General features: G+C 43.0%; 1 protein-coding gene and 3 long non-coding RNA genes across 13 annotated transcripts; 2 read left to right on the plus strand and 2 right to left on the minus strand.

Annotated features, from left to right (window-relative positions):
• Positions 1 to 3,792: 3,792 nt before the first annotated feature.
• On the plus strand, positions 3,793 to 58,603 carry LOC144698961 (uncharacterized). The gene is made up of 2 exons (XR_013580553.1): positions 3,793 to 3,942; positions 58,164 to 58,603. It is a non-coding gene; the product is annotated as an uncharacterized LOC144698961 (long non-coding RNA).
• LOC144698950 (uncharacterized) lies at positions 12,033 to 60,471 on the minus strand. The gene is made up of 4 exons (XR_013580552.1): positions 60,423 to 60,471; positions 38,306 to 38,462; positions 27,608 to 27,764; positions 12,033 to 12,600 (listed from the first exon to the last, which is right to left on the minus strand). It is a non-coding gene; the product is annotated as an uncharacterized LOC144698950 (long non-coding RNA).
• A 41,587-nt stretch (positions 60,472 to 102,058) lies between these two features.
• Positions 102,059 to 477,758, plus strand: LOC144698817 (nuclear factor 1 B-type-like). Of its 10 annotated transcripts, none has more exons than XM_078570524.1 (12): positions 102,059 to 103,329; positions 112,740 to 113,271; positions 320,506 to 320,559; positions 358,684 to 358,752; positions 372,207 to 372,321; positions 373,718 to 373,833; positions 394,197 to 394,325; positions 396,179 to 396,366; positions 407,465 to 407,633; positions 410,402 to 410,487; positions 423,132 to 423,220; positions 470,698 to 477,758. In XM_078570524.1, exons 1-12 carry the CDS (start codon positions 103,327 to 103,329, stop codon positions 470,825 to 470,827), a joined length of 1,680 nt encoding a protein of 559 aa, XP_078426650.1. In that variant the 5' UTR covers positions 102,059 to 103,326; the 3' UTR covers positions 470,828 to 477,758. The 10 variants fall into 10 exon arrangements, with proteins under 10 accessions (XP_078426650.1, XP_078426651.1, XP_078426645.1 ...); XM_078570525.1 differs by having other exon boundaries at positions 407,465 to 407,606; XM_078570519.1 differs by lacking the exon at positions 102,059 to 103,329 and adding an exon at positions 103,478 to 105,012.
• Positions 244,862 to 246,648, minus strand: LOC144698972 (uncharacterized). Its single transcript, XR_013580554.1, has 2 exons — positions 245,512 to 246,648; positions 244,862 to 245,395 (listed from the first exon to the last, which is right to left on the minus strand). It is a non-coding gene; the product is annotated as an uncharacterized LOC144698972 (long non-coding RNA).
• Positions 477,759 to 576,716: the final 98,958 nt, after the last annotated feature.

The following is a 576,716-nucleotide window of genomic DNA, read 5'->3' on the forward strand; positions in this document are numbered from 1 at the left end:
TGGCTGTACATCTGTTTGGGGTTTCCCAACTCCTGTTTTGATTTGCCAGCTGTGGAATTGAGGGTCATTATTTCTTCCTGGTACCTTTGTGTCATCTCTGAAATTTGTTTGTTCAGATCTCAAACAGCTTGACTCATTGAAGACTTCAGTTTATCATGCATTTTCAAAGGTACATACTCAGCTTGAATATTGTGCTTCAAATCTTCCAATTCAGCTCTGATGAGAACATTTTCCTGTAGGACAGCTTCATTTACTTTTTATATGTTTGCTTCTTTTGAGTTACCTTACACGCTGAGGTCTTCTGTTGCCCTCCCTCAGGGGTCTTTAGTTGTCCTCTATCTGTTGTTATTTGGTGCCCTCCCTCTGGGGCCTTTTTTTGTCTTCTCTCTCGGGTCCTTTGTTGCCTTCTCTCTGAGGTCTTTTGTTGCCCTTGGCACTTTATTGAGAGTTGCCCTTTCACTGAGGTCTCTTGTAATTTGCTGCTCATGACCATTTTTTTCTTGTAGTTACAGCTTTAAATTGTATTGTCTCTTTAAAACTGTGAGTGCAGTAACCCTTTTTTACACCCAGGCTGTAGTTGCTAGGATACAGATGACTGCCCTCTGTCCTTTTTTAAAGACTTGTTGCTGGGGAGATTTTTGACTCTACTTTGAAAGAAAAGTTTTGCAGGTGTTGTATTTTGCAGCAATGTATCAATGCAGGTACAGAGTGTTCCAATTTTTGAGCTGAAAGCCTGAATCTGCTCTCCTTATTTTAAAATGAGGGCGTTTTAAGCTTTCCTCTCAGTTTAGAGTGCTTTAAAACTAAGAGTTCAGCATTTTGCTCTGTGCAAGAACACAGTGACCTGACTGAAAAGGGTTTCCTCTCTCTTGAACTTGGCAGGCTTTTTATTTTGTTCTTACTAAGCTTTGCAGGCTTCTCTATTTAACTCTGCCAGCCTTCTTAACATTTTTTTACTGCAGCCATCTTCCAGCTGCCCTCTGGATGCTGAGCCCTTAGGACTGTCATCTATTCTAAAATGTAAGTACAACTACTTTTTTTTGTATTTTTGCTCACCATCTCGTGAATCGTGTCACTCAGGTTCTTGCTATTTTCTGTAATAGACTTCCGCTCACTCTGGTGGATTCGTCACTTCCAAATCTGTAGTGAAGCTTCTTCAACATTTTCTTCAAGTTTTCTTCTTAGGTGTGCATCTCTCTAATTAGGCTTCAGTTGCTTTTAGTTTGTCATACCTTGGGGTGCTGTCCTGGGTTCATGCATTTAGCTGCCACCTTTCATATCACTGTGGATCAGCATGTCGGATTATGCTACTATCTCTGATGTGATATTTTTTTAGAAATGACCACATCTGCCAACCATGTTGTACAATGGTGCGCAGTGGTGTCTCAACGCTGAGATCTTGATAGTTGTATATTTAAACATGAACTTTTTATTGTTAATATTTACCTATTTATAGATCCCATGTTACTGTCATGCATGGTGTTGTTACCTCCATGCAGGCTGGTTCCAGAGTGTTCAATTAGTCTATTACTTTATTACTCTACACATCATACTGTGGGTGGTGCTATTCTCCAGTCCCACATTAACCCTTGTTCTAACCAGCACCGTTACATTACAGTGGCATGAAGGCACGTCATACAACAGACGCTGTAACCACTTGAATTGGAGACACTGTAATCGCTCAATCACTGGTGACAGTGCAATCGCTCAGTCACTGGTGTCACAGCAATCACTGGGGGCACTGCAATCACTCAATCACTGGGGGCATTGCAATCACTCAATCACTGGGCCTCTGCAATCGCTCAGTCACTGGTGTCACAGCAATCACTGGGGGCACTGCAATCACTCAATCACTGGGGGCACTGCAATCACTCATCACTGGGGGCATTGCAATCACTGGGCCTCTGCAATCGTTCAGTCACTGGAGCCTCTGCAATCAGTCATTGACCACACAGTAACCAGTCAGTCACTGGGGACACGGCAATCTGTCAGCCATTGGCGAGACTGCAATCAGTTAGTTGCTAACGGACATAATTGCGGACACAATGCTGCTATTGAGGATTCTTCAAACTAAGTCACTGGTGGAGATGCAACCTTTGGTAACACTCCAGTCACTCCGTCATCGGGGGCACTACAATTATTCAATCCTTGGTGGGGATGCAAATCCTCAGCTACTGGGGGAAGCGGGGGACTGCAAACTGAGTCTGCCAATCACCAGGGGTAATGCGCTCTAATTGTTCTCCACATCCCGGGGATGGTGCAGTTGGATTATTTTGCATTTGGGGGCGCTGCTGTCCCTATTTTGAGTAGAAGCACCTCTTGTACATGGCCCGTCTGTTGAAATCACCATTAAAGAGGATCATTTAATGATGTGTTTCCTCTCTGTACTTTACGACCCATATTATTGAATAGGTGGGATGGTTTCTCCTTCCTTCCTGCATCTCTATCTTCTCACTATTACGTGAGTATTGCTAAACGAGTGTAATTACAATGGGACATTTGCATAATACCGTAGGATGTGATCAATATACGAATATAATAATGACAGATAAGTATAAATACTTGAACTGAGTTTGGAATTAACATTAATTCCAAAAACTGCGTTTTCAACATTGCAGATCAGATTTTCCAGCTCCATATGACTTCTCCCAAACCTTTGGCTGTTTATCGTAGTTTTTAAATCTTCCAGTAGATGTAAAGATTCGCCCTGAAGTCGTATTTAAATGTTGTACACATTCATTGCGTTTCAGGCAGCGGCAAATAGCTCTGAGATGTCAAATCTCTTTCATTTCAAAAAAGACATTAACTGCTATATTGATTGCAGCAACAAAAGTATTTTTAAAAACGTCATTCCTTTCAGTGTATTTGAAGGCAGTGCTGTTTTAAAACAGAATACTTACTACACGCTCACGGGTCTGACCTTGCCATTACCCAATATTGAATTATAAACTGGAGAACAAATAGGGTATAATTAACACATGTCAGGAGTGATTGACACACTGCTGTCTGTTTTTGTTCATAAATCTAGGAAATAAAAACAGCTTGTTTGAAATGCTCCTCTCACTTTTATTAAACAAATAGAAAGGAATCCAGTTTTTAATCTCTTGAAAGAGAAATGCTGGGTTATTAGCAGCTACCTGGACCATTGCCCCAGGGAACAAGCTTTACCTTGGGAATGAGAGATGAGCATTGTGAACCATCAAGGGCACGTTTGCTGAATTAATGCTATGTCCACCTGATGGTTATTCACTTGCACCTCAAGCAATGGGCACTGGATAAGAAGTCATAAAGGTTGTCCTGGTGTGAGCAGTAACAGGTTAATATGTACCTTAAAGTTTACCTTCAAATACCAGGTAATTCCCAAAATAGTGGCCCTTAAATAATGAATAGAAACCATTTGGTTGAAATACCATTCTGGCTGCTAATGCCACTGGAATCTTTCCTCAATCAATGCCTTCTGGACAGGAGGGAGAAGATGGGAGAACTTTTAAGTAAACATTCACAGCAGTACTTTGATCAGAGTGCCAATTCACAATTGGTGAGCGTTGCACACTCAAAGGGAGCTCAGCATGATGACCCAGAAAATCCAACTACAAAATCCTGAAAAATATGACTTTGATGTATTTGCTAGCATGTATATATTTCCATATAAATCAGCTGTAGCTGCATAAATATGAAATTGGCTAAGGGCCAGGAAGGAGAGAGTAGTGCTGAATGGTTGGGCTAAAACTTCCGAGGAGTGACAATCACAGTCGGATTGCCACTCCATTCCTTTTTACTTACCCAGGTCGGGAGCTTCACATTTCTTGCCTGCTCTCCCAACCCAGGCCTGGTGAGAAATGTGCAGTGTACCTGGTTCCTGAGGCCTTCAGTGCAGGGAGGCAGCATTTGGGAAAAAGAAGCCACTCCCCCCTTTTTTATGCACAAGCTGCCATAAATCAGGTAAGTCTAAAGATCCCTGCATTTAAATGTCACTTTGAGAAGCCAGGGAGAAGGTAGGTGTACAAGGTAAGTGGGTAGGACAAAGGGGTAGTTGGGTGGTCGGGGGCAGTGTGGAAGGTAGTTGGGGGTGGATGGGTAGTTGGGTGGTCAAGAGGGTAGACAGGAGTATGGGGGGGGGGGCACAGGGCCAGGAGAGCAGTCAGGAGGGTGGGAGTGTCTGCGGAGACCGGAAAGGTGGGTAGTTAGTTGGGAGTAGTTGGAAGTCGTGGGTTTAGTCAGGGGGATGAGGAGGTGGCTGGAGGTATAGTCGGATTTGCAGTGGGGAGTTGGGGGGTTAGTACCATTGTTCCGGCATTAGAGGTGGTTTTAATCCTTCTAATGTTTCCTGGTAACTATTCTGCTAAGAGAGCTAGAACCATCTGAAGTTCAGATTTAAATCGGAATATCAGATGATTGCAGGCACAGGGTAATTACCTATCAGGAGTTTGAACTTCATTTGCAAATTCCGTGCTGTCCTTGCATGGGGACTTCCGGGGGGGGGGGGGGGGGTGGGGGGGCTCCCAGTGCATCTTCTGGGGTACCTCCGAGGTACAACACCCTGGGAGAGCAGAAGTTCTGGATTGAAGCTTTTCAGACTGGAGGAAGGAATAGAGTGGGATTCCATAGGGATTAAGGTTCACACTACTGCACTTTTTGATATGTATTAATGACCTGAACCTGGTGTACAGGAGGCATAGTTTCAAAGTTTGCAGATTACACAAAATGTAGTAAACAGCGAGTAGTTAAGTTTCTGACTCTAGCAGTACATAGACAGACTGGTGAAATGGGCAGGTGCATGGCAAATGAAATTTAACACAGAGAAATGTGAAGTGTTTAATTTTAGTAAGGAGAACAAGGACAGACAATAGACACTAAATGGTTCAATCTTAAAAGGGGTGGAGGAACAGAGAGGCCTGGGGGCATACACACACAAGTCATTAAAATTGACAGATTAAGTTGAGAAGGCTGTTAAAAAGGCATATAGGAAATAAATAGAGGCATCGAGTGCAAAAGAGAGGGACACCTGCTAAATCTTTATAAAACACTGGTTAGACCCCAGCTGGAGCCTTGGAAAGAGAGAACATAGGAAATTTCCAAGAAAAATACCAGTGATGAAAGACTTTTGTTACATGGAGCGACTCCAGAAGCTGGGGTTTTTCTGCTTAGAGCATGGAAGGTTAAGGGAAGATTTGATAGAGATGTTTAAAATGATATGGAGTTTTGATAGAGTAAATGGGGATAAACTGCTTCCTGTGGCAGAAGAGTCAGTAACCAGAAGACATGGATTTAATATAATTGACAAGAGGAAACATCCTCTCAGCATCTACCCTGTCAAGCCCTTTCAGAATCTTGTTTCAATAAGATTGTTTTTCTAAACTCCAGTAAGTTTAGGCCCAACCTGCTCAATATTTCCTCATTAGACAAACCCCTCATCCCAGGAACCAGCCTTGTGAACTTACTCTGAACTGCTTCCAATGAAAATATGTACGTCCTTAATTAAGGTGACCAAAACTATACGCAATGCTCTAGATGCACTCTCACCAATGCCCTGTACAGCTGTAGCAAGACTTCCCTACTTGTATACTCCAACACCCTTGCAATAAATGCCAACATTCCATTTTTCTTCTTAATTACTTGCTTAACCTGCACTCTGATGTTTGTGGTTCAAGCACAAGGACACCTTCCAAATTGGACAACTTCACATTTTCCCACACTATACACTATCTGCCAATCCATTTAACCTATCTATATCGCTTTTCAGACTCTTTGTATCCTCCTCACAACTTGCTTTCCTATCTATCTTTGTATCATCAGCAAATTTAGCTACAATACAGTCAGACCATACATCCAAGTCATTAATGTAGATCATAAATAGCTGAGGCCTCAGCACTGATCCCAGTAACACTTCACATGTTACAGTTTGCCATTCCAACAACCCATTTAACACAACTCTCTGTTTCCTGTTAGTTAGCCAGTGCTCTATCCATGCTAATATCTCACCCCAGCGCCATAGGCCAGGATTTTACAATCATTGGACAGGCCTGGGAGAGGTCGGAAAGCCTACCGCCACCCCCAATCAAGCCCTGACCGTGATTTCATGCTGGCTGGCCAATTAACGGCCTGCCAGCGTGAATCGCACTCTGCAGCGCTGAGCGCTGCCGGGATGGGGATGGGGGGGCGGAGGAGGCCAAGCGCAGAAGTTTGCACAGAGCTGCCACAGGAAGCTGAAGATTTTTAAAATAATAATAAAGATATCAAAAATAATGAAAATATGTCCCCTCATGTGCCTCTGTCACATGAACAGAGACATGTTAAGTATGAGTGTTAAAACGTTTTTTTAAATCACTGGTTGAAATGCGGCACACCCGCGGATGAGGTTTTGCCAAAAATGCAAAGGCTGCTTGGCCTTTTTGCCTGCCCGTCAACCAAATGGTTGGACGGGCAGTGAAAAATTCTAGTCAATTAATTGATTAAGAGCCTTAATAGGTCGCTTAATTGTTGGCAGGTGTGCTGCCGACTCCTGTGCACACCCGCCGACCGAAATATCACACGAGTGTGTGATGACTTCAGGACACTCGCCCGACGTCATCGCGTGTCATTTTACGCTCGTTTGGGTCGGGCGCGTGCCCAACCGATGAGAGAGAGAAATTCTGCCCATAAGATTTTATCTTGTGTAGTAGTTTTTTATGTAGAACCTTATCAAATTTCTTTTGGAAATCCAAATACATTACATCTACTGTTTCGCTTTATCCACCCTGCTTGTTACATCCACAAAGAACTCTAATAAATTTGTCAAACACAATTTCTCTTTCACAAAATCATGTTGAATTTTCCTGATTGTATTATGATTTTCTAATTGTCCTTCTACTACCTCCTTAATAATGGATTCTAGCATTTTCCCACGACAGATATTAAGCTAACTGGTCTATAACTTCCTGCTTTCTGTCTCCATCCTTTCTTGAACAGAAGTGTTAGATTTGTGGTCTTCTATTCCGTTAAAACCTTTCCAGAATCTATGATGACAACCAATGCAATCACTATCTCTGCAGCCACTTCTTTTAATGCCCTAGGATGCAAGCCATCAGGTCCTGGGGACTTGTCAGCCTTAAATTACATTAGCTTTTCATTATGTTTTCTCCAGTGGGAGCTTTTACTGTCTGTTTTTATATTTCTTGCTAGTTTTCTCTTATTCTTCAATTTCTCCCTTTTAAGTCACCCTTTGCTGGTTCCTAAAACTTTCCCAATATTCTGGCCTACCATTAATCTTCGCAGCATTATTTGCCTTTTCTTTCAGTTTGATACCACGTTTAACTTCATTAGATAGCCACGGATGGAAAGAGTCTGGTAGAGCCTTTCTTCCTCAGTTGAATATATCTTTGTTGAGAGTTCCCTAAGGTGTGGTGCCCAAAATTGCTCACAGATTCAATAATAACTTCTTTGATAATAATTGGATAAGTAGTTGCAGGGTAAAATTTCCTTAGCTATGGGGAAAGAGCAGGGAAGTGGAACGAATTGGATAGCTCTTTCAAAGAACCGGTACAGGCAGACGAGGCTGAATTATTTCCTTCTGTGTTGAAACAGCATTCTATGTTTCTACAATATATACTGTAAATCTATCATACTACCATTTCATTACAATTTAATTCCTCTTACTCCAAGGTGACAGCCTTGGCTCAGGTATAACACTCTCATCTCTGAGTCTGAAGGTTGCAGGTATAAATCCTGCTCTAGAGTCTTGAGCCTATAATCCAGGCTGGTGGATCTACCCTTTCAGGTAGACATAAAAGATGGCACTATTCAACAAAGAGCGGGGGAATTCTTCCGATGTCCTGGCTAATACTTAGCCCTCAACTAATGTCAATAAACTAGGTCTTTTACTCATTGCTTTTTGTGGGAACTTGCTGTACACAAATTGTCTACTGCATTTCCTACAACAATGATTGCACTTCAAAAGTACTTCTCTGGCTAAGTGCTTTGCAGCATCTGGTGGTCATGACAGGTGCTGTATAAATGCAAGTTATTTTTTTAAACTAATCCTCAATACTAGCACATATGTCAGATTCCTTGATGTAACTGACAGATAATACTTTGAATATTAGAGCATAGATTCTTGTAAGTGATAAAAAGAGTGTAACCCACATGGGACAGTTGGTATGTTTTAAATTTAGAATAATGGATACCTGGGCATGTTTACAAGGTAATCTCAGCAAAGGCATTGGAATCACATCAAAAACAGTATGAGGCAAGTTCAGCAAATACAACTCATATAAACCATGAGAGTAAATTGTAGCCAGAGAATCACTTCCTTAAATTAGTTGAGACAATACAGAATTTTAGGGCATGGTTAAGTTGGGGTTTTGAAAACACCTGAGACAGAGCAGTGTGACCAATGCTCAAAATGCTAATCACAATGGTTAAAAAACAAACCTCAGTAAATCTTGGAATTCATTACAGCAGTTAGATTACACGGGTTATTCATATTTCTTTTTTTTGGTAAAGCAGCTAAATTCACAGGACATTAAATGAAAAATAGCAGGTAGTCTCTCCTGAGCTGAAACATGAGGCATGAGGGCAGAACATCTAAATTCAGATTTATATTAGGGGTACATATATAGCAGAATGGACAATTGTAGTAATCTTTCAATAATGATTCAATCCAACTTGTAATGTTTCCATTTTATGCAGGAGTTTTGCACTGAAGCTGCACTCAGTGTTGCACGCATGTAGGGGCTGTCAGTGGAGCCACTGCCAGGGTTTTCAACTGATGTCGATACAAGATGATTCATAACTAATAACTACTTACACTGCTATATGCTGAAAAACATAAACCATCTATAAACCAACTGCTTTTTGTTGAAATAACCAGAGGATGCCTTTGACCATTGACATTGACAGCATTCCCATTAAAAATGATGGAAACAGTTGCATTCTTCCTCTATTTATGTTTAATTTTGTCCTGTCCTCTGCATTGCTAGATCCCATTGAATAACTATTCTCCATCTAATCTCATGGCTGAAAACACAGGTGTAGTGTAAACCATTGGCTGTCACTAATATCTCTTTAACATTTAGAAAGCATATTATTCCAAAGGACTATTTAGAAATTTTCAAAAATAGTATACCGATCGCTTTCCCCATGGTTCAGTTGTCAAAAGCTAAGTGTAGCCATACAGACTGGAAGGTCCTAGGTGTGTTTCCCGTTGTCTTGGTGAATCTAAACTGGGTCAACTGTAGGGTTACTAGAATTGACCTCAGTGCCCCTGAGCTAGAGAAGGGGAAAAAAAATCAGTTCAAGTTCCTGCTCCCAATTGAGCTTGGCTGTGATGCCACTTCAGGAGAGATGAAAATTGGCAGAATTATTATTCATTTGAGTTAAATTCACACATAATTTGCAAAATGACATTTTTAAAATGACAGATGTAACTCTACCTATCACATTAAGTGCACTTGATTTTTAATATATTCAAGAATAAATGTCAAAATCAAGACCCTTGCCTTCACAACAAACGTGTGGCTGAAATAAAAACATAAAATAGGCCAGGCAGCATCTGCAGAGAGAGAAACTGAGTTAATTTTTCAGGTCTATGACCTTTCATCGGAACTGGGAAAAGTTAGAGATGTAATAGGTTTTGAGCAAGGGGTGGATTGGTCAGGGACAAAGAAGAGCAGGATAGGGTGGAAGACAGGAGAGATTGAATGACAGAAAAGCTAGTCTTCCAGGGCCAGAGGGAAAGGTGATGGGCCAAGAAAAGAAATAAAGAAAGAAAATCTACTTAGAGCAGGTGTGCTGCTGTCTGAAAGAAAAATAAGAGAAAAACTAAAACATGCAAAGAAAAGGAAACAAAATGAGGGAGGGGGCAGGGCAAGGGGGTGGGATGGGAAGAGTTTGTGGTGTGAAATTGGTGAACTCAATGTCGAGCCCAGAAGTGCCTAATTAAAAGATGAGGCACTGTTCCTCAAGTTTACATTGAACTTCACTGGAACAATGAACCAGGCCAAGGAAAGAGATGTCAGAGAATAAAGTGAAGAATTAAAATGACAGGCCACCGAAAGCCTGGGGTAATGCTTGAAGTGTTCTGCAAAGCAGTCACCCAATCTGCATTTGGTCTCCCCAGTGTAGAGAAGACCACATTGTGAGCAGTGAATATATGTAATAAAGTTCATGTAAATTGCTGCTTCACTTGGAAGGAATGCTTTGAGCTTTGGCTGGTGAGGAGACAGGAAGAATGAAGTGAGGAAGATGAAAGTGTTACATCTCCTATGCTTGCATGGAAATGTGCCATGGTATGAGATGTTGGGTTGATTGAGGAGTGGACCAGGGTATCACAGAGGTAACTTTCCTTTGGAATGCTGAAAGAGGAGAAGATGTGTTTGGAGGTGGCGGAAATGATGGAAAATGATCGGTTGATTATGGAGCCGTTGGGGTGAAAGCTGAAGACAAGGGAACTCCATCATGATTCTGGGAGGGAGGGAAAGGGTGAGAGCAGAAGTGCGGGAAATGTTGAGCGCCCTGTCAACATGGTTGGGGGGTGGGAATAGGATTCCTCAGTTGAGAGAAAAAGAATGTATCTCAGAAACACTGATGTGAAAGTTTGCATCATGAGGACAGATATAAGGGAAACAAAGGAACAGGAAAAATGGAGTGGAATCTTTATGGAGTGTAGGGTGTGAGGAAATGTAGCTGAGGTAGCTGTGGGAGTCAGTAGGCTTATAGTGAATATTTATTGATAACCTATTATCAGACATGAAGACAGAGAAGTCAATGAAGGCAAAGAAGGAATCAAAGGTGGACGATGTGAAACTGAGAGAAAGATGGAAATTGGTGAAATGTGGCTGAAACATGTGGGACATCTGCAAATCAGAATGAATAATATTCAACTTTCATCTAAAACTGAGAATACCAAGCAGTCTGATGCCTGTTCTTAGAAACTCCCTCAGTACCAACTGCTTACCTATGCACAACATCCTACCCACTGTTCATATTGAACATAACCAACATAATCATCATTATACAGGGCTCCTTCCCATTCATCTTAGGACATCTAACATTCTCGGAATGAGGAAATCAGCTTGCATCAAACTTTCATCCCATCCCAACTTGCATTGCTCCCAGTGCAAGAATGGCCATGTCAAGACATCATGCCTTCTTTCCACAAATACCACAACTTCATGAAATGTATACAGGAAATACATTCTCCTGAAATATATGTTCATCTAATTATATAATGGCAACATAAAATATAAACTCATAAAGTGTATGTGAATATATACTTAAACATATTATAACTAATAAAACATATGTATTCTTGAAAGCCTAAGGGCCTAAAGCCCGTCGGTTGGGGGGGGAAGTACAGGAGCGGGCGCGGGCAGGCACACCTCCGATCGGCGCCCCCAATTGAGGGCGTGCTGCCATTTTACGTGGGCGGGCCAATTAAGGCCCACCCAGCGTGACGTCCGCCAGGATGCGCTATGCGCTCCCTGTGCGCTCTTTCGTGCATGTAAGCGAAAGAGCACACTGATCTCCCTCAGGCTAAGTGCTGCCTCAGGGAGATCACCTCGGAATTAAAACTTTTAAGACAAATGTTTAAAAAATTTCCCTGACGTCCCCTTATGTGACACTGTCACATGAGTTGGGACATGTTCAGCACTTTAGCTCAAACCTTTATTAAATATTCAAAAACCCTCATAAAACCTCATCCCACCCGTGGATGAGGTTTCATGCTTTTTCTTAAGCCCGCCAGGGCTCCCAACCTGCCTGTCAACCCTAAGGTTGGACGGGCAGCCCTGTCAGTTACCTAAATTGGTTTATTAATGGCCTCAATAGGCCATTGACAGATCGGCGGGTGCATAGCTGACTCGGCTGCGTCCCTGCCAACCTGAAAATGGAATTGACGTGGGGTGACGTCGGGAGTTCCGCCCGACGTCACCCCGCATCATTTTACGTGTCGGCGAGTGGGCCCCGCCCCCACTCGCCAACCGGAAGATCCTCCCCTAAGAGTAGAAGATTCTTAAAATGAAGTAATTACAAAGCATTTGAGTTATCTTGTTTATGTTTATTTCTGTGTTTATTTGCTGAACATTACTAGTTAAAACCTGAATGACAATGATGAAATACAATTAAATACCACATGCAATATCCTTTGTGGTACCAGTTTTGGGCACATTCTCCCGAGTCGGATTTGCGGAGTCAGGAAATTTCCCAACTCTGAATACCCAACGCAAGAGCGAAAATTCAACCCTCAATATTTAAACAAAATATCTAAAAGCTTCAAAAGACTGAAACTAAGAAAATGTTCTTAACATTGGTACTCGTTATGGTGAGGATACTGATCATGAAACTGAATTTTAAAATACTTTATCCATATAAAATAATAGCATCTTAAAAGTTTGCATTATCTTCTGACCTACTCCACCTCAAATAGAATAATCACTATAAAAACTTATCAGCAACTCATTATAAATTAATGTTCTTTTCTGACACATTTACAGAACAACAATTACAGTAGTTCTTTTTTACATGTTCGGGCCAATCGTATTTATAACAAAAATACTTTGGTAACTATCACTTACCTTTTTTTTAACAGAAAATGCTGGAAACACTCCGCAGGTCTAGCAGCATCTGTGGAGAGAGAAACAGAGTTAATATTTCAGGGCAATGGCCTTTCATCAGTTCCAGCATTTTCTGTTTTTACTTCTGATTTCCAGCATCAGCAGTATTTTGCTTTTGCCTTTTTCAACTCCCTGTTTGCACTCACAGCAATGCTACGTAATGGAATATAATAAATGTATTGTAAAAGAAGTTTTATTAATCAGATCTATGTACAAATAAATGAAAATACTACTGAATAAAGTATACAGCATTCATTGTGAAGTTTTATTTTCTGACTGTGCAGACTCTGTGGTGGGACAGAGCATGAGAGCTCATTAAAGGTAATAGCTGAATGTAAGGATATAGAATCTACCCATGTATATCATTCTTGGGAATGAACAGCAGACCTTCAAAACACAAGGTAATGACTAAGCTAATGCCTATACTGTGTTGCCTATGCAGCGCCCGTGTTGGAATAAGGACATATGTTCACTATACCACAGTGCAAGTGTTATGACTGAATCTATGATGTCTAGCCATGTTGTTTGAAGTGTGAGTTGATTGCTGAATCCCTCAAAATAAAAAAAATCAGAGTTTGCTATTTCAGCAGGGAATTTGCTGGTTTTAACAATGTAGAACTGTGATCAATAGTTGATAGTTTCTCCATTTTAGTTCACATTATGCCATGATATCCCTTTAAGAACTCATTCAGTTCTATTTTGAATTTAAATTAGGTTTTAAGAATGTGCAAAGCTAATGTGGGATTAGCCCCTCCTTGCCAACCAATCAGATCTTGTTAGTTTTGATAACTATCTATTGCGTTCCCATCAGTTAGCCAAATATCAATCACCCAAAATGTTCAATTATTCAAATTGTGTTTCAGAATTGGCTTCTGTGTTTGTCTGCATGCTGCCAACATTGCAGTCAATAGTAGTCATTGACACTGACTGAATGAGTCATGTTGGCTATTGTCTGTGACTGATGTGTCTCTAAGTGTGATCTTGATGCAAGTACAGAATGCCCCAGACAAAGCAAATCCCAATGAGTCTCTGCAAAATACCAGCAAACTGAAATTCAGTAAATCTTTGTAAATAACCATTCTTTTTACACCTACCTGAATGTGGTATGGTTTAGTGAATTTAGATAACTGATGGGGCACTGTACCAATTATCCAATGGCTTGTGTTTTGCTTGCAATGTCCAAGATGATGAAGTGCTCCTATGCTGATTCAGTCTCATCGTTTAATCAAAGTGCAGAAGCTGCTTATTGAACAATGTTATCTGGACAAAAGTTATCATCACTGTTGGCTACATTTAGGAAATTACATTCTAACTTTTATTGCCTAAAAGCTTCAGCAGATTTGCAGATGAAGTCTATTTTTCTTGGTGATGATGTCATAGGATTGTGAACAAAGTGTATATGCTAGGATTATATCAAAAGGGACACAAAAAGAAGAGAGACATGCAGAGAGACATAGGCAAAGAAACAATAAAAGAAATGAAGGCGCAAAGATGGATTGAGAGGTACAGGAACAAACACTGGAAGACAGAGAGATCAGAAGAGATAGTAAAAGAGGCTACAACAGAAAACAGAAAGGAAAAATTGACAACTGTTAACTGACATTAAATTCTAAGGCTGTAAGTTCAGTAGTTTACAATTATTGCAAAATGCTGAACATATTTTACGGATTTTTATAATGTGAACTTAGAATTTAGTTACATTGCCAATTAATGCCAAATTAGGGACAGGCTTTGTTATGGACCCATTAAACTATCCAGACTCATTTAACTTAGTAACCTTACAGCCAACAGAGGAGACAGCAACATGGTGAAATTGCACTCAGGTTTTTGAGGGGATGAGCCAATGTGCAAACCAATTCCATTGATGTTATCACCTTCCAGCTCACTGGCAGCTATCAATTGCTTAACATAATATTTTTCCAGTAATGTTTATTTCAACATTTCTTATTGTCATATGATTGGTACATTGGGCAGAAAAAACGTCTTGTATTTATATAGTGCTTTTCATGACCGCTGGATGTCTCAAAGCGCTTCACAGCCAATTGAAGCATAGTAACTGTTATAAAGTAGGAAATACGGCAGCCAATTTGTGCTCAGCAATCTCCCACAAACAGCAATGTGATAATGAGCAGATAATCTGTTCTAGTGATGTGAATTGAGAGGTAAATATTGGTCAGGACAACAAGGATTACTCCCCTATTCTCCAAAATAGTGGCCAAGATCTTCCAGTCAGTGGCGGAACTGGTGCACCTGATGCTGACTGTGATTTAAATTGCCCACTTATCATTTTACACTGGAGCACCTTTTGCACCTTCCATTTCTGGCTCCAGTTTGAATCTAGGGACAAATACAGTCAGGCAGCCAAGTGGTGAGTGTAACTCCAGCAGAGTCAAGTCCCCTTTCTCATCATGAACTGAAGACACCCCCTTAAGATCTGTCTTCATTTCATTGACTTACACTATTTTTAAATGGATCTGTCAACCTTTGAAACTGCATAGCCTCAATCCCTAAAATGTTCACCCCCCCCACCTCCCTGTCAATGCTCACCCGCTCACACCTGCCACAACAATGGTCACCTCCTCACTCACCCCCAACAATATTCATTGCCCCACCCCTCAACAATGCTCAGCCTCTCCCTCACCTTCCAACATTGTTCGATGCTCCCAGCCCCGACAATGGTTACCCCACCCCCCCTCGCAACCCCAACAGTATTCATCCCCCCACACCCAACAGTGCTCACCTCCCGATATTGTTAACCTAATCTCTCACCCTCGACAATGCTTACCTCCTCCCTCACCCCCAACAATACTCACTGCCCTCCCGACTCACCCTTACCCTGTCACCCAAAACAGTGCTCATTCTCCTTCCCCACACACCTACGACAATGCTAACTCATCCGATATCAGGCAGACATAGGAACATAGGAGCAGGAGTAGACCATTCAGCTCCTTGACCCTGCTCCACCATTCAACTAGATCATGACTGATTGTCTATCTCAAAGCCATTTTTCTACGCTATCCCCATATCATTTGATTAGTCTCTGTTTGTGTTATATATTAACGATTTGGACGTGAACGTGGGGGGCATGATTGGGAAATTTGCAGATGACACAAAGATTGGCCGAGTAGTGGATAGTGTAGAGGATAGCCATAATCTCCAAAACGATATGGATTGGTTGGTGGAGTGGGCGGTAAAGTGGCAGATGGATTTTAACATAGAGAAGTGTGAGGTCATACATTTAGGGAGGTCAAACAGTTATAGGGATTACACAATAAATGGGAATATACTAAGAGGGGTAGATGAAGTGAGAGATCTTGACATACAAGTACACAGGTCCCTGAAGGCAGCAGTTCAAGTAGACAAGGTTGGAAAGAAGGCATATGGAATGCTCTCCTTCATTGACAGAGGTATAGAATGTAAAAGTAAGGCTATAATGTTGGAATAGTATAAAACACTGGTGAGGCCACAACTGGAGTATTGTGTGCAGTTCTGATCACCACATTACAGGAAGGACGTAACAGCTCTGGAGAGAGTGCAGAGGAAGTTTACAAAAATGTTGCCAGGGTTAGAAAAGTGTAGCTATGAGGAGAGATTGGATAGGTTGGAATTATTTTCCTTAGAACAAAGAAGGCTGAGAGGTGACTTGATTGAGGTGTGCAAAATTATGAGGGGAATAGATAAAGTGGACAGGATAAAACTGTTTCCCTTGGTGGATCATTCTAGAACCGAGGGAAATAGATTCAAGATAAGTGGCAGAAGGTGTAGGGGGGACATGAGGAAGAACTTTTTTACGCAGAGGGTAGTGGGTGTCTGGAATTCGCTGCCCAAGTTGGTGGTAGAGGCAGAAATTCTAAACTCTTTTGAAAAGTACCTGGATCTGCAGGGCTATGGGCTGGGTGCAGGAAGGTGGGATTAGAAAGGGCACCTGGGTGTCCTCAGGCTGGCATGGACAAGATGGGCTGAATGGCCGCCTTCTGTGCTGTAACTTTTCTATGGTTCTAAATCTATTTATCTCTGTCTTGAACATATTCAGTGACTGGGCCACTACAGCCCTCTGGGGCAGAGAATTCCAAAGATTCACCACCCTCTGAGTGAAGACATTCTTCCTCATCTCAGTCCTAAATGGCCTATCTCTTATTCTGAGGTTGTGTCCTCTAGCATCTACCCTGTTTAGCCTCTTAAGAATATTTTAAGTTTCAACAAAATCACCTCTCATTCTTCTAAACTCTAAACAGGAGACATGGATTCTGGAAGGTGAGTCGGGGAGGGCAGGGTGATCATTGTTGGAAGGGGAGAGACCATTGTCAGGAGGGCATAAGCATTGTAAGGAGGGCGGGAGGAGAGAGAGCATTGTTGGGAGGGGGCGAGCATTGTTGGGGTGGGGCATCAACAATGTTGGGGGACGGTAAGCATTGTTGGGAGGGCGGGGTAAATGTTGCTGGGAGGAAGGTGAACATGTTGGAAAAGGAGGGGTAGTGGTGAGCATTGCTAGGAGAGGGGGGTGAATATTGTCAGGAGGTGGGGGTGATTATTGTCAGGAGGGTGCTGAGCTGTGTCAGAGCTGCTGTGGGTGCTGCAAGGCTTTGACGCTCCAACTGACTTTCTTCAAGCTGCACCCCTTCAACCTGCTTGGAAAATCTCTTAAGTAAGTCTATGTAAAAAACAAGGTAAGTATTGGACAAATAGCTCAAGTCTTTGTGCTTCTGGCCATCTGATCCCACTGTCGGAGGGAATCATGCAACAATCCAGGCAGGGTAAAACAGCCAATGGAAACTTAAACTTCCCACATAAGTGTAGTGCATGTGCACGCATCGGGACCTGCTTCCAAGACACGTCAGTGACTTAGTTTGAGTCATGCCCCACTCCGCATATCAGAAGATTCAAGCCTGTGTCGTGGAATCTTTTATGTCCACCTTAGAGAATTGATTGGGAATCGGTTTAACACCTCATCCAAAAGCACCTCAGACAGTGCAGCACTCACTTGTAATAGATTTTTGTGCACAAGTCTCTAGAGTAGGGCATGCGCCCACAACCTTCTGATGGGAATGATATTTAAGAATAGGGTGGTGGCAAATAATCCATTCTGCTTACATTATATGGAGTATAACACATGCCATGATGTAGAATAAACCATTTGTTACCAGGAATATCAAGATATATACATTCCAAATGACAAAGTCCATAATGGGCAGAAATTTGCCGTCGGCAAGCAGGGGGTGGGGCCCGCTCACCAATGCATAAAATGACGCGGGATGACGTCGGGTGGAAACCCCGACGTCACCCCACCCCATTTAAATTTTCAGGAAGGCGGGGGCACAGCAATCTCAGCTGGGGGCCCGCCGACCTGTCAGTGACCAATTGAGGCCATTGACAGGATCAATTAGCCAATTAAAGGACCTGCCCATCCAACCTTAAGGTTAGCGGGCAGGCCAGGAGTCCTGACGGCAAATCGAGAAAATATGAAACCTCATCCAGCGGCGGGATGAGGTTTCATGCAGGGTTTTAAAAATTGTAATAAAGTTATTCTGTAAATTATGAACATGTCCCAACTCATGTGACATTGTCACATGAGGGGACATGTAAGGGATTTTTCTTTTCCCAATTTTTAATGGTTTTAAAAGTCGAAGCGATCTCCCTGAGGCTGCACTTAGCCTTAGGGAGATGCGCACTCTTCCGTGCGCATGTGTGAAAGAGCACACTCTCACTTTTAGGGATCCCCCCCGCTGCCCGCACAGGAATCGTATAGCGCTTCCCGGTGGACATCACGCTGGGTGGGCCTTAATTGACCCGCCCACATAAAATGGCGGTGCGGCCCACTTCGCTGGTGGTGATTGGCTCCCTGCCTGCCGGCGATTGGGTCGGGCCCACCCACCCGACAGGCAGAAAATTCTGCCCAATGAGTTTTCTGCCTCCCATTTGAGAATAAACATTCTAAACCACCGAATATATTGGGCTTTATTCCACAATAATTTTAAATATTGCCGTTGTTAAGTGCAGATAGGATTCCTGTCATAAGATAAAAGCAAAATCCTGTCGATGCTGGAAATCTGAAACAAAAACAGAAAATGCTGGAAAAAAACTCAGCAGGTGTAACAGCATCTGTGGAGAGAAAGACAGAGTCAACGTTTTGAGTCCGTATGACTCTTCAGTACTAAAGAGAAGTAAAAATGTGATGAAATTTATACTGTTGAGGGGGGTTGGAACAGGTGAGGGTGGATAGAAGGCCAGTGATAGGTGGAGGCGAAGGAGAAATGTCACGAACAAAAGGACAAAGGGATGTTAATGGTGGTAGTACTGGCTAAAGGAAGTGCTGATGGTAGCATTAAGGTCAGAAAGCAGAATGTGGTAATAGCAGGACAAGGGTATGCACTCTGGAAAGAACAACATGAACAAGGCCCTAGTGGGGGTGGCGTGGGGGCAGGGGATGGTGGTGGGAGAAAAGATCGAAAATAGGATAAAAGGTGAGGATAAAACAATGAATAAAAATGAAAATAAATAAAAATGATTTTTCAATATTCGTTTTCATTTTTAAATTTTTATTTTTTCCACTCATTTTTATTTTCATTTATTTTCATTTTTATTCATTGTTTTATCCCCGCCTTTTATCCTATTTTCGATCTTTTTTTCCACCACCGTCCCCTCCCCCACCCCACCCCACTAGGGCCATCTGTCACTTGTTCATGTTGTTCTTTCCAGAGTGCTTACCTTTGTCCTGCTATTACCACATTCTGCTTTCTGATCTTAATGCCACCATCAGCACCTCCTTTAGCCAGTACCACTACCATTAACACCCCTTTGTCCTTTTGTTCATGGCATTTCTCCTTCGCCTCAACCTATTGCTGGCCTTCTATCCAGCTTCACCTGCTCCAACCCCCTTAAACAGTATAAATTTCATCACATTTTTACTTCTCTTTAGCTCTGAAGAAGTCATACAGACTCGAAATGTTAACTCTGTCTTTCTCTCCACAGATGATGTTAGACTTGCTGAGTTTTTCCAGCATTTTCTGTTTTTGTTTATGATTCCTATCAGTTGTCAGACAGTTGAATAATTCCAGCAATATGCTAATACTTGGCCAAAGAAAACAAAATATGGCCAGATTGCATAGCTTGCTGCCAATGGACCTAAGATTATAACATATTGTGTTATTAATGATAGATAATCCATCTTTTTCTGATGGTGGCTCTTTTCCTCTCCTGAAACTTTGGTTGCTTGCTGGAGTATGGTTCCATGGGCCCTGGCAGTCTTCCAGTACCTCAACCAAGTGGCTATTAATCATGTGAGGGGGTGGACAATGGATGCTGGCAGGCATCACACTCGACTGAGCTTGATTCTGTCTTCACCTGACATCCAAACATGCATTTTCCAGTAAGGGCCATTGATAGCACTCAAAAATGAGAGCCCTGGCTTATTTTTTTTCTACTTCTCAGCCCAGGATTGATGAAGCCAATTCCAGCACACCCTTATTTCTACCACAACAGAAAGCAACCAAATTAGCACAGATCAGAGGACATAAAATAGTGGAGTAAAACCTAAAGTGGGAACAACATCCTGTGCTCAAAGGACACCTGAACAATGTCTGACCCAAAATTTATTAGGGCCATTTTTCGAGTGTCCCTGACCACCACCAAAAACAGGCATGATGTGCCCTTGCATATGTAAATGAGGAGCTTAAAGCCTGTTTTAAGCACACTCACAGAAATTGGACAGCAATGAGTGAGACAGACTCCAGGCCTTTCCCATTCAGGATTCTTCTGCAGCCTTTGCAACCATTGGGAACATTTTCCCCCCCGTTAGGGTGGAAGTGCGGGAGCAGACGCTCCGATTCAAAAGTTGACAGAAAGCTAATTAAAAAATTTCCCTGACATCCCCCCTCATGTGACACGGTCACATGAGTTGGGACATGTCCTTAACCTTTATTTAAACATTTGCTAAACATTTAAAAGCCCTCATGAAACCTCATCCTGCCCGTGGATGAAGTTTCATGCTTTTTCCGAGGCCTGCCTGGGCTCTCGGCCTGCCCGCCAAACCTAAGGTTGGACGGGCAGGTCCATCAATCAAGTTAATTCGTTTTTAAATGGCCTTAATAGGCAGTTGACAGTTCGGTGGGAGCGCAGCCAAATCGTCTGCGCGCCCACCGAACTGAAAGTCTAAATGACGTGGGGTGGCGTCGGGACTCACGCCCGATGTATCCCCGCATAATTTGACCCCACCCCCACTCGCCAACTGGAAAAACCTGTCCCATGAAATAAGATAAATTATTTAATACAATTTTTTATAAATACCTTGTTGTTGAACAAGATGGAGTACAAAAACTTCTCTTACTCTGCAATGATTGCCTCCATGCACCTACCCTAGCCCCCACCCTGATTCCAACCTACTTTCTGCAACTCCCCAGTGGCCCAACATTTGTGTTCTTCAAATTATAACTGGTTTTTATGTTCATTAAAATATATGATGGGAAAATCATGAACTGGCAAGTGCATGTGTGGGAAGCCCCAGCCTTACTTATCTTTTTCCATTCTGATTCTTCAGTGTTCTTTTCCCCATTATCAACTATGGTCAAGATAATAGATATGGCTTTTCTAATGTGTTGCTCTCGTGTCATCAACTGAAAACCCATTACTTTTGATATGTTCCTTTTTAGAAGAAGTTAACTGTGGAAAAGAACAAAGGAAACTGATAAAACTAGATAGTAATATAAACACTAATATCCAATATTGTCCAGTCCCTGCAGTGTTCTCCAGCCATGGAAGAATGAAAGAGAGCAGGTAAGTGACTTTGTGTCAGGGCCTCTAACAAGGTATTATAATGGCCATTATGGTAATTGACTGATTTTGATCGCTTACTCCAGGTATCATGAATATGGGGAAGGCTTGATGGACCAACTGGTCTTTGTCTGTTATTTTCGTATGTTACATTCTAAAACCACAAATTAGGAATTGCATGTCAGATTCGGGGTAACTCATTACATTTGGAAAAATGACATGCATCTATTTGGAAATTCCCCGTAGCAGCAAGCCTGAGATTGCAAAGTGAACTTGTGAAGAATTGCACTGGACACCTGGAACCCAGAATCTCATGACATGGTGTGTACATTGGTGTACAATGCCCTGTGCAACTGCTTGATCCAGATAATTAAGCTTTGTAACAATGAAGCCATCCATTCCAAAGGGAGCCTAAAGTTGTTGTGACAATAATGTTTTGATATTCTGTACAATTTGAATTAGATCCCTTCAGTTATTTGCTTAACTAATAAATATTTTTGACCTCTGCGTTTTTAAATTTAATTCTAAAAATCAAGCAGTGGATCTGCTCAGAATGCCTATGCACAAGAAAGAGGCCTTTGATTTAATTGAGTGGATGAATAGGATCTCTTGTATGTTGAGGAATGTTCCAGTGCCAGAGAGATCAGAATTTCTGTTCTGTCCTTAACAAAAAAACACATTATTACATCTTATGCCTAAAATTTATATGTATTTTGATTAACAATTGATCTACAGTCATGAAATTATTTCTGAAAATGAAGAGTGCTCTTTAAGTTAAACTGAATTTTTATTAGCAAAGTAATAAAGCTGACAGTAATTTTTGATTTATATAAATCTTCCACGATCAGCAATAGCTTGCATCATTTCCTTAAGTGAATCAATAAAGAAATGGAGAGGGCACTGATCGATCTCTGTACTTTGACTTAGCTTTCTTTGGAAATGCAAAGCAAATCCTTTATATGTGAAATACTTCATATTGTGACTTACTTCACGGAGAGATAATGCAGTGCAGATCACTTGTCAACTACACGTTTGTAATAAATTCTAAACTAATGAGGCATTCCAGCCATAAGAATGTTATTTTCTCAAGCATATTCTATTGTAATTAAAATCACCAGACATTTACATTAATCTAATAGAGATGCTTGTTCGCAATTCTTCAAAACCTTTTTCTATATATAACTTTGGTGACAGTTTAATGTATTTTCTATAATATACTTTTTTCAATCCATTCTTGGAGTTTAGGCATCTCTGGCGAGGTCAGCAATTATTGTCCACCCCTAATTATCATTGAGAAGATGGTGGTGAGCCATATTCGTCAGCTGCTACAGTCATGCAGTACTCCCATCATGCAGTTAGGTCAGGAGCCCTAGAGTTTTGATCCAGTGGCAATAAAGGAATGGCAATATATTTCCAATATGGGATGATGTGTGAATTTGAGAAGAACTTGGAGGTGATGGGCTTCCCATGCGCCAGCTGCCATTGTCCAGTCTAGACAGTAAAGGTTGCAGGTTCGAGTGGTACCATAGAACAAGCCTCAGTTAGTTATTGCAGTGCATCTTGCAGATAGAACACGTAGCCACCGTGCACCGGTGGTGGAGGGATTAAATGTTTAAGGTGATGGATAGGGTGCCAATCAAGTGGGCTGCTTTGTCCTGGGTGGTGTTGAGCTCCTTCAGTGTTATTGGAGCCGCACTCATCCAGGCAATTGGAAATTATGCCATCACTCATCTGGTAGGTACCTTGTAAACAGTGCAAAGGTTTTGGCGAGTGAGGAGGTGAGTTGCTCGCTGCAGAATATACACCCTCTCACCTGCTCTTGTAGCCATAGTGTACTCGTGGCTGGTTTATTTAAGTTTCTGATCAATATTGACCCCCCTAGTATGTTGATAGTGAGGCGTTCAACAATGGCCATACCACTGAATGTCAAAGGGAAGCACCTAGCTCTATTTTGTTGGAAATGATCATTGCATGGTACTTTGTGGTGTGAATGTTACATGCCACCTATCAGCCCAAGCCTGAATGTTGTTCAGGTCTCTTCATGCGGCACAGACTAGGAAGCTGTGTGCTGTATTTGTACTTTTTGTTTATTTTTCTCATTCTTTCTGCAATGGGAGATGAAAAAATGCTTGAATATTATTTTAAAAATACAACCCCATGCTTATTAAAGTATGATGTTCTTAACATAAGTTGAAAGATTTCAGTTAATTGCTTGATGGGAAATATCACTTTATCTACTTTATGCTGCTAAGAGGTGGCGATATGACAAGACTTGCCTTCAGCTCGTAGTGCCCCATTCCTTCCAATGCTTTCATATTTCCAGCTTTGAAAAACGTTGGGAAGGTGATGCACTCACTTGGAAGCCAGAGACCTTGTGCTGAATTATATTTTTATAAAAATATATATTTAAACAAATGATAAGATCATTCTGAAGTACAATATAAGAGAGACTTTATCCTGAAACATTTCTTATGGTCTAAAGGGAAATCTACCATACCTTTCTGTCTGTAATGACATTAATGTAATACCAAGTAGGAAATTCCTGACCCTGGTATATAAACAAATATTCTGATGATTTGTGGACCAGCATCAAAAATATGACCATGCAAACTGCCAGACTGCCATAAAAATTCAACGGGCTGAGTAATATCATACCTACAAGTTTATAGGTACAACATTATTTTTCAGTAGTAAATGAAAACATGCTAACTCCCCATAAGATTAAAAAATAAGAGAGGGTAAACACTGTGCAAAACCAATTTATGTGATAGTTATTGGAATCATTCTAATACAACAAAATGGCACTTCACAGGAGTATTATCGAATAGAATTTGACACTGAGCCACTAAATGAGATATTCGGTATGGTAATTATGGTTTGATCTAATGTGTAGTATACCTTTAAGAAGAATGTTATAAAGTAAGATCATATGATCTTGTGTAACCAATAGAAGAGTAGCGTGGGCTACCTCTATAGTCAGTAGTCTGTAGTCCGTAGTCAGCAGCATGGAGATAGGGTTTGATGTGGAAGCACACATGAGTAGCTGCTGAGGACCTTTGTAAATAAACAGAATGTGTTCCACCTAAGAAGTGTCTGCTAATCAACTCTATCTATAGTACCAACTCAGCCAACCCACTACAAGCGTGCAACTGGGATTCACAAGTCCCAACATCAGGGTAGATAGCTGAAAGCTTGGTCAGAGAAGTATGTTTTAAGGAGCAATTGAAAGGAAGGAAAATAAATTAACAGGTGGAGAGGTTTAGGGAGGGAATTCCGGACCTTTAAGGAGCTGAAGTCACCAATGGTGGGGCAATTAAGGGGGATGCTTAAGAGACCAGAATTGGAGGATTGCATATATCCCAGAGAGTTGTCGGGCTGGAGGAAATTATGGAGATGTAGATGGACAAGGCCATGGAGAGATTTGAAAACTAGGGTGTGAATATTAAAATTGATGCATTGCTTAAACAGGAGCTAATGTAAGTCAGTGAGCACAGGGGTAAGGGGTGAAGGGGACATTATGTGAGTTGGGACACAATGACCTTGACTTTACAATGGCCTGGATTTATGCTCCCCCACCAGCGGTTTTGTAGGCAGGAGGTGAGCGTGAAATAGCATGGATGGGTTTTCTGCTGGGTTCCCGCCTGCCCTGACCTCTCAGCAATTTTAGCTGGGGTGGGCAAGGCCTCGGACGGGAAGCCCACCCTTGCCCCAATTGAGGCCCTTAAGTGGCCAATTATTGACCACTTAAGGGCCATTTCCTACCCAGCATCAATTTTTAGGTTGGCAGGCGGAGTTTCCAGGTATGAGGGAAGCCCAAAAATAAACTTCGGGCGCACCTCACCTAAGGACCTCCTTCCTCCCATGGCCTCTCCCCCAACACCCCAATCCCCCAGTGTCCATCCCCCAGGCCTCCCCTTCCCCTCTTGCCCTGAGATCCCCAAAATTTACCTTTTCAGGAATCCCGGGACTTAGGCTCCAGGGACTGCATGCAGTCCCAGTCCTGTCCACTGCAGCTTCTGGTGCTGCAGGGACTAGAGAGTGGCAGGCCAATCACGTTGGCTGGCAGCTCTCCAAGGCGTGACTTCCTTCCAAGTGAGGGCAGAAGTCCTGCCTGCAGCCAATTAATGCTCATTAGAGTGTGAAATGGTTGCGGGGCAGACAGTGTCGGTGGGGATATGTTCCCTGCTGACTCTTTGGATGGCAGGACAGAAAACCCGCCATCCTAAAAATCCTGACCAATATTTATCCCTCAACCAACATCACCTAAAAATAGCAGAATATCTGATCTTTATCACATTGAGTATCATGAATTTGCTGTGCGGAAATTGGCTGCCATATTACCAACATAACCACAGTGACTATAGAACCATAGAACACTACAGCACAGAAAACAGGCCATTCGGCCCTTCTAGTCTGTTCCGAAATATTATTCCGCTAGTCCCATTGACCTGCACCTAGTCCATAACCCTCTCCCATCCATGTATGTATCTATCTAATTTATTCGTGAGCCCGCATTTACCACGTCAGATGGTAGCTCGTTCCACACTCTCACCACTCTCTGAGTGAAGAAGTTCCCCCTAATGTTCCCCCTAAACCTTTCCCCTTTCACCCTAAAGCCATGTACTCTCGTGTTTATTTCTCCTAATCTAAGTGGACAGAAACTTACCACTTTAATCGCTGGAGCAATGATGGGAGCATTTCCAGATCACAAACCCAACTCCCCGATTAGCAGGCATTCCGTTTGCTCTTTCCCAGAACCAACCAATTAACAGCCAGCCTCCAAATTCCCTGACCAGTCAGAGAGAGCAGGCAAGACATAGCAATGAAGGAAAATGGATAGAAAGTGTGGAAAGCCAGTTTACAAACGTGTCCATGAAGGTAATGCTGGAAGGCACTGGATACAGCAAAGGCTACAGTCCCTGACAACATCCCAGCTGTACTGCTGAACACTTGTGTTACAGAACTAGATGCATCACCGAGCTCCAGACCCATCTACAGCTTTGTTCAAAACGGACAAAAGAGCTAATTTGAGGTGAAGTGAGAGTCACTGCCATTGACATCAATGAAGCCCTGACAAAATTGAAGTCAATGGGAATCAGAGGAAAATCGCTTCACTGGTTGAACTATACCTAGCACAAAGGAAGATGGTCATCGTTGTTGGAGGCCAATCATTTCATCCCTAGGAGCAATGAGTAGCAAATATTGGTGGGAGTTGTTTATAGGTCACCAAAATGAAGTGGTAATGTTGTGAATGGTATAAATCAAGAAATTAGAGCTGCATGCAACATGGGTAATATAGTAATAATTGGCAACTTGAATTTACATATAAACTGGTTAAACCTAATTAGCACTAATGCTGTGGAGTATGAATTCCTGGAGTGTGTCTCTGGGAGATGGGTTTCTGGAGCAGTACATTGAAGAACTAACTAGGGATTGAGCTTTTTTAGATTTAATATTATGCACTGAGAAAGGGATAATTAATAACCTTGCTGTAAAGGGGCCTTTAGGAAATAGTGACCATAATATGATAAAATTTTACATTAAGTTTGAAAGAGATATAGTTAATTCTAAAACTAGGGTCTCAAATCTGAACAAATGGAACTATGAAGATATGAGGGGCAAGTTGGCTATGGTGGATTGGGAAAATACATGAAACAATTTGACTGTGGATAGGCAATGGCTAGCTTTTAAAAAAGCATTACATGGTCTACAACAAATATACATTCCTCTTAGACACAGAAACCCAACAGAAAAGGTGTATCTACCATGGCTAACAAAAGAAGTTAAATATTGCACTAGATGAAAGAAAGTGGCTTATAAGGTTACCAATAAAAGTGGTAAACCCAAGGATTGGGAACAATTTAGAATCCAGCAAAAGAGGACCAAGAAACTGATGAAGAAAGGGAAAGGAGAATATGAATGCAAGCTAACGAGAAACATAAAGATGGACTGTTAAAGCATCTTTAGGTATGTGAAAAGGAAAAGATTAGCGAGGACAAATGTGGGTCCTTACAGTTGGAGACAGGAGAATTTATAATGGAGAATAGGAGGAAGAGGAAGAGGAACTTCCTGAGGTCATGAAACTTTCACTGTGCATGCGTGGTACCCTGCTGAGACAGAGATTTGCACCTTGGTGCCCTTGTCTTTCGATTATCAATGGGGATTCCAGGTTCCAGGCTCACATCAATATAGAGACAACACTGGAATGGTAGCAATAACCCGACATTCTCATCTCAATGCACTCTTTTTACCTTCCTCTGTGACCCCAACCTCATCACGGCCACTTGACCGAGCTGCATGGCGCCTCTCCAGCTCCAGGGCCACCTGCTCATATTGCGAGAGGATGAGGAGGTGTGGGGGCCCCTTGCCAGTCCGTGACCTCTCAGCATTGTTATGTGATGTTTTCCCCTGTAAGGACAGAGGAGCATTGATTAGTCCACTCTCTACCTGCAGCACTATTGCAGCCTGGCCAATCCCACCTGAGGAACACCTCGCAGGGCTCAGCTGATTCATGACCCTCGAGCCGCAAGGCACTCAGTCCAAGCAGCCAGGGCTCAGGCCCTTGGCCAGCTCCTGCCTCATTGACATTTGGCGCTCACACTCTAACACCTCTGAAGTCCACGGAGGGGGATGGGCAGCTCTTAACTGTTCTGCAAAGTGACACACGTCAACACGGCACTCACCCTTCCCGAATGCAGCAGATTGTTGAAACACTTCCGGCACTGGACCCATGTGCGCATCACCATGTCGTGGCTGCTGAATTTGGCTGCCACCTCTCCCAGGCTTTTTTTGTGAGGTGGAGGGGGCCTCCTCCTCCCATCCCTGGGGACAAGGGTTTCTCTCCTCGCTGCCACCTCCTTCAGTAGGGCTGGGAGGCATTTGTCCGAAAAACATGGCGCTGACTGCCCCGCCGGCCTTCCCTCCCTCCTGTCGTGTCCACCCACTACTGTTTCCATTTGCAACACTTCCACATCCTTCAGTGGCAGCCGCCCAGGGGCTGCTGAGGCGGCATTTGAATCGGCTGCCAGGTTGCCATTGAACCCAGCGGACATCATGTGCCCACCCCCACCCGCCCCTTCATGCACACTCCAGGTTGTGTATGACGCCGGGTGGGCCTCAATTGGCCCGCCCACATAAAATTGCGAAGCGCTGCCAATCATGGGTGGCGGTCAGCTTCCCAACCGTTGATCCCACACTCCAACGGTAAAATACTGCCCCATGTACCACACTCTACTCCATGTACTTTGTATTTGCATATATGCACAGTGAACCTCATTTTGACCTTATTATATTTCTCTTAATCTGACCCCAGCCTAATCCCTTAAGATTTCCTACTCTAATCTTTCTCTCCCAATTCTGTGTTCCTGGTGTTCCTCTATTATTACTTCCTGGTTACCACACCCCTGCTAAATTAGTTTAAAACCTCCCAATAGCAAATTGCTCTGTAGGACATTGGTGCCTTCCCTGTTCAGGTGCAACTTGTCTGACATGTATAGGTCCCAATTGCCCCAGAACTAGTTCCAATGTCCCAGGAATCTAATGCCCTTCCTCCTATACTATCTATTCATGCATTTAACTGCCCTGCCCTATATTTTTTTCCTTACTTGTATTTGGTACTACAAGTAATCAAAGATTACTACCGTTGAGGTCCTGCTTGCTTGGGTCTTTGCTGGCTCCCTAAACACTGACTGCACGATCTCATCAATCAGACCTCTTTCTATCCATGTTGCTGGTACTTATATGGACCACAACTGCTGACTATTCACCCTCCCTCTTCAGAGTGCTCCACTAGCACAGGGAAGCAACATACAATCCTCGTAGATGTGTTACAGCGGCACTAGCTGCTGCTCAAGCTCTGGGTATCAGAGCTTGAGCTGCTGCGGTTGATGACACTTCCCACACATGCGGTTAGCCAGACATGAGAAGTGTCCTGGAGATATCACATGGAAAAGATTCATAGCCTACAGATACAAGCTTTTTTTTTATTCATTCATGGGATGTGGGCTTCGCTGGCAGGGCCAGCATTTATTGACCATCCCTAGTTGCCCTTGAGAAGGTGGTGGTGAGCTGCTTTCTTGAACCGCTACAGTCCATGTGGTGTAGGTACACCCACAGTGTCGTTTGGAAGGGAGTTCCAGGATTTCGACCCAGCAACTGTGAAGGAACGGCAATATATTTTCTAAGTCAGGATGGTGAGTGACTTGGAGAGGAAGTTCCAGGCAGTGGTGTTCCCATCTATCAGCTGTCCCTATCCTTCTAGATGGTAGTGGCCGTGGGTTTGGAAGATGATGTTTAACGAGCTTGGTGAATCCCTGCAGTGCATCTTGTAGATGGTACACACTGCTGCTACTATGCGATGGTGGTGGAGGGAGTGAATGTTAATGGAGGTGGTGCCAATCAAGCAGGCTGCTTTGTCTTAGACTGTGTCAAGCTTCTTGAGTTTTGTGGGAGCTGCCCTGCCATACCTTTATTTATTAGATCATTAAACTTGCTACTTACTTAATAAAAGACTGACCAGCTTCTCACCAATCAGTTGCTTCTCTTGTGTTGCCGTCATTTCATTTTATAGGGAAGTTAACTAAAATATTTTTACTTAACTTTTATTATCTGAAAAATCTTAGAATTTAATTTACTGAAAAATTCAGACTTCTTTAGTTTTACTATCCACTTTTATTTAACTTTTAACTTTATCTCCCAGATCTGATTGATTAATTGAGCACAAATTTTAAATATATGATAAATTATCAAATTGGTTTTAGATTTTAGCTTTTATACTAATTATTTGATTAAAGGTAAAATAAATAGCCTCTATGGTCTGTTTTACAATTTAGTTTGTACCTTGTTTAAACTATTAATTTTAATCCATGTTTCTAGACCTTCTCGGAACTAATGCTCATTAATTTACTTACTGATATACCTCGCCCAATTGAAATTTTTAATTTCTAAACTCCTTGTTTGAACAAATGAACAAATATGACAAAATATAGAGAAAGAGAAAAGAGAAATACTCACCAGCCTATCACTTAGCTGCTTTCCAGTGATGTCACACTTTGATTTTTTTTTTCCTTTTGTTTTCAAACGAGGTCACTCTGCTCTGAGTCACATAGCTCTTTATACCTACTGGCCTTGCTGTGTTCCTGCTGCTTCTCTTGTTCTGCTCTGCCACCGCTCTTTATATCGGCCAATCTCGCTGCTCATGGTGAATATTGCATCATATGTGAGCAGGAGCAGGTACTGGAGGCAGGGGCAATAGTGCAGATCCCCATTGGAGGGCACAAGACACTTCAAAATCTGCACAGCTGATCACAGATGCTCAGCTTTAGGGTCATGCATTAAATGGGTACTTATGAAACAACAACAGGAAATGTGTGGCATCTGTCAGAATTTCAAGAAGCAGTGCACACACTTCCACAGAAAATGGAGGAGTCTATCTCTAGCATGAGTGCCGTTATGTCTCAGGAATTTGTGCTCCTGATCATCTCATTGAAAGACTAGCCAGCCTCATGAATAATCTGAAATGGCAGACCAATGAGTGGATGCTGGTCTATAACAAAGGCCTGCACACTATGGCTACCAGTTTGCAAAGAATTGGTTAAAGCATTGCCTTTACGATTGAATGCCATACTCAGCTGCAGCCAAGTGCTCTTTTTTAGCAGAGAAGTTGAGGTGAAGAATGCTGAGAAGGTCGAAGGAGAAAGGGCTGATGGTAGCATGGATTCTTCTCAAGACACCCCCACTTCATGGACTTTAACCTCTGCCACTTTGACAGATCCACATCAGCTGTGTCCTGCTCCAAGATGCAGGTGAGACAGTCTTTGTCAGGGCTCCAAAACCCAAAGAACACATGTCACGGGCATCTCATGTATTCGAATAGGGGAATGGGTAGGCTGCCTCCAGATAGCATCATGTGGATATAAGTCAAAAACAGCCCTGGAAACGGCCTCTGTTGCACAATGGGAATAACTTGATTGCTTATTACACCATTGCTGTCATTCTGATGATGTTTGTTTTAATCACGGCATGAGTTTGTGAGACCTACTAATTGTCATCATGTCATTTTCTTCTGATACTGGGCAGGTAAATGCTGGTGAATGGTATGAGATGCAATGATGAAGACCTGAGGCTTTGAATGTAGTGTGTGAATACGTGTTTGTAGCGAGGAGGTTTGTTGTTGAGGCAGGGTTGTGTGGGAGTTGTTCTCACAGGATCATCATGGAATGAGTGCAATGCTGCAAGCACAGTTCTCAGCTGAAGCATGCCCGGATGAAGGCATTGTGTGCTTCTCAGAAATGCAGGTCTATGGCTGCAGGCACCAACAGAACCTCGGGAAGTTCCTCTTCCTCTTCCTCTTCCTCCTTCTCTGAGGATGCTGGATGCTATCCACCTTCCTCTGATATCAGCTTATCTTGTCTGTCTTCAGTGCCAAGTTGTGCAGGGAATAGCACACCAGGAGACGCTTACCAGGCCATATTAAAGGGTGTCCACAGATCGGACAGGGCAAGCTGGTGCCCTGCTCTATTGTGAACCTGCTGGAGAGATGGCTCCTGTTGTACCTCTCCTATGCCTCTATGGTAGGATTTCTCAGGGATGGGCGAGGGACCAGGTCTTGAGTGGGTATCCCTTGTCCCGCTAGAGCCAACCAATGACGCCATCTGGTGGAGGGAATGCTTGAACCTGAGACTTTTGAAGGATGAACGTTTTATGGCAGCTCCCTGGATACTTGATGCACATTTGCATTATTCTCTTGCAGTGGTCACACACCAGCTGCACTTTGGAGGAGTGGATTGACAAAATGTCTGACTGGTCTGAGGTCATCTTGATTGCCACATGAGTGCAGTATACAATCTCTTGGACCTGTAATGATCCTGCAAGGGAGGCAAAGCCAACAGTCCTCTGGGTTTGACTGGTCACTTCCATCTCAAAATTAATTAATTCAGAAGCCCTCGAAGTTGTGGGCTGCAGATTATGAGATCCTACATATGCCATCAGCTGAGGCCTAGAATGAACCAGATGCAAAGAAACTGAGGGCTGTGGTCACCCTGACAGCCATGAGCATTGGGTGACTACCTGCTCTTATTGGCCTTAGGTCTTCTTTCAAGAGGGTGCAGAGGTCTGTGACCATCTACCATAAGAGTCGGAGCCTTCAGAGGCACCCCTGTTCAGAAAGGTCGAGGAAGCTGATCTTTGGCCTGTAGACCCTGTGCTGAGGGTTTCTCCTCCTTCGAAGACATAGAGTCCATGTTCTCCATTCTGTCCAGCTGCATGTTGCTGTGGAGAATTCTGCAGCTGCTGCTGCTGGAGTTACTGCCCCTGCCACTGTTGTTGCTGCAGCTGCTGAGCTCAAGAATGCTGCACCTCCTCCTTAGAGGTCCAACCAACTTCAGAATATGTAGACCCCATGGCACAGAGAAATCTCACAGGCAATGAGGTGACTTCAGCCTCAGAAGTGTCCAAGGCACTTGAAATAATTGGCACTAAGTTTCTGCCTCCAATAATTTTAGGTTGAAGGCACTGCTCCCATCAGTATAAATCTTTCAGTTTGGTTGTCCTCAGGCTTGCCAGTGTCAACCTTTATACTGCCCCTATCAGGTCATTGTTAGTTTGCAATGGAGGGATTGCAATGAATTATGAGGGGCATGGACAGGGTGGATAGGGAGCAGCTGTTCCCCTTAGTTGAAGGGTCAGTCACGAGGGGACACAAGTTCAAGGTGAGGGGCAGGAGGTTTAGGGGGGATGTGAGGGAAATTTTTTTTACCCAGAGGGTGGTGACGGTCTGGAATGCGCTGCCTAGGAGGGTGGCGGAGGCGGGTTGCCTCACATCCTTTAAAAAGTACCTAGATGAGCACTTGGCACGTCATAACATTCAAGGCTATGGGCCAAGTGCTGGTAAATGGGATTAGATAGGTAGGTCAGGTGTTTCTCATGTGTCGGTGCAGACTTGATGGGTCTAAGAACCTCTTCTGCACTCTGTGATTCTGTGACTTCCAGCTGTGTAACCTCTGTAACAAGGGGGTGAAAGGTTATCGGGGGTAGATGGGAGGTTACAATCAGATCAGCCACAATCTTATTGAATGGTGGAGAAGGCTTGAGGGGCTGAGTGGCTCCATGTTCATATGTTCGCATGTTCATATGCTTACAGTAGTCAAACCAGTGTTTTATAAAGGTTTCTTTTAACTTCCTTGCTTTTGTACTCTATGCCTTTATTTGTAAAGCCAATGACTTCACGTACTTTTTTAACTGCTTTCTTAAGCTGCCCTGTCATCTTCAACGATATGTGTACATAGACCACCAGACCTCTCTGTTCCTACATACCCTTTAGGATTGTCCCCTTTATTTTATATTGCCTCTCCTCATGCCTCCGACCAAAATGTATCCTCTCTGCTTTTTCATCTGGCACATGATTGCCTATTACACCAGCTTGGCTATCTCCTCTTGAAGTTTATCACCATCTTCCATACTGTTCATGTCACTTCCAAATTTCTTGGTGGTACAGAATTTGAATATTTCTGCGAAGAGAGACATGTTGCCCAAGCTTTTCGTCTTGAACTCATCAGGATAAATGCAAGAATGTCAAAGTTCAAAGGACCACAACATTTTAAACTACAGGAAAAATTGCTGATTGGTTGTTAGGTTGATTCTAATTAGCCAAGGCATTGCCAAGAAGAAAGTAATGTTGCAGCAGAAAGCTTCGGAAACATGTCTCTCTTTTCAGCAATACATTCACATTTTGTGTCACATGCGTATTTTGAAATTTTGCCCCGTGCACCCTAGGCCAAGTCATTAATGTAGATCAAAAAGGCAGTGGCCCTAAAAATGATCCTGGGAAGCCCCACTGAATACTTTCCTCCAGTGCGAAAAGCATCTATTCATCAATACTCTCTGTTCCTGTTGTTTAGCCAATTTCACACATTGCTGCCACTGCCCCCCCTTTATTCTATGGGCTTCAACTTTGCTGACAAGCCTAACATATGGCACTTTATCAACACCTTTTGGAAATCTGTATATCCCACATCAAAAATGCATTGCTCTTATCAGCAATCTTTTACCTCATCAAAAAACGCAATCAAGTTAATTAAATATGATTTACCTTTAACAAATCTTGCTAGCTTTCATTAATTTATTTACGCTTGTCTATGTGACTGATAATTTTATTCCAAATTATTATTTCTAAAAGCTTCCCCACCACCATATTAAACTGATTGCCTTGTAATTGCTGGGCTTATCCTTACACCCTTTTTTGATCAATTACAATTCTCCAGTCTTCTGGCACCACCCCTTTACCTAAGGAGGATTGGAAGATTATGATCAGTACCTCTGCAATTTATCCCTTACTTCCCTCAGCAAGCCAGGATGCATCCCATCCAGATCTGGTGACTTAACTACTTCAAATACAGCCTGCCTTTCCAGTACCTTCCTTTTATCAATATTCGGCCCATCCAGTATCTCAACTAAAATAAATAAACAGAATGTGCTGGAAATACTCAGCAAGTCTGGCAGCATTTGTGGAGAGAGCAACAGAGTTAACATAATGAGTTGAACATGACCCTTCTTCAGAACTGTAGGAAGGTGGACATGTGATGGGTTATATGCCGTTGAAAGGGGGAGGGGGAGAAAGAACCAAAGGGAAAGTCTGGGATAGGGTAGAGGTGGAAGAGATGAAATGCCAAAGATGACATGGAACAAAAGGCAAAGGGAGTAAAATAAAACAAAGCATTTTCCAGAGTGAGTATGAATGGCAGAATAATGAACAGCTCTGTCCAAAAGCAAAAACATGGGGCAGAATTTTCCATTTGACATACGGGGATGGCCCCTCCACGTCCGCGCGTAAAATAACGCACGGTGACGTCAGGCGAGTGGCCCGACATCACCGCGTGCCATCACGATATTTCGCTGGGAGGTGCACATTGAAGTCTGACGTGCGCCCGCCATTAATTAACAGGCCACTTAAGGCCCTTTAGTCTTCAATCGATGCCGATTTTTTGGCGCCCATGCGATCTTCGGGTCGGCACATGGGCACAACAGGCAGGTGGGTAAGAGACATTTGTATTAACTTCATCCATGAGTGGGATAAGAGGGCTCAGTGGGGTCATGAATCTGCTCTGTGAAGTATTTATTGGTGAAAGTTTTTCAAACTTGCCTGTGTGACCTGCAGTACTTCAGAATGCATCCCTGCAACTTTTTATGGACTCTTAACCTTCAAGTCAACACTCTGCAGTGAGGAATCTTTTCTGGGCCTGCAGGTTTCAGGAAGCCTGGGTATGAGAGCTGATCTGTCCACTGGAGGCAGCTCCTCTGAGGAGGAAGGGAGGGCTAGAAGGGGGAGGATGCCAGGAGTGCACCTTCAGCCTCCAGTGGAGCCACCTTTGGGAGTACAGGCGCAGGCACAAGGGGCGCAGGGCCAAGAGGTAGTCCAAGGTGGAAGGGGCCACAGAAGACGTCACTATCCTGCTGCCAGGGTATACAGGTGGCAAAGCAGTTACCTCAATATGTCTGAGGTGCAGTGCCGAAGGAGGCTCTGACTCTCAAGGGAGACAGTCAACCCTATCTATCAGATGATTGGGCCTGAGATCTCTCCTAACTGTGTGGGTGGACACCCCATGCCAGTAGCTCTGAAGATCACAGCTGCCCTCAACTTCCATGCCTCTGGCTCCTTCCAGGGCTTGGTGGGTGATCTTTGCGGTGTCTCCCAATAAACTGTCCAGACTTGTGTCAAGCAGGTCAAAAACGCTCTGTTCAGGCATGCATTGACCTTCATCCGCTTCTGTTGGGACCAGGCAAGCCAGACACAGCAAGCCAGAGGCTTTGTGGCGATTGCTGGATTCCCTCTCGTCCAGGGTGCAATAGGCTGCACACATGTGGCCATCAAGGCACCAGCAGTCGAGCCCGGTGCCTTCGTCAACAGGAAGGGCTTCCACTCGATGAACGTGCAGATAGTGTGTGATCGCATGATGCTGATTCTACAAGGCTGTGCAAGATACCCAGGCAGCTCCCACAAAGTCTATATCCTCAGACACTCCCAGGCTTTTCAGTGTTCTGGCCCGGCTTGATGGATGGCTGCTGGGTGACAAGGGCTATCCCCTCAGAAGGTGGCTCATGACACCTCTCCGCCACCCAAGAACAGAAACTGAGCTGCGGTACAATCGGAGCCACGCCTCCACAAGGACTGTGGTGGAGAGAGCCATCAGTCTTCTCAAGATGCGCTTCCAATGCCTGGACCATTTAGGGGGCGCACTCCAGTACCCCCCAGATCATGTTTTGGTGATAGTGTTTGCATGCTGCACTCTCCACAATCTTGCGCTGGAAAGGGTTGATGTAGTGGACGATGAAGACGTTGACACAGTGTCTGTGGCTGCACACGATGACTCCAGCAGTGATTCCGAGGATGAGCATGCACAGGGAAATGCTGAGGGGGTAGACACGGACCCGGGACTACTCCAGGGAGGCAGGGACACCCAGGATGCTTTAATTCAACGCACCCTCAGTTAGCACAACACAGATGGATCACCAGGACAAGCCTGGGCTGCCGCCTCGATATTCGACACCTAAGTGCAAAATCTGCCAGGTCAGCAGCACCAACTAAGGACCTTGTACATAAAGCTGAATGTCCAACAAATCATTCATTACACTTTTCTTAAACATACACATGCAGAAGAAACGAGCCGTGGTCACACATCTGGCATTTAATGTGTGAAGCAGAAGTTATCACAAATAGAAAACAATAGTGTAAACAATCAAAAAGAAATCATAAGGACCTAATCTCGGGCCAACACAAAAGCACCAGTGAAAAACCCGTGGTGTATCAAAGCTGCTTATGCTTTCTTTTACAGGTGCTAAGTCTTGGTGCTGCCCCATCGCTCAGAGTGGCATCTGAGACAGCCTGCTGACTCTGCTGTCCTGCTGGCCTTGATGACCTTGGCGGTTGTCCTCTGGCCCATGGAGCCTGTGCTGGCCCCGCCTGGGAGGGAACTGCCAGATCCGCAGCTGGCATCCCCAGTTGTCGCAGCCTCACCAGATGATACGGTCACTGGGAGAGGGGCAGAGGAGCAGCCCCCCTCACCCGGAGTGCCCTGAGAGAAGCCTGCAGAGACGACAGGCAGCTGCTGCACCGACGTGAAGTCACTTCGGACCTCCCTGCACACCGCAGATGGATGTGCAACGAGCTGGGAAGCTTGATGTCCACACCATCTCCCACACAGGCAGTGACCAGTTGAGGTCATTGCCGATGTGAGGGCTTGCTGGTCAGAATGCATCCACAGGAAGCCCTGGAGGGTCTCCTGGAGTAGGCTCTCCACGAGAGTCGCCACTCTCTCCATGGAGGGTGCTTGGCACTTGGACATGTGGCTCATTGCTTCGGCAACTGTCCACGTGGACTCCACCACCATGGACACCATGCCAAGCATAGCCTCATGTATCACCCCCAGATGCGCCTGCACACCCGGCCGCATTTCCTGCACCTGCTGCATCGCAGACGACTCCAGAGGCACATCATCTGGCACCGACTGAGCATGTACTTGGTTCCCTGCAGTCCTCTGACTGCTGGCGCCATGGGCATTCTCTGTCTCTGCCAGCTTCCCCAGCGACTGTGAAGTGCCCTCATCACTGTGCCCCGGGACACTAGTTATTGTTTGAATTCCCACCGAGGTGCTAGTATTTGCGCTGGCGCCTGTCTCGCAGAAATGGTGTGACGCTGATGAGACTTCAGGCCCCTCAGGTGTGAGAGGCTGCCCCCCCTCTCAGCTATGATCTGATGATGGTGAAAGGAAGAACAAGGACAGTGCATCAGTTAGCGTGCAGACAATGACAAAGTTCATCCCTGTGCCCCCAGCTCATTATGCGCTCAACCTTCCATAACAATGGCCCAGTAATGTTGCAACAATAACTAACTTAACAATCACCAGTGCTATGGCTGTTGGGAGGACAATGTGGACCTCACTGTTGGGCTTAAATACCTGGCTGTGGCAGCCCGGCCTTACTGACACCAGTAGACCTGGGTGCATCGCGCCTCTCCAGTTCAAGGGCCTCCCACTCGAAGCAGCTTAATGTGGAGAGCTGTGCCTGGCCACCTCCAATCCTCATACGCTCGGCCACGTCATGAGCATTCTTCTCCTGGTAAAGAAAGAAGATCATTGATTAGGGCAAATTGCACAAGGACTGTTCGCACACAGCACACCCCAACCAGAGTGGGACAAAGCAGGTCTCCAGTGCCTCCTTACCCCGCTGCTGCTGATCACTCAGACAAGGATGCTAGGCCTGCTCCCCACCCCCTAGGACACATGCTGCTACATCACATTCGGAACCACATGTATTTCCCCCCATAGCAAGGAGGTATAAGCACATGCAGCATAGAGGGCAGCAGATGGTTCGTTGCCACGCCACCTTGAGGCTTCCCTTCCACCATCTCTTTACCCTGACCAGGACATGTCCTGGGGTTCTGAGTTTGCTCCTAGGTGCAGCTCCGCCAGGTGGCCCCCAAACCAGCCATGTGGGACTAAGATCAACACATGCTGCGGGGGAAAAGTCATCTCCTCATGACCCACTCAGGCTGACCTCAGCATGGGCACTATCTGCTTGCCCACCCAGCAAAGGAAAAATACCCTCAATGATTCAATGCAGTCACGACACTGAGACCTTGGGGGGTGGGGGGGTTGCTGCAGAGGGTAAGGCTACCTGCTGGGTTAAATGCCTAATGCCAACAAGGCACTCACCCTGCTAGAGCGCAACAAATCATTGAAGCGCTTGCAGCACTGGATCCAGGTGCACCGCACCACGTCGCAGGAGCTCACCACCTCGGCCACCTCCTCCCAGGTATGTTTCGTCATGTGGGGGGGCTTCTTCCTCCCATCCTGGGGGCCAAAACCTCCCGCAATGCCTCCACATCCTCGAGGAGGGCAGCAAGGCAGCCATCAGAAAAATGAGGGGCGCATTGGCCCCCCACTGGCCTACCCTGCAGCCTGGCCTGCTCACTCGGACCCCTCTGCTGCAGCCTGGAACTGGCCATTGTGAGCAGCCTACAAAAGACTGCCAGGTCTTCTTTTCAACAGACTGCAGGGTTGCCAATGGACCCAGTGGTCTGTGCACGCCCACTGACGCCCGCAAACTCCCACTATTCTCGGAAATCGGGAAATGCCTAATTGGCCCGCCCACGTAAAATGGCAGCACGGACCCGATCGCAGGCGGTGATCGGGTCTGTGCCCGCCCACATCCGCTCCCACCTCCGCGCCAAACAGAAAATTCTGGCCATGAGAAACAAGATTCAGACTGGGACGTGACAAAAAAAACAGAATCAAAAAGAGTTCATGGTCTGAAATTGTTGAATTTAATGTTTGGTCCAAATGGCTGCAAAGTGCCTAATCTGAAGACAAGCTGCTGTTCCTCGAGCTTGCATTGAGGAAAAGGAAGACTTACGAGAAGCACCGTTGTGGAAGGTTGAATCATCAGAACAGATGCAACAGAAACAGAGAAACTGGGAGATTAGAATGGAGTCCTTATATGAGGAAGAATAGTGGAGGGAACTGTAGTAGTAGATGGGCTTATAATGAATATCAGTAAACAGCCTATTCCCTGAATTTGAGACGGAGAAGTTGAGAAAATGAAGGGACGTGTCAGAGATGGACCATGTGAAGGTGAGAAAAGGGTGGAAAGTGGATGCAAAGTTGATGAATTTTTCCAGTTCCAGGTGACAGCAGGAAATGACAATGATACAGTCACTAATGTACTGGAAAAAGAGTTGGGGGAGATGGCCTGAGTAGGACTGGAACAAGGAATATTCCACATACCACACAAAAAGAAAGGCACAGCTAAGACCCGAATAAAAACAGAAAATGCTGGAGAAACTCTGGCAGCATCTGTGGAGAGAGAAACAGGGTTAACGTTCCAAGTCCATATTACTCTTCTTCAGAGCTAAAAAGAAGTAGAAACGTGATGGATTTTATACTGTTTAAGATGGTGTGGAGCAGGTGCAGCAAAATAGAAGGTCAGGGATAGGTGGGAGCTAAGGAGAAATTTGACAAAGATGTCATGGACACAGGACAAAGAGTTAGTTGCGGGCAGTGTTAAAGACTAAAAAAAGGTGTTGATAGTAGCACAAAGGTAAGAAAGCAGAAAGTGTTAATAGCAGAACAAGGATCAATGCTCTGTGAAAGCAGAACATAAAAACTAGTGACAGGTGGCCCTGTGGCAGTGGGGGTCGGGGCAGGGGTGCAGTGGGGAAAAAGTATTTTAAAAATAAAAAAAAATTAATTGGATTTAAAAAGGGGCAATGATGGAGGAGAGAATTCATGGTCTGAAGTTGTTGAATTCAATGTAAAGTCCGGAAGGCTGTAAAGTGCCTAATTGGAAGATGAGGTGCTGTTCCTGCAGTTTGCGTTGGGCTTCACCGGAACATTGCATCAGACCAGGGACAGACATGTGGGCATGAGAGCAAGATGATAAGTTGAAATTACAAGTGACAGGAAGGTCCGGGTCATGCTTGCGGACTGAGTGAAGGTGTTCCGCAAAGCAGTCACCCAGTCTGTGTTTAATCTCCCCAATGTAGAAGAGATCGCATTGGGAGCAGCAAATACAGTAGACTAAATTGAAGGAGATGCAAGTGAAGCGCTGCTTCACCTGAAAGGAGTGTTTGGGGCCTTGGGTGGTGAGAAGGGAAGAGCTAAAGGGGTAGGTGTTGTACCTTCTGCATTTGCATGGGAAGGTGCCTTGGGAAGGGGATGAGGAGTTGGGGGTGATGGAGGAGTGGACCAGGAAGGGAATGGTCCCTATGCAATGCTAACTAGGTGGGATGGTGGGGTGGGTGGGAGTGAGGGAAAGATGTGTTTGATGGTGGCATCATGCTGGAGTTGGTGGAAATGACGGAGGATGATCCTTTGAATGTGGAGGTTGGTGGAGTGAAAAGCGAGGATAAGGGGGATTCTGTCATGGTTCTGGGAGGGAGGGAAGGGGTGAGGGCAGAGGTGCAGGAGTTGGGTTAGACATGGTTGAGGGCCCTGTCAACCACAGTCGGGGGAACCCTCGGTTAAGAAAAAAGGAAGACATGTCAGAAGCACCATTTTGGAAAGTAGCATCATCGGTACAGATGCAATGGAGGCGGAGGAACTTGGTGAATGGGATGGAGTCCGTACAGGAAGCAGAGTGTGAGGAGCTGTATCGAAGTAGCTGTGGGAGTCAGTGGGCTTGTAATGAATATTGGTAGACAGTCCATCACCAGAAATGGAGACAAAGAGGTCATGGAAGGGAAGTGTCAGAGATGGATCATGTGAAGGTGAGAGAGAGGTGGAAATTGGAAGCCAAATTGATAAATTTTTCAAGCTCCAGACGAGAGCACGAAGTGGCACTGATACAGTCATCAATGTACCGGAAAAAGTGTTGTGGCAGGGGGCCTGAGTACATAAGAACATAAAAACAGAGGACAACTAAAAAAGAAATAAGGAGGGAGAAGATTAAATGTGAGGGTAAAATTGCCAGTAATATAAAAGAAGATTGCAAGAGTTTTTTTTAGATATATAAAGGGTAAGAGAGAGGCAAAAGTGGACATTGGGCCACTAGAAAATGACGCTGGAGAAGTAGTAGTGGGGAACAAAGAAATGGCGGAGGAACTGAATGGGTACTTTGCATCAGACTTCACGGCGGAAGACACGAGTAACATCCCCAAAGTTCAAGAGAGTCGGGGGGCAGAGGTGAGTATGGTGGCCATTACCAAGGAGAAGGTGCTAAGAAAACTGAAAGGTTTGAAGGTGGATAAATCAACTGGACCAGATGGATTACACCCCAGAGTTCTGAAGGAGATAGCTGAAGAGATAGTGGAGGCATTAGCGGTGATCTTTCAGGAATCACTGGAGTTAGGGAGGATCCCAGAGGACTGGAAAATCGCTAATGTAACCCCCCTGCTTAAGAAGGGAGTGAGGCAAAAGATGGGAAATTACAGGCCGATTAGCCTGACCTCGGTCGTTGGTAAGATTTTAGAGTTCACTATTAAGAATGAGATTTCAGAATACTTGGAAGTGCATGGTAAAATCGGGCAAAGTCAGCATGGTTTCATCAAGGGGAGGTCATGCCTGACAAATCTGTTAGAATTCTTTGAGGAGGTAACGAGTAGGTTAGACAAAGGAGAGCCAATGGATGTTATCTACTTGGACTTCCAGAAGGCCTTTGACAAGGTGCCACACAGGAGGCTGCTCAGTAAGATAAGAGCCCAGGGTTTTAGAGGGAAGGTACTTGCATGGATAGAAGATTGGCTGTCTGGCAGGAGGCAGAGAGTGGGGATAAGGGGGTCCTTCTCAGGATGGCGGCTGGTGACTAGTGGAGTTCCGCAGGGGTCAGTGTTGGGACCACAACTTTTCACTTTATACATTAATGATCTAGATGAAGGAACTGAGGGTATTCTGGCTAAGTTTGCAGATGATACAAAGATAGGTGGAGGGACAGTTAGTATTGAGGAGGCGGGGAGGCTGCAGAAGGATTTAGACAAGTTAGGAGAACGGTCAAAGAATTGGCAGACGGAATACAACGTGGGCAAGTGTGAGGTTATGCACTTTGGTAGGAAGAATAGAGGCATAGACTATTTTGTAAATGGGGAGAGAATTCAGAAATCTGGAGTGCAAAGGGACTTGGGAGTCCTAGTCAAGGATTCTCTTAAGGTTAACTTGCAGGTTGAGTCGGTAGTTAGGAAGGCAAATGCAATGTTGGCATTTATTTCGAGAGGACTAGAATATAAAAGCAGGGATGTGCTGCTGAGGCTTTATAAGGCTCTGGTCAGACCACATTTAGAATATCGTGAGCAATTTTGGGCCCCGTATCTCAGGAAGGATGTGCTGGCCCTGGAGAGGGTCCAGAGGAGGTTCACGAGAATGATCCCAGGAATGAAAGGCTTAACATATGAGGAACATTTAAGGACTCTGGGTCTATACTCAATGGAATTTAGAAGGATGAGGGGGGATCTGATTGAAACTTACAGAATACTGAAAGGCCTGGATAGAGTGGACGTGGGGAAGATGTTTCCATTAGTAGGAGAGACTAGGACCCGAGGGCACAGCCTCAGAGTAAAGGGAAGACCTTTTAGAACAGAGATGAGGAGAAACTTCTTTAGCCAGAGAGTGGTGAATCTATGGAATTCATTGTCACAGAAGGCTGTGGAGGCCAGGTCATCGAGTGTATTTAAGAACGAGATAGATAGGTTCTTGATTGGTAAGGGGATCAAAGGTTACGGGGAGAAGGCGGGAGAATGGGGTTGAAAAACGTATCAGCCATGATTGAATGGCAGAGCAGACTTGATGGGCCGAATGGCCTAATTTCTGCTCCTATGTCTTATGGTCTTATGGTCTTAAATAGGAGCAGGAGTAGGCCATTTGGCCCTTCAAACTTGCTCCGCCATTCAATAAGATAATGGTTGATCTTCCCCAGGCCTCAATTCCTCTGTCATGCCAGCTCCTCATGGCCCTCAACTCTGATATTTCAAAAATCTCTTAAAATACTTTCAGTGATCTAGCCTCCACAACTCTGGAGTAGAGAATTCCAGACATTCACTATCCTCTGAGAGAAGAAATTTCTTCGCATGTCAGTTTTAAATGAGTGTCCCCTTATTCTGTAACTATGTTCCCTAGTTTGAGATTCCCTCACTAGTAGAAACATCTTTTCAACATCCACCCTGTCAAGTCCCCTCAGAGTCTTGTACGTTTCAATAAGATCACCCCCCATTATTCCAAACTCTAATGAATAAAGGCCTAACCTGTTTAGCCACTCTTGATCAGTCAACCTTTTCAATCCAGCAATCAGCTTAGTGAATCTCTTTTGAACTGCCTCCAATGCCAGTATATCCTTTCTTAAATACGGGGACCAAAACTGTACACAGTACTCAAGGTACAGCCTCACCAGCATCCTGTGCAGTTGTAACAAGACTTCCCTATTTTTAAACTCCAACCCCCTAGAAATACAGGCCAAAATTCCATTTGCCTTCTTAATTACTTTCTGTACCTGTATGCTAGCTTTTTGTGTTTCATGCACAAGAACACCCAGATCCCTCAGTGCTGCACTTTTTTTGGAGTCTCTCTCCATTTAAATAATAGTCTGCCTTTTGATTCTTCCTACCAAAGTGCATGACCTCACACTTCCCTACATTAAACTCCATCTGCCAAGTTTTTGCCCACTCTCTCAATTTATCTATATCCCCTTGCATATTCCTTATGTCCTCATCACAACATGCCCTCCCACCTATTTTTGTATCATCAGCAAATTTGGATACATTATACACTGCCCCCCTCTTCCAAGTCATTAATATAGACAGTAAATAATTGAGGCCCTAGGACTGATCCTTGTGGCACTCCACTAGTTATGTCTTTCCAACCTGAAAAAGAGCCATTAATCCCGACTCTCTGCCTTCTGTGTGTTAACCAATCCTCGATCCATGCTAATACATTACCCTCAATGCCATGAGCTCCTATCTTGTGCAATAACCTTTTATGTAGCACATTATCGAATGCCTTCTGGAAATCCAAATACACTACATCTAGCCCTTTGTCAACTCTGCTTGTTATATCCTCAAAGAACTCTAGCAAATTTATCAAACATGATTTCCCCTCCACACAGCCATGTTGATTCTGTTTGATTGCGTTAAGCTTTTCTCAATGTCCTGCTATTTCTTCCTTAATAATGGACTCCAGCATTTTCCCAACGACAAATATGAGGCTGACTGGCCTATAGTCTCCTGCTTTTTGTCTCCCTCCCTTCTTGAACGGGGATGTCACAATAGTGGTGTTCCAATCCGCTGGGACCCTCCTGGAATCCAGTGAGTTCTGGAATATTTCAACCAATGCCCCCGCTATCTCTGCAGCCACTTCCTTCAAAACCTGTGGATGCAGGTCATCAGGTCCTGGCAACTTGTCTGCCTTTAGTCCCATTAGTTTGTCAAATACTTAATCCCTCGTGATAGAGTCTGTTACAAAATCTTTCCTCCCATTAGCTCCTTGCTTATCTGATATCTTTGGGATGTTTATAGTGTACTCCACCATGAAGACTGATGCTAAATATTGGTTTAAGTTATCTGCCATTTTCCTGTTCCCCGTTATCAATTCTCCAGTTGCATCCTCCAAGGGTCCCACGCTCTCTTTAGCCACTATCTTTCTTCTTATATACCCATAGAAGCTCTTGCTGTTTGTTTATATATTTCTTGCCAATTTACTTTCACAGTCAATTTTCTCCCTCTTTATTAGCTTTTTAGTTATCCGCTGCTGGTTCCTAGAAAATTCCCAATCCTCTGGCCTACCACTAGTTTTTGTCACTTTGTATGCCTTAGTTTTTGATTGGATACTCTCCTTGACTGCCTTTATTAACCATGACTGGTTCATCCTTCTCCTCGAGTCCTTCTTTTTGACCGGGTTAAATTTTTGCTGAGCTTTATGAAATATTTGCTTAAATGTCTGCTCATCCACTGACCTTCCCCTCAGTCTATTTTCCCAGCCTGCTTTAGACAACTCTTTATTCATACCTCTGTAATTGCCCTTATTTAAGTTGAGGACATTGGTTTGAGACCCGAGTTGCTCGTCCTCAAACTGAATTTGAAATTCTACCATGTTGCAATCACTACCCCCTAGAGGATCCTTAACTATGAGATCTGTTATTAATCCTGCCTCAATACGCATCACTAGATCTAACATAACCTGTTCCTGTGTAGGTTCTGCAAGTTATTGCTCTAAGAAACAATCCCTGATGCACTCTACAAGTTTGTCTTCCATGTTGCCCCTGCCAATCCGAATTGTCCAGTCAATATGCAGATTAAAATCACCCATAACAATTGTAGCGCCCTTCTTAGATGCCTCCATAATTTCCTGATTCATATTTTGTCCTATAGTGATGCACCTCCTCGGGGGTCTATGGACAACTCCCACCCGTGACTTCTTTCCCTGCTATTCCTTATTTCCACCCAAACTGATTCCACATCATGATCTATTGCACCTATATCACTACTCACCACTGCACTGATACCTTCCTTTATTAATAAAGCTACCCCACCTCCTTTTTCTTTTTGCCTATTTTTCCAGAACATCGAATACCCTTGAATGTTGAGTTCCCAGTCTTGGTCATGCTGCAACCACATCTCTGTATTAGCTCTCAAGTCATATTCATTTATTTCTATTTGTGCCATCAATTCATCTATCTTGTTACAAATGCTGCATGCATTCAGATAAAGAGCCTTAAGCTTTGACTTTTTACAATTATTACTGATTCAGGTTCTAATTTCTACTGCATTCTTCTGCTTATATTTTCTGCCCCTTCCTGTCACACTTTGATTATCGTTGCCTCTTCACTACCCTGCACTTCTGCTCTCTCGTTTCTTTTTGATTTTTAAACTTCCCCTCAATTGAACCCTCCACCCAACTAATTAGTTTAAAGTCCTATCCATAACCCTAGTTATAGGATTTGCCAGGACACTGGTCCCTGCATAGTTTAAATGAAGCCCATCCAAATGGAACAGCTCTCTCCTTCCCCAGTACTGGTGCCAGTGCCTCATGAATCGGAACCCATTTCTCCCACACCAATCCTTGAGCCACGCATTTACCTCTCTAACGTTATTTAACCTATGCCAATTTGCACGTGGCTCAGGTAGTAATCCGGAGATTATTACCTTTGTGGTTCTGCTTTGTAATTTAGCCCTGAGCTGCTCCTAGTCCCTCAGCAGAACCTCTTTCCTAGTCCTACCTGTGTCACTGGTACCTACATGGACCACAACAACTGGACTCTTCCCCTCCCATTCCAAGTTCCTCTCCAGCCCAGAAGAGATGTCCTTAACCTTGGCACCAGGTAGGCAACACAGCCTCGGGGACTCTCTTTGTTGCAGAGAACAGTATCTATTCCCCTGACTATGCTATCCCGCGTTACTGCTACATTTCTCTTTTCTCCCCCCACTTGAATGGCACTCTGTACCACGGTGCTGTGGTCAGTTCACTCATCATCCCTGCAGTCTGTGCCCTTGTCCACACTGGGAGCGAGAACCTCGTACCTATTGGACAAGGACACTGGCTGAGGCTCCTCCAAATCTGAGTTCTGGATCCCCATACCTGCCTCACTCACAGTCACACCATCCTGTCACTGACCACGGTCCAAAATTGATATAATTAATCTAAAGGGTGTGACTGTCTCCTGATACACAGTGTCCAGGTAACTCTCCCCATCCCTGATGTGTCGAAGTGTCCGCAGCTCGGACTCCAGCTCATCAACTCTGAGCTGAAGTTCCTCAAGCAGCCAACGCTTGCAGCAGATGTGGTCACCGTGGATCGCACCGGCATCCACGAGCTCCCACATACCACAGCTGCAGCACATAGCCTGCCAAACCATCTCTATTCTATTTAATTAATTAATTTTGGTGTTAAATATTTTATATGTGAATTTTTTAACTGTACTCTTCAGCTGTAATAATGTCTCCTGATTTAGACCACTTGGCCAATCAAAAGAGACACGGAGGAGATACCCACCAATTACCTACCTGTTTTCCTGTGACATCACACTTTGGCTCTGACAGATAGAAACAGGTTGAAGGGGCTCTCTGCCATCGGTTTTTATCTCCTGCCACCACTGCCCTTCGCACCAGTAGGACTGGAATGAGGAATGTTCCACATTACCCACAAAAAGACAGGCATAACTGGAGCCCAAGTGGGTACCCATAGCCACACCTTTTATTTAAGGAAGTGAGACAAGTTAACGGAAAAATTGTTCATTGACAGAACAAGTTCAGCAAGGCAGAGAAGAGTGATGGTGGATGGGGATTCTTCGGGCCTCTGTTCAAGGAAGAAATGGCGATTCCTCAGACCATCCTGGTTGAGGGTGGAGATGTAGAGGGACTGGACATACATGGTGAAGAGGATGCGGATAGGGCCAGAAAACTGGAAACTGTTGATATGACATAGGGCGTCAGAGGAATCGCGAACGTAGGTAGGATGTAATTGGAAAAGGGAAGAGTGAATGGAGTCAAGATAGGAAGAAATAATTTCCGTGGGGCAAGAGAGGCTGATACGATGGGTCTACCAGGACAGTCCTATTGTGGATTTTGGGAGGGAGGCAGAAGCAGTTTGTGTGATGCTGGGAGACTATGAGAAGGAACCAATGGAGGTAGATCTCCAGAAGAGATGAGGTCACTGATCGTCCTGGAAACAATGGCTTGATGTTTGATGGTGGTGTCATGATCGAGGGGCAGATCAGAAGCAATGTCAGAGAGATAGCACTCAGCCTCTGCAAGGTAGAGGACTGTACACCAAACAAATGCAGAACCACCCTTGTCAGCAGGTTTGATAACAAGTTCAGAGGAGACCTGGGGGAGCAGAGAAACGAAGATGGTTGATGACTTGCCAACAGTTCTCATTGAAAAGATCAAGACCAGATAAGAGGCCAGAGGGAGGGATCCTGGTACAGCAGGAATAATGGTTGCAGAGAGGACTCCTGGCCAAAGAAGTGAGCATAGAGGTAAAGGTGATAGGTGACGACAGTGCGTATTGGTAATGTCACTGGGCTAGTAATTCAGAGGCCTTGGCTAATGTTCTGGGGGCAAGTGTTCAAATCCGGCAGCTGGCGAAATTTAATTTCAATTAATAATCTGGAATTCAACAGCTAGCCTCAAAGAGTGACCATGAAACCATTGGAGATTGTTGTAAAAACTGGTTTACTCATTTCCTTTAGGGAAGGAAATCTGCCATCCTTACCTGGGCTGGCCTATTGTGACTCCAGACCCACAGCAATATGGTTGACTGTTAACTGCCCCCTGACATGGTGTGGTAAGCCACTCCACGGGCAATTAGGGATGGGCAACAAACGCTGGCTTTCTCAATAACACCCACATTTTTTCTATTCATTCATGGGATCTGGGAATTGCTGGCTCGGCCAGCATTTATTGCCCATTCCTTTTTGCCCTTGAGAAGATGGTGGTGAGCTGCCCATTGAACTGCTGCAGCCCACGTGGTGTGGTGTGTCTACAGTGCTATTAGAGAGGGAGTTTCAGAATTTTGACCCCATGCCAGTGAAGGAACGGCGATATATCTCCAAGTCAGGATGGTGAGTGGCTTGGAGAAAAATTTCCTGGTGTCCCCATGTGACTGCTGCCTTTGTCTTTCTAGATGGTAGTAATAGTGGGTTTGGAAGGTGCTGTCTAAGGAACCTTGGTGAGATCCTGCAGTGCATCTTGTAGATGGTACGCACTGCTGCTACTGTGTGTTGGGTGGTGGAAGGAGTGAATGTTTGTGGATGAGGTGCTAGTCAAGTGGGCTGCTTTGTCCTGGATGGTGTCAAGCTTCTTGAGTGTTGTTGGCGCTGCACTCATCCAGGCCAGTGGAGAGTATTCCATCGCACTACTGACTTATGTCTTGTCAATGATGGACAGGCTTTGGGGAGTCAGGAGGTGGGTTACTCACTGCAGGATTCCTAGCCTATGACCTGCTTTTATAGCCACAGTATTTATATGGCTTGTCCAGTTCAATTTCTGGTAACCCCCAGCATGTTGATAGTGGGGGATTCAGCAATGGTAATGCCATTGAATCTGTAGAGGCTATGGTTAGACTCTCACTTATTGGAGATGGTCATTGCCTGACACTTCTGTGCCATAATTGTTACCTGCCCCATGTCTGCCCAAGACTAAATGTTGTCCAGGTCTTGCTGCATTTGGACATGGACTACTTCAGTATCAGAGAAGTCGCAATTGGTACAGAACATTGTGCAATCATCAGTGAACATCCCCACTTCTGACCTTATGATGGAAGGAAGGTCATTGATGAAGCAGTTGAAGATGGTTGGGCCAAGGACACTATCCTAAGGAACCCCTGCATTGATGTTCTGGGACTGAGATGATTGACCTCCAACAACCACCACCATCTTCCTTTGTGCTAGGTATGACTCCAACCAGCGAAGAGTTTTCCCTTTGATTCTCATTTCCTCCAGTTTTATGAGAGTTCCTTGATGCCGCACTCAATCAAATGCTGCCTTGGTGTCAAGGGAAGTCACTCTCACCTTATCTCTGAAATTCAGCTCTTTTATCCATGTTTGAACCAAGGCTGAAATGAGGTCAGGAAATAAGTGACCCTGGCAGAACCCAAACTGAGCATCAGTGGACAGGTTATTGCTAAGTAAGGGCTGCTTGGTAGCACTGCGGACGACCGCTTCCATCACTTTACTGATGATCGATAGTAGACTGATAGGGCTGTAATTGGCTGGGTTGGATTTGATCTGCTTTTTGTGTGCAGAACATTCCTGGGCAATTTTCCACATTGCCAGAAGAATTCCAGAGTTGTAGCTGTACTGGAACAGCTTGGCTAAGGGTGCAGCAAATTCTGGAGCACAAGTCTTCAGCACTACTGCCGGAATATTGTCATGGCCCATAACCTTTACAGTATCCAGTGCCTTCAGTCATTTCTTAATATCACGTGGAGAGAGTGGAATTGGTTGAAGACTGGCATCAGTGATGCTGGGGACCTACGGAGGAGGCCGAGATGAAACATCCACTCGGCACTTCTAGCTGAAGATTGTTGCAAATGCTTCAGCCTTATCCTTTGCACTGATGTGCTGGGCTCCCCCATCATTGGGGATGGGTATATTTGTGGAGTCTCCTCCTCCAGTGAGTTGTTTAATTGTCCACCGCCATTCAAGACTGGATGTAGCAAGACTGCAGGGCTTAGATCTGATCCCTTGGTTTTGGGATCGCTTACTCTGTCTATCGCCTGCTGCTTATGCTGTTTGGCACGCAAGTAGCCCTGTGTTGTAGCTTCACCAGATTGACACCTCATTTTTAGGTATGCCTGGTGCTGCTCCTGGCATGCCCTCCTGCACACTTCATTGAACTAGGGTTGCTCTCTTGGCTTGGTGGTAATGGTAGAGTGGGGGACATGCTGGTCCATGAGGTTGCATATTGCGGTTGAGTACAATTCTGCTGCTGCTGATGGTCCACAGTGCCTTATGGTTGCCCAGTCTTGAGTTGCTAGATCTTTTCGAAATCTGTCCCATTTAGCACGGTGATAGTGCCACACAACACAATGGAGAAGATGGGGCTTCATGTTCACAAGGACTGTGCGGTGGTCACTCCTACTGATACTTCAGCAGGAGTTATCTGCAGCAGGCAGGTTGGTGAGGATGGGGTCAAGTATGTTTTTCCCTCTTGTTGGTTCCCTCACCACCTGCTGCAGATCCAGCAGCTCTGTCCTTTAGAACTCCGCCAGCTCAGGCAGTAGTGGTGCTACCGAGCCACTCTTGGTGATGGACATTGAAGTCCCCCACCCAGAGTACATTCTGCGCCTTGCCACCCTCAGTGCTTCCTCCAAGTGACGTTCAACATCAGCTGAGGGGTGGGGGAGAGGAGGGTCATTACTTGTCCATCAGCAGGATGTTTCCTTGCCCATGTTTGACCTGATGTCATGAGACTTCATGGGGTCTGGAGCCCATGTTAAGGACTCCCAAGGCAATTCCCTCCGGACTGTATACCACTGTGCCACCATCTCTACTGGAGCAGGACATACTCATGGTTGGTATTGGTGGTTTCTGAGACGTTATATGTCAGGTATGATTCCATGAGTGTAACTATGTCAGGCTGCTGCTTGACTAGTCCTTGAGACAGCTCTCCCAATTTTGACACAAGCCCCCAAATGTTAGTAAGGAGGACTTTGCAGGGTCAACAGGGCTGGGTTTTGCGTTTTCATTTCCAGTGCCTAGGTCAATGTCGGGTGTTCCATCCGGTTTCATTCCTTATTGGCTTTCTAGCAGTTTGACACAATTGAGTGGCTTGCTAGGCCATTTAAGAATCAACTACAGTGGATCTGGACTCACATGTAGACCAGACCAGGTAGGGACAGCAGATTTCCTTTCCTAAGCAACATTAGTGGACCAGATCGACAATGGATTCATGGGCATCATTAGATTTTTAATTCCATATTTGTTTTAACTGAATTCAAGTTCCTCCCTCTGCCACAGTGGGATTCAAACCTAGGTCCCCAGAGCATTACTCTGGGTCTTTGGGTTACTAGTCCAGTGACAATACCACTAAGCTACCACCACCCCATATCCCATGAAAGAATTTTAAAAATCTCACTTCACTATCAATCTGACATCCGCAACCTTTTTCTTGCTTCATTTTACTTACATACAAACAAAGAGCAGGAATAGGTCATTCAGCCCCTTGAGCCAGCCCCACCATTTAATAAGATCATGGCTGATCTGATAGTAACCTGAAATCTGCATCCCACCTACCCCTGATAACCTATCACCCCCTTGCTTACCAAGAATCTATCCACCTCTGCCTTAAAAATATTCAAAGACTTTTCTTCCACCACCTTTTCAGGATAAGAGTTCCAAAACGACCCTCTGAATGAAAAAAATCGCCTCATTCCTGTTTTAAATGGACGACCCCTTATTTTTAAACAGTGACCCCTGGTTCTAGATTTTTCCACAAGAGGAAACATCCTCTCTACATCCACACTGTCAAGACCCCTCAGGATCTTACATGTTTCAATCAAGTTGCCTCTTACTCTTCTAAACTCCAGTGGATACAAGCCTATCCTGTCCATCCTTTCCTCATAAGACAACCCACCCATTCCAGGTATTAGTCTGGTAAACCTTTTCAGAGCTGCTTCCAATACATTTACATCCTTCCTTAAATAAGGTGTCCAGTACTGTACACAGTACTCCAAATATGGTCTCAATAGTGTCCTGTACAACAGAAGTATAACCTCCCTACTTTTGTATTCAATTCCCCTCGCAATAAATTATAACACTCTATTAGCTTTCCTAATATCTTGCATACTAGCCTTTTGTGATTCATACACTAGAACACCCACATCCCTCTGCAATCTCTCACTATTTAGATAATATGCTTCTCTTTTATTCTTCCTGCCAAAATGGACAACTTCACATTTTTCCACATTATACTCCATTTGCCAGATCTTTGCCCACTCACTTAACCTACCTATGGGTAGAATTTTACCCTTGGTGTGCGGGATCGGCGGGGACGGGCAGGGGTGGTCAGGAAGCCAACTGCTGCCCACAATCAGCAGCACTCCGCGATTTTATGTGGGCGAGCCAATTAAGGCCCGTCCAGCATGATACACGAGCAGCAGCGCTGAGCCCTGCCTGTGCAGGCAGGGGTAAGAGGGTGAACAGGCCTAGTCCAAACTTTACGCATGCGCACGAGGGAGTGCTGAATAATCTCCCTGAGGCATGGAGCTGCCTCAAGGAGATGAAAAATATATTGAAAAAATTATTAAACAGCACAAAAAATTAATAAAACATGATCCCTCTTGTGACTCTGTCACATGAGCAGAGACATGTTTTTAATTAAAAATTAAAGTTTTTATTTCATTTGTATTTGATTTTGGAAACCTCATCCCACCCATGGATGAGGTTTCCAAAAAAATGTAAAGGCTGTTTGACCTTTTCGCCTGCCTGTCAACCGTTAGGTTGAACAGGCAGTGAAAAATTCGGCACAATTGATAACTTAGCGGCCTTAATAGACCTTTTCATTGTTGGCGGGCATGCTGCCGGCTCCAGCACTCAGCCACCAACCGAACTATCACACGACTGCGTGTTGACATCGGCATGCTCAGCCAACATCATCGCGTGTCTTTTCACGCTCAGTCAGGTTGGGTCAGACTTTTCCAGTCCATATGTAAATTAAAATCTCCTGTGATTATCGTCATGCCTTTCTGACGAACTGCAATTACTTCTTCCTTCATGCTCAGCCCTACATGTTAGGGGGCCTGTGCACAACTCCCACAAGTGACTTCTTGCCTTTATCATTTCTCATCTCTACACAAACCGTTTCCACATCCTGGTTTTCTGAATTTAGGTCTCTCTATTGTGCTAATGCCATCATTAACTAACAGAGCCACCTCTCCACCTTTTCCTCACTTCCTGTCCTTCCTAAATATTCTGTACCCTTCAATATTCAGGTCCCAATCAATATCCTCCTGCCGCCATGCCTCTGTAATTGCCATCAAATCATACTCATTTATTTCTATGTGCATTCTCAGCTCATCTATTTTCTTTTGAATGCTATGTGCATTCAGATAAAGAGCATTTAGTTTTATCCTTTTATTCTTTTTATAACCTCTAGCTTTGTCAATTGATTTACTGTTAGATTTACACTCTCTATCCCTCCCTGTCACGGTCTGTTTTTCATTTCCCGTAATAACACCTTTTACTTTGGTCTTGTCTCTGCTCTTTGATTTACCACATCTTCGCAAATTTGATTCCTTGCCCCCACTACTTAGTTTAAAACCCTCTCTACTTCAGTTGTAAACCGTCCCAACAGTACAGATCCCACTTTCTCCAGCACTGGTGCCAGTGCCCCAGGAACTGGAACCCACTTCTCCCATACCAGTCTTTGAGCCACACATTAATCTCCCTAATCTGATTTGTCCTATGCCAATTTGTACATATCTCAGGTGATAATCCAGAGATTATGACCTTTGAGGTTTTGTTTCCTAATTTGGTGCCTAAATCCTCAGATTGACTGTGCAAAACCTTCTTTTTTCTCCTGCCTATGTCATTTGTGTTTACATGGACCTGGACGACTGGGTCCTCCCCCTCCCACTGCAAGTTCCTCTCCAGCCCCGAGTAGATGTCCACAACCCTGGTAGGCAACACAGCCACCTGGACTCATGCTCTTTGCTGCAGAGAATGGTGTCAGTCCCTCTGACTATACTATCCCCTACTACTACTTTTTGTTCCCCCCCCCCAGCTTAATGGCTTCCTGTACCAAGGTGCCATGGCCAGGTAGCTCATCCACCCTGCAGCCCCCACTCTCATCCAAACAAACTGAATAAACCTCAAACTTGTTGGACAATTGCAAAGGTCGAGGCTCCTGCGGTCCTGCCCTTTGAGTCCACTTACCTGCCTCACTCGCAGTCACATTCTCCTGTCCCTGACCACTTACCAAATCAGAAGACCCTGTCCTAAGAGATGTGACTGCCTCTTGGTACAAAGAATCGAGGTAACTTTCCCCCTCCCTGATGCACTGCAGTGTCTGTAGTTCAGCTTCCAGCTCATAAACTCTAGCTGAAGTTGCTCAAACTTCAGACACTTACTGCAGATGTGTTTGCCCTGGATCAAACTGTCATCCGGGAGCTTCCACATGCTGCAGCTGTGACACATCACCTGTCCTGACATCCTTAATGTATTCTAATTAACTATTTAATCATTTTATTCAATTATATATTTTACTTTTGTTTATATATATTTTATTAACTTTACCACCAGTTACTAGACTATTTTGAATCTTAGGAATAGAATAAACCTTAGTCAATTACTCGATACTCACTAAATAACTAGCTTCTTCTCCTGTAACAGAGTACAACCACTTCCTGAAGGCTGAGAAAGTTAGAAAGCAAAAGAGCACCTCTTTCCCTTCCTTCCCTAACTCCCTAATTATCCAACTCCCAGCACTCTATTCTAAGTTGCAGTTCTTGCAATAAACCTTACCTAAAACACCTCTTTCCCCCTGTGCACCGAATTCCCACTTTGAACCAAATTCCCAAATATACTAACTTGGTCTCTGTCTCGCTCAGGTCGAAGTCTCCCCTCAATGATCATGTGCCTCTTACTGTATCTTTTTCATCATCCTGGCATTGTTTGATTACATTTTTGTCTGCCAATCTTTGCTTTCAATTTATCCAAGCCAGATCCTTTCTCATTTAGCAAATGTAGCTACAGAGGATTGCCTAAAATGTATGGTGCACAACCAGGCTATTCAACCCTATTTGTGCATGCCAGTGTTTCTGTTCCAAATGAATCTCTTCCCATCCCTCTGCATCCAACCCTATGAGAGTAACTTTCCATATCTACCTTCCTCATGTGTTGATCTAAATTCCCTTTAATGCATCTAGGCAATTCGTTCATTGTGATAATACATTTGACATTCCAATCACCTTCTGAGTGAAGATGTTTCCCCCTAATTCCCTAGCGGATTTATTAGTGATTATCTTTTATATTTATGGCGCTTTGTTTCGATCTCTACCTCTACATGTAAATTGGTTGTGTTCGATTTGTGTTTATTTTTTGTAATACAGCAGTTTTTTTTCATTAATCTCTCCCTCAGCATTTTAGGAAAGAAGGTAGTCATAACCAATACTTATATGTCTTTGAATTGAGAATTCAACATTTACTTTGACTACAGGATTTCACAACTCACTCATTTCAGGAGTGGCTTAATATTGCATCAGTTACTGAAGCAGTAAAACTCCGGAGTGTATCCATACAAACTGCTGCAACTTTCAATCTGCATACAAGTGTATTGACTCCAGTTCCTGTCTTGAGTAGAATGATAGGGTGTCACAGTGTTTGCTGAGGGAGTGATGGCTCCCACCAGCGGGCTGGGACACCCTCAATCGGATCCGTGCAAACCACTCGGCCAGAGGGCGCAGCAAGATTGTACACCGCTCGGCTTTGGTATTGCTACAGCAATATTCCCAAAACCCTTAGATCTTTAACATAGAATTGGGATCATTCCTTTTGTTGTTGAATCTGGAGTAAACGCATTTCCAATAGGCGATACAGCGATTTAGTTTGATTTTCTTGATGTAAATTCCACCAATAACACCGGCCTCACCGCAACAGTTCCTCCGTTAAAATGGTCCGTGATCGTTAGGTACTACAAGGCTGGAAGCAGTTAGCCGAGTTTGCAGAGAAATGCTGTTCAGTGTTGGTTTTATATAACATTTGTCGCAGATGCAACCAGCTAAAGAGCGTCCGGTTATTTTATCTCTGTGTGAGGGAGTTTTTTTTAAAAATTCACCTTCGGCAGCCAACCACAAGGACAATATTTGATGGACAGGCGCATGTTGTGAACGGGGAAAGCTGGCTCGTCAGCATTGCTGCCTTTCATCATTGCCGAGTGAAGGACCAAACAACGAATAAAACATCTTCAATAAAACATATACTATTGAAATACATCAAATATTGAATGATACCTGATCAGAAAAACACAATGTTATGAATTCTGGAACTCTACTTCTGTCTTTTCTATTAAGTTTAAGTATTAAATTGTCGAGAAGTTTTATCTACCCCATACTCACGATATAAAGAAAGCCGCAAAAGCTTCCTCTGGTAATTACTATTCTTGGCACTTTTACAAATTCAAATTCAAACACCAAAGGGTTTTTTTTAAATACACTGTGCTAATGTATCGCCACACAGTTGCCAGTTGGCGGACTGTATTTCCAATGTCAACGTATTTTCTTAAAATGAAATCAGCATTGTTCTTTCACACAAAAGTTGCAGGAGTTTATTGTTCAGAGGCTATTGATTTAAGTGACATTTTATACATTCCGTTAACAAGTTACTTATGCGAGTTTTTTTTTACCGGTCAAAACAAAATCCCTTTGCCTAAGTCTTTTTTCCGGTTTCAACTCGGGTTTTCATCTTTTTTGACATAACTCTTATTCTTTGATGAAACCCGTTTATCGTGAATGTTAACCTGTATGCCAGATGCAAAGGGCTGCTCCAGACAACTCTCAAACACATCTCCATGCACAGATGCACCGGCATACTTGTGACATGCTCACAACCTTTAAACGGATTGAGACATTTTCTCTGAATTTTAATTAACCTTATGACTTCTATTCATTTTGAAATTTTTCATTAGAAGCCCTGTCAAATTTCATAGCACATTAAAGACTGAAGTTCTGTGTATTTCCAATACTTTATCTTAGGCAAACAGTGTCTGTAATATTATACCTATGTACTGGAACCTAAATCTGGAGTTTTAACTCGTTGAAAACTGAAGTGAAATATTAGAAATGCTTTGCATTAGGTTATCAGCTCTGGTTCCTCAAGCAGTGCCTCTCTTATTTTCCACAGTCTAGTAGGCTCTCGGCATTTGCTGCATTGTAATTTCTTTCAACGGAGTAGGAAAGCAGGTTCTGGGGAATCTTGAGAAATATCTATCTGGAACGGGAGGGGGAGAAAGAGGCAAGTAAATCAGTGAAACAAAACTTTGAGAGGGACGTATCAGAAGAAAGCAGCAAGGAGCAATCGATGGGGGAGCGACAAGTCTGAGAAACTTCAACCACCTCCTCCTGGACTTGAGAAGTAATGTTATGTTGAAATTCCAGGGCGGTGAGATTTGAGCTGGACGGCTAAGAATCAGCTCAATACTAAATACTCATCGCGGGAAAAGGATTCCTGAATTTAAAATGAACCGTGTCGAAGAGGTGGAGATCTTCCCTAACAGAAAATGGGACCTGATAACGGGATAAACACTGCAGTTCCAATAATAAAACAGCCTTATTGAAAGGCAATTTGCTTTATGACTTTACTGAATGCTTTTGCACTGAATATGAGTCTATGCCTATGCTTCAATCCAATCAAAATGTGAGATGATAGAGTTGTACATTGCTTTGCCATTCCGTTAGAAATAATGACAGATTAGGTCGAGTCCCGGCCCGGTCTGGGCTTGTCTTAAAATGGCTAAAACAGAATCGTCATAGACGTGGGGCGCAAAAAATTGCTACTATCGCTGTTAAGGGATTTGGTAAATGGGTTCATGAAGATTGTCAATTTCGGTTGAAACCATATTTTTTAAATACTTTCAGTTCTCTCTTAATTAAAATATTTTTCATTCAAATTGATGTAATAATTCACGTCCTTTGCACTAGATTCAGACTTCGCTGTGTTATTTTTACATAGCTTAATTCAAATTGTTGGAAAATGCAATCTTTTTGATGCAAAGAGCACACAATGTACGTTATTTAAATTGAATTTGATGAAAATTGGGAAACAACCTTAAACAAAGGAGAAAGATACTGCATTGGTAAAAGTTGCCATAAAAAACTGTAAAGGCCCGCAATTCCTTGCTTTGTCAGAGAACTTCCGGTCGTCGGATTGTCCGAGATTGGACGTACCACACAAGATGCTTCGGGACCCCTCAGAAGTCCCAACGCACTGACCCCTTGAGAATTGCCCATCGGAAGTTTGAACTTCCGATGGGCAATTTCCCTGCTCCCTGGGACCCTCCAAAAAGTCTCCAAATCTGAGTTAGAGCTGAAGACTTCGGACAGTTGGGATTTACTTACCTGAATAGATAACCAGAAAAGTCCTAATCCTAACACCTGGGTAACTATACAACTGACAGCCCAATCACTCACCCCTACTCCCCCCCCAGACCCCTCCTCCCCCGACTATCACTGTGACCTCCCTGTCTACCTCCCCGACTACCCCTGACCCCCCGACTCTGCCCGACCCAACCTGACTACCCCATCACCCGATTCCCCCTGACTGCTCCATCTCCCCCAAACCTCCCACTCCCCTCATTCCAACCTGACCCGACCTCACCATCCTACCCAGCTCCATCCTACTCCCTTACCTCACCCACCCTGCCCCTTGCCCACTTAACACACCCACCCTACCTCCTACCCATTTAACTCACCTACCCTACCCCCTTACCCGCTGTTAATTTTGAAGAAGCTTTGGGATATTTAAACTCTATTTACCAGAATACAGCAGCTAGTGTTGTAAAAAGGGAATGTAACTTCTGCACGGATTCCTTTACGTGATGTCTCAGGTTTCCTGCGCTGATTGAGTTCTGCAGGTCCCTCCATTGGAAGATTGGCCAGAAAAATCAGAGGAAGGTAAGCATGCATTTCTTTGTCTGACCAGGGCTGAAAACAGGAGTTCCAGCCCTGACCAGAAGATTTGGGCCATTAGGTAACTCAGTCATACTTTTGGTGCGGTATTGTTCTTATTTATACATTGCATGCCATTAAATTTTAGGCTAAACTCTCTAATTTTCTCCTCAGCCTTCCATTGGCCAACCAGACAGATAGATAATTGATTTTTTGAAAAATGATCATGGCAGCAGGTGCCGAATTGTGATGACAATACAAATAAAACAAATGATCATAATTCATAACATAGTTATAGATAATCATTGAAATAAAAATAAAGTATAAATTAATAAAAGGATTGCACAATTATGATCATTTCAGTATACAAATAATTACAGCATATTGCATTTAAAGAATAGAAATAAAAGGTCTACTGCACTCTGCATTTTGTATTAAAGTCCATAGATCACATGTTGTCAGGTTGAGTTCATTAAATTCACAATCATTTACTTACTGGGGAGAATTTTCTCCCCGTCAGGCAGGCCAGTTGGGAGTGGGCGTGGAGCCGATCGCCACCCGCAATCAGCTGCGCACCTCCATTTTACATGGGCGGGCCAATTAAAGCCTGCTCAGCGTCACACGCACCTGGAAGTGCTCAGCGCTACCTGTGCAGGCAGGGGGAGGAGGGAGAGGAGGCAGCACAGGGCTGCCTCAGGGAGATTAATAATAAAACGTTGGAAAAAAGAAAAAATTTAATTACTCAGACATTGTCACATGAGCTGGGACATGTTTATGAATTTTCATAACACATTTTATTTAATTAATAAACACTTCATGAAACCTCATCCCGCCCGTGGATGAGGTTTCATAAAAAATGCGAAGGCCGCCTTGGCTCTTCACCTGCCCACCAACCTTAAGGTTGGACAGACAGCCCTGACAATCACTTTAATTATTTAATTACTAGCCTTAACATGCCTTTCACAGTTCGGCAGGTGCACAGCTGACTCCAATGCGTGCCCGCCAAACTGAAGATCGGAATGATGTGCGGTGACGTCGGGATGCACACCCGACATCACCGCGCGTCATTTTATGTGTCGGTGAGCGGGACCCGGAAGATTCTGGCCACTATTTCTGAGTTTTGTAAAGTAGGGAATTGGGCTCTCTTGTGTCCTATTCATTCTATATCTTATTTGCAGAATGGTCTTTTTCTTCTTAATTCCATCATACATTCACTTTTGTGTGGACGTGACAAGAGATAGTGGCAATAAGAGATGGGATTTAGACTTGGGTCAAATATAGGCCAGGCCCCTCCCTGTAGTTGCCTGGACAACCTAATTCCTGTTGTTCAGCAGTGTTAGAATAAATTCATTGATCCAGACAGCAAGCCATGAAGAGAGAATGAATCATAATATTGGCCCTAGAGTATTGTATCCCAGCTGCAACCTGTGCTACCTTGAAGCATGGCTCCCCACTGGGACTGAAGCTGGTTATTAGGCAGTGCAAGAGAGTAATCAGGAGACGTTCCCACTGATTTACCTACACTTCTTATATTGAGGCCCTTGAATTTCACTCAGTGTTTCCTTATATTGACATGGTACTAATCAAGAATGCAGTACTGTGGGAGAATCAAGCTTGTATTCTTCCATCCTGCATGCTATGATTTTATGTATTAAAGCTCAAACCGTCCCATCTGTTTGTGGATGCAGAGCTATGCCAGGTTTCTGTTTAACAAACTTTCTCATAGGATCACACTCCTTTCTGTTATCTTGTGGAGCAGGCTGTTTGTCAATAAACAACAGAGAATTCTTACATAGGAATTTGGCGAAAAATAGTTGGGTTTGTGTATACATTAGAATTGTCAGGAATATACATTACTTCAATTTGATAGGACTGAACTTCCACATCAAAAGTGAATGTTTGTATAAAAATCTGGTTTAATGAAAATACATTTTGTCCACACTATAATGAACTTGTAAAATCCATTAACTTGTGCTATACAATAAAAAGGGAAACAAAAGTTGGAAAATAAGTTTGTGTTTCTCCAAATAAAACATTGTAACTATATATAAGCAACCTATGACAAGGTTCTACTACTGGAAAAACATCCTAATTACAGTGGCAAATATTAGTGGTGACAACATATAGGTATGAGAAGAACTTTACTGTGATGCAGAGGTAAAGCATAAAGGGAGATAATGTAAGGTAAGCAGAAGTCAATGCTTTAACGTTTTTTAAATAATTGAATTCCCAAACACTAGTCAGGTTCATTTTAGTCACAGAAGTTAGTGGATTTTTTGTATATTCTGTATCTTTCTGGCAGACCGTGGATAATGATCCTTATCAGAAACTCTTCACAGCAGGTTCTGGAGTTGCTATATCAAGAGTCTAATTTTATTCATGCTTTATTTCTACACCTTCTTCAAACACAGACCTGCTACTAAAAGGCAAGATCTTTCCATGACTGTCATGCAGTGCGATTTACTTATGAACATTTTGACCACTCTCTCCAATAGCACCCTTTCCCAAACTGTCACAAAAATCCAGCCCTGTTGGCAAGATAAACAGTGATCTTGGAAGTGGTGCACCACTGACTTTAAGAAGCTCTTTTTCGTACTGATTTGGGGCTTGAGTTTGGTGAGTCCTCATCAATAGAAATAAAAATAGAAAAGATTAATAACAGTGACCATCCAGCATTAATTTTCATAATGAATTTGTTTGAAAGCAACAAGGAAATAAATCACACTCATTTGTTTCCCTCAAGACTGCAGTAGTTTGTCTAAAATTGCTACTTTTTTAACAGAAATTCAATCACCATTAAGGGTAACAATAACGGTGAGCATGTTTTGAAGCATTCAAAGGCACAGAGTAGGTGATAGGTCAATTTGCCAACCAGTCATTTTGATTGCACAGCAACAAAAAAAATGCAATGTGTTTATCTTTCAGTCTTTACGTCACCAATCCCCAAAATAAACCACTGGTGGTGCCCTGAAGGGTAGCACTTTGACTCTGTATTAAAAATGATAATCATTATTTCTTTTACTGATACTGTATAACAAGGCCTTCATATACATTCGTTATATACCTCTAAAGTAAAATTAATATACTCTATTAGGAAATATGAATGGAATATTTCATCTGTGCTTTTATATTAACGTAACACACATAATAACATATGGAAACAAGTACAGATGCAATGAGGTAGCAGCTTGGATTGAAGTATGAGAGCATCGTTCTAAGAAATTCTATTTTGTCATTATAGACAATGAATTGCGCACAAATATACCATCCCAAGATGGTTTCAGAATTTGTGCTGATGCAGTCCTAAGTCAATTAGTAGGCCTAAAACAAAAAAAAATGTCATAGACATAACTAGACCTTATTTCAAAATATGCACTTGAAAAAAGCTCCCTTTCCTTGAAACAAGTGTGCTGGTATATCTGAATGAATCAACCACAATTTGACAGATAGTGATATTAATGAACAATGATGTCAGAAGCTCAAAGAGATGAATGAAATATTCAAATTTTAAGGGTAGATTTTTGTTGTTATTGCCTGATTGTGTAGTGTCACCTACATATACTGGGAAGGAGAATTCCTCCCATATCACCTGAATGTGCTGAAACCAAGTTGAGCCCCTTCGCCAGAAAACGATCTCATGCTGGTTTGAGTTTTCTCCTGTTTCAGAACAACTCCATTTCAGCATAAAACCTCCTTTTAAAAGTGCCTGACAATCAGTTGGAAACCTTTAAAACTCTGAATAGAACCTTTTTTAACACTTTGAGAGATTAGGCACTGTCATCTGTACTCTCCACTGCTTTGATACTAAAAAATGTTTCTAAGCATTCATTTGCAAGGCTGCTTTGTGAATGTCCTTACTGAAATTTGCAGAGATCTGTCAGTTAGCAGTATAACTCCAATCTGTCAGCTACTGACCACCATCCTCAGAGACTGGTAGTTGAAGTATAAAGCAGCCTTAATCTGTCAGCAAAACATGGATGTGTAATACAAAGCTAGTGAGGCTCAAGACCAAAGACTTATGTGTCCATGTCCTTCAAAAAGTGTTTCCTTTGTGTCCTTCAGGTTGAAAGATCTTTGAGCTTGAAAATGGAACATATGTGATTTTCAATCCGTTAATGTCAACATCAGTTACTCCCTGGTCGGGATAAAAGCAAAACTAAGTTCCTTTTGATTCTTTCGTAACAATGTTTCTCAGCCCAAACATTATCATTTTCCAATGTTTTACATAAGCCATTCTATGGTTTCCCTAAGTGAGAACCAGAGGTGATTTTGTGCTGTCAGTTTCTGCCATTGAACAGTGAGATTGTGACTGCTGAAATATATTTTATATAGGGTACTTGTAAACATGACAGGCAGAGGACATTTTCATCCGATCAGGCTTTGCTGGATTGGAACCTACATTTTAGTGGCAAAAGGCAGAGTCAAACCTCACCACCCCAATCCCTTAAAATAATTATTTTTGGCTTTTTTTGTTCTTTCTTTCTATAGTGATTGCTTCAGTCAATGATACACACAGAAGAACATCTGAAAATATGTCCTCATTCATGCAAAGTGATGCACATGGGCTAATTATCTGAGGCAACTGTGGCACAACTGCCAAAAATTCATTTCAGGATTTTAATTGGAGTCTTGTTTCCTGAAGAGTGCTCTCAGGGTATGAGCCCCATTGAGACACAACTTATGTTTATCAGAGTAGCTGACGATGATGAGAAAATCTGATTATAAAGGGGAAATTGTGGGATTTGGATTGATGCCCACAATTCCCCACATGAGTTCCTGATCTCAGTCTTGTCTATTTGAATGTTACCACTGGGCAACCTCACGCATGATGTGCCTCTAAATCCCTCTCCTGGCTATCTGCCTGATCAATCCGTGATCTAACATGGGGGCAATTTTAACCTAGATCCACCCATCAGGATACTGATATAACTAGGTCAACTGCCTTCAAAGTAAAATCAGGCAGCATGTAAACAGTGGTCTGATCATGTTACTTTCCTGCCAGGTAGGTTGGATTAAAATTACCCTCCACTTCTTCCTACTCATGGATGGAATTTTAAACCCAGTGGGTAACTGATAGGGTTCAATGGTGCTCCTGTTTTACACTCCTCTCAATTTTAATTTTCATTGAAGTCAATGGAAAGCAAAATCTGGTGTGATGCAAATTGGATGCTCAATCCAGTTCTTTCAGTTTCCTGCTGGACAGGTGGGCTAAAATTGCACCTTGGTTTCTCAATTATAGATAAATCCAAGGAAGACTATTAGAAGACAGAGTTAAATTTCCCTAGAGGGAGAGAGGGAAGGAAACTAAAAAGGAGAGCCAGTCCAAGTTCCTTTCACATGCTTCTTAGTGGCTTGCTCATAGTGTGATTTGTGGTGGTCAGGACTGTGGTCTTTAACCCATCTCTCAATGGGTATGTGGAACACATGTCAATACCATGAAGACCATGAGAATTTTTTTATAACATTAGAATAACATCATACTGGCTTTTGGTGGTGAGACATATGATTCTATTTGCAAGTAAGTTTAGGCAGTCTTATTAAATATTAAAATCCAGTGATAAATGCTCCCTTCATTTTCACAGTGTGAACCTCATCCAAGAAAACTTGACGCAGGGAGTCCTGCAACCTGCGTGTTCAAGTAGGATGCCTGATGCAGTTCAAGATAAATTTTGGGGTTTGATTTCATATGTTCATGTATCCCCTGCTATATTTTGCTCCATGTAATAGTTGGTGTTTCTGGGTAGTCTTCAATTTTAATTTTTGTATTTTTTGTTGATTTTTTTTCTGTCATACTTTGCTTCATTATTCTTCGTTGCAGCTGCCTTGGAAATCACACCACATAAATGGATAGTGATATGTGTTTCTTTGGGGAGCCCAAACGTTTTTCATAATTGAAATAAAGAGGGGTTTGTGAGGAACCAACAGATGCAAGTGCAATGACACCTGAGGTGTTTTGGCCACGTTTATTGCTACTACAGGATCCATGTTTATAAGTCTCTCCATACATACTTGGACTTGTCAGAGGACATCTGTCTTTGCCGCCTCTACTTCACAAGGCAGGCTGTCGCAAAGTTTGCCATCTGCTTCACAACGTCCTGCAGACAATAACTTGATCATGTACAGCTCTTCTGGTAGAAGTAAAGGGTAACGCAGCATGAAGCTTTTGTGTCACTGGATCCTTCCAAGCCACACCAGGAGACACCTGCCACATCAAGCAAACTGCACACCAATATCAGTCAAGTACTAAACACTTCTCTTGAAAGAAGCAACATGCTCCTTTATTTTTACTATAAAAAGGAGAGTGCAGATGGACAGGGCACACTGGTTTCACTGGATGACAGGGTTACGTTCAGTACAAAGTCTTGCACATGGTAGCAGTGTTCCCACAGCTGTGCAAGTAGACGACTTTGCAGTAACCTGGAAGATACCCAGCAGCTCTTCATCAATACGTGGTCAGCATTAGAAAAACTAGCCAAGCACAACTAAATTTTAACGGGAACATTGTAGAGTACCAATTTCAAGGGTTATACCAGGGGTTCATATCACCCCCATGACCAAGAACAGAATCAATTTGCATTCACTTAATATTCAGGTCATATCTGATCACCGAAACATGATTATGAATGTCAGTGCCTATTATGCAGGAAGCAGCCATGATGCCTTCATTATGCAGCATTTGAAAAAGAAGCACGGAGTAGATGGCTTTCAGAAGAATGTGGCATCCTTGGCATAACATCGTGCTGACCCCCTTGAGTTCTCTCCTAGCACCTTGGCCTGGATACTTCAACAACAATAAGTGCTAGCATTTATAGAGCACCTTCAAAATCTGTTTGCTGTTTCTTTATGGCATGCTTCTTGTATAACACCTCCAGGCTACATCATCATAAGGGAGTCTTGCTGCTCACATGTCTTGGCTTTGTCAATTAGTTCACTTTTCTGGCACCACCACAACTTTTACTTTATGGGGCATGTTACAACTCTTTAAGAGCTGCTACCTCATTGTACTTTGTGTTCTCCAGTCAAGTATACTACAGACCAAGCTTCTCCTGTTCCATAAGTATATTCAAAATTCAAAAAATTTTGCACAATAGGCTCCTAGACTACCAGCTTTGGTAAATCTATGGCATGGGCAGTGTAACCTCCCAGGAGAGGCTGACCCTTTGGCTGTATGAAGAAAGTCAGTTGAAAGTAATGAATCAGAATTCTTTCTTTTGGAAGCCCTTTATATTAATACTGATCTTTTAGAAAAAAAATAATTTTCAGTTTGTGACATCACTGGGATTTATCACCCATCCCTCATTGCTTTTGAGAAGGTGGTGCTTCTTCAAACTGGTAGCAATTTGATACAACTGAGTAACTTGCTAAGCCATTTTAGAGGGAAGTTAAGAGTCAACCTGGTTGATGTAGCATAAATCAGTCAGGGCAGCAGGTTTGTCTTGCTACAACTGTACAGGGCATTAGTGATACCGCACCTAAGGTACTGTGTACAGTTTTGGTCTACTTAATTAAGGAGGGATATACTTGCATTGGAGGCAGCTCAGAGAACATTCACTTGGCTGATTCCTGGGATGAAGGGCTTTGTCTTATGAGGAAAGGTTGAGCAGGTTGGGCCTATACCCATTGGAGTTTAGAAGAATGAGAGATGACTTTATAGAACATATAAGATTCGGAGGGGACTTGACAGGGTAGGTGCTGAGAAGATGCTTCCACTTGTGGGGGGATCTTGACTTAGTGGACACAGTTTCAAAATAAGTGGTCTCACATTTAAGACAGAGATGAGAAGGAATTTCTTCTCTCAGAGGGTTGTTATTCTTTGGAATTCCCTATGCCAGAGATCAGTGGAGGTTGGGTCACTGAATATACTTAAGGCTGAGTTAGACAGATTTTCAATCTCCAAGGGTTATGGAGGACAGGCAGGAAAGTGGAATTAAGACAGCAATCGGATCAGCCATGAATAGTGGAGCAGGCCTGAGGGCCAAATGGCCTACACCTGCTTCTATTTCTTATGTCCTTATGTTGTTATGAAGGATATTAATGAAGAGTTTGGTTTTTTTTTTGGCAATCAGCAGCTTCATGGTAATTCTTGCTGGTATCAACCTTTGATTTGCAGATTTTTAAAAATTCAATTCAATTGCTGAACCTGCCATGGTAGAATTTGAACTCAATTACTTTCCAGGTTACTGAGTAAATAGTCCAGTAATTTAGTTGACAGAATGAGCAGAATATTCTGCTCTTCAAATTTGAGCGTGAGTCTGAACAATTTCCTGGTCCCTACTCAGCTTTGACTGTCAGGGTACCCGCCTGCAAGATCTTCCAGGAGGCAGCCAATTAAGAGAATACCTCTGGGTCCGCAGCCATTTAGGACAGCAGACAGGACCCTGGGGCTGCAGACCCAATCAGAGAGCTTGTAACCAGGGAAGGACAGCGGCCCCAATGCCCAAGGTGGGCGCTGCCACTGTCAGAGGGGGAATGCAAAGCCATCTCCATCTTGAGACATCCTCTGAAGAGATTAGAATTCAATTAAAAAAACAGTGCCATAGCTGCCAGGCCACCCCTGTGGCTTGACCCTCAGTGGGAAGGTCCTGGTGGCATCCCCAATCAGTCCACAATTAGGCACTGGCCCACTGCCAGACAGGTACCCTCTGCTGGTGTTAACCTGCTTACAGAAATATTGCCTGGAGGCAGGAATGTGTTGGACCACTGACTCGACCTGTATTTCTCTGAAATTCTTCCCTGTCCCATCATGAAGCCCGCCCTGAGACCGAAAAATTCCGTACAGTTGTGTTGAAGTAGGAAAGTAAAATAGGTAGCTGTGAAAAATTAAATTGAGACATGTTTTGCTTTATGTAACATATGAGTTAATTGAATAAATTTATTTGAGGGGTAGTTATTAATGAGACATATTATAAAGGCCAAGCTTTTGTTTATCATCGCAAAATGCACATTATGAGAAGAATTTTCCCCTTCTCAGGGGATGGGCTTCAATGCGAGGCAAGGACAAATTTCAGAGAAATACATGTTCAGCTGATGCCTTCCTGTCTTTGAGTGATCTTCCTGGAGGTGGGTCAGCACTGGCGGAAGCAGTGGTAAGTAGCCAATCTGCACGATTAAATAAAAACAGAAAGTGTTGGAAATATTCAGCAGGCCTGGCAGCATCTATAGGGAGAAAGTGTTAATATTTCTCTCTCTCCACGGATGCTGCCCAACCTGCTGAGTGTTTCCAGCATTTTCGGTTTTTATTTCTGATCTTCAGCATTTGCAGTATTTTGCATTTGCATTGCTGCAGAATAAAATGATTGGGGCTGGTGCCAGGATCTTCGCAACCGTGGAATGATCCCACACTAAAGGTCAAGCCCGGCAGGTGCCTGCAGGCAGCTTACCTGTGGCTGGTCTGGGGTGCCTGTGAGGCCTCCTGTTTTAATCCCCTCACACGAGAACCACATCTGCCAGCAGGCCACACAGAGGGGTGGCCTGGCAGATGTGGCCACTCTTGATTGAACTGAATTATATCCTTTTCAGAGGGCGCCTCAACATAGAGGTGCCCTTTCATTCCCCTCCCAAGGTGGCAGCACACAATCTGATTGGGCCTATAGCACCAGGGACCTGCTTGCCATCCTTAATTGGATGATGAACTCAAAGGCATCCTCTTAATTGGTCTCCTTAGGAAGATGTTGCAGGCTGATACCCTGACTGTTAGAGTGGGGTCAGGACCCAGAAATTGTCCCACCACATGCTCTTATTCTAAGAACAGAAGATTCTGCCCTATATGGCTGTTTGATTCTTTGTTCCTGGGCTTCCAGAAAATGTTAAAAATAAGAAAAATAGATTTTCAGAACAAGGTCGCACTAAAACAATTGTTAAGAAAGCGTCATTAGGATGCAAAAAAAAAATGATCACAGATGTGCTTCTGAATCTAGCCCCTGGACTTGATAGACTGCCAACTGAAATCTGGAGTCCCCTGCTTAATTACTTGTATACATTTTCAAGGACTGTGAGCAATTTTCACTACAAGGCACAGATCAGGATGTTACAGCGTTACCCTTTAGTAGCTACTTCCAGCACCTTAAAAAAAATTGCTGGTCCTGGTTGTATCAGACAATAGTATCTTCCCACACTTACACTGATATTTGGCTCTGTATTACTGAATATCTTTAGATTATTTGATAGTGGGGGACGGTTAGCTCAGTTACTAGATGGCTAGCATGAGTTTCAGAATATGGCCAACAGCGTGGACTCAATTCTTGTTCTGCCTGAGATAGACTTGGGACCTGCCTCTTCACCCTGCCCCTGAGAGTGGAAGGCAATGACAAACCACCACTGACAAAAACTGCCAAGAGAAACAGCTCAGGATGAAGCATCAGCAGACAATGAGCCAAGGACCTGCCTTTGGGCAGAGCACACATAACATGCCATATTTGATAGTGCTGCATTCTGTTGGGCAAGTTTATGGATAGTTTACATGGAAAATCTAAAACCTGTAAACTTATTAGCAACTTCTCATGAATTTCTCAGTGATTTTGGTAGGGAGGGGTTTATTAGAGGGTCTATGTATTTCATCATCTGGATTTCTTTCTCTGATCACTTGTAATTCCAATAGATTTGTCAGCTGCCGCATAGTAGGTATCTATGAGGTATTGAACAGTAACCAAGCATATCTGACTGTCCATTTATCAATACTGCAAACCGTTAGGTAACCAGTTTCATTGCAGCAGGTTGTTTTACTCACAGCTCAATTTGGCAGTGTTTTTTTAATATAGTGGGTGTAGAGAAATGCATCACTCCTTAAATTTTACACAATGCGGGAGAAGGACCAGAAAACAGATTTAACATAGCTGGTTGACAGGAATTTTCATTGTTTTCAGAGGGTTCCCTATGCAGGAAATTCTAAAAATCACTAGTTTAAAAAACTATTAGCGGTGGAGATAACATCTGTGGGCGGAATTTTACATCCCACGGGTGCGCGTCCAACCCGATCGGGTGTAAAATTGCGCGAGAAGACATCGGTTGAGCGTTCCGAGTTATCCCGCACCCGTGCGATATTTTGGTCGGCAGGCATATGCAAAAGTCGGAAGCACGCCTGCCGACAATTAAGAGGGCAATTAAGCCCATTAACGGCGCAATTGTCTTCAATTTTTCATGGTCAGTCCAACCTTATGGTTGGTGGACAGGAGAATTGGCCAGGCGGACTTTGCATTTTTCATCAAACCTCATCCAAGTTCAGGATGAGGTTTCCATTATTAAATAAAATAAAAATAAAAATCTGTGGACAGCATTTTTATCATCTGTATGTTCAGGTGCCTGATTGTGATGCTTGGACATTTTTTTCCTGATTTTCAAAACTTTATTTCATGGTTTTTGGGTCTGCAGCTCCCTGAGGCAGCCGTCTGCCTTCAGGGAGCTTTCACTCAGCACTCGCCCGCGCCCACGAAAGCATCATTAGCCACTCTCCTCCCGCCCCCAGCAGCACTGAGCATTTCAGCATGTGTTTCACGCTGTCTGGCTGTTAATTGGCCTGCCAGCATGAAATCGCGGTCAGGGGCTGATCGTGGTTGGCGGTCCATTTCCCAACCACTCGACAGGCCCATCAATCGCGCCACCCACTGAGCTAAAAATTCAGGACCATGTCTCCAAATGCTTTGAGCAACACAAAGGTGTTGTCGGGCAACTGAATAACTTAAAATACTTACTTGGCAAGTAAGGCCTTACATATTATATATTCTATAAGGCCTTACACCTAACCGTCTTGACTTCCCAACATTTCTCGCATCCCCCCACCTCAGCTGACAGAAATGACTAACTAGAAGAGACATGGATGGGCAAGGGAAGAGCAGACATGAGATCCTATTAATAAGTTAATTTATTTCAATACAATTGATTCTTCCCATAGTGAATATGTGGCAAAAAATCCTCTCTTCTTTTCAGTGTACTATATTTCTCTGGTTTGTAAATCAATTTTGCTCGTGCCTTGAGTTAGTAAGTGATAATTTGAAGATAACATGCTCTCTACTTTCTAAATATATAATTTTGATAGGTGAATAATTTTACTTTAACGTTACATATTGCAGTATATAAAATTGTAAATACATTTCAGTCAGATGGCAGGATATGTTATTTGTTTTGGGGGGGTGTTTGTTTTGGGTGATTCTTTGTGCTCATCAATGTGAGAATATTAGAACTGAGGAATAGAATAATTTTGTCACTCAGTGTCAATATCAAGATGTCTTATATTAATTTTAGCTCAATGTCTACTCTGGTTCAAATCCAAACTTCTGAATAAAACTGCTTTTTGCAGCCCAAGATTTTTCTGGCTTGACTGGATAGTTGATTCAAATTGCATCCTCTCCCAGCTCCAGCAGCTCTAGCTCAACAGCTTATACAGCTCCAGCTGCTCACTTCACAGCTCAAACAGCATCTCCAGCTATAGCTACTCTAAGCTCTCCACATTAACTCTAAATTTTTTTCCCCCTTTCATCTCAGGTTCCACTGTTCTCACACCTCTTTGAAACTCAAACCCTTCCAAATATAAGATCCTTCATGTCTCCGTCTTGTCTTAGCCTTTGGGTCAATAAAACATAATATCCCCACTTCTTGTTTACCTATGGAACTCCTGCAAGATGCAAACATGTTTCTTGTTGCCCCTGACTCCCCTTTTATATTCAAACAAACTCTTAACTTATCAAAAAATGCAAGTGTTAAATCTAGCCTATTTACTTGTACTTCAAACTTAACACCCCTATCTTTTTTGTGATTCACCCCCCTCCCCAGACAACTTGCCTCTTATTAATCTCTGCCCAGACTAATTAAATCACACACAAACACACACACGCACGCACACACACAGCTTTTCCCATAGAATAACACAATATTACCCCAAAATTAAAAAAAAATCTATTTCTCACAATAGGCGAAAAGGAAGGGAAGTTGGTTATTCAGACGTTTAGTGGGAATTCTGTTGAGGAAGCAGGAGGTTGGTCACATGGACAAGATGAGCTCAGAGAAGGTAGATAGGAAAGAAACTAGAGAAAAATACAAGTTCAGGCAGGGGAAAGGCTTAGGGGAAGTTTGGTCCGGTAATCTAGGGGATGAGAATGAAGTGGCAGAAACAACAAATGATTTCAATTTTGGTCACAAAGAAATCCCTGAGCTCCTTGCACTTGTTGTTGGAGGTGATGATGGAGGTGACAAGGGTGGGGTTTAAGAAGACAGCTTGTAGAAGAGAAAAAAAACTAAACGCTACCTTTGTATTCCAGGATAATACTGGAATAGTGAGCAGACTTTCCAGACGATGGTAGGATCCAATAATGCTTTCTGTGGTCCAAACAGATCTGGCAGTGGATGCATAAACTAGTTGTCTGCCACATCCATTCAAGTTCACACCCCTTGAATGTAAAGGAATGGAGATGAGTGCTGTACCAGGGAAAATGACCAGGGTAATGGATTTAATGGGAATGAAGTCATCAGAAGTGATTTGATATGTTTAAGCAGATCATTACTTACAGAAATGCCATTGTGAATGGAGGACTAAAGGCTAGACAGTTGGGATTTTGAATGTGCAATTGTAAGTGAATTGCGGGAGATATTTTGTGGGGTAGACACAGAAGGTTTTGGAGGAGGGATGTGGATAGACAGTGACACACGGAAGTGATCAGGGATTGCCTCACCTGTGATTGCTGCTATGGGAGTAGTAAAGCCATATAGGATGGCACGGTCAAGAGGATGGCCATAAGTAAGGGTTGGGGAGTTTACATGGAGAGAATGATGAAGTAAGGATAAGTGGGTAACGAACTCAGAGATGAATTGAGATGGAGGTTGAAATCACCAAGGATGAGAAGCTGTTCGGTGCAGAGGCTGAGGGAGGAAGAGTGAAGATATCTCAGTGAGAAAATTGGCATGGTACTTGGGTCAAAGTTAGAGAGTAAAAATGTTAAATGAGAGTGAGAGGGTTTGAACAAGGTGAGATACTCAAAGGAGGAAAACATGCAAGGTGTGATTTTATGATAAAACCCACACCCCCACTGTAACTGTCTGGACAAGTAGTGGAAGTTGTAGCCAGTGGGGAAGGTTCACTTAGGATGAAGCTGTCAACACTTCTCAACAAAGTTTCACAAAATATGAGTAGTAAGCTCTCTTGCAGAAAAATGTTAGATGCCTCTGTTGCACAAATAAATGCAAAATGGGAGATCCCCAAATAAAATTGTTCTGACTTCCATAATGAAAATTTAAGACCACACTTTCCTCATATTTTTATACTTGTTCATGGGATGTGAGCGGTGCTGGCAAGGCCAGCATTTATTGCCCATCCCTAATTCCTTGAGATAGTGGTGGTGAGCTGCCTTCTTGAAACACTGCAGTCCATGTGGTGTAGGTACATCCACAGTGCTTTAGGGAGGGAGTTCCAGGATTTTGACCCAGCAACAGTGAAGGAACAGTGATATATTTCCAAGTCAGGATGGTTTGTGGCTTGGAGGTGAACTTGCAAACGGTGATGTTCCTATACCTGCTGCCCTTGTCCTTATAGATAGTAGCAGTTTTGGGTTTGGAAGGTGCTCTCTGACAAGTCTTGGTGAGTCCCTGCAGTGCATCTTGTAGATGGTACATACTGCTGCCACTGTGTATCGGTGGTGGAGGGAGTGAATGTTTATGGATGTGGTGCCAATCAAGTACACTGCTTTGTCCTAGATGGTGTCAAGCTTCTTGAGTGTTGTTGGAGCTGCACTCATCCAGGCAAGTGAAGAATATTCCATCACACTCCTGACTTGTGCCTTGTAGCTGGTGGACAGGCTTTGGGGAGTCAGGAGGTGAGTTACTTACTGTCCATGATTCCTAGACTCTGACTTGCTTTGTAGCCACAGTATTTATATGGCTGGTCCAGTTCGGTTTCTAATTAATAGTAACCCCCAGGATGTTGATAGTGGGGGATTCAGCAATGATAATGCCATTGAATATCAAAGGGTGATGGTTAGATTCTCTCTTGTTGGAGATGGTCATTGCCTGGCACTTGTGTGGCATGAATGTTACTTGCCACTTGTCAGCCCAGGTCAGGTATTGCTACATTTGGACATGGACTGCGTTAGTATCTGTGGAGTCACGAATGGTGCTGAACATTGTGCAATCATCAGCGAACATCCTCACTTCTGACCTTATGATGGAAGGAAGGTCATTGATAAAGCAAGTAAAGATGATTGGGCCTAGGACACTACCCTGAGGAACTCCTGCAGTGATGTCTTGGAACTGAAATGATTGACCTCCAAAATCCACAACAATCTTCTGTTGTGTTAGGTATGACTCCAACCAGCAGAGATGGTTCCCATTGCCTCCAGTTTTGCAAGGACTCCTTGATGCCATACTCAGTCAAATACTGCCTTCATGTCAAGGGCAGTCACTCTCACCTCACCTCTGGAGTTCAACTCTTTGTCCATGTTTGAACCAAGACTGTAATGAAGTCAGGAACTGAGTGTACCTGGCAGAACCCAAACTGAGCGCCAGTGAACAGGTTATTGCTAAGCAAGTGCAGCTTGATGGCACTGTTGATGACCCCTTCCATCACTTTACTGATGATCAAGAGTAGAATAATGGGGCAGTAATTTGCCAGGTTGGATTTGTCCTGCTTTTTGTGTACAGGAGATACCTGTGCAATTTTCCACATTGCCGGGTAGATGCCAGTGTTGTAGCTGTACTAGAACAGCTTGGCTAGGGGCATAACAAGTTCTAAACCACATGTCTTCAGTACTATTGCCAGAACATTGTCAGAGCCTATAGCCTTTGCAGTATCCAGTGCCTTCAGCTGTATCTTGATATCACATGGAGTGAATCGAATTGGCTGAAGACTTGCAGCTGTGATGCTGGGGACCTCTGGAGGAAGCTGAGATTGACTGTCCACTCGGCACTTCTGTTGCAAATACTTCACTCCACAAGGACTGTGCAGTGGTCACTCCTACCAATACTGTCATGGACAGATGCATCTGTGACAGACAGATTGGTGAGGATGAGGTCAAGCATATTTTTCCCTCTCCTTGGTTCCCTCACCACCTGCCGCAGATCCAGTCTAGCAGCCACCTCGGTCAGTAGTGGTGCTACCGAGCCACTCTTCGTGATGGGCATTGAAGTCCCCCACCCAGAGTACATTCTGCACCCTTGCCACCCTCAGCACTTCCTCCAAGTGGTGTTCAACATGGAGCAGTACTAATTCGTCAGCTGAAGGGCAACGGTACATGGCAATCAGCAGGAGGTTACCTTGCCCATGTTTGATCTTATGCCATGAGACTTCATGGGGGTCTGGAATCAATGTTGAGGGTTCCAAGGGCAACTCCCTTCCGTCTGTATACCATTGTGCTGCCACTTCTGCTGGGTCTGTCCTGCCAGTGGGACAAGACTTACCCAAGGTTGGTGATGGTGGTGTCTAGGACATTATCTGTAAGGGCTGATTCCGTTCATATGACTTTGTCAGTCTGTTGCTTGACTAATCTATGGGACGGCTCTCCGAATTTTGGCACAAGCCCTCAGATGTTAGTAAGGTGGACTGTGCAGTGTTGAAAGGGCTGAGTTTGTCGTTGTCATTTCTGGTGCCTTAGTTGATGCCAAGTAGTCTGTCCAGTTTCATTTCTAATAGACTTTCTAGTGATTGTGATACAACTGAGTGGCTTGCTAGACCATTTCAGAGGGCATTTAAGAGTCAATGACATTGCTGTGGGTCTGGAGTCTGGTGTCCTCCCTTCTCCTCCTCCTCTCTTCCCACCTTGCTTTCCTATCACCCTCTCCCTTCCTCCCCATCATCTCCATTCTTTCTGCCCCATTCTCTCCCTTCTTTTTCTCCCCGTTTTCTTTCTCCTCAAAAGCTTGAAATCATGCCAGTGTCCAATATAAGTTCCTGGACCTGGATAACTGGTAATAGTTTATTTCTAACTGACATAAAAAGGCTGCTCCCTGATTGATTCAGGTTTTTGAATCAGGGATCAACATTTTCCACCAGTCAAACCTGGAAAGTTTAATGAGCAGAAGTTGAAATCAGTTTAATATATAAAGAAGAAAAGAGCCAACAAAGAGAGTGTGTGGGTGAAATCAGAGGACCCTATGAGTCAGGTTTTGGAAATCTACGTCCAATAGTACCAGAACAGTTGGCCACATCCATCTGTCCAGTTTTGTCTCCCTACCTGAGGAAGGATAACTCGCCTTAGAGGGAATGGAACAAAGGAGCGATTGAGTAGACTAAACCTAGCTCCATTAGAATTTATAAGAATAAAGGTTATCTCAATGAAACAAATAAAATTCTTAAGAGACTTGACAAGATAGCTGCTGGGAGGATATTTATCCCTGCTAGGGAATCTAGAACTAAGGAACACAGTCTCAGAATAAGAGGCCAGCAATTTAGGACTGAGATGAAGAGAATTTTCTTCACTCAAAGGGTTGTGGATCTTTGACATTCTTTACCCTCGAGGATTGTAAATGTTCGGTTGTTGAATATATACCAGTCAGCGATAATAAACTTTTGGATACTAAGGGAATTAAGGGACATGGGAATAGTGTCGGAAGGTGGAATTGGGGTAGAAGAACAATCATGATTATATTGAATGGTGGACCAGGCTCAAAGAGCCAAATGGCATATTCCTGCTCCTATTTCGTATGTTATTAGCCTTCGACTCTGGCTACTAATTTAGCACCAAGTTATGCTGAATAATGACAGTTTTATGCAGTGTACTCAGATTCATCAGAAACTGGATTAAGGCCACCTGAATACATTTCAGTTGTCATAGAATCAGAGACCTAAGTTATGGGCGCTCGAAATGACAAGCAGTGAAAACATTCAGTTACAGGTGGATTAAAGTTCAGATGGCACAGGTGAAAGGATGTTGTGCTGACATTCCTTTGATTAAATACATCTAAATTATTTAATTCAAAAACCATTTAACTCCTAAACAAAATGTCATGAGTTCAAGTCCCAGGATGGTCTGAATGTGTATAGCAATGACATGGTGATGGAGGGTATAGGGGAAATTATTGAAGTAAATGGTATCACCAAATATAGCCAGTACCTTGAATAAAATGGAGGGGAGGTGGCCCACTGCATTTGGTTTTTACCTCTATAGAAAATTTGGGTACACTTGTTTTTTTAAAAAAATACCCTTATGTGGTAGATGTAAGGTTTTAAAAGCAGCGTATATTTTATACTTGGAGCTCTGTGTTAACATTAAAATCATTAAGATTTTTGGGAAAGAAACAGTGACATTGTTTGACTCCAATTTCCCATCTATAGTTAGATCATCAAAACATTCTGTTGGCATACGCTTTATAGAAGAATGTGGCCCATAGATTCTTTGTACTTTGTCTCTAGGCTGGAAAAAAATGGCCTTTAAGCCATAATGGGTCATAGTGGGAAGGGCAAGAAGAGGAGAAAATGTAATTGTCAAAATTGTCAGCTGGACTAAAATGCGAAACGCTGATTGTGGACGATAAAATCCTGTTATGGCCAACTTTACTATAATGGCCAACTTTCCTTGCACCTGGGTACACCCTTTTGAAAGACTCAAAGCCCTTATTAATTTTTCATTTTACATTCCTGAATCTTACAACGCTGCTTACATTTTTGATGTGTGATGCTGAAATCATAAAAACACTTCTTGAACCTTGATTAACCAAACAATGTCATAGACAGGAAAGTTCAAAATCAGAATGATATCACAATATTATATGAGGTCAGCATGAATGGATGCTATTCTTTAACTATAGGGGAATGGTTCCAACTGATCAGAAATAATAAGTATTTTCAATTCAGGGTTAATTTTATTGAGAACTGAGTTCCATGTTATGTCTCCAGTTTTGTAAATGTTATGACTCAAACAGCAACCTTTTAAACTGTCTGATAGAAAGAGACGCTCCTCTCCCCACCACCCCCACCTCCCCACCCCAACAATACCCAGCAACTTGTAAAGAGACCTCAAATCTTTCAATCATCCCATGCACTAATCTGTTTAAGAATACAATTTATTTTTGCCCAGCTGAAGAAAAACTGTAGGATTTAAACTGATTTTCTTTTTTAATTAAAAAAAATGCGCAAACAGGAAAAAGGGATATAGCCTTTCTGCTGTTTTATTGCATTATACATTAAATTGTTTAAGATTTCAGTGCCTCCAAAACTACAGCTGTGATTTGAAACTTAATGATTAAAACACAATTACCAAAGCCTTCTTTTTGAAATGTAATGGATTTTTGAGATATCTAAAGATATCACAGTGGGATTCAGTGCCTACAGTTTGTATGGTGCTAACTCCAATATTGCTCTATACTTCAGGCTAACCATAGAGCTAGGATTAGGGACAAAGTGCAGATGCCAGCACCATTAGTAAACAAAATGCACGGCTGTGGATTTTGAACTCTTGCTGCAAATACTAAAGTTTCTTTGAATCTCAGTACATAAGTTTGGACCTAGTTAAAGTTATCGTGTTATTCAAACCTTGATATTTACATAACTAGTCACTACTTATAGCAAAGTAGCTTTAATATGTAAGCCCTTTGCAGCTTTTTTATGGATTGAAGGTTAAAGGAACAGAAAATAACAAAAGCTAGGAAGAACAAACCATGAGCACAGATTTCAGTTATAGAGTAAACATATACATTGGTAAAATGTACTTCAAGTCAGACATCTGTCCTAAAAAGACAGTTTTTTAAAATATCTGCAGAATCAGTCTTTGGAAGGGTCGAAAATAATCACTACATTTTGGATCAACAGTTTTGAAGTTTGAAGAGATCTTTACCAAAATGTAATTTTGGGGACCTGAAAAGAAAGACTTATACTTATATAATGGTCTTTCATGACCACAGGGTGGCCCAAAGCTCTTGATAGCCAATGAAGTACTTTTTGAAGTCTTACTATAAGTAATACTTGTAGTTACTGTTGCAACATGGTAAACACAACAGCAAGCTCCCACAAACTTCAGTGTGATAATGATCAGACAATCTGTTTTCATGATTTTAATTGAGGGATAACATTGGCCAGAACACCAGAGATAACTCCACTGCTCTTATTTGAAATAGTGTTATGGGATCTTTTACATCCATCTGAGAAGAGCGTCTCGCCCAAAAGGCTAGGCCTCTGACAGGTCAATACTCCCTCAGTACTGTGCTGGAGAGTCAACCTCAGTTTTTTTGTGCTCAAGTCCTGAAGTGGGACTTGAACCTACATCCTCTGGATTCCACGGTGAGAGAGCTACCAACTGAGCCACAGTTGACCTGCTGAAATGTCTCAAATTTAATACACAATATTTGCTAACTAATTTAGTTAGTATAAGAAAATCTGACCTAATTAGCATTAAGTGGTCATAGGTTCTGTAGTAATTATGGTTTTATTTTGTGTGTAATGTACCTTTAAGAATAATACTTGACAAGGAAGATCACATGATCTATTGTAACCAATAGGAGAGTAGCGTGGGCTACCTCAGTACTTATTAGTATAGAGTTGGAGTTGAAAGCACACATATAGTAGCTGCTGAGTACCTCCTAAATAAACTTAAAGTTTCCACCCAAAAAGCATCTGTGAATCAACTCTATCAATAGTACCAACTCGGCCACCAATCACAACAAACTGTCAATGAGAATAAAACAAGATTAAACAGAAGAAATCAAGTTGAAAAGAAATCGGCACTGTACCTCACCCAGTGATTGTAAGTAGAAAGCTCCGTTGAAATTGAAGAAGATATCCCCTCTCAAAATGCCGCAATTTAGGAGAATTGATCCTTTTGATCCAGCCACAGACGATTGGTCTCATTACATGGAACGCCACACACTTTTTTTTCAAACAAGCGAGATTACGGGGGAAGAGAAGAGGTGAGCAATCCTCTTAAGTACATTTGGGAATAAAACCTACGGTTTGATTAGAAGTTTGACGGTACCCAGTGCCCCAGATTCAAACTGTTTCGGCGAATTAGTGGACCTCGTGAAAGGTCATTATAAACCAACGCCCTCAGTAACGATGCAGAAGTTCAGGTTTAATTCGAGAAATAGAGCCCCAGGTGAGACAATTGCATGTTACTTGGCAAATTTGAAGCAGCTAATGGAACATTGTAAGTTCGGTACATCTCTAAATGACATTCTCAGAGATCATTTAGTGTGCGCTGTGAATGAGGATACTATTCAGAAAAGATTATTGTCTAAAGTGAATTTGGATTTCAAGAAGGCACTGGCCACGGAAAGTGCAGTGAGAGATGCAAAAGCAATACAGGGTGCGCAAAATGGTGCCATCCTCCACATCGGGCGGGAAACCCCAGCCAAAAACGGCACAAAAATGCAAGAGACCCTGCCAAGAAGCGGGAAATAGCCCCCAATAGCCGAAGAATAAGGAAAAATAACTTAGCAGCGAAATTGAAGAATAATTTCAATAGAGGTGGAAACATGCAGTCTTTTAATCATTGGCAGTTTAAAAAAAGCGAATGTTATTATTGTCACAGAAATGGACATATAATGAGACAGCGTAAGGAAAGATTCAGGCAGGCTTGTAAGCCAAAGAAGAAGCCCAATGAAATCTACAATGTAGAAGATCCTGAAACGACAAATTCAGACATTTACTCATTGTTTAATCTGAAAGTTGGAAAGACAGAAACAATATTTGTCACAGTGAAAGTAAATGGCAGACCTGTTAGAATGGAAGTGGACATGGGATCTTCCACTACAGTAATTGGGGAACATACCTTCAGATATCTGAATAATGTTGAACATCAATTAAGTTTAGAAGAAACAGCTGCCAAACTAAAAATATACATAGGTGAAGACATCCAAGTAAAAGGCATAAGCAGAGTAACTTGTCCATTATGGAAGCCTATTGACAAAGCTACCAGTGTTGGTATTGAGAGGCAGAGGACCAAGCCTTCTTGGGCGAAATTGGCTAAGGGAAATCATCCTTGAGTGGCTACTGAGATTCCGAAGGGAACCTGGAAGTGTTCCTGTTTTGAAAAAGGATTGTGTAAGTACTCAACAACCTGAAGAAATGCAAGCTGTATTAAGCCAAAACCTGGAAGAACAGCAGAAGGAACTCAAAGAAACCATGCTTTATGACAGAGTTCGAGACGTGGTGAACAACCTTTGAAGGGAAAAAGAAAACCTGTTGAAAGACCTTCACATAATACAGGATTCCCTCAGGTCAAAGTTTGTACCTCTGGAAAAGTATGAAGAGAAACAGAAAGAATTCAGCACTTCTCTGAATAAACTGAAAAACGAGTTAGCAGAGAAGACTCAACAATGCTTAATTTTTCAGGAGGCAGCAAAGAAATACAAAAAAGAGATGGAAGAGCTGAAGAACCAGCTAAATAAAGCCAAAGAGGCTTTGGAAGCACAAGTCGCAGAATTTTCTAAGAAGCAGACAGATGATGAAATTTTGGGAGACTCAACACTGAGCTCAGAAAAGGTGAGCTTGTATCTGAGAGAAGTCTGGCGAATAATGAAGTCAAAAAGAAGGCCGAGATTCAAGTCTGCGCTAAAAAGAAGAAGCTACATAGAGAGAAGATACAGAAATAATAATAGGACATTAATCCTAGCAGCATACGAGTACACTTTTGTACATAGGCCTGGTAATCAAATCGCAAACACCGATGCACTTAGTCATTTGCCTTTACAAGAAAATGATGAGGACGTCCCAGTTCCACAGGAACTTGTTTTACTGTTAAATTTCTTAGATTCCTTGCCGGTATGTGCTCGACAGATCAGAGACTGGACAAGTCGGGACCCAGTCCTATCTCAAGTATGAGAACAAGTGCTTCATGGTTGGTCACAGGAGCCCTTATCTGATGAAATGAAACCGTACTTCAACAGAAGACATGAATTAACCAGCCAGGATGGCATCTTATTGTGGGGAGCACAAGTGATAGTACCTCCAAAGGGAAGGGAGCCACTTTTAATTGAACTATACGGTGCACATCCAGGAATTTCCCGAATGAAGACCATAGCATGCAGCTATCTATGGTGGCCTGGGATGGATAGCGAAATAGAGAGTTTAGTGAAGAACTGTGTGCAATGTCAGCAACTAAAAAAAGTTGCCATCGACAGCTCCGTTACACCCTTGGGAGCGGCCAGGTAGACCTGGGTGCAGTTAAGCATTGAGTTTGTGGGACCTTTCTTGGGAACAAAGTTTCTGCTCATTGTCGATGTCCATTCAAAATGGTTGAACATATATGAGGTGAAGTCACCAACATTGACTGCTACAATTGACAAGCTACATCAAAGTTTTGCCATTCACTACCAGAAGTAATCATTTCTGATAACAGCATGGTATTTATGAGTGCTGAGTTTCAATGGTTTATCAGCCTCAATGGTACTACCCATGTAAAAACTTCACAGTACCACCCTTCCTCAAATGGACTGGCCAAAAGGGCAGTTCAAACGTTCAAGGCAGGCATGAAAAAGTTAACTGGCGATTCCTCAGCAACCAAGCTAGCATGCTTTCTTTTTCATTATAGGGCTGCCCCTCACACAACAACAGGTATCAGACCTGCAGAGTTATTGTTGAAACGCCATCTCAGGACGAAATTGAGCTTAATAATGCCGATTTTAGAGGGGAAGGTGGAAAGGAGTCAGGGAAGGCAGAAAACTAGACACGACTGGCATAGTCGCAAGAGGAAATTTACTGTGGGAGAAACAGTATACGCGAAGAACTTCGGAGAAGGACCAAAGTGGTTACCGGGTGAAATAAGTGCAGTGACTGGATCTCTATTTTACCACATGGAGATGGAAGGCCGGATCATACGGAAACATGTGGACCATTTAAGGAAGAGAGAGACAAATCACCAAGAATCGGTTCCACCAGTGATCACAACCGGGTCAGCGTTTCCTGTTGAGGATACTCAACCCAGGACTGACATGCCTGATGTTCCTGTAAGAGTTGAGGATACAAAACTGTAGGTGCCCACCGAAGCACTTGATGTTCAGGCAACTCCAGAAAAGGAGGTTCCTGACAAGGCATCTGAAGTTGTAGAGCTGAGACGTTCTGCACTCATCAGGAAACCACCTGAAAGACTGAACTTGTAAATTCCTCACCCAGTGTAAATAGTATGTTGTCTTGAAAAATTTGTACTTGCAAACGTATGTATATCTGAGTTAAAGGGGGAGGAATGTCGTAATTCTGGTTTTATTTAGTGTAATGTACCTTTAAGAATAATGCTTGTTAAGGAAGATCACATGATCTATAATAACCAATAGGAGAATAGTGTGGGCTACCTCAGTAGTTAGTAGTATAGTGAAAGCACACATGTAGTAGCTGCTGAGTACCTAGTGAATAAACTTAAAGTTTCTACCCAAGAAGTGTCTGCGGATCAACTCTATCAATAGTACCAACTCGGCCACCACTCACAACAGGCTCTTTTTAATATTATAAATAAAGCTTAATAAAGTTGTGACTCATTGCTTTAGAATTATAGGGGTATTCTGCTTTTTAACTATCCTAATTTCCTAAAGTATATTGTGTCCAGTTTCTTTCATATTGGCCCTGTTACAATAAGAAATGAAGAGTGCGGGAGAGCATGTCAGGATCAGACCCAGGCATACATAAAAATGAGCTGACAACCTGGTGAAGCTATGACACATGACTACTTGCATGCCAAACAGTGGAAGCAGCAGGCAATAGACAGAGCTAAGTGATCCTGCAGCCAATGGATCAGATTTAAGCTCTGCAGCCCTGCCACATCTAATTGGATACGGTGGTGGACAATTAAATAACTAACTGGAGGAGGAGTGGGACTGCAGGGTGGATTAGCAAACTGACCATGGCACCATATTACAGGAAGCCATTCAAGCTGGGGAGAAAAAAAGAATATAATGGTAGTATAGTGAGGGGGATTGACACTGTTCTCTGCACCAAAGAACGAGAAACCAGGGGGCTATGTTGCCTGCCCGGTGCCAGGGCTCGGGACATTTGCTCAGGGCTGGAGAGGAACTTGCAGTGGGAGGGGAAGGATCCTGTTGCCATGGTCCATGTAGGTGTCAACAACATAGGTAGAACTTGGAAAGAGGCTCTGCATAGAGAGTATGAGGAGCTAGGTACTAAATTGAAAAGCAGAACCTCAAAGGTTATAATCTCTAGATTGGGACAGGGTACATAAAATTAGAGAGATGAACACGTGGCTTAAATACTGGCGTGGGAGAAGTGGGTTCCGGTTTATGAGGTACTGGCACCAGTACTGGGGAAAGCGGGGGCTGTACCATTGGATACACCTGAACCATCCCAGGACCAGTGTTCTTGTGAACCACATAACTAGGGAAGTAGAGAAGGTTTTAAACTAAATAGTGGGGGAAAGGGATCAAATGTGGAAAACTGTGGTATATCAAAGAGTAGAGACAAGGTAAGAGAGAAAAATAGTAATACGGGAAATGAGTGTTGGAGAATGACAGGAAGGGACCAAGAAAAAACTTAAGAATGCATAAAGAATCTAGACTAGTTGTTACAAAGTTAACAGAAAGATTAAACTAAAGACTCTGTATCTGAATGCGCATAGCATTCATAACAAAGTAAATGAATTGATAGAGCATATTGACGTAAATAAATATGATCTGATAGCCATTACAGAGACCTGGCTGCAAGATGATAAGGATTGGGTCCTGAATATTGAGGGGTATATGAATAGGAATAGGAAGCTAGGTAAAGGTGGAAGGTAGCACTGTTAATCAAGGATGGCATTTCTGCGATAGTTAGACATGACCTTGGTTCAGGAGATCAAGATGTAGAATTGGTTTGGGTGGAGATGAGGAATAGTAGGAGAAAGAAGTCGCTAGTCGGAGTGGTCTACAGGCCCGCTAACAGAAACCACAAGGTAGGACAAAGTATACAAGAAAAAATATTGGGTGCTTTTGTTAAAGGGATGGCAATAATCATGGGTGATTATTTAATATGTAATCTACATATTAACTGGAAAAATCAGATTGGCAGTAGTAGCCTGGATAAGGATTTCATAGAATGCTTTCAAGATAGACTAGCACATTCTGGAACCAACCAGAGAGCAGGTTATATTAGACTTGGTATTAAGTAATGTGACATAATTAATTAAGGACCTCAAGGTAAAGGTACCCCTAGGTAGCAGTGACCACAGAATGATTGAATTTTACATCCAGTTTGAAGGGGAGAAGACTGGGTCTAAGACTCATATTTTAAACTAAATAAGGGCAACTATGTAGGCACAAAAGCTGAGTTAGCTGAAGTGAACTGGGATACTGGGCTTTGGGATAGATCAATAGAGAAGCTGTGGCAGACATTTAAGGGGATATTTCAGAATACTCAGAATAAGTATAATCCTACTGTAAAGAAATATTCTAAAGGGAGGACCCACCATCCTTGGTTAATTAAAGAAGTTAGGGAAAGCATCAAACTTAAGGAAAGAGCATTTAAATATGTAAAGATGAGTGGCAGGTCAGATGATTGGTCAGAATATAAAGAACAGCAGGGAATGACTAAAAGGTTAATCAGGAGAAAGAAATTAGAGAATGAGAGGAAGCTAGCTAGGAATGTAAAAATGGATAGCAAGAGTTTCTACATGTATTAAAACAGGAAAAGAGTAAGTAAAGTGAGTTTTGGCTCTTTAGTGAGTGAGAATGGGGAGTTAATAGTAGATAATAAGGAAATGGCAGACAAAATAAACAAATATTTTGCTTCTGTCTTTACTATAGAGGATACAAAAAATATTCCAGCAATAGCTATAAATCGGGAGGTGGAGTGGAGAGAGGAACTTGTTGAAATTACACTCACTAGGGAAGCGGTACTGAGCAGACTGATGGCACTGCGGGTTGAGAAGTCTCCGGATGGAAGTCATTCTAGAGTTTTAAAAGTGGTGGCCAATGAGGTAGTAGATGCATTGATGTTAATTTTCCAAAATTCCCTAGATTCTGTAAAGGTTTCATCAGACTGGAAAGTAGCAAATATAACCCCTGTATTCAAGAAGGGAGGGAGGCAGAAAACAGGAAACGATAGGCCAGTTAGCTTGACATCTGTCGTGGGGTAGGTGTTAGAATTGATCATTAAGGAGGTTGTAGCTGGGCACTTAGAAAAACACAAGGTAATTGAGAAGAGTCAGCATGGCTTTGAGAAAGGGAAATCATGTTTAACCAATTTATTAGAGCTTTTTGAAGGAGCAACATGTGCTGTTGTTAAAGGGGAGCCTGTAGATATATTGCACTTGAATTTCCAGAAAGCATTTGATAAGGTGCCACATCAAAAGTTATTGCGGAAAATCAAATCTCATGGTGTAGGGGTTAACATATTAGCCTGGATAGAAGATTGACTGGCTGGCTGAAAACAAAGAGTATGCATAAATGGGTCTTTGTCTGACTGGCAGGATGTGATTAGTAGAATCCCACAGGGGTCTATGCTGGGGCCTCAACTTTTTACAATTTACTTCAATGATTTAGATAAGGGCAGCGAAGGCATGGTAGCTAAGTTTGTAGATGACACAAAGATAGGTAGGAAAGTTTGCTGTGAAGAAAACATAGGCCTGATTCTTCCGGTTGGCGTGCGGGGACGGGCCCTGCCCACCGACACGTAAAATGACGCGCGATGACGTCGGGCATGCGTCCCGATGTCACCGCGCGTCATTCAGATCTTCAAGTCAGAGTGTGAACTGTGCGCCCGCCAAACTGTTGAAGGGCTATTAAGGCCATTAATAATCTTATTAAGCTGGTTGTCTGGGCACTGTCACATGAGGGGACATGTCTGAATATTTTTTGTTCTTTATTTTAATTCTTCATAATCAATCTAATCTCCCTGAGGCAGCATGTGCGAAAGAGCACAGACCCCGACTCAGCCTCCTCCCCCCGCCCGCACAGGGAGCGCTCAGCCGAAACACGCAAAATGGTGGCGCGCAGCCTATTGCAGGTGGCGATCCCTGTGGAACTCCACTGGACACAGGCATCTAGTCACAAAAACACCCCTCGATCCTCACCCTCTGCTTCCTGCCACTCAGCCAATTCTGGATCCAATTTGCCAAATTGCCTTGTATCCCCTGGATTTCTTAATGTGTATCTCTGTCTCTCTCTCCCTGTCTCTCTGCCTTGCTCTCTCTATCCCTCTCTTTTCCTCTCTCCATCTCTCACTGTCTGTCTGTCTCTCTTTCTCTCCCCCATCTCTGTCTCTTTCTCTCATTCTCTGTATTTCTCTCACTCCCTCTCTATCTGTCTCTTACCTTCATTATCAGTCTCCCATGTGGGACCTTATCAAAAGCCTTGATTAAGTCCAAGTAGACTACGTCAAATGTATTGCCCTCATCTACACACCTGGTCACCTCTTCGAAAAATTCAATCAAATTGGTCAGACATGACCTTCCCTTAACAAAACCATGCTGACTGTCCTTGATTAATCCCTGCCTCTGCAAGTCTAGGTTAATTCTGTCCCTCAGAATTGCTTCCAATAGTTTCCCCACCACTAAGGTTAGACTGACTGGCCTGTAGTTCCCTGGTTTATCCCTTCCTCCCTTCTTGAATAATGGTACCACATTGGCTATCCTCCAGTCCTCTGGCACCTCTCCTGTGGCCAGAGAGGTATTGAAAATTATTGTCAGCGCCCCTGCTATCTCCTCCCTTGCCTAACTCAACAGCCTGGGATACATTTCATCCGGGCCTGGAAATTTATCTACTTTTAAGCCTGCCAGACCACTTAGAACCTCCTCCCTTTCTATGCTAATTTCTTTAAATATAACACAGTCCTTCTGCCTGATTTCCATACCACGTCATCCCTCTCACTTGTGAACACTGACACAAAGTATTCATTTAGAACCCTACCTACATCTTCCAGCTCCACATACAAATTACCACTATGGTCCTTAATGGGCCCGACTCTTTCCCTAGTTATCCTCTTACTCTTAATATACTTGTAAAATAACTTTGGATTTTCCTTTATTTTACCTGCCAATATCTTTTCATGCCCCCTTTTTGCTCTCCTAATTTCCTTTTTAAGTTCCCCCCTACACATTCTATACTCCTCTAATGTTTCTGCTGTTTTGAGCCCTCGGTATCTGCCATAAGCCTCCCTTTTTCTTTTTATCCAATCCTGTATATCCCTCAACATCCAGGGTTCCCTGGATTTATTGGTCCCACCCTTTATCTTTACTGGAATATGTTGGCCATGTACTCTCCCTATTTCCTTCTTGAAAGAGTTGCACTGTTCTGATGCAGATTTACCTAAAAGTAGGTGCTCCCAGTCCACTCTGGCCAAATCATATCTGATGTTATTAAAATCGGCCTTCCCCCAACTTAGAACTCTGATTTCCGGCCCATCCTTGTCCTTTTCCATAACAATCTTGAAGCTAACAGAGTTATGATCACTGTCTGCAAAATGCACCCCCACTGATACTTCTACCACTTGCCTGGCTTCATTCCCGAAAATTAAATCCAGGACCTCTTGTAGGACCTTCCACGTACTGTAGCACTCCTGGATGCTTTTTAAGAATTCCGCTCCCTCTAAACCTATCACACCATGGCTAACCCAGTTAATGTTGGGGAATTTGAAATCCCCCACTGTTACTACCCTATTATTTTTACATTGCTTTGAAATTTGCCTGCATATCTGCTCTTCTATTTCTCTCTGTCTGTTTGGAGGCCTATAGTCCACTCCCAGCAATGTGATTGCTCCTTTTTTGTTTTTAAGTTCTACCCATATGGCTTCATTTGAGGATCCTTCTAAGATGTCATCCCTCCTTACTGCTGTATCTGATTCCTTGATCAATATTACAATACCCCTTCCTCTTTTACCTCCTTCCCTGTCTCGCCTGAAGATCTTATATCCTGGAATATTGAGCTGCCAATCTTGCCCCTCTCTCAACCATGTCTGTGTGACAGCAATGGCATCATTCTTCCAAGTGTTCATTTGTGCCCTCAACTCATCTGCCTTATTCGTCAGACTCCTTGCATTAAAATAACTACCATCCAACCTTGCCAAACTCCCTTGTGCCTTAACTGGCCTATAATTTCTCTGACTTCCAGACTCACTTGCTCTCTCTATTAATTTTGGCTGTGCATCTTCCCCTGCTGAACCTCCTCTCAGGATCCCATCCCCCTACGAAGTTAGTTTAAACCCTCCCCAACAGCATTAGCAAACCTCCCCGCAAGGATGTTGGTCTCATTCCAGTTCAGCTGCAGCCCATCCGCCTTGTACAGGTCCCACCGCCCCCAGAAACAGTCCCAATGTCCCAGAAATCTAAAGCCCTTCCTCCTGCACCATCTCTCCAGCCACGCATTCATCTGGACTAACCTGCTATTTCTATACTCATTAGCGCGTGGCACTAGAAGTAATCCAGAGATTACTATCTTTGAGGTCCGGTTTTTTAATCTGCTTCCTAGCTTACTAAATTCTGCTCGCAGGACCTCATCCCTCTTTCTACCTATGTCATTGGTACCAATATGTACCACGATCTCTGTCTGTTTTCCCTCCCCCTTTAGAATGTCCTGCAACCATTCAGTGACATCCTTGACCCTAGAGGCAACATACCATCCTGGAGTCATGTCTACAGCCGCAGAAACGTCTGTCTGTTCCCTTTACTCATGAGTCTCCTACCACTATTGCTCTTCCCCTCTTGTTCCTCCCCCCCCAACCCCCGTGCAGCTGAGCCACTCACAGTGCCATGAGCATGGCTGCACTCCCCAGAGGAACCGTCACTCTCACCGTTTTCCAACACAGAAAAATGGTTTTTAAGCGAAATGCACACTGGGGATTTCCTGACTACCTGCCTGACACCTTTCTTCTGACTGATGGTCACCCATTCCCTCTCTGTCTGCACTTCCATAAGCTGTGGGGTGACCACGTCTAAAAATGTGCTATCCGCAAAACTCTCAGCCTCGTGGATGCACCTCATTGCCTCCAGCTGCCGCTCAAGCTCCAAAACTCAGAGCTCAAGTAGCTGCAGCTGGTGGCACTTCCTGCACATGTGGCCAGTCAGAGCACAAGGAGCTTCTAGGACTTCCCACATCTTGCAGGTGGTACATAACACGGACTGAGCTGCCCTGCCATGCCTCTAGTTGAAAAAAAGCCCTTTACTTTAAGTTAAACACAGTAAAAAAAGTTAAATTATTTACGTACTTTAAATAAAAACTAAAAATCTTACCTTTCCTTAGCTTAATCTATTTTAAACTGGAGAAAAACTTGAGAAAAAAACTGGAGAAAAACACTTACCCACTATTCACCAATCAGCTCTCATCTTTGTGCTGACGTCACTTTTTGAAGCTTACCCACACTCGTTCTGGTTCTGATCTTTCCACCGCTCTCTCGTGCTGTCTTGTGATGTCACTCTTGTTATTTTCAACAAGAACTGACTGCATGACACTCTTCCCAGACTGCTTCACCATGATGCTGACTGCAGGACACTCTTCCCAGACTGCTTCACCGCGATGCTGACTGCAGGACACTCTTCCCAGACTGCTTCACTGTGTTGCTGATTGCAGGACACTCTTCCCAGACTGCTTCACCGCGATGCTGACTGCAGCACACTCTTCCCAGACTGCTTCACCGCGATGCTGACTGCAGGACACTCTTCCCAGACTCCTATTTTGTATGTTCTTAGGAGGCTCCACAAATATCTGCATCCTCAGTGATGGGGGGGCCCAGCACATCAGCGCAAAAGACAAGGTTGAAGCATATGCAACCATCATCAACCAGAAGCGCTGAGTGGATGATCCATCTGGGCCTCCCTGAGAGATCCCCAGCACCACATATGCCAGTCTTCAGTTAATTTGATTCACTCCACGTGATATCAAGAAATAGCTGAAAGCACTGAATACTGCAAAGGCTATGGGCCCTGACAACATTCCAGCAATAGTACTGAAGACGTGCTCCAGAACTAGCCGCATTCTTAGCCAAGCTTTTCTAGTACAGCTACAACACTGGCATCCACTCAGCAATGCTGAAAATTGCCCAGGTATGTGCTGTCCACAAAAAACAGGACAACCCGGCCAATTACCACCCCATCAGTCTACTCTCAATCATCAGCAAAGTAATGGAAGGGGTCTTCAACAGTGCTATGAGTGGCACTTACTCAGCAATAACCTGCTCACTGATACTCAGTTTGGGTTCCACAAGGGCCAATCAGCTCCTGATCTCATTACAGCCTTGGTTCAAACATGGACAAAAGAGCTGAATTCCAGACGAGAAGTGAGAATCATTGTCCTTGACATCAGCACAGCATTTGACTGAGTGTGGCATCAAGGAGCCCGAGCAAAACTGGGGTCAAAGGGAATTGGGGGAAATATCTCTGCAGGTTGGAGCCATACCGAATACAAAGGAAGATGGTTGTGATTGTTGGAGGTCAATCATCTCAGTCCTAGGACATCACTGCAGGAGTTCCTCAGGGTAGTGTCCTAGGCCCAAACATCTTTAGATGTTTCATCAATGACCATTCTTTCATCATAAGGTCAGAGGTGGTGATGTTCGCTGATAATAGCACAATGTTCAGCACCATTCACAATGCTTCAGTACTGAAGCAGTCCATGTCCATATGCAGCAAGACCTGGAAAAGATTCAGGCTTGGATTAATAAATGGCAAGTAACCTTTGCACCACACAAGTGCCAGGCAATGTCTATCTCCAGCAAGAAAGAATCTAACCATCTCCCCTTGTCATTCATGGTGTTAACAATGCTGAGTCCCCCTCTATCAACATCATGGGGCTTGACATTGACCAGAAACTGAACTGGACCAGCCATATAAATAATGCAGCTACAAGAGCTGGGAATTCTGCGACAAGCAACTCCTGACCCCCTAAATCCTGTCCACCATCTACAAGGCACAAATCAGGAGTGTGATGGAATACCCTCAACTTGTTTGGATGAGTGCAGCTCCAATAATACTTAAGAAGCTTGACACCATCCAGGACAAAGCAGCCCATTTCATTGGCACCCCTTTCACCACCTTAAACATTCACTCTTTCCACCATTGATGCAAAGTGGCAGCAGTGTGTACCACCTACAAAATGCACTGCAGCAACACACAAAGGGTCCTTCGACAGCACCTTCCAAACCCCCATTCTCTACCACCTAGAAGGATGAGGTCAGCAGATGCATGGGAACACTACCACCTGCAAGTTCCCCTCCAAGCCACACAGCATCCTGACTTGGAACTATACCATTGTTCTTTCACTGCTGTTCGGTCAAAATCCTGGAACTCCCTTCTTAACACCACTGCAGCTGTACCTACACCACATGGCCTGCAGCAGTTCAAGAAGGTGGCTCACCACCACCTTCTCTAGGGCAATTAGGGATGAGTAATAAATGCTGGCCTATCCAGTGTGCATTCCGTGAATTAATAAAAAAAAAATCTGTGAGTAGCATAAAGACACAGCCCACATTTTTATTTACAAATTAAGAAAATTGTGCAAATGTTTATAGAACTTCTATTTATTTATTGGGCAGAATTTTCTGGCTGACGTGCGGGTGGTGGAGCCCACACGTCAGCGCTTAAAATGTCGTGTGCTGACATCGTGCGAGCGTCCCGACGTCAGCACGCGGCATCGCGATATTTAGGTCGGCGGGTGCGCTATGCAGCGGGACGTATGCCCGCCATTAATTAAAGGCCTCGTTAAGGCCCTTAACTTGCCAATCGTCGACAATTTTGAGGGGCCCGTGCACAGGCCCAACAGGCAGGCGGGTAGGTGATTTTTTATTAAAACTCATTCACTGGCGCGATATGTGGACTCAGAGGGGCCGTTCATGTTTTTCATGAAGTATTTAATGCAGAAAGTGTTTTAAACTTGCTTGTGTGATTGTTAGCAGTTCACATCGATTTCTAAGAGCTTTTTGTGGACTTTGAAACCAGTCTGCAGACAGTTATCTTTATCAGGCCTGCCGCTTTCTGGAGGCCTCCATTTAGCCTGGGTTCTGACATCTCCACTGGAGGCAGCTCCTCTGAGGGGGAAAGGAGGGATAGAATAAGGAGGAGGCCAGGAGTGGACAATCAGCCTCCAGGGGAGCCACCTTTGGGAGGCCAGGTGCAGGCCCAAGGGGTGCAGGGCCAAGAGGTTGTCCAAGGTGGATGGGGCTGCAGAAGACACCACTATCCTGCTGCCAGGGTATACAGGCGGCGAAACAGCTACCTCAATATGACTGAGGTGCAGTGCCGAAGGAGGCTCCAACTCTCAAGGGAAACAGTCAACTATATCTGTCAGATGATTGGCCCTGAGATCTCCCCTAACTGGTGGGTGGACACCCCACTCCAGCGGCTCTGAAGCTTACAGTTGCCCTCCACTTCTATGCCTCTGGCTCCTTCCAGGGCTCAGTGAGTGATCTTTGCAGTGTCTCCCAATCAGCTGTCCACACTTGTGTCAAGCAGGTTACAGACACTCTGTTCAGATGGGCATTGACCTTTATCCACTTCCGCTGTGACCAGGCAAGTCAGGCACAGAGAGCCAGAGGCTTCGCAGCCATTGCTGGCTTCCCCCGCGTCCAGGGTGCAATAGACTGCACACGTGGCCATCAAGACGCCAGCAGGTGAGCCCGGTGCCTTCGTCAACAGGAAGGGCTTCCACTCCATGAATGTTCAGATAGTGTGTGATCACAGGATGCAGATTCTGCAAGTTTGTGCAAGGTTCCCAGGCAGCTCCCACGACGCCTACACCCTCAAACACTCCCAGGTTCCGGGGCTCTTCAGTGCTCTAGCTCGGCTGGATGGTTGGCTGCTGGGTTTCAAGGGCTACCCCCTCCGAAGGTGGCTCATGATGCCTCTCCACCGTCCAAGAACAGAAGCTGAGGAGCGCGACAATAGGAGCCACGGCACCACAAGGGCTGTGGTGGAGAGAGCCATCAGTCTTCTCAAGATGCGCTTCACAGAATCACAGTGCAGAAGAGGCCCTCGGCCCATCGAGTCTGTACTGACATGTGAGAAACATCTGACCTACCTACCTAATCCCATTTACCAGCACTTGGCCCATAGCCTTGAATGTTATGACGTGCCAAGTGCTCATCCAGGTATTTTTTAAAGGATGTGAGGCAACCCGCCTCCACCACCCTCCTAGGTAGTGCATTCCAGACCGTCACCACCCTCTGGGTAAAAAAGTATTTCCTCACATTCCCCCTAAACCTCCTGCCCCTCACCTTGAACTTATGCCCCCTCGTGAATGACCCTTCAACTAAGGGGAACAGCTGCTCCCTATCCACCCTGTCCATGCCCCTCATAATCTTGTACACCTCCATCAGGTCGCCCCTCAGTCTTCTCTGCTCCAATGAAAACAACCCAAGTCTATCTAACCTCCCTTCATAACTTAAATGTTTCATCCCAGGCAACATCCTGGTGAATCTCCTCTGCACCCCCTCCAGTACAATCACATTCTTCCTAGAATGTGGCGACCAGAACTGCACACAGTACTCCAGCTGTGGCCTCACTAAGGTTCTATACAACTCCAACATGACCTCCCTACTTTTGTAATCTATGCCGTGATTGATAAAGGCAAGAGTCCCATATGCCTTTTTCACCACCCCACTAACATGCCCCTCCGCCTTCAGAGATCTATGGACACACATGCCAAGGTCCCTTTGTTCCTCAGAACTTCCTAGTGTCATGCCGTTCATTGAATACTTCCTTGTCAAATTACTCCTTCCAAAGTGTATCACCTCACACTTTTCAGGGTTAAATTCCATTTGCCACTTATCTGCCCATTTGACCATCCCGTCTATATCTTCCTGTAACCCAAGACACTCAACTTCATTGTTAACCACCCGGCCAATCTTTGTGTCATCTGCAAACTTACTAATCCTACCCCCCACATAGTCATCTATGTCGTTTATATAAATGACAAATAATAGGGGACCCAGCACAGATCCCTGTGGTACGCCACTGGCTTCCAGTCACTAAAGCATCCTTCTGTCATCACCCTCTGCCTCCTACAACTAAGCCAATTTTGAATCCATCTTATCAAATTACCCCGTATCCCATGTGCATTTGCCTTCTTTATAAGTCTCCCATGTGGGACCTTGTCAAAGGCTTTGCTGAAATCCATATAAACTACATCAACTGCACTACCCTCATCTACACACCTGGTCACCTCCTCAATAAATTCAATCAAATTTGTCAGGCATTACCTCCCTCTGACAAAGCCATGCTGACTGTCCCTGGTCAAACCTTGCCTCTCCAAGTGGAGATACTCTCCTTCAGAACTTTCTCCAATAGTTTCCCTACCACTGACGTGAGACTCTTTGGCCTGTAGTTCCCTGGCTTATCTCTACAACCCTTCTTCAATAGCGGAACCACATGAGCTGTTCTCCAGTCCTCTGGCACCTCCCCCGTGGCCAGAGAAGAACTAAAAATTAGGGTCAGAGCCCCTGCGATCTCCTCCCTTGCCTCCCTCAGCAATCTGGGACAGAAATCATCTGGACTTGGAGATTTGTCCACTTTTAAGCCTGCCAACACTTCCAACACCTTATCACTCCCTATATCAATTTGCTCAAGAACCTCGCAGTCTCTCTTCCCGAGTTCAATACCTTCATCCTCATTCTCTTGGATGAAGACAGATGTGAAGTATTCATTCAACACTCTAGCGATGTCCTCTGGCTCCACCCATAGATTGCCCCCTTGGTCCCTTATGAGCCCTACTCTTTCCCTGGTTATCCTCTTCCCATTGATGTACTTATAGAATAACTTGGGATTTTCCCTACTTTTACCAGCCAGAGCTTTCTCATATACCCTCTTTGCTCTCCTAATTGCTTTCTTAAGCTCCACCCTGCACTTTCTGTACTCCACTAGTGCCTCTGCTGATTTGCTTCCCTTGTACCTGCTAAAAGCCTCTCTTTTCCTTCGCTTCCTTTGCCTGGACCGCTCAGGGGGCGCACTCCAGTAGCCCCTCAGATCATGTCTCTCTGATAGTGGTAGCATGCTGCGCTCTGCACAATCTTGCACTGGAAAGGGGGGATGCAGTTGACGATGAAGACCTTGATGCAGTAGATGAGGCTCCACATGAAGTATCCAGCAGTGGCTCAGAGGATGAGGAAGCACAGGGCAAGGATGAGGGGCACCACGCCGACCCGCTACTACACCAAGAAGGCAGGGACACCCGGGACAATTGATTCCAGCGAACCTTCAGCTAACGCCACACACATCAAACAGCATGACCAGCATTGCCTGGTGCTTCCACACGTGGCACTTAGGTGCTACATCTTCCATCTCATCAGCTGCAACTAAGGGCTTAGTGCAGAAACATCAATGTCCACTCAAACACTCATGATATGTCTGTGAAACATACAAATGCAGCACAAAGGAAACACCCTCAGCCATGGTCAGAAAACTGGACTCTATTCCGTCCAACATCAAACAGACACGTCTCTATGATAAACATAACTATTTGTTCCCTAATCTAAGGCCAACACAAAATCACCAGTGACATACCCGTGGAGTGCCTAACGTGCCTTATGCTTTCGTTTGCGGGTGCTATGTCTAGGTGCCGCCCCATTGCTTGGAGTGGTTTGTGAGACAGCCTGCTGACTCTGCTGTCCTGTTGGCGTCGATGACCTTGGCAGGCGTCCTCTGGCCCGTGGAGCCTGTGATGGCCCCGCCAGGGAGGCAGTGGCCAGTTACAGAACTGGCATCTCCCCCTTGTCGCAGCCTCAACGGTCACTGGCAGAGGGGCAGAGGAGCTGCTGCCCTCATCCGGAGTGCCCTGAGAGGAGCTCACAGCGACGACAGGCAGCTGCTGCGCCAACGTGAGGTCAGATTGGACCGTCCTGCTCACCACAGATGCATGGGCACCGAGCGCCGACACTCGGTGCCCAGAACATCTCCCACATTGGGAATGACCACCCGTGGCCATTACCGTTGTGAGGGCTTGCAGGTCAGAGTGTAACCCAATGAGAAGAGTCTCCATCCGATCGAAGCCCCTCTCCATGAGAGTCGCCAATCTCTCAGTGGAGGAAGCGTGAAGCTCTGTCCTGAGGTTCATGCCTTCACTTACACTCTGTCTGGACTCCTCCACCGCAGAGAGCAACTGAAGCATACCCTCATGCAACCCTGCCAGATGCAAATGCGATTCCTGCCGCTTGTCCTGCAGCTGCTGCATTGGTGACAACTCCAGAGGCACGTCATCAGTGCCGAACTCAGCATGTGCCTGGTCCCCTGCAGCCCTCCGGCTGCTGGCGCCATCAGCACTATGTCCCTGCCATCTTCTCCAGCGATTGTGAAGTGCCCTCTCCACTGTGACCCGGGATACTAGCCGACGTTAAATTCCCCACCGAAGTGTTGTGTCTGCGCTGGTGCCTGGCTGGCTGAAATGATGTGCCACAAGTTGCACGTCTTGACCCTCAGGTGTGGAGGGGGGGCTCCGGTGTCAATGGCCACGGCCATGCGGTGGTGATGCTGAAATTAACAACAAGGACAGTGCATCAGATAGCGTTCAATCAGTTAAACCTTTCATCCCTTTCCCCCCCCGGCCTCATAAGTTGCTCACCCTTCAAGACTCTAAGGAAACGAACATTGGTGGGGTGGAAAATAGTCAAGAGGAGGCCCAAACATTAGACACGCATACAGACAGGCTGGTCAGATGGCCTAAGGAGTGCCACATGGAATGTTATGTGCCATTAGAGTGGGGAGAGTGCAGAGGTTCCTGACCTGGATGCATGCTGGCCTGGATAGTTGCAGTGATGAGGAAACATTGCAAACACTTGCGACATTTGCCGTGGAGCACAGGAGATTGACAGGTCACATTATTGACCTTCATACCATTATGAGGGGCATAGAACGGGTGCACAGAAGGCAACATTTCCCCTTGGAGCAGCGATGAGTAACGTGGTGTTTATTTAAGTTGAGTGCCATGAGGTTGACAGGTGAGGTGCTGAGGACCTTTTGGACGGAGTAATGTGGGGCGCACTGCCTGAAAGGGTGGTGGAGGTCCCAAACACCCTAAGATGCAAAACGTCTTTGGCTGTGCAGCAGCAATGCCATGGCATGTTAGGCCATGGGGATAGTGGTCACAAATGGGATAAGGCGACTTTGGAAGGTTCTGGAGACGCGCATCCTCAAGGGACGAGGGACCTTTGTGTATGACCCACACGTCAGAGTGTCTCAGTCTGTGAATGAGCAGTGTTGCATCATTAACGATTGCAGCAACCATCAGTGGTTTGGATGGTGGGCAGACAGAGTGGATGGGACTGTGGACCTCAAACACCTGGCCTCTGCACCCCAGTCTCGCCGCCACCTGCCACCCTGGCCGCCTGCCTCCTCCCCAGCTCCATGGCCTGCTCCTCGAAGGTGGTGAGGCGCTGGAGCAGGGCGTACCCATCACCAGTCCTCTGGCGCTCCCTGAGATTGTGCTCAGTTTTTGCCTGCAGAACAGAGAGGAGGATTTATTGGGGCTGATTGCTCATGTACTCTGCACGCACACCCCAACCACAGTGGCCCATCTGAGGCCTCCAGCGGCTCCTGTCCACACGACTGGTGATCAGTCACTGGAAGATAGTACGGCTGGTCCCAACCCCGTCCCCCAACGGCCACCTTGGACACATTCGGCGTCCATCACTTTGAATAACACATGGGTCTTATTGCCCATGGCAAGGAGGCACAACTAGGTGTGGCACCGAGGCCAGCAGATGGCTCTTGGCCACGACACCTTGAGGCTCCCCTTCCATCATCTCATCACCATCAATATGACATGTGTTGGAGTTCTGAGTATGTGTCTAGATGCCTCCCCTGCAGGTTGCCCCCAGACTACTCAAAAGCGACAAACACCAACATATGCTGCGGGGAGAACCCATCTTCTCCTCAACCACTAAGGCTGATGTAAGCATGGTCGCTATCTGTTTGCCCACCCAGCTTGCGCCAAATGCCCAATGCAGTAACGACACTAAGACTTGGGGGGGGACTCAAAGGCTAAGGCTACCTGTTGGGTCAAATGGCCAAGGCTGACATGGTACTAACCTTTTCCAGAGCGCAGCAAATCATGGAATCGTTTGCGGCACTGTGTTCCTGTGCGCCGCACAGCGTCATAGGCGCTTACTGCGTCACCCACCTCCTCCCACGCCTGCCTGGTGACATGAGAGGCCATCCTCCGGATACAAAATATCCTGACGGCTGAACACCTCTTGGAGGAGGACAGCAAGGCATGCCTTTGAGAAGCGATTGGCACACTGGCCTATCCTGCAGCCTGTCCCCTCCTCCTCCTCCTGCTCCTGCTCCTCTGAGAGCAGCCTGTCTCTCTCTGCGAGTGGCCATGGTGCACTGCCTCAACGAGGCTGCCTGGCCACTCTTTATACAGACTGCCGGTTCCCCATTGGAACCGGCGGTCTGAACACGCCAGCCTCCGTAACAATTTTCCCGTTCTACACGGGAGTCTCTAACCCGCTGGGCAGGCGTTAATTGGCCCGCCCGCACAAAATGGCAGCGCGGCCCATTTCGGCGATGGCAATCAGCTGCCCGCCCGCCGCCGAGCCGGTTGGGCCCACCCACCCGTCAAGGGCAAAATTCTGCCCATTGTTTCCAATCCTACCCTTTATGCTGATTTGAAGGTAAAGCCAAATTAATACCCCAATTCTGGGGTACTGCTACTATCAACTTTGGTGCTAGAAATATTTTTCTACCCAGTCCAGTTGGAAAGTTCCAAAAAAAAATTAAAATCAAATTCCTTCTGAATCTTCAAAATTATCATCAGTTGATAATTTGATCTTTCTGAGACAAATTATGAGACAAATGTTTGTAGTTGTCCTTTATGAACACTTTATAGCCCATTTCTGAATTCTTGAATGACTAGTAGTAGTTTGCTAAGCCACACACAATGCTTTTGTGGAGGACACTTTCAAAGCAAGATAAAGAGAGTGGATGTAACTGTCTTCTTCAGTTCTCTGCCTGAAGGCAGGTCCAACCTCTAGCATCATGATCTCCACCAGAGATAGGGCAAAGGAGGTAGGTCCCAAATCCACCCCAGCTGAAACAAGGATTGAACTCCCACGCTGTTGTCACCAATCTGATCCAGCCAGCTGATCCAACCAACCCCCCCGCAAGGAGCCTGAGTTGCTGCTGCAACCCCCACTTTTATTTGCATGTTTTATTCTGGAGCTAGGTAAGTGATGGTAGAGGTCCCAATTTTCTTTCCATCATATGGCTGACCAGGAACCTCTCCTTTTCTTACCACGTGCCAATGATGTATGTGGAAGGTTTTGCAGGTTGATACTTAGCCTGTTTGACCACATTATTTACACAACTTCAGTGACCATCAAGTCCTGGAGTGGGACTTGAATGCACAGCTCCTGGCTCAGAGGCAGGGATGCTACCCATTACACCACAAGACCTCCCAGATGTGACCTATAATCAGATAAGTTTGTACATTTTGGCTTTGGGGCTTGTACAAATGGAGTTTTTAAAATTTATATATTTTGGGGGTATCATCTCAATTCAGGTGGGAAATTTGCTGAGAGTGTGGTAGAGGCAGATTCAGTCATGAGTTTCAGAAAGGGGATTGGAAAAAACACCTAAAGAGAAAATAATTGCAATATTTTGGGGAAAGTTTGGGGGAGAAACTTGCAAAGAACTAGCCTGGACACGGTGGACTGATTAACCTCTTTCTGTGTTGTAGCCATTCTATCATTCTACGCATGTGAAGAATTTTTCCCCATAATTTGATGCCTTTCTTTCTTTACAACCCCTTGACCTAGCTCCTTCACTTTTTTGTATAAATGTTATCCTCAAGAAATATTTAAATCATAATACCCATACTATTAAGGAGGCCCTATGAACTGTTGAATAACATCCATTGAACATAACAGTTCACAAGATTACTTGGGAACTAACAAGTAATCCATCACTACGCATGCATATGCACAATACTTCCATGCGCCATAAAACTTCTTGTGACCTTACAGAACAAATTTGTGGTCTATTTGAAACCTTTTCACAACAAAAAAGTACTTTTCATTAGGGAAACACCCTTGAAACATCAAGGTCCAAAACTGAACAGCTATATTGCAAACAAGTTAGCCACTATCATTACATGGTGTGGAACTGCTGGTCTCATAGTTTTAATGAAATATACTGGTGACCTCCAATTGCCTTTGTTTTTTGTGAAGTACCTTATCAGAACTCCCAATCGCCTTAAATGTATTTAAATGACCTTTACCAAACTCTTGTTTTATTCTTGATTGAAAATACTGTTTTAAATACTAAACACACCACGTGCAGACACTGGACAGGTTTGTGTCTCTTATTGGTAAATGACCTTGTAAGAAAATACGTTGAATGCATATTTGGATAAAACTTTTCTTATAACGTTGGCGGTCTTGAAAATAGGCTTTTGCAAGTTAGGCTTTCAGCATTCTGTCTCACTGTACTAGATACCGAGCAAATAATGTGTAGGTGGAACAAATTGGATTGCAAGCTAAACCACACACACCAGGCAGAGTAATCTTCGGGAGCGGGTTAAGAATGACTTAGCAGGAATCCTGCATACGGCAGAACAAATGTCCCCCTCATTCTGGTTTTACAACCTAACTTTAAATAGCTCTTCAGCACTCGCCCTACTGCATTCGAGCGCATCGACAGAGGCAGTACCCGTCCTCTTCATTGGTCGGTGGCTGTGTTAAGAGGGAGAGTGACTGCTGTGGGAATGAGCCGGAGAAACGCTGTTGGTTGTTTAGCCGCGAAACTCCACTCTAGCAGCCTGGCGACCAGAGAGGAGAGGAGGGGAGGGGAGGGGTGAGGAGAGTATGAGAAAGAGGGGTGAAGCGACTGTTGGAAACTCACAGGAAGCACAGCAGTGTAGGAAGAGGACAGTGGCATATTGGCAAGAGAAATCAAAGCACTGAAAAATTCACCTAGGAAGAAAACCCTGTAAATGGGGCAAAATAATAGTGACTATAGCGAACCTCAACATTTGAAGAATAGAGAACCAGAAAAAAAAACACATAGGCAGTAAAAGGAGTAAGTTCTACAAAGATAAAATATCGAAAGTGAGAGTGAGCTGTGCAGATAGTCAATTAAGACACAAACAATTGAGGAAGCTAGAAAATAAGGACAGACCCAAGTGGAGAACAAAAAAAAAGAGAAAAGAGGGACGAAACCATTCCCTGAAGGAGAGCAAAATACTGAGACTCCCCCCACCCCCCCGAAAGGCAAAGCATCTGAAAGCAAGGTTTGTAGACAGGGACAGAGAGGGAAGGGGGCAGGCTTCCCGATGTACCGCCCAGCCTCTTGGAAGCGAGTCAAAATCACAGCCAAGTACAGAATTCCAGCAGAAAGAGGAAGAGAAAAGGATCGCGAAGGGGGAAAAAAAGACTTGGCAAGGGCAAACTGCCTGACTTTGACTTTGCCGCTGCTTTTTTTTAAAGTCGAGGTATCGCTTCCGGTTTGCAAAGGCCACTTCAGGAGAAAAAAAAGGGGAAAAGCCTTTTAGCAGTTTTTTTGCAGAAGCTCAGTTTGAACTTGAGGAGAAATGTGAAGCTTTAAACCGTTGTAGGCAAACTCCAAATTCAATATATTTTATTACAACATTGTGCAATGGTATGTGTTACAAAAATAATATATTCGCGTTTTCCATGTTATTCTTTCCTCAGGTTGTGTCTTGGCTGCAGCGAGCCCCAGCCCTCTTTCTTAAATGCTGGTTTCACTTTGTATTTATTTTATTATTTTTTGGCGATACTATTGGATTGTTTATGTCTGCAATCGCCAGCTTTCTCGATGTAGGTCACGCCGCTATCAGATTTGTTTTTAATGCCAGCAATGAATCAGTAGTGGTTGGTGCTTGCGTCCAAAAAGCGCTGAGCTTGGCAGATTTCCCTACTTTCTAGATTTTTTTCTCTCTTCCTTTGGTTTGGCTCGACAGCTCCAGAAGAATTTGAGATTGATGGCAACGTTATGTTGGCTGAAACCAGACACTGCAGTCCGCCCTTCTCATTCTCTTCATTTCCCCTCTCACATTCTATTTTCATTTTGAATTTTCATTCTAGTCCTCCCCCCGCCCCCACCCCACACACACACACACATTCCCTGCTTTTCCCCCTGTTTTTATAAAAATAATCTTCCCACCGTGTCTCTTGTAGGCGGCGGCGGCGGTCTAAAGGATAGCTTGATTAATAGACTGGTTGGTTGGCGATGGGGGAGGGAGGAATTGGTGTTTGACACCACATGCCGATGTGGCGTGATCGGAATGCTCATGGCTACAAGCAAGGCCACCTTTCCCCCTGCTGCCGTTGAACTTGAGAAGAGACGAGAAACTCAGCAACTGACTCTGCACCGCACCAACCAGCAGAGGAAGGGCGCTAAAGAGAAGGGAAATGGGGAGGGTGAAGTCCGCTCCTAAATGTGTTCTGCACGCATCCAGAAACATGAATAGGAGTCACTCAAAGCGCACATTTACAACTTCGTGAACACTCCCGTAACTTTTCACTGAAGTAGAAGGAACCGTAAGGGGTTCGAGGTGGAGGGCGGAAGGAGGAGAAGAAAAAACGCTGACTGGAAGCGATTTAAAATTGCAATGCGTATTCAAGTGCTGTACTGTACAATGGTCGCATGATTTGCGCTGGGGACATATGTTAAAGATTTGCCTACGTTCATTCTCGATCCTATAAGATTGCGCAGTTATACAACATCCTATCCCTTAAAGCTAGAGGAAAGAACATTTGAGATCATATACAAGCTGTCTTGAGCTTTTGCTGCAGATTTCCTTCCTTCCCCCTTCCCACGTTAAATTAAAATGGTAAAGCCGTACACAACACACAACAAACACAACCTGCGGAGGGTTCAGTGAACTATAGCTTGGAAGAGAACACGTTAGGGATAAATATTAATACTGACGTTGGCACAGCTTTAAGCCTTTGTTAGCCTGCCCTGGATTTTGAACAATTTGAACAGGTGCACTTTTGTGGAAAAAATTAAATTACTAGATGTCTTTTCTTTGTTAATAATTAAACCTCTTTTAGGTAAAAGTGCAGCGATCTGCTGAAATGTTAACTTTTCAATGACATTCGCACTGTAGATGCAGTGACTAACTGGATTGAGAGAAAGTTGGAAACTGGTTGAAGTACAGTATAATAGAGTGAAAGTAGGGCCAGTAAAGAAGGAAGCAACTTTCAAAATTAATGGACTGGCTTAATTTGAATTTACCGTGAAGTACAGTCAAAACAGTACAGTAATTAAAAAGGGCACCAAATGCAACAAGATCGATTTCAAGTTATCTACGCCCCTGTAAGTAACACTCTGACTCTACTTTGCAAAATTAAGACAAATTTATTAATCGGTTTTCCTCCTTTATATAACTTGGAACCGCAAAGAAAGGCTTTTTAAAAAAAATAACATTAAGTTTTAAAAATAAATCCAGGTCATAACTTCATTCATTTCTTTGTTGGTTTGAAACTTTAACTCTGGGACTGTTGCTTCAGTCCACAGCAAAGCGAAGGGAGAAGGAATCGAACTAATAACCGATTTTATTAGCCCGGCTCTCAGATACTCTACATTCAAAACTGTCCCGATGAACAGACACGATGGACAAATGGCCACATCTTACTATAAAAATGCATTCCAAAAGAAAAACATAAGTTGTGCGATTCCCACTCTTGTAACATTACACTTTATGATAAATCAGTGGAGTGATTCTGATCTCACCACCTTGTTTACAGCGCGCCCGCAAATGTATACTTGTGTAATGCAGATTTCAAATTACATTCCGGCGGGGGCAAAATAAAAGGTTATTAGCACCTAACAGTAGACCCAAAGCATTAATCTGTGTGAACATACTGAAAACATTAGTTAAAGGCGGCACGAAAACCACACCACAAGACTGATGGTTTGTTCTTTGGCATTAATTCTAGCCAGTAAACTCTAATTATCCCTAAACATGTTGGGATCTTACAGTGCGGACTCCCAATGCAAATATATGATATATTTTTTAAAAAGCCAAATAGCCATCTTATGCGCGCAAGTTTTGGGCGGCGCAGAAAGTTTGCAGCCAAACATTGTGTGTGTTTAGTTGTTGGTTAACGAGGGACATTGAGTTGAAGCTGGACGCCGATTTTGGCCAGTTTTCGACGGGTTTTCAGTAAAAGCTAATGAACTGGTGCGCTGTGCTGGTGGAAATTGCACTTTGGCTGGTCCCCTGATCTGGGGATTTTCCATTTTGTTGTCTACGGCAGGGGTTGGAGCAAAGTCTTCCGCTTGTAAAACGACACAATGCCTCAACAAGCTTTTTACAAAATCGGAGATTTTTTGTATTTCGTAAGCATTCTTTCTTTTTACTAGCGGAGAGGATCAGGGGCTGGTTGGTGTATAGGATGTCTGTGTGTGCTGTCTGAGAGGAGGAGGAGGCGACGGAGGAAGTTGAGTTTGTCTAATAAATAAAGAAATCCGTAAAATCGGTGAGGTTGCTCGAGCGGTCCTGAGGGGGCAGCTGGTCACCTTTCCCAAAACTGGGGGGGGGGAGAGAGGCGCGATCAGCAACTGTACCTGGCTAACCCTCCCCTTCCTCCCCGCCTCCCCCCCGCCCATCAATCTCAGTGCCAGTCCTGGGACCCAGTCTGTGCTCTAGCAGCTCACGTTTGACTGCATTGAATAGAAAGTTTCGCCTTGTATTTGTCCCCTGCCTGATCTTGGATTGGACGTTCAGCACTGGCAGGTTTCTCTGTTGCACCATTCGACTGACTGCAAACAGATCCAGGATATCCCACTGGAAAATTCACAAATCTTGACTCCAGATTTTTTTTGGGAAACTTGCCATCGGATCTTTAGGCGCGAATACCGGCAGACTTTGCGACTCTCCACATCAGAGAGTTTTTTTTTAATCCGACAAGTATATGAATGGATAACACGTTACTCAGAGCCTCCTCTCCCTAAGATCTGCTGGAGTTACTCCTGGGTTTGACTTGTCTTTTTTTGGCACCGTGATGATGTATTCTCCGATTTGTCTCACGCAGGTAGTTGTATTTTTTAATAACACATATTGACTTTTTTGGGCGTTGGGGGTGGTGGTTCTGGAGGTTACTTTAAATTCTCTTGCAGTTTGCAGAACGTGTTAGCAGATCGCAGCGAGTTTCTCCCTGAAACAGCACAGTAACATCTTTCAGTGCAGAGAGCGGCCCATTCACAGCAAAAGAAAGTGTCAGCCAAGTGATTATTCCTGCAGTTTCGGGACCAAACTGGCAGCGAATGGATGGAGATGTGTCACTCCCCAAGACTGGCCCAGACTAAACAGAAAGCAATCGGTGCAGCGGGACGGTTAAAATACACCGCGTCTGCATGACTTCGGGCCACTTACCTGGGAAATAACCTGCATTTTAGTCATTTCCCTTTTAAACGCTTTTGGGGTTTTTTTTTAACTCTTTCCGCAATGAATTCCATTTGATTCTTGCCCGTCTCTGAAGTTTTGGCATTGGCGATGAAACATGCCCTAACACAATAGAGTTGTCGGTTACCAACTCCCGGCATTATCAAGAATGTAACTAAACATAACTAAAGGTTACCCTGAACTCATCAAGGGATTTTTTTTGTTACATTTGTGTATTTTTGAAGTTTCTAATTAGTATTTTGACGACAGTTTCCGCACGTCATTATATATTTAACGGTCCATAAAGATATGTATATATGACAATTGGACAAAGAGCTTAGCACAATTCATTTCTTTGTATTTTAATACTTTTGTAAGTAAAATAAGACACTTACTGACAGGCAGCTTGAAAGTACGTTAGTGAGTTAGAAATGTGATGTATCTTGTATTTTATAGGGACTTTGTATTGCGAGATTACTTTTGTGAAGTTCGACATTGTTTATTTTTCAACATTTTATTGATGTTCAACTGCTGAGATTGAAAAGTACTATTTATAAAATGACTCACCAATGGCAATTTTGTTTCTTTTAAATTAAACTTCTGAGAGGATTGAAATACAAAGCAATCTTTGCTAGAGTGTTGAAACATTTATTTTTAGTCCCATGTAAAATACCTTATCCTGACTATAAAGCAGTGGTTAGATTTGAGGAGTAAATACTGGATCACCCAACAGGGGAAGCATAGATTTTTGAGGGGAAGAAAACATTGCAATTGATTGTCTAAGTGATTATATATACAATAACCTGTTATAGAAAACATTTCCAAAAAGGTATGTGTGCGTGTATAAAATATATTCACAAGCTAAAAATTAAGAAAGTTGCACCTGAGATGCTGGACAGGATGCATATAGAATATTTTAGTCATTTAATTGTTTCCCTAATTAGCCACAATTAACCTTTTTTTATATTTGCCCCCTTAAAGTTTTTAAAGCTGTGCAGAAAAATGCTTTGCTAGGTGAGGTACAAAAAAGTTTCAAATTTAATGCCTGCTTCCTTTAATATTGGAACTGTAATTTGTAATTGTAATCGCAATTGTTCAGGTAGTTTCTATAAATATTAATATACTCACGACAAAATATCTTTTGACTGACAATTGCAAAGGCTGCTTTTTCTCAGCAAAATGAATTAGTTTTTGCTGTCAAGATAGTGTTAAGAACAATAAAGATCCTTTTTCTAAAAGGTATGTTAAATTAAGAGACAAAAAAATTTAGTTGTAATGATTCCAATCTCAAATTTGTACACTCGGCTGTTTTAAATGATATTGCTTTGTTGTATTTTGCCAATTACATTTACTGAGATTTTTTAATGGTTAAAACAATTGAAACAAAATAAATAGGTGAACCAAAACAATTTAGCTGAATTATTGCATTATAAATTTATTTATTAAGCTCAATTTTCATTCTGTGTTTACAGATTGAAGATATTTCTAATTAACTTTACAGTTTTGGTAAAGCTCTTAATTCCGGAACTGCTAAAAGAAAGTAAAGTATGGCCAGCTTGTTTACAAAAGCGCTAACACAAATGTGTACCTTTGATTTGTGAGTCATTGATCAGAAAACTAAAAGGAGCACTTCTTTAGCTGGAAACAAATGGAAGTGAAGGCACATTAAATGTATGAATTGAGCATGAAGATGGAAAATGATGTGGTTTTCATAATTAAGAACAGCTATACACTTGTTTTGCTAACACTTTTGTGTTTCCCGCTTTCTGTTTTGTTTGGCATCCTGAAAAGATTAACTGAGATAGGTTTGTTTTCTGTAAAATGCAACAGCACAAAAATGCAGTTTGAAATGTTTCAGGGGCAGAATCTGCCAGATAACTTTTGACATAACAGTCATATGAACTTGAAGGATTTAAAAATTCTAATGGTCACTTTTGCAATAATTCAAGACAACGGACGCTTTGTTCATATCCTACTCATGAGGCTAATTGTTTGCAGTAAAAAGCAAGTTACACTTTTAAATTTAGGAGTGTGTTCTTATAAATGATGCAGTATTCACTATACTGCTTTTTAACATTAATAATGAAAGGCTGCCTTCCTTTGTTATATTTCATTATTCCATAAATGTCAATTGATGGAGAAGCAATTACTTATATATAATTTTAAATTACTTATACATAATTTTAGCCTTATTGTAGTCTTTTAAAACACCACATGTAAAATAATATCACTTGCATTTTCACATAATAAGTGACAATTTGGATAAAAATGGAGGAAATAATGATCAATTTGTATTGTGTAAAGGTATTTAACATCAAAGTCTATATGGTTGTTCATTTACGTTAGATGTGGTGGACACACGGGGGCTTGAAGATCTTTATGACAGTGTTACAGTTAGTTAAAAATTTAAAATGTTAAATCTATTAAGCCTGGAAGCTTCACAGTTATAAATCAGTGCTCTCGCATATAACTGGAGTGTGCTTTTATTCAGTACCTGGTGAATTGTTCTAGCTATGTACACAGAAGAAGCTATAGTTCAGCTTCAGTCGGCTAGAAGACCTTGAAACATTCTATTTATTGACCAGAATGAACAAATGCATATTATTTTGTAATTAGCAGTAGCTGAAACAAAAACTACAAAATTTTAGTTTTAATTCATTAATTTATTTTTAGTAAGCACAACTATGTTTGAATGATTTTATGCAAGCCACTATTTTGGCAAGGGTAAAAATATTTGTGCTTGGACTCAGTTTGTTATTCAAAGTGTTTGGGTGTCTTAAAATATAAACACTATTTTAGAGGAAAATTGAAAGCAGTCTAGGTGGGAAACCAGAAATCCTTATCTTTTAAATAAATTAAATGATGAGAAAGACAAATCTGCATGTACAAATATTTTGTTTTTGGTGTTGGCAATGGTACCAGGTAGGAATTGCTCAAGTGATTTTAAAAACTTTTAAAAACCTGCAATGTGTGGGTTTAGTTTAAAATGATCAGTTTATAGTTTAAATATATTTCTGTACAGTGTTGGTGTCTATGGCAAACCACCAAATAAAATAACTTGAGTTCAGTTATGTTGACTTGACTTTGGCTGTCTCAAGGCAAATGCCACCGGCATGGCAAGAAAACTGTAAGATTGTCTTGGCTTTAAAAAGAATGCTGTTCCAATTTAAAGTTTGTCATCTTAAATGAAAAGCAGAAAAGATATTTGCTTACTTTTCTTTTTGAGCCAATATTTTTAGCTGAATGGCTCACGAGCTATTTCAAGTTAGTTTTAAATTTGTTTGAGACATTCAGCATGCAGAAAAAAATGTGTATCTTTTCAGAGAGAATGCAAAGGTATAATTTTGTTTTTCTTAATTTTTCTAATGGTTGGAGAGAGGGATCAAAAGAAGTTGTAATCTTGCAATAATTTAACGGGAGCTTAGTACATGTTTTTATGTGGGTTCATCTGAAACTTCTTATACATTGAAAATGTATAGTGTTATAATTAGTGAAAAATCCTGTAACATTTATTAAATTAAATTCCTGTTAATAAATTGATGGTAAATGCAAAGTCATGCTAAAAGTAAATCAAAATTATTTTTGTAAAATTTTTATAATTTAAAAAAACTTTAGCCATCTAAAAACCCCACTTAACCCATTAGAAACGGAAGGAAAAAAAATCATGAACTGGTTTGCATGGCACAGGAAGAATTTGGAGTGCAAGTGGCTTCTTAAGCACTTTACATGGAGAACGGTGTGCAAAGGTTAAGTGAAGTGGTTCTAATTTATTTCTGCAAGTACTAAACCAACATGATAAACTGCATCTAGAATTACTGAAGATGAAAAAAAAGCTGGGGTGGGGTTTGGGAGAGAGTGAGGAAGACAGTCAGTACAATATCTGCTTTTTTGTAGCACAAAAGATTTTTGAAACATTGTTTTAAAGTTTGTGACTCAGAGTAGCATGCGTAGATTGCTGTTGGCCTGCACAGCTTCTCTGTAGTTCGTAAGCTTTGTGTTAAGGAAGTTCCAAACCGGCTAAGGTAAATTTTTCACTGCCATTTTAAAAATATTAAATATTAGTAAAACATATCTTTACTCTTATTTTAAACACCTGGTTTGAAGCTTAAAATTTCTCTGTAAATGGATAGTTCGAAAAGCAAACAATGGGCGTAAAGCGAGGAGCTGAAGCGTTTTATCCAGAGCTGTGGTTACCCAGAACAGAGCTGCTATTCATGCAAAAAGAAGTTTGTGGCTTAACTCCTTATTGTCTTATTATTTTATATAAAACCACCAAGATCACGATAAATTTTGTTTAGATTTTAGTTTGCTGCAAAAAGATGGGCACACAACTATCAAATTCTCAATTTTTACATGTGCTTTGTGTTTATGTAACTAACTACTTTACAGCGTTGTACTTAAAAAACAAAAGAGGGTAAAACACGCCACATAAAATGTTGTTGGAATAGTCCCAGTAATTTTTTGTTGTTGTTGATATTTAGTTATTTGTCGAGTCAATGGAAGCAGTAACCTGTACCCAATTAACATGACGGTTTATTATTAAGAATGTTACAACATTAAATGTAGCCTTCATTTGTTAAAAGTGTAAGTAATCAAGTAAAATAAAGAATTTCAATTTGACAAGGAATGCACATACACCTTAAGAAGCAAATGGTTCATTAGGGCTGCCAACTAATAAAGCCAAGTGCTGTTTAAAATAAAACTTTAAGCAAATTTGTACTGGCACCCGAGTCACAGCATGCAAATACACAAAGAATGTACATTGTGTGCCAAGTTGCCATTTTTCATTGTCCAACACCAGTTATATTTTTAAAAGTTTTAGAATAATTACTGCATGCAACCAGTATAGCAAGTCAGCTGACATTGTGGGGCCTCACAGACCATCCTGAAATGGCACTTTGAGCATATTTGTTCTGGTCTAAAAAGTACATGTTGTAAACCTGGAAGCAGAAATTGGCTAAAGTATCAATGCTGCTGGTAGAGATTTTTACGTAATGTCTTTTTTCCCTGACCCAGCTGTCTGGCATTTCTAGCAAGAGAACTCCCCTTTTTTTCAACCCCTCTGACTCCCATCGCCACCCACCCACCCTCCCCCAAACCTCCCCCCTGCCTCCTATCGACAATGCCAATGTTGCTGCCTTTGTTGCCTAGAATGGAACTACAGTACAGAAATGCCAGAAGATTTGATGAAAATTAAGACTCAGTCTAATAGTGCATTCTCAGTTGTCTCCAGCACTGTCTTGTTGAGAGCATGCACAAAAGTGGGATCTATAGGTACAGTGAAGACTCTGCCTGGCTTAGAATTTAGCTCTCACATTTCCACAATGTGAGGAGAAAAACATTTGCTGTATTCGCTGTTGTGCTCACCATAGTCCAGCTGATCCTGTTAAACTTTTTTGGTTCTTTGCTTTATAATGGTATTTATTGTTTTGCTCACGTATCAATATACAGTTCCATATCCCCAGCTACATAAATGTTCCTGTTTTCTTTTTTAAATATAGAAAATATAATTCCTTCTTTGTAAAATCACCAGGAACCAAAGTAGAATGTGTCATCATATTTAGATGTTTGACTTCTAATTCTTTCTTATTGTAATTGTGACCAAAATAAAATTGACTTATTTCTATTATTCTTTCTTGTGCCTTTTGTATTAAAGGATGAATTCCATCCATTTATTGAAGCACTTCTTCCACATGTCCGTGCAATCGCATACACCTGGTTTAATTTACAAGCCAGAAAACGCAAATACTTCAAGAAGCATGAAAAACGAATGTCCAAGGATGAGGAAAGAGCAGTCAAAGATGAGCTGCTGAGTGAGAAGCCAGAAATCAAGCAGAAGTGGGCATCAAGGTTACTTGCAAAACTCCGCAAAGACATCCGGCAGGAGTACCGGGAGGATTTTGTGCTCACCGTTACAGGCAAGAAGCATTCTTGCTGTGTCCTGTCCAACCCTGATCAGAAAGGCAAGATGCGAAGAATCGATTGTCTGCGGCAAGCTGACAAGGTGTGGCGGTTGGATCTAGTAATGGTGATCCTGTTTAAAGGCATCCCATTGGAAAGTACTGACGGGGAACGGCTTGTCAAATCCTCACAGTGCGCCAATCCACTACTCTGTGTGCAGCCACATCACATAACTGTATCGGTGAAAGAGCTTGATCTGTTTTTGGCTTACTATGCTCAGGAACAAGGTAAGGGGACATATTTACTGGGTGGGCCATTATTGGAGGATCACAAACTGATCATAAATCATATTTTCAAGGTTTAATTCATGAAAAGTATTCATGATTCTGTCTACCATTTTGAAACTGCATCACGATCATGCACAAAACATTCACAGAATTAGTACTGATTACGTCATGTTGCAAGCCTTACTTTTAGACAAAATGCAATAAGATTGTTGATGGGATGCTTGTGATTACAGGATACTAAATATATATACTCCTAAATATTTTTTCATTTCAGAAATGTTCATTCTTTGAAAATAACTGTAAAATGAAATGTGATAACTGCATCAGTTTGCATTTGAGCAATTGATTGAAAGCTTATTTATCAGGGGACATCTTTTCCTTTGAGTTTGCAGTAATAGGTAGAATCTTAATTTCATCTTTAAAAGTAGATACTAAAACGCCCTATATAAACATGAAATACATAACTTATTAGTCAATAATTTCCCATGATGATTTTAAAGTTGACTAAAAGTTGTCAAAAGTTTTCTTTTTCAAGAGAACTTGGATTTGAAATATTTAAGTTTTTTTTGTAATCATTTTTGTTCCTTTTTCCCCTCTAGGTTTCTCTGTAAAAAAAATGTTGACTGAGAGGCCAAAGCCTTGCCAATAACCATCCTTAACTAACCACAGGGAGATATGTGAGACTGGCTGAGGTTGACAAGTCCACTTGTTTCACATTGCCTCCTCTTACAGTTTCCCCTGAGTTTCCTAAGGGGAAAACGCCATTTTGAAAGTCGCTTGGTAGTACAGGACTGAATATTGCTGAAAAGAGAGGCAAGTTGCCAAAGCTTTTCGTCTTGCACTCATCAGGACAAATGCATTCTTGTGTTTCGGCAACATGTTTCTCATTTCACCATTTGAAAAGCCATGGGTTTGAACATACATCCTGCCGCTTTGCAGGCATAGCCTGCTTTTGGCCCTGTTGTTGAGGCAATGCCTTGGTCACTGATATAGGAGATCTGTTGAAACAGTCACATGACTCTCACAGTATTCAGAAAATAAAGGAAAAGTCTGTCAGATGGTTTCATATAAAAGTGAGAAATTCCTCACTGTTCACAATCATCATCTGCTGGCTTTTCTCTTAAAGTGCAGAGAAACCAACTTTTCCCCCTATGCCCAGGTTCGTTCATTGTTTTCCCACATTGTTTCTACTTTTGATTCCTTGTAATTGAGAGGAGACAGGTACAGTAAAGACAAGACATTGATCAATTTTGGAAACCTTGAGTTCGAGCCTTTTACTGCCTCTTTCGGAGTGCAGGTTTATAATAATGCAATTCAAGAGATATGTATGGGAACAGAAGCTGTAACTTTACTAAGATAAACATTTTGTCATTTTTAATTTTCTGAACATAAATTGTTTCCTCACCATGAACCATATCTGTACAGCAAACCAGATCCCAAAGGTCAGATTTATGGAGGCTCACTGGATTTGATTAGATTGTGAAGGGAAGGAACTATTAGGCATAAGTGTGTAGGACAAAATAATAAACTCTTTTTCAATTCTCCCCATCTCCCTTCCAACTATGAAAATGCCCAAGTTTATTATACTGGTGAAATTGAAGTTGATGATGATGTACATGGTGTCAAATTTATAAAGTGTGTGTGTACAGATACATTCACCGACATTTTAAATTCCTTTTAGTAAATATGTCATCATTTGTAACATTTTGCATCAATGGGCATTTTTTTGGAATTTGAATCTGCAATATGTATAATGCCTGGATTATTGAAAGACAGTTGTGCTTTTTTCATAACATTTTTTTCCCCATACAAATTCTCAAACTCTGTCCTACTTGTACATGCATATTGCCCTGCTAATGCTTGATCTGAATAATCAAAAATAAATAGCTGAAGCATATTTTTCCTGGGACTTTAGACTCCTTCCTTGCAGTCAAACAGACTAGTAGTTAGTTTTATTTATTGTATTTAGTGAGGGTGAAATATGATGTAAATTTTTAATTTGGAGTTTATTTGTGAATTCATACTGCAATAAAAATGACCTTAAATTAGCAAAATACAAAAAATGATATCTTCAGAATAAATGAAGATGCCAATTAAAGCAATGATAGAATTGTACAGTGCTATAACACAGAAACTAACCATTTGGCCCATTGCATCTAAGCTGGATAATATGGCTTTAATTGCCCTAAAAAGATGGTACGTGTTTCACTTTTTTATCTGCCCCCTCCCACATCTTTGTCCTTTGAAAGATGTGCTTTTCATTCTCATGTCCACTGCTGCATTTGGCTGATATTGTATTTGTCGAAGGAAATTGTTGACTTGCTGCAGAGGGAAGGCTTGTTGCAGTTTCATTTTTGATAAAAGTATAAGTCATGTTCATAAATTCCCCTGAGTATGATCTGTTAGCACATGGTAAAAAATACTAAATATAGTGTCTAGGGGAATAAATGCTGCAAAGGACACTTGTGTTCAGTTTCAACAGTCTGTTTCTTGTCTGTGTCAAATGGGTTTTCAAAATATCATTTTTGGCATCTCGGGGCTCTATCTACTGCTACAACCATATCGAAGGAACTGGGAAGTTGGAGGGAAGAAGAAAATGCATTGTCCATTCCAGCCAGCTTAAATGGCACCTTCGGCTGACCCGATCATAGACCATCTCTGATAACGCTAGGGGACATTTCCCACAGAACAGAACTTGTCTTTCTCTCCCCTCTTCCAATTCAGCTCTCCTGCCACACATTCATGCTGTCATTTTTGAAATCTTGGGTCCACAGTTTGCTGTTGCAGCCTTTTGCTGCAGTCATTATTTACATATTAATGTGACATATGGTATTGAGAGTTATTTTGTTTAAAAATTCCATGGAAAACATTAACCATCACAACGTTTTGACTTAAAAAAACACAAGCATTTAAGATTTTTTTAAGAAAGGAAATGTAATTTTTTAAGACATCTGACAATGTGCAGCGGATGCTGTTGCCATCAGTAATTTTCAGTCGACGACTGGAATTCTGGTTACTGTCGCTTCACTCAAATTAAAAAAAATAAACAAAATGTACTTAATTTCCAACTTGCTTCACATGTCATGGCATGAATTAATTCTTTAGAAACTTGCCTCTTTTCCTTCTGCCCCATGTACATGTGCATGCAAAAAGGTTTGCATACTAAAGCATTCCTTGTTGCTTAATTTTTTTCAATTGAGATCTATTGAAGCAAAAGTTCACTAACTGGGCAGAAAATACCCAATTAATGAACACTGTTGTTTTAACAATTTCTTCTATATTGCCAATATTTTATTTCATAGACACTGCTTGGCATAGAAATGTTTTGAATTTTGCAAAAATCTTCTCATGTAAATGGCATGGACTCAGTCGTATGATGGAAGAGAAACTGTGTTGAGAAAATGGTTCAGCATTGGTATTGTAGCCTAAATCAAAGAAAGAAAAACAGAAAGCTGAAAGCCCTGGGTTGCAGACTGGTATTTTTGATGGATGGCACAGAACATCTTAATTTGTTTGCAATGATTTGAGATGCAGGACAACAAAAAAAAAGGCAACATTTTTGGGTTTTAAGTTGTTGTATTCTGCAGATCACGGAAATACTTTTGTGCTGTTTGTGTTTCTGTACCTTTGATTTGCGGGCCACCATTTTGCTATTCTCATGCCAAGAGATTAAGGCACTTGCACGGAGCCAATAATGGTTGCCAGTGGAACAGGGCTTGGCACCGAAAGCTGATTGTCTACATCTACGATGCCTGTGATTCGTTGGCTGGCATCTGCAATGCAGTGAAGAATACTGAAAAGTTTTTGACCATTCCTGTTTCTAAGCTGCTGTCTTTTATTTTTTGCCACAATTAGAGTGAACTCAGGGAGTGAAGCTTTTTCAACTTTTTTTTAAAAAGGCTTTAAAACTCAATGTAGGCTTTGCAGTGTCAGCATAATTGCCCAATGTATTGTATAAATGCAGATCTTGTGCACACATTAATATGTTTTAATTTTCCCTTGCCAGTTTCAATCACAAAATTTTAAATTTTCATCATTATTTTGTGGACTTAAGCAGTAATAATGAAGATTTATTGAAAGAAACGCCTAGTTTTATTGACCATATACAACTAGAGAAGGACTAAAGTGACAATGGTAACACTTGCTGGGTTTCTGTGCCACTTTTGTTTTTCTCTAGTCACAGTTCAACACATTTCTGGGGGATAACATGGGCAGGGAGAAGATGTGTAGGACATCAGAATAATGTGTCTTAATTGAATTAAACAAACTTAGTTCTTCCTCTTTGAACTTTCAAAAGTAAATTAAATCGGCCAAATACTTTATGAGGATAGAACATTGTAGAACTAATGAAAAGATTTTTTAAATCTTGCATTTCTGTAAGTATAATAGGTGACAGAAGTGAAGGCTCTACCAGAGATTTCTAGTTAGTGTATAAGGTTAGAAACTCGAGTTAGTGCCTTTGGCAAATATGTTTACTGTTAGGGTTAGGGCTGGAGGAGGAGAATTTGGCACTCATAATATTTAAAATATACTGATGGTCACGAGTTTGTGGCCAGTAATCCAAAAGAATCCAAGTGAAATTTTAATCTGTAGCAAGGTCTCTTCTTTTAGAACTGTTAACATCAGTCACTGACCATGTGTGTGACATTTCCCTTTAATTCAACATATCAGACAGACGTTCAGTTTTTCCCCAAATAAAAGCATTTTACAGATTATTTAATGATTTAAATGGAATACAAGTGTCAACCTTCAAAATAGTGAACTACTCTATGGACATTTGCTCTTCGAGTGAGTAGGCAGCTGTTTAAATTCCCAAATCAACCTTCCTCTCAAACAGTTTGCCTTACTGCCTCTTTCTCCATTCAGCCAGAAATTGCAGGTTGGTCCAGACAACAGACTACACTTCAACCACAGGTATGTTATTCATTACTTCATTGGGGAGACGCTGGTCAAGATTTTAACTCACTCAAAATCCAGTCACTTGCACTGAGTTAAAACTAGGCCCTCCGTTGCAGTTGGAGCTGTCAGTCTTCATACTCAGTGTGCATGAGGCTGCAGAGCCGGCACCCCCACCCACCCAGTTGTGTGGTACAACAGACAGTCTTGCAATGGAGACAGCAGCTACGTTTGACATCCTTGCTGTCTACCGAGATGCACAAAACTCTTTCCTTGTTGGTATGGTTTAATGGATACTCTTGCAATGGTTGAGCAATCAACATGTGCTAGGGTAACTTAAATCTGCCCAATGATGTGGTGTGGTAACAATACTAATAATCATAATATCCAAGAAACAAATAAAGAAATATGGAGACAAGAACTACACAGTACTCTCGGTACAGTCACACCCATGCCCTGTACAGCTGTAGCAAGACTTCCTGACTTCTATACTCCATCCCCTTTCCAATAAAGGCCAACATCCCATTTACCTTCCTAATTACTTACTGCACCTGCATGCTAACATTTGGGGCAGAATTTTCCCCCCGTTGGATGGGAAGTTCAGGAGCGGGCGCGTGGAGGAACGCCTCCAATCGGCATCCCCAATGGGGCGCACTGCCATTTTATGTGGGCGGGCCAATTAAGGCCCGCCCAGCGTGACGTTCGCAAGGAAGCGCTATGCGCTCCCTGTGCGGGCAGGTGGGGGGGATTCCCTGAGCCGAGAGTGTGCTCTTTCGTGCATGCGCACAAAAGAGTGCACTCATCTCCCTGAGGCTAAGTGCTGCCTCAGGGAGATCGGCTCCGCAATAAAAAATGTTTTAAAGCAAAAAATTCCCTGACATGTCCCCTCATGTGACACTGTCATATGAGTTGGGGCATGTCCATCACTTTTAGTTACACTTTTATTAAATTTTTAAAAACCTACAAGAAACCTCATCCTGCTCTTGGATGAGGTTTCTTGCTTTTTCAAATGCCCACCAGGGCTCCCGGCCTGCCCGCCAACCTTAAGGTTGGATGGGCAGGTCCACTAATTACCTGAATCACTTTGTCAATGGCCTCAATAGGCCATTGACAGGTCGGCAGGCACACTGCTGATTCGGCTGAGCCCTCGCAGACCTGAAAATTGAAATGAGGCGGGCTGACGTCGGGAGTTCCACCCGACGTCATCCCACATCATTTTGCACGTCGGTGAGCGGGCCCCGTCCCCCCACTTGCTGACCGGGACATCCTGGCCTTGGTGTTTCATGTACAAGGACGCCCAGATCCCTCTGAATCGCAACATTCTGCAGTCTAACTCTATTTAAATAATATTTTGCTTTTCTTTCGACCAAAGTGGACATCCTCACATTTTCCCTTCATCTGCTAATTTTTTGCCCACTCACTTAACCTTTCGATATCCCTTTGCAGATATTTTGGGCTGAATATTCTTTGGACTGAGGAGGCAGGACCAGAGGTGGCCATGTTTCTGCCTCTGGTGTAGATTTGTGGAAGTTGCTTCAGGGCTGATGGCTACCCCTCACCAGAGAAGTCTAGTCAATTAGACCAATTAAAGTGCCTACTGAGGGTATTCATCAGATGCCCCTCCCCCGCCCTACTGAAGCCAAAGCCGTGGTTCATGAATGGAAATGCAGGCCATCGGGCCTCATTTAATTTCCAATGCCCCTCCCCCATAAACAGCCCATAGCCACAGAACCACAGCTGTAGCCACAGACCATTCAGTGGTGGGGTTCCCCCATCACAATGACAGCCTGGCAATTGTGAGCACCTTTTATTTTTAAAACTTTTAAAAGTCTTCAGTGGGCACCTCCATCTCCAATTGGATCTCCTGTTTGAGGAGCCCACCCGCTATCTTTAATTGGATGCAACTCCCAGAGGTGGCCTCTTAATCTGCTGGCTCCTCTTAAATCTCTCTAAGATTCTATCGCCTGCATTTTCAGATTTTCGACGTGCATTTCATCCCAACGGCAGCACTGGGAACCAGGAACAGAACTCCAGCCCTTGTATCCTCCTCCCAACTTGCTTTCCTACCTATCTTTGTATCATCTCCAAATTTGGCTATAATACACTCGGTCCCTTCATCCAAGCATTGATCTCTGTGGCACCCCATTAGGAACAGGTTGCCAACCTGAAAATGATCCATGTTAGTTTGCCAATCCTCTATCTATGCCGATATACTACCTTTAAAACCATGAGCTCTTACCTTATGCAGTAATTTTTAACATGGCACCTTACTGAATGCCTTTTGGAAATCCAAATACACTACATCTCCTGGTTCCCCTTTATCCACCCTGCTTGTTATATCCTTAAAGAACTCTAATAAATTTGTCAAACACAATTCCTCTTTCATAAAACCGTGTTGACTTTGATTGTATTATGATTTTCTAAATGTCCTGTTATTACCCCCTTAATAATGGATTCTAGCAGTTTCCCCAATGACAGATGTTAGGCTAATTGGCCTAGTTTCCTGGCCTGAATTTTTCAGATGGCGGGCGGGCGGGCTCAGCGGGAGCAGGCAGGGGCGGCTGCGGACCGATCACCGCCTGCGATCGACTCCGCGCTGCCATTTTATGTGGGCGGGCCAATTAAAGCCCGCCAGCATAATACGTGAGCTGTAGCGCTCAGCGCTACCTGTGCAGGTGAGGGGGGGAGAGAGTTGGGGCCAGCGCTCTTTCGTACATGAGCGCAAAAGAGCACTTCAATCTCCCTGAGGCAGAGTAAATCAATGTTGGAATAATTAAATAAATGGTTTAAAAATGTAATTAAACATGTCCCCTCATGTGACTGTGTCACATGAGATGGGACATGCTTTTATATTTAGGAAAATATTTTTATTTATTTAATGAAAGCTTTAGGAAACCTCATCCTGCTTGTGGATGAAGTTTCCTAAAAAACACGAAGGCTGCTTGGCCTTTTCGCCTGCCCGCCAAACTTAAGGTTGGACAGGCAGCGTTAACAATTACATCAATTACTTTCTTAATGGCCTTAATTGGCCGTTTACGTATCGGCGGGCATGCAGCTGACTCCGGCACCCGCCCCCCCAAACGAAATATTGCAGGACTGCACGATGATGACGAGATGCACGCCTGATGTCATCGAGTGTCATTTTACGCGTTGGCGTGTCGGGCATGCCCCCGCACACCGACTGAAATGTCATGCCCAGCATATCCCTTCTTTCTTGAATAGGGATGTTATATTTGCAGTTTGCTAATCTGCAGATTCTAGGGAATTTTAGAAGATTATATCTAATGCATCCACTATCTCTGCAGCCACTTCTTTTTAAGACCCTAGGATGCAGGCCATAAAGTCCAGGGCCAGGATTTTTGCCTCGGCGCAGTGGGCAGGCCCAGGAGCGGGCGCAAAACCGACTGCCACCTGCGATCGTGCCCCGACTGCAATTTCACGCTGGCTGGCCAATTAGCAGCCAGCCAGCATGAATCGCACGCTGAAACACTCAGCACTGCCTGGGTGATGGCGGGGGGTGGGAGGAGGGCGAGCGCAGAAGTCAGTGCATGCTCGCAGGTGCACTCAGTGAAAGCTCCCTGAAGGCATAGAGCTGCCTCAGATCTGCCTGAAAATTTTTAACATTAGAAATAAACAATTGAAAATTAAGGGAAACATGACCCCTCATGTGACCCTGGCAAAAAATGCAAAGAGTGCTTGGCCTATTCGCTCGCCCGCCCGTCAACTGTAAGATTGGACGGGTAGGGAAAAATTCAATTCAATTAATTAATTAATGGTCTTAACAGCCCCCTTAATTGCTGGCAAGTGTGCTGCAAATTCCCACGTGTGCCTGCCGACTGAAATATCGCACGAGTGCACAATGACATCGGGATGCTCGGCCAACGCCATCGCGCACTACTTTTCTCCCATTCAGGTCGGACGTGCGCCCGCCCGATGAGGAAAAATTTCTGCCCCAGGAGATTTGCTATTCTTTAGTCCCATTAATTTTCTCAGTATTTTTTTCTGGTGATAATGATTGTTTTAAGCTCCTCCCTTCCTTTTGTCTGCTGATTTTCCACTATTATGGGGATGCTTTTAGTGTTTTCTACTTTGGAGAAAGACATTTGTTCAAAGTTTTTGCCATTTCTTTGTTTCCCATTATTAATTCCCAGTCTCATCCTCTACGAGATCAATATTTACTTTAGCTATTCTCTTTTTTATCTACAGGGTACTTGTATTTTTTTGTTCTTTACATATTTCTTGCTAGTTTACTCTCATAATCTATTTTCCACCTCTTTTTTTTTAGTAAACCTTTACTGGTTTCTAAAATATGCTGTTCCCAATATGCTGGTCTACCACTAATCTTAGCAACATTGTGTGCCTTTTCTTTCAATTTTATACATCCTTAACTTCCTTAGTTAGCCACAATAGTTCATCCTTCTCATAGAATCTTTCTTTCTCAATTGAATATATCTTTGTTAAGAATTATAACATATCTCCTTAAATGTCTTCCACTTCTTATCTACCATTTTATCTTTTAATCTATCTTCTGATCATTTAGGATTGAGATGAGGAGAAATTTCTTCATTCAAAAGATTTGGAATCTTTGGAATTCTCTACCCCAGAGGGTTGTGGATGCGCCATCATTGAATATATTTAAGGCTGAGATAGACAGATTTTTGGTCTCTCAGGGAATCAAGGAATATGAGGAGTGTGCAGGAAAGTGGAGTTGAAGCCTAAGATCAGCCATGAGCATACTGAGTGGCTTAACAGGCTGTATGGTCTTCTCTTATTCCTGTTTCTTATGTTCTTATGTAGGTAGGTGGGTAGGCAGCAGGAAGGACACACAGAGTTTTACAGGCTCCATTGCCTGCAAACATGCAGGTGGGGGACCATAACATTCTGCCCACTGTTTTTCTTACCCCATTTGAAATTTCTAATTTACTGGCTCTTAGTTTAAATCAATGCACTGGTTTAGAGATGGGCAAAAAAAGGCAAAATAGAAATACTCGCCAACCAATCACTTACCTGCTTTCATGTGGCATCACACTTTGACTTTTTTTTCAAGCTCTTGATTTGAGAGCGATCCCATCATGCTCTCTTCTGCTTGTAATTAGCTCATGTCTGGGCCTCGAGCCTCAGGCTTTACTGAAGGGTGCTGCTTCAGTCAGCCCCTCACAGGTCCATCCAGCCCCTTTGCTCCCAACTAGTCATTTTAGAATAGTTCTCCTGCCTCATTTAAGCTGGTTTGTTAATAATTTCAGACAATGAAAGTAAGGTAATTATTAGAGTGGTCTGACATTAATCCAGATATTGAAATTGACCATTGTTTTTTTTTCTTTAATGTGAGGCTTTTAGAAGGCTTTTTGAACTAGAGTTAACTTCTTCAAATGCTTCCCAGCTATTTTCACTCTAGAACTTGATGAAGGCTGAAATTGAACCACAGGTTTAACATTAACCATTGAATAGAGTTCTATGTAAAATATAGTCAACGGAACAGAAAAGCATCAGGGAGTGGTTCGAAAAAGCTATTTGTTTATCCTTTTTAGGTACTTGTATCGGTACAGTGATTTCTTAGCAGTATGTGGGCTTGTATTCTGGTTGAAATGCAGTCAGGCTATGTTGAAAGCGTCCTTGTCTCAATAGTTTTGCAATTTAATAAAAGCACCATGACGTAGATGACAGCAGTATTGAAGAGTATAAACGATTATTTTTTTTGTCCACGTGACCTTCTATCTAGTTAAATAAAGTTTTAATTATAGTGCGTTGTGTTTATCAATGTACAGTTGTTTCCAATGGGCATGGCAGGAAGAGTAAGATGAGCACATCCCTTAACTGTGGGTGCTGATGGTGAATTGGTGGATACATTACCTTTGCACTGTGAATATAAAAATTGTTATTTCCATTGAATAGTTTGAATCCCAGGGGGGGAGTGCTCCTGCTACTGTGCCAGCATCAGCACTTTAAATGTGATTCCGCTCAGCAGATTACACCTGTGCACTTCCACCCACCTGCACCTGGACTCTATTTCCCACACAGTGCATGGTTCAGTGAATTGCATGATTGGCTGGCTATCACATCTGTCACTCCTGCCGATCTCAAGGGGTAGTTGGATCTAGCATTGCATTTGTAGAACTATTTTTTCCCATATAATACCTTCCTCCCTTGAGGATTATGGCAAAATGTGTTATGATTGGGGAAAAATAATACTGATCAAATGTGATGTTTCACACTTCTTTCATGCTACAGGAAAGCTGCAACTAGTTAGCCACTGGAAATGACTGATGCCTGTTTATGTCACTATGTTGAACTAGTTAGGCTGTGACATCGCTGTGCCCCAGAAACATCAGCTTTAATTTACTGCAGCACATTTGGAGCTGTATTTACGAGGCCTGCTGTCTAACTCCTTGCCTTAAAGTCAGGACCCCTGCAGAGAAGCAGTGTGCTGTGTGGAGCTTAATTGACCAGAGCTGATTTGTTAAAACAGATCGATCATGCCCACATTCAGCCCTAAGCCTGAAGTTACCTGAAGCCCTTGACCTCTGCAGCCTGGGTCACTGAGTGGCCGCCAGCCACTTGACCTTTTCATTGTTAGCAGTGTCACTATTTCCTTCAATTCAGTGTGGGGATTGCTAACATAGGGGTCACTGATCATACTTCCCAACCCAGTGGAGTGTAGACATCCCCTGGGAGCATTTGTGGCTGTTTGATATAGTTTGACTGAAGCGTTTGCTTTCATTTGATGTTGACAGAGTTGTGGACAAATTAGAAAGCTTCCCGTGAGTTGAGAATGACACTGGCTTCTTTGATACTCAATGCTGCTGAGCTCTGCTCAGTAAAAATATTTCCAGCAAATTTACCATGTCTTGGGGTGAAGCAGCTGATTCCAAGAAGTGGAGGTAATGAAGTTAGTGAAAAAAAACATGTAAATTATCCCTTAGAATTCCAAAGGACATTCTTGGGAGGGGAGATAAAGCAGAGCTGTTACACCAATTATTCAATTGTGCATAGTATAGTATAATGCAATAGGCAGGCAACTGTCAATCAATTAAGCTGTTTTCCTAGATAACTTAGTGCCTCAACTTTTAGGAATGTCCTGTTGCTTTCAGCTCGCAGGCCATAGGTAGAAAATCCCTATAAACAGCATAATACTTGATACACATGTATGTTGAAAGATAACCACATGTCATAATTTAAGAGCTCATGGTACCTGGTCACGTAGCAAGGGTTCAACCTTGTTAGTTGTCTAGTGATCAGTGAGTATCTATCATGTGAGGTATGCATGTTGATGGAAGATTGGAATTAAGTCTAGCCTCTGTAACAGACAGGATAATCCAATGCCTAATCTAGGCAGCTCTGCAGTACTCCAGTGCACTGTTGCTGATTGACCAATGATACTGGTTAATTGATAAGACTGGAAAGGTTGACCTGACATTGTGGATTCTTCCCGCTTGTCCCACAGTATCCCTGAAAGCTGAGGTCCCAGCAGGGAGGGTGGTCTTAACTGGATAACCTGAAGGAAACTTTGTGTAGTTTTAACAAGTTAACCTGCAACAGCATAAACTTGGAGAACCCTATAAGTCCTTTGGATAGGTAGGATGAGTCTCAACATAGCCAATATGCAGAATCCAAGGGCTGGATTTTCAGCGTTAGTGACATGACGTGGTTTTCAAAGGCAAAGGTGTTAACTGGCCCAGAAGTGAATTTGGCACCCAATTAGTGGCGCTGGAAGAGGCCTGGAGGTGGGACCTTTTTACAGAGGCCAGTTCTAAAAAGCAAACTGCAGCTATTACTGGGCTTGCTATTGCCTGGAGGAATGGAGCAACCAGGAAAGCAAAGGGCCAGCAGACTCACAGTCCGCTTAAGTGCCCATACACTCACCCCTCAGGTACTCAAACCACTCTGCTCAAGCGATGGCAACTTTGTGGCACTGCATGAGCTCTTCAGTTTGACTATTCCTTGTTCTTTGTCAGCAACCACAGTGAATAATAGCTTCCTACTGCTCTCCTGAAAGCTGTGTACTGATGTGTCCCAGACCATTCGCTCTTCCCATCATTAACATTGAAAACTTGATTCTGTCACTCTCCGGCCTGTTAACAGGCTCTTTAAAGAGCTTAACCTCAACTGGAGGTGTGTGGGTTGCCGACTGTGCCCCCCTCTGCACCCCTGCCCTCCCTTTAACAATTCCAAAGTGTCCCGGAAGACTGACATGCTGTCCAAGCGTGCACTGCGATTTTCAGTGCACACCCCCACCAGACCTCATACCCAGCGGTAATTGGAAATTCAGCCCCATATTTAACAGACATAAACTATACCTGTGAGGATTTCCCATATAGTTTGGAGCATCATAAGCATGGTGATGGGTTTCTGTGCTTGAATGACTGATAGCTATAATCTATCAGTCTATAATCTGTAGTCGAAATGTTACTATGTTGTGATTGAATGCTTGGTCCTAATGTGAGAATTAGCTTACATAGACTAGCTGAAGGATGAATTCAGAGAAGTTATTGCATGGTTGAACTCCTCCCCCCAGTGGTTGAAGTACCATGAATCTCACAGTTTCCTTAGGTATTAGCATACCTGTTGTAGCATTAGGGTGTTCCGGGCTGAAAGAGTTAATGTGTTGAATTGGAGAAGCAGTACTGCCCACATGATGATGTAAGGGACAGACATATAATTAAGAGTCAAGAAGAAGAAAGCTTATGGCTTAGAATGAGTAACATCTGTAGTCTTGTATATCTGTATATAGCCATGTTCATCTAATAAACCAGTTATTGTTCAGACATATTTATGTCTTTGCAACCGTTCCTCAGCTAGTCACAACCAACATACAACATGGTGGCAGCTGTGAAGGACCCCGAAATTTCCAAAAATCAATTTTTTAAAAATTTGCAAATCTGTCCTGATAAAAGGAACCAAAACTGAAGTCTTCGGTTAGACAGTTGAAAATTTCCAAAAGAGCTCCATAGAGGATGTGAAGGCAGAGAAAGAGAGAGACAGACAAAAATCAACTGTTCAGCCTACTAAGGGCCACACCAGAGAACTTGGTGTTTGTATCCTGATCCAGCAGCAGAGTCAAAGAGCCTAGCGACCATCAAGGAAGGGTGAGCAAACCTTGAAAATCTTCAATTTAAAGGTGCAGTAAGCAGATAGCACTGAGAAAATTCCATTTTTAGCGAGCACAAGTTTTGATACGCCTCACAGTCCGGGTCCAAGGTCAGCACCATTACACATTGTGACCACGAGGCAGCAATTGAAAAAAAATCGGCTGCTTGAACACAATTCCCTAGCAGGAGGAAAGCAGTGAACAGAGCTTAATAGCGACTTCCAGTGACTAGTTGAAAAATTCTGCGAAGTTTAGGAGCAAAAAGGGTCAGCAACCGCACAGTGAAAGGCCGATTAGTGCATGACAACTCCATTACTGTAGCAGAAGTTTAAAAATTCCAGGCAGACCCCCTGAAAGCTTAAAACAGCTATAGAGTCCAAATTCACCTTACTAGACAGATTTGGGCATATGGAAGGGCCAAATCAGACACAGAATTGGACACTATGAAGGAAGGGATTTTTAAGATTCAGAATTGCATTCAGATTGGACAATAAATCTGAGGCTGAACAAGCCAATGCATTATTGTACTCTATTGGAGCAATTATTGATGATGTTATAGCAAGATTAGGCATTGATGAAACATCAGACAAATTCAAAGAAGTCTTAAAAGCCTTTGGTAATTATTTTAATTTATGGAGTAACAAGATATTAGAAAGAGCCTAGTTAACCAAAAGGGTCCAGAAGCCAGGTGAACCGGTAGATGCCTTTATTAATGATCTGTATCGATTAGCTGAAGGTTGCGAATATGGTGATCTTAAAACTGAGCTGATACTAGACTACACCATAGTCTGGGTTATCAATGACACTTTATCTGATCTACAGAAATTCAAAGATGACTTAACTTTGGAGAAGGCGACACAGGTGGTGAGACAAATAGAAGTCCAAAAACAAAATAGAGCCATACTCAGAGGAGAAGACAAACAGTGGTTCAGAAACCCCCCAATGATGGTACAACTTATTAAACAAAAGAATGCCGAAGACATTCCAAAGAAAAAGACACCTGGTGGAACAAAAGCTCAAGATGCCATTAAACCATGCCAGTACTGTGGCCCAAAAACCCCACAGGCGTGAACAGTGTCCTGCAATCTCTGCAGAATGCTTTCATTGTAAAAGGCTTGGACACTTTGTAAAGATGTACAGAACTAAAACCTGTAGATAAACAGAGGATAATGAGAGAATCTTCACACAAAAGGCCATTAATGAAATAGAGAAATCTCAGCAAGGGGAGGAACAACAGAGCTCCTAGCTGAGATCAAAAATCCAAGATACACGTTCTGGAATGTAGATATTTGTGACAATAGACAGATTATTAATTTCAAATTGGATACAGGAGCAAGTATAACAGTCTTGTCTGACAAAAAACCATGGCTAGTAAACCAGTTGCTGAGGACAACTGAAACCCAGTTTTATGGCCTAGGAGGGATTAAACTACAAGTCATAGGCATGTTGCAAGCTATGTTCCAATACAAGAACAACAGATACCGGAAAGATGACGGCAGATTTTTGCCTTGATGGGCGGGCTTGGTGGGGATGGGCAGGAAGCCGACCGCCGCCTGCGATTGGCACTTCATCGCGATTTCACGCTTGCGGGCTAATCAATGCTGCCCAACGTGAAACGCGAGCGGCAGCGCTGAGCGCTGCCTGTGTGGGTGGGAGGAGGAGGGTGAGTGGGCTGAGTGCAATCCTTGTGCATGCGCGCAAGTGAGTGCTACATAATCTCCCTGAGGCACAGCTGCCTCAGGGAGATGAAGAGATATAAAAAAAATAAAGAAAATAAAAATGTAATAAAACATGTCCCCTCATGTGACTTTGTCACATGAGCAGGGACATGCTATTAATTAAATTGTAAAACTTTTATTTATTTCTTATTTGCTTTTGGAAACCCTATCCCGCCCCTGGATGAGGTTTCCAAAAAACTGCAAAGGCCGCTATAATTGATTATTTAATGGCCTTAACAGGCCTTTTAATTGTCAGTGGGTTACACTGCTGACTCCAGCGTGTGCCCACCTATCGAACTACCGTGTGACTACGCGTTGACATCGACACGTTTGACCAACGTCAACGCACGTCATTTCAAGCTCAAGTGGGTCGGGCACAAACCCACCTGCAGAGTGAAAATTTCTGGCCAATAAGTTATTCACAATCAGGAATCTTGGCATGGATAGAAGATTGGCTAGCTAACAGGAAACATCTTCACCAACTCAAGGCTGGGCGGTTCTGCTCACAAAGTGTAGAACACGCTGGCGTGGTATGAACCATGAAGTGTAAGAAGACCTTTTATCTGACCTCTGAGGTTACCTAACGCTACCAGAGATTGTGAAGGTACTACAATGAGCCTAATGGACTAGGGAGGGGAAAAGTCATCTGGGTTCCTGCTTGCCATTTCTGTTTATTGACCCCTAGTCTGATGCTTGGATCTCAAATTTGGTAGTAAGAGAAGAAATATAAAAGTTTAGGGCATGACAAATTGACCAACATGAACCTTTTCTAGATCATAGTTCAAATGTACCTTGGACCACAATCTTATTCAATTCTCACAAACAATGGAAAAATACTCTAAATTTATCCAAGATTTACATTCTAAATATTTAAAAAAAACATAAATCCTGCTTCTCTCAAATCACCTACTCTAATCCTGATTGCATTGTAAACTCCTGGATTTAGCTAATTTGTTATTTTTGAATCTGTGTACTGCATGCTGGGTAAAGGTTCCTCAGCATTGTGACCCCGCAAATGTCCAGCTGGAAGTTGGAAACTTATCTGAAAATGTTAATGAGTGGTTTATAAACCTATTGTATTCAAGAACATTCAGTTTTAGACAATATCTAGAAGGGACAGGCTAACCTATTGGCAGCTTTACAATTAAAAACGCTTGGCTATGTGACGGAATATGAGTACAGCTAGACTGAAGTGTATTTGAACTGTAGCATTCAAAATGCTTTTTAACTCCAACCTCCACTCTTGCCCAAACATGAAGAAGCTTGAATAAAGGCTTAAATTCTTGACAAGCCAAATCAGCTGAAGTAGCTGGGGAATCCCATTCTCAGTGGTGATTGAAAATTCGACATGTAGCTGAAATATGTGCTAACCAATCACTGTGGGCAGAATTTTCAGTTTGGCATGCAGGCGTGATCGGCAAGTCTGGGATCGGCTGGAGAATGGACCGTCGACTGCGATTGGCCCCCGACCATGATTTCATGCTGGCTGGCCAATGGAAGGCTCAGCGCTGCCAGGGTGGTGGCGGGTGCTGACGTAAGCGTGGATGTGGGGCAGCGCGGAATGAAAGCTTCCTGAAGGCAGAGAGCTACCTCAGGGAGCTGAAGAATTTAAAAGCAATAAAGAAAGATTTTAAAATCTGGAAAAAAATGTCCACGCATCAAACTCAGTCACCTGGACATATAAATGATGCAAGTTCTGTCCATACATTTTTATCTTTTTTAATTTAATAATGGAAACCCCATCCTGCCCTTGGATGAGGTTTCATCGAAAATCCAAAGTCCGCCTGGCAGATTCGCCCGTCCGCCAATCGTAAGGTTGGATGGACTGCAAAAAATCGGGGACAATTGGAACTTTCATAGGCTTAATTGCCCTCTTAATTGTCGGTGGGCACGCTTCGGACTTTCGTGCGTGCGCCGACCAAAATATTGTTGAATGCAGGATGACATTGGGATGCTTGCCTGACATCATCACGCGCTATTTTGCGCTTGAGCGGGTTGGGCACGCGTCTGCATGCTGAGCCAAAAATTCTGCCCCATATGTTATTGGAGTATATGTACTGGATCCTGCCAGTTGATCCTATTTTGTACTAGTGTTGTAATTGATAATAACTTATCATCTCAAAATAATTTTATCATCTATAAAGAACAAGTCATAATCACAATCTGAGAATACTTTTGTTTACCATTTTTTACAATTTTCTCTTCCTCCTGGGTCTTCCTATCTCATACTGGACTTGAGCAAAAACAGCCCTTAAAGCCTCTTTGAAAGAAAATAGATGATTATATTCTAAAATCATGCAAAGAGAAAGTTCTCCTCTCCCTGTGAGGAAACATCTAGCAACTATTCCCTGACTTCATGGCCAAAGTGACAAACTTGTCTTTGAGTGAATGATTGTCCAAACTAGAATCTTAAGCATTCCATTTGGCACAGTGTTTTTTTGATTATGAATTGCAATGGTCTGCTTTGTTGGGGCTCTGTGTTTTTAAACTGAGGAACCAAGTTGTATGATCAAGGCTCTCGATGTGGAACATAACTAAGGTCGAAGAGATTAGAAAATAATTAAAATAAATCAGGATTTTGTGATTGGGTGACCCCAAGATTGTAGGAGGAAGGTTAGATAAAAATGGAGGGAAGGATTATACCAATGAGGTTTAAATGTAACTTTCCTAAGCAATAGTACTTTACAATTGTATACTGAATGAGTGTGGACATGTCTACGAGAGAAATTTTATATTGGGAATTTAGATAGTGCTAAGCCTTTACATTGTGGATAATCAGCAGTTTAGCTATTCATTGAATTTTCTCTCCCCAGAAGAGATTGTTTTGTGTAAACAAGCTACATGATCTTGCTTTCTAAAAATATAACAAATGCAAGCAGCTAAATGTTGTACTGCTGGTTTATGCTGTAAAAATTGCAGGCCGGTGTTTTAAGATTGGATTTATACTGTCCTTTTTCCAAAAATATTCACCTCTCCATGTAGTCAGTCCCAGAGTTAAGCTAACACGATAGCATTCACAGACTTCAGATTTAATGTTTAACCATTACTAAATTGTCCAATATTATTTTAAACAACTGGGTACATTGGCAATTAGCAAATAATAATACTGGTAACCAGTGAGCCGAACAAAGGCCAAATATATGTTATTTTTAAATATTATGGTTGTACATTAATTGCTAATTTGTAAGAGTTTCTCAAGGAAAAAAGCAAAAACTTTCTTTATGATAATTGAGAAAAAGCTGAGCAAATTGAATTAAACAACAGACTGAAAAATGTCACCGCAAAAAAAGATGCAAACTTGAAGTGGGGTAGAGTTGGGTTAGGGGGGTGGGGGTGTGCGGGGTTGCAAATGTTGAACTTGGTTATGTTTATGAGGAAGAAACAAAGTACCACTGTCCTCCTTTAGATAATTTGACAAAGTACCTGTCATAAAAGAATTGCAGACATGTGTGACATTTTCTAGGTGAAGGACTGAAATGTTTACCTAAGTGAGTGGTATGCCTGGGTCCTTGAATGATTAATATGAGCTCTGTAAATACTCTTTTAAGATGGTTTGTGAAATATAGGTACAGTATTTACAGTGACAACTGCTTCAAGCATTTCAAAGTTAGAATCAAATGGCCACGTCAAGAGAGAAGGAAAAGCATTCTATCAGCTCTGCCTTAAATTTGCTGCAACTCCTTTCTGTGATCATCCAATTATTACAGTAGGTAGGCATGAAATGTTTACCATGAAATGGTAGAATTGTGGCTGACCAATTTCAATTTTCTCCAGTCTAACTTTTAGTTCCTTTTATCAAAAAGTAGGTATGTAACTGTTATGTGAAGAAACTGACAACCAAAAGCCCCCGTAGAATCTGGAATTCAGAGCTCATATCATACAACAATACTTAGCATGAATTTTTGTTTTACATTTGACTATAATAGAAGGATTTTGAAGCAAGGTGCAAAGCACCTCCAATGTTAAAGTTATACTGTAGCGACGCTATTTGCTTCTTTGATTGTCCTTTTTCAACTGGCTTATAAGAAAATGTATGTGGAAGTATAGGAACTGGACTGTGCCTTTTCACCATAGTTAGATCATGGCTGATCTATGCATTTAACTGTCTTTGTTCCATATCTCTTGGTTAAGGACTCAACAAAATCTATTGATCTAAGTGCGGAAAATTTCCATTCACCCAGCATTCATAATATTTGGGGGAGAGAGTTCCATATTTCCACTTTCCTTAATGTGAAAAGGTGTTTTCTCATTTCACTTCTAAAAAGCCCATCTCTAATTTTACGATTATGTTGTCTTGTTTTGGATTCTTTCACCAGGGGAAATAATTTCTCTGCATTTACCCTCTCTGATCCCTCAATTGTTGTAGACACCTCAGTTAGATCACCCCTCCATACTCAAGGGAATGCAAGCCAAGATTATGCACCCTACCCTTTTCACTCTGGTATCATTTTGGTGAATCTGCACCTTACCAAAACCAGGTAAGATGGTTTGGTGTCCAAAAATGAACCCAGTACTCCAGAAGGGATCTAGCCAAACCTCTGTACAAGTGAAGTATAATTTCCTAACTCATAAATTCTTACCCACTTGAGAGAAAGGGCAAAATTCTATTGCTCTTTTCAATTACTACCTGTACTTGTGCATTAGCTGTTAGTGATTTGTGTACATGGACATCTAAATCTTTTATCTTCTCCACGATCCCTAGTCTCTCAATTCTGATTTTTTTCTGAGATTCATTGTGGATGTAGTCACACTTATTGAACTCCCCTGCCACAGTTTTGCTTACTCACTGTCCCTTTGTAACTTCCTCCTCCCATCCACTCACTGCCATGCCTCCTAACTGCATCTGCAAACTTTGAAATGCAACTTTCTATTTTTACATCCAAGTCTTTAATATGTACACGATTAAAAGCTGAGGCTCCAGGACAAAGCAAAGGTACTGTACAAAAGCAAAATATTGCTGATGCCTGAAATTGGAAATAAAAACAAAAAGGCTGGATATACTCAGCAGGTCAGGCGGCATCTATGGAGAGAACAGATTGATGAAAGGGCATCTCAACCTGAAATGTTGAATGGAACCTTGTTGCAGCGGTGAGTGTCCTGAAGTGGGAGCGAAAGTGAGGAGAACTTCTGCTCAGAGGCTGCGTGCTGTCATGCAGTGACCAGCCAATTGGCTATGCACAATTTTGAGCATGGCCAATTAAGTGGCAGAATTGTGTACAAGTTGCCAACCCTGTCGTGATCTCAAGGTGGTCAAAGATCTGTGCACCATATTTAAACAGCACCCGGATAGGCTTTCACTCCCATCATTCCAACTGTGTCAGAGGAGGATTTTGCTCTTGAACTGCTGCCACCCCAACCCTACTGCCATACCTGGGTCCCTGGAGTTGCAAGCCATCACCCTACCTGAATCATCTTTAACGTTTCCTTCAGTTCCCTGACTCTCCCTCCATCACCCTAGCCCTGACTTTGGTGACACTTGAGCCATCCACCTTCATTCTTGATCAACTGTCTGCCAACCTAGATCTGCCCCCTGTCACTATCGAGTTATCCGCCAGCACCCTTGACTTGCCAACTGCATGCCTCACCCTCCCTCAATCACCCTCGACTTTCTCACCATTGACCCGTCCTTAATCACCCTTGCTCTCCCCTCTATGATGTTTGTGCTGCCTTCAGCAGAGAGTGAGTTTCCTTGTATCATAGGGCAGAATTTTGCCGTTGGCGAGCAGGGGGTGGGGCTCACTCGCTGACACATAAAATGACGCGGGGTGAGGTCGGGCAGAACTCCCGACGTCATACCGCTCCATTTAGATTTTCAGGAAGGCGGGGGCACAGCAAAATCAGCTGTGCGTCCGCCGACCTGTCAATGGCCAATTGAGGCCATTGACAGGATCATTAAAAAAATTAAAGGACCTGCCCCTCCAATCTTAAGGTTGGCGGACAGGCCAGGAGCCCCGGTGGCAAATAGAGCAAACATGAAACCTCATTCAGCGGCAGGATGAGGTTTCATGCAGGGTTCTAAAAAGTTTAATAAAGTTTTACTGTAATTCATGAACATGTCCCATCTCATGTGACATTGTCACATGAGGGGGACATGTTAGGGATTTTTTTTCTATTTTTAATCTTTTTAATCTTTTTGAAAGTGTAAGCAATCTCCCTGAGGCAGCACTTAGCCTCAGGGAGATGTGCGCTCTTTCGTGCACATGCATGAAAGAGCGCACTCTCGCTTTTGGGAAACCGCTCCCCCCGCCTGCACAGGAAGCGCATAGCGCTGCCCGCCGGACGTCAAGTTGTGGCCCGCCCACTTAATATGTTGGCGGGGCCCACTTCTCCTCGCCGCCAGAGATTGGGTCGGGCCCGCCCGCCCAGCAAGCAGAAAATTCTGCCCATACAGTTCCTTCTCTCTGTCCCCAACTACCCTTCTTTGAGCAACCATGAAACAACCTCCCTTCCACAGACAGCCATACCCCAACTTCCCTGGTCAATTGCCACACAAGCACAATGCAACAGCTCAGCCTCCTCTCCCCAGGTCCAACAAAATTCCCCATAGAAGAAAAGCAACTCCTATATCACTCCAAATTCACCAAGAAGACTACTTTGTCTGCTGCACACCACCTTCAACCAATTGTGAATCCGGAGGCAAGTGTTTCTCATTTGCTGTTGACTTAATCATAAAGGTACAATTTAATCTTTTGCTGTGTTTTAACGAGTATGCATGACATGCTAATGCATTAAAAATAAATTCCCGCTGCTTGCCATTGGGAATCACAGTCCTCCTTTAATCCACTGCTAACTTACTTCACAATTTTCATCCCACAGTTGGAAAGCTGATATTTCACCTCCCATCCAATTAAGTGCTAGTGAAGCTCCCACTCCTGGGAGCTTCACTAGATTCCGCCTCTTAGCTCTGCTTTCCCTCATAGATACTGCCTGACCTGACGAGTATTCCCAGCATTTTTTGCTTCAATGGGTCTTAAATTCACTTGTCTCAAATTGCCTATAAGAGAACAAACTCTTTATCTACACTCTCTGCCTTCTGCCTTCAAATCAATTAACAACCCATGGCTCAAGGTTACACCCAATTCCACACACACTCACATTTGTTAATAATATCTTGTGCAGATCCTTATCAAGTGTCTTCTGGAAGTCCATATGAACAATAAATTAGACACTCCCCAGTCCATTCTGCTAGTGTCCTAAAAAAATTCAACTAGATTAGTCAGACATGACCTATTCTTTGCAAAATCATGTTGACTTCCTTTGATCAGCTGATATTTGCCAAGTGCTTTTTAAAGAATTTATTCTTTCACAGGATGTGGGTGTCACTGGCTAAGCCAGCATTTATTGCCCATTGCTAATTGCTGTTCAGAAGGTGCTGGTGAGCTGCCTTCTTGAAACGCTGCAGTCCTTGTGGTGTAGCTTCACCCACAGTGCTGTTAGGAATGGAGTTCCAGAATTTTGACCCAGCGACAGTTAAGGAACAGCGATATAGTTCCAAGTCAGGATGTTGTGTGACTTGGAGGGGAATTTGCAGGTGGTGGTGTTCCCATGCATCTGCTGCCTTTATCCTTTTAGGTGGAAGAAGTTGTAGATTTATGAGGTGCTGTTGAAGGTGCCTTGGTGAGTTGCTGCAGTGCATCTTGTAGATGGTACACACATTGCTGCCACTGTGGTGGAAGACGTGAATGTTTAAGGGTGGGCTGCCAATCAAGTGAGCTGCTTTGTCCTGGATGGTGTTGCACTTCATGAGTATTGTTGGAGCGGCACTCATCCAGGCAAGTGGAGAGTATTCCATCACACTCCTGAATTGTGCCTTGTAGATGGTGGACAGGCTTTGGGAAGTCATTAGGTGAGTTATTTGCCAAAGAATTTCCAGACTCTGACTTGCTCTTGCAGCCACTTTATTCATATGGTTGGACCTGTTAAATTTCTGGTCAATGGTGACCACCAGGATGTTAAGAGTGGGAGATTCAGCGGTGGTAATGCCATTGAATTCAAGGGTGATGGTTAGATTCTCTCTTGTTGGAGATGGTCATTGCCTAGCACTTATGTGGCGTGAATGCTAGTTGCCACTTATCAGCCCAAACTGGAATGTTGTCCAGGTCTTGCTGCATATGAACATGGGCTAGTTCAGTTTCTGAGGACTTATGAATTGTGCAATCATCAGCCAACATCCCCACTTCTGACCTTATGATGGAAGGAAGGTCATTGGTGAAGCAGTTAAAAATGGTTGGGCCGAGGACACTACCCTGAGGGACTCCTGCAGTGATGTTCTGGGACTGGGATGATTGACCTCCAACAATCTCAACCACCTTCCGTTGTGCTAGGTATGACTTCAACCAGCAGAGAATTTTACCCCTGATTCCCATTGACTCCAGTTTTGCTAGGGCTCCTTGTTGCCACACTCAGTCAAATGCTGCATTGATATCAAGAGCATCACCCTCACTTCACTCTTGATTTCAGCTGTTTTGTCCATGTTTGGACCAAGGCTATAGTGAGGTCAGGAGCTGAGTGGCCCTAGCAGAACCCAAACTGAACATCAGTGAGCAGGTTATATCTGAGTAAATGTCACTTGATAACACTGTCAATGACATCTTCCATGCCTTTGCTGATGATCGAGAGTAGGCTGATCAGGTGGTAATTGGCTGGGTTGGATTTGTCCTGCATTTTCGTGGACAAGACATACCTGGGCAATTTTCCAAATTTCTGGGTAGATGCCAGTGTTGTCCCTGTGCTGGAACAGTTTGGCTAGGAGCGTGGCTAGTTCTGGAGCACAGATCTTCACTACTATTGCTGGAATGTTGTCAGAGACTATAGCCTTTGCAGCATCCAGTGCCTTCAGCTGTTCCTTAACATCACATGGAGTGAATTGGATCAGCTGAAGATTGGCATCTGTGATGCTGGGACCTTAGGAAGAGACTTTAATCTGTCTCTTATGATAGGTTGCCCATAATTGATGTTACATCAGCAGGTCTGCATTCTCCCTCTCTTTCTGAAGTACGGATAATAATTTGAATTTTTCCAATCTGAAGGCACAATTCATGAATATAGAGAACTTTAGGCAGTGAGAACTAATACAACTAATATTTCATCACCTATTTCTTTCAATAACCTGGATTTGAAACTGGCAGATCCAGGAGATTTTTCTTTCTTAAGTATTGTTATTCTTTTCATTACTTAAAAAAACTTATATTAAATTAATTAAGGCCTGCCTTGACTTACTTTTAGTTTCTTTATTTTGTAAATGGATAGAAAGTACTCATTTACCAAGTCTGCTAGTATCTTCTACTGACCATCAAAGTCTCACAAGAGTCTTTACTGTTTGCTTTCTTTTTTGCACAGCCCTTTTGTTCTGTTCAAAGTGCAGAATACCCTATTATTTCCTATATTTAACCAACAACAAAAAAATCAGTGTGGCTATATTGTTATAAAACAGGACCAAAATCATCTATTATTCATGTCTCCTTGTGCTGTCACTGTTTTAGGAAATGTAGTGTAATTTTACCTACTTATGTGCTTTTGGAGGCTATGGTGCATTTTAATACAGTTGATAGTATTAATGGTTATTATGTATGCATGGAATACAGTTCCAGGGCAGTGTACATTAGGAAAGTAATTTGTTTGTTTTTATTTTACAAGTGAATTTCATCATTTTCTTTTTCAAATGGAATGATTATAATTAATTACATTTGCCCATCACCTATTGAACAAAGCTATTTTTAGCTGGAACACTTGAACCCAATTCTGAATCTCACCGAAATTTCAAGAGTCAACTCTGTTGAACATAACATTGAATTTTTAAAATTAACTATGCAATTCCATATCAAAATGTTCCATTGTTTAAATCTTCAACAGTAAGCTATTCTCAGTACCTGAGAATGAACATTTTAAAATCAAGACTAGGCCCCTATATCGTGCTGTGAGAAGATGGGATGAGCATTGATGGTTCCTGTACCTCCCACTTGGTTTACCATTACTCTTAAAATGTTGAATAAAATATGGATTCCATGGTAAAATATGGATTCCACGGGGAAAGGTGGGAGAAGAGCAACTTAAGAAGTTCTATGATTTAGATTGTCAATATATGCATGATATCATTAAATGGAGGAATCAGAACCTCAATCAATTCTTTTTAACAACGTAACTTCTTTTCCTCTTAAATTGTTAAATTGAGTAAATCAGCAGAAGCTGACATACAAAAATGGAAACAAACAATTTCCTGTAAAGAGAAAGGATATTTCTGTCACATTAAATGTAGGCAAAAGGTAAGTGTTAAAGGAAATGCATTTAGTGGTTTTGCAGTAATAAAGTTTTATATAACTTATTTATTTTTGGAAACCTTCCAGATGCTGTACAGCAAGTGGAATACAACTGTAAGGAAAGTGACTTGGATTCTATAAATCCTAATTCTTTCAATGATTTATTACAACTGCAGTGGCATTTTTGTGTGTTAATGCATAGCAAACAACTTGGAAAGGCTGTGTTTCACAACAGAATGCCAAAGGGTGAAATGCTACAGCATGCCAACTAGATATGTGTTTCATAATATTAACTTCATTTCAGGCCAGAACCTTTTTTCTTATTTTTTTTCCATGCTGCTAACTTCATAAATTGGTCAGAAATTCTGTCATGGCAGGTTCTCTCTGACATGCAGACATGGCCACAGTTTGACTATCATAATTACAACCATATGTAAAAAGTATGAGCATGACAAAAATATCTCTTATTTACAACCCTGTCTTATAAAATATGCCACAGCATGACCAATGGGAATTACAGGGTACATTCAAAACTGTACATTCTTTTGGGTTTGGAATAATTAAAGTTTCTCTATGGCTTTTTAGATATTTAACTCTGTATCTGCCTGAGGTTTGAGGAAACCACAGCCACAGTGGTTAAGCTTTATGGTCTCTATCCTAAGCTGTTTTAAAAAAGTACTTCCCAATTTCCCTCTGGTTTAGGAATCTGGCTTAGGACAACCACAATGAACCATTATGATAAAGCGCTACTACAAGCTTTGTCAATGTCATGTCACAACTTTGTCTTTCGTTGACTAAATACATTGCTTCTATATTCAAAGCACAACTTTTTTCTGACTGTGTTAATAAATAAAGCTTATTAGTAGTGGAAAATCACTGACCTGTTCGTGAGTTTTTGTTTGGATGAGATTATGAAGTTATATCAAAATAAATTTCCTCAACTATTAGTTAAATGAATATGCATCATTTTCCTTCAGCCATTTGAGCTCTTAAAATCCTGTGTTGCTAATGAAAATCTATTTAGTATGAATTTTAAATGTGCTTCTTGTGATTGATTTTGAGAAATTCATAGGGCCTTTTTTCCAGTTTGGTTTGTCATTTTGCCACAGACGTTGAAGATGAACAAGTGTTACATTCATACTGAAACAAAACTGTTTTCTGATTTCTTTTTCCCTCCAATGCTTATCGATTGATATGTTGGACTGAAATGTAAGCATTCTAGTGATTTCCAGCATGTAAGCCACCTGCTTACATAGGTTGGAGATGCCATGACGTTGACAACCTTCCTTCTGCTGTTGCATGGTTGGGTTTTGTCAAGGTGGAAAAGCGTAATTTGGTATGCTTACAGGGCAGTCTCCAAAGCTCACAGATAAATTCTACACTTTTAACTCTCCAAAACATATTTATATAATAATTATTTAAAAGCACTTCAGCCTCACATATTCCACCATTTATTGCTGACAAACTTAAGATGAGAATGCTCTTTGAATACTGTTTCTATGGCAACAATTTAGTTGTTCCAAGGTTTTACAATAATTTGCCCATTGGGATGACTTTGTCTTTTAATAGAGAGATAGGGAAATGTGGGCTAGAAAGGCACGTAAATTCAATGAACACTTTGATATGCTTATAATAGAGCATTCAAAAGGATGTCACAACATTAATTATCAAATATAAGCTACATCTTTTTATACTTATTGGTGTTCGTATTCTTATGCATATAACAGTCCCTATTATGATTTTATGTTCTTATCATCTCATTCTTTGTCAAGTATGATAATTATCATATGCTATTTAAAGAGGCAGCATGTTTTTTTCTCTATTGTTTAAATCTGCTCAAGTCAGACTAGATAACTGCTTAAAATCTGCAGGTGGTCTTAAAACATGAACTTCTGATATGAGACTTAAACTGTGGTTAAGACATAAATCAGCACAGTGGGCCCTAGCTCATTAGCTGAATAATGTAATTTTATTCTGATAATCTAGAATCTTTGAAAAACAGTAAGTGGGATTTGTTTTATTCTTTCATGGGAAGTGGGTGTTGCTGGCAAGGCCAGCAGTTATTGCCCATCCTTAACTGCTCTTAAGAAGATGATGGTTCATTTGTGGTTTGGTTTCCACTTTGAATAGTATTTGGATCTCTCTTCGGGTAACTTTTGGCCTGTTCTGGATTTGAAGGTTTCCCTCTACTTATGAGTGACCTATGTCTAACTCAGGTATGTTTCTTCAAAAGCTACTTTATTTACACAATTGCACATTCTAAGCTTCCAGGTAAGTACATCTCTGTCTTGTACAGACTATTCCATCTTACCTTCTCAGTCTCTTGTGCATGACTGCTGATGTCATTGTTACATCACTATCTCATTGCCATAACTATTAACACATTATTCCACAGTGGTGTGCTGCCTTCTTCAACCGCTGCAGTCCATCTAATGTAGGTACACCCATGGTGCTGTTAGGGAGGGAGTTCCAGGGTTTTGATGTAGTAACAGTGAAGGGATGGCATTTTGGTTCCAAGTCAGGATGGTGTGTGGCTTGGAGGGGAACTTGCAGGTGGTGGTATTGCCATGCATCCGCTGCCCTTGTCCTTCTAGGTAGTAGAGGTTGCGGGTTTGGAAGGTGCTGTTGAAGGAGCCTTGGTGAGTTGCTAAATTGTGTCTTACATATATTACACACTGCCGCCACTGTGCACCAGTGGTGGGGGGAGTGAACCTTTTGGTTGGTGGAAAGAGTGCCGATGAGCGGGCTGCTTTGCCCTGGATGGAGTTGACCTTTTTGAGTGTTGCTCGAGTCACACTCATCCAGGCAAGTGGAGAGTATTCCACTGCACTCCCGTTGTGTGCCTTGTAGATGGTGGTCAGGCTTTGGAGAGTCAGGAGTTGAGTTACTCACCTTTGAGTTCCCAGCTTCTGACCTGTTCTTGTAGCCATGGTACTTTTATGATAATGGGAGTTTCAACAATAGTAATGCCATTGAATGTCAACGGGAGTTGGCTAGATTCTCTCTCTTTGGAGATGGTCATTGCCTGGCACTTGTGTGACTTGAATGTCACTTGCTTAACAGGCATGCCTGAATATTGTCCACATCATGCTGCATATGAACACAGACTGCTTCAGTATCTGAGGAGTTGTGAATGGTGCTGAACTTTATGCAATCATCAGCGAAAATCCCCGCTTCAGGCCTTATGATGGAGGGAAGGTCATTGATGAAGCAGCTGAAGATAGTTGGGCCAAGGATACTATCCTGAGGAACTCCTGCAGCAATATCTTGGTGCAGGGTTAATTGGCCCCCAAGAACTGCAACCATCTTCCTTTGTACTAGGTATGACTCCAACCAGTGGAGCATCTTCCCTCTGATTCCCATTGACTCCAGTTTTGCTAGAGCTCCTTGATGCCACACTCGATCAAATTCATTATTCACATTTGACAAGTCTGCTGGGAAACTTTAATTTCCAATTATAAATTTATAGCAACCCGTTGTCATCTGATGGATTTCAAAAAAACAGAGCATAATCTGTTCACAGATTTGTAAAGGGAAGATCGTGCTTGACTAATCTAATTGAATTTTTTGATGAACTAACAAGGAAAGTTGATGAAGGAAATGCAGTGGATGTTGTCTATAGAGATTTTAAGAAAGTGTTTGACAAGGCACCACATAAAAGGCTGATTAACAAGGCTCATGGAATGGGAGGGTCCATGCCAACTTGGATAATATTTGGGTTGAGGACAAAAAACAGCAAATGTTTATTTGTCAGACTGGAGAACAGCAATGTTCCCCAAGCGTCAGTGCTAGGACCATGCCTTTTATTTTAACTATATATAAATTAATTGTATATTGGAAATCTGAGTAAAATTTTAAAACTTTCCAATGATACCAAACTTGGAGAAGTGGCAGACAGTGAGGATGATGATTATCAACTGCGACAGGACTTAGATAGGCTAGCAGAGATGTTTGAGGTAATGCATTTTGGCAGAAGGGATAGGAAGTGGTAATATAGACTCAATGGTACAGTTCTAACCAGTGTACAGGAATAGAGGGACCTGGGGGCGCATGTGCATAGACCTGTGAAGATGGCAGGACATATTGAGGGAGTGATTAGTAAAGCATATGGGATATTGAGCTTCATAAATAGAGGCATTGAATACAAAAGCAGGGAAGTTATGCTGAACCTTTATATAGCTCTAGTTAAGCAACAACTGAGTAGTGCATCCAGCTCTGTTCACCACACTTTAGGAAGAATGTGAGGGTCTTTGAGAGGATGCAGAGGAGATTTACCAGAATGGTTCGAGGGATGGGGAATTTTAGCTGCAAGGCTAAGATGGAGAAGCTGGGGTTGTTCTCCTTGGAGCAAAGGAGATTGAGGGAAGATTGAATAGAACTATACAATATTATGACAGCTTGAACAACGTAGACAGGGGGAAAATGTTCCCATTAGCTGATGGCACAAGGAGCAGGGGCCACAGATACAAGGTTTTGGGCAAGGAAAGCAGAGGGGAATATGAGGAAGAACTTTTTACAGAGCAAATGATAATGACCTAGCACTTGTACCCATGAGAGTGGTGGAAGTAAAGATGATGAGTGATTTCAAAAGGAAATTGGAGGGGCAATTGATAGAAATAAACTTGCAGAGTTATGGGGATAGTTCGGGGAATGGGACTGACTGGATTTCTCACAGAGAGACTGCATACACTTCATGTGCAGAATGGCCTTCTTCTGTACCATAAATGACTTTATGGTCCCGATTGAAGGGGAAACCAAGAAAATTGCCACGGCTGGCGCAGTCTCCGTTTCTGCCTCTATTCCCACCTTCATGAAGGTGGGGAAGGGAGTGGGTCCTGAAACCCTTGGGTTCCGATGAAGGAGGCATATAACAGCATTGTGGGCTCACTGAGAGCCTGCTCGAGGTTAGTTTTTTAATTTTCATTGAGGTAGCTCGACTTTAGCTGCTGCTGGGTTTTACACTAGCTGCATGGAGGCATGAACCATGGATTGGAGGTGGGAAGAGTTTAAAAGGTAAGTAAAATGGTTTTGCCTCCTTTACAGTTCATTATGTGGCACGAGTTGTATCTGTGTTGTAAGACAAATTATGACAGTGCTGCAATTGGAAGATGTAACCACCCCTTAAACAACGCATTTTCCTGATTGTTACTTCTGCCATCTGGCAATCTGTTAAGTAAAAGATCAACATTGTCAATATGGAAAAGGTGGCTGACCCACTTCCAAGCTACTTAGGGCCTGGACCCCCCTGCCAGCAATCTCGAGACAAAGGATGAATCTCAACACTGGGCTTATAGCTCCATTTCCTGATTCCTGCCTACGACTTGAAAATCTGGCCCTATGACTCTATAACTATCTAAAACGTGTTATAACCTGTCAATTTGATGAGATTGACATAACCATATTTTTCATGATCGTGCAGAACTCTACAGTCACAATAAATGAAAACTGAGGTAAACTAGCTGTTAAAACCTTGTATTTGATGGGAGCAGAGATGACCCTGTATCTTTTGCACTCTCTGTGGTGAGTTGACATTGCAATCCTTTTTTAACTTGATAATAATTCAGAATCAGCAAACTGGGTCAATACTTTAAAGCAGTGCAGATCACCCCAGAAACACAGATCAGCAGAGCCAATATTATTGGAATAAATGCAATCACCCTTTGACAGGACTCAGTGTGTATGAGAATACTTGTAGAAGATTAAACTAGCATTGTGGTATATCACATCACTAAATGTGGAGAGGGGGAAGAATTTCTCAGGTTGCGATATGCAGTGATATTGTAAATGTATACATAAACATATCAATTGTGTTATTTATTGCAAAATCATATGTATTTTAGGGCATGTGTGCAATTTTACTTGAAATACTGAATCAATACCTTCACAAATCCATTTAGACCCTACACCTAGCGAACAGCGCAATTGTAAAAGGGTACCTTGGTACCCCTTTGATACTGTTTCTTTGTGGGAATCTTATTGTTTCTTCGTGTAAATTTACCACAGGATCCATAACATTTCAACATTGTAGTTTTAAGAAGTTAATGTAGGATTCTTCATTGAGGAAGAAAGTATGAGGCCTGCTACTAAAATATTGTGGTGTTACTGTTCAGTACATATCATACTGCATAATGCAAGAACTCTAATGAGAGTAAGTGGTGTTTCATGAATTCAGTAACTTACCAAAACTATTTAGAATATATGGCACAGAAACAGGCCATTCTGCCCACTCAGTCCATTTATGTTCCACTCGTGCCTCTTTCCATCATTCGTGTGACTCAATCAGCAGAACTTTCTCCCTCATATACTTACCTAGCTTGCCCATTAATGCTATTTGTTTCAACTACTGCCTGGGTAGTGCATTCAAAATTCTCAGCACTCTCTGGGTAAAGAAGTTAATTCTGAATTCCCTCTTTGATTTCTTGGTGACAATCTTATAATAATAGCCTCTAGCTTTACTCTTCCCAACACATGGAAACATGGAACTTTATCAAAACCTTTCATGTTTTAAAGAACTCTATTACACAGCCCCTCAGCCATCTGTTCATCCTCTCCTGGCATATATAGCTTTGTGATTCTGGTGTGTGTCTCTTGACTCTTTCTCATTCTTTCTCTCATTCTTTATGGAGATCTGATCTTTTGTGATTGCTGTTTGTTCATTTGCTTTGTCATTAGTGAGTGGGTTTTTTCAATAAAAGATTTTTGTGAGCTATTTTCGCAGAGGCTGTATTTTTGATGACTCAAATACCATTTCATTGATAATAACCAGTTTGGATGCTTCTCTTAACAGATAGTGTTGCCTTGATTGGTTAATTTTTAGTGAATGGGTCATTTGTGCCATTTATCATGCTTCATGCCATATAAACATTTCCCACACCCTATGGGCATGCATCAAGTGTAAGACTATTAATTTTACAGATGTGCATGCAGTTTCCAGATAGTGATTAAGTGGATGGTTTCTAACAATAATGTTTGAAGAGTAGTTAACCAGCTTGAGAGTCTGTATAATAATGTTTTATTACAGGCAGAAGTGTCCAATCATTCTGTTCGTTGTCAATATATACAATCTGTACCACAGCACAATCCCTTGATCTTTATTTTTATGCTTTCTGTAATAGCTCAGAATGCTTATTCAGTGAGCAGCCGAGCCGTACAAACCAGGAGTGTTCTGGGTCAATTCCCAATCTGTTCCTAGTTAGTTAATCTCAGCCAGGGAATACGGACAGTTGACCTCAATGTCTTTAGTTAGCCAGGGGAACTTGGCCAAGGACCCTGTTCATGATAACTATCCTCTGTTGGGTGTGTGCATCTGGATACTTTGGCTGAGGAAGTGACTGAACTTGGCAGTGGTGTCCCTCATAGTGCATCAGAACTCCCTCATTCACTGGCAAGGCTCACACATGAGAAATGGAGGAAAATGGAGGAAACCTAACAACCTTGGGAAGAAAATATTTTTATTCCCAGTGGTGGTGCAGCTTGCAATTTATAACAGCTCATTTTAGTGATGGTCTAATTTTCCAGTGAAGTTTATTTCTGTAGTTAAAGGTTACAACTGTAAAATTAGTCCCAAGGAAAGTTGGTTGGAAGCCAACACATGCCAAGGAAGCCTGCCTCGCTACTGGCGGGCTAAATTGTTTAACAATGGGACTCCTGCCCCTCAGAGGAAGGAAACCCCACCCCCAAGAATCTGATAGACCAGCAGTTCCATCATTCCAGGCAGCAACAGAGCTCAGTAGTGGTTGCTGCCAGGACTGCAGGAAGAAGCCCGAAGAGGATCATGGCTGCCCGGGATATTTAAGTCCTGGGGCTTTGGGGTGGGGAGGGACCCTAGAGCTCAGAGAGCAGAGATTGGGGGCTTGGTGGGGGTGGTGGGTTTTATAGGAAGGAAGGAGGGGTGACATCTAGGACCTTGCACCTGATGCATGCAAGGCACCCCCCCGGAACGTGGTGTGCCCCCCTTCTCACCTTTTCTCATGTAGCCCTTAAAAAGCAACCTGCCCACTCTGCCCGACTGTCCATGCCAACCACAGTTTGGCATAAGCAGCACATTATTCAGGTCAATGGGCTTGATAACAAGCCTAATTGACCTTTAATTGGCCAATTAAAAATGGCAGACGAGCTGCTGATTTCGATGCCGGCCCACCTATCTTGGGGCGCGGGTGGGAGGTGGCAGGAAGGTGGTGGGTTGGCCACCTGACCTATCTTACATGCACCCCCTCACCATAAGTACGCCCAGCAGGGTCACGTAAAATCCAGCCTTGTGTGTTTGTACAGATAAGGGAACGCATGTTTGCATTATCGTACCAAATCCTTTCATGCTGCACGAAAAAGATTCTTCTTCTCTAAGTAGGGTTGGAATACTTGATGAAAGCTTTTGCATGAAATCAAGCTCCAAAATAGTGTAAGATTATGTAACCACAGTAGATCCCTTGGGATCCCTAGAAAGCTGATGTATGCAATACTGCACTGGGTACCTATGAGTGGCTTCATAAATAAATTAGCAGAAGTCATCATTTAAACCATGCATTATGGCAGGTTTTCTCAAATTACCTTGCTGACTCAGAGTGCCCTTCTATGTTAAACAACTTAAAGCCGGTGAACATACCTGTTCTTCACTATACAGTTAAATAATCAATGATTTCTGAAAAGGGGGATTCAAACAATATGCATCTTGCTCAGAGATCTAAATAGTTCTAGCTGCATAAACTAATCTCTCTGAAGGCTTTATACACAAATCTGGTTTACTCTGGAACACCAAAAGTTGAGTGATTCCTTTTTAAAATCCTCATTTCAGTATCAATCCTTTGACTCATATCCATCACTCATCAAAAAAGATTTTAGCTAACATGTGATTTTATTTATTCTCAGTGGCATCTAGCTGGGAAAATCATTTGAAAGAGACAATTAAAATACAATATATATATTAACCAGCTCCCTCATTGTGATTCTGATATGAAATCCAATGTAAAATAATACACACAATATGATATATATGACACTGATGAAATTATAGTTTTAATCAAACCACCACTAACAGAGTAAAGACAGAGATTAAGAGAAATACCTTTATGAACAGAGTTGGGGAACATGGTATATTTTGCCTCAGAATAATTGAGGCAGAGACCATTGCATCTTTTAATGGAAAGTGGATAAACATTGCAGCAGAGGAGGGTGTAAGCCTATGGAGAGAGATGAGGGCAGTGGCATTTAACCTGGGCTGCTCTAGCAAAGAGCTTGGCATGATGGGCTGAGTAGCTGCAATCTGTGCTGTAAACTTCTTTGTTTTTATAAAGAATACGCTTAAGCAAATAGAGACTATTTGACTTCAAAATTTGTGTATTCAGTCTGGATCTCTGGGCTGGATTTTACATCCAGTGAGCAGCTGTCCTGGGCAGATGTGGAGTGGGCTTATCTTCTGCTTCCATCCAGTCCCATGGCCCCGCAGAGATTTAAGTAGCTTGAGGTGAGACTTCTGCCCCATGATCAAATGGCCAACAGCTCTTTGGTCTCAACAGCACCACTGGGAGCAGTGGCCACTGCTGGGACTGTAGCTAGTCCTTGTCATTGGAGCAAGGTAGCAGGGAGGCATCACCGAGGCCAGGCTGGAGGGGGTCAGTGGGCGGATTGGACAGGGCAGGGGATGGGGAAATGTTGGGGGGTGGGGGAGGACCTCTGATCTAAACAAGGCACCATCCCCCCCAAACTTTCTGCCCAAAGCCTGAGCAGTGTTATTGCAGGTTTTGAACCCATCGCTGGCTTCAACCGGCTCGCATGAAATAGATGTCAAGGCTGGAGGTGGCCCTTAAGTGGCCATTAATTGATTACTTAAGGGCCTTAATTGGCACAAAGATGGGCAGCTGCCCAACACCTCCCCTACTACTTGTGAAATTGCGGTGGGGACAGGGGTGGGCAGTTACGTGCCGGGAAAAGCAGCCATGGCATTTTACAAACCTGCATCAGCAAACCTGACCACCTGGGATTGTAAAATTCTGCCCTCTGTTTCACTTCCATACCGGGGAGCTATACCTGCATCTCTTGCTAAACTTACTTCCAAAAGCAGCATATTTTGCACAGTTTTGGTTGAGAATTCGTTACAATATGTCTTATATTCCAAAGCTTTACTGAGTGTCCTCCATATAGGGGGGAATTTTACGGCCCCCCGCGGCATATTTGAGGGTGGAGGTACAGAGAAGTAAAGATGGCCAACCCACCACCTTCCCACCCAGCCTGACCTCTCCTCCATATTACGGGAGGGGGCTGTGGGGTGTGGGTAAGACGTCAGGCAGCACCCCCCCCATAGGCCTATTGAGGCCCTTAAGTGGACAATTAACTGTCACTTAAGGGCTTTATTCCACCACCGCCATAATTTTTCAGTCTGCAAGGAAAGGCGAGCTCAGCGGCTTCCACTGCATGGGCTGCTGGCCGGTAGGAAGTGGGGGGTGGGTCTTCTGTGCCCATCGGAGGTACCCCCAAGATGCTTACCCCCTTTGTGCCACCCCCTGGCCTTGCTAATCCACTCCCTGAGCTCCCTCCCCCCTAATTGCCCTTCCAAAATCCCTGGACGTATCTGAAGTCTGGGAAACATCTTCACTTCTTAGTGAGGACTGGTTGTAGTCTCAGCAGTGGCCATTACAGTGTTCTGGTGCTTCTGGTACAGCAGAGCTGCCAGCCAATCAGATTGGCTGACAGCTCACTATGGTGGGACTTTCTGCCCCTGAGGGTCAGCAGGCCCACTCTACACTAATTAAGGCTGCCCCCAGCATATTATCGATGTGGGGCAGCCAGATTTCCTGCAGACGAAGTGCCAACCGTCTTTTAGGTGAGGATGGTGGAGTGGGGTGGGCCGTGGAGAGTGGGTGGGGGTGGCGTTGCAGTAATCCATCCCCCTTAAAATTCACCCATAAAGATTTTGTTGTCATCACTTGCTAAATAAAACATGTTCTTGTGCATCTGACTGATAGATTACTGTTATTTAGCAAAAATTCAGAAACGTGCTTTAGCACAATTTTGCAAATGAATCCAAATAAAGCATACAGATATGAAAGTCATCGAAACATTTTAGTAGTTTCCTTCAAAACACTGAGCTGATAGTTACATATTAGCTAATTGTGAAATTTATCGACTATGCTCTGAAAGATGTTCACTTTTGCTCTAGTTTCTTGGGAGTTCAATTTTCGACCCCTCCCCCAGGTGATCCTTTGCTCCTTATATCCAAGGGAGTGCCTTCGCTAGGCCAGGTAGCCAGGTAAGCTTTTAGTGCACCTCTTGTTGATTTGAAACCTCTCTTCATGTTGTTTTGGCTTATTGGTTTTACCTTTGTGTTCATGTGATGGAAACACATTTATGTGATTGTCGACCCACAATACAGAAGGAGGTCATTTGGCCCATTGAGTTTGTGCTGGCTCTTTCGAAGAGGAATCCAGTTAGTTGCACTCTTTTGCTCTTCCCCTCTAAGAAGTCAACAAAATAATATCACATTAGGCCATGACATAGGCTTTAACTGCCGAACAAATTAATTAAATCATTAAAAAATAAATGATAAATTATAGCATAGCTCAGATTAATAACTACTAATAAACTTATCTGGTCAAGTAACTAGAAGATAACAAAGAATTGTAACTGTAGTTCAAAGTTATGTTTTGTATGGTGCCTCTTTTTCATCTCTCGCCATCAACAGAACAACCTGGCCTTCAATCTCCATGGGCTTTAAACAGTCTCCATAGTTTTCACCAGTCAGGCTAAGAAATACTTCCCAGGGAATAATGGGAACCAGCAAATTTAAATAGCTGACTATTAAATTCAAAAGATGTTTCCCCTTTTGTACCATCACCTAATTTAAGGAGCATGCTAAACCTCAAGAAAAAAACAATTAATTTTTATGACTACTTCAATTTGCAAGAATGTTAGCTTTTTTATATGATCTGAGGTGCCATTTCTCACACTGCCAAAAAGCAAGTCCAAGTTAGGATTTGGTTTGTTGGTGACCAGACTGTTTGAAGTGAAAATATCCATATTTGATCAATTATTTTAAGTCACTAAATTATTAAAGAAGTATGATTGACACAGATATAATAGAGTAGTATCTAACCATAAGACTGTCTTTTGCAATATTTCAGTGGCCTGTGCCTTCCCATGTACGTTATGATCAGTAGTTTATTGACTTTGTTTCATTGAGTCTTCCAAAGATGATGCTTTTATGAAACCTTTGAGATTTATCTTAATGAGTTGATTTGTATACTTGTATATTTCATAGAAGGTGCAAGTTCACTCATAAATGGGGATGTTCAAAGGTTCTGGATTTTTGTCGAGCAAATGGATACTATTTGATGTCACAAGATATAAAAGGATTGTAAATTAATTTCACACAAAGAAATGATGATACTCAGAGAGATTCAAGGTAAAAATGTAACCTACTTGAGCCCAGCCCTAATTATAAACTGGGTGAGGTGAATTAACTTGTACAATGGTTTGTTTTGATTATTCCTGTTGACCTAGTTCAGAACCTCATTGCAAAATAAACTTCAGTTTGTTCAAATCGTATCGTAGCCTTAGTAATATCTTCTTCAAATGTCATCTTTGGCTCTGCGACTCACCTGTGAGTCAGGAAGTTGGATGTTCAAGCACAGTGCAGAAACTTGAGCATGTATGTAAACTGATATTTCAGTGCAGTGCTGAAGGGATGCTGCACTTTCAGATGTGCCATCTTTGGGATTAAATTAAGTTTTCCCTTTTATATGCAAGTAAAAGATTCCATAGTACTATTTGAAGATGATCAAGGGAGCTCTTCAGGTCTCCTGGGTTACATTTATCCCTTAAATAACACCATTAAAAGCAGATTATCTGATCAGTTAACTCATTACTGTTTCTATGACCTTGCTGTGCTCAAGTTGACTGATTTATTTTCCTATATTACAACAAAGACTACATTTAAAAAGTGCTTCATTGGCTAAGAAATGCATTGGAACATTCAGAGGTCATAATAGGCACTATATAATTTTAAGTTATTTTCCTTTCAATGTAATGATGTAACACCATACCTGCATTCTCTAGTGTGACAACTGCATCAGCTAACATCAGCAAAAAAATCGCTGTGAACCTAATTTCTTTATTAGCCTGTTAGCCTTTAAAATGAACCATTCTGAGAAGGAATACCATGCTTTCCCAATAGTAGATTAAACATTAAACATTAAACACCAGCTAACATTTGAGCTAATCTGTATGGAGTTGCAGTGTTTACATTTATAGGATAGCAACTGAAACAATGAGGTATTTAGGAACTAACTACATGATCAAGCAAACAAGATTCAGATTTTCAACAATATATGCGCTGCACAGGTAGCAGGGATGCCACAGCATTGCTAAAAGTGGTTACACAGCAAAAGTGCACAATTAAACATTGTTCAGGTTCACCCATCCAAGTCAGAGACTAGGTCTAGATGAGGTTCACAGTTTAATGTTACAGTAAAAGTCACAGTGACATCTACTATTGGATTCCTTAATTGCACTGGAAAGCTCAGTCCAGCATTGGGATTTAAGAACAATAACCTTTCAATACCCCTAAGAGTGTATAAAAGAAAGGAGATTTGTGTATATCAGACCCTATTAAGTTATTTGGGAGTCTACAAAGAGTGGGGAATTGGGCTAGGTAGCACTTTTTTTGGGTGCACTGAGGCCCCTTAAGATTCCAAATTGGCATCTGTGGTGAGCAATCATACTTCTGTGAAATGTGTGGATGTCCTATTGATAAGGGGATTACTGTGTGTGCATGAAATGTCCACTGGAAATGTGCAGAACAAACAGATCATGATGTCAATCAGTAAGACTGATTGGACACCAGCACTGCCATTTTGGAGCTCCACTCTTCAGCCTATTGCCTCTCGTAACCTCGTATTGCTGAACACATATAGCAGCATGAAGGACCCACCACACCATGCCTCCCCTCTTCCCCACCCCAACCCTCCGCCAGCCCCCTGCTCACCCTATGTACAGGTTAAGTTGCTGTTTTATTTCTTATGGCAGTTGTTGCATTCTGTGAGTTTGGGTGCTTTCTGTTCTTTGTTAAAGTTCCAATAGGGTGTGGTCTGACCGGTGCTAAAGTACGTTTTGGTGATTCAAAGGAATGTGCACAAACTAGTTACTCCCAAACATGGGTGGACCAGTAGATCTTCCTCTTGGCATTGAGCATGACTGGGAGAACAAGCAGAGAATACGCAGAGCAAGACAAGCTGCTAGACCAGGGAGGAGGAGGAGGAATAGAGGGATTCTCAGCAAGAGGTTATATCTGTAGACAGTCTTTAGAGAGGAGATGTATTCCCAGAAAGAAAAAAAAAGTAAAAACTGGGAAAGAGGAATATTGGTCCGAACTGTTTTTCCTTCTGGGTTGGAGAACAGAGTACTGGGGTGTTGCGATGCTGTAGAAACTGCTTTGCATACTGGTAGTCAGATCCATCATGGCAGGAATCTGAGCGTCCGTGGGAGCAAAATTCAGCTTCTACTTAAGCACTTAAGTATTGGGTAGACATTGCTTGTGCTGCAATGGAAGCTGATACATCAGCCATCAGAAGCTGCATCATGGTAAGCCCAGCAAGTATTTCAAGGAGCTGGCCACCACTTCTATGCCGGAAAGGATGGGATTCCAAGTTCTGCGCAAAACCCTGTGCAAGTTGATGTTAGACACCTCCGTGCGCCTTGACATTGACCACAGGGCTTTCTGGCAACTTTCACAATGAACCAAGCATTTGGATGTGTACACTCATCAGACTTGTTCTGTAGCCTGGCCAATCAAAGTCATCATCTGGGTGATCTGCACAGAACTAGTGGACAATGTCACCCTTGAGCAGGCTGGTACCTGGGCTATCCTTTCCCCCTTCCCTGGCTGAAGTGCACTTGTGCCCAGTGGCTCACCATGTGCAGATCCCGCTTCGATGCTAATCTAAATTACATGCTGTGTCAATATCTGATCTGGTGACTGAGAGTTTGAAATCAGGCACCTTCATCTTCAGCATCTTCTTGCTCTTTCTCAATTGCCTGGCCAGGTTGCACCTCTTGGGTATGTGAAAGGAAAATGGGATCAAATTGGGTTGCGGTGAGGGGAGAGGAGAAAGTAAGAAATGCATGATTACGCGCTCAGCATTACCTTCTTTGTCAGAAGAGATTGCGAGATGAGGGAGAAGTGGGATGGGGAGGAATAGGTATGTGGATATCCTGACTTTCGATTGCTTCAGACCCACCAGTGGTCATTGTCATAGCAAAGGCCCATCCCATGATTACCAACATCATCTCCGCCATACGGGTTTGAATATTGCAGGCGCACCTCTCCTCGTCCAATTATTTCTCATGAAGGAGAGAATGGAGTTGTGAAGAATGCCATGCAATCTGTGCATCTCATGTGGCTGCCATGGTTGAAATAGCTGGCAGTGTGTACAAGCTGTGAGATGTGGGTTTGAGGCTTGCAAAAGCATTAAGTATGTGAGAGTGAAGGTGGGGACGAGGTGAAGCATATGAATGTGAGAATGTGTGTCCTGATTGATAGACATTGTTGGTAGGTGAATGGGAGTGTGGTGAGTGGTTGAGGCTTGTGGTGCAATTAGCAGGGTATGACATTTGAAAATGCATTCTAGGACCTTGGCCATTTGTGTGACAGTGTTTAACTTCCTCCTGTACTGTGTCCATGCTCTTGAAATTACACTCCTGGCAATGACCTCTGACGCTATCTCTTACCACTGCTTTCTGAGCACCTGCCTTGAAGGCCTCCAGCCCCACTGAAGGTCCAGGACATCTCTATTTCATTTCTTCTACCAAAATCTCCAGTGCAGCATCCAAAACCCTGGGTGCACATGCTCGCCAATGGCTAACTACTGTTGATTATTGCACAGCACACTATTCTCAATGATCTCAGTGCTTACATCTGCCACAATGTATGGCTAGCTTTAAGTTGTGTTCAGAAATAACCATACAAATCTCAGCTGAAGCGTACAGTCAGTGAACAGCATGGCTAGCATTTGCTGCACGCAGAAATGATTATAATAAGCAGGCAACATGGAGCTGGCATCCTGCCTGCATTTCATTGAACGGGCACAGAGTAATCATGCATTGCAATCCTGTGTCTGTCTTCGGAGGCTAACTAATTTAACCCCCTGGCAATCCAAATTTAAACTCCGGCCCACTTTATGTGAACTCCTGCTATACACAATCCATGATTACCCATTCCCCTTAATGAATATCCCTTCCTATTAATGATACATGCTGAAACAACAGAATAGTACTTAAATCAACCAAAATGAACTAATAACAGAAATTATAAGAGGATATTTCCTTTATTTAAGTTATGCTAACCATTGGTGCCTCCACTTCAAGCACTGTCCATTATTTTTTCATACTTTAAAAAAGGATTAAAGTATTGCTGTGCCTGAACCAGTTTTGTGAGATTTGAGTACTCAGTTAGGATCTGATCTCCCTGTGCTAAATCAAACACATTGTTCATTGTGAACAGAAGTTCTAACATTATTTAGTTATGCAGAATATAATGCCTGGACAAATAAAGGTGACTTTTTAGAGTGTGTTTTGTATGTAGCTTTAAGGTGTGTTCAGGTCTGTATCCTCAACTCGACAAACTGCAAAACCTCCAGTCTGTTCATCAACATGCTTAACATTTTGATTTGGCCTCTTAAATGCCTTTCAGTGCCCAATTTATATTATCTTTAGGTTCAGTTGGTTGATCTAATTCCATCTTAGATCGTCTTAGGCAATTTGCATCATTCAGTTTGTTATGATCTGGTTAGGGACCAGTAACTTTTATTGTAGACAAAATTTGAAATCCCAGGTACTTACTAAGAGAATAAAGCCACAATATTCCATGGTTTTAAACAAACAGACGAAATTTACTATACAAGAGTCACCACTGCAAACAATAAATATTACCTACTCTACACTCAAATATCCAGTATTAACATGAGATAAACATGAAGTAACTGGCAAAGCATGGTTATGGTCATGCCAGTACAATCAAAGCTGAACCCATGAATCCCCTCAGCAGCCCATCCAGATGTCAGTGATAAAAATCCTTCAAGCACTGTCTTCCTCATGAGGGACCTCACTTTCTCTCCTTTAGAAATGTGGCCACTGATTTTTCTTTGACAGCAGCTCCAACTCAGCCTGAGGGCCCTTTTACTTCTTCCACCTGCAATGAGTTGTCAGGCAACAGGATTCCAACTCAGACTGCCCCAATGACTGCTCACCTCCCAGCTGTTCAATCTCTTCTCTTGAGACTACATCCCACTGGGTTGGCCAGGCTGGCATCTAATCACCTGCACGATCCCAGCGTATCTAGCCATAATGAGAAGGCAACTACTTCAACGTCCCTGAACTGACACTGCTCCCCAGCTGCACAGAGTTAACTACTGCCCTTCAGTTTTCTCTGCCCAGACTGATCATTGTCCTGTGAAATCTCCCAAGAGGGTTCAGCCTCAGTTCTGAGGCAGGGTCTGCTGTACCAATGCTTGATATGCTCTGTACCTTAAATGTTATAACTTCCAGTTTTGGGCCTGTCTCCAAAAACACACAGATAAAGTCCAAGAATATTGATTTCCTCACAAGTTGCAAATTCAAAATAACATTATTCAGCTCCGCTTCTTGTAGGATTTAGCCTGATCCCCAGCCAAGAGCAGCACACAGCCAACCTGAATTCCAGAGGCATGGTCTTCACCAAAAATGGCACAAGTCTGCAGAACCTCCTCAACTCTGCTTATGATGATCTAGATGGGGTGGATCCACCAACATTATCTTCAAATAACAGAAACAGCTACAGTAATTCTATATTTGTCTATTCTCAGCCCGCCTGTACTGCACCACTGGGATCATCATCTGAACTCTGATGGCTCTGTGTCCTTTTAAATGGTTTCAGCCAGTTTCAGTCTCCACAGAAGTTTTGGTTTCCTGTCTCAGTTTCAGTCTTAGTCTCTTTGGAAACTGGAAAGGTCAGTTTCCCGTCTCAGTTTTTCCTTATTTCAGTTTCCCTCTTCAATTAGGGTCAGTCTCAAAAAATACAAGCTTTGAAACCACAGATTCCATCAACACATTAACATGTTGGAGCGTTCTAGAACTGTCAGCATATTATTTTGATGCACCTGATGACGTATGTGTACTTAAAGACTGTGGAATGTGAGGCAGTGCAGGGAAATCACACAGCAGCTTCATTACAGCCAGTCTGCACAATGAATAATATTGTAATATATTACATGCCAACAGTGGCCTGCATGAATCTGCTCCAGTTCATGATAAACTGGACGGTGTGGGTAGTGCTCCTATTTCAAATTGACTGTGCAGATTTGGTCTATAGTCACCACTGACTTTTTTATTCTCAGTAATTTGTGTCATTGTTCAGGCCCTTAATTGCTTAGCTTGACAGCAAGGACCTTATTGTCAGAACCTAAATGTGTTTAGGGAAATGTATTCAAGAGCTCTCGACTTTATGACCAGAATTTTCGGCATGGCGAACGCGGACGGAGCCCGCTCGCCAAGGCATAAAATGACATCGGGCGTGCGTCCTGACCCCACCGCGTGTCATTTAGACTTTCACTACGGCGGGTGCGCAGCTGAGTTGGCTGCACGCCCGCCGAACTGTCAAAGGCCTATTAAGGCCATTTAAAAACTAATTAAACTAATAAACTGAGCTGCCCGCCCAACCTCAAGGTTGACGGGCAGGTGAAGAGCCCAGTCGGCCTTCGCATTTTTCATGGAACCTCATCCACGAGTGGGATGAAGTTTCATGAAGTGTTTATAAATTGAGTAAAAATTTTAATAAAAATTCATGGACATGTCCCAGCTCATGTGACTATATGTCTTAAAATGTTTTATTTTCTTCATTTAGATTTTTAAAACTTAAACTAATCTCCCTGAAGCACCTCTCTGCCTCAGCGAGATTTCTGCGCTCTTTCCTGCACGTGCTTGAAAGAGCGCAGACCCCGACTCAGGGAAACCCCCCACCTGCACAGGGAGCGCTCAGTGCTTCTGGACGCACGTCATACTGGGCGGGCCTTAATTAGCCTGCCCACGTAAAATGGCGGCGCAGACCCAAAAAAGGAAACCCGCGCCTGCCCCCACCCACTCCCACACAACCTCCCCCCAATGGGGGGGAAAATTCTCCCCTATGAAACAGATGCGGAAAATCGCTCCTTGTTTGCAAATGTGATGTGATAATGTTACTTTAAAAAGATACAAAATGGTGCACGATTCTTTTGGCTCTTCTCCCTCTCCAAAAGTACATTAAAGTTTGCCAACTTTTTTTCCCTGAAGGCAGAACCCCAGTAATTTTAGAGGCAGAAATATCTAACATAACTACCTTGTACATCTTCAATTAATTAATTATTAAAGGTTTTAAACAGATGTGAACTTTTAACATGTTTACTGTAGTTCAACATAGTGAAACAAATGGAGTTGGTATAAAGTTCTATTCAATTAAGGCACTTGTTTTCTCTCCTACATTGTGAATGGATTGAGCCCAATGTGACAGATATTTTATAAAAGCCAAGGAATTATGAATTAGACATCCATTGAAACATGGTACGGGGATTGCAATGCACAATTAACCTGTACTCACTCAATGTAACATCAACTTTGTGTCAACTAATCTTCACGTGTTTCACCTCGTCCTTATCCACTGCCGAAGTCCATGTGGTGTAGGTACCTCCACAGTGCTGTTAGGGAGGGAATATCCTAACCTCCATGGAGGAGATGGTGCTTGCCATTATTGGAATGGTCATTGTGAGGTCACGGAATGCTCTCAGTGTGTGGTGTGTTACATGTCACATAGGTAATCTGAGTTGTTGTGGCAGTATGCACTTTTACATGCATGTTGTAATCTGGAACTTTAGAGACTGATGGTGGAGGCTCCAACTTTCTTTCCATCACATGCTGACCAGGAATCTCACCCGCTGTTACCCCTGCCATTGGTGTGTGTTGGAAGGATTTGCAGGTTGAAAATCAACCTGTTTGGCTGTGTCATGAATGCACCTTCCTTGGTCATCAAATCCTGGAGTGGGACTCGAACCCTGAGCTCCTGGGTCAGAGGCAGGGACACTACCCAATGCAACGTAAAACATCCTAATCCTTATTCTGATATCTCACTTCACTGTCATCCTATTCTCTTTGATTTATAAGCTGAAAGTGGTGAAAGCATGCAACTCTTAATTTCATTCCCATCCCCAATCCAGAGTCCTAACTGTTGCCTATCACCAGCCAGCTCGGACTGCTGCCACCCTTGCTGAGATGGTGCTGTTTGTAGCTGGGGGCATTCTAGGCCTGAAGTGGCTCAAGGATGTCCTCCAAGACTACCTGCAGTTTCCTGCATTGAAAGTCAGCAGCTTTTTACCAACCATTCTGCAGCCACTGGGGTAGGTCCATGTAGGAGCACTAGGACAGGCAAAGGCACACTGAAGATGGGCACCAAGGGAATACACGAGAGTGTGATTAGTTGAATATTGTGTACAATTTGCCATTGTTTTTTATAAATTTGTTTTAGAATTTTTATTGTGTGATGACTTTTAATTTGCACTGTGGCCGAGCAAACGCTGTGATTGTCAGTGACAGAGGACAGGTAAGGACTGTTGGCATCAACCATAACTAGCCTGTAAGCAATTGATAGTGCCTTTAACTAACGGAAGAGGGCTCTCCCTGCTGCTGGACACATGTTCAACTGTGCGAGGTTAAGGGAGGGTGCATAACCAGCGAGTTGAGATCTAAAACAGCAGTGCCAGAATCAAATCATCATTGCATGCAGATTGCTGCATGATTTTCCAGGTCCGCATAGTCCTGGCACACATTTCATGCACTTCTGTCATTGCCCTCACGAATATGGAATCGTGATTCGCCCAGCAAGTGTGCACAAGTACTACAGACAATATTTTGGTCTCAAAATGTACCCGTAGCACCCATTCAACGTGCACTATTAAGCCTATTCCATACCAAAGCTAGTTGTTATTCCACTGAAATGGAAGTGAATGTAAATTAAGTATATTATCATGAGAATTTTATTTTGAATTGTAAGTCCTATTGCTACTTGCTATTTAAACACTAAAATCATTTCATGTAATATATATTGGCTCAGATCATCTGATTTCCAGATTGTTGGAGACCTGATGTATCCCCTAAGATACATTGGGACCCCTCAAAAGTCTGAATACACTGACTTTGTGGGAATTGCCTTGGAAGTTCCAATGGGCAAGTTCCATGCTCCCCCAGGACCCCCAGCAATAGTCTCCAACTCTGAGTTAGAGTTACTGATTTACTTAGACACAAAATTCCTAGTCTAACCCGTAGGTAACTATACAACTAATCCCCCCCACCCAATCTCTCACACTGACCCCCCTCCCCCCTCCCTGACTCCCTCCTCAACCCCCCCAACTCATCCCTACCTGACCTGACAACCCCTCCCCACCCAAATTCCCACTTACTCACTTGCCACCCCTACCCACTCTACCCACCTGCTACCCTACCCACCCTACCCACCCTACCTACCTGCCACTCTTCCCACATACCACTGTACACACGTGTCACCCTACCCACCTACCTACTTGCCACCCTACCCACCTACCATCCTTCCCACATACCACTCTACTCACGGGTCACCTTCCCGCCTGCCATCCTGTCACCGTACCCATTTACTACCCTACCTAGCTACCACCCTGCTATCCTACCTATCTGCCACTCTGCCTGTCTGCCACCCTACCCACCTACCACCCTATCCAGCTGTCACCCTGCCACCCTACCCCATACACACTTACCTTCTCTCCATAGCTTTTCAAAGAAGCTTTGGGACATTTAAACTCTTTACTTACCAGAATATGACAGTTAGTGCCGTAAAAAGGGGCTGTGGCTTGTCTTCCCTGACAGTCCAGCGCTATGAAGAAGCAGTTCCATTTCAGGTATGCTCCATATTTCTGGAGAAGCCAGGATTGGAATTCCTGGCCAGAAAAGCAGAGCTCCAGCGTGGCGCAAAAAAGTAGGAGCGGAGTGGAAATCCAATGGTGATTGCCGCTCCTTGGAAGATTCGGGCCATTAGTGCACTAACTGGGAGGTGCAACATGTTCACATCGCATAAATGAATAAGTAAAAAAAAAACTGACCCCTCAATTTCTGAGAATATGCGTTATCTGTTTCCTAACTTTAAACCTTCTCATATGCAGTGATGATTCTAGCCATTTGAGTAATGTGACTTCATCAATTCCCACAAATTTGTGATTTCAATGTAGCATCACATAAGCAAGTTGAAGTTGGTCACTCCTGCAATCTGAATCTGTCTTTTTCATACGTGATCACTGCTTTTGGTGGGTTAGTTGGCCTTTTGTCACGTTTTGTTTTTGTAAGTGCACCAGTTTCAGATTGTGTGCCTGTACGTGCATTTAGCAAATAAACTATTCCAATAATTTACCTAGCAACAAACTGTTACAAGATGGTTGAGACTAAAGAAATGAGGCATTGAGCATTTTTTGACTGAAAATGATCCATATCTAATGAATTGATTTAGGTTCTCAGAACTTGGATGTTGGAAAGAAATACTTCTTGGCTCCAGTATATGGCCAATAAACTCTGCCCCGCCCCCCCCCCCCCCCCCCGAAAAATCATCAGACATCTGGTTGAAATTAGATTCATAAGATTTTGTGTACAGAAAAAAAAACATGAACTGGAATTCAGTTATCTTTTTAACATCAGCGAGGGAGGGATAAGTGTAGCCTGTGGGTTTCCGTCAAATGTATTTCAACCTTTTTTGATTGGATTGGAACAAAATGCTTATTTATCTGCTCATCTAACTTCTACTCAGTCACAGTTCTATTTCATTTGGGGTGTTTGATAGGTTTGAGAATACATTCTCCTTTCTCTCTTTCCCTGTTTCTCATTTCCACTTGCCACCAGGTTGTTGTCCTCCTGAGAGAGCTGCCAGGCAGGCCTGCTCCCAGGTACCAATGGATGCCACTCTTAAGTTAGAAGAAGAAACTTCAAAATGTCCCATGTTTCCTTTCTCTCCTTCCCCCTCATAGCAGCATCATTTTAGCATTTTTCAGTTACTGTATAGTTTTGCTTCACTTTAAATTTTGAGGGATGTGAAAGGAAATGGTGGGCAGAATTTTGCCCTTGGTGGGCGTGCGGGCCCAACCAGCTCGGCGGCGGGCGGACATCCGACCCCCGCCGCTGAAACGGGGCCCACCGCCATTTTGAGTGGGCAGGCCAATTAAGGCCTGCCCAGCGGGCTGCCCGACGGGAAGCGCTATGCGTCATCTGTCAAAGTGTGCTCTTTCACGCATGTGCATGAGACAAAGTGCTGTCTCAGGGAGATTAGTGACAGTCTAAAAAACTTTAAAAATAGAAAACTTAAAATATTATTAACATGTCCCCCTCATGTGACAATGTCACACGAGATGGGACATGTTAATAAAAATGACATAAACTTTATTAAACTTTTTAAAAATGGACATGAAACCTCATCCCGCCAGTGGATGAGGTTTCATGTATTATCAGAAGCCCGCTGGGGCTCCTGGCCTGCCCGCCAGCCTTAAGGTTAGACGGGCAGGTCTTTAATGATCTTAATTAGCCTGTCAATGGCCTTAATTGGCTATTGACAGGTCGGCGGGCGGACAGCTGATTTCGCTGTCCGCCCATCTTCCTAAAAGTTTAAAGGGACCGTGATGACATCGGGGGTTCCTCCTGACGTCATTCTGCATCATTTTCCTGTCGGCGAGCTAGCCCCGCCCCCAAATCGCCAATGGGAAAATTCTGGCCTGTATATCACTGGGATGCGTAACATTAATTCTGGACATCAAACAGTTAAGAGACTATGAATACAGGCAGCCAAATGGCCTGGTAGGAAAACAAGACTGTCCATTGTGTTGAAATGGGAGTTGGACCCTGTTCTGTAATTTTCTCTGCTTTAATGCATGTGTTTTTAAGCGCTGAATTGCAATGATCTTGGGATTGTGGAATATTCTGTTAATGTAGTTTGAATTTCTTGTGAAGTTAGGATGCCTGGGATAAGATAACACAGAACAGCATTGAAATCTATGCTGATGCTACACATTTAGACCGGATGAAACCTTATTTTAAAATAGATGGTGTCTCCTTCCTTCCCAGACTCTAATATTATCCATCACATGTAAAAATGGCATATTATCCTCATTCATCTTCTTGTAATAATCATTCTTAAGTAATAGCTTGAAAATAATTCAGGCACTTTATTACAAAATTGCTACATTGTCCACAAACAAGCCATGTATATACATATTTGTTAAATTATTCCGCTTACATTGCAAAGTGTTTGCTATTTCAATTGCAAATAGTTCTGTTAAATCAGGCAAGCATATTCAATAGAATTGCATTGGTTTAACACAATTGGATTCAGCATTAAGGCTGAAAGGAGCCACCTACTTTAATTTGACATTATTGGTGGCAGAATCACAGTATTATCATCACTAGCAATTAGCTAAATAAATATATTAATTTAAAAAAAAACATAGTTCAAGCACTCCTTATACAATGCCAGGGCATCGATTTGTGTGTGCTTGTATGTGCAAACTGTAGCTCTATCTCCATCAACTCCTCAGTTGCTTGGTACATTAACAGCCATGCCAGGTTGATTAACATATCTGTCCAGATGACCCGGAGATTGCGTGACAACACTGATTTGATTAGGAGATTCATTTTCTAACTATTTAGCCATTCTTTTCCCTTTTGGCCGATGAGATATACTGATCATTCTTTTCCACAATATGTACTTTCCCACAATAGTGCAAACTGAGAACTGATAAAACTCACAAGTGAGCTTGAGCGATATACAACCTGTGCGAAAAGCCCCACTTGTGGTGGATTATAAATCGAAGAATATAAACTAACTTGTATTTGTCCTGGGTAATTAGCTGGCTAACTAAAAGCAATTACAATGATGGGACATTCGGAGCTGAGCCTAATAGCTTTAAGGCACCATTGACCTCCAGCACTTGGCTCTGTGGCATTTTGTCAGTAATCCAGATCATGAAAACTCCAACATTTTGTCTTCAGACCACACAATTTTGGAAAGGAGGCTTGGATGGGGACATAGGCTGAGATTAATTAAGTGAACATTATACTTCATTCAACACACCAACATTCCCAAAATCTTGCTTCTCTGATTCTTGAAGCTGCTTTCTCAGCTCAGAAATGTAACAGATAATGACAGGAGGAAATTAATTTGTGAATGGTGAAAATTCAGCATTTGCTGATTAATTTCCATTTTCTTTCCAACTGCATCATGTTACAACCCACCCTCAGGTGAAGTTCCCCAAAGTTGTTGATCCGGACGAGACCCTTCAATTTGTCACCATCTGGCTGGGGCACCCCCAGATTGTTATGCCCCGGGTGAGGAAGAATGAACTGATTCCCTGTCTTTATTCAGCGCCCCCCCGCCCCCCTCTGTTGGTTGCAACAAGATTTAATCTAAAAAGGATCCCTTTTTCCCAGGCCCAATAATTCTGGTTTTGAAGGAGCCAATTTGATAAGACTTTCTTAAGTTAAAGGTAAGAATAAGTTTCTCAACTACTGAAAGCGAGAAAGGATAAAACACATGCATATTTGGTCATACAGATTGAAAGGAAGAACTTAGCTTGAAGTAAGTGTATATATATGTAAAAAAAGGTATACGGAACAGTCCTTGACTTGTGGGGAGTAAGCGATTGAGCGTTGCGGCCATTGTGATTCAAGATTCCAGTGGAATTGACTCCGGTAGGCGAATAGTCGGTTTTGAAGTTCTAGTAGTATTAACTCCGGTAGAGAGGGAGAGAGATCGGGATACCTACAAAATGGTGATTTGCAGGGGTACTGTGTGTGGCTGTTACTTCTGAGTCAAATTTCCAGCACTTGCTCTCTCAGAACACCCACCAACAGACAGACACCGAAGTGAATTCACAAACCTGCCTGGGCATTGCTCACAGGATTTTTTGATGAGTTGATTGATACTCATGTCCCATTATGTCCCATTGTCTCTCCCGGAGGGAACAATTAGTTCCTGGATATCTTTAGAAGTACCTTGTCTGGCAACAGGGTGCGGTTCCATTATGTCTTAGGGAGTCACCCTGCAGCATTCCAGTCAGTGGCTTGTGTGCGTTTTTACAAAACTCATGCCTTATTTTAAAGTCCAATATTTCCAGACGCAGTTCGGTGTTTTTTCCTTCATTGTCATGACAATCAACAAAGTATAAAAACTGACCATAGGTATCAGTCATTTCCAAAGTTTATCTGCTTTAATGTTGGTGTTTCCCATATCCACCTCTGTCTCTGTCCGTCTGCTGCTGAAACCTTATTCCATACTTCTGTTGCCTTTATATTTGACTATTCCAATATTCACCTGCTGGTCTTCCATCCTCCACCCTTCATAAACTTACGCTCTTTCAAAACCCTGTCTCTAGTGTCTTGTAAACTAATACATGCCAAGCCACCCTAGCACCTGCACTAGCTCGAGATCCACCATGACTCAAATTTATAATTCTCATCCTTGTATTCAAATCCCTCCATTGCCTGATTCCTTTCTTGCTTCCTCTAGGTGTATAACCCTGTCTGAGATTTGTGTTCCTCATTTCTGGTCACTCGTGTAGCCCGACTCCTTTTCCGCACCGTTGGCAGCTGTGCCTTCAGCTGCCTGTAAACTCTGGAATTCCCTTCCTACAACACCCCTACTCTGCTCCACCCCTTACCTCTCCTCCTTTAAAATACTTCTTTAAATCTAACTCATTATCCAAGCTTTTGATCACCTGTTCAAGTATCTCGTTTTTCTGTTCGCTGTCAATTTTTGTCTGGTCATGCACCTGTGAAGTACCTTGGGATGTTTTATGACATTAAAGGTACTATATAAATATAAGTTGTTGTTGCACTTTCACATTGTTGCTAAAGTTGCATTTATACTTCTTGAATTGCACTTGAGTGAGCTGCAGCTTTGGAGAGATTTACAGTGGGCCTTTCAAACCCGTTTGACCTTAGGTTTAATATTATTTTGAAGCCTTTGACACTCTAACACCGTTCTGTCACTCTGTTTTTGGGAAGTTCCGCCTTCTTTCTCCCACCCACGGTGCTGTGCATTTGTGAAGATAAGTCACAGAAGCCATGTTTACACTGTAGTATAGGTTTTCATAACCAATTTTCCATTGTTATACACAGTCAGATGGCTGCTGAGAATGTTGTTTGTACGCTAACCTCAGTCAGAATTATTTTAGTGTTACACTACTGTTGGTGTGTAAATGTGGTAATTTTATGGCAATTTAAAATAAGGTTTCTTGTATGTGCAGATGGCTCAATTGGATTTAAAAATAATAACAACTCAGCAATCAAAATGGTGCAGAATTTGGACTGGTGCCCATGGAGAACTTATTAGAGTCACTTCAAAAATAGTATGAGCATGGCAAAATATAGATTTCATGACCAGCCATACTCTAGTATCCTAACATTTCAGTCTTGCAAGGAAAAGAACAGCATTCTGTCCCTTTGTTTTAAGTTCTGAATGAGATTTGACTCTTGCATTATACAATATGACATCTACATTCAGGGGGATGCTGGAATTTCCCAGTTATTATATTTCAAAATTCATCTGTGCCGATCTAAACACGAGCAGTGTAACTATTTTTTAAAAAAGAAATAGGTTCTGATTTCCAAAGCGCTTTATTGAAAGAGAATGTAATTAACATTGTAGAGTTCCAGCTTTAATTTGTGGGCCCATGGTCAAATCTGGATTTGACCTTGGTTCTCTTCAATAGGTGAACTTTAGCAGAATCACATGGGCTGCTTGGCTGGGCCATTTTCTGGAAACAGAGGCGATAATTTTATCCAAGCCCAGGTTGTCCTGTTGCTGGGATTGAAAGCAAAACACTGGTCTATGTGGATGGATGTTGGGACTTTTGGCAGTGGCCAGTTAAGAGGCCTTGGCCAGGACAGTCATCCAGTTGAGTACAGAGGGTCGGCAATTTGGCAGCCTTGGCTACATCGCTAATAGAGGTGGCTACTGCTGAGCTTCAGAAAGAAGTAGAGGGCAGCTCCATGTTGAGGAGCTTGCAAAGACTAGGTCAATTTTTTAAACTTTAATGTGCCGGGGAAAGTCTGGCAGGCCCATTAACGGTGCAGCTATGGGGGTGGTCCTCTGTAAGCCAGGGAGCTGCCATGATGGAGTCCATTCTCCCCTGCCCAGAGCCTGCTGGGAGGCCACCATGGGGCCACGATGGTTTACCTGGTGGTCTTGGCCCCTCCTGATGCTGATAAAATTCTGGTGGGTGTGGGATATGGCTGACAGGCTCCGCTCTGAATGCCTCCCACCGCCATTTTGTGAGACCTACTTCCTCCCAACCCTTCTCCAGAGGGCTGGTAAAATCCAGCCCAGAGTGTGGTATTTTCTGACGGCAGGTGAAAGCTAGAATACACATATAGTTATCTCATGTCAGCTTGTCCTGAACTAATATTGAGGGTCAATGGTGAGATCCTCCTTCAAAAGAGTTCTAGTTCTAGCTGCAAGAAGTGCAACGGGGAGAAACACGTGGAAAACGTAATAGAAAGTCTTAAATGTTTGAAAAAATAGATATATATTCAGAAGAATTACAGTCACTTGGCATTATTGATGAGCTAATTTAGTGAAACAAAAGAAAAGTAACTTTAATTCCAGTGGGGAATTCATAAAGTCTACAAAGAGAAACAGAAAATATATCCTATTTTGTTAAAAAGGTAATTTGGCCAATGATTTTCCAGAAGCTTACTCCTTATGTAAAGTAACCAACATATTCCACCAAGCCTAGTGCTCATTCTGCAAAGAAATGCAAAACTTCAGTGCAGCCTGGCAGAATGATGGTGTTTTTCCTGTTCTTACCTTTCGTGTTAGTGCTTGTTGTTTCTGGGAGTTTGCAATGTATTTCTTTTAAATTCATTTTAGTGCTGCCCTGTTTCAAGCCATTTTGTATTTATAGATTCAGTGACTGGATAATTTTATTTGGCCCAGTAACTGAGTGTGCCATTTATTAAAATTCTTTCTAAGTCAGACATGTTTCAGTTGACTTAAGTTTGTATATATTTACACACAAAAGACCAATGTTTCAACATTATTTAAAGGGGCAATTACCTTTCAGAAAATGAAGTTTCACTGTTAATAGACCAGAAGATGAACAAATACAATTCTTGAGGTGTCTGCTTGGTTCAGTTGATTGCACACTTGCCTCTGAGTCAAAAGGTTCTGACACAGGCCTCACTTCAAGACTTAAATAAATGATTTAAGTTGACATTCTAGTACAATATTGAGGGAGTGCCACATTGTCTGAAATGTTGTCTTTCAGATGAGACTTGTCTGCTAGTTCAGGTGCAAATGATCCCATTATACAATCCAGCAACAAGCTATGGTTTGTTTCAGTTAATGTTACTTTTTCAACCAACGTCGCCAATAAACAGAAAAACTGTTATCTGTGAGAGTTTGTTTTGTGTAAATTGGCTGCTACATTTACCCACATAACAGTAGTGACTGCATAATTTAGAGAATTTTGGGATATCCTAACTGTTTAAAACAGTTCATTTCTCAGCAGCATTTGCTGTCTGTATCTGAACACCTGAAACATTACACAATTGACCTGCTGACGTAACAACATATTTATACTACAGATAGTTAGGTTGTAAATTATATGGTTATGACTGCACTAATTCTGGAACAAAACCCATGTACCTAACAAAAACAAACATTAAAAAAATCATCATAGTCTATATTTGCACGTTTCATTCGTTATACCCAGGTTAGGTTTGATTTTTTTCAAAAAAACTAAAGGCCTGCTTTGACTGTTATCATACTCGCATCCATGAAAAAATTGCTATTAAATTAAATGGAGCTAGACTGCTGTCATATTTGTCAGATGGCTGAGTTTATTTGGCAAGCAGGTGGGGTTATTAAGCTTATGTGCACTTGCAATATTTTTTAATATAATGTATTCTTTGGGCTCTAAAGGCTTTTCTTCTAGAATGAACAATGAAGCACAAAAGCCTCAGCTACAGTAGATAACTTTCCATGGGTTTGAATATCTGCCAAGCAGATGTTGTCTTTGGAAGTAGCCCAGACTAGATTGGGCAAGACAGACGGCTGATTTGGGTAGAGGTTACACACAATTACACAGCTTTCTCGGCATTGTGCAGGAGGATGCTGGGGTTTCCTCCTGTAAACTAACTTGTGGTTAAGTTGCTCAGCACTCATTCTTTAAGACCCAGCCCCCTTAGTGTCACTGAACAGAGAAACTCAAGCTGGCCACCTTGGATCTGGTTGCTTTGAGTCTACCCTAGATGGTCTCTCTGTCTGGATCATATTAAAGTTTCAGCTTCAACTTGGGTTACGTTTCATTACTGTCTAAACTTGAACAGCTTCTTTTAAAAGCTTTCATATTTTCACTAAATCTATTGCTAATGCTTTAAATTCATTTATGAGAAGTCAAAGGTAGAAAAAAATCCCACATGCAATATTAAACTGTCCAATCTTCTTAGTGAAATATAAAAAAGGAAAAGTTGAAACCACTCACGGAGAGGGCAAAAGAAGGAGAAATGATATGTTTTTAATTACTTTGTATTTTATATTATAGTCAAAACAAAAGTGCAAACTGAAAATTCAGTCAAAACAGTGAACATTTGTGCATATCTTCTGATATTCTGTGGCATGTGAAGGGAAATTGAGTTACTTTATTGTTTTATTACTTCACAATATTGAATTTGGTAGGCAACATTCATTGCAAGCAAGTTAACCAATATATATATCAATCTTGACACCAATGTTGAAACCTTGCCTAAGTAGACTGATCTTGAATTGGGAAGCAGGGATTCGCACACGTATACTTAACTCTGTACGCAGGAGGTTCAAGAGGATTGGAGAGTGGCAAATGTGACTCACTTATTCTGGGAAGGGTGTAAGGACTCTTCTTCAAAGCTGAAGGAAGGTAGAAATGTGATAGGTTTATGTTGTTGAAAGGAGATGGGGGAGGAAGAACAAAAAAGAAAATTTGCTTTGGTAAGCGAGTGTCAGGCATTCTGGCTATATGACCAGACCAACTAAAGTGTGACTGTCTCAATATGGTGTGGATGCTTGGCATGCCAGCTCCGGTGAGCACCTCAGTATGTGGTATTTTGCCCTGCCATCTGATCTTCAGAAGCTCCCAAAGGTAGCTCAAGTGAAAGTGGTTAAGCTTCTTGGCATGATGCTAGTACACAGTCCAAGTCTCACAAGTATAGAGCAGAATGGGCAGGATTATTGCTCTATAGACTTTCAGTTTGGTGGGCAGACATACTCCTTTTCATTCCTAGTTTGATGTTTGAAGTCTGCCAAAGGCTACACTTCCTTTGGCAATTCTTGCATGTGTTTTGTCATCGATATAAGCAGCTAGAGAGAATGTGCTGCTGAGATAAGTGAACATATCCACTGCTGACAGGTTCTGGTCATGAACTGAAACCTTGGGCTGAAGATAGGGCTTTCCAGGAGCAGGCTGGTATATTACTTTGGTTTTCTCCATGCTGATTGTAAAGCCAAAGTTGTCACATGTGTTGGAGAACAAGTCCATGCTATTGTGCATTTGCATGATGCTAATGTTTACAAGTTACCAGTTGGTTCAATAGATTGCATAGGCACTTTTAATACGTGATTGGAGTGTTGGGAGACCGCCTCTTAGAAGGAGTCTCACACTGCATAGCTTTAGAGAGATGAAACATGTTTAGGAACCCGATTAGAAAAGTGAAGTGATTCCTCTCTTTGTCTCACTCACTGGTTGGTTATAATAGAGTTTAAATTTAAAAAAGTGATATTGCCAATTCAATGTATGTACTTAACTGTGTGTAGCTCAGCCCAAGAAATAAGCAGCCAGGTTCATTAAGTTAACAAGAGTTAGTTTAATTACTGAAACTCATTTAGGCAAAGATGCAGAAATTATTAATAAAATGTTTAAAATGTACAAATATGTCCAACTACCCACTAATGCAAAAACACCACACACACATCTCCCCCAAGCATACAAAAATAAATTAAACACGATAAAGCATCAGAGCTTAAAACTTGACCAAGTAAAAGTTAAAGTCAGAAAAAAATTTTCACGGATTGCCCGGATGCTTGTTTACAGATGAAGGGCCACTTTGCACAGTAGTTGCTGGTACCTGGGTTTCTCACTGGGGCAGTTGTGGCTGGTTGATACTCTTTTTTGGTTGATTCTCTTTTCTCCTAGAAACAGTGGTGTTGATTCGGAATTCTCCTTTAAGAACTCTTGGCTCTGGTAGGTTTTCAAATCACAAACAGCCCAGCTTTGATGAGAGAGGTTTTAGAGAAAAAGAGAGGGTTTAATGTTGTTGACCCTTTTATCCCTGTGACAGTATATCTCTGACTATTAGTTCAAACCCAGTATATTTTACACCCAAGAGCTGGTTCATGTGACCTCTCTCTGGTTTCAATCTGGGTTTATTTTAGCCACTATCTCTGAGAGCTCCATAGATGCTGTGTTTCCATAAAGCAGCTTGTGTCCTTTGCAAACACAACATTATAGCTGTTGTAGGCCAGTGTCCTTTGCTTGGCAAAAGTGTTCTTTTCAAAAAAAGGTATATATATAATATATGTATGTTATATACATATATATCCAGCCGACAACATTATAAATTAGTATTCTATGTAACACATCTCCATAACAAATATTTGATGCAAATCTGGCATCTGAGTTAGACTGCCAAAGACACTCTGGGCCATTAGCAATAGAATTTAATTCCACCATAATCAGTTACTTCATGTCCTGGCATATCTCTCACTCAACCATCATGATCAAGCCAGGGAACAAACCCTGTTCAAAGAGGAGTGCAGAAGAGCATGTCAGGAGCACCAGGCATGCCTAAAAATTAGTTGCCAACCTGATGAAGCTACAATACAGAATTACATGCATGCTAAACAGCAAACACAGCATACTGTGTATATATTGTATATATATATATATACATATATATTATATATAAATATATATATATAGAGAGAGAGAGAGCTAAGCTATCCCACAGTCAATGGACCAGATCAAAGCTCTGCAGTCTGTAATATCCAGTCATGAATTGTTGTAGACAATGAAAAACTAACAGAAGGTGGAGACTCCATAAACATTCCCATTCTCAATGATGGTGGAGCTCAAAAAACAAGACCAAAGCATTTGCAACCATCTTCAGACAGAAGTGTGAAGTGGATATTCTATCTTGGCCTCCTCCTGAGCTCCTCACCATGCAGAAGCCAATTGTCAACCAATTCAATTCACTCCACGTGGTACCAAGAAATGGCTGAGTGCAGTACCTACAGATAAGGACCAAGCAACATCCCGGCTGTAGTGCTGAACATTTGTGCTTCAGAACTAGCCATGCCTCTAGCCAAGCCATTCCATCACAGGTACAACACTGGCATCTACCCCATTTCCAATAAAGTAGAAAATTGTGATTTGTGTCCTCTCCAGAAAAGAAGGGCAAATGCAGTCCAGACAATTATCATCCCACCATCTACACTCAGACATTGGCAAAGTGATGGAAGGGGACATCACCAAGAAAGCATCTGCCAAACTCCCCACCTCTACTGGCTAAAAGAACACGGGCAGCAAGCGCATGGGAAATGATCACCTTCAAGTTCTTTTTCAAGTCACACATCATCATGTTTAGGAAATATATCACCATTCCTTCATCATTGCTGGGTCAAAATCCAGGTGGAATTCCCTCCCCACCAGTACTGTGAGCACACCTTCACCACATAGACTGCAGCAGTTCAAGAAGGCAGCTCACCATCACCTTCTCAAGGGCAATCAGGGATGTCCAATAAATGTTGGCCTTGCCAACGGTGCCACATCACATGAACGGATAGGAAAAACAAACATCTGTGACTTTACATTTTCCTGGTACTTTGAGTTGATTGTTAAACAACTGGAGTAATACAACTACTTCAGGCAATAGAAAATTGATGAAATAATATCCAATTAGAAAAACAGTGACACTGAACCAAAGGGAATTTGAAGTAATTGTGTACCTGAATTTCATGAGATAACACATTCAGCTCTACCTCTTCACCACCGACTCCTCCCCTGTTGCTAAATTATCAAATTGCTTAACTGACATGCTCGAGGAAAAGAAATTTCCCCAACTAAATATTGGGAATCCCGAAGCTATTGTCTTCAGTCCCTGCTACAAACTCTGTTCCCGAGCTACCAACTCCATCCCTCTCCCTGATAATTGTTTGAGGCTGAACCAGACTGTTTGCAACCTTGGTGTCATGTTTGACCCCGAGACGAGCTTCTGACTGCCATCACTAAAGCTTATTTCCACGACTGTAATATTGCACTACTCCACCATTACCTCAGTTTATCTGCTGCTGAAACTCTCATCCATGCCTTTGTTATCTTTAGACTTTATTATTTCATGCACTCCTGGCTGGCCTCCAGCATTCTTCTCTCTGTAAATGTGAAGACGTCCAAAAGTCTGCTGCACATATCTTTACTCACATCAGTCCTGTTCACCCATCACCCTTTGTTTACTGGCCTACATTGCTTCCTGGCTAAGCAAAGCCTTACGTTGAAAGTTCTCATTCTTGTTTTCAAACTCCTCTATGGCCTACCCCCCTCCCTATTTCTATAACTTCTCCAGCTCCACAACACTTGGAGATCTCTGTGTTCCTCCAATTCTAGCCTCTTGAGCATCATTGACTTTAATTGCTCCATCATTGGTGACCATGCATCAGATACCAGGATCCTAAGCTCTGGAATTCCCTCATGAAACCTCTCCACCTCTTTTTACTCCTTTATGGTGCTCCAAACAACCTAACACTGAACGAACTTTTAGCCATTTGCTCTAAGATGGCTCAGTAACAAATTTTGCTTTGTAACCCTCTTGTGAAGCTCCTTGAAATATTCTATTACCTTAAAGATGCTATATAAATCCAAGTTGTTGTTGTAAAAGGCAGGGTATCATAGAGCACAATGCTTGATTTGGGTCAGTTTATTGCCACTGGTTGTACCAAAAAAGGAATCATCTTGTTGAGAAGATTCCTTTTCTCCCTAATTCATGACACTAGTGATTTTTGAATAGCTGCATCTAGTGCAAAATGACACCTTTGGTGGATCGTTGGCTCTGTTTACTGTACACTGACTCCACTGCTGGACTTGTAGCATTTACCTAACCATCAATACACGATTCATTAAATTAAGCTTTTAACAGCACCTCTCCAGAACAGGCACTAAGTTTGCAATGAAGGTGGACTGAGGAGTTACTACTTAATATCCAATGGTGACATTTCCCAGCTCTTCAAAAAGAAACTTTGTGCAGCACAAAAACACATACTTGTGGTTTTCTGTAAAGATTTGCCAAGCAAACAAGTTATTTTCAGCATACTTTTGGAAAAAACTGGAACTGCTGCAGCTCTGGGGAAATTAGTTTAATCAGATATAAATGATGCAATACCACACTCCTGTGGGATGTAAAGATCATGGACAGAATTTTTCGTCCTGCGGGCTGGCATGTGCCTGACCCGAACAGGAGTGAAATAGTGCGTGATGACGTCAGGTGAGCGTCCCGACGTCATCGCGCACTTTCGCGATCTTTCAGTCAGCGGGCATGCGCAAAGAGGTGGCAGCATGCCCACCAACAGTTTAGAGGCCTAGGGAGGCCTTTAAACAAGTAATTAATTTTTATTTATCGCTGCCTGCTCAACTATTTGGTTGGCGGGCGGGCAAATAGGCCAGGCAGCCTTTGCATTTTTTATAAAACCTCATCCAATGGTTGCTAAAAAAAAAAAATTTTTTAAAACATTTTTAGCATGTCCCTCTTCATGTGACTGAGTCACATGTGGGGACAGGTTTATATCATTTGTAAAATGTTTATTTTTAATTTTAAAATTCTTAAGCTTTCTGAGGCAGCTCTGTGCCTTCAGGGAGCTTTCAGTGCATGCTCCCCTGCGCATGCGCAGACTTCAGTGCTTGCGCTCCTCCCGCCCCAACCCTGGCAGCGCTGAGGCTCTTAGTGCGCATTTCACGCTGGCTGGCCATTAATTAGCCCGCCAGTATGAAATCACGGACAGAGTCCGATCACAGACGGCGGTCCATCTCGCGACCATTCCCGGGCCTGTCCGCCGCGCCTGCCCGATGAGGGAAAATTCAGCCCATGAGAGGGGGACATCTGGAACTTACTACATGCCTCCAACTAGCTAGTTGACTCTTCACTGACATTCTATGGTATAATTTATATAATATTAATAAATTGCTGCAATGTAATGAAAAATATTCCAAATCTGAAGGTATCAAGCCTAACGAGCCTAAAAAATAGTAAGCATTTCCAAACATAGTGCCGGTTGTGTAAAACTTAAAATTATCCAAGCTCCTGTTCTAAAATACCTTGTTATTCCAAAACTGTAAATTTTTTTGTCTTCAAGTAGTTTAATTCTTGCTATTATACATTCAAAGTATTCTTGCTCTGTGGCACTGTTGCTGTCACAGTGGTCTTGTGCCATCACACTTTGCTGAATGCTTCAAACTAAAAGAGCAGCAAATCACAACTGAGGTAAGAAAGTAGCTAGAAAACTGCCCGTGAGAAACAATTAAGCGCTTGTTAAAATAATCAGTACTGAATGACTAGTCCCCTACCAATAAAAACCGAAATGATGAACCAATTGATTCTAGCATTTATTTCTTAGCAAATGATTTTTCTATGTCCAATTCAATGTTTTAACCAACATAAACAACTCCCCAAAGCCTTTCCACCATCTACAAGGCACCTGTCAGGAGTGTGATAGAATACTCTCCACTTGTATGGATGAGTGCAGCTCTAACAACAGTCTAGAAGCTCAACACCATCCAGGACACAGCAGTCCACTTGATTGGCACCCCCTCCAGCACCTTAAACATTCACTCCCTTCACTACTGACCCACAGTGGCAACAGTGCGTACCATCTACAAGAGGCATGCAGTAACTCACCAAGACTTCTTCAACAGCACCTTCCAAACGCGCAACGTTTACCACCTAGGACAAGGGCAGCAGATGCATGGGAACACCACCACCTGCAAGTTCCGCTCCAAGCCACACACCATTCTGACTTGGAATTGTATTGCCATTCTTCGCTGTCGCTGGATCAAAATCCTGGAATTCCCTTCCTAACAGCGCTGTGGGTATTCCTACACCATATGACCTGCAGCAGTTCAAGAAGTCGACTCACCACCAACTTCTCAATGGAAATTCTATATGGACACTAAATGCAAAGCAGATGTCCCTGCATGCAACCTTAAATCACACTGTTCCTGTCTCTGTGCTTACATTAATGAATTTCCCAACATTAGAGTAATTTTCTTTTGTTGTGGTCATGAGATTTTCCAAATGGATCATTTTCTTTTCTCTAGGCTCATGATATGACACACAAAACAAATAAAAACTTGATTCAAAAAGACAAACCTGCAGTGAGGGTGCAGTTATATGGTCACTTATGTATTCAGGTGAAGTAGTTTTGAGTGCAAAACAACATGAAGTTACTTTTTATTCATTCACAAGATGTGAGCCTTACTAACATTTATTGTCTATCCCTAATTGTCTTTGGGAAGAAAGTGGTAAGCCACCTTCTTCCACCTGCTGCAATTCATATGCTGAAGGATTTCCCCAACACTTTTATGGGGCGGGGTAGATTCCAGCTTTTTGATCCAGTGATGATGAAGAGCTATAAATTTCCAAGGTGTGTGGCTTAGAGGGGAACTTGCATGTACTGGTGTTCCCTTGCACTTGCTGCTCCTGCTCCTCTAGGTGATAGAGGTCCTGGGTTTGGGCAATGCTGTTGAAGAAGCCTTGCTGAGTTGCTACAGTGCATCTTGTAGATGGTGCACACTGCCACTGTGCAAGGGAGTGCATGTTTAAAGTGGTGGATGGGGTGCCAATCAAGTGCGCAGGGTTGTCTTGCTTTGAGTTTTGTTGGAGTTGCACTCATCACATTCCTTATTTGTGCTTTGTAGATGCTAGAAAAGTTTTGGGGGTCAGGAGGGAGGAGTCATCTGTTGCAAAATACCCAGTCTCTGACCTGCTCTTGTAACTGGTCAAGGGTGACCCCCCAGGTTGTCAAGGCGGAAATGGTTAGACTCTGTCTTGCTGGAGACAGGATTTGCCTGGCACTTGTGTGGCATGAATGTTACTTGCCACTTACCCAGCCCAGGCTTGAAAGTTATGCACCTCATGCCGCATGTGTGCTTCATTATCTGAGAAGTTGTGATTGGGTTTTGGGAAAATTCTTGTTGAAATGCATCTGTGGGTCTATTCTTGAAATTGATAGGGGAGCATCTCAGCAATTCACAGTCCGTGCAGTCACAGTGCTGGCGTCCCACTGTTTGTCTTCAGTTTTCTGCCGGTCACAAACATTTGTACTGGGAGCAAAGGTCAGAAGAAGACGACACATATAAACCTTACATTTCTGAAAATTAGAAGATCTTTATGACTGGTGATGGAAGAATGTTTGTTAATGAATTTCTTTGGGGTGGAACATTGTGTAGATGATGGGAATCTTGGCTGCTGGCAGGAGAACCAGTGAGAGAGCCACGCATTGCCTCTTTCTGGGAATGCCCACTGCAACATGTGCCACTCAGGCACTGAAGTCCCACCCACCAAGAGCTTCTAGCCAAACAGAGGCCACGCAGCTCTATTGGACGGCAATGCCACCTGGGAGGCAGTGGCTCCTGCCTGTACAACATCCACCCGAGGCCTAGGATCATCTCTGGATTCCAGGTTAGAGATGAGTGATGGGGGGGGAGGGGTTTGCTGGGTGGGGTTGTGGTGGCGGGGGGATTGACAGCAAGGACAGGTGGTGGCTCTCAGCAGTTCACCCCTCTTCACAATGTCCAATCCCTCGATCAGGCACTGAGTGCCTTTGAATGTGGGAACCTTTCCCCTTACTGGGAGTCCACAAGCAAACGCACATGGGGTTTTAATTGCTCATTTAATGGCCTCAGTTTGTGGCAGGTGGAGGGACTTAACTTTCTGCCATGGACTTAATTAGGGTGGAGGCAGGAAGGCAGTGGGGTCCCCACCCGTCACCCTCCCGATGATTAAATGCCCGTTGGCCACAGGGGTGGGCATTAGGTTCCACCCTTATACCTTTAGATTGAAAAGATAAAGATGGGGAAGCATATTACTGTGCAATGCAACTTTCACTAGCGAATGAATGTTGCAATATGGTACATGGAAGATGCTACAATGTGCATAGTTATGGATTCCTTTCCATTAAATCTTATACCCCAATTTTTACCACCCAGCGGAAATAGCGGGTGTGATTCGGGCACCTGTTTTACACCCCAGCCAATTTCAGTGGAAAGAAAAATCAGATTGGGTACAGGATGTTGATCTGAATCCACCCTTCCATTGAGTGGGTTAGGTTAAAATCTCAGCTTTAATTTCTGGTCAGTGTATTAGCAGCGCTGTAATATAAGGATTGCTGATGCGTCCTTTGACCTCCTTGTTGGGTGATATAATCCCAACACTTGACAGATGTTTTGACCTATAAAATTCCACTGTATTGTTCCAGAGAAGTGATGACTGGATATTACAAGGAATTTGCACTTAATACACAAGTTACAACATCCTTCCCTCCTCCGTTTAAAAAAAAGTGTTTATGCCAGTAACGTTGATTAAGTTACTAGACTACTGGGATCTGAGCCCAGTCTTGAATGCCTTGGCCTTCTTTATCAAAGTTTCTGAACCTTTTGTTAAACAGCGTTGGTTTTTCTGAGTAACTTGCTATCTTTTGTTTATGTAGTGGAACACTGAAAGGTTTCAGTTTGCTGTGCCGGATCTTAATCTTACTATACAGGGGTAATAAGATATGGGACTAAAACTGGTTAGCGCCAGTAGTGCAAAATGGACTGATGATGAATCAGTTGTCCATTTTTCTCAGCTTCTTTCCCTCAGCCCGTTTTCCTTACCGTCCAGTATTTTTTCTTCATGGACTTCAAAGAAAATGAAAATTGAGTTCAGTGTAAAATGTGCTCTGATTTTCTATCAGCCCATTTTGTGGCAATGTGGGTATTTGGGGACGGTGGGGTGTAGTGGGGGGTGTCAGGTTGAGATGTTTTTTTCAGTTTTGCATCCACACATTAACAAAAGTGAACTATTGACACTTAGGGGCCACATAACCTTTACATGACCCCGGTTAAAAAAACCCAGAGATCAAATTTGGCCCATTCAAAAAGAAGAGTTGTTCTGCAGCAGAGTCTGATGCTAACCCGGATGCCAATCAGCAGCACAGTTATATTTGTTAAGTTTTTTCTGCCTTGCCCAAGATTGCTCATATCAAAGTCACCAACTTCTTTTGCATTTCCCATCGTTGCTCTCCTTGACTGTGGTGTTCTACAGAGATGATCACTCCACTAATGCTGCTATCTCCCATTTTTGGTCCACTTATGTTGTGGTGCCTGAGGTGGCTGCATTCATACTTCAATTATGTCAGTAAATTGCCAGTAATGCCTGCTATAGCTGTGGTAAGCTGTGCTACAGGACTCGTCGATCCCATTTTTGTTATCTCCATGCTGTCCCTTGATGACACCAATCATACGTAAGGATCAAGTTTCAAATATATGATGATTGTACCCAGCTATACCTCTCTGTCACCATCCTTGATTCCTTGATCACACCATCGTACTGTCTAACTTCAAGGGCAACATTTTTCCTCCGTCGGGGGGGAAGTGCGGGAGCAGGTGCGGATGGGCGGGCTTCTGATTGGCACCCCAAATTGGGGGAGTGCCGCCATTTCAGGTGGGTGAGCCAATTAAGGCCCGCCCAGCGTGATGTCTGCCAGAAAGTGTTATGTGCTCCCTGTGCGAGCCGGTGGTGGTGGGGGGTGTGGGGTGGGGGGGGTAGGGGATGGGATTCCCTCAGCTGGGAGTGCACTCTTTAACGCATGCTCAGGGAGATCGACTCACATTTTAACTTTAAATAAAGCTGAGAAAAAAATTTCCCTGCCATGTCCCCTCATGTGACACTGCCACATGAGTTGGGACATGCCCATAGCTTTTACTTTAAAATATTGTGAGATTTTTAAATCCTCATGCAACGTCATCCCGCCCGTGGATGAGGTTTCATGCTTTTTCAGAAGCCCGCCAGGGCTCCCGGCCTGCCCGCCAATCTTAAGGTTGGACGGGCAGATCCATAAATGACTTCAACTACTTTGTTAATGGCCTTAATAGGCTGTTGACAGGTCGGCGGGCACGCAGCCGAAACTCAGGTGCACACCCGCCGAACTGAAGGTCTGAATGACGCAACATGATGTTGGGACGCACGCCCAACGTCACCCTGTGTCATTTTATGCGTCGGCGAGCGGGCCCCGCCCCTGCTCGCCGACCGGAAGATACAGCCCCAAGCCTTGAATGAGTAAGACCGTCAACCCATTCAGTAAGATTAAAGCCAGGCAAATTGCTCTGGCCAATAGTTCCATATTAATTCCTGCTTCCTACTGGCTTGTCATGCCTTGGCTGCTTATTCACATTGCTAGTAACTTCATCATTCAAACATTGGTGTGAGCCAGCGTATAAAAAGGCTGTCTGTTTGGTCCTCACTGAAGTCAATATCAACAGTATAAATACAGCATTGTTCAGGATAAATGAATTAAAATATAACTATGAATGTTAGGTATGAATCCCATTTAACTTTAAAGTTGAAAAAAATTCCTCCAAAACGCATTCCTTGTAGGAATTTCTATTAAGAGTAAAACATTGGGCTGAATCTTCCAGTCGGCGTGTGGGGGCAAGCCAGACATGGCAATGCGTAAAATGACGCGCGATGATGTCAGGTGTGCGTCCTGACATCATTGCGCATCATCTCAATATTTTATTCAGCGGGCGTGCGCCAAAGGCGGCTGTGCGCCTGCCGAAATGTCAACAGCCTATTAAAGCCATTAAGAAAGTAACTGAACTAGTTACGAACTCTGCCTGTCCAGCGCATTATGCTGGGCGGGCCTTAATTGGCCCACCTGCGTAAAATGGCGGCGCGCAGCCGATCGTGGGAAGCGATTGGCTCCACGCCCGCCTACTCCCGCCCAGCCCGCCCGCCATAGGAAAAATTCTCCCCATTGAGTTCCTAAAATTGTTCTTTTGAGAGATATTAAAAATTGGGACTGATATGGGATTCATGAGTCCATCCAGTTTGTCCGAATTCCACTGATACACTCATCTTTCTTACACCTTGGCAGCAAGCTCATGTTCCTGTTCATCTCATTGAATCAAAAAGCTGTTCTTTTTCTTGAATACTTTAACCAAGCCAGTATTCATTAAACAAAGTGACATTGTTTCATAAATTAAACATTAGGGCCCAGATTTTTGTCATTTCGGAGAGCCTCTCTGTCGTAGCGAAAATGGCCGAACTGCCCGAAAATTGTAAGTTCTTCCCCTAAACATGACGCTTCCTATCTTTGCGGGGGTGTTTCACATATGCACATTTTACAGAGGCAGCTGGCCATTTAAATCATCAGTTTCCCCTTCTCTAGTCTGATTTTAGTAGCCTAGGATTGTGGAGTCCAAAGTCTGCACAGTAGATTTCGTAAGAGCAGGTCTGAGCTTGGCGTTTTTATTTGGGGAGGTAGCGGACTCCTGTGGAATTTGCTTTAAATTGTTAGTCACAGCCCAGAAGTGGCACAAAATAGACTCTAACTGTCTCCCCTTAACCCAAGGGAGTAGGCGGGTTTGGCTCCTGGTCTCGCAGAGTAATTATTTTTGCCCTACTGACTCATGCACTCAGGCACCCAGGCACTTTTGTGCTGGCGAAGGGTGCACAGCACTTTGTGTGAAGGAACATAGAAGCTGGGCATGGCATCTTTGCACATAGAGGACATAGAAGCCAGTCACCATGAGTAGCCGGAGGTCAGAGGGAGGGCAGAAGGTCAGGAGGGAGATGCTGCTGCCTGCACACCAGGGAGAAGGAAGAGAAGCAGAACAAGCAGGCACTATCCTGTGGGAAAGGTGTACAGACTGGGACATCCTACTTCAACATGACAGAGAACCAGTGCCAAAGGTGACTCAGGCTCAGCCGTGAGGTTGCGACAGACAAATGTCACATTTTCCAGCAGCAAGGTGAGCCAAAATCCATCGACCCCCATGCCCTCCCAGTGACTGTGAAGGTAACCGTCACTCTCAACTTCTATGCCTCAGGATCTTTCCAGGGATTATCAGGACACCTGCCTGGTATAACCCAGTCAGCAACACACAGCTGCATTAAGGCTGCAACCAATGCCGCGTTTACTCATATGGGGGATCACATTAATTTCATTAATTTCACTTTCATAATGTTACCATTCTTTTTGAGTTCTCTAGTGTACAAACACAGACTGAATCATGTACAAGTGTAAGTAGATAAATTCAAGAAGTACTCAAATGTGCTATAATTATATACAATGTGAAAAGTGTAACCACCTGTGAACTCGTTGGTGCTCTAGGCGAGATGGCGCCCTTTGCTCTTGCACACTCCTACGAAGAGTCCTCCATATTTCTTCAGAGGAGCTGGAGGGAGGCTGCTCACTTCTTTGTCTAAACAGCAATGAGGAGCATGGTGCCCTGCTTCAACGTGCAGGCACCCATTGGGGATTTCCATCAGAGTGTGGCCTCTGCATAGGTAGCCGTGGTCACTGGCATATGCGCAGCAGACAAGGGCTCTGGTGGAGGGGCTATGGAGGGAAGAAGATGAGGGTGCTGAGGAGCTCTTGGCACCTTCACCCCTCTCAGTGACCTCCACAGCCCAAGGTTGGCCTTCAGGTGGGGTTGATGGGATTGGCTGCTGGTGTTCAGCAGTTGTGTATTCCAGCAACTTCTGTGTGAACAGTGTAATCGTCCTGTTAAGGTACACAGTTCTTTATATATTCCATGGATGTCCGTACTTATATTCTGAGTGGACTGGTCCAGGCTAACGAAGGAGACTTGCACCCTTCCCTGGCCGGGATGCTGCCCTTGCATCTACTCGGAGTGTCACTACATGTGTCTCTCCATGAGATTGGCCAATCTCACATGGTCAGAGCTCATGTGGTTGAGCCCCTGGGACAATGTGGAGCTTATGAGGGCGATGGACTCCTCCATTCACAGTCCAAGAGCCTCCCATTGCCTCAGGGAACTGCGCAGTGTCCACATATCTGCTGCTAATTATCTAAATACTGTTCCCCAAAAGGTGACTCCCAAGGCTCCATATTTCTGCTCACTGGAGAATCACCATGACATTCCTCGCTTCTCCGAGGGGGCCTATGTACAGATGTCTCTGACTCTGACATCTCCTCCTACACTCTGGTGTGGTGACTTCACCCTGTACCATTGATTCTATATGCGTGCTACATCCATCTGAAGTGCCTTTATCTGGAAGGATGAGTGCGGATGAGTATGATGTGAAACTGCCTCCTCGGATATCTCTTCCTCCTCTTGAATCCTGAGGGATGATCTGAGGCAGCAGAGCTGGGACCCGTGTCAGACACAAAAGGAGTTATTTAGGTATAGCCCTTATTGTGAAAGTACGCTCTGATGCACGCCATTGCTTATAATCATTCTTGTGCTGCCTGTATGACACAATCCCATCATTGCACTCCTTCTCATGCCACTGTCCCATTGTGCTCAGTGAACTGACATCATGACCTCCATCATTACCACCATGTGCCAAGGTGATTATAACACAACCTCTATCATCTGTTACCAGTGATTCACCTTCGCCAACAGACAGCTGTTCAGGCACCCTGGCAATCTCCATGGCCATCTGTTCAATGGGATGTTTGTGTCTTAGCCAGGCTGACCCACCTCCAGTCCAGCCATCTCCAATCTTCACTCTTTTGGTCTGCAACGGTAACATGAATTATTTGTAGATATGGCCCTTCCCTTGGAGCTCTGTGTGGATAAGTCAAGCTACTCACCTTGCTGGAATGCAGCAAGTCATTGAAACTCCTCCTGCACTGAATCGATGAGTCTCGATGGTCTCCTATGCTCACCACAGCCGCTATTTGAATCCAGGCTTTCTTGGTTGCTGCAGGGGCATTATGGTGGCCGGTAGGGTAGAGGACTGGTCTCCTCTTCTGGACCTCTTCCACCAAAACGTGAAAGTCCTGGTCAGAAAAGTGTGGGGTAGGTGGACCCACCCCTTCCCTCATATCTCCTCTGTGTAACACTCTATGAATAAAAATGTAAGGCGAAAAGGGTCTTGAGCCATTCAGATTACAATGTTCTCATTCAGCTTTGTGTGCTTACATGCGCTAACCATTTTCACCATACCATCAATAATTACTGGTGAGATGTGGTAGAGAAAATATTTGGTGCCATGTATGTTGCAGCTGTGACTCCAAGGTAGCATGCTGCACTCCACAACCACTGACAGCCCTACTGGTTTCCTCCCTGTTCAGCACACTTTTATGCCGTGACAATGTGCAGCTGTGAGGGACCTGGTCAAGGGTCAACAATGTTGCTGATAGATGGGCAGCAAGACTGCAAGTGGATGGGGTAATGAGCATGACACTGTTCATCATTTATTCACCCACTGAGTCTTGGTAACTAACCACATGTTTGCATAATATCTGTACCAGGTGATGGCGGCAAGACAATGCCATACCCATGGCTGTGTCTTGAGAATCTACTCCATTTTTCAGTGGTTCAGTACAGTACACTTCGATTAGGCAGCAACAATGACAATTCTCCCATAGGGAAAGCCCATGATGGCCTGTTCCTGGGTCAACTAACAGTTGGACAACATTTACAGCTTGGACCCTCACCTGACAAGGCAATGATTTCTCTTCCGAGGCACAGAGAATTCACCACTGATGACCTACCTCTCAAATGGGCCTTTCTAAAGGCACGCCTTTTATCTGCACCTGAGTTGCCCTACCTTCACTGGGCCTGCTTCCAATCCTTCACTACTTCTGGGGTCACCTGCCCTGACTCCCATTACTGCCCTCACCAACAAACCCCCCCAACCAAGAATTGGAAGTTCTTGCAGCCATTTTTAAAGGTTAGGCTTGTGGAACTGGGAATTCTCCTGTCTCTGTACATGCGGAAATCTGGGCCTGTGCCCTAGTTTTCCTTTAAGCAGTAATTATTTAGTCCTAAAATGGTTGTACGTACAGATATATCAAGAGATTCACAAGATAAAAATCACTAACTTTATGCTCCGTATTAAATATTCTTTACCTTATATTGGCCTTCTAATAGGAGTTACCACTTTCCATGTCATTCACCCATTCTAGGCTGAAAAATGGGCCCTCTACCCCGTCCTCTAATTATTCTACCTGAGCTCTAGTTAGAGAATTTTCTCAGCGATAAGACACGCAGACCAATCCAATTTTAAGTAGCTTTATGCACCTAAACCTGGAATTGAGATGGTAATATTTAAGACATCACTGTGCCAGGATCCTGTGAATAACTTTTTAAATATCGAAAATGACCATGCTCTACAGATATGATACTAGATTATTTAGTAATCCAGTTTAGTTAATTTTTCAGTTCATTTAACCTGTATTGAATCATTAACTTTTGTTCGGACAGTAAAGTGTGAAGTTGTTGCAGATAGTGCTCTGATTGCGTGAATTGTCATTACTCTAATGACTATGCAGCACTTTTTCTGTTTAGTTGCGCATCTGTAATGTGAAGGAATATATTTGTTTTTTTTATAGTAACATGTTTTTAAAAGACCACTAATATAGAGTTCATTTGTATAGGGCAAATTTTTCTTCCTCTCCCAAGCAATCTCAAAGCACAAAGCAGGCAAACTGCACTTGAAGTGCACTCTTGGCTTGTGTGACCTAAACCCGCTTGGATTTTTGGACTGATTTTATTAGCCTAGATCAGATGCTTTCTTGATTCAGGGCTGCTCCATTGCAGGGCATCACATCCAGAAACGGGGAATACAAATCCAACTGCTGTGGGGTTAAACAAAGCATAGGGAAAATATCCTGTTACAATTTTTCCATGGAGAATGTTTTAAAAATATCCCATATGAATTACTGGCAGCAGCATTTTCTACATTCAGGACGGTTAAAACACCGAGGACAATCATTCTTGGAGCAATCAGTAATTGAGAGAGGACAGTGCATCATGAAAATGCCTCCAGCACAAGGAATTCCTATATCTGGATTAGGTTGTTTCTGTATGCTCCTCAGGATGTGCCGAGGACATGCAGCTTTTATTTATCATCTTGTGGTCTGTTGGCTATGGAGACATTAGTCATCTCTGCACCCTTATGATCTTAAAGTAAGATTTATTTCAATATTCTAAATGTGTGGTATAAATTGGATTTGTTCTGGCCAGCAGGATGTGATAAATATCTCCACACTTGAGACCGCACATAACTCACTCTTGACTGTACTTTGTGACTTATCTGGTCAACCTCACTTGTGGAGATATTTATCTAAGATCACTGTTGGCTGTGAGACTTACCCTTCCCCTTCATTTTGATTCCCAGGTGACACAACACTTGCTGTTTTCTTGTGGTATGCAGTTTTCATTCACCAAGTAGCTTTGTGTAAGCTTTTCAGTAAATACAAACCTGATCTTTAAGATTCATCATCGAGCAGAACAGCAAACAAAATATTTCAAAAACACATTGAATAATTATTTACAGACACCGTCTGTTTGTTTCTCTTCACTTTCCCATGAGAAAACTACCTTTAGAAGTATTTGACCTCTGAAGAGTTAATACTGCAGGTTTGCAGATGGCTTCTTCTCACCATGGTTCTGTTCCTTTAATGTATAATTAACCCATCATGGACTTTTAATGATACTTTTCCATTGAAACATGGGTGTGGGCAATAGGAATATTTCCTCTATACAATGTGGGCAGTGGAACCAACCAGAGTGGGTTCTATGTGACCCACAGTGGACATTTTTTCTCACTGTTCTACGTATAGAGTGATAACTGTACAACGAATATCAGTCTATGTTTACAACATTTGTAAAGGCTTAGTAAATAATTTTGAGGACAAAGGAAGCTGCAAGGAGATACTGATAAGACGCTGAAACGGGCAAACATGTAGCAGATCGACTCAATAATGTCATTAAATGCATTTTGCTAAACACCAAGTAATAAATAGACATCAACTGGGAGAAGGATCAAAAATGTAGAATAGCAGAAGGATTTTTTTTATTCATTCATGGGATATGGGTGTCGCTGGCTAGGCCAGCATTTATTGCCCATCTCTAATTGTCCATAAGAAGGTGGGTGAACCGCTGCAGTTCATGTGGTGTAGGTACACCCACAATGCCATTCGGGAGGGAGTTCCAGGATTTTGACCCAGGGACTGTGAAGGAACTGCAATATATTTCCAAGTCAGAATGGTGAGTGTCTTGGAGGGGAACTTCCAGGTGGTGGTGTTCCCATATATCTGCTGTCCTTGTCTTTCTAGTTGGTTGGGGTCATGGGTTTGGAAGGCGCTGCCTAAAGAGCCTTGGTGAGTTTCTGCAGTGCATCTTGTAGATAGTACACACTGCTGCCACTGTGTGTTGGTGGTGAAGGAAGGAAATGTTTGTGGAAGGGGTACTAATCAAGCAGGCTGCTTTGTACTAGATGGTGTCAAGCTTCTTGAGTGTTGTTGGAGCTGCACTCATCCAGACAAGTGGAGAGTATTCCATCCACTCCTAACTTGTGCCTTGTAGATGGTAGACAGGCTTTGGGGAGTCAGGAGGTGAGTTACTTGCTGCACAATTCTTAGTCTCTGACCTGCTTTTGTAGCCACATTATATATAGTCCAGTTCAGTTTCTGGTCAATGGTAACCCCAGGATGTTGATAGTGGGGGATTCTGCAATGGTAATGCCATTGAATATCAAGGGATGATGGTTAGGTTCTCTCTTATTGGAGATGGTCATTGCCTGGCACTTGTATGGCATGAATGTTACTTGCCACTTGTCAGCCCAAGCTTGGATATTGACCAGGTCTTGCCCCATTTGGACATGGACTGCTTCAGTATCTGAGGAGTCATGAATGGTGCCGAACATTGTGCAATCATCAGGGAACATCATTTCTGACCTTATGATAGAAGGAAGGTCATTGATGAAGCAGCTGAAGATGGTTGAGCCTAGGACACTGCCCTGAGAAATTCCTGCAGTGATGTCCTGGAACTGAGATGATTGACCTCCAACAACCACAGCCATTTCCCTTTGAAAAATTGGCACTGTTTTTATCAGAAGAGAGGAGATTAAAGGGCTATTTTATCAAAGTCCTTAAAATGATGGGGTGAAAAAAACTATTTCCAATAATTGAGAGATTGAGAATGAGTGGGCATAGATGTGAGAGCAAGAAAATCTTTGTTACGGAGAGAGTTGTCAGACCATTGTTGAAATCCCGCTTGCAGTTTGGAGCTTCATAATATAATAGTCCAAGTAAAGACCAGGCCAGAATTTTATGGGGCCACCCTGGCTCCAGCGAGATCCCGGACTTATCAACAAGTATGGCTCCATTCCAGCAGGCTTCCCCTGAGACTTGCTGCAGTCCCAGCAGTGGCCACTGCATCTGATGGAGCTGTTGGGACAAGAGAGTTGCCAGCCATTTGATTAGCCAGTAGCTCTCAGAGTTGGGACTTAAGTCTCGCCTCAAGTATCGGCCTGAGGACTGTTAACTGGCTGCGTGGCAAGCACACCAAGCGGGGGGGAGCGTGACCCAATCTTTATGTCGGCTAGCATAGAATTCAGCCTCATGTCACCTTTTCAAAATAGGTTAGATAGGTCGATAAAGGAGAGGAGATAAAGGGATATGAAATAAGTTTGGGTGTACTATTGCTCATGTGATATAAACCTACATTGCTGATTGGGCTGATTGGCTGATTACATTTCTATGTAATTCTCTGTAAGTTTGCTGCTCTAGCCCATTTAAGGATATCGTGTCACTTTTCCTTATAACTTGCCACCTGTGTAGGCTAATTGCTTAAGCTGTGTTGTGCTGGCATCTCTAGCACTTAGGGTGCATGAAGGAGGTATGACTGCTGGAGTGTACTGGGATATCACCTGCAAGCCAGGTTGTCTGTAGTTGCACCTGTGATAGTCAATGAGTGTTGTTGTATCTGATAAGTGGCCTAGGAGATGCCAGAATCAAAAGAAGCAGGTGGCTTAGGTCTCATAACAGGCGAGAAACCAAAAAAAAAACTGACACCATGCGGCATGTTTCTTATTCAATATGTTCTTTTTTTCTTTCACTTAGAGAACTATTGAAGAAATAGAGAGACAGTGGATTCTTTGTTCAAGGCTATAAAACATTGAGAGGTGCATAGTGTATTATATATAAGCTTTTTTAAGAATCGAAGGACTTCTAATCTTCTAAAAAGAAAACTTACTGAGCTTGATTGTATGAAGGATCTGAAATACTATTAGGATATAACTTTCATCTACCTGCCATTGTTAGGCTTAAGAATTCATCTAAATCCCCAAATGATGCCATCAATGCTATCTATTTAAACAAAATACCTACATCTGAAATTGACAGAGCCGTTGAAGCTTTAAAGGAATAAGAGAATATATTAGTCCTGACATGGCTGTCTCTTTATATATATTTGACACATACATTCCAATGACTAATTTTTAAAAAATAAATGATTTTGTAACAAAAGCCTTGGTTTATTACTACCAAACCGGTGTTTATTGTTTTGTGTATTTCTGAGACTATGGGCTGGAAAATGATATTCCTGATATAAATGATTATTCCTTCATCCTTGACTTCCTGCACTGTTCATTGTTCTGTCCATGATTGCTCACAACAGGGGAAGAAGAAATGGCATGTAGCAACAGCCAGTCGGCAGAAAACACAGCAAAATGGGCATCATATTGGGGAACTATTTTAAAGGCTGTTTTACTTTACAGGGCTTTATCTCTGCAGTCCTCTTGCTGTTGGCAGAAATCCTAATTGTACATGGGATCTGCAGGGATCCAAGGTCAGCAGAACAAAAATGGGAATCTATAAATCTGCCAATAGAGTAGGTGTTCCAACCAAGAACACATGGAGAGGCAGGCTCTGTGTTTGCAGTTTGTATCGATCTCTGTATTGCACAGTAGAGTTCAGCTTTGCACCCAATGCTGTAAGTTAAAGAGGGAAAAATGGGCACCATGCTAAACAAAACAAAAGATGGGGTGGAAAGACCAAATTTTAAATGTCCGTGTGTGTATGTATTCAAGAGTTTAATCATGTAATTTAGATCATACTTAAAAGCTGTAACAAAAGTATAATTTTCATAATATTTTTCTGGGTTATTGTGAAGTAGGTTTATGTGGGTAAGTATAGTTGGGTTTGTCTGTGTGATTTAATTACATTTAGAGCCAAGTAGACTGCAAGCTTGAAATCATCAAAAGAAGTTAGGTGCTTGACATGCTAATGAGTAAACATGGATGCTGGTTTAGAATATAACGTGTGAAGGGAACTTGCATTTTTAGATAAATGAAGGGATTTGGATTTGAAAGGGATCTTAGTCTGTTTACAACTATCCAGATAAGCAAGGCTAAGAGGTGTGTTTATTTTTTGAAAAGTTATTGACAATATTGGCAACATGAAAGTTTTTATATTATGAGGAAGATACAGTTTCAAAGACATATGGAACAATAGAACTTACATATTAAAAAGAGATAAACATTTATAAAGGAGAATGAAAGGCTATGTGGGAGAAGGCCATGTAAGATCTAACAGGAGTGTGTGAAATAGCCTTAATGAAGCCTCCAGCCCTTTGAGCATAAGCCTGCTATGTAAGGAAAGTGAAGTTGGGGAAAAACCATTTGAAATTCCACTGCCAAGTGGGTATTGTGCTAACTTGCTGGTTCTGTTTTAAATCTAAAATCTATTTTGGACTGTTACCTTAAAGGGGGTATAACTGGGGGTCAGAATTTTAAGAGTTGTTATAGTAGTAAGTAATTGTAGTCTTATGTATGTGCTTGAAAACTTTTATTTTATTAATAAATATTTTAATTTAATTTTTAAAATCTCTAAAGGTCTTGGTGGACTTATTACTTCCGAATTCAGTGCAGACATCTTGTAATAAATACAAATGGCAAAACTGTTGTGATAACGCGACCAAGTTTCCCTTGTGGATTTGGTCTGCCTGGTACACATCATCTGCCATGTCATAACAAAGCCAAATATTCCAGATGTTATGTGAATCTCTATTAGGTTAAACCATTTTTTCAGCTTAGGTATCCATTTTTGTAATGAGAAATTATAAAGTATTGACTGGAATATATCCCTCAAACTTCAAAGAAAACTGAAAGTGTTGAACTTGTTTTGAAGTTTGTGCAGAAGTGCCTAGTTAAGGAATTGTTAACATTGGGAGGCAATAGTGTAATGGTGTTGTTGCTGGACTAGTGACCCAGGATAATGCTCTGGGGACCTGGGTTTAAATGCCACCACGGCAGATGATGAAATTTGAATTCAGTAAAAATCTATAATTAAAAGTCTAATGATGATTGAAGTAAAAACCCACCAATGGCTCACTAATGCCCCTTGGGGAAGGAAATCTGCCGTCCTTATCTGGTTTAGCCTACATGTGACTCCAGATCTACAGCAATATGGTTGACTCTGAAATGCCCTCTGAAATGGCCTAGCAAACCACTCAGTTGTATCAAACTGCTCAAAAGTCTCAAAGGAATGAAATTGGACGGACAACCTAGGCACCAGAAAAGACAGCAGCAAACTCAGCGCTGTTGACCCTGCACAGCCCTCCTTGCTTTGGGGCATCTGGGGGCTTGTGCCAAAATTGAGAGAGCTGTCTCACAGACTAGTCATAGCCTGAAATAGTCATACTCACAGAATTATACCTCACAATGTGCCAGACACCACCATCACCATCCCTGGATATGTCCTCTTCCACCGGCAGGACAGACCCAGCCCAGGTGGCGGCATAGTGGCATACACTCGGGAGGGAGTTTCCCTGGGAGTCCTCAACATTAACTCAGGACCCCATGAAGTCACATGGTATCAGATCAAGTATGGGAAAGGAAACCTCCTGCTGAATACCACATACCTACACTTGCTCCCTCACCCCCGGCCTCAGCTGATGAATCAGTACTCTTCTATGTTGAACACCACCAGGAGGAAGCACTGAGGGAGGCAAGGGCACAGAATGTGCTCTGGGTGAGGGACTTCGATGTCCATCACCAAGATTGGCTCAGTAGTATCACTACTGATTGAGCTGGTGGAGTCCTAAAGGACATAGCTGCAGCAGGTCATGAGGAAACCAACAGGAAGGAAAAACATACTTGATCTCATCCTCACTACCTGCCTGCCACAGATGCATCGGTCGATTACAGTATTGGTAGGAGTGACCACTGCACAGTCCTTGTGGAGACGAAGTCCCATTTTCACATTGAAGATACCCTCCATCTTGTTGTGTGGCACTACCACCATGCTAAATGGGCTAGATTTCGAACAGATCTAGCAATTCAAGACCGGGCAACCATGAGGCGCTGCGGACCATCAGCAGCAGCAGAATTGTACTCAGACGCAATCTGTAACCTCGTGGTCCAGCAAATCCCCCACTCTACCATTACTGTCAAGCCAGGGGATCAACTCTAGTTCAGTGAAGAGTGCAGGAGGGCACGCCAGAAGCAGCACCAGGCATACCTAAAAATGAGGTGTCAACCTGGTGAGGCTACAACACAGGACTACCTGTGTGTCAAACAGCATAAGCAGCAAGTGATAGACAGAGCTAAGTGATTCCACAACCAATGGATCAGATCTAAACCCTGCAGTCCTGCCACATTCATTTGTGAGTGATGGTGGACAATTAAACAACTCATTGGAGGAGGAGGCTCCATAATTATCCCCATCCTCAATGATGGGGGAGCCCAGCACATCAGTGCACAAGGTAAGGCTCAAGCATTTGCTACCATCTTCATCCAGAAGTGCCGAGTGGATGATCCACGTCGGCCTCCTCTGAAGGCCCCCAGCATCACAGATGCCAGTCTTCAGCCAATTCGATTCACTCCACATGATATCAAGAAATGGCTGAAGGCACCGGATACTGCAAAAATTATGGGAGCTGAAAATATTCTAGCAATAGTACTGAAGACTTGTATTCCAGAACTTGCCACGCCCCTAGCCAAGCTGTTCCAGGACAGCTACAACACTGGCATCTATCAGCAATGTGGAAAAATGCCCACGTATGTCCTGTAGACAAAAAGCAGGACATATCCAACCTGGCCAATTACCACCCTTCGGTCTATTCTCGATCATCATTAAAGTGATAGAAGGGGTCATCAACAGAGCTATCAAGCAGCACTTGCTTAGCAATAACCAGCTCACTGACACCCAGTTTGGGTTCCACCAGGGCCACTCAGCTCCTGGCCTTATTACAGCCCTGGTTTAAACATGGACAAAAGAGCTGAGGCTCCAGGGGTGAAGTGAGAGTAACTGACATTAAGGCAGCATTTGACCGAGTATGACATCAAGGAGCCCTGGCAAAACTGGAGTCAATAGTAATCAGGGGGGAAACTCTCCACTGGTTAGAGTCATACCTAGCACAAAAGAAGATGGTTGTGGTTGTTGGAGGTCAGTCATCTCAGCTCCAGGACATCACTGCAGGAGTCCCTCAGGACAGTGTCCATCCAGGACAAAGCAGCCCGCTTGATTGGCACCACCCACAAACGTTATCTCCTTCCACCACAAATGCACAGTAACAGCACTGTGTACCATCTACAAGATGCACTGCAGGAATTCACAAAGGCACCTTAGACAGCACCTTCCAACCCACGGCCACTACCATCTAGATGGACAAGAGCAGCAGGTACATGGGAACACCACCACCTGATAGTTCCCCTCCAAGCCACTCACCACCCTAACTTGGAAATATATCGCTGTTCCCTCACTGTTGCTGGGTCAAAATCCTGGAACTCCCTGCCTATAAAGGACATGGACACAGTGGTTCAAGAAGGCAGCTCACTACCATCTTTTCAGGGGCAATTAGGAATGGGCAATAAACACTGGCCTAGCCAGTGAAGCCCACACCCCTTGAATGAATAAAAAAAAAACACAGGACTTAGGAGCAGGTGTAGGCCATTCAGCCCTTTGAGCCTGCTCTGCCATTCCATAAGATCATGGCTGATCTGATTGTAGCTTCAACTCCACTTTTCTGTCTGCCTCGAAAACCCTTGACTCCCTTGTCTATCAAGAAAGTATCCAACTCAACCTTGAATAAATTTAATGACCCTGTCCCCCCTCAGAATTTCTGAGGAAGAGAATTCCACAGACCCTTAGAGAGAAAAAAAAAGTTGTCATCATCTCCATCCTAAAAGGGAGACCTCTTCATTTTAAACTGTGTTCCCTAGTTCTAATCTACCCCACAAGTGGAAACATTCTCCCGGTATCTACTCTATCAAGTCCCCTCAGGGTCTTACATGTTTCAAAAAGATCACCTCTCTTTCTTCAAAACTCCAATTGGTATAGGCCCAACTTGTTCCACCTTTCTTTATAAAATAAGTCCTTCATATCAGGTCATCTGAACATTCTCTGAACTGCTTCTAATAAGTTTCTATCCTTTTTCAAATAAGGAGATCAAAACTGTACACAGTACTCCAGATGCGGTCTCACCAGGGCCCTGTACAGCTGCAGTAAACCCTCCCTATTTTGTATTCCATGCCCTTTGAAATAAATGCCAACATTTCATTTGCCTTCCTAATCACTTGCTGTACTTGTACACTAACTTCTTGTGATTCCTATACCAGGAGACCCAGTTCCCTCTGTGCCACTGAGCTCTGCAGTCTCTCTCCATTTAAATAATACACTGCTTTTCTATTCTTCCTGGCAAAGTGGACGAGTTCACATTTTCCCATGTTATACTCCATCTGCTGAATTTTTGCCCACTCACCTAACCTATCCATTTGTTGACTCTATACCTCTCCTTGACAACTTATTTCCCTTCCTACCTTGGTGCCGTTGGCAAATTTAGCTGCCATAACATTTGGTCCCTTCATCTAAGCCATTGCTATATATGGTAAATAGTTGAGGCCCCAGCAATGGTCCCTGTGTCATTCCACGAGTGACAGCTTGTAAACTCAGAAATAAGTTATGTGAGGAAAACTTGTATTACCAGAAGAGACTTGAATGGCAGTTTCTGTAAATACAGTCATGCTTTAATACAAAGAGCAATTTGTCAATATATAGGCCTGACATCAACTTTGAGTAGTCCAGTCCTGGAAGTGGTATATTTTTAGCTGTACTTAGCAATGTATAAGTATCTACTGATAGATGGTGTTAGAAAATGTGATTAGTTTGAAACCTCTTACACTGCCCTGTGAGTTGTTTTTTTTTTGTCTTCATGCATTTGGGTAAACTTGCTTGATAATTTGCATGCCTGACTGTCTTGTTGATATATTTCATTGTGGATTTGTTTTAGCATATTACTTAACCTGATCAACTGGTGTTGGTGGCCAGAGGCCTCAGTTGTGTTCTGTAGCACAAGAGCACATAGAAACTACAAATACTTGATATAATGCCAAAAATTTGGTTATTCCTTAGACACTATTTTTATTTCAACTTGCGCAACTGTGAAAAAGTAATTGTTTGTAAGCAGGGATTTCTTGCTTCACAGAAACCAAATCATATCAGTACAGCTCGAATTTAAATCATATTTTCTTTTACTTAGAAACTCATGGACGTTTACAGCACAGAAGGAGGCCCATTGTGTCTGTGCTAGTCAACATAGATCTGACCACACTAATCCCATTTTCCAGCGCTTGGCCCGTAGCCCTGAAGGCTATGGCAAAGCAAGTGAATATCTAAATATTTCATAAATGTTACGAGAGTTTCTGACTCAACCACTCCTTCAGGCAATGAGTTCCAGACTTCCACCACCCTCTGGGTGAAAAAATTCTCCTCAACTCCCCTCTTAGCCTTCTACCTTTTACTTTAAATCTATGCCCCTTGCTTACTGGCCCCTCTACTAATGGAAAAAGTGCCTTCCTATCCACCCTATCTACGCCCCTCATAATCATATACGCCTCTATCTGGTGCCCTCTCAACCTTTGCTACTCCAAGGAAAACAACCCCAGCCTATCCAATCTTTCCTCATACCTCAGACCCCCCCCAGCCCAGGCAGCATCCAGGTAAATCTCCTCTGCACCCTCTCCAGTGTAATCACATCCTTCCTGTAATGTGGTGACGAGAACTGCACACAGTACTCTAGTTGTGGCCTAACCAGCGTTTTATACAGTTCCAGCATAACCTCCCTGCTCTTATATTATATGCCTCAGCTAAGAAAGGCAAGTATCCCATAAGCCTTCTTAACCACCTTATCTACCTGCCCTGCTACCCTCAAGGATCTGTGGATGTGCACACCAAGGTCTCTCTGATCTTCAGTACTTCCCAGGGTCCTACCATTCATAGTGTAATCCCTTGCCCTCCCCAAGTGCATTACCTCACACTTTTCCAGGTGAAATTCCATTTACCACTGCCCTGCCCACCTGACCAGTCCATTGATATCCTCCTGCAGTTTACGGCTATCCTCCTCACTATTTACCACCCGACCAATTTTTTGTGTCATCTGCAAACTTCTTCATCATACCCCCTGCACTTAAGTCCAAATCATTTATGCACACTACAAACAGCAAGGGCCCCAGCACCGAGCCCTGCGGAACCCCACTGGAAACAGACTTTGAGTCACAGAAACATCCCTCTACCATCACCCTCTGCTTCCTGCCTCTCAGCCAATTTTGGATCCAACGTGCCACTTTGCCTTGGATCCCATGGGCTCTTACTTTCTTGAGCAGTCAGCCATGAGGGATCTTATCAAATGCCTTGCTAAAGTCCATGTAGACCACATCAAGTGCATTACCCTCATCAACACTCCTAGTTAGCTCCTCAAAACATTCAATCAAATTTGTCAAACACGACCTTCCCTCAACAAATCCATGCTGACTATCTCTGATTAATCCTCGTCTCTCCAAATGCAGATATATTCTGTTCCTCAGAATTCTTTCTAGTAACTTCCGCACCACCGAGGTTAGACTGACTGGCCTGCAATTTCCTGGACTCTTTCTTCCTCCCTTTTTTAATAATGGGACAATGTTAACAGTCCCCAGTCCTCTGGCACATCACCTGTGATCAGAGAGGATTTGAAAATTACTGCCAGCGCCCCTGATATCTCTTCCCTTGCCTCCCTCAACAGCCTGGGATACATCTCACTGGGCCTGTGGATTTATCCACTTTTAAGGCTGCTAAACCCGCTAGTACCTCTTCTCTCTCTATGTTAATTTCCTCTAATATTTCACAGTCCTCCACCCTAATGTCTTTACCTGCATCGCCCTTTTCCATTGTGAAGACCGACGCAAAGTATTCATTGAGGACTGTACCCACGTCTTCCGGCTCCACACACCCTTTGGTCTCTAATTGGCCCGACTCTTCCCCTAGTTATTCTTTTGCTCCTTATGTATTTAAAAAACCCCTTTGGGTTTTCCTTTATACTACCCATCAATGCTTTCTCATGCACTCTCTTAGCTTTCCTGATTTCCTTTTTAAGTTCCCCCCTGCACTTTTTATACTCCTCTAAGGACTCTGCCGTATTGAGCCCTCAGTATCTGCCATAAGCTTCTCTTTTTTTCTTAATCCTAACCTTTATGTCCCTTGACCTCCAGGGGTCTCCGGTTTTGGTTCTCCCCCCCCCCCCTTTGTCTTTACGGAAACATATTTGCCCTGTACTCTCGCTATTTCCCCCTTGAATGCCTCCCACCGCTCTGACAGCTTTATCTGCAAGTAGCTGCTCCTAGTCCACTTGGGCCAAATCGTGTCTCATCTTAGTAAAATTAGCCTTTGCTCAATTTAGAACTTTTATTCCCAGCCCAACCTTATCCTTTTTCATAACTATTCTAAATCTAACTGAGTTATGGTCACTATCTCCAAAATGCTCCCTTACTGATATGCCTTCCACCTGACCGGGCTCATTTCTGAATATTAGGTCCAAAAAATCTGCCCCCTCCCTTGTTGGGCTTTCTGTGTACTGGCTAAAAAGGTTCTCCTGGATGCAACTTAAGAATTTTGTTCCCTCCCTACTTGCACAATAAAACCGTCCCAGTCAATATTTGGGTAGTTAAAATCCCCTACCGTTATTGCTTTATTATTCTTACACTTCTCTGAAATTTGATTTCATATTTGATCCTCTATCTCTCCCTGACTGTTTGGGGGCCTATAGTACACGCCCAACAGTGTGTTTGCCCCTTTTGTGTTTTTTACTTCTACCCATATGGCCTCATTTGATGATCCTTCCAAGATATCATCCCTTCTCACTGCTATAATTGATTCCTTGATCAATATTGCGGCCCCCTCTCCTCTTCTTTCGCCTTCTCTCTCTCATCTGAATACCCTATAACCAGGAATGTTGATCTGCTGATTCTGCCCTTTTAGCCAAGTCTCGGTCATAGCTATGATATCATACTCCCATGTGCCTATCTGTGCCCTCAGCTTGTCTGTCCTATTCCTCAGGCTCTTTGCATTAAAATATATTCCATTTAGCCTTGCGAAACTCACTTCTTTCTTATCTAGCTTATGCTTCCTCTGCCCTCCAGACTCACTTGCTTTAACTTCTAATTCCATTTCAGCTTCACTCCACTGAGAACTACTTTTTAGGATCCCATCCCCCCTGCCAATTTAGTTTCAATCCATTTCATGGTGAGGGGGGAGTGATTAAATAATTTCAAGGATATAGCATTGATGGGAAAAAGTTTTTCTCTGAATAGACAGTTCTTTATATCTTAGAATTCCTGTCTTTGCAGCTAGGAGTTTTCAACCCTCAGGGAAATTTAGAAATGCCAGGTGGAATTTTCCCTCCCGGGACTAAGTGTCCTGGTGAGGACGGGGACGGGAAGTGTTCCCACCAAGGCTGTTAATTCATGCCGTAATGTGTGACCCCAGCCTTGTTAAATATACACTGGGAAGGTTTTGCGACGTTTTGCATGGCAGGATGGCTCGATAGCTCGCAGCCCTCCATCATATCTGGACGCCATTTTTAAAAAGTGTCTAGGCATAAGTGACCCACCATTGAAGAAAGAAGATGGATCTCCTGAAGAAACAAGATGGACCTCCAGGAACTCTTTGAAGCTGGAAGATGGACTTTCTTGGAGACACTGAAGCTGGAAGATCCACCTGATAGATGCTTCCCCCACCCATTGCTGCTTGTTCCAGGATCCACAGTCGCTGGAGTCCTTCATCCTAACTCCGGAGACAGCCACAGGCCAGCTTCAGGTAAGTGCCAATATTGCGGACGATGGGGCGGTGGGGGGCATGATATTGGTTGGGCTTTCACCTGCATCCCATTAGCGGGATGCAAATTGGTTTCACGCCAGCCTTTGGTGGGAATTGCAACCCACCATGGTGGGCGGGGGCGGAAGACCCCACCATCAATTTACGCCAGTGTGAAACAGATTTTTGGAGCTCCCGCTGCATTATTGTTCCCCCACCCACCCCGCCTTTGCTGGCCATTAAACCCACTGCAGGGGGTCACATGAAAATTCCACCCACTGTCTTGAAATTATCTCCTTTTTCAGTCACTTTATTCGTCAACTGTTCAATGATCACTTAAAAGTAATTTATTTGTTAATATTGCCTTCTGCAGAAGAGGAGTCTGTAACTCAGTAACCATACTGTTTTCATATTGACTGGAATATGAAAAGGCAACAAGTTTTATTTCATTTTTTTATGAGAGAGTTCAGGGTGAATTATACATATGGGGTGGATCTTTGCAGCAGTTTGCCGTTTGTTATATAACCCATTTGACTTTCAGCAATGGAATGAAAGTCAGGCAGGTTCTGTGAAGGAGGGGTAGTCTGCTCTGTCAGACTACTACCTGGGTAGTGGACACAAAAATCAGCCCGTTGCTTGATAATTCACAGTCCTTTCTTTGTGCATCAATAATTTAATTTATCCAACAACGTGAATTAAGCAAAGCAAATAAAATAATGATGTGATAACAATGTAATAACATTCAATTATAGAATAATTTGAATTAACCAACTTTGAATTAAGGGGAGTACACTGCATATGTAACACACAGGTCTTGAGCCAAAATGTGCAGCAGTAACGGTTAAAGGCAACAAAGGTCTTACACTGTCCTGCCAACAAAGGCCCTTACCATCTGTCACTTTGTATACATTTTACAAGATACTTTCTCATTTTGTTTTATTCCCTTGTCCCTACGTGTGAAAATGGCTGTGATGGTGAGTAGGCCACACAGAATAGCTTGTTAGTAGTAAAAATGTGTAAAGTGGCAGCTACCAGCAAACAAGGGAAACCCAGTGCCAGCGATGAAGAAATACAGGAAAATCTTCATGTTCTGATACTTGAAAATGTAATTTTACAAGAGCATACCATTCAGTTAGTACATTGCCTTATATTTATTTGCAGTGGTTCTCAAACTTCTTTGTTGAAGGACCGATTTTCAATTGGATTAGTAATCGCGGAACCACTCACTGTCAGCCAAATTATAACACTATATAATCCTCACAATACAAACGTGCTGCATGTAATGGGTGTTTTAATAATGCTCTTCATAAAACTGGTATTTACTTAGAGATATCCATGAGATGGAATGCCTGCTTCTCACTGCAGAGTCTGTGTATCCTTAGCAGGAGCACAGAGAGGATCGGAACCCTGAGTGAACAGGTCTGGTGGAGAGCAGCAGCCCTGGGAAAGCATAGTGTCATAGAGTCATAAAGTTATACAGCACAGAAACAAGCCCTTCGGCCTATCCTGTCTGTCCTGGCCATCAAACACCTATCTATTTTAATCCCATTTTCCAGCACTTGGCCCATGGCCTTGTATGCTATGGTGTTTCAAATGCTCATTTAAATACTTCTTAAATGTTGTGAGGGCTCCTGCTTCTACCACCCCCTCAGGCAGTGTGATCCAGGTTCCAACCACTCTCTGGGTGAAAAATATTTGTCCTCAAATCCCCTCAAAACCTCCTGCCCCTTACCTTAAATCTATGCCCCCCTGGTTATTGACACCTACGCTAAGGGGAAAAGTTTCTTCCTATCTACCCTATCGATGCCCCTCATAATTTTGTATACCTCTATCAGATTGTCCTCAGCCTTCTCTGCTCTAAGGAAAACAACTCTAGCTTATCCAGTCTCTCTTTATAGCACTAGGAGAGAAGGTTGAGAGCTGGAGAAGGGGAAAGCACACAGATAGCAAGAGCATAGAGAGAGCAGATCGTGTAAAAAGCAGGAGCCTAGAGAGAGCAGGAGCACGGAGAGAGAAGCATGGAGAGATGAGGAGCATGGAGAGAGAAGGAGCACAAAGAGAGCAGGAGCATGGAGAGAGCAGGAGCACAGACAGAGAAGGAGCATGGAGAGAGATGGAGTACGGATAGAGCAGGAGCATGGAGAGAGCAGGACCATAGAGCGTAGGAACATGGAGAGAGAAAAGGAACACGGAGAGAGAAGGAGCATGGAGAGAGCAGGAGCATGGAGAGAACAGAAGCACAGAGAGAGAAGAAGCATGGAGGGAGAAGGAGCACGGAAAGAGTTGGAGCACGAAGAGAGAAAAGGCATATAGAGAGCAGGAGTGCGAAGAGAGCAGGAGCATTGGGAGAGCAAGAGCACGGAGAGAGAAGGAGTACGGAGAGAGAAGGAACATGGAAAGAGAAGGAGGACAGAAAGAGAAGGAGAATGGAAAGAGCAGGAGCATGGAGAGAGAAGGAGCATGGAGAGAGCAGGATCATAGAGAGAGTAGGAACACAGAGAGAGAGAAGGAGCATGGAGAGAAAAGGAGCATGGAGAGAGAACGGGTACGGAGAGAGCAGGAGCCTTAAGAGGGCAGGTGCCCAGAGAGAGAAGGTGCGCAGAGAGAGCAGGAGCATGGAGAGAGAAGGAGCACAGGGAGGGAAGGAATACAGAGAGAGAGCAGGAGCACAGAGAGAGCAGGAGCACGGAGAGAGCAGGAGCACGGAGAGAGAAGGAGCACGGAGAGAAAGAGCATGGAGAGAGAGGAGCAAGGAGAGAGAAGGAGCACAGGGAGGGAAGGAATACAGAGAGAGAGCAGGAGCACAGAGAGAGCAAGAGCATGGTGAGAGGAGGAGCACGGAGAGAGCAGGAGCACGGAGAGAGAAGGAGCATGGAGAGAGAGCAGGAGAATGGAGAGAGAAGGAGCACAGAGAGTGAAGGAACACAGGGAGAGAAGAGCACGGAAAGAGAACGAGCATGAAGAGTGAAGGAACATGGAGAGACAAGAGCATGGAGAGAGAAGGAGCATGGGGAGTGTGAAGAAACACGGTGAGAGAGCAGGAGCACGGAAAGAGAAGGAGCATGGAGAGAGAAGAGCATGGAGAGAGAGGAGGAGTATGGAGAGAGAAGGAGCATGGAGAGAGAGCAGCAGTATGGAGAGAGAAGGAGCACGGAGAGTGAAGGAGCACGGAGAGAGATGAGCAGAGAGAGAGAAGGTGCACGCAGAGAGAAGGAGCACAGAGAGAGAGGGAGCATGAAGAGAGAGGAAGCATGGAGAGAGAAGGAGCACACAGAGAGAAGGAGCATGGAGAGAGAAAGGGGACAGAGAGAGCTGGAGCCTCAAGAGGGCAGGAGCCTGGAGAGAGAAGGAGCGTAGAGAGAGCAGGAGCACAGGTGAGAATGCACCGACAGCATTTGAAGTGCAGGTGAAGAGCAGGAGCACTGAGGGAACAGAACATACCTCCAGCTAGTCTTCACTAGGGAACTCTAGGTGATCGCCCACACCACCCACCCCTCAGGCCGACTGTGCACTATGGACACCACCCCCCCCACCCCACCACCCATCCCCACCCCCCAGCTCGGCAAGGTGTAACTCTTTTATGTTACAAATAAACTAAATTAACAAAATCAGGGACAAAGTAAAAGGCAGCCTCTTAAAGGAAAACTGCAAAAACAAAAAAACAAAATTTAAAGTGAATTTATAAACGTTAAATCAAAAGGTGATTAACGGGGTCAATAAAACACCCCAGCCCCCACAGCGCACACCGAGCTCGGAAGGCCTTTACGGTGCCAGCAGACACCGCATGTTCCCTCTCCAGAGGCACCCAGCCATGAACATAGCCACGAGCAGGTGCATTCCCAGAGCTCCGTGGGCATCAGTTTGACAACTAGTGCATTTGAATGTATAGAATGTATACCAAATATTGAAACTTCTAAACGATTTATTAATTTAGCTGCTCCAAATACTCATCACTTTTTACAAAGTGAAACATTGCAATGAATAAGAAGAACAAGTATATTCCTACCTTTCACTGTGAGGTCTACCATTGTGTTATCACAAGCATTGCATTAGAATGCTGTGATTTAAAAGGGGGAAAAGGAAGCAACAATCTATCTTGGAGACTGTTGCATGAAATATCCTTACTTTTCAAAATAGGTTAAATATAAATAATACACTTCATTGAAAATATCATTTGTAAATGTGGGTTTTAATGCCCAACAATTAATCACTTAATGAAATTAAATCAGTTTTCCTGGCAGTAAATTGAACCATGGCACATTTTATGCCATGGTAACACATACGCCAATGAGACAGTCAATCCCCTTACAATAGAACAGATGCTAAACAAAATGTACACCAACTAAAATGCAATAGGGTATGTGGACTGCTCTGGATCCTGGCATTGCATGGCATTTACAAAGCCAGTAGGATGGGAGCTATCTCAATGGTTGGCTTCGAGCCCCAGTGAGTGCAATTGCAATTAACTGCTGCTGGGAAGAGAATGAGCTGCTGAGATTAGTGAAGGGTCCAGTCTTTAAGTATGATGGGCAACTTGCCATTAGTTTGTCCTATGCAAAGACCCCAACAGTCTGTCAGTGAAGCCAAAATTTCCAATTTAGGAAGAAACCTTGCATATTTTTCTTGCTTAAGTTGCTTCTTTTTACCTGAAAGTCATTGTGTTACTTTTCTATAAGCATTTTTTTTGCTTTTTGTTTCACAGGTAATGCTTTGAAGATAATAATAATAGCACATTTTACTTTCCTCCCGTTATTTGTCACTTCCTTTGTTTCAAATGGAGATTGCGGTTTGCAATCAAGCCACCTCAGTTGAAACAGTACTGTGTCAGAGGTCAGCGCTTGAGATAGGAAATTGAACAACAAAAGGAAAAGGCTGACCAGAAACAGAATAGCAGATCCCAAGCAGTAAATTACAAGTTTATTTGCATAAACACCAAGTACCATTCAGTCGACAGAACACTTATAAAATTAATATTTTTTTTGAACAGGCAAGAAGAAAATAACACTTTTTGCAGAATTTCTAAATTACAATTTAATCATTTGTCAAAAGTAGACCATTAAACCCTAACTTTGTGGATTCTCTGATCTGATAACTGATTTTAAATATTTCTACAATCCAGTGTGTTGGGTTTCTTCTGTTCTCCCACCACTGATATGAAGAAACTAAAGCAAGAAAGCCTGTTAATTAACCTGTGTCATTAAATTTCTATTTTTGAATATACAATGTTTTATTTCTGGTACATGAGGAAGACTTTGTTTCTTCATTGCCAGCACCTATTGAACAATCTTTTTTTTTCTCTTTTTAAACTAGCACTTTTGTATTTTCAGCTCCACAGTACTGTTTTTTTAGATCTCAAATATGAACTCACACTCAAGTATGAAGGGGCCTTAATCTCAGTCTTTTGTTACCATAGAATAAATGCTTTATTAATCATGTACATATAGATAAGAGATGATTGATAGTAAATTTGGCACATAAACATAAATAATACTTATCTTGAGGCAGATGTCTATCATCTCTATGCACAGGCCGTGTTTTCTTTAAATTCAGTCTGACATCGATCTGAAAGATTTATCCCACAGCTTTGTATTGCACTTTATGATGTTTAAATCAATTTTGATTGGACATTAAATGAAAACTTCGCTTTAGGCATGGAACTTTTTCTGTCTTATTAAACCTCAATACGTGAAAGGCAGGAAGGCTGTGGGATATGGGACTGAGGAGGTTTAAAAAATAGCATTGGAGAAAAGGGAGATAATTACATAAATTAACTCCCAGATTCAGTTTTCACAAAAAGCTTGTTATCGGATTCCAAAATCTGGACCAGTGCTGAGATTGCTCCAATTCCCCTGTTCCACAATGAATTTGATGACTTATTTTGTTTTAATCTGCTTCAGCAGTGACAATAACCTATGTCTAGACTATTTTTCTCTTTTTCTTTGTGCCTCTGTTAAAATCTGTATGCGTACGTCCCATCATTCACACGTTGCCATTTGTTCATAGTCCCTTGCACGGACATATTGTTCTCACTTTCTCTCGTATCAGTGTACCTGTTTATTGTTGACATGTTGGAGTTTGCTATCCATCTGCTGGATATTTTATTTTAAAAATCAGCTTTGCAATCCAGTCACAGATGTAACAGTTACCCAACAAACATATAATTGTTGCTGTGTATTTGTAATCCCTACAAATAGGGTTCCAACACATTGCAGAATGTGGTAGAGCTGGATTACTAAACACAGCTGCAGCACTCTATGTATGTTTGTCAGGTTACTGCTGTAAATGTTAAATGGTTTTGAACAGAAAATAAAAATGAGCTGATGCTTCAAGGTGACAAGTACTGACAAAGCTTAATATTGCAATTAAATATATGATCGATGTTTTGAATCATTCCTCAGGAACATTTTGATTAGAATCCAGTTGTTCAATGATGCTGATTTTACTTAAAAACAGAAGCTTCGGAATACATCAAAATAATCGTTCAAAAATAGAAACAAAGTGAAATGTCCTTTACAATTCCAGTGATGCCCATAATATGAATACTTCATTCGTTAGTATTAGAGTAAGTTTTACATGAGAATAACTGGCATGTATTTGATGGCAAGAATTTTGGTGATGGCAAAGGAGTTGATCCTTGACAGTCTGGTTAAAAATGAATAAATATTTGATTTAAATAGGTGAGTAATGATGCTGCAGGCAATGCTGCAGCTGCCTGGTTTGTCCATTACTGTTTTTCCTCATTCTCAGAGACCAGCATGGAGTTTATTTACAATTGCTTCAGTCTAGTGCAGCTGGAAATTTACTTTTTTTTAGAAAAGTATGATATGATTCAATTGTATTTTTCATCTATAATTCAAGAACTACATTATAGTACATAGCATTGTCATAAGAAGAACGTAAACCCTTAACTGAAATGAGCCATACACAGGCATGAAATTCCGCTCTGGAGATCCCCTCTCATTGAGATGTGCTTAATCATTGGGTAGTAGTAGAAGATTGAAGGCCGGTTCTCATTTTCTGAAGAACAGGCCTGCATTGTCCTTGATAATTCTTCCAAAATGTTTAGCATAGAGAATGGTGGATACCCAGAAATGATTACAAACAGTAATCTCCATGAGATTCAGACAACAGCACAAACTACACAAGCAAACCTTGAACAGTTTATGATTATCATGTGAACCTGAGATGAGATTAATGTCATGAGCTGATTATCCATTTACATTCTGCTTTATCCTTTGCTTCTGATAGATGTTATGTTGGACATTGGCTAGGAGATTCCATGCTGTTCCTTTGTTTTAGCATTTACATTGTAGGGGAAATTAACCTAAGAACATTGAAAGGAATGCAAAGAATATAATCATTGTATATATATTTTTTTGCCTGAAGTTGAATGTGAAGGGAAAAGCTCATTGTGTAACTGGGTACAGTGATCAGATTGTTTCTTAATGGGTTAATGGTTGAATTTAGCACACAGTATACACCTACAAACGAACATGTGAATTAGGAGCAGGAGTAGGCCACTCGACCCTTCAAGCCTGCTCCGCCGCCCCAAACTCACCACAGGGGAAAGCACAGGATTCCACCACACTGTTTTTTTGAGGGGTGGGGGGGGATGGGGAGTACACATTCACTGTAAGTGAAATGGGAAAATTAATTAGAATTGGGCCTAGAGCCATAATGGTCCAACATATTGATGTTCAGTGAAGAGACATGGTTTGCTTCCGTGAGAAGATCGTTGTTCAGAATTTCTGGAGGCAGTGAGGGAAGGTGAAATGCTTTCCTCGAACACACAAAGCAGCAAACTGAGGGTGAATTGCCTTTCAGTATTATTGTGCACATTACATTGCTGAATCAAGAGGGATTTTGGCAGAGGCTTGGGAGCAAAAGATTGTGTGGGAAAGTCCAAAGAACAAAAAAAAATTGGAACATAGTCTGCAAAACAGGAACAATTGCTAAATGATGCTCTCTGATCAGCTTACTCCGCTAGAAATACACTAACTTCAATATTTGAACTTGCTAGATAGTTCACTTCTGTCAATCCACTTTGTGACAACTTAAAATGTATCCAAACCATCCAATTTTTTGTGCATTAACCATCTGTCAATCTCTCTGCAATCTTATAAAAGTAACATGTACAACATAATTGGAGCAATGCTTTCATATATTTTTGGTACTACTTGAATGGCATCAGTGCGCTTAAATAATGTTAATATTGCTAAACCATTTGCTTTCATAAAAATAACTTGAACCTTTTTGTTACAAACAAACGTTTAATACATCTCTGAAATCTCATAAAGAACTTTTATTTATATTTGTCTTATTAACATTATTTGGCCTTTCAGCACTATATACAAAAAGTCTCAATTAAATACATTCTTCAGTCACCATATTTTTTCTTCTTTTCTCCTATTCCAAAAGCCACAGCTCAGTATGAATAAATTGTATTTGCTTGCAATGAATAGAGACTCATAACCTTTGGTGGCCTTGTGTCAGGTCATGGTACAGACTGTTGTGGTAGAATATGTTACAACTGTCACCCGTCTCTTTAGGAGCTTGTGTGGTCTTATTGCACTATTCAATGTGCTAATAAGAAATGACAGATAAATATTTTCAGTATTAGGAGTGCACACTGGTTAAATTAGCATTAGGAACTGGATAGCGCATGCAGTGGGTGCACTGCATTTTTCTCACCCTTTCCACACTTGTTTCCATATTTGTATTCATCCTTATAAGGAATTTGCAAAATGAAATTAGCACTTTGTAAAATCTTGATCACAGTGGAAGCAAAGGTGCAAGATGCAAAGGTGTCAAAATTGACAAAATATATTGGTTGAATTTATAAATGTAAGAAAATTATTAACTGGCCAGACATTTTATGTTTTTACGGGAGATGAACAAACCTCCAAACAAACTGAAAAGAAATAGCAAGAACATAAAATTAAGGAAAGGAAGCAACAATTCAGATTAGTACAATGAAAGGCAACATTCCTGTGTCCTTGTCGAATTGTTTTGCAAACTGAACTTGGAATATTCCACCCAATATTGCTGTATATCAGTGATGTGGAAGAAACAATTTGTGATTCTGGGTTGTAGCTTGTTAAGTGATTTCTAGTGATGGTTAGAAATTTTAACTTTCAGTAATTTATGCACTAAACTATGCCACAGAATCATTGCTGATGTGATCCATCTATAATTACCACATTCTGTATTAAGTCAGGTGATCAGTAACTGAAGTTCCAGATTTTAACTGTAATTATGCTCCTTTGTCAGCGAATATAATCTCCATTGGCTGTGTTACATTTTGAGAAATTGACTGTCACCCATTTTCTGCAGATTCATCTGAAATGCTCCAATGAAATGAAAGCTCCGTGGTCATGACGGAGCTTGTATAGTGTTGTTACAGGTCTAATGCCGCTTCAGTTTATTTTTATTTATGTTCCGCTTATTGATGTTATGAGTCTCCTGTGTACATATGTGACAGTGGCTTTCTATATTTTGGCTCGAGCACCACGACAGAAACAAAAAGCTCAGCCAACTGAGAAGATCGCCCAGAGAAAACAGAGGCCAGCGAATCCTGCACCTCTTCAGCTCACTGTCTCTCGCTGCAGAAAATGTGGCTGAGACTGTCATAATAGAGTGGGTCTCCTCAGCCACACCAGGCGATGCTTAACACAGAGTTGACCACCACAATGCAAACCGTCATCTTATGGAAGACGGAAGGCTGCCAGCATCTTGACAGAACTAATTTCAAGGCAACTCCTAAATAACTAGCTATTTTTTCCTTTGGGGCAATGTTCTAATCTGAATGGGTTGGCGTGCTGTACAGACTCTCGGGGCCAGATTTTCAATTGCTGGTGGGGTTGGGAACTAGGGCTGATGCTATTTGAAAGTTGCATTTCTGGGGGGGGTGTGTCAGTGTCCCGACGCCTCCAGGATGTGCTCCAATTTTTAAAGTGAGGGTGCGGGTTGGCGGGTTAGTCAGGAACCCACTTGCCACCAATTAACAGCCTATTAACCTCCTTAAGGTGTTTGTTTACCAGCAGGGAGGGCAAGAAGGCGATTTTCAAATTGGAAATTGGCAAACCCAAATAATCTGGTGCATGTTAAAGCATAGCTATTGGGCTTAATGCAGAGAGATGTTAAAGATTTTTTATATACTGAAAAACTTTGGTACCTAGGAGATCTTGTTCCGGATCATGTGCAGTACCTTTCAGTGGCCATTTGTGTGTAATTAGGTTGCTGCCCCTCTAAGACACTGCCTGCTCTCTTCGGCGAAGCAACAGCAGGCCCCACCATGACTCCCGTCTGCCTTTGCCACTCACATTCTACAGGCAGCTCCCTCCTTTTGGTAACACTCAATACTACTAATTGGGCACCATGCTCACCTCCATCACAATTTGGGCATTTATTTAAAAATGCACCGCATGAGCATTGTATGTGGTTGGGACCTGGAAGTTATCCGGGCGTTGGGTTCCGGACCTCAGATTGAAATCACGCTTTTGACATCTGCCTCGAACAACTTTAGTAGTGTAGACAAAAGTACCATTGACTGATGGTTCATTTTGCCTTGGTTTGTTTCTCTTGTAGAAATTGTTGAGAAGAGAAGTTTTTAAATTTTTATTCTTTCATGGGATGTGGGTGTCACTGGCAAGGCCAGCATTTGTTCCCCATACCTAATTGCCCTTGAACTGAGTGGCTTGGCTGCCCATTTCAGAGGGCAGTTAAGAGTCAACCACATTACTGTGGATCTGGAGTCATATGTAGGCCTGGACAGGTCTGGATGGCAGATTTCATTCCCTAAAGGTCATTAGTCATAGTAATGGGGTTTTACAACAATCATGATAGTTTCGTAATCACTGTTATTGAGGCTAATTTTCAATTCCATAATTTATTAATTGAATTTAAATTCCACCAGCTGCCCTGGTGGGATTTGAACATGTGTGCCGAAAGTATCAGCCTGGACCTCAGATTACTAATTCAGTGACATAAACACTACTCTCCCCCAAAAATGCTGTGTGGAGATGTGTCCTTGGAGTGTCAAAGATGTCATTGGACCAAGAACTAAAATCTGTTGTCAATGAGTTTTTCGGAGTAAGACTAAAAAAGAAATCACATGCCATTATTACTGCAATAGAGATCTTTCTTTTTGGATTATGGATAGCAGCCCTGTTTAATCAAAACAGCGAAAATGAAAACTGAGCCCTTGTAAAAGTCTTTTGGTACAGAATTCTAAACTTTTGAACTTTGCTTCCAAAGCACCCAATTTTTCATCTGTTTAAGCTGAAATTTCAAGCCTTTTGTCTTATCTTTCAGAAACATTCCCCTCCACTTCACTCTCCTCATTATATAAACTGGAGAGAAAATGTCTGAAAGTCTGCCAAAAAACGGTATCAAATTTCATGAGTGGTTGTGCTGTACGAATAAATGCTAACAAAACTAGGTCAGCAGCCAGGCAACAAGAGAACAGATTGAAGCGTTTGTTAAATGTGAACACTCTGCAGGAATGTCAGAATTCTTGCATTCTTATGATGGCATTACAGTGCCAGTGCAAATTTTATTAGACATGGGTTTTTTTCTTTACAAACCTAAAGAATGTGCAGCGCACTTCCAAGCTAGAAATGAATTATTGTCCGTTAGTAGTGCTGTGTCTGCATAAATAAGTTGTGGTCTAATACGTGGAGTGAATTTAGAGTAGATGAACATGAATGCAGAAATATTCAGAGTCTGTGCCAAATGAGGTGGTGATGATGGCTGAAGAGGCTCAGAGAAGGGAGTGTTTTGGCACAAAGGCAGCACAGATTGCTTGATGCACTTTACCACAGAGTTTTCTGCCAAGTAGTTAATGTAAGGTAATTAACTTGCTTTTTCCTATAACTTTGTTGGTGAACACTTATTGTAGTTCCAATCTGTTTAGCTAAACCTTGCACCAGGAAGCCAAATGCAGGGAGGTGTGTTTTACCTTCCTAGTATCCAACCTGTGAATAAAGGATAGTTGGTTTAATTGTTGAAGAACTTTTGCTTTTCTGTTTGTTTATTGGGTAACAACAAAATGATTCATACATTAGGCACAGTATTGTACTTTGCACTAACACAATAATAACTTGCATTGTATTGTGTCTTTAATATAGTAAAATACCCCAAAGCTCTATGCGGGAGCAAGGTAAGAATCGACATTGAACCAAAGAAGGGGAGGTAATCAAAAGCGTTATCAAAGATTTTAAGGAGCATCTTAAAGGAGGAGAAGGAGGTGGAGAGATTCCAGGAGGCAATTCTGGAGCTTGTCCTAATACGTTTTCTTCATCTTGCTGTTAGTTGTCATCTGACTGCACTTCTGTGAAATGCCTGGCAACATTTTACAACATTAAAGGCACCACACAAATACAAGTTATTCTACTATTCTGCATTTCTGGTTTCTGACCTACTTTTTCTGATGCTGTTTTGAGGGGAGGTTTGCAGTGGGGCTGACAATATTTTACTTCATTCCCAGGCAGAGGATTTGGAGGCAGGCTTTTCTCTTGGGTCATGATCCCTTGTTACCATTTTGGGAAATATCAACATCTGCAATTCAGGTGACTCAGCCCATCTTCATCCTTGGGGACTTGGAATTCTTACAGGTGTAAGCTTGGCTACCTCCTTATGGGTAGGAGCTGTGGAAATATGTTCCTCTCCTAGTTGTGGAACAGGCATGCTGGCCCATCTGTTTAAGTCCATAATTATAGGTCGGAAAGTGGGGGAAGAGGTTAGTTTATTTTTGTACACAGTTAGAGTGGATGTCACTGGGTTATGCCCGGTAATTTGGAGCATGTATATTGGATTTGTTGCAGGATGTTCTGGTACAGGACCATCCCCTTCATGTTAAAGTAATTAAGATTGTGGTCAGAGAGCTATCCAAAGTCAATGATAGTCTGGTACATCATGGACAGATAAGTGATGGGTTTCATTAAATATAGCACAATATTATATTCTTCACCGGTGATCTAGCACTATGTAGTATGTTATGATCCCCATAGAGATCAATAACTTCTAAAAAGAAATTCAGAGTTCCAGTGAATGACTGAAAGGATTACACAACAAACATTCAAGTTTTAAGAATTTTATTGTAACAAACAAACTTAAAGCAACATTCACTAAACACTATTTCAGAAAGATACCCTTTAATGGTGATCAAAAATCCCCCGCCGCAGTTATACTTTACTGTGTTCCTTAAGTGAACACATTCATCAGGAACCAGTCCAAAGCTATTTTCATCTCCTTTTTTCTTTTCCTGCTAGATAACTCTCCAAACTGACTTCCATGTTGAGGGATGAATTGGAAATCTCTCCCTCTAGCCAAAGTTAGGCATATCTTCCAGCTTAATTTAAAACCTCATGAACTTGGCCTCTCCAATCTGAATGTGACTTCCCACCTGCATTCTGCATGTTGAATAATAGAGACTGCTGCCTTTATCTCTCTGCCATCTCTCCCCATCTTTCTCTCTTTTACAAAACCTGACATTCCTAACACCTCCCTGGGACAAGGAGACTAACAGTCCACCGTCCACATAGCTGCTCGGGTTTACAAGTATGAATGCTTTGCACCTTCTTCCCAGTAAGACAAACTGGGCACCGCCCCGCCCCCCCCTTTCCCCTTAACCTTCACCTTCAACAACAAAACCATCCAGGTTTGTTGTCAGCAGAATTCAGAACAGGTCACAGGTGACCTCTTTCATTCCACTATTTTACCCTAAATTAAAGAGACAGTCCCAAAACACAACAATCTTATAAACCTTTTATTTGTAACAGGTGGCAAACAGATTATGCACCTACTTCAATCATTGTAATTGAGTAAAAAGCTATGCAAATCTGTTGAAATCAAATACTACTTAAGGTCACCCACTCCTCTGACAAATCTAAATTAAATCTTAAGGTGACTCCACTGTAGTCCAAGGTACAGTACTAGTAATTATTGAACAATAACCCAATTTAGACTCCTCTCTCTTTAGATTCCTGGGATCAAAACCACCCTCATATTTCCCATGCTAACAGAAATGTTAGCACTCGTATTTTAGGTTGTAGAGTGGGTGAAGCTGTACCCATATGACTTAATTGCCAGAGTTCGTTAATAAATAGCTGCCACAAAAAAACTATATAAAATACACCAATCAAAAATTACTTGTATGGATTAACCATAAAGTACAGCTAACACTAGGGTTTGGCTTTGTGACATGATGTTACAAAATGTTCTATAAATATAGCGATCTGAAAATATTAAGGTTGCTGTATGCATGTTAAATTCCGTATTCTAGACACTCCTTATCTTTGGAGTTTGGGAAGGAATTAATCTTACATGAATCCACATGGGGTTGCTAAATACTAGGACACAAGATTAAATCAGAACAGTTCAGAAGAAACTTGTCAGAGTAATCCTGAACAAAACAATTTAGAATTATATAGCACCTTTAACATAATAAAATGTCTCATTGCACTTCACAGCTGCATTATAAAGCCAAATATTACACCAAGGGCAGAATTTTTTGCTTGTGCCCAACCCGAACGAGCGTAAAATGACGTGCGATATTTCGGTTGGCAGGCGCGCATGGGAGTTGACAGCGCACCCGCTGACAATTAACAGGCCTATTAAGGCCATTAACACTCTAATTGAATTAAAATTTTCACTGCCCATCCAACCTTATGGTTGGCAGGCAGGTGAAAAAGCCAAGCAGCCTTTGCATTTTTTGTGAAACCTCATCCACAGGCGAGATGAGGTTTCGATCTGTCATTAAAAAAAAATAAAACATTTTCATACTAATTTCTGACATGTTCCTACTCAAATGACAGATTCACATGTGGGGACATGTTTTTTAACATTTTACAGTTCTTTATTTTTAAATTTCAAAACTCTTCATCTCCCTGAGGCAGTTCTGTATCTCAGGGAGCTTTTTCTGCATGTGCATGTGCGAAGTTCCCCACTTGCCTCCCCTTCCCCACATAGGCAGTGCTGCAGCACGTGTTTCATGCTGGGCGGGCCTTAATTGGCCCACCAGCGTGAAACCGTGGTCGCAGCCTGATTGCGGGCAGCGGTCGCCTCCCCAACTGTTCCCGCTCGCCCCCGCCGAGCCCGTCCGACGAGGGCAAAATCCTGACCCAAGTCACATCAGGCAATATTAGGTCAGATGACCAAAAGCTTGTTTAAAGAGGTAGGTTTATGGAGAGTCTTAAAAGTGGAACGTGAGGTAGAGAGGTGTGGGGAAAATATTCCAAAGTTTAGGAAGTAGTTAACTGAATGTTTAGTCACCAATTGTAGAGTGATTAAAATCAAGGAAGCCCAAAAAGCCAGAATTAGATGAGTGCAAATATTTTGGAGGGTTGTGGGGGTGGAGGAGATTACAGATATAGGGAGGGTGTGGGGCCAAGGAGGGATTTGAGAACAGGGTTGAGAACGTAGGTCAACAAGCATAGGGGTGGACATGACTTGGTGTAAGATAGGGCACGGACAGCAGAGTTTTGGATGACCTACCGAGGGTAGAAAGTGGGAGATCAATCAGGAGTGTGTTGGAATAGCCAAGTCTAAAGGTAACATTGAAGAGGGTTTCAGCAGCAGATGAGTTGAGGTGGGGTGAAGTCAGGCAGTGTAATGGAGATGGAAATAGGCGGTTTTAGCGATAGAGCGACTATATGGTTGGAAGCTCAGCTCGTGGTCAAATATGAAACCAAGGTTAAGAACAGTCTGGTTTAGCGTCAGACAGCTGTCAGGGAGATGAATGGATTCAGTAGGTAGGGAATAGAGTTTGAAGCAGGGTCTGAAAATAATGAATTCAGTCTTCCCAATATTTAATTGGAGGAAATTTCTGCTCACCTAGTACTGGATGTCACATAAGCAGTCTGAGAATTTAGCAATTCAAAACAATGAGAAGCAAGTAGGAAATTGGGGAAATGACGATTATGATCAGTATACTGTAGAATCACTTGCAATCACAGTCCACCAGAAAGATAGAATTAATTTTGTGTACAATTGCAAATTAATATAATCTGATGTGGGTCTTAGAATGCTTCACTCAACAGCTTTGTTTGGTGGCGAGCAGAAATGGTCCTGAAAACAGGTTAATTCTATTAACATTAATCAATAATCAGTGGAAAGAATGATGGACATGATCTAAAACTGTTAGCTGTAGTTTGTTAAGTAAAACTTCAGCTGCTAGAGGAAGTTCATTGCCTGAAATACTTTGAGATGTTTTAATAACACCAGATGCTGTATAAATGCAGTTTTTATTTTATGCTGCTGGTGGCTTTGGGCCATTCTCACTGAAGCTAATATTTTTCAAAAGATTCTGTCACCATTATTAGAAGGTTAAATATCTTGTTGATGAACTTCCTGTGCACTAGTGGTGTCCAAATCTGTTTTCTATTGCTATATATCAAGAACTGTGGGCTCTACAATTAATAATGATTTTTGACAAGAACTGCATATTGAGCAAACAGCCAAAATACTTGTCCCAAGCAAAAGTGTCATATATGCAACTTTTTCTTGTTTTTCTTTCACACACCCTCGTTTCCACATCCTGCTTTCTATTACTTTATTGGGAATGGTTCCATTGGACCTGGGTGCACCAAGTATCTCACCTCAGTGGCCATTAACCCAACATTGATCCACATGCACTTCCAGTGGCATTAGTGGATAGTGAACATAAGTAGAAATACTAGAAAATGTTCCTCTTTCCAGGGACACCAAGGCCAATTGTAACACACCCACCACTGGCCCAAGTTACCTCAGCACATCCTAAGGATCAGATTGGGGCTTTCATGCTCTTTATGGCTCAATTACCCACTGGATACCCCACACTGTTCCCATCAGGGGAGTCGGTAATAAGTGGTGTACAGTAGAACCTCATGGGACTGGAGGCAGTGTGTTATTTTCAGAAGATTGTGACTGTGAAGTGTGTTGAATTATCTAATGCAGAAATGATGTTGCTCCTTTGAATGAATTCCAGACCACAGTTACTATAACCAAAAGTTTTTCATTGCATGTGAGGAACCGTGATAATAAAAAATAATTTCTAACAGGTGTAATTTAATTGTTTCATGTAGCACAGTAATAATGTAATTGTTATTTTAATAGTTGCCAGTAGAGATCCTTTAGCAATTGCATTTTACAGTTTCTAGTTGGATTGTTGAATTGCTCTCATTATTCACTTAAGAACACATTTATGATAACTGGCTACAGGATAGCAACCTCTTCACATACAACCTCTGCACCAACTCTTTTAAGGTCCCATTTCATCATATAATAGCAAATTGCAAGTCTGAACATCCGGTTGCATTTTAATGTTAGCAATGAATAACTCAGGTTGTTCAATGTTTCTGGCGCTGTGCTTTATTTTTTGTGTTATTACAACATTCCATTGTTGCATGAAATTTATATATTCCAATTCAAACAAAGGTGACAGAATCGCATTTCAAACACCAAGGTGTGTGTCTTTTAGTTTTCAGGATTAGAATTCTTCTGAGTTATTGGCTTTGGAGTCCAGAACCTTAGTGTGGTTTGAAACACAAGCTGACTGAAAACCTGATCACTTTGGCCGGAATTTTCACTCCTGGGTTGGGAGCGCAGAGCTGGGGCAATTTCCGGCTTCGTAAACCCAATCTGGAGAAAAGTGTGTTGTGTCTGGCAAATATAGGGTTAATGTGGGACTGAATACTGTACCGTTCACACAGTAATGTAAGAGAACACATGACCTGCACCAAGGAGTCAGTCTACTGTTGGGCAGAGCCATGCGCACAAGCAAGCATGGAGACAGCTCCTAGCATGAACCCTTTACTGTATATATGTACATGGTTCTTGTAGTTAATAAATATACAGTTAACCTACTTAAGACTACAAAGACTTCATTAAGACCTACTGAACAGTATCCAACACCCTACAACAAAGTGCCCCGGAAGGTCCAAATTTTGGTTCGGGGGGGACAGTGGTTTGGGGGGGGGCGGGGGATGTGGTGGGGGGATCAAAATGGGAGTCGTAGCATGCAACGCCAGAAAGAGTCCAGAGTCTTCTAGGTACAGAGGCGCACTGGGTGTAAGGCCCGCCTCAGTGCTTTGACACTTTGTCAAATATATCAAGACATGAATAAAACAAAACACCAGCCCTCACCCATCACACTCCCTCACCACCACCCCCGGCACACACACTATTTTTTATTCACTGATGGGATGTGGGCATCACTAACTTGGCCAACATTTGTTGCCCATCCTTAATTGCCCTTAAGAAGGCGGTCTGTTCAATGGTACTTCTTGAACCGCTGTGTTACATGTGGTGTAGGTACACCCACACTGCTGTTAGAGAGGGAGTTACAGGATTTTGACCCTGCAACAGTGAAGGAATGGCGATATATTTCCAAGTCAGGATGGTGAGTGGCTCAAAGAACAAAGAACGAAGAAAAGTACAGCACAGGAACAGGCCCTTCAGCCCTCCAAGCCTGCGCCGATCATATTGCCTGTCAAACTAAAACATTTTGCACTTCCGGGGTCCGTATCCCTCTATTCCCATCCTATTCATGTATTTCTCAAGCTGCCTCTTAAACACCACTATCGTACCTGCTTCCACCACCTCCTCTGGCAGCGAATTCCAGACATTCACTACCTTCTGTGTAAAAAACTTGCCCTGCACATCTCCTCTAAAGTTTTCTCCTCTCACCTTAAATCTATGTCCCCTAGTAATTGACTCTTCCGACCTGGGAAAAAGCTTCTGACTATCTACTCTGTCCATGCCACTCATAATTTTGTAAACTTCTATCAAGTCGCCCCTCAATCTCCGTCGCTCTAGTGAGAACAATCCGAGTTTGTCCAACCTCTCCTCATAGTTAATAACCTCTAGACGAGGCAGCATCCTGGTAAACCTCCTCTGCACCCTCTCCAACGCCTCCATATCCTTCTGGTAATGTGGCGACCAGAATTGCACGCAATATTCCAAGTGTGGCCTAACCAAGGTTCCATACAGCTGCAGCATGACTTCCCAGCTTTTATGCTCAATACCCCTGCCGATGAAGGCAAGCATGCCATATGCCTTCCTAACTACTTTATCCACCTGCGTTGCCACTTTCAGTGACCTGTGGACCTGTACACCCAGATCCCTCTGCCCATCGATGCACTTAAGAGTTCTGCCATTTACTGTATAATTCCTGGAGGGAAACTTCCAGGTGGCGGTGTTACCATGTGTCTGCTGCCCTTGTCCTTCTAAATGACAGTGGTTGTGGGTTTGGAAGGTGCTGTCTAAGGAGGATTGGTGAGTTCCTGCAGTGCATCTTGTAGACGGTACACATTGTTGCCACTGTACATTGGTGGTGGAGGGAATGAATGTTTGTGGATGGGATGCCAATGAAGCGGGCTGCTTTGTCCTGGATGGTGTTAAGTTTCTTTGTGCTCTTGTTGGAGCTGCATTCATCTAAGCGGAGAGTATTCCATTGCACTCCTGACTTGTGCCATGTAGATGGTGGACAGGCTTTGGAGAGTCAGGAGGTGAGTTATTCGTCACAGGATTCCTAGCCTCTGACCTGCTCTTGTAGCCATGGTAATTATATGGCTTGTCCATTCAGTTTCTGGTCAATGGTACCTCCGGCTGAAGATTGTTACAGATGCTTCTATGGACTTTTACTATATCCATGCCAACCCATGCCACCTCATGACCCCCATCCACCCTGGCCTCTCATACTCTCCGTGCCAACCTATGCCCTTCCAACCAAGGCTCCTCATACCCTTTGTGTCAATCTGTTCCCCTCTACCTCTCCCCCATGGCATTTATAGCCTCTATGTCAGCCTATGCCCCTCCACCCACCCCCATGGACCTTCATAACTCCCATGGCAATCTGTGCCCCTCACCCACCATCATGGCCCTTTATAGCTTCATGCTGACTTAGTGCCACCTTATACCAACCCATGCCCCAAACCCACCACCCTTTGCCCTTACATCACTATGCCAACTCACGCAGTATCCGCCATGGGCAAATCTCAGGACCCATCTGAAATTAAATAAAGTTCCTAAGTGTCTATTGATGAATTCACTATTTCAAAAAAATACATTCACTACACATAACATCCTTTCATCCCTTATGAAAAAGAGCATTTGTATTCATAGTCCCAATTCAAGGACTTTGTAAGCACTTGGAGCTGTCAATCAAACTGTGAATTGATAGGCGCCCCACAGTGATAATGATAGGTCGTAAAATGGGTCATGCTGTACTAATCCTCAGGATTAAGCTCTCAGGATTATTTCAGCAGACAGAGTGAAATAGCAAGCACTGATTTTTTAAAACTGTAGTTTTTTTCTAATATTTAAATGCCTTGACAGCTTGACAGTTGGTTTTGACAGTTCTTTTAACAGTTCTCCTGACACTTCCAATGAATTCATGCAATGTTTTACACATGTTCATGCCTAATTTTAACAAACCCAAAGGGCACCTTACCTCTCCCAAAAGGCAGCTGACTTCTCCCAATGATATCCCATGACGATATCCAATTGGACACTTTAACTCCCTCAAAGGTTACTTGATCTCCCCCAGATATATCCCAGGATCATATTCAAAAGGGTACTTTACTGCTCCAACAAGGTACCCTACCTCTCCAAAGAACGCTGAAAGCTTTAGACCTTCTACTACCAGGTCAGAAGTGTACAAGTTGTGTTTTAGACATCCCACTAGCCAAAATCAGATCTGCCTGAGACAGCTGCACTTTAACATGTGCAGTTGCCTCTGTGAACCATAGATGTGCACATTAGAACCTGTCCCATGCACCTCCCCACCCCCATGAAAATGGAAGAGGCTGGGTTCGGTGGTGGAATTTACAGATCTGTTCCTCCGCCTCCTCTCCATCTGCACAAAAATTCTGGCCTTAGATTTTCTGAAACAACGAACCCAATTTTTGCTACGCTCCAGGAAGATATTCACAGACATTTGTGCCCTTGTTGGAGAAGACATTGCACCTCACAGCACTGCTCACCATGCTGCCAGTCGCTGTCAAAGTTTGGCCTTGGTTCCTGGCATTGACCTCCACGTCCATCTATTCCCATTGTCTTTGGACCATTTAATTGGAGGGTCTCCTTCCCCTCATGGGTGCAGGACATCTATCTCTCCTCCCTTCCTCTCCTTCCACCAAGATCTCAGTGCAGTGTCTGAAACCGTGGAGTCCATTCTCTCTCCTGTTGTGCCAATTGTCACATTTTTCCAGTCAAATTCTCTTCATCCACAACACCCAGCACCAGCTCCAGCTTTCTCCAACCACAACGTCCCTCTGCTGTAAGAGGTGCAAGATAGTTTTGAGCAATGCGTGCTAGCTTTAAGTGGTACTATTGTCCCAATGTTGATGCACCCAACCAATGAACAGCATGGTTAGCATTTGCTGGGCACACATTTAATGAGCAGGGAGCATGAAGTTGGCTTGCTGCCTGCCCTGCAGTCAATAGACATGATTTAATTGCTCACCTGGATTCCCTTTGTCTGTCTTCAGGGACTACAATTTAGCTTTGTATTTATATAGTACCTTTAACAGGTTATCCAGTGATTTATCTCATTGCTGCTTGCGGAACCTTGTGTGGTACTTTGTTGCTGCCTTTGCCTACATTATACCAGAGACTGTGCTTCTCTAGATTTCTATGCCTCTCCACTGCATTGAGAGATTTACTATTTAAGATGTGCTTCCATTTATTGTTCCTGTTCCCAAAATATTTTTCAAGTTTTTTTAATATGAAGCTGTGCCCATCTGTCAATTTCCCAGTCTGTCTCTTGTCTCTGTGTTGTTACTGACAGTTTGCTGCTTCGCCCAGTTTGGCATAAATGATAGACTTGATATTTGTCCCTTTAAGTTGCAGTCCAATAAAAAATTACATATAGTATGGAGATCTAAAGTGGCTCTATCAATGGTTCCTCAAGTACTGTACCGGCCACTACCCATTAGTATAAGGAATGTTCATTTACCCCAACTTTTTTTTGGCCCCTTTTCAGCCATCTCTCTATCCATCCTGCCACTGTTTTTCTTTCCTCTCATAACATCTAATGATCTCCACCAACTTATTATGCAACATTTTATTAAATTCTTTCTCAAATTGCAGAATGTGATCCTCAAAGCACCAGCAAAAAAATCAAGAAATTCCAAATGATAAAAGCAGAATTGATATCTACAGTGACTGGATGAATGGCCCTTGTCCTTGGAGATGAATATTTTACAGGATGTACTGGTTATGGTTAGAGCAAACAAAAAACTTGTCTGGGAAGTATAGCAGTACCCTGTTATGGTGAAAATTTGGTAGGAAGAATAGAAAAGCAGAATATTATTTAAATGGAAAGAGCAGAAATGGTACAGAGGGATTTGGGTGTCCTTGTACATGAATCACAAAAAGTTAGCAAGAAGGTACAGCAGGTAATTAGAAAGGCAAACGGAATATTGGCCTTTATTGCAAGGGGGATTGAGTATAACAGTAGGGGAGTCTTGCTACAACTGGCACTGGTGAGGCTGTATCTAGAGTGCAGTGTACACTTTTGGTCACCTTACTTAAGGAGGGATATACTTGCATTGGAAGCAGTTCAGTGAAGGTTCACTAAGTTGATTCCTAGGATGAAGAGGTTGTCTTATGAGGAAAGGTTGAGCAGGTTGGCCCTATATTCTTTGGGGTTTAGAAGAATGAGACATAGAAACAAATAAGATTCTGAGAGGGCTTGACAGGCTAGACGCTGAGAGGAATGTTTTCCTTTGTGGGTAACGGCACAGTTTACAAATTTAAGATGGAGATGAGGAGAATTTTTTCTCTCAGAGGGCCATTGATCTTTGGATGTCTCTTCCATAGAGATCAATGGGAGCTGAGTCATTGAATATATTCAAGACTGAGTTAGACAGATTTTTGATCAACAAAGCAGTCAAGTGTTATTGCCGGCAGGCAGGAAAGCAGAGTTAAGGCCACAATTGGATTTGCCATAATCTTATTGAATAGCAGAGCAGGCTCAAGGGGCCAAATATCCTACTCCTGCTCTTATTTCTAATGATCTTATGTAAGGATGGATATATTTTCTGGAGTTTTGCTTGATAAATAAAGGTAGTTTCTTTTTGAACTATGAAGGAGGAAATTAATGGAAAAATATTACACTCACATTTTCTATACTTTCTCATAATCCGTAAAGTGTGTAATTGTAGGAAAACCTTCCAAGATTTGAGTTTGATCACCTTGCCTAGTTTTTGCAGGGGTGTGAGAGTGGGAAGGTAGGAAGATTCCCTAAGAGTGTAAGTTCTGTTGTAATCTTACTCATGACAAGGAAATTACAAAGAGATGCTAGATCATTGAAGATGTCTGCAGGCTACAACACATTTCCTTCTGACTCAGCAAAATAGGATGGATTGCAGGACCTCACTAAGGTGAGAAATGGGGGAAAAGTCTTGTAAAATATTTGAAAAATAAGCGTTTCCATCAGGCAGCAGTATATAACAATCCGGAAAAGGAACTTTGTCTCATTTTTCCCAAATACACAAATGTCAATTGTAATGGCTGCATCTCTTCCCAGTCCTGATCGTGTAACTGAAGATAGACCGGGGATTGAAATTGTGGCCTTTCTTGGCTGTATGACTTAGTGGTGCATATTGCCTATTTATAATCAATGCGACTTTGTGATTAACAGAAGCTGTGCATTGCAGGCGAGGGTGGTTTAACTCCTTTCCTCAGCAGAAAGATGCAGCACTGTTTTAACACAAAGCAGTTAATTTGTCAATCTGATGGACAGCCAACAAGTAAAGTTTGTGGGAATGTATCAAGCATAAAGGACAGTTGAGACTGCAATTTAAATTCTGTTTTCCTGAATCAGATTGGAGACTACTACTACAGTTGTTGGTTTTACTTGAAGTATTATTTCTGCTTCAAAGAGAGTTAAGTGAAAGGAATGTTTGTGTTTCCAGCTTCCTTGTGTGGTGTGGACGTGAAGAATGATAGGTAAAACAGTTTCTGATTTATTTGCATTCTGACAATACTGCATTAAAAGTCAGCCGTTTCCTACTTTTGTGTGGGAACAAACTTGTAAACTCAGGCGGAACATATCTTGCGGATGTTGGCCATCAGCTGCAGAGCTGTTGAGCAGGAAGCAGAGTGCCATGGGATTACATTTTCCATTGAACTGTGCTTAACAGTCATCAATCACTACAGTCATTGCTTTTAAATCCTTTTTTGTTTCAAAATTTAATTTCTGTTGTCAACACTTTCACAATTAAATTTTGATTAGTATACAGCAATAGGTTCCTAGTTTAGTGTACTCAGTCAATTTCTAAATATTCAGTGATAATTTATTGATATCCTTCATGGATGTCTATGATAATATTACAGGCTAATGATGGTTTATATATTACATATATTATGATCTTGGTTGAGATCAGTAATTTTTTAAAAAATAAGCCAACAGCAGCGCGCAACCAACCCAAATTCTACAGGCAGTCTTCACCAAAAATGGTACACGACTGCAGAACCTCCTCAACTCAGTCTGGATGGCGGAGATCCACCAATGTTACCTTCAAGTAACAGAAACAACTTCAGCAATTATGGGCAGAATACTATGGAGGCAACCAAGGTCTCGTCTGCCGGCTGGAGAGCTGGCGAGAGACCAGTGTTGCCTCCTTTGGGGAAGGCCCACTGAACCACGAGCTAATCAGACAGTTGAGATGCCATTGGTGGGCCCTTCCTCTGAGATCAGGGACTGGGGTTGGTAGCTGGGGGGGTGGTGGAATTCCCATCTATTGAGAACTGCTGGCCAATCAGAGGCCAGCAGCTCTTTTGCTTAGCAGCATCACGGGGAGATGGTGGCTGAGGATTGAGGAGTGACCTGGCTCACAGGTAACTATGGTGGGAGGGGTTTCTGTGAGGGCCCTGGATAGGAGGGGACTGGTAGTAAGGGCTGGAGGTGGTTCTCAACAGGCCCTCCCCTTCCTGATGCTGGTTCTCTCGATCAGGCAGTGAGTGCCTTTGACGGAGGGATCACACCCCCCACCAAGCAAGAGACAACAAGCGGCCCGCACAGGTTTATTTGTTGTGCTCCCCCCATGGTAACTGGCCCATGTGCAGCTGGGTTAATGCTATTAACAGTGGGATGAGGCCCTTAAGATGTCATTAATTGGCCAATTAAGGGCCTCAATTGGGTGCGGGGAATGGGAAAGGAAGGCCAATAATGGGCCTTCCCAACCCAGACTTAATCAGAGTGAATGCGGGAAGGCAGTGGGATGCTCACCCACCGAATTAAATGCCCTCCCTGTCTTCAAAACACTAGACAGGGCAGAAGATTTTGCTCTCTACCTTTGCTAATTCTCAGTTTCTGGATCTAGCCTCGCTTCTTTAACCTGCTTGTACTACGCCACTGGATTCATCGTCTAGTGAACTCTGATGGCTCTGTCTCCCTTTTTATAGTTTCAACCAGAAGTTTTGGTTTCCAACTTCAGCTTCAATCTTTGTTTCCTTAGACACTGGGAGGGTCAGTTTCCTTTCTCAGTTTCCCTTTTCAGTTATGGTCTGTCTCAAAAAATGCAATGGATTGACGCAACGGCTTCCATAACACATTTTTTACGTTCATCGTTATTGGGTTTCTTCACATTCATTTGTTTCTTTTTCTTAAAATATTCTTTTACCTCTAATTTTCAAACTCAGTTCCCTATGTTTTCTGAAATCAGTAACATTTCATCACTCAGTTCGAAAGAGTTTGATGTGGAATTTCTGAAAAGATGTGACAAAATGTTAACAGGAATAGAACCAAATGGAAGAACAGAGTGTGAGTTCTGTCTCAGTCAGCCATAGTTAATGCCCACAGATATATCAGACTTTATATTGATCATACTTAATATTTTGTTTTCTTATAACACCCAAGGTATTTGATGATAGAAAGCAGAAATATGTGTACCTACTTAGAGATCTATTGAACAAGCTGTTACTACATGCCCTGGAGCATGTTAAAAATAGTAACATTTCATAACTGAAGTTGATTGGAAGATAAAGGTGTATTTTTTAACTGTTATTCTGATCAGCTACAACAAGCTCACGTCCTCTGAACTCTAAGTTTGAACAAACTGCTGCTCATTGGTTGCCATCTTTAGCTGCTCTTCACACAAATACATAAATCACAAATATTCTAAATACAATTAGCGCAGTCTTTTTCAACCTTGGGTAAATGATCAAAGGGCCTTTTTAGACTCACACCTCATAAAATATTGACTTCTGTAGCAATTTAAACTCAACCTTCCCTTAGTAGTGTGTATGTTAATCTTAACTTTAGCTTTCTATTCTTTCTTCTCTACATGGCCCAGGTTCTCAAAGATGTCAGGTATTCAGTTGTCACATGCTTGTGGTGATTGGATTTGATACTCTGTATATTTTTAAGGCGCTTTGCCCATCGGCCAGCACTTTTATGCCTCATTTATTTTTGCACCTGCTGTCAATCTCAGTCATCTGCTGACCAGAAGCAGCGCTGATGATTCTGCCATTGGAACAATTAACGTATGTGGGGCAGTTTATATCAACTAAAGCTGATGGTGAGAGAACCATGCATTCAGCATCAGCTGTACTTTTATCATTTAAAACAACTTTAGAATCAACATAAGTAGTCCTAAAAGTAAGCTCTGAGATTCAGAGAGATCTGGGTGTCCTAGTGCATGAATCACAAAAGGTTAGTATGCAGGTACAACAGGTAATTAGGAAAGCTAATAGAATATTATCATTTATTGTGAGGGGAGGTTATGCTTCAGTTGTACAGGGCATTGGTGAGACCACGTCTGGAGTATTGTGTACAGTACTGGTCTCCTCCTTTAAAAAAAGACGTAAATGCATCAGAAGCAGTTCAGAGAAGGTTTACTAGAATAATACCAGGAATGGGCGGGTTGTCTTATGAGGAAAGGCCGCACAGGTTAGGCTTGTATCCAATGGGATTTAGAAGAGTAAGAGGCGACTTAATTGAAACCTGTGAGATTCTGAGCGGTCTTGACAGGATGGATGCGGAGAGGATGTTTCCTCTTGTGGGAGAACCTAGATCTAGTGGTCACTGTTTAAAAATAAGGGGTCGCTCATTTAAGACAGAGATGAGGCGAATTTTTCTCTCTCAGAGGATTGTGAATCATTGGAACTCTCTTCCTCACAGGTAGTGGAAGCAGAATCTTTGAATGTTTTTTAAGGCAGAGCTAGGTAGATTAACAGGGGGTTGAAAGGTTATCGGGGGTAGGCAGGAATGTGGGGTTGAGGTAACATTCAGATCAGCCATGATCTTATTGAATGGCAGAGCAGGCTCGAGGGGCCGAGTGGCCTACACCGGCTCCTAATTCGTATGTTTGTATGCAATTGACTGTGTCTGAATCTGTGTGGTTCTATTAGATGTATGCCCTGTGAATGTAGAAACTCTGCAGCTATGCTCTTTCTATTCATTACGAATAACTTGTAGATATGGAAATGACAACAAACATTATGTATCATATGCTGACTCTAGTTTTGTAGCACATTTTAGATGCAATCTGAGTAACTTTTAAATGGGCCATACCACACAAGCTATTTATAGCAAGATTTTGGTGATTCATTATTTTCTACTGTATAAATGGTGATGCTCAAAGCTAGTCAATGGTAATGTTGTTAGTGAAAAGAATTATTTGCATGGCTGGTTCCTCCATTGCATTCAAATTAGTATGAAAAGACTTTATCTTGTAATTAGGACACCCCATTAATAGGTTGCCAGGCATCATACTGCACTACTGCATATTAAGCAGGACACTGGATTCACTTTATTTGAGATAAATGGGTGCGTAACGCTCGTCAGTAATTACAACATGATTTGGAATCCATTTTGGGAATTGTAGATCCTTCGGTAAGGGAAATTGACCCAGTAAAGCAAGCCCATACACCAAAGAGGCTTGTCCCACTGCATGCTTTTCACTAGTTAATCAAAGTTAAGTGATACACATAGTTGAATCCCCTGTCCAAATCAGCCTCAAAATTGTTGTTGCAGCTGAAATATTTGACAAAGCCTTTCAGGGGATGTGTATGAATTATTTATCAATCATTATCAATCAATCATCAAGCAATCAATTGTGTATTTGTGAAAAGAAAACAAACTGTGTTTAGAAGTCAACACTACACAAAAATAAATTGCAGAGCATTTGCCAGCATTACTGAAATGCACATTTTCCAGATGTAAATGGGAAGATAGAAACTGAAATGGGTGATTCAGCCGCTTGGGCCTGTTTTGCTGATCAATTAGAATATGGCTGATCTATACCTGATCTATACCTATGCCAAACTTTGATTCATATCCCTTGATAATCTTGCCGAACAAAAATCTGTTGAGCTCAGTCTTAAAATTTTTCAATTGATCCAGCATCTGCAGTCTTTTGGGCAGGCGAATCCCAGATTTTTACTAACCCTTTGTGTGAAAAATGGCTTCATTCCTGAATGGTTTAGTTTGAATTTTAAGATTGTACCTCCTTATTTTAGATTCCCTTATGGGAGTTTGTTTTTATTCATTCACGGGATGTGGGCTTCGCTGGCTGGGCCAGCATTTATTGCCCATCCCTAATTGCCCTTGAGAAGGTGATGGTGAGCTGCCTTCTTGAACTGCTGCAGTCCATGTGGTGTAGGTACACCCACAGTGCTGTTAGGAAGGGAGTTCCAGGATTTTGACCCAGTGACAGTGAAGGAACGGCAATATATTTCCAAGTCAGGATGGTGGGTGACTTGGAGGGGAACTTCCAGGTGATGTTCCCATCTATCTGCTGCCCTTGTCCTTCTAGGCGGTAGTGGTCATGGGTTTGGAAAGTGCTGTCTAAGGAGCCTTGGTGAATTCTCTTGGTGAATTTCTCCCTATATACTTTTGAATCTCTTTATCATGTAAAGCCTTCAATGAGACCACCCTTTAATCTTTTAGGGTCAGATGAATACAAGCTAAGTTTATGCAACCTATCATCATATCTCAATCCATAAGTCTTGACATAATTCTGGTTGTTTGTGCTGCATCCATTCCTTGGCCAATATATTCTTCCTGGGTAGGGTGCACAGTACTCTAGATGGGATCTAATCAAGGTTCTGTACAGTTAAAGAATAACTTCTTCCCCTTTCTGTTCCAGTCCCCTTGAAGCAAGGACCAACATTGACTACATATGTACTTCTGGTGATTTGTTTTGTTGGACATCCAAACCCCTTTACTCCTCCATTGTTTGCAGTCTCTCACCAGTAAGAACATTTTCTTAAGTGTCTTTCCTGGATCCAAAGTGGATAACCACACACTTCCCACATTGAATTCCTCACTTAATGTGTCTATACTCCCATCTACACCACTTAGCCGTCATCAGAAAACTTGAATGTACAAATCTTTATCACTTCACTTAACTATCAATATAAACCATGGATATATGGTAAAAAGCTAGGGACCCGATACTATACAGGTTCTTGGAGAACACCACATGCCTCATTCTGCCAGTTATGGTACATTCCTGTTACCCCTACTCTCTTGACTCCAACCTCCTAACCAATTATAAAGCTATGTCACAAGGTTTCATTCAATTCTTGTGCTTTTATTTTTACTAATAATGTTTTATTTGGAATCTTAATAAATGCTTTCTGGAAGTCCATATAGGCAACATCCACAGACACTGCCCCATGCAAATGACTTCCTCAAAAAAAATCAACTATATTTGTCACCCCTGGCCTTTACCAGATCCATGCTGATTTTCTTTGATCAGCTCATACTTGTCCATATGGCAGCTCCAAGCTAGACAGAACAAAGAAGGCTGTTTCAGGAACTATCTCTTTTGTTGCACCCCACCCCCACCCCCCGCTCCGCTCCCTGCCACCTAAAGGCAGCTGTATCTCCTTAATGGAAATCTGATTTGTTTTATGCTGAAGTGCAAAGGGTGATGTTTTGTCTACTCTAAGCAGTTGCAGAAGTGCAAAATGTACAATATGGCAACTTGGAAAGCTGGTTAACACCCTCAGGCATCTTAGGCTTGTGTTATCTTTTATAGCAATCACATGGATTGCTAAACAACACACATTTTCTGTCAAGCACCGTAATGCCATTTAAGTTAACAGATGAGGTGATGAAGGAATGTGAATGAGCAATAAATGAGTAGTTGCTGTTCAGATGCGAGGAGCAAATTCTTGTATTGTGGGAAAAATGCCTTTAATGTTAAATTCATTGATGAATCTGTTTCTAATATTACAATAAAACTACACTGAATAACACTTAACTGAACATGTGCTAAGTGAATAAAATGCAATAATTAAAAATTGTTTTCCACTTATTCCCACTATGTCCACTCCTATTGAATGAGATAAAAACAAAAAACTACGGATGCTGGAAATCCAAAACGAAAACAGAAATACCTGGAAAAACTCAGCAGGTCTGGCAGCATTGGCGGAGAAGAACAAAGTTGATGTTTCGAGTCCTCATGACCCTTCAACAGAACTAAGTAAAAATAGGAGAGGGGTGAAATATAAGCTGGTTTAAGGTGGGGGGGGTGGGGTGGGGGATGGGGGGAGAAGTTGGGGCGGGGGGGCGGTAGTTGTAGGGTCATGGGGACTTGAAACGTCAACTTTGTTCTTCTCCGCAGATGCTGCCAGACCTGCTGAGTTTTTCCAGGTATTTCTGTTTTTGTTTCTATTGAATGAGCACTGGAACACTGAGGAGAGATGGGAGCTTGAATGGCCACATCACAGTATTTATGAGATTTTGTGGTGTCATTTGGTTCATTGCTTCAAGACTTTGATGCTGGCAAGGAAAAAAATTCCTGAAGTTCCATGAATGAAAACTGTTCTTCTTTATGAGAATACTTCTGGTTCTAAATGCTTGCTAGGTGATTTTTCACGCTTCAGAGTAGGTTACTTGAATTATAATTCAAATTGCACACGTTAGCTTTCAAAATAAATTGCATAAATTGTACTATCTTCTGAAGTAAAAGCAAATTGAAAATTTCAAAATGATTTGCATTTTGGAAAATATAAATGTTTACAATTAAAAGAGGAGTAAGAGATCAGATTGGCGTGCTGCCAGTCTCACCTACATTGTTGCCCAGGAGGGAACAGAAACGTCGGAAAGGGAACTGTCTCCAAATGGCTAACTCAAAACAAAATTAGTAGCATTCAGCCCCCACCATCAAAATTATAAAACAAAAATGCACAAGAGGTGTGTAAGAAATTGTGTGTGTAGATGCTTTTGTGTGTGAGTACATTGTACAGTAGAATATTTGGCTGAGTGACAGCTGTAACTTGCAGAGATATCTGATTGCAGTGCAGTCCTTTTCAGCTTGTGATGATTGAAAATCATGATAATTATAGTAATAGTGTGAGATTAGTCAAAGTGGCTGGCAACAATCAGAATGAACAGTGCTAATAATAACCAGCAAGATCTTTTCTTCTGCCTCACTCATTGGATTCTGATTAGTTATGCCACTTTTGCCAACAAGCCAATGTGACTTGAATCCCAGCAATCTAACCCTTCAGTTATTTTATCAACTTTCCTTCCAGATAGTTTTTATCACACATATTGGGCTGAATTTTCTGGTTGGGAGGGGTGGCGGAGCAGGCAGGGACGGACCCGATTGCTGCCCACGATCAGATGTGCGCTGCCGCCATTTTACGCGGGCAGGCCCGCCCAGCGTAATGCGCGACTCCCGAGGATAGCGGGAGTGGGCAGGCGGCGACAGGAGTGTAATGTCTGGCGGGTCCAATGGCGACCCAGCGGCCTGTTTATATGAAGCGCTGGCAGCCTTTGCAAGGCTGCTCACAATGACAATTGGAAGGGCTCACCAGAGGGCATCTGGTGAGCACGCCAGTCCGGAGGGTGGGCCAGCAGAGCAGGCCAGGCTGGAGGATAGGACAGCGGGACAGGCCAGGCTGGAGGATAGGACAGCGGGACAGGCCAGGCTGGAGGCTAGGGCCCCTCATTTTTCAGATGATTGTCTTGCTGCCCTCCTCGAGGAGGTGGCAGCATGGCGGGAGGTGCTGGTTCCCCAGGATTGGAGGAGGAGGCCCCCCCACATGACTGGAAGGAGGTGGCGGAGGTGGTGAGCTTCCGTGACATGGTGCGGCGCACCTGGATCTAGTGTCGCAAGCGCTTCAACAACTTGTTGCGCTCTGGCAGGGTGAGTACCATGTTGGCATTGGTCACTTAACCCAGCAGGTTGGCTTACCCTCCTGCTGCCCCCCCACCACTCCCAAGTCTGAGTGTAGTGACTGCATTGAATCATTGACGGCATTTGTCCTTTGCTTGGTGGGCCAGCAGATATTGCCCTGGGTACTGGAGTGCGCCCCCTGAGCGGTCCAGGCATCGGAAGCGCATTTTGAGAAGACCGATTGTTCTCTCCACCACAGCCCTTGTGGAGGCGTGGCTACTATTGTACCGCTGCTCTGCTTCTGTACTTGGATGGTGGAGAGGCGTATTGAGCCACATTCTGAGGGGATAGTCCTTGTCACCCAGCAGCCATCCATCAAGCCGGGCCAGAGCACAGAAGAGCCCAGGCACTTGAGAGTGTCTGATGATGTAGGCGCCATGGGAACTGCCTGGGTACCTTGCACAGACTTGTAGAATCAGCATCCTGTGATCACACACTATCTGCATGTTTATGGAGTGGAAGCCCTTCCTGTTGATGAAGGTAACGGGCTTACCTGCTGGCGCCTTGATGGTCACGTGTGTGTAGTGGACACCCTGGATGCCAGCAATGGCCGTGAAGCCTCTGGCTCGCTGTGTCTGGCTTGCCTGGTCCCAACGGTAGTGGATGAAGGTCAATGCACGTCTGAACAGAGCGTCTGTAACCTGTAACCTGCTTGACATAAGTGTGGACAGCTGATTGGGAGACACCGCAAAGATCACCCACCAACCCCTGGAAGGGGCCAGAGGCATAGAAGTTGAGGGCAGCTGTGACCTTCAGAGCCACTGGCATGGGGCATCCACCCACACAGTTAAGGGAGATCTCAGGCCCTATCATCTGACAGATGGAGGTGACTGTCTCCCTTGAGAGATGGAGCCTCATTCGGCACTGCACCTCAGACATATTGAGGTAGCTGCTTCGCTGTTTGTATACCCTGGCAGCAGGATAGTGATGTCTTCTGCAGCCCCTTCCGCCTTGGACTACCTCTTGGCCCTGTACCCCTTGTGCCAGCGCCTGTCGATTGGTGAGTCAAGGGCCTTAAGTGGCCTGTTTATTAATGGCAGGCGCGCATCGGACATCATCGCGCGCCTGCCCAGCGAAATATTGTGATGGCACATGGTGATGTCGGGATGCTCGGCCGACGTCACCACGCGTCATTTTACGCGGGCCCCGCACGCCAACGGGAAAATTCTGCCCATTAACTTTATTCTTCAAAGCAGTTTCTCAATATAAAGAAAATATAACTGATTTTGGGGAAAATAAAGTTATATTACTTTAATGAGCATTACTTTTATTTTAGGATGGGCAAAAATAGTTTTTCTCTGTATTAAGTAACTTATGTTTTAGTGTCTAGGTAGCAGCATTAAGAATTTGCTCATGAGTACAATGTAGCTTTTAGAAGTATATTTCCAATTCTCTGAAATATACCCCACTGCATTGTCCTGGGGACTGATCATTTTTGATGAATGAATGCCCATTTATACCACATTCTTCTAGTGCTTGTTGTAGATGTAGTAAATAGATTTGCTAAAAGTCAACACGGCCAAGCTGAACTTGATTGAAATGGTTAAAAGTAATATTAGTGAACAGGTGTTATTCAGTAATCTGATATTAGAGAGCTCTACAGAACCTCAAAAGAGATATCTGTATTGTTTGAGGAGAGGGGAAGCTTTAGGCTCTTTGGGCTCTCAACAACTTGGGATTGATGTAGCACAATCATTCAAATAAATGAGGTAAGAGACAATATCAGGCTAAAAGAAAAGGCTTACAAAAATGCAAGGAAAAGTGGAAACCCAACATACTGGATTTACAAAAAGCAACAAGAAAGTAAGAAGAGGCGCAGAAAATGAATGTTCATTGCAAGGCAGATCAAGGCTAATAGCAATAATTTCTATAATTATACAAGTACAGTACCCCAAATCTGACTGTCTGAGAACCGGAATTGTCCATTAACTGGACATTTTTCTCTCAGCCCACAGGACAGAGTGAATGAAGAAAAAATATGAAAAATTGCAAGCTCTTTGAAATACAATATGTAGTTATATGGGTGATTACATAAATTACATCCTTAAATTCATTGTAACCACTGAAGAATATTTTACGCATCCTCACTCTGAAGCCTGGATATTAAATACAGAGATTAAATGTGAGGAACTCACCTCACCAAGAATACCTTGCACGTTAATACAGGTATCCAGGAGGGATTGCTGACCTCGGAAACAAAAGATGGTACAACCTCAGTCCAGTTCAGAAACTTGAAAGTAAAACGCTTATCTTTATCACCTGGCCTCATCTGGTCTGGGCGGGTAATCCAAAATCCTCGAAAATCCAAAATAGGCACGGGATGGGTCCTGAGATTTTCAGCATCAGACCTATATTAAGAGAAAGAAAGTGGTAAAGGAGATTGTGGGCCCATTAAGCACAGAGCAGGAGAGACAATAATGAATAATAAGGACATGTCAGTCTAGTTAAGCAAGTACTTTGTATCTGTAGTAATAGTAGAGGAAGAGGAAAAAATACCAGTGGTATGTGGGGAAAAAATTAGACATGGGGGAAGAACTAAGTGGATTTAATATAAAAAAGAAAAAATGTAATGGCAAAAATAATGAAACAAACTTTCCAAGGCCCAATGGTTTCAAATCCTAAGGTATTAAAAGGAATCGGTGATAAAATTGCAAATGCAAGAGTCATAATTCTCTTAAGCTCATTAGATTTTTAAAATTGTGCCCTTTGATTGAAAAAATTGCAAATGTAACACCATTATTTAACAAAGAAGTGAGGGAGAACCCAGGTAACTACAGACCTGACCGTTTATTGTCAAATATGGGGCAGCATTTTCCTGGCTGGGGGGTGGGGCCTGCTCGCTGATGCGTAAAATGATGTGCGGTGATGTCAGGCGGGCGTCCCGACGTCACCGCATGCCATTTATACTTTCAGTTCGGCGGGCACACAGCCAAGTCGGCTGCGAGCCCACCAAACTGTCAAAGGCCTATTAAAGCCATTTAAAACCTAATTAACTCAATTTAATGAGCTGCCTGTCCAACCTTAAGGTTGGCGGGCAGGTGAAGAGCCCAGGCGGCCTTTGCATTTGCGGGATGAGGTTTCATGAACTGTTTTAAAATCTAATAAAAATTTATACATTTATTCTTTGACATGTCCCAGCTCATGTGATAGTGTCACATGAGGGGACATGTTTTAAAAGTTTAAAAATCCTTTATTTAAAAGTTTAACACTCAAACAAATCTCCCTGAGGCACCTCCATGCCTCAGGGAGATCTCTGCGCTCTTTCGCGAGCACGTGCGAAAGAGCACAGGGAACCACTCAGGGAACCCCTCCCCGCTCGCCCAGGGAGTGTTTCAGCGCTTCCGGGCGTGCGTCACGATGGGCGGGCCTTAATTGGCCTGCCCACATAAAATGGTGGTGCGGACCCGATTGGGGGCGCCAGTCGGGTTCGCGCCCGCCCCTGCACAACTTCCCTGATGGGGGGAAATTTCTGGCCATAGAGACATTAGTGGACCCTATTATTAGGGATAGAATGACTGACCATTTTGAAAGTATCAGCTGACCAGGAGAGTCAACATGATTTTGTAAAGGAGTAAATCATGTCTGACTAATCAAGTTGCATTTTTTAAAAGAAGCCACTAACATGATGAAAAAGGAAATGCCTATGGATGTCATTTATAATGACTTGCAAAAAGTATTTGTGTTGCAAAAACCTGGTTCATGGTTAATATGTTTTAGAGTATAACGTTTTAGTTTTAGCAATTAAAGTTTTAATTGTAGAAAAATGAGAGCATCTGATTGAGAAACTGATAAGCAACCCTGAAGTAAGTGTAATTCAAACAAGCTTGGAGTTAATTACATTTAAAAGGTAGCCTATGATTATCGTGCAAGGTCTGAGTTGATAGTGAGAAAAGCCTGAACAATGAATGATCCATCTCTAAGATTATTTTAGAGCCAGGTTGCCTGAAAAAGGGCAACTATATCCATTAGAAATATAAATTATTCCTATCGGGTTGCATAATCAAAGAGTAGCATAGGAGGTAAAATGATTCATGTAAATTTCTGTCTGAGAGCATCCAATATCCTGCCACATCATAATGGAAATGGGACATGGGAGCAGAAAGTTCCTTTATTTATCTGTGTGTGTTTGCTGACAAAAGCAAGCAGTTTAGTTTGGGAACAGAGAGTGCAGTTGTAGTTTTGCTGTGGTGTAGACTGCATCTTACCAGATGGAGAGAGCCAACAGATGATGATAGTCCATTGGGCCTGCCCTTCAAGTAGCGAAAATGCTAATTTTGTCGTTCACCTTATGGAATGCAGTTGGGGCTCTATCTCAGTTTGGATTTCATGAGGGAAAAACAGCGAAAGATTTGGTTTAGCTTGCAGCTGGTTGAAGAAATCTACAGTGGTCCTCACAGAGCCTTGTGGCAGTAAACAGTCAACAGAGTTAGGTTGGAAAGCTGTGGGAAGGCAGTTGGAAATGTGCCATCAACCCAAACAAGGAACTGAGGCATCCACAGTCATGTTATTGGAAGGGCCCCCATGGAATCTAACCTCAGAGGATAGCTAGGACACTGGGGAGCATTAAAGTGAATTCTGGTGGGCTGTGGCACAAATTTGGGTTGGTCCCAGGAAAAGTGAATGAACCCTCAAGATCTTGTAAGATAAGAGAACTCTCGAGGCAGGGCAAGTAAACAATAGAACTGAGTTTATAACATAAGTCTTTATAAGATCTAGTGTTAAATTAGTGGCGCTTGCTTTGTTTAATTTTTCTTTATGCACAATAAAGTTTGTTTTGTTTAAAAATGTGAAATCTTGTGGTGTAGTTCTGTTGGTTAATTGCTGGGCGTTCAGATTTATTCTTTAAATGTTAACAGTACCTAACAGGAAAGTAACATTTGAAATGTCTTGTTCAAGAGATTATTGGTAGAAATTAATGTACATGGAATTGGAGGCAACCTTCTAACATGAGTTGGTAATTCATTGGAGATAGGAGACAGAGAATAGGGATAATATGTTCATGTGATGTGATTTTCCCCAGGGATTTGTATCAGGGCCTCAGCCCATTTTAGGAGACACAGTAGGCTGAATTTTTCAGTCGGTGGGCAGGCTCGGCAGGAGCAGGCGAGGGCGGTCGTGGAGCTGCCCGCAATCGGCTCCACACCACCATTTTACGTGAGCCAGTTAAGGCCCACCAGTCTAAGATGCAAGCCTTGGTTCTCAGTGCTACCTGTGCAGGCGGGGGGAGGAGGGAGAGTCAGGGCCAGTGCAAAAGGGCGCTTCAATCACTCTGAGGCACGGAGCTGCCTCAGGGAGATTGAAGGGCTTTTGAAATTATTTAATAAATGGATTTAAAATTTAATTATGCATGTCCCCATACATGACTGTCATATGAGATGGGACATGTTTTGATATTTTGAAAATCAAAATTTATTTAGTTAATAAAAGCTTTAGGAAATCTCATCCCACTCGTGGATGAGGCTTCCTAAAAACCGTGAAGGCCGCTTGGCCTCTTCGCCTGCCCGCCAACTTTAATTACTTCCTTAATGGCCTTAATAGGCCGTTTAAATATTGGTGGGCACGTAGCCAACTCTGGCACGTGCCTGCCGAACAAAACATCGTCAGACAGCGCAATGATGCCGGGATGCATGCCCAACATCATCGTGCATCATTTTATGTGCTGGCCTGTCGGGCCCGCCCCCACTCGCCGACTGAAAAATCCTGCCCAGTAAGTTGTGTGGATGGGACAAAGAGACATGGTCAGAATAAGTAAGTAGGAAATCTATGACCGCTGAAACCTGAGTAAGTATGAGGTTATCAGTTTTGATTTGTGTAGGATAAATCAGAATATTTTCTTTATAGTGTAGAGACTAAGAGTAGAGATTTAGATGTCCATGTACATAAATTACTAAAAGCTAATGTGCAGGTACTTAAAGTAATCAAAAACAATAATGGGGTGTTGTCTTCATCTCAAGGTGTTTGAAATTCAAAAGTGAGGATGTGATGCTTCAGTTGATACTTCATCATGCTTCATCTGGAGCATTGCAAACAATTTTGGGCGTCAAGCCTCAGGAAAGAGATATTGACCTTGGTGGGGTTTTCTGAAAGGGAAATCATGTTTGACAGATTTATTAGAGTTCTTTGCAGATGTAACAAGTGGGTTGGATAAGGGGAAACCAGAGATGTATTGATTTTGGATTTCCAAAAGGCTTTCAATAAGGTGCCACATAAAGAGCTCACAGTGTTAGGGGTGAAATATTAGTATTGATAGAGGATTGGCTAACTAACGGGAAACGGAGAGTCAAGAGAAATGGGTCATTTTCAGGTTGGAAATCTGTGGGCAGAGCTTTTCCCCCATTGGGGGATCCGCCCGACATCATCCCGCGTCATTTACGCATCGGTGAGCGAACGCTGCCCCCCAGCTTGCCAACCGGGAAATCCTGGCCTGTAATTAGTGGAATACGGAAGGCATCAGTGCTAGTACCTCAACTATTTACGATCTATATTAATGACTTGGATGAAGGGACCTACTATATTCTAGATACAAAGACAGGTATGAAAGTAAGTTGTGAGCAAGATATAAAAAGTCTGCAAAGGAATATAGATAGGTTAAGAGAGTGAGCAAAAAAAAATGGCAGATGGGGAAAAATGTGGGAAATGTAAAGTTGTCCATTTTAGCAGGAAGAATAGAAAAACAGAATATTATATATAGAGAGAGAGAGACTGCTGAATGCTGTAGTACAGAGGGATCTGGGTGTCATTGTATATGAATCACAATAAGTTAGCATGCAGGTACAGCAAGTAATTAGGAAGGCAAATGAAATGTTGGCCTTTATTGCAAAGGGGATTGAATATAAAAGTAGCAAATTCTTCCTACTGTTGCATAGGACATTGGTGAGACCGCACCTGGAGTACTGTGTACGGTTTTGGTCTCCTTACTTAATGGGATGTACCTGCATTGGAAGCAGTTCAAAGGAAGTTCATTAGGCTGCTCCCTGGAAAGAAGGGGTTGTCTTATGAGGGAAGTTTGAGCAAGTTCGGCCTATACTCATTGGAGTTTAGAAGAATGACTGATGATCTTATTGAAACATATAAAATTCTGACAGGACTTGATAGGAAAGATGCTGGGAGATGCTTCCTATCATGGGGAAATCTAGAACCATGACATGCAGTTTAAAAGTAAGGGATCTCGCATTTGCGGCGGAGGCGAGGAGGAGTTTTTTCTCTCACAGGGTCATTAACCTTTGGAATTCTCTACTACAAAGAGCAGTGGTGGCTGGGTCATTGAATAAATTTAAGGTTGAGTTAGACATATTTTTGTTCGACAAGGGAATTAAGGGTTATGGAAGACAGGCAGGAAAGTGATGTTAAGGCCCCAATCAGATCAATCATGGCCTTGTCAAATGGCGGAGTGGACTCAGTGGGTCAAATGACCTAAGATAAAAGCAAAATACTGCAGATACTGGAAATCTGAAACAAAAACAGAAAATGCTGGAAAAACTCAGCAGGTCTAGCAGCATCTGTGGAGAGAGAAACAGAGTTATGACCCTTCTTAAGAGCTGGAGAGAAGTAGAAATGTGAAGATGCCAAATGACCTACTCTTGCTCCTATTTCGTATCATCTTATGAATTAATGCAATTAAGAAATCACTTTATTTACTTTACTGATTTAAGACTAATCCATACTCAGCAACTGAAAGAGTTTTCTGTAAACTTCACATGAGTTTTGAGGAGCTCTTACCATAACAGATCAATTTTCTCTGTGTGAAACAATTCACAGGTTCAACCTGAGTTATTCAGTATCAAGGGCTAATGGAAAAGTGAGTTCTACAACTAAGATGATAACCAGGAGTAAAATTATCAGATCAAGATTTGTTATCTGAAAATGACTCTTTGACTCACTTGCAAAACACATACACAGATATTTTCTACTTCCAGCATTAATGTTGCAGATTTTAGTAATTTTATTCTTATTCTTTCAGGGCATTGCTAGCTGGGCCAGCATTTCTTTGCCCATCCCTAATTGCCCTTGAAATCTCCCTCAGTAGTCTTGAAGATCATCTCAACAGTGCCAGAACATTTGAATTTCCTTTCAACATGGGAACATGCAAACAGGAGGTGGCAATTTAACCCTTTGAGTCTGTACCACTACTCAGTTATATCATGGCTCATGTGAACTCTAAATCTATCTATCGGCCTTTGATCCATGCCCCTTAATACTTTTACCTGAATCTTTCAATCTATTGAAAAATCATTCGATCTCAGTCTTTAAGATTTAGTCGCTTGGTAGTACAGTACTTGAGTCTTGCTGAAAAATGAGACACGCTGTTGAAGCCTTTCACTTTCCACTGATCAGGACAGATGCAAGAATACCAAATTTTAAAAGAAACAATAATTAATACTGCATGAGAAAAGGGTGCTCATTAGTTGGCAAGTGGACCCTGGCCGAGGCATTGCCATGGAGAATGCACCGGGGACAGTTATCCTCTTTGCTTTTGTTTAATTAAAAAAGGTGCAATGCCTGAACATATTCTTTCTGTTTGCAGAGGACAGGGCCCTGCATATGAATATAAGTAGCTCCTTCAAGTGTAAGTGAACCATATTCCAAGCCCGACTGATAATCTTAAATTGGTTGTTAGTGTATTTCTTAGTACAATCAGGAGTGTTTAGTAAGTGTTGTCCAATCGTGGAATCACATCTAATGTTGGACACTATGATCTGAGTTTTGCAAGCTTGGTCTGGTTGAATACGGTTAGTACTCTGTCTTTGTGAATAGCCAAAGGGACACGCTGTATGACACGAACCACCAGTTGTTGGGACATACAGCCAGCATACCCAGCATCACACTGGCACTGAAATTCATATACCACCTTACTCATTTGTGTGGTAGGGAGAACATCTTTTTGGCTTGATGGCAGCACCCTATTGGTAGAGAATTCTACTCATGTTGCTGCTGCATAGTAGTCACGTGAAATGACTAGCTTCACCTGTTGCTCAAATTTTTGAGACAGCTTACCTTTCCAGGGTAATTTGAGGTAGACTGCGCACTGTTCGGGTATGTAGACCTCGCCAGCCCCAATGACTGGTGGACTGTATCAAACAGCATGTCCCTTTGTCTGTTCGCAATAGACAGAGTACTGACCATACTCAACCAGCCCATGCTTGCAAAATTCAGAACATAGTGTCCAACATTAGATGTGATTCCGTGACCGGACGGCACTTACTGAACAATCCTGAGTGTGCTAAGACGCACACTAACAATTAATTTAATTATCAGCTGGGCTTGCAATGTGGCTCACTTATACTTGCTAGAAGATACATATATTCATATGCAGGGTCCTGTACTCTGCAAACAGAAGGAATATGTCCAGGCATTCCACCTTTCTCAATTAAACAAAAGCATGGGGAACAACGGTTCCCTGGTGCATTACCCATGACCAATCAGAGTCCACTTGCTTTTTTAAAATTTAAACAACAACTTGGGGGATAACTTTCCCCTGGTGCATTCTCTACGGCAACGTCTCCACCAATCAAAATCCACCTGCCAACCAATCAGTACCCTTTTCTAATGCAGTGTTCTTTTTAAAATTTGGTATTCTTGCACCTGTCGTGATGAGTGTAAGACAAAAAGCTTTGACAGCATGTTTCTTTCTTCAGGAAGACTCTTTAAAATTTAAAATTATTCAGCATCTTCGGCCTTTCAGAGCTTTGCAGATTGCTATGATGGTTTTTGTGAAGGTTTGCTTCTGGACATTACACCTAAATGACCTAGCTCTAATTTTAAGCTTATTCCCTCTATGGCTTCTACTACAGGAGGATATAGTTTCCTCAGAGTTACTTTAAATGCCTGAATTAGATCACCACTTAACCCAATGGAAGTTAGTTGCCAAAACAGAAAGCATTGATAATGCAAATTCTTCGAGCCCATCCCATTTAAGGAAATCACTTTCTTGCTGTCTGCCATATTTCACAACAGGATCCCTCGGGTCTCTTGATTACAAACCAGTCAAATGTGTTTTCTATCAAAAACAATGCACCTTCCAATTCTAATAGCTCCATCACCGTTGACATTTTGACTCATCGTTGGGTGTCAAAGCTTCTTTACACTAAATACAATTGGTGAGCGCAACATGGACTTTAAAATACCATAAGTTGTCTTCAAAATTGAAACATCCAGTGGTCAGAGGGCAGCATTTCATTGGTACATTCGTGCTATCCAAAACCCCACTTTAATTTCAATCAGTGGTGTACAGTGAAGTTAGTTTCAAGCTGTGTACTGTAACAGTTGGTTTTACTGTCGGTAAGTGCTCCAGATATCAGCATTACTTAAAACTACAGTTTGATTTAAAGTGCCAGCAAGCACAGGGAGTGGAGTACATGGCAAACATATGAGCTGATGCTAGAGTAACTTTCTTCATTCCTGGGTGAGCTGAAGCCAAGCCCTACACTATAAAACACGCTACTGGTTCAAAGGGAAACTGACAAAAAGTTGTGTGAAAATCACAAGATTAGATGCAGAATGGTGGCCTTGACAAATCACTCTGTTTTGTGTCCTACTGCAGGTCAGTATTCACATCACTACATGAAAAGGCAGGACATGTAACACAAAGAAAGAACAAGCAGATGTAATAATAGAGAAGCCCTTGAAAATAAATAACAGAAAAAGAAAGGCAGACATAGAATTTAAGTGAGCATCTAGAATAGATCTGTATGTAAAAGCAAAAGTACAAGCCAAGAGAGAGATAGTAATGTGCTTTAAGGAGGAAGGGGAAACTGGAGAAGGATGGCAGCCACACAAACAAACTACAATTAACTGAGGGAAAAATAGACAGGCAAGAACTAACTGTTATAGGAAATGGAGAAAGGGAAAGAGGAGCCTCACATGCAGAGATAAAAACATAATATTAACAGGAGTAGGCCATCAGGCCCCTTGAGCCTGCACCACCATTCACTAAGAGCATGGCTGATCTTTTACCTCAACTCTGCTTTTCTGCACCATCCCATATCCCTTTGTGTCCAAAAATCTGTCTATCTTAGTCTTGAATATATTCAACAACTGAGCATCCACAGCCCTCTAGGGTAGAAAATTCCAAAATTCAACAACTCTCTGAGCGGAGAAATTTCTCCTCAGCTCAGTTTGTTATGATCCGAGCTGATATTACAATTGGACAAGCCTGATCCCAGGGTGTTTGTTTAGATACGTGGAGAGTAGCTACTGAAGAGTCACAGAAGTCAGCTGATGAACTTTTAACAAAAGAATAAAACATTTATTAAACAAGAAAAGATGCACTGTATTACGTATTGTAATTTCCTTCACCCACAACTATACCTTTACAGATATATACAGATTTGTAAGGATACACAAGTTACAAAAGCTATCTTATAGTCTAATGTTCACAATAAGTACAGTCCATGTAAACCAGTGAGCAACCTGTGGTCAGACAGAGTCACATGAGGGGACAGGTTTCATTACATTTTTATTTCCCTTTTTTATATATCTCTTCCTCTCCCTGAGCTCTGCGCCTCAGGGAGATTAAGTTCGTGCTCGTCCGGTTCGCACTCTCCCCCCATCCCCCCAGCCGCACAGGTAGTGCTGAGCACTGCTGCTCGCGTTTCACACTCGGCGGCCATAATTGGCCAGCCAATGTGAAATTGCCTTCCGGCCCCAATCGCGGTTGGCTTCCCGACCGCCCTTGCCGAGCCCACCCGACATGGGTGAAATTCTGCCCATATATGTTTCAATTCATTCTTCTAAACTCCAGAGACCATCAGCCCATTCTATTCAATCCGTTCTCATAGGTCAACCCTCTTATTCTAGGAATCAATTTAGTGAAATTTGGTTGCACACCCTCGAGGACAAGCACATCCTTCCTTTAGTGAGGAGACCAAAACTGTACACAGTATTTCAGGTGTGGTCTCACCAAAGCTCTGAATTACTGCAGCAAGACTTCCTCTTATACTCCAACCCACTGCAATAAAGACTTCCTCATTGCTTGACATTTCAAAGTAGTTAGAATTTTGGCATGTAACATGCATAGATCATAAAGCTTAAACCCAACAAACAGCATCTTAATTCACAGTATTTCTGCATAAACTACAAACTCTGAAGTTTACATTGCTACTATACTGCTGAAAGTGTTAAGAGCTAAAATGCTGTCGGATTAATCTGCTGTCAGATATAAGGGTGAACTTTACCATAGGCCCTATATTAAGCCACTAGCCAGAATGAATCCTTGGGGAAATTCCAGAGGTGATTGTGCAGAGATAAGAAGCAATTCCCTGGCTGTGATTGGAACAGCAACAGCAACTTGCATATGTATAGTGCCTTCAACCACGACTCTAGTGCCTATGAGCCTGAAGGTTGTGGGCTCAAGTCCCAATCCAGGCATGTGAGCATAGAATACAGGTTAACACTTCAGTGCAGTACTCAGAAACTCATCTTCCGGATGAAACATTAAACCTAGGTCCGATCTGCTCTCTATGGTGGATGTAAAAGATCCCATGGTACTATTTTAAAGAAGAGCATGGACATTCTCTTGGTTTACTGGTTAATGTTTATCCCTTGGCCAACATCATTAAAATATATTATTGGATCATTATTATCTCAGTGCTGGTTGTGGGAGCTTGCTGTGTGCAAATTGTTTACTGTATTTGTAACATAATAACAGTCACTACATTTCAAAAATACTTAATTGGCTTGAAACCTGAACTCATGAAAGGCACCATATAATTGCAAGTTTTTCCTTTGTTTTTTTTACATAGAAAACAACCCCAAGGCATTCACAAAGGTATGAGGAAAAAAAGGATATTGAACCAAAGAAAGGAGATATTATATACGGTGATCAAAAGTTTGGTTGAGGAATTAGGTTTAAGGAGGAGTGGGATGTGGAGAGGTAGAGGAAAGAATTTCAGAGCATAAGTGGCTACAGATGGACTGCCAATGATAGGGCAAAATTTTATTGAAGAAAATACTCTAAATTGTAATTTAGTTCAATAAAACGTATTGTTCTGTTGGGTGTATTTAGCTGCCAAGTATTGTAAGGATTTTGATGTTTCACCAGCCTCTAGTTGAGGCAACACTGGTCCAGATTTTGCTGGAGTGAGGCATTATGCAACATGCTCTGCTGGAGTAGGGCATTGTGTGGCATGCTCTGCTGGAGTACGGCACTATGCAACATGCTCTGCTGGAGCAGGGCATCATGTGGCATGCTCTGCTGGAGTGAGGCACTATACAGCATGCTCTGCTGGAGTAGGGCATCGTGTGGCAAGCTCTGTTGGAATGAGGCATTATGCAACATGCTCTGCTGGAGTAGGGCATTGTGTGGCATGCTCTGCTGGAGTGAGGCATTATGCAGCATGCTCTGCTGGAGTGGGACATTATGCAGCATGTTCTGCTGGAGTAGGGCATTATATCACATGCTCTGCTGAAGTGAGGCATTATGCAGCATGATTTGTCAATGTTCCTCATCCATCAGTTTGAAAACATTTTGACCTGCAACTTGCTGGAAGTACAAGCTGCTAACAGGGCATCTGGGACCTTGGTGAACTAAGAGACCAACAGTCTATCTTCTGAACTTATGAGCGTTAAGGTTCGAGAATTAAAAAATAAAAGATGATGATGAAGGAAATTGGTTGAATTGGAGCCAAGTCAGGTGCAGAAAGAGTAATAAAGGGCTAAATTTTCCTGGCCCCATGGAGATAAAGTTGGAGGCGGGAGTCAGGCCAGGATATGTAGAGAGACACTGCCTCAGAAGGGCCCCCTAACACATACCTGCCCCCAGAGTACATTCCCAGGGTGGGCAGGGACCAGAGTAGGCTCCCCCCTCCACGGAGCTGGGCAGCCAATTAGGGCAATTAAGGTAAAAGCAAAATACTGCGGAAGCTGGAAATCTGAAATAAAAACAGAAAATGCTGGAAAAGCTCAGCAGGTCTGACAGCATCTGTGGCGAGACAAACAGAGTTAACGTTTTGAGTCATATGGGCTCAAAATGTTAACTCTGTTTCTCTCTCCACAGATGCTGTCAGACCTGCTGAGTTTTTCCAGCATTTTCTGTTTTTACATTAGGGCAATTAAGGCCCCATTTAGCAGCCATTTTGCGATGGTGCTGGAATTTTCGTGCTGTCGAAGATTGCCAGATCATTGGACACTGTCAGCCAGCAACTGGCTAGGTCGCTATGGAGCCAGAGATTCCATGTTGGAATGACGGGACCGTGGAGCTCAAAGACCACAACCATCCATCACTATTCCTGTAGGGGGGTTTCCCTTCCTCCTTGATAGCCCTACTAGTTTCGGGCCTCTTTATTTGCTCTGCAGGCAACCGAGGGTGGCTCCATGTTGCTCTCCTGTCTGCCTGTGGGGCTACTGGTCTGACATCGCTGCTGGCCCTCTGAATGGGCCTCCAGCCTCGCGAACCTGCCTGCCATCCTTAATAGGATAACGAGTGCAGAGGCAGCCAATAAGGCATTTGCACAAGTGGAATCTTTACCAACATGGGTGGGCTTAGGACATGTGGGCCAGACATCAACAGTCACCTGAAAATTAAGCCCAGAGAGAGGGAAGGAAAGATTGGATTAAGAGAGAAAAAAAGAGTCACTAAGGAAAAGTAGAAAAAAAAAGAAAATCTCTTAACAACAATCTACTAAGTGTGGAAATGAGGCTTCACAATTTCAGATGTCCTCTTCCTGTGCTAAAGAGGTTGAGTGCATTGCAGGAACATAATTCTCCTTATTACAAGGGTCTATAGGCTTTTAAATACTACCCCTAACATTTTGTAGTAAGTTTAATTGGCAATTCATGAGAAACTACAGTAATTTCATGAAACTCATGGAGAGTTTGAGGGCAAGCTGCTATTTTCGGAAAGCTGACAGTTAAGTGGTGTAAATCATTCAGGAACTTGGTAGTGATTCGCAATTCCTTAGGTATCTTTCACGCCATAAGTTGCTGGACAATTTAACATTAATAATTGCAAGTACCATTAAACCTGCTGTTATTTTGGCAGCACAGTATGTGCCATTGTATTTTAGAACTAATGTAAACGCCTCCTACCCTACCAGTACTCTAGAAATACAAACTATTGCCTTAAGACCACCTAGGTTCCTTCAAAATTTGGTGGCATATAAACATGCACAGTTATCTCATCAAATCAGCATTTATTTACGCTAACAAAGGCCTCTGTAAGTAGTGTAGGAGCAAGTGACTTAACTTGCAAATATTACTAAGAATTCCATAGTTCAAGAAATCTTTCAAGATAAAGGTACATATCTTAGTTCAAGAGGCCACCTACTAGTTGGGTAGCATGCATAGCTTCACAGTGAGTCTCGAAATAATTATATGTTTTAATTTTCTTACATTAAAGCACACAATAGCTCTCTCTTAACACACATACACGTCTTAGTTTTGTCTGAGCCAGGGCTCCTCCCACTACTTTCAAACATAGCTTGCTCTAAGCTGTTTTGACTTGCAGTTACCTACCATCATTTTGTTCAGACCATGGGAAAAAGCCAGAGGCGTTATGCTTTTTGTGTATTAGCATGCCATATGAGAGAAAGGATTGCATTATTTCACTTTGCATTTGCTGCATATTGTGAAGTCCCTTTTAACCCATGGTGTACCTCTGTTTACCATTATGATGGAACTTCAGATCCGCTTTGCTTAATAGTCCATTTCATTCTGATGAACAGAAGTCATAAAATCAGAATATCAGAGGATATTTAAGAGACAGTGGCTGATTTTAAGGGTACTTGTCAAACTTTCAAGCCACATAGTCCAGCAATGACAAAGAGTTTGGCCTCCCAATCTAAAGAAAAATGCCTTACCCTCATGCTTCAGGCTTGTGACCTTTCATCATTCATTCTGATAAAAGGTCACAGGCCTGAAACATTAAGGCCAGGATTTTCCCCTCAGTGATTTGGGGGCGGGGCCCTCTCACCGAGCGGAAAATGATGCGGGATGACATCAGGAGGAACCCCCGACGTCATCCCGGTCCCTTTAAATTTTTAGGAAGGTGGGCGGACAGCGAAACCAGCTGTCCGCCCGCCGACCTGTCAATGGCCAATTGAGGCCATTGACAGGCTAATTAAGATAATTAAAGACCTGCCCGTCCAAGCTTAAGGCTGGCGGGCAGGCCAGGAGCCCCAGCGGGCTTCAGATTATTCGTGAAACTTCATCTACTGGCGGGATGAAGTTTCATGTCCGTTTTTTAAAAAATTAATAAACTTTATGTGTTTCTTATTAACGTATCCTATCTCGTGTGACATTGTCACAGGGGGGGAACATGTTAATAATTTTAATATTCCTCTATTTTTTTACTTTTCTTACCGTTCAGTAAACTCCCTGAGACAGCACTTTGCCTCAGGGAGCAGTGCTTTTCGCATGCGCGAAAGATCGCACTTTGACAGATGGGGAATCCCTCCCCCTCCCGCACAGGAAGCGAATAGCGCTTCCTGTTGAGTAGCCCGCTGGGTGGACCTTAATTGGCCTGCCTACTCAAAATGGCGGCGGGCCCCGTTTTAGTGGCGGGGATTGGCTGCCCGCCCACCACTGATCTGGTGGGGCCCGCACGCCATCTGAGGGCAAAATGCTGCCCTAACTCTGTTTTTCTCTCCACAGATGCTGCCAGATCTGCTGAGCATTTCCAGCATTTTCTGTTTTTATTTCAAATTTCCAGCATCTTCAATATTTTGCTTTTGACCTACCCTTATGGTCAGCCTAGGAACACAGCTCAAAAAGATGATAATTAACTCACTGCAGTATTCTGACCATTTTACCTACCAGCCAGTGCATTAATCACCAGCTTCAAACTAAAATCTGCCCAAATCTTCAGTCAAACTGACCTGAAGCCTCTAGGAAATGGATCCTTTTCAGTGCTGGATCAAAATATTTTTCAATGGAAAAGTAGTGCCAGCTCCAAGGTGAATGCCGTGAATGTGATGTGCTGATGTCCTTTGTGATTGCTTCACCACTGAATACAGTGGAACTAATGGTGGGGAAATAAATTCCTCCTCATCTGTGTTGCTGCAGGCAAGAAGACAGATCCAATCACCCCATCTTCTGTAGGTGGAGCAGACCGTAATGACTCCAGGCCTCTACAACATAAGCTTCCTCACCTAACAGGAAGCCTCAACATTCTAAGTCCTCCACCTTGTCCCAAAATACACCCCTCACCCAATCCTTACCAGAGTGTCAAAGACTGTGAAAGGTAGATTTGCAAGCCCTTACCACAAGTGAGACAGCCATACCCTGCAGTCATTAAAGCTCGGTACCATTCCATATATTCAAAAGGTAGTAAGTATCCTGGGAAATTTGCACAGTAATGGACCATCCAGCTAGTACAGATTCTAACTCTAGACATGAAAAGCATGTGGATGAACTGGATACTAGTTTCTGTGACTGAGAGGGCAAATAGGGTCCAGCAACCCACTATTTGGAGAGTGATTGGGAATTGACCACAAAAATGAATGTTTCTGAAAATCAAGGGTATAGCAGTAAGATTTAATTTTAAGTATCTCAAAAGGGTTGAAGCAAAGTAGACCAACCTATTCACCTGGAATATCCTAAGATCGTTTCTTGCTGTGGATTCAACCAAGTGTTCTCACAAACACAAGCTAACTGTTCTCAGACCAATATCAATTCAGGACAATCAAAGTGCAGATATGCAATTTTCAAACCAAAGCTGTCCTGAGCAGAGCTAAATGTGAAGAGCCCAAGGAGTGAATGGGCGTGCATAGGGGTGGGAATGAGGAAGAATTTATGATGATAAACATAGAAATATCCCCCCTCTCCTCTCCACACTTGCCATTGGTTTTCTGGCAAGTGGACAAAGCACAATGTACCAATATATCCTCACAGCACACTACTGCACATATCCAGTCCAAACCTTACTCTCCATCATCTTTCAAATCAGGAGGGATTCAACAGCTCTTAGGCTAAAATCAAAATGGATGGTCCCTGATTAATAGGACTTCTTGGATTGACTTTAAATACTTTGAATGCAAGTTACACTAAAATTGGCTCCCCTGCAAAAAGAAAACTCCCACATTCACATTCCTAACCAGCATGTACACTGATCTAAGAAAATAGTACAGTCCGCTCAATTCATTTTGGCCTGGGTGGGGGGGGGGGGGGGGGGGGGGCGGTGGGGGGAGGGGGCGGAAAGAAGGTAAATATTCTCCCTGATCCTCTGCAGTCATATCTCCAAGTTGAGCAGACTAGAAGCCACAATTAACCTCAAGTGCTTTCAACTCTCATAACAAGCAGAGAGACTTAGCTATATAAATGTCAGACACTACTAATTGGTCCAGATCCAAAGGATTTTGGCTCATTCCAAGGCCTCCCAGCAAAAAAAATAGCTAAGATTGGAAACTGAGATGTCTTTAACAACCCCCTAGAACTATCAGTCCTTTACGAGTCCCTAGAAAAAGGCAACAGTTATCCAGGAACTTCTTTAATAATTTTCTCAGTCAGGTACACATTTGTTTGATGATCCTACAAATTTGTCACCCCTCTTCCCAGTGGGCATAGTGAAAGGTTCAACATTGACTTACATTGGAATCCATCCCCTAGAGCTCTCCCCCACTCTACAAACAAATATCACAGAAAAACCTTTAGTCTGTGTTCCCTTCCACTAAAAAGACAAATGAGAAAACAGGATGGAGACTTGAGAACCAGAACAAGGCCATTGAATTGAAAGGAGAAGAACGTTGAGAAGTATGGGATAGCCCTTTGGCACCACCATCTGCGAGTTTTAACTCAAGATTATGGGCAGAATTTTTCGCTCGGTGTGCAGGTGCGCGCCCAATCTGCTCGAGCGTGAAACAGCATGTGATGACATAAGGCGAGCGTCCCGACGTCATCTTGCATTCGCATGATATTTCAGTCAGCAGGTGCGCGCGAGAGTTGGAAGCACGGTCACCAACAATTAAGAGGCCTATTAAGGCCATTAAAGTTGTACTTAATGGAGATTTTTCGTTGCTCGTCCAACATTACGGTTGGCAGGTGGGTGAACGGCCAGGCGGGCAAACGGCCAGGCGGCCTTTGCATTTTTCAGGAAACCTCATCCACAGGTGGGATGAGGTTTCCATTATTAAATAAAAGAAATAAAATTGTATGGACAGAATTTTCATCTTGTATATGTTGAGGTGACTGATTCTGATGCGTGGGCTTTTTTTTCCAGATTTTAAAATCTGTTTTTATTGCATTTAAATTCTTCAGCTCCCTGAGCCTTTCAGCACGCATTTCACGCTGGCTGGCTGCTAATTGGCCAGCCAGTGTGAAATCGCGATCGGGGACCAATCGCGGTTGGGGGTCCGTTCCCTGGCTGCTCCCAGGCCCGTCAATTGCATGCGCCCGCCGAACTAAAAATCCTGCCATATATATACAAATTTCAATGAGAGTATCTGAAGAGCAAAAATTTGCAGGACTACAGGGGGCAGAATTTTTCCCTCATCGGGTGGGCACACGCCCGACCTGCATGGGAGTGAAATAGTGAGTGATGATGTTAGGTGAGTGTCCCAACGTCATCGTGCACTCTCACGATATTTCACTCAGCGGGCACATGCAAGAGGCAGCTGAAAATTAAGAGGCCTATTAAGGCCCTTAATCAATTAATTAAATGGAATTTTTTCCTGCCCTTCCAACCATTCGGTTGGCAGGTAGACAAATAGGCGAAGTGGCCTTTGCATTTTTTGCGAAACCTCATCCACGGGCGGGATGAGATTTCAACCAGTATTAAAATAAAACTTTTAAAACTTATTTTTAACATGTCCCTGCTCATTTGACAGAGTCACATGAGGGGACGCGTTTTCCTTATTTTTCAACTCTTCGTTTGTAATGTGAAAAATCTTCAACTCCTTGACACAGCTCTGCACTTTCAGGGAGCTTTCACTGAGCGCACCCAGACACGTGTGCTGACTTCCGTGCTCGCCCTCCTCCCCCAAACCCACCCAGGCAGCGCTGAACGTTTCAGTGCATGATTCAAGCTGGCTGGCCGTCAATTGGCCAGCCAGCATGAAATTGCAGTCGGGGTCCGATCGTGGGCAATGGTCTGTTGCGCAGCTGCACCCAGGCCTACCTGCCCAACGAGGTAAAAATTCTGCCCGGGGGAGTGGCACTAGTTGAATTGCTCTTGCAGAGAGCCAGCACAGACACAATGGGCCAAATGGCCTCCATTTGTGCTATATAACCTTTCTATGATTCTATGGCTTCATTCCACAATAAAAGACAATTACTGTGGAAATTAGGAGCTGCAACACCTCACTACATATAGCCACGGTACACGCCCCCATATATGTTCGGATGCGTCTAAAATATGTAAGTTCTGCTTTGACTCAAAGTGAATTGCAGGGACGCCCAGATACTCTTGCTCCATTACCAGGTTGCATCCTGACTTTAGATTCAGATTGTACTTGCATTATCCTTGCAGCATTTGTGAATTCCCTGTAAATTAGAGGAATAAATGGGTCATTCTCACATTGGCAGGCTCTGACTAGTGGGGTACTGCCAGGTCCAGTACTTGGGCACCAGCTGTTCACAATATATATCAATGATTTGGATGTGGGGACCAAATGTAATGTTTCCAAGTTTGTGGATGACACAAAGCTAGGTGAAAATGTGTGTTGTGAGGAAGTTGGAAAGCAGCTTCAAGGGGATTTGGACAGATTAGTGAGTGGGCAAGAATATGGCAGAGGAATATAATGTGGAAAAATGTGAGGTTATCCTCTTTGGAAGGAGGAATAGATGTTCAGGTTTTTTCTTAAATGGTGAGAGATTAGAAAGTGTAGATGTACAAAAGGACCTGGGTGTCCTCGTCAATAAGTCACTGAAGGTAAACATGCAGGCGCTAAAAGCAATTAGGAAGGCTAATGATATGTTAACCTTTATTGCAAGAGGGTTTGAGTACAGAAGTAACAAAGTCTTACATCAATTGTAGAGAATCTTGATTAGACCACATCTGGAGTACAGTGTGCAGTTTTGGTCCCCTTACCTTGGGAAGGATATCATTGCCATAGAGGGAATGCAACGAAGATTCACCAGCTTTGTTTCTGGAATGGCGGAATGGTCCACAAAGAGAGATTGGGGAAACTGGGTCTGTATTCTCTGGAGTTTCGAAGAATGAGAGGTGATCCCATTGAAACCTACAAAATACTTAAAGGGATACACAGGGTAGATGCAGGTAAGATGTTCCCCTGGTTGGGGAGTCCAGAATCAAGGGATGCAATTTCAAAATGAGGGGGAAGCCACTTAGGACCGAGATGAGGAGAAATCTTTTTACCCAGAGGGTTGTAAGTCTATGGATTTCTCCACCCCAGAGGACTGTGGAAGATCAGTCATTGAGTATGTCGAAATACCAGTAACAAAAAGGGATATGGGTATAGTGTGGGAAAATTAAGGAATTGAATTGAATGATCACCCATGATCGTATTGAATGGTGGAGCAGGCTCGATGGGCTGAATGCCTACTTCTATGTTCCTATTGATCAGGAGCAAACCAGGAGTATCTGTGTATTAGTAATCTGTCAGATTGGGCTGAATGGCCTTCTCCACTTGTGGTTATCTTGTATAACTCTAGTGTTGTGTTTCCAAAGATCATGCTGTAGCAGAGAGTCTTTTTCAGTGAGAGGTTTCCTATGCTGGAGATAGGTCTTCTTTTGTGATGCTTTGTAACACCTGCCCAAGTAGGTCAGAAGTAAATATTTGTAAAGTGCTTGGGAGAAAAAGGAAAGTGAGGAAGCTTTGAAACTGATATAAAGTTTTTCCTCGTTTGTTCTCTTTCCAAAATTGAAGTCATGCAGAAAGACCACGAACAACATTTGACATGCCAGCTGATTTTTTTTTAACTGTGTGGGGACTCATTGTGAAGCTCAACACAGAGCTTATCTCCACACCCAATTCATTCAACCTTATCTTAACTAACTGTTGCTCATAAACTGATTGTGAAATACCCAAATGATGTCTTATTGATGACTAATTCTAAACTCTGATGTACATTTCTTCAGAAAGGCATTTTCTCAGTGACCCTATTGAGTTAAAGCAATATTGATATGCAAAGCTGATCTGAAATTCTAAGAATTGAGGCCATTTCCTGTGAACAATTGAGTCAATGAGTGGGCTGCGTAGTGAGGTGGCCTATTAAACTCTGTGAGCCTCAATTAGGCTTGGCCCCAAGTCACCACAGTATTTCAGAAATGCATTTATTTCACCCTATGTTGAGGAATTACTTTGCCCAAATTTTGTTTGGTGGAACTATGTACCATGTCTCCAAATTTCAGTCTGCTCCACATAACCACCAAGGTTAAACATGTGCACTGTCTATAAGTGTTACAGCTGCCCTCAGTTGCACCTGGTTATGCTGCAGTTTAATAATGTACAAAACTAAGGAGAGTTGTTCTAAAAACTAACAATGTATCACCCTGAAGAGCAATATAACAACATTCTGAGTTATGCTATCCAACTTAAAATTTGACTGCAAATTGTGAAGCGATAAGAATATTTGGCTAATTGCCATAGTCCCTCGATTGCTTGCCAAAATACTGTGTGGATCTATCTAATACCTGATTGATTGGGGTTTGGTGTGAATCTGACTTTTTACACTGCCATGATTTCAGTTATTCCAGACATTTAATCCAGACATTGAATAAAATAAATGCATTGTACATTCCTTTTGAAATCTTCTGTAAGACTGATGGTTCCTGTCCACACTACTGACTCAAGACTGAGTGATTGAAAAACTGTGGGCAAACCTGAAGCACGTTGAAGATCCCTTGCTGAATGCGGATGATCAATTATTATTGTGTCCCTCACTGGACAGAAGATACCAATACAATATTGACCAAAAAACAATTGGTCCATCAAGGCTTCCCCACGCCACATGGTGGCTCGAGCATCATGACTAAACAGTTTTATTTTCAAACATTCCCAAATCTCTGTATAATGAAACGTAAAATCTGTGGAGCCAGCAGACTCCGAGAGTGGAATTGTCAACTCTTAGTCCCTGGTAAAACAGTCCTGCACTGAGTCAAGAAACTGATTCCTGCTGAAGAGGGCTTTGCCATGGCTCTTTAACAGAGTCACAGTATTAGCAGTTATTTACCCAACAGCTCCAAGGGTGTTATGCTTGTCTGTAAACCTACCCATGTGAAACCTGGAAATGGGCAAAATGATATTGGGATCCTGATCTGTATCAGTTTTCAGGCATTTAATCACAAACCTGCCTTCCTTGCCTGCTAAAATTCCCTCCCCTCCCAACCTCTATTGTCAGCCATGGATCTGTTGGTTGCACTCTCACCTTTCAGTCAGAAGGTTGTGAGCTCAATCCCCACTTGAAGGTCCTGAACAAAAGGCTGACATTCCAGTGCAGAACTGAGGGAGGCGCTGTGTTTAGATGAGAATTTAAAACCGAAGCACTTTCTGCCCTCTTAGGTGGACGTAAAAGATCCCATGGAAGAACAGCAGGGGAGTTAACCTTGGTGTCCTGGCCATTATTTATCCCTCAATCAACATCACTATTATCACATTGCTCTTTGTGGGACCTTGATGTATGCAAGTTAGCTGCTGTGTTTTCTACAGTACAGTACTTCAAAAAAAAGTACTGAATTGGCTGTAAAGTCCTTTGGGATGGCTTGAGGTCATAAAATGTGCTATATAAATGCAAATCTTCTGCAGTAAAATTACTTAAAAAACCTAAAACATTGTTTTTCATGGCACAAGATAAAGAGTGAAGGAGCACAGCAACTGGACTACTGTCTCCTCATTCCTGAATGCTCTCATCTTGTGGTAGTGTAGGGAAAATAGCAGTGCATTATTTGCTGCACTGTTCCAGCTGCCGATCTACCCATCAACTTTTCCATTCAGTCCTGGAAGTGGGCTGGGTGCGGTGGCATGGGGATGCCAGATCACTATCAGTTTCAGGTAATGGTTTGCAAATTAGGGTTCTGTTTTTTAAATTTTAAAAAATTTATTTCGTGGAATGTGGGCATTGCTGGCTAGGCCAGGGTTTATTGCCCATCCCAAACTGCCCTTGAGAAGGTGGTGGTGAGCTGCCGCCTTGAATTGCTGAAGTCTATGTGGTGTAGGTATACCCACAGTGTTGTTAGGAAGGGATTTTGACCCGGTGACAGTGAAGGAACAGTTCTATAGTTCCAAGTCAGGATGCTGTGTGACTTGGAGGGAAATTTGCAGATGGCGGTGTTCCCATGCGTCTGATGTCCTTGTCCTTCCAGGTGGTAGAGGTCAGGGGTCTGGAAGCTGCTGTCGAAGGAGTCTTGGTGAGTTGCTGCAGTGTTCCTGTAGATGGTACACACTGCTGCTACGGTGCATCAGTGATGGAGGGAGTGAATTGGGTGCCAATCAAGCGAGTTACTTTGTCCTGGATGATGTCAAGCTTCTTGAGCATTGTTGGAGCTGTATTAATCCAGGCAACTGGAGAGTATTCCATCACGTCCCTGACTAGTGGACAGGCTTTGGGGAGTCAGGAGGTGAATTACTGGCCACAGAATTCCTAGCCTCTGATCTGCACTTGTAGCCACAGTATTTATAAGGCTGGTTCAGTTCAGTTTATGGTCAATGGTAACCCCGAGGATGTTGATAGTGGGGGATTGAGTGATTGTGTTGCCATTGAATGTCAAGAGGGGATGGTTAGATTTTCTCCTGTTGGAGATGGTCATTTCCTGGCACTTGTGTGGTGCGAATGTTACTTGCCACTTATCAGCCCAAGCCTGAAGGTTGTTTGGGTCTTGCAGCATACGGACATGGGCTGCTTCAGTGTCAGAGGAGTTAGTGTCCTAGGCCCAACCATCTTCAGATGCTTCATCAATGACCTTCCCTGAATATTGTGCAATCATCAGCGAACATCCCCACTTCTGACCTTATGATGGAGGGAAGGTGAAGCATCTGAAGATGGCTGGGCTTAGGACACTATCCTGAGGAGGTCCTGCAGTGATGTCCTGGGACTGAGATGATTGACATCCAAGAACCACAACCATCTTCCCTTGTACTAGGTATGAGTCCATCTAGTGGAAAGTTTTGCCCTGATCCCCATTGACTTCAGTTTGCTAGGGCTCCTTGATACCACACTCGGTCAAATGCTGCCTTGGTGTCAAGGCCAGTCACTCTCTTTGAAAATGTTATTTTCACTCAGCATAAAGTGGCCTTTCTAGGGGCTGCTCATTCACAGAATGTTCGGCTTTTAAAATTATATTTGTGGGGTCAGGAGGAGAAAAGGATTCTTCCCTTCATAACCCCTGCCTCCCGATGAACAAACTGGTAGTTGGTCAATGCGTATAGATCACTGAGAACATCCTGACTGAGAGGGGATTTACAGTAATTTGCGTGGGCTTGAAGAATTTAAAATGCACCCTCTTGTTCTTCAAATTTTTAATTTCAACAAGAACAATATGCTCACCTCTGGAGATTCAAATGCACCATAAAATAAGTCTTGAATAATTTAGTTGTGGCAACTAATGCAAATGTTGGGGATACAAAATATTTCCAATATAGTTCAGCATCTCAATTATTGATCAATCTCCTGGACACTGCTGTGAGCTACTCAAGAAAAACTACAGGATCATTAAAAAATATTTTTCTTTAATTTTCTTTGAACATTTTTGATTGTTTGTAATAAAACTATTGGAGTCGGGGTTTGAGAAAGGCTTTTTGGATGGGTGAGACGATTGGGACAGAAGGTATGAAATGAACCCTTCAGGAATATGTCCAGTCAGAGTTGGCAAATCTATTTGCATCTTTATTTTGTGGACCAAAGGAGGGAGAAACTTTAGGCTGGAGGATGGCTGGGCTCACCACTGGCTGAACATCCCCATGTTCTTGGCCATGGCTGTTGTCCATCTCCAGCAGAATTGCACAAGTTAACATATGTAAATGCTTGGATTGTGTAACTGAAACATTGACTGTTGTTAGCAAAAGAAGACAGGGAGAGCAATGGGGGCCCAACAAAAACTAGATACTGCATTGCAAAACATCTTTAACATTTGTTTTTAGCCATCCTACATGTCCTGCATTCATGTGACCAGTATCCTGATCCATTATGAGGACACAACTCCAGTGATTCATGCAGAGGGAATATATACGGAAAAAAAATTAAGCCCAGACTTGACTGCTGGCTTAACATAAACACCCACAATTGTAGCCCACTGTTATTGCTACTGTGGTACCCAGTAGAAAATAAAGTATAGGAAAGAAGCTATAGTCCCACACTGGAATATCAGGTGGCAAATATTCCTTGTCTTCTTGCTGCAAGTGAGTTATAGAAATAAAGTTTTGAATCTGAATCCTGTGATGCTGCTCATAGGTAAAACAATGAAAACTAAAATCTGTGTACCTCTCTCTTTGTGCAACCATCTCTCTGGTTGTTTAATGTTTTAATTCTTTGCATCTTTGTCTCTCTGCTTCTCTTTTTCTGTTATTCTGCTTGTCTTCCACACTTTCTGCCTTTCTCCTCTCTCCTGCTCTCTCTGTGGGTCTGAAGCACGTTGTCTTGCTGTTGTCTCTGTGAATGGCTGTGTCTGAGTTTTTTCACTCTTTGTCCCCTCTCCCTTGCATGTCTCCCACTCACTACGTACATTTGTTATGCAGTTTGGCCTTGAAATTACACTTGCAGAGATTAGCATAAGAACACAATATGTTTGTATTAACTTCCTTTGTCCATCAATTCTTTGGTTAAATAGTGGTCTAAGGAATTTAACATGAACATGTTAAACGTTCCGACACTAATCTTTGCACAGCATAATTTCAGGACCTTTGTGTCTTTTTTCTCTGTCTCTGACTTTGTGCTGTATCTTTGCCAATATGTATACTTGTCATGTGTTTTTTTCTTATTCTTCTCAGTCTGTGCTTTCTTTACCATTTGAATGTTTATCTCATCTTCTTTTGCTTGTTTGAATCATTCCATATGTTGTTCTACTTGTACTTAATTCCACTTCTTTACGTTGCTATTACAATTCATTATTTGTTTAATTTCCAACTATCTTTCCCTGGAAGTGAGACATGGGTCAGATTGCATTTGAGAGTAGAGAGGCTGAGTGAACCCACACTAAATCATGCTCATCCAGGGAATGGATGAATCAGGTTGGTTGAGGGGATCTGGACCTGGTTGCATTTGAAAGGAAAAATAAAACTGATAGGGAATAACATAAAGAATTCAAAATTAGACAGCTAAAAATAAGGGTGAAGTAATGCATTGGCAGCTGGTGACCTTTTTAACAGGTGACACATATACCACTCATACCAAACCAATTCTACTTTTTGCACATAAAAGCAGAAAATGCTGGAAATACTGAGCAGGTCTGGCAGGATCTTGGGGGAGAGAAACAGTTAATGTTTCATGTCGATGACCTTTCATCAGAATTCAAGATTATCGGCTGAAACGTTAACTCTGTTTCTCTCCCACAGACGCTGCCTGATCTGCTGAGTACTTGCAACATTTTCTTTTTATTTCAGATTTCCAGCATCTACAGTATTTTCTTTTTGTACTACTCTTCACATACGTACCATAAACCCTTGGCCACAGTCCAGGACACAGGTCAGTGATCTTCCTGTCATTTTCATAATGAAACAATGGAAAGATGAGAACCAACTGCACTGGGAGAATTTTCTGTCCGTTGGGCGGGCGGGCCCGACCCAATCTCTGGCGGGCGGGGAGCCAGTCCCCGCCGGAGAAGCGGGCCCTGCCGCAATTTTAAGTGGGCGGGCCAATTATGGTGCGCCCAGTGTGATGTCTGCCAGGAAGCGCTATGTGCTTCCTGTGCGGGCGGGGGGATTCCCCAAAAGCGAGAGTGTGCTCTTTTGCGCATGCGCACGAAAGAGCGCACATCTCTCTGAGTCAAAGTGCTGCCTCAGGGAGATCACTGACATCTGCATAAACTTTAAAAATAGAAAAATAAAAAAATCCTTAACATGTCCCCGTCATGTGACAATGTCACACAAGATGGGACATGTTAATAAATTTCACTGAAACTTTAATGAACTTTTTTAAACCCTACATGAAATCTCATCCTGCCAGTGGATGAGGTTTCATATTTTTTCAGAAGCCCGCCGGGGCTCCTGGCCTGCCCACCAACCTTAAGGTTGGACAGGCAGGCCCTTCAATTGTTTTAATTATCCTGTCAATGGCCTCAATTGGCCATTGACAGGTTGGCGGGCGGACAGCTGATCTCACTGTGCCCCTGCCTTCCTGAAAATTTAAATGGGGCGGGGGTTCCCCCCAACGTCATCCCGCGTCATTTTTGTGTCGGCGAGCGGGCCCCGCCCCCTGCTCGCCAATGGAAAAATTCAGCCCATGATTTCTTTGACATGCACTGGCCCATTGGCAGCTTGGGGTTTCAAAATTTTACACTTTAGTGATAAACTTATAGTGACACAATTTTAATACCATAGGTGGATTTTTTAAAAAAGAGGAAAAAGGGCATCTTTGCTGTAGTCAACATGATGCCATTGTCAAGTGAAGGTAAAACTTTTGACATAAAAACCTTTGAATGGATCACAATGCTTAGCAACATTGTGAAATCATTTTCTGAATTGTTCGCTGCGGCACCTCACCTAAAGTTACATAAAAACATTGAGTGATGCTTTCACAGTACTTCTAGAAACTTTCACCTGCATGCAAAAACAAAGTCCCTCTAAATGCCATGATAAAATTATGGGTATATTAACACTTAGGATCATAGAAATGTACTACTCTAATCAGGTGAGAAACAGAGAAGTTATTGGCTGTCAGGGATGGCAGCGCTGAGAGGCTCAGAATATCTACAGGAGGACTTACTGGATTTGGTGGTGTACACTCAAGACTGCTTGACATCTAGAACTGCAATGCTTCAGTCAATTGTACGTGTATTATGTGTTTAAATTGACATCACACAGATACATGTGTGTGGGGGAGGAATAATCTTCCATTTTGATTTTGCTGCTGTTGTAATAGGGCAGAAATTTCCCCCGGTGGGGGCCGCGCCACCATTTTACGTGGGTGGGTCAATTAAGGCCCGCCCAGCGTGACGCGCGCCCGGAAGCGCTGAGCGCCCCCTGTGGGTGGGGGGGGGGGATTCCCTGAGTTGGGGCCTGCACTCTTTTGTGCGTCCGCGCAAAAGAATACAGAAATCTTGTGCCTCAAGGAGATTAGTTTAAGAATTTAAATGAAGAAAAGAAAATATTTTAAGACATGTTCCCTCATGTGACAGTGTCAAATGAGCTGGGACATGTCAATGAATTTTTTCAAAAAATTTTATTTAATTAATAAACCCTTCTTGAAGCCTCATTCCGCCCGTGGATGAGGCTTCATGAAAAATGTGAAGGCCGCCTGGGCTCTTTGCCTGCCTGCCAACCTTAAGGTTGGACGGGCAGCATTCTTAACAACTTTAATTACTTTCTTAATGGCCTTAATGGGCCTTTGACAGTTCGGCGGGCGCACAGCCGACTCGGCTGCGCGCCTGCCAAACTGACAATCTAAATGATGCTTGGTGACATCGGGACGCACGCCCAACATCACCGCGTGTCATTTTATGCATTGGCGAGCGGACCCCGCCCCTGTTCGCTGACCTGAAAATTCTTCCCATAGTCTCTGTAGGCAATGGAACCTGTTGTGCAGCCTTGCTTAATTCAACTTTCTGATACAGGTACTTGAAATCTGTGGGATTACAGTTGAAATACTAAAATTATATTGCACTTGAACTGGACAGCCAACAAATCTGTGTTCAAAGTCGCTATATTCGCAAAGAATGCTTATGAAGACTAAGTGAACATTTAACATATTATAACATTTTATAGTATTTAACATGTTATATGATCACTGGGCCAGCCATATAAATGCTGTGGCTACAAGAACAGCTCAGAGGCTGGAAATTTTATGGGGAGTAATTCCTGACTCTCCAAAGCCTGTCCACCATCTACAAGGCACAAGTCAGGAGTATGATGGAATGCTCTCCACTTGCCTGGATAAATGTGGCTCCAACAACACTCAAGGAGCTCGACACCATCCAGGACAAAACAACCTGCTTGATCAGCACCCCATCCACCAACTGAAACATTCACTCCCTCCATCACTGATGCACAGTGGCAGCAGTATGTACCATCTACAAGATGCACTACAGCAACTCACCAAGGCTCCTTAGACAGCACCTTCCAAACCTGCAACTTCTACCACCTAGAAGACAATGGCAGCAGATGCATGGGAACACCACAACCTGCAAGTTACTTTCCAAGCCACACACCATCCTGACTTGGAATTATATTGCCGTTCATTCATGGTTGCGGGATAAAATTTCTGGAAGTCCCTTCACAACAACACTGTGGGTGTACCTGCACCACATGTACTGCAGCGGTTCAAGGAGGCAGCTCATTTCTATCTTCTCAAGGGCAATTAGGGATGGGCAGCAAATGCTGTGTTGCCAGTGACGCCAACATCCCATGGAAATTTTTTTTAAAAATCATAAGATCTTAAATAGGAGCAGGAATAGGCCATTTGGCCCATCAGGCCTGCTCCACTATACAATGGGATCATGGCTGATCTGATTGTGGCCTTAACTCCACTTTCCTGCCTGCCTCCCATAACCTATGACTGCCTTGTAGATCAAAAAATCTGTCTAACTCAGCCTTTAATATGTTCAAAGACCCAGCCTCCACTGTTCTTTGGGGAAGAGAATTCCAAAGAGAAATGATCTTCTGAGAGAAGAAATTCCTCCTCATCTTATTTTTAAAATGTGCTCCCTAGTTTTAGATTCCCTCATAAGGGGAAAAATCCTCTAAGCATCTACCCTGTCAAGCCCCCTCAGAATCTTAGATGTTTCAATAACATCACTTCTTATTCTTCTAAATTCCCAGGCCCAACATGCTTTTCACATAAGAAAACCATTCATCCCAGGAATCAGCAAAATGAATCTTCTCTAACCTGCTTCCAATTGAAATATATCCCTCCTTAAGTAAGGAGACCAAAACTGTATGCAGCACTGTAGTCTCACCATTGTCCTATACAGCTGTAGCAAGACTCCCCTACTTTTATACTCCATGCAGCTTGCAATAAAGGCCAACATTCCATTTGCCTTCCTAATTACTTGATACACCTGCATGCTAACTTTTTGTGATTTGTGTACAAGGACATCCAGGTCCCTCTGTACTGCAGAATTCTGCAGTCTCACCCCATTTAAATAATATTGTGCTTTTCTGTTCTTCCTGCCAAAGTGGACAACCTGACGCGTATTCCCACATTATACTCCATCTGCCAAAGTTTTGCCCGCACATCCAAACTATCTATGCTCCCTTTGCAGAGTCTTTATATACTCCTCACAACTTGCTTTCCGACCTATCTCTGTATCGTTAGCAAATTTAGCTACAATGCAGTGGTCCCTTCACCCTAACAATTTATATAGATTGTGGCCAGAAATTTCCCCCTGTTGGGAGGGCTGTGCGGGGGCAGGCGCAAACCTGATCGGCACCCCCGATCAGGTCCATGCTGCCATTTTACGTGGGTGGGCCAATTAAGGCCTGCCCATTCGCATGCGCGTGAAAGATCGCAGAGATCTCCCTGAGGCACGGAGGTGCCTCAGTGAGATTTGTTTAAGTTATGGAAATTTGAATAAAGGTGGGAAAAAAATTCAAGAACATGTCCCCTCATGTGAAACTGTCATTACTTACTTCAAAATTTTTTATTTAAATAATCAACCCTTCATGAAACCTCATCCCGCCCGTGGATGAGGTTTCATGAAAACAGCGAAGGCCGCCTGGGCTCTTTGCCTGCCTGCCAACCTTAAGGTTAGACAGACAGCTCAGTTAATTACTTAGATTATTTTTTAACAGGCCTTAATAGGCCTTTGACAGTTCGGCAGGCACGTAGCCAAGCCGAATTGAATATCTGAATGACGTGTGGTGACGTCGGGACACCCGCCCGATATCACCACGTGTCATTTTACGCGTCGGTGAGCGGGCCTTGCCCCCCGGCTCGCCGATGGGAAATAGCTGCCCTGTAAATAGTTGAGGCCTCAGCACTGATCTCTGTGGTACTCCATTAGTTTCAGTTTGCTACCTTGAAAATGACCCATTTAATCCAACTCTCTGGCTAGTATTTTCCGGCCCCTCATGGCGGGTGCAGCAAGCCATTCAAATCTCCATTGACTTCGATGGGACCAGAAGATCCTGCTGAGGGAGGGGCTGGAAAATACCACCCTCTGTTTCCTGTTAGTTAGCCAATCCTCTATCCATGCTAATATATCACCCCCAACACCAAGAGGTCTTATCTTGTGCAGCAACCTTTTATATGGCAACATATTGAATGCCTTTTGGAATCCTATACACTGCATCTGCTGGTTTACCTTTATCTATCCTGCTTGCTACATCCTCAAAGAATCCGAATAAATTTGTCAAACACAATTTTACTTTCCACGTTGACTCTACCTGAATTTCCAAATGCCCTGTTACCACCTCCTTAATAATGGATTCTAGCATTTTCCCAATGATAGATGTTAGGCCAACTGGCCTGTAGTTTCTTGCTTTCTTGAATAGAGGTGTTACATTTGTGATTTTCCAATTAGCTGGCACCGTTCCAGAATCTAGGGAATTTTGGAAGATTACGGGGGTGTTTACTGCCCTCCCCCGTGATGAGTTAGGTGGCGGAGGGGTATTTAATCGAGTGGGAGATGGCAGGAGGGATATCCCTGCCTTCCAGACTCTGCCCTGGTTAAGTCCGGAGCAGGAAAGCTTGTGGACGGTCTTCTGACCCTGCTACCAGTTGAGGCACCCGTGCGTTCTTAATGTCCACATAAGGGCCCATTCCCACCACTGCTGGTATTACCCTAGTGGCAGGTGGGATACTTGCCATGCAAAAGACCCCAAAATCAAAGCCTGTTGGAGTTGTTTGCAGGTTCTTGGGGAGGTTTCCTTGTTCAAAGGCACTCAGTGCCTGATGAAAGGACCCAGCATCCAGAGAGGTGGGGGTGGTGCTGAGAGCAACCCCCTTCACCTGCTACCAGGGGTAGCAACTCTCAGTGGGCGGGACTTCTGCCCTTGATCCTGGGAAAGTCTGCTGCTGACCAGTTAAGAGCCTGATTGGTACTTAATGCAGCGAGCTTTCCTGAGGAGAGGCGATGTAGGGCTCTCACTGGCGCTCCAGCTGATGGGCAAGACCCCTGTCGCCCACATTAAACTCCGCCCTACAACCAATGCATCTACTATCTCTGCAGCCACTTCTTTAAAGGCACTAGGGTGCAGGCCAGAGGATTTGGCAGCCTTTAATCCCATTAGATTTCCCAGCATTTTTTCTCCAGCGATCATTATTGTTATAAGTTCCTCTCTCACTTTTACGTCTTTATTTTCTATTATTCTTGGGATGCTTTTTGTGTCTGCTACTGTGAAGACAGATGCAAAATGCTTGTTCACTGTCTCAGCCGTTCCTTTGTTTCCCATTATTAATTCCCAAGTCTCACCCTCTAAGGGACCAATGCTCACTTTGGCTACTCTTCCCCTTTCTATATGCTTGTAGAAGCTTTTACTGTTTTTATATTGCATATTTTTGTCATAGTCTAAATTCTCCCTCTTTATTATCTTTTTAGTCGCCCTTTGCTGGTTTCTAAACTTTTACCAATCTTCTGGCCTACCACTAATTTTTGTAGCATTCTATGCCTTTTCTTTCAATTTGATACCGTCCTTAACTTCTTTAGTTGGCCAATGATGGTGCATCCTTCTCATAGAGTCTTTCTTTTTCAATGGAATAAAGCTTTGTTGAGTTATGAAATATCTCTTTAAATATCTGCCACTGCTTCTCTGCTATCTTACCTTTTAACCTATCTTCCCAGTCCACTTTAGCCAACTCTGTCTTCAGACCCTGAAGTTTATTTATTAATTTATTTAATTAAATCTAAGGCACTAGTTTTAGACCCCCATTTCTCACCCTCAACCTGAATGTGAAATTCTATCATATTATGATTATTCTTGCCTAGAGGATCCTTCACTATGAGGCTATCAATTAATCCTGGCTCATTACACATTACCAGCTCTAAGATAGCCTGCTCCTTTGTTGGTTCCATAACGTATTGTTCCATGAAACTGTCCCGAACACATTGTATGAACTCATTCTCCAGGTTAGATTTGCCAATTTGATTCGGCCAATCTCTATGAACATTAAAAATGTCCCATGATTATTGCAGTATCTTTCTTACAGGCCCCCATTATTTATTGATTTATGTTCTGTCCTACAGTGTTGATACTATTTTAGGACTTACAAATACTCCCTCAAATGGCTTATTCCCTTTGTTATTTCTTATGTGCACCCATACTGATCTTGGTCTCCTGAAACAAAATTATTTCTCACTAGTCAGTGTTCTAAATTTTTAAAATCCTTTTCTCTACTTCCAGAGTAATTGATGTACATACCAAGATTTACATATTAAGGCCTGAAGAAGTAAATACAATAAATGTTTAAAACAGAAGTCGATAAATATTTGTAAATGACAAAAAGTTTAAGAACGTATGGGAGAGTGTAAGGAAATGGAGCTGATTGCTGTCGAAGGAGCCTTGGTGAATTATTGCAGTGCATCTGTATATTATATGCACCACTGCCACTGTGCACTGATGATGGTGGGAGTGAGTGTTTAAAGTGATGCATGGCATGCCAATCAAACGAGCTTCTTCATCCTAGATGGTTTCAAGTTTCTTAAGTGTTGTTGGAGCTGCACTCATCCAAGCAAGTGGGGAGTATTCCATTACACTCCTGATTGTGTCTTGTAAATGGTGGACAGGCTTTGGAAAGTCAGGATACTCATGGCAGAAATCCAAGCCTCTGACCTGTCCTCTTAGCTACTGTTTTTATATGCTTGGTTCTGTTAAGTTTTTGGTCAGTTGTAACCCCCTATAACACTCCATAATTCCGTGATTGTAGTATAGCAGAATAAAAGGAAGCTATTGAACTCCTCATCTGGCATATAATGTTTAAAGCCATAGGGCAAAATGTGATTCACTGATTAACTAATAATCATGGATTTTGGTAAATATATCATTATATCATTTTACTCTGTGGAACCAAGTATGTGCACATTAGTGCATTCTGTTCTGGATAGCTACCCTCCCCATGTTTTAAGTGTTTTTAATTTTTATTTTATTTTAGCTATATTGTATTATCTTTGTAAACATGTGGTCTGTGATCCTACGAATTACAGTAAGGACAGAACTAATATGTTTTAATATTCTGCTTGTCAGGGACAGCAGAATTTCCATTAACATGTGTTTCAAACGAGTCAGCAGAAAGTACAAGATAATAAACTCTAGCATGTTAGTGTGCAGTGCAGTGCATCTCATTTGATTAGCGAGAAGGCAGTTTTTCTTTTTCCTGCCCACTGCAGAAACCATATCAAGTTCTGTGGTGATTGAGCCTAGATGCTCATAACCAGTCTGGATGTAGGAACTCCAAAGATTAGGATACGAGGCAAGATTACACAAAAAGGGCTTCCTGAGGAGACATCTCCTTTCAGCCTGTTCCTGCCCCACTGAACTGATTTCTTCCTATCTCAATTCAATTTCTTTTCCCCTTGTCCCATCGCTTTACACATACAGCAGTCCATGCCCAAAAGCAGCAAGACCTGGACAATATCCAGGCTTGGGCTGACAAATGGCAAGTAACATTCACGCCACACAAGTGCCAGGCAATGACCATTTCGAACAAGGTCAAAGGCTAAGAATCCTGTGGCGATTAACTCACCACCTGACTCCCCAAAGCCTGTCCACCATCTACAAGGCACAAGTCAGGAGTGTGATGGAATATTCTCCACTTGACTGGATGAGTGCAGCTTCACAGCACTCAAGAAGCTTACCACCATCCAGGACAAAGCAGTCCGTTTGATTGGCACCCATCCAACATTCACTGCCTTCACCACCGATGCTCAGTGGCAGCAGTGTGTACCATCTATAAGATGCACTGCAGAAACTCACCCTGAGGCTCCTTAGACAGCACCTTCCAAACCCATGACCACTACCATCCAGAAGGACAAGGGCAGCAGACGCATGGGAACACCACCACTTGGAAGTTCCCCTCCAAGCCACTCACCATCCTGACTTGGAAATATATTGCTGTTCTTTCACTGTCACTGGGTCAAAATCCTGGAACTCCCTCCCTAACAACACTATGGGTGTACCCACACCACATGGACTGCATCTGTTCAAGAAGGCAGCTCACCACCACCTTCTCAACGGCAATTAGGGATAAGCAATAAATGCTGGTCTAGCCAGCGATGCCCACATCCCATGAATGAATAAAAAAAAATCTGTGACTCTTCTGATACCCTCCTTCGCTTCAACAATTTCCAATTTCCTGGTCATAACTGTCTCGTCTTTATCATGATGTCCAATCCCTCTATACCTCCATCCTCCACCAGGACAGTCTGTGAGCTCCCTTTGTTTTACATAAATGGAGGCCATACCAGTTCCCAGCCACCACCACCCTCCTCCATCTGGCTGTACTTGTTCTCACATTGAGCAACTTGCCATTTAACTCCACTCACTTCTTCCAAATAAAAGGTGTTGTTATGTTGCCCTAACTTTATGTGGGATATGTGGAGCATTCATTGTTCCAGTCCTAATCAAGCCCCCTCCCTCATGTCTTTTTCCAATACATAAATGATGGTATCAGTGCAGTTTCATGCTCTCTCCCTGAACTAGAAAATTTCATCAATTTTTCTTCCAATTTCCGTCCTCCTTTCACCTTCACATGATCTATCTCCAACTCTTCCTCGACTTCTCGGTCTTTATTTCTGGAGGCATTGATAATGCAAGTATAATACCAGGGGACATAATCTCTGGATAAGGGGTAGGCCATTTAAGACTGTGATGAGGAGGAACTTATTCATTCAGAGGGTGGTGAATATTTGGAATTCTCTACCCCAGAGGGCTGTGGAAGCTCAATTATTGAACATGTTCAAACAGAAATCGATAGACATGACGATATGGAGATAGCATGGGAAAATGGTGTTGAGGTAGATCAGCCATGATCTAATTGAATGGCGGAGCAGGCTCGACAGGCTAAATGGCCTACTCCTGTTCCTATGTACCAAACGTCCACTAACTCTCACATCTAGCTTGACTACACTTCCTCACACTTCTGCTTCCCGTAAGGACTATATTCCATTATCCCAGTTTCTCTGTCTCTGTTTCATCTGTTCTGATGGTGCAACTTTCCAAGCTAACACTTCTGGAATGTCTTCCTTTTCCCTCAACCAAGGATTACCCCTTCTGTGGCTGACAGGGCCCTTGACCTTGTTCTGGCCCATTTCCTGCAATTCTGCTCTCACCTCTTCTCCTCCCTCCAAGAATCATGATAGGGTTCCCCTTGTCCTCACCTTCCACCTCACCAGCTTCCACATTCAATGGATCATCCTCCACCATTTCCACCACCTCCAAAATGATGTCATCATCAAACACATCTTTCCTCTCCCACCCTTTCAAAATTTGGAATGCACCATTCCCCCTGTGATACCCTGCATTACTCCTCAAATACTCTCAACAATCCCTCTTTTTCCCACAGCACCTTTCCATGAAAATGCAAGGGATGCAACGCCTGTCTTTTACCTCCTCATTGTCCAAGGTCCCATGCACTCCTTCCAGGCAAAACAGCAGTTTACTTCTTTTAAGTTAGTACACTATATTTGATGCTCACAATGCAGTCTGCTCTACATTGGGGAGACCAATGCAGATTGAGCGAGCCACTTTGCACAACACCTCCGCTCACTCTGCAAGCATGACCCCGAGCTCCGAGTTCTTCACCTTGCTCTCATGTTGACCTCTCTGTCCTCAGCTTCCTGCCTTTTTCCAATGAAACTAAATGTAAGCTTGAGAAGCCACACCTCATCTTTCAATTAAGCACTGAACAGCCTTCCAAATTCAAATTTGAGCTCAACAATTTTAGATCATAACCTCTGCCTTCATTTTGTTTCTTTTTTCTTTGCAGGTTTCAGTTGCTTTTCTCTTTACTTGTTTTTTTTCTTGTTTTTGCTTTCATATGGTAACTGTTCATCATTCTGCCATTCACTCCTTCCCTGGACCATCTTTTGTTTCTTGTCCCAATACCACTCTCTTTGGTCCTACACCACCAACTCTTCTGTCATTTAATCTCTCCTATCTTGCTTCCAATCACAAATCTTAACTTTTGTTCTTTATTTCCCCCCACCCCTTACACTTACTTAAAATCTATTACATTTCTATTTTTTCCCAGTTCTGATGAAGGATCATCAACCTAAAACAGTAATTCTGTTCCTCTCCCCACCAATGTTGCCTGACCTATTAAGTAGTTCCATCATTTTCTGTTTTTATTACAGAAACTCATATTCCCTGGAATATAGAAGATTAAGGGACAATTTGATTGACATTTTCAAGATATTAAGGGGAACTGATAGGGTAAATAAAGAGACATTATTTCTGCTGGTTGGGGAATCCAGGACTAGGGGGCATAGCCTAAAAATTAGGGCCAGACCTTTCAGCAGTGAAGTTAGGAAAGATTTCTACTTACAAAAGTTGGCAGAAGTTGGAGTCTCTTTTGCATTTGGCAGTTAATGCTGAGTCAGTTGTTAACTTTCAGAGATTGAAGGATTTCTGTTAACCAGAGGAATCAAAGTCTACGGGGCAAAGGGTGTTGAATAATTGAACAGGCTAAAGGGGCTCTACTCCTATGTTCTATATGTTCCAATAGGATCAGACTGTTCAGTTGGGTTTAAAGTAAGAATGCCTCATTTAATCTGTTCACAATGATGCTCAGTAAAAAGTAACTCTGTGAAACAGGCTTCTGTACATGTATTATTGAAGTGGAGTCTTACATTGCCTCAGTTTGGATGGGAGCGAGGGGAAGGTGGCTCAATGTGATGAGCAAAAATGAAAGAATGAAGACATACAATGCACAATTAAACTGGAGTACTCGCCAGAATGATCATCCTATTTTCAAAACAATGCTTATGTCACCTTGACTTTGTCGAAACCAGATCAAGAGGAATCCCATTTTTGTTTCTTTCTAAGCATCAATATGCTGTCCCAATACTGGAGACTAAGCATGTAGTGTGATAGGGAAAATGGGATTAGTGTAGTCAGATCTTTGTTGACTGGCACAGACACAATGGGCCGAATAGCCTCATTCGGTTTTGTAAACGTCTGAGTCTATGAGAATGAAAGTTCCAGGGAAGATCATGGATGCCGAGTCTATTTTTATATTAACCAGGGAGAGCTGCACGTGCTGATCTTAAGGACTCATCATTTATTAGGGCAAGTCATTGAGTTTAAATTGGGTGCCAAGGTATTGTCTGACTCCAGACTAACAGTACTCTTGGCATCGGTATTCACAGCATCGCCAAGTTATTCATAGCTGCTTTCTGTAACAACTGTTCTATACAATTAGCTTGGATCTTAGTTCATTGTTTGACAACCTAGTGCCAAAGTTATGATCTGTCTGTTCAAGCCAAAACCAAACTTTGAACAGAACATATCACTGAACTTTTTACACTTTACCAAGTTGGACAAAGTCCACTGCCAAACTGTGAGTGAATGTAGTTTGCTGGCAAGTAATTCCTGTTTTCCAGCATGCAAAGCTGCAGTTCCTGGCCACCGATTTGATTACCACGTAATGGTTCCTTCCATGCAATGCCTTTACCTGGAATCAAACTTTAGTGTTGCAGGTAATTTATAATAGGTTCCCAAATTTGACGCCAAAAGCAAGAAGAATGTATCTTTTGTGTGACTGTAGCAGCTTTTTCACACTAAGACTAAAAATTGTAAGGTAGAATTTTTTTTATTGTTCAATGTAACTGTATTACAAAGAGAAGATTCTGTTTGTTCCTTCTTAGTAACACCCAGTTACACAGCATGATTCTTGAAAAGTATTGTTTCCAGAATATTCTCATTTATTGATTACTGGAGAGCAGAGATCAAGTGTTAAATTAAAGAGTTCTGAATAAAGGCCATTTTAAGGCTTACAGCAATTACATATGCCACAACATGGGACAATTCATGTTCAAATACAAATGACTTTATTCACAATTTTTCTCGTATGTTGATCAATGTCTGTAAGTGGCAATCTATATTATGTAGTCCATGGCAGAGGACATTTCTGAATTTTGGGGAGAGCTAAGGTTGGAATTATCTCTAGTAATAGCTTTTTAAAGAAATAATAAGGCAGTTAATTTCATTCTTAGCAGGAAATGCCCAACTGGTCTGGGGGCATAATCTGTCCAGCTACTGGGAGGGGTAAATGCACATATGTGAAATGAAGTATATATTTCTAGGATGCTTCACAAGTCGGTTGCACAATGCACTGACCTTGGTTTTGCGGCTGATCTTGAGATTCAGAACCTCGACTAATGGGAGATGTAAATTTTGCTTGAAAGCCCCAAATGCTTGGCTTTTTATCAACTCTTTGTGGAAGTATTGAAAGTGCATGGATTGCATGTAATACACTAATCTAGTGGGCATGATCTGAAGGCTGAGTGCAGATCAGTATAATTTAAAACTCTACCATTTTCTAAAGCAATGGCAGGATATAATTGTGGAGTTCATGACTAACCAAAAGCAGAACTTATCCAATATTCTCTTTGTAAGTTAAAGTTAAGTACTGACCAGTATCAGAAAAAAAATGGTTTAGAGTGCTTATTAAGATACCTTGGTCCTTCACATATTGTATCAAAGAATCATGGAATGGTTATAGTACAGAAGGAGACCATTCAGCCTATCAGGCCTGTGCTAGCTCTCTGCAAGAGCAACGCAGCTCGTCCCACTGCCCTGTCCTTTCCCTGTAGTGCTGTAGTTTTTTGTCTCTTCAATTATTTAATTCCCTTTTGAAAGCTATGATTGAATCTACCTCCATCACACACTCTGTCAGTGCATTCCAGATCTTAACCACACAGTGCATAAAAACATTTTTCTTTATTTCATGACTGGTTCTTTTGCTATTCTCCTAAATTGGTGTCCTCTGGTTTTCAACATTAGCTAAATTCACTTGGTTCACAAGTAGCAGTGCATCAACAAGTCAAAGCTGTGCAAGCTCTACGTAGGTGAGCACTTTACTATGGGGCAGATTTTATATGGGGGCAAGCAACAGAAGTTGGTCTTCCCACAGTGATAAAACGCTGCCAGTGGCCTAAACAAGCAAAGAGTGGGACTTGCACCTCTCAGTTGGAGGAAATCCGGCCCTCAAGAGCTGCCAGCCAATCTAATTGACTTGCAGCTCTAGCATTCCCAGCAGTGCCAGTACTCTGTAGTGGACGCTACTGATACTACAAGCAGACCCATGCTGCAGAGAGCAATGGATCCTGGACACAGGTAAGTCAGGCCATTTTGGGCGGAGAGAGATTGGGCACCCTAGGGAGGGGTCTGAAGTGGTAGGTTTGGAGTCCAGGTGGGGAGCCACAAAGTGGGGATATCATCTTGTGGGATGAGGGTGCACAGGACACCCCCTAAAGGATGTACCCTCCCCTTCCTTCCTGCTTTTTCACCTGGACTCCCCACTCCCATCCACCTGCCCACACCAACCACATTATGGTGCGGGCAGTGTTATATTTTGGTCAATTGGTGTATTAACAAGCTCAATTGCCTGTTGATTTTTTTTTTAAATGGCAGGCGGGCTGCTGATTTCCATGCCATATTGTGGGAGACCTCCATACTGATGTCGGGTTCGTGACCTGACGTCATCATGCTGGATTTTGCGCATGTGCGGGATGGCAGCAATCCCAATTTGCAAATGTAAAATCTTAGCCTATATTCTTTCCCTTTAAGATTCACATAGGTAACCAATCTGAACATATGCCAAAACTGACACTATAAAGATACAAAGGACAAGGCACCTTCAAGCAGTAATGTGCAATATAATCTTTCTTCACATCAGGGTTGCAGTATGAAATCCACTTGGCATTGAATTGGATTGGACTGACAACAAGCTAGAAAGCACAGAGCAATGCAGAATTAACTGTATTTCTTTTAAAAACAATTATATTTCTTCTAGGGCTGAGCTTGAAATGCTGGCGGAAAACTGTAAATATTAGGTGCATTTTATGACTGAAAAATATGCAGTCTTGAATTGCTGACTGGCTAATGCACGGTGCAGTAGTCTCTTTCCTGCTGTGACCTGGCAGTGTTTCAGACTCCTGACCTGGGTCTGCTCCAAGAACTTACTGTAATGCCACATTACTGCAAACATGACTGGATTCAACTGGATTCAACTTTGACAGAAGTTTGAAGAATGCAAAAGATGTGTATTACCAATCAGAAGTAGTAAAACAGGTCTTTCACCGAACAGAGTTGGTCTTTGTTATGATAGATTGCTCATTTAATGAACCTTGATGCAAACGTTTAAACTAGGTCTACTATAATTAGCACTATTCTGAAGCTTCTTTTTATTTCTAATCCTTTCTGTTAAATCTTTCAGTACTCATATTTGTCAAGAGCTCATTCTTACACTCGTGACTTTCACACTCAGTGAGTTCTTGCTTTCAGCTGGCCAGATATTGCTTCTCTTGAAATTAATGTAGATATTGAAAACTGAAATTGTCCTGGTCAGATATTTTCTATTCTAAAATTGATCTAATTGCAGCATGTAAACAAAAGCACAAATCTTGAGATTTTCAGACGATGCTTGCCAGTGGGAGATGGTGCTCCAGGTGAGACACTCCCCGTGCAAGCCAAGTCAGAGGATCCTACATTTGTGCACCTCCTGGTTACAGAGCAGTAATTATTTACTAGAAAGAGGATACGGAGAAATGACAGGTTAGAGCAGTGACTGTTTACAGAGCAGTGACTGTTTACAGAGCAGGTTACAGAGCAGTGACTGGTTACAGAACAGTGACTGTTTACAGAGCAGTGACTGGTTACAGAGCAGTGGCTGTTTACAGAGCAGTGCCTGGTCATAGAGCAGGTTACAGTGCAGTGACTAGTTACAGAGCAGTGACTGGTTACAGAGCAGTGCCTGGTCATTGAGCAGGTTACAGAGCAACGCCTGGTCATAGAGCAGGTTACAGAGCAGTGACTGGTTACAGAGCAGTGCCTGGTCATAGAACAGGTTACAGTGCAGTGACTGGTTACAGAACAGTGACTGTTTACAGAGCAATGACTGTTTACAGAGCAGTGCCTGGTCATAGAGCAGATTAAAGAGCAGTGACTGTTTACGGAGCTGTGCCTGGTTACAGAACAGTGACTGTTTACCGAGCAGTGACTGGTTACAGAGCAATGACTGGTTACAGAGCAATGACTGGTTACAGAGTAGTACCTGGTTACAGAACAGGTTGCAGAGCAGTGACTGTTTACAGAGCAGGTTACAGAACAGTGACTGGTTACAGAACAGTGACTGTTTACAGAGCAAGTTACAGAACATTGACTGTTACAGAACAGTGACTGGTTACAGAGCAGGTTACAGAGCAGTGGCTGGTTACAGAGCAGTGCCTAGTTAAAGAACAACATGGCAAATTACCTGGAGTCAGATTACCTATCCACCTACACTAACATGGAAATGTAGCAAAATGGTTATGTTACTGTCCTAGTAAACCAGAGAGCTGGATCAATGCTTTGAGATCATGGGTTCAAATCCCATCATGTCAGCTGATGGAATTTTAAGGTGGAGAGTGTGAGAGGAGGACCCTGGGATAGGCAGTCAGCAGCATCTAGAGGGGAGTATGAGAGGTGGACCCCAGGACAGGCAGTCAGCAGCACCTGGAGGATGTAGTCTATCTCGAAGATCTAGCATCTAGTCTATACTTAAGTAGGGTCCATATTCTATTTAGTTAAGATATGTCTGGGGAGCTCAGTCCCGTGATTTGCACATCCTGCACTATGTGGGAAATCCTAGACGCTCCTGGCAGTCTGGATGACCATGTATGCAGGAGGTGCCTTCGACTGCAGCAGCTTGTGCTCTGGGGTTTGGAGCTTAAGCAGCAGCTGGGGGCACTATGGTGCATCCACGAGGCTGAGAGGTTCATGGATAGCACGTTTCAGGACGTGGTTACCCCGCAGCTTAAGGAAATGCAAGCAGAGAGGGAATGGGTGACCGCCAGACAGAAGGAGGAGACCAGGCAGGTAGTGAGGGAATCCCCTGAGTGCATCTCACTCGCAAACCATTTTTCAGCCTTGGAAAACAGTGAGAGTGACTTGTACGGAGGCCAAGGCTATGGCAGTGTGGGTGGTCCAGCTGCTCAGGGGAGGGGAAGAAGTGTGGAAGGGCAATAGTGGTAGAGGATTCATTAGCGAGGGGAGTAGACAGGTGCTTCTGTGGTCGTAGATGTGACTCCAGCATGGTATATTGCCTCCTGGGTGCCAGGGTCAAGGATGTCATGGAACATCTGCAGGGCATTCTGAAGGGGGACAACCAGAGGTTGTGGTCCGTGGTGGGACTAATGACATAGGAAGAAAGAGAAATGAGGTCCTGCAAGCAGACTTTAAGGAGTTGGAAGGGAATTGAAAAGCAGGGCTTCAAAGGTAGTAATCTCTGGATTACTCCTGGTGCCACGCAGCAGTGAGTATAGGAATAGAAGGATAGAGCAGATGAATGCGTGGCTGGAGGGATGGTGCAGGAGGGAGGGCTTTAGATTCCTAGGGCATTGGAACTGTTTCTGAGGGAGGTGGGACCTGTACAAGTTGAATGTGCCACGCAGCAGTGAGTATAGGAATAGAAGGATAGAGCAGATGAATGCGTGGCTGGAGGGATGGTGCAGGAGGGAGGGCTTTAGATTCCTGGGGCATTGGAACTGTTTCTGAGGGAGGTGGGACCTGTATAAATTGAATGGGTTACATCTGAACAGGAAAGGGACCAACATCCTTAGGTTTGCTAATCCTATTGGGGTGGATTTAAACTAAATTGTCGGGGGGGGTGGGAGCCTGAGAAGTAGTTTCAGAGGGGAGAGATGCTGAGATGGCATTAGAAGATAAAATGCTAGTAAATGAGTCTGGAAGACAGAGGAAACATAGGCTAGATAAGAAAGAAGTGAGTTTAGCAAGGTTAAATGGAATATATTTTAATACATGGAGCCTGAGGAATAAGACATATGAGCTGAGGGCACAGAGAGGCATGTGGGAGTGTGATATCATAGCTATGATCAAGACTTGGCTAAAAAAAGGGCAGGATTGGCAGCTCAACATTCCCGGTTATAGGGTATTCAGCTGAGTTAGAGAGGAGGATAGAAGAGGAGGGGCGGGGGGGCGCAACATTGATCAAGGAATCAATTATAGCAGTGAGGAGGGATGATATCTTGGAAGGATCATCAAAGGAGTCCATATGGGTAGAAGTAAAAATCACTGAAGGGGCAAGCATGCTGCTGGGTGCATACTATAGGCCCCCAAACAGTCAGGGAGAGACAGAGGATAAAATATGTAATCAAATTTCAGAGACGTGTAAGAATAATAAGGCAGTAATAGTAGGGGATTTTAACTACCCAAATATTAACTGGGATAGTTTTAGTGTGCAAGGTGGGGAGGGAGCAAAATTCTTAAGTTGCATCCAGGAGAACCTTTTTAGCCAGTAGGTAGAAAGCCCAACAAGGGAGAGGGCAGATATTTGGACCTAATATTCGAAAATGAGCCCAGGCAGGTGGAAGGCGTGTCATACGGGGAGCATTTTGGACATAACTCAGTTAGATTTAGGATAGTTATGGAAAAGGCTAAGGTTGGGCTGGGAATAAAAGTTCTAAACTGGGGAAAGGCTAATTTTACTAAGGTGAGATACGATTTGGCCCAAGTGGATTGGGAGTAGCTACTTGCAGATAAAACTGTGTCAGAGCGGTGGGAGGCATTCAAGGAGGAAATAGCAAGAGTATAGGGCAAATATGTTCCCATAAGGTCAAAGTGGGGGACCAAGTCCGGAGAACCCTGGATGTCAAGGGACATGAGAATTAGGATTAAGAAAGAAACGAGAAGCTTATGGCAGATACCGAGGGCTCAATATGGCAGAGTCCCTAGAGGAGTGTAATAAGTGCAGAGGGAACTTAAAAAGGAAATTAGGAAAGCTAAGAGAATGCATGAGAAAGAATTTGTGCGTAGGATAAAGGTAAATCCAAAGGGGTTTTTAAAAATATACAAAGAGCAAGAGAATAACTAGGGAAAGAGTAGGACCATAGAAATAATGTGTGTGTGGACCCGGAAGACATGGGTACAGTCCCCAATGAATACTTTGCGTTGGTCTTCACAATGGAAAAGGACAACGCCGGTATAGACATCAGGGCGGAGGACTGTGAAATATTAGAGGAAATTAACATAGAGAGAGAAGAGGTACTAGCGGGTTTAGCGGCCTTAAAAGTAGATAAATCCACAGGCCCCGGTGAGGTGTATCCAAGGCTGTTCAGGGAGGCAAGGGAAGAGATATCAGGGGCCCTGGCAGTAATTTTCAAACCTTCTTTGGCCACAAGTGAGGTGCCAGAGGACCGGAGAACTGCTAACTTTGTCCCATTATTAATAAAGAGTGGAAGGGATAGACCAGGAAATTACAGGCCAGTCAGTCTAACCTCGATGGCGGGGAAGTTACTAGAAAGAATTCTGAGGGACAGAATATATCTGCACTTGGAAAGACGTGGATTAATCGTGGATAGTCAGCATCGATTTTTTAAGGGAAGGTCGTGTTTGACAAATCTTTTGAGGAGGTAACCAGGAGTGTTGTTGAGGGTAATGCATTTGATGTGGTCTACATGGACTTTAGCAAGGCTTTTGATAAGGTCCCTCATGGCAGACTGGTCAAGAAAATAAGAGCCCATGGGACCCAAGGCAAAGTGGCACGTTGGATCCAAAATTGGTTGGGAGACAGGAAGCAGAGGGTGACAGTAGAGGGATGTTTCTGTGACTCAAAGTCTGTTTCCAGTGGGGTTCCGCAGGGCTTGGTGCAGGGGCCCTTGCTGTTTGTGGTGTACATAAATGATTTGGACTTAATTGTAGGGGGTATAATGAAGAAGTTCGCGGATGGCGCAAAAATTGGTCGGGTGGTAAATAGTGAGGAGGATAGCCGTAAACTGCAGGAGAATATCAATGGACTGGTCAGGTGGGCAGATTAATGGCAAATGGAATTCAACCCAGAAAAGTATGAGGTAATGCACTTGGGGAGGGATAATAAGGCAACGGGTTCACTATGAATGGTAGGACCTTGGAAAGTACTGAAGATCAGAGGGACCTTGGTGTGCATATCTACAGATCCCTGAAGGTAGCAGGGCAGGTAGATAAGGTGGTTAAGAAGGCATATGGGATACTTGCCTTTATTTGCCGAGGCACATAATACAAGTGCTGGGAGGTTAAGCTGGAACTGTATAAAATGCTGGTTAGGCCACAACTGGAGTACTGCGTGCAGTTCTGGTCACCACATTATAGGAAGGATGTGATTGCACTGGAGAGGGTGCAGAGGAGATTTACCAGAATGCTGCCTGGGCTGGAGGGTCTGAGGTATGAGGAAAGATTAGATAGGCTCGGGATGTGTTACTTGGAGCAGCAAAGGTTGAGAGGGGACCTGATAGAGGTCATATAAGATTATGAGGGGGATAGATAGGGTGGATACGAAGGCACTTTTTCCATTAGTAGAGAGGTCAATAACTGGGGGGGAGCATAGTTTTAAGGTAAGAGATCGAAGGCTAGGAGGGGAATTGAGGCGAAAGTTTTTCACCCAGAGAGTGGTGGGAGTCCAGAACTCACTGCCTGAAAGGGTGGTTGAGTCAAAAACTCCCGTAACATTTAAAAAATATTTAGATATTCACTTGTGTTGCCATAGCCTCCAGGGCTATGGACCAAGTGCTGGAAAATGGGATTAGCGTAGTCATATCTTGTTGACTGGTGCGGACACGATGGGCCAAATTGCCTCCTTCTGTGCTGTAAACGTCTATGAGTCTACAATATGAGGAGTCAGAACCTTAGCAATGAACACGACAATCCTGCTTGTCACGTGAATGTGAGGCTGCATCACATTCACATGACATCCTGTCTTCACTCAGCGCCCACAACTCGTTTTCTGTATTGGCAATAAATCTTTCAGGTATGTTTTTTTTCTACTTTGATTTATGATAAACAATCAATGTTTTCATAAAAACCTTACTTTCAAATGTTACATCTATTAATGTACCTGTTATATATACTTGATATTTTGAGGAATCATACAGCACAGAAGTAGGTCATTTGGCCCATTGTTCCTGTGCTGGTTCTTCTCCAATAGTTTTACTCCCCTACTCTTTCCCCGTAGACCTGCAGTGTTTTCCTGTCGAAGTATTTGTTCAATTCCCTTATGAAAATTAGAACAAATTTATTTCCACCATATTTTCAGGCAGTACATTCCAGTTCATAACAAGAAATTCTCCTTGTCTCCTCTCTGGCACTTGGATGCCAGATTTAAAAAAATGGTCATGTTAATTTTGGGCGGTCCACTGTTGAGGTGTCACATGCAGAGAACCACACATCAAATAATCAAGGGCAGGCAGCTCATGACTGTTCAGTATTCTTTGGTTATATGTGAGGCTCCATCACTGTATGGCTTCTCATCAAATTTACCCTGTAGTACCCAATTAGAAGGCAGGAAACCCTTCATGTTGTGCTTATTCACTCCAAACACAAGTGATGGACATTTAGCATAATTAACAGAATGAAAAGCAACAATGGGAGAGACACAATTGACTGGTTGGGTTACTTTCAGAAACCAATCAAATTCAGTTGTGCAGTTTATGGTCTCACTTGAGCCACTCCTGTTGGTCATACAGAACATTTCTCCTTCTCCAGAACCATTTTTTGGACTACAAAGGCCAGGCAATTAAGCAACGTAAATAACTTATCTAAGTGGGAATGTAGTGTAAAAGATTTGAACTAAACATCTCGGAATTAAGAGAAATAATCTGTCCCAGCTTGCAGATCTGACTATATATCTTGTTCTTTATTTATTGAATGCAACTATGTTTTTGAAAGCTGTAAAGGGAATTAGAGACTCACAGGATTAAATATCAGGTCAGTATTGAACTAGTGTTATGTACTCAGCCTGTACAAATAGATTGATCATAGTTTACAGGGAACATCTAGATTTCCAGGAACCTATGGCTCCAGCACAGATACTAAAGTTAATGATTTCTGCGTTACTTTACCTTTACCTGGTTTATGAACTCGAGGAATGAGAGACAATCAGCAGATTCATAACATATAGGGACTTTGCTCACATTTAATGACATTGAAAACCCTTTAATAACTGGCAAATTCCACCCTTTGTATGCAGTCATTTTCTCTCGTTAGATTTATTTAAAATGTTTGGGACCATGATAGTAAAGTAAGGTGAATGTTGGATACCGTTGATATTTTAGTTATTTTAAGAACTTTACAGCCATATTGAAGCCACAATGCACACTATTTCATACATTGGTGAAGCTAGTGCAATGTAACAGCTGCACGTTTCCCATAGATCAGAAATAATTTGCTTTTATAGATAAGATGTCCAAAAGTACTTAAAAACAAAGTTTTTTTTGTTTATAAATCATAGTATTTTCCATCCTCACTCTTGAGTTTACCACACCATGTGCTTTTTCTATTTGAAAACCACTATTCTACCATCATATCAAAGCAGAAGAACATGTAAAGCAAACCATCTCTTATATCTGCTACTGTTTGGATCATATGTAAATCCTGTAATGTAGGATTTAAGCTAAATATGGACTGCATCGTGGAGGAGGAGATATTGGAGAGCTAGGCAGACTGTCTGGATGATGCACTGATCCCAATTCTGTTAAGTTGCTAAAACTGGAGAATTTATTTCCTGGACAACCTAGTTGATTCTATAATAGCTGCCTTGAGATTTTGAGAACTTAAAATGGCTTTGCAGGTAGTGTGGAGCAGTTGGATGATGGCTAAATAAGTATTTGGGGTATGCTAAACATATTGCATTTCTAGACGCTTTAGTAAAATTTCATAACAATTAATTGTTGCTTTCTTTTAGTTTTGAAATATAGCTCTTTTCAAGAAAGTAAGCAGAAACCATAGAGGAAAAATCTGATTTTAATGAAAAAAATTATGGCCTAAAGACTATAAATGTTGAAAGTAGCACAATACATATATATCAGCAAATATCTCCTGTACCAGTGGTGTATGTTTGCTTGAAAATGACACATAGCCCCTGGACTGTACTGCATATGCAAGCGAAGCAGGCTCTTTCCACAGATTCTATTAAACAGAGACTGGCAACACCTGAATGGGGCACAAGATGTTGTTAAATGAGAGTTTGCATGTAAAATAAAAAGTCAGAAAACAGCCGAGTACAAGTGGAACAATAGGGTTATATTTCTGCATATTTTTATAAGTATTAAGTTAATCAATTGAGGTTGCACACGTATCTATTTACTGACAATAAATTGATTGTTGCAAAGCTGTTAATTATTAAAAATGCACCAGGGTTCAGATGGAAAATACTAATGAATATATGACCTAACTTATTATTTGTCTTCTACTAACTTATTGTAGGAGAAAATAAGTTACCTATTGTGTTCTGTCATAAAACGATTGCTGCAGTTGAAATAGGAATCAAAAAATGGAATTAAAACTGAAAATATTGGCAATATATAACAAGCCCATCAGTACCTGCAAAGAAAAAGTTAATTTACCATTTATCTTCCCAGGTACTGGCAGACCTGCTGTGTAATTCCTATTTCTTTATCTCAGTGTTTTTCTCTCTCTCTCGTAAAGAAAAGGTGGGCTTTTTCTGATCCCTTCAGTATTTGGCAGAAATGCTGTTTTTACAATTTAACAGGAATATTCTTTTAAACTATGCTTATTTTCTTGTATAAAAAAGGAGTGTGGTTGCTGTGAAATGCTTCTAACTTTACTTACAATCCATCCCTTTCATTATATATAAGTGGGCTTTTGGAGGTTCTGTCATGAACACTTTTTTTCTTGAAGTACAGGTTAAATCAAATGTGTAAGCTATTTGTTTATTAAACATGCATGCTGTCCATTTAGTGTCCGCTCCCACTGTTTTTATCGAACTGAAATATATATAAAATATTAATTTGCTACTAATTCTGTGTGAAGTGACCTCAGAAGAGTGGTAACAGAGCAGGTAGTAGCTGGAAATAAATTTTAATGGGGTTATGTCATTATAAGCAAGCTTACAAATACTTGATTCAGTGCTCTCATGCTCACATCTTGATAATGTTTGTACGATGTCATTATGATCAGCATGAGGCACTGCTCCTTTCTTAGTCCCTTTTTGTTTCTCTCTTCTTCCAACAATTTGTAGAGCCACTTGCTGAAACATGTGTTTTCAAAGCCATCGCAAAACTTTCTACTTAATTTAATTTTTAATGTCAAATACTTAGTAACTGGCTGAACTGAAACTAATCAGATTTTGAAGACAAATATATCCCATATCATCAAAGATGAGAAGCTTGTATTTTGTTTGCCACATGGATTTGATTTTTCATTGATTTGATATTTATAATTTTCCGGGCTGAATGTAACATTTTTTTCAAATGCACTTAGAACATGTTTTTGTATTTAGAAACAGTCAAAAATTTGTAAAACCTCCAACGTCTCATGGGAGGAAAAGAAAAATACTGATAAACATTTATCCCTCAATTTTTTAACAAAAATATATGGTGTGTTGGGACTGGAATATATTTTTTGTCTTTGTGCACACTCTGCATTGGGTTTAAAACACTTCAGGTCTCCCCCGAACAATTACAGTAATGTCCTTTAACCTTTCATGCCTACCTCAGAAAACACCTTGTTGATCAATGGAGCCACATAGTTTTGGACAAACATTCCACTCTGTTTGCTCTCAACGTTATGAGCTTTGCCCATATTCACTGTATAACGTCAGTTGTAGATTTGGACAGTGCAGGGAGCATGTTAAGTGGTGGAAATGGAAACTCTAAAGAGAAGACGACAATCAAGGGGCAGAATCAGAATATGAAGCTGAAAATTCTGAGAACCTTAGAAAAAGCTCAAATGATGGCAACCCATAAGCCACATTTACCACAGCTGATGGGAAGGAGGGGTAGGGTGTAGTTAATAAGCGAAAGATGAAGGGAAAAGAAAACCAAAATGCCAGTATGTAGACCAGTGGTGGAGCAGCTCAGCAGCTGTTTGATGCTTTTGGAGCCAGTGCTATCTGAGGTACGTTTAAGAGGAGTGATCCTCCAAGGTATTCTGTAGCACCATCCCACTGGCAGTATTGAAGCATGCCTCCAAGGAGATGGAGGCAAGTTTCAGCTGAAAGTTACTGTCACTTGCTGTTCTATGCCTTATGCCGCTTGTTAACTGCAAGATTGTCCTCAGGTGCAACCTGACAATCTCACATCTGTAGTTCCTGCTCCTCTCCTAAGCATCTCAGATGGGAGGATTCCCATTGGAAACCCACTGGTGCCAGTTATGATGCTGGTGACAAAATTAAAATTCAACAGTTGACACAAAAGCTCCAGAGAATTTTAGCAGAAAAAAACACACAAAAAAATGACAGAATTGTGGCTGGTTTCTGAACAATACTGACATTGATCAACGATTTCATGAGCATCATAGGGAAAAATGCCCTGCAAGTCTGAACATCAGGAAATTGTGTGCAGGATGCCCCTGTTCCATTTAAATAAACAGCCCACTTGATTGAAGTGAGCACTTTTTATGTTGTTAGTCCCCATGGTCCTGACACTACACTGAAATACAAGGTGGGCAGAATTTCAGTGGGACGGACTGCTAGCTTATTTTACACCACAATGGGCAGTTGGCAATGGGCTACATATTCAGAGAAGACTACTTTGGGGAAGTTTGAAGTTGAACAGGTGGTGGTGGAATAATTTCATGCCAAGCTCAAATTTAAATTTTAAAAATGGATTGAATGAGAAAGCTTTTTGAAAGCATTTCAACTGAGTAAAATCATTTTGTTACCTAACTTGTTGGAGCCATCCTGGGCTGCCTGAGACCTCCACCTTAAATCTGTTGCTGCTTTATAGAACCCATGGCAACATTTTGCACTTTTATTCTGGGACAGTAAAGAAACCTAGGGAAAATAGTCTGCTTTTTAATTGTTTTGTTTGAAGTGGGAGGTGGCCAGGGACAGATGGTGAGACTATGTGGCATCTTTGGAATGAGTTCCAGGGAGGGCCTAACTCACAAATCTACCATATTAGATCCACATATTTTTCTACAATCTTCTCAAAAGTGTGTTTAACTAGAACTATCTATTTTAAAAATGCAGGCTTGGTGACCATAATGATATTGCCTCGTATGCGGGATTTACAAACTGTTGAGGATGGGGGCGGAGTGGGGGGGGGGGGGGTAATTTTATCAGCCCTGATTTCTCCTTTTACCATCCATCCATAAACAGAAAGGTGTTTTTGATTTTTAATTTCCCCCTTTATAAGCGGTGGCATATTTCCCAACCACTCAGTTTTGGTGTGATTCGATTTCTGTTAATAACCCCACAGCAAACTCAAGATAGGTAAACTCAGAGGGGTAATTTACTTGCACATACTCAAAACGGAGGAGGGAGGTGTCGCTAAGTAGCCCCAAGTGCATTCATACAATAAAAGAGGGGGATAGAGAAAGAAAGATTTACAGGGAAAAGACTACAGAGTAAAGAATTATTGTTTCACATGAGGCCAGAGTCCAGAATCAAAATCCATTAGCGTATTCTTTCACAGAGGTCGGCAGGCGGAAGACTGATGCTGGATAATGATGGGATAGGCACTTAGAGATGAATTAGACTTATAGGCACTGGTACAGCAGGTCAGACGTTCCAGCAGAAACAGTGTAGATGGGAGCCAGACAGTCACCTGAACTGAACCCATGTTTTGAGCTGCTGCTTGCTAGATGGAAGATGACAGACTGATTGGCAGTGCAGCAAGACAGTGTTTCAGGTTTCTTCAGGCAGCAGATCATGCCACATGACTCCCACCTGTCCACTTTGGCTTTGACAAAAGATTTATATTCCTTTGTCTGGATTCCTGACATTGTTAATGTTTCAACCATTAAGAATTTGAAAGGAAAGATAGAGGGTCCTTTGTGCTAGCAGACTGGTAGTTTCCATTGGCCAGGCCTGGTTTAGAAAATGTAGTTGGCCTTTGTAAATTCCCTTTGAATTTGGTTTCTGCCACTCACAGGGTTGTTAGCATCTCTTCAGAGATAACGAGGTGCAAATTACTTCGATACTGCTAGATTGGCTCCTATTGTTCAAAGGTCACAGCCTGAAAGTTCCTATTGTTCAGGGTTACAGGCAAGCATAGCTTTAGCCTTTTTGAAGTCTTTGTCTAGTCTTTTAAATTTTAGGAAGTAGCCATGTTGATATATATAGTGTGAAATCTTAGCTCCGTTACAAAGCTGAGACCATTAATTAGAAACATAGTAACGTGAATAGGCAATTTATCCCCTCGGACCTGTCCCACCATCCAGTGAGATCATATCTGGTCTGTGATCTAACTCCATTCACCAACTTTCCTCAGATCCCTTAATATTTTTGATTAATGGGATTTTTTCAATCTTGGGTTTAAAATTAGCAGTTGATTTGGCAAAAATTAGCCATTTGCAGAAGAGAGTTCCAAACTTCTTCCACCCTTTCTATTTGGATGTGTTTCTGAAATTCACTTCTGAAAGGCCTATTTCCAACTTTTAGGCTTTCTCCATAGTCCTAGATTCTCTAGCCAGCAGAAATAGTTCCTCTCTCTCTCTACCCTATTTGTTCCCAGTAATCCCTTGAAAACTTTGATCAAGTCACCTGTAATCTTCTAAATTCCTGGGAATATAACCCTTGTTTATTTAAACTCTCCTCACAATTTAACCGGTGGAGTCCAGGTATCATTCTGATTCCTGAGTTTGATGCTAGAACCGTTCACAGTAATCCAGGTGCGGTCTAACCAGGGTTTGGGACAGCTGGAGAATTACTTCCATCCCCTTGTATGCTGATCTTCTAGACTTAAAGGCCAGCATTCCACTAAACTTTGTGAATATCTTCTTGTTCCTGGTATGATAGTCAAATGATCATGCTCCACGACATCGCTTGGACCTCCTTTTAGCTTTTCAGCATTTAGCAAGTACTCTGCTCTATCCTTCTTCGGTCCAAAGCTTCCTATATCAAAATCCATTTGTCACAGATTTGCCTATTCACTTAATCTATTAATGTGTCTTTGTGATTTTATGCTCCTTCAACACTGCAAATGATGCTGCCTATCTTTGTCTTATTGGCAAACTTCAATATGTGGCTGCTTTTGCCATCATCAAACTTGTTAATAAATACAGGGAGTGGCTGAAGCCACAATAATCCCTGTGGGATTCCACTGGTCACATACTGGCAATTAAAGTATCTGCCTATTATTTCTACAGCATGTCTCCTGTTGTTCAGTCAGTTTCCTAACCGGGTCAATAATTTGCCCTCAATTCCACGTTAGCTAACCTGTGAGGGACTTTATTGAATACCTTCAGGAAGTTCAAATAAATAACATCCATAGACATTAACAGTCCATTACACTAGTGACCTCTTCAGAACATTCAGTCAGGTTCACCAGGCATAACCTCCAATTAAATGCCTGTTAAGCTACTTGTGGAGCCAATTATAAGTCCTCACTGGGGCAGTTTTGGATTTTCTCCTCCATGCCCTTCACTTAAGGAGGATAAAACTTTCAAATGACGCTATTCTTCTCGGCTTCCAGTCTTACCACTGCTGATGGCCTGCCACAATGGTACCCATGTGATGTCCAGCTCTGCCTCCTCCATGGCTGTGAGTTGGCGCAGGTCTAGCACCCCGCCATCTCCAGAGTGCTGTGAGATCTCTTGCAGGTTGAGAGCAGAATGTTGTATGAGTAGACTGTCCTCCCTCAATTATCACAGCATGACATTGACATCAGTTGATGCCCCACTCTATGGTGCCTCCTTCTCATTTCTCCGCACATGAGGGTTGTTGACATGTCAGTGATGTCACTCAGCCTGACAATGTTAGGGAGCACTATGGACACACAGCCTGCTGAGCTTGTATACATGTTGCTGTGTACAGAGTTAAAGGCCTGAGTGCGCATGCCACCCACCTTCCCAGATCTTATGAGGTCATTAAAGCACTTATGGCACTGGACCCACGGCCTCCTGGCCAAGCCGCAGCTGCTGACCTCCTCTGCCACCTCCAGCCATGCCCTTTTGGCCTTGGTGGGGGGCAGTTTCTTTTCTGTCAAAGGTTGGGAAGAAAATCTCTCACCTGTCGGCCATAGCCTTGATGAAGACCTCTAAGGAGGCAACCGAAAATCTGGGGCCTACCTGCCCCTGGCAACATGATCCTCTTCTTCTCCCTGGGCAGTCATCTCCACAGCGAGCAGCAGGCTCAGTCATGACTGCCAGTCGCCATTTCAAAGGGCCTTCAATGACTGTGTCTGCCTGCCATCCAATTTCAGGCTAATTAGGCCATTTACATTTGAAAATTCAAGGTCGGGACCCTGAACTGATCTGGCAGCTGGGATTCCGAACCTGAATTGAAAATTCTGGCCTTGGGGGTTAATATATACAAATCCTTATATGTGGCAGGGCAAAGTGTTAAGGTGGTTAGCATATCATCATGATTACTTGAGTTTATAAATGGAGGAATATAATGTAGAAGCAAAGAGATCATGCTAAACTTTATAAATCACCGGTTAAGCCTCAGTTGGTGCATTGTGGACAATTCTAAGCACCACACTTCAGGAGGTTTTTCAGGATGCGACCAGAGATGAACACCTTCAGTTATGAGGTGTGATTGGAAAAGTGAGGAATGTTCTCCTTGGAATAGAGAGGTTAGGAGGTGATCTAATAGAGGTTTTCAAAATGATGAGAGATCTTGATAGAATAGAGAGAAAAGCTATTTCCTTTGGTGGGTGGATCAGTAATTGGAACTCATAGATTTAAAGTCATTGTCGAAAAATCTAGAGGGGAGAGGTGGAAAAAACATTTTCATTCAGAAAATAATCAGGATCTGAACCACGCTATGAAAAAAGATGGTGGAAGATGATTCCATCAATAATTTTAAAAGGAAGTTGGACAGTTGCTTGATGAGAAATTGACAGCATTAGGGACAAAAAATTGGGAGTGTGGGCAGGATGAGTTAAAGGACTTCTTTCTGTAAGTTTCTTTTATTCTATGATCCATTGTAGCCTGGGGAAAAATTTTCCCCCGTTGGCGGGGGGAAGTGTGGGAGCAGGTGTGAGCGTGCCACCATTTTATGTGGGCGGGCCAATTAAGGCTATGGAGCTATGCGCTCCCTGTGCGGGTGGGGGGGATTCCCTCAGCTGGGAGTGCGCTCTTTCACGCATGTGCGCGAAAGAGCGCACAGATCTCCCTGAGGCTAAGTTCTGCCTCAGGGAGATCAGCTCGGAATTAAAATTTGTAATACAAATGAGAAAAAAATTTCCCTGACATGTCCTCTCATGTGACACTGTCACATGAGTTTGGTCATGTCCATAACTTTTATTAATAAAAATTTAAATATCCTCATAAAACCTCATCCTGCCTGTGGATGAGATTTCATGCATTTTCCGAAGCCTGCCAGGACTCCTGGCCTGCCCGCCAACCTTAAGGTTCGACGGGCAGGTCCATTAATGACTTTAATTAGTTTTTCAATGGCCTCAATAGGGCGTTGACAAGTTAGCGGGTGCGCAGCTGACTTGGCTGCACCCCCGCCGACCTGAAAATGGAAATGACGCGGGGTGACGTCAAGAATTCCACTCGATGTCATCCCGCGTCATTTTACGTGTCAGCGAGCAGGCCCCACCCCTGCTCGCCGACCAGAAGATCCTGCCCTTGGTTTTATTTGAGAAGAATTTAAGTCGACCCAACATTTGAGGAATAAGTAACCTCTTGTCAGTGTTTGTTTTACTCACGGTGCCTACGTTTTGAATATTTTCGTTCTGCTTTAATCTGGGAACCTCTGTTCAGTCACAAAGCTGACTCTTCTGTTGAGCAGTGAAACTACTGTTTCTTTAGGGATTCAGCAGTTCACAACCTAGTACTCTAAAGAGAGGTGAAAATTCTCTCAGGTGACTCAGGGAGTATATTAATTCTGGTAGATATGGAATACTCAGTAACTAACTAAGGAATGCTTAATTATATTCGACTCCTGGGAGTGAGCTCCTTAACTCAAGTATGACTTCATCACCTTTGACATTTTCAGAATATTTTATTCATAGGGAAAATTTACTCGACTCTATTCTATTTGATTTTAACCAGATCACAAATGTATCCAATAACATTTAAAGCACATAATTACCTTTAATTAGATGGGCTGACCCTAAATTTCACTGCAAAATCTAGTCATTATAAAATCCCCACTGTCCACATGTCCCCTCCAGCCGAAACCATGGAATCCACACACTGCAACACCATTGTTGGTACAGTATAAGCCCATGTTTAGGGTTGTATTGTAGTCCCTTTTCTGCTGGGTGGCCCAATGGAAAAGTGATATGATTCCTTGCATAATTGACTGCTAAAGTCGATGCTCAGGCTCAGAATCTGTGATTTGGCTGACTCCCACAAACCTTGGACCTCTGCAGCTGAAAGAGTGCTACTTGTGATATTTCCTCAGCATTATCTCAGATGCTGAAAGCAATGTTGAGAACCTTAGTTGCTTACTTGCTTTGTTCATTTTGTTTCCCATTGTTTGTTATTTATCCTCATTTAGGTTATGCACATGTGGTTTTGTGGTCATGAGGGCGGGCAGGCCGGATGCTCACAAGGAACTGTATCACTGTCTGCTTGAGAGATATGTGTGAGTGAACTTAGGGATACTTTATGACTCTTTTCACCCCGTCATATGACTTCATTTGACAGTTCCCACCGGTGGCCTAGCCGAGATCTGGAACTTATCATTCGGGAAAAGCAAGTTTCCTTGTGTGGGCTGTTTCTTTAAAGTGCCCTGTAAAGTACAGTGTAAAACTAATCTAATCTGCAGGTTTGCTACCACTGGTGTACAGATATCTCAGAAAGAAAACTTGACAATTAATGCTCATGAGCATGAATACAAATGGCTGCATTGGACACCGTGTCTGGTTGCCAGTCCTGGGAATGTGAAACAAGGGCTACTGTGTACAGACAAACATGCTTTGTATATGGTAATTTGCCTTCCCTCTTTTCTTTTGATAGATGAGTGCAACTAAAAAACAGTGAGTCAATTATGTGCAGCTTAAAAGCACCAAAATTCATTCTGTGTTATGTTTGAATAGGTTTTATTTGTGGTGGGATCATCAGTTTTCTGGTGAGGTTTTTCACAGATGGGAAGATTTGGCTCAAACCTTCACCTCCCACCCCCACCTCTACTCCACACCCAACCAAAACATTTGTGCAATTAGACTAAAAAGGAATTTAAATTTTTCCAAACTTTAATTATTTGAATTTGCAACAGCTTTTGAATAAGTTGCTGCTTGTTTCTCCTTTCTTCCAGTGAAAGCTAAACAAGTACTAGGCATATTTGTCTGTTGCGTTGAGGAACATCAAGCAGCAATTTTAACTTGTTTGTTATGTATGAAAATCATCATTTTCAATTTTTAAAAAAGTATGTGACAAACCCTGGGCTTTTGCGTGGGTGAAGAATGCACAATTTTCATGAAGATCATGGTCTGAATTTTTCCCACCTTTGGGCGGGAGTGGGCGGGGGTGGCCACGGAGCCGACTGTCGCCTGTAATTGGCTCTGCGCCGCCATTTTACGTGGGCGGGCCAATTAAGGCCCGCCCAACGTAAGATCCGAGCAGTAGCGCTCAGTGCTACCTGTGCGGGCTGGCGAAGGAGGGAGAGTCGGGGCCAGCGCTCTTTCGTGCATGCGCGCAAAACAGCGCTTCAATCTCCCTGAGGCAGCTCCGTGCTTCAGGGAGATTGAAGCGCTTTTGAAGTAAATAAATAAATGGATTAAAAATTTAATTAAACACATCCCTTCATTTGACTGTGTCACATGGGATGGGAATTTTTCATTTAATTACTAAATGCTTTAGGAAACCTCATCCCGCTCGTGGATGAGGTTTCCTAAAAAACTTAAAGGCCACCGTAAGGTTGGATGGGCAGTGTAAAGTTGACCTTAATTACTTCCTTAATGGCCTTAATAGGCTGTTGAAATATTAACGGGCGCGCAGCCAACTCCAGCACGTGGCAGCCGAGCGAAACGCCACGAGACAGCGCAATGACATCGGGACACATGCCCGATGTCATCGCGCGTCATTTTACTTGCCGGTGTGTCGGGCCAACCCCTGCACGCTGACTGAAAAATTCAAATGACATAAAAATGTGTTTTGACCTGACTAGTCCATTTGTTGGAAACAAACAAAAGATTTATTTGCTAAATGCTTTTTTAAAATAACAATGCAGTTTCCCAGGACTTGAGGATCAAGCATGTGGATTTAAAGGGCAGTGCTTGGCACAAGGCCTTCCTTTAACCTGTTGTTCTGTACTCCCCGTCATAGTAATCCTAACAATAATTACTTAGGGAGCACTTTAATGCAGCAAAATATTTCAAGGCACTTTACAAAGAGGAACATGACACTGAACAGGAGTTCTTTAGAGGGAAAATTGTAGGGTTTGGGTTAGGACAGAAGGCTTGAGTTAGTAGACTGTAGATGGTCAGTAGCAGTGTAGAAGGTTGCAGGGATACACAGTAGAACAGCATGAAGGAATTTCTAGGTGAGAGATCATTGAAATTTATTGTTATCGGTAGAGTTCCTAGAATTTTAGTGGTTGCTGAATCAATAACACTTCCTCCAGCATTGGGAACTATCACCCATAATACCAACTGCTCTAGACAAAAATCTGGTTTCATGCTGAACATGCTATGCTGACAGCCTGAGTGTGACGTATGTGACGTAAAACCAACTTGTAGCAAGAAAAGGAACAAAGGCTGTGGACATTTTTATGGCATTGTGGATATTATGAGGACAATGCGCTTTGTTCTGCAGCACACTTCAGTCTCTCCATTCCTTAGTTATTGTGGAGAAAGGATACCATTGTAGTGATAGAGCCCACAACACTGAGGTCACCAAAAACTAACTTTGTTCATATGCCAAGGCCTTGTTCAGTAAAAGTAAGCTCATAATTGTTCCTCTTGCGTAATTTCCAACTATTTTTATTACCCCCACTGTCAAATTACTAAGCTTGGCTGAGAGCTCAGACATCCATTAGAGTGCTGAAACAGCTGTGCCCCAGGGAAAACATTGCTTGACTGATAGCTCTTTCTCTCTGATCTCTTCTGTCAATGTTTACACACAATAAAGAGGTTTCAAGTGCTTGCAATTTTTGCTATTGATACTTTAAAGGGTGATTGACACTTTTAGTGTGCTGTAATAAAAGCATTTTTATGAATGAATGACGTTTTAAAAAGCTTTTTTAACACATCCGATTGTCACTATAGAATTCATTGGTTCTATACAGAGTGTATAATGTGTGAATGGACATGGAATTTTCATAGCTTGGCATGGAGGGTATATGGGGGTGTGGTTGGAGGGGCACAGCTTGGTTTGGAGGGTCTGAGGGGCCATGGAGGGGTCAGTGGAGGAAATGCGGAGTGTTTGGAGATGAGGGGTGATGGCTAGAGTTTTTATTTGAACCTTTAAATAACTCGCCTCAGCACCTGGCAGCTCCTATGACTGCTTCCGAACTCTTTCTGGGGGTGGCAGACCCGACCCCAGCACACACCCAGCCCTGGAACAAAAATCCCACCTTTGCTGGCACTTTCTCCTGAGGCAGGCACACTGAGCCGGGAAATTTCTCGACTCCCGCTACTTGTCTTCAAGATGGAAGTCCAGCCTTTTATATCCCTTGTTAATTTCCTTGAGTTTCATCAACGTTCAAAATAAAAATGTAGTTTCACTGAAGTTACGTGGGTATTTTGGGACTCCACTTTTTTCCCTTTGATTCTGCTCCTTTTTTGCACTGATATTAAAGCCAAAAAAATACATGAAAATATCCTGGTTTTTAAAATGGAAACAGAAGCTGAGTTTAAAAGCCTTAATTTATAGTTCAGCTGAGAATTTGGAAATAATTGTGATGTGTGAGTGAGGAGATGGCAGAACCTGCTATCCGATCACAGTTTTTGCTGATGTTACGTTAGTTTTCTTTGGTCTTTCATGGCTTTCAAAAATGTGAATGGTACCCACATGCCGAGATGCAAGAAGTGGTGAATTATGACCAGTTTGAACTTGAACATTACCATTTAGAACATTATAATCAACATCTGGTTGGAAGATGTCGAGCTGGATTTTCACTATTGTGCCTCGGTAAAGATGTACCCTGAAACAAGCGGAGTGGGGGGGATGTGGTTGCTGGATGGAGTTGGGCCCGTTGACCCTGGAAGCAAGGCCCAGTTAGGGCTGGTTAGAAGGCCTGCCTTGGTTCTCTGCAACTTTGTCCCAGTTATTCAGAAGCTGCTAGGGTCTCCAGCCCTCACCTTTTACATCTCTCTACCAATCCCAATGGCCCCCCCATATCCTCCCTGTCAATTCATTTCCCCTTATACCCTGCATTCCAACTCAATGCCAACTCACCCAGTATCCACCAAGGACTGACCTCAGGAGCCATGTGAAGATAAAAAAACAAAATTGTAATAACCTAATACAGCTCTCACTCCTACATACTTGATAGTGAAAAAAACTCCCTTTGCAGAAACCCATTCAATGCTTTTAACTTTCAAGTGCTTAACTTTTTTGTAAAAACAAACAAACCTATATTCAGATAAAAGCAAAATACTGCGGATGCTGGAAATCTGAAACAAAAATTGCTGGAAAAACTCAGCAGGCCTGACAGCATCTGTGGAGAGAAAGACAGAGTTAACGTTTCGAGTCCATATGACTCTTCTTCAAAACTAAAGAGAAGTAGAAATGTGGTGAAATATATACTGTTTAAGGGGGGGTGGGACAGGTGAAACTAGATAGAGGGCCAGTGATAGATGGAGGCAAAGGAGAGATTGCAAAAGATGTCATAAACAAAAAGTTGAAGGGATGTTGATGGTGGTGATACTGGCCAAAGGAGGTGCTAATGGTGACATTAAGAGTAGAAAGCAGGATGAGCAAATGACAGATGGCCTTAGTGGGGGTGGGGTGGGGGGAGGGAATGGTGTGGGAGAAAACATAGAAATAGACTAAAAGGTGGGGATAAAACAATGAATGGAAATAAATTTTAAAAATAATAATAGAAATAGGTGGGGAAAAATATATTTATGGATATTAAAAAATACATATTTGAAAAAAGGGGATCAAAAAGGGGTGAGGATGGAGGAGAGAGTTCATGATCTGAAGTTGTTGAACTCAATATTAAGTCCGGAAGGCTATAAAGTGCCTAATTGGAAGATGAGGTGCTATTCCTCCAGTTTGCGTTGAGCTTCACTGGAACATTGCAAAAGGCCAAGGATGGACATGTGGGCATGAGAACGGGGTGGTGTGTTGAAATGGGAAGCGACAGGAAGGTCATATATTCAGACCCATATTAAAGACAGCTAATCCTCTAATAGCCTCTTTGTGAAATCAGTACCCCCTGCTGAGATAATTGTAGCTTTTTAAACTCAGCCAAACATTCTTAATAGCCTAATGGGGAAATGTCAACAAAGGACCCAGGTGAAACTCCGCAAACACGTGCTACTGTTTTTTTTCTTAAGCTGCAGCAGATGGCCTATCAATCAAAGCAGTTGAGCAGGAGGTTGTTTTAACTCTCGGTGACAGCTGCAGCTTCTTTTTTTTAAATGCTTTAAAGAGCAGGAGATTTAAAGAAAACTTCAGATCATGACAGTTATACAGACCTTATCCATCCTTCAAAGGTGTTTATATCTACTCTATCAATTCATGCCTCCCATGTGGTTAAGGCCCTTGGACCAGCTAAAATGGAGTCTCTTTGAACTCAGCACTGAGTTCAAATGGCCGTAGTGAGCGCCAATTTCCCTCCTGTGTGAATCACACCCTGCCCCCTTCTTTCCCCTACCAGCAAAAATTGAATCTGTCAGAAATGGGATGCAGCTTCCACATGCGGGTCATGCCTACTAGTTTTAAAAGTCAGTGGAGTTTTCCTGACTGTGAAAATTCAGCCCACAGTTCTGAATATTATACTTTCACCACACTATCTCATCACAGGCATGTGAGAAATAACTTTAACTTAGAAACTAATTCGTACATATCTTGAGGAGTTTGGATACAAACCTGCAGTCTGAAAGAAAATTTGTGGACATATTTTGGCCACAACAGCTTCAAGTGTTTCTTATTTTGGGGTGCACAGTTGCACTTTGAGCAATGGAGACACCACAATATGGTTGCTGAAGTGGCCAAATATTTGCTTAAAAGATGTTCCCTTTTGAACAATGAGTGGTCATACATTTGTGGTCTAATATTGGTTTTGAGCCAATGTGCATGTATATCGTGCCAAAGTGAGTGACGTTACATGTGCATCCACTACAAGTCTCTCTCCAGCCATCTGTTCGTTTATGTGGTGTACATAGCACAGTTAGCTTGCATAGCACATTTGAACTTTCTTTAACTGGCTGTTATTAGATACATCAGGGAATGTTAACTCTGCGACTGAATAGATCTGTAATTAACAAAAAGCGGATGTATGTTGGGAGGAGTGTCAAACCTGAGCAGTATACAAAACACAAGTTGTTTTTCCTTGTTTCTCCCAGAAAGTGTCAAGGGAAATTAACACTGTGTATTAGTAAAATAAGGAAGGTATTATTCTTCACAAGAATGTAATGAAATGTACAGTAATAGCAACATCCGTTCTGTTACTTTGAGATTAAAGCTCTGTTGAATTAGATGAACACCCAGCCATTTAGCCAAAAGGCTTTGTTTGTTATGTATTTATTCATTTGTGTATTTTACAAATGATTGAGAGACATAAGCTGTAAATTGTATTTGTATGCAAATTTCAAAAATATACAGCGGAGTGTTTAAATAAGGGATTGCTTTCAGTAAATTCTAACCTCAGATCAGATTGAATATTTAAACATGTCGATGTCTTAGACAAAATGGAAAAGTGGTCACTTTAATTTTAATTAAGTGGAACCCCCTGGGGTATTTTAACCCTTAGAAATGGGCGGTTATGGATCAGGTAATATCCCTTCCTAACAGTACTTCCCTCCCTAATATGTAATAGTAACAGATGTACACACGTGAGATGGACTGCAGTGGTTCAAGAAAGAAACTCACCAACATCTCAGGGTCAGTTAGGGATGGGCAACAAATGCTGGCCAGCAACACTCACATCCCATGAATAATGACAAAAATGTTAAACATCTGAATCCCAATCCCAAACAGCCTCCAATTCTCCCATGTCTGTTTTTAATGGAGTAGGAATGTGGGAGTGATAGGGTGGGATAACAACCCTCCCAGGAGATGGAGTGGCAATTAAAATATTATAATGAGACTATGTACCTCATAATTAACCACAATTTTAAATCTAACTTTGGCCATGCGGGTGTCCAGAATGTCAAGAACCCACCGACTTGAGGGGGGCAAGGACTGCTAGATCCAAGAAGTAAGCACCTATCTCAGTTTACCTGCTTCACTAAATCCTGATGATTGGGCAGCTTCCCCCCCACACCGCCTGCCCCCATATCCCCCCCCACCCCTCCCCTCACCTCTCAATCTTTCGGATCCTTCGGATCTCTCCTGGCTCTTCTGATCTCCCCTGACAAGACCTCTGATTAGGTTCTGCCATTAAATTTAGCAAAACCTTCCGGAAACCTTTGTTCCTACATAATGCAGAATATTTCAGACATTTCCACCATTTTCATGAAAAGTCAATAGGTTCATTGAGGTCAATGGCCCATGATCTCTACCACCTAGGACAAGGGCAGCAGATGCATGGGAACATGACCACCTGCATGTTCCCCTCCAAGCGCTGTTCCTTCATATTTCCAGATTCCCCAGCCCCAAACAATTGCCCCCTGACTGTACTCCCCCCCCCAAATCTGAGTTAATATCCAGCCCTATGATCATAATTCATTCCAATGTAACATTTTTAAAATTCTTTCATAGGATGAGGGTATCACTGGCTAGGCCAGCAATTTTATAGCCCACTCCTAATTGCCCTTGAAAATGTGGTTGCGAGGTACTTTCTTGAACCGTTTCAGTCCATGTGATGTAGGTACACCCACAGTCCTGTTTAGGAGGGAGTCCCAGGATTATGACCCAGCGACAGTGAAGGAACAGCGCTTGGAGGGGAACATGCAGGTGGTCATGTTCCCATGCATCTGCTGCCCTTGTCCTAGGTGGTAGAGATCACGGGCCATTGACCTCAATGAACCTATTGACTTTTCATGAAAACGGTGGAAATGTCTGAAATATTCTGCATTATGTAGGAACATAGGGCAGAAATTTTTACTTGGCAGGTGGGCGCATGCCCAACCCACTCGAGCGTGAAATGGTGCGTGTTGACTTTGACCGAGTGCGCTGACATCAATGCGCTGTTGTGCAATAGTTTGGTCGGTGGGTGTGCGCCGGAGTCGGCAGCGCGCCCACCAACAATTAAAAGGTTGGTTGCCCATCCAATTTAACGGTTGGTGGGCAGGCGAAAAGGCCAAGTGGCCTTTGCATTTTTTGGAAACCTCCCCCACGGGCAGGATGAGGTTTTCAAAAGCAAGTAATAGTAAAATAAAAGTTTTACAATTTAATTAATAACATGTCCCTGCTCATGTGACAGAGTCACATGAAGGGACATGTTTCATTACATTTTTATTTTTTATTATTCATTTTTAAAATATCTCTTCATCTCCCTGAGGCAGCTCTGTGCCTCAGGGAGATTATGCAGCGCTCACTCACACACATGTGCGAAGTTAGCGCTCGGCCCACTCATCCTCCTCCCCCGCACAGACAGCGCTCAGCGCTGCTGCTTGCATTTCACGCTGGGCGTGCCTTAATTGGTCCGCCAGCATGAAATTGCGGTTTGGTGCCGATTGCGTGCAGCAGTCGGCTTCCCGACCACCCCCGCCAAACACCCTGCCAAGGGCAAAATTCTGCCCATAGAAAAATTATGGCCCAGTAGGAGGCCACTTGGCCTATCTTATCTGTGTACCAAAAAAGAGTGATCCAGCCCTAATCCCACTTTCCAGCTCCTGGTACATACATGAAGGTTACAGAATTTCAAGTACACATCCAAATATATTTTTGAAATGGGATGAATGTTTCTGCCTCTACCACCCATTCAGGCAGTGAGCTCAAAGCCCAATCGGGGCCGCCAATCAGAGGGCTGCCCACCCATGTCCACTCCCGCACTTCCCCCACAACAGGGTGAAAATTTTGCCCTTAGATTTCAACAGACCCAGGCAAAGCACACAATACCCTGGACCGTGATATTTAAAATGAACTCTCTTAGCTTTGGCTCCTCGAGACAGCAGCTTGGCAGATTGAGGCTGGAGGCTTTTGACACTAGTTAGATCTTAGAATTCCTTCTTTTTACACATAACCTCATCTCCTTTATGTATATTTCTCCCTTTTTTAGTGTAAATCCAATTGTTCCAATATGTCTTTGCAACTTTACTTTTTCCATAATATAAATCTTTCATAGTACTCATATTATCAGTAATTTTGGGGAAAAATAAACACACTGTTTAGCTTAGCCTCTGTTTGCTGGGTCTTACACCTTACCATCTCTTTGAAATTCACTACTCTGGTCTTGCCAGTGACGCCCGCATCCTATGAATGAATAAATAAAAATTATCCACTTTCCAACATGCTAAACCTCTTAATATTTCCTACCTTACTATGTTTCTACCATCCAATATTTTACACTCCCCCTACTTAACTACAATGAGTGCATTGTCCCCCTCTTCGTGAAAACAGACTCAAAATATTCATTAAAAACCATGTCCATGTCTTGCAAGTTACCTTCTTTGATTTCGAATCTCTTTCATTAGATATCCTCTTGGCCTTTGTGTATTTAGGTTTTCCTTGATTTTACTTGCAAATATCTTTTCATGTCCTCTCTTTACTTTCCTAATCTCCTTATCAATTTCACCCATGCATTTTCTACACTACTGTATGCTTTCTGCAGAGTTGAGCTTTCAGTGTCTGACGTAAGCTTCCCTTTTTTGCCTTTTCCTACTTTGCGTGATCTTTGGCACCCAAAGGGCAGGATTTTGTCCTTGGCAGGCGGGCTCGGCAGGGGCGGGCGGGGTTGGTTGGGAAGCTGACCGCCACCCGCGATCGACATCAGACCGCGATTTCATGCTGGTGGACCAATTAAGGTCTGCCCAGCGTGAAACACAAGCGGCAGTGCTCAGTGCTGCCTGTGTGGCCGGGGAGGGGAGTGTGCGAGCGGGCCAAGTGCAAACCTCGCGCATGTGCGCAAGTGAGTGCTTCATAATCTCCCTGAGGCACAGTTAAAAAAAGAAAGTAAAGAATATAAAAATGTAATAAAACATGACCCCTCCTGTGACTCCGTCACATGAGCAAGGACATGTTATTAATCCAATTGTAAAACTTTTATTTTATTTATATTTGCTTTTAGAAACCTCATCCCACTCGTGGATGAGGTTTCCAAAAAAATGCAAAGGCCACTTTGATTATTTAATGGCCTTAACAGGCCTTTTAATTGCTGGTGGGAGCGCTGCCGACTCCGGCACGCAGCTGCCGACCGAGCTATCGCGCAACCATGCGTTGATGTTGGCATGCTGGGTTGGGTATTGGGTAGATTGTAGGAATTTATTTGGCCTGAACCCTCTCTATCTCCTCTTTGAATGCCTCTGCACTGACACTAATTTACCTTTAAGAAGCTGTTTCCAGTCCACTTTTTCCAAGTCACATCTCAGCTTAACAAATTTGGCCTTTACCCAAATTTAAAACTTTTACTCTTGATCTTTGTCCTTTTCTGTAACAATGAAAGAAAGGTTCCTGGAACTGAGGTCAGTGACAAAATGCATGCAGGTGCGGTTTATGTGTCTTTTGGGATCATGGAAAACACTTTTAATTGAACAGCGGACTATTTACAAATTATTGTTGTTTATTTAAACTGCAGTTACGCTTGAGTAATTCTGTAGATGCCCTCTACCCAAAACTTACAGTTTTATAAATAGTCAAAAAAATGAGAGAACTGTTTGATCTTCAGTACACTTTTGTATTTGTTTGTTTGTTTGTTTATTTATTATTTAAATGGAGAGAGAATGCAGAATGCTGCTGTGCAGAGAGATCTGGCCCTCATACATGAATCACAAAAAGTTAGAATGCAGGTACAGCAATTAATTAGCAAGGCAAATGGAATGCTGCCCTTTATTTCAAGTAAGATAGAGTATAATAGTAGTAAAGTATTGCTATAGCTGCACAGAGTATGGGTGGGACTGCACCTAGCATACTGTGTACAGTTTTGGTCCCTTTACTTAAGGAGGGATACACTTACATTGGAGGCAGTTCAAACAAGGTTCACTCGGCTGATTCTTGGGGTAAAGGGGTTATCTTATGAGAAAAGGTTGAGCAGGTTGTGCCTATACTCATTGGAGTTCAGAAGAATGAAAGATGATATTATTGTTACATAGAAGTTTCTGAGGAGGCTTGACAGGATTGGATGCTGGGAGGATGTTTCCCCTCATTGAGAAATCTCAAACTAAGGGGCACAGTTTCAAAATAAGGGCTCTCCCATTTAAGATAGAGATGAGGAAGAATTTCTTCTCTCAGAGGGTTGTTCATTTTTGGAATTCGCTACCCCAGAGAGCAGTAGAGACTGGGGTCATTGAATATATTCAAGGCTACATCAAACAGATTTTAGATTGACAAGAGAGTCAAGGGTTGTGGGAGGCAGGCAAGAAAGTTACGTCCACAGTCAGATCAGCTATGATCTTATTGAATGGTGGATCAGGCTCAAGAAGCGAAATGGCAGAATACAAAACAGACAAGCACTTGGAAAAATAAGGATGGGGCCCATTGACTCTAAAGGGAGTCTCTTCATGACAACCTTTACTCTTATGAAAACTCAATTACGAAAGTTATTAGTTTTAACAATATCTTGTTTTGTTCAAATTAGTTCTATTTATTTTTCATTTAATCAATGAGAGTTGATGACACAAACACATTCAGAAAAATTTGTGTGCTTAACTGTACAGCTGAATTAGCAATAATAGAAAACTGGGGCTTCAGCATCAAAGATGTTAGTTCAGCTCCTTACTCCTTCAAACTAATACCCTCAGTATAAATTATGATTTAGTTTTCAACTTAGTTAAGTATTACACTGAATGCATTTTTTGGTATCTTTGCTGTTCAGAGATATGATTCCAGAATGGCTGCCTTAGCGGTATTAGGGAAGAGAAAACACCTCCTTAAAATGGGCCAATTTTGAAAAAAAAAACTGCTTTAGATTAAAAATAATATTGCTTAAAGTAGATTGGGAAATTGAAAGAGACTGATAATTCCGATGATTTTAATTATCCATCTGAGTAAATTTGATGTGGCTGCACTCCCAGCTCAACAGGACCATGGATAGCAAAACTATGCTGGAGGTCGACCCCCTGGTACTTCATCCAAGTGACAGTTATTCACGTGTGAGATTTAGCAATGAGTGTGAACGGGTTGTTTAATCCCAGCTGTTCACCCATCACCCCTGCGCTCGCTGACCTACATTGGCTCACAGTCCGTCCACAATTCAATATTAATCATATCCTCATATTTAGGTCCCTCCTTGGCCATTCCTCTCCCTATTTCTGTAACCGTTTCCAACTCTTCAAGCACATGAGACCTGTATCCTTCTCCAAACCTGGCCTCTTGTGCACTCTCCATTTTCTTTCCACCACTTTTGTTGACCATGCCTTTGGCTGTCAAGGCCCCCAAGCTCCGGAATTCCCTCCCTAAACCTCTTTCAGGTCGCTACCCCTCTATCCTCTTTTAAGGCATTCCTTAAAAAGGCTCTGTGAATCCAGCCTTTAAAAATGGCTACCTGCAGTTGAGATTTTGTTTCCAGGGTGGCGGGCTGGATTAGAAATCTGGCCTGCCGTCACTGGAATGAATGCAGAGGCTGCTGGGTGCAGAGGAGGGCTGGGCGGAAGGACTCCTCTGTGCTCCTGGTGTTTTAAATTAATTTTCTTAAAAAAGATTAAAACAAGAAACAACCCTCCAGCCCTCACCCTTCAACCCCACACAGTCCCCATGCGCCATCCTTGCCACCTCATGCCCCCACACAACACCCATGGCTTCTCATAGCTCCTATCCAAACCCTTGCATCCCACCCACCACCCCAATGACCCCTCATACATCCATGCACCTCAACCCACCACCCTTTGGCCTTACCCCCTCTATCACCTAGTATCCTTTGACAGTTCTTTGACAGCTTTGCCCGTTCCTTGTCAGCTTTGACAGTTTTGTCAGCTTTGACAGCTCCTTGACAACTTTGACAATTCCAATAAATCTATACACTTTTTACACACAATCATGTTTAAATTTAACAATCCCAGAGGGCACCTTACCTCTCCCAAAAGGTGCTTTCCTCTCCCAAAGGTGTCCTGATGCCATATCCAAAGGGGTACCATACCTCTCCAAATGGATACCCCTCGTTATCCAAATGAATCTGCAAAGTTCAGGCCTTCTCTTGCCTGGTCTAATCTGCACACTCTGGTCAGAATTTTATGCTTCCCCACCAGTGGGCTTTTAGGCAGGGAATGGTGGGGAGCTTCAAATTGAAGAGATGGGATTCCCTCTGGGATCCATGCACCCCCCACCTCGCACCCCTCCCCTGGCCCAACCACACCCACAAGGCGATTCTATGGTGGGGTGGGCAAGGCCTCAGATGGGAAGCACCCCCTTGCTGTAATTGCGGCGTTTCCTGCCTAGCCTCATTTTTTAGGCTGGTGGGAGGATTGAGTTGGCGTGGGGAAAGGCCGAAAATCTTGGGCGGGAATGGCGGGGCGGAGGTGGGGGGAGCAGCATCTCCATCAGAAGCCTCCTTCTGACTGGGGCGACAGTGGCCTCTGAACCTCCCTCCACCCCTGGCTTCTCCGACAAGACCCCGATAGCCCTCTTCGTGCCCCCCCACCTTCCCTACCCTCCCCACCCTGTCACCCCTTGAACTTACCTGGGCCTCTGCTTCCCGGACTTAGGCTCTGACATTCTCCTAGAGTTCCTCTTCTGTCCACTGCTGTGCTGCTGACCAATTGATGGCCAGATGAGGGGCAGAAGTCCCACCTGCAGCCAGTTGATGATCATTCAAGTGTGAAATGGCTGTGGGACATTTGAACCCTGCCAACTCTTCGATGGCGGGAATCAAGACCCTGCTATTCAAAAAATTCAGGCTGGTGAGTTTCACACTCCTGACCTATAAAAATCTCGCTTCAGTGGAGGCAGCTGGCTATTTAAATGCCCAAAGTGCATGCTGCAAAATTCTGCAAAGTGAATTGAAGTAGACCCCATGGCCAATTTTATCACCCCTAAATGAATGGCGTTTGCAATTCCTGATTGCCACCATCGATGAATTCAGCTAAGACCAGAGCTTGAATGTGGGACTTTTCTGCTCTGTGGTTTTCGGTGAACTACTAGATAAACATGCTGAACCATAGAGAGCTAGGCAACAGGAACATTCTGTACTTGTTGCATTGAAAAATGACACATCCATGCTAAACGTTCAAAGCAAAGTAAATGGTAGCTTAAAAAGATTTGTTATCTTAAGATTCACTTAAAGGTGCCACATCAGTGGGATATTGTTTACCAAGTCACTTGAGTTTTAAGTGATCTTGACTGATCAGATAACCTGACTCTCTCATTTTATCTTGTAGATGGTGATGGAAAGGAAGGTTATGGTGATAAATGCAGTTAGAATAATTGGTTGCTTTTGCCCCATGTTATGAACAGAATTATTGGAAGATAGATATCAACAATTTGTATTTTATCAATGTATTTACGTTGCTCTCCTCTTGTAAAGCTATGCTTCAGAGCATGTTTTGAGATGCAATGGTTGAGACCAACTAGGAAAAGAAAGAATGGCGGTCCAAAGAAGGGGTGGGGTGGTTGAAGGAAGAGATCAAGCTTTTGAGAACTTTATGAAGGGAGAGTGGTGACAAAGCATCAAGATTTTCTCAGCAAGTTCCAGACAGCAGAGACGGGGTTGCTAAAAAAATGGCATCCATTGGCGGAGGATAGGGACCAGGGAACAGCTAGTAATCGGAAATCAGATAGAGACAGTGAGGACAGACCCATAGAAGAATATTTGTTGGGGAAAACTCTGATTGTTGGTACATTCTGAGGATGTTACTGAGATTTCTTCACTGATGGTTCAATTGGTAAAGGAAGAGTGTAATTGAAAAATATAGATCAGAAGGTCCAGGCTTGATTTCTGGTATTTTCTAGATTAGTTAATTAGAGCTGGTTGGCATTATTGGTTTGTAAACTGACCTCTGACCCTGGACTAGGAGGGAGAAAATCAGGGAGGCTTCCCACCCCTGATGCTTTCTAGTGACTCCTGCTAAAAACAGTTCATTTATAGACACTGATGTGCTCAGCCAAACTAGTCACTCATTGAAGGTGTCATAAACAGTTGGATATACCATCTTGGCTGATATATTTCCCATTTGGCCAAGATGCCACAGGGTGCTTGACACCTATGCAGCATTGCAGAAGCCAATGTCTTCAGGAGAGGCAGAGGGGAGACGGATGGCAAGCATACCAAAAGTAAGTAAGTACAATGTTCAGGTTTAATCAGTATTTCATTTATGCAGTTTCGTACTTCTATTATGAGAGTCAATTGTGTTAATCTAATCAATTATGCAAAGTTAGTATGGAATGGGAATGGGCCAATTGAGTGTTGTTCCTTCCAATAGATCAATTGTGGTGCTCTGGACTCTACACTGATTGATTAAAGCTCCTGTTGATGAAGACTAATCATCAGTAGAAAGTCCAAGAAGAGAAATGTCAATTAAATTTTCTTCTGACTCAAAAAGATAGCCAAATGACACAACACAACATCAATTCTGTATTAAACCCTTCGGTGGCACTTCCATGGTCACAATGCCTCTGGAGTGTATAAGAGAAAATTTTGCTCTTACATTCCATGAGGAGCACAGAGTAAAAACAAGGCATGTATGTCAGCACACTGTTTCATGAATTCTTGGTTTTATGGTAATTTAATGAAAAATGGGAGCACTGCAAGTTGGCTGCATGACCTCCACCCCCAGTTCTTCATTCCATCCTGTTGAGTGAGACTGTGTGCCAAGAGCACAATTTCACTAAATTTACCCTGCAGTGCTCCGTAGAGTACTTCATCATGTACAACTATATGCTTATAACCATCAGTCTCATTTGACATTTTAGTAATAGTTAATACTGTATAACAATTTAATTTTTATCGGATTCTGTCACTATATCCACCATTCCAGGAAAGAACTGTTTTCTAAATCTCTTGATGCACTGGAAACTTGCTAGTTTTGTACTGCTGTCTACTAGTTCTACTGTCACAGCCTAAATAATAAGTTATTATCCAATTTATCCATGCCTTCAAGCATCGTAAAGATCTTAATGAATTGGTTTGTGCCCTCCTTTTAATTATTTTTAATTTTGTTGTAGCAATGCACAAATTGGCCTTTCTTTATATTGTGAATAAATCCATCCACTTTTCTCCTGACATTTCAGCAAGTGACTGTTTGATTGCCCTATGACTTTGTACTGTACATTTACCAATAATATGAACATGTCACTCAGATCTGATGCTGCAGTTATTTCAGTGGGATAGTGGGGCTGCTAGTTCAAATTTAGTTGTCCAAATTAACTTGCCATTTTAACATTTTGGAGACTACAGTAGTAAAAACCAACATATTTATTAAAAAAATGTCACTTTTGTGTGTACATCTAGGTATATATTTATATATAATACACACACGCATACAGCATGGCAGGCATATTTCAGTTCAAATAGTTGTGCATTGTGTTCAACAGAAATGAAAACTGAAACGTAAACCACTGACTTCACTGCAGATATTCAGACTTGGCTAACTGTGTGTTAGGTGGAGGAAGTCTGCAAAATTAGATGTTTATATTGACACAGCTGTAATGTTCAACATCCTGGCCTTAGTGTTTTGTAATTATGATATTTCAGGCAAATTTATCTTTATAAAATTTGTTACTGGTGCCAAGAGAGTTTTGGCACTCTCAGATCTTTTGGCAGGCACACTGTACGTGTGCTCAGCATAGGTCATACCTAAAATGGCTGCCAAGCCTTTTACTTGAAATGTCGACAGCCTGCATACACTGTGGAACAGCAGCCAAGATTGGTTTTAAACAGTTCATTGTTCTTAATGAGGCACAAAAAGGCTAGGACTTTACGCAAAGCAGGAATTGGCAAGGCAGGATCATTTTCAACATCCGTGAAAGTCTCAACAAAACTGATAGTGGGCAGAAAAGAACACCTCTTTGAGAATATACAATAGAGTCTCTGAAAGAAGCTTTCATTTCATGTCCTGATAACTGTTATCAATGTTTAGATAAGAATGTTGAAAATACTTTTTGAAAAATTGTATAGCCTATAATACATTGTCACTTTTAAGTGATTTTAAGCATATAGATCTGTGAAAATATTATTATGTGAAAACAGTATTAAGAACGTGCATAAGCTTGATAACAATGTATGGAATTAGTTCCAATTTTAATTGTGGTACTGGCACCAATGATTGTTTGGTGTAAAATGCATAATCAGTGATCCTTGTGCTACCTTCCATTCATAAACAGTAAGAAGTATTCCATCGTTCCCTTGGTAGGATGTCAGTTACATATGTATATTGCTTCCAATGGGAGAATTCAACCATAACTACAATAAGTTGAACGTGATGTAGAAAAATTATCTCAGTTAGTTCACAGAGCGTAGCAGAAATAAATAGATACCAAGCCAGAGGGGAGTAGATAGGGAACTTCAGCCGCTAATGGTGGGTGAAGGGAAGGAAAGGTGCCCCTAAAGTCTAGGCTTCCATGGTTATATGGCTGGAGGTGGTTACAAAGATGGGGAAAGGCAAAGCCATAGTGGGAGTTAAGCATGAGGATAATAATTTTAAATTGTAGCCATTGAGGGACCAGGAGCTAATGTTAAGTCAGCAAGGACAGGAGTGATAGGTGAACAAGTATGGGTTTTAATGGGATGAATGACAATTATAAACATCTTACTAAGTTTTGGGAAGTAGGGTAGACAGCTCAATCACTTCAGTGCTCTGGGTTGTAAAGCCACAAGCAGCCACAAACAAGTGTAGTTACCATGCCTCTTCATTTTCATTTTTTGCCCTCAACAATCAGCTGTGCCTTTTAGTTTTACACTGAAAACATTGGCCTGAATTTTCTAGTTGGCAGGGGTGGAGCGGGTGCGGGCGGGTGCAGACATGATCGCCGCCTGCGATCAGGTCCGTGCCGCCATTTTACGCGGGCGGGCCAATTAAGGCCCGCGCAGCGTATTTCTCGACTCTTGAGGATAGCGGGAGTGGGCAGGCGGCGGTGGACATGCACAGACTGCTGGGTCCAATGGCGACCCAGCAGCCTGTTTAAATGAAGGCCTGGCAGCCTTTTCTAGGCTGTTCACAGTGGCAAATGCAAGGCCACAGCAGAGGGTTTCTGGTGAGAAGACCAGTACGGAGGGTAGGCCAGCGGGACAGACCAGTCCCGAGGGTAGGTCAGCGGGACAGGCCAGGCCGGAGGGTAGGCCAGCGGGACAGGCCAGGCTGGAGGTTAGACCATGGGGCCAGTGTGCTCCTCGTTTTTCAAATGACTGCCTTGCTGCCCTCCTCGAGGAGGTGGCAGCACGGCGGGAGGTGCTGGTCCCCCAGGATGGCAAGAGGAGGCCCCGCTCCACATGATGAAATATGCCTGGGAGGAGGTGGCGGAGGAGGTGGCAGAGGTGGTGAGCTCCCGCGACGTGGTGCGGCGCACCTGGATCCAGTGTCGCAAGCGCTTCAATGACTTGTTGCGCTCTGGCAGGATGAGTACCATGTTGGCATTGGACATTTTACCCAGCAGGTCGGCTTGCCTCCCCTGCTGCCCACCCCTGCCCAACAAGTCTGAGTGTCGTGACTAAACTGAATCATCAGCAGCATTTGTCCTTTGCTGGGTGGGCAAGCAGGTACTGCCCATGGTGTGGTCAGCCTGAGAGGTGATGAGGAGATGTGTTTTGCCCCCGCAGCATATATGACACTGAGTCCCACATGACTGGTATGGGGGCAACCTAGAGGAGCTGCACCTAGGCGCTGTGTTTGAACTCCAGAACATGTCCTAGTCAGGGTGATGAGATGGTGGGAGGGGAGCTTCAAGATGGCGTGGTCATCCATCCACTGTGAGCAGGGAGGTCCGAAGCGATCTCACGTCGATGCAGCAGCTGCCTGTTGTCTCTGTGAGCTCCTCTCAGGGTGCACTGGATGAGGGCGGCAGTTGCTCCGCCCCTCTCCCAGTGACCGTACCATTCGCTGAGGCTACAAGGACTAGGGAGATGCCAGCTGTGGAACTAGCAGCTCCCTCCCAGGCGGGGCCAGCACAGGCTCCACGGGCCAGAAGATGACCGCCAACAGGACAGCAGAGTGAGCAGACTGTCTCAGATGACACTCCGAGCAATGGGGCAGCACCAAGACGTAGCACCCAGAAACAAAAGCTTAAGGCACCTTAGGCACACCACGGTGCTTGTCACCCAGCAGCCATCCATCAAGCCGGTCTGGAGCACCGGGAGTGCATGACGATGTAGGCGTCATGGGAGCTGCCTGGGTACCTTGCACAGACTTGTAAAATCAGCATCCTGTGATCACACACTATCTGCATGTTCATGGAGTGGAAGCCCTTCCTGTTGACGAAGGCACCGGGCTCACCAGCTGGCACCTTGATGGCCACATGTGTGCAGTCTATTGCACCCTGGACACGGGGAAAGCCAGTAATGGCTGTGAAGCCTCTGACCGCTGTGTCTGACTTGCCTGGTCCCAACGGTAGTGGATGAAGGTCAATGCATGTCTGAATAGAGCGTCTGTAACCTGCTCGACACAAGTGTGGACAGCTGATTGGGAGACACCGCAAAGATCACCCACCAAGCCCCGGAAGGAGCCAGGGGCATAGAAGTAGAGGGCAGCTGTGACCTTTAGAGCCACTGGCATGGGGTGTCCACCCACACAGTTAGGGGAGATCTCAGGCCCAATCATCTGACAGATATAGTTGACTGTCTCCCATGAGAGACGGAGCCTCCTTCAGCACTGCACCTCAGACATATTGAGGTAACTGCTTCACTGCCTGTATACCCTGGCAGCAGGATAATGGCGTCTTCTTTGGCCCCTTCCGCCTTGGACTTCCTGTTGGCCCTGCGCCCCTTGTTGCTGTGCCTGTCCCTCCAAAGGTAGCTCCCCGGAGGCTGAATGTGCATTCCTGGCCACCTCCCCACTTCTAGCCCTCCCTCCAGGGTCCAGAAAAAGCAGCTGGTATGCGTTCTGAAGTACTGCAGATCACACAGGAACGTTTGTAAAACTTTCAAAAATAAATACTTGACTGTGCACATTCACGACCCCCGTGAACCCTCTTATCCCACTCGTGGATGAGGTTAATACAAATGTGTCCTGCCCGTGTGCCAACCTGAAAATTGCACGGGCGCTGAAAAATCGGTGTTGATTGAACACTTAAGGGACTTAAGTGGCCCGTTAATTAATGGCGGGCGCGTGTTCGGACACCATTGCGCGCCCGCCCAGCCTAATATCATGATGGCACGTGGTGACATCGGGACGCTCGCCCGACGTCACCGTGCGTCATTTTACGCGCGGACGTGCGGGGCCCATTCCCGCGCGACTACGGGAAAATTCTGCCCATTGTTTTATTAAAACATGGCTGTCTTCGACTTCATTTTCAGTCATGTTAATATGAAGAACAAGAAAGAAACAAACAAGAGAATGGTTAACACAGCTTTTCCTTTATAGGGATCCAGAGCTTGTATTCATTAACATTCTACATGTGACTCCAGTAAAATCCCAGTGGTATTCAAAGAAGTTATAAATAAAGTGGCTTCCATGAAAACCTAGATTTGTATTCATGAACACATCTGTAGCATTTGCAGTTAACAGCTGCTGCTATTACAGTCCTGTTATTTGGTGCAGTATTCAGCCTGAGTTGTACTGCTGCTGTTAGCTTAAAAACATCCGATGAAGTTATGAATAGTTACTTGAATCCATTTGGTGGCCTTCTCGATGTGCACTAGTGCAGCTTCAAAATGCCCATGGTGCATCGATTTCAACTTTAACACCACACTCCATCATATATAGAGATGCTCTGGCACAATAATTTTACACCTGAGTCTGTGCAAATCCAAAAGTTCATTTTATTAAAATCTCCAACTACCCTTTTCTGGAATAGAATAGGTAAATGTAGAAATAGCATGAAAGTCATATTGATGTTCTCTCCCCACTGGCATTGCCTTCTCCCTTTGCAACAAGTTTATTATGGCAACATCAGGTCCTGCCGCTTATACTGAATGCAGGTTTTATTTAATTATATAAATCAAGCTTATGAATATCCGAGGTTAATGAATTTACTTTACTTTCTCCAATTTAACAACTTACAGTGTGTGCGTGTGTATGTGAGAGGGAGCCTGCCGTACATGAATACCCTGCCAAACAATGCTATGCTTACACAATACAGGAATAGGGTTTTCCCACTGTTTCTGGTTTGGCAACAGAGTCAATTCAGCCAGCCTGAAGGCCAAGTGCCAAGAAGAGACATGGTCAGCAGCGTGCTTCCTGTCGTCTGCTTTATTCTCTTTGTCTTCATCTTGGCCTAGCAGTGCTTGATAGTTATCGAGTGCTCCTTTGCCAGGGAACTGTATGGATGGAAGGATGATTCACCTAAACGAAAGATTTATGTTTCAGTGGGGACTCTTTTGTGAGAGCGTATTCGTAAGTACACAGGATATTTCAGACAGTTTAATCAGGTTTCTTTGAAAAATTTGTTGCCCTTGCCATAAGTGCTGGGAACATTTGTGCACTGACTGTTTTGACAGCTGTATGACTGCCTGATAACAGCCTCCTCAACGTCTGTTATCAACCACTAAGTACTTGCCTTATTCCACCCAATGACCAATTTTCAACATTGTGCTATATACACATGTATATTTTACAGAACAATAATGGAAGTTTCTTGTGTTTCTTACTTTGCCAGACAAATTTATCATGCTAAGTGGCCTACAACATGAAATCAGATGAAAATTAATGGTATTGGTGGGTGGGGGTGGGGGTTGTGAGGACAGAGGGGTGCTGAGGCAGCAGAGAAGCCTTGAAGCAGATCCTAAAAAGATGAAACTCAACATGATGAGAATAAGCAGACATACTGTGAGGAACGGTAAGAATAAAAAATGCTTATACAAATGTTGCAAAATTTGTTTGAAGGGATTGGAAGATGGGCCAACTATTGAACTAAATTTGGAACATTTCACGACCTTGTAAAACAAGAAAGGTGTAGGCATGTTTGGGTGCTGATTTGTAGTTCTGATTTTGCATTTGCAGACTGCAAAGCTGCTGCAATGTAGAAATTTATGATATGAACTGAGATTATTATAAAGTTAGTTATGGAATAAATACATTTCAGTGGTGCTTTTAAGTTTGAGGGTCCTATCACTAAATATAAAAATAAACATGCAATTTCTATTTTTGCACAGTTCATTGTAAGTACTGTGTGAAAGATAATTTAGTATAACTTCAATTGTGCAGGAAAATGGTAGTAACTATAGTGTCTAAAAGAAGTTTAACTAGTAGGTCAAAGGTTCAAAAGGGGATAAATTGGACAACATTTTCTTTGGCCATTGGAGACAGATTCGGGGGCAAGCAGAGTGGGAAAGTTCTGGAAATTATGTCAGTTCTGAATCCCAATGTGATTCCCTCCTCCTTTGGCTTTCATCAATGCAGGGGATCCCCACGGACCAGTGAGTATATAATTAAGAAGTTGTTGAGGTTGTTAAGAAGCCAATTATGAGCTGCTTTAGCCCTGAATCCTGCAATTCCCATCGATGGAACCTGTTTCTCGACCTGTCAGCAACTCACCAGGGTCACCTATGTGAGGGCACAGTGGGAAGAGTTTCTTCAGTGAAACTCTGGGAAGGCTTTGATCAATTACACTGAGGAGCTCCAGCCATGGCCATTGAGACACTGCTGTTCAAAACACTTCTCTCAGACAGTGCTTTCCCTGCTTGACAGGTAATTGACAACTTCTTGGATGGTACTTCACCTGTCTAGCACTTCACTCATCTTCAGCTCCAATTTCCTGCTCCCAGCCTTTAACACGACATGGGAGCAGTTTATGCAGCTCCACCTTCCATTCTGCTGAGGGGCAACAGCAGAGGCCACATCACCACCAATAGTACAAGCAGCAGCCGCTTTCTCCGCAACCACATGCCCCTCCACAGGGCAGAGGAAATGGACACCGAGATCCAGTTGAAAGGAGGCAATACCCCAAACACAGTGATTACAGATAGAGGATCAGCTCTCTTGACACATATGAATACCAGTGTCTCAGGAAGACCAGGCTGTCATGCCAGTTCACTGCTGACTTCTGCAGCCTCATGGAAGAACATCTGTTTCGCAGTGGAGCAGGTGGGCACGGGTTGGCAATGACCGTCAAAATGACTGTCATTGGAGGATCACCCTTTGATCTCCATCTCTTGCCAAATTGTGCATTCTCTTCTTCTGCAAGGAAAAGGCAGGGGGTTATAATGGTTTTAATAACTTGTGTGGAGAGGAGGGAACAAAACTATTTGTAGAAGGTGATGTGAGACATCAGTGCAAGAAAGCAATAGGTGAGGGTGAGTGTGAGTGTCCACAGCTCAGATGGAGATGTGAGGTGCCTGGAGAGAGTGGAATGTGTGGAGCTGTAAGGTGTGTTGACCTGAAGCATGCTGTATATAGGAAAGTCAGAGTGTGGGGTATGACACCTGAAAGCATTACACCAATCACCTCTCATGCTCTCTTGTTGTTATGGATTCTCCGACTGCACTGTCACCAGATTGGAAGGACCACACTGCTGCTGCTGACTTCCTGGGCCACTTCCATCCATGCCTGCTTGGTTGGAGAGGATGTCCTTTTCCTCCCGCCCTTGGTACAGCTCACCTCACTGCAGCCCCTACACAAGGACTTCCAGGAAAGACCCAGGATGCAGCCTTCCCAGATGTCCCCTTCATTCCTTTGGGTGCTGCAACCTTGGGAATCCAAGTGCTGGTCGGCTTTTCTCACTCATGCTGGGGTCCCTTTAACTAGAAATCCTTCCTTTGACAGAATGGGCATGTCATCCCACCGTCCTTCCCTAATTGACTGGGGAGCCTGGACGCAGGATGATAATTGGTTTGCTCTGGTAAAGACCAATTGCCGGGTGTGCCGTTCAGAGAGTTGGGTTCCAGACCTGAAAATGGTCTCACCATTCTGGCAGAGGCTAAGATGAGAATATTCCTCCCATTGTGTTTGCAGGACTGTGGTTTGAGAACTTTAGGTGATGAGTTCTGGGGCAAGAAAGGTCATGCTTCCAATTGCAGGGCATTAGTATGCACATCACCTCAGAAAATGCTGATTTTTTTTTTATTCATTCATGGGATGTGGGCTTTGCTGGATGAGCCAGCATTTATTGCCCATCCCTAATTGCCCTTGAGAAGGTGGTGTGAGCTGCCTTCTTGAACCGCTGCAGTCCATGTGGTGTAGGTACACCCACAGTGCTGTTAGGAAGGGAGTTCCAGGATTTTGACCCAGTTCCAGGATTTTGACCCCGGCGATATATTTCCAAGTCAGGATCGTGAGTGACTTGGAGGGGAACTTCCAGGAGGTGTTGTTCCCATCTATCTGCTGCCCTTGTCCTTCTAGATAGTAGTGGTTGTGGGCTTGGAAGGTGTTGTCTAAGGAGCCTTGGTGAATTCCTGCAGTGCATCCTGTAGATGGTACACACTGCTGCTACTGTGCATCAGTGGTGGAGGGAGTGAATGTTTGTGGATGTGGTGCCAATCAAGCAGACTGCTTTGTCCTGGATGGTGTCCACTTCTTGAGTGTTGTGGGAGCTGCACTCATCCAGGCAAGTGGGGAGTATTCCATCACACTCCTGACTTCTGCCTTTTAGATGGTGGACAGGTTTTGGGGAGTCAGGGATGAGTTACTTGTCGCAGGATTCCGAACCTCTGACCTGTTCTTGTAGCCACAGTATTTATATGGCTAGTCCAGTTCAGTTTCTGGTCAATGGTAACCTCCAGGATGTTGATAGTGGGGGATTCAGTGATGGTAATGCCATTGAACCTCAAGGGGTGATGGTTGGATTCTCTCTTGTTGGAGATGGCCATTGCTTGACACTTGTGTGGGGCAAATGTTACTTGCCTTTGTCAGCCCAAGTCTGCATATTGTCCAGGTCTTGCTGCATTTGGACATGGACTGCTCCAGTATCTGAGGAGGCGCAAATGGTGCTGAACATTGTGCAATCATCAGCGTGCAATCATCAGCGAACATCCCCACTTCTGACCTTGTGGTGGAAGGAAGGTCATTGATGAAGCAGCTGAAGATGGTTGGGCCTAGGACACTACCCTGAGGAACTCCTGCAGTGATGTCCTGGAGTTGAGATGACTGATCTCCAACAACCACAACCAACTTCCTTTGTGCTAGGTATGGCTCTAACCAGCAGAGAGTTTTCCCCCAATGCCCATTGACTCCAGTTTTGCTAGGGCTCCTTGATGCCACACTCAGTCAAGTGCTGCCTTGATGTCAAAGACAGTCACTCTCACCTCACCTCGGGAGTTCAGCTCTTTTGTCCATGTTTGAACCAAAGCTGTAATGAGGTCAGGAGCTGAGTGACCCTGGCGGAACCCAAACTGGGCGTCAGTGAGCAGTTTATTGCTAAGCAAGTGCTGCTTGGTAGCACTGTTGACGACCCCTTCCATTACTTTACTGATGATCAAGAGTAGATTGATGGGGCGGTAATTGGCCAGGCTGGATTTGCCCTGCTTTTTGTGTACAGGACGTACCTGGGCAATTTTTCACATAGTTGGGTAGATGCCAGTGTTGTAGCTGTACTGGAACAGCTAGGCTAGGGGCGCGGCAAGTTTTGGAGCACAAGTACTATTGCCAGAATATTGTCAGAGCCCATAGCCTTTGCAGTATGCAGTGCCTTCAGCCGTTTCTTAATATCGCATGGAATGAATTGAATTAGCTGAAGACTGGCATCTATGAAACTGGGGACCTCCGGAGAAGGTTGAGATAGATCATCCACTCGGCGCTCCTGGCTGAAGATTGTTGTGAATGCTTCGGCCTTATCGTTTGCACTGCTGTGCTGGGCTCCTCCATCTTTGAGGATAGGGACATTTGTGGAACCTCCTCCTCCAGGGAGTTGTTTAATTGTCCACTACCATTCGCAACTGGATGTGGCAGGACTGCAGAGCTTTGATCTGATCCATTGGTTGTGGGATTGTTTAGCTCTGTCTATCATTTGCTGCTTATGCTGTTTGCATGCAAGTAGTCCTGTGTTGTAGTCTCATCAGGTTGACACCTCATTTTTAGGTATGCCTGGTGTTGCTCCTGGCATGCCTTCCTGCAGTCTTCAATGAACCAGGTTTGATCCCCTGGCTTGATGGTAATGGTAGAGTGGGGTATATGCCAGGCCATGAGGTTACAGATTGTGTTCGAGTACAGTTCTGCTGCTGCTGATGGCCCACAGCGTCAGGGAAGGTGGTGACGTAGAGGTTCTGTCGCTGGGCAAGTACTCCAGAGACCCAGGGTAATGCTCTGTGGACCCAGGTTTAAATTCTGCCATGGCAGATGGTAGAGTATGTTCAGGGTACATTCTGTGCCCTTGCCACCCTCAGTGCTTCCTCCAAGTGATGCTCAATGTGGAGGAGCACTGATTCATAAGAACCAGCGTGATATCTGACAACGAGATAAAGTGATAAAACATGGAAGTTCTAGAAATCTGAAAAAGAGCAATGAGGTTAGGTAAATACATTGTGCATCCTGTAATTGAACTTCATGTTGTTCCTAAAGTATTGTAGCGTCCAGAATCCTTTGAGACTTTACTTCCAATTTTATAAAACGTCATATCCAGCATAATCAGAACATCCCAAGATAAATACAGATAAAGGAAGCCATTTGACCCATTTTTGCTTTGCCTCTGGTGTTTACACTGCATCATCAACTGGATCTGGAGCTATTCAAAGGTTTCTGTTGTCACCACACATACTGCTGCAAACGTTGATCACTCTGAATCAAGTGCTTACCGTTAAAAGTTTGAAACTAGACTCTCAGCGTTTAAAACCCTGTCCCCACTATCCCATTTTTATGCCTTACCTTGAAATAGTGCTCCAGATTTATCTTATAGAAAATTATTTGGTATCTTAAATACCTCTAGAATGTTGCCAGTCAGTTGTCTATCTGTCAATGTTTAAAACAGGCTCAGCTTAAGTCCTCCTTCACAATTCTGGAATCTGCATCTGCTTGGTCTGCATGACACAAGTTCATATGAAACAATATACTTACTAACTGAGTCTCCTGGGAAAGCTCATCCATAATAGCTTTGACATTATTTTAGTTAACAGTCATTTGTAGCCAACTATGTTTATAATTAATTAGTTAAGCGGCAATGCAGTAAAATATACTTCATCATTAACAAGTTTACTGCCAAGATCCCTAACATTTTGCATTACTATGTGTTAACATGTTTCAAAGTTTCAAATAAAGAAAAAACTTGGGGCACCCTTGTGTGGGTGGGGGGGGTGGCAGTGGGGGTAGCCGGGAAGCCGACCACTACCTGCGATCAGAGCCGGAAGGCGATTTCCCGCTGGCAGGCCAAGTAAGGCCCGCCCGACAGGAAACGTGAGCGGCAGCGCTCAGTGCTGCCTATGAGAGCGGGGAGAGAAGGGCGAGCGGGGCGAGTGCGAAGTTGGCAGAGGTGCCTAAGGGAGACGAACAGATTTCAAAAAATGAAAAAATGTTTTAAAATGTTATTCTATTTCTATTTGCTCTTGGAAATCTCATCCTGCCCGTGGATGAGGTTTCCAAAAAAGTGCAAAGGCCGCTTGGCCTTTCCGTCTGCCTGCCAACCGTAAGGTTGGAAGGGCAGCAAAAAAATTATTTTAATTAACCTTAATAGGTATTTTAATTGTTGGTGGGTGCGCTGCCAACTCCGGCGCGCGCCTGCCAACCAAAGTATTGCACGATTGCCCGATGATTCTGGGACGCTCACCTGACATCATCACGCATCATTTTATGCTCGGTTGTGTCGGGTGCACGCCTGCCTGACGAGCTAAAAATTTTGCCCTCGAATTTATATGGTGCCTTTTTTCTGCTCAGGACATCCCAAGGATCTCACAGCCCTTAAATTACTTTTGAAGCATAGCCACTGTTACATTGTAAGCAAGCATGACAGCCAGTCTACATACAGATGGGTTTCATAAACAATACTAAGTTAGATAACCATCTTGGCAGTGTTGGTTGATGTATGAATATTGGGCAGAACTCTGGAAGAACACTTCGGATTGTTATGGGATCATTTATATCTACCTCAGTTATGTCACATGCCTGACGATGCAGCACTCATTCGGATTGAACCTAACTTTAATCTTAGGAGCATGACAAAGAGCTCTCTGTGACTGATTTTCCTACCTTTATTTTATGCAGCACATCTTGTCTATTTATGCTTTACACTCAGGTGAAGAGATATAATAGCTAGGAAACATAAACTGTTTAAACTGTTCCACAGCTTATGAGCTCTCTGCCGGAATTGGCTGACTTAAAGATCCATCTTGCCTGATGACACATTGCGCTTGGCACCCTGAGATATTGCTTATAAAAATATTATATAATGGCATATGCAATGCACTTTCATAATTGATAGATTCTTGTTTTGATTCTAACAGACTGCAGGCAGAGCAGAGCAAGCAAAGTCCAGTATACACCACAAGGATCAGGAAGACAAGAGGACTAAGATTTTCACAGATTTTTGGAATCTCTTACACAGCTATCTCACCCCCTTTTGCATCCCCTGTGCTTGTTGGTATCTCAGTGTACTGCAGTGCTGTTTTCTATGAGCTTAGGAAGAGTAACAGAAAGATTTTATGGCTCTATGTGTGGTGAAATAAAGGACATCCATGACTTGACATCAGTTGCCCTATTTTAGGTGTTTAAGAGGCCAAGAGAAGTTGCTAATTCTTTTCAAATTTGCAGTCCATTGATTAAGGTATGTAGAATGATCAATTATACTTGAGTTCAGATAGAGGGTGGAGCTGTTCCTCAGCGATGCATGGATAAACAAGTATTTCATGGCTCATTAATAGAAGCCACAAGTTACAAATACCCTTCCACAAAAGTACAATGACAAGCCAGCACATGATTGGATTTTTTAAAAGCTAATTGAGTAGCTTTTTAGTGCCAGCAATATTACGAATTAAAAAGACTTCGGGTCTATTAAATATTTAGGATTGACCCTAACCAACATTAGATGTTAGTTAACGTGTCAGAGTGTGTTAAAGTATGTAAATGTGTATATAGATATAGATAGATAGAAAGAAAGAAAGAACAAATTTGTAATGACTTTTCGATTTAAAAATGCCCCTCACCTAATTGCATTCAATTTTTATTGAGCTGAGATTGCCTATGGACTGCAATTAGACATTTTAACTTTAAGCAGACAGACCAGACTAAAAGCAGTTCCACTTCAGCAGCAGGTAATTGTTGGATGCCTGAATCCTGCTATCATTAAACTTCCAATCAGCAGCATTACTACTAAAATAAAAATAGATAGTGGCGGAAATATACAGAACATCTGAAGGAGAAAGGTAATATTCCTTATAGGCACCTTTTGTCTATTGTAGTGAATGGTTTCTGAAGAAATGTTAATCTAATGTTTTATTTTTAATCTCAGCTGACCACATGTAGTTCAGATTTCTAACAGTTTGTCCTTTTAGTACCACTACCTGCTCAATTTTCATCTAGAAAAATTTTTTTTTAGAATGTAACAGTAAGATATACTTATTTAGCTTTATATGCCCTGCTTTGTCTATTTTTGATTATATATTATTGTACACTATACATGTAGCCCTTTTACTGTATTTTCCTTCATCACCACGAACCTTGTTTATTTACTTCATCTATTTTCTACAACCATCCACTTGTTTCTTTATATACTTCATCATTTCAGTTTATCTTTGTACATTTCATAATCCTTTTTTTCTTCCTCTCTGCATATGCTACCACCCAGGTGGTGTCTGTCATATGAATATTATAAAGTGGAGTGTTGGAGATTTCTGTGTATGACAAGAAACTGTACATGACTTAACCCCACTAGGTCGTATCTAAAAAAACAGACAACTACTTCATCTCAGTTTCAACCTGAATGATTTTGATAAACATGACTGACAATCAACTTGGCATTGTTTAATCCACAATGCGGAGCTGTCTGTTTAAAATGTGAAGAGTGGAGTACTTTAGCATACCGTGTCAAGCCTTTTTATGTACCTTACAGAACATGGTACTGTTTTCTTTATCCCAAAGAAATAGGAGGAATTCCAGTTGCAATTGTGAGGAAAACAGGATCACATTTATTCTTCAAATACTGTGCTGTGTTCTTGTTGTCTTTTGGGTTCCTGATGTTGGTAATAATCACACTTTAAGTTTGGAAAGATGAGAACTCTTTATGTTTAATATTTGCCATGCTGCCTTGTACAAAAGAAAGGCTGGATTAAACTGGTTCTGTTATACGTCACATGACTCTCTAGTGTAGCCTTGAAAAGTGGCCCCCCGGAATACTTACACATAACAATTAATTCCTATATAATTAGCTCCTAGCTCTTTACAAATATTTACAGATAAAAAAACCTAATATATAACACTGAAAATTCAGAAAAAAGTGTATATTTGTAAAATTATCCCTATTTTACTCAATTTCATGATCATATCCATTACTACTTTTTAAGTCAATGATTAAGCCTCTCCTATATGATAAAATGATCCAAACTTGACCAGTAGCAAGATAACTTCACACTTTGTTTTATAAACTTGATGGAATGCTAAAATGCATTTTTCTTTTAAATAATTAACCACACAGTAACCCTTTTAGAGATTATTTGTTGCAATACCTTCTTGATTTAATAGTATAATTGAAAATATGCAATGTTGCCAGAATCTGGAGACAGAATCTGTCTTGAACAAATTGGTAAACTATTTAAATTGCTTTGGAACCTAGCTTCTAAAGTTCTAAACTTTTGTTTTACATTCTTTCCTTTCCTTTTTTGCCAGATTCAGGTCATGCAGACAGTCCCAGTCACAGCGAGTCTACAAAAAATACTCCAGGTAAGTGAATCACTTAAAGCTGAGGAAATTTTGGAATTTTTATTTTAAATTGGAGAGCTAAGCATAGTATTCTTCCAGATTGCAGTGTTTCTCTCCCCTTCAGTCCCCATATTGACCCTATCTCATATCCCAACTTGTGCTGTGCAGTTCGTTCATTCTCTCTGGTCCCTAGATTGTCAGCTTCACTGCCTGAAGACAGTGCTGGAGTAGATTTTAAAAAAGGCTGTAATTTTATGCCGATGGAATGTATTTTCCCGTTTACAGAAATGCTAAATCAGTGTAGTACATTTTGTGACCTGAAAGCTGAATCCATCTTCGGTGTGACTTTCAGACCCACTCTGCAATGAAGTCTTCAATATATCTCCAGCCAGCCTGAATGCATGCATAGAGTTATACATGACTAAAATTATGTGAAGAACCCACAAAAACAACCAGAAAAACAGGTTAGGTACAGCTAGAAAGTACTGTCATTCTTTCTATTTTCTGCTAACGTCTGTTCAGGGACACTTCATTCCAGAAGTTCACAGTGCATCTGCTTCATGTAAATAGCCTGTACATGTGCACACTTCAGCATATGTGCATGGCTGCATTGCCATGGCTACTTCTATTATACATGCAGCTATAGGAGGTTGAAACAGCATTTAGAGAAGGCAAGTGCATGGGGCTATTGTAACCTGTGCTTCGCCAGTACAACTTGGGCCTATATTGGGCAATAAATGGCTGGCCTAGCCAGCAACACCCAAATCCTATCAATGAATAAAAAAAATTACTGATGCAGTTAAAGTAGGTATTCATCTCAGGCTGCTGCAAATATTACTGTAGCCAAAATATTACTGTTACTGTTACAGATAGGCAGAGTTAAAGGGGCAGGCTGTATACTTTTTCTGTTATTAAATGACAAATCACCCTGAGCAATCAATATTTTTCAATCAGTATTGTAATCCTGAGGCCATGGCAGGACCCGCCGTGGGAGATTTTGCCGCCCAGCCAAAAATCCATTGATTTTTGGCAGGACCGGACGATCCTGGCGGTGGGCAGAGCCAGAAAATCCCACCCTAAGCCTTTGTCATGGAAACAATGGGCAGAACTTAGCGCCTTGCGGGAGGATGCATGCCCAACCCAATCAATTATCATCAATTGATCCCGCTATCAATTAAAAGGCCGCTTAAGGGCATTAAAAACCCAATTGATCCAGATTTTACGTTGACCGTGGGATTTCACGCTTGTTGCACGGGCAAAACAGACAGGCGGGCAGCCCACATTTTACAAAACCTCATCCAAGGGCAGGATAAAAAGGGTCAGCAGCATTGCCATTATGAGTAGTGAGGAGTTTAGGAGATAGTTTGCTGCTGGTTGCTTATTTGTACTTGACAGCTTCATCTCTATTCTGAACTTCATTCTTAGCATTTCTAGGCTTCGTTTCAGGACTCATTGTTGTCTCCAAGGTCCCTGGAGGATTTTGACTGTGTGGACCCTTCCAGGTATCAGACAGCCTTCTGCAACCTTGGTAATGGGGATTGTGCTCTCCACTGGAGGCACCTCCTCTGAGGAGGAAGAGAGGGGCAGAAGGGAAACAAAACCAGGTGTCCCAATGCAGCTTCCAGGAGAGCGACATGTGGGAGGAGAGGCACAGGCACAAAGGGCGCAGGGCCAGCAGGTAGTCCAAGGCATTAGGGGGCGCAGAAGATGCCACTATCCTGCGGTCAAAGTTTACAGCGATACGGCTAACTCAGTATGTCCAAGGTGCAAAGCCAAAGGAGGCGCCGCCTCTCCAGGGAGACTGTGACCTCCATTTGTGAGATGATTAGGCCTGAGATCACCTCCAACTGTGTGGGTGGACACCCCATGCCAGTGGCTCTGAAGGTCACAGTGGCTCTCAACTTCTACACCTCCGGCTCTTTGCAGGGGTCAGTGGGGGATCTTTGTGGAGTGTCCCAATCAGCTGTCCACAGTTGCATCAAGCTGGTGACAGAAGCTCTGTTCAGGTGGGTAATGACATTTATTCATTTTCGTACGGATGAGGCCAGCCAGGCTGAGTGAGCCAGAGGCTTTGCAGCAATTGCAGGGTTCCCCTGCATCCAGGGTGCAATCGACTGCACACATGTGGACACCAAAACCCCAGCGGGTCAGCCGGGTGCCTTCATCAACAGGAAGAGATTCCACTCGATGAACATCCAGATAGTGTGTGACCACAAGACACAGATTCTGCAAGTCTGTGCAAGGTACCCAGGCAGCACCCATGACGCTTATAACCTCAGACATTCCCTGATGCCAAGGTTATTCAGTGCTCCATCTCCACTGGATGGATGGCTGGTGGGTGACGAGGGCTATATATTGATAAGGTGGCTTATGACGCCTCTCCACCACCCATGAACAGAGGCAGAGCAACATTATAATGGGACTCATGCCTCCACAAGGGCAGTGATAAAGAGGACCATAGGTCTTCTGAAGATTCACTTCTGATGCCTGGACCATTCAGGGGGAGCACTATAACACCCCCCCGAAAGCAGGTGTCACTGATAGTGGTTGCATGCTGCACTCTCCAAAACTGGCAAGGGGGGACCCACTGGAGGAAGACAATCTTGAGGCAGCTGCATAGGCTAGAGTTGATGAATCCAGTAGTGAGTCAGAAGAGGAGCGTGGTGAGGAGAATGGGGAGGGCATGGAGGCAGACCTCCTTCAGGGAGGCAGAGGCACCAAGGACGTCTTGATCCAATGCTCCCTCAGTTAGACTGCCAAATATCTGCTTCCACCTCATGCCTGGGCTGCCGCTTCCGTCCAGGATATCTGAAATTACTCTTTCATTTGAACCCAAAGGCCACTCAGTGCCTGTGCAATAAAGTTTAGAGCCACTCACGTCCACCATTACATACTGGTGTACCCTGCACCAAAAAAAGGGTGGAGCATACTCAGGCCATTAGAACAAAAACAACGTTTATGTAATTTTCACAATCAAGACAAATTAACATTACCATCTATGGTGTTCATTTCCACACCAGTAAACATAGAAACAAAACATTACAGAATAGAAGATCAACTGTGACCAGTCCCTCTTGTGCTCATGGTGCCTTAAACTTACGTTTCCAAATGCTACGTTTTGGTGCATCCTCTTGCTGGCAGCGGCATTGGAGGCAGCCTGCTGACTCAAGTGTCTTGTTGGCCTTGATGACCTTGGCGGTTGTCCTCTGGCCAGTGGAGCCTGTGCGCCTGGGAAGGAGCGGCCAGTGCCACAGCTGGCATCTCCCCAGTCACCGCAACCTCATCAGATGCCACGGTCACTCGCTGAGGGGCAGTGGAGCTGATGCCATCATCCAGAGCGCCCTGAGAGGAGCCCACAGAGATGTCAGGCAGGTCGTGCGCCAACATGAGATTGCTCTGGACCCCCCCACTGCTCGCCATTGATGGACAGGCACCTAGCTGGGATACTGATACTGGGTGTCTCATCCATCTCTCACACTGGCACTGACCACCTAAGGTCATTGCCTATATGAGCACTTGCAGGTCTGAGTGCAACTGCAGGAACCTCTGATTCTGTCCCTGGAGCTGCCTCTTCATGAGAGTCACCACTTTCTCAATGGAGGAGGCAGTGCGCTCGGCCATGAGGGCCAATGCAATGCTAATGCTCTGCATGGACTCCTCCACGACAGAGACCATGGCACGCAGACCCTCATGGATCTCCGCTAGATCCTCCCACACATCTCACTGGACATCCAGCATCTGCCACCTAATGGACGACTCCAAAGGCTCATTATCTACCTTTGACTCAGCATTGTCCTGGTTTCCAGCAGTCCGCCAACTGCAGGCACCCTGGGCACTCTCCAACTTTGCCTGCACCTCAAGTGAGTGTGAAGTACCCTCACTGCTGTGCACCAACATTCTAGCCAAAGATCTAATGCCCATCAAGGTGCTGGTATCTGCGCTGGTGCCTGGTTCGGAGAGTGGGTGTGACGCAGGTGCAGCTGCAGCCCTGCGGTCCTCTGACATCAAGGGTAGTTCTTTGGGGTCCTGCGAACGAGTGCCTGATGGTGAATCTAAGGCAGAACAATGACATGTCAGCAGTTTAAGTCATAACACTGTCACTGTGCATGCCAGGCACCCTGGTGAGACAGTGGAGATCTGCTTCCTGGTACCATCGCCTTTCAATGATCAATGGGGTCTCCAGTTTTCAGGCTCCCATCAATGAAGAGACTACACAAGAATGTTTGCACCATCCGAAACTCTCCCCTCTGTGCACTGCACTCTTACCTTCACCTGACATCGCAGCCTCTTCACAACTGGCTGAACAAGGTGCATGGTGGCTCTCCAGCTCCAAGGCATCGTGCCTGGTTTGGGGGGCTTCTGCCTGTCTGTGACCTCTCAATGTTGTTAATGCCTCATCTTCTCCTGAAAGGGTAGAGGAGCATTGATTAGTTCACCTTCACAATCCACTTGCAGTACCATTGCAGCCTGGCCAACCCCACCTGAAGAACACCTTGCAGGGCACATCCGAGTCATGGCCCTCAAGCCACAAGGCACTCAGTCCAAGTAGCCAGGGCTCACCCCCTTGGCCAGCTCTGGCGTCATTGACAGTTGGCACTCAGATTCTAATGCTCCTGAGGTCCACAGGGTGGGGAGGGGGGTGGGGGAGGTGGCGGCCAGTCCTTAACACTTCACCGCACCGATCCATGCTAATATGGTACTCACCCTTCCTGAGCACAGCAGGCCATTGAACCATTTGTGATACTGAACCCATGTGTGCTGTACAACGTTGTGGCTGCTGACCTTCGCTGCCACCTACCCCCAACTTTTTTTTGCCCGGTGTGGTGGCCTCTTCCTTCCATCCAGGAGGGTGTCCCTCCTGGCAGCTACCTCCTCCAAGAGCATTGCGAGGCATTTGTCCGAAAACTGGTGGCTTATTGCCCACCTGACCTGCCCTCCCGCCTGGTGTCTCCAGCCTCTGTTGAGGCCATAGCTCCACCTTCCAGAAGGCATAATATATGATTCTTCCCTGGCAGCCTTCAAGGAGTTGCCTATGCCATTGTTAAACCACCTGCCGGTTCGTCATTGGACCCAGTGCCTGACAGGTCCGCATCCCTGCCCGGCCCTTCCTGACCATTGGGAAGACACGTTTCACACTGGATGGGCCTTAATTAGCCAGCCAGCATGAAATTGTGATTGTTGGCTGATCATGGTCGGGGGCCTGTTTCCCGACTGGTCCCGGGCCCGCCTATTGCGTGTGCCCACCAAGGGTAAAATTCAGGCCTTTGTTTTCCTCTCTTGTTGCATTTTCATCTTCTTTGCTACTCAAACCCCAGGAGTCTCACAGAAAGGCTTTCGAACTTTTGCAGAGTTGAAATTCAGAGTTTTGTTTGCAAAGATTTCCTCATCTCTGTATCTGTTACTATTTAAGTCTAAAGTGCAACTGCTGCACAAGCTAATTGCAGTTCCTGTCTGCAGATCTGCTGCAGATGAACCCTGTTCTACTGAGAGCTTTGGTCATCACAAGTTGTTGCCTCCAGAGAGGTTCTGATAATGAGTGTAATATTTGTTTAAAAACTTTCAAATTTTCAATTTCAAATAAAATTGTTTTTTAGGAGTCCCTTTGTAATATATCTTATTTATTTATTAAAGGAAGAATATTTATCTTTTCTTGACCCAGTTATGCTTACCAAGAAGTTCTAATTGGCTTGTTTTCATTGCAAAGTAAAGTTTGACATTGGATTAAAGAAGCATTTAAGTATTTTTTTCAAGCACCTTAATCATGGTATTGTACATTGTTAAGAAGTTAATAAGTACAGGCTGATCTTCCAAAACTATTTCTGTTAGTGCAAAAGTTTAATGTGGGAAAATAATCACATTTAACTGTAAATTTCCAACAAAAGATTACATTTTATTCAGTTTTTAATGGGGATATTTTGGGGATATTTTTAAAGTACTTAATATCTAGTGGCCTCCCACTGAGTCTGACATTCTTATGATGAGGTTACTTTAATCAAAAAAATGTTTACACCTTTTTGAAAACTTTTTTGTAGGTGTGTGGTTTCTCTGCAGTGGAACAGCAGCTGCATTTGTTCTCATGTTGTAACACATAGAAGCTTGTAACCTGATCCCTGATTATACTGACATTTTGGGTGGGGTAATACAAGAGAAACTTATAAAATGGATTAAATTTTAATTAAATGTCAACCAACTCTGATTTATTTAATGTACATTTTTCATCCAAGTTTACATGTCAATACAGACCCTATTTTTTGAATGAGTCATTCAAAATAAACGATTGAAATATTTAATCTCTCATTCCAGCTTCAACATGCTGTTCATAGCAAGCAAATTTCAGTATTTTTTTTGTGTTCTCGCCTTTTAAAGATAATCCTTGATTGGTGATTTTGGATTAACTATTTCAGTACTCCTTCACTCTCCAATCTTTTGTAGCAGTTCGTTCACAAATGGCCATCTTTACCTTCTTAATTCTGTTGCAAGAGTACTAGTTTAGAGAGATAGAACTGAATATTATGTCACTGACAATTTGTAATTGCATTAGCTTATGTGACAGTATTAGAGAGTGATTATTGTTACAGCACAGAAGGAGGCCATTCAACTATTGAGCCCATGCTGGCTCTGTACAAAAATCCTGTCAGTCCCTGCCCCCTGATCTATCCCCTGTAATTCTGCACGTTAATTTCCCCCAAGAGCCCATCCAATTTCCTTGTGAAATCATTGACTGTCTGAACCTCCACCACCCTCGTAGGCAGCAGATTCCAGGTTATTACCACTCGATGCGTTAAAATGTTCATCCTCACATCTCCCCGTATGCTTTGTTCTAAATATTAAATCTATGTCCCCTAGTCCTTGTCCCATAAAATAATGCAATCTACCTTACATACACTTGTTGTACTCTTGAACACCTCTATCAAATCTCCCTCCAATATTTTTGCTCCAAGGAGAACAACCCTGGCTTCTCTAACCTAATTAAAGTCCCCCATCTTTGGAAACATTCTGATAAATCTCCTCTGTTCTCTCTCAAGGGCCCTTTCATTCTTCCTAAGGTGTGGTGTCCAGAATTAGATGCACTACTCTATTCGTGGCCTAATCAGAGCTTTTTCAATGTTCAGCATAACTTCCCTGCTTTTGTACTCAATACCTCTATGTACGAAGCCCAAGATCCCACTTGCTTCGCAAACTACATATCCTATAGATAATCCAGTTGAAGGCATGGATTTGTTGATTTCAATCTGTCTTGCCAGTTGAGTTAATTTTATAAACCTTAACCATTCTCATCAATTTCTTGAAACATCTTTCCTCCATTCCAGCTCCTTGCAAAACGCCAGTCCCTTTTCTCTTTATTTTTCAAAAAAATGTCAACACTTGGATAATGATTGAAAATAAACGTTTGTAAATTACACAACTATTGATTAGGATAATGTTAGAGTAAAGGATAAGGAGGGAAAAGAATTTCTGAAACATGTTCAGGAGAACTTCCTTGATCAGTATGTTCTTGACTCAACTAGAAAGGGGGATTTGCTGGATCTGGTGCTGGGAAATGAAGTGGACCAAGTGTCTGTGGGGGAACACTTGAGTAAGAGTGATCATTGTATCATAAGGTCTAGATTAATAATGGAAAAGAGGAGGGAACAATCCAATATAGAACTTCTAAATTGGAAGCGGGCTAATTTCAGTGTGATAATAGGGATCTAGTCAGAGTAAAATGGAACCAGACACTGACAGGAAAAACTCTAATGGAACAATTGTGAGATCCTTACAGAAGAGATGCTTCAGGTACATCTAAAGTACTATCCAACAGAAGTGAAAGGTAAGAGAGCCAAAAACAAGACTCTTTGCATGACAAGGGAGATGGAGATTATGATGAACCAAAAGAGGAGGGTGTTTGATGCATGTCAGGTGAATTATTCAAGTGAAAACCAGGCCGAATACAATAGGTTGAGATGGGAAGTGAAGAGGAAAATAAGTCTGGCAAAGAGAGAGTATTGAATAGAATGGCAGTTAACATAAATGGATTCCAAAATCTTTTACCAGCTTGTAAAAAGTAAGCAGGTAGTAAGAGGTGGAGTGAGTCCTACTAGGGACAAAGGGAGTGATATATGCTTAAAGGTGCAGGGCAAGGCTAGAATACTTAAGAGTGTTTTGTGTTTACAAGAAAGAGAAATCTGACCAAGTATCGGTAGAAGCAAAGGTAATGGAAGCAATAGATAGTGTGAAAATTGAAAAGGAGGTATTGGAAAGCTGGCTGTGTTTAGGGTAGACAAGTTACCTGGTCTGAATGGTTTGTATCCCAGATTGCTAAAGGAAATGGGGTGGAGATAGCAGAAGGGCTTGCCTTAATCTTTCAGTCTTCCCTAGATAGGGGGGAGGTGCCGGAGGATTAGAGTGGCAAATGTAACTCCCTTATTCAAGAAATGATGTAAGGACAGTTCTAGCAACTACAGGCCAGTTAGTTTAATATTAGTGGTGGGTAGGGTTTCAGAATCTATAATCAGGGAAAAAAAATCAAAAGCACTTGGAAAGGTTTGAGTTAATTAAGGAGAGCCTGCACAGATTTGTAAAAGGCAGATTGCACTTGACTAATCTAATTGAATTTTTTGATGAAGTACAGGATATTGATGAAGGCAATTCTGTGAATGTTGTCTACTTTTCTTTTAAAAATAAAAGCATTTGACTGAGTACCACATAAAAGGTTGATTAACAAAATTGAGGCTTACAGAATAGGAGATTCATTGTCCAGTTGGATACAAAATTGGCTTAAGGACAAAGTAGTGAGTCATGGTCGTTGGTTATTTTTTGAACTGGAAGGTGGGAGACATTGGGGTTCCCCAAGGGCCAGTGCTGGGGCCACTTTTTTTTCCACTATACATAAATGACTTGGATCTTAGGGCTGAATTTCCCCCCCATTGGGGGGGTTCTGCGGGGGCGGGCGGGAGCAATTACGAACCCGATCAGGTCCGTGCCACCATTTTACGTGGGCAGGCCAATTAAGGCCCGCCCGGCGTGACGCTCGCCCGGAAACGCTGAGTGCTCCGTGTGTGGGCTGGGGGAGATTCCCTGAGCATGTGTGCAAGAGCGCAACTCATTTAACTGTTTTAATTAGTTTTCGACAGGCCTTAATAGGCCTTTGACAGTTCGGCGGGCGTGCAGCCAACTTGGCTGCGCGCCCGCCGAACTGAAAATCTAAATGACATGTGGTGATGCCAGGATGCCCACCCGACATCACCACGCGTCATTTTACGCATCGGTTAGTGGGCCCTGCCCCGCTCGCCGACCGGAAAATTCTTCCCTTAGAGTGCAAAGTAAACTTTCCAAGAAATTATAATACCAAACTTGGAGTGGCAAGCAGTGAGGATGATACAAATTACCTGCAACAGGTTATAGATGGACTAGCACAATGGGCAGTCAAGTGGCATACAGAATTTAATGGAGAAGTATGAGGTGATACATTTTGGTAGAAGGTATAGCAAGAAGCAGTATAGCCTTAATGGCACAATTCTAAAAAGTGTGCAGGAACAGAGGGACCTGGGGTTCACATACATAGACTTTGACAGTGTTACAGACAGGGGAGTGAGAGACTGAAAACCCCTAATCCTTCTATCCTATTGCTTATTGTTACTCACAATAAGTGCTTATTATGGAAGAATAAGTCCAAAGCGAGTCTTTTCCACAAGTTGGTTTATTCTTGAGGTAGCTCTTCAGTGTAACAAACTTCCTCATACCTCCCACACCAGAGTGTTCCAACTGTATCTGTTTATACTGTTTTGATGGGAGAACCAATGCACGTCACTCGTTTTAACTAACAATTGTGTTTAACAATGGAATTGCTATGCAATGTAATTACTGATACATTGATATCCTTAATCACTGTGGTTTAATTTAGATAAAGCTGAGATATGTTCCCAAACCCTTGTTTGTGCGTGGTCAGTTTTTATAAATGCACTAGCGGCAACCTTTCATGAATTTTTAAACCAGGATCATTATTTATTCATACACACTTTTCCCAGAAAGGTTTATTGCTGCTTCACATACACACAAGAAAGATACAGCATGAGAAAATGGGTTTCACTTCTACACATATTAAGACCAAACAGAATAGTTAATTGTTCACGTTTTTGTAAGAATCCAGGGAATGGGCATTTCCACTCAGGAGCTGAAGTTCAGATGAGTCCAGATAGCTGAAGACAGGATTTCATGGAGTTTCTTCAGAATAAGAGATGCACAGCAAGTAGAGTAGATAGCTTTGATAATATTTGTAGCCAGAGGACCAGTTTTCCTTATCCAGGCAAACTCGGCATCTTTCAGAAACATGCTTTCTAGGAGGCTTTAAAATTTTACGCCTTGTGGCTTGGTAGAAGGCTACATGTTTTTGCCTGATTTTAGCAGTGATGTTCTTTCTGGCATTACTTCTGCATTCTGCAGTCTGCTATTTGTTGCAAAAAAGCAAGCAGGTCCTATAATAAAAGCTTTCAAAAATTAAAGAGTTTTGGCCGATTGATACACGATGGAAAGCAATTGGCAGTTTGTTCATATTAACAAAGTAGCTTCTACTCCACATGGTCAAAACCATCGACATACAATAGAGACAGATAGCACTTCCTTGTGTATAATCAGTTTTGTTAGTTCTCCTTTGTTATTTGGCAGATCTGGAGTCAGAAATTCTGAAGGCTTATTTTCCTTTTTGTTTTGGGGTAAGCCCTGACAATGGTAAGTACCACATTACACAGTGATGTTGTCTAGGCATGTTCATTGTAATCCACTTTTAGAAACTTCCACGAGCTTGTTGCAGTTCCAAAAGTCAGGTGACCTGTGGCAGCCATCTTAAAGATCAACAGTGTCCTTTTTAAAGAGGGCGTACAAGTTTTTTTAAATGTGTAATGTTCGCATGTCTGTTGAGCATGGCAAAGGTAACAGAACATATTGAGAGAGTGGTAGCAAAGCATATGGGATCTTGAGATAAAAAGCAGGAACGTTAGATTGAACCTTTATAAAGCTCTGGTTAGGCCCCAACTAAAGAATTGGGTCCAGTTCTGGTTATCACACTTCAGGAAAGATATGAAGGTCCTTGAGAGGGTGCAGAAGAGATTTACCAGAATGGTTCCCAAGGATGAGGGGTTTTTAGTTACAAGGTTAAGCTGGAAAGGCTGGGGTTCTTCTCCTTGGAGCAAAGGAGATCGAAAGATTTGACATAGCTGTATAAGATTATGACAGACTTAGATAGGTAGTCTCATTAGTTGATGGTACAAGGAATGGGGACACAAATTTAAGAATGGGCAAGAGATGCAGGGGGAATGTGAGGAAGAACTTTTTTACATTGTAAGTGGTAATAACCTGAAACTCGCTGCCCACAAAGGCAGTGGAAACAATCAATGACTTCAAAAGGAAATTGGATGGGCTCTTGAAAATAAATTTGCAGGGCTATGGGGATCGAGCGGAGGAGTGGGACTGGCTGGATTGTTCTGTGGGGAGCTGGCATGGAATTAATGGACCAAATGGCTTCCTTCTGTATCATAAATTACTCCATGGCCAGGATTTTCCAGACGCCCTCCCCCCTACAGAGGGTTCCCCCGTGGCAGGGCTAGCGAGCCATTGAAATCTCTGTTCATATCGGCGGGAGCGGAAGATCCCACCGGTGTGAGGGGCTGGAAAATTACAGCCTATGACTGTAATATATTCCACTACCTTCAAGGATCTGTCCACATAGATCCCATTACCTGCTGTCCCTGCATACTCTTTAGAATTGTGGCATTAAGTTTATATAGCCTAGCCCCATCCCTTCTGTCAAAATTCATCATCTCACGCTTCGCTGCATTAAATTCCATCTGCCATTTGTTTGCCATTCTGCTAGCCTATTTTTGACTTTTTGCAGTCAATTTGTATCATCCTCACTGTCTGTTACACTTCTAAGTTTGGTATCATAGGCAAATTTTGAAATTTTACTCTCTATGCCAATATCTAAGTCATTTATATTTATCAAAAAAGCAGTGCGCTGAGCACTGACCCTTGAGGAACCCCACTGTCTCCATTCTCCACCATCCTCCAGTATAAAAAATAACCACTTACCATAACTCACTGTTTTTTATCCTGAAGCCAAATTTTATCCAAACTGAAACTAACCCTCCTATTCCATGAGCTTCAATTTTGTCAACCAGCCTTTTATGTGGTACTTTGTCAAACGCTTTCTTAAAATCCACATAGTCAACATCCATATTGCATTCCCTTCATCAAACTTCTCTGTTACTTCATCAAAAAATAGAATTAGGTTAGTCAAGCATGGTCTGTCTTTTATAAAACTCTGCTGGCTCTCCTTAATTAATTCAAACCTATCCAAGTGGCTATTGATTTTTTTCCCTCGATTATTGTTTTTAACACCTTACCCACCATGGATGTTAAACTGACCCACCTGAGCTAGGAATTTCCTTGCACCCTTTCTTGAATAAGGGTGTCACATTTGCCACCCTGCACTCCTCTGACACATCCCCCATATCTCAGGAAGATTGGAAGACTAAGGCAAGTGCTTCCGCTATCTCCACTCCCACTTTCCTTAGCAACCTGAACTACAAGCCATCTGAACCAGGCTAAACATAGCCAGCCTTTCCAGTACAACTGCTTATCAATTTTCACCCTATCCATCACCTTTACCATTTCCGCTTCTACCGATATTTTATCAACATTCTCCTCCTTATTAAATATCGGTACAAAGTACTTAATCAATATTCTAGCCTTGCCCTGTGCTCCCAAGAAAAAATCACCTTCTTTGCCCAGAATAGGCCCCACCCAGCCTCTTACTCCCCTCCTACTATTTACATGCCAGTCGAAGAATTTCAAGTTTCCTTTTATTTTAACTGCCTTTCTATTCTCATATCCTCTCTTTGCCAGTTTTTTTTTCACTTCCCTTTTCAACTTATTGTTTTTGGCCTGGTTCTTGCTTGAAGAATTAACCTCACATGCATCATACACTTTTTTTGTTTCATCATATTTCTATCACCCTCGTCATCCAAGGAGCCGGGGCTTTGGTTCCCCTGCCTTTCCCTCGTGATGGAATGTAACTAGCCTGTACCAGACATATCTTTAAAGATCACCCATTGTTCCATTACTAGTTTTCTTATAATTTTGGTTTTGTTTAACCTAACTGGATCCCTTCTCATCCCACTGAAATTAACCCTCTTCCAGTTTAGAAATGTTAATTTAGATTGCTCTTTGCTCTTCTCTACTGTTAATCTAAATCTTATGATATAATGGGGAGAGATTGAAGATTGCAGAACTCTGAGGTACAGAGGGATCTGGGTGTCCTGGTACATGAATCACAAAAAGTTAGTACGCAGGTACAGAAAGTGATCATGAAGGCAGGTGGAATGTTGTTTATTGCAAGGGGAATGGAATATAAAAGTAGGGATGTGTTGCCACAGTTGTACAGGGCATTGGTGGGTGTCCATGGCATGCTGGGTTGATTCTCATGGACATGGCTCTGCTGCGAAGCAGCCCACGGTAGTTGGAAAGTCACTGTTGAGGGTTTGCTCACAACGAATGATGGCCGAGGAGGTGGAGAGGAAGATCCAGTTGTGCTTGGGAGAGGAAGATGTACCGGGGGGGTGGTGGGAGAGGAAGGCCTAGGATCGACTGGGAGAGGAAGAGGTGCCAGGATAGGGCGAGGTTGGAAGGTGGTGAAGGGGAATGAAGGTGTCAGGATGGAGTGAGGTTGGGAGGGGGGAATGAAGGTGTCAGGATGGGTGAGGTGTGGGAGGGCGGGAATGAAGGTGTCAGGGTAGAGTGAGGTTGGGAGGGGGGAATGAAAATGTCAGGATGGGGTGAGGTTGGGAGGGGGTTATGAAGATGTCAGGATGGGGTGAGGTTGGAAGGGAGGGGAATGAAGATGCCAGGATGGGATGAGGTTGGAAGGGAGGGGAATGAAGATGTCAGGATGGGGTGAGGTTGGGAGGGAGGGAATGAAGGTGTCAGGGAGGAGGTTGGGAGGGGAGGGGAGTATGGTGGGAGGAGGGAATAACGTGGTAGAAGACAGCAACTGAAGTGGTAGGTGTAAGGATGGTGGAAGGTGTAAGGGAGGGTGTTCAGCGGAGGGAAGGAGTGCGGAGAAGGGAAGGTGTCTTGGGGGAGGAAGGAGTGCGGCGAGGAGAGTGAGGCTGGGGGAGAGGAAGGAATGTGGAGTGGGGAGGGAGTTCAAGGGGAGGAAAGGGTGCGGAGAGGGGAGGGAGTTCAAGGGGAGGAAGGAATGCAGAGAGGGGAGGGAGTAAGGCTGGAGGAAGAAGTAAGGCTGAAGGAAGAAGTAAGGGTGTCTGAAGAAGTAAGGATGGAGGAAGAAGTAAGGATGGAGGAAGAAATAAGGCTGGAGGAAAAGGTCAGGAGGGAGAAAGGTCTAAGGGTGGCGGAAGAAGTAAAGGTGGCTGAAAGAGCCAGGAAGGGGGAAGGACTAAGTGGGGCTGAGTCCGGGTGTGTGGGGGGGGGACCAATGGGGGGAAGTCAGGGGAGTGTAAAGGGGTTCTAGGAGGGGAAGGAGTCCGGAGCGGGGATGTCCAGGTGAATGTGCAAGGGAGGGCTCTGATGAGTCCATGACTGCCTCCTTGGGGGTGAACTGAAGGTGGGCGTGGAATGAGGGAATGGTGAGAATGACAGAGGGCAGAGTGAGGCGGTAGGGTGGGAGGGTGAGGGTTCAATGGTAGCCGTAGAAGGGACGGTGTACATGGTTGGTGGGGAGTCGGAGGCAGATACAGAACCTGGGGGAGGGAAGGAGGAGGTGAATGTGGATGGAGGTGGGATTCTTGGGAAGGAAGGGAACATGCACATTCACCTGGACATTCCCAAAGGAGAAGAGTTGTGGCTGGTAGGTCACGGAGGGGAGGTAGAAGGTGATATAAGGGGGGTCAACAGTGATGGGGGAATGGAAATGGGTGACTGGGGGAGGGGAAAAGACAGTGGAGCGCCCAAAAAACTGAATCCAGACTATGCCGTTGAAATCAAAAGTGAAACAACAGTTGTGTTGGGCGAGATCGGGTGCTGCGTGGGTGGAGATTCAAGTCAGCTCAGATGGACAACTGAAAGCAAACCCCAGCAGACAGCATTCAAAATGCTCAGGACATTGAGGTGAATATGATACGTGAAGGATCCACATGTGTGGGAGAGAGCTTGCACAAGGCTCTGAAAGACCCTGCCGGACACACACTTCTCCCTCCAGAATCACTTGTGGGCCAGCTGCTCCCTCTGTGGTGACAGAGGATGAGGTTGAGGGGCTTACAGGCAAAGGGAACTCGGAGGGAGAGGACAGCCTTGTGTCCCAAGGGAGGGAGTACAGCCTCCCAGAGTGGATTCCTGAGTGGATGACCCGGGGATGTCCAGCTGCTGCTTCTCCTCCTTCGGGTGCCCGGGACCACCGGTCTAACTTCTTGAAGAGAAGGAGCACCTGGAGGGACATCGAGGTGCCCTGTTTCCCTCTCGTGTTGCCACTGCAGGAACTCACCCATGGTTCCCGCGATAGTGCAGTCTGCACACATCTCCACGTTCTGCTGGACCAAGGATTCCATGGCGTCTGCCACCCTCCCCATGGAGACTTCCATACTCACATATGTGGGCACCACTTCATCAGAGAGCAGGCGGATGTGCTGCTCTGACTCGCATGCTACTCTGTTGAAGACTTCCAACAGCCCTGCGTTATGTTCCCACGCGTCCTGCTGACTCTCCAGGATGAGTTGGAAGGCCAAATCCAGTGGTTCATCAACTGATTCGGACCTCACAGATGCCTCTTCCCCAGCAGTTCTCTGAGTGCCGGGGAGCTCGGCCAAACCTGCCACCACCTGCTGCAGACATATATCCGTGTAGTGACCACCAGATTATGAATCCAAGCCTGCTCTAGATCTAGGTCCCTCCGAGATGTGTGTCACTGCGCTGGTGGACTGTGTGGGTAAGCACTGTGACGGGTCTTCCAGACTGCTTATTTCTAGCTCTTCAATGGAGGAAGTGCCCTCCTGGCTGGGGGTGAGGATGTGGATGGAGCTGAGGGACTGGCTGGCCCGAGGGTGTCAGTCGCTTGGCAAAGCTCCCTGTGAACCAAAGTAGAGATAATTAGTGCATGTCAGCAGAGTCAAAAGCAGGAGAGAGAGCACTCACATTTGCATTGAGAGAAGGGTGATGTGGTGCAGGACCCTCCTGAGGGTGTTCGCTGCTGACCTCACCGTCACCGCAGGCGCGGTCCATGTCCTCGCCAGTCAGCACGATGGCACACTCCTCAGTGAGTGAGGGGCCTATTGTGGGTCACTCCACCCCCGGTCTGGGCCTGATGGAGATGTGAGAGTGTGTGTGAGAGTTAGCGGTGTTGTCCCATGAGGTGTGAAATCCCTGTGGATGTGTGATGGATTTGTGAGTGTGAGAGTTGAGAATGATGAGAAGAGTGAGTTACCCTGGCAGAACAGATAAGACCATGCATCCTGTAACGGCACTCGGTGGCTGTCCTCTTTTGCAGGGCATTGGCGCTGACCACTGCTGTCACCACCTGCCATGCTGGATTGGTGATGCAGCTGCCCATCCTGCAGCCAGAGCGAGGGTAGGGGACGTCATGGCAGGCCTCCATTCAAAAGGTGCTCGAGGGACACGTCACTGAAGCGGGGGTTGCAGTCCTTTTGCCTTTCGAGGCCATCATGTCTTCTGTGCAGCAGTTGTGGGCTGGAAGCACTGAGAGGTGTGCGCACGGCTGCACTTTATATATGGCACCCAGCGTGATGAAGCAGCGAGGTGATGGCGTGGCAGGCGAATGAGAGCCTTGCCCACTATCGACATGGTGTATTTCCCGAAAATGCATAATTAATGTGGTGAGTATGGGACATTACGGAGTGAGAAGGCGCCATTGCAGCTGACGGGTAAATGCCGTTTTACCCACCCGCTATCACACTTTGTGCAAATTTGGGACAAGTCCACCCCACATCTATGGTATTGTGTACAGTTTTGGTCTCCTTCTTTAAGAAAGGTATAAATGCGTTAGAAGCAGTTCAAAGAAGGTTCACTTGGCTGATACCTGGTAGGGGGAGGGGGGTCATCTTATGAGGAAAGGTTGGACAGGCTGGGCCTGTATCCATTAGAATTTAGAGGAATGAGAGGTGATCTTAAGATCCTGAGGGGACTTGACAGGATGGTAGTTGAATGGATGTTTCCCTTTGTGGGAGAGACTGGAACTAGAGGACACAATTTTAAAATAAGGGGTCTCCCATTTAGGACAGAGATGTGAAGACATTTTTCCTCTCAGAGGGTCATGAACCTTTGGAACTCTCTTCCCCAGAGACAGGTGGAAGTACAGCCAATTAGTATTTTTGAGGCAGAGATTCTTAACTAACAAGGGAGTCAAAGGTAATCAGGGGTAGGAGGAATGTGGATCTTATTGAATGGTGGAGCAGGCTCGAGCGGTCAAATGGCCTACTTCTGCTTCCAATTTGTATGAAGAATGAATATGATCATTGTTACCCAAGTGTCCCTCCCCTCCAGGTAGATACTTGATCACACGGCCTACCTCATTCCCCAGCACCAAATCCAACAATACCCCCTTCCTAGTTGGACTGAGAACATACTCGTCAAGGAAGTTCTGACCGCATTTCAGAAATTCCTCCCTCTCCTTATTCTTTATTCTAACATTATCCCAATTGATACTGCTAAATGTTGCTTAACTTACGAAGTGACTTCCTGCCATCTCTCAAATAACAACCATTTTTGAAAACCATTCATTTACTCACAGTGAATAGGTACAGTGTCATCTGATTTCTAGGTCATTTCTGATTAGTTTTCTTCTCAAAAATTAAAAGTTATGCTTTCACAGGATCTGCGGTTTGTGTGTTTAATGATTTGAATCTGGCACTTTCTTTTTGTTCACACTTCTGAAAAATTTTCATTCAGTAGTAGTGAGAATCCACATTTTTAATTAATTATTTTTTAATTAGTGTGTGATCCATGTATCTATATTTGATACTCCTGCAATACACAATGAGGTATTTTCAATATAAATAGAAAATGCTGGAAATTCTGAAGATATTACGATGGAGAAGATGCTGAATTAATGGCCTGAATCTTCTGGTTGGTGTGCGGGGATAAGCCCTGCCCGCCGACACGTAGAATGACGCGCGGTGACATTGGGCATGTGTCCTTCTGTTCTTCATTTGGCCGGGTGCGCACCGGAGTTGGCTGCACACCCGCTAAACTGTCAAAGGCCTATTAAGGCCATTTAAATAACAATTGTAATAATTAACAGGGCCGCCCGTCCAACCTTAAGGCTGACGGGCGGGTGAAGAGCCCAGGCGGCCTTCCCATTTATCATGGAACTTCATCCACGGGCGGCATGAGGTTTCATGAAGGATTTATAAATGTAATAAAAAATTTTATTAAAATTATGTGACACTGTCACATAAGGGGACATGTCTGAATAATTTTTCTTTTCTTTATTTCAACTTTTCATAAGCAAAGTAATCTCCCTGCGGCAGCACCGTGCAAAAGAGCGCAGGCCCTGACTCTCCCTCCTCCCCCCGCCCACACAAGAAGCGCTCAGCGCTTCCTGGTGCGCATCACGCTGGGTGGGCCATAATTGGCCTGCCCACGTAAAATGGCAGCGCGCCCGCCCATCCCGCCTGATGGGGAGAAAATTCTCCCCAATGTTTCAGTTGTCAGCCCTTTATACTCCCCATTGATGTGTCTCATATTTTCTGTTTTTGATTTTTTAGATTTCCAGCATTTGCAGTGTTTTGCTGTTGACTAGTTATTTAACATTATCTTCTTCCTTTCTTTAACGTCTTGCTCCTTCATCATAAGTTTTATTCATTTGGATTTAAAAGCAATATATATCAGTACTGTTTTTAGTTAATGCATTTGTACACTGTTAAAAAACCCATTAACACATTTATGCAGGTTCACAACTTACTAAAAATTGCACATGTGGGAATTTCAAAATCCGTGGGCAGGGTTTTCACTTGATGTGGGGGCTGGAATGGAGTTGGATGGTGGCCCAAACAGCAGGTAGCTTGTTAAGATAATTAAAAGGCCAGTTAAGACCAATAATCAGAGGCCGACTGGACCTTCCGCAGCCTTGGGCCACAGCAACTGCCTGGAGGCAGTCTTCTGGTGGCAGACCAGGCAGCCCCTCCCTCTCCCAAGCCCATCTACCTGGTCACATTTTTTACTTCAAATGGTTTCAAAGCTCTGAGAGAGCACCTTGAGATAGAGGTGCCCTCTCTCTCCCTTACTGGAAATGGCAGGCCGCAACACCTTCCGTGCTGGAGGGTCTCCTATTGGCCTTCCAGCTTTGAGGACATGCATGCCATCCTTAATTGGATGGCAAATGTTTCCGCTGGCCACTAATTGGACAATCCGGGCAAAATTGATGTCAGGTTGCTGCTTGCGACACAATGCGGGCACAGTGGGGAGTCAGGACCCAAATTTGATGCCAGTATCAGGCACCCGACCCAGAATGGAAAATCCTGTTCCAAACCGTTGTAATCAGCCTCTCATTTAATCATTAGCCTTATCCATATAATTTTTCCAATATCCATAGTTCTTCAAAAACGCACACAAACAAAAAAAAGTAAAATTAGCAATATATTGAGGAATGACAATTTACATATTGAAAAAATGTCAAAAATGAAGTGCACACTAAAAGTCCATTTGCAGATGTAAACCATGGCTTCTAAGTAAACAACAAATTATATTGCCAGACTAGCAGGAATATTTGGAGTTGTGGTTCAACACTCAATTGATTTAATGAAATAAAAGGCTCCTGACCTGGACATACCTAAAGTATGTATCTAGCAATGAGTAACTTCTGATAAAGAATTTTTGTTCTCTGAATAACTTTCTGTTATCGTACTTGGATTGTTTGCAGAAAGATTTCCATGCCCTATCAGTGCTCTTTGTTCCTGTGGGATTTTTATGGGTCTTGCTCACTTTTATTTAATGGACTTCAGTGTAATTGGACGCCACCGTGTCAGGTTACCACTGATCACCATTAGACAAAGGCAATTTCTAGGATTGTGGTTATCTGCTTTTTATTACAGTTTCTCCCTCCAATTTTCTTCCTTTCCTGCTCCTGAAGACAATAACTCATTCTGGTGTACAGTTTTGTGGGCACAAGTTGCCCTCTGGTAATTCATTCAAATGGCAATTTTTTTTTAACCAAGGAACACTCTGAGAATGGGGGGAAAAGAACAATTTGATGCATTAGGTCAATCTTAAAACTTCTGAAAACATCCCACTTTTCAATTTCTGAGGTGTTAGCAGTGTGTTTGGAAGCTATTTGACTATGAAGGGTATTCCAAATGAGTCCACGCCTTCTCTCACATACACACAAACAAACACACACACATAAACTTAATTTCCCTCTCTCCTCTTTTCAGCAGGACTCATTGAATGCCAGTTCGTTCTTGAAACTCTGATCTTTTTTCTTCAGTGTAGTGGAAGCCATCAGCTAACTCAGCATAGCACAGAAATGGAACCTTAGATTTTCCTGGTCTGCATAGCTCAGTACCACAATAATGGTGCATTTTCCCACTAAACTATCAGAATATCCATTGTAGTTGTATGCTTTAAATAATATTAAGCTGACCTTTTTTTTTATTACAAGAATCAATTTCTCCCATGATCTTACACTTCCAGAATTGTTTAGCCCCTGATAATCACACACGTGCATGATGCAAGGACTTAAAGTTAAGTTACATATTTCGTTTCTCCCACAAAGCCTTCAGATTTTGGCTACTCTTAGGAGATGCTTCAAAGACCACTGGTGAACAAATTAGAACAAAAGAATGCCTCCTTCATTAACTGCAGATCAACCTACCCAAGAAGGCTGTAAACACTGTACTCTTTGTCTACAGAGGAAGTTGAGTTGAACAATGAAGAGTTAAGGGTTATAGCCCTCAGCTAGTAATTTTACAGTCTGCTTTTAATTATGTGGAGCTGCCAGCAACGCGTGTCTGAGTGTTTCTGAGTAGCTGGAGCTTTGCCTGTGCTTCAGAAAGGCAACAATCCTGCACTTCTGTTTCAAAGTTCAAAATATGTACTTACCTGAGACTGGGAAAAGAGGCAATAGACAGCATCCTGTACATTGCCATCCAGCAATCAACATTCTTTTGATTTTTTTTTCCTTTGACACCTTAAAACAAGTTTAACATTAGATTGGTGATAAGTCCATCAGTGATGTCAGAAGGCAGTAGTTGGCATGTCAGGTGTGTGTTTTGTGATCCATAGTATGTCTTTGTACTATTGTTCTATTGTAGCACGATGGAATGCTGCACAAAGGTGGTTGTGATTCCATGAATAACTTCTGCCAAATTCATATCGTTCACTTTGTCAAATTTGTCTTCTAATTTCAAGGCAGTGCAAACCTTCTAAACAATTTGATTAACTCTAGCAAGAGTTTCTACAGGTACTTAAAAAGGAAAATAGTAAGTAAAGTGAGTGTTGGTCCTCGACAGAGTGACAGTGGGGAGTTAATAGTAGATAATAAGGAAATGGCGGATGAAATGAACAAATATTTTGCTTCTGTGTTCACTTTAGAGGATACAAAAAAACATTCCAATAATAGCTGCAAATCAGGAGGTGAACGGGGGAAAGGAACTTGGTGAAATTGCAATCACTAGGGAAATGGTACTGAGCAAATTGATGGAGCTGCGGGCTGGCAAGTCTCCGGGTCCCAATGGACTACATCCTAGGGTCTTAAAAGAGGTGGCTAATGAGGTAGTTGATTCGCTGGTGTTAATTTTCCAAAAGTCGCTAGATTCTGGAAAGGTTCCACTGGATTGGAAAGTAGCAAATGTAAGCCCTCTATTCAAGAAGGGAGGGAGGCAGAAAGTAGGAAACTGTATACCAGTGAGCTTGATGTCTGTCGTGGCGAAGATATTAGAATCGATCATTAAGGAGGTGATAGCTGGGGCTTAGAGCTCAAGGCAATCGGGAAGAGTCAGCATGGTTTTGTGAAATGAAAATCACATTTAACTGATTTATTGGAGTTTTTTGAAGGAGTAACAAGCGCAGTGGATATAGGGGAGCCTGTAGACGTACTGTACTTGGATTTCCGGAAGGCATTTGATCAGGTGCCGCATCAAAGATTATTACGGAAAATAAAAGCGAATGGTGTAGAGGGTAACATATCAACATGTCAGAAAGCAGAGAGTATGCATAAATGGGTATTTTTCAGATTGGCAAGATGTGACAAGTGGAGTCCCACAGGGGCCTGTACTGGGGTGTCAACTTTTTATGATTTACATCAATGACTTAGATGAGGAGAGTGAAGACATGGTAGCTAAATTTGCAGATGACGCAAATATAGGTAGGAAAGTATGTTGTGGAGAGGACATGAGGTTACAGATGGATATAGGTAGGTTGAGTGAGTGGGCAAAGACCTGGCAAATGGGGTTTAATGTGGGAAAATGTGAAATTGTTCACTTTGGCAGGAAGAACAAAAAAACAGAGTATTACTTAAATGGAGAACGGCTGCATAATCCTGAGGTGCAGAGTGACCTAGGTGTTCTAGTACATGAGTCACAGAAAGTTAGTATGCAGGTGCAGCAAGTAATTAAGAAGGCTAATGGAATGCTATCCTTTATTATGACAAGGATTGAACTTAAAAGTAAGGATGTTATGCTTCAGTTATACAGGGTGTAGGTGAGACCGCATCTCGAATACCATGTGCAGTGTTGGTCTCCTTTTTTAAGGAAGGATGTAAACACATTGGAGGCGGTTCAAAGGAGGTTTACTAGATTGATAACTGGAATGAGTGGGTTGTCTTATGAGGAAAGGTTAGACAGACTGGCCTTGTTTCCACTGGAGTTTAGAAGAGTGAGGGTGATTTGATTGAAGTATACAAGACCCTGAATGGCCTGGAAAAAGTAGATGCCAAAAAGGATGTTTCCTCTTGTGGGTGAGTCCAGAACTATGGGGCACTGTTTTAAAATTAGGGGTCACCCTTTTAGGACAGAGATAAGGAGAAATATTTTCTCTCAGAGGGTTGCGTGACTTTGGAATTCTCTACCTCAGAAGGCAGTGGAGGCGGGGTCATTGAATATTTTTAAGGCAGAGGTGGATTCTTGTTAGGCAAGGGAATCAAAGGTTATTAGGGTTAGATGGGAACATGGAAATCAAAACACAAGAAGATCAGCCTTGATCTTATTGAATGGCAGAGCAGGCTCGAGGGGCCGAATGGTCTACTCCTGTTCCTGTTTCTTGCGGTCTTATGTTCTTAAGATCAGCCTGGTGTTCTCATACCTTGGTTAAAGCACAAAGTTTGTATCACTGTAAGATGAAAAAAAGACTGCTCATTTAATGTAAAGTTTAAGTGACATTGCCTGCAAATGACTTCTAGCATTTTGAGGGTTAATACTCTTATATCGTACAACTGAATATTTCAACACAAGGTAATCATGGGTCTGAAGTGTAACTGCTGCTTTTCACGCAAGCCCTGCTCAAGAACTTCTCTGCAGTTCATTGTGATGTCACCTCCCTCTCTCAGCAGCAGCTCCAAATCAGACACCACACTCTCTTAGTAGCTCCTAAATCCTAACCAATGGCAAAGAAGAAAAATTACAACTATGGAAAGATGAAAATTGATGGACATTCACAACAGATACAATAAGCACAGACTGGAGTTATATTCCACCAAATGCCACAAACAAGTGGTATAAATTATAGAAGGGGCTTTACTCCACATCAGAGAAAGATTGGGATTGACATGAGAGTTATCCTGCCACTTTCTTGTCAATTTTGCATGAAGAATCACATTCCACTGATGCAGAAGCAGCAATACAAGGATAATCTTCAATTCCTTTCCCCTCTGAGAATTGGTAAGACCAGCGGGACTTAAAGAGCAGGACCTCTCTTCCAGGAATCAATGAGAGAAATGGGGCTTAAAGCACGGTGAGAGAGAGCGGGACCTTCCTTCCAAGAATTGGCAAAATCAGCAGGGCTTAAAGCACAGCAAGAGAGAATGGGACTTTCCTTCTCTTCCGAGAATCGGTAAGATGAGTAAGGCTATCCTGTAGCCAGTTTCCAGTCAGAACTCGCATTTCGTAAGAAAAATCAGGTGTGACATCACAGCTGGAAGGAGGTAGGTGATTAACAGATGCTTATTTCCTATTTATCTTAACTGGGGAATTTCAGTCAGGGAAAGTTATTGAAATAATTATTGAAATAATAAGAATATAAGTACACACAGGACTAGAGACATTAATTAAAATTTAATTGGTAAAATAATTAAGTAATTAAAATGCTATAAACATGGCAGGGCAGGTGATGTGTTGCTCTCGTGGACATCAGTGTGATCCAAAGCAAATATGTCTGCTGTGAGTGCCTGCAACTCGAGGAGCTTCAACTCAGAGTAATTGAGCTGGAGGCCAAGCAGCGGACACTGCAATGCATCAGGGAGGGGGAAAGTTACCTGGACACTTTGTTCCAGGAGGCGATCACACTACTTAGGATAGTGTCGTCTGATTTGGTCCAGGAGGGTATGATTGCGAGTGAGGCAGGTATGGGAATCAAGTAGATAGATGTGAAGGCACTTAGCCTTTGCCATTATCCAACAGGTTTGAGGTCTTGCAGCCTGTATGGACAAAAACGGAGGCTGCAGCGTGGATGAATGAACTGACCAAGACATTGTAGTACAGGAAGCCGTTCAAGCGAGGAGGAGTTAATAGGAATGTAGTGTTAGCAGGGGACAGTATAGTCAGGGAGATAGATACAGTTCTCTACAGCCAAGAATGTGAGCCCAGAGGGCTGTGTGTTGCCTGCCCAGTGCTAGGGTTCAGGACATCTGCTGCGGGCTGGAGAGGAATTTGTAGTGGGAGGGGTAGGATCCAGTGGTCATGGTCCACATAGGTACCAATGTCATAGATAGGACGAAGAAAGAAGTTCTGTTGAGAGAGTATGAGCAGCCAGGGGCTAATTTAAAAAACAGAACTCCAAAGGTAATAATCTCTGGATTATTGCCTGACCCACAAGCAAATTGGCACAGGGTAAGTAAAATTAGAGAGTTGAATGCCTGGCTGAAAGATTGGTGTGGGAAAAATGGGTTTCAATTCATGGGGCATTTGCACTAGCACTGGGGAAAGTGTGCGCTCTACTGTTGGGATGGTTATCACCTGAACTGTGCTGGGACCAGTGTTCTATTGAATCATATAACCAGGGTGATAGAGAAGGCTTTAAACTAAATAGTGGGGGCAAGGGATCAAGTGAGGGAAGATGTGATGAGTTAAAGGAAGAGGACAAAGCAAGACAGCAAGGTAGCAGTAAAAGTAATTATAATTAGAACATGGCAGGAAAGGACAGAGTGTACAAACTTAAGAGTGTGCTAGCAGATAAGGCTAGAGATTGCAAAAATATTAAAAAGACAGAACTAAAGGCTCTGTATCTGAGTGTGTGTAGCATTCGTAACAAAATGGATAAATTGTCAGCTCAAATACAAATAAATATGTATGATCTGATAGCCATTACAGAGACATGGCTGCAAGATGATAAAGGATATTCAAGGATATGCGACCTTTCAGAATGACTTAGGAAAAGGTGGAGGGGTAGCTTTGTTAATTAAGGATGACATTAGTGCAGTAGAGAGATGAACTTAATTCTAAAGATCAAGATGTAGGGTCAGTTTGGGTAGAGAAAAGAAATAACAAAGGTAAGAAGTCACTTGTGATAGTAGTTTATTGGCCCTAACATAACCATACTGTAGGACAGGGTATACAGGAAGAAATAATGGGTGCTTTTGAGAAAGATATGGTGATAATCATGGGTGATTTTAATCTACATATAGATTGGCAAAGTAGCCTGTAAGATGAGTTAATACTGTTTTCGGGTCAGTTTCTTAGAGCAGCAAGTTCTAGAACCAACCAGAGAGCAGACTATTCTAAATCTGGTAATGTGCAATGAGACTGTGTTGATTAATGATCTCATAGTAAGGGTACTAGGTAGCAGTGATCATAAGATGATTGAATTTTGCATTCAGTTTGAAGGAGAGAAGAGTTTGTCTAAAACTAGTGTTTTGAACTTAAATAAGAGCAATTATGAGAGTATGAAGACAGAGCTTGCTAAAGTGAACTAGGAAATTAGGTTACAGGGCAGGTCAATAGAGATACAGCGGCAGTTATTGAAGGAGATGTTTCATAACACTGAGCAAAGATACATTCCAGTGAGAAAGAAAGACTCTAGGAGAAGAACACACCATCCATGGAGAACTAAGGAAGTTAATGATAGTATCAAATTGAAAGGAAAAGTATACAATTTCATTAAGATTTGTGGCAGGTTAGAATATCAGAATATAAAAAATAGCAAAGGATGACTAAAAACAGAATGAGGAAGAAATTAGAGAGTGAGAGAAAGCTAGCTGGAAATATAAAAACAAATAATAAGAGATTATACAGGTATTTAAAAAGAACTAAAGTGAGTGTTGCACCTCTAGACAGTGACTGGAAATTACTAACAGAAAATAAGAAAATGGCTGATGAATTGAACAGATATTTTGCATCTGTTTTCACTGTTTAAGTTCAAAACATTAGTTTTAGACAAACTCTTCTCTCCTTCAAACTGAATGCAAAATCCAATCATCTGGAAAGATTTTGGAGGCTGCCCTCGCGCAGAGACTGGCTGAGAGAAACACCAGCCTCAGTGCTCCGGCATTTGGTCGAAGTTATAAAAAAAAAACATATAAAAACAAAAACCAGCCCTCCAGCCCTCAACCCTGACACCTCCTCAACCCCCACACACTCCCATGACACCTCAACCATGCCACATTGTGCCCCCCTCCCACACCCATGGGCCCCTCATATCCTCCATGCCAACATGTACCCTTACAACCATCACCCTTTGTTCTTAGAGCCTCCATGCCAATTCACCCAGTGCCCACCATGGGCAGACCTCAGGACCCATGCTGACATTAAATAAAATTCTTGATGTCTATTGATAAATTCACTAGTTTAAAAAAACACTCTGATCAAAAACCTCACTGTGATAATGATAGGTTGTGAAATCATCTTTGCAGCATTAATCCTTTAATGCTAACCCTCAGGTTTATCTCAACAGAGTGAAATAGCAAGCACTGATTTTTTTATAACTGCAGTTTCTTTTTCAAATAGTTAAAGGGCAGGAAACATAAATCCCTTAACAGCTTGTCAGTTCAATTTGATAGTTCCAATGAGCTTGACAATTCCAATGAATTTACACATTCATGTCTGCTTTTAACAATTGCAAAGGACACCATAACCCTACAAAAGATGTCCATATCCTAAAGGGTACCCTACTTCGCTAAGTAATTTTGCTAACTTTAGACTTTGTCCTACCAGGCCTAAAGTGTACAAGTAGTATTTTGGACATGCCACTAGCCAGAATCAGATCAGTCTGAAGCTAGCTGTACTTTAATATATGCAGTTGCCTCCATGAATCTTGGATCCGATATTTAGAACTCGCCCCCATCTCCCCCTGCCACCCCGTGAAAATAGATTCAGAGACAGAACTTTAAGATCTGAGTTTGTTGAACCATTTTCACAACAATGGGGAGCCTCTCCGCCTGTTTGAAAATTCAGGCCCAACTGTTAATTCTTCATGCACAATCAGCACGGGTAGTAAATATTGACTGGCTATCCAAGCAGTTAGACATCACAGAGAATGCCAATCCAGTCCTCACCTAATGATCACAAACATACACTTTCTATCAAGGGATTGTCGGACAATAATCAGAATGGGAACCTACTGAGTTATTAACTACTATAATCCAGGATGACTCCACAATATTCAGGTCCATTGTTAACTCTTCAGATACTGAAGCAGTCTGTGCCCACACACAGAAAGACCCGTAACATGTTTGTTTAAAGAATGCATTATTACATATGTCTGTTTCCTACCCATTACCCGCATGTGCCAACAGTCACTTGAGGTACTTAATTAAACAATGCCCTTTGCCTATGTGTCTTAACAATATATTTAACATATCATTAACACTAACCATCTCTCTTTGACATTCAATGGCATTACCATCAATAAATACTCCATCATCATCATTGACCAGAAACATAACTGGACAAACCATATAAATATTGCAGCAACTCACCAAGGCTCCTTCGACAACATATTTCAAACCCGTGACTGCTACCATCTAGAAGGACAAGAGCACCAGATGCATGGGAACACCACCACCTGGAAGTTCCCCTCCAAGCCACACACCATTCTCACTTTGAAATATATCACTGTTCCTTCTGTTGTTGATGAATCAAAATCCTGGAACTTCCTCCTCAACAGCACTGTGGGTGTACCTACACCACATGAACTGCCGTGGTTCAAGAAGGCAATGCACCACCACCTTCTCAATGGCAATTAGGTTGGGCAATAAATGCTGGCCGAGCCAGTGAAGTTCACATCCTATGAATGAATAGATAAAAAAAAAGCACATCAGAGGCTGGGAATTCTGCAGCAAGTAACTCACCCACTAACTCGTCAAAGCCTGTCCACCATCTACAAGGCACAAGTCAGGAGTGTGATGGAATATTCTCCACTTGCCTGGATAGAATACTCTTCACTTGCACTCAAGAAGCTCAACAGCATCCAGGACAAAGTAACTTAGGTGACTGAAACCCTATTCACCAACCTGGACTGGGAGCAAACTTAGAGATTAGGGCATTGGGTTGGCAGGCCGACCCATTCCCGGCTGCGGAGATCATCCTGGAGGCAGGTGGACAATGGCAGCAGCTCCCTGCCAGAGGATCAATAATCATCAATTAAGGACATAGCGAGGATAATGAGAGCACACAGATCTTCCCAGAATCAGAGCGGACTTCCACTGAATGCCGAGCCCTGCAGCTCCTTGGGGGTGGCCGGTTATTGGAGCTGCACGGTCTGTGCTCCGATGACGGAGCCATGGGTGGGAACGGACACTCTCGAAACCCCAACAAGTCCTCTGGAAGGATTTCACCTCCCATTCCAATGGGCTTACCAGCTTCGTCCTTCTTAATTTTTGAAATTCTAGGTGCTTCTGAGAGTGCCTTCATTTTGAAGCACCTTCACACTTTTCTTGCTGCCTGAGCAAGTGCCCCATTTGTAAGAGAGGCTGCTGGCCAAAAAAAGCTCCAGGCTCTCTGGTTGGGTTGGTAGCTTCAGGAACCTGCCCACTGTCCTTAATTGAATGGCGGATGTGGAGGCAGACAGTTAGGTGGCTGCCTCCTGGATGATTGCTCCAGATTGTGGAGTCGGGACTAGAAATAGTCCTGACACCTAAAATAAACAATCGCCAGAAGATTCTACCCAGCAACAGCAGTGTGTACCATCTCTAAGATGCACTGCAGCAATTCACCCAGGCTCCTTCAACAGCACCGTGCAAACAAGCAACCTCTACCACCTGGAAGAACAAGGACAACAGGCACATGGGAACATTACCAGTTGCAAGTTCCCCTCCAAGCCACACACCATCCTGACTTAGAACTATGTCACTGTTTCCACTGCTGCTGGGTCACAATTCTGGAACACCCAACCTAACAGCACTGTGGGTGTACCTACACCAGATGGACTGCAGTGGTTCAAGAAGACAGCTCACCACCGCCTCAAGGGAAATTAGGAATGGGTAATAAATGTTGGCTTAGCCAGTGATGCTTACATCCCATAAACGAATAAACAAAATGGAATTTTGATATGCAGCAGCACTAGCCAAGTTCAGCTATCTGAGCTGAGACCAGGTTTTTAAACCTGAGAGTTTTATGCCTGATATAATACAATCACTCGTCCTACAGAATTGATCATGTTCTCCCCTGGAGAACTCTCTGGATCAAAGTTGCAGTGTTCCAGTACATAAACCAAAGCAGCAGTGAAAAAGAGGGCTGTCAACTGAGCTCTAGATCTACTTACAAACTTCTGGATAGCTGCTGCACTGTTCTCATTGAACTGATAAAAATAACTATTTAAAATCTAGTTGCAATGGAAATGATACTTTCATCAATGTCTCCCACATAATATCACTGACAAATTATCAAAGTACAATTAAACCTGATGAGATCCATTAGGTTTAGGTAGCATAATGACCATAAGAATATAAGAAATAGGAATATGAGAAGACCATATGACCCATCGAACCTGCTTGCCATTCAGTTTGATCATGGCTGATCTTGGACTTCAGCTCCATTCTTCTCTTAGTTGTTTAAGTCTCTGAAGCACATTGAGCACATGGATCACTGTTGCCGGGTAAACCATGACCTTAGAGTCAGTTTGAGATCCCAGTCTTCAGAGACTCTTTTCCTCAGTCGGCTGAAAACTGAGCTGGAACATTAGGGCTGTGATGAATTTTGTCAGCCTTCATCGAGAGGAAGCTCCCAAGATACAGAAAATGGTCCATCTTTTCCAGGGTCTCGCTGTTGCTCTAATTGATGGGGTGGTGTTTTTCTGTGGAAGCTGGTTGGAAGAGGACCTTAGTTTTCTTAGTTTAGTGAAAGGCCCATTTCCTCCAATGCTTTAGAGAAGGAGTCAACAATAGCCTTGAGCACAGTTTCTGAGTGAAAACAAACACAAGCATCATCTCCATACAGAAGCTTTATGACCAATATCCCTTAATCCTTCAGAGACTATTTATCAGTCTTAAATATAATCAATGATGGTGCATCCACAAGCCTCTGTGGTAGAGACTTTCAAAGATTTAGAACCCTTTAGTGAAGAAATTTCTCTTCATCTCAGTCCTAAATGATTGGCCTGTTATCCTGAAACTGTGCCCGCTTGTTCTAGATTGCCCAGCCAAGGGAAACAGTAGCCGGGATTTTCCACTCACATCATTCGCGGTGGGCATCATGGCAGGCGGGGGAGAGAAAATTCGGCAGGAGGGACAGAAATCGGTTTCACACTGGCATGAAATCACAGCAGGATCATGGGATAGTTTTCGCCATTGCAGATTGCGATTTCCACTGGAGGCTGGCGTGGAACCAATTTGTATTCTGCTAATAGGGCATTGGGGGGTTGAAGTTGGGGGAAGGGGGGGTGAAGCTGTTGAGGGGGTAAAGTTTGGGGGGAGCGAAGGTTTGGGGGGGTGAAGTTAGAGGGTGTGAAGGTGGGGGGCTGAAGTTGGTGGAGGGCGAATGTATTGGGGGTGAAGTTTGAAGGGGGCAAATGTGTTGGGGGGTGAAGTTGGAGGGGTGAAGGTTGTCGGAGCGGGCAAGATGTACAGAGGGGGAAGGTGTACGGGGGGAGAATGTGTAAGTGGGACGGAAGGTGTACAGAAGGGGGAATATTTAAGGAGGGAGGAACGTGTGGAGGGGGGATGGTGTACGGAGCGGGGATGGTGTACGGAGGGGGCATGGTGTACGGAGGGGGGAAGGTGTACGGAGGGGGGAAGGTGTAAGAAGGTGTACAGAAAGGGGAAGATTTAAGTGGGGAGGAAGATGTACAGAGGGGAGAAGGTGTACAGGGGCGGGGAAGGTGTAAGGGGGCATGCTTGGAATGTCAGTGAATGTGTAAAGGAAGGGTCTGTGGAGTCAATGTGAGCCTCCTGGGGAGCGGACTCAGGGTGGGCATGGTAGGATGGAATGGTGAGAGTGAGAGGGGACAGAGGAGACCGGTAGGGTAGGAAGGTGAGGGTGCATCGGTACCAGTAGAAGGGACGGTGGGGGTCGTTAGTGAGGACATGGAGGCAAACACGGACCCTGCAGTTGGGAAGGAGGAGGTCGTGGAGATTAATGTGGATGGGGGTGGGATTTTCATAAAGATAGGGAAAATGCACGTTCACCTGGACATTCCTGAAGGAGAAGGGTTCCGGCTGTGGGGTAGTGGTGGGGAGGTGGAATATGACGCCGGGGGGTCCACTGTGATGGGGGAGAGGACATGGGTGACTGGGGGAGGGGGAGGGACAGAGGATCTTATCAGAAACTTAACGAATACCATTTTGCACAAATCGAAAGTGAGCGGAGCCTCGTGTTGGACAGGCACAGGTGCTGAAAAGGAGTGCTATCAGTGGGTGGGCAGAGATGCAGGTCAGTTCAGATGGACAACTGAAAGAGAACCCCAGCAGGCAGCATTGAAAATGCTCAAGACAGTAAAAGGATTGTGATTTCACAAGGCTCTGAAAGCCCCTGCCACACACACACACATTTCTCCTTTCAGAATCACTCCTGGTGCAGCTGCATGCAACTGAACTGCGAGTGAGGGGGATGCATGGGGAGGGTTTGTGAAACCAGTAAATGAAGCTGAAGGACACCATTACATATTATTCACTGATAGTGAATATATTTTCAGATTATAAAGCGACAAATGAGTTCACCTGTGCAACCACGTATGATCAAAATTTCTTGACTTTTCTAGGCCTACCACTTCTTCTAGGTGCTGCCCTGACATCCACAGCAAAGGTGGAGACAGCCTGCGCAGTAGTTGGCCCTGTTGCCTCTGTGACTTTGGCGTGCGTCCTCTGGAGAGCGAGGCTTTCATTTGGCTGTCCTTCTGTGGGCCTGCTGCTCTCTCTGCAGTGACAGAGGATGAGGTTGAGGAGGTCACAGGTAAAGGGGACTCAAAGGGAGCAGACAGTCTCTGATCATAAGACTATAAGACATGGGAGCAGAAGTGGGCCATTTGGCCCACCAAGTCTGCTCTGCCATTCAATGAGATCATGGCTGACCTGATAATCCTCAACTCCACTTTCCTGCCTTTTCCCCATACCCCTTGATTCCCTTCCTGATAAGATTGAGATTCTGAGATTCCTGAGTGGATGATCTGGGGTGTCCAGCTGCCACTCCTCCTCCCTTCGGGCGCCCAAGGACCCCAGCCTGACTCCTTGAGAGGAAGGAGCATCTGGAGGGACTTTGAACTGCCCCGTTTCCGTCTTGCATTGCCACTGTAGGAACTCACCCATGGCTACCGCGACTGAGTGCAGGTCTGCGCACATCTCCGTGCTCTGATGCACTACTGTCTCCATGGCATCCCCATGGAGACCTCCATGCACGCACATGTGGGCACCACTTCACCAGAGAGTAGATAGATGCACTCCTAGACTTACGTGCCATTCTGTTGAGGGTTTCCAACAGCTCTCCATGATGTTCCCCTGCCTTCTGCTGACTCTCCACAATGACTTGGAAGGCTGAATCCAAAGGCTTGTCACTTGAGTCCAAGCTCACAGATGTCTCTTCCCCAGGCAGTCCTCTGAGTGCTGGGGAGCTCAGCTGAATCTGCCTCCTCCTGCTGTGGACATGTGCCCGTGCAGTGACCACCAGATTATGAACCCAAGCCTGCTCTAGACCTAGGTCCCACTGAGGTCTGTGTCTCTGTGCTGGTGGAGGGTGTGAGTAAGTGCTGTGACGGGTCTTCCAGGCTGTTTATTTCCAACTCTTCAATGGAAGAGGTGTCCTCTTGGCTGGAGATGAGGACCTGGATGGAGCTGAAGGACTGGCTGGCTGGCTGAGGGCATCAGTTGCTAGGCACAGCCCCCTGTGAACCAAAGCAGAGATAATTAGTGCATAGCAGCAGAGTCAAAAACAGGAGAGAGCACCCACTGTTGCGTTGAGAGAGGAATGATCTGGTGCAGGGTCTTCACATGGGTGTTCACCTCCGACCTCACCATCGCTGCGGGAATGGTTCACATCCTCACCAGCCAACGTGATGGCATGCTCCTCAAAGTGCATGAGGGCCGAATATTGGCCACTCCACCTCCGACCTGGGACCTGTCCCTCCTAATGTGAGTCAGCTTGTTCTGCATGCAAACAAATGGGGAGAGTAGGATGCATGCCACGGCAGATGACAAGGATGCATGGAATGTTTCTCTGGTGAGCAGAGCCATGGACGAGATGAGGATGTGAGCTCCAGAGGATATGAACCTGATGGAGACGTGAGGGTGTTTGTGAGAGTTAGTGGTGTTGTCCCTTGAGGTGTGAGATCCCTGTGGATGTGTGATGGGTTTGGGAGTGGTATTGAGAGTGATGAAGTGGTTGACTTACCCTGGCGGAATGGATGAAATCATTCATCCTCTTCCTGCACTGGATGGCTGACCTCCTCTGTGTCCGTTGGCGCTGACGGCCACTGCCACTGCCTCCAGGCCGGATTGATGACTCTGGTGGACCTCCTGCGGCCAGAGCGGGTTTAGAGGACATCACAGCGGGCCTCATTGGCATCCAAAAGATGTTCCAGTGAGGTGTTGTTACATTTGGAGGCTGCTGTCATCCTGTCTTTCGAGGCCATCTGTCACCTGGAGCAGTCCTGATCTGTAGACATGAAGTAGGCTGTGCTCAGATGTGCTTTAAATATGGAGCCTGGAGAGCTGAATGATGGTGTGGTAGGCAAATCCGAGGCCGCCCGCTAGCGATCTGACATGTTCCTCGTGCTTGCATTATTAATGAGGCTGGATGAGGCGGGAAGCTGATATGGCGCAAAACCCGCCATGCCCGCCACAGCACTTAGTGCAATTCAGAGAAAATTCTGCCTAATGTCTCAGTATCTACCCTTTCAACCTCTTCATAATCTTCAATTTTTTCAATGCGATCATCTCTCATTCTTCTAAATTCCAGGGAATATAAGCCCAATTTACTCAGCCTCTCATCATAAGACAACCCTCTCATCTCAGGGACCAATCTGGTGAGCCTTTGTTGTACTACCTCTAATGCAAGTATATCCTTCCTTAAATATAGAAACCAAAATTGCACAGAATATTCTAGGTGTGGTCTCACCAAAGATTTTTTTATTTTTCTACTCGATCCCCTTGCAATATTGGCCAACATGCCATTTGCTTTCCTAACTGCTTGCTGTACCTGCACATGCTAACACTTTAGATAAGATAAACAGAAGTGAGTTTAGGAGTCAAACATAGAACTAGCTTCACAACTGTACAAGTTTCTCATTAAATCATGTTTAACAAAATCTTAACAGTGCTCTAAAAACATTGCTTTTACTAAATTTCATGAACAATATTGATTTGTATGGAAATGGAAAAGCCTGCTAGCACTTTCTGTCTCTACTTACATATGTTCTCTATTTACATATTTACATTTGTATATATTTATATGTTGTGACAAAATGACCAGAACAAATTTATGTCAACTCCTCTACTTTTTTCGCACCAGCAAGTTCAACAACATTTAGTTAATTATTTTACTTTCTGTCCATTAACAACTGTCACCTTAAGATTGATACAAATTAGCAGCGCAGAAGAATATTTACCATCTTAGTTTTGGTGTAGTGGCCAGTGTAATTTCCTCTAAATGCAACAGAAGCAAGAGGAGAGAGCAGTCCAGATATTCAGAGCACATTGGACGCTGAACAAATAGCCCAGGCACCAAGTTTACTGCGCCAGTTGGTAAGTTGAGTTTGACAGAGTTACAATGAGGTTAAAACTCAGTAAGGAACACTGTGGCAGTTGTGCCAATTGGTCCATGAACATAGGAACAGTGGTAATTCATTCAAAACCTGGCTAATCTATATCTTTATCCTTTCAACTGACCTGGCTTCATATCCTTTTATAACCTTGTCTAGTATTATAATCTAAATTAGTCAAAAATTATTGACTAGTTAAAATAATTTTTTTGCTCCAAATGGATGACTTCATAGTGCAGATCACACTACACAGGCAGTGTAGTGTCAAAAGCAATGGAAGATCACCAGTATCCCCAAATATTATTCCACAGATCCTTCCAAAAAATAAGCCCCAGAAATCACCCACTTTATCATTCCTTGAAAAGAAAACTCTCAATTTAGGTAGTGCCTTCTCAACGTGATGAATTGGGGAACTTCTCTAATTTAAAAAAAAATGTTATTGTATATAAACAGAATAAAAGGGGGCAATATTAAAATACTGCCCAAAAAGGGTGCTAGGCCACTGAAATGGCTGTTCCTCCCACCTGTTCATGCTGGAGGCCAAAGCCATTTTGAAACTGGCCCTCTTTGGCATTCTACTAGCAAGGCCTGGGTGCCCTGTTGCCACACAAGCAGGAGGACATGAAGATGATGGGCTCCCATGACAAGCTGTCTGATATGTTCTTCTGTTATAACTTGCTGTCTTGCACAGTGACTAGCCATATCAGTTTGAAGCATGTCTGACAGTTCACAGAATGTACATAGTAGGCTTACACAGCCTTAAGTAGATGAACTGTCACCTTAAGGTACATCTTGAGAATATAGGTCTAAAACCTCATGTGGCAACTACTTAATTCATACCTGTTTTTATGTGCTGTAAGCAACAGATGGCGGCAAAAAGGCAAAGCAGTGGGCTGAATGAAATGGCTTATTTAAAGTTAAAAAAAATTCAGATATGGACTAGGAATAAGTATTGCCACAACCTAAATGCACAGACCAGAAGAAGAATAGAACATGCTGGTAAAATTTAGAGGGCTTGGACATGGTGTTTTAAGAAAGATAAAAAGCATTAGAGATGGTGAAGAAAATGAAACTGAGAGATGGAACCTGTGGAAATGAAAAAAAATGACCTGGAAAATAGAGATGTAAATAAAAATGATTCTGAAACAGAAACAGAGGAGCTGGAATCGAGTTCACAAAATCTGCAGTGAGGCTGAAATTAGTGTTTTGAATTAGTATTTGAAATTAGTATCATTATTTTAGTATTAGAGTATTTCAATGGGGTTTCAGCCGATAGAAATAAACAATGCAAATTCTGGCTTTTCACCCGCAAAAAGGAGAGCAAACTGTATACAAGTCTATTACTTTACCTTCCTACATGCTTATTAAATTCTACTTTTCTTTATTATTTTGCTTTTGTTCAAAGCCATTGCTGTAGTACAGGAAAAAATTGTACACGTTTTCACCAGAAAAATCTAACGTATTCAAGTTATTATTTTGGATCAGTTATAGTCTTGCAAGGTGCAACAGAAATTGATTAGTTGGGACAACAGAAGAACCAGACCATTCATGAAGCATCTGCACTAACAGGTCCTGAGTACCTGCGGGTGCTGTCCTGATCTCACATCATAACGCACAGAAATTGCATTAGTGGTCTTCAGATTCTGCCAAATGCAGCATTTACCTGTTCTCCCTCCATCATTTACAGTACCTGCAGGATTTTACAGCTTGCCGCAAGATGTTTTCTTCATCATTTCCTCCATCACCACGCCCCCTACCACCCTCCTCCCCAACAACCCGCCCTCACCCCCCCCAAGAGTATATTTCCTGTTGGACTCAGGAGTTGCCTGACTAAGAGTATACTGATAAACTGACCCTTCAAATTCTTGTAGGGTCTTCAGTACTCCTCAGTAGATGCTAGAAATGCCAATCCACAGTAGTTCAGTCTTCTTCGCAATTGCTGAAGATATTCAGGACCACTATAATCACGGCAGCCCTAGTGGGCAATGACAGCCCTTTTGGGCAATGTATGCCCTTTTAGGCAATGCAACTTACAGTACTAACCCTATTCATTACAATTTACCTTTACTTAAGATCACAAGAGTATATACCTAACAGAGCATAGTATACAGGAATATAAAGAAAGCACTGTTAAAGAAATAGAAATTGATATACCTTCATAATTAAGCTACATTTTGACCTTATTCTGTGTTTCGTAATGTTTCTGTCGTGACAGCATCACCTCACTTTGCAAAACAATATACCTCAATAGAACAAGATGTAAAATAAGCTGCTCCTGGAATTAAAAATGATATCTTTCTCTGAACTTACAGCTACACAACATTGTTCTTCATTAACCACCACTCATGAAGCCAATTTCACTGTCTCTGTCCCTTTTGCAGTTTGCAGCCTATAGTAAAACGACTATGGCATCTTCTATGAAAACAATAGTATCTCAACTAATCCTTTAATTTTCCAGTCTGTTTATGTTATTGTTACCATCCCATCCCTGTTCTACTCTGGTTTGGAATGCCAAGTAGCCTGGTTGTTGAACGTTCCACAAGCATTCCATTCAAGGTTTACCAGTTATGATGTGTACTCAAGGTTTCACTGATGCAAGAAACTATCTTTCTGCTCTAGTCCTGTTGACTAGCAAGCACACCCATCAGGGGAAGCTGAAGAATGGAATGTTTGAGAGTGCAAAGCTGTAGAGCACTGTCATTACTTGGTCACAAGGTGATTGCTCTCCTAATCTGAGTCAATTATTTATAAAGTGACCTTTTCCTGTCACTGTTTATTCAAAAGAATGGATAGACTACTCAAGACCTTTCAAGTGGGAAGTAGTTTGACTGAATAATAATGCACCCAAAATAATTATTTTCCTTTCCCTTTTAGCATACCTAGAGGACAGCTTTGTAAAATCAGGAGTCTTCAGCATTGGAGAGCTTGTGCGAGTGTCACGAAGTAAGTATTACTTTGAGTTAGGTTTCATCCTGGAGAACCAATTACCCATTATACAATATGCTAAAACTCTACTCTAGTAATTGCCAGGTACAAGCTGATTCAAGTAATACAGATTAGTGTTTATGTTTTGTAATGTGCTCAACTGTATTTATCACGTGTTTCAACTGAAGTTGAGATTGAAAATCTGTTAGCAGGTAGAAATAGTAGATTTTTTCATAGGGAAGTCTGCTATTTATGAACTGAAACTTGTCATTATGTTGAACATAACTAAAAGTGCAAACAAAAAACCTATATAGAGTTGGGTTAGCACTGGGAATAATATAGAATGCATATTTCCTATCTCTGAATCATTAGGAAAAAGTTCCATGGTGACATAAGTTAAATTACATATTCATTTTTATTGTTAACAGTAAAATTACACAGAAGCAAGAATAAATAAGCAGATATAACTATTACAGTACAGAATAAAAGAAGTTTCAAAATGTAGTTCTCTTCAGTAAGTTTTGACCATGAGTCTAGTTTATGAGAAATAATTTTGTTGAAGTTCTCATTAGTCTCCAATGCATTTTATCCTCATCATCTAGTTGGTAATCTTGTATGGTGAATCACCCATTCTTAATACAATGCATCAGATTGCCACCAACAGAGTGAGGACAAAAATCTAGCTCTTAGTGTCACAGTAAAATGAAACTAAAGAGGGGGGACATAGGCCTGCTATAGGTTACTTGCCTTTGCTACTTAAGTAGCACAAAGAAAGATAAAAAGAAAAGATACCCTTCAAAATTAATTAAAGCTGTAAACGCTGCTAATTACTTCTTGCATTGGCAAACCAGAACCAAAAGGAATTTGCAGTCATAAATGCTTCAATAAATGAAGCCTAGCTCAACAAGTTGTTACGATCCCCTGAGAGACTGGTAACTTTTAAAAAGATATTTGAATTCCCAATGGATGACTTAAAAGTGCTACAAAGCCCATAGAGACAAAGAAAAGAAACTCAAACTTCCAGTTAATAGCTGAATGGATGACATGACAAGATTTCACGTTTTAAGATATTTATTGTAACGAGTTAAAATCACTATTGACGAAAGACTATTTTTGCAATCTATATTTTAAACTACGGAACAGAATTTTTAGAACACCAGGAACAGAATTTTTAGAACACCAAAAAAATTCACTATCAGGTATACGTTAATCTGTTATTTAAGTGGACATTCAATTCTCCCAGCATCAGTTCAAAATGATTTTTAGCTCCTGAGGATTTATTTCCGATCTTTCTCTTTCTCAGCCTGGAAACTTTTAACCCCAGAACTGTCCTTCACGGTGAGAGTATTTCTGGAGACCCTTCCTTTAGTACAAGTTACGTGAATCTTAACTCCTTACAAATTTGATCACTTCAACCTGAGTGCGAGCTTCCACCCACATTCTGGCGCGGTGAACCATAGAGACTTGCGGCCTCCAGCTACTCTCTCTTTCTCTCCCAGGCTTTGGCAGGCTAACTGTGTCTGTGCGTTTTCAGGGCTATACCTTGGAAACCTTCGCCCTCTCAAAGCTCATCCCCATGGCAACATGAATCACATGGGCCTTGTTTCCAGGTAAAATGCTGAATAGCTATCCTTCAGAGCCCAATTCTCTTTCATCTTGGAACTAAATGGATCGTTCAAAGGACAACTATTTACAACCCGACATTCTGAACACTTTTCTGGGTCTTTGGAGACTCACAGTTAATCTACTGTTAGAATATAGCTGCCTTCATCATTGTCTACAAGCGTGAGTACCTTGCACCTTCTTCCCAGTAAAACAATTTAGGCCTCCCTTTAATCTTTAACAGCCCATCTCCTGGACTTCTTGTCAGTCAGACTTTAGCACAGGTCACATAACTCCCTTCATTTTACCCTCAATTTAAAGACATAGTTCCAAATCATCATAATTTTGTAAACCTCAAAATTGTATGACAAGATTGCAAGTTTTAAGACTTTTAAAACTAAAAGCAACATTGATTAAACATTACCTAGTAGGCAACTAATACTCTAAACTACAGAAAAGATAACCCTCATAATTTCTTAATGTTTTAACGCGACTGATAACACCACACCACATACATTACAGCGAGTCTCCACAGTCAACAGTCACTCCTCCTTCCAATGTGTTCACGTCTCCCTCCTTCACTGAGTCATAATGTTGACTGACCGTTGAAAGGTGCTTCCCTCAGTTTTTGTAGAATTTCCAAACTGACTATCAGCAGTAAAGCTCACTCCGATGATTTCTCCTCCCACCCTTGCCAGGGCAAATTTTCCTGAGTCTTTACCTTGCCACGAGATGCGTCTCTTTGATCAGAGACCATCCTCCCTCCCACACTCTGGTAGCTCACACAGGACACATAGCCTTCTCCACACTGCTTACCACACCAGCTGCAGCCTTTTATCTCTTTCTCTCTTTCTTTCTGTCCAAAAGCTCCGAGGCCAAAAGCCCAGCTGCGCTCACCTTTGTTTTCAGGTGTGAACATTTTGCACTTCGCTCCTAATAAGCCTCAACCTGGACCCCTGGACTCAATGGTAACCAAGCCACTCAAGCTTGTTGTCGGGCAAAATATGTGGCAGATTATATGACTCTCCTCATTACTCCTTTTTACCTTATTTGAAAGAGATGGTTTAAAACATAATAATCTCATAAAACCGTGCAAAGATTTGACTTAATTAGATTCAGATCCCTGACAGAGTTGTACAAGGTGTTCTCTTTAAGGTGTGCATATGTGTGGACATGCAGAAATCTGGAATGTACAGCGCATTATAATAAACAGGCTACTCACAACAGTGAGGCCAAGCGGGAAGAGGAGCAGAGCATCAAACCCCAAAGGCAAGAGCATAAGTGACTGGAGAGAGAGAGTGGGAAAAAGTGAAGCTGTGAATGGAGGAACAACAAGTGTGGGAGAGAGCGAATTTGTGATTGGAGGACCAGCATTCTTAAGCAATGGGGGTAAGGGGATATGTATCTGTATGTGAGCAGCACATGACAAGAAGGCTACTAGCTATACAAGGCCTCAGAGCCCTGAGAGAGACTAACCTTCAGAAGATGAGGGCACTCTGGATTCATTGGAAAATATTATGTAAGGGGGAGAAACTCAGGACATTCTCCTGTAGCCACTCAGCCTGTGAGCCGAGGGGCTGAGCCAGATTAAAGTGACGGGGTCTGCAGAGTGTCTGGTTGCCAGCCCTGGATTAGAATGAGACTTGGAAGTGCCCTCATTCTGCAGCTCTCAATGGATCAGGCAATAACCTTAAACCAAATGATTCAGAAAGTCGCATGGCAACTAAAGATCACAAACCCAGTGGGCATGGCCCATCACAGCCAGATAAACACACACAGCCCAGGGCGAGGTTGATAAATAGATTTAATCTTGATGAACACCAAATGCTTTCTGATGGGCTGGTTTGTAATACACATTGGGTTATTGATCATATATATTGGGCATGGCCAATGAACGCCTGCCTTAGGCATTGACTCAGCCACATATAGTAGCCTGGAAATCACAGGTTCATTGAAGCCGCCTGGGTCAATAGACAAATGGATGAGAAATCATATTTTGGAAGTGTGATTTCATTATTTGGTAAGATGAATGGATTTTTATGGTTGAGCTCAGACTTTCAAGGTGTGTGCTTCCTGATGCTCCTTTGAATTCCATCTACTCTCCTGAAAGTACGAGCTCTTGTGTCAGGAAAGAGGAGCCAACAATGTTGGTGGGAGATGTAGGTGGCCGCATTTGACCAAGTGTGGCCTCAAGGAGCCCTAACAAAACTGGAGTCAATGGGAATCAGGGAGCTGGTTGGAGTCATACCTAGCACAAAGGAAGATGGTTGTGCTTGTTGGAGGTCAGCCATCTCAGCTCCAGGACATCATTGCAGGAGTCCGTCTGTGTAGTTTCCTCCGCCCAACTATCTTCAGCTGCTTCATCAATGACCTTCGTTCCATCATAAGGTCAGAAGTGGGATGTTTGCTGATGATTGCATAATGTTCAGCACCACTCGTGACTTCTCAGATACTGAAGCAGTCCATGCCCAAATGCAGCAAGACCTGGACAATATGCAGACTTGGGCTGACAAAGGCAAGTAACATTCGCCCCACACAAGTGTCAAGCAATAGCCATCTCCAACAAGAGAGAATCCAACCATCACCCCTTGATGTTCAATGGCATTACCATCACTGAATCCCCCACTATCAACATCCTGGGGGTTACTATGACCATAAACTGAACAGGACTGGCCATATGAATACTGTGGCTATAAGAGCAGGTCAGAGGCTAGGAATCCTGCGATGCGTAACTCACCACCTGACACCCCAAAGCCTGTCCACCATCCATAAGGCACAAGTCAGGAGTGTGATGGGATACTTCCCACATGCCTGGATGAGTGCAGCTCCCACAACACTCAAGAAGCTTGACACCATTCAGGACAAAGCAGTGCATTTGACTGGCACCACATCCACAAACATTCACTCCCTCCACCTCTGACGCATAGTAGCAGCAGTGTGTACCATCTACAAGATGCAGTGCAGGAATTCACCAAGGCTCCTTAGACAGCACCTTCCAAACCCATGACCACTACCATCTAGAAGGACAAGGGCAGCAGATAGAAGGAAACACCACCACCTGGAAGTTCCCCTCCAAATCACCCACCATCCTGACTTGGAAATATATCGCCATTCCTTCACTGTCGCTGGGTCAAAATCCTGGAACTCCCTTCCTAACAGCACTATGGGTGTACCAACACCACATGGACTGCAGCGGTTCAAGAAGGCAGCTCACCACCACTTCCATCCTTCTTCATCACCACAACCACCTTCCTTTGTGCAAGGTGTGACTCCTATCAATTTCCCCCCGATTCACATTGACTTCAATTTTCAAGGAGCCAGGGCTCTTTGATGCCATACTTAGTCAAATGCTGTCTTGATGTCAAGGCCAGTCACTCTTAACCCTCAACTTGAACTCATCTCTTTTATCCATGCTCGGACCAAAGCTGGAATGAGGTCAGGAGCCAAGTGACTCTGTTGGGACCCAAATGCTTTGTGGAAGAGTATTTTCCCTAACTTCTCGATTCATTTTGTGCTGATGTACTTAATAATACATCCTCTAGTTACCAGCTTACTGATGGTGGAAATAGCTTTTCCGGTTTACTTCATTGTACACTACTCTTAATCTTTACTGCTCCAATGAAAAGAGCTTCATTTTTTTCTTCTCGCTCTTTGTAACTGAAACCTCTCATGCCTGTATCACCTTACTGAATCTGTGCTGTGCTTTCTCCAGGGACTTGACATCCCAAAGAAGGATGCACACCACTGATTACAATATTCTAAATGTAATTTAACGAATAATTTGTGTAGATTGAAGATTACCTCTTTGCTCTTATACTCTAGGCACCCACTTAGGATCCCATACGCTAAAATTAAGCAGGTGAATAATCTAATAAACAAGCGGAAGTATATGATATTGTACAAGTACTGATATCAAATCAAGGCAGGCAATAAAAATAACAAAACCAAAATACTGTGGATGCTGGAAATCTGAAATAAAAGAACATTCTGGAAATACTCAGCAGGTCTGTTGAGAGAGAGACAGAGTTAAGGTTTCAAATTATTCATCTTTCATCAAAACTGGAAGAAGTCAGAAGCAGAGCAGTTTTTAAGCAGAGTGCAGAGGCAGGGAAAGTTAGTGGTGTTGGTGGGTGGGGGGATGGTGGTAGGGATGCAGGGGAGGAAGGAACAAAAGAGAAGATCTAGGATGGGCTTGGAGGAAGAAGTGATTAAATAACAAAAGGAATGATGGTTCCAAGGCAAAAGAGGGTGTTAATGGGATAAGTAAAAAGACAAAAAACTACTGCGGATGCTGGAAATCCAAAACAAAAACAGAATTACCTGGAAAAACTCAGCAGGTCTGGCAGCATTGGCGGAGAAGAAAAGAGTTGACGTTTCGAGTCCTCACTGAAGGGTCATGAGGACTCGAAACGTCAACTCTTTTCCTCTCCGCCGATGCTGCCAGACCTGCTGAGTTTTTCCAGGTAATTCTGTTTTTGTTTTGTAAGTAAAAAGACAACAGATTGCACTAGAGGAATTGTAATCGGCAACAGCAGAATCGTTAACAGTATGTGTTGTTTGGGAAAAAAATGGGAGCAGTTATTAAAATTATGATCTGAAATTGTTGTACTCAGTGCTGGGTCTGGAAGTTTTTGTAAAATGCCTAATCGTAAAATGAGTTCCATGAGTTTCTGTTGAGCTTCATTCGAACAGTGTAAGAAACCAGAACGCAGAGTTCAGAGTGGGAGTGAAATGGAGAATTAAAATGGCAAGTAATCAGAAGTTTGTGGCCGTGCTTCCAGATTGAACGAAAGCAATGAAAGCAATCACTCATTCTGCATTTGGTCTCCTCAATGTAGAGGAAACCATATCTTGAGTATTGAGTACATATACTAAATTAAAAGAACTACAAGTAAATTGCTTTTACACTTAAATTGCTTTTGCATCCTACTTAGAAGGTGTCTTTGGGGCTCTGGATGATGGGGAATGGGGAGATGAAAGGGCAAGTGCTGCATCTCCTGTACTTGCATTGGAAGGCACAGTGGGAAGCAAAGTGTTTGGGGATAATTAGCAAGTGGACCAGGGTTTTGTGGGACAATAAGTGTTCATTCACACATTCAGTACAGAGATACAGCAATTTCCTCGCTCTGCTGAATTGTCACTTTGTTGAAGTTCTGTTATTCAATCTAGTGTGCAACCTAACCATCTTTAAAATGAACATTAAATAGAGGCATCCTTTAATCTCTTAGGTGGATGTAAAAGATGCCACACCTGCCATCTCCTGAAGAAGAGCAGGAGAGTTCTCCTAGTATCTTGGCCAACATAACTCTCTCTCAAACAGCATGGCTAAAGCAGTTTATCTGCTCATCTGCCTCATTGCTATTATAATTTCTCCACATTGCAACAGTGATTATAATTCCAAAATACTTAATTGACCGTGAAATATTTTAGGATGTCCTTAGGCTGTCAAAAGTGCTCTATAAATGTAGGTTATTTCCCTTTTTAATCCTTAAGCTTTACAAAAGCTAAAATATACTTTTGAGTTTTTGCATGATCTTTCCTTTCCATATATTTTACCACCTGCTTCTGTGGTGTCTTTCACCATGGAGATAACATACCTCCCAGTCACTATGGAAAAGGTTTGTGTATTCCCAAACCTATAGAATCCTCCACCATAACAAATTCTGTTTTTTCGCAGTTTAACTGCCTCTCACTCCATGAGTATTCCATTGCTCCATGGTGCTGTAATGTTGCTAAGGGCAACCCTCCTTTAAGGCACAGTTTCTATCCACCTCTTACGTGTCTCACATTAAGCATCTATTGGTTCAGTCTTAGTAACTCCAAGAGGTTCCATACATTTGAGTCCTTTGCTGCCCCTGCATATAGTTGCCCTTTCATTTCTTCTACAATATCGCTGTCCAGAAATGTCCATTGTTGCCTCTTGAGTGAGGATATTCTAGAGAGCATGATCCAGAAACGTCCCATCCACTGTGATGGTGTGGAGTGTTACTGCTCCAACATGAGGATCCTCTGCAGAGATTCAATTTTGTAACACATATTCCAAGTGTACTGCCCCTGGATACACTGAGGATCCGTGATGGTCCACATATCCGACTTCACACAGATCACAAAGGTTCCCTGTAATGCCATTTCTAGCTCTAACTTAAAAAAAATATAGTGACAGCCCGAACTCCCACTAGCACCAAATTCTGGTAACAGTCAAACCCACCGTACACAAATGTTAATTATATAAATTGCCCAACTATACATCAATGCTGACCTCCTATAAGGCCGAATTCCCATTGAAGTTAAGCTCATACTGTTCTGGCCCCTCACACTCCTCTGGCTTCTCATAACTTCTCATTGACTTCATGCCATGCTCTACATTAAATTTCATTTTGACATTTAGCTGCCTAATCTACTAACTTCCCTATATCCTGTTGAAGTTGCACATGATTTTTCATACAGTTAACTACAGTCTCTGTTTATGTGCCATCTGCAATTTTTGATACAATATTTTGCCTCCATACCTAAGTCCAGATCATTTATATATATTATGAAGAAAATTAGTTCCAATACTGATCACTTCAGTACAAAAACATTCATCTCTGTTTTCCATCTTTCAACAACTTCCTACCCACGCTGCCACATTCCCTTCATCCATTAACCAAAGAATTTCAAAGCAAATGTTATTTTGATCTTTTATTATAGCCTCTAGAAGCATATGCAATACCAATGTTAGGCTTACTGACTTCTAGTTACCTAGTTGATCGATTTCTCCATTTCAGAACAGTGCTTTGTTATCTAGGTAACCCTGCAGTCCTCTGTTACAATTCCAAATTCAAACATGTTCAAAACGTTGTGGTCAGAATATCTGCTGTTTCCTTCAGAATTCAAGTATGTCATCAGAGGCCTTGGAGAAATGGAGAAATCGATCAACTAGGTAACTAGAAGTCAGTAAGCCTAACATTGGTATTGCATATGCTTCTAGAGGCTATAATAAAAGATCAAAATAACATTTGCTTCGATACTGCCTTTTCTACTTCAAACAAATTCTTAAATACTGTCATGTTTTTATTTCAGATTTCCAGCATCTGCAGTATTTTGCTTTTATCTTAAATACTGGTTCTTTGCCTATGTTGATCCCATTTAATATCATCATCTCTTATTGTTTCTTTTCCCTCCCCTCTTTACCTGAAAACTAGGCAAAGTTCTCATCTGATATGTTCACTGTTCCTTCATCCCATTAGATGAAATTTATTACAGAAATGTGTGAGGGGATGTATTTTTGCAGAAGGGAAAGCGTGAGGCAATGTATGTTTAATGGCACAGTTCTAAATAATGTGGAGGGACAAAGGGACCCAGAAGTCCATGTGCACAGATGGTGGCAGTATATATTGAGAGTGTATTTAACTAAGTATATGGGATCCTGGGATTCATAAATAGAGATGTTGCGTAAAAAAGCATCAAAGTTATGCAGAACCTTCACAAAGCTCTGATTAGGCCACAATGAAGTGATTGTGTCCAGTTCTGGTCACTATGCTTTAGGAAGGATATAAAGGTCCTTTCAGGCTGCAGAAGAGATTTACTAGAAAGATTCCAGGGATGGGTGAATTTAGGTACAAGGTTATGCATGAGAAACTGGTGTTATTTTCCTTGGAGCAAAGAAGATTGAGGGAAGATCAGATTGAGGTATACATGATTAAGACAGTTTGGATAAGGTAGGTAAAGAAAAGCTGTTCCCACTAGCTGATGGTACAAGGACTAAGGGACACAGATTTAAGGTTTTGGATAAGAGATACAAGAGGGAATGAGAAGAAGAACATTTTTATGTAGAAAGTAGTAATGACTTGAAATTCACAGCATACAAGGGTGGTGGAAATGGAGACAATCAATAATTTCAAAAAGGAATTAATGGGCACTTGAGCAAAATAAACTTGCAAGACTCTGAGGATAGAGTAGGGGAATGGGACTGATGCGATTGCTCCACAGAGAGCTGGCATGCACTGACAGTCTGAATGACCTGTTTTTCCATCATGTTGATCCTATGATTCTGACTCCACACAATTTCTTTTTATCTTCAATCTTTTACCTTATCTTTAATTATTATTTGTTTTTTTAATGTACTTTGAACACGTTACTGTTTTATTTAATATGACTGTCAGTCTATTTTTTATTTGTTCATGGGATTTGAGTGTCACTTGCAAGAACAGCATTTATTGGCCATCCCTAATTGCTCCTGAGAAGGTGATGGTGAACCACCTTCTTGAACCACTGCCGTCCATGTGGCGTAGGTACATTCACAGTGCTGTTTGAAAAGGAGTTCCTGGATTTTGACCCATTTTCAGCCTTTCAAATCAATTCTGCTTTCCTTCTTTATCTATTCCACATGATTTTTTTTTTTGCACAATTAGTTGTACATTTGTCAAACGTCTTTTTTTAAGACTGATTTTAATTTCCCATCCTCTGCTCATCCAAGAAACTTCAGGGGCAGAATTTTGCCCTTGTCAGGCGGGCTTGGTGGGGGAGGGTGGGGGCGGTCGGGAAGCCGACCGCGATTGGGGCCGGACCGTAATTTCACGCTGGTGGACCCAGTTAAGGTCTACCCAGTGTGAAACGTGTGCTGCAGTGCTCAGCACTGCCTGTGCGGGGTGGGGAGGAGGGCGAGCAGGAAACTTCGCGCAAGTGCACGGGCACGCGCTGGAGAAGCTCCCTGAGGCACAGAGCTGCCTCAGGGAGATGAAGAGTTCTATAAAACAAAAATAAAGAATTTTCAAATGTTAAGAAACATGTCCCCTCATGTGACTCTGTCACATGAGAAGGGACATGTTATGAATGAGATGTAAAATGTTTTATTTTGTTTTTCACTGTTATTTGCTGTTGAAAACCTCATCCCGGTAGCAAAAAAATTAAGTTAATTTATACTTTAATGGCCTTAATAAGCCTTCTACTTGTCGGCGGGCATGCAGCCGATTCCTGCACGTTCCCGACGTCATCACGCGTCATTTCACTCTCGGGGGGGTCGGGCGTGCGCCTGCCAAGGTGAAAATTCTGCCCCAGCTTTTGCTGCATCCTCTTTACTTGTGGGAATATGTCTCGTTCATATTTTAAACACCTCCTATTTGGAAGTTTACTGTTGTTTTTCTGCCACCTTATCTGCCAATTTGTTCCCAATTTAACTGGCCCACCCCCTTTTTATATCTCTGAAATTAGTTTTTTTCCCCCCCAATTAAGTTGACTGCTTTCCTTTTCAATTTTACACCAAACATCATATTACCCTAGTATTTGAATCAGTTAGGGTACAGACGTTTCATGTACAGATTTATTGTTTCCTGGAATGTATAATGTTAATTTTAAAGTCCAATTTGTGCTCATTTATGAAGTGCAGGTGTCTTAAATCCCTTCTAGTGTTAGATTGAATAAAATTACCATTAACAGCGATTTTGTGTGAACAATTATTATACGTTTCTGGAATGATCAAATTCCTAATCTGGTTCTCAGTCAATCTCCTTTGAATTTCATTAAACTACCCCATCACATCCAAAACCCAGGATCACTGGCAGTGAAAAAGGGAAAAAAATCATAACATCTTTCATATTCTTATGATATGTACATTTACTACTTAAAGAATTGTTTTAACCTTCAAGAATTCCATTTCATTTCCCAAGAGATATATGTTTGTAGCTTTGAGTTTAATATACCACCAATTGAAGACAATTGTAGTTAAAATGCTTAATCCAGGATACAAGACTTTACAAATGTTGCTATTGCAAATCCTATTGGTCATGTAACACACTTACAGAAACTTCTGTAAGGAAGTAAGTTCTATAAAAGACAGAATTATAGAAATGTTCATTAATTGAGTGGTAGAATGATTTAAGCATGGAGAAATTTGGTACCTTAGTTGCAGAATAATCTTCTGAAGTTCATTGATTTGTCACAAGTAACTTCCTGACCAGAACAATTGAAGGATTCTTGGAAAAAGCTCCACCCATCAAGCTAATAGGACAGATTTCTGAAAACTAAATGGTCAGATATCCTGGATGAGAGTGAGGAATCAACAGCCAGAGACCCTGCTCCTCATTATTGTCTGGTGACTTCTGTTGGCAAGTGTGCACATGTTGGGGTTCAATTTTCAATTGTGTTATTTGGTTCAAAATAGTTAACACTAATGAAGAAACTGGTGACATTTTGAAATGGGCTTACCACTGAGCGTCACCCAGTTTCAGATCATAGGCTGCTTTTAATATACACATCCAAGAATCTAGAATCTATTCTAAAAGATGTGATAAATGGATACTTGGATAATAATGATCAGAGTGGGCATAGTTGACATGGACTATAAATGGGAAATCATGCTTAGCAAACCTGTTGGAGTTTTTTGAGGATATTACTAACAGAATTGATAAAGGGGAGTCAGTGGACTAAGTATACTTGGATTTTAGGAAGGCTTTTGATAAAGTCCCCCACAGGAGGTTGGTTAGCAAAATTAAAGCACATGGGATAGGATAATGTGGGGACCAAATGTAATACTTGCAAGTTCACGGATCAACAAAGTTAGGTGGAAATGTGTGTTGTGAGGAAGATGCAAATAAAGTGGCTTCAGAGGGATTTGGATAGACTTAGTGAGTGGGCAAGAACATGGCAGATGGAATATAATGTGGAAAATTGTGAGATTATCCACTTTGGTAGGAGGAACAGATGTGTAGAGTATTTCTTGAATGGTGAGAGGTTAGAAAGTGTAGATGTACAAAGGGACCTGGGTGTCCTTGTCAATAAGTCATTGAAAGCTAACATGAAGATGCAACAAGGAAGGCCAATGGTATGTTAGCCTTTATCGCATGAGGGTTTGAGTACAGGAGTAGCAAAGTCTTGCTTCAACTGTATAGAACCTTGGTTAGACCACACCTGGAGTACGGTGTGCAATTTTGGTCCCCGTACCTTAGGAAGAATATTACTGCCATAGAGGGAGTGCAATCAAGGTTCACCAGACTTGTTCCCAGGATGGTGGGACTGTCCTGTGAAGAGAGATTGGGGAAATTGGGCCTGTATTCTCTAGAGTTTCAAAGAATGAGAGGTGATCTAGAAAATACTAGAAACCTAGAAAATACTAAAAGGGATAATTCATTAAAGCGTAATGTAAGCTGAAATACTTTGGTCATACAGTACTCTTCCAATCTGTGTGGTACTGCTGGTTAAAATGTAGCTATATCCTACTTGATAGGAGATATCCCTTCATCACTGCTAATTTGCAGTTTAAAACTCAGTGAGGATCCAACAACTTGGGTTTTTGCACTAGAGAGATGCAGTCCCTGAGCAGCCTGTACCTGATATCAGCAGAATGATGTCTCCCCTGGTTGGGAAGTCTAGAATCAGGGGACACAATTTCAAAATAAGGGGAAAACCAATTAGGACCAAGATGAGGAGAAACATTTTTACTCAGAGGGTTGTGAATCTTTGGAATTCTCTGCCCCAGAGGGCTGTGGAAGCTCAGTCATTGAGTATGTTTAAAGCAGAAATTTGCAGATTTCTCAATATCAATGACATTAAGGGATATGGGGATAGTGTGGGAAAAAGGCATTGAAATTGATGATCAGCCATGATTGTATTGAATGGTGGAGCAGGCTCAATGGGCTGAATGGCCTACTCCTGCTCCTGTGTTCCTATGAACAGATTTTCCAGAAATGTTTATAAATTATTTTATATAGTTTTAATGATTAAATGCATTGTTTAAGGGAAGTGATTATCATCCAATAATTGTGTTTTAATAGCTTTCCTTCAACATACAATTGTGTTCCAGACATTTTTATGGTCTTAACAAGTAACACAAAATTATAATGTGTGTAAAACTTTGATTGTTGTGAAAATTCACAATTGTTTTTCACTTTCAGTGGCTATAACCCAAGGAAGTGGAATTAGTTACAACCTTGCAGAGATTCAAAGCCAACCATTCTACCATGACATAAACTCTGGGCTCCAGAGGTCATTATCCTCTCCACCGGGCAGGTAATTGCTTTCATTTTAATGAAGTAGTGCTTTGAGATAAAGCTAATATTTTATATGTTGATCTCTCTCCTGTCATCTAACTATAGCTCATTAAAGCATAATGCAAGGTGGAATATTTTGGTCATACAGTACTCTTCCTATTTGTGTAATACTGCTGGTTAAAACGTAGCTATATTCTACCTGATAGGACATATTTCTTCATCACTGCTAATTTGCAGTTTAAAGCTCAGTGAGGACCCAAAAATTTGGGTTTTGCACTAGAGAGATACAGTCCCTGAGCAGTCTGTACCTGATGCCAGCAGAATGGCGTCAAGACACAACAAATGTGGAGTGTACAATATTGTACACAAGTCTTGATACAAGAGCAGAGTTTCAAATATGCTACTAGGTTATACAGTATTGTGAAATCAAAGTGATGTTTAAGCTTAATCTATGTTGTAACATTCAGATTGCACCATTGAGGACTCATACTTCAAGACGCAATAATGTAGACATTGCAAACTAAGTTATAAGATGGATCACTTTTTTCGATTTCACCTGGAAATAAAACATTTCACAATGTAACTTTTTAACCACAGCTAAATCTGTTCTTTGAATGTAATTGTTCTCAAATGTAATATTTGATATTGTGAAACATTTGATATACTGGAATGTAGTTAAATCCCATTGAACATACAAATCAGCTGTGAGCTTAAGCTGGGAGGGAAGTGACTTTGATTATTTAAACTGTATAAATCCCATTTACCAATCGGAAAACTCAATTTTTTCTTGTTATGTTGTGCACTTCTGTGTAACTATAGAGAGTCCTCTGGATACTGTGAGCATCTATTGCTGAGTTTTTTGTTTTGTAAATTACAAAGCTTACAAATTACAAAAGCTGTACATGGGAATTACATTGTCACAATAATGGAGTGATGTCTGCACACTCAGTAACATCTCTATGTTACCTCATGTTACAATGTTTTATACTGTAAAATTGTGAATAGCACAGGCATTTTATGAGAAACTCCTCCTGCTGTGACATCATGAAGTTCTGCTGCAGTGACATTGTGAATGGGAACAGTTGATTGTCACAAGAGTGAAACTTCATGGGGGTCACAACTGGGGGAGTCCTACAAAATATCTTTTTTCAGACTGCCTTGAACCAGCTGTTCAAGAACATAAAACATCAGAGCAAACAATGACCGAGACACACCAGTAAATTTACAGATGTCTTCCTTTATAATGTTATGACAACTCAGTAGAATTCTTTCCCTTTAGGGCACTGTGCAGTAGCAATCATTTTGATGAAAATCTGGCTTTGATCAAGCATAAATTTTGGAAAATGCACTAAATAATTCTCAGACTGATTAGTTTAGCTTCAAACCTTAATCTGAATTATGTATTTATTTGCTAGCAAACGACCTAAGACGATCCCTATTGATGACAGCATAGACACCAGTCCAACAGAATTCTATCCTTCTCCCAGCTCACCAACCAGTGTCAGCCGGACATGGCATGAAAGAGATCAAGGTTCGTTCTTGGAGTGAGCTTGATGAAGTTTAAGATGTAATGCTAATCACTAAGATATTTCCACAAATACATGACATAGAATGAGATTAAACATAACAGCTTGAATTTTCATTCTGAGGTCAGGAACCCGATGTGGCGACCAGTTCTGGGTCTCGACCCGGCTCAGCGTGTTCCAGACACAACCCCCACTGCTATTTTTAAAGGAATGGCCATTTAAAGGCCACGGTGTGGGCTTGCTGAACAATTGAGGACGGTGGACAGGCTCCCAATCTTGGAGGGCCAGTGGGAGGCTCTCCAGCACTCACAGCCCACTGACCGATCTCAAGATGGAGAGAGGGAAAAGGCCAGGTAAGTTTTTTTATATCTAAAATGACCACAGTTGCTTGGCCATGATCCGGAGGCACAGCCCCTCTGTGGCATTGCCAACGACCACAGCTGTGGCCTGTGGCCATGAAGGATGGGGTGGTTTCCCTTGCAGGTTCAAGCACAGCCCCTACTTATCCAGACTGAGCTGCCACATTGGCCTGCACATGTTTCAGGCTGATGTGGGCTACCCGCGTGCCAACTGGAAATCCCATGCCGACACAGCAGCCGGCAGCACTAAATTGCAGGGCCACCTACCTCTAATCCTGACCTCAATCTTTGAAAATTCATCCAATGTATTTTATGAAGTTCCTATGGCAAATGAAAGATGTAAGTAATACAAACCTAATGGAAGATGTATTATAGACTGTGAACAGGTTGAAATTAGATTATTAATGTATTTTATGGAATTGATGGTGTGATTTCCTGCATGTGCGGCCACTAAAATGGAATAGGCACTGTATAACAGAAATCATAGTGTCAGAAAACCTGACAGTATGTGGTACCTTTGCCTTCAAAATATATCTTTCTCTCCTTTGTAAAAGTGGAACCATTATATGCTTTCCATCTCCCTGTCTCTTCCACCCTCACCTCCAACAAGAAGTGCAAGGTTTCTTTGTCATTAAGATTGAAACCATCCAATCAGCTGCCTCAACTACTTCTGTCCCTTCTCCATCAGGCCAAATCTGCTCAAAGGACACCTCTAAATAGCCCTGCAATTGTACTTTCTCTAGCTTCTCTTATTTTTATTCATGCCCTGTTCATCTTGTCCATAAGTCTCACTTGCTCCCATGACTCTATTTCCACTAAACTACTGACCATCAAACTTCACTTCCTGGCTCCATGTTAGCTGATATTATTAACAGTTATCTATCTTGAAGTACTATTCCACCCACACCACCCCCCAATTTCGAATCGGCTCTCATCATCCTCTCTTCAAAGTATAAACCCTTGACCCAACGGCTCTATCAAACTACCGCCCCATCTCCAATTGCCCTTTTCTCTCCAAAATTGTTGAATGTGTTTGTTACTTCCCAAACCCATGCCCGTCTTTCCTGGAAGCCCAGTTTTGAATTTTAAATGAATATTTTTCATAATCACACTCAAAAAGAGAGTCAAAGACAATGGCTTCAGCCTTCCCGATATTTAGATGGAGTCTGCTCATCTGGTACTGGATTTCAGACAACCGGCCTGACAATTTAGAGATAGCAGAGGGGTCTTGCACAGTACCAAAATGGCTCTTATCAAAGTCAGAAGTAATATCCCATGTGACTGTGAAAAATTATCCTTCTTCATCCTTACTGTCCTAGTCTGCAGCCTTTGACACGATTGACCACACCATCCTCCTCCAATGCTACTCTGCTGTCATATGTTCTGCCTCTCAATGACATCATATAAAAACAGATGTTCACATATACACTGATGACACCCAGCTCTACCTCAGCAGCACTCTCTTGACCTCTCTGCTGTCTCTAAATTGTCAGACGGCTTGTCCGAAATCTGGTACTGGAGGAGCAGGGACTTCCTCCAACTAAATATCAGGAGGACCAAAGCCTTTTGAGTGTAATTATAAAAAATATTTCCTTCTGATGAAATGGAATTTCATTGTGATATTATAAAAAGGATTACAATAATTCTGAAATACTCAGTGTCATGACATGTATTTCAGTGCAATAAACCTTTGCATTACAAAGTACAATTGTATAGCACCTTTAGCAAAATAAAATGTCACAAAGTACTTCACAGAAGCATTATCAAACACAAGTTAACACCTGGCCACCTGGAGTGTTGTGTTAGTAATGGAACCAGGCAAATTCCACCCAGCTGGACAATGGAGTCCATAGTGTTGGAGGGGCATGGTGTAGTCAATTGTATTGCTGTTTGCTGTAACTGTTTGCTTCCATTATTGTGTTAAGCGTTGCATTGGCAGGTCAAAAAAAAATAAGGTGGGTTAGTTTACCAGAGTCACAGCCAGATAGATTTGTGACTTAGTTAAGGGTTGTTTCAGTGCCGTGGCAAGGGCCATAGATTACTTCTGAAACTATGTGACCAGGCTTTGCTAAAATTTGATACAAGTCCTTTCAGCATTGAATACTAGACAACAATTTTAATATGTTTGTAAGATGTTGTTCATATTTGTACTACAATATGAAGCACATACTGGGTACAAGAACAAAGTTAGTTCAGTCCAATCCACTGCCTATGCATGCTTGAGAAACTGGTTCATACAAACAATTGATTAATGGGATTCTTTTTGCTCACTTTGGCGATTCCCTTCCTACACTGTCCTACAATACAAACACATTTGATGGCATTTCCAGTAAACCAATATAAAGTTGTGTAATTTGCCATTGTTGTATTTGCAGTGTGTACGGCCCAGATTTTGCAATATTAATCATAGCTAAATTTCCAGCATTTGCCACTGAAAATGTCAGCAACTTCTGGAGTCTGTACTTGTGCAGTTAAATGCTGAAAGCTAGGGGCAGAATTTTTATCTCATCGGGCCAGCAGGCCCGGGAATGGCCATGAAACTGACCGCCGCCCGCAATTGGGCCCTGACCGCGATTTCACATTGGCTGACCAATTAACGGCCAGCCAGTGTGAAAGGTGCACTCAGTGCCTCTGCACTGCCAAGGTGGGGGCGGGAGGAGCACGAGCGCTGAAGTGTGCGCATGCGCGGGGGGTGTGCTCAGTGAAAGCTCCCCGAAGGTACAGAGCTGCCTCAGGGAGCTGAAGGTTTTTAAAATGAAAAAGAAAGATTTCAAAAATAAGGAAAATATGTCCCTTCATGTGACTCTTGTCACATGAGCAGGGACATGTTAAAAATGAGTTTCAAAAATTTTTATGGGTTTTTTATTTACTATCCGGAACCTCATCTCACTTGTGGATGAGATTTCGTTAAAAATGCAAAGGCCGCCTGATCTATTCACCCGCCTGCCAACCAAATGGTTGGACAGGCAGCAAAAATTTTGATAATTAATTAATTAAGGGCCTTAATAGGCCTCTTAATTGTTGGCAGGTGTGCTGCTGCGTCTTGCGCACGTCCGCCAGGTGAAATATCGTGAGAGTGCGTGATGAGGCCGGGATGCTCGCCCGACGTCATCGCGCACTATTTTACTTCCGTTTGGGCCGAGCGCACGCCCGCCTAACGAGGGAAAAATTCTGCCCTTGGTCCCAGTTGTTTTAAAAGCACCCTCCCCCTGCAGGCAAAATGGGATCTGTTGGAAATGGGGCCAGTACTTTTATATCCGGGTCCAACCCGCCATTTTAAAAGTTTCCAGAGTCAGTCCGACTCCACGGAAATCCGGCCCTTAGCCCCTCTGTTAAAAAAAACCCTTGAAAAAGGTACACCTTGTTTAATGAGACGTGGCTGGGTTTTAACAGTATACTAAATTCAGAATTTTGCTAAACAGCCTCACTGGCCTTGAAAAAAGTAATTTTATAATTGTTGAATGTCAAATTTTTCAGTTATAATAAGAATTTCCATATATTATTAACATATATTTTAATTTTGTTTAAAATATTTTAGCTTCCACATTAATTCCATATGTAAATGCCCTAACCATTTATTTGGCTACCTGTAAAATGTAAAAATTAAAGGTGAAGGGATTCTCTGATTTTTACTTTCTGATTTGCTGTCTGTGAAAATACTTAGATATGATTAGCAGCTTGATGACAGTTCTGTTGCTAGACACAAGGAGATCCGCTTGACTTCATGTCAGATACAAACTGACAACAGGAAAGGGGAAATCCGTGGCAGAGAGATCACTAGGTCTTTATGGCCAGCTTTCTTCATGGTCAGCGGTGAGTGCCATTGTTTGGCTGCTGACCACAAAATCCAGCCCGATATATTTTACAGAGCCTGTTACAGACTCAAAATACATAATGCATGCTTTTGTGCTACTTTTTTTGGAATCCTTTTTTTATTTTCTTCAATGCTATTTTAAATGCATATTAACATTTTGTCACATTTGGCTGCAAAGTGTTTGCAGGTGTTCAGGTGAATGTTCTTGCTTGTCTGGGCAAATAAGATTATATATCTATTTAACAGGTGGTTAGTAATTTAATTGACATTACATTCAGAGCTTAAAGATGACACCCAGGTGCAGAAACAAAGGCATTTGATGGGGTTTTTCCTTTGTTTTTTTGTGGCTTGCATTTTATTAATGTGATTTAAAGGATTGAGTTCTTCCAGGCTGTTTTTTACTTGAAGACTAATTCAAGCGTTCTTCTAAGTACAATGCATTTACTCATAATAGGGTTCCTGCCTGAACTACACTGCAAACTGAAAAAAATAGGTACAGAACCTATTTAGTAGGAGTTTAATTAGAGAAAGTTTAAATCTAGCAAAATTAAAGTACATTTTTCTAGTAAATCCAATGAAACCCAGAAAGCCATTTCCAATTAAATATAGTGGAAATTCTTAGGGATAATAAAGGTCAATGGAAATGCAGATGTCAGGTATCTCATACCATTGACCCTTTAAGTTCTGTATTTCTGCAGTGGCCTATCATAATTACTGAGTGACCTATTATAAATATATTCAAATTGGATAATCATGGCCGGAATTTTCCGCTTCCGTTGGTGGTGGGTGTCATGGCGGGTGTGAGCAGATAACATGGCGAGAAGGCTAAAAATCGGTTTACACCGTCATGAAACCAGTTTGTGATTGTCCATTCCACCTGTCAGTGGCGGGCCACGTTTCCCGCCACCGCCGCATGTCGGGAACCTAATTTCAATACTTTAGCATCTCATTATAAGCTCGGCTCACCGGAATCATCCCCCCCACGCTGGATCATCCAGGCAATCTCGCTGAAGTGTTTCACAACTGTACATAAGCGATGTGCATCTAGCAGGCCGCACTTCGCTCGGGACTTCAAGGTTTGTTTGCCTACCTTGCTTCAGGCAGTACTTGCAAGCATCAGCGCCAGGCTTCGCAGACAGCACCACATCACTTTTAGGAGGGCTCATGGGCAGGTCTCTATCTACCAGACCAGCCCCAAGGTGGGATGGCTTTTCAATGGCTGCAGGGCGAGGGCTTGCTTGGGGAAGAGGGAGAAGTGGCCTCAGGCAAGGCAAGAAGCTGCAGGGCGAAGGCTGTACTGGGGAAAGGGGGTATCCCGGGGTGTGTGCGGGGCACATGTTGATCTGTGCAAGTGGCCTCAAGATGGTGAGGGCTGAGGAGGCAGTCTCCAGAGGAAATGAGGCCAGATAGAGATGTGAGGATGTGTGTGGGAGAGTGAGTGGTTATGCCCCTTGAGCTGGCAGTGTGCAAGATGCCAGTGAATGTGCGATGGCCTTGTGATTGAATGAGTTTAGAGTGATGAGATGGTTGTCTTACCCTGGCGGCACGGATGAGATCATTCACCCTCTTTCTGCACTGGATGGCCAACCTCTTCTATGCAGCATTGGCACTGACCACCACTGCCACCGCCTCCCAAGCTGGAGTGGTGAGATTGCTGGACCTCCTGCAGCTAGAGCAGGAGTGGAGGACATCAAGGCAAGCCTCCAAAAGGCATTCCAGAGATGGTTCACTGAACTCTTCTTGGCTTTCAGGGCCATGTCTTCACTGGAGCAGTTCTGGGCTGAAAGCATTGAGAACTGTGTGCATAGCTGCAGTTTAGATATGGCACCCAGAGTGAGGAAATGGTGAGCTAATGGCGTGGCGGGTGATTCAGAGGCCATCGGCCAGTGAGTCGTTGTGTTTCATGTGGCTGCATTAATTAATGTGGCGGGTAAAACGTCTTTTTTCACGCCCACTACCACAATTAGTGCAAATCTGGGATGATTCCGCCCTATATTTTAAATCATCAATAGCAATGTTTTTAGCTTCTATAGAATATAAATCTTAGTTATATTTTGACACTTAGCACAGACATTCAGTGGTGAGAGAGTTAAGTGAAATTGAGTGCAGTGTGAAGGTCTCTTCTCTTAAGTGATGACTCCTTACTAGATTTTGATTTCTTTGACCTGACTGGGTTTATTTCACTAAAAGCAGACAACTAATTAAAGCAATCTCCAAGATGGAAAAGGCATAAGGTTAAGGAGTTATTATAATTTATTATGGAGAATGACAAATTGAATCTTGGTACAAAGTACACCAGTTTCACTTGTGATTTTTTTCCCCCCTGAAGCTTGTCTGTTATGCTCAGAATGGTTTCGATCCCATTCTTTTGACTAGAAGAGAAATGTGATCTGTTTTTTGGATGCAGTTGTAATATTTTAGAAATGTCTCTGTTGATTTTGGAGAGACCAATCTATGAGCAATTAGTTAAGATACAATCTACTTCTAAAAATGTTAAAGAAGCAGTGACATCTTGTGTGGAGATACATGATAGGTTTGTTACAGCATAGGCTGCTACAGATAACAATGGCGGCATCCAGCTAGATTAGGGAACAGTGATTCTAAAGTGATCTTATTCACAGCATTATTTTTTTAAGTACTTAGCAACCTGATTCTTAAATTAAAGTTTCTGCCTGAAGATCCCACTGTGTCATAACATAAAAATACTCACACTCACAGTGGGCTTGCTGTCAAGCTCCAGGTTGTGTTATGCTCAAGAAGCAATCTGTTTAAATTTCTGGCTGTAAGCAAACCATCTCGATGAAAATGCCCCTTTAAATACTACATTGCCTCATCTAACTGACAAATTTGTAGTCTACTTGTTAACTGATAGAGTGGAATATGATATTACCTCAGGCAATTTATTAATGTTTGCAATTTTTACAAATTATTTAAATGACGTTAACAATGACTGATGCCAAAATTTGGTGAACAATATATTATTTCAAATTTTTTAATAAAAACTACTTTTGTGCAAAGGAGCTCTGACAACCCAAAGAATAGCACTTATGTGTTGTGCAGCCAGTTTTACATACTAAAACTTTTTGATATAAAGCAGAATGCTGGTGATGAATAATAATTACTTGTGGATAAACTAATATGCCTTAGCCATTATAAACCTTACACAAAAGACATTTGTCAGTGAGGCACCATTCCTTTTGCCAAAGTACTTAGCTGTACTTCAGCATTATGATAAATTGGTAGCTGTAATAAGCACAGCCAGAACACACAAAAATTAAATGCAGTTGTAAATAGGTTAGTAATGCACTAGTAAGAAGGATAACAGTGATTAAAGGAACCTGTAGCTTAAAAGAAATATTAGGAGAATAGAGTAATAAAAGTATACAGGAAGTAGATATTAAATGGAGAGTAGAAATATCTGGGAGCAATTATAAGTCAGTAATCTAATCAAGCAGTTTAGAAGTGTATGAAAACTGAGATTAGATTACAGCCATTTTAAGCTATCTGTTATTTTCATAAGATGGTTTTGTTCAGTTTTCAGTTAGCTTTTGCAACGCTGGCAGTTTTCAGTCATGATGCCAACTCTCAGTGTCATTTGGCAATTTTGCATTAGCTGTGGACTCCAGGAGAATGGTGCTCAAGGGCAGGCAAATGGCTTCCAGATATTGCTGTCCTGTTTTTGGTGTATCAGCCTATCACTGGTCACAGTGCAGCCAATGAGAAAAAGGTGCTTGCTTTGCATGGCTCGGACTGCCACTCACTAGGCCCATGAAATATTGGGTCCGTAGTACCACTGAAAATAAAGTTTACATTATATTATAGCATGTGATTGGATGAACCGCTGCTGGCTGCCAACAGCACATTGTCAATCTGATGATCAAACCTCATGACACCATCATACTAAAGAATTCATAATTGTGGTGTCATTCTTTTCATGGATTTATGGGTTTGATTGGAGGGGCAAGTGCTGTGCACTTCATTTCCTTCTCAATGAAACTAGATCAACAGAGAGTGAGCCCTATTAATTGATAGGATTCCCAGAGGTCCAACGATCCCAGAAGTGCAAGCAGTAATTGATGGAATGCATATGGCAATGAATGCCACATATGCCAACCCCCTCAACTCTGTGAACAAGAAAAGCCTTCATTCGATTAATGCTCTGCCACTGTGTGATGTGAATCACAATATCGTGCACGTTAATGCCCAATATGCAAGAAGCTGATGCCACCATGTGACAAGTACTTATGTGGAGCATCGACCTTTGGGGTTGATTGTTGGGTGGGCCAATTGGAGGTGGAAATGAATTGTGGGGGAGGGCAGTCGTTGGCAGGGGAGAAGGGGGAGTTGAACAGGGGAGGAGGCAGTTTGCACAGGAGGAGAGTAGAACTGACCGGCGGGAGGGAATTGATTGGGGGAAGGGTCAATTTGAGGAGCGGGATGGTGTGTCAATTGGGGGAGGATGGAGTCAGGTAGACTGGTGACCCCAGCGGTAAGTTTGGGGGCCTGGAGAAGTGGGGATGGGATGTCAGACATCTGGAGTGGGGGAGTTGGGCAGGGATCAGAGTCTTCTGGAGGTGGTGGGGGGTGGTGAGAGAAAATTGGATGCCTGGTGTTGGTGTGGGGATCAGGGCCTGGAGGTGGTGTGGGAATCCGGTCTGATGCAGGAGCAGGGGATCCTGGTTGCGGAGGCATCACATGCTGTGACCTGGATTCAGGTGGTATGTGTGAAGCTACACACCTCCTGGGTTAACCAAGCCCTCATCTTGAGGAATTGCCATGTTTCCTGATGTCAGGAAACCAGGCCAACAGATGTTAAAGTTCAAAAGTGGAATGACAATGCTTCATTATCATATTTAAGGTTCCATCTGGTTTCCTTAGATCAGGTTCTGACATCGAACTCCCAAGCTTAGTTAAAACCAGAAGTGACCTGGTTGGAGGTGGGTTTGCATCAGCATTCATATTTTTCAGACTTTAACTCCACATCCAAGTCAATTTTGAACTTTTCTGCCTTGAAAAGAAGTGCCTGAGACATAATCTTTTAAATAGATGAGCTTTATAAATAGTTAAGGGAAGAGAAGCAATGTATTCACGGACAGAGTGGACCTGTGGGTTGATGTGGATAAATCTTTGAAGCTGGCAGGACATATTGAGAGAGTCATTAGCCAAGCACATGGGATAGTAGGCTTTATATTGTGTACAAAAGCAGGGAAGTTCTGCTGCACCTCAATTAAGCATTGGTTAAGTCACAAGAGAATTGTGTCCAGTTATGGTCACCACACTTAGGAAGGATGTGAAGGTTATTGAGAGGGTGCAGAGGAGATTTACCAGAACAGTTCCAGGGATGAGGGAATTTAGTGACCAAGTTAGGTTGGAGAAGCTGGGGTTGTTCTTAAAGCAAAGAAGGTTGAGGGGAGATTTGATAGAGGTGTACAAGATTATGACAGGTTTAGATAAGGGATACAAAGAAAAGCTGCTCCCATCAGCTGATGATACAAGGGATAAGGGAAATGGTCAAAGGTTTTGTGCAAGAGATACAGGGGGAATGTGAGGAAGAACCTTTTCTACGGAACGAGTGGTAATGACCTGGAACTTCCAGCCTCCGAGAGTGGTGGAAGTGGAGATGATCAATGATTTCAAAAGGAAATTGGACGGGAACTTGAGGGAACTAAACCTGCATTGCACAGGGATAGAATGGGGAAATGGAGCTGACTGGATTGCTTTACAGAGAGCTGGCTTGGACTCAGTGGGCTGAATGTTCTCCTGTACCATAATGAGACTATGGGGGGAATCGTCCCAGATGTTTTACTTGCCGGCCGCAATGGTGGCTTCTCACATGTATCATCCCAAACCCGCCACAAATAATTATGCATTCCCAGGAAACACACCTTTTCAATGGCGGGTGGGCTCTCATTCACCCACTATGCCATCACCTCTCTGCTTCATCATGCCAAGTGCCACATTTAAAGTGCAGCCATGTGCACACCTCTCAGTGCTTCCAGCCCATGACAGCTGCACAAAAGACATGGCCCCGATAGGCATGAAAACTGCCACCCCCAGGTTCAATGATGCAGGCCTTAAGCGCTTTTTGCATGCAGTGCAGGCCCGCCATGATGTTCTCTACTTCGGCTCTGGCCGCAGGATGAGCAGCGGCATCACTAATCCAGTTTAGGAGGTGATGGCAATGGTGATCAGCGCCAACAGCCTGTTAAAGAGGACAGCCACCCAGTGTTGAAAGAGGATGAATGATCTCCTCCGTTCCGCCAGGGTAAGTCACTCTTCTCACCACTCTCAACTCACACACTCACAAACCCATCACACATCTACAGAGCCCTCACTCACTGCCAGTTCAAGTGATGTCACCATTCTCTCTCACACACACCTTCATTGCCCTTATCCCGTCCATGGGACCACTCGCCACCCACACATGCCAGGCATACTTACCATCTGGCCTGGCAGGCATCCTGCTTAAACTCTCTCCATCTTTATTCATGCAGGACAAGCTGGCACACAACAAGAGGGAGAGGTCACAGATCAGTGGAGGAATGCCTGAAATCAAGATCCTCATCGACTTTGAAAACAGAGCCATCCAGCTAGCCAGCGAGGATCTGGACCGTTCCTGTGCTGACGGTGAGGTCGGTGGTACTCCAACAAGTGAGGATCCAGCAGTGCAACATCTATCCGACAACCATGATGTGTCCTGTTTCACAGGCCACTGCCATGCACTAATTATCTCTCCTGGGAGAGCATATCTGGGAAACAACCAAGAGAGTCCATGACCCAGGGCCTCCAATCAAGCTCCGAGGGAAGGTCAGAAGAGAAATCCGCTGAAACCCTCCCTGAAGATCCGTCACAGGGCTCACCCACACCCCCCACCAGCACAGGGACATACACCTCAGGGGAACGTAGCTTTAGAATAGCTGCGGGATCACAATCTGGTGAGCACATCGCATATTCTGATCCACAGCAGGCGGAGACAGGGACTTCCCAGGTCCCCGCCACTCGGAGGACTGCTGGAGGCCAGAAATTCACTGAGTCCGAGTCAGATGACAAACCTCTGGACTCGGTCATGCCACAGTTGCTGGAGCTGCAAAGGCAAGCTCAGGAACATGAGGAAGAGATGTCCACTGCACTTCTCAGATTGTAAGGCGCGATGGAGGAGTCTGTCTACCTTCAGGCTGCGGTTATAATGCCAGCATACCAATGCACCGAGGTCAACACTGGTAGGATGGTGACAGCCATGGAGACCTTGGTCCAGGATGTTGCTCCTGCACTGCTGTGTGGCCTCAACTCCATCGTTGATGCCATAGTTGGCCTCCAACAGTGTGTACGTGAGAGGGATCCTGGGCAGCTCAATCTCACTCCAGCTACCCCTTCTCTCAAGGAGTCAGCCAGGGGCCCTCAGGCACCCATACAGAGGAGGATCAGCAGGTGTAACCCCACCGGGGCCATCCATCCAGGTGACGCCAGGAGTGTCCAGCTCATCCTAATCCTCTCTTCCTGTGACCTCAGCAGCTCCAGCTCCACAGGCCGAGGAGGGTGCCACTGCTACACAGCAGGACCCCAAAAGCAGGCGGGGGCCCTCCAGGTCTTGGCCCTCCAGAGGACACCCGCCAAGGTCATCACAAATGCGATGTAGCAGTCAGCAGGCTGCCTCCACCTGCGCTGTGGATGTCTGGGGAGCACCAAGACATAGCAGCAGGGTTAGGAAGGTTAAGAAGATGTAATTGCACAGCCTGGACATGAGTGTTCACCACTTGTACATGATGTTCACTATTGTAAATAAACTCTCAACAATGTCTCCCTGCCTATGGCTCCTTGTTCTGATGAACAGTGTTCATGTCACTCAGATGTGGAACCTTTCTGCACAAGATAAAGACAGGTATCTCAGTCCAGGGCCTCTTCCCTGTGCTCTGTGCAGCCTTCAGACCAATGTAATGGTCTGGCCTCTCACTCCCTGGACATATCAGTGATGCCTGCACCTCGGCAGTGCTGGTCATTGCTGCTGGAATGTTGTGAGCAGGCATCACAGAGTTCTCTCGTTCTCTCTGTGTGCTCTCAGCGCCTTTAAGGTGGGGCTGTCCCCCATCTCTTCAGCATCTGCGACCAATGATGTTGTGCTCCTGAAGCGGTCAGGTGCTGAAGGCAGACAAAGTATCAGGTGCTTTAAAGTTTCATGGCCACGTCTTCATGATATGACCCTGATCACAGTGTGCAAGTGAGCTGCCCTCCGCCAGACAAGAGTCAGACATTCTCAAAGTGAAGATCTATGGAGTGTCCTCACTGCATGTCGTCATCATCCTCCACAAATCTAGCAGCTACGAGGGCCTCCCGAGTGCACCTACCTCGTCTGGCCAGTGTGACGGCCTCATCGCCATCATAATTGCCTTCAAGGACCTCCACACCCTGACCCGTGTCGGAGGAGACCTTTAACTCCTGCATCTCCTCCTCAGCCAGCTCCTCTCCCCATTGCAGTGCCAGGTTGTAAAGGGCACAGCAGGCAATGATGATGCGTGGCACCCGCTGTGGACTATATTGCAGGGCTCCACCAGATCGGTCCAGGCACCGGAACCTCATTTTCAGCATCCCGATGATTTGCTCCATCAAGCTGCGAGTTGCAGGATGAGCCTTGTTATACCTTCGCTCTGCTGTAGCCTGAGGCCACTGCACAGATGTCATCAGCCATGTCCTCTATGGGTAGTCCTTGTCCCCTAGGATCCAACTCTCCAGCTTCTGTGGACCTTGGAAGGTGTCAGGGATCTTTGACCGACTGAGAATGTAGGAGTCATGGACACTCCCTGGAAAACGTGCACAGACCTGCAGGATGCGTTTGTGGTGGTCGCACACGAGGTGCACATTCAGTGAATGGAAGTCCTCACGGTTGACAAAATTGATCCATTTCTGCGATGGAGACCTGAGCACCATGTGTGTGCAGTCGATCACACCCTGCACCTGTGGGAAACCCGAGACCTGGGCAAATCCAATTGCTTTTGCATCCTGGCTCCCTTGGTCACGGGCGAAAAGTGCAAAGTTTTATGTCCTCACGAAGATGGCATCCATGACTTCGTGGATGCATTTGTGGGTTGAGGCTTGTGATATCCCACAGACATCACCTATGGAGCCCTAAAAGGAGCCACTGGTGTAAAAATTGAGTGCTGCGGTCACTTTCACGGTCACTGGCAGTGGATGCCCTCCATGTCTCTGTGGCACTAAATCCTGCAGTAGCTGGCAGATGTAACCAGCTAGTTCCCTAGACATGCACAGTCTTCAGAGACGCTGGTTCTCGGTCATCTGCAGAAAGGCGCCATCTATAGTCCCTGGGTCTAGCTAGGCACCGAGCAACGACGGCTTTTTGTGGCACTTCAGCGGCATGTGCAGGTGTCCCAACTGCCCCTTCTTCCTGAGGGTGCTGCTCCTCCTTTTGTGGAGCCAGGCGCCTTCGTTGCTCTCTTCTCTGTTGTCCCCACTCTCTCACCATGAGGTATATAGCTAGTTCACCAGGCTCCATGCTCCTGATGTACTCCTCCTGCAGGATGAAAGAGAGAGACATGTGGGTCAGCTTGGGTATACTAAGAACCTCTCTTGGTTAAGCCTGAAGGCACCTTAATGCATCCCAGAGAGTGCTGGCCACCATTTGGATGGCCAGAGTTTAGTGTGCTGCATGGCTGCCTGAAACTCCAACCACCTCCGCTCCACTCCACCTGACCGATTGGCGGCAGCCTTGCCTATTGGACTGCATGCTGTGCTCTCAGCTCGGGCACAGGCATTCTCCTAACCTGCACTGCATGGCTGCACTGTTAGCTTGAAGCATGGGGGAGACTGGTCCAAACCAGGATGGTGCCATTGCAATGGGCTGTGAGCACCTCCACCAGTGACTGTTCCACAGCCAGCTATAGCAAGAATATTGTACAATGTGCCCAGTCGTCCAACTGTTCTGCAGTCCGCTAAAATGCTTATTAGTTTGCAACCTGTGCCCAAGGGGTAAAAATCTCTGGAGCACTTGGTGGCACTTTCATGCCTCTGCGTTGCTTGAGTGGGCAGATAAGCTAGAGGCCCGACTCCATGCATGTCAATGTAGCTGCGTCTGAACTGTCTCAGCTGCAGAGTAATGGTCACGTTATACAAGGTTTCCCTAATGTGTGGCCACTTCCCTCCGACCCCCCCCCACCCACCCTGCACGTGCTTGTGCACTACCATGAACTGCAGGGCAGCCCTTGCCCCCAACTCCAAGTCGCCTCAACCGCAGGGCAGCCCTTGCCCCCACCTCTCCAACACACCTCAACCTTGAAGTCCAACAGGCAACCCGGGCGAGCGCTGTGTACTCACCTCCAAGTTCCCCTCAAAGTACAGCCCATCAAGTACATGCCTTATATATACTGTTGTCGAACAGGTTGGCATGATTGCGGACGACCCAGCAGGAGGGGGGATGATTCCGGTGGGCTGGCCTTATAATGATATGCAGATGCATTACAATGAGGTTCTCAACATGTAATATCGATGTCGTGAAACTGATTTTTGGCCTTCTTGCTTTATTGTCTGCTCATGCCGCTGAACAAGTCCAACACCAGCGGGCATGGAAAATTCTGCCCTATGACTATATAAATACAAAACATTACTGAAACCAGAATGGGATACAGGTTCAATCTAGTAAAAGGCAAATTTAAGGCTGATATCGGGAAGATTTTGTTGACGTAAAGAGTGGTCAACATGATAGGCTCGTGACAAAGGTTAGATATGGAGTCAAGGACAAATAGCTGAATGTAGAGAAAACTGGACTTCCAAAAGTGGCCCCTATGTCTTATATTCAGGAGTGGACATCTACTGCCCAATATCTAATGATAGTGTAATCTAATGGGAGGAGGGATAATAGTAGTACCTTCCTATGATTCAAACTGGATATCATATCATTCCTGTGTGCCTTCATATATGCTTCTCCCATCTTTCAGTAAGTGGAGTGAAAATACTTTAATGAGACGAGGTTAGATATGAATCATTAAACTGCTTTCTTTTATATAATGCAAGCGATTGTACAAAGAGACAGTTATATTTATTAAATGCATTTTCTTTCCTTAGCTCCAAACTTCTCTTGAATAAGAAAAAATAGTAAACCACACAGCCCTGCTAGTGGACAAAGTGCACACTCCTTTAGCACATCTTTGCAATGAAACAAATTATGTACTTGGTGTACACTAGTTTTATAATAAACTCCTCAGGCTTTACCTTTCTCTTAATAGACCACCCTGATGGTTGACTTTCAACATGGGTTTTTTCTTCTATTTTGATACTTCTGACTACAGGAAATGGGTGGCGGGGGGCAGGGGGGGTGGGGGGGTGGGTGGCAGGGTGGGTGCCGCACGGGAAGGCTCTCCCTCTAGCTTCTTCCTTGTTAAGTAATTCAGCTAATGTGATTCAGCAAAATCAGCTACCTTCTTCCCGACCTGAAAATGAATTCTCCAGGAGTGCACAATGCATGACTCCCTTATCTTTAGTACTTTATTCCAGATAAATATTGCCAGACAATTAGCACAAGCCGTAGCTCATTGAGAGCACCCTTGCCCCTGACTCCAATGGCTGTGAGATCAAGGGTGCATCCCATAGAAGAGCACATAATCTCAGCTGACATTCCACTGAAGTACTGAAGAAGTGCTCCAGTGGTGGAGGTGCCATCTTTGACATGAGATGTTAAACCGCGGTCCCTATCTGCTCTTAAAGTGGGCATAAAAAATCCCATGGTCCTAATTCAAAAAACAGCAAACAAGTTCTCCCGGTGTGCTGGTCAATATTTATTCCCTAATTAACATAATTAAAATAGGTTATCTGATCATTATCTCATTGTTGTTTATGGGACCTTGCTAAGAGTAAATTGGCTGTTACCTTTCCCTACATTGCAACAGTGACTACACTCCAAAAAAACACTTAGTTTACTGCAAAGGGCTTTGAGACAACTTTGTTTTTCTTTATTTTTTCATGGGGTGTGGGCATCGCTGGCAAGGCCAGCATTTGTTGCCCATCGCTAATTGTCCTTAAACTGAATGGCTTGCAAGACCATTTCCGAGGGCGATTAAGAGCTGTGGGTCTGGAGTCACATGTAGGCCAAAGTGGTAAGGGCAGGAGATTTTGTTCCCTAAAGGACATTAGTGAACCAAATGAGTTTTTCCAACAATCGGTGAAAGATGTCATGGTCAACATAACTGAAACAAGCTGAGAGCGCTCATGGAAATAAATAATTACGATTTCATAGCCATTACAGAGACATGGCTGCAGGAGGACATGGATTGGGACCTGAATATTGAAGGATATGGGACATTTAGGGAGGCCAGGAAGTGAGGAAAAGGTGGAGGGGTGGCTCTGTTAGTTAATGATGGTATTAGCACAATAGAGAGGGATGACCTAAATTCAGGAAACCAGGACGTGGAAATGGTTTGGGTAGAGATGAGAAATGGTAAAGGGCAAGAAGTCACTGGTGGGAGTCGTGAACAGGTCCCTTAACAGTAACCACATGGTAAGGCAAAGCATAAAGGAAGAAATAATGGGAGCATGTCGGAAAGGCACAGCAATAATCATGGGAGATTTTAATCTACATATAGACTGGAAAAGTCAGATGGGCAGAGGTAGCCCTAATGAGAAGTTCATAGAATGTTTTCGGGATAGTCTGTTAGAACAGCGTGTTCTGGAGCCAACCAGCGAGCAGGCAATACTAGAGCTGGTATTGTGCAATGAGATGGGTTTAATTAATGATCTCATAGTCATTGCACCCCTAGGTAGCAGCAACCAGAATATGATTGAATTTTACATTCAGTTTGAGGTAGAGAGGAGTGGGGCCAAGACTATGGCCAGAATTTTTCCCTCATTGGGCGGGCTCGGCGGGAGCGGGTGGGGGCAGTCGGAAAGCCGACCGCTGCCCGCGATTGGCTCCGCACCGCAATTTCACGCGGGTGGGCCAATTAAGACCCGCCCTGCACGGATTGTGAGCGGCAGCACTGAGCGCTGCCTGTGGAGGCTGGGAGAAGAGGGAGAGCCAGGCCTCGTGTGCAGTTCATGCATGAGCATGTCCACGGAGCTGCCTCAGGGAGATTGAAGCGCTTTTTTAAAAAATTAATTAAGACAATAAAAATATAATAAAACATGTTCCCTCATGTGACTGTGTCACATGAGGTGGGACATGTTTTTAATTTCAAAATAAAGTTTTTATTTAATGTTTATTTGCTTTAGGAAACCTCATCCCGCTCGTGGATGAGGTTTCCTAAAAAATGTAAAGGCTGCTTGGCCTTTTCGCCTGCTCGCCAACTGTAAGGTTAGATGGGCAGCGTTAACTTGATTTTAATTAGCTCATTAATGGCCTTAATAGGCCTTTCAATTATCGGCAGGCGCACAACCGACTCCGGTGCACACCCGCCGAATGAAATATCACGTGAGTGCACGATGATGTCGGGCCGCAAGTCTGACACGTGCCCAGTGTAATATCCTGGCCTATGTTTTTAACTTAAATAAGGGCAATTATGAGAGCATGAAAGCAAAGCTGGCTGAAGTGAATTGGCAAATTAGGTTAGGGAATAGGTTAATAGAGATGCAGTGGCAAACATTTAAGGGGATATTTCAGAATACACAGAATAGACACATTCCAATTTGTAAGAAAAAGTCCAAGGGATGGACACACCTTCCATGGTTATCTGAAAAGGTTCAAGATAGTATCAAACTTAAAGAAAAAGCATACAATTGTGCAAAGATAGGTGGAAGGTCAGAAGATTGGACAGAATATAAGGATCAGCAAAGGATGACTAAAAGACTAATAAGGAGGGAAAAATTAAGAGTACGAGAGAAAGCTAGCCAGAAATATAAAAACAGACAGTAAGAGTTTCTATAAATATTTAAAAAGAAATGAGTTAAACAAGTGACTGTTGGTTCTATAGAAAGTGAGTCTGGAGAATTGATAATGGAAAACAAGGAAATGGCAGATCAATTGAAGAGGTATTTTGTATCAGCCTTCACTATAGAGAATACAAGTAACATCCCAGAAGCAGCTATAAATCAGGAAATGGAAGGGAGGGGGGAACAGAGGAAAATTACAATCACCAGAGAAATGATACTGAGTAAATTGTTGGAGCTACGGGCTGACAAATGCCGAGGTCCTGATGGACTTCATCCTAGGATCTTAAAAGAAGTGGCTAGTGAGATAGTTGATGCATTGGTTTTAATTTTCCGAAACTCCCTAGATTTGAGGAAGATCCCATTAGATTGGAAGATAACAAATGTAACTCCATTATTCAAAAAGGGAGGGAAACAAAAAGTGGGAAACTACAGGCCTGTTAGCTTAACATCTGTCATAGGGAAAACATTAGAAGCCATTATTAAAGAAGTTATAGTGGGGAACTTCGATAAGTTCAAGGTGATCAGGCAGAGTCAACATAGTTTTGTGAAAGGGAAATCATGTTCAGCCAACTTATTGGAGTTCTTTGAGAAAGTAACAGATGCGGTGGATAAAGGTGATGTACTGTACTTAGATTTCCAGAAGCCATTTGACAAAGTGCCACATCAAAGGCTATTGCAGAAAATAAAACCTCATGGTATAGGAGGTAACATATTGGCATGGATAGAAGATTGGCTGGTTAACAGGAAGCAGAGAGTAGGCATAAATGGGTATTTTTCAGGTTGGCAAGATGTAACGAGTGGTGTGCCACAGGGATCAGTGCTGGGACCTCAACCGTTTACAATCTATATAAATAACTTGGATGAAGGGATGGTTGTCAAATTTGCTGATGACACAATGTTAGGTAGAAAAGTAAGTTGTGAAGAAGACATAAGGAGGCTACAAAAATATACATATAGGTTAAGTAAGTGTGCAAAGATCTGGTAAATGGAGTATAATGTGGAAAATGTGAAATTGTCCATTTTGGCATGAAGAATGAAAGAGAGGCAGATTATCTAAATGGTGAGAGGATGCAAAGGGATCTGGGTGTCTTAGTGCATGAATTGCAAAAGGCTCGTATGCAGGTACAGCAAGTAATTAGGAAAGCCGGTAAAATGTTATCATTCATTGCAAGGGGAATTGAATACAAAAGTAGGGAGGTTATGCTTCAGCTATACAGAGCACTAATGAGACACGTCTGGAGTACTGTGTGCAGTATTGGTCACCTTATTTAAGGAAGGGTGTAAATGCATTGGAAACATTTCAGAGAAGTTTACCAGACTAATACCTGGAGTGGGCGGGTTGTCTTATGAGGAAAGGTTGGACAGGCTAGGCTTGTATCTGCTGGAATTTAGAAGAAGTAACTTGATTGAAACATATAAGATCCTGAGGGTTCTTGACAGGGTGGATGTGGAGATGATGCTTCCTCTTGTGGGAGAATCTAGAACTGGGGCTCACTGTTTAAAAATAAGGGGCTGCCCTAAGGAGATAAGGTGAAATTTTTTCTCTCAGAGAGTCGTAAGTCTTTGGAACTCTCTTCCTGAAAAGGCGGTGGAAGCAGAATCTGAATATTTTAAAGACAGGGGTGGATAGATTCTAGGTAGGCAAGTGGGTGATAGGTTATTGGGAGTAGGCAGGATGCAGATTTGAAGTTACTTTCAGATCAGCCATGACCTTATTAAATGACAGAGCAGGCTCGAGGGCCGATGCCTGTTCCTTGTTCGTATGTTTGTCTATTCCAAATTTTATTTATTCAATTTAAAATCAACCTGTTGCTGTGGTGGGATTTGAACCCGTGTCTCCAAAGTATTAATCTGGGACTCTAGCTTACTCGTCCAGTGACATTACCACTCACCACCATCTCCCCATCCTGTGGTTATGTCAAAGTGTTTGCTGATGGCAAATTCTGGATTGTAGGTTTTTAAACTTCTTGATTGGCATTTTCAGTTCCCATGACCCTTGTGTCGATTGGTTCAGCAATAAATCACAACCAAAAATGTACCAATCAGTTGCACATATGATGCCTTTAAAGTGTGCCACTTTGAGATTTGATGGAAATGTTTGCTTTTTTAAAGTTGTCAAGTAGAATTTTAATAACTTGCTATTTTTGTTTGCTCTTCAGTTCATCACAGGCAGAGGTGATTCATAATAACAGTACAAGATTGTGGTAATAGTGGCTTTACCTGACAGTAAGGCAGGGCTTTACTGAAACAATACATTTTTCTTAAGTGGTCCAATAATCCTGTATATAAGTATTTACTTGTTTTCATATTTCTATCTATGACTTGGTAGAAATGGCATCTCCTACAATGAAGAAGCACGAGAAGCCAATGTATAGTGGCCCCACATCTCCACAAGGTTCTTCACCGCGACTGAGCACTTTCCCATCGCATCATCACCCTGGCATCCCAGGACACAGTGGTAATTCAGTTCATGCTTTTAGTACTGTGTATTAAATAGGTACAAAGAAATTGGAAAATACAGCTGATACATCATTCTCTCAGGCACCTTTTAATGATGCACAGTGTTTTTTGATCAGATTTTTGCTTAATCAGCTTGGGGAGATTTCATTTCAACCAAGAATATGCCATTTGACTAGCTTTAACTAGTGCAAAATAAAGACATTTTTGTGGCACAGTACACTCAGTACTAGTGATGGTCATTATTCAGAACTTGACTGTCTCATGTCCACTTGTGAATTGAGTTGTGCCCTGTATCTAAAAGTTTGAAGAGAAATCTAGCTATTTATTACCACTCTGGAATGGACCTTCTGATGATTAAATTCCTGCTGGAATTCGATAACACAGCCACAAGATAATTCTGCTGAAGGAAGGAAGAACAAGGAACAAAGAAATAGGCAGCACTAGGCATCACCTATACTCCATTGTATCAATTTAGACACTGCCTTTTTCTGCATATAGACTCAACATCAAATATAACTGATGAAATATTTTCGATAAAAGAGTTTTTTTTTACTGAAAGATCCAGCATTGATGATTGCTATCTTTAGAAGAGTCCAATGTTCTTGTTTTTAAACAGAAAACTTTACTCAAGGGGGTAATGCTTTGAATCTTGTGTATTTAGCCCCTGATGAGTTTTGTCTATTTTTCCCCAAATAGTTTTGAATTGTCCTCTTCCGAGTAGTTCTTCTCTAAAAGAGCTTTGTGAAGAGGACAAATAAATACACTTCAGTGACATTAATCAAGGGGAACTGTGCACTTGAGATTTTACGGATTTAAACAAGCAAAATAGCAAATTTATTCAACTGATTGCAAATTAGTAGAGGAGAGTGATTGGATGCTTTGACTTTGCTTTGTTAAAATAATTGTGTTAGATTATACTCCCTTAAATTAATGTTCCACTGGGTTGTATCGAAAGCCTTTATTAAACTAATGCTACACACACACAAATAGTTTGGCTTCAATATAAAATAAGAGGTACAACTCTAAAGGGTGTGCAGGAGCAGAGGGACCTGGATGTATATGTACATAAGTCATTCAAGGTGGCAGGACAGGCAGAGAGAGCAGCTAATAAAGCATGTAGTATCCTAGACTTTATTAATAGGGGCACAGAGTACAAGAGCAAGGAGATTATGCTGAACTTGTATAGGACACTAGTTAGACCTCAGCTGGAGTATTGTGTACAGTTCTGGGTGCCACACTTTAGGAAGGGTGTGAATACATTAGAGAAAGTGCAGAAGAGATTTACAAAAATGGTTCCGGGGATGAGAAACCTCAGTTATGAAGATAGGTTGGAGAAGTTGGGATTGTTCTCCTTGGAGAGAAGGAGATTTAATACAGGTGTTTAAAATCATGAGGGGGCTGGATAGAGTAGATAGGGAGAAACTGTTCCTGCTTATAAAAGGATTGAGAATGAGAGGGCACAGATTTAAAGTGATTTGCAAAAGAAGCAAATGCGACGTGAGAGGAAACTTTTCACACAGTGAGTGATTTGAGTCTGGAATGCACTGCCTGGAAGTGTGGCGGAGGAAGGTTCAATTGAGGCATTCAAGAGGGCATTAGATGATTGATTATTTAAATAGAAGCAATATGCAGGTTACGAGGAAAATGCAGGAGAATTGCACTGAGTCATGATGCTCATTTGGAGAGCCGGTGCAGACACAACAGGCCAAATGGCCTCCTGCACCATAACAATTTTGTGATTCTGTTACAGGAACTGAAAATATGAGCATTGTAAATGTTTTGAGGCCAGCATTGTGCAGAAATTTCAAAGCATAGAAAACCTATTAATTTTTTATTCTTTTCAATTTCTAGTCATCTCAACAAGAAGCCCACCTCCTCCTTCACCGCTACATTTTTCAGCATCCTCCATTCTCCCTCCTGCTCCCAGTAGTTACTTCTCACATCCAACAATCAGATATCCACCACATCTTACCCCTCAGGAGTCGGCAAAGAACTTTGTACAACTTGGCTGTGGCCCGTCCAATCCACAAACAAGCCAGGTTAGTCACTTAATGCTGAATTATGAATGTTTAGAAATTTGAAAAGACAAATGAAAGGCTGTCATTTTACAATAATTGTGTTGAAAGTACAGGCTAATGAACTATATTTTGCTTATTTCTCTAAGCCATAAGACCATAAAAATAGAAATTGACTATAAAGCAGAAAACCACACACTAAGAATCTACTTCCAGCTTTTCATGCCTTTGCCTTTGATAAGTACATGCAATTTGCTGTTCATCTGAGGGGCTTTTGTGGCAGGGGTGGGTAGGTGTTGGGAGTGCAGAAGAGACATGCTTTCCTAAATACGTAGCCTTTAGAAATAGTTGACTAATCAATCCAGACGGCTGCTGACACAAATGTTACTGTAACTTTCAGCTGCAATGATATGCTTAGTATAAGTAGAGATCTTTTGGGCCATGAGTTTAAATGGTTTGAGCAAATCAATGGCAGAAATCAACTGCCAAACTGTGACAGCTGCTCTAAGGAGATAAAGGTCCTTAAACCTTTCAACTGATGTTAATGTGAGCTCTAATGCTTGTGTACATTAAGAGTACAAAGGCATTCTTGGTTGTTCAATGGTCTGTATCCTGATGTTTAGCTTCTCTTTACAATTATATTAATTTGTGATTGCCTGTATGTATTTACAACATCAACAACAACAACTTGCATTTATACTGCACCTTTCAGTGTAATAAAATGTCCTAAGGTGCTTATTGTTCGGGCATTCTCTTCTCTGAAACTACTAAATTATGATGCATTTCAATCAGTTTGTTTCTGTATAAGGTTACAGAAGCCTTTTTTCCCCACTCTATTCATCATTATTAAACTACAGTGACCTCCTGTCCACCCATGTAATGATGTTAAAGTCATTTTACAAGTCTCCATTCACAAATTCCTCTACAGGCTTCCTCCATCTTAACTAGGCAATTTTAACTTGTCATTTGTTGCAGCCCACACCCTACACTCCCCTGCATTCTAAATTACAGCTCTAACCCAACAGCCTCCTCCTTCCCATTCTAGATTACTGCTGTTCCACTCTTGATTACCCATTCTATTTTCCTTTTCCATTCTAGATCACTGCTCCTCTCCAATCACCACGCTCCTTCCGTTTTGTATTCTGCTCTTCCACGTTGTCTCTTCTCTCCACTATTCAAAGCCATTATTTAAGTCATAACCTTTGTAAGATGTTCAGCCCCTTCTCCTAAGTCTACTTCACCTTCCTGCCTCCTTTCCTTCAAAGGCCAGTTTAAAAACCTTTGATGATACCCTTCAATCCTTTAGCCCTTAAACATTCCAATCTCCTACTTACCATCTCCCTTTTGCCCATGTCAAGCACTTGCAGCCACTTTTCTGAGAAAGGGACATTGTATAATTGTAAAACAAAAACAGAATTACCTGGAAAAACTCAGCAGGTCTGGCAGCATCGGTGGAGAAGAAATCAGTTAACGTTTCGAGCCTTCACGGCCCTTCGGCAGAACTGAAGCATAGTTAGGAGAGGGGTGAAATATAAGCTGGTTTAAGGTGGGGGGGGGCGGGGGGGGAGAGAGAAGTTGAGGGTGTGGTGATTGTGGAGATAAGCAAGCAGTGATAGGAGCAGATAATCAAAAGATGTCACAGACAAAAGGATCAAAGAGGTGTTGAAGGTGGTGATATTTGTCTAAGAAAAGTGCTAATTAAGAATGGAAGACAGGACACTCAAAGTACAGCTCTAGTGGGTACAAAGTACAACTTCTCCATCACCCCCTACTCCTCAACCCCCACCTATGGCACCTCCCCATGCCCACGCAGAAGATGCAACACCTGCCCCTTCACTTCCTCTCTCCTCACCGTCCAAGGGCCCAAACACTCCTTTCAAGTGAAGCAGCATTTCACTTGCATTTCCTCTAACTTAGTCTACTGCATTCGTTGCTCCCAATGCGGTCTCCTCTACATTGGAGAGACCAAACGCAAACTGGGCGACCGTTTTGCAGAACACCTGCGGTCTGTCCGCAAGAAAGACCCAAACCTCCCTGTCGCTTGCCATTTTAACACTCCACCCTGTTCTCTTGCCCACATGTCTGTCCTTGGCTTGCTGCATTGTTCCAGTGAAGCCCAACGCACACTGGAGGAACAGCACCTCATCTTCCGACTAGGCACTTTACAGCCTTCCGGGCTGAATATTGAATTCAACAACTTTAGATCTTAAACTCCCCCTCCCCCCATCCCCACCCCGTTTCTCCCCACCCCCTTTTTTTTCAATAATTTATGTAGATTCTTCTTTCCCCACCTATTTCCATTATTTTTAAATCTAAAACTAAAACCTTGTTAGTCTTTCCACCCCACCCCCACTAGAGCTGTACTTTGAGTGTCCTGTCTTCCATTCTTAATTAGCACTTTTCTTAGACAAATATCACCACCTTCAACACCTCGTTGATCCTTTTGTCTGTGACATCTTTTGATTATCTGCTCCTATCACTGCTTGCTTATCTCCACAATCACCACACCCTCAACTTCTCTCTCCCCCCCCGCCCCCCCACCTTAAACCAGCTTATATTTCACCCCTCTCCTAACTATGCTTCAGTTCTGCCGAAGGGCCGTGAAGGCTCGAAACGTTAACTGATTTCTTCTCCACCGATGCTGCCAGACCTGCTGAGTTTTTCCAGGTAATTCTGTTTTTGTTTTGGATTTCCAGCATCCACAGTAGCTTTTAGCTTTTTGTTTTTATCTCTTTGTATAATTGTAAGTTGTTGTCATTGCTCGATTTTATAATGTAACATTATTTGAAATTTAACAAAAAACTTTGTTTATTATTTTATTTCTAGTGCAGTTGTAAGAACCTAAGTCATTTGAACCCAGACTTTTTAGCTCCCCTTCTCTAACTCCTAATCTAAAATGATTTCTTTAAAAAAAATGTTGCACTTTCATGTTACAGTATTAGACAAGTCTATTTCCCAGCAGTTATGTTGCTTGACCTCCCTTCCAGCATGTGACATCAAGAGATTTTATTATGTTCACTGTAGTGAAAAATTCAAATACCAGAGGATACAGGATAATGAAGGGCATGTTGGGAATAAGGAGAGAGCCAGAATGCTTTTCATGCAAAAGAGAACAACCTTATGAAATAAAATACCACGAAAGACCTTAGAAGTAGATAATGTAAATTCCGTCAAGAGGGATATGATGGGAAACTGTAGGTAGGGTTGATCTATGAAAAGGCGTAGGCTTGTTCAGTCTATTAGCTTCTTCCTGTTCTTGAAGTTTCTTGCATTCCTGGTGAAAAAAAATCTGCTTTTCTATGTTGTAAGTTATTACAATGTTATATATACAGATATTTTACAAATTACACATAACCAGTCTCTTCTGTTATAAGTAGTATGTTCTGGCTGAATAATTTCTTCTTTAAAAATTGAGCTTTGGTTCTTACCCTAATTACATTTCAACAGGAACTAGGGAAAAGGTTTAGCCTAACTTGCCAGAACACCTTAAGGCAGTGGCCATTACCAGCAGTCATGAAAGGGTTAAATAGTTTGTTAAATCTATTCCATGTTAGTTTATAACATGTAATTAGACCAAATGACAGGAGGAAATTATGAAGGATGAGTTAAATATTTCCAATTGTTAAATGGCAAACTGCCATTGAATTCACTGCTAATCTAGCCTTTATTTATTTCCTATAAAACTTTATTAAAATATTTCATAAATTAACTCTAAATTAAGTCACTGTGCACAAAGGGGAGTCTTATAAAATTCAGTCATTGTTTCAACTGCAACAGCCTGGGTAGGATTACATTTTTGAAGGAGAAGAAGGAAAACAGATGGAGGTCACAGACTAAGGGCAGGATTTTCCCCCCATTAGGGGGGAAGTTCAGGAGCGGGTGCGCCTCCGTTGGGGGCGCGCCACCATTTTACGTGGGCAGGCCAGTTAAGGCCCGCCCAGCGTGATGTCCGCAAGGAAGCGCTATGCGCTCCCAGTGCGGGCAGGGTTGGATTTCCTGAGCCAAGAGTGCGCTCTTTCACGCATACGCATGAAGGAGCGCGCTAATCTCCCTGAGGCTAAGTGCTGCCTCAGGGAGATCGGCTCCACAATAAAAATCTTAAAAGCAGAGGGAAAAAAAATTCCCTGATGGGTCCCCTCATGTGACACTGTCACTTTTAAATACGCGTTTATTAAATTTTTAAAAACCTACATAAAACCTCATCCTGCCGGCGGATGAGTTTTCATGCTTTTTCCAATTCCCGCCAGGGCTCCCGGCCTGCCCGCCAACCTTAAGATTGGACGGGCAGGTCCACTAATTATTTTAATTACTTTGTCAATGGCCTCAATAGGCCATTGACAGGTCGGCGGACGCACAGCTGATTCGACTGAGCCTCCACCGACCTGAAAATTGAAATGAGGCGGGGTGACGTCGGGAGTTCTGCCCGACGTCATCCCACGCCACTTTACGTGCCGGCGAGCGGGCCCGCCCCCCCCTCCACTTGCCGACCGGGAAATGCTGGCCTAAGTTTCATTTAGTAACTCTTGTATTACAAGTGATAAAAACAAAGAAGTTAGATAGTTGATCATCCAGTTTTATTGATAAATGGACCTTGTTTTATGGGATCTTGTGATAATTCCACAGCTGAGGAATATGACAATTGAATGAAGTGAAAAAAAACTTCAATAATGTAGCTGTCCTTTATTACGAGAAGAATTGAACATAAAAGTAAGGACGTTATATTTCAGTTATACAGTGCATTGGTGAGACCGTGGGCAGGATTTTTACCTTGTCGGGTGGGCGTGGCGGGTGGGCCCGGGAGTGGTTGCAAAGTTGACCACTACCTACGATCGGGTCCCAACATCGATTTCACGCTGGCTGGCCAATTAACAGCCAGCCAGCATGAAACGCGTGCACTGCAGGAGGAGGGCAAGCGTGGAAGTGAGCGCATGCTTGCAAGTGCGTGCAATGAAAATTCTGTGCCTCAGGGAGCTGACGATTTAACAACTGAAAAATAAAAAAATTTCCACAGTTAAAACCATGTCCCCCATGTGACTGTCACCTGAGCAGGGACATGTTATGAATGAAATTTTAAAATTTTTATTTAATTTTGAATTGCTGTTGGAAACCTCATCCCATAAGACCAAAAGACGTAGGAGCAGAAGTAGGCCATTCGGCCCATTAAGTCTGCTCTGCCATTCAATGAGATCGTGGCTGCTCTGATAATCCTCAACTCCACTTTCCTGCCTTTTCCCCATAACTCTTGATTCCCTTACTGATTAAAAATCTGTCTATCTCAGCCTCGAATATACTTAATGACACAGCCTTTACAGCCCTCTGCGGTAAAGAATTCCTCAGATTGACTATCCCCTGAGAGAAGAAATTCCCCCTCATCTCCGTTTTAAATGGGCACCTCCTTACTCTGAGATTATGCCCTCTGGCCCTAGACTCTCCCACAAGGGGAGCAACCTCTCAGCATCTACCCTGTCAAGCCCTCTAAGAATCTTATATGTTTCAATTAGGCTGCCTCTCATTTTTCTAAACTCCAGTGAATACAGGCCCAACCTACTCAACCTCCCCTCATAAGAAAATCCCTCCATACCCGGGATCATCCACGTGAACCTTCTCTGGACTGCTTCCGATGCCAGTACATCTCACCTTCGATAAGGGACCAAAATTGTTCACAGTATTCTAGGTGTGGTCTAACTAGTGCCTTGTACAGTTTTAGCAAGATTTCCCTATTTTTATACTCCATTCCCTTTGAAATAAAGGCCAACATTCCATTTATCTTCTCTATTACCTGTTGAACTTGTATGTTAGCTTTTTGTGATTCATGCACGAGGACCCCTAAATCCCTCTATGCTGCAGCTTTCTGCAGTCTTTCTCCATTTAAATAATATTCAGTTCCTCTATTCTTCCTGCCAAAATGCATAACCTCACATTTTCCCACAATATATTCCATCTGCCAAGTTTTTACCCACTAATTTAACCTGCCTATATCCCTCTGTAGACTCTTTGGGCAGAATTTTGCCGTCAGCGAGCAGGAGGCAGGGCCCACTCGCCTACGCGTAAAATGACGCAGGATGACGTCGGGGGAACCCCCAACGTGATCCCGCCCCATATAAATTTTCAGGAAGGCGGGGGCACAGCAAAATCAGCTGTGCGCCCGCCCACCTGTCAGTGGCCAATTGAGGCCATTGACAGGATCATTTAAACAATTAAAGGACCTGCCCATCCAACCTTGAGGTTGGCGGGCAGGCCAGGAGCCCCGGCGACAATTAGAAAAAACATGAAACCTTATCCACCGGCGGGATGAGGTTTCATGCAGGGTTTTAAACAGTTTAATAAAGTTATTCTGTAATTTATGAACATGTCCCATCTCATGTGACATTGTCACATGAGGGGGACATGTTAAGGTTTTTTTTTCTATTTTTAATCTTTTTAAATGTGTCAGCGATCTCCCTGAGGCTGCACTTTGCCTCAGGGAGATGTGCGCTCCTTCGTACACATCCGTGAAAGAGCGCACTCTAGCTTTTGGGGAATCCCCACCCCCGCCCGCACAGGAAGCGCATAGTGCTTACCGCCAGACCTCACGCTGGGCGGGCCTTAAATGGCCCGCCCACGTAAAATGGCGGCGGGGCCCACTTCTCCGGCGGGGATCGGCTCCCCGCCTGCCGGAGATTGGGTCGGGCCCACACGCCTGAGAGGCAGAAAATTCTGCCCTTTGTGTCACCCTCACCACTTGCCTCCCCACCTATTTTTGTGTCATTGGCAAACTTGACGATAGTACATTCACTTCCCTCATCTAAGTCATTAATATATATTGTAAAGAATTGAAGCCCCGACACTGATCCCTGTGGCACTCCACTAGTTACAGGTTGCCATCCCGAAAATGCCTCCCTTATCTCAACTCTGTCTTCTATTAGTTAGCCACTCCTCTATCCATGCTAATATACTACCCCAACACCATGGGCTCTTATTAAGTAGCCTTATGTGCGGTACCTTATTGAACGCCTTTTGGAAATCCAAATATATTACATCTACTGGTTCCCCTTTATCTCTCCAGCTTGTTACCTCCTCAAAGAATTCTAATAAATTTGTTAGGCATGATTTCCCCTTCATGAAACCATGCTGACTCTGCTTGATTAGATTATGTATTTCTAAATGTTCTGCCATTACATCCTTTATAGTAAACACCAACATTTTCCCAAAGACAGATGTTAAACTAACTGGCCTATAGTTACTTGTTTTTTTGTTTCCCTCCCTTTTTGAATAAGGGTGTTACATTGGCCATTCTCCAATCCTCTGGGACTTTTCCAGAATTGGAAGATGACTACCAGTGCATCCACTATCTCTGTAGCTACTTCCTTTAGTATCCTAGGGTGCAACCCACCAGGTCCAGGGGGCTTATCAGTTTCCTGTGGATGAGGTTTCCTAAAAAATGCAAAGGCTGCTTGGCCTTTTCGCCTGCCCACCAACCGTAAGGTTGGATGGGCAGTGAAAAGTTTCATTCAATTGTTACTTTAATGGCCTTAATAGACCTGTTAATTGTTGGCAGGCACGCTGCCGACTCCCGCGTGTGCCCGACGACCAAAATATTGCAAGAGTGCACGATGATGTTGGGACGCTCGCCTGATGTCATCACACATCATTTCACACTCGAGCGAGTCGGGCATGCACCCGCCCGCTCAGTGAAAAATCCTGCCCCACATCTTGAATACTGTGCGCTGTTTTGGTCTCCTTATTTAAGGAATGATGTAAATGCGTTGGAAGTGGTTCTGAGGAGGTTTACTAGATTGATACCAGAATGAGCGGGTTGTGTTATGAGGAAAGGTTGGACAGACTGGGCTTGTGTCCTTTGGAGTTTAGAAGAGTGAGGGGTGACTTGTTTGAAGTTTGCAAGATCCAGAATGGTCTCGACAACCTGGATGGATGTTTCCTCTTGTAGGTGACTCCAAAACCAGGGGGCGCTGTTTTAAAATTAGGGGTCACCCTTTTAGAACAGAGATGAGGAGAAAATTATTTCTCTCAGAAGGTTGTGCAACTTTGGAACTCTTTGCTTCAGGAGGTGGGGTCATTGAATATTTGTAAGGTGGAGGTAGATAGGTTCTTGTTACTCAAGGAAATCAAAGGTTATTGGGGGTAGATGGGGATGTGGAATTTGAAATACCAACAGATCAGCCATGACCTTATTGAATGGCGGAGCAGGCTTGAGGGGCTGAATGGCCTACTTCTGCTCCTGTTTCATATGTTCATAGTTAATTTTCTGTAAACAGTCGACATAGCAATTCTAAACCACATTTACTACAAAATCTAGAGAATAATTTTGATGTCATCACATTTGGAAAGATATTGCAAGAAATCTGTAACCCCCACCCCTGACCCCCAAGGGTTAAAGACAGTCATAACTCAACCCTGAGTAAAGCTCTTGTGCTGCTGAAACCCTCTGTCACTGTTGTAGGATACTTATGTATCTTATTTAATTGTTTTGTTTCATCAATATTTATCACGAACATATCCTTGCAAACAGTGATAACTAGAGTAACCAGTTAGGTCTGAAGAAGGGTCATACAGACTCGAAACGTTGACTCTGTTTCTCTCTCCACACTTGCTGTCAGACCTGCTGAGTTTTTCCAGCATTTTCTGTTTTTATTTCAGATTACCAGCATCTGCAGTACTTTGCTTTTATTTAACCAATTAGGTCACTATTTTTATTTTGTTTAGTAAAGAACCATAGAATTTTAAACATATTCTGCCTATGTGTACTCTCTGATAAAGTCCCATTCCCCAGCTCTAACTTTTTTTATTTTACAAATATTTATCCAATTCTCTTCTTTAAGGAATTTTAAATTCTATTTAATACTATTTCCATGTCCCAACACCCCTCTGTACAAATAATATTTGTTTTCATTTTTCCTTTTGTTCTTCTGACGATGCTGTTGCTGACTCACTGATCAATGAAAATAGAATGTTTATGATTTGTTTCATCCAAATGCTTTATAATTTTTGCACCTCAGATTTCCTCTAACCTCCTTTATTCTGGTAAATTTTGAGTTGCAGACATATCTGTTCTGTTTTGTTTAATATTTTTAATCATGAAATCATTGAATGGTTACAGAGCAGAAGGGTGAGCAGGAGGCTTCTCGTCCTGTCGTGCCTGTTCCGGCTCTCTTCATGAACAGTTCAGCTAGTCTCACTCCCCTGCCCTTTCCACAGCCCTGGAATGTTTTCCCTTTCAAGTGCTTATCCAAATCCCTTTTGAAAGCAATGATTGAACCTGCCTCCACCACCATTTCAGACAGTGTGGATTCTGCACTCATTGTGTTTTTAAAAAAATTCTTTATGTCACACTTGGCTTTAAAACCAATTTTCTGAAAACGCTTTAAAATGCTTTATATTTTGGCCTGAAGAAAGATAAGTGCAATATAAATCACAGGTTGATATTTTCATTTCAATATCTAAACAAACCCTGATTTTAAGTGAGTGGTAACAAAATCTAAACATTATCAAAAAGCACTCATGTGAGGCGATTCTTTGTCATAAATCAGTACATTCCTTGCTCCCAGTATTTCAGTGTTGCACCTTGTTCTAGCATGAAACCACTTGTGCAGAGGTCATTAACCCTGTTTTAACATGCTCCCAACAGCCTTCAGTTTGGTAGACACATCTGTGAAATTTCAAGGACACCCATGTGGAGAAGGATTACTTCACTCGTTTCCCAGCTGAGTGAATTGCTCTTCTTTCCTTTCTTCCACTATCTCTTCCAATTCTCTTTCTCTTATTCTTAGTCTCTCTCTTATTTGCTTTATATTTCTTTCTTCCCACTTCTTTGATAAAACATCCAGCCAATCATTTTTGGGACTGGGTTTACGTCAGGTTACATAGTGATGGAGTGATGTGTTTAAACTTGACTGTATTTATATGTAAACAAACACTGGAGGTCTCAACTGTACTGTCATAGTGTCATTAAGCATAAAGGTTTATTCGTGTCACATAAGTTGCCTTCGTTTGTATGACGACTTGTCTCCGTTTTCTTTGAATCCTTTGTTCTGAGGACAATATTGACCCTATTTTCTTGATGGGTATTCTTTTAACTACAAGTAACTTTTGCTGTTAGAATTTCACACTTTGAGAATATTTGCTTAATTCCACATATTTGTCTTACAAGCCTCAAGATTTTGTTAATTGTTCATGGGAAATGGGTGTCACTGACAAGACAGACCAGTGTTTATTGCCCATCCCCAGTTGGCCTTGAGAAGGTGATAGTGAGTTGTCTTCTCGGACAGCTGCAATCCATGTAGTGTAGGTATACCCACAGTGCAGTTAGGCAGTGAGTTCCAATATTTTGACCTAGCGACAGTGAAAGTACAGTGATATATTTCCAAATAAGAATGTTGTGTGGCATGGAGAGGAACTTGCAGATGGCTGTGTTCCCATGTACCTGTTGACCATGTTTTTCTTGGTGATAGAGGTCTCAGGTTTGGAAGGTGCAACATTTCCTAATATCCAGTGCCTATGTCTATGAGGATGTATGTTGGCTGGCTTAGTCCCTAAGTTTTTAGTACAGAACTATTTGAGAATTATTTCCTTTAAGGCTTGAGAGACAAATAAGTTGGGGAAAATGGACATGGAGCTGAATGTACCTTACAAGATTACAGCACTAGCCAGTCCATCTGACGAAAAGACTTCTATTTGAAAATACGTTAATAATATTTTAACAGCACAGCAAATTGTTTTTGTACAGAACTCCTCACACGCAAGACATCTATCAGAACTGTATGAAGCAGGAAGTTGATCCTTGGTAAAGAAAGTAAGAATTTAAGGGAGAGATTGTTAAGGGAGAGATTGAAGACAGTCAAAGGGATGAGCTTTTTTTAGGAAGCTTTTGGAGGTACAATAGGATGTGGTAAGGAGAAGAGGTTTTCAGACATAAGACAGGGACATAGCGATTGAATGAAGGTTTTGTTAGCTGTTACACAGCTAGCAGCAAGGCTAACATTTGCTTGCTCTGAAAAATTACAGTTGCATTTTTACTAGTTTAATTTCAGCAATTTACTAGTTTAGTTTCAAGACAATTTTTGCCTTTATGCCTGTTGTGCAACAAAAAAATGCTGATCCTCTAATTCTCTGTTCCTTTTCACAGCCTAATAGTAGTGGTCAAGTAGTGGGCAAAGTGCCTGGTCATTTTACTTCAGTACTGGCTCCCTCACCTCATCATGGCATGTCCAGACCGGTGACCCTGGCCATGTCTTCAGACACTAAACCCATCACTACATCAACCGAAGGTGAGGCAACATCATCTCCATCATCCAGTAAGTACCATTAAAATAGATGAGGTGTTACCCCTGTGATTATATCACTCCCTCCTCAAATCCTGATGCAAGAATAGAACTCACACTCCTGAGGTAAACAGAATAATATATGTAAAACTATTTTTCTCAGATTAAATACATTTTGTTATATAGTTTTCTTTTGGCTTGTGTTTATCTCTCATTTGCATTATTAAAACAGAACCTAAACTATGCAAACGCTATAAAGAGGCAAGGATTTAAGAGGGCCAATTGGATCATTGTGATTAATTCCCATGAATTAAGTTGGATTTCAGAAAGGGCAGCTTATTTGACTATTAACTTTTTGGTGCTTTCTAAACAATAGACAGCATTGGACCAAGTTATAATTATACTTGAACTTTTGATTTTACAGTATTAATAAATTATTGCAGCAATTTTGGTTTGTGACAGCTGCAACCTACAGTTTAAACAGTATTATGAGCTTTGATTGATCACAGCAAATTTCAAGAGAGTGCTCGCAGACTGTGTTAATGATGAAAATCAGATGTGCTGGAACGTGCTGGGATTGGCCATCTCTTTCCCAAGTGCTGTGGTTAAACTGCCACAGTGTGTTCTGGATCTCTCTCCCTGGGTGAAATTAACAAAGGCTCGCTAATGTGTTTCGTGGGAGACTGTCAGCAATGGAATAGGAGAACAATGTCTTCTTTTGAGAAAACCTCTAGACAGCTGCGACTTGTGTACTAATTGATTTGCCGTGCCTTTGCAGCTTCTCAGCTGTTCAAACCCGTGTCTGGTCACATGTAGACTACAGGTAGTTGTTCTGTGCCCAAGAATGAAAGGTGAGCGTACACTGAGTGCCATAATTGTATGTTTCTTTTTGTTTTAAAGCACAGCACTTTTGCTGTGAGCTTTAATGAGGCAATTCTACTGAAGTATTGAGTGTGTTTAGATTTGTAACATGCATATTTGTAAAAGATTTTCTATTCAAATTCAGTAAAAAGATAAATTTATTGCAGGATAGAAGCTTGTAGTTTGTGCAAGTTTCCTTCATTCCTTAAGGGAGGTAGTATAAAAGTAGCAATCACTCCTTCAGTGAGTAACTGAGCAGTACAAACCAGTACAAACCAGGAAAGTCCCTGTTCAGTTCCCTGTCTGTGTTCAGTTAGTTGATCACACAGTTGTGGGGTAGAGGTTTAACAGTTGTCCTCAGTGTTCTGAGTTGGGGAGATTAGAAGTTACCATGGCTCCTCCTCCTCATTGTTATTCAATGACCTCTGCTGTCCATATTGATATGGGGTGAAGATAGAACACTGGTTACGATGCCCCCTGTAGTTGAACAGTCCACCAACACTTCATAGTCAAAGCTCATTCATTAATATTGGCTGCTTGAGCAAAGTACTGGGGATGAAACACAGCTATAGACTGTGTTCGAGGAGGGAGACAAGACTATCAGAAAAGTAAGAGGCACAATGGTACAAACATTAAAAATACTAAAAAAAAAAGAAAGAATTGTCTAGATTTTTTTTCCCTGCTAAGTTTCTAAAATTTTCTCCCAAATTTCTGTTTTAGTTTCATCCACTGGAATTTATTTCATTTTTTCATCCAGTTACTCTCTGCCTTTTAAAATTTCACCTTTTCCATTTTAAGCAGCTAAAGAATAAATGTTACAATTCCACACTCAATACACAGCATTAGTAAAATATAATCATTGCTCTCTGTTAAAAAACTGTTTCAAAGCCCCCACAGTCCATAGGTTTTACTTGTTAATGTGACCCATTTGTTTTCTAACACCTGTATGTGGGGCCACATGAATACGTCTTGAAAGTTTACCAAGATGTTTAAATGTTGACAGGGCCAGTTAAAACTGGAAATCCAGATGAAGTTCAGAAAACAGAAACTAAACAAAGAATACATGCTTGAAAGAAAGAAAGTGGCCCACACAGGCACCTTGCTCTCCCTTTCATTATATATTCGAATGGAGCAGACTTTCAAAAAACGTGGAATGAAGCATTCCCACTTGAAAAGCACTGTATTCAAAAGTTGCATTAATGCATTCTTCATCTTCACCACAAAAATAATGTCCTAATTCCAAATTGTCTCTGTCCTTAAAAAATTACAGCTGTCAGTTTTGTTCAGAAAGTTGGTTTTCCTGAAAGAAGAGATGCTCCTTGTTTCACTTTGATGGTACTTCTCCAGCAGTTAGCAGAAAATTGACAGGCAATTTCTTTAACCTCTAGGGGTTGGATTGTGCTGTTCTCGGTGTTCTAAAAACCAAAAGCACTCTATGAACTGCAATTTGGAAATGCAATATGACTACTATAAAAACCACAATAATACGCATTGAAATGTAGAGCATAGGTCAATCTTGAGGATTAAGCCATGTCACATTGTGATGGAACAAGATTCATTTTGTTAAACTAATGAGTGCAACATTAATATGACATTTCACTAAATATAATTTTTCTGCATGTGTTAACTCATTAAAGAAAATGACTTAATGTCTGCTCTAAGATAGCAGGCAAAGAGTATATAGTAAAGGATATAGTTCTTCTTGCAAGTATTTCCAGGAACAATATGTATACTATTATACCTTCAGTACTGTAGTAAGCTTGGGTAGCACTAGCTGATTAACTTTTCTCAATAACTAATAAGTACATTCTGCCCCCTTATCTGAAAGGTTTGCCATATGCAAAATTTTGCTTTAATAATGCAATGGAAGGCTTAGATATTACAATGATATTAAAAAGTCTATTGCCTTAAGTCTAATTTCTATCTTTGTTTTTAATCAGCCTACACAGGTTCAGGTACGCCCCCAGCCAACCGACAGTTTGTTGGACTCAGCTCAAGGGACCCGGCCTTTCTCCACCAGCAGCAGGTGGGCACAATTCCTATCATTCTTTGGCTAAGTGTGATAATGTTCTGGATCCATTACATCACTGCAGTATTAATACTCTAAACCTTTATACCAGAGAACAGCAACTAATGGTATGAAATCAGGAGGCAAAGTTAACGTATCTTCTTCTTTTCAAACAATAACTGCTACCTGCCAAAGCACTATGGAACTTGCTTCCAATGTAAATCCGAATCTGGCTTTCACTGGCTCTCTGTATTTCCAGGATAAGCAACAGTTCACAACTGCATGATTGATCATGTTATTATAGTGCTCTAGATTGTGCTGTGTTGCTATGGGAGCCTTACTGCTTAAGTGATGGTGACACATGAATGTTAAATATTGTGATCAGTAGAAGATCTTAGGAGTACAAACATTTTCAAAATAAAATTTTTTACATCAGTTGGCATCCCTGTTGGATTTTAAAAGATGGGGAAAAGCCATTTTTCCAGCATTAACCCTCGTTTTCTCATCAGGTAGGCTTGAGGGCAAATTAATTTTCTTTGCTCAGCTCCCCTCCTGTTGGGGGGAGTTAGATTATGTGTGGAAAGGGGAACATTTCCATGAAGAACTACATTTACTTTTCTCCATGAACTTATCAGCTTTCTTCCATAGAAGTGACAGATGACCCCAGTTGTCCACCCAATAGTGATTTAAAAGTGAACTTGACTGCTCACACATGTGAATTATCAATTCGACAGCCAGCAGCTGCACAGAATTTTACGATCAATGTTATAGTCCATGTTAAGGTCCCAGCGATCATTCCCCTTCCATACTGTAAATAAATGTGTCATCAGTGACAGTGAGTTAGAGGAGAAGGAAGCTCTGCTGAATTGAACATGCTTTGCCTTCAATCTTCACTTAGGCTGTCACTAGAGTAGAATTTTGTTTGTCACATCAGAGTTTTACACAAGATCTCTGTCCTTTGGTCAGCATTTTCAAAACATGAATAAGAAATAAGGAGGGATGCAAGTCTGAGAAATATCCTAACATCCTTTACCTTTAAACGTTGCCCCTTCACTTAATCTCTCAGAAATGTATGTGGTAGTTAGTAATTATGGTTTATGTACCACTCATGAAAGAAGAGCAGTAATTCATGACTTTGCTGAGACAACATCCCTGTCCCCTCTCTGGAATGCTGAAGTTATACTCAATTATCAATTTAATTTGCTATGGTGTCACATTAGCATGAGGCTTCAGTATTGATAAGTAAGAACTATATAAAGAGTACACTATTTGGTATACCATTCTACCATTAAAATAAACAAATAAGAGGACTAAACGTGAAATCTTTTTGAAGTGTGGTTAAATAAGAATATCAGACTTAATAGGCACTTAAGTGCACATGTACGTCCATGACTGCTTAACCAATGTCTCTTTGCCAGAATAACCCTCTGACTATTCATTTTGGAACTTCTGTGCCCAGCCACAAAAGCCACAAAGCAATAATTAGTGGTTTTGCCTCTCCATCCTTCTCTGTCATATCTATTTGCAGTCACATTCTGCATTTTCCTTTTTTAATTTTTTGATTACATTTCCATTTAAACAGTTAGATTTTCAAAACAAATTCATCATGCTCATCTAGAACCTTTTGTCTTACAATTTTCTAGGGCTGGATTTTTAATCAGGGATTGGGAACTGGAAATGGGGGATAAGTTCCAGGTCCCGACCCCGTATGTGCTTGAGACACACCTACTGCAATCTTCAATGCCGCAGCTAATTAAAGTGCAGGGAGAGGGCTCGCTGTCCAATCAAGAATGACAGATGGGCTCCTGACACAATAAATGCCCACTTAAGGGTCTCGTCCTGCCACCACTGGTATTAACCCAGTGATGGGGGCCTGCCAATCGGGGAGCATGATAGATGAACACTGGCATGTTTGTTTGCAGGCTCCTGGGGGAGGGCCCTTGTTCAAAGGCACTCAGTGCATGATTGCAGCATCAGGCATTGGGAAGGGGGGCCCAGAGATCTATCCCCCCGCCCTTGCTATCAAATCTCCTCACCCCACCTCCCCACAACCTCCATGCCGCGACCCCCTTCCGCCATCACTCACCTGTACCTGGGTCCGTCCTTGATCCAAGGCCTCAGATGGGTGTAGTACCGGCAGTAGCCACTGCCTCCCCAGTGGTACTGCTGTGTATAGAATAGCTGCAGGTCTTTGATTAGCCAGCAGCTCTCCGCGACGGGGTCTTTGATCTTGGGGGAAGGCCCACCGCTGGGCTGTTAAGTGCCTGAGTGGCACAAGATGTGGTGGGCCTTCTTGAAAAGCGATGACTCGAGTGTCTCACACGCTCTCCAGCTGACGGCTGAGACTCCTGTCGCTTCGACAATATTCTGCCCCTAGTTAATGACAAGGTACCCAAATTACCATTGAAACAGTGAGCAGTGCTATTGAGTGCACAGTGCTCTAAGAGATGGCAATGCTGGTGGAAACCTCAATTGAGGTATTCTTCTCCCCCTCCTCCTGCAACGTCTCTCAAACATCCCCTCATTTGCAACATCACCTTTTCTTCTGATGGATTCTACCAACTGAGGAACCATCCATGCTTCATTTATTCTTGCTGGAATTCTGGTAAGCACATTGGTGAAGGACACATGGTTCATAGCAACGCTGTTTCGTTCACCGATGCCGTCAAATGTGGTCTCACACAAAAGTGGTCGAATCTGTTTTGATTATGTTCTGACAAGAAGTGCTCTAATCTAGTTTGTGGGATTCAATGGATGGTCAGATGTGTCTGTAAAGCCTTCCCAACAAATTAAAACATTCTGAAACTCACTCATTCAGAACAAATCAATTCTTCCTAGAATATTATCTTAAACACCAAACACAAAGCAAATTTGTCGTTGACAGCTCTGTTATAATGAGAATTTTGTTTCAGACAAAATCATATCTCACAGCTGCAGCAGAATATAACACCATGGAAGCAGGATATCAAACCTCAATAAGCTAGTTCTCTGATGAGTGCTGTTCTCAGTGTACTTTCAATATCTACAGTAGCCATGACAAAAAGTAGCAGAGCAACTTAAAACCAACAAAAACAGAAACATTAGAAGTATATTTCCATACTTCCCTCATACTACCACCTGTGTCCCCCCTCCCACCCCAACCTCTATCAAAAACATACAAGTTATTATCTTGGAATTGATCATTATTTATTTCAAAATTCAATGAACTTTTAATGGATTGAAGAGGTCTCTCTAGTGATGTACATTTCACACAGACACAATTAACTTTATTAGCTATGACTGATTTCAACATTATGTTGAAAATTTCTAATGATATCTAGTCCTGGTGAAATCATAATAAAGTATAATGAATACAGTTACAATTTCACCGTAACTCCCTTCCATACTGTAGTGCCCTCTCAAGCAAAAGGACCCCTCAGTTCATAGTTTATGCTCGCATTTTTTCCAGTTTTGAGTCTTTATCAAATTGTCCAAACAAGGTGGACTAGAAATATATCTAATCTATATCTATCTTCTATTACCAAGTAGCATATGAAACAAAATCACAATGTCTTGAATGCCCAAACTTTAATTGATCGGTCTATCCTCTGTGGTAGATTTTAAAAATCTTTTCCTCCCTGTAATTTCTATATTTACTCAAAAGAATACATGGAATGAAAATGGAATTGTCAAGCCACTTTTATCCATGAGCAATTTAAAGGTTATTTTTGTGCATAACATCTACAGTGGCATAGTTTATGAACTTAAGCTTGTCTTTAAAGACAAAGTGAATAGAAATGAATTGAATGCTGGCACTTGGACTGCAGGTGATGCTCAAGGGGTTAACCTTTCTAGAATATTAACATGGATGTGATTTACGAGAAAGCTTTTATTGTTTATCAGCTTCAAAGTGTTAGATACTTATTGCTTTGTATTTGTGCAGCAAAAAAAATGAATTGAATAAAAATAAAAAGTCAGGGTCAAAATAAATCCAAGTATTCATCATTTTATTTTGGTCAAGAATAAAAAAAAAGCTAATGGGGAGAATGGGCTGCAGTGGCGAAAAAAGGTCCTTTTAACACTAGATATTTTAATAGGTGGTGACCCTTAAAATAAACAGCATCAGCCATGTTAATCTTTTCTCTTTGTTGTGGCTGCCTGTATTGTGATTTATATTTCTGCGGTATGATATCATACGATTATTTGACTCTCTTATGACATTGCGCAGTGGCTTTATTGCCAAAGAAAACCTGGAACTTTTCTACAGATGAATTGTGGACAGTTAAAGCAAAACAAGGCCATTAGTGGGATAGTTGTATCTCTTTACTGTCTCTACTACAGCTATTTCATTTCAATAAAAGTGTGTTAAAATGGTTTATAACGAGCGGAATTTAAGATTTCATGCATCATTTAGCTTTAGTAATGGAAGCTGTGTTGCTCTGAAATGCTTAACTGCTTAATTTTGTGTGCAGTAATCCTTAATTTTAAAAGTGCCAAACAGCACCAAACTACCAAAATTAGGTGGTAATGCTTTACTAAATATATTGTGGCTGAAAATGTCAATTGGACAAATAATGTTTTGAGAGCATATATGCTGCCTGCCATGCTCCTCTCATCAATTGATACAAAATAAAACTTCTCTATCTGTCTAAACAAAGGTATGTGTGTTTCTATAGGGTCAATCTATTAACTTTGAGTTACCATATGGGCTCATTTAGTGCTTTTGTATAGATACATTAGTCTCTGAAAAGCTCCTGTGTTGAATCTGGTATTTCTTATCAAAATAATGTGAACTTGTAGCAGAATGCATGGACAAAGAGAGGACATGGCTTATAGTTTTCTAACTGTTTTGAGTTCTTTCATCTGTCTGTATAAAGGGAGTCTGAATCTTGACGTGAACCTATAGTCATGGTCTCAGTCTGGCATCAGTGACTTGGCGGTTAATCAAGCAGCATGAGGTAGTTGGTGGCAGCTTGTTGCAGTGGCTATGTATAACTAATTAGAGCATACAAAATGGTCTGCCGCGCTCATCAAAACAGCAACAAGCAAAATCAGTATACTGCTTGCTCTGTCTGTATATGTAGTTAATTGGGCAGTCAGGTTAATGAGCAATTGTGCATTTGTAATGATTAGAAATTAATAACAGCCGCACATTAAATATCACAAGGAATCTAACAAGCAAATTGCATTAGAAGCACAAGCCAGCATATTTTTACAGTAAAATTACTGTACAGTGACTTTAAATTAAGGATCACATTTTTTCACAAAAGATTCAACAATTGGAAATGTTAATAAGGCACATGCCATTATTTCAAACTGTAGGAAAAACAGTGTGAATATTCATTAGTCCTCTCACGTTAGGAAGCAAAGGGGTTATCCTTTTTAAAAGAAAAATCCTTCTCTACTCTTTACTGCTTTTTACTTCTAAAGAATTACAAAAGCCCCACTTTTTGCCAAGACAAAACACTGTAATACATGACTTACCTTATTTCTACTTGCTGCTTTTGACTAGGTGTGTGAAAGCTGCAGTAGTAGTTATTACCTAAATACAAACCTGAGAACATGGTTTATGTAGAGAAACCTGCTGATGCAAAAGTTGATTTCTGCAATGCCATGTTTAATTCAATAAAATGGAATACTTCCAATTTCCCAGTGCAATCCACTTCGTAAATGACAGGATTAAGACCCCAAAGTCTTTGCGAAGCTAACGGGATCATAGTAGATATTCCATCTACTGGTTTTCAAAAAACTGCTGGTTTTCAGAATCCACTTTGGTTGAAATCAGAATTATCCTGATCTATACAGTACAGTAGGGACTGTTAAAGAGGGTATCATTTGTATTCAGCATTAGAAATTTCCACATTCATTTTGCCAGTGTTGTTATTTGGTAGAGAAATTTCTACATAAGAAAGATTTGGTATCCAGAAAATTAAATCTGACTGCCTAATGGCCCCTCCTGTTGGTAAGAAAGCCATTTTAAAATGACTTCGCTGCCAAACTGGGATTGATATACAGCTGAAGACAACTAGTGAATGGGTTAAACCTATAGTTGATAGATTGCACTTGAAATAAAGTCCAAGATTCATGGTACTATAATTAGTTGAATTTTTAAATGAGCAATGATCGCTTGATAAAGTTCCAACAAATTTCTGCAAGGTTTGTAACTGTGATGATGATGTCATCAATGTGATTGATGACATCATCATATTGGAGAGTATAATTGATTGTATAAATTGGAAAAATACTAAAGTCAATACCTTGCATTCCTAAGCAGCTCACAAAACTCTGCGCTGCCACAGAGAGCATCTGTAGCAGCACAGATGTATCACAGCAGATATGTAGCAGAGTGTTAGTGACATGCTATTTCAGATCTTGGTTTGCCCTGACCAAGTGTTAGATTTGTTGATTATTATTAGTTGTAATATATTTTTAATCATATTCTTCCATTTGTCTTTAATATAGTTTATTGTTAAATTACACAAAGGGATGTCCTCTGGTTTTAACGCTTTTAAGTTAATTAAACAGAATTGCTGGTCATCGTATTCTTGACTCATGCTTTTTTTTGCATTGCTGGGTTGCCTTTGGTTTACTTAACTTTTTTTCTTTGAGGAATAGTAGTTGGTGGAAGTGGTGGACTTACAAAGAATGCAGCTTTAGTGATAGCACAATGAATGGAAAAGCATATCAATGCACCACAGTCCTCCCCCAACATAGGCAACTGCAGCAGTGGAAGGAAGTCTGCTGCAGACAATCAGGATCCCACAGACTCCAAGTACTCATTTTGTCTTAGGTTATGATTGACAGCTTGACATAAAATCAAATCACTGGACTGCCAAGGTGAAGGCCGAATGTAAAGATATAGGAGGAGGGAAACTGGGTCATGTTCCACATACACTTCATCTAAAGGAAATTGGGAAAGGAAACTGCAGTCAAAATACCAACAGTCCATGGAAAAATCAAGCCTGTTTAATTTTATTGATGCCCTGCCCCTTCCAGCAACCTAAACCAAACCTGTCCATTCTCTGTCCTCCTTTCTTGAAAGCAAATTACCTTAAATTTACTATGTGGGTTTTTGAGACAATTGCAGTGTTTATTTACAGAATTTGAAGAGCTTTCTACAATTATTTCAAGAGATGACATTTGAACATGTGCTGGTGTTTGCCGTGCAATTCAGAATTGTAGCAGTGTTGGTGAATCATCAGTTCCATTTTGACCCAAGTGTGTTCCCCACCAAATTTTAACTGCTTTGTAAATACACATTTGTCATATGTGCTGTTGTATTTCATGTGTTCAATTATTTTAATACATTTATTGGTGTTGTACAATTGTTTTGCAGCACTTTTTAGAAAGTGATGACATTAGAGCTAACACATGCTAAATATGTGTGTAGTAATTTAGTACATTATAATCAAAGGAGCATTAGAATATCTTTGTCCCAAAATTCCTCCTGGAACAGATTGATTTAATGTTAATAATTACTTATTGGCTTGTTAAACACCAATTAAGGCAAACTTGTAAACATGCATACATCCAACCCACGTTGCATTAATGGTGCTGACTGTGAAGGTGACATTGAGGGAGTGGAAAGAGCAAGCAGAGGGCCAGCAAAGAGCAGAGCAGGGACATTTCAGAGAGCAAATAAATTGTTAGCTTACATGATGGTGCACCAGCAAATAATACTGGACATATTGGAAGTGAAAAATTAGCAGAAGTAGCTGAGGAGTATAGGAGATGCAAAGACATAGGCCAGAATTTTCCCGTTGGCGATTTGGGGGCGGGGCCTGCTCACCAACGGGAAAATGATGTAGAATAACGTCGGGAGGAACCCTCGATGTCATCCCAGTCCCTTTAAATTTTTAGGAAGGCGGGTGGACAGCAAAATCAGCTGTCCACCCACCGACCTGTCAATGGCCAATTAAGGCCATTGACAGGCTAATTAAGATCATTAAATACCTGCCAGTCCAACCTTAAGGCTGGCGGGCAGGCCAGGAGCCCCAGCGGGCTCCTGATAATACATGAAACCTCATCCACTGGCGGGATGAGGTTTCATGTCTGTTTTTAAAAAATTTTAATAAAGTTTATGTCATTTTTATTAACATGTCCCATCTCGTGTGACATTGTCACATGAGGGGGACATGTTAATAATATTTTTATTTTTCTATTTTTTTACTTTTGTGCACTGTCACTAATCTCCCTGAGACAGCACTTAGTCTCAGGGAGCAGTGCGCTCGTTCGCACGCATGTGTGAAAGAGCGCACTTTGACAGCTGGGGATTCCCTCCCTCCCCCATCGGGAAGGCCGCTGGGCGGGCCTTAATTGGCCCGCCCACTCAAAATGGCAGCAGGCCCTGTTTCGGCGGCGGACGTCAGCTATCCGCCCACCGCCGAGCCAGTGGGGCCCGCACGCCCACCAAGGGTAAAATTCTGCCCATAATTGAGCAGCATGATGCTTTTCAGTTGGCTATTCAGTTCTGCTTTACAAAAACTCATCCTAAGACACGAGCTTTCACAAAATGCATGAAACTTGTAAGTACAGAAAAAAATAGCAAAAATATTAAATACTAATTAACTGACTGTACATGCACAGGGAAATTTAAATTGCTGTGTTGGGGGAGAGGGGTGTGGGAAGGTAAAAAAACTATTTTAGGTCAGCATAATCATTTTGAAATCACAATCAGCTGAAGTGAAAAATCCATAGCATGAGGCTCTACAGGAAATGATCGAGAAAAGGCAGATTTGTTTTGATTTCCTTTTCCCAACTTTTGATTGATGAAACTCCAGAGTTTCTGCTCTCGGCTCTTTTTTCAAGGAGCTGTTTCAGCATCTTTGTGTATAAACTCCAGGGAAACTCACTTCTCTTAGTGCCACATATTATTCTTGTATGTTCATCTGGATGATTGCAGTGGTGGTTTTGATTTGAAAATAAATTTCCTTCAGAGGCCTGTAATTAACAACTGTAAGTTTTGGAGTGAGTTAGATTTGAGGAGGCGAAAGAAAGAGAGAGATTTAGAATTTCCAAAAAGTCACTGAAACATGTGAATGTCATGCCTTTGGAGCTAAATTTGGATCGGAGACTTACAGTGCTTTATTCTTTTAACAGCACAAAATATACCAGTGACCCAACCAAGAATCATGAAAACTTGCCTTTTGAAGGTAGAGTAGTAGATTTTGAGCCAAGGCCCTGGATGGACACCTGACATTTTTATATCAGAGCTAGAGGACCACCTAGTTTCTAATAATATTGATGCAATATGTTTCACACATAAAAAAATGTACAGACATAGATAATTGATTTATTGAAAAATTATCATGGTGGCAGGTGCCGAATTGTGATGACAATACAAATAAAACAAATAATCATAATTCATAGCATAGTTATCGACAATCATTAAAATAAAAATAAAGTATAAAATAATAAAAGTATTGCACAATTGTGATCATTTCAGCATGCAAATAATTACAATATGTTACAAAATGCATGTCTCCTTAATTTACAGAATAAAAATGAAAGGTCTACTGCACTCTGCATTTTGTATTAAAGTCCATAGATCGTATGTTGTCAGGTTGAGTTCCTTAAATTCCCAATCATTTACATACTGTTTCTGAGTTTTTTAAAGTAGGGGATTGGGCTGTCTCGTAATCTATTTGTTCTATATGTTATTTGCAGAATGGTCTATTTTTTCCTTAATTCCATTGCGCATTTACTTTGGTGTGATTGTGGCAATGGGAAGTGGGATTCAAATGTTTTCTAACAAAGTCCAGACAGAGCTTTTTCCACCTTTCAGCAAGGGAACACATATTCAGTTGTTTGATTGTGTCAGAGTAGCTTTGGTACGTGTTACCTAGAATCAGTTTCAGCGCTTGTTTCTGAATGTTTTTAAGCTTGTTCACATGCACTTTTTCCTAACTCCAACATTCTAAACAGGAGCTGCGTATTCAATAATGGGACTTATATAACTGTTAAACACAGTGAATAGGTCAGTTTGAGGTACGCTGTGATGCTTAAGAAGATGTAGCCTGTGGAGTCTTCCATTTGCTCTCTTAAGCATTTCACGCACTTGGCAATTACATACTTAATTATCCATAATTAAAACTAATAACACAATGAATAGGGTAAAGTTTGCAAATTTTCCTCCTTTCAATGAAATTCCTCTTAAGTTAGACAACTAAGAACTACAGTTTTGATAAACCATCTGCACGAAGTTTTGCATAGCAAATGCATATTAAGATATTTTATTAATTAGAATTTGGATTGGATTGAAGATATACCTTGAAGGGTTCTATTTCCCTCGGTCCTTTTATCTCCTTGTATGAGTTAAATATCATGATATATCTATATTAATAAGTTTTATTTTTACCATTTTTTGAAGTGCATCTCATTTACTCTGTCTGCTGCAAGAATTTCATTCCTGGAGAAACTTTTGCAATTCATTAGAATAAATATTAACACAAAAGGGAATACCTTTTGATATACATATTTGATTTAATAGAGACTTTCATTCTAAACAAGTAGATGTTAATCCCATCGGTTTTTTTTCTTTGATTGTATTAGTGGAGACCAAAGGGACTTTGGTCTCCACTAATACATTTTTTTGTGAAGGCATCCATTTTTTTTATTGACAGTGATCTTGCTGAGCCTTGTACCTGAGTGACTGAGTGTTAGGCCAATTGCCACTCTATTTTTCACCAAAAAGTATATGAAAGTATCCTTGTACTGAATTTGTGTTTAATTTTCCCTCTCCCCTGAATCACCTGGCCTCCATTTGGAGCTTCCCCAGCAGGGTAACTGTGATTGGGAAGGCAATGGCAAGGAAAGTCCAATCTCAGACTGAGCTTGGCTATGATGCCTTATAGTTGAATACTAGCTGACGCTCTAGGCTCACAGAAGAAGAATGGCCATGTGAGATGCTTGCACAGTTGTACCATAACACGAGTCATCAGTTGAAGAAAAGGAAAGGAAAAGATTTTAGTCTTACCATAAAATGAGCAACTCTCGTCTAACAGATAGGCTTTTATCGTAAACAGATATAGGGTTTTGTGTGTGGAATTTTGAATTGAATGCCATTGATCTTTTGCTTTTTTGCCTTGTCCTGTTTTGTGTAACCTTTCACTTTTGGTATGTGTATTGGATAGGGAACTTTCAGAAATGAATGGCTGACACTTTGTAATACTAACCACCTCTGTGTGTGGGGTGGAGGAGGCAGTTGGTTTTCTTTTAAACTTTTTCATCATTTCAGGTTAAAGAATTTACCAAAATTGAACTGCTTGCCATAATTTTTACAATTTTTAAACAGGCCCCCTTTTCAATGATTAGAGCTACAGAAAAGCATTTTAAGCAGTAGAATTGTACAGTACTGCAAGAATACCCTTCAAAACTATGAATGAGTGATACAAAATCAGTGGAAAACATTTTTAGAGTGTAGCAGAATTTGTTTTTAGGGGCCACAAAGTAAGAGGTTTTTATGAAATGAGAATAGACATTCTTGAGGATACCTAGTGTTATTAAACAGTTCAATATTTGGGGGAAAAACATTTTTTCCTCTAGTCCTAACAGTATCTTATATTCCTCTGACAGAGTTGTAAAATGGATCTTAACACTGATGAAAAAATAAATTGGGAAAGGAACAGTTAATTGATGAAAAATGGAGATAGATGTTTCTTCTGCAAGGAAACATGCCTGTATATAATTAAAATTAAAGTTCAGCTAAAATCATGCAATTTGTTTAAGAAGCCAACTATAGTTTACATGGAAATGAGAGGACCATTGGTCATTATATAAAATGTTACTGTATTGTATGATTTACATACTACTAAGTATTGTTAGTAATCATCTAGTTTTACACTCAATATGTCTTTACTCATGGCCAAAAATATCTTCATCCTATTGTGATAGTGCATGCTTATTTATTTATTGTTAAATAAAATCTCAAATGCAACCTTCTGTTTGGATTATATGTTAGTAAAATAGTTGAATTCCCAGACGAATAAGCGTTGTGAATTTTTCGATACATAAAAACAGGTGTGACCATTCTGTCATTTGTTTTTTCTTTTCATTCTATTATTTGTTGTTTACTTTGACTCACTCACTCACACACTCTTTCTGTATTTGTATGTTTCACTCTATTGTTGACCATGGTGTTTATATGCAGTATATACATTCAGTGCTTGCAACATGGGCATGTCTGTCCCACAGTGTTTTATAAAGAGCTCCAAGAAACTGGCATGGAAGTTGAATCTATCCCTGGGTGACCTTACTTGGTGCCATTTCTGAAGAAAAAAGCAGACAAAGAACTTTACTGCTCCGAAATGTTGCCCTTAAACAAAAGGCGAGGAGATGTCTGATTTGGAGCCACCCAAGATCAGTGTAGCTTTTGTGTCAATTCTTCATAACTACATAAAGGGTTGTGAGACTGGCAGAAGTTAATTGCCAGTTCTTGCGGTGCATATTGTTCCTTTAAGGAAATAAAGTAAAACAGAAAATGAACTTTTTCTCTTGTTAACCTTTACTCTATCTGTCTGGAATGTTGAACCAATGTGGTTAACTTTCTAATATTTCTTGATTGAAATCTATGTTGCATCTTAATCAGACTAATGCCTTTCTTAATGGAAGTGAATTTTTTGCATGTATTCTTGGAGTCTAGTTCTGCTCGATACCCAATCTCACTGATAGGTTTCAATTGACAGCTGAGGATTTGTGACTGGACCATGAATCAAAACGGCAGGCATTTATACCCCAGTGCCAGTGACGATACTTTGGGAATTGCTTGGCAAAGGTAATATTTTGAATATTTCTAAAATCTACACCTGAATATCAAAATGAAACTGCATTATCTCTTCTTGTTGTCTAGCCTCAAGTCTGTTTGAAACTATTTGGTGTAAATCTATACAGTCAGTCTCTACCTCAGCATTTTCAAACTCTCGGAGTACAGTGGATTTGGAAATGTTAAACTCCTTGAATTTTCCCACATTGCTTGAGATAAACATGGCTGCCATCCTCTTCAGAGAATTAAATGTAAAACATCTGTTCAAAATATTCTAAGAAGTCTGAAGTTATGCTGAAGGAAAGTTAGCACGGAAGAAACTTTAACTCCTCAACGTTTGGTGCTCAGGACACTCTCCATTTCACTTTGCTTATGATTTTTTTAAAGAAAAAGTATTTATATTTTAACTATTAGTTTGCTTTTCAGAAAAGTAGCACAGTACACTGGTGCACCAGTGTGTGAAGCTAAAGACCTGTGACACACAGGTTCCAGTCCCATTCTGCTGAGTTCCGGATCTCAGCTATCAGGGAGGACCCAAGAGGAGGCCTGGGGCTAACGCATGGAGAGTAAAGGCAAATCAGGCGATGCATATTCTGGCACTTAGCCAATAGCACAGGCAGTGGTCTCAGAGCAGAGCATGTATCGACCTTAGTCATAGGCAGTGCATGACCCAGGTGATTCTACGTGGGGAGAATTCTCTGGAAAAAGAGAGTAATAGCTTTTAGAGGGTACATACGAACTGAAAGAAAATTTTATCTCCAGGCAAACACTGAATGAATGTGCTTTTGACATAGAGAATCAAGTGAGTGTATTTCTAAATGTACTGGTACTTACAAAAGAACATGAATAATAAAACACTTAATGCAATTCTATGAAACCAAAATTAAATTCTATTTGGAGCAAAATTGGCCTTCAATGATGTTTGAAATGGACAGATGCAGGCCAGCAAAGAGGGATATTGCAGTCTTAAAAATTACAATTCTGATTTATATTTAAGAGAAATTACTACTTTTTGTTAAGTTTGTGCAAAGTTAACAGGCAGTTAAGAAAATCTACTGGAGTCCTTTTATTAAGGATATACATGAAACAGGGACAGAGTTTGTGGACGTGATTGAAGAAATGTTCATTTGCAGAACACTCAGCACCAGCTCTTTGTTTTTCTCTTTTATTAATAATCATGCATTTCCAAATTAATATTTAATAGTTTATAGTTACAAATTCAGCATTTTGAAAATATAGGACTATATTCCATTGGTTATGTATTGAGTGTATTTGTTCCAGGTTAATGCTTATTAAACCTCTCAGTTGGATCATAGGACAACTTAAGCTTATTTTACCCATTGAGTTTATGTGTGTATTCTATGTTATATAAAGATGGTAGTGTATAGGCATTATAAAACTACAGTCATGGTACTTTGATGAGGTCTGTTATCATTACAGAAAAGGTGTGTTTTGTTTTTGTTTGCAAGTGTTATGTCTATATCTTATGAATTGTGCAATACAGCTTGGTTAATTGGTGGTCATGCACTTAGGCTATGTGGTTTAAACTAAACCGAATATGTGATCAGTGGGGTTTGGGTGTTCCAGTCCAAATTTAAGTTTATTTCTGCTTCTGAATCATACTGACATTCACAGAAAATAATATGTTGTGACTGTGCTCCCCGTCAATAGCCTGCCACTTTATTTGCCATATTGCAGGAAGCTTCCTAGATGATGGGAGCTGGTCTGTTTACAGCCAAATGCAAAAGGAAATTCAGTACTGTACTTAAAAGGTTAATCCTTTTGCATGTAGCATCAATACTGTTATTTATTTTCCTCTTCTGAAAAAAAATAAATGTTTCTGTTTGACTATCCTGGCAAATGTACTGGGTCAGCACTTCCTGCCATAAGTTTATGTTACTGCAGTAACTTACATTAAACTTACAGTGAAGCAGCTGTTCCATGCTGCACTCTGGGCGAGGATGTTTAACTCAGTAATTGTATTTGAAAGACTCGGAAGATTGCCTTCATGCTCTTGAATCAAAGTCTTTGGAAAAACGTGGATCAAATGCTTTATTACTCTTATTTTACTTCTCATGATTGTAATTTAGAGTTGCAGAATATTATAAGGATTTTTTTCACTTGCATCAAGATAAATTAAATTGTAAAATGTGTGTGCTAGAAAAACTGTTTGACAAAGATAGTTAAAAAAAGCTTGTAGTCAAGTAACCTCAGTGTACTTTAAAAAAATCCTACATAATGTGGCCAAATCCATCAAATTTTCACCTGAGTTTAAATATAATTTCTTGACTGCTCCTCTCAGGAACTTAGATGCAAGACATCCAGACATGTAAATGAGAGGACGAGGGTCAACAATCCATTAAGAAGCCATTAAATAATCTAATTTAGACCATAATCCATAAATTAACCACACTGCATACTTGAGGTGTACTTGTGAGAAAAAGTTTATATTTGAATAGATGGGGAGCTGATGCATGAAGAAGATTATTTGTTCCTCTCTAATCATGGTCACGTCGCAAGCTGTCTGGTAACCAAGGGAAACCAGACATGATGTAATTCCAGATTGAACTTGAACTACAGGGATTTAAAAAAGGGGAACAATAGACCATAGCAATCAATAAAGTCTAATTTCCACACGATTATGTTTGGTGCTTCAAGTTAACCTTTATGGAAATGGTGGATGTGGATGGTACAGTGCAAAAAGATGATCCATAGACAAAATGCTAAAGCAAAGAAACAACTTTGCATTGACAGTTTCCAGCAAATCCCAAGATTTGAGATGGATTAGAAACTTTGCACTCTGCAGTAAGCTGTTTCATTGCTCTGTGGGCTCTTTGTTCCCTTAGGTAGGACAAACTTAATCTTTAGTTTCCTGTCAGATGACTTTGGCGGAGGCTATGTGGGGGAGAGGAGAGGAGGAGCATACAACATAATGCAAAATGCAACACCAACATTGCCCAGCACAGTGTGAAAACTGTTCTTAAGGTGGAATGTTTTTACTTGGTTGCAGACTTTGACCGGCAGTGTGTAAGGTGGGAAATGGATTAAAGAAGAAAATATGAATTGAAGAAGCCTAACAGCACAGTAGTTAAGATGCAGATTTCACTCCACGTGAATCATAGAATCTAGTCGCTCAGCTGGCCAATATTCAAAACCAACAAATATGGCCTTATCTCAGTTAAATTAAAGTTGCCCCATCTGAAAATGAATGAAGATTTTGAATCTGAACCCCTTCACACTACATCCCTATCTGAAATAGCAATAAAAGGATGTAAGTGAAAATTGTCAAGGAATGTAACTAAGAAAACAAGTGACTGTAACTACATGTTATAGCTTATTAAAGTGGTCTTCACTTTCCCTTCATAAACTTATTTGAGTCATACAGTAACAAGAGGTTGGGACAAAATAAACATTTCAGAAAACCCATGTGTATGAATAATTATCTTAAACCAAAGAGCTGGTAGAAAGGAAATGTTTATGTTCATTTATGTTAGAAACTGTAGCTGGTGTCAAGATTATGGATGACACTGAGCAGTAAACATTTTTTTTTAAAGTTCAACATCTGTGACATTCTCTATCAAAAATGAGTGCTTTTATGCTCTGCAAAAAGCGCGTCAGATATATAAACAGAGTAGGCTTTACCGTGGATTATGTAGTCCTATTGTGATAGCTTAGACAAATTATAATTGTTTCTTTTATTCTTTAGTTCTTTTTTAAATTAATTTTTCATGGCATGTGAGTTTCGCTGGCAAGGCAAGCATTTATTACCCATCTCCTATTACCCTTAAGAAGTTAGTGGTGGGCTGCTTTCTTGAACAATTCTTGTCAATAAAATCCTTTCCTCTGGCTGGGTGTGAGCAATCTGATGGTTAATTTTAAAGTTGAGACTCTAAACCAGTGTCTTTAAAGTTAAGAATGTAAGAACGTAAAACAAAAACAACAAATGCTGGAAATACTTAGTAGGTTAGGCAGTGTCTGTGGAGAGAAAAACAAAGTTAACGGGGGTAATTTTACAGCAGGCCGCTGGCGTATATGAAGGTGGACAGGTAAAATAAAGTGGGTGGCTATATCCCATCATTTTCCTGCGCACCTATGAGCTGTCCCCCATATTAAGGTGGGCGGGTAAAGCGTAAGTCAGCCCACTCGTCCTTAGGCCTATTGAGGCCCATAAGTTGCCAATTAAAGGCCACTTAGGGGGCTTCCTTCTGCCTCAGTCTCCATAATATGGGGGAGGCGGGGGAAGGCAGAAGGAAAATGACCAACCAGCTACTTTCCCAACTCAGGGTAAAAGGCAGGAAGGAATGGGGCACTGCCCTCAAGATGGTACCCCCCACCCCCCCCTTTTCAAACCTGACCTCCCAACCCCTCTCATTCCCCATTGCTAGGGTCCCCGATCCCTGCCTGTCCAAAATCCCTGGAATTAAGTCCAGTATCCATGATCATGGGATTCTTTTGTGGTCCCATCAGCAGCCACTACTGCATTCTGGTGCTCCCAAGACTACTCAGCTGCTGGCCCATCAGATTGGCCAGCAGCTCTTGGGGGCGGGATTTCATACCCCTGAGGAGCAGAAGCCTCGCTCAAACCTTGCTAAGGCCACCACCAGCATATTATCACTGTGGGGCAGCCCTTTTTAAAGTCGGCATGTTTACGACTGACTTTTCAATTGGGGTGGGCTGTGGGGCAAGTAAAGTGAACCTCCTTTAAAATTCGCCGCAATGTTTCAACATTTCAGCGACCTTTTATCAGAATTCAAGAATGTTTCTGGCTAGGTCATGAATGACAAATTACTCCACTTCCTTATACCTATTTCTCAATAAACAGAAAAATGAAACATGCCTACTTCCTCGTCAAGCAAGTATGGAAAATTATTCAGCTCTATATCCAGACACATGACAAGAAATTCAAACATTTTCTGGGATTTTACTAGTCTTCCGCTGACAGGGTATTAGGCTGGACCATTTTCCCAGTAGCAGAAACAGCAGTAGCTTGGCCATCCACAGACAGGAGGTGGGCAGCCAATCTATCTAACTGAAGGGCTAAATGAGGGCCTTTTTCCCCAGCAGCTGGCATTTTGTGCTGAGCGGCACTTCGCCATGTGGGGAGGCCACCAGCTGCATCAAGGTGGCTTCCCAGGGAGGGTTATATTTACCTCTCTGATCGCTGGGGTCTACCTGGGCCTAGCACAGCAACTTAATTCCTTGCTTCTCCTTTGAGGATGCTTGAAAATAGAGGCACCGTTTTGTTTTCCTTGCAGCCTCAGAGGCAGCCATTGGTGCCAAGACTGCAGAGCTGCCAGACCTCTGATAGGGCCGGCAGCATGGAGAGGCAGCTTGCCCTCCTTAATTGGATAATGGGCTTGCTGCCAGCCTTTTAATTGGCCTCCTCCGGGAATATTGCTGATGCAATCCTGCTTTTTGCTGGTGTGGGTTCAGGATGCGTATTGGGTCCCAATGTTGGGACTTAACTCATGCTGGGAGAATCCTAGCCATTGGGTTGGATTTTACGGTGGCAGATCAGGCGGGTTGCCCCCCACCCCCGCTATATGAACGTTCTGCTGGGAAGGCAGGGGCGGGAGTGAGCGGACCACTTTCTGTTCTGCCTCCCTCACTCTGCTGAAAACCCAAAATACAGCTCCAGCTCATTGTGTTTCTCCCCTCTCTAATGATTCAGTGACATTTAAAAGTAAAGGAATGCTTTGTCACTTGCTGCCTGGGCTTTCTGGTATATCTGAAGCAGGCACGTAAAAATGATATAATTGTAACTAAAAAAACTTTCTAAGTTCTATGTGAAATAGCTAGAGACCAACATTAGTACAGAGGCAGTGCAATAAGTGGGAATCACAATTTTTACCTTTTCTTAACACATTTGCAGGAGCAGCCAAGTTCACTGTGCATTTTCTGGATGTGCAGGTGAACTAGGGTGTCAACTTATTGAGCAGTTGGAAAACATGTTTATTGCTTAACTAGTGGAGCAGCTGTTTATCCTCATACTGCCTGTGCCAACTATCATAAATAGTTCAGTCTGGCCCATTGAGTCTATGGTGGGTACAATTTCTGTGAAAAATGGAAGAAGAATACCGAAGATGAAAAGATTTATAGTTGCAGATCTGCAGATTGTAGGTGGTATGAGAGAATGAAGAGTTCCCTGTGGAGCTGAAGGTTGTCTGTGAATCAAGGGATATGGGAATGGATGGGAAAATGGAGTTGAGGCAGAAGATTAGCCATGATTGTGTTGAATGGCAGATCAGGATCGAAGGGCCATATGGTGCACTCCTGCTCCTATTTCTTATGTTCTTATGTTATGGACAATGTTAGTATTGGTGGCCATCACACAGGAAGTTCGTGTAGGGTCATGTACAAAGAAAGACCCAAAAGGATGTCCCAATGAAGATGTTAGATTCAACAACAAAAAATGCCAAGGTAAGAAATGAAAATTAACTCAACTAAACATAGCCTACCATATCTGGAGACCATTAAGGTTCAACATGTCATACGAGTTTGCTTAAAGATCTTCATATACTAGATTTGACCTAGTAAGTTGCTGAATCAAAGAGGTAGGCCTGGATTTTGCTGAGTTAAACTTTAACAAGTTAGAGCGCTCGAGACAGAGGCCCAGATTTTCGCTCCCGGGTTGGGTGCACAGAGATGTGTTAATTCCTGGCTCTGCGAACACAACCTTTAAAAATGGCCACTCGCAATCCTGATTTTCATTTTGGGGGTGGGGGGGTGGGGGGGCTGGATTAAAAATCAGGCTCGCCTCCCCTGGAATGAATGTGGAGGCTGCTGGTTTTAAGGTGGGATGGGCGGAAGGCCTGGCCTCTGTGCTTCGGCACTGTTGAATTTAATTAAAAAAAGATTAAAACAAAAAACAGCCCTCACCCCCTCAACCCTCACACACTCCCCATGCCCCATCCACACCAATTTATGCCACGTCATTCCCTCCCACTCACCACCTATGGCCCCTCACACCTTATGTGCCAGCACATGCCCCTCTACCCAACCCCATGGCTCCTCATACTGCCTATGCCAACCCACACCCTTCCACCCAAGCCAATAGCCCTTTATAGCTCCTAGGCCAACAGTGCCAACTCATGTCAAACCATGCCCCCACCCACGACCATATCCCTTACACCCTCCATGCCAACTCACCTTGTATCCACCATGGGCAAATCTCAGGAGCCATGTTGACATGCAATTAAGTTATATCCATTAATGATGTCACAATTTTAAACAAAAAACACACTCCATGATTTAAAACGACATTCAATAGCTGCAAATTCCTTCAACTATTCTCTTATTAAAACAAAAATTTCTGTCCTATAACCATTTTGAGCTGTCATTCAAACTGCTCACTTAACATGCATTGCACTGTGATAATGTTAGTTTGTAAATCAGTTATTCTGATACAAATCCTATAATGAAAGCCCTCAGGCTTATGTCAAGAGACAGAATGAAATATCAAACGCTTATGTCAAGGGACAGAATGAAATATCAAACACCTTTTTTGCACTTCAGACTTTTTTAAAATTTAAAGCCCAACAGAGTTAAATCCATTGACAGCTTTTACAGTTCCAGTGAGTTTTGACAGTTCTTTAACAGCTTGACACTTCCAATTGGTCTGTGCACTTCTTACGCACAATCATGTTTACTTTTAACAATCCTAAGGGGTGGCTTACTTCTCCCGAAGGTGTCCTGGGACCATATTCAAAAAGATATCTTATCTCTCCAAAAGGGTACCCCGGTTATCCAAACAAATCCACCAAGTTCAGACCAGGTCTTACCTGGCCTAATTGGCACACATCTGGTTTCACTCTTCTGGGCTACCAAAATCCCACTTCAGTGGAAGCAGCTGATGATTTAAATGGCCAGCTGCCTCCGTAAACCACACATGTACAAACCCCAGCCCAACTCTAGTTCTGCCTCTGTGAAAATAGGAAATGCCGTGTTTGGAAACGGGACATAGGATTTTCAGCCATTTCTGCTATTTTTGTCACGATAGACGGCCTCGCCATCATGGTGAAAATCTGGGCCGGAGCCTCACTTGATAGGCAGGTAGAACTGTCAATTTCTAACATTATAATTAATAGCCAGATAATTGGGAGGACCAAAATTGGAGTGCAGTAACGTCTAGTCAGCTCTCCCATCGAGCAAGATTCCACCCAGGAGTAATTCATATCTAATACAACAGGATCGAAAATAGGGGGAGCAGGTGAGGAAAATTGAAGAATCAATATATTTACACAGGCAACTGACAACTACCATGCACTTGAACAGTTTTCAAATGTTTTCTCAAACATTCTTTCGAAAATACACATATTCAGGTAAATTCACAAAACTATGCTACTGCATATTTGCTTATTCATCGTATATTTTTGTATATTTATCCTTTCCTTACAGACAAAGGCCACTTTCAACAGAAGGTCTAGAATCCAGATGCTGAGAGAGGAATTGAGAGACCCAGCAGGCCAAAGCTGTCACTTCTTTGAAAAGGCTATCATCGAGGTCATCAGATGGGATGACATAGTTTGGGTAACATGCAAGTTGGAAGAGAGAAATTTGCATTAGGTTTGTATAATTATACTCACATTCCTTTTTTGCAGATGTAAAGCAGTGACTACGGTGGGACACATGAGTTCCATACTAACATGAGCAACTTAACACCAATTATGCACATTAATTCATGTGTCCTTTCTTCTTGTTACAGATACATCACAATCCCAGGATCGTCAAGCTGGGCCTTTCAACAGCATACCATACCACAGCTTCAACATCATCAACACTTGAAATACACACAAGTCCAGGCACATAGGGCCAGATTTTCAAATAGCCACAGGGTCGGGACCCAGTGCAGGCACAATTTCAAAATTGCGGCCCTGAAAGTCGCTTCAGGATCCCGACATTTCTGGAATAGTTTGTAATGTTCAAAAGGCCGACAAGAGAAGGAACAGGAAACCTGCTCCTCACCAATAAAAAGCCCATTATCTCCTTAAGGTGCTTGTTAAGGAGCCTATATGATGCAGAATGGAATTTTTAAATTTTATTTCGGCTTACCCGAACTGTCTGCTCTGCATTACAGCACAGTTGTCAGGTTTGCTGAAAGGCAAAGTAAAATTTATTTGTCTTTGAATTGAAACTTACTTTTCATGGACCTTCTTGCACCAATGCGAGTGCTGGCTTTTCATTCTTCCGTCATGGCCCCTTTCATTCCTGCCATAACTGCTGGCCCTGTAAGGAACTACCTTGGCAAGACAGCGACAGCCCCCAACATGGCTGCCGTCTGCCTTTGCCCCTGGTCCTATGCAGGCAGCTCCCACTTCCTGGAGGTGCTAGATGCCATTAATTGGGCACCAAGTTTGCCTCCTGTTCAATTAGGTCACTTGAATTTAAAAACAGTGTTGCAAAAGCGATGCAGCTGAGGCGCAGGGTTAGGGCCCAGAATCCATCCCACTGTCAGGTTCCTGACCCCACTTTGAAAATCTGGCCCATGCACTCTGGAGAGCTTTGCCGATTCAGAGGTGGACGCACAAGGACACATCTTTTCTGGTGGCTGAAAGAGGGCAGGCTGCTGCTGAGTGGAGGCAAACATTACTGCAGACTCCTCTGAGCCACTTGTAATTTTGAACTCATAAAGTCAGCTCTGAAGCACAAGATACTTGAGGAGCACAAATGTGTGCACTGGTAATTTGCCTCCTTAAAGCATGGTTGTGTACTGTTGTAATGAAAGGGTTCTCTCTCCTGCAGTTAGTGATTGAGTAACATGGTATATCAATGGCATCTCCAGGGCATGTAGCTGTTGAACGTACTCATAACATTTTTCAAAGGAGCTCCCTACTGCCTTAACTCAACTTCAGTAGTATCGTTGATGTGATGTGGCTGGAAAACAAGCAGGAATAAATTTGCATTTTGTTTAACAGTGGCTTAACAACTATAAAGAAGTCCATGTAGGAAACATGTATAAGCGTGTCTTAATATCATTTGATCTTGGGAGAAATATAGAGCAAATGAAAAGAACACATTAATATTCCACGATTGCCATTGTACTATACATTAGTGCACAATTAACTGCTACCTCAGATCCTCAATATTACTTGTTGTGCACAACCGTTTACCCAAAATTGTCCTCCTGTTTGAAGGAAATGAGTAAACAATCAAGGGTAAAGGAAGATGCCTCAATTGAATCAGATTTCTAATTAATACTTGTGTCACCAGTGAATAGTACTGAAATTGGCATTTACTGCATTTCTTAAAGCAAACACACAACAATGATTAAATTCAGGTTATATTGCAGTGGGCAAATTATTTTTTGTATAACCTATGTATTGTTACTGGCAACAAAGCTGCACAAATACTTAGGCCCAGATTTCTACTCTCGGGTTGAGTGTGCAGAGACGGGAGAATTACCAGCTCTACGAACCTGACCTTTAACAATGGCCTCCCACATTGGGATTTTTGTTTTGGGGGTGGGGGTGCGGGCTGGACCCGTTGCCCTTGAAACAAGTGTGGAGGCTGCCAGGAGCAGTGGCAGGCTGGGCAGAAGGCCTGCCTCTGTACTTCAGCAACTTGTTCAAGTTATTTTAAAAGAGACTAAAACAAAAAGCAACCCTCCAGCCCTCACCCTCTACACACACCCCATGCCCCATCCATTCCAGCTTATGCTACATTATGCCCCCCACCGACCCCCATAGCCCCTCATACTGCATATGGCCCCCACATTCCCAGGGCCCTTGCTAGCCCCTATGCCAGCTTAGTGCCAACTCATGCCATGTCCCCCCACCCACACCCTTTGCCATTACCCTCTCCATGCCAACTCACCTAGTATCCTTTGACAGTTCCTGAACAGGTTGACAGTTCCGATGAGTTTATGCACTTTTTACGCACAATCAGATTTACTTTTAACAATCCTAAAGGACCCCTTACATCTCCTAAAGGTACCTTACCTCTCCCAAATGTATCCTGAGGCCATATCCAAAGGGGTACCCTGGCTATCCAAATGAATCTACCAAGTTCAGACCTCTTACCTGGTCTAATCTGCACACTCCTGCTTTCACACTCATGGCTGTCAAAATCCCACTTCAGTGGAGGCAGCTGGTGATTTAATGGCCAACTGCCTCTGCAAACTGTGCTTGCACGAACCCTGGCCTGACTCCAGTCCCTCCCCCACGAAGATAGGGAATGTCGTGTTCGGGAGCAGGTCTTAGAATTTCCGGCCATTTCTGGGATTTTCGCATGCCAGGCATAGCGAAAATCTGGGCCTTAATTTTTAAACATGGATGTAAAACATCTTTACATTCATAGTCATTAACCTTGGGTGGCATTTTGCTATGTGAATGAGGCCTTTCCTGTGCTGGAAGCAGCGTGTGAAAATATTTTCTGCCAGAATGTATTCCGTCCAATGTTAAACACAATTAATGGTTCTTTGTGTTCAGCTTGCAGATACATTTATGGATTTTAAAGTTGTTTTGTAATTTTTTGAAGCAAACTTCACCTTAATAATTGGAAGCATACAGAATTTCCTGAAAACTACCAGTTTTTCAAGTCCAACAAGAGTTTTTTTTTCTCTTGTATTTCTTTTAAGATTACCCAGAGAGATCTTGGGGTAAATTTTGGAAATGTGAAGTCTAAAATTTAATTTTGGTAGCTTCAGTACAATATAGCAGAATGTGATTAAAATTATACTGAAGCAAAGCAGTTTAAAAAGAAATAGTATGGCAATGATTTTCCTTCTTTTTAAGAAAGAGAGCATTTACTTTTTTTTATTTGTTCATGGGATGTGAGTGTCGCTGGCTAGGCCAGCATTTATTGCCCATTCCTAATTGCCCTTGAAAAGGTGGTGGTGAGCTTCCTTCTTGAACTGCTGCAGCCCATGTGGCGCAGGTACACACTGTTAGGGAGAGAGTTCCAGGATTTTGACCCAGTGACAATGAAGGAATGGCGATATATTTCCAAGTCAGGATGGTGTGTGGCTTGGAGGAGAACTTCCAGGTGGTGGTGTTCCCATGCACCTGTTGTCCTTGTCCTTCTAAATGGTAGTAGTCATGGGATTGGGTGGTGCTGTCTAAGGAGCCTTGGTGAGTTCCGGCAGTGCACCTTGTAGATGGTACACACAGCTGCCACTGTGCATCAGTCAAGTGGGCTGCTTTGTCCTGGATGGTGTCTAGCTTCTTGAGTGTCATTGGAGCTGCACTTATCCAGGCAAGTGGAGAATATTCCATCACACTCCTAACTTGTGCCTTGTAGATAGTGGACAGGCTTTGGGGAGTCAGGAGGTGAGTTACTTGCCACAGGATTCCCAGCTGCTAATCTGCCCTTGTAGCCACAATAATTATTGAGGACTTGAAACGTCAACTCTTTTCTTCTCCGCCGATGCTGCCAGACCTGCTGAGTTTTTCCAGGTAATTCTGTTTTTGTTTTGGATTTCCAGCATCCGCAGTTTTTTGTTTTTAACAATAATTATATGGCTAGCCCAGTTCAGTTTCTGGTCAATGGTAACCCCAGGATGTTAATAGAGGGGGAATTCGACGATGGTGATGCCATTGAATGCCAAAGGGAAATGGTTAGATTCTCTCTTGTTGGAGATGGTCATTGCCTGACACTGTGTGGCGTGAATGTTACATGCCACTTCTCAGCCCATGCCTGGATATTGTCCACGCCCTGCTGCATTTGGGCATGGACCCCTTCAGTATCTGAGGAGTCACAAATGGTGCTGAAATTTGGGCAATCATCAGCCAATAATCCCCACTTCTGACCTTATGATGGAAGGAAGGTCATTAATGAAGCAGCTGAAGATGGGTTGGGCCGAGAACTCTAGCCTGAGGAATTCCTGCAGTGATGTCCTGGAACTGAGATGATTAACCTCCGACAATCACAACCATCTTCCTTGGCGCTAGGTATGACTCCAACCAGCGAGAGTTTTCCGCTGATTCCCATTGACTCCAGTTTTGCTAGGGCTCCTTGATGCCACACTCAGTCAAATGATGCTTCGATGTCAAGGACAGCTACTCTCACCTCACCGCGCCTCAGGCGTTCAGCTCTTTTGTCCATGCTTGAACCAAGGCTGTAATGAAGTCAGAACCCAAACTGAGCATCAGTGAGCAAGTTATTGCTAAGCAAGTGCCACTTGATAGCACTATTGATGACCCCTTCCATCACGTTATTGATGATCAAAAGTAGGCTGATGGGTGGTAATTGGGGTTGGATTTGTCCTTTTTGTGTACAAGACATATATGGGTAATTTTCCACATTGCCGGATAGATGCCAGTGTTGTAACCGCACTGGAACAGTTTGGCTAGCGGTGTAGCAAGTTCTGGAACACAAGTCTTCAGTACTATTGCCGGAATATTATCAGGGCCCATAGCCTTTGCAGTATCCAGTGCCTTCAGCCATTTCTTGATATCACGTGGAGTGAATCGAATTGGCTGAATTGGCATCTGTGATGCTGGGGACCACAGGAGGAGGCCAAGATAGATCATCCACTCAGCACTTCTGGCTGAAGATTGTTGCAAATGCTTCAGCCTTATCTTTTGCACTGATATACTGGACTCCTTCATGATTGAGGATGGGAATATTTGTGGAGCCTCCTTCTGCAGTGAGTTGTTTAATCATCCACCACCATTCACGACTGCAGATCTTAGATCTGATTCATTGGTTGTAGAATCGCTTAACTCTGTCTATCGCTTTCTGTTTAAGCTGTTTGGCATGCAATAGTCCTTGTTGTAACTTCGTCAGGTCAACACCTCATTTTTAGGTATGTCTGCTGCTGCTCTTGGCATGCTTTCCTGCACTCTTCATTGAACTAAGGTTGATCACCTGGTTTGGTGGTAATGGTAGAGCTGGGGATATACAGGGCCATGAGGTTACAGATTGCGGTTGAGTACAGTTCTGTTGCTGCTGATGGCCCTCATGGTTGCCCAGTCTTGAGTTGCTAGATGTGTTCAAAATCTATCCCATTTAGCACAGTGGTCATGCCACAGAACAAGATGGAGGGTAATGTGAAGACGGAACTTTGTCTCCACAATGACTCTTCAGTGGTCACTACTACCGATATTGTCATGGACAGATGCACCTGTGGCAAGCAAATTGGTGAGGGTGAGGTTAAATCTGTTTTTCCCTCTTTTTGGTTCCCTCACCACCTGCTACAGACCTAGTTTAGCAGCTATGTCCTTCAGGACTCGGCTAGTTCGGTCTGTAGTCTGAAGCCACTCTTGGTGATGGACATTTGGAGTCTCCCACCCAGAGTACATTCTGCGTCTTTTCTACCTTCAGTGCTTCTCCCAAGTGGTGTTCAACATGGAGGAGTACTGATTTATTAGCTGAAGGGGGCTGTATGTGGTAATCAGCAGGAGGTTTTCTTGCTCATGTTTGACCTGATGCCATGAAACTTCATGGGCTCCAGAATCGATGTTGAGGACTCCCAGGGCAACACTCTCTTGAGTTGTGCTGCCACCTCTGCTGGGTCTGTCCTGTGATGGGACAGGACATATCCAGGGATGGTGATAGTGGTGTCAGGGATATTATCCATAAAATTTGATTCTGTGAGTATGACTATGTCTGGCTATTGCTTGACTAGTCTGTGAGACAGCACTCCCAGTTTTAGCACAAGCTCCCAGATGTTAGTAAGGAGGACTTTGCTGGATCGACAGGGCTGGGTTTTCCATTGTCGTTTCTGTGCCTAGGTCGATGCCCAGTGGTCCATCTGGTTTCATTCCTTTGAGGCTTTTTTTGCGGTTTGATACAACTGAGTGGCTTTCTAGGCCATTTCAGAGGGCATTTAAGAGTCAACCACATTGCTGTGGGTCTGCAGTCATATGTAGGCCAGACCAGGTAAGGATGGCAGATTTCCTTCCCTAAAGGACATAAATGAACCAGATGGGTTTTTACAACAACGCATGGTTTTATGGTCATCATCAGACTTTTAATTCCAGATTTTTGTTTTATTGAATTCACATTTCACCCATCTACCATGGTGGGATTCAAACCCAAGTCCCCAGAGCATTATAAATAAGAACAGAAATGCTGGAAAAAACTCAGCAGGTCTGGCAGCATCTGTGGAGAGAGAAACAGTTAACGTTTGGAGTCCGTGTAACTCTTCTTCAGAGCTGAAGAGAAGGAGGTACCTCTCTTCTCTGAAGAAGAGTCATATGGACTCAAAATATTAACTCTGTTTCTGCTTTCACAGATGCTGCCAGACCTGCTGAGTTCTTCCAGCATTTTCTGTTTTTACTTCAGATTTTCAGCATCCGCAATATTTTGATTTTATCCCCAGAGCATTACCCTGGGTCTCTGATTATTAGTCCAGATCATAGAACTATGCTGGTCTGACGGGTTAGCAGATGTGCAGATCAGGGTCGGGGAGAGCAGCAGAGACGTGTTGCCACCCAGTGCAATGGGCCATTTCATTATCATGATCAACCCCTTTTATGAGAGAAGATTGCTGCTTCCAAGATTCTAACTGAGGTTCAGATCAGGACTTCATACAGATCCTGATGGAAACTGGTAGCCTTGGTCAAGACCTGGAGTATCTTCGGATCTCTGTTGCATTGCTGGCCAACTTACGCAGTGAGTTGGGCCATTGATCCTGCAGATCTATGTTTTTATGGTAGGCTTTAACATCGATCATACTAAACGGTGGGCGGTCATGATTTTTCATTAGCCATTTTGTGACACAAATTTTGAACAGTGGGAAAAGCAGAAAACTGTCTCCCTATGAAACACCTAGAACAACACTATTTTCACACATTCTGTGCAATTAATGAGCTGCCTAGCTGTTATAGTCATCAAAAATGTTGATTCAGCTTTGCAGAAGAGGGAGTATGGAAATTGAATGATTTACGAATTGCAGGGCAAGAAATTTGAACAGCCCAATTCATTGTGCCATCCATGGAGATCCTAAAAGATGGAGATGCTTTCCTCACATTGACAAGTGAATTAATGTACGTCCAAGGGTGACATTTTATAGGAGTAGGAGCTTACATATTGCAATGTATTTAATGGCTGTTTGTCACTTTTTCTCTGGATGTTTTGTTGAAGGCTTACTCTTATTGAATTTAATTGTGGCAATGTTAAAGTATAGCACACGGAAATAAACTAATTGGTTTCATTTGCATGGTCTGGTTAAAGAAGAAAGGCTCACCAATTAATGTTGGTCTTGAGATTGAAGGAAAGGGAAAAGACAAAAGCTGGAACCTTCCCAGTCCACTGGAGTCGGATTGGAGGCCAGACAAGTTGTGGGAAAGAAAGTGAAAACCCCATCAGGATGCTGCCCCAATGCTGTCCCACCACCCAGCGGGTTTTTCAGGAGCAGGCAACCTTGGGAATCGGCAGCCCACCCTGCAGAAGTGGGCAGTCAACCAAACCAATCAAGAACCCAATTAAGAGCCATTATCCCATGCCAACTGAAGTTTCCCAGTGTTAGTTAGCACCTCCCCCCGCCAAACCCCATTGACCCAGAGACAAGAGACTATTCAGAGGCGGCCTCCTGGCTTGCAGGTCAGAGGATCATCACCGCCTCCTCTCAAACACTTATTGGTGGAACCACAAGACTGAAACAACCACAGCCACAATCATTCCTGTGGAGAGTTTTCCCTCCACACTCTTGGCCCTAACAGCTCTAGGCATTCTTTATTTTAAAATGTCCTGCAGCCACCTGAGAATGCCTCCATTTTGACCTCACGCTCAGACAGGACTACCTGCCTCAGCAGCGTCACCCTTCCTGGGGTCAGAAGGAGAGGAGGAGTTGTGCTGCTGGCCATCTGTCCAGTTCTGCAAGTCCGCTCCTTGAACTTCCTGTGTCACTATTCCACTAGCCATCCTTCATTGGCCATTTTCCATATGATTGTGATGCCATACAGATTCAGTCAAAAGTAGGGTTGGTACCCAGAAATGGTCCATTTTTTAAATTGATTCTTTCACAGGATGTGGGCATTGCTGGCTGGACCAATATTCATTGTACATCCCTAATTGCCCTTGAACAGGTGGTGGTGAGCTGCCGCCTTGAACTGCTGCAGTCCATGTGGTGTAGGTACACCCACAGTGCTGTTAGGGAGGGAGTTCCAGGATTTTGACCCAGTGACAGTGAAGGAATGGTGATATATTTCCAAGTTAGGATAGTGTGTGGCTTGGAGGGGAACTTGCAGGTGGCAGTGTTCCCGTGTCCTTCTAGGTGGTAGAGGTGGCAGGTTTGGAAGGTACTGTAGGAGGACCCACAGTCAGTTCCTGCAGTGCATCTTGTAGATGGTACACTGTGCACAGGTGGTGGAGGGGGTAAATGTTTAAGGTGGTGGATAGAGTGCCAATAAAGTGGGCTGCTTTGTCCAGGATGGTGTTGAGTTTCATGAGTGTTGTTGGAGCTGCACTCATCCAGGCAAGTGGAAAGTATTCCATCACAATCCTGACTTGTTCCTTGTAGATGGTGGACAGGATTTGGGATGACAGGAGCTGAGTTACCCTCTTCAGAATTCTCAGACTCTGACCTGGTCTTATAGCCACAATATTTATATGGCTAGTCCAGTTCAGTTCCTGATCAATGGTAACCCCCAGGATGTTGATAGTGGGGAATTAGCAATGGTCATTGAATGTCAAGGGTAGATGGTTAGGTTCTCTCTTGTTGGAGATGGCCATTGCCTGGCATTTGTGTGGCGCACATATTACTTGCCATTTATTCGTCCAAGGCTGAATCTTGTCCAGATTTTGCTTGTATGGACACGGGCTGTTTCAGTATCTGAGAAGTTGCGAATGGTGCTGAACATTGTGCGAACATCCCCACTTCTGACCTTATGATGGAGGGAAGATCATTGATGAAGCATCCAAAGATGGTTGGGCCAAGGACACCACCCTGAGGACCTCCTACAGTGATGTCCTGGAACTGAGATGATTGACCCCCAACAACCACAAACATCTTGCTTTGTGCTAGGTATGATTCCAACCTGTGGAGAGTTTTCTCCTGATTCCTGTTGACTTCAGTTTTGCTCGGGCTCATTAATGCCACATTCGGTCAAATGCCTTGATGTCAAGGGCAGTCACTCTCACCTCTTGAGTTCAGCTCTTTTATCCATGTTCGGACCAAGGCTGTAATAAGGTCAGGGACTGACCCTTATGTCTGGAAAATTCCAGACAATGTGTATGGTTGAGAACATTAGAGAACTAATATTTCGAAGTTTGTCTCTTGTACATAAAGTATGACCTAATGTGAGAATTGATCATACAGTGTAGAAATGAGTAATGAAATATTGGGATATCCATTCATTTCTCCTGGTCATGTGGATGCAAACCTTCTGTAGCAGACTCAGCATCCATCATAGCAGCATAGGGCAGAATTTAACCATACCCCACAGTGGGTTTGCAGACAGGTTACCTACCCTGGCCTCAAGCAGGAGAGGGGTGGTGCATCCCTCAATGATGCCTTTTCCACATTGGGTAACCCCCACCACCCCCGCCAAGGTCTGTTCCCCCAGGGGCTCCACCCGCCCTGGTCCCTCCATCAAGACCCCACCTCCCCACCCCTCCCTTCTCAACCCCTTGAGAAACCATCTCCCCTCGCACTTACCTGGTTCTTGACTCAGGGACTTAGAATCTGGGGACTGCCTGAAGTCCCAGTCATCCCAACCTGATTGGCCAGCAGCCCTTTGAGATGGGACTTGCGCCCAAGTCTTGCATCCAGCCAATTATTGTTCCATGTGGCATTAAATGGCTGGGGGCCAGCCATTATCTGTGAGGATGCGTTCCCCGCTGCCTCTTTGGGTGGTAGGGCAGGAAATTCTGCCACTCAATAAAATCATATCCACGGAGTCATTATGGCACAGAAGGAGGTCATTTATCCATCAAGTTCATGTGAGCTCCCTGTAGAGCAATATAGTCAGTCCCATTCTCCTGCTGTAGTGCTGTAGGCGTGTAAATTTATTTCCCTCAAGTGCCTATCCAAATTTCTTTTGAAGTCATTCATCGAGGGGATTTTCTGGCCCCGCCCAACACCGGGATCGTCCAGTCCGACCAAAAGTCAATGGACTTTTGGCTGGACCGCCAAATCTCCCACGGCAGGTCCCGCCACGATGGGACTGGAAAATCTCGGCCATCATCTCTGCAGGCAGCAAGTTCCAGGTCATTACTTCTTGCTGTGTAAAAAGTTCTTCCTCATATCCTCCCTGCATCTCTTGCCCAAAACCTTAAGTATGTGTTTCCCTGGTCCTTGTACCATCAGCTAATGGGAATAGCTTTTCTATTTCTATTTTATCTAAACCTGCCATAATCTTGCACACCTCTATCAAATCTCCCCTCAATCTCATATGCTCCAAGGAAAACAGATCCAGCTTCTCTAATCTAACCTTGTCTAAAATTCCTCATCCCTGGAACATTCTGGTAAGCCACCTCTTAAGGACCCTCACAGTCTTCCTAAAATGGTGACCAGAACTAGCTGTAATACTCTGGTTGTAGCCTAACCAGAGCTTTATACAGGTTCAGAATAACTCACCTGCATTTGTGCTTAGTATCTCTATTTATGAAACCCAAGGTACCATATGCTTTACTTACTAACTCTCTACTACGTCCTGCAACCTTCAAAGATCTATGCACATGTAACTCCATGTCCTTCTAAACCTGCACACTCTTAAGAATTGTGCCATGACTGCATTCTTTTTAGGCTTTATGTATGTGTAGCTTAATTACCATCCTGATCGCTGACGGTATTAGTTTGAGTTACAGGAGAGGAAGTTGAATAGGAACTGCCAGGAGGAGGTGATTCTGGTCATGTCGGAACTGGCAGCTGAGACCAGATCCTCTCTTCACTCTTGAATTCCTCACATTTTATCTTGAAATAATAATTATTAACCTTGCTGGTGCTTCCAAATCTTAAGCTTCCCTGTTGTGACTAGATCCGTTTTTGTTCCTGCTCCTCACTTTTGCAAAGCTGCAAAATTCTATCTGCACTTGCTGATTAATAAGGAACACACATTCCTTGGGAGATCTTTAATGAGGACGCTTATTTTGATTACTCTCCTTAAGTGCATTTTAGATTGTGTAAAACTGAGACCAATGATTAATAATAGAAGAGAAGTCTGTCATCACTATTTCTCACCAGTTTGGGTTTGTTCACTGTTTTTGTTCTCGGGAAATCTAATGAAAGTCAAAAGAGTACAAAAACTTCTGATGTTTTCTTGCAACATTGCATTGCTTACAATTCCACCCTCAGATACTCACCCAGAATTAATAGCATTGTGTTTTTCCTTCATTACTTCTCATTTGCCTATTAAAAGAAAGCTAATAGATTCGCAGGATTTTTTTAAAAAAGCATCAAGGCCAAAAACAACTAACTTCAAGTACAATATGTATCAGCTTTAAAAATTCCTTTGAGCAAATCATGGGGATGGAAAATCCCATTTTAATTACCATACTATGCTCCAGTGAGTGAAGGCTGGAGCTGGTTCCACCCCGCTCATTATATGCAACAGCAAAGTCAAACTAAGTTGCATATCATTACCACTCAGGACATATGCTTTAAAGGTCAGTTGAACTCCCTCAATTGCATTCACCTTAACATGCAGAAGTCTTCGAAGTCAGCTATATAACAGACCAGATCCTTGGTGGTGCACAAAAAAGCCACAATATAAACCCAACAGATGATTGGCCACCTTCCAGTAATCAATTCAGATAATACTTTTAGATGTGATGCATCAGGAGGTGATAGGAAATGCACAAGGGAAGTGTTAAGAATTATAATGTTAGTTTTCTGGCATTAACCTGGAGAGAGCAAAAAGAATTTATCAAACTTTTCTGAAGTTTGGTTTCAGTTTAATTGAATGTTTTAGGTATTTTGATAATTGTATGTTTGCCAACAGCAGTGAAAGAAAGCTAGCAGTGTGCTCACATCTGCCGATGCTGCAGGATATTAATTGAAGTATACCAGGGAGCTGAGACATTCATGCAAATTATACTTCTATCACTGATTCTTGCCAATCTGCAGGGCAATATGTTGAGGAAATAGGAAAAATGCTTTTGTTCTTGCTTTTAGTTTCGACCAGTAAATTTTGATTAATGTATTTAACAGGCAAGTATAGCATTGGGAATAGTTAGTTGAGCTTCCTCCTTTATTCTTTATTTACTTCATCATTTTATTTAATTGCTCAAGGCATCATCAATCAAAGCTAAAGCTGGTGATGTCACAGCACTGTGAATTTTTGTGTCAGATCAAACTGTGTGGGTGCCCAAATAGCAAGTTCTCTACATCAGTCAGCTTGTTGGGGGAGGCTTTGAGTGGTGGCCAAGTGTTTCTTTCAGAGGAAAGGAGGGAAATTTTAATGAGCAACTCAGTAGCTCGTTATATAGTTTCATTGATTCTGAGACAGAAGATGAGGAATTAAAGCTTAGAAAATTATAATGTGGGCTCCAGGAAGGGCCATAAGTATTAAAAATAAATTTCAGTAAATAATTTCAGAAACTATGATCACATAACAATAATGGTAATTCTGAAGTCCTTGAATAGGACAACATGCCCATGTCTGTGAGGAAAGCCTACGTTATTTATTGTGTTTTAACAGAAATAACTTTACTTTTAATAGCACAATATTAGGAGGTCATCAAGCATTTCGAAAGCAATTAATTGCATTTGAAGTGCATTTGCATTGTTACTTACGCAAGCATGATAGTTAATGTATTCTCACAAATCAGAAATAACAAACATCTTATCCTCATAGCACAGGAGAAAAGGGAAAGAAGTTGGGATAGAGTCTCTGCTTTGGATGCAACTGACATTCCAAGACAAATTGCACTCAATTGCCAAAATTTTCTGAAGTGAAGTGATGGTTAACTAAAACTCCTTTGCATAATCACTAATATAAATTCTTCTATGAACCAGTACAGTCAGACAGAACTTTAGAATGTAATTGTTTATTTTCCTTCTCTTGAATTAAAAAAAATCCCTTGATATATTTAAGAGTAGTAAATTGGTGCTGTTTTGAATACAGCTGAAAATGTATTTAGTACAAAAAATAAGCTATTTCCTAAGAGTGAATAGTCCTCCAATTTTGAGTGCTTTGATTTTAAGTAACTGAAAATGATTTTAATAAACAATACAGAACATTTATTAGTCAGTAAATTGAATACATTTTTAGGGCTTAGAAACTTTTGACATGTGCCCATCACTTGCACTTAAATGCTTAATTTTAAAAGTTTCCTTGAAGGGTCACAAGAAGATAGAATTAGCAGAAATTAATTGTGCTGATTAATGTTATCTAGGGACATAGTTTTGTGTGGAGGGCTGGCTTCCAGACTGATGTTTTTCAACTTGATTTGCACTGGGCTTAGCTTGCATTTGAAATTACTTAATCTTTTGCATGGCTTGTCCAATTTGAGGCGAACTGCACTGGAAAAACCATTACAACTTGGGAAACTGGAACTCTTTGTATTGATTACTTACCCATGGTGTATTTTCATGTGTTTTGTGAGGAAACTACAGATATTTCCAATTTATTGTTTCAAATTCCTTTCCCCCCATTTTGGTAGCACTCATTAACCCTTTAAACTTTAAATATTCTTGTTGCTTCCTTTTTCACTTTCTGGCACTGATGTGATCATCTCCTCCAAACAAGGGGAAGGAGCGAGTCTGGACCGCAAACTGCTCCAAATTGCTGTTGTCAATGTGAGAAAGCACATGTGAAGTGAAGCATGTCAGAGGAAAAGGAATTTCAATGAAAATAGACTTTGGTTCTGTTCTCTCCAAGTTGCACCACTTATTTCCCAGTGTGATGCTACTTTTAGGGCCTAAGCAGAAAGCAATGATGATCTCTTCAATGGAAGCAGGAAAATGATAGGGAGTCCTGCTACTCAACCTGTCAGCCTTCTGTGTGAGAATCAAGATTATCTTGCTAATGAAATTCTTTATACCTTTCAGAAAGGTTCAACGTTTTATGTTCTGTACTGACTGTCATAAAGTGGAAAAGAATTTTTGAAATGAAGAATGATTTGATATTCTAGGAATAAACAGGTTATTATCTTCACTCGTTTTATTATTGGTTGAACATACATTCATGTCCCTTCAGTCGACTACAATTGCCTGAAGATTGGAATGTGTCCAATTTGTGAAAAGTGGCAGCATAAAGTAGATCGTTGACAGCTATCTATCACATGGTCCAGATAATGTCATTTAAGAAAAGCAACAGAACATACAGAATTTCAAGTTTAAGAACAAGAAAATCTCAAGGTTCACAAAGCAGTCAGCGAATAATTTGCAGCAATTCTATGATGCGATCCAGCCTATTTACAGACCAGAACATGGAGAATTGTAGTAAAATTGCAGTCTGCTGCATGGGTGTAAAAATGGAGTTGTAGATTGGTTGCCTATTATAGACACCTGCCCAATTTCATGAAAATCAAGAGGTTTCTATAACAGGTAACTAATTTATAAGTCCAGTTTTGCACCTAGGCAGGAAATCTACTCCAATGATTTGTAGGCCAAATCAATTGGGACAGATACCATTCATTTTCACTTCCTGGGCTGCATATTAACCTGAGTTTTTGTGCATCAAGGTTAATCTGCCAAAAATCCTAATCGTAACCTGGTTAGGATTAGGTTTACTTCCACATTGGTTTAGCTGCAAAAGCTATAGTGGTATTCAATCTGACTAGAGCAGGCTGTGAGCTTTATTTGTCCATGGTCTTGTAGAAGATAATGTGCTGTGAAATTGCCAATGAAACTATGAGCACCTCCATGTTAAAATACTGCATTGTCAGATCTTAAAATGGAAGCTATCAGCCAGTCACACTAGTGTTCCAAAAACATTTCCAGCATCATCCCAAAGCAGTTCCAGAACTCAGTTATCTATAGGGGCCAGATAGCTCTATTCTGTTTCTCTTCAAGTCATTACCATTAATGTTTGGCTGCTAATTTTTCACAGATTACTGAAATAAAGAAAATGGCAAGAGATATTTTGGGGGGAAATAAATATTCCCACATTGTAACTCCACCAGAGTGAACAAATTATTATTTTTAAATTCTTTGCCAAATTGACACAGCATCCACTTGGAAGCAATTTAATCCATTAATTCATTGTTTTTTTTAATACTTATCCATGTAAGTTTGTAAACCGATATTCTTGAGAGCTTGCAGCAGAAAGTATTTCTTAAGTTTTTAAAAAAGAAAAGTCCAACTTCCCGTGAAAATTTATGTTTCTTCTTTTTATCCTCTTGATTATAGTCTTCTTGGAAAAAGGTAATATTATACAGGCCTGCTTTACACTTCAGGAGGAACATGTTGATTATTCAATTCACATTTAAATTGTAATTATACCATCTGCTCAGATCCACCAACACAGCCTTAATTACCAATTAGAACTAAATCTTGGCAAACAGTAAGCATCTTTTTTAAAGTGGATATCAGGCCTGTTTAGTACTTTCCTTTTTTTTAAAAAATCTACTTTTTGCATTAAAAATAGGAAGTTGAAATCACTTACTTAAAGTCAATTTATTGCATACAATAAATATTAAGTACTGTGTCTTCTAGTGATGTCCACACACACAAAGGTTAAGCTTGCTGCTTCATTGTTTTTAATTGGACTTGCAGCATTCTATTCGCAGCTGGCAAATGCCTGGCCAAACTGCTTGCTGCCCACCAGAAATACAATTTTTATTTAGTCTAAAATTTGTTTTCTAATGCTAACCTGCACTGCAGTGGTTATGCAGAGTTTTGAATACAAGTTCTACTATAAAAATAACTGCCTGTGTGCATATATCTCAATAGGGTAACTATTGAAACATTGAAGAACTACTACTAACTGAAATGGTTCAGCACTATGGGATGGCTCTTGGTTGTACATGCATAAGGTTGTTTTCAAATTCTGACTGTGACTTTGGGCGGAATAGTCCCAGATTTGCACAAAGTGTGGTAGCAGGCGGCTAAAATGACATTTTACCCAATTGATAGATGAGCTAAAGGAAGTGTATTAAAATTCTTCCTTTCATTAACTCTAATTAGGAGACTGGAGATCTTTAGTAACCATTGAATTTTCAAGATTTATTAGTCACTGAATTACAAGAATCCAGTTGTTTCATGGTCACCATTACAGATATTAGCATTTAAATCCATATTTATTTAATTGAATTTAAATTCCCCGACTGCCACAATGGGATTTGAACTCGCATCTCTAGGGGCAGAATTTTAGAAGTTGGGGAGACATAGCATCATATATTGCACAGAAGGAGGCCATTTGGCCCATTGAATCCATGTCAGCTCCCTGTGGAGCAATCCAGTCAGTCCCACTCTGCCCTATCATCCGAAAAGTTGGCAGGGATCTGGCTGCCCTGTAGCCATCTAACCCTCCAAGGGGCATTTAATGGGTTTTTGATACAGAGCAACAACACCCACCTGCCAACATAGGGATGCAAAATGTGGCCCAGGAGTAAACTTTGCACAATTGACTGTTTTGCACCCTACATTTTTTTTAATGTCACTACAATAATTTTTGGAAGATAAGGGGAGCATTTACTAGGCAATTGTCACCTTTACTTTGCAGAACTATATTCCATCTGCAGTATAATTATTTTTCAATTGCATATTGAAGCAATTCAATGAAAAAAAATCCATAATATAACACAAGTTTTATGATTGCGTTATATGTTTGGAGATAAAGGCCTGAATTTTTGCTCCCGGTTCTTGAGCGGAGAGCTGGAATAATTCACAGGTTTGTGAACCCGACTTCTGAAAAACTCCCCCAGAAGATTAGATTTTTGATCTGGGGAAGTGAGATATAATGGGAGTTGTGCCACCCCCATGGCACCACAAACCTTGCATGCTAATTTGTGCCCCTCCACACCTCACCCCCCCCCCAATGGCCCTTCATAGCATCTATGCCAACTTAGTGCCAACTCATGCCAACACATGCCCCCAACCTGCCATCTTTGCTCTTACATCCTCCAAGCTAACTCACCCTGTATCGACAATGGGCAGACCTCAGGTCTCATGCTGAGATTAAATACATTTCTTAAGTATCAATTGATGAATTCACTTTGATTGATAAATACTTTTAACTTCCATTAATCCCTTACAAAAACAAACATTTGCATTCATTGTGCCACTTCAAAGATCTTAAAAGCACCTGGAGCTGTCAATCAAACTGACAGGCACCGGACTGTGATAATGACAGGTTGTGAAATCAGTAATACAGCATTAATCCTATAATGCCAACCCTCAGGCTTATGTCAAGAGACAAAGTGAAATAACAAGCACTGGTTTTATTTTAACACTGGATGTTTTTTGTTTCAATTTTTTAAAGGGCAGGTAATTTAAATTCCTTGACAGCTTGATAAGCTCCCTTGACAGTTCCATTGAGTTTATTCACCATTTCCACACATTCATGTCTAATTTTAACAATCTGAAAGGGCACCTTACCTCTCCAAAGAACTCTGGCAAGTTTAGACCTTCTCCTAATAGGTCTAAAGTGCACAAGTCGTGTTTTGGACATCCCACTAATGAAAATTGGATCTGACTGAAAGCAGCTGCACTTTAACGTGTGCAGTTACCTCTGTTAACGACAGATGTGCAAAGTAGAACCCGCTCCTGTTCCCTGCCCCCTGCAGAAATCGTGGGGGGCAGAATTTCTGGATTTGGGCCTCCGGCGCCATTTTGGATAAATTGGAACCCTCTCCATCAGTGCCAAATTTCAGGCCAAAGTTTGTCAGGCACTTCTTCAATGAAGAATGTCCTTTTAACAGAGAATTCAAACTCTTATCATTGTTTAATAACAATGGTGACTATTTTATTAACTGGGATGATGCCAAACCTCTGTGAGCCTTGTTTAGTTGACAATGGTACCTATTTTTGAATAGGGAAGTCACACTCAAGACATTTATGGAATTGATTAGAGGTCTAACCTTGCCTTTGACTTAAATCATATCCATGTCTCTGCCATGTGGATCCACAGTGGAATGAATAATATGGATCTAGTTGAATTTAGGATTTCTTCTGTCAGTAAGGTAGTAAAATAATGCACTTAGCTTTTTGAAAATGCCAAGATTTCCAGCTTTATTCGAGAACAATAGCCAAGCGGTTGATGTCCAACCACAGGCTAATTTTCCCCAGATGGAAGTTGAGAATGGCCTGTGTGCAGTCATGGTTTCCTAGTAGATTAAAATTTAAATGATTCAAACCACAATCATAGCAATTCTATTTAGTAAAGGTCATTTACTGTTAACCCTTGGAGATTATGTGGTGTAAATTTAATGTGGGTAATGTGCTCCTGGAGGTTAGTTTAGAAAGGCAATCCCTTAAATTTACATCATTTTATTAAATGCTTGCACTGTATCTTTATGTAGTGTTAGTTTACCGTAATTTGATTCTTGGGCCAATTCTGGGACTTCCTTGTCCCTTTTTTTCTCTTTTAAGCACTCTACATCATTGAGAATGTGTGATTGTGTGTACAATACTGAATTAAATAAATCTAAATGAGGAAGTAGTAAGAAGGCAATGTTCTATTTTTAAAGATCTATCCAAAAGTCAGAAATGACCCATATCCTTGATGGTCGAGAAATTGACTCAACTGAAACAGAACAGTCAATGCTTCATCCTACAGCCCTTTAAGTGCTATCAAGGTTACTGTAAGCAGTTGTCCTTGATTGTTGTGTGAGTTCATAAATAATGCAAGTAATATCTTTAAGAATGGTGTAGTACAGCATAATTTTAAAATTATTTTTGAATTACAGCTTGGATAAGTTAGTTGAAAGAGTTTGCTATAGAGATAGTGGATGTATTGGTGGTCATTTTCCAAAATTCTATAGATTTTGGAATGGTTCCTGAAGTCACCCCACTATTTAAGAATGGAGGGAGAGAGAAAACAGGGAACTACAGACCTGTTAGCCTTATATCAGTAGTAGGGGAAATGCTAGAATCTAATATGAAGGATGTGATAAATGGATACTTGGATAATCATGATCTGATTAGGCATAGTCAGCATGGATTTGCGAATGGGAAATTATGTTTGACAAACTTGTTGGAGTTTTTTGAGGATGTTACTAACAGAATTGATAAAGGAGAGTTGATGGAAGTAGTATACTTGGATTTTCAGAAAACTTTTGATGAAGTCCCCCACAGGAGGTTGATTTGCAAAATAAATGCGCATGGGATAGAAGGCAATATACTGGTATGGATTAAGAATTGACTAACAGGCAGAAAACAGCCTGTGTTGGCAGGCTGTGACTAATGGGGTACCACACGGATCAGTATTTGGGCCCCAGCTGTTCACAATATATATCAGTGATTTGGATGTGGGGACAAAATGTAATATTTCCAAGTTTGCGAATGACACAAAGGTAGGCAGGAATTTGTGTGTGAGGAAAATGTAAAGCGGATATAGGAGGATTTGGACAGACATAGTGAGTGGGCAAGAACATGGCAGATGGAATATAATGTGGAAAAATGTGAGGTTATCCACTTTTGTAGAAGGAACAGATGTGCAGTGTATTTCCTAAATGTTAAGAGATTAGAAAATGTAGATGCACAAAGGGACCTGGGTGTCCTTGTCCATAAGTCACTGAAAGCTAACATGCAGGTGCAGCAGGCAATTAGGAAGGCTAATAGAATGTTAGCCTTTATCACAAGAGGATTTGAGAACAGGGGTGAAGTCTTGCTTCAATTGTATAGAAGCTTGGTTAGACCGCACCTGGAGTACTGTGAGCAGTTCTGGTCCCCTTACCTCAGAATTGATATTATTGCCATAGAGGAAGTGCAACGAAGGTTCACCAGACTTGTTCCAGGGATAGCAGGACTGTCTTATGAAGAAAGATTGGGGAAACTGGGCCTGTATTCTCTAAAGTTTCAAAGAATGAGAGGTGATCTCATTGAAACTTACAAAATACTTAAAGGAATAGACAGGGTAGATGCAGGTAAGATGTTTCCCCTGGTTGGGGAGTCTAGAAGCAGGGGACACAATTTCAAAATAAGTGGGAAGCCACATAGGACCAAAATGAGGAGAAATTTATTTACTCAGAGGGTTGTGAATCTTTGGAATTCTCTACCCTAGAGGGCCATGGAAGCTCAGTCATTGAATATGTTCAAGGTAGAGATTGATAGATTTCTGTTTAACAATAACGTAAAGGGTTATGGAGATAGTGTGGGTAAAAGTCATTTAAGTGCTCGATCAGCCTTGATCGTATTGAATGGTGGAGCAGGCTCGACGGGCTGAATGGCCTTCTGTTCCTGTGTTCTTATGTCAAAAAAATTGGCCACTTTTGTTAAAGAGTGTAGTTCATTCTGAAGGAACAAAAAAGCATTTAATGCTCATATTGCCTATCCTGATTGTTAGAATGTCTTATATAAAAAGTGTAAATAATTTAAATTTGGATACTTTTGATGTTCTGTCCTATATGGTCCTATTGTTCTGATGGGGTAACCTCAAGAAGTCATTATGATACTGAAATCTTTTAAAACTCATTGAAGCAGCTATTTTTGTTGTTGTTAAGCCATTTAACATCAATTAATTGTTTGTTGTAAAGGACTTTGAGCAATAGAGATTTGACTCATCATAGAATCATAGGGCTGGATTTTACATGTCCCCATGGAGTGTGTTTTCAGCAGGAGTGCACATGAAATAGGGAGGGTGCCCAGCCCACCACATTCCCGCCTACCCTCGAGCTCATCCCCATAACACGATAAGTGGGCAGGCGCTGAAATCGGCAGCCCGCCCATCATATGTAAATAAATAATAACGGGTCAATTGAGATTGTTAACAAGCCACTTGACCCCAGTAATACACTACCCGCACCATAATACAGTTGGTGTGGGCAGTTGGGCAGGATTGTGCAGATGGTTTTTGTAAAAGAAAAGTTTTTAAAATGGTGTGAAGGAGGGGGCGCTTACCATATTTGGGGGAATGCCCTTTGCACATAAGGGAGCAGCCCCATAAGATAATACCCCCCTTTTCTTCTGACCCACCTGCTCTCCAAAACCCACCACCCACACCCTCCTCCCCAAGCTAGTTGAATCCTCCCCATTCAAAACCCCGGACTTACCTCACTCCAGGATTCATTGGGCCTTCTTGGGATTGGTTGCACTCCCAGCAGTGCCTACTAATGAGATCTTGGTGCTGCCGGGACTGCTGTAACTACCTACCAATCTGATTGGCCTGCTCCTGAGGGCAGGACTTCTTCCTCGGTGAGGGGCAGAAGTCCCACTCTCCACCAATTTAGCTTGCCCGCAGCATGTTATGGCTACAGGGCAGTCTGGCATGGAGCAAATCAACTTCCAGCCGATTTTCCATCACATGGTTGTTGGGGGTGGTGGGATTGCTATCCCTGTAATATGAAGCCCATAGGATCACAGCAAAGAAGAAAGCCATTTGGCCCATCAACACCTAATTTCTAGAGTTTGAACCTAGGGTAAGCAAAGTGATACATTGTTCTAATTATGGCTTGCCTATTTCAATTTATAGTGAAACACACTTGAGATGTACTTGACAGCTTGACATTTCCAACGAGTTTATGACTTTCTATGTTCCTACCAGATCTAATCTGCACACTTTGGGTTTCAGACACCAACCTCACCAAAATCAAACCTGAGTGGAGGCAGCTGCTGATTTATATGGGCAGCTGCCTGAATGAACCACGGATGTGCAATTTAGAATCTGCCTCATCCACCCCCCCCCCCCCACCCCCCAGAAAATGAGGGAGGCCAGGTTCAGGGGTGGAACATCCGGGTTCAGACATCTGCCGGCATTTTTGCGCAGGTGCAAAAATTCAGGCCTAAGTATGGTATTTAAATCCAAATTGTTATTTATCCTTTCCCCATCATTGTCTTATTTGGGTATTTATTTCTCAAATTTGTTACTCTTGGGTGAAACATCCTGCCTAGTTTTTCATCTTACTTCTAATTTTTAACTTGGGTCAGGATTTGACACACCTAAGCGTGCAATGACATCAGGTGAGCGTCCCGATGTCATCACGCACTTGCGCGATATTGCGGCTGGCGGGCACACACGAGAGTTGGCAGCGCACCCATCGATAATTAAGAGGCCTTTTAAGACCATTAAAATATTAATTAAGTGCTATTTTTTGCTGCCCATCCAACCTTACAGTGAGTGAATCGGCCAGGCGGCCTTTGCCTTTTTGAGGAAACCTCATCCATGGGTGGGATGAGGTTTTGACATTAATTTTAAAAAAAATGTTTTGACATAATTTTTATTATGTTTCTGTTCATGTGTGAGTCCTATGTGGGGACATCTCTTCCCAATTATCAAAATCTTTATTTTTGCTGATAAAATTCTTCAGCTCCCTGAGGCAGCTCCCTTCCCTCAGGGAGCTTACAGTATGTTCTCCCCCGTGCATGTGCAGACTTTTGTGCTTGCCTTCCTCCCGTCCCCACCCTGGCTGCGCTGAGCTTCTCAGCGCACCTTTCACGCTGGCTGGCCGTTAATTGGCCAGCCAGCGTGAAATCGCGGTCGGGTGGCGGTATCCCAGCCGCTCCCGGGCCCGCCCGCCGCACCTGTCTGACGACCCGAAAATCCTGCCCCTGGTTTATCCTTGTTGTTTGAACTCCTCATTATAGTGCACAATTTATTCAGGTCAGCTTAGTAAATTCCTTTTGTGATATTGAAAATTTTCAATTAGGTCACCTCAAATTCACTTCTTTTACAAAGAATCCAAGTTGAAATTCCTTAAACTTTCCTCATTGCTTAAATTTCTGATACAATGAATCACCTTCACTGATGGATGCCGATTCATTGTACATACATATTTCATGTTTCAGCATGCATGACTTTAGCTATCCACATTAAAATCCCACAGCTTGTCTGCATAATTTGTGCATGTCCATCAATGCTATCAATCTCCCTTACACTATGTATCTGGGAATAATGCAAGTTTTCTCATTTTATATTGCTAATGAATAGTGTGAACATTGGCTAGTTATTCACCCCAGATATTTATGATCTTTTCTGCTTTATATTGTCAAGTCAGTTTTCAGCCTGGTTTAATAACTTTCATTTGTTCATAACACTTAAGGTTTTGAATGCAGGACTTTCTCAAATACTTTCTGAAAATCCAAATAAATTCTGTGCATTGAGTAGCCTTCATCAATATAGTTCACTCCTCAAATAATTTTGCTGGATTAGTAAAACATGATTCTTCTGCTTCTAAATCTATACTGACTATTTCTTATAAGCTCAGTATTCTTTAATCAAGACAGTTGTGCCATCCCATAAATTGTTCTTGAATATATTTCGCGCCATGGATGTTAGGCTAATTCTGCAATTCAAATAAGAATTGGTTTTCTCCATTACTCAGCTTCAATTCTGGCATCATTTGAGCTCCTTATAGAATATTAATCAGAATATCATGTAGTTCTTCATTTGTTTGCCTAAGAATACTATAGTTTATCCCATCTAAACCAGGTGTCCAGTTGACACTTCCCCTTAACATATGTTTACTGATTTCAACATGTGTTGTAGATTCCTGAGATGAAATGATTGGATCTGGTATTTGTCCACAGTTTCCTTTAGTGAAGGCTGATATTGACAGTTTTCTTCAATACTTTAATCAGTGATTGATTTTGTATAATATTTCTACATTACTTATCCTTCAAAGGTCCTGCCTGGTGTCTACTTCTAATGTAACTGAAATATGCTTATATCCTTCTTGCTATTTTATTTAGCCAGTTTTAATCATTTTAGTTGTCATCGAATGACTTTTTTTCACTTTCCATTCTCCACTACACATTGGTACTTTACATCAGAAAATCTAGCCTGCTACAAAATCCACTATGAATCTCAAAAAGAAGGTGGTGCGATGAATCTCAAAAAGAAGCTGGTCCCAGGAGGCCCACAAAGGAGGTCCCCTCACACTTGTCTGACACTAGCCTGTGCAGCTAAAGCTGCTGGGCTTCCCACAATGGCGTGGACCTCCCCCTGCCACGGGGCAGGATGAGGTCCTCACATGACAATTAATTGGTCTCTTAAGGGCTACAATAGCACCTGGTGGGCAGGCCATCCAACGACTCCCCCATCCCCTGAAAATTTCAGACAGGTTGTAGACGAATGGGTAGGCGGTGGGAAGAACATCTGTTGGATTTCACAAGCCCCCTGCCTTCAAACCTGCCAACGGGGTAATATAAAATCCAGCCCAATGTCATTTTTCACTTTCTAATTCTGATTCTCATTTAATTCATATTAGAATTCATCTCATAACCATCAAAGTTTTCTTTCCTGAAGTCTTGGACATCTATGCTAATTTTGGCCTCAGCCTTTATTCAAAGACTGAGCAGTGATAATGGGGAGCCAATAGTTCACTCACCCTTTTTTCATACTTATTCTTGGGATGTAGTCACTGCTGGCAAGACAAAAATTTATTGCCTATCTCCAGCTGCCCTTGAGCAGGTGGTGAGCCACTTTCTTGAACCACTACAGTCTGTTTGGTAAAGATGTTGCCACTAGATAGGGAGTTCCAGAATTTTGACACAATGACAATGAAGGAATGGCAACATATGTCCAAGTCCAAGTTGGGATGGTGTGTGACTTGAAGGAGAACTTGGAAGTATGATGTTCCCGTGCACCTGTCTTTGTAGGTGGTGATGCTCCGTTCTTTGGATTTCCTGCAGTGCATCTTACAGTTAGCACAGACTGCAGAGATGGTACACCAATTTTTTAAAAATTCATTTACGGGTTGTGAAGCCGCTGGCTAGGCCAGCATTTATTCCCCATCCCTAATTACCCTTGAGAATGTGGTGGTGAACTGCCTTCTTGAACCGCTGCACTCCCTGTGGTGTAGGTACACCCACAGTGCTGTTCGGGAGGGAGTTACAGGATTTTGACCCAGCGGCAGTGAAGGAACTGAGATATATTTCCAAGTCAGGATGGAGAGTGGCTTGGAGGGGAACTTCCAGGCAGTGGTGTTCCCGCGTATCTGCTGCCCTTATCCTTCTAGATGGTAGCGATCATGGGTTTAGAAGCTGCTGCCTAAGGAGCCTTGGTGAGTTCCTGCAGTGCATCTTGCAGATGGTACATACTACTGCCACTGTGCGTTGGTGGTAGAGGGAGTGAATGTTTGTGGATGGGGTGCCAATCAAAGGGGCTGCTTTGTCCTGAATGGTGTCAAGCTTCTTGAGTGTTGTTGGAGCTGCAGTCATCCAGGCATGTGGAGAGTATTCCATCACACTCTTGACTTGTATCTTGTAGATGGTGGACATGCTTTGGGGAGTCAGGAAGCGAGTTACTCACTAAAGGATTCCTAGCCTCAGACCTGCTCTTGTAGCCACAGTATTTATACGGCTAGTTCAGTTCAGTTTCTGGTCAATGGTAACTCCCCCAGGACGTTGATAGTGGGGGATTCAGCAATGGTAATGCCATTGAATGTCAAGGGGTGATGGTTAGATTCTCTCTTGTTGGAGATGGTCATTTCCTGGCACGACTATTACTTGCCACTTGTCAGCCCAAGCCTGGATATTGTCCAAGTCTGGCTGCATTTGCACGTGGACTACTTCAGTGTCTGAGGAGTTGTGAATAGTGTTGAATGCTGTGCAATCATCAGCGAACATCCCCCCTTCTGACCTTATGATGGAAGGAAGGTCATTGATGAAGCAGCTGAAGATGGTTAGGCCTAGGACACCACCCTGAGGAACTCCTGCAGTGATGCCCTGGAACTGAGACGATTGACCTCCAACAACCACAACCATCTTCCTTTGTGCTAGGATAAAAGCAAAATGCTGCAGATGCTGGAAATCTGCTCTGATGAAGGGTCATATGGACTTGAAATGTCAACTCTCTCCACAGGCGCTGTCAGACTACAGAGTTTTTCCAGCATTTTCTGTTTTTGTTCCTTTGTGCTAGGCTTGACTCCAACCAGCGGAGAGCTTTCCCCCTGATTCCCATTGACTCCAGTTTTGCTAGGGCTCCTTGATGCCACACTCGGTCAAATGCCACCTTGATGTCAAGGACAGTCACTCTTACCTTACCTCTGGAGTTCAGCTCTTTTGTCCATGTTTGAACCAAGGCTGTAAAGAGGTCAGAAGATGAGTGACCCTGGCGGAACCCAAACTGAGCATCAGTGAGCAGGTTATTCCCAAACAAGTGCTGCTTGATAGCACTGTTGATGACCCCTTCCATCACTCTACTGATGATTGAGAGTAGACTGATGAGGTGGCAATTGGCTGGGTTGGATTTGTCCTGCTTTTTGTGTACTGGACATACCTGGGCAATTTCCACATTGCCTGGTGGTTGCCAGTGTTATAGCTGTACTGGAACAGCTTGGCTAGGGGTGTGGCAAGTTCTGGAGCACAAGTCTTCAGTACTATTGCAGGAATGTTGTCAGAGCCCATAGCCTTTGCAGTATCCAGTACCTTCAGCCATTTCTTGATATCATGTGGAATGAATCGAATTGGCTGAAGACTGGCATCTGTGATGTTGGGGACCTCCAGAGGAGGCTGAGATAGATCATCCACTTGGCACTTGTGGCTAAAGATTGTTGCAAATGCTTCAGCCTTATCTTTTACACTGATGTGCTGGGCTCCTCTTCCATTGAGAATGGGGATATTTGTGGAGCCTCCTCCTCCAGTGAGTTGTTTAATTATCCACCACCATTCACGACTGGATGAGGCAGGACTGCAGAGCTTAGATCAGATCCGTTGGTTGTGGCATCACTTAGCTGCCTCTATCATTTGCTGCTTATGCTGTTTGGCATGCAAGTAGTCCTGTGTTGTAACTTCACCAGGTTGTCACCTTATTTTTAGGTATGCTTGGTGCTGTTCCTGGCATGCCTCCTGCACTCTTCATTGAACCAAGATTGATCCCATGGCTTGGTGGTAGTAGTAGAGTGGGGAATATGCCGGGCCATGAGGTTACAGATTGTGGTTGAGTACAATTCTGCTGCTCTTAATGACCCACAGCGCCTGATGGATGCCCAGGCTTGAGTTCCTAGATATGTTCAAAATCTATTTAGCATGGTGGGCATCCTCAATGTGAAGACAAGACTTTGTCTCCACAAGGACTGTTAGATGGTCACTCCTACCGATACTGTCATGGACAGATGCACCTGTGGAAGGCAGGTCGGTGAGATCAAGTATGTTTTTCCCTCTTGTTAGTTACCTGCCGCAGACCTAGTCTAGCAGCTATGTCCTTTAGGACTCGGCCAGCTCAGCCTGTGGTCATGCTACCGAGCCACTCTTGGTGATGGACATTGAAGTCCCCCACAGAGTACATTCTGCACCTTTGCAACCCTTGGTGCTTCCTCCAAGCGGTGTTCAACATGGAGGAGCACTGATTCATCAGCTGAGGGGGTAAGTATGTGATAATCAGCAGGAGGTTTCCCTGCCCATGTTTGACCTGATGCCATGAGACTTCATAGGGGCCAGAGTTTATGCTGAGGACTTCCAGGGCAACTCCATCCTGACTGTATGATACTGTGCTGCCACCTCAGCAGGGATGGTGATGGTGGTGTCTGTGACATGATCTGTAAGGTATGATTCCATGAGTATGACCATGTCAGACTCTTGCTTGATTGGTCTGTGAGACAGCTCTCCCAATTTTGGCACAAGCCGCCCGCTGTTAGTCAGGAAGACTTTTCAAGGTTTAGAGGGCTGGGTTTGCCATTGTCGTTTCCGGTGCCTAGGTCGATGCCGGGTGGTCTGTCTGGTTTCATTCCTTTTTAGCAGCTTGATACAACTGAGTGGCTTACTAGGTCATTTCAGAGGGCATTTAAGCGTCAATCACATTACTGCGGATCAGGAGTCACATGTAGACCAGAGAAGATGTGCTTTTACGACAATCGGCAATGGTTTCATGGTTACCATCAGACTTTTAATTCCAGATTTCTGTTAAATTGAAATTCCGCCATCTGAACCCAGGATTACCAGTCCAGTGACAGTGCCACTGCCTCCATAGGCCAAGATCAGTAATCAGTATTGGTTAATATTAAATTTAGCATTTACTTTATAATCTGTTTCACATTAAAAAACAATCAAAGTAACTTATTACAGGCAATTTCAGAGAGGGTATTCCCTACCTTACCTGATTGTCTTCCCTCAGGAATATTGAAATTACTCTTTATCATCATGATAGTCTGATGAACTCTACCTGTTTAATTTTAACTAGCGGTCAATCACATTTGGCAGCTATTATTAATAGCCTTATCCTTATTTCATTTCTATCCAGTTGCTACAGCCATCTTTGATTTTACTGTTATACCTGCCCTCTTGAGTAATATGGCATCATCCCATGTCAACAATGCCATTCTCTAAACATTTAAGTTAAGGCCAGATAACTTTTAAAAATAGTTAGGAGTTTAATGAAGCATCTGGTCACTTTCTAGACCATGTTTGAAACAGTAATTTTCCAGGGAGCCTCAGTCTACTTCACTACAGTTAGGTTGGACCCATCCAGATTTACCCTGAAAATCTAGTGTTGGAAACCGCTTCACAGTAACATTACGCCTACATTGTAAATGCACCCTTAGATTCCACTTTAACATTCTGTTTCATTTTTGCACCCTTCTTGATGATCATCAACTAATCTATACTCTCCAAATTTGCTTTAAAAAAATCCCAACAGCTTATTTCCCTCATCTACCTATAAGCAATATATTCTTCCTCTTTTAATCAACTCTACCTTTGAAAACCCCAATGACCAACAATGCCAGGCATGCATCCACCCTCCCTCCATGGCTCCTCATGCCCCCTATGCCAAGCTATGGCACTGCACCCACTCCCACATGTCCCCTCATGCCCCCATGTCAAGCTATGGCACTTCCATGCCTGTTGACCCACTATACACTGTATAGAACCAATGAACGCTGTAGTGACAGTAGGATGTATAAATAAACTTTTAAAAAAGTAATTCATTCATTTCCACTATGTTAAATAGTAATGGTTGTCTGGCCTCTCAGCCAAGCCTTATTATGTATGCTTGGCTGAAAGCCCAGACATCCATCACTCTTCTCGAAACAACTGTGCCCCAGAGAAAACTTTGCTTGATTGACAGCTTTGGCTCTCTGATCTCCACAGTCAATTTCACAATGTTTATTTACACAAGGTTACATGGTTTCAAGGGTTTGTGGTTTCTGTTATTGATACTTTAAAGGATCTGGATGATTGACACTTTTATTGCCTTGTCATGAAATGACTTTTTTAAACATATGGAAAGTAATGAATAAATTAATGACTTTTTTACAGTTTTGTTTTACACAACCTACTGTCAATATAAGGTTCATTGGTTCTATACAATGTATAGTAGGTCAATGGGCATGGAAGTGCCATAGCTTGGCATAGGGAGTATGAGGGGTCGTGGGGGTTGGTGGAGTGTCATAGCTTGACATGGGGGCATGAGGGGCCATGGGAGTGGGCAGAGTATTATAGCTTGTCATGAGGGAATGAGTGGCCATGGGGGGGTCGGTGGGGGGCCTTACCTTAGCATAGGGTACATAAGGACCTTTGCAACTCACCTTTCAAAAGATCCCCTCATGCAGTCTAGGTTTCACAATTCCTCTAAGACGCTGTGAACCATGACTATTTAAAAACCTGGCCCAACCCCATGAAAATTGCGGAGGGGCAGGAAATACCTATCTCTACAATGGAGCCGGCCAGTTCACGAGTGCCGGGTGTGGGCTTTTCATGAGAACCAACTGCACCATTTAAAGATACTTCTAAAAATCAGACAAGGACTGGGATCGAGAATCCAGAATTGGGATTCTCCTGCCATTTATAAAGGGCTCCCAAGTCATCCCAACTTAAGTGAAAATTCAGTCCACTGTCTGGAGTCAAGTGCTTTTTTTATTTAATTCAGCTACGTCACCTTCACGGCTGCAATTATGCAATATGTCCTCTAATTTAAATAAAATAAGATTGTCTTTTCTACATAACTCAAAATTAAACTAAAATGAAACATTTTGATAAAAGTCAAATTTTAGAGATTTTTTTTGTGAAATGAAAAATTACTTATATTTTAATTAGCCCAAGATAGATTGAGAAAAAAGTGATCAAAGTGGGGGCCATTTTTATAATGTATCTTGGACTGCTTCTTAGATCCATTACCTTGTTGGAAGGGGGGCAGAACACTGGAAATCCACCCCATTATGTTTCTAATTCAATAGGGAAAGAAGCATTGCACAATTTCATCCTCCTGGGGAATAAAGTGGGGAAAATGACTGATATCTAAGGACAATTGGGAAATAGTAACCACAACATGGTTAGTTCCCACGCAAGAGTAGAAATGGTAATAAAAGATAAGGTAATGGAACAGGAAAAAAGACTCAAGGCCAGGAATTTCCTTGGAACTGCCATAACTTCACCAGATATGTGATGGAAATTCGCAAAATGTCAGCCTTGGCTCAGTGATAGCAGTGTCACCTCTGAGTCAGAAGTTTATGGGCTGAAGTCCCACTCTAGATATGTGTGCCTATCTAGTCTGGCATCTCAGTGTAGTGCTGAGTGAGTGCCACACTGCTGGAGGCTCTGCCTTTTAGTTTACAAACATTAACCTGAGGCTGCATCTATGATCTCAGGTAGACATAAAACAGTCCATAATGAAGGAGAGTAGGGGAGTTCTCCCAGTGTCCTGGCCAGCATTTATTCATCTTCCAATACCTAAAACAGATGATCCTGTTATTTATTTCACTGCTGCATGTGAGATCTTTCTGCATGACATTTGGCTGCTGCATTTCCAACATTACAACAGTAACAACTTCAAAAGGACTTCATTGGTTGTAACAACTTTGGGACATCATGAGTTCATGCAAGATGCTATTTTTACTCACATAGATGAAGTTCCTGTTGCATGTCTGCAAAGTTATGGTGCTGAGAACATTTCACAAACTAAGTTCAGTGAGCTAAGAAAGGACATGGTCATATTAACAGACAAAAAGGGTATGAATCAGGTTCATCAGTTGAAAATCTAAAAATATGAGCTGGATAGAATACAATATAAATATCTTCCTATAAAGTGAAACAGAGATGTACCAAAGAACTGTGTTCTGTGAGTAAATAGACAAATTAAATTGAAAGTCAAAAGGGAGGAATATAATAACACTGGAGCTAATAAAACAAATGGTAACTGTGAGGAATATAGAAAGTGCAGTGGGGAGGTAGGAGAAGAAATTAGAAGGACAAAGCGAATATGAATAAAGATTATTAGAGAATACAATAGGAAGGATTAAAAGCTTTTATGAGTATATAGAAAGTAGGAGAGTAGTTAGCAAGTGAAGGATAATAGTGGATGTGTGTGTCGGTGCACTGGGGCATATGGGGCAATTGTTAGAAATTGGTTCTGGAAAAAATACTCCAAATGCATAAGACAAAGAACAGTGACAGCACACCCCGTAGGTAGCTGAGAGATGTCAATGGAGATGGCAGATGCTCTGGCCACCATTTTCCAGTCTTAATTATGCAAATTATGTCATGGGATTGGAGAGTAGCCAATGTAATGCAAAATAAAAGCAAAATACTGCGGATGCTGGAAATCTGAAATAAAAACAGAAAATGCTGGAAAAACTCAGCAGGTCTGGCAGCATCTGTGAAGAGAGAAACAGAGTTAATGGGCAGAATCTTGTGCTGGCTGTGGGGATCTCGGCTGCCAGTTGAAGAGCCAGCGAAACCCCAGCGTTGCCTCTTTCTGGGAAGACCCGCTGGTAGTAATCAGTCAGCTGACAGGCCAGTGGCAGACCTTCCCCCAGGATCAGGACCTTGGGGGAAAAAGTCCCACCTATACAGAGTCGCCAGCCAATTAGAGGCCAGCAGCTCTTTTGAATGGCTGTGCAACCGGGGAGGAGGTGGAATGACAACCACCTGCAGTCCAGGACCCAGGCCCAGGTGAGTAATGGCAGGTGGGGGTTTGTAGGGTAGGGTCACAGGGGAGGAGGCTGTAGGGGAATCGGCAGCAAGGTCAAGGGGGTGACTCTCAGGCCCCTCCCATCCCCCCCTTTCACAAGGCGTTTGTGAGAAAAAATTAGGTGTCTACCATATGACAAAATATTGCAGATTGGACAGAACATTGGCAGAAATGAAACAAAAAATTAGAAGAAATAGGTGCTACTTAGATTTGAGAGTTGGTACTAGGTTGAATTTTGTTCTGGCATATGTCCATCGTTTGGATTTGGGTAGAGGCAACATTATCTTAAAACTTGATTACACAAAATTAGGAGGTCTGGTAAACATTGGAGGAGGATTAAAAAAGAAACTTTAAAAAGATATAGACAAATGACTGGAATGGGCAGATCAGTATAACAGTAAATGTATATGTGTATCAGTATATGTATTGGGAGGCAAACAAATAATGGAAATGTGCACTCAATTGAAAGATGTTGAAGGCATGTCTGAATAACGGAAACTATGATTTCAAATACACAATTCCCTGAAACTATAAGTACAAGTAGGTAAGTCAGAACAAAAGCCAATAGCTTTTTGAGATTTTATATATAGGAGCACACAATAAAAGAACAAAGTAATAATATTTTTGTACAAAAATTAGATGAGAGTTGGATTACTAAATGTAGTTTTGTATCCCCTATTATAAAATACACATTAAAACCATAGAGAACAGAAAACAGATGATGCCAAAGATGGAAAATCAGCCGAGGAGAGACTTAAGGTACTAAGTATATTTCTACTTGGACAGAGAAGACTAAGGGCAGGATTTTACAGTCGGCATGCGGGAGCGGGCCCGACACACTGACGTGTAAAATGATGCATGATGACATAGGGCGAGCGTCCCAACGTCATTGCGCAGTCCCGCAATATTTCATTTGGTGGGCACGCGCCCGAGCCGGCTGCGCGTCCGCCGAAATGTAAAGGGCCTTATTAAGGCCATTAAGAAAGTAACTATTGTGATTGTTAATGCTGCCTGTCCAACCTTGAGGTTGGCGGTCAGGCGAAAGGCCCAAGCGGCCTTCGCATTTTTTAGGAAACCTCATCCACAAGCGGGATGAGGTTTCCTAAAGCTTTTATTAAATAAATGAAAACATTTCCCTAAAAATAAAAACATGTCCCATCTCATGTGACACAGTCACATGAAGGGACATGTTTAAATAAATTTTTGACCCATTTATTTAATTATTTCAATACCCATTCAATCTCCCTGAGGCATGCCCAGAAGAGCGCTGGCCCCGACTCTCCCTCCTCCCACCACCCGCATAGGTAGCGCTGAGCACTACCGGTCATGTATTACGCTGGGTGGGCCTTAATTGGACCACCCGCATAAAATGGTGTTGCGCAGCCAATCGCGGGCAGCGATCGGCTCAGCAACCGCTCCCGCCAGCCGCCTGAAAAATTCAGACCTAAGAACAGAATTAATAGGGATGTTTTAAGTTATAAAGGATTTTTAGAATGCATAGGAAAAGATTATTTCCTCTGGGTATCAGTGATGAGAGGCCATCCATTTCAAATTATCACTAAGAGATTGAGAAGAGTGATTAGGAATTTTTTTTCTATGCAGAAAACTATCAAAGCATTGAATGCTTTGCCACAGGGAGTTTTTGAATTTTTTATGGGGAACTGGAGAAATATTTGAGCAACGGAAGGTACAGATCTATGGGAAGAGAGCAGGCAGTGGGATGACTGTTAAATTGCTCTCACAAAGTGGTGGCACAGACATGATGGACTAAATATCCTTGTTCTGTGCTGTAAACCTCTTATGACTCAAAAGTATAAGGTTTATACAACAGGTATTAGCTATTTGGCTTTCCAATTTCTTCAAAATGAATCACACATGATTTTGCCCGTAATTGCAGCTAAATATCACACTTAGGGAAGAATTAGCCCACCCTTTGGCAGGCAACTGATACAAGTATTTAAACTGATTTCAATAATTTTGTTGAAACCTTTCACTTTATTAACCAAACTGAGGTGTATTGAAATAAATACATAAAATCATGGTAGTACTCAGTACCCAGTAGGTTAGGCACCATCTGTGGTGAGAGAAACAGAGTTAAAAGATTTAGGTTGATGATCTTTCATCAGAACTAAGGACTGAATCTTACAGGGTGGGAGGTTGGTGTATTGCTCGCCTGCTGTGAGAAATGTCGGTCCTGAACCAACCAACATTAAACAAGGCCGCCCCACAGCCGTAACACACTCCATGTGGCCTTAATGAGGTGAGGATAGGATTTCCGGCCCTCAGTGGGAGGAAGTCCTGCCCTTGAGAACTGGTAACCAATCTGATTGACCGTCAGCTCTAGCAATCCAAGCAGTGCCAGAACTCAATAGTGGGTGCTGCTCGGACTGCAAGTAATCCCCAGGATGAAGAGGACATGGCCTCCAGAGCAAGTTAAGTCTGGGGTACTGGATAGGGATGGATCAGGGTTCCTAGAAGGTAGGGTGGGGGTGGTGGAGGGAGGCAGGTTTTGTTGGCCAGGTGGGAAGTAACAAAGCTGGGGTAGGTAACATCTTGGATTTCACTGAGCGGCTGCGGGACATTCTGAAGGGCAGGGTGAATAGCCAGAGGTCGTGATCCATATCAGTACCAACGACATAGGTAAAAAGAGGGAAGAATTAGCCCACCCTTTGGCAGGCAGCTATATAGGAAGCTAGGAAATAAATTAAAAAGCAGGACCTCAAAGGTAGTAATCTCAGGATTACTCCCAGTGCCACATGCTGGTGAGATCAGGAATAGGAGAATAGACTGGATGAATGCGTGGCTGGAGAGATGGTGTAGGAGGGAGGGATTTAGATTCCTGAGGCATTGGGACCAGTTCTAGGGAAGATGGGACCTGTACAAATTTGTACCCCAGCAGGACCAGGATCAATATCATCGCAGGGTATTTGCTAGTATTGTGGGTGAGGGTATAAACTAGAGTGGCAGGGGGATGGGAACTTGAGTGGGGAGACGCAAGAGAGGGAAACAAAGATAAAAATGAAAGACAGAATAGTAGAAAGCAAAAGTGGAAGGCAGAGGAAACGAAGTTAGCAGCAAATAGGGCCATAGCACAAAAGGAATGTGTAAAACTGGTAAAAAGACAAGTCTAAAGGCTGTATCTGAATGCATGGATCATTCACAATAAGGTAGACAAATTAACAGCGCAAATAAATGTAAACGGGTACAATAAAATTGCGATCACAGAGACATGGTGCAGGGTGAACAAGGCTGGGAACTGAATATCAAAGCGCACTCTATATTTAGGATGGACAGGAAAAAAGGAAAGGGAGGCGGTATGGCATTGTTAGTTAAGGATGAAACCAGTGCAATAGTGCGAGAGGATATTGGCTCAGAAAATCTGGATGTAGAATCAGTCTGGGTGGAGCCAAGAAGCAACAGGGGGCGGAAAACATCAGTTGGAGTGTCTATAGACCTCCAGACAGTAGTGATAAGGTAGGGGACAGTATTAAACAGGAAATTAGAGATGCATGTAACAAGGATGCTGCAGTAATCATGGGTGACTTTAATCTACAAATAGGCTGGGCAAACTAAAATGACAATAATACTGTGGCAGTTTAATTCCTGGAGTGTGCACAAGATGGTTTTTTAGACCAGTATGTCAAGGAACCAACTAGGGAACAGGCTATCCTAGATTTGTAACTGTGCAATGAGAAGGGGTTCATTAATAATCTTGTGGTGTGGGGTCCTTTAGGGAACAGTGACCATGACATGATAGAATTCTTCCTTAGGTTGGAAAGTGAAGTAGTCCAACCCAAAACTGGGGTTCTATGCCTAAACAAAGGAAACGACGAAGGTATGGAGCGTGAGTTAGCTAAGATAGATTGGAAATTTAATTACAAGGTGGATAGGGAATGGCTAATATTTAAGGAATGAATGTATGTATTGCAACAGTTATATATCTGTTTCTGGTGCAAAAACATAATAGGACAAGTGGCAGGGCATGGCTAACAAAAGAAATTATGGATAGTATTAGATCCAAAGAGGAGTCATATAAAGCTGCTAGAAAATGTAGCAAGCCTGAGGATTGGGAGGAGTTTAGAATTCAGTAAAGGATGACTAAGAGATTGATTAAGAGGGGAAAAATAGAGTATGAGAGTAAACTTGCAAGGAACATAAACGTGGACTGTAAAAGTTTCTATAAGTTTGTAAATAGAAAAAGATTGGTGAAGACAAATGTATGTCCCTTACAGTCCAAAGCAGGAGAATTTATAATAGAGAACAAGGAAATAGCAGAGCAATTAAACAACTACTTTAGTTCTGTCTTCACAGAGGAAGACACAAATAACTTCCCAGAAATACGAGAGAACCAAAGGTCCAGTGAGAAGGAGGAATTGAAGGAAATTAGTATTACTAAAATAACAGTGCTGGAGAAATTAATGGGACTAAAGCCGATAAATCACCAGGGCCTGATAATCTACATCCCAGGGTAGTAAAGGAGGTGCCCATGGAAATAGTGGATGCTTTGGCTGTCATCTTCCAAAGTTCTGTAGATTCTGGAACAGTCCCGGCAGATTGGAGGGAGGGAAAAAACAGGGAATTTCAGACCAGTTAGCCTAACATCAGTGATAGGGAAAATGCTAGAGTGTATTATAAAGGATGTGATAACAGGACACTTAGAAAATATCAATGGGATTAGATAAAGTCAACATGGATTTATGAAAGGAAAATCATGTTTGACAAACCTACTGGAGTTTTTTGAGGACGTAATTAGCAGAACAGATCAGGGAGAACCAGTGGATTTTCAGAAAGCTTTTGATAAAGTCGCACGTAAGAGCTTAGTGCGCAAAATTAAAACACATGGGATTAGGGGTAATATATTGGCTTGGATTGAGAATTGGTTAGCAAATAGGAAACAGAGAGTAGGAATAAATGGGTCTTTTTTGGAATGGCAAGCGATGATGACTAGTGGGGTACTGCATGGATCAGTGCTTGGGCCCCAGCTGTTCACAATGTATATCAATGATTTGGATGAGGAAACCAAATGTAATATTTCCAAGTTTGCTGATGACACAAAACTAGGTGGGAATGTGAGTGGCGAGGAGGATGTAAAGAGGCTTCAAGACGATTTAGACAAGTTGAGTGAGTGGTAAATACATGGCAAATGTGGATAAGTGAAGTTATCCACTTTGGTAGGAAAAACAGAATGGCAGAATATTATTTAAATGGTGATAGATTGGGAAATGTTGATGTACAAAGGGACCTGGATGTCCTTGTACACCAATCACTGAAAGCAAGCCTGCAGATGCAGCAAGCAGTTAAGAGGCAAATGGCATGTTGGCCTTCATTGCAAAAAGCCTGAATACAGGAGGCCTTACTGCAGCTGTACAGAGCCTTGTTGGGACCACACCTGGGATACTCTGTGCAGTTTTGATCTCCTTACTTAAGAAAGGGTATACTTGTCATAAAGGGAGTGCAGCGAAGGTTCACCAGACTAATTCCTGGGATGAAAACAAAAAACTACTGCGGATGCTGGAAATCCAAAACAAAAACAGAATTACCTGGAAAAACTCAGCAGGTCTGGCAGCATCGGTGGAGAAGAAAAGAGTCGACGTTTCGGGTCCACATGACCCTTCAACAGAACTGTTGAAGGGTCATGTGGACTCGAAACGTCGACTCTTTTCTTCTCCACCGATGCTGCCAGACCTGCTGAGTTTTTCCAGGTAATTCTGTTAATTCCTAGGATGGCAGGATTGTCATATGAGGAGAGATTGGGTCGACTAGGCTTGTATTCACTGGAGTTTAGAAGAATGAGAGGGGATCTCATTGAAACGTATAAAATTCTGACATGGCTGTACAGTCTGGATGCCGGGATGATGTTTCCTCTGGTAAGGGGGGGGTGTCTAGAACAAGGGGTCACAATCTCAGGATACCGGGTAGGCCATTTAGGACCAAGATGAGGAGAAACGTCTACACTCAGCGGCTGGTGAACCTGTGGAATTCTCTACCACAGAGGGCTATGGAGGGCAAGTCACTGAATATATTCAAGAAGCAAATAAATAGATTTCTAGACTCAAGGCATCAAGGGGTATGGGGAGAACGCAGGAATATGGCATTGAGATAGCGGATCAGCCGTGATCACATTGAATGGCGGAGCAGGCTCAAAGGCTGAATGACCTATTCCTTTTATTTTTCTATGTTTGTAATTTCCTGTTAAAAATGGCGGGTGGGCTGCCAATTTCAGTGCCCACCCACCCACTCTTTTATGAGGATAGGCGGGAAGGTGGTGGGCTAGCCACCTGTGATATTTTATGTGCCTCCCTACCAAAAACATATCCGGTGGTAGTGGTTGGCGGGGAGGGGCATAAAATCCAGCCCTGGGTTTATTGAGATGGTTTATTAGAACTCAAGTTTATTGAGATGAATGTGTTTAAGTAAACAATAGCCTAGGAATTGATATTACCAATATTAGTGAGAAATTGTTTAATGTATTAATGTAACATTCCTTTGTATTTCAATGTAGTCCAGTTAAAATAAACTGTATTAAGATAGCAGTCAAAGGAATGTTATATAGGTTATATATGTTAGGCTGTTCATATCAATGGTAATTTCTAAGCTACTAATTTAGTAGTTAATACACTGTACATAAATCAAGTATGTCAATTGATTAAACTTGTGTTAAACCTACAATCCTGAAATAAGCTGTATTTATTTATCTCTGTGTTTTTTGCTCCACAGTCCTGGTACTTGGGCTAGTTTGGTCCCATTCCAAGTGTCAAATGGGACGACCATCCTGCCAACGAATGTTCAGAATTACAGTTTAAATTTCATCAGTGAACCGTTCCTCCAAGCAGAAACAACAAACTGAGGACAACAAAGATCAAAAGTCATCTCTGGATCAAAAAGAAATGTTTTCGGAAACACAGACAAGTGATTGCTGCGCTCACAATCACCAAATTCTTGCAAGCTTAAAATCTGCATAAATGGTATTTCATTAAGAGGGTGATTTTAGTACTTGGATATGAGGTAACAGACCATGTCCAAGAAACCAGCCTTTATTGAACAATGGGATCCACTAGGGGACAGTTGTTAAATTTCCAGATCTGACAAACGTAATACACTTATTAGCTTTTAGATGTTTAAGAGTTTGCATGTTTAGGCAATTAGTGGGGTTCAGGTATCTATTTTTTTCACTCAGTCCAAGGGTAGTAAAACTACAGCCCAGTCCTCCTGATTGATGAGGGTTGACTTGTACGATAAAGGCTGGGTGAGGAATGTACATGTAATTTTGTGTTTTCTACAAACTGTTATCTGAGGGGACAAAAAGCCCACAAAGCACACAATTAGTCTATGCACACTATGCTACTGCAGAAAACAAAACAAAAAGACTTAGGTGCAGTTTTACTGGATTTAGGTTTGATGATTGGCTCACAAACTGTTTCTTGTCACTGAACCCTTTTTCCTTTCACTTAATTAATTAATGCTTAGTATGCAGATCCAAACAGAACAAATTTGATAAAAGACAGCATTTGGAAAAGCACCATAGTGTAGTTTTAAGCAGTAATAGTCCCTCAAAGTTTCAGATGCTTTGCAATTATCTGAATACAAGAATGAAGCTCACTGATAGTTTTATGTTGCCCTTAAAATATCAGTAATTCTTAAAAAAAAACACTTAAGAGGCAAGTGCAATTTAACATATCTGATTGAGGGGATTAATGTAAGTCCTTGTGCCCTAGGACTCTAAATTGAGGGGATGTAATATAACCTTTAAATAATTCTGAACAGTTTTTTTTGCCCCCTAAGAATGTGTATTAATTAAGGGAAAAAAAAAGAAAAATAGACACATCCTGCTGTGACATGCTTGCTTAGGAAGGCAATTAAACAGAATTGAAAATACTGCACTTGATTCCTTATACTCCATTACCTCTGTGGAGTTTAAAAATATATAATATATATATGTATCAGGTGTGTCAGGAAAAAAAGCATGGCATAAACAGTTTCCAAGAACACAAGGCACTGATGCAAAACAGTGTCTCATGGAGGGTGTTGGTGAACAGCACCACAGTTTACAAATCAATGGCGACAGGGATGCAGCCGCTAAGTTTTTCGCACTCTACCGAGTAAACACTATTTTTAATCACAGGGTGCCGAGTAATGCATGGTGCTTTTCTTGCACAGTTAGCCTTGCTATCCGCCTGAAAGTGCTAGTGGCAGGACTCCAGTGTGCATGGCAAGTCAATTTTGCCTCTTCTGTTTCTCTGTAACTCTAATAGATCTATCCTTGATTTGCACGAAGTTATATAGTCCACATTACGTGCCTTGCCTTCGAAATAAAACAGTGACATCACTGCACACGTTTGCTGCATATATTATAGCTCATCCTATGAAATCTACCATTTGTATGAAAAAAATTATTTTGTACTCCAGAGGACAGTGTGACATCACTAATTGTCAATATTCAAATACTTTGACTTTGTTATCTCATTTATAAAGCATATCATGGCTGTGTATAGTTGGTGCTTAAAATTTTTAATCAGCCAGTAATATTTTTCAGTATTTTTGGCAAGTTTTTTCTATTAATCTTTCATGTTTTCATCTTTCAATTACTTGTTTGGGGATTTTTGAACTTGTAAGAATTATGCAATACCAAGTTTTGTCTAAATAGGTAAAGCTTTTAGCTATATTGATTATCACAAGTTAGTATGCAGATTAGCTGATGTAAGCTTTTTTTTCCATTTTAATTGACCAAAGTTGGCACTGCTTTCTATGCAGTATGATAGGTCCTTACAAGATGGTTAGGGGAGGATGTTTTGGGGAGGGGGGACTTTTCTTTGAGAAGAACTCTACAGCACAGCTGTGAAGCATAATGCCATTCGCCAAACATAGGCTGCAAAGTAACTGTTCTGCCTACTGTGACAAGCTTTCAACTTGGTCCTTCTATTGACTTTCCACCTGGGGTGCAAAATGAACTCATTAAATTTTTTAAAAATTAAAATGTTGTAATTTTCACTGGAGACGGGTTTGACTTGAGCTTCAATCTTTATTGAGGAGCTGGGATTTTCTCTTGTGGAAATTTACTTTGTTAGAGCTCTATCGCTCTGCTGATCCCAAAACCAGAAGCAGAACTATGAGTTTTAAATTTTCCTTTCACGGTCCACCACTCAATAAGGCTCTTTACCCCCAGAGGTAAATCATTGTATCCACACACGCACTAATCAGTGGTGCTTCACAGATGAAATTTTCTTACTTTTGCTTTTCTGGTGTTCTGCTCAGTTAAGAAAAAGGTGAATTTCTTCCACTGTCCCATGGGACATAGTAATTTGGCTTCTTAAGGAGATTGGCTTTTATTTTATCAGCATCATAAGTTGCTGATTGTCGAGTATTTACCAATTCAACCATAGGCCTAATAATCAACAAATCCTGCTCAACTTGTAAACTCAATGTGATATTAAAATATAATTTTACATAATTTAAACAAAGGCACTGCTAATTAACTCTAAATTGAAAAGGATTGAATGCAAGTCTGTATGTTGTTTAATTGAAATTACAATTCTAAGTACTACCAGAAAACATAAAAATACAAATCTCAAGGTAAAGGTTTTTTAATGTCTCTGAATGTAATTCTTTCTAAAAAAAAGACTACTTAAATGGTATGCTGAAGAACTTGTTTCAACCTGTTTCATCCCATTTCAAAGTCTTTTTGTGAGGAGAGGAAGCTGTTGCCCCCTAGCATAATGAGAAGGAGGTTTTTTGAGAACTAACTAAAAGAGATGGGAGGGGTTTGCAACTCAAGTCGTTTCTGCCCTCCTCCTTCACCGGAATGCCAAATCTGATAAATTGAAGCCATCCCGTTCTATACGCACAGTTTCTGCCTTTTCCTGAAGTGCTTTGCAGTCTTGGCCATTGGTGTTGCCACTGAAGTGCATATCCCCAGCGTGATGTAAAAGTTAAGGCGCAATAGTTTGGGAAAATAAAAGCAGTGTAGGAGACTTGTACTGAAAAAAAAAATCTGGCAAAAACAAATAACTATAGCAATAGCTGTGGGAGTATGATTCGGGCATGGCAGCTCAGTGAATAAGTGTTAGTAGATTTGTTATGGTTGTGTAATGTGAGGGGAAACAAAGAGGGGTCTTGAAAATGAGCCACCTGCCTTGCAGACTAATTTGTACACTGTATAGTTTTGTTAAGAACATTTTAAAGTAATTACCCTTTTTTGTAATGCAAAAATTTTTTAAATTAGTTAATTGGGGGAAGAAATGATTATACTGGCTTTTGAAAGACCAGTTTATTATGCCATTTTTAAGAGAAAGAAAATCCTGTCTGGAAGCTGGACTTGAGTTAAAACTCTCCAGTTACCTAATTTATATATTAAAAAAAGACTGTCCATATGGTGAGCTTGTGTATTCCTATGCTTAAAAAGTGTAGGTTCCTAATTTTTAATCCAGTTTTAAATGGAGAAAAGTTATATTTTATGAAGGTTATTTTGTTGTATTTAGTGTTGAAAAGGTTGGTTTTCAGAAACATTTCATAATGTCAGAAGGAATACTGTCTTTTTTTAAGTGTGTATGGCCTCCAGTAAAAGTTTGTGTGAGTTTAAGTGTTGGTATTTATGATTAGAGTGAAAGTGCACAAGGGGTTTGGCAACAAATCCAGTACAGACATCCCACCCAATGAATGCACCCAGATAGGATTCCTGGTTGATCACAGTTGAAACACACTGCAATATGCAGGGAACCTATCTGGGGACTCTTGGCTGTGACACTGATAAGGACTTTGTTTTTGTTGCACACCACTGCATTGCACTTGCACCATACAAAGATTACGGAAAGATATCCCATATACAGTGTACAGTATTCTGTTTTTGAAAGGACAATGCAATGTTGCTGGCAGTTAGGTCCCAAGACGGATACCAGACATGGTTTACATATTCCTGTTAAAGTCTGCTGCTGATTGTAACCAGCTGTGTGCTTAGTGGATCTTCTTCCATTTTGATAGCAAAATTCGGACCTGCTTTTCTTAATGTGTAGCACATGCAAATTCAGTAGAAAGAAACTAAGAAAACTGAGGAAGAAAAGTGCTATTTAATTCTTTCATATTTGCACTTTTTAACTAATTCCACACATACCTCCCAAGCAAATTAGTTCTTGAATTTCTTTTTATTTTATTATTTCCGAGCATGCAGTTGGCAACTAGACAGGCTTCACTGGAATATGCAGCAGGACAGGCTACATCATTGGTTTAATAAAATAAAAGGAAGCCCAGACCACAGATGTTGCTTTCTTTTGACCTGTATAATGGCATTTGTATTAGTGTCCTCTCAGCGGCAGGAGGGTCTAAACAGATGCCATGGCAGCAACTTCTTGTACTGTTTCCATCCCACAGCACTTTTGCCACATTGTTAATAGTTAAAGGGGACATGTTGGAAATGGTCAATTTTCACCTTTTTGTTGCAGTTTTTTTCCTTACAGGATGTATTTAATGCAAAAAAAAGAAAAAAAAAAGTTTCTCTAGGTATGAGTCTCTGGAAATATGTGTTTTAAGAGTTTACTGTATGTTTAAATTTGCAAAAATGGTCTCAGTGTCAGTGGTGACACTCACCTCCCCAAAAGATGCCTAACCACTCTGATAAAAGCAGCATTTTCAAATCAAACAACATTGAGTTAGGGTCAGTTGAATTTATATGAGTTTTTTGGTAACTACAAACAATTGTGAAGGTCCTTCTGACCACTTAACTGAAAGGATTGGCTTATGATGCAAGATACATTAGTATAATAGCAATAATGGACTCCTCTATAAAATATTGGCCACTAATATGTTGCAGAGTGTAGGTTAGTCTGAGCACTTGCTTTCGTTCCATGGTATTATTCACATTTAATAAAAGCAAAAACTGCTGGAAACACTTAGCATCTGTGGAGAAAAGAAAAATGTTAATGTTAAGGTTTTACTCTTTGTTAGAGGCCTGGGGAAGGGTTATACCTGAAACAGTCCTTTGTTAATATTCTGAGGAAGGAGTAAACCTGAAATAATCCATTGTCTGAGTTCTGATGATCTCCTAAATGTTTCAGCGTTTTCTATTTTTGTTTCAGATTTCCAGCATCTGCAGTATTTTGATTTTCCTTTTATTACCTGCTTGTAATATACACATCAGTAGGTTCTAAATTAAATTTGCAAAGTGGTGATCCACTGTTAATGCCCAGGAATTCTATAAAACTCAAAAAGGCATTGTTTTTGTCTTAAGGACCCCTTTCTTGGAATGACAAGAATAAAACTTTAGTTGCGAAAGAAAACAAAGTGTAATAAAAAGTTTTGAGAATTTTCAAATTCTTGTGTAGATGTGACATGCAAATATATCTTATTAGATACAGCACCGTTGGTTGTGATCTTACAAGGGTGAGTAGTTTCATTCAGTAGACTATATAAGTAATTATAATGCACATGCTAGATAGACCACACCCTGACACAAAGTAATCTTTTCTCCTCCAGAATACTCCACCATACAGCAAATCGCAGCATCCCTTTTACCTCCTAAAGTCACAAGAATAACTAGTTTGAATTAAAGCAAAGAGTAAGAAAATACTTATCTCGTGCAGCCTGTTTGGACTAAAAATTCCAATCTTACTATAGAATATGTGCCATCCAGTGCAGTGAAACTAGACGTTTCCAACAAATTAAAAGCTGTTGCAGGGTCTTTGTGTTTAAGAGGCAGCAGTCAGGTCCACTGACACTGAAACCACTTTCATCACGAAACTGTTGTGTTTCTAAAGAAATAGCATGATGCATTTTTATTATCAAAACTGTGCTACAGGGACTGATGTGTATTATCAACTGAAGGAATCTTGTTACAGCCCTGGTCACTACAGTAATGTATGTTCCATAAATGGAGACCATGGAATGTTACATTGACTTATGTTAATGCAAAATAAGGATTCGAAACAAAAAAAAACCAGCATACGTTTACCAAAAATGTCAAACAAGCAGTGCCTGTTTAATCTTGCAGTCTCTGTTGAGTTCAGTTGTAAATCTATTCATTCAGACAACTTGTTCTGCAAAAGTGATCCAACTTGCAGAATATAAGGGTAATTCCTGCCCAGCTGTCAGCTTCCAAGAGCTTGTTTACCTGCTCCATGTTCACAGAGGCAGTTACACATATATATATATTGCATTGATGTGTGTAATAGCCTGAAGTTCCATTTAAGTCTTGACACTGCGCATTGTACAGATATTCTTTTCATCGTGAGTGTGGCTCCCAGTCAATCTGCAAAGAGCTCTTTCCAGATGGGAATTCTGAGAGGATTCTTACAATGTATTGTAAGAACTTTTTGAGATATTTCTCTTGAGATCAACTTTTGTAGGACTGTGTGTTTCCATAGATACATGATGCTACATTTAGTACAGTAGTAGGTAACAAGTAGTCAGTAAGTGCTTGCTAGCCACACACCAGAGTTGTTCCATTTTGAAACTTCTGAGTTTTTAGTCCCATACATGCAGCTCTAGTTGCCAAAAGGAACAACACAAAAACACTACAGACATTGTTCTCGTTTGTGCTCCCTGTTTGAGTGCAGGTGCTGGGATGGTTCAAAGCTGCTGAGATCCGTGCAAACGATCAACTCGTTACAGGGCCTAAGTCTTCACAAGTTTCAAACTGGTGTAAATTCAGCTTGACTTATGTGATTGTAACTGTTATATCCAGCCTATACTGCTAGCAGCTGCTCATACTGCAGTCAATTACTGGAAGTGGATATGTTTCCTATGCAAATAAAGAAAAAACAGTTTAAAAATAAAAATGAGCTATGCTACAACCATTGGTGTTCTCTCTCTTTGTTCATTTCTGAGTTGATTAGGTTAATAAAGTTGCGCTGGTCCAAGCGCTATTGGTTAATGAAGTTTCAGAGTTTAGGTATTAGGCACAAACCCAAAAATAGCTGTTTCATGTCCTGACTGTAATCGGTCAGCTATAGCCTTTAATTGGATCAGTTGAAGATCGTTTGGATAGAAATTCATCTTGGGTGGTGGCATTAAACTGATGGTATCAGATTGGCCACTCGTTACACACAGCACACAGCCCCTGATATTCAGTTCCATCGCAGTAAATGGGGGTTAATTATCAGGCATAAAAACAGAAAATGCTGCAAATACCCAGCATGTCAGGCAGCATCTGTGTAGAGAGAAACAGAAGGCAAGATTTTTCAGATAGCACACCCTGCCGGCAAAATCATCAATGGCTGACTCACCCCTGTTCCTGATGGCTGTGCCGCAGTCAATAAACACTCTGTGGATCATTAATTGGCTGGAGGTGGGGCCTTCCACCCCCTATCTGGAGAGGAAGTCCCACCTCAGAGCACTACAGTACAATCTGATTGATTGGGAGCTCTGTAGTCTCAGCAGCGCTGGGATGACATTGAGTTCTACAGAGGAACATACTGGGATCCCAGGATGCAGGTAAGTCTGGGGATCTCTTTAATTATCTCAAACCTCTCAAAGTGCCTGTTGATTTTTTTCATCTAATTATGGATTCCAATACCCTACCCACTACTGATGTTAAACTAACTGGCCTGTAGTTGCTAAGACTGTCCTTACATCCTTTCTTGAATAAGGGTATCACACTTACCACCCTCCAATCCACTGGCACCTTCCCATTATTTAGGGAAGATTGAAAGATTAAGGCAAACCCTTCCGCTTTCTCCACCCCCACTTCCTTTAGCAAGCCATCCGGAGCAGGTGACTTACTAACTCTAGGCATAACCAGTCTTTCCAGTACTGCCCCCATTCCAATTCTCACAGGATCCATTGTATGCCTCCACTATGTCCACTTATATCAAAGTGATAATGCTCCTCCTTAGTAAACACCGATACAAAGAACTAATTAAGTATTCTATCCTTGCTCTGCGCTTCTAAGCATATAATCACCCTCTGTCCCTAAAAAGGATAATATTCTCATACTGTCTCTTTGCCGGTCTTATTTTTCTCTTTACCTCTCCACTCAAACCGTTGTATTTTCTCACCTGGAGAATTCACCTGACATACATCATACAGCTTCATTTTTGTTTCATCATAATCTCTATCTCCTTCATCCTCTAAGTAGCGTTTTTTTTTGTTGGTTCCCTTACCTTTTACCCTTGTTAGAATGTAGCCTGTACCTGTAGCATCTCTTCCTTAAAGATCACCCACTATTCCTTTACAGTTTTTCCTGTCAGTCTCTGGTTCCATTTTACTCTGGCAAGATCCCTTCTTCTTATCCCTTCTCGTCGGGACCTGGAAAAATTTATTAATTTTGCTTCCAATCTCCACCCCTCCATCATCTTCACATGGTCCATCTCTGACACTTCTCTTCCCTTCCTTGACCTCTCTGTCTCAATTTCTGATGATAGACTGTCCACCAATATCCATTACAAGCCTACCGACTCCCACAGCTACCTCGACTACAGCTCCTCACACCCCGCTTCCTGTAAAGACTCCATCCCATTCTCTCAGTTCCTTCGCCTCCGTCGCATCTGTTCTGATGACGCTACCTTCAAAAACAGCTCCTCTGACATGTCCTCCTTCTTCCTTAACCGAGGTTTTCCATCCACGGTCGTTGACAGGGCCCTCAACCGTGTCCGGCCCATATCCCGCGCATCCTCCCTCACGCCTTCTCCTCCTTCCCAGAAACATGATAGGGTCCCCCTTGTCCTCACTTATCACCCCACCAGCCTCCGCATTCAAAGGATCATCCTCCGCCATTTCCGCCAACTCCAGCATGATGCCACCACCAAACACATCTTCCCTTCACCCCCCTTGACGGCATTCCGTAGGGATCGTTCCCTCCGGGACACCCTGGTCCACTCCTCCATCACCCCCTACTCCTCAACCCCCACTTATGGCACCTCCCCATGCCCACGCAGAAGATGCAACACCTGCCCCTTCACTTCCTCTCTCCTCACCGTCCAAGGGCCCAAACACTCCTTTCAAGTGAAGCAGCATTTCACTTGCATTTCCCCTAACTTAGTCTACTGCATTCGTTGCTCCCAATGCGGTCTCCTCTACACTGGAGAGACCAAACGCAAACTGGGCGACCGTTTTGCGGAACACCTGCGGTCTGTCCGCAAGAAAGACCCAAACCTCCCTGTCGCTTGCCATTTTAACACTCCACCCTGTTCTCTTGCCCACATGTCTGTCCTTGGCTTGCTGCATTGTTCCAGTGAAGCCCAACGCAAACTGGAGGAACAGCACCTCATCTTCCGACTAGGCACTTTACAGCCTTCTGGGCTGAATATTGAATTCAACAACTTTAGATCTTAAACCCCCCTCCCCCCATCCCCACCCCGTTTCTTTTCCCCCCCCACCCGCCTTTTTTTTCAATAATTTATATAGATTCTTCTTTCCCCACCTATTTCCATTATTTTTAAATCTAAAACTAAAACCTTTAGTCTTTCCACCCCACCCCCACTAGAGCTGTACTTTGAATATCCTGTCTTGCATTCTAATAATTAGCACTTTTCTCAGACAAAGACCACCACCTTCAACACCTCTTTGACCCTTTTGTCTCTGACATCTTTTGATTATCTGCTCACACCACACCCTCAATGTGTCTCTTCCCCCCCACCCACCTTAAACCAATTTATATTTCTCCCTTGTTGAAACTATGCTTCAGTTCTGCTGAAGGGCCATGAGGGCTCGAAACGTTGACTGATTTCTTCTCCGCCGATGCTGCCAGACTTGCTGAATTTTTCCAGGTAATTCTGTTTTTATTTTGTTTTGGATTTCCAGCATCCGCAGTAGCTTTTAGCTTTTTGTTTTTATCCCTTCTTATTGTGTTGAACTTAGCCCTCTTTCAATTTAAAAGTTCTATATTAGATTGTTCTTTGCTCTTCTTCATTACTAATCTAAACCTTATGATGTGCTGATCACTCTTACCCAAATATTCTCCCACAGAACTTGGTCCACTTGGCACACCCCATTTCCCAGCACCAGATCCAGCAATGCCTCCTTTCTAGTTGGGCTGAGAACATACTGAACACGGACATTCTCTTGAACACTGTTCAGAAATTCCTCCTCCACCTCACCCTTCACTCTTACATTCTCTCAATCGATACTTGGGTAATCGAAGATGCCAGTGTCACTACTCTATAGTTCTTGCACATCTGTATGATTGCCCTGCAGTTTGTTTCCCTATCTCTCTCGCAATATTTGGAGGCCTATAAAATACCCCCAGTAGCATAATCTTGTCTTTTTTGCTTCTCAAATGTTACCAAATAAACTCTGTCCTTGTCCCCTCAAGGACATCCCCTCTTTCCAACACTGCAATGTCTTCCCTAATCAGTACTATCACACCACCTCTTTTTTATTCTCTATCTTTTCTGAACACTTTATATCCTTGAATATTAAGCACCCAATCTTCACTATTTTAAGCCACGTTTCTGTTATTGCCACTACATTATATTCCCACACATCTATTTGTGCATTTACATAAGTACATTGTAAACCTGTTTTTGTATTCCTCATAGTCCATATTAGTCCACGTCGATTGTCTCTATCTTCCTATTTCTACTCTGGTTAGTGCATTGCACTGGGAGTAATCCAGCATTACTGCCCTCGAAGTGCTACTTTTTAACTTCCTCCCTAGCTCCTGAAAATCTGACCTTAGGACCTCACTAGCTGCCCTCTATATTGTTGGTATCAACATGTACTACAACTTCTGGCTCACTTTCTATTCTGCATCGTCTCTGTGATGTCCTTTACCCTGGCACCAGGGAGGCAACACACCATGCAGGACTCATGATGATGGTTACAGAATTGCCTGCCTTTCCCCCGGACAATGGAATCTCCTAAATTAACTGTATTTCTACACTTTGCTGTTCCTTCCTGTACAGTCCCTTGCCCATGAGTGCCATCGTATGGACTCCAGTGTATCGTTACTCCCAGCAGTCGCTACCACCTATTACTTGTTTGAGAATTGCAAACACCCTGAAGACACCTGTATTACCTGCTTCTTTCTACTTTTCGGGATGGTCACCCACCTACTATCCTGACTTCTTACTGCCTATGGGTAACCCATACTATCCAGGAAACTCTCATCCTCCCTGATGCTCTGCAATGTCTCCAGCTGCCCCTCAAGCTCAGAAATTCTGAGCTTGAGCTGGAGCCACTTCCTAGCCAGGTGATCACCCAAGACAAGTGAAACGATATGAAGTTCCCACAAGGCTCAGGAATTATAAGCAACAGCTCTCAGATGCCCATTCATGATGTAAAAAAAAACCCGTTTAAATTTAATACTCTGTATAAACTATCAATTTTAATGAATACATCTAGGCCTGTTCTGCGTGTATACAGTTATTATTGCACTGCTGCCCCTCCAGCTTATTCTTTTATCCTCTTGCCACTCTCACACTGCTCCCTCTCAGGCTTGCCCTTTCATCCTCCAGCTGTTCTTGCTTTATTTGATCTATATTAATATTATATTAATTGGGTGTGCAAGGAACAATTTCAAGATTTGCAGATGACAGGACATGTGGGAATATTGTGAAATGTGAGGAAGATGATGATAGACTTCAAGAGGATATGGATAGGCCAGTGGAATGGGTGGGCATGTAGCAGATGAAATTTAATTCCGAGAAGTGTGAAGAAATACATTTTGGGAGGAAGAACGAGGAGAGGCAATTTAAAATAAAGGGTATAATTGTAAAGTAGGTACAGGAGCAGAGGGATCTGGGGGTATATGTGCACCAATTGATGAAGCTCGCAGGGCAGGTTGAAAAAGTTTATACAGCATCCGGGACCTGGCTTTATAAATAGAAGCATAGAGTACAAAAACAAGGAAATTATGGTGAACCTTTATAGAACGCTAATTTGACCTCAACTGGAGCATATTGTCCAAATCTGGACACTACATTCAAGCAAGCATACAAAATCATTAGAGAGGGTGCAAAAAAGATTTACGGGAATGGTTCCAGGGATGGAGGTCTTCAATTACATTTACAGATTGGAGAAGCTGCAGCTGTTCTCCTGAGAGAAGGTAAGTTTGAGAGGAGAATTGATAGAGATGTACAAAATCATGAAGGTTCTAGACAGAATAGATAGGGAGAAAGTGTTCCCGTTGCAGAATGGCAGAGAACCAGGGGACATGGATTTTAGCTGATTGGCAAAAGAACCAAAGGTGATATGAAGTAACACTTTTTTTAGGTTAGGATGTGTAATGTAATGCTTGAGAGCGTAGTGGAGGCAGATTCAATCATGGCTTTCTAAAGGGATTTGGATAATTATTTGAATCATAAAAATAATGCAGGGAGAGCATGGCGGGTTGGGGCTTGCTGAATTGCACTTGCAGAGAGCCTGCACTGACACACGGGAAAATCGCTTCCTTCTGAGCTGTAACCATTCTATGATTATCAAATTGCTCTTTATGGGAGCTTGCTGTGCGTAAATTGTCCTCCTGGTCCCTAGCTGCTTGGTGAATCTCCCAGAGTGAAAGGAATTTGATTGGTCAAGCGCTCAGACCTTGCTTCAGACCAACACACACACACACCACCGCCTGCCCTCGCCCCCCACCACCAATACTCAGTTGCCCCAGTTGCTAGTTCACCTCTAGCCCTACTCAGGGGATTTCGGTGGTGCAACTGGAGACTTGTCCTCACGATGTTGCAGGGATGCTGGACATGTCGTACGAGGATGTACAACGGGAAAAGTAACCTGGACAATCCGGAGGAAAATAAAGCCCATCTCCACCAGGTGAGGGATTTATTCTCAGGATGTTGGCATCACTGATTAAATAGCTGTAGCTTGCATTAATTGATCATCGCTAGTTAGCATTGGTTAACCATTACAAGTTAGCATTGTTTAACAATTACAACTTATCATTGATTGGCCATCTTCAGTTGACATTGAGAATAGGGCAGTGATAAGAATCCCTATGTCACTACCTGATAATGATTTGATTTACCTGATGGGAAGCAGGTTCTCTAGATGCTGAATGGGCAGAGAGTTAAGGTGTTGAAGGGAGGGAATTCCTCTGATGTTAATATGAGGGAATTTTCCTGGTATTATGGGCTCAGTGATGTATTACAGAAGTCAGAGCTTCCACTGCAACACTCAGATGTTGAGTGGCTTCTACTTGTGTTGCAATGGAAGCTGAGACATTGACCATCACGCTGCATCATGAATGGGTCTGCAAGTGGTCTCATGTGGGACATGATGGGCTGCAAGCTCTGCATAAAGCCCTGTGTCAATTTGGTGCTGGAATCCTCCATGTTCTTTGACATTGAGTGTATGCATTTTGGAGGGTGTCTGAATGCACCAAGAATTTCATTGCGCGTTCTCCTGCAGCCTACCCTGTTGACATGCTCATCTGAATCCTTAGCAGCAGAATTCTTGTGTGGCCTTAACCTCTGGCAGCACTAACTTTGTCCCTGCCTTGGCTGTAGACCACTTGTGCCTGCTGCCTCACAATGTGTAGATTCCACCTCTAAGCTACCCTCTAAGTTATGTAGTGTCAGTGTCTGAGCTGGTGGCTGTAAGTACGAGAATGAATGACAGTGTTTCTTCTTCCTCACTGTCTTCCTGCTCTTCCATTCCCTGCTCTTTGTCCACTGCCTGACCAGGTTGTAGTTCTTGGATATCTGAAAGGAGAAGGACACAAGGGTAGGGACTGTGATGAGGGATTGATGGAAAGCAAAAGGTCCGTCTGAAGCTTGGAAATCAGAAAAAATTGTGGGACGAGGTTGAAGCAGGACATGAGAAGTAGGATTAAGTATGGTGGTACCATCAATTTCGATGATTTCAGCCATGTTATTAACCACAGCTTCAGCAATGACTGCTCCAATGATGACATTCAGCCAATCTGTCCCCAACTGCTGCTGCTTGTGATTATGCATCACCTTGTCCTGCACGACGGAGGGCAGTATGTTGCTGAATGTGTGCAACGTGCTTGGCTGAAGTAGTTATCATGGTTGAATAGCTAGTAGTGTGTGCAAGCTGTGAGATGTGCATGTGATGCTTACAACAGTGCTAAATGTCTGAGGGTAAGGTAAATGTCACATACAAACTATGATTAATAGAGATTGTTGAAAGGTGAGTGATTGGAATGTGGAGCATTGAACAGTGTGTGAGGCTAATGGTGCAGTTGGTAGGATATGGCATTTGAAAATTCATTCACTGACCTTACCTCTCATGAGGTTATTGACATTTTGCGGCACTGCGTTCAGGACCTTGGGGTTTGACTCCTGTCATTGACCACTACAGCTGCCTGCTCTCACTGCCATTGAAAAATTTGTCTGGAGGACCCTGTGGCTAGATCACATCTCTCCTCCTCTTCTGCTCCTCCACCAAGACACTACAATGTCAGAGAACCTTGGAGTGCATTCTCTCCCCAGTTACACATGATTTACTCTTATTCCTGCTCAGATTCTTTTTCCCCAAATAGTTCCAGCATCTGCATGAGACAAAATGCATCTTCTCTTTAAGAGGCACAGGTTGGGTTTAAGTAAAGCTAGCTTTAATTGGTACTAGCCTCTCACTAACTTGTGCCTTCCTCCTGAATTGTTCAACCACTCAACAGTGCATTTAGCAGAGGCTGCATGCACATCAAGGGAATTAGCTGGTGCTTCCTTTATGTTTAACATTACAAATGTAAATGCTTTAATTTTTTTTCAGGAAGTATGCTGGGAATTACCAAATTTATTGCCAATCCCAAGATTACTCAAGAAAGCAGTGGTGAATCTTCTGGAAACAATTGTTTTTTCATTTGGATGGGTTGTTGGGCTCTTCCGAGGGCATCGGGATCAAGCCCATAGCGTGGGATGAGTAGGGACGACAGGCTCACCTTCCCTGAATGAGTGTTTTGGATTTTTGCATAAACCTGGAAACTCACTTAGCCATTTTATTTTCTGGTCCCAGCCTACAAATTACCAAAATAATTAAATTCAATTTCACAACTTGCCATTGAGGGATTTGAGCTCATCCTCTGGGGTTACCATGACCCCTACACTACCCACACAAATAATAAAAATATTTATAGTGAGTTTACTTACTTAATGAGCATCATGATTTTGGAAAATTGATGAAAATTTACAGCAACCCAAGCTGTATTAAGTACAATCAGAATATTTTTATGAAATGACACAATTATTCCGCAGAAGAGAAACAGGAGTAGATTTTTGTCTTTACCAACTGCATGTTAAGCATTGTCTGGGCAGAGCCAAGGCAGTACAATTGAAGCTGAGGTGGGGGGTGGAAATGGTATTCCGTTAATTTAAGTGAAAGGACAATCAGGAGTTTCTGTTCCTGATGTGTAATACATACCATTGGACTTTCCTTTCTACACTCTGCCCAGATAATGATTAATGCTCAGGCGATATGGACAAAATTTACTTTATTACTTTTAAAGTAATTACTTCTGAAGATTTTCAGATTGCTTAATTTGATTCAACTAATAGGATTAATCACTGAACTTTGCAAATGCAGCTAAAGATAATTGCTATGGTAACAGATAGCTTAAAAATTAAATTTGGGATCTGTTGTGAACACAAAAGGGCCAGAAAAATCAGTAGTGTTTATTCAGGTTCTGCCCAGAGATTTCCATAATTTAATGTTTATTCCAATGCTCCTGGTTGAGCAGAAGTAGGTTCTGCAAGAGATAAAGTTCCAAATGATGATGCTATTTGGGACAATGTAACAAGGAGAAATGGTGTGTGAAGTTTCATTATCAAAGCTCTCTCCTAAAGAGAACGGTTAATGTAAACAGGGTTCTGCCTGGCTGGAATTCAAAGTGCAGCTCAGTTTCAGACTAGTAGCCGCAGCATAAATGCACACTTAAAAACGACGTTGCATCCACAGGCAAGTGGGGGTGCAATTGGAGCAACCAAAGACATGCCACTTGATTCTCCACTATGTTGCCAAGCAACTGGAAAACCTTGACCTATCACCAGATCTTCCACGGGGCCCTTTCTGGGTACTGCATGCAAGTTGGATGATCTCCAAAAAAATCATCAAAGTGCATGACAAATTCTGGCTCTTCAGCACTCCTACCATCATTCCAGAATAGACCTGAAAAGTTTATTTAAAAAAATAGTTCATAAGGATTGAGTCATTGCCTGAAAGCTCAAGACATTTCATAAAGTGTTGAAAAACATGAGGGGTGCAGGAAATATAATCAATGATTTAAAATCTATATCCCTTTAAGGTAGCACGTCATAAAAAAAAATTTAACAGTAGAAAATAAACAACTATCCGAGCTCCTAAGAAGAGACTCCTTCATTGACCAGAGAAAATGACAGCCCAAAACATGTGAGCAGAGGAGCCAGAGCATCCTTGGAATCTTCTCATTCTAGTAAATGTCGCATTATTCCTTTTTCACAGATATTCCATAAAATTGTAATATTCAGTAAGTCTATAATAAACTTGCTGATTATTTCTTACACATCACATTGGAACTTGAAAGGTATCTTTTCACTGCTGTGCTTGAAGTAAATCATCAATTATTAAGTCGATCTTCTCTCACAAATTGTTCCAAAAGATAATATTAAAACAGTTGTGCATTTACATCTAAACATGTTGATGATGCTTATTTTTTCTTTTATTACATTTTTCATTTTATTTTACCAAGGAATTTAGTAAAACCACTGTACTCTATTACATAGAATTTGCAGCACAGAAACAGGTCATTCGGCTCAAGTATGTCAGTGCTTATATTCCACAAGGGTCTCCCCCAATTTTACTTCATCTTGCACTTGTATTTCTTTCTCTCTCATGTAGCTAGCTAACTTTCCCTTAAATGCATCTATGCTACTTGTATCAACCACTCATTTTGAAATAAAAGGGTTTTACCTACCTCTGAAATTTTATAGTTACATTATTTGAAATGTCCTTTTAACCATCGTTTCTATAATGCCTTTCCTGTTCCTCTATTCCTTCCTTCACATTCCCATTTCTTTGTGGATTGAAATTCTGTAATATGTTCCCTGTTCTTATAGTTTCTAGAATTTTCTGTCATATGACATTTTTTTATTTTCATTAGTATATTTATTTAGGTACTGGATTGGCTTGCTATAGCTCTAATTTTTAGTAAATTTCCCCCAAGTGCTCATTCTGAACAATGTGACACAAATAGAATGTTATTCTTATTCCGCTGTGCAGCAACGTTGGAAGGATGTCATTAGTATTCTTCAAAATCTACCAATAAGGTTTGAATAATGATTTTCTTTTTAAACTGGAAATTCTGTCAAATATAAAACTTGAAGCCTTTTACATTAATTATTTTGATAGTGCTAGAATCTTGCCTGTCTGCATGTTACAATACTAGCACTGAAAGAATCTTGAAACATTCAGAATTACTTAATGTATTGCTGATTGGCTAAACTAATTCTTTTATTTCACTAAGGGTAATTATTTATAATTATTTACTGCTGTGTTAAACTTAAATTGGAATGTGTGGAATGCAGTAAGCTGCACTCAAATTCTCTGTGTTTGTCTAAACTGCAATTTTCCACCTGATGGTAATTGGGCAGCAAAATTACTGATGTTTCAGATAGCTGGCCAGTAAGTGTACAGTATAAGAATATATTTGTTCTTTGCCAAAATTGTGGCTCATGTTTTTCCATTAAATAATAAGTGTTGTAAGTTAATTATCTGTACTTTAAACAATGGGCAAGCTATATTATAAAATTCCCTATTGGTTTGAAAGTTCGAGAGAGAACACAAAGGAAGATGAACATATGGCAATGGGCCTCTTTGGGTGGGCAGAGGAACAGACCTATGTAATGTATGGAAGTTTTTGTTTACCAACATGTTCGCCCTGATACCATTACACTGGTGCCCAGATTTACTGACAGCTTAATGGATCAAATCTCTAACCAGTTTGCCCACAAACCAAACAGATCCATGTGTCATTGCAGCTGAAACCAATAAACAGTATTACTCAGTACAATAGTGGCGCAATGTGACATTTGTGAACCCCCTCCCTGCTTTGAGAGTTCCATGTGTTATGGGTTTAAACTAAAGTAGCACCAAATCATCAGACTGGAGAGCTTTCTGTTATAAGTTAGAATGTTCACTAACCAAAATGCTATGTGAATTAAGGTTTGGGAACAATTAGGGTAAGTTACTCATCCTTGATTTTCTGTCAATTCAAAGCTCCACAGCTAATTTTTCACCAATTGGTATAAATTAGAACTAAAAGACGGTACTAACCCTAATACAAAAGTAATGCGGTAATTGCACTCGAATTCCCTGGGTCATCCATTTGCATCATTATTCACAAATTGCCTTGACAAATCTCATATCTCTCTCCTTGATATTCAACATTGTTGCTACCACTGAATCCCCCACTATCAACACCCTGAGGGCTCTATTGATTAGAAACTGACCTGGACCAGCCATATAAATACTGTGGCTACAGGATAGAGGCTGGGAATTCTGCAGTGAGTAGCTCACCTTTTGACTCCTCAAAGCCCATCCACCATCTAAGAGACAGAAATTAGGTAATGGAATCTCCATTTTAAAAAAATATTTGTTCATGGGATCTGAGCCAGCATTTATTGCCCACCCCTAAATGCCCTTGATCAGAGAGCATTTGAGATTCAAACACATTGCTGTGGGCCTGGAGTCACATATAGGCCAGACCAGGTAAGGACAGCACTATATCTAAAGGATATTAGTGAACCAGATGGATTTTTACAACAATGGTTTCAAGGTCATCATCAGGCTTTAAATTCCAGATTTTTATTGAATTTCCACCACCTGTTTGGTGGGATTCAAACCCAGGTCTCTGAATTACCAGTCCAGTGACAATACCACTATGCGACCATCTCCCACTTGCCTAGATGAATGCAGTTCACTCAAGAAGCTTGACAGCATCTATGACAAAGCAGCCCACTTGATCAACACTCCATCCACCACTTTAAACACTCATTCCTTCCACCATCAGTGCACAGTGGCAGCAGTGTGTTCCATCCAGAAGATGCATTGCATTAACTTGTCAAGACTCCATCAATAGCATCTTACAAACCCGCAACTTCTGCCACATAGAAGGACAAGAACAGCAGGTAGATAGGAACACCACCACCTGCAAGTTCCTCTCCAAGAAACACTATCCTGACTTTGAACTGTACCATTGTTCCTCCACTGTCACTGGATCAAAATCCTGGAACTTCCTACCTAACAGCACTCTGAGTGTAACTACACCACATGGACTTCAGCAGTTCAGGAAGGGGACTTACCACCACTTCTGCAATTAAGGACAATAAAAACTGGCCCTGCCAAAGATGTTCACATCCCAAGAACAAATAAAAAAAAGTCCTGATTTGGCCAAGTGGTGGAAGCAGAATATTGGCAATAAAGGGAAATGGCAAAATAGGGTGACACAAATTTTGAATGCCAATAAAAAAAACTCAAAGGCACTTCAACTCATTTACAGTTTCTGGCAAGGCTGAAGAACAAGGGAAGAACAAAAGATAACAAATAAAAGTGAAAGGAAACAAAACCAAATGTACAGCAATGTGTCTCTGGGCAAGTGAAGAAGTCCAGCTGTGATCCCTTATTTAATGGCTGCTCAGGGTGGGCAGACAAAACCAGTAAAGCTGACAGAGTGTTAGCTACTAGATATAACCCGTTGGCTTCAGGGTTTCACTGCAGTGTATTAAGCTTGGTGAGGGCAACCCCTCTCGGGAGAGGAAGATTGGCACTTTGAATATGTAAATTGCTTGTTTAGAATGTATTGGCATGGATTTTAAACTTTACCTTTGGGTCCACAGGTTTCCTAGTTTCTGGAACTCACTGGTAAATGCAAAATGAGTACACAGCAGCAATTGAGGAGGTTGAAGACATGGCATGGAAATATGCCAATAAGCACTCAGCACTGAGAACTGCTTTTTCCACCTACTTGTGAGAAAGGGTTTCTTCACAGTACTTATGTTGAAAGGTTGCTTTACACACTTTGGGAGTGTCATCTACACTTTGGAGGTTTGCAGGTCTGATCTGCACTTTGGAGTTCTGATTTATTCAATCAGCATGGGGACTGCTTATGTTGCCTTGGATTGGACACCAGATGAGGACCAAGATGACCAGAAACAGCACCAACAGAGCAGCACCAGCCACAATATTAGCATTAATCTGCTGGTCACAGGCTTACAGTTCCACAGAAGGGCAGGGACTAGCAGAGCAGTGCAACTTGCAGGAAGCCATACTGGCAAACAAGATTTACAGGCAGAGGATAAGCTTGCTCAAAATGTCTAAGCATCAGAAGGTTCAAGATGTCATGTGAGGTGGTGATTCACGTTTGAAGCCTGCTAGAACAAGAGCTGGTTCCAGCTTGACCATGTGGCAGAGATTTACCAGTGACTGTCAAAGTCACTACTGCCCTCAACGTTTTTACCTTTGGATCTTTCCAGGGTTCTAGGGAGACATTTTCAGGATCTCCCAGCCGGCGACTCACAATTACGTAAGAGGTGACTTACGGCTTGTTTGGCAGGGCCACCAATTATGTCAAGAGTGTCTGCAATGACACCAGTCAGAATGAATGGACACTCAGAATTGTGGTTCTGGCTGGCTTCCTACAGGTGCATCGTCACAAATATGTCAATTAACACACTCATAGATTACCCAGACGTTTTCATCAAATTAATGTACATCTGCTGCGCAATCAAAAATAGATCTTTAGGCAGGCATGCGTAAGATTCTGGACAATGATGCTTTCTTCCTGCAGTAGTCCACTCCCACTCATTTCTTCACACCTGGAAGCAGAGTTACCAGAATTACTGACCACATGGAGGCACCCTCTTTAAACACCCACTTGTATTAACAAGTCTGTCAGAAACCTGAGGAGTGAATCTCCAGAGCAGTATAATGAATGCCATAACACCACTAAATGTGCCGTTGAATAAGCCATCAGCATGCTGAAAATGTGCTTCTGGGGCCTGTACAGTTTTGGACATGTCCTTCAGTAAGCAACAGCCAGCATCTGCAGAATGGTTGTGCAGTACTGTGTTCTGCACAATATTGCCTAGCAGTGTGATTTGGAATTGCAGGAGGACCATGACGCAGAGCACAAAATTGTTTTGCAAGATTTAGAAGAGGAAGAGGAAGAAAAAGAGGAGGAACACAAGAAGATGGAAGGTAATGAGGGCAAGACACACATATTGCTGCCCAGGATGCCCTAAATTAAAGCTGTGAAGAAGAGTCATGCAAACTCGAAATGTTAACTCTGCCTTTCTCTCCACAGATGCTGCCAGACCTGCTGACTTTTTCCAGCATTTTTTGTTTTTGTGCCCTAAATTAAAGCCTGGTTCACTTAGACTCTGACAGTGCAGCCATCCCACAACTTCATGCAAAAACCACCCCTCCTCACCACCCCCATCCACCAGCACCTCCCCCCAGCAACACCATTAACACAAAACAATCCCACAAGCAACCAGCCACCCCTTTCACATCCCTTCCACCCATTAGGCACCATCAATTCAGGTCTTCCATTCATCATCAAACAACTGAAAAACTCTTTCCTCCGCCAGCAACGAAGAGCAGGCAACACAGTAGAATGGTGCAAATATTAGTCTGCATCAAATAACCAAATGAGACTTAACAGTTCAAAATGTGTAAGATATCCATGTGCATACCATTGTGCAATTACAATCCTTACTCCTCCTTTTCCTACTGCTTTCAAGCAGTGCAACCTTTGTAGCTTCGACAGAAGCTGAGGCAGGCGGCTCACATCACTTCTGTAACTGTCGAGTTGCGCTTGGTCAACCTGTAATGGGTTTTGAAGCCTTGAGAACCCTGCCAAAGATTACACTGTCTGCACCTGTGCAGGGCCAGACTCTGTCATTGAAATATGAGGCAGTATGTCAGGTACTGACTGCGGTGTGGGATGGAGGTAGAAGGTGATAGGGAGGAGGCAGCAGAAGTAGACACACCTGGAGTGGAATCTCCACTTTCATGTCCTATTTCAATCTCATTGGCCAGCCGCACTTCCATGCTACCGTAGTGCTGTAGAACACTTTTCTGCAGATCAGTGGGTGCTGAAAGACCAAAGTTAGGGCATTGTTCATCCCTGGCTATTCCTGTGCACTCTTGATGAAGTTTCTCTAACAATCTGTCTCTATAAACTTTGGTGGAATAATGACCCTTAAACCCAATCGGAGAAAGCACTGATCATTGTTCAGCTCATTTCTACATGTGAAATATTGCTGCTATTTCTCATCATCACACTCTTTAGGCAGTCTTTCATGACATAATTGAGCACTTTACTGAGCATTACATCCTTGTGAGTTTCTTCATTAATTTCTCTGGCAGTTACAGCCATATAATTTGTGTATGTAAAATAATTCACTGGTAACTCAGAGGTTAGTAATGAATCAGTCTTCATGGGAAATCAAGAAAGAGTGTCTGCATTCACATGATCTGCTGACTTCCAATATTTAATATCACACTGCTGGCTGATCAAAATCAACACTCATCTCTGAAGCAATGCTGCCACTAGGGATGGTAGTCCCTTCATTGGACAAATATGATAGTAAGAGCTTGATGGTCGGTTAACAAACTGAAATTCCCACTGTACAACTATTTGTGGAACTAAGTAACATCATATATGATTGCTAATACCTCTTTCTCAACATGTGAGTAATTTTGCTCTGACTTTGTTAAAGTACATGAAGCCTTCCATTATGTGAGTTAACACTACCTAAACCTGTGCTGAGGCATCGCACACTAAAACCAAATGTTTCTTGGGATCATAGTGGGTCAAAATAACTTCACTACTCAGTACCTTCTTCACTTCTTCAAATGTTTTCTGACACTCCACAGACCACTCTCAATCTATTCCATCTTTGAGCAGTTGATACAATGGAGTGAATGTATTAGCTAAATCGGGATTAATTTAGAATAATACACAACAATTCCTGTGAATGGTCTAAGTCCTTTTCTCTCTAGCCTCTTTGCTTTCAAAATCCCCTCAACCTTTGCTTGTGTTGGGTGGATACCCTCATCATCTATTTAGTGACGCAGGTATGTCACACTTGACACCATGAAGCAACACTTGCACTTTTTAGTTTTGATGCCATACTCCTGGAGTCAATCTAGGACTTTGTTCAACATTACAATGCACTCTTTTTCTGTCTTTACTGCTAATTAGAATGTCATCTAAGAAGCAGCACACTCTTTTTATCCCACTTAATACCTGATCCATGATGCTCTAGAACATCAATGCCATTAATTAATTAACGCCTAAGGTTGGCGGGCAGGCGAAAAGGCCAAGTGGCCTTCACGTTTTTTAGGAAACCTCATCCACGAATGGGATATGGTTTCCTAAAGCTTTTATTGGTTAAATAAAATTTTTTCTGAAATGAAAAAACATATCCCATCTCATGTGACACAGTCACATGAGGGGACATGTTTAATTAAATTTTCAATCCATTTAATTATTTTAAAAAGCTCCATGTCTCAGGAAGATTGAAACGTTCTTTCACGCGCATGCACAAAAGAGCGCTGGCCTGACTCTCCCTCCTCCCCCCACACACACAGGTAGCGTTGAGTGCTACCGCTCACGCCTTACGCTGGGTGGGCCTTAATTGGCCCGCCCATGTAAAATGGCGGCCTGGAGCCGTTCGCTGGCGGCGGTCAGCTCCACGACTGCCCCCGCCCGCTCCTGCCGAGCCCGCCTGACGTGGGAAAAATTCAGGCCCTCATGTCCCCTCTAATCCTTGCACTCTGTTAATTGACCTCTCAAGCAAGGGGAAACAGGTCTTTCCCGTCTCCCCTATCTAGGCCTCGCATAATTTGTGCGCTTCAATTAGGTCACCCCTCAGCCTCCTCTGTTCTAAGGAAAACAACACTAGCCTATCCAATCTTTCCTCATAGCTACAATTTTCAAGCCCTGGCAACATTCTTGTCAATCTCATTTGTACTCTCTCCAGAGCAATTACGTACTTCCTGCAATGTGGTGACCAGGACTGTACTCAAATTTCCAGGGGTGGACTAACTAGTGTTTTATATAGTTCCAACAATACACCCGTTTCTGTATTCAATACCTTGTCCAATAAAGGAAAGCATTCCGTATGCTTTCTTTACCACGTTAAGCATCTATCCTGCCACCATCAGGGGCCTGTGGACATGCAGTCCAAGGTCTCTCACTTCTGCTACCCCTCTCAATATCTTCCCATTTATCGAGTATTCCCTTGCTTTGTTTTCCTTCACAAAATGCATTAGCTGACCTTTTTCCAGATTGAATTCCATTTGCCACTTTTCCATTCACTGAACGAAACCATTGATACCTTTCTGGAGACAACAGATATCCTCTTCACTATCAACTGCACGGTCAATTTTTGTGTCATCTGCAAATTTCCAAATCATGCCTCCCACATTTCAGTCCAGATCATTAATATATATCAAGAAACAGCAAGGGCCCCATCACTGAGTCCTGTGGGTTACTACTAGAAACCATTCACAAAAACACCCATCGACCATTACACTTTGCTTCCTGTCACTGAGCCACCTTGTCAAATGCCTTACTAAAATCCATGTAGACAACATCCACTGCACTACTCTCATCAATCATCCTTGCCACTTTTTCAAAAAATTCAACTAAGTTAGTAAGAAACAATTTTGTTAGGACAAAACCATACTATCCTTGACCAACCGTGCCTTTCTAAGTGACAGTTTATCCTGTCTACGAGCATATGAACAAGGAGGAGTAGGTCATTCCGCTCCTCGAGTCTGCTCCACCATTCAATAAGATCATGGCTGATCTGATAGTAACCTCAAATCTGCATCCCGCCTACCCCCGATAACCTAACATCCCCTTGCTTCCCAAGAACCTATCCACCTCTGCCTTAAAAATATTCAAAGAATCTCCTTCCACTGCCTTTTCAGGAAGAGCTCCAAAGACTCATGACCCTCTGAGAGAAAAGATTTTGCCTCATCTCTGTTTTAAATGGCCGACCCCTTATTTTTAAACACTGACCCTTGGTTCTAGATTCGCCCACAAGAGGAAACATACTCTCCACAACCACCCTGTCAAGACCCCTCAGGATCTTATATGTTTCAATCAAGTCACCTCTTACACTTCTAAACTCCAGTGGATACAAGCCTAGCCTGTCCAATAATATAAATTGTAAACAGTTGAGGTCCGAGTACTGTTCCCTGTGGCACACTACTCATTACACCTTGCCAACCTGAAAAATACCCATTTATGCCTATTCTCTGCTTCCTGTTAGCCAGCCAACCTTCTATTCATACCAATATGTTATCCCCATACCATGAGCTTTTATTTAATGCAATAACCTCTGATGTGGCACTTTATCAAATGCCTTCTGGAAATCTAAATGCAGTACATCCCCTTTATCCACAGCACATGTTACTTCCTCAAAGAACTCCAATAAGTTGGTTAAACACTGTTTCCCTTTCACAAAATCATGTTGACTCTGCCTGATTACTTTGAACTTAACCAAGTGCTCTGCTATAACTTCTTTAATAATAGCTTCTAATATTTTCCCTATGATGAATGTTAAGCTAACTGGCCTATAGATTCCCAATTTCTGTTTCCCTCCCTTTTTGAGTAGTGTAGTTACATTTGCTATCTTCCAATCTAATGGGACCTTCCTTGAATCCGGGGAGTTTTGGAAAATTAAAACCAATGCATCAACTGTCTCACTAGGTACTTCTTTTAAGACCCTACGATGAAGTCCATCAGGACCTGGGCACTTGGCAGTGCGCAGGCTCCAACAATTTACTCAGTACCACTTCTCTGGTGATTGTAATTTTCCTGAATTCCTCCCTCACTTCCATTTCCTGATTTATAGCTGCTTCTGGGATGTTACTTGTATCATCTATAGTGAAGACTGATGCAAAATACCTCTTCAATTGATCTGCCATTTCCTTGTTTTCCATTATCAATTCTCTAGACTCACTTTCTATAGGACCAATGCTCAGTTGGTTAACTCGTTTCTTTTTAAAATATTTATAGAAACTCTTATTATCTGTTTTTATATTTCTGGCTAGCTTTCTCACGTGCTCTATTTTTTCCCTCATTAATCTTATAGTCATCCTTTGCTGTTCCTTATATTCTGTCCAATCTTCTGACCTTCCACTATCTTTGCACAATTATATGCTTTTTCTTTAAGCTTGATACTATCTTTAACCTTTCTAGTTAACCACAGATGGTGTGTCTGTCCCTTGGACTATTTCTTACTCATTGGAATGTATCTATTCTGTGTATCCTGAAATATCCCCTTAAAGGTTTGTCACTGCATCGCTATTGGCCTATCCCTTAACATAATTTGCCAATTCACTTTAGCCAGCCCTGTTTTCATGCCCTCATAATTGCCCTTATTAAAGTTTAAAAACATGGTCTCAAACCCACTCCTCTCTCCCTCAAACTGAATGTAAAATTCAAGCATATTATGATCACTGCTAGCTAGGGGTGCCTTCACTATGGGATCATTAATTAATCCCATCTTGTTGCACAATACCAGGTCTAGTATAGCCTGCTCTCTGGTTGTCTCCAGAAGATGCTGTTCTAAGAAAACATCCCGAAAACATTCTATGAATTCCTCATCTAGGCTACGTTCACCCATTTGTCTTTTCCAGTCTCAATGTAGATTAAAATCTCCCATCATTATCACCGTACCTTTCTGAGAAGCTCCCATTATTCCTTCCTTTATGCTCCACCCTATCGTGTGGTTACTATTAGAGGGCCTCTACACGACTCCCACAAGTGACTTCTTGCCTTTACCATTTCTCATCTCTACCCAAACAATTTCCTCATCCTGCTTCCTGAACTTAGGCCATCCTTCTCTATTGTGTTAATATCATCATTAACTAACAGAGCCACCCTTTTCCTAGCTTTCTGTCCTTCCTAAATGTCCTGTACCCTTCAATATTCAGATCCCAATCCATGTCCTCCTACAGCCATGTCTCTGTAATTGCTATCAAATCGTACTTATTTATTTCTATGTGCATTCTCAGTTCATCTGTTTTGTTTTGCATGCTTCGTGCATTCAGATACAGATCCTGTAGTTTTGTCCTTTTATTCTTTTTATAACCTCGAGTCTCATCTGTTGATTTACTGTTAGATTTGTACTCTCTATCCCTTCCTGTCACGGTCTGTTTTTCATTTCCCGTAAAAATACATTTCTCTTAGGCCTTGTCTCCACTCTTTGATTTACGACATCTTCCCAGATTTGATCCCTTGGCCCCACTACTTAGTTTAAAACCCTCTCTACTTCCCTCGTTAGGCAACTCGCAAGGACACTGGTCCCAGCATGGTTCATGTGTAGACCGTCCCAACCGTACAGATCCCACTTTCCCCAGTACTGGTGCTAGTGCCCCATGAACCGTAACCCACTTCTCCCACACCAGTCTCTGAGCCATGCATTCATGTCCTGAATCTGATTTGTCCTATGCAATTTGCATGTGGCTCTGGCAATAATCCAGAGATTATGACGTTTGAGGCTCTGCTCCTTAATTTGTCTCTCAGAATTGATTCCAATAATTTGCCCACCGCTGAAGTCAGACTGATCAGCCTATAATTGCCTGGCCTATCGCTTGCACCATTTTAAAATAATGGTACAACGTTCACAGACCTCCAATCCACTGGGACCTTGCCTGTATCTAGTGAGGATTGGAAAATCATCCTCAGAGCATTCGTTATTTCCTCCCTGGCTTACTTTAACAGCCTGGGATACAATCCATCTGGCCCTGGTGATTTATCTACCTTCAAGGATGTCAGTCTCTCCAGTACCTCCTCTCTCATTATGCTTATTGTATATAAAATTTCACATTCCTCCTCCTTAACTAGAATGTCTGCATCATCCCTCTCCTTAGTGAAGACTAGACAAAGTACTCATTGAGTACCCAACTCACATCCTCTGTATCAGTGCATAAGTTACCATGTACATTTCTGATAGGCCCTACCCTTTCCTTCATTATTCTCTGGTTTAACATCTTTGGGTTTTCTTTGATTTTACCTGCAATACTTCTTCTTATCCTCTCTTTGCTTTCCTAATTTCCATTTTTACTTCACCCCTGTACATTCTATATTCCCCTAGGCTTTCTGTAGTATTAAGCTTTTTTGTGACTGTCATAAGCTTTCTTTTTCTACTTTACGCTTCTGTATGCTTCTGGATAACCAGGGGGCTCTAGATTTTGCAGTACCATTCTTTTTCTTTGTGGGGGCATGTCTACACACTGCCCATAGAATCTCACTTTTGAATGCTTCCCACTGATTTGACACTGTTTTCCCTTCTAGTAGCTGTATCCAGTCCACTTTCGCCATTTCACCTCTCAGCTTTGAAATATTTTCTTCCCCCAATTTAGAACTTTTACTGTTGTTCTATCTTTTTCTTTTTCCATAATGATACTAAATCTAACTGTATTATGGTCACTATCTCCAAAACGGTCCTCCACTGCTACTTCATCCACTTGCCCAGCTTCATTCCCTAAGATAAAAGCAAAAAACTGCAGATGCTGGGAATCCAAAACAAAAACAAAAATACCTGGAAAAACTCAGCAGGTCTGACAGCATCTGCAGGGAGGAACACAGTTAACATTTCGAGTCCGTATGACTCTTCTTCAGTTCTGTTGAAGAGTCATACGGACTCGAAAGGTTAACTGTGTTCCTCTCCGCAGATGCTGTCAGACCTGCTGAGTTTTTCCAGGTATTTTTGTTTTTGTTTTTTCATTCACTAAGACTTCAGTTATACAGGGGACTAGTGAGACCACATCTGGAGTACTGTGTACAGTTACAGTATTGGTCACCTTATTTGAGGAAGAATGTAAATGCATTTGAAACAGTTCAGAGAAGGTTTGCCAGACTAATACCTGGAATGGGTGGGTTGTCTTATGAGGAAATGTTGGACAGGCTAGGCTTGTACCCACAGGAGTTTAGAAGAGTAAAAGGCTACTTGATTGAAACCTATATGATCCTGAGGGACCTTGACAGGGTGGATGTGGAGAGGATGTTCCCTCTTGTGGGAAAATCTAGAACTAGGGGTCACTGTTTAAAAATAAGGGACCGCCCATTTAAAAGGAGATAAGGCGAAATTTTTTCTCTCAGAGGGTCATGAGTTTTTGGAACTCTATTCCTGAAAAAGTGGTGGAAGCAGCATCTTTGAATATTTTTAAGGCAGAGGTGGATAGATTCTTGCTAAGCAAGGGGGTTATAGGTTATCAGGGGTGGGCAGGATGCAGATTTGAGGTTACTATCAGATCAGCCATGATCTTATTGAATGGCGGAACAGACTTGAGGGGCTAAATTCACCCCCTCTCATTGGACTTGTTATGTGCTGGCTAAAAGAGTTCTCTTAAATGCAGTTCAAGAATTTTGTGTCCTCTATGCCCTTGTCTGCCAAACCTGCGGACCTCTTTGAGGATATAACTAGATAAGGGAGAACCAGTGGATGTGGTGTATTTGGATTTGCAGAAAGCTTTTGACAAAGTCCCACATAAGAGGTTAGTGTGTAAAAATAAAGCACATGGGATTGGGAGTAATATATTGGCATGAATTGAGAATTGGTTAGCAGACAGGAAACAGAGAGTAGGAATAACTGAGTCGTTTTTGGAGTGGCAGGCGGTGACTAGTAGGGTACTGCAGCAATCAATGCTTGGACCCCAGCGATTCACAATATATATCAATGATTTGGATGAGGGGACCAAATGTAATATTTACAAGTTTGCTGATGACACAAAACTTGGTGGAAATGTGAGCAATGAGGAGGTTGTCAAGAGGTTTCAAGGTGATGTAGACAGGTTGAGTGAGTAAACAAACACATGGCAGATGCAGTATAATATGGATAAGTGTGAAGTTATCCAATTTGGTAGGATGGCAGAGTATTATTTAAATGGCGATAGATTGGGAAATGTTGATGTACAAAGGGACCTGGGTGTCCTTTTACACCGATCACTGAAAGCAAGCATGCAGCAAGCAGTTAAGAAGTGCAGCAAGCAGTTAAGAAGGCAAATAGTATGTTGACCCTCATTGCGAGAGGACTTGAGTACAGGAACAAGGATGTCTTACTGCAGCTGAACAATGCCTTGGTGAGACCACGCCTAGAGTATTGTGTGCAGTTTTGGTCTCCCTACTTAAGAAAGGATATACTTACCATAGAGGAAGTACAGCGAAGGTTCACCAGACTGAATCCTGGGATGGCAGGATTGTCGTATGAGGAGAGATTGGGCCAACTAGGCCTATATTCACTGGAGTTTAGAAGAATGAGAGGAAATCTCATTGAAACATATAAAGTTCTGACAAAGATGCATTCTGAATGCACGGATGATATTTCCTCTGGCTGGGGGGGTCAAGAACAAGGGGTCATTGTCACAGGATATGGTGTAGACCATTTAGGACTAAGATGAGGAGGAACTTCTTCACTCATATGGTGGTGAACCTGTGGAATTCTCTACCACAGAAGGCTGTGGAGGCCAAGTCACCGAAGAAGGAACAAAATATCGGGACTCTAAAAGCATCAAGGGCTATGGGGAGAGGGCAGGAGTACAGCCTTGAGATAGAGAATCAGCCAAAATCATATTGAATGGCGGAGCAGGCTTGAAGGGCCGAATGACCTACTCCTGCTCCCATTTTCTTTGTTTCTATGGGAAGAATTTTACGTCCCGTGGGTGGGGGTGCGGCTGACCCGATCGGGAGTAAAGTAGTGCGTGGTGACATCAGGCGAGCATCCTGGTGTCATTGCACACTTGTGCAATATTTCGCTCAGCGGGCGCGTGCGGGTGCCAGAGCGGTGCCTGCCGTTAATTAAGCAGCCACTTAAGGTCATTGAGAGTACAAATGAATGCGATTTTTCCCTGCCTGTGTGATTTCCAGCTCGTTGCACAGGTAAAACGGGCAGGTGGCCGGTCAAGATTTTCACAAACCTCATCCAAGGGTGAGATAAAAAGGGTCAGCAGCATTGCTGGTGTGAGTAGTAAGGAGATTTGGAGATAGTTTGCTGCTGGTTGCTTATTCGTACTTGACAGCCTCATCTCTGTTCAGGGCTTCATCCTTAGTATTTCCAGGCTTCATTTCAGGACTCATTGCTGTCTGCAAGATTCTGAAAGACATGGATTCAGGTCATGTGGACCCTTCCAGACATCAGACAGACTTCACTTACCCTGGTAATGGAGACTGTGGTCTCCACTAGAGGCAGCTCCTCCTCTGAGGAAGAGGGGGGCAGAAGGGAGAGGAGGCCATGTGTCCCTAACAGTTTCCAGAGGAGGGACCTGTGGGGGGAGAGATGCAGGCACATGGGGCAGGTAGTCTAAGGCGGAAGGAGCCACAGAAGATGCCACTATCCTACTGTCAGAGTTTTCAGGCAGCAATGTAACTACCTCAATACGTCCAAGATGCAATGCTGAAGGAGGCTCCGCCTCTCAAGGGAGAGCGTGACCTCTATTTGCCAGATGATTGGGCCTGAGATCAGCTCCGATTGTGTGGGTGGATACCCCATGCCAGTGGCTCTGAAGGTCACAGCGGCCCTCAAATTCTATGCCTCCGGCACTTTCCAGGAGTCAGTGGGGGATCTTTGTGGAGTGTCCCAATCAGCTGTCCACAGTTGTGTCGAGCTGGTGACTGATATTCTGTTCAGGTGGGTCATGACATTTATTCGTTTCTGTGTGGTTGAGTCTAGCCGGGCTGAGTGAGCCAGAGGCTTTGCAGCCATTGCTGGCTTCGCCTGCGTCCAGGGTGCAATCGACTGCACACATGTGGCCATCAAGGCGCCAGCAGGTGAGCCCGGTGCCTTCGTCAATAGGAAGGGCTTCCACTCCATGAACGTGCAGATGATGTGTGATCGCAGGATGCAGATTCTGCAAGTCTGTGCAAGGTATCCAGGCAGCTCCCATGACGCTCACATCCTCAGACGCTCCCAGGTGCCAAGGCTGTTTAGTGCTCCAGCCCCGACTGGATGGATGGCTTCTGGGTGACAAGTGCTATCCCTTGAAAAGGTGACTCATGATGCCTCTCCGACACCCAAGAATAGAGGCAGGGAAGCGTTACAATATGAATCATGCCTCAACAAGTGCGGTGGTAGAGAGGACCATAGGTCTTCTTAAGATGCTCTTCCGATGCTTGGACCGTTCAGGGGGAGCACTACAATACCACCCAGAGTGGGTGTCACTCATAGTGGTTGCATGCTGCGCTCTCCACAATCTGACACTGGCAATAGAAGAAGAGGCTCTTGACACAGCTGCACAAGCCACAGATGATGAGTCCAGTCATGAGTCCAGAGAGGAGCACGGTGAGGAGAATGCTGAGGGCATGGAGCTAGACCTTGGTAACCTCCAGAGAGGCAGGGACACCAGGGACGCCTTGATCTAAATGCTCCTTCAGCTAGGTTACCAAAGAACAGCTTCAAACACATGCCAGGGCTGCCACCTCCATCCCAGGTGTATGAAAGGACCCTTTCATTTGAACACAAAGAACACTCAGTGCCCATGCAATAAAGTTCAGAGCCACCTTCGTCCAGCATTACATACTGGCGTACCCTGCACCAATGCAATAAAAATGTGAAGCATACTCAGGCAATGACGACAAAAACACAATTTATGTCATTCTGACAGTTCAAAAATCTTAACAGAAACCTTTCTGGTATTCAACATCAGACCTATATACAAAAAGTAAACAAAAGTGAACATAAAATCAACCGTGACCTATCCCCCTTGTGTTCATTGTGCCTTTAACTTATGTTTGCGAGTGCTACATCTAGGTGCTCCCCCCTCGCTGGCACTGGCATTGGAGGCAGCCTGTTGACTCTGCTGTCTTGTTGGCCTTGATGACCCTGGCAGTTGTCCTCCGGCCAGTGGAGCCTGTGCTGGCCCCGTCTAGGAGGGAGCGACCAGTGCCATGGCTGGCATCTCCCCAGTCATCACAGCCTCATCAGATGCCACAGTCACTGGCAGAGCGGTGGAGGAGCTGCTGCCATCATCCAGAGTGGCCTGAGAAGAGCCCACAGAGAAGACAGACAGCTCGTGTGCCAATGTGAGGTCGCTGTGGACCTCCCTGCACATCATTGATGGGTGGGTACCTAGCTGGGATACTGGGTGCCTCATCGATCTCTCACACTGACACTGACCACCTGAGGACCAGACCAAGCCCAACCCCAAGAATCACTGATTCTGTCCCTGGAGCTGCTTCTCCGTAAGAATCGCTGCTCTCTCAATGGAGGAGGCAGTACGCTCGACCATGAGGGTCAACGCCAGGCTCATGCTCCCCATGGACTCCTCCACAACAGGGAACATGTCATGCATACCCTCATAGATCTCCGCCAGATCCTCCAGCACATCTAACTGGACATCCAGCATCTGCTGCCTAATTGATGACTCCAGAGGCTCATCGTCAGCCTTCAACTGAGCATCGTCCTGGTCCCCAGCACTCCTCCGACTGCCGGGGCCCTGGGCACTCTCTGCCTCTGTCTGCACCTCAAGTGATTGTGAAGTGCCCTCACCAATTTGCACCGAGGTACTAGCCGCTGCTCTAATGCCTACCGAGGTGCTGGTATCTGTGTCAGAGAGTGAGTGTGACGCAGGTGCAATTGATGCCTGGTGGTCCTCCGGTGTCAGGGGTGGCCCTTCGGGGTCCCGAGAGCGAACGCCTGCTGTTGAACCTAAAAGGGAGAACAAGGACATGTCATTAGTTAAGGTCATCACACTGTCACTCTGATGCCAGGTACCCTGGTGAGACAATGGAGATATGCATCACGGTGCCATCGTCTTCCAATGATCAATGGGGGTTCCAGGTTCGAAGCTCAAACCAATGAGAGACTACACGAGAATGGCTGCACAAGCCGAAAGTCTCACCTCTGTGCACTGCACTCTTACCTTCGTCTGGCACCCCACCTCGCCACGCCCGGTTGCACTTGGTGCGTGCTGGCTCTCGAGCTGCACTGCATTTTGCTCATATCTTGAGAGGATTAGGAGGCTAGTGAGGCCTCTGCCGGTCCGCGAATTTTCTATTTTGTTGTGGGCCGTCTTCTCCTGAAACAACAGAGGAGCATTGATTAGTCCACTCTGTACCTGCAGCGCCACTGCAGCCTGGTCAACCCCAGCTGAGGAGTACCGGCAGGGCACTTCCAAGTCGTGGCCCTCGAGCCGCAACACACTCAGTCCAAGCAGCCAGGGCTCACCCCCTTGGCCAGCTCCTGCATGATTGACAGTTGGCACTCAGACTCTAGCACCCCTGAGGTCCACAGGGGGATGGCCAGACCTTAACACATGTGCACACTGACCCATGTAAACATGGTACTCACCCTTCCTGAATGCAGCAGATCATTGAAGCGCTTACGGCACTGCACCCATGTGTGCCGCACCACATCATGGCTGCTCACCTTTGCTGTCACCTCCTCCCATGCCCTCATGGTGAGGTGCAGTGGCTTCCTCCTCCCATCCCTGGGGACATGGGTGTTCCTCCTGGCAGCCATCCAGGAGGATGGTGAAGCACACATCAGAAAAGCAGGAGCCGAGCGCCCACCTGCCCTTTCGCCTGCCATGTCCAGCCACGCTCAGGTCCATTGCAAAGGTTCAGGAGACGCCCTCCATGGAAAACTTACAGGTCTGCCTGGGCCGCTTTTATACTGGCCGTTGGGTCGCCTTTGGGCCCCGCAGCAGACAGGCTCCTGCCCCTGCTCAGCCCTGCCCAACCAGTGCAGAGTCACGTTTCACGCTGGGCGGGTCTTAACTGGCCTGCCAGCATGAAATTGTGGTTGGAGCCCCATCGCGGGCAGCAGTCCATTTCATAGCTGTTCTGGGCCTGCGCCCTGCGCCTGCCCGATGAAGGGAAAATCCTGCCCTATGTTCCTGTTTCACATTGTTCACATCCCAATTGATATTTGGGTAGTTGACGTTTCCAAACATTACTACCCTATTGTTTCTGCACAAAGAAATTTGCCTACATACTTGCTCTTCTAACTCCCTTTAACTAATTGGGGGTCGATAGCAGTGTGGCTGTCCCTTTTATTATTTCTGCTCAACCCATATGGCCTCATTTGATGCTACATTTAGTATATCATCCCTCCTCATTATTTAACCAATAACGCTACAACTCCCCTTTGTTAACTCCCTCTCTATCCTGCCAGAAGATTCACAGAATCACAGAATTATTAGGGTGCAGAAGGAGCCCATTCAGCCCATCATGTCTGCACCAGCTGTCTAAATGAGCACTATGACTTAGTGCCATTCTGCTGCCTTTTCCCTCTACCCTTGCACATTCTTTCTATTCAAATAACCATTTAATGCACTATTTAATGCCTTGATTGAAGCTGCTTCCACCACACTTCCAGGCAGTGCATTCCAGACTCGAACCGCTCGCTGTGTGAAAAAGTTTTTATCACATCATATTTTCTTCTTTTGAAGATCACTTTAAATCTCTGCCCTCTCGTTCTTAATCCTTTTATGAGCAGGAACAGTTTCTTCCTATCTACTCTATCCAGCCCCCTCATGATTTTGAACATCTTTATCAAATCTCCTCTTAGCCTTCTCCTCTCCAAGCAGAACAGTCCCAACCTCTTCAATCTATCCTCATTACTGAAGTTTCTCATCCCTGAAACGATTGTTGTAAACTCTCTCCAATGTGTTCACATCCTTCCCATAGTGTGGCACCCAGAATTGTACACAATACTCCAGCTGAGGTCTAAAATAAGCTCAGCATAACCTCCTTGCTCTTGTTCTCTATACCCCTATTAATAAGTACCAGGATAATGTATGCTTTATTAACTGCTCTCTCCACCTGTCCTGCCACCTTTAATGATCTATGCATAGATACACCCAGGTCCCTCTGCACCTGCAACCCCTTAAGAATTTTACCCCTTATTTTATATTGTCTCTCCATGTTCTTCCTACCAAAATGCATCACCTCACACTTCTCTGCATTGAATTTCACTTGCAACCTATTTGCCAACTCCATCAACTTGTCTATGTTCTTTCGAAGTTCTACACTGTCCTCCTCACAGTTTACAATGCTCCCAAGTTTCGTATCATCGGCAAACTTTGAAATTTTCCCCATGCACACCAAGATCTACATCATTAATACGTATCAGGAAAAGCAAGGGTTGTAATACTGACCCCTGGGGAACTCCACTACAATCCTTCCTCCAGCCCAAAAAATATCTAGTGACCATTACACTCTGCTTCCTATTTTTCAGCCAATTTTGTATTCATGTTTCTACTGTCCCTTTTATCCCATGAGTTATAACTTTTCTCACAAGTCTGTTGTGTGGCACTATATCAAATGCCTTTTGAAAATGCATGTACACCACATCAACAGCATTACCCTCATTGACCTCTTCTGTTACCTCTTCAAAAAACTCCAGCAAATTAGTTAAACATGATTTTCCCTTAAGAAATCCATGCTGGCTCTTCCTAATCAACACACATTTTTCCATGTGACTACTAATTCTGTCCTGAATACTTGTTTCTAGAAGCTTCCCCACCACTGAAGTTAAACTCACTGGTCTGTAATTGTGGGGTATCCTTACAACTTCTTTGAACAAGGGCGTAATGTTTGCAATTCTCCTGTCCTCTAGCACCTCCCCTGAATCTAGGGAAGACTGAAAGGTCCAGTGCATCTGCAATTTCCACTCTCACTTCCTTCAATATCCTTGGATGCATCTCATCTGGCTCCAGTGCCTTGTCAACCAAGAATGTTGAGCTGCCATTTTTTCCCCTCTTTAAATTATAGCGATGTGCCCTCAGCTCACTGGCTTTATTTGTTATACTCCTTGCATTTACACTTATACCTTTTAACACTGCCAAATTGCTGTGCTGTACACTTTTAAACCTGTGCTTCTTTTGTTTTTCAGAGTCACTCACTAATTTTCCATCTCCTGTTCCCTGCTCTGAATTTGCCATCAGGTTTCCAGCCCTCTGCCAATCTGCCAAGGGAGCTTAAACTCCCCCCATCAATGTCACTAGAAAATCTCCCTGCAAGGATATTTGTCCCAGTCCTGTTCAGATATAGACTGTCTGGCTTCTACAGACCCAACCCTTCCCAGAACCAGTCCTAATGCCTCAGGAATCTGATGCCCTCCCTCCGACACCAGTCCTTCAGCCACATGTTCAATTGCTCAATTATGCTCACTAGCACTGGGACTGGGAGTGATCCTGAGATTACTGCTTTAGAGGTCCTGCTTTTCAATCGACTTCCTAACTCCCTGAAGTCTGCTTTCAGGATCTTATCTCCATTCTTACCTAAGTCATTGTCACCAACGTGGACCACAATCTCTGGCTGATCATCTTCCCCCAGAAGAATGCGCTGCAGCTGCTTCATGACATCCTTGACCCTGGCACCATGGAGGCAGCATACCATCCTGGAGTCACGTCAGCAGCCACAGAAACACCTGTCTGTTCCCCTAACTAATGAATCCCCTATCACAACTGCTCTTCCTTTCTTCTCTCTCCTCTCCTGTACAGCAGAGCCACCTGTGATGCCACGAATTTGGCTCCGACTGCACTTCTCTGAGGAACCAACGCCCTCACCAGTATCCAATACGGAAAACCGGTCGGGACCCAGGGGGATTCCTGCACTACCAGCCTAGTTCTCTCGGACTGCCTGGTGGTCACACTTTCTGCCTCCAGGCTCCTAAGCTGCAGTGTGACCACTTCTCTGAACGTGCTATCCATGTAGCTCTCAGCCTTGTGGATGTACCACACTGACTCCAGCCTCTGCTCAATCTCTGAAACCCGGAGCTCAAGTTTTTGCAGTTGATCACACTTTCTGCACATCTGGTCATATAGGACACCAGTAGGGGCCATAATTTCCCACATATTGCAGGAGATGGATTCCACACGACCGGGCTGTCCTGCCATGGCTTCAATTTACTTCCTCATGTTAACTTTATTTTACTTTGGTTTACTTATACTACTTTATTTTAACCTGACTTTGACTTAACTTCAGTTCCTTCTTGCTTGTGTTTCTTACTTAAGTCTAAATAGTTACTTATTTTAAAAATAATGCGTTTTTCTAATTTTTAACTTAAAGACGCTCTCTAACAGCAGTTTCTCACCAATCAATGAATTTACATTTCTCCTGTGATGTCATTCTTGGGCTGAGAACTTCCAGCCTCATTGTGGCAGGACCTGCTGTGGGACACTTAGTGGCCCATCCAAAAGTCCACTGACTTTCAGCAGGACCAGACAATTCTGGGGGCGGAGGGAGGGGCTGGAAAATTCCTGCTTCTGGATGTTTTTCAAACTCAGCCCTCTCATGCGATTTTTCAACACTTGGTCTTCTGGAGGCTGAGATTGATAGAAAAAGAAAAAGATCACCTCCCTCTCCTCTTCACTGAACTCCCTTACTCACCAAACTCACAATAATTTCACTCTGTACCAGCTGCACTTTGTGCCACTGCATTTAACCTCTCTTATTTATACTACTGAGATTCAGATGGATCTACTATCTGGCAGTTACAGAACCACATTAGGCCAGTTCCTTACTTTGCCGATCTCACTAGCTCACCAGCTCTGGTTTATTTGGACTTTCAGAAGGCTTTCGACAAAGCCCCACATAAGAGATTAGCATGTAAAATTAAAGCACATGGGATTGGAGGTAGTGTATTGAGATGGATAGAAAACTGGTTGGCAGACAGGAAACAAAGAATAGGAATAAATGGGTCTTTTTCCGAAGAGCAGGCAGTGACTAGTGGGGTACCACAGGGATAAGTGCTGGGACCCCAGATATGCAAAATATATATTAATGATTTAGATGAGGGAACTAAATGTAATATCTCCAAATTTTGCAGATGACACAAAGCTGGGTGCGGAGGGGGGGGTGGGGGGGGATGGGGGTGAGCTGTGAGGAGGATGCAGAGATGCTTCAGGGTGATTTGGACAAGCTGAGTGAGTGGGCAAATGCATGGCCGATGCAATATAATGTGGATAAATGTGAGGTTATCCACTTTGGTAGCAAAAACAGGAAGGCAGATTATTATCTGAATGGCTATAAATTGAGAGAGGGGAATGTGCAACAAGACCTGGGTGTCCTCGTATACCAGTTGTTGAAGGTAAGCATGCAGGTGGCAGCAGGCAGTAAAGAAGGCAGATGGTATGTTGGCCTTCATAGTGAGAGGATTCGAGTACAGGAGCAGGGATGTCTTGCTGCAATTATACAGGGCCTTGGTGAGACCACACTTGGAATATTGTGTGCAGTTTTGGTCTCCATATCTGAGGAAGATTGCTCTTGCTATCGAGGGAGTGCAGCAAAGGTTTACCCGACTGATTCCTGGGATGGCGGGACTGACATATGAGGAGAGGTTGAGTTGGTTAGGATTATATTCGCTGGAGTTCAAAAGAATGAGGGGGGATCTCATAGAAACCTTTAAAATTCTAACAGGACTAGACAGGGTAGATGCAGGAAGGATGTTCCCGATGGTGGGGGAGTCCAGAACTAGGGGTCACAGTCTGAGGATACGGGGTAGACCATTTAGGACTGAGATGAGGAGAAATTTCTTCACCGAGAAAGTGGTGAGCCTGTGGAATTCGCTACCACAGAAAGTAGTTGAGGCCAAAACACTGTATGTTTTCAAGAATGAGTTAGATATAGCTCTTGGGGTGAAAGGGATCAAAGGATATGAGGAGAAAGCGGGAGCAGGCTATTGAGATGGATTATCAGCCATGATCATAATGAATGGTGGAACAGGCTCGAAGGGCTGAATGGCCTACTCCTGCTCCTATTTTCCATGTTTCTATGTTTTCAACACAGAGCTTGATTTGTTTGGTTAACCCTGCCCAAGCCTGGGAGAAACATAAAACTTAAAACAGTAAATTTAAGTTAAATGCTAAATTGCCAGCAAACAATACTTGATTTAATAAATAGAGATCAACTTTTACAATTTAAAATGACCTCAGAGGAATAGCTGAAAAATAAGCAAGATTAAAATAAATTCCAGAGGGATGTGGCATAGCTTTTAGGTTGGTCTCAGGAAAGGCAAATGAACCTTCAAGATTTTGGAAGATAAGGGGACTCTTGGGGGGGTGGAAGGTGGTGGGGGGAGAGAAAAAATAGTACTGAGTTTAGAGCATAAGCGTTTTTGAGCTGTAAGGTTATGTTAATAGTGCTTACTTTGTTTAATTCTCTTTGATATACAATAAAGTTTGTTTTTGTTGAAAAATGCAACATTTTGTGGTGTAGTTTTGTTGGTTGGTTGAAGGGCGTTTGAATTTCTTCTTTAAACATTAATGATCCCTAACAGGGTCGTAATACAAGACAGAGGAAAAGGATAGCATAGGTGCCTATGGGTGAGATTGCACTTGAATTGTGCTGGAGTGGTCTTAGATAGGGACTTTTATGATGCAACAGACAAAAAAAAGCTGATGTGGATGAACAAACAAATTCTTAGTAAATTGAGAGGCCCGTGTTTACTGTCAGGGAGCATGGAGGAGTCTGGCACTGACTTACACAGGGCTTTACACAGGTATTGGAGCCCATCCTTTATAGCATATGAAGCTGTGGGATATGGGCATCACTGGCTAGGCCAACATTGATTGCCCATCCATAATTGTCCTTGAGGTGATGGTGAGCTGCCATCTTAAACGGCTGCAGTCCATGTGGTATAGATACATCCACAGTACTGTTGGGGAGGGAGTTCCAGGATTTTGATCCAGCAACAGCGAAGGATTGGCGATATATTTCCAAGTCAGGATGTTAAGTGGTTTGGAGGGGAACTTCGCGATGGTGGTGCTCCCACATGTCTCATGCCCTTATCTTTCTAGATGGTAATGGTCATGGGTTTGGAGAGTGCTGTCGAAGGAGTCTTGGTGAGTTCCTGCAGTGCATCTTGTAGATGGTATACACTGCTGCCACTGTGTGTTGATGGTGGAGGGAGTGAATGTTTGTGGATGGGTTACCAAGGAAGCGGGCTGCTTATTCTTGGATAGTGTCTACCTCTTGAATGTTGTTGGAGCTGCACTCATCCAGGCAAGTGGAGAGTATTCCATCATACTCCTGATTTGTGCCTTGTAGATAGTGGACAGGCTTTGGGGAGACAGGAGGTGAGCTACTCGGCACAGGATTCCTAGCCTCTGATCTATTCTTGTAGCTACAATATTTATATGGCTAGTCCAGTTCAGTTTCTGGACAATGGTAACCCCCCCAGGATGTTGATATTGGGGGTTCAGCGATGGTAATGCCATTGAACATCAAGGGGTGATGGTTAGATTCTTTTTTGTTGGAGGAGATCATTCCCTGGCATTTGTGTTGTGCAAATGTTACTTGCCACTAGCCAGCCGAAGCCTGAAAATTGACCAGGTCTTACTGCATTTGGACATGGACTACTTCAGTACCTGAGGAGTTGCAAATGGTGCTGAACATTGTGCAATTATCAGAAAACATCCCCACTTCTGACCTTATGATGGAAGAAAGGACATTGATGAAGCAGCTGAAGATGGTTGGGCCTAGGTCACTAGCCTGAGGAACTCCTGCAATGATGTCCTAAAAGAGAGATGATTGACCTCCAACAACCACAACTATCTTCATTTGTGGTAAGTACGACTCCAACCAGCAGAGAGTTTCCCCCCTGATTCCCACTGACTTCAGTTTTACTAGGGCTCCTTGATGCCACACTCGGTCAAATGCTACCTTGATTTCAAAGGCTGTCACTCTCTTTTGTCCATGTTTGAACCAAGGCTGTAATGAGGTCAGGAACTAAGTGATTCTGGCAGAACCCAAACTGAACATCAGTGAGCAGGTTATTGCCGCCTGATAGCACTGTTGATGACCCCTTCCATCACTTTACTGATGATCGAGAGTAGACTGATGGGGCGGTAAGTGGCCGGGTTGGATTTGTCCTCCTTTTTGTGAACAGGACATACCTGGGAAAGTTTCCACATTACTAGGTGGATGCCAATGTTGTATCTGTACTGAAACAGCTTGGCTAAGGACACAGTAAGTTCGGGAGCACAAGTCTTCAGTACTATTGCCGGAATATTGTCAGGGCCCATAGCTTCTGCAGTATCTGATAGCCAGTGATGACCAACAATCAGTCTGATGGCCAATGTCTCAGCTTCTGTTGCAGCACAAGCCAGAACCACCGAATACTTGAAGTGCTACAGTGGAAGCTCAGCTGATTGGAATGCAGGCTCCAACTGCTGCTGTCATGGCTGAGAATACCAGTGTTGAAAAAGACCTGCAGGGTCTCAGAGCTTTCTAGCAATCTGTCCTCCAACAAATGACTAGGATTCCTGATGCATGCCCTGGGGATTGGCAGTGTTTTTATGGAGCACAAACCTGTTGTTCTCTCTCAGGATAACAGCATTTATCCTCTCACCACTGTCACTGCCAGGGCCTTTGCTATGGCCTCTCAGCCAGTCAGCCCAGACTGCTGAGAGCCATGCTGGAGTAGTGCAGACCAAAGCTTAGACCTTCCAGGCCCAGAGAAGCTTGAGGTTGTCCTGCAGGGCCATCTGCAGTTTCCCCCACTGAATCAGCAGTCTTTCACCAGTCAAGATGCGACCACTGGAGCAGCATTGCATAGGAGCACTACAACACCAACAACAATTTTATATTTATATACCACATTTAATGGAATTAAATGTTCCAAGGCACTTTTTCAGGAGCATTATAAAACAAAATATGACACCAAGTGACATAAAGCAATATTAGGTCATGTAGGTGGCAGCTCGAGACTTAGTGCAACGAGACTGAGTGCTTAAATCCTGAAAATTGTTCGTGAGGAAATTCTGTGCAGTGAGTGAAGAGGTACTGTTCTGGCCTTTTACAAAATGTTGTGGTCTAAGAGAGGGAGCCAGAGCCAGTGAGACCCAAGAGCTGAATCCCCGAGGCATTAATTAGATGTGCAGGTAGGTAATTGGTGAGTTACAAGTTTTTCTCCCCCTCTAAACTGGGACGCTAGATTAAACTGGTTCTGGGGGAGATACAAGTATTACATTAAATTTATTGCGTAACAAGTTAAACTCCATTATATAACTATGTGATATTCTAAACATGAAACCTAATTAGTTAAATAAAAACAAAACAAAGATGGCAGAGCAGGTGATGTGTTGCAACTGTAGCATGTAGGGCCTGGTGGATACCTATGTGATCCACAGCAACCACATGTGTAGTAAGCATATGCAGCTCGAGGAACTTTGGTTCTGAGTTGATGAGTTGGAGTTTGAGCTTCGAACACTGTGATGCATCAGCAAGGGGAAATTTACCTGACAACTTATTCCAAGATGCAGTCGCACCCCTTGGGCTAGGCACTTCAGATTTGGTTCGTGGTCATGGACAGGAGAGTGTGACTGTAAGTGAGCCAAATATGGGGATCCAAAAGGTAGCAATGGAGGAGCCTCAGCTCTTGCAATTGTTCAACAGGTTCAAGGTTCTTGAAGTTTGTGCGGAGGAGAGCAGGATGAACAAACTGACTACAGTATCGTGGTTGTTAACAGACTGGCTTAATCTCAGACTGTTAACAGGGAGAGAGAAGGAGTCAATAGTTAGGGAAGGGGTCTGAAAAGAATGACTTCAATTTTCCCAATATTTATTTGGAAGAAATTTCTGTGAATCCAGTACTGAATGTTAAAATAGCAGTCTGATAATTAGCAACAGTGGAGGAGTTGAGAGTGGTGTGGTAAGGTAGAATGGGGGGTGCTGTCAGCATACATGTGAAAATTAACACTGTGCTTTTGTATGATGTTGTCAAAGGGTGGCATCTAAATGAGAAATAGGAGGGGGGCAATGATTGATCCATAGGGGACACCAGAGAAAATGGTTTAGGAGCAGTCAGGGAAGCCGCTGAATGTGAACCGTGTGAAAGCAGTCCCACCAGCTGGACGATAGTGAAAAGATGTTTGAGGAGGATGGTATGGTCAACCATGTCAAAGGCCAAAGACATGCAGAGAAGGACGAGGAGGAAAGTTTACCTTTGGCACAGTCACATAGTCCAGGCAAAGGCACTATGGCAATATACAGACTTATTTGGAATATTGAATGCTTGTTCTATAAAGTTGATTTTGAATGTTTGTTTAGTGATGGCTTTTATTTCAACATTGTGATCAAGAGGACATTATATGCTCAGTGACAGAGGGAAGGTAAGGCCATTGATGCTCTTTCAAAAGGGAGCTAAATAAATATCTGGTTTGAATAGGATTAAGGTTTGCACCCATGACTGGAAACAAGTGGTCTGAGCAGAATGTCTGAAGTGGGAACCAAGGCTTTCACCAGGTGTAACACCACTCCCTTTAAACTTCATCAATTTTAAGAGAGGTTGGTTGTTAGCCTGAGTGTTGAGGTCAGAAATGGCACAGCTACGGTCAAATCAGTGTTACTGGTATTATTATCAGCACACTATATATTTCTGGTGTGTGCTCCTAACACCCAGGCTAATACCCTCAACAAAATGGCATCTGGCGCAACCTGCACCAGAAGTGTGGGCACACTTTTATCATTTTCATCATTTTGCACCCAAACCAGCATCCCTAACACTGAGAAAACAGGTACTGCTGAGCTGAATTGGCAGTAGTAAAGGATTTTAGAATCTAAGGGCAGAATTTTATGTATGACGTGCGGGTGGCAGACCCCACACGCCAGCGCTTAAAATGTCACGTGCTGACATCGGGCGAGCGAGCTGACGTCAGTGCACGCCATCGCGACATTTAGCTGGGTGGACGCGCGATGAAGCGCGACGCGCGCCCACCATTAATTAAAGGGCTTGTTAAGGCCCTTAACTCGGCAATCGACGCCGATTTTGAGGCGCCCGTGTGATCTTCGGCTCGGCGCACGGGCCCCATGGGCAGGCAGGTAAGTGATTTTTTAACAAACCTCATCCACGGGCAGGATATGTGGGCTCAGTGGGGTTGTTAATGTTTTATCTGAAGTATTTATTGCAGAAAGTGTTTTGAACTTGCCTGTGTGATCTGTAGCAGTTCAGATCGAATTCCAGCAGCTTTCTCTGTACTTTGAAGCTTCAGCTCACCAGTCTGCAGTCAGGAATCTTTATCAGGCCTGCAACTTTCTGAAGGCCTCCATTTAGCCTGGGGGCATGGATTCTGACATCTCCACTGGAGGCAGCTCCTCTGAGGAGGAAGGGAGGGATAGAATAAGGAGGAGGCCAGGAGTGGACAATCAGCCTCCAGGGAAGCCACCTTTGGGAGGCCAGGCGCAGGCACAAGGGGTGCAGGGCCAAGAGGTTGACCAAGGTGGAAGACACCACTATCCTGCTGCCAGGGTATACAGGCGGCGAAGCAGCTACCTCAATGTGTCTGAGGTGCAATGCCGAAGGAGGCTCCGACTGTCAAGGGCGACAGTGAACTATACCTGTCAGATGATTGGCCCTGAGATTTCCCCTAACTGTGTACGTGGACACCCCATGCCAGCGGCTCTGAAGGTCACAGTCGCTCTCCACTTCTATGCCTCTGGCTCCTTCCAGGGTTTGGTGGGTGATCTCTGCGGTGTCTCCCAATCAGCTGTCCACACTTGTGTCAAGCAGGTTACAGACATTCTGTTCAGACGTGCATTGACCTTCATCCACTTCCGCTGTGACCAGGCAAGTCAGGCACAGCGAGCCAGAGGCTTCACAGCCATTGCTGGCTTCCCCCACGTCCAGTGTGCAATAGACTGCACACATGTGGCCATCAAGGCACCAGCAGGTGAGCCCGGTGCCTTTGTCAACAGGAAGGGCTTCCACTCCATGAATGTGCAGATAGTGTGTGATCACAGGATGCAGACTCTGCAAGTTTGTGCAAGGTACCCAGGCAGCTTCCATGACACCTACATCCTCAGACACTCCCAGATGCCGGGGCTCTTCAGTGCTCCGGCTCGGCTGGATGGATGGCTGGTGGGTTACAAGGGCTATCCCCTCAGAAGGTGGCTCATGACGCCTCTCCGCCATCCAAGAACAGAAGCTGAGGAGTGCTACAATAGGAGGCACGGCACCACAAGGGCTGTGGTTGCGAGAGCCATCGATCTTCTCAAGATGCGCCTCCGTTGCCTGGACTGCTCAGTGGGTGCACTCCAGTACCCCCTGGATCACATCTGTCTGATAGTGGTAGCATGCTGCACTCTGCACAATCTTGCGCTGGAAAGGGGGGATGCAGTTGTAGATAAAGGCCTTGACGCAGTGGATGAGGCTGCACATGATGAATCCAGCGGTGGCTCAGAGGATGAGGAAGCACAGGGCAATGATGAGGGGTAGCACGCCGACCCGCTACCACACCAAGGAGGCAGGGACACCCGGGACACTTTAATCCACTTTAATCAGAGTGTAACCTTCAGCTAGCTCCACACACATGGACCAGCATTGCCTGGCGCTTCCACACGTGGCACTTAGGTGCTACATCGTCCACCTCATCAGCTGCAACTTAGGGCTTAGTACATAAACATCAATATCCACTCAAACACTCAAGATATGTCTGTGAAACATATAAATGCAGTACAAAGGAAACACCCTCAGCCACGGCCAGAAATGTAGACTTTATTGCCACCAAAAAAAACTAAAAACGTCACTCTGACGCTGATAATGAAGCATTCCCTAATCTAGGGCCAACACAAAATCACCAGTGTCTTGGTGCCGCCCCATCGCTCGGAGTGGTTTGTGAGACAGCCTGCTGACTCTGCTGTCCTGTTGGCCTCAATGACCTTGGCGGCTGTCCTCTGGCCCGTGGAGCCTGTGCTGGCCCCACCTGGGAGGGAGTGGTCAGTTCCAGAACTGGCACCTCCCCAGTTGTCGCAGCCTCACCGGATGCAACGGTCACTGGCAGAGGGGCGGAGGAGCTGCTGCCCTCATCCGGATCGCCCTGAGAGGAGCTTGCAGCGACGACAGGCAGCTGATGCGCCGACGTGAGGTCACATTGGACCTCCCTGCTCACCGCAGATGGATGGGCACCGAGCTGGGACACTTGGTGCCCAGAACATCTCCTACATTGCCAATGATCACCTGTGGCCATTAGCACTGTGAGGGCTTGCAGGTCAGAGTGTAACCCAATCAGATAATTCTCAATCTGTTGGAAGCCCCTCTCCATGAGAGTCACCAATGTCTCAATGGAAGAAGCGTGAAGCTCTGTCCTGAGGTTAATGCCATCACTGACACTCTGCCTGGATTCCTCCACCACAGAGACCAAGTGAAGCACACCCTCATGCAACCCTGCCAGATGCTCCCGCACATCCTGCCACTTGTCCTGCAGCTGCTGCATGGCATATGCCTCCAGAGGCACATCATCACTGCCCGACTCAGCATGTGCCTGGTCCCCTGCAGTCTTCCGGCTCTGTCCGTGCCATCTCCTCCAGCAATTGTGAAGCGCCCTCTCCACTGTGCCCTGGGACACTAGCCGATGTCATAATCCCCACCGATGTGGTAGTCGCTGCGCTGGTGCCTGGCTGGCTGAAATGATGTGACACAAGTTGCAAGTGATGCCCTCAGGTGTGGAGGGGGGGCTCTGGACTTCTTGCTGGCAGCCATGTGGTGGTGATGTTGAAATTAACAACAAGGACAGTGCATCAGTTAGCGTTCAGTCAGTAACACCATTCACCCCTTTCCCCTCCAGGCTCATAATGCGCTCAACCTTCAAGAACTGAAGGAGACGAACATTGGTGGGATGGTAAATAGGCAAGAGGAGGCCCAAACATTACACGCGCATACAGACAGGCTGGTCAGATGGCCTAAGGAATGCCATATGGAATGTTATGTGGATAAGTGTGCAGGTAAGCACTTGGGCAAGACAAATAAGGTACGGGAATACAAGAGTGATGGTGGGACCATGGAAAGTCACGATGATTACAGGGACCTTGCTGGGCAGGCCTGTTAAGGTATCAGAACAGGAACATAAGGCGTTTAACAAGGTCAAAGCCAGACTTGCTTTTATTAGCCGAGGAATAGAATATAGGAAAAGGGAGGTCATGTTGCAAGTGCAGAAAACGCTGTCGAGGCCAAATCTACACTTCTGCGTTCAGTTGTGACTTGCACTTCATGGGAGGGACGGCATTGGAGTGGGGAGAGTGCAGAGGTTCTTGACCTGGATGCATGCTGGCCTGGAGAGTTGGAGTTATGAGGAAACATTGCATACACTTGTGACATTTTCCATGGAGCGCAGAAGATTGACAGGTCATATTATTGACCTTCATACCGTTATGAGGGGCATACACCGCGTGGACAGAAGGCAACATTTCCCCTTGGCGCAGGGATGACTAACGTGGTGGCATTTATTTAAGTTGAGTGCCATGAGGTTGACAGGTGAGGTGCTGAGGACCTTTTGGACAGAGTAATATGGGACGCACTGGCTGAAAGGGTGGTGGAGGTACAAACTCTCCTAAGATGCAATAAGTCTTTGGATGTGCAGCAGCGATGCAATGGCATGTTAGGCCATGGGGATAGTGGTCACAAATGGGATAAGGCGACTTTGGAAGGTGCTAGAGACGCGCATCCTCAAGGGGCCGAGGGACCTTTGTGTATGACCCACACATCTGACTGTATCAGTCTGTGAATGAGCAGTGTTGCAGCATTAACGTTTGCAGCAATCATCAGTGCTTTGGATGGTGGGGAGACAGAGTGGATGGGACTGTGTGCCTCAAATACCTGGCCGCTGCACCCCAGCCTCACCGACACCTGCCGACCTGGCCGCCTGCCTCCTCCCCAGCTCCATGGCCTGCTCCTCAAATGTGGTTACGTGCTGGAGCACGGCGTGCCCACGACCAGTCCGCAAACGCTCCCGGCTATTGTGCTCTGTTTTTGCCTGCAGAACAGGGAAGAGCATTTATTGGGGCTGATCGCTCGTGTACTCTGCACGCGCATGCTGCACCCCAACCACAGTAGTCCATCTGAGGCCTCCAGGGGCTCCTGTCCACACTACTGGTGATCAGTCACCAGAAGATCGTACGGCTGCTCCCAACCTCCTCCCCCAGCGGCCACCTTGGACACATTCGGCGTCCATCACTTTGAATAACACACGGGTCTTAGCGCCCATGGCACGGAGGCGCAACTAGGTGCGGCGCCGAGGTCAGCAGATGTCTCTTGGCTACGAAACCTTGAGGCTCCCCTTCCACCATCTCATCACTATCAATAAGACATGTGTTGGAGTTCTGAGTATGTATCTAGCTGCCTCCCCTGCAGGTTGCCCCCAGACTACTGAAATGCGACAAACACCAACATGTCCTGCGGGGAGAACCCATCTTCTCCTCAACCACTAAGGCTGATGTAAGCATGGTCAGTACCCATTTGCCTACCCAGCATGTGCCAAATGCCCAATGCAGTAACAACACTAAGACGTACGGTGGGGGGGGCCTCAAAGGCTAAGGCTACCTGCTGGGTAAAATGGCCAAGGCCGACATAGTACTCACCCTTCCAGAGCGCAACAAATCATTGAACCATTCTGGTGGGCCGCACAGCATCTTGAGAGCTTACAGCCTCCGCCACCTCCTGCCACACCTGCCTCGTCACATGGGGAGCCCTCCTCCTCTCATCCTTGGGAAACAACACCTCCTGACGATGTGACACCTCTTCGAGGAGGGCAGCAAGGTAGGCATCAGAGAACCCAGGGGCACATTGGCTCCCCCGCTGGCCTACCCTGCAGCCTGCCCCCCATCTCCTCTGCCCTGACCTCCTCTGGAGCCCGGTTGCTGGCCATGGTGAACAGACTAAAGGAGGCTGCCTGGCCTTTCTTTATACAGACTGCTGGTTCCCCATTGGAACCGGTGGTCTGTACACGCCCGCCGCACATTTGAATTTCCCACTGTACACGGGAGTCTGAAATGCACTGGGCGGGCCTTAATTGGCCCGCCCGCGCAAATTGGCGGCGTGGCCCGTTTCGCCGGCGGAGATCAGCTACGCACCTGCCGCCGATTGGGTCGGCCCTGCCCGCCCGACAAACATAAAATTCTGCCCTTAGTTTAAGTACATGTATGCTTATATGCACAGATGCACAAGCCCTGATTTTTATCTCCCACTGCCCGGCAGAAACAGGGGGAACTAAAATGAGGGGTGTTTACTCAACCCCATTTGATCTTGCTTCCTCTCCATTATGTCTGAATCTTAACCTTTTTTTCAGCAGATGATCTGGATACCCGCAGGAAGGAAGCAGCACCCTTCCTATTTGATCTTTATTGTGTTATGTGCCTGCATGTCATTGTAATGTAAAGGTGCTCGACAGAGCAAGAGTTAAAGTGGGAATGGAGAATAGCACCACCCATGGTATGATGTATCGAGTCACATGGTAAGAGACTTTGGGGTAGAACAGTCTAGAAACAACACTGTAAGTAAGCAGCCTACTTGCATAGAGCAACACCATGCATGACTGTAATCTGGGATCTCTGAATAGTTAAAGATTACCAATAAACGGTTCACTTTTAAACATACAAGTCTTAAGATCTCCTCATTGAGACATCTAAAGAACCCATAATACAATATGTGGTGGCAACAAAGAGCACCAGAATACAACAATCTTATGATCTTAAAAATTCAGATAAAGTGTGAGTGATCTGCAATTTTAGCTGGAAGCCTGAGTGAGGGGGCAATGATGGCTTTCCTGTCAGGAATTGGTTCATGGGCCAGAAGAAGCACAGGCAGGTAAATTTAAGAACTTTACATCAGGTTTCCTTGTGAGCCAGAAGAAGCAGGCAAGCTTTGGCACCTGCTTCAGGACTCACACATAAATGTGCCCACGTCCCCTTTAAAATTGCGGTTACGTGTCAGCATTTTATATACTTTATTCTTTTCTCCACACAATCTTCTTTCCTCCAATGAAATCTAGTGCAGCTTTGTTAATCTCTGCTCATTATTTTCAGTAATAAATGGCAAAATCATTCTCCAAATCCTTGCTAATATAACAATATCTCTTTGAAACCATGGTGCCCAAACTCATACCTGATGGTTTTGACTTGACTCAATGGTGATCTGTACAAGGTTAGAATAACTTACTTTGACTTTCAAATGACCTTGAAATCTATCCAAATATCTGATTAACTTTGTTAATACTAGTTTCACATTGACTACAAACTTTCAGTGAATTATTAGTAACTACCATCCCACAATGTGTAATTGGTAAGTCCAACAAGCCAATTAGAATTTGTTTTACCAGTATAAAAAAATGTATTCTAGTCACATAATGCAACTGAAGCACTGGAATCCAACATCTATTCTTTGCCTAGTTTTCTTAAGGCTTATTTGTTTCAACCTCTCCTGCTACAACCTGCCCCCACCCCTCACTGAGGAGCCCCTCCCACCATTAATCAATACTCAATTCATTATCTTGAAGTCTTCAGGGTTAATTTCCATGGCAGAACAGGAGAATTGATTTCGGATATGACATTAATTTTGATTATCTTTGTTCTTGTCTAGGTTGATGAGAAATAACATACCAGCAGCTGATGTTACTTATAATTTTCAATGGAGTGAAATGTCAGCATTGACATTAGTTATTATGCCCCTTGCGTTTGCTTGTATGATTTTCTCTGGAATATTTCAGTCTGTATCTAGACATTTCAAGAGAAATTGTTTTAATTTGAAAGAACAAAAAGGAAAAACATTCATAAATATCTGAACTGCCCAGTCAGGAATCTTCATGTTGGCCTGTTCCAAATATCTCATTGGTCTGCCAGTAATTAATTAGCCAGTTCACCATGATTCTCTTTGAGTTGGAAGTTTTATATTGCTCGGTTTATTGTTCTTCTATGCATTTTATGGGCAGAATTTAACGTCCTCCCCAGAGGCTCGTGGACAGGCTTCCTGCACTACCACTAATTGAGGCTCTTGAGTGAGCAATTAATTCACACTTAAGGGCCTCATCCCACCGCCACTGGTATTCAACCAGCGTCAGGTGGGACAGTTGTCTTGCAGGAAGCCCAGAAAGCGAATCCTGTTGTGTTTGTTTGTGGGCTCCCGGAGGGGTTGCTTATTCGGAGGCACTTGGTGCCTGATCAAGGCACCTGACATCGGGAAGGCAGGAGGCCCACTGAGTGCCACCTGACGTGCCCTTGCTACAGACCCTCCTCCCCTATCACTCCTGCAACCCCCACCCTGCCCGTACTCACCTGAGTCCTGAGGTCCCTCACTCATCCCGGGTCTCTGGTGAGTGCATTGCCGGTGCTTCCTGAAAATGGACAGCTGCCAGCCTCTCGTTGGCCAGCAGCTCTTTGGGGGTGCAGGATTTTGAGTCCCCCTTTGGGTCCTTGAACATAGGGAAGGCCCACCATCGGCCACTTAAGTGCCTAATTGGTGGGCCTTCCCCAAAAAAGGTGACATGCGGCTCTTGCTGGCTCTCCAGCCAACAGACTGTTACCTGGATTCAATATCAGTCTTTATCATTCTGATCTTTCATCTTCCCATAAAATAATTTGAGTTTGTCTTCTCTCTGTATAGATGAAAACCCAGGTGGCATCCTCCAGTGCCCCCTCCTCTCTAAGGCCTGTGCCAGCTGTATTCAGGGTACCCAATTTGGTAAGAGGGCATCAAAAAGGTGTTCGCTACTTATAGAATATGCAAAGGACTTAATGTCTGTTCCAGACATGGGCAGTGCATGCCACCTTTGATCCTTATACCAATATGATGAATAGTGTACCTCCAGCCCAGGATATGCACATGAACACTGTCCACCATGTTAGGTGGTTTAGTCTATAAAATGATGCAACATCATCAAATGTCCAGGGCATTATCTTCAGTCCTGGAGTATAAGTTGGGGGTGGGAGTAGAAATGAGAGTGACTTCACTTGGGCTCAGGACAGCTGGCCACGTGTGATCTCGCCCTGTTCAGCTCATCACATGCATGTGCGAAGAGCTCAGCGAACCTTGCAGCGGGGGCGGGCAGAAGTTGTCGTCTCTGCCCTTACCTCAGAGGGTCAAAGGTCCTAGAGCCATGTTTAAAGGGCACCCAGACAGCTATTCACTCACTGCAAGCCAGGAGCTCTGGACTCTGAATCGATGAGAATGTCACAGGGCAGAAAATGTGCGGCCCCACAGTTTAGTGAAGCCTCCCCTGTAGATTCTCCTCCAGGACATCCAGAAAAGGCTGGAGGTCCTGTTTCCCAGGGATGACAACAGGAGACTCTCCCATCTGACCATGGCAGCCTGGGCAGAGGTCACAGCAGAAGCTAGCGCCATGGGGCCCACAGAAGAACTGTCCAGCAGGAAAAGGATGAATGATCTGCTGCACTCCGCCAGGGTAAGTGGCACTGTCTACTCACTGCAAAGTGATATTCATAAGGGCATCAGGCAGTGCAAGTGCACAGGGATGTCAGACAGGTGTTTGGGTTGCAGCACTCACTAGCACATGGGGCATGTACACTAAATGTGTGCCAGCCACTTCATTTTCTCAATATTCTATCAGCTGCAGGACATGTTACTTGTTAATCATTTACTGGGCAGGGCTCAGAAGCTGGCATGGGCATACATGCTCCTAAACTGCTCATGCTCCCATAGGGATGATAATCAACCCTTCTGTCTGTCTGCAGGACAAGAACGCTTACAACCAGAGGGAGCAGACCAAGACCAGCGATGGCATGCCAGACCTCAGAGTGCCCACCACCTTTGAAGTGGAGGCTGTCGAACTAGTCAGTGGGGACCAGGACTGTGTATGCACCAAAGGTGAGACAGGACTTCCCCAGAAAGCCAGTGAGGATGACTCTGGTCTGCTGTTGTTAGATGACTGACAGAGTGAGACATTGTTTAGATAAGGGAGCATGCTAAGGCATCCACTAAACCTTTCTCTTCACCATTCCAGCTACCAGCATGGAATGGGGGAGGTGAAGAGTCCAGCCAACCATAGCTCCAACTCCACAACCACCTCTAAGCATGAAGACTCACCACCCTCAGAGGATGCACAGTCACAGCATTCACCTGCACCCTCCACCAGCACATTCACCTTGGGGGGTGCATGGTTTAGAGTAGGCTTAGGGTCACAATCTGGTGAGCACCTCACAGACACAGGTCCACAGCTGGTGGAGGCAATGACAGCTAAGGTCTCTGACACTCAGAGGACTGCTGGGGACCAGGCCCCTGCTCAGCCCCATGCAGGTGATGAGCCTCTGGACTCGGCCATAACAGATATGTTGGAGGCACAGAGACAGGCAGGGGAACATCAGGCAGAGATGCCAGAGGCTGTCTGCAGACTGCACCAAAAGCTGGAGGAGTCTGCCCACGTTCTGTCTGCTATCATGGCTCCAGCGTGTGAGTGCTTGGTTGCCTCTATTGAAAGGGTGGTGGCCGCCATGGAGACCAAGGTCCAGCAGAACGCGCAATGGCTGCCAGAAATGTGCTTGGACCTGTATGCCATCACTCTAGCCATGGGTGCAGTGCAGCAGTGGCTGGGTGAGAAGGGAACGAGACACCTCAACATCCCTGCAGGTGCCTCTTCTTCTCAAGGAGTCCGACAGGAAAGAGGAGCGTCAGCAAGGCATCCCAGGAGTTTAATCCCAGGACACTCCAAAGGGTGCCTTGCTGCTCAACCTCCCCTCTGCCAGTAACCCCATCGCCTCCAGCAAGCCAGGCCAAGGAGGCCACACCTGCACCTGTGCAGGAGAACCTTACAAGCTGGGGCCCTCTAGGCCTTGGGCTACCAGAAGACACCCACCAAAGTCATCACAGTCAACAGGGCATTGCAATCAGCAGGCTGCCTTGACCTCAGCTGTGATTGTCGTTGAGGTGTAGCAGTCGGAAAAGAAAGATAAAGAAGTTTTGAAGGCACAAAGGTGGCACGGCTAGTGTATATAGTTTTGTCACTTGTATGTACATGTTCACATGCACTGTTTGGAAGTGAGCTGGATTCTTTGGCTGCTATTTGCTTCAATGGTTACAGGCATTTAAGAGAGTGGAACTTGATTCCCCATCACAATCTGATAATGTCCTCCTATAGAGCAATCTTGAGGGACCAAATGGTCTACGCATGCTGTTCTTCCCTGTGCACTCATTGGCAGAATTTTACATTCCCCACCGGTGGGCTTGTAGGCAGGGGGGTGACTGTAAAATTTCTCAGGTGGCCTTCCCACAGGGTTCCTTCCCACCCTGACCTCTGCAATTTTACACTGGGGCGGGTAAGATCTAGGCCGGCCCATCTGCCCTTGCCTCAGCCTACCCCGTTACCCTTGACTCCATCATTGTCCATTTGGATATTCCTATTCTCCCCCACTTTAATGTTGATGTCCCAATGCCCATTGTCAACATGGCCCCTCCCCTTCTCAAGGCCATATGCACCCTGACTTTTTGTGAACCCCCCCCCTCCACCCCACCACCCCCACAATAAGACCACCCAATAACCCCCATATGACTTTTCAGCTACTGACTTACAGGATCCAGATGCCTCACCTGAACGTTACTGTGTCCTCTGCCTCACAGTACCATGACTCAAGCTTCCTGGACCAAATGCCTTAGGTGACTGACCAGGCACTGCACACCAAACTGTGCATGACTATCACTGCCCAGAGAAGCCTTCCCCAGCCCAAGACTGGAAACAAGGAATGCATGCCATGGCCCGTTCAGACCCAGGACTGTCTCTTCAGTCTGCCCCTGACAGCGTGGCCCCAGCCCCAAGATAGTCTCTTCAATATCCCCTTGACAGCATGGCCTCAGCCTCAGAACAGTCTCCTCAATCTGCCCTGACAGTGTGGCCTCAGCCTGAAGATAGTCTCTGAAACTGCCTTGAACATTCTTATAACTCTTGCCCCAGGACAGTCTTTCAATACTCAACTCTATATCTTGACCACCCCCAGTCCTGCTTCTGTCTCCCCACTCCCCTCTCATGTTCACACAACAACCCCAGTCCTGCCTCCACCTCCCTTCTCATTGTCCACACACAAACCCCCCAGTCCTGCCTGTCTCCTCTCTTGTGTTCCACAAACCACCCTCCCCACTTCTGCCTCCATCTCCCTCCTCCCCTCTAATGTTCCACACGTAAACCCCCCCAGTCTAGCCTCCATCTCCATGTTCCCCTCTCATCTTGCACACACCACTCCCTCAGTCCTGTCTCTACCTCCCCTCTCCCCTCTCATCTTCCACACACCATTCCCCTAGTCCTGCCTTTGTCTCCTTGCTCCCCTCTCATGTTCCATACACCAACCCCCGCCAGTCCTGCCTCTGACTCCCCACTCCTTTCTCATGTTCCACACACCACCACCAGCCCCCCAAGCCCCACCTCCATCTCCCCCCTCCCAAATGGTTTTGCCTCCAAGCGCAGCCTTGGCCTTGAGATGCAGGCACCTGATGTTTTTCAGCAACTCTCCTAAAGGCAAGCGAAAGCAATGTCTACTGACCTCCAAGTTGTTGTAAGCTCGCCAGGTGCACGCCCATTGTGTACAATCGTAAAACAGATCATTGTAATTATCCACTGGTGGGGCACTGAATTTGGAGGGAGATTATCATTCCGCTAAGTTGGGCTTTTAATAAGCATTCATGAGATGTATTGAATGCAAATGTGGTTCCCGACAGAGATCAAGCAGGGAACTCAACCCGCCTTTAACCCGGCACCAAAGAATCAAATTCCAAACTAACTTCCTGTCTTCGGGAAACTGACTTTTACAATCACGCCAAATATCTGCCCCCGCCTGCCACGTTTCCCATCACCGACAGGAGTGGAAAATTCCACCTTTACTGTCTCTGCCTTTAGTTTCTTTGAGTATGTGCACATGCAACACACCTAAACCTGGGGTTTTAAGATACAAACATTGGATAGTGGCATATTTTTTACACTTAATGGCTACCCACAGGCACCCACATCCAGGTCAATGCCATGAGGCCAGATCTTGCTGTTAAGTGGTTTCTGCTGATTTCATTAAATTAATTATTTTTTAAAGAGATTTTTTTTAAAGTTTAAGAAAACATACAAACAGTGAAGTCAACTTAACTAGAACATGCTAAGCACAGGAAGTTAAGAAAAATGAAGGATAAACTGTGGAAGATTATCAAACAAACAGACTCCTGGACTGTACCTGTGAAGCAGTAGTACCAAGAGAAAGGTACCAGCTAGTTCTATAAGAATATAAGAACATAAGAAATAGGAACAGGAGTAGGCCATCTGGCTACTCGAGCCACAGCTCTACTGTTCAATAAGATCATGTCTGCTCTGATCATGGCAGCAACTCCACTTTCCCACCTGCACGCCCTGCCCTGCTCCCTCACTTGGACTCCCTTGTAGATCAAAAATCTGTCTAGCTCAGCCTTAAATATATTCAATGAACCAGCCTCCACTGCTCCCCGTGGAAGAGAATTCCAAAGATTAATGACCCTCTAAGAGAAAATCCTCTGGGGCAAAGTCCTGGAACTTCCCTTCGAGCACCACGTGGCCTGCAGCGGTTCAAGAAGGCAGCTCACCAGCACCTTCTCAAGGGCAATTAGGAATTAGCCAATGGATCCCACATCCCATGAGTCAATGAAAAAAAAACAAAAATTCCTCTTCATCTGCATTTTAAATAGGCGACCCCTTATTCTGAAACTGTGGGTGGAATTTTCCCTGTCCACTGGCATCGAGCGTGCTCGGCGGTGTGAGCGGACAATATGGCGAGAAAGCCATAAATTGGTTTCCCAACGTTGTGAAACCAGCTTGCAATTGTCCACTCAGCTTGTCGATGGCGGGCCATGTTCCCCGCCATCGACGTTGAGAACCTCATTATAATACATCCACATATCATTATAAGGCCAGCCCGCCGGAATCATTGCCCCGCCCCCGCTGCTAGCTCATCCGCTCACGTCGGCATGATTGTACACCGGTGCAGAACACATTTTGACAAGTGGGACATACAGAAGTCAGGGCTCATCGCCAGGGCTTTGATCACATTGTGGATATCCGAGGAACAGAAGACACCGGAGCCCGATAGCAACAGCACACTGGAGGGATGTCCATGGCATGCTGGGTTGATTCTCATGGACATGGCTCTGTTCCGAAGCAGCCACGGAAGTTAGAAAGTCACTGTTGAGGGTCTGCTCATAATGGATGATGGTCAAGAAGGTGGAGAGGAGGTTCCAACTCTGTTTGGGAGAGGAAGATGTACCGGGGGTGGTGGGGGGGGGGGGGGGGGGTAGGAGAGGAAGGTCTAGGATTGACTAGGAGAGGAGGAGGTGTCAGGATGGGGTGAGTTTGGGAGTGGGGGGGAATGAAGGTGTCAGGATGGGGTGAGGTTGGGACGGGGAGAATCAAGGTGTCAGGGAAGGGGAGGTTGGGAGAGAGGGAGGGAGTGGGGGGGCAGGAGGGGGTAATGGGGAGAAGATGGCAACTCGGGAGGTAGGTGTAAGAGGGGTGGAAGGTGTAAGGGAAGGAGTTCGGAGGGGGGAAGGAGTGCAGAGAGGGGGAATGAGTAAGGCTGGAGGAAGAAGTAAGGGTGTTTGAAGGAGTCAGGAAGGGGCAAGGAGTAAGCCTGAAGGAAGAAGTAAGGATGGAGGAAGAAGTAAGGCTGGAGGAAAGAGTCAGGGGCGTAAGGACTAAGGGTGGTGGAAGAGGTAAGGGTGTCTGAAGGTGTCAGGAAGAGGGAAGGGCTAAGCGGAGGTGGAGTCCGGGGGTGGGGGAGGACTAAGGGGGAACTCCGGGGCAGGAGGGTTAAGCTGGGGAGGGTGGAATCTGGGGGGGGGTGGGGTGCAGTGGGGAAGGAGTTCCAAGGCGGGAGGGGGTTCCAAGGGGGGCAAGGGGTTCCGGGGCTGAGGGAAGGGGTTCCGAGGGGAGGGGTTCCCAAGAGGGGATAGGGTGCGGAGGGAGGGGCTCTCCTGGTGAACGTGCAAGGGAGGGCTCTGGTGAGTCCATGACTGTCTCCTGGGGAGAGAACTAAGGCTGGGTGTGGAACAAGGAAAATGGTGAGAATGAGCGAGGGCAGAGTGAGGTGGTAGGGTGGGAGGGTGAGGGTTTGATGGTAAGGGTAGAAGTGACGACAAAATTGGTTGGTGGGGACTCGGAAGCAGACAAGGACCCTGGGGGTGCGAAAGAGGAGGTAACAGAGGTTAATGTGGATGGGGGTGGGATTTTTGGGAAGGAAGGGAATGTGCATGTTCACGGCAACCCGTAATGAAAAGGATTGTGGCTGGTAGGTCATGGAGGGGAAGTGGAGGGTGATGCCAAGGGGGTCAACAGCGATGGGGGAAAAGAAATGGGTGACTGGGGGAGGGGAAAAGATGGGGGAATGCACAAAAAGCTGAATCACAACCATGATGTCTAAATCAAAAGTGAAATGAGAGTTTTGATGCGTAAGATCAGGTGCTGCATGGGAGTATGATCATCGTGTGCGTGAAGAGGCAGGTCAGCTCAGATGGACAACCAAAAGCGAACCCCAGCAGGCAGCATTGATAATGCTCAGGACAGTGAGACGAGTGTGATACGGGAAGGATCCGTGTGCATGGGAGAGTGCTTGCACAAGACTCTGAATAGCCCTGCCACACACACAACTTCTCCCTCCAGAATCACACGTTGGCCAGCTGCTCCCTCTGCAGTGACAGAGGACAAGGTTGAGGGGCTCACAGGCAAAGGGGACTGGGAGCGAGAGGACAGCCTCTGAGATTACTGAGTGGATGACCCAGCGGTGTCTAGCTGCCGCTCCTCCTCCCTTCGAGTGCCTGGGGGCGCTGGCCTGACCTTTTGAGGGAAAGGAGCACCTGGAGGGACATCAAGGTGCCCTGTTTCCATCTCGTGGTGCCACTGCAGGAACTCACCCATGGCTCCTGCAATAGAGCGCAGGTCTGCACACATGTCCACATTCTGCTGGACCAGGGTCTCCATGGCATCCGCCATTATCCCCATGGAGACCTCCATATGCGCACATATGGGCATCACTTCATCAGAAAGCAGGCAGACGCACTCCTCCGATTCATGTGCTACCCTGTTGAGGGCTTCCAACAGCACTGCGTGATGTTCTCATGCCTTCTGCTGACTCTCCAGAATGATTTGGAGGGCTAAATGCAGAGGCTCATCATCTGACTCAGATCTCACAGATGCCTCTTTTCTATCACACCTCCAAATGCCGGGGGGCTCGGCTGAACCTAAGTGCTGTGATGGGTTTTCCAAGCTGCTTATTTCCAGCTCTTCAAAGGAGGAGATGTCCTCTTGTCTGGAGGTCAAGACATCAATGGAGCTAAGGGGCTGGGTGAGGGTGTCGGTCACTTGATAGAGCTCCCTGTGAACCAAAGTAGACATAATTAGTGCATGGCAGCACAGTCAAAAGCAGGTGATAGAATACTCACAGTCGTGTTTAGAGAGGGATGATGTGATGTGGGATCCTCACGCCACCGGCCTCACCATCGCCGCAGACATGGTCCATTTCCTCACCAGTCAGCTCGATGGCACACTCCTCCGAGTGAGTGAGGGGCCTAATGTGGACCACACTACCCCGGGTCTGGGACCTCTACCTGCTGATGTGAGCAGGCTTCTCCTGCGTGAAAACAGATGGAGAGAGTGTGAGCAGGACACATGGCACTGAGTGGAATGTTTGTGTGGGAAGCAAAGCCATGGACAGGATGAGGACATGAGCTTGAGAGGATGTGAGCCGGATGGAGATGTGAGGGTGTATGTGAGAGTTAGTGGTGTTGTCCCTTGAGGTGTGAGATCCCTGTGGATGTATGATGGGTTTGTGAGTGTGTGAGTTGAGAGTGATGAGAAGAGTGAGTTACCCTGGTGGAATGAATGAGACCATTCATCCTGGAGCGGCACTGGGTGGCTGTCCTCTTTTGCAAGACATTGGCGCTGACCACTGCTGCTACTGCTTACCATGCTGGATTGATGATGCAGCTACCCCTCCTGCTGCCAGAGCGGGGGTAGAGAACATCAAGGCGGGCCTCCATGGATTCCAAAAGGCACTTGAGGGATGTGTCACTGGGTGGTGGGGGGAAGTTGGTTGGGGGGTTGCGTGTTGCAGTCTTTTTGCCTTTTGGGGCCATCCTGTCTTTCGTGCATCAATCCTTGGCTTGGATCACTAAAAGTTGTGTGCGGCTGCACTTTAAATATGATGCCTGGCGTGAAGAAGCAGCGAGGTAAAGGCATGGCGGGTGTATGAGAGCCCGCCTGCCATCTAAACAGTTTGTTTCCTGCAGATGCATTAATGTGGCGGGTTTGGGACGATAGGGTGAGAGAAGCCGCCATTGCAGCCGGCGGGTAAAACGTCGTTTTTCCTACCAGCTACCGCACTTAGTGCAAATCTGGGACAATTCCGCCCTGTGTCCCCTGGTTCTAAATTCCCCCAGGATCTACCCTGTCAAGCAATAAGCCCTGTTTCCCCTGTAAATAACAATGGCAAAGGGGGATTATCATTTTCCAAAAAGGTCAGGGGACAATGTGGTGGGCAGGACAAAGAGGAAAGTCACCCAAAGGGGAAAAACAATGAAACATGAACAATCCATAGAAACCAAGCCAAATGATTGCCACAAATGAGAGAAAACAAAATGGTACAAAGAAGAATTTTTAAAATCCAAGGGATTCCTTCATCCACCCATGCAGCAAGTGAGAAGTCCTGACCCATATCTATTTAATTACAAACCAATGGGGAAAGAAGCATCAGCTCAGATTTTCTGATATTGGCACTGTTTACACCTGAATATTCCCTGAATACAGACACACTCAAGTGGAAGTGTAAAGGAAGAATAGAAAAAGTTGTAAATACACAGCAGATCAGTCAGCATCTGCATAGACAACAGTGAAGCTTGTTTTATTGGTAATGAAGAAGGGTGGTGATGAATGGCACTAGCTGGGTGACTGCCCTTAGAAGGAATGGAAGGCCCCACTAAGTTCATCCTGGTGGTGTTAGATATATAGAGGGACTGTACATCTAAAGTAAAAGGAAATGACTGCAGCCAGAGAGAATCTGAAATCATGAAAGTGGCAGAGGGCATTAGTGGATTCATGAGCAGTAAATGGATAAGAAGTAGGTTTGGGGGATTGCAGGAGCATTCTTATGTATGTATATATGCATCCATTATATAAATTCAATGGAAAAGGGACTAGTCCCAGAGATGAGAGGGCAGCTAATGTCATTCCTACATTCATGAAGGAAGATAGAGAAAATCCTGAGAATTATAAACCAGCGAGTTTAATGTCATTGGTAGAAAAGGGTAGCATAGTGGTAATGTTATTGGAATGGTGATGCAGAGGCCTAAACTAAAGCTCTATGAACATGAGTTCAAATCCCACAACGGCAGCTGGGTCAATTTAATAAACCTGAAATTAAAAAGCTAGTCTCAGTAATGATGCTCAAGAAACTATTGGATTATCATAAAAACCCATCTGGTTCACTAACCTCCTGGTCTGGTCTGGCCCATATTTGACTCCAGACATACAGCAATGTGGCTGCCTCTTAATCTCTCTTTGAAATAACCTAGCAAGCCACTCAGTTGTATCAAACCACTAGAGAAAAGTTAAGTAAGAATAACCAGGATTGACAAATGCATGCCCTGCCAAGTTTATCCCACAAAGTCACTAACATCTGGCAGCTCAAAATTGGAGACCTGTCCCACAGAGCAGTCAAGCCTGACATTGTCATACCTTACAGCCAATGTTCTAGACAATTTCACCAACGTTCCACTGACAAGAACAGACCCACCAGAGATGGTGACATACAGTCCTCAACATTGACTCCGGACATCATGAAGCATCATGGCAACAGGTCAAACATGGACAAGAAAACATCATGCTGATTACCACACAGCACTCCCCCTCAGCATGAATCAGTACTACACCACTAGGAAGAGGTTTTAAGGGGAGCATGGGCACAGAATGTACAGTGGGGGACTTCAATGTCCATCACCACTAGTTAAGGACATATCTGCTGTACCGGACCTGCAGCAGGTGGTAAGAGAACCAAAATGAGTAAAACACTTACGTGGCATCATTTTCACCAATCTACCTGTTGCAGATGTATCTGGCTATGACAGTGTTGATAGGAGTGACCACCGCATAGTCCTTGTGGAGACGAACACTTCATGTGTCGTGTGGCACTACCACCATGCAAAATAGGATAGATTCAGAACAGATATAGTAGCTTAAAACTGAGCAGCCATGAGGCGCTGGGGACCATTAGCAACAGCAGAATAATATTCAACTCTAATCCATGACCTCATAGCCTGGCATCCCCTTTACTCTGCCATCACCATTAAGCCAGGGAACTTGGACACTACAGCCAGAGATAAGCAATTTCATAACCAATGGATCAGATCTAAGTTCTACAGTCCTATCACATCCAGTTGTGAATACTGGTGGACCATTAAATAGCTAATGGGAAGAGGAGGCTCCACAAATGACCCGATCCTCAATGATGTGGGAGCCTCCTCTTCCCTCTATGTCAGTGCAAACCATCTTCCACTATAAGTGCCAAGTGGATGATCCTTACCAACCTCCTGCTGAGGTCCCCAGCATCATAGATGTTAGCCTTTAACCAATTCAATTCACTCCACATGACATCAAGAAACAGTTTATCAGGAAGATCTAATGTTAATGGAATTTATTGTAAAATAGTGGTATCTGTGTCTATGTGTGTGTGTGTCTATATGTGTGAGACTTAATTGGATTAAAGGCAGTTGGTCTGAAGGCTTTGGTGTGTTAGAAGATAAGCTGGGTTTGAAGTGTTAAGTTGATACACATGGGAGGAGTCTAGAAGATAAGGTATAAAAGGACTTTTGCATTTTTAAATAAACCAGACTAGCTTAAATTCAAAAGAGGGAGTGAAATATTACACCCACCCAGCAGAAGTTAAGATACAGTGGGCAGAATTTTTCCCTCGTTGAGCGGGCACAGCTGGCAGGCCTGGGAGTGGCCAAGAAACCAACTGCTGCCCGCGATTGGGCCCCGACCACGATTTTACGCTGGCTGGTCAATTAATGGCCAGGCAATGTGAAACATCTGCTGCAGCCCTTAGCGCTGCCGGGGTGGGGGCGGGAGGAGTGAGAATGCCGAAGTTTGCACATGCAGTAAAAGCTCCATGAGGCACAGACCTGCCTCAGTGAGCTGAAGATTGTTATCAGTAAAAATAAAGATTTTTAAAATAATGAAAACATGTCCCCTCATGTGACTCTGTCACATGGGCAGGGACCTGTTAAATATGAGTGTAAAAAGTTTTTTTAAAATCACTGGTTGAAACCTCATTCTGCCCGTGGATGAGGCTTCGGTAAAAATGCCCACCCGCCAGCTGAATGGTTGGACGGGCAGTGTGAAATTCCAATCAATTAGTTGATTAATGGCTTTAGTAGGCAGCTTAATTGTTGGCGAATCTGCTGCTGACTCCTGCGCGCGCCTGCCAACCGAAATATCGCGCAATGACGTCGGGACGCTTGCCTGACATCATTGTGCTTCATTTTACACCCAAGCGTCTTGGGTACACGCCCACATACTGAGCGAAAAATTCTAGCCAGTGTGTTTATTTTCCCAAGATTACTGGTAAAAATTGATACTATGATAATTTTTTTATGATCAGGGAGGTAAAATCCAAAGAAATAGTGAAACAATGGGTAGTTGCAAAGGGGAAAATATGTATAAAGGAGAGAAGGCTGTGTGTAAAGGCAGGCATTCTAAGATCTAACAAGTGCAAAATGCCTTCAGTATCTAAGTCTCAAGCTGCTATCTACAAAGAACGGAAGTTAAGGAAACTCACTTTGAATTGGATTGTTCAGAGTGTCATGTTTCTTTGCCTGGGTCTTTTAAAATCTACATGTCTTCCTGTTGCCTTTACGAAAGTGTAACTGGGAGATTAATAGGAGGATTTAGAAGTTATTATAGTAATAATTTATAGACATTTGTATGTACTTAAAATTATTTCTCCTATTAATAAATGTTGAATCTAGTTTGTAAAAACCTATAAGGCTTGGTGGTCTTATTACTACTGAATTCAAAGCCTGCACCTTGAAACATACAAATTCTAAAAATAGTTGTGGCAGTTGTCTCAAGTTTCCCTCTGGGATTTAAACAACTCAGCATTTGCCATTGGCTGTGCCATAACACAGCTGAAGGCACTGAATGATTAAATGGCTATTGGCCCTGACAACATCCCAGGTGAAGTACTGAAGGCTTCGGCTCCAGAACTAGTCTCGCTCATCAAGATGATCTTTTTACATCTTCAACACTGGCATCTATTGGTAATATGTAAAAATGCCTAGGTATGTCCCTTCCACTAAAAAAGGACCGCTCCAACATAGATGATTTCCCTCTATCATTCTACTCTCAATCATCAGCAAGGTGATGGAAGGTATCGTCGACTGTGTTATCAAATAACACTCAGCAATAACCTGCTTACTGATGCTCACTTTGGGTTCCACCCAGTGCCACTCGGCTCCAGGTTTCATTACAGCCTAGGTCCAAACATAGACAAAAGAGCTGCAATCCAGAAGTAGATTGAGATCAAGTGACTGCTCTTGACATCAAGACAGCATTTGACTAAGTGTGACATCAAGGAGACTTAGCAAGTTGAAGTCAATGGGAATTGGGGTGAACACACTCCACTGGTTGGAGTCATACCTACAAAAAAGGAAATAATTGAGATTTTTGGAGGCCGATCAATGCAGCCCAAGGACATCACTGCAGGAATTCCTCAGGGTAGTATTCTCGGCCCAACCATCTTCAGTTACTTCATCAATGACCTTTCCTCCAACATAAGGTTAAAAGTAGGGACATTCACTATCGCACAGTGTTCAGTCTCACTTGCAACTCCTTAGATGCTGAAGAAGTCCGTGTCCATATGCAGCAATACTTGGACAACATTCAGGTTTGAGCTGATAAGTGGCAGCAATATTTGTGTCACACAAGTGCCAGGAAATGATCGTCTTCAACAAGAGAGAATCTAATCATTTCTCCTTGATATTCAATGGCATTACAATCGCTGAATCCTCCACCATCAACATCCTGGGCTCACCATTGACCTGAAACTGAACTGCACCAGCCATATAAACACTGTGGCTACAAGGGCAGGTCAGAGGCTGGGATGTTAAGAGGTTAGGTTGCAAAAGCTCGCATTATTCTTCTTGAAGCAAAGGAGAATGAGGGGAGATTTGATAGAGGTGTACAGAATTATGACAGACTTAGATAAAGTAGACAAGAGAAAACTATTCCCTTTAGTTGATGGTACAAGGAATAAGGGACACAGATTTAAGTTTTTGGGCAAGAGATGCAAGGGGAATGTGAGCAGGAATTTTTTACGCAGTTAGTGATGATGATCCAGAACTTGCTGCCCATGAGGGTGATGGAAATAAAAACAATTAATGATTTTTAAAGGAACTTGGATAAGTACTTGAGGGAAATAAATTTGCAGAACTACGGTGGGGTGGGGGGAGGGGGGGGGTGCGGTAGGTGTTGGAATGGGCCTGACTGGATTGCTCTGTGGAGAGCTAGCATGGACTTGATAGGTCGAATAGCCTCCTTCTGTGCCATAAATGTGTTATGACTCTTTGACTCTATGGGTGGAATTTTCTGGCCTTGTCACGGTGGGGCGGGGCCAGAAAATGCAATGAGCCATTCAAAGGTTTGTTGCCTTCGGCGGGACCAGAAAATATTGCCAGTGGGAGGGGCTAGAAAATTCTGGCCTATAACTCTGCAGCAAGTAACCCATCTCCTGATTCCCCAAATCTGTACACCATCTACAAGGCACAAGTCAGGAGTGTGATGGAATACCTTCCACTTGCCTGGATGAGTGCAGCTCCAACAACACTCAAGAAGCTTGACACCATTAAGGACAAAGCAGCCTGCTTGATCAGCCCCCTATCCACCTTAAACATTCATTCTGTCCACCACCAGTGCACAATGATAGCAGTGTGTACCATATGCAAGATGCACTGCAGCAACTTGCCAAGGCTCCCTTAACAGCACCTTATAAACCCACAACCTCTAACACCTAGAAGATCAAGGTTAACAGACACATGGTAACACTACCACCTGCAACTTCCCCTATAGGTTTATACACTATCCTGACTTCCAACTTTATTGCTGCTCCTTTATTGTTGCTGGATCAAAACACTGAACCTCCCTTCGAAATGTACAAGTACCTACACCACATGGACTGCAGCGGTTGAAGGAGGCAAATCACCACCACCTTCTCAAGGGCAATTCGGGATGGACAATACATGCTGGCCTAGCCAGTCCTGATAACAACCCACAAATGATATTGGAATGTAGTCAAAGATGTAATAGAAAGACATAGAGAAATCAAGAATAGAATTGAATGGTTACCACAGACTCCAAAAGGGAAAGTAATGCTTGACCAATGTTACTGCATTCTTTGAAGAAATAACAGAAAGAATAGACAAGAGGACAACAGTGGATGTAATATACCTGGATTTTCAAAAGGCCTTCAAAAAGGTACTGCATAGTGGACTCATGACTAAGGTAGCAAAGTGTAGAGTCAGGGGACAAGTAACAGAATGGAATGCGCATCGTATACTAAACAGGAAACAGGCAGTAGGGATTGAAGATTGTTACTTGGACTGATGAAAGGTGCAAATAGTACTCCACAGGGATTTGAATTGGGAACACAGCTGTTCAATATTTACATAAATGATTTGGATTACAGGGGAAGAAGCTGTAGAGCTTTGAAGGAGAGTCATACAGACTCAAAATATTAACTCTGTTTCTCTCTCCATAGATGCTGCCAGACCTGGTGTGTTTTTCCAGCATTTTCTGTTTTTATTTCAGATTTCCAGTACCTGCAGTATTGTGCTTTTATCTAAATGATTTAGACTTGGGAATCAGAAGTACAATATCAAAATTTATAGCTGACATCAAATTTGGGGGTATACTTAATGCTGAGGAAGGCAGCAACAAAATACAAGGAAGCAAGAACAAACTTGCAGAATCGGCATGTAAATTGCAAATTAATTTTAATATAGAAGGATTAAGGAGACTACCTGAAGTGTCTAAATGGGACATAGGTGCAATGGAATTTAGGAATACAGACTCACAAACCAACGTGGGTTAAAAAAGCCATAAAAACTGCAAATATTCCAGAGGAATAGAATTCAAAAGCAGAGACATCATGTTAAACTTACATCGAACCTTGGTTAGACTATACTTTTCACATCTATTATGAAAGTATGAATGAAAGAAAAATGAACTGATGGCCTTCATATTCAATGGGTGAATGCATTGTTCATTGCTGAACAGGCTTGAGTGACTTGATCTCACCCAGGGCAGTGGTGGGGTATTACAATTTGCCTCAGCATCCTGGAGTGGTTGAGGTTGGGGATGGGAGAATGGAGTGGTAGTATTGTTATCAGTCAGGATTCTGTCCTGATCATCAGGCAGTAACTCCTGATAGAAAGTAGAAATCTGTGGCTATCTACTGAGGATAGGAATGGGTTCTAAACATGGTCAAGTTCCCATTGTGGGGGTGGCAGCTTTTTTACCAATATACAACAGAGCAAAGCTCATAACACAAGTGAGTGCAGTAAAACTGAGAAATGTTTTGGTGCAAGGTGAAACAGCTCAGAACTATTTTTTCAGCAATACCAAGAGAGGATATGTTTCAGTTACCACTGTATTTAAAATAAACATTCTGTTCTTTTGAGGATGAGAATTATGTAATTGTTCCCTATTTCCTTTTTGTTAATCTCCACCTACAATACTTATGGAAGAGCTTGGCTAAGCAACCTGCTTCCAGGCTTCCATTACCTGATAAGAGCAATGAAGGGGCAGTATCAGACATTCTCCCGCCAATCTTCCTCCCCTCACCATGGGTGCACATCCAACCTCCACTTACGCTTCCCCATATTGCCATTTGAAAACTAGGAACTAAGAATGTACAAAATAAGAGACATAAACCTTCACAATTATTCACAATGTGTAACTTTAAATAGAATGGGTTTGATTCTGCTGTCCACATCTAAGAGTACAAGTGATGACTAGCTGTTTGCAACACTTACAATTAACAGTCTGGTAGGAAAATGCCTTCATTGGGCATAAGTAACAACATTCTAACAAAAATGGTTAAGAGTGTAGAGAAATGCTGCCTGTTGGAAGTGATTGAAAACATTTACTGTTTGTTTTCACCATCCTTGCAGGGTAAGGGTTAATATAAATGCTTACATCCCTAGTTTCAGCTACCTTATAAACTCTGTGAACTGTTTTCATGCTGTTAAGTGGAGAGGCACAGTCGGCTGCATTGCTGAATGATAAAGCCAGATTATATGTGATCCGTAATTTGTTGGGAATGCAAAAAATAATGTATGGGTGTTGCTCCAAACTGTGAAGTGTTTATAAAACACATTACATGATTTATATGAAGTTACCAATGAAGCAAACATCTGTCTCCAACAACATTCCTGAAGAACTTTATGTGTTGCTGAGCTACGTGCATGTGTACATGTATTTATATACGTATGTATGTGTGTATAATATATACATATGTATATCTATACACACATGCAATTCTACTTTCCATTTTTACCTGGTTCTTGGGTATAGATTTTAGAGGTAAATAATGGTAGGTCAGTGTTGGATTAAAAACTCTGCAAGTAAATAAAGTTTGTCTTTTTAGTCTAAAGATTTTGAACATCATGTTCCTTTCTATGCCAAAGGTTCAGACAAACTGGTTTGGACCTTGTCAGAATATCCGTGTATTATAAAACCTGCCTCATTGTATGTTGCACTGCCTGGAGTCCTGAACAGCTGCCAAATTTCTATCATGTGAATGATTAATGATACAAATTGCATTCCTCAGCCCAAATGGGAACTATTTAGTTGAAATATGAGTACTGAGTTCATTTTTGCCTGCTGCTAATGTAAAAATGGGGCCTTAAATTAAAACTAATATCAGAATACATTTTTGGCAATTATTTTCCAGAGGTTTATATGCACTGTTCCTTTATTAAATATTTTTAAAAAATCAATAAGAAACAAAGACATTTGAATTTTATGTAAAATCTGAGTTTCATTGTGAATGAATAAATGTCAGGCATTTGAGTTATTAACAAGGCTTCTTCATTCACAAGTTAATCCTGGGTACAGGTAAATTCTTTGGCTCAGGATAAGCAGAATGTCCATGGCTAAATTAGTGCTAATGAAAAACCCTCTAAGACTGATGAGTACTCTGTTGTTTAATAGAAAACAAAGCCAAGATTATCCCTCAGGAGTTACATATTGCGTGAGACATTTGTGCAATAAAACACTTAAAGGAAAATTTTAGACTATAATACATTTTCTATTTACTAACCATTTAGTTCTTGGTGCTAATTTATTTCTACACAGTAAAAACACATCTCAAAGTGCCTGTTTTCCATTTACCTACTAACAGCTATTAACAGCTGTGGAGAAATCGTTGGTAATATTTTGTCACCATATGATATCAGGGCATTTTCTGTACAGAGGCTGCTGTACAGTAATAGAAAGCTCAAAACAGTAGAACTTCTGAACTTCCAATGGTTTTTCAATCAAAGTTCTCAAAGAGGCATTATGTCATCTTGAAATGAAACCACTATCATTGTCGTTAGAGGTAAGGAACAACGAGGTCACGAAGGCCCCATCTCTTTCAATATGCCATCAATCCTCTGAGACAAATACATGTCAAGACAAAAAGAGAAGCAGAAGTTCAAATGAAAATTGCACCCTTCATATCTCTCCCCCACACATTATAATATCATTCATCATATGCCATTTCATCAGTCACTGCATGTCAACAATAGCTAAGTCCATCAACCACATTCTTTATTTGTGCTCTGCACAGTAAGCTTTCCACCTCTGTTGTCGGCCCAGTATTCTAATAATAATTCCCTTTAACATGTATACATTGTTGCGCAGTCAAATGGGCAGAGTTTAATGCATTCTCCCAAGGCAAGTTTGGTGAGGCATTTCGGGCACATTTAATTGGGTGGGAGGGTGGTGGGTTGGGACCCCGTCACCTTCTGGCCTCTGCCCCAGTTAATTCCAGGGTAGGAAGGCTCAGGAACTGCATATCCACTCCACTGCCAATTAAGGCCCCCAAGTGGACAATTAATGCCCACTTAAGGACCTCATCCCACTGCCATTAGTATTCAACCAGTGGTGTACAGGGGACCTGTCATGTGGGAAGCCTGAAAAGCAAACCCTGTTGGGATTGCTTGCAGGCATCTGGAAGGTGGGGTGAGTCCCTTGTTGTCAGGCACTCTTTGCCTGATCAAGGGATCCGGCATTGAGAAGGAGGGTGGATACTGAAAGCCTCCCACCTGGCCTTGATGCTGACCACCCCCCATCCCATCGACTTGACCACCTCCTCCCGCTATCATTCATCTCCACCCCACTGGTGCTGCTGAGCAACACATAGCCGCTGGCCTCTGATTGACCATCAGTTTTCAGGGGGTGGGATTTCCACCCCCTAGGTCCTTGATCTCGGGCAAAACTCGCCACTGTTCAGTTAAGTGTCAGATTTACACTCCAAAAGTAAGCAACGCAGGGCTCTAACTGGCTCTCCAGACGGCAGATGAGACCTCCCATCACCTACATTAAATTCTGCCTCATGTGTCAGTCCTTTTAATAATATTTACAAACAACTACAAAAATTAAAACAAATTCCACCTCATCCTATTCCACCACCCCCATCCAACACCCCACTCACCCCCGACTCAATAATCTCTGCTCCTCTCTTAGAGGTGGTGTCTCTTGCCAAGCTACAGGTAGGGAGTTTCCAGTAGCTAATAATACCTTACCAGAGTGGACATCCTTCATCTGTGAGTCTGTACAGAAAGCAATGACAGGCTATTCAAAAAGGTATGATTTCCCACCCATCCTGACCCTGTTCCAACCTACATCCAGATGTGCAAACTTTCAAATATCTACATCTGCACATTTTCCAGCAGAAGTCAAGATGATTCATTTTAACTCCCCCAGGAACTAACTGCAGCGATTTAACTGCCTCTCCATTGAAGGCAGCTAGGACATCACAGACCAGGAATTAAAGCTGGGGCATTTCTCATCAGTACATACAATTACACTGTACATCGCCGAACCTTTAAAAAACGGATCATATGAATATTTTATATTGATCACATAAGAATATCAAATGCCTACCAATATGTCCATTATCCAAGCAGGTTAGAAACCTGAAGTCTCTTCCACTTTCCAGTAAGTCCAGAAGAGTCAGCAGGTTCAGGAGGCTCTGGGTCATAAAGAAATAGGGCTGAGTTTTTCCAGTTAGGAGCAGGACTGGGGAGCAAAGGCAGAAAAGAGTGCATCAGGTTGGCTATTGACCATTGTAATCATAGGTGGGTAGAGGCTACATCGCCGGCCGTGGCAGGTAGCCAATTAGGCTCATTATTGGGCCAATGGAGGAAAGATGCTGCTGCCAGCAACAATGGCCAGTCTCCCGCTGAGGCTAAATCCAGTCATTTAATTTGAGGTGACCATTTGGTGGCAAGCAGGGGGGCCATCGATGCCTCCTCCCCATCACCCCAGCAAGGAGCTGCTGGAATGTGATGGCCACAACCATGGCCACAGGCCATTGATGCAGAGAACTTTGCTAACTAGCTACTGAAAGCCATAATTAAACACACAGAGCGGAATTTTCCGGGCCCACCTGCAGTGGGATGCTTAGTGGGCAGGGGAACTTAATTTACTATGAGGTCAATAATCAGTTTCCCAATGGCGGGGTGAACTTTTGCAGACGAACTTCTTGACACTTTAAAGGTGGCTCGAGCTTCCTGATGCACACTGTCCGGAAACCCTGTTGCATACATTTGCATGTTATGCATGCTTACTAAAAGACCAGCTAGTGCCCCTTCCAAATTAAGTTCTTCACTAGTGAGAAATTCAAACATTCACACTTATGACTCCATATAAGTGGCGTGCACCAGGCGAGGTAGACTTCCTCCTGGGCTTTGGAGTGAGTAGCCACTGCTTTGTCCTTCTCAGGGACTGCTGAGAAATGTAAGCTTCCTGATTGAAATCGAGTGCCGGTAATCCGAATGCTGGGCAAGGGAAACAGGGTCACCGGGGAAGAGCGGAGTGAAGGCTGGGAAAGGGAGGCAGGGCCAGTGGGGAAGGGTGGAGTGAAGCTGGGACAGGGAGGCAGGGCCAGTGGGGAAGAGTGGAGTGAAGCTGGGAAAGGGAGGCAGGGCCAGTGGGGAAGGGTGGAGTGAAGCTGGGAAAGGGAGGCCGGGTCAGTGGGGAAGGGTGGAGTGAAGGCTGGACAAGGGAAGCACGGTCAGTGGGGAATGGCAGGAAGGTACCCAGGGAAAGAAGCCAGACTGTCTGGGGCTTATTTAGGAGAGTGTCCAGGGAAAGATGCCAGGCTGTCCAGGACTGTTTAGGAGGGTAAGCATGTCATGCCTTGGTCCCGTTGCAGGGTGATGGATGGCCTCTTTTGGCAGTGAGCACCGTGGAGATGGGTCTAAAGCAGGGTCATCTAGCCTTTTTTGAGTGAGGGGCCACATTTCAATTCTTTTCTCACTCAAGGGACTGATGAGCAAATTTCAGAAAAATAAGGTTTGGCACAACATTAACCATGAATTCAAAAAACTCAATGTCAAACTAATAAATTTATCATTTAAAAATGTGTAATGAATAAAAATGACCATTTAAAATTGCCCAGCAGCAGAGCTAAGCAATTAAACTGTTTTTGCCTTCTCGCTTAAGATGCAGAGCTAGAGAGGCAAAATAAACCCCTAGATCTGTTCACCAGGGAAGGGGTGCAGACCGGGCCTCAGCTAAGAAGTTGGGGCTTAACTAACTTGCATTTGCCTCTGGTGGCACACACTTGGAACTGGCCTCAGCGGAATTCATATGAAAGTGGGGGTCGGAAGTGGGTTGCCTTTCAGCCTAGGTTTTCCTCCTGTCCCTGCTTGCTTTGTGGATAGCTTTTTTGGGGAGGGAGGAGGAGGAAGGGAAGGGTGTGTGTGTGTCCAGCTCACTCTCAGTCTCAGGGTTATCATTCACACTCTCTCACACAGGCTTACTCACTCATCACCTGGGCCCGCGAGGTTTGGACATTTTACTGCCAAGGAGGAACTCAGGATGGCTATGAAGGTGCCAAGATGTGCTGCCTCACTCCGCCCTGCCGAAACTCCAGGTTCCCCAGGTGGCCGGAGGGCTGTATGGGCGCTGTTACTGCAGCACTGCCGTTCCTCGTGGCCTCACTGGCCTGCTCCGCAATCTTGAACCCTGTGCTCCTTTAGGGGGTCGGTGTCTGTGCGGGAGGGCGAGAGAGAGAGAGTGCACCATGGCCACACACCTTCATGCTGCTCCTCTAACCACTGACCTTTTCTTCCTTCATCAGGAGAGAAACAGCCTGTGATGGGAGGAGCAGCTCTTTGCAGGTCTTCCATTGAATTTTGAACAGTGAATCCGCAGACCCTGTATTTTGAACAGTGAATCCGCAGGCCGGATAGAGAGGCATGGTGGACCTGATTATGGTCATGGGTTGGACAACCCTGGTCTAAAGAGCCTGGTCAGTGAGCTCAAGAGTTCAGTCCTAAGGCTTTGAAAGAGGGGTATTGGGAGGCAGAGGATACAGTGACAATCAGAGGGGCGAGTTTCATCAGATAGGGTAGAAGTGGTAGGCTCATGGGCAGATAGTGGATGGCCTCATGGTGGAGGGGGGCAAGTGAACGGTGGCTGGAGAATTTCAGGGTACAGCTGGCCTCTAGAATGGAAGGGGTCAGAGTCAGGAGGGAGACGGGCACGTCAATGGTTATCGGAACAGAGGGGAGAGCAGGGATGTCCAAATAAGTGATAATAGGTTCCAGAGTAACGGGGTGAAGTTGAAGGGTTACAGGAGGGAGAGGAATGACAAGGCAGTGAATGTGTAGGAGATTGAGGGGAACTTGGTGGGTAATAGGGAGAGGGTAGAAGGTACATGACACACTAGCAAACCTCATGAAGCTGAAGCTCTTAAGGTTGTTGCACTGTTCATAAAACCTTTCAAGCATTCGATATGGGAGGGATCTCTTTTCGGATAGGAGGAGTTAATGCTTTGTTTTTGAGCCGAGGGAAGGGGCACCCGATTAATTATTAGTCCACTCCATGGAAAGCCGGACTCAGCTGATTCTCCTCTTAAGGTTCCACCCCCCAATAGACCAGCATTGCTCCATGACTAATGGGTTGCATTCCAGTGAGAACCCATCAAGGTCTGTAGATGCTGTGCATTGTGTGCTGAACCACACAAGCGGGCTTGAGAACTCCCTGTCAGCAGCCAATAAAATTCATTAACAGTAAAGGATTTCACTCTTTGAATGTTCAGCTGATTTGTGATCACAGAAAGCAGATCCAGCACGTTTGAGCTAAGTACCCAGGGAGCTCACACAACTTGCACATTTTGAGTCACTCACAGGTGCCAGAGATATTTGAGGGAGCAAGGTGCTTACAGGGTTGGCTCTTTGGTGATATGAGGTATCTCCAGAAGGCATGGCTATTCACACCCATTCATCGGCCACAGAGTGCACCTGAGGAGAGATACAACGCTGAACATTCAGCTACAAGGTCCTTAATAGAGCAGACTATTGGCCTCTTAAAGATGCATTTCTGATGTTTGGAGTGATCAGGCAGGGCTCTACAATACTCATTGTAGAGAGTTTCCCTCATCATTGTTGTTTGCTACAGTCTACACAACCTAGCTCTGCAAAGTGGGGATATGCTGCCACAGGAAGACATGGAGGAGCAAAATGTCTCCTCAGATGAGGTGGACTTGGAAGGGGATGACTCTGAAGAGGGCGAGAATTCAAACGAGCCACAGTATCACAGTCACAGTACCTTTACAGTGCATAAGGAGGCCATTCAGCCCATCGAGTCTGCAGTGGCTCTATGAAAGAGCATTCCACCTAGTCCCACTCCCCTGCCATATCCCCGCAAACTTGCACATTCTCTCTTTTCAGGTAGCAATCCAATTCTCTTTTGAATATCTCGATCAGACCTACCTCCATCACCCTTTCAGGAAGTTTGTTCCAGTCTTCAACCACCCTCTGGGTGAAAACATTTTTCCTCACATCACATTTATTCCTTTTGCCAATTATTTTGAATCTGTGTCCTCTAGTTCTTGATGTTCTCTGAGAGAGAACAGTTTCTCACTACTTACTCTCTATATTCCTCAGGATCTTAAATACCTCTATCAAGTCTCCTCTCAGCCTTCTTTTCTTCAAGGAAAATAGTCCCAACCTCTCCAATCTATCCTCAAAGCTGCAGTTCTTCATCCCGGGAATCATTCTTGTGAATCTCCTCCATACCCTCTCCAATGCCTTCACACCCTTCTTCAAGGGACTGAGTTCCTTGCATTGCGTTTTGCTAGTGCTTTTGGGGATGGTTTAAACTAACTCAGCAAGGGTATGGGAACCAGGAGAGAATATTAGATAGTAATGCCAGGGTGCACGAAATGCTGGGAGAGTCAGATAGCACTAAAATAGAGAATAGTAAGTTAATAGATGGATTTGGAGGAAGGGAACAAGTAATAAAGTCTAAATCAGGGTTACACTGCATGTATGTGAATGCACAGAATATAGTTAACAAAATTGGGGAGATACAGGCACAGATTGCCTTGTGGGATTATGATGTTGTGGCGATAATGGAGACCTGGCTTAAGGAAGGGCAGATCTGGGTGTTAAGTATTCCTGGTTGCAAGGTGTTCAGAAAAGATAGGAAAGGGAAAAAAGGAGGAGGGGTGGCATTTTTGGTTAAGGAGAGGATTGCAGTACTGCAGAAAGAGGATATGTCTGAGGATTCAAGGACAGAATCGATTTGGCTAGAGCTAAGGAATAAGAAAGGTCCAATTACATTACTCAGTGTAATATATAGGCCACCAGCTAGTGGGAAGGATATAGAGGAACAAATCTGCAAGGAAATTAAAGAGACATGTAAATATCATAGAGTAGTTATAATGGGGGACTTTAATTACCCGTATATAGTCTGGGATAGTGGTAGTGTAAGAGGCAATGAAGGACAAGCATTCCTGGATTGTATTCAGGAGAATTTCCTACCACAGTATGTGTCCAGTCCAACAAGAAAGCAGACACTGCTAGACTTGGTTCTTGGGATTGAAGTGAGCCTAGTAGATCAAGTGACAGTGGGGGAACATTTAGGGGACAGTGATCATTGTACCATAAGGTTTAGGATGACGGTGGAAAATTACATTGGTCAATTTGGAGTAAGAATAATCACCTGGCAGAGAGTGGACTTCAATAGGGCAAGAATGGAGCTGGGCCGGATAGACTGGAACCAAGGGCTGGTGGGAAAAACAGTAACTGAACAATGGGCTACCTTCAAAGAGGAGATGGTTTGGGCACAGATAAGGTATGTTCCCTCAAAAGGGAAGGGGAGGACAAACAAATCCAGAGCTCCCTGGATGACAAAGGGGATAGGAATTAAGATAAAGAAGAACAAGTGTGCTTACGACAGGTGTTAGGTAGCAAATACAATTGAGAACCAAGCTGAATACAGATGGTTCAGAGGGGATGTGAAAAAGCAAATACGTGAAGCAAAGAGGGATTATGAAAAAAGACAGTCAGCGAACATAAAAGGAAATCCCAAAGTATTCTATAAGCACATCTATAGTAAAAGGGTAGTAAAAGGAGGAGTAGGGCCGATTAGGGACCAAAAAGGTGATTTACACACAGAGGCATGGCTGAGGTGTTAAATGAATACTTTGCATCTGCCTTTACCCATGAGGGAGATGCTGCCCAGACCATGGTGAGAGAGGAGGAAACTCAGTCACTAGAAGGGTTTAAAATTGATAAGGAGGAAGTATTGGATAAGCTATCGGTACTTAAAGTTGATAAGGCACCAGGACAGGGTGAGATGCATCCAGGAATATTGAAGGATGTGAGAGTGGAAATTACAGAGGCACTGGCAATAATCTTTCAATGTTCCCTGGATTCAGGGGAGGTGCTGGAGGGCTGGAGAATTGCAAACATTATGCACTTGTTCAAAAAAGGTTCTAAAAATCTGCCCTGCAATTACAGGCCAGTCAGTTTAACTTCAGTGGTGGAGAAAATTCTAGAAACAATTATTTGGGATAGAATTAATAGTCACATGGAAAAATGTAGAGTGATTTGGAAGAGTCAGCATGGATTTGTTAAAGCAGAATCGTGTCTATCTAACTTGTTTGAATATTTTGAAGATGTAACAGAAATGGTTGATGAGGGCAAGGCTGTTGATGTGGTGTATATGAACTTCCAAAAGAAGTTTGATACAGTGCCACACAACAGACTTGTGAAGAAAGTTATAGGTCATGGAATAAAAGGGAGAGTAGCAATGTGGATACAAAATTGGCTGAGGGATAGGAAACAGAGTAATGGTTAATGGGTACTTTTCAGGCTGGAGTAAGGTTTGTATTGGAGTTCCCCAGAGGTTGGTATTGGGACCCTTGCTTTTCTTGATATATATAAATGATCTAGATCTTGGTGTGCAGGGGACAATTTCAAAGTTTGCGGATGACACAAAACTTGGGAGAATTGTAAACTGTGAGGAGGACAGTGTAGAACTTCAAAAGGACATTGGCACATTGGTGGAGTGGGCAGATAGGTGGCAGATGACGTTCAATGTGGAGAAGTGTGAGGTGATACACTTTGGTACAAAGAACATGGAGAGACAGTACAAAAAAAAGGATACTATTCTAAAGGATGTGCAGGAGCAGAGAGACCTGGGTGTATATGTACATAAGTCATTAAAGGTGGCAGGACGGGTAGAGAGAACTGTTTCTAAAGCATATAGTATTCTGGGCTTCATTAATAGGGGCATAGAGTACAAGAGCAGGGAGGTTATGATGAACTTATGTAAGACACTGGTTAGACCTCAGCTGGAATATTGTGTACAGTTCTGGGCACCATACTATAGGAAGGATGTGAAGGATGGAGAGTGCGGAAAAGGTTTAAGAGAATGGTTCCAGGGATGAGACACTTCAGTTATGAGGAAAGATTGGAGAAGTTGGAACAGTTTTCCTTGGAGAGGAGAAGGCTAGGAGGAGACTTGATAAAAGTTTTCAAAACCATGGGGGGTCTGGACAGAATAGATAGGAAGAAACTGTTCCCACTCGTAAATGGATCGAGAACCAAAGGGCACAGTTTTAAAATGTTTTGCAAAAGAAGCAAATGCGAGGTAAGAAAATACTTTTTGACACAGCAAGTAGTTAGGGTTTGGAATGCATTTCCAGGAAGTGTGGTGGAAGCAGGTTCAACTGAGGCATTCAAGAGGACATTGGATGATTATCTAAATAGAAACAATGTGCAAGGTTACAGGGAAAAGCAAGGAGATTGGCATTAAGTTAAAATGCTCAGAGAGCTGGTGCAGACACGATGGGCCAAATGACCTCCTTCTACACTGTAACAATTCTGTGATTCTGTGAAGTATGGCGCCCACAACTGGACACAGTACTCCAGATGAGGCCTAACTTGTGTCTTATACAAGTTCAACACGGCCTTCTTACTCTTGTACTCAATGCCCCTATTAATAAAGCCTAAGATACTATATGCTTTATTAACTGCTCTCTCAACATGCCCTACCATCTTCAAAGACCTATGTACATGAACACCGAGGTCCCTCTGTTCCTGCAACTCCTTTAGAAGCTCTCCCTTTATTTTATACTGTCTCTCCATATCTTTCCTGCCAAAATGAATCACCTCACACTTCTCTGCATTGAACTTCATCTACCACTTGCTTGCCCAATCTACCAACATGTCTATGTCCTTTTGAAGTTCAAGACTATCCCCATCAATATTTCAATCTTCGTATCATCTGCAAATTTTGAAATCATGCCCTGCACACCACAGTCTCGGTTATTAATATATATCAGGAAGAGCACCAACACAGACCCCTGGGGAACTCCACTGCAGACCTTCCTCCAATCTAAAAAAACAACCATTTATCACTACTCTCTGTTTCCTGTCACTCAGCCAATTTCTTATCCAGGTGCCTACTTTCTCTTTTGTTCTATGACCTAGAATTTTGCTCACAAGTCTGTTGTGTGGCACTGTATCAAATGCCTTTTGAAAATCCATATACACCACATCAAAAGCATTCCCTTTATCAGCCTTCTCTGTTACCTCCTCACAAAACTCTAGCAAGTTAGTTAAACATAGTTTTCCCTTGATGAATCCATGCTGGTTTTCCTTAATTATCCTGCACTTGACTAAGTGATTATTGATTTTATCCGTACTGTAGTTTCCAGAAGTTTCCCTACCACTGAAATCAAACTGACTGATCTGTTGTTGCCAGCTTTATCCTTGCACCCCTTTTTGAACAAGGGTGTAATATTTGCAGCTCTCCAGTCCTCTGGCACCTCCCCTGTGTCTAAGGAAGACTGGAAGATTATCACTAGTGCCTCTGCAATTTCCACTCACTTCCCTCTGTACCCTTGGATGCATCTCATCCTGATACCTTACCTATTTTAAGTAAAGATAGTCTTTCCAACACATGCCATGCCAATGCACAGGCATGATGCAGCAGACATGCCCATGACAAAGTCATAGCTACAAGATTTCAAGAAGAATAAGGTGAAGACAAGTTTTCACTATCGAAGTTCTCTTCATGCTTCGGTGCATGAGACACAATAAAATGTTCATTGTCAACTTCAGGAAAGGTCATCAATCTCACAATGATCATGGAGGCAGAATAGGTAATCTTTAACACTAACGATGAGGTCATCCTTTGAAGGCGCAGCAGCCTAGGGAACATGTGGCTGCTGTGGAATGTACTTAGCACTCCACCAGCGCACGTCCTTCAGCAACTACACATAGTGCAGCCCTTTCAACCATGGCGTCAACAAATCAGTGGCCATGGTATCCTTCAAGCTGCTGAAATGCTATTGCGCACATGGATGCACTCATGCCAGCATAACAGTAGCTTAGCAAGGCAGCGCTAACAGGAAAAATATTCATCAATGGTTAGTGCTTGACCATCTCGAGAGGAACAGCACTATCTCTCTAAACGCTAACTCTCATGCACGAGTAATGCAGAGGCCTCATCTTGCTGCTGAGCCCTAAGATGCCATCGGACATCAGGAAGCAATGACCTGTTACTCAGCTGCATGCACCCAAAGTTGTGAGTTATGTTAACATTGTCCTCACCGAGAGTGGTTCAGCAGGATCATCATTTGGTTTTTGACAAACACTCTCTCTGCATTCATCGGAAGCCTGCCAAATCAACATCCTGCATTGTCTTGGGATTTGGGAGAGACATGGCCCATTCAGTATTGACACAGCAGCCAATGACAACTTCTTCACTTAATAGGTCCTGCTGAGCCCTCCAGAGATGTGTGGAAGAATTGCTTTCATAGCATTAAAGACATTGTCCATCTCACAATGGTCAATCCTTTCTATCCACCCTAAATCAATGAGCGCACAGTCATGCAATGAACTCCATATTGATTTGTATAATGTGACTTCACAGAAGGATTCCATTCATCACCGCTAAGCGGCTGTTCAGGAGCAAAGTTAGATCCTCACAAGTAAGTAGAAGGCTTCATCAAGATGAACACACACTTCTGACATCACAGTCATTCCCCTCTAGCAGACATTTCAAATGTCACTGAGTGGAACAAACTTCCATTGCTCAGCGTCATGCCCTGGGAGAGTTGGAACTAGGGAAGGAATAATGTTCAACCTTAAACGTGGAGATGAAAACATGCTGCAGGGAGGCATGGAAAATTATGGTGCTCAATGACGAATACTACTTTTCCCGAAAACTCACAGTTATAAGATAAATGCCATTCCAAATTACACTTGGCAGAAAAGACTCTAACATTGAACATGACAAATTCTTGTAATATCCACAAACTACAGACTTCTGCGTGACAGCATCAGGATGATCACTAACCTTGATAACCAATTCTCATGACGCCAGATATGAGTCTGAACTTCCTCGGAGTGGTAATCAGAGTCGGATTGCAACTCTGCGCCTAGTAGAGTTTGACCTCAAATTTTACCTCAAAATTTTTTTCAACCTATCTCGCCCAACCTTCTGACTCAGATTGGGTGAGATCCGGGAAGTACAGCTTGTCCCCGGGGCCTAGTGTTGAGTGCCACTCTGTTGGATGCAAGAGGGCCACACCTCCTTGTTTACGGCACTAGCTGCCATAAACCAAGTAAGTTAAAGGTCCAGGCAAGCTTGTAGGTCCTTGACAGGCCAGGGAAAAGGTAAGTGTCTAAGGTGAGTGGGTAGGATTTTGTGGGGGGTGGGTTTTGGTGAGGTTTTGACTAGTGTTTCAACAACAGCGTGGAGTGTGCGTAACTGCTGGTCTTCATTCTCGATCTCCTGAAACTTCTCTTCAAACCATATATCTGACTCATTCATCTTAATGGTCATCTTGCTGACTACATCAGCAGTCTTGTTCACCATCTGAAGGAGACCAGCACCACTCAGAGCCTGAGTGTTTACTGCTCGTGGCTACTCGTCTTTTTCCAAGAATTCTCTCACAGCAGGATCCTGTAAAAGTGTAGGGTGCTTGATGATTCTCTGTAGGTCGGAGCTCATTGTGGGTTGGGTAGGTCAGGATCAGGGGGAGCTGATGCGGGGTGGGGGGTGGGGGGGGAGCGGGTGCCTCGGGAGTTGTGGGGTTTGGGACGGTTGGGCCTCGGTGAGGAGTCGGGTTGAGATCAGATCAGGCTTCAATGGGGGTTCCAGCTCTACCTGTCCCACCCCCCCTTAAACCAGCTTATATTTCACCTCTTTTTCTATTTTTCCTTAGTTCTGTTGAAGAGTCATACGGGCTCGAAACGTTAATTGTGTTCCTCTCCGCAGATGCTGTCAGACCTGCTGAGTTTTTCCAGGTATTTTTGTTTTTGTTTTGGATTTCCAGCATCCGCAGTTTTTTGCTTTTATCTTGGAAATATGCTAACCAGCCAACAGCTTATCGGGCACCTAACTAACCAATGCACATCCAGAAGAAGATTGTGCATGAACTCTTTCAAAGATTGTATTCTGTATGTGAGTCCATGAAAAGTCCCACACAGAGCACTCAAGGATGAAGACAGAAAATACATATCGATGGGAAAAGACCCAGCAGGAAAATCTCAGTCAAAGGTCACTCGCAAGTGACCTACAGTCATCTCAGATTGACCACCTGAGTGGTAATTGTATGATTTAATTGAAACTGTTTTGTTTAAAATACTCAATAAAGGTGTTGTATATAATGTGAGATTGTGTCATTCACAATTCTCAGTCTCCAAATCTAAGAAAAATACAAAATCACCTATAATTTGCTATTCTGCGGTCCTCTGGCACCACCCCTGTATCTAAACAAGATTGGGAAATTAGGGCAAGAGTCTTTGTAATTTTTCCCTTATTTCCCTCAGCATCCTACATCTGGTCCTGGTGACTTATCAACATTAAGTACTGCCAGTCATTCTAATACTTCCTCTTTTTCAAATTTTAGCCCATCTGGTGTGTCAAGCACCTCCTCTTTCACTATAACTTCATATTCTTCCTTGGTAAAGTCAGATACAAAATTCTCATGTAGTACCTCAGACATGCCCTCTACCTCCATGTGTAGATCCCTTTTTTGGTCCCCCTCCTCTTACTACCCATTTACTAATTTCTTATTGAAGATTTCTGATTCCCTTTTATGCTGGCCGACAGTATATTTTACACTCTCTCTTTGCCTCTCTGATTTCGTTTTTCCATTCTCCTCTGAATTTTCTATATTTACCATAGTTCTCACTTGAATTATCTGTCATACTCCCCTTTTTCTGATCGATCTTACTCTCTATCTCTTTCATCATCCAGGCATCTTTGACTTTGCTTCTCCTATCTTTCCCTTTTATGGGCATGTATGGCGACCGTACCCAAACTCTCTCCTCTTTAAAGGCAGCCCATTGTACTGTTCTGCCAGCTAATCTATGATTCCAATTTACCTAAGACAGATCTATTCTCACCTCAATGAAGTTGGCCCTCCTTCAATCAAGCATTGTTACATTAGGTTGCTGCTTGTCCTTTTCCATGGCTAACCTAAGCCTTATGATACTATGATCGCCATTCCAGAAAAGATCCTCGACTGATACTTGACCTACTTGACCCACACATTCTCTAGAACCAGATCTACCCATGGTTCCTTCATTTTTGGCTGGGAACATACTGATCAAGAAAATTCTCCTGAACCCACTTCAGAGACTCTTCCCCATTTCTACCCTTTATACGATAACTGCTCAGTTCATATTAGAATAATTAAAGCCGCCCATTATAAGTACTCTATCATTTTTACATTTTCTGTAATTTTGCTGCAAAATTGCTCCTTTAGATCTTTCCCACTAGTTGGTGGCCTATAGAATACACTCAGTAGTGTGACAGTGTAATAGTGTAACTTGTCTGGGAAGAGTGTCCTGCAGTCGGCATCACGGTGAAGCAGTCTGGGAAGAGTGTCCTGCAGTCAGCATTGCAGTGAAGCAGTCTGGGAAGAGTGTCCTGCAGTTGGCATCATGGTGAAGCAGTCTGGGAAGAGTGTCCTGCAGTCAGCATTACAGTGAAGCAGTCACTTCAAAAAGTGACATCAGCACAAAGGTGAGAACTGATTGGTGAGTAGTGAGTAAGTGTTTTTGTCCAGTTTAAAATAGATTAAGCTAAGGAAAGGTAAGGGTTCTAATTTTTATTTAAAGTACATAAATAATTTAACTTTTTTTGTATTTAACTTAAAGTAAGGGTTTTTTTCCAACTAGAGGCATGGCAGGCAGCTCAGTCCTGTGTTATGTACCGCCTGCAACATGTAGGAAGTCCTAGACGCTCCTTGGGCTCTGACCGACCATGTGTGCAGGATGTGCCACCAGCTACAGCTACTTGAGCTCTGGGTTTTGGAGCTTCAGCGGCAGCTGAAGGCACAGAGGTGCGTCTGCGAAGCTGAGGGTTTCGTGGATAGCACGTTTTTAGACGTAGTCACCCCACAGCTTACAGAAGTGCAGACAGAGAGGGAATGGGTGACCATCAATCAGAAGAAAGGTGTCAGGCAAGGTAGTCAGGAAATCCCCAGGGTGCATCTCGCTCGAGAACCGTTTTTCTGTGTTGGAAAACGGTGAGAGTGACTGTTCCTCTGGGGAGTGCAGACACGCTCATGGCACTGTGAGTGGCTCAGCTGCACAGGGGGGAGGAAAAAGAGGGGAAGAGCAATAGTGGTAGGAGACTCGATAGTAAGGGGAACAAACAGGTGTTTCTGTGGCCGTAGATGTGACTCCAGGATGGTATGTTGCCTTCCTGGTGCCAGGGTCAAGGATGTCACTGGACGGCTGCAGGGCATTCTAAAGGGTGAGGGCAAATAGACAGAGATCGTGGTACATATTGGTACCAATGACATAGGTAGAAAGAGGGATGAGGTCCTGCAAACAGAATTTAGGGAGCTAGGAAACAGATGAATAAACAGGACCTCAAAGGTAGTAATCTCTGGATTATTTCCAGTGCCACGTGCTAGTGAGTATAGAAATTGGAGGTCAGTCCAAACGAATGCGTGGCTGGAGAGATAGTGCAAGAGGGAGGGCTTTAGATTTCTGGGACATTGGGACCGTTTCTGGGGACGGTAGGACCTGGAAAAGGCAGATGGGTTGCACCTGAACCAGAATGGGACCAACATCCTTGTGGGGAGGTTTGCTAGTGCTGTTGGGGAGGGTTTAAACTGACTTGGCAGGGGGATGGGATCTTGAGAGGAGGTTCAGCAGGGGGAGATGCACAGCCAAAATTAGTAGAGAGAGCAAGTGAGTCTGGAAGGCATAGAAATTATAGGCCAGTTCAGGCACAAGGGAGTTTGGCAAGGTTGGATGGTATTTATTTTAATGCAAGGAGTCTGACGAATAAGGCAGATGAGTTGAGGGCACAACTTAATACATGGAAGTATGATGTCATTACTGTCACACAGACATGGTTGAGAGAGGGGCAGGATTGGCAGCTCAATATTCCAGGATATAGGATCTTCAGGCGAGTCAGGGAGGGAGGTAAAAGAGGAAGGGATATCACAATATTGATCAAGGAAGCAATTACAGCAGTAAGGAGGGATGACATCTTAGAAGGATCCTCAAATGAAGCCATATGGGTAGAACTGAAAAACAAAAAAGGAGCAATCACATTGCTGGGAGTGTACTATAGGCCCCCAAACAGTCAGAGAGAAATAGAAGAGCAGATATGCAGGCAAATTTCAGAGAAGTGTAAAAATAATAAGGTAGTAATAGTGGAGGGTTTCAACTTCCCCAACATTAACTGGGTTAGTCATAATGTGATAGGTTGAAAGGGAGCGGAATTCTTAAAATGCACCCAGGAGAGCTTTTTAAGCCAGTATGTAGAAGGTCCTACAAGAGAGAGGGCGGTCCTGGACTTAATTTTACGGAATGAAGCCAGGCAAGTGGTAGAGGTATCAGTGAGGGAGTATTTTACAGTTAGTGATTATAACTCCATCAGATTCAAGGTTGTTATGGAAAAGGACAAGGATGGGCCGGAAATCAGAGTTCTAAATTGGGGGAAGGCCAATAATAAGATCAGATATGATTTGGCCAGAGTGGACTGGGAGCAGCTACTTTTAGGTAAATCTACATCAGAGCACTGGGACTCATTCAAAAAGGAAATAGGGAGAGTACAGGGCCAACATATTCCAGTAAAGACAAAGGGTGGGACCAACAAATCCAGGGAACCCTGGATGTTGAGGGACATAGAGGATTGGATAAAGAGGAAAAGGGAGGCTTATGGCAGATACCGAGGGCTCAAAACAGCGGAAGCCCTGGAGGAGTGTAGAATGTGTAGGGGGGAACTTAAAAAGAAAATTAGGAGAGCAAGAAGGGGGCATGAAAAAACATTGGCAGGTAAAATAAAGGAAAATCCAAAGTTATTTTACGTGCACTAAGATTAAGAGGATAACTAGGGAAAGAGTAGGGCCCATTAAGGACCATAGTAGTAATTTGTGCGTGGAGCCAGAAGACGTAGGTAGGGTTCTAAATAAATACTTTGTGTCGATGTTCACAAGTGAGAGGGACGATGTGGGTATGGAAATCAGGCAGAAGGACTGTGCTATAATTAAAGAAATTAGCATAGAAAGGGAAGAGGTTCTAAGTGGTCTGGCAGGCTTAAAAGTAGATAAAACCCCAGGCCCGGATGAAATGTATCCCAGGCTGTTGAGTGAGGCAAGGGAGGAGATGGCAGGGGCGCTGGCAATAATTTTCAATACCTCCCTGGCCACAGGAGAGGTGCCAGAGGACTGGAGAACAGCCAGTGTGGTACTGTTATTCAAGAAGGGAGGAAGGGATAAATCAGGGAGCTACAGGCCAGTCAGTCTAACCTCAGTGGTGGGGAAACTATTAGAAGCAATTCTGAGGGACAGAATTAATCTACACTTGGAGAGGCAGGGATTAATCAAGGACAGTCAGCATGGTTTTGTTAAGGGGAGGTCATGTCTGACTAATTTGATTGAATTTTTTGAAGGGGTGTCCAGGTGTGTAGATGAGGGCAATGCATTTGACGCAGTCTACTTGGACTTCAGCAAGGCTTTTGATAAGGTCTGGAATGGGAGACTGATAATGAAGGTAAAAGCCCACGGGATCCAAGGCAATTTGGCAAATTGGATCCAGAATTGGCTGAGCGGCAGGAAGCAGAGGGTGATGGTGTAGGGGTGTTTTTGTGACTGGATGCCTGTGCCCAGTGGGGTTCCACAGGGATCGGTGTTGGGTCCCTTGCTGTTTGTGGTATAGATAAACGATTTAGACTTGAATGTAGGAGGGTTGATCAGTAAGTTTGCGGATGACATGAAAATTGGGGTGGCAAATAGTGAGGAGGATAGCCTTAGGAGAATATAGACGGGCTGGTCAAATGGGCTGATCAGTGGCAAATGGAATTTAATCCGAATAAGTGTTTGGTGATGCACTTGGGCAGGACAAACAATGCACGAGAATACATGATAAACCCTGGGAAGTACCGAGGATCAGAACGACCTTGGTGCACATGTCCACCGGTCCCATAAGGTAGCAGGACAGGTAAATACGGTGGTTAAGAAGGCATATGAGATACTTGCCTTTATTAGCCGAGGCATAGAATATAAGATTAGGGAGGTTATGCTGGAACTGTATAAAATGCTGGTTAGGCCACAGCTAGAGTATTACATGCAGTTCTGGAATACGCATTATAGGAAGCATGTGATTGCAGAGGAGATTTACCAGGATGTTGCCTGGGCTGGAGAGTTTTAGTTATGAGGAGAGATTTGTTAGACTGGGGTTATTTTCCCTGGAGCAGCGGAGATTGAGGGGGGGACATGATTGAGGTGTATAAAATTATGAGGGGCATAGATAGGGAAGATAGGAAGGAACTTTTCCCCTTGGTGGAGGGATCAATAACCAGGGGGCATAGATTTAAGGTTAGAGGTAGGAGGTTTAGAGGGGATGTGAGGAAGAATTTTTTCACCCAGAAGGTGGTGGGAATGAAAGGGTGGTAGAGGCAGAAACCCTCGTAACATTTAAGAAGTATTTGGATGTGCACTTGCGATGCCATAGCATAGGAGGCTATGGGCATGGTGCTGAAAAATGGGATTAGAGTAGTTCGGTACTTGTTGGACAGGCGCAGACTCAATGGGCCGAAGGGCCTTTTTCTGTGCTGTGAACCTCTATGACTCTATGTAATGATACCTCAGTAAATCCCATTCATGAAACACTTCTGTGTTTGGGGAGTTGCATTGCTGGTTAAGGAGAATATCACAGCTGTACAACAGGAGGACACCTCGGAGGGCTCATGTAGCGAGACAATATGGGTAGAGCTCTGGAACAGGAAGGGTGCAGTCACAATGTTGGGGATTTACTATAGGCCTCCCAACTGCCGGCAGGAGATTGAGGAACAGTTATGTAGGCAGATTTTGGAAAGATGTAAAAGCAATAAGGTTGTTGTGGTGGGTGATTTTAACTTTCCCTATATTGACTGGGAATCACTTAGTGCTAGGGGTTTGGATGGTGCAGAATTTGGAGGGCTTATGAGATAATATGTAGATAGTCCAACTAGGGAAGGGGCAATACTGGACCTGGTATTAGGGAATGAACCCGGCCATGGTGGAAGTTTCAGTAGGGGAGCATTTCGGGAAAAGTGACCATAATTCAGTAAGTTTCAAGGTACTGGTGGATAAGGATAACAGGAGTCCTCGGGTTAAGGTGCTTAATTGGGGGAAGGCTAATTATAATAATATTAGGCAGGAACTGAGGAATCTAGACTGGAGGCGGATGTTTGAGGGCAACTCAACAACTGACACGTGGGGGGCTTTTAAACATCAGATGATAAGAATTCAGGACCAGCATGTTTCTGCTAGGATGAAGGATAAGTATGGCAAGTTTCAGGAACCTTGGATAACGAAGGATATTGTGAGATTAGTCAAAAAGAAAAGGGAAACATTCGTAAGGACTAGAAGGCTAGGAACAGATGAAGCCCATGGAGAATATAAAGAAAGTAGGAAGAAACTTAAGCAAGGAGTCAGGAGGGCTAAAAGGGGTCATGAAAAGTCATTGGCAACCAGGATTAAGGAAAATCCCAAGGCCTTTTATACATATGTAAAAAGCAAGAGGGTAGCCAGGGAAAGGGTAGGCTCACTCAGGGACAGAGGTGGGAATCTGTGTGTGGAGCCAGAAGAAATGGGAGAGACACTAAATGAGTACTTCTCATCAGTATCGACCAAAGAGAAAGACTTAGCAGTCGATTTGTCTAGGGAAGAGTGTGTAGATAGCCTGGATCATGTTGAGATCAAAAAAGAGGTGTTAGGCATCTTGAAGAATATTAAGGTGGATAAGTCCCCAGGGCCAGATGGGATCTACCCCAGAGTACTGAGGGAGGCAAGGGAGGAGATAGCTGGGGCCTTGACAGAAATCTTTGTATCCTCACTGGCTACGGGTGAGGTCCCAGAGGACTGGAGAATGGCCAATGTTGTTCCATTGTTTAAGCAGGGGAGCAGGGATAATCCAGGAAATTACAGGCCGGTGAGCCTTACGTCAGTGGTAGGGAAATTATTGGAGAAGATTCTTCATGACAGGATTTACTACCATTTGGAAGCAAATGGGTGTATTAGTGAGAGGCAGCATGGTTTTGTGAAGGGGAGGTCGTGTCTCACTAACTTGATTGAGTTTTTCGAGGATGTGACAAAGATGATCGACGATGGAAGGGCAGTGGATGTTATCTACATGGATTTCAGTAAGGCCTTTGACAAGGTCCCTCACGTCAGACAGGTACAGAAGGTAAAGTCACACAGGATCAGAGGTGAGCTGGCAAGATGGATACAGAATTGGCTTGGTCATAGAAGACAGAGGGTAGCAGTGGAAGGGTGCTTTTCTGAATGGAGACCTGTGACTAGTGGTGTTCCGCAGGGATCAGTGCTGGGACCATTGCTGTTTGTAGTATATGTAAATGATTTGGAGGAAAATGTAACTGGGCTAATTAGTAAGTTTGCAGACGACACTAAGGTTGGAGGAGTTGCAGATAGTGAAGAGGATTGTCAAAGGATACAACGGGATATAGATCGGTTGGAGACTTGGGCGGAGAAATGGCAGATGGAGTTTAATCTGGACAAATGCGAGGTAATGCATTTTGGAAGGTCTAATACAGGCAGGAATTATACAGTAAATGGCAGAACCCATGTGCATCGACGGGCAGAGGGATCTGGGTGTACAGGTCCACAGGTCACTGAAAGTGGCAACGCAGGTGGATAAGGTAGTCAGGAAGGCATATGGCATGCTTTCCTTCATTGGCAGGGGTATTGAGTATAAAAGCTGGAAAGTCATGCTGCAGCTGTATTGAACCTTGGTTAGGCCACACTTGGAATATTGCATGCAATTCTGGTCGCCACATTACCAGAATGATACGGAGGCGTTGGAGAGGGTGGAGAGGAGGTTTACCAGGATGCTGCCTGGTCTGGAGGTTATTAACTATGAGGAGAGTTTGGAGAAACTCGAATTGTTCGCACTAGAGCGAAGGAGATTGAGGGGCGACTTGATAGAAGTTTACAAAATTATGAGTGGCATGGACAGTGTAGATAGTCAGAAGCTTTTTCCCAGGGTGGAAGAGTCAATTACTAGGGGACATAGATTTAAGATGAGAGGAGAATACTTTAGAGGAGATGTGCGGGCCAAGTTTTTTACGCAGAGGGTAGTGAGTGTCTGGAATTTGCTGCCAGAGGAGGTGATGGAAGCAGGTACGATAATGGTGTTTAAGAGGCAGCTTGACAAATACACGAAGAGGATGGGAATAGAGGGATACGGACCCCGGAAGTGCAAAATGTTTTAGTTTGACAGGCAATATGATCGGCGCATGCTTGGAGGGCCGAAGGGCCTGTTCCTGTGCTGTACTTTTCTTTGTTCTTTGTTCTTTCTTTGTTCTACAGTGGCCAAACTGCTTAATCATTCACTCTCATCTGTGTTTGTTACCCATGGGGCCAGTAAAATTCTTATTTTCTCTTAAAAGTTCCAATTTTGCACTTTCAAGTCTGAGGGACACAGATTTGAATGTAACGGCACACAACTGGTTTCGCCATTCGTAACCAGATGTTGTTTGACCACATTAAGTATTATTCTTCTCTACAAAAACAATTCACTATTCCAGAAACATCTTTCAATGGAAAGGTAACCCTGGGCTTCTTTATTTCACTATTAACTGTGTCGCTAAACCCATCTCCTCTGCCCCTTCCCCTCTCCTGCTCAACAACAAGTACGAGGAGCTCATGGATTTCCTTGGCAATAAGGTTAAGACTATCATTCAACTGCCTCTGGGACATTTTTCTTTGCTGTTGCCAGCCAAGATAAGCTTTCACCATGGACACTTCCTATCCCTCCCATCCCCCCAGCCTGAGCCCTATGTGTGCACCTTTATCTAATTTTTCTCCTATCTTCTTTCATGCCCCTCTCCAAGCTCCACTTGCCCATAAGACCCACCTTCAGCTCTTTAAACTCTATTTTGCTGACTACTCAACTTCCCTTTCTGGTCCCCCATGCTATCTGATAGTGTAAATGATGTCCTCTCCTCTAGTATTGCCATCATTCCTTCCATCTTTCCAAGCTGTCATCAGTCCCAACCCTCAAAAAAACTAATTGACCTAATTGTCCGTGCAAACTACTACCACATCTTCAATCTCTGTTTTCAGTCCAACATCCTTAATGTTGCTTCCCATTTTCATGACATCTTTCCCCAACTCCATGCTTGAACCTCACAACCTGCTTTCCACCTTGATATAGCATCAAAACAACCTTAATCAAAGTCACAAATGATACCTTTTTGTGCTCTATACCATCTGAGCTTTAGATACTGTATCCTTTCCAACATAATGATGGCTTACTTCCACTATCTTAACCATGATTGCCTCAGTCTACCCACTGCTGAAAACCTCATCTATGCTTTCACCACCTCCAGAATTGACTGTTCCAATGCTGTCCTGGCTAACTTCTAAAAATTGAGCTCATAAAATCTGCTGTCCATATCTGAATTTGCAACAACTCTTGCTCACCTAGCAACACTCTGCTCACTAACTTACATTGGCCCCAGCCCACCATTGCTTCAAATTTAACATTTTAATACTTGTGTTCAAGTCCCATCAAGCCCTTGTCCCTCCCTATCTCTGTAATCTCTTCCAGCACTGCGAGAACTTGGCATTACTCATGCTGTCTACACATCCCCCACTTCCTTTGCCTAACCATTGGCAAGTATGCCTTAAGCTGTCTAAACCCTAAACTCTGGAATTGCTTCCTGAACCTCTTCATTTCTTCCGCTCTCTGGGTTTCTTTGATTGGCCTTAAGAACTACTACTTTGACCAAATATTTTTTCAATGTCTCCTTGTTTTTATGTTTTCTTTTGTTTGATTACATTTCTCTGAGGAACGTTGGGACTTTATATACATTAAAAGCAAGTTGTCTTTTTTTAATACAAATTTAACACTGGTTCAACAGCTCAGAATCAAACAGAATACCTGAATGTAGATCAGTGTGTTCATCCCTACCCAGAATACGTTGCCACTGCCACATGGAACATGCATTAGAACAGCTGACATTTCCTGCATAGGTGCTGCATATTATGGCGTTTTGTGGGGGGCTGGAGTGGTGACGGTGGGGAGAGGATAAAGCATGCTGTATAGGTTTCGGCCCGCCTCTGTGAAAAGTATAAGCCGCTAAAGTAAAACAAGTTAATTCACATCTCTTTCACTGGGAATCGCACTTGTATTTTTTGTAAAAAAAAACCCTGAGTGACAGCTGAGAATATTATTGACTATGGGAACTGTTGTTTCTGCAACATCTTTGCCCAGCTTTAGTTTGTTGATATTAATCACCATTGTCTGTGAGATGAAAAGTCTGCGACCCACTTTGGTATAGGTACTGTATCCTTAAACCTGCAGTACTCCGTCTGCTTCCTATTTGTTACACATGTGTTTTTATTTGTTCTCACCAGGCAAAGATTCCACAGAAAAAATCAACCAGCACAAAAGGATTGCAGTATCAGTCATGCACAAAAATGGTGTGGTGCCAAGAACTACAATATTTAAAGAAACAACATCTTTTTTCACTTCTACAGCATAGCTATGAAAAACAAACCTCTTTGACCAGATTGCAGCTGCTCCACACGCTGATGCTACAATTTATAGTGGTGTTGGGACTTTGCAGAAACGTGGCTAATAATTGGTCCTTAGTATTGTCAAGCAGCTTTCTGGCATCCAGTACAGTATGAGCAGAAGTTTTCTCCAATTAAACATTAGGAAGACCAAAGTCTTTATCTTTGGCCCTGCCATAAATTGTTCTCTAATTGGGGATTCCATCACACTGCATGACCATTGTTTTATTTGTATCTGACTGTTCACAAACTTGGGCCCGAATTTTTCAGTCGGTGGGTGGGCTCTGTGGGAGCGGGCGAGGGCAGTCATGGAGCCGATCGCCATCTGCGATCGGCTCCGCGCCGCCATTTTCCACGGGCGGGTCAATTAAGGCCCACCCAGCATAAGACACGAGCTGTAGCACTACCTGTGTGGGCGGGTGTAGCAGCGAGAGTCAGGGTCAGCACTCTTTCGCTATTGAAATTATTAAATAAATTGATTAAAAATTTATTTAACCATGTCCCCTCATGTGATTGTGTCACATGAAATGGGACATGTTTTTATATTTTGGAAAAATGTTTTATTTAATTAATAATAGCTTTAGGAAACCTCATCCAGCTTGGCCTTTTCGCCAAGGTTGGCGGGCAGCATTATCAATTACATTAATTACTTCCTTAATGGCCTTAATAGGTCATTTAAATATCAGCAGGCACGCAGCCAACTCTGGCACGCACCACCGAACGAAACATAGTGAGACAGCGCGATGATGTCGGGAAGCACACCCAATGCCATCGCGCGTCATTTTATGCAACGACATATCGGGCCCACCCTTGCACGCCGACTGAAAAATTCAGGCCTTGGTATCCAACGTGACCCTAAGCTGAACTTCTGATCCAATATCCTCTCAATCACTAACATAGCCTATTTCCACCTCTGAAATAATACTCATCTTTGGTACTGCCTCAGCCCATCTGCTGCTGAAATGCTCATTTTTGTAATATCCAGACTTGACCATTCCGATGCTCAACTGGACCACCTTAGATTTTCCACCTTCCATAAATCTGAGCTCATCCAAAATTCTACTACCCTTATCCAAACTTGTATCAAGTTCCACTTGCCAATGCCCATGTGCTCCTGATCCCGCAATACCTTGAATTTAAAATTCCCATCCTCCTGCTCAAACCCCTTTAGGGCTTCACTTCTCCTCATCTCTACAATCTCCTCCAGCCCTAAAACCCTTCATTTCTGCTCCTTTGTGCATCCCCAACCTGCTTCATCCCATTATTCATAGTCATGCCTTTAGCTGTCTAGGCCCTAAGTTCTGGAATTCCCCCTCTAACCCTCCCCACCTCACTCTTTCTCCTATAAATTTATTCCTTAAAATTTAAAACTTAGCTTTTGGTTAGATATCTTAATGGCTCATTTTTTTGTCTTGGGGTGATTTTATTTGTCCAATTATGCTCCTGTGAAGAACCTTCAGATGTTTTACTATATGTTAAAAGAACTGAAAGTTTTTTTGTTGCTAGTTAATAATATAGCATATTGTTGGCACAAGATGACGGGTTGCAGATTTGTGCTTGCATTGACTCAGTCAGAAAATGTGTTTCCAATCCTTCCCTGGTTATTGGGAGTAAGTAAACCTGAAAGGAAGGTAAATGTGGAAGGGATGTCAACCCATTCTAATGGTTACTTCAAGAGCATAATTATCACACTCAGGAGCAACTCATATATTGTTCCTCTCAGATAAGATGGTGTGAGCTAGCAGCACGGAAGGAAATAATTCATCGAAAATCCTCTAGAAATTGAATTTAACTTTATTTCTATTACTCTTTAATTATGGACACAATACCTGAATTCCAGAAGTGAGATGGGCATGACTATCTTTAATATCAAGGCAGAATTCGACCAAGTGTATCATCAAAGATCTCGAGTAAAACTGAAGTAAATACGATCCTGGGGAAAACTTTCCAGTAATTGGAGTCATATCTACCTCAAAGGATAGTTGTAGATGTTGGAGTACATTGACCTTCACACCAGAACATTGCTGCAGGAAGTCCCCAGGACTGCTTCCCTGACCCAATTATCTTCACCTGCTTCATTAATGCCCTTCCGTCCATTATAAAGTCAGAAGTAGAGCTGTTCACTGATGATTGCACAGTGTTCTGTTCCATTTATAAGTCCGTAGTAAGTCATTGCTGCTGGAGCAGGTGAGAGGCTGTGTATTCTGGGTGAGTGGCTCAATCTTTGACTCACTGTAGCCCACATGCAGTAAAACCTGGACAACATCCAGGTTTGAGTAAATGTGCGACAAATATCTAAGAACATAAGGGGTAAGAGCAAGAGAAGACCATACAGACCATCAAGCCTGCTTTGCCATTCAATATGATCATGGCTGATCTTGGGCTTCAACTCTACTTTCCTTCCCACTCCCCATATCTCTTGATTCCCTAAGAGACCAAAAATCTGTCTATCTCAGCCTTAAATATGTGTTCAATGATGGCACATCCACAACCTTCTCGAGTGGAGAATTCCAAAGATTAACAATCTTTGCAGTTAAGAAATTTCTCCTCATCTCAGCCCTAAATGATCAGCCCCTTACCCTGAATCTGTGCCCCCTTCCTGCCAGGAAACAACATCTCAGTATCAACCCTGTCAAGCTCCTTCATAATTCTGAGTGGTTCAATGATATCAACTCTCATTCTTCTAAACTACAGAGAATACAGATACAATTTACTCAGCTTCTCATCATAGGACAACCCTCCCATCCCAGGGATTAATCTAATGAACCATCACTGCACTGCTTCCAATGCAAATATATCCTTGCTTAAACATGGAGGCCCAGTAGTATTTTAGGTGTGGTCTCACCAAAGCCCTGTACAATTTTAGCAAGGCTTCTTTATTCTTGTACTTCAATCCCCTTACATTAAAGCCCAACATGCCATATGCTTTCCTAATTGCTTACTGTACCTGCATGCCAACTTCTTGTGTTCTTTGTATGACTACACCCAAATCTCTCTGAACATCAAAATTTACAGATTTCATGCCTTTTAAATGTTAAAAACAACATTTATGTCACAAAAGTGCCAGACATTGGCCGTATCTAACAAGAGAGAACCTAACCATCTATCCTTGGTATTCTGTCTTTACCATTGAAGAGTCTTCCAGAAACTCGGCTGGACCTGCCAATAAATGCCATTGTTACAAGGGCTTGCCTTCAGATTCATCAGAGCTCCTTTACCACCTACAAAAGCAAAATACTGCAGATGCTGAAAATCTGAAATAAAAACAGAAAATGCTGGAAATACTCAGCAGGTCGGGCAGCATGTATGGACAGAGAAACAAAGTTAATGGCCGGAATTTTCCAGCCCCTCACGCTGGAGGAATCTTCCGGTCCCGCCGATGTGAACAGAAATTTCAATGGCTCTCTGGCCCCGTGCGGGGAGATCCGCCTCATGGGGGCTGGAAAATTCTGGCCCACATTTCAAGTCAATTTATTAAAACAGGGAAAAGTTAGAAATATAGTAGGCTTTAAGTAGGTCACATGTGGAAGGGTGAAAAAGAACAATGGGGAATGTCTATGATAGGACAGAAGACAGAAGTCATTAAATTACAAAATAATTGGTGGGGCAGAGCAAAAGAAACAAACAATGTGACTAAAGGAGGTGTGAATGACAAAATAAGGAACAACTGAATTCCAAAGGCAAAAACAAAAATTAAATATGAAAAGAAAAGAAAGTGGTTAGAGTCTAAAATTGTTGATCTCAGTGTTGAGTCCAGAAAGCTGTAAAGTGTTTAACTGAGAGATGAGATCTGCTCCTCGAGCTTCATTGGAACACTGCAGTTGGTCGATGACAGAGATGTTAGATGAAAGCAAGGTGTTAAAATGGTAGGCCAACGTAAGCTCAGGATTGTGCTTGTGGATCGAGGAAAGGTGTTCCACAAGCGATCATCCAATCTGTGTTTTGCCTCTCCAATTGTGTTGGTATACTCTTCACTTGCCTGGATGAGTGCAATTTTAATAACACTTAAGAAGTTCTAAACCATACAAGACAAAGCAATCAGCTTTATTAGCACTTCGTCCACTAGCCTAAGTGTATATTCTTTTCATTACTGGTTTAATTGGAAGTCCCTCCAAACCCACAAACTCCATCACTTTGATGGATGAGGGCAGCAGGGCCACCATCACCTCAGCTCATGCAGTATTGAAATTTGAAAACATATTGCCATTCCTTCATTTTGGCTGACTCGAAATCCTTACTGTGGCCTGTTGTTCAGGTGCCAACTTCATACAGCCCAGTCTCCAAACCTTTAGGGGTTTGTTGGAGAACAGTGAATTTGTATGTCATTGGCACCAGCTGGAGGAACACTTTTGACCATTATTTATCATAGGTTTCAGCTAACAACAAAATGATTTATGATGTTTTTTTCCTTGTTTCACACTCTTGTGCATTAATGCAAACCACTATGATCCCGCTTCATCACCCTAATGACTCTGCTGGCCTCAAGATGTTCTGCATCATTACTTACTTTTGTAGCATGAAATTACCACTTTGCATCTCTCTTTGCAGTTACTTTAACATGGTAGCTTCTTAGTGGATGAAAATTTGGTAGGCTCTAGCTTCAGTTTATTTTATGGCTTTGACCTCAGAAGCTAAGCAATCATTGGCCATACCATCTGTTATCAAACCTACTCTATCAGCAATCACAAAAACTCAGTTCTAGGAATTGTGGTTGGGAATATCCTTCAAATTCCTGAGCCCCTTGACCCAATCATTTGTAGGACAGACACCATTAGCTATTACAACTTGGCAGTTAAACTTTGTCGTTAGGCCAGCCCTCATCTAAGAAATTAAGAAACTCTAGCATGTTGCCATTTAAAGTTTTGGTTCCATGTTTTCCCTTTGAAAATCACATGCGTTTATTTTATCTTTCCACACTCCCCAAACTATATTTTTTTTCAATTGACTTCTGAATTCATTTCATTAGTTTTGAAGTAAGACCATTTAGTATAAACATGCACACTGTAACTGAATTCCAAGAAACTTCAGTCCCAGCAGGCTGAGAGAATTTGTAAACCAAAATAACATCGTTTCTGACTTTTAAAAGGCATCATCAGAGAGTTAAGCTCATGATTACAGGGAGACTTGCCAGTCCACAGAGTCAATCCCTGCTGCTTCACTCTTCCAGAACAAACATTTCTTAATATATTGTATATTTAAAAAGGAATTACAAATAGTGTAAAATATTACAGGGTTATGTTGCTGCATTATAATATTACACTGTGTCGCTCTGTGCATTTATATTTTACAGTTCCTGGCGCTCTTCCCCTCACTTTCAAGTAGTAGCACTGAGTGAAACTCACCCCCACCTCACCTTAACATGCTGTTTCCAAATTCTACTAGTTCATGAGGCCCAGGACCTAATTCCTTTGGCTTCACTTAACTAAACTGTTATCCAACCAATTTCCCTTCCTGTGCCTCACGCTAGATGATAATGCTCGACCACTGCCTTCTGCTCTTTCAAAAGTTCCGCCATAAGCCCTACCAAACGCTGACACATCCTTGCAAACTATTTCCCCGTCTTCAATTTTTCTTTTATCTCTTGAGCCCTTAAGCATTTCAGTGACCCCTAGATCCACGCCTATCCCATCCTTCATCAGATACTCTGCTGGCTAATAGAACCATAGAACCATAGAAAAGTTACAGCACAAAGGTGGCCATTTGGCCCATCTTGTCCATGCCAGCCCGAGGACACCCAGGTGCCCTTTCTAATCCCACCTTCCTGCACCCAGCCCATAGCCCTGCAGCTTACAGCACTTAAGATGCAGATCCAGGTACTTTTTAAAAGAGTTTAGAGTTTCTGCCTCTACCACCAACTTGGGCAGCGAATTCCAGACACCCACTACCCTCTGTGTAAAACAGTTCTTCCTCATGTCCCCCCTACACCTTCTGCCACTTATCTTGAATCTATGTCCCCTGATTCTAGAATTCTCCACCAGGGGAAACAATCTTATCCTGTCCACTCTATCTATTCCCATCATAATTTTGTACACCTCAATCGAGTCACCTTTCAGCCTTCTTTGGTCTAAGGAAAATAACCCCAACCTATCCAACCTCTCCTCATAGCTACACTTTTCTAACCCTGGCAACATTCTTGTAAACCTCCTCTGCACTCTCTCCAGAGCTATTATGTCCTTCCTGTAATATGGTGACCAGAACTGCACACAATACTCCAGTTGTGGCCTCACCAGTGTTTTATACAATTCCAACATTATATCCTTACTTTTATATTCTATACCTCTGCCAGTGAAGGAGATCATTCCATATGCCTTCTTTACAACCTTGTTTACTTGAACTGCTGCCTTCAGGGACCTGTGTACTTGTACGCCAAGATCACCCACTTCATCTACCCCTCTTAGTATATTCCCATTTATTGTGTAATCCCTGTAACTGTTTGACCTCCCTAAATGTATGACCTCACACTTCTCTATGTTAAAATCCATCTGCCATTTTACCGCCCACTCCACCAACCTATCTATATCGTTTTGGAGATTATGGCTATCCTCTACACTATCCACTACTTGGCCAATCTTTGTGTCATCTGCAAATTTCCCAATCGTGCCCCCCACGTTCACGTCCAAATCGTTAATATATAACACAAACAGCAAGGGTCCCAACACCGAGTCCTGTGAAACACCACTTGAGACAACTTTCCATTCCCAAGGGCATTCATCGACCATTACCCTTTGTTTCCTGTTACAAAGCCAACCTTTTATCCAGTCTGCCACATTACCCTGAATCCCATGGGCTTTTACTTTTCTGACCAATCTGCCATATGGGACCTTGTCAAATGCTTTGCTAAAACCCATGTACACAACATCCACTGCAATACCTTCATCAACCCTTCTTGTCACTTCCTCAAAGAATTCAATCAAATTTGTGAGGCAAGACCTTCCTTTAACAAATCCATGCTGACCATCCCTGTCTAGTCCATGCCTCTCCACAAAATGAAAGAGAATTAAAGAGAAAGTGGATTCAAAATTGGCTGAAGCAAAGAAAACATAGAGTATCGGTAAACGGTACAATGGTGTTCCCCAGTGGTTGATATTAAGGACACTGATATATCTTCTTGATACGTATTCGGGAGAATTTTCCCCATGTTGGGCCGGCCGGTCGGGAGCGGCACGGAGCCAATCGCTGCCTGCGATCGGCACCGCGCTGTCATTTTACGTGGGTGGGCCAATTAAGGCCGGTACTTGCACGGGCGGGGGGGAAGAGGGAGAGTTTTGCATGCCCGTGAAAGAGCGCAGAAATCTCCCTGAGGAACAGAGCTGGCTCAGGAAGATCAAGTGCATATTGAGAATTTGTAATAAAGAAAGATAAAAATTATTTACACATGTCCCCTCATGTGACAGTGTCACATGAGCTGGGACATGTTTATGAATTGAACAAAATTTATTTATTTATTTAATAAAAACTTCAGGAAACTTCATCTCGCCCGTAGATGAGGTTTCCTTAAAAACGCGAAGGCCGCTTGGGCTCTTCGCCCGCCCACCAACCTTAAGGTTGGACGGGCGGCATTGATAATTACTTTAATTGGTTTTTAAATGGCCGTAACTGGCTTTTGACAGTTTGGCAGGCACGCAGCCGCCTCCGGCGCACACCCGCCGAACAAAAGATCTGAATGATGCGTGGTGACGTCGGGACGTATGCCCAATGTCACCGCGTGTCATTTTACGCATCGGTGTGCCGAGCCCTCCCCCGCAAGCCGACGTGAAAATTCTGGCCATTATTAACCTGCTGGACTTGGTTAAACAGGGTATAATTTTAAAGTTTGAACGTGATTTGAAACTCATACATGTAGTAAACAATAAGGATGTTAGCAACACGCTTCAGGAGGATGTAGACAGACTGGTGAAATAGAAATTAATGCAATGAATGATGAAGTGATACACTCGCTAGGACAAATTAGGAGGCTATATAAAGTAAATGGCTTTACTAAAATTAGAAGAGGCAATAATAGAGGGGGTGCAGGAACAGAGATAACTGAGGTGTATCTGCACAAATTTGGCAGGACAAATTGAGAAGGCTGCCAAAAATGAATATGGGATCCTTGGCTTTATTAACAGAGGAAAAGCAAGGAAGTTATGCTAAACATTTATAAAACACTGGTTAGGCCTCAGCTGGAGTGTTATGTTCAATTCTGGCTGCCACATTTCAGGAAGAATTTCAAGGCCTTGGAGAGAATGCAGAAGAGACTTAATAGAATGGTACTAGGATGAAGGACTTTCAGTTCAGTGGAGAAACTGGAGAAGCTGTCCCCTTAGAGTAGAGAAAATTAGGAGGAGATTTGACAGCAGTATTCAAAATCATGAATGTTTCTGAACCTGTTTCCTGTGGCAGAAGGGTCAGCAACCAGAGTGCATAGATTTAAGGGGTTTGGCAAAACTGGAAGCTTTTTTTTTTACACAGCCAGTTGCTACTATCTGGAACACATTGATGCAATGCCAGAAAGGATGGTGGAAGCAAATTCAACATTCAAAAGAGCATTGGATAAATACTTGAAGAGAAATCATTTACAGTGCTATGGAGAAAGAACAGGAGAACGGGATTAAATGGATACCAAAGGACACAATGGACCAAATTGCCTCTCTGTGCTGTATTGTTTCATGAATCTTTGGGTGCATTATAATGTAATATGAGTGGCGGAGGGGTGGGGAGCCAATAGTGCATGGAAATTTCAGAAAAAAGTTAAGTGCTCTTTAATTCAGCTTAATTTGCTTCTGGGTTTTTCATTCAATCAGTGACAGACGTCACAATATGGACCTGCATGACATGATTTCAAGTCAGCTTAAACTGACAATCCAATTGTGCAAGTTGAGGGAATCAGAGCTGGCTGGCAGAGAACTACAAAAGTTGCAATGGAGTCGAGACAGGCGAAGTCAGTGCCCCACTTCATGGATGCATCATGTGGACGTGCTGCTTGGAGGCTGTGCTGACCTGGAGGGAGATACTCTTTCCTAACAATGGGAGGAAGAAACCTGCTGCGGAGACAAGAAGGCATGCTTGGAGATTGCCAAAGCAGTCAGCAGCAGGAGAGTGGTGCCACACTCGGATACTGTGCAGAAAGCAGTTTAATGACCTAATCAGGGCAAGAGAGTAGAACACATAGCCACATGTTGCTGTGTGCATCATTCCATTCCTCAAGCCTCTTCCATCACATCAGTCCTCCCCTCACACCCACTTAGCTTGAAAGTGTGCTCATCCTCACTTTGTATCCACTTCCTCACATCATCAATTATCCAACACCACACCCACTCACCCTCATCTTTATGCCTTGTCTCCCTCATAGCCATCCTTGCCAAATATACTCCATCCATTGGATGAACACATGCCATAACACTCAGTTATATGTCTCTTCTATCCTTCCTTGGAGGATACGAGAGCAGAGAACGTCAGGGAAAAGGAGAGAACTGGAGGGGGTTCTCCACAGATCAAACTGTTAATAACTGCAGAGTAGGGAGATGGGGAATTCCAAGATTGCTGGTGACACAATTAAATAAAATGCATCCAAATGTCATACAGCATTCAGTCATGATAACCTATTTTCAACAGTGAGCGAAATATGCTCAATAGCATATCTTGTAGCATTATTACCGTATCACAACAAATTCTTGTCTGTTATCTCCCAAAGGGCCTTCACTCATACAGCAAAAGTTGGTGGACATGACCTGTGATGAGTCCTCAGAGGAGCTGGGTCCTTCTGAGTGTGTACTGTCACAGGGCTCATGATTATCAAACACCAATTCAGATGCTCACACTTTGGTGGGACCAATAAGATAGGTAGTTGGGTTTTCACCTGGGGAGCCACACTTCATAAGCGAGCAAAAGGAGATGATGGAGAAAGGGGCAGCAAGGGTGGAGAGTCTGTGTCAGGCCACTGTCCTCTTGAACCTCTGCTCAGCTGGACAAAGATGTTGGGGAGGCGGTGAGGTTGAGGGGGCGTGAAATGAAGGTGTCAGTCGGGGGGGGTGAGGTTGGGAGGGGGGAATGAAGATGCCTGGGGGGTGAGGTTGGGAGTGGGGGAATGAAGGTGTCAGTGGGGGGTTGGGGTTGGGAGGGGGGAATGAAGATGCCTGGGGGGTGAGGTTGGGAGTGGGTGAATGAAGGTGTCAGTTGGGGGGAGGACTACGGGGGGGAGGAGGGATATTTGGGGAGAAGACCACAATTGGGGAGGTAGGTGTAAGGTGTATGCTTGCTAAATTGAAAGTGAAATGAGAGTCGTGGTGGGTGAGAACAGTTGCTGCATGGGAGTGAGGTAAATTGGTGGGCGGAGATGCAGGTCAGCTCAGATGGTCAACTGAAAGCGAACCTCAGCAGGCAGCATTGCTCACTCGTGGGCTAGCTGCGTGCAGTTGAACTGAAAGTTGGGGAGCGGTGGGGAATGTTGTGGGAGAACTCACGATGCCTGTCAATGAAGCTGAAAGACACCATTACAGATTATTCAGTGAAAATGAATATTTTTCAGATTGTAAAGTGACAAAATGTATTCACCCATGCAACTAACAGTGATCAGAATTTCTTAACTTTTGAACGCCTTAGACTTCTAGGTGCTGCCCTGACATCTGCAGCAGAGGGGGAGACAGCCTGTGCGATGGTTCGCCCTGTTGCCTCTGATAACTTTGGTGTGGGTCCTCCTGACAGCCGAGGCCTTGGGGGCCCCGGCTTGCTTTGGCTGTCATCCTGTGGGCCAGATGCCCCCCCCGCAGCGGTGACAGAGGACAAAGTTGAGGGGGTCGCAAGCAAAGGGAGCTCGGAAGGAAAGGAAAGCCCTGAAGGGTTCTCAAAATTCCTACATTTTTCATATCATCAACAAGGATGTGACTTTTGGACTTTTATGGCAGAGGACCCAACTGTTGAGTTAATTGTAGAACCCTGCAGACAGGAGGCTAAGATGAGAGGAGACAGAATACGCATTCTTCCCTTTAAAACAATCAACCCAAAGAAAGACTTCATCTTACACGAAACTAAAGCCCATCAAAATCTTGCATAAATAATCGCTACTAACTACTAAGGTAGGAAGGCGACAATCAAAGCAATTATGCGAACCCATCAATACTCCACATATATAATGGCTTTCAGTTCAAAACTAGTTACGGGGACAGGAAGACAACGATAAACATCATGCAAGCCCATTAAAAACGAGACAACAATCACCTGGGGAAGCCCACCAAAATCAGACAAAGAACTAACCTTGATTTGGATTGAGATAAGAAATTCAAAAAAAACAGTACAACTGGGTCAGCAGATCTGAAGTGAGTGGTTTTGGGCAGTGAGCAGTTTGGAGCGGTTGTAACTGAGCCAAGCGGAGGGAGGAGATCTGGAGGTTTGCAGGCCCGCAGGCAACATCACGGCGAGGGGCACGGGGTGGCAGGCTCAATCGAAGACAACAAGGCTGCATCCGCAGCCCTCCACCAAGATCGACCACCCACAACCGCGCCCTCCACCCAACTGAAGAACCTTCGCAGATTCCACAGACCAGGACCATGTGGGGATGGAAGACCCCAGAGGATACAAAGAGCGTACCCCAAAACTGCAACCGGCTTACCTGGCAGGATTTTGAACTGTCAAGGAACCCTGGTTGGTGAGCATGATCCCTGACATCTCCTAGTTCAATTTAGTTAGGTTTTGGGGGTGGGACAAGGGTAAGGGGATTAGTAGCGTGATTTTCCCTTGTTATGCCCTGTGTTCCCCATTCTTAACTAAGTGTACTTTGTAGGTCTGTATAATCTCAGTGTAATCCTAATGTTATAAGTTCATTTGTGACTTCAATAAACCCAGTTTTGTTTCTTGCACCAAAACCAGTTGTCTGCTGCACTTTGTCACAACCCCCAAATAAGTCCAAGGTCTAGAACCCAGGGAGTGGGAGCGATTCGGACTGCTCAGAAGTCAGAGGTGAAGCTGACACACACCACCACCCCCTACAGCCCTTGAGATTCCTGAGTGGATGACCCAGAGATGTCCAACTGCTGTTCCTCTACCCTTTAGGTGCCCGAGGGCCCTGCCTTGACTCCTTAAGGGGAAGGAGCACCTGGGCAGACGTCGAGGTGCCCCATTTCCCTCTCGCATTGCCACTGCAGGAACTCACCCATGGCTACCGTGATGGACTGCAGGTCTGCATACAACTCCGCATTCTGCTGGACCAGGATCTCCATGGCGTGCCCTATCCTCCCCAAGGAGACCTCCATACATGCACATGTGGGCACCACTTCATCAGAGAGCAGGCAGACACACTCCTCCGACTCACATGCCACTTTGTTGAGGGCTTCCAATAGCTCTGCATGATGAACCTTCTGCTGACTCTCCAGGATAAGTTGGATAGCCAAATCCTGAGGCTCGTCATCTGACTCGGACCTCAAAGATGCCTCTTCCCCAGCGGACTTCAGACTGCCAGGGAGCTTGGCTGAACCTACCTGCCTCCTTATGATGTGGACACACGTGTCCATGCGGTGACCACCAAATTGTGAACCTGAGCCTGCTCTAGATCTAGGTCCCACCGAAGTGTGTGTCTCTGCACTGGTGGAGGGTGTGGGTA

The sequence above is a fragment of the Cetorhinus maximus genome, chromosome 2 (genome assembly GCF_964194155.1).
Source record: "Cetorhinus maximus chromosome 2, sCetMax3.hap1.1, whole genome shotgun sequence".
Classification (NCBI taxonomy): Eukaryota; Metazoa; Chordata; class Chondrichthyes; order Lamniformes; family Cetorhinidae; genus Cetorhinus; species Cetorhinus maximus.

Bases quoted from the DNA above. Each gene is read 5' to 3' on its own strand.
- LOC144698817 (XM_078570518.1), top strand. From the start codon at position 105,994: ATGCCTCAACAAGCTTTTTACAAAATCGGAGATTTTTTGTATTTC. The intron at 372,322-373,717 runs GTAATTGCTTTC...TTTATTTGCTAG, and splicing joins TTATCCTCTCCACCGGGCAG to CAAACGACCTAAGACGATCC. The intron at 373,834-394,196 runs GTTCGTTCTTGG...ATGACTTGGTAG, and splicing joins ATGGCATGAAAGAGATCAAG to AAATGGCATCTCCTACAATG.